Source organism: Ochotona princeps, chromosome 24 (genome assembly GCF_030435755.1).
Source record: "Ochotona princeps isolate mOchPri1 chromosome 24, mOchPri1.hap1, whole genome shotgun sequence".
Lineage (NCBI taxonomy): Eukaryota > Metazoa > Chordata > Mammalia > Lagomorpha > Ochotonidae > Ochotona > Ochotona princeps.
Window position 1 is genome coordinate 9,321,937 of NC_080855.1, and position 515,602 is coordinate 9,837,538.

General features: G+C 49.2%; 14 protein-coding genes, 1 long non-coding RNA gene and 1 other non-coding gene across 40 annotated transcripts; 9 read left to right on the forward strand and 7 right to left on the reverse strand.

Moving 5' to 3' along the window:
• Positions 1-3,229: 3,229 nt before the first annotated feature.
• On the reverse strand, positions 3,230-13,233 carry MEFV (MEFV innate immunity regulator, pyrin). Its single transcript, XM_058680623.1, has 10 exons — positions 12,621-13,233; positions 10,591-11,337; positions 9,478-9,824; positions 8,966-9,061; positions 7,570-7,800; positions 7,165-7,187; positions 4,848-4,963; positions 4,650-4,682; positions 4,341-4,373; positions 3,230-4,177 (listed from the first exon to the last, which is right to left on the reverse strand). Exons 1-10 carry the CDS (start codon positions 12,895-12,897, stop codon positions 3,627-3,629), a joined length of 2,454 nt encoding a protein of 817 aa, XP_058536606.1. The 5' UTR covers positions 12,898-13,233; the 3' UTR covers positions 3,230-3,626.
• A 13,250-nt stretch (positions 13,234-26,483) lies between these two features.
• LOC101536678 (zinc finger protein 263) lies at positions 26,484-33,052 on the forward strand. Of its 4 annotated transcripts, none has more exons than XM_004586697.4 (6): positions 26,492-27,388; positions 28,075-28,255; positions 28,645-28,718; positions 28,986-29,109; positions 30,432-30,548; positions 31,048-33,052. In XM_004586697.4, exons 1-6 carry the CDS (start codon positions 27,002-27,004, stop codon positions 32,214-32,216), a joined length of 2,052 nt encoding a protein of 683 aa, XP_004586754.2. In that variant the 5' UTR covers positions 26,492-27,001; the 3' UTR covers positions 32,217-33,052. The 4 variants fall into 4 exon arrangements, with proteins under 4 accessions (XP_058536610.1, XP_004586754.2, XP_058536607.1 ...); XM_058680624.1 differs by having other exon boundaries at positions 28,684-28,718; XM_058680625.1 differs by lacking the exons at positions 28,075-28,255; positions 28,645-28,718 and having other exon boundaries at positions 26,494-27,388.
• A 9,234-nt stretch (positions 33,053-42,286) lies between these two features.
• ZNF75A (zinc finger protein 75A) lies at positions 42,287-52,051 on the forward strand. Of its 5 annotated transcripts, XM_012927447.2 has the most exons (6): positions 42,287-42,713; positions 43,700-43,895; positions 48,108-48,199; positions 48,474-48,597; positions 50,969-51,103; positions 51,301-52,051. In XM_012927447.2, exons 1-6 carry the CDS (start codon positions 42,303-42,305, stop codon positions 51,978-51,980), a joined length of 1,638 nt encoding a protein of 545 aa, XP_012782901.2. In that variant the 5' UTR covers positions 42,287-42,302; the 3' UTR covers positions 51,981-52,051. The 5 variants fall into 5 exon arrangements, with proteins under 5 accessions (XP_012782901.2, XP_058536616.1, XP_058536617.1 ...); XM_058680632.1 differs by lacking the exons at positions 42,287-42,713; positions 43,700-43,895 and adding an exon at positions 46,683-47,027 and having other exon boundaries at positions 48,108-48,597; XM_058680633.1 differs by lacking the exons at positions 48,108-48,199; positions 48,474-48,597; positions 50,969-51,103; positions 51,301-52,051 and adding an exon at positions 46,053-46,178.
• LOC118757824 (small Cajal body-specific RNA 13) lies at positions 44,896-45,124 on the forward strand. The gene has a single exon (XR_004995385.2). It is a non-coding gene; the product is annotated as a small Cajal body-specific RNA 13 (non-coding RNA).
• Positions 52,052-71,205: 19,154 nt separating the features above from the next.
• On the forward strand, positions 71,206-72,232 carry LOC101534554 (olfactory receptor 2C1). The gene has a single exon (XM_004587054.2). The coding sequence runs from the start codon at positions 71,217-71,219 to the stop codon at positions 72,156-72,158; it is 942 nt and encodes a 313-aa protein (XP_004587111.2). The 5' UTR covers positions 71,206-71,216; the 3' UTR covers positions 72,159-72,232.
• Positions 72,233-88,103: 15,871 nt separating this feature from the next.
• On the forward strand, positions 88,104-95,479 carry ZNF174 (zinc finger protein 174). The gene is made up of 3 exons (XM_004586696.2): positions 88,104-88,507; positions 89,437-89,656; positions 94,726-95,479. The coding sequence occupies exons 1-3, from the start codon at positions 88,109-88,111 to the stop codon at positions 95,325-95,327; spliced, it is 1,221 nt and encodes a 406-aa protein (XP_004586753.2). The 5' UTR covers positions 88,104-88,108; the 3' UTR covers positions 95,328-95,479.
• Positions 95,480-109,483: 14,004 nt separating this feature from the next.
• ZNF597 (zinc finger protein 597) lies at positions 109,484-113,781 on the reverse strand. Its single transcript, XM_004587055.2, has 3 exons — positions 113,658-113,781; positions 112,904-113,030; positions 109,484-110,689 (listed from the first exon to the last, which is right to left on the reverse strand). Exons 1-3 carry the CDS (start codon positions 113,688-113,690, stop codon positions 109,575-109,577), a joined length of 1,275 nt encoding a protein of 424 aa, XP_004587112.2. The 5' UTR covers positions 113,691-113,781; the 3' UTR covers positions 109,484-109,574.
• Positions 113,782-114,225: 444 nt separating this feature from the next.
• On the forward strand, positions 114,226-145,967 carry NAA60 (N-alpha-acetyltransferase 60, NatF catalytic subunit). 5 transcript variants are annotated; one of them, XM_058680275.1, is made up of 7 exons: positions 114,226-114,386; positions 137,285-137,400; positions 140,690-140,819; positions 142,406-142,502; positions 143,021-143,255; positions 143,758-144,100; positions 145,093-145,967. In XM_058680275.1, the coding sequence occupies exons 2-6, from the start codon at positions 137,291-137,293 to the stop codon at positions 143,912-143,914; spliced, it is 729 nt and encodes a 242-aa protein (XP_058536258.1). In that variant the 5' UTR covers positions 114,226-114,386; positions 137,285-137,290; the 3' UTR covers positions 143,915-144,100; positions 145,093-145,967. The 5 variants fall into 5 exon arrangements, with proteins under 5 accessions (XP_058536258.1, XP_058536260.1, XP_004586755.1 ...); XM_058680277.1 differs by lacking the exon at positions 114,226-114,386 and adding an exon at positions 126,838-126,856; XM_004586698.2 differs by lacking the exon at positions 114,226-114,386 and adding an exon at positions 127,151-127,285.
• A 959-nt stretch (positions 145,968-146,926) lies between these two features.
• Positions 146,927-192,020, forward strand: CLUAP1 (clusterin associated protein 1). 9 transcript variants are annotated; one of them, XM_058680676.1, is made up of 14 exons: positions 155,026-155,200; positions 157,479-157,590; positions 159,154-159,238; positions 161,568-161,747; positions 165,019-165,114; positions 166,616-166,699; positions 169,261-169,394; positions 174,903-175,044; positions 176,662-176,734; positions 178,787-178,894; positions 181,069-181,124; positions 181,350-181,406; positions 183,640-183,827; positions 191,922-192,020. In XM_058680676.1, exons 1-13 carry the CDS (start codon positions 155,179-155,181, stop codon positions 183,787-183,789), a joined length of 1,299 nt encoding a protein of 432 aa, XP_058536659.1. In that variant the 5' UTR covers positions 155,026-155,178; the 3' UTR covers positions 183,790-183,827; positions 191,922-192,020. The 9 variants fall into 9 exon arrangements, with proteins under 9 accessions (XP_058536664.1, XP_058536661.1, XP_058536659.1 ...); XM_058680681.1 differs by lacking the exons at positions 155,026-155,200; positions 191,922-192,020 and adding an exon at positions 146,927-147,111 and having other exon boundaries at positions 183,640-183,979; XM_058680678.1 differs by lacking the exons at positions 155,026-155,200; positions 191,922-192,020 and adding an exon at positions 153,043-153,061 and having other exon boundaries at positions 183,640-183,979.
• On the reverse strand, positions 148,402-149,962 carry C24H16orf90 (chromosome 24 C16orf90 homolog). Its single transcript, XM_004587056.2, has 3 exons — positions 149,838-149,962; positions 149,112-149,462; positions 148,402-148,559 (listed from the first exon to the last, which is right to left on the reverse strand). Exons 1-3 carry the CDS (start codon positions 149,881-149,883, stop codon positions 148,402-148,404), a joined length of 555 nt encoding a protein of 184 aa, XP_004587113.2. The 5' UTR covers positions 149,884-149,962.
• A 2,444-nt stretch (positions 192,021-194,464) lies between the features above and the next one.
• NLRC3 (NLR family CARD domain containing 3) lies at positions 194,465-212,808 on the reverse strand. Of its 2 annotated transcripts, none has more exons than XM_058680673.1 (19): positions 212,601-212,808; positions 207,961-208,022; positions 207,549-207,744; positions 205,705-207,436; positions 205,195-205,281; positions 202,470-202,553; positions 201,865-201,948; positions 201,525-201,608; positions 200,305-200,388; positions 199,351-199,434; positions 198,816-198,899; positions 198,414-198,497; positions 197,967-198,050; positions 197,544-197,627; positions 196,122-196,205; positions 195,672-195,755; positions 195,198-195,281; positions 194,845-194,928; positions 194,465-194,690 (listed from the first exon to the last, which is right to left on the reverse strand). In XM_058680673.1, exons 2-19 carry the CDS (start codon positions 207,961-207,963, stop codon positions 194,600-194,602), a joined length of 3,201 nt encoding a protein of 1,066 aa, XP_058536656.1. In that variant the 5' UTR covers positions 207,964-208,022; positions 212,601-212,808; the 3' UTR covers positions 194,465-194,599. The 2 variants fall into 2 exon arrangements, with proteins under 2 accessions (XP_058536656.1, XP_058536657.1); XM_058680674.1 differs by having other exon boundaries at positions 207,867-208,022.
• A 4,064-nt stretch (positions 212,809-216,872) lies between these two features.
• On the reverse strand, positions 216,873-237,027 carry SLX4 (SLX4 structure-specific endonuclease subunit). The gene is made up of 16 exons (XM_058681082.1): positions 236,736-237,027; positions 234,667-235,417; positions 232,875-233,099; positions 230,119-230,308; positions 228,516-228,728; positions 227,037-227,245; positions 226,297-226,592; positions 226,032-226,148; positions 225,630-225,855; positions 225,247-225,335; positions 224,338-224,484; positions 223,238-223,404; positions 220,353-222,478; positions 218,661-218,763; positions 217,646-218,044; positions 216,873-217,361 (listed from the first exon to the last, which is right to left on the reverse strand). The coding sequence occupies exons 2-16, from the start codon at positions 235,022-235,024 to the stop codon at positions 217,016-217,018; spliced, it is 5,211 nt and encodes a 1,736-aa protein (XP_058537065.1). The 5' UTR covers positions 235,025-235,417; positions 236,736-237,027; the 3' UTR covers positions 216,873-217,015.
• Positions 237,028-237,655: 628 nt separating this feature from the next.
• On the forward strand, positions 237,656-256,149 carry LOC131483211 (uncharacterized). Its single transcript, XR_009247570.1, has 3 exons — positions 237,656-237,755; positions 254,515-254,908; positions 255,624-256,149. It is a non-coding gene; the product is annotated as an uncharacterized LOC131483211 (long non-coding RNA).
• A 301-nt stretch (positions 256,150-256,450) lies between these two features.
• Positions 256,451-265,874, forward strand: DNASE1 (deoxyribonuclease 1). Of its 3 annotated transcripts, XM_058680685.1 has the most exons (9): positions 256,451-256,599; positions 257,125-257,213; positions 264,054-264,198; positions 264,464-264,552; positions 264,641-264,724; positions 264,876-265,191; positions 265,265-265,419; positions 265,559-265,655; positions 265,738-265,874. In XM_058680685.1, exons 3-9 carry the CDS (start codon positions 264,055-264,057, stop codon positions 265,783-265,785), a joined length of 933 nt encoding a protein of 310 aa, XP_058536668.1. In that variant the 5' UTR covers positions 256,451-256,599; positions 257,125-257,213; position 264,054; the 3' UTR covers positions 265,786-265,874. The 3 variants fall into 3 exon arrangements, with proteins under 3 accessions (XP_058536668.1, XP_058536667.1, XP_004586758.2); XM_058680684.1 differs by lacking the exons at positions 256,451-256,599; positions 257,125-257,213 and adding an exon at positions 263,703-263,802; XM_004586701.2 differs by lacking the exons at positions 256,451-256,599; positions 257,125-257,213 and having other exon boundaries at positions 263,711-264,198; positions 264,876-264,991; positions 265,079-265,191.
• A 10-nt stretch (positions 265,875-265,884) lies between these two features.
• Positions 265,885-307,998, reverse strand: TRAP1 (TNF receptor associated protein 1). 2 transcript variants are annotated; one of them, XM_058680675.1, is made up of 18 exons: positions 307,870-307,998; positions 285,734-285,895; positions 285,116-285,198; positions 283,749-283,889; positions 279,600-279,671; positions 279,053-279,213; positions 278,196-278,305; positions 277,690-277,763; positions 277,057-277,212; positions 276,053-276,173; positions 273,396-273,465; positions 270,158-270,305; positions 268,973-269,158; positions 268,651-268,789; positions 268,282-268,367; positions 267,618-267,763; positions 266,098-266,170; positions 265,885-266,003 (listed from the first exon to the last, which is right to left on the reverse strand). In XM_058680675.1, exons 1-18 carry the CDS (start codon positions 307,943-307,945, stop codon positions 265,902-265,904), a joined length of 2,106 nt encoding a protein of 701 aa, XP_058536658.1. In that variant the 5' UTR covers positions 307,946-307,998; the 3' UTR covers positions 265,885-265,901. The 2 variants fall into 2 exon arrangements, with proteins under 2 accessions (XP_058536658.1, XP_004587115.2); XM_004587058.2 differs by having other exon boundaries at positions 285,734-285,892; positions 307,870-307,981.
• A 3,464-nt stretch (positions 307,999-311,462) lies between these two features.
• On the reverse strand, positions 311,463-460,081 carry CREBBP (CREB binding protein). 2 transcript variants are annotated; one of them, XM_004586702.4, is made up of 31 exons: positions 459,189-460,081; positions 434,622-435,334; positions 379,103-379,279; positions 367,836-368,076; positions 366,489-366,602; positions 360,027-360,269; positions 358,500-358,602; positions 357,892-358,038; positions 356,950-357,067; positions 356,373-356,544; positions 356,009-356,053; positions 353,694-353,818; positions 352,975-353,163; positions 351,284-351,700; positions 347,909-348,088; positions 345,301-345,490; positions 339,258-339,376; positions 338,246-338,485; positions 337,704-337,792; positions 331,847-331,927; positions 330,375-330,431; positions 325,007-325,084; positions 324,632-324,699; positions 322,637-322,787; positions 322,277-322,423; positions 321,741-321,854; positions 320,642-320,807; positions 320,218-320,385; positions 317,742-317,903; positions 317,330-317,611; positions 311,463-316,008 (listed from the first exon to the last, which is right to left on the reverse strand). In XM_004586702.4, the coding sequence occupies exons 1-31, from the start codon at positions 459,271-459,273 to the stop codon at positions 313,861-313,863; spliced, it is 7,329 nt and encodes a 2,442-aa protein (XP_004586759.2). In that variant the 5' UTR covers positions 459,274-460,081; the 3' UTR covers positions 311,463-313,860. The 2 variants fall into 2 exon arrangements, with proteins under 2 accessions (XP_004586759.2, XP_058536743.1); XM_058680760.1 differs by having other exon boundaries at positions 331,847-331,957; positions 459,189-459,649.
• Between the last annotated feature and the right edge of the window lie 55,521 nt (positions 460,082-515,602).

Sequence of the window (515,602 nt, forward strand, 5' to 3'; positions counted from 1 at the left end):
TCGGACACAGGCACTTCATGATCAGACCATGGAACCTGCAATTTTCTCCATGGTTGGAGTTCTGAGTCCAGTGGTTCATTTGGAGGATCCCCAAAGAAACCTCCTGAGGTGATCCCAGACCTGATTTTTTTTTTTTTAAAGATTTATTTATTTTACTAGAAAGTCAAATATACAGTGAGGCGGGGAGACAGTGAGAAAGATCTTCCACCCGATGATTCACTCCCCAAGTGACCGCAACGGCCGGTGCTATGCCATTCCGAAGCCAGGATCCATGAACTTCCTCCAGGTCTCCCATGCGGGTGCAGGGTCCCAAGGCTTTGGGCTGTCCTTGACTGCTTTTCCAGTCTACAAGCAGGGAGCTGGATGGGAAGTGGAGCTGCTGGGATTAGAACCAGCAGCCATATGGGATCCCGGGGTGTTCAAGGTAAGGACTTTAGCTGCTAGGCCATGCTGCGGGGTCCCCAGACCTGATTCTTGTGTGTGCATGCCAATAAAGAGTCTGGCACAGTCCGTCACCCCAGTCAGCTTATGTACATACTGGTAGTTGCAATTGCTGGGTCAGTTCTTTTTTTTTTTTTTTTAACCTATTTTATTGTATTGTTGTTGACAATCTTTACATAGCTAATTACAGTTAAAGAAAGAAAAAGAAAAAAAAAAAGGTTCAGGGGGATAGGGAAGTGGGTTATACTATTATGTCCATATTGTTTTCATCATGTATCTGAGGTAAAGGGGGATGTTGAGGGAGAAGCCCCACCTGGTTTCCCGCCCACCCCGAGTCCCGGATGTGGGGCATGCTCAGAGATATGTGCTTGAGTGGTGTTAATAGTTCTCCGGTTATGATTCGCTGCCAGTTTCGCTTGATGAGGTCATCTACTGATTGATATGGTCCATTATAAAGTCTCCGTTTGCCCCATATTTCGCTGTCAACATATAGCTGAGATGAATGATTGATCTGCTCTGTCTTCTGTCTTTTCTTGATTAGAGTTCTGAGTCCAGCAGTTCGATTGGGGAGATCTCCAGAGAGACTTTGAGGTGTTCCCAGACTAGTTGCTTGTATGTTCTAGCAAGCGCAGGGCCCGGCACAGCCCATCACCCCGATCAGCTGGTGGTTTCAATTGCTGGGTTGGTTCTGTTTTCAGTCCCGAGTTGCACTGGAACCGATGGGTGTTGCAGTCCAGTCTGGTTCGGCCCTTACATCAACCAGTGGGAGCTGCAGCCTAGTTGGGGTGGGTCAGTTCTTTTTAAAGATTTATTTATTTTATTACAAAGTCAGATATACACAGAGGAGAGACAGGAAGATCTTCCGTCCGATGATTCACTCCCCAAGTGAGCCGCAACGGGCCGGTGCGCGCCGATCCGAAGCCGGGAACCAGGAACCTCCTCCAGGTCTCCCACGCGGGTGCAGGGTCCCAAGGCTTTGAGCTGTCCTTGACTGCTTTCCCAGGCCACAAGCAGGGAGCTGGATGGGAGGTGGAGCTGCCGGGATTAGAACCGGCGCCCATATGGGATCCCGGGGCTTTCAAGGCGAGGACTTTAGCTGCTAGGCCACGCCGCCGGGCCTGCTGGGTCAGTTCTGTCTCCAGCCCTTTTTTCTACTCAAACCAATAGGTATTGCAGCCCAGTCCGATTCTGCCCACCGCACACTCGGCCACATAAGCCATTGGGAGCTGCAGCCTATTAGGAGCGACTCTCAATAATTTCCCAGGCCCGCGCCCAGCCCTGGCTCCTGTGCTTGCCAATCTGTACAGCAGACTGGTCCAGTCTGTCCCACATCCCACTCAGCTCTTGTACATGTCAATGTTCACTGAAGTCTAGTTCAACCCAGTCAGCCCCACTGTCCAGTCCACATGATGCCAGTGGGTGCCACTCTCTGTCTAGCCATGGCTACCTCTAGTCCCAGTTCTTGTGCTCACCGGTGGGAGTGGCAACCCAAGAGGGAGGTGCCCACTGTTTCCCTGATTGGCCTACTTCTGGATCTTGCACTCTCCAGGTGGTTCTGCAGTTTGGCTTAACAGAATTAGCCGTCAGTGCCAGCATCTGCCAACTGATGCTGCAGTAAAGCCCAACCAACCACACCTATTCTGGTTTATGCATGTAGTAGTAGGAACAGTCAACCCAGCCTGGCTTTCTCCTGATCTAGCTCACATGCAGGCCAATAAGTGTTGTAGCCCTGTCCAGTCTGGTCTGCCCCCAAACCCAGCTCTCAAGCTCACCAGTTGGAGTAGTGGTCCAGCAGGGAAACCCTGGGTTTCCTACCTCCCTCCCCTGGGTCTCGTGTGCTGGTTGGGCTCTGCGGTCCAGTCTGGCAGGCCCACCTCACCTCGGCATTTGCCAGTGGGTGCTGTAGCCTGGCCCAGCCCGGCTCCTGACCCCAGTTCCAGCTCACACTGGTGGGGGCTACAGCCTAGCCTAGCCCAGCCAGTGTTTGCCTGTTGTGGTCATAGCCATGGAAAAGCCATGAGTCCAGCTGAGATTCCAGTGGCCAGAGTAGAAAGAGGAGTCAGAGTAGGAGGAATGTGGAGTTTAATCTTCATTTGATTCTTTTCCCCTGATTTTCATCCTCTCCGTCTCTCAGTAGGGCATGATGGAGAGGATACGTGTGAACAAGGGCACCTAAGATCCCACAAGCCACAGATTTTTTCCAAGATAATCTATGCCATGATGCTGTGGTATTTGGCATATATATTAAGTGCTGCAGCAGCCCCATCTCTTTGATATTTATTCAATAGGAAAACAGGAATCTACCCCACAGTGGTGAATTGAATGACAAATGCAATTATGATCAAATTTTCTAATCATTATGTTTATGAGGCCCAGCCAGTTCTCTTTAAGATTTTATTAATCCAAAAAATTATTAATCCAAGTACACAGGTGCTTATATTACAATCCAGCCTGTTTTTGTTTCTCTAGGCTTTCCACATTTTCTTTTTTAAAAAATAATTTTTTAAGATTTATTTATTTTTATTACAAAGTCTGATATACATAGAGTAGAAGAGACAGCGAGGAAGATCTTCCGTCCGATGATTCACTCCCCAAGTGACCGCAATGGCCGGTGCTGTGCCGATCTGAAGCCAGGAGCAAGGAACCTCCTCCAGGCCTCCCACTCGGGTACAGGGTCCCAAGGCTTATGGGCCGTCCTCCACTGCTTTCCCAGGCCACAAGCAGGGAGCTGGATGGGAAGTGGAGCTGCCAGGGTATGAACTGGCGCTCATATGGGATTCCAGCGCGTTCAGGGCGAGGACTTTAGCCACTAAGCCACACCGCCGGGCCCTCCGCATTTTCAAAGTGGTTAGAGAAGAGTGTGAACACACCGTTAGCCTACAGTTCTGAGGGAAAGCAAGGGCAGAATGTTTGGCCTGAGGAGCATCTGGGAGTGCCGGTCATCCGGGGGGTTATTACACAATAGCCATGCACTTCTTCCTCTGGTCTACTTCACATTGCCAGCACCTGTGCTGCCTTCATCCTTGATTGGCAAGTAGTTGCTGACCTCTGCTACAATCTGGTAAACTTTTTGGTTTCATTGCCTTTCATCTGTCAGCTAGCACCCAGGTAGGGTCTGGTGTGGACTGGTGGGTGGATGAACCATGACCCAGGCCAAGAGCTGGAAGCCACACAGGGTGGGGCACTCAGTGAGGCTGTTGACCACTCACTGGACAGATGGTCAGAGGACCTGTGTTCTTCCCCCCATCATGTCCCCCGGGGCTGAAGATAGCTTGAAGGGGGCCAGAGGAAGAGAAACCGGTGAATGTGTATATGTGGGACCTGGCTGTCACGTTGTAGAAGGAGATGTTTCTGGTCATGTAGTCTAGGAAGACGCCCACACGCCTCGGAGGCTCCCTCATCTTCAGGCGGCTCGGAGGGGAGGAAGACACCTGGTACTCATTCTGCTTCATCATCATCACCCAGTAGCCATTCTCGGGTGACAAAGTCATGCTCCCCTTCCTGCTCACGGATGCCTTGCAGACCCCCAGCATCCAGGTTGTCTTGTCTGTGACCTCCACTTCCCAGTAATGGCGGCCGGAGAGGAAGCTGGGGTTGCCCAGAGCAATGATGCAGCTGTCAAATCTCTCTGAGCCTTCCGGAAGTCGGTCCCACTTGTTTCCAAGTCTCATGCTCTTCAAATTGTCAGAGAAGATGAGGTTGGGGTGTGAGGTTTTTGTATCCAGGGTCATATTAACTGCAGAGGAAATTAGGAAAACAAGCTGGGGTGCAGCAGCAACATGACCCCAAGGTTCTTCCTACCCGCAGGACACAGGGGCAGGACCACTGTTCCAGAATGTGGTGGGGGACACTCAGGGATGCAGCAGACCAAGCTCGTTTGCCTTTATTGGGGCACTTACCAGCATATGCCTGTGCACCAATCAGTTCTGGAACTAGAGGAGAAAAAGAACAGCGGGAAGGAAGGTCCTGAGCCCTGCTGTCCAGGGGGCTGAGTGACACTCCCCCACAGCACAGAGGCAAGAATACCCCTGTGAGGACCCTGCAGCTTGTAACTGGGACAGCCTTGTTCGTCCCGGGCACCCAGGCCTGTCCAGAGAGGTAGCAGCCAGCAAGGTGGCACAGAGGGCTGCACAGCATGTGTGGTCTTCTGTGACCAAATAGCGCCCTGAAACCAGTGCCATGTCACAGGAACCCTGGCCATCACTCACCATTGAATGTTTCCATTTCTGAACGCAGTGTTTCTAAAAGGGGAGAAGGGGAAGCTCAGGTTATACCAGCAAGCTGTGTACGGAGTGGGAAGCTGGAGACACGGGCGGGAGATGAGGCGGGGAAGCGAGGGGCTCTGGTCTGCGTGGAGCTCAGTGATGAAGTGAAAGGCAGCTCTCATTCTCCCTAAGCCCACCTACCTGAGAAGTACTTCATGCTCTTCTCTATAAACTCTGACTTCCGGTAGAGCAGGTGGATCTTTTCTCTCACCTCTGGAGGAGTAACCCATGGCTCAGGAACAGTCATGGCCTTGGCCCTAAGGACGAGACTGTTAGCCAGACAGAATTGGAGCAAGAAGGTGGCCCAGTTCCCATGACCCAGAGGGAAGGTGCAACCTGAGCTATGTAAAGCAAAAGCCTCTCTGAACTCAGGATTCTGAACAGTGCTTCCCAACTTTGGCCACACATGGGTGTCTTCAGAGAAGTTTCAAGAACCATTGATACCAAACCACTATGAGTTTAATAATGGTGTTAAAGTATATTGATATTATCTATTGGAATTATCTATATGGAGTTAATTGTATGTTCAGTTTGATTCTTTCTTTTTAAGATATATTTAGGGCCTGGCGCCATGGCCTAGTGGCTAAAGTCCTCGCCTTGCACGTCTGGGCTCCTATATGGGCGCCGGTTCTAATCCCGGCAGCTCCACTTCCCATCCAGCTCCCTGCTTGTGGCCTGGGAAAGCAGTTGAGGATCTCCCAATGTCTTGGGACCCTGCACCCGTGTGGGAGACCTAGAAGTTTCTGACTCCTGGCTTCAGATCGGCACAGCACCGGCCGTTGCGGTCACTTGGGGAGTGAGTCATTGGACGGAAGATTTTCCTCACTGTCTCTCCTCCTGTCTGTATATCTGACTTTGTAATAAAAATAAAATAAATCTTTAAAAAAAGATATTTATTTTTATTTGAAAGTCAGATTTGCAGAGTAAAGGAGAAACAGAGAGAAAGATCTTCCATCCACTGGTTCACTGCCCAAGTAGTTGGCAATGGTTGGTGCTGAGCCAATCCGAAGCCAGGAGCCAGGCGCCCCTTCTGGGTCTCTTGTGTGGGTGCAGGGTCCCAAGGCTTTGGGCCGTCCTCGACTTTCCTAGGCCACAGCAGGGAGCTGAAAGGGAAGTAGAGCAGCCAGGATATGAACTGGCACCCATATGGGATCCCAGACATGCAAGACGAGGACTTAGCTACTAGGCTACCGCACTGGGCCCAGTCTTTGATTCTTTTGAAAAAAAAAATAAGTGAGAAAACAAACCATAGTAAAATACTAATTACACCCTATAGATTGGCTAGTCTAGAAATAAAAATGCTGGCAAGGATGTGGAGAACTTGAATCCTGTGCTTTGCTGGTGGGCTTGTGAAATGATGCAACTACTGTGGGAGACTATATAGTGGTTCCTGAAAAAATGTAACAGAACTTCAGTCTGATCCAGCAGTTCCACATGCAGACATATATTCTAAATAACTAAAAGCAGGCTCTCTAGTCGGGTATTTAATGCCCATTTTTAAAGCAATGTTATTCCCAATAGCAGAAGGTACAGTTTAATGCCCATCAGCTGATGGATAGGTAAGCAAAATGTGGTATAGAAACATGATTTAAAAATGTGATAGGATGCTATTCAGCTGTAAAAGGAAGTACAATTCTGACATGTAACACAACAGGAATGAACACTGGGGACACTGTGCTGTGTGCAAGGAGTCACTGTTGGGACAGACATAGCCTGGGTCCACTCGGGTGAGGTCCCGAGCGGTCATGGTCACAGACAGAGAGCTGGACAGTGGTTGCTGGGGAGGGGAGCGAGGGTGAGGAGTTGGTGTTTGATGGGGATGCATTTGGGAAGATGAGGGAGTTCTGGATGTGGTTGGAGGCGGTAAATCCACAATAGCCTGAGTGTCCTTCATGCTGCTCAACTGCACACCTGAAGATGGTTAAAATAGCACTTTGCTGCCTCCTCCATCCTCAATCAGAATGCTTTAAAATCTCACTAGCTCCTGGATTCAGCCCCCAGAAATTAGGGTTTAACTTGAACTGTGCCACAGTTGCCTGAGGGCTGATGAGCACCGGCCACTGGGAACTCCCCACCCCACCCCCAATCACCATCCAGCCGGGGGCACAGGCAAGTCCTCCCTGCGTTGTAGCAGTGTGGCAGCCCAGCAGCACTGGCTTGATATAGTTGCATGGGCTTCGGTTTTGTGCAGTTCCCCAAGTAGCCCTGTGTGCAGCCTCATCCCTTTGCTCCCAGCCCCCCTCCTGGGAAGTGCTGCCTTCCCCGAGGCCACAGGCAGCTCTGCGGGGCACTGGCCTGGAGAACTCTGGGCTGTCACTGCCTTCTCAGCCCCTCTCTGCATAAATCCAGACAAGCTGTGGCAGGGGGAGGTGTCTGCAGTCACAGACCTGGGGTTTGAGGGCGGCTCCCTCCTAGGTGGGAGGGAGACGCCCAGAGGGTCCTCACAGGAGCTCTCTACCTGTGCAAGGTGACTCCGATGCCCTAGGAGAGAAAAGAGGGAAGCTCTCCAACACCAGGCTGCAGAGGCCGAGCCCTGCCCGCTCCCCTGGGCTCCTGCCCTTACCAGGAATCCCCGCCCCTCGCACTGCTCCTCAGTTCTGCCTCTCATCACCTGAGCATTAGCCCTGCTGGGGCCTGCCTTGAAGCTGCACCCAGCCCTCAGACCTCTTTTGGATAATGCCAGGGACCACCAGTCTCAAGAGACACCTCTCAAGAGACATCCAAAGGGTCTGGGCACAGAAGACATCAAGGGCCATCTAGGCCACCCCCACCCCCAGTCTTCCTCAGGGCTTGGGCAGTGCTAGAAACCTGAGTCAGACTAGCAGGTCTAGGGGACAGGGAGGCCCTGTCCAGACACACTCACCTGCACGAGCTCCCATTCTGGCTGGCACTGCTGGGCTTCCAGCTCCCCAATCAGCTTGTCCAGAAGGGCGATGTCACAGGACACTTGGGTGCCATATTTCTCCCGGACCTGGCTAATGGTCTGGCCCAGCTCATCCAGCCAGGCCACAAACAGCTGCTCTTGATGCTCCAGAAACTTGAAAAGCTGCTCCACCTGGCTCCGGATTCTCTGTTTCTGGGTTTCAGTTTGTTTCTGGGGAATATAGGAGAGAGAGAGTAGGAGTCAGTGATATGAGGTGGGCCCTGTGTATCCTGGGGGTCCCCAGAAGCCCACCTGGAGGCGGCGGATGGGAGCCTCAGGTTCCACAGCAGCAAGCAAGCTAGACTGGAACCTCCTAGAGCCAACTCAGGCCCTTGCCAAATGGGCACATTTGGACAGAGAGCCTTGTGGAACACCATGACATGGAAAAGGGGCCGGTGCAAGTCAGGAACTGGAACAGGTGCTTCTCTCACAGCCCTCAGAAGCAGCCAGCCCTGCCAACCAACCTTGACTTTCAGACTGTGAGATAGTAAATGAAGCCGTGATGCTCGTGACAGCGCCCACAGGAAACTGAGCCCTGGCGAGTCTGCCTCCCTGAAAAGCTGATGCTAGAATGCCCATGCCCTGGGGTTCTACATGGAAGGCCATGACCTGCAGGTATGCTTCTGGCTTGACGAGCTGTTTGTAGGCATTGTAAGAAGCGACTTGAACACTGGCCCCGAAGACTAATGAGAACCCACCACTTTAGACCCCGCGCCACCTTAAATACCTGCTTCCCCTAGGTCCTAACCCTGGTAAAACCCCACTTGCGAGTAAGCTTCGCACCTTTTAGATTTAAATTGTGTTCTCTGCCATCATATCAGATAGCCCTAGTCACTAATCCGTGAGGCACTAGCTCTCAGGCCCTCTGTGGTCCTTCCTCTGCACAGGCGTGTGCCGTGGCTTCCCAAAGCCCTTGTCACCCAAACCGATGCAGTCAGTGACCTTGGGTTCTAACCTCAGAATCTGTGAACTAACCAAATTCTTTCTCTGTAAAGTTGACCATCTCAGGTATTTTAGTTGTAAGGAAAAGCCACCTAGTACAAGTGGATACAAACAGGAACCAGAGAGGGAGACAGGCCCAGCCCGGTGGAAATGCATCAGCAAGGCCAGGCCCTAGGACGATGGCACTTCCGTCTCAAGGAAGAAAGAGGAGCAGCTTACCTGTCTGTCCTTCTGCACAGCAGAAGGTAAGGGTGTTTGCTGAAGTTGGTGGTGTTGAAGAACCACAGTTGTGAAAATATGTGGGGCTGCATAGTGGCATGACATTGACTTTCCTTGAATCAGAGCCCTGCCTGGCGCCGGCCCTCCCTGCCTGCTGCAGGTGTGAATGCCTTACCAGGAGGCTCTCCATCTGCTCAGCTCCCTGGGACCTCTGCTCCTCCCCAGACTGTCTCAGCTGCCGCAGACGTTCCAGTTGCTGCTGAATCTGCTCCTGGGAAAGGGTGTTTGTTGAACTCCTGTCATCATCAGCTGACAAGCAACATTCTCCCTGGCGGCAAGGCTGAGGGCGCTGCAGTAGGGGGCAGTGTTGTGTGCAGAGGAGAAAGGGCCACGGGTTCCATCACCATGGGACATAGAGACAAAGGGAGACCCTGCGACCTCCTGGGAGCCCCAGAGTTCAGGCACATCTGAAAGCACGGTGACCTCCCACCGCCACCAGCCCTGGGTCTCCAAGCTACAAAACCAGCCTGTTCTCCCTTGGCTGCTGCAGTCTGTGTTGTGATATGGCCATTTACAGCCTAGGAGTTCTGGCTAGTGTACCAGCATCCCAGAGATGGTGAGGGAAACCAGGCAATACGTGTCCAAGCTGATGTGTGCTGAGGTCGGCCTTCCGCTGGTGACACCTACCCTGTACTCCAGGGCGACCTCCTCCAGGGGGCGCACACGGTGGCCTTGGTGCTCCTGACTCAGCCTACAGATGAGGCAAATGGGCTCCCTGTGGTCCTCGCAGAAGAGCAGCTGGACCTGCTTCATGTGGCGCTGACACTGTGGTAGGGACTGAGGGCTCAGCTCTGGGGAGTTCTTCCATGCCAGGGAGGCCTGACATTGCAGGCAGATATGCAAGGGGTTGCCGGAGGCCCTGAGGTGCCCAGGAACAGGAGAGCAGCTGCAGACGCCGTGCCTGCAGGTACCACCAACTGGGTCTCCTTTCTGGGCGTGGCAGAGGGAACATGCAGCCTTGCCCTGTGGCTTCCCTGGGGACAATGACAGTGGAGTGAGTGGCAAAGCCAAGATGTTCTTAAAGCAGGGCTGTCAGTCACTAGACCACATAGATCCTTGGCTAGACTCTGCCCAGCGTGTCCTCAGACTTCTTCCCAGTGAGCAGCAAACATGTTCTGGGGGCCAAGATCACAGGGCCAGGCCTCACAACGCTTAAGAGTTGTTTTTCTTGGGTATTTAAGGAAGAACTTTGGCTGTTGCTGGGCAATCTCTGCCTTGCTCCTTCCCAGGTGAGCAAGGCATTCTACCAACACTGTTTCAGGCTGCCCAACTCACCAGTGGGTTGCAGTCGGTGACCGCATGCCTTGCATGCAGGGGCAACTCCAGCCCCGCAGAACCGAAAGCTCTGAATGAACGGATGGGCCACTGCACATGCCCCAAGTTCAGGCGGCATTAAAGGAAAGCCAAGGAGGGAGATTTCTGAGGCTAAGGACACACCGCCTTCACGACAGCTGTGAGCAAGTCCACCTCAAGAGGACCACAGCGCCTTCAGAAAGCAGTAACGACCAGGAATAGGAGGGTCCCAAAAGTAACTGAGAGTAGCTCAGTGCTTTGTGAGCAGGTGCGTGCAGGCTTCTTTTCAGGGTCCACAACCTGCATGCAATTCACAGAGGGCTGCCAGGAAGCACCCAGAAATCCCACTGATAGAAAAGGTGGGGAGAAAAGGGATTTGGGATAACAGCTTTTCAGGCCACAGTTGCTATGGATGTGAGGTTTTCTGGATTCTGAGTTCTTTCTCACCTGAGGAGAGTTGGACGTCTGGATCTGAGGCCTGGCAGAGCGCATCCTCTGCCGCTGCTCCCTGGATGTCGGGGGTCTGTGCACCCTCAATTCCCTTTTCCTCCCAGGGCACTGTAGATTTCTCTTCTGTAGTCACTGATGCACCGGGAGGTGTGTTCCTGAATGGTCCCCACTGTGGAACCGTGGACTGTTCAGGATTCCTAGCGTTCATCTCTAGGGACACAGCAGCCCTGGCAATCCGAGTGGTATTCCCAGCCCCGATCTCCTCCCCAGCTAGAAGAGATCCTGGGTTTGAGGGTTCCTTGTCTTCTGAAGAAATGGTAAATTCGAGGCTTTTTGGTCGCTTCTTTCCTGAAACTAAGTATAAGTCGGCTTTCCTCTGTTCCTTCCTGGCTAGCTGCACACCATAGTGCCCTTGCAGCCGGCCTGCTGAGCTGACATTTCTGCGGAGCTGGGCGCTCACCTCGGCTGGCCTACCCCCAGAGGGCTTGCACAGCCCGGGGCTCCTCCTGCCCAGCAGCTTGCCCTGAGCGTCCGGGCTGGGGCACTTGGGGTCCCTCCGTTTGCCCTGAGGCTTCTTCTGGGACCTCCTCCCGGTCTCCGGCTGGCTGGCCAGCAGGCTGGCTGTGCTGTCCCCAGCCTGCCGCTGCCCCTTGCTGTCCGGGCCAGCTGCCACCTTCAGGCCCCAAGCTGTCTTCACTGTTGAGGATGGCGCCTCAGGGCCCTCCCAACTGCTTTCCGCAGGCTCTGTAAGGACAGCAGGGCAAGACCATGAGCTGCACCAGCGGTGGAGAACGTGAAGAGAGACCCCCCTCAGGCACTGTGGATGGACATTTGTGCTCAGAATATTCCAGAACTTGGCAGTGGCTACCTTAGCAGTTAGTGCCAGGTAAAATCTTTTAAATATTCATTTTGAGGAAAATTTCAGCATTACTTTAAGGTTATTTAGAGCAGTTTGCCTGTGAAGCTGGCTCAGTGCTGAAGCTGTGATAGAAATGGGTATGCCTTTAGCTCAGTGTGAAGCTGCTGCCTGGGACACCTGCATCACCTAGCAGGGCAATGGCATCAGTGCCCGACTCTACTTCTGATTCCAGTTTCTACTGGTGCCCACCCTGGGAGGCAGCAGATGATGGCTCAAGTGTCCGGATCCCTGCCAAGCGGAAGGCTCAGACCGAGCTCCTGACACCTGGTTGCCTGCTGGCCGTGTCCTGACTGTCGCTGGCATTCGGTAAGTGAACCAGAGGATGAAAGGTGTCTGCCTGCTTGCCTGTGTCTCTCTGATTTTCAAATAAAATGTGTCAATATATAATGTTAAAAACTGAAATGTTCTACCCATTAGATTATGTTAAATTATATTCCAAGAGTAGAAAACTTGTGTGCAGCTTAAATAGTTCTGTGTCGTAGAAATACATGGAATGCATTTTTGAGAGAGCCTTAAAGTCTAGAAATAATAGAAAAGTTCAGACATCAAAGAAAGTATCTCAGGCCCACTCAGGAGCTCAAGATGTCTTAAAAACAGAGACTGTATAGCCAGATTGATTGATCACACTGTAATTAAATCAAAGTCTCAAAAGAAGAACAACAGCAGCAGCAGATGGAAGCAAGGGAGAGATGAAGAAGGAAAGCAGGGACTGTGTCCTTTGGAGAACTCCACGGACCACAGTCGGTTGTGCTGAAAAGGGCTGTGGAGCTGGAGTCCAGTGGCTGGCCCTGAGCCTCAGTCCTGTTGGTGTGTTTGATTGGCAGGTGCTCTGCGCCCCCACCCTCGTCGGCATTGTGGTGTTCATCACAAAGCAAGGAATCCTAAAGCAAGCATCCAGACACCTGCAAGTCCCCATCCTGAGCTGCAGTCGGTCCCAGCCTTGTTTTAAGACCTGGGGAGCTTGATTGACCCAGACGCTAGAGAGAGGCCAACGGGCTTGCTGGGAGAGGAAATCCTAGGACTCCTAACCCCTAAGGGAGCATGTGAGGTCTGAGCCTGCTGGTCTTCCCTCCCAGCAGTGGACAGCAGGCAGCCCCAGGTCCCTTACCCTGGCCAGTCACTCTGCGGAGCTCCTCGGCCAGGAGACGCTGGTTGATGGCCCGCAGGACCTGCAGGGTCAGCCGCACGGCGTACTCCTTCCCGTAGTAGGTGACCAGCAGGGTGGCCAGCTCCACTGGCCTGGCCATCTGCAGCTGGCCCCGGGGAATCCGGGAGTGCTGTTTTTCCAGGCTGATGTTTTGCAGCTTAAACTTGAACTTCTCAAGGTCATAGGGCACCAGGTCCTCCAGGGTGTTCAGCAGGTGATCACTCAGAGTCCTGGCCATAGCGGTGAGTAGGAGAGTATGAGCCAGCCAACTGCCTCCTGGCAGGAAAATAACCCGTCTGTCCCAGCAGCCCCAAGGGCAGGCAATAAGAGGCAGCTTGTGAAATAACGGAAAAGACACAGGAAATGCTTGATGCTATGGTTAGAGCTGAGACACCCTTCAGGGTGTGTCACTACCAGCTCCTGTTCTCTGACTCAGGGTTTTCCAGCTGGGGAGGCTTTGTGCCTTGCCAGGCATGTGCCCCCTCCCTATAACTCAGTTGTTAGCCCACACTGAGCCAGGGAGAGGTGGGCAGGTCTTGAGGGAGGCTCTGGGATTGGATTTCAGATCAAACACCCACTGCCACTGCCTCATGGATCCATATTGTCCCCATATTAGCACAAGGTCCTCCTGCAAACTTGAGGTGTTGTGGAGCCTCCAGGGCCAACGGTTGGGCGAGGTGGGGGGAGCAGAGACCAATACCCACAAGCTGTCCCCTTCCCTGGCCAGGGAGGCAGGGCACTGCCAGGGTACATGCTGTGATGTCACCCCTGGGGCTGCGCTGGAGCCTCTCGAGATGACAGAGCATGACCTGGCCGAGTGGTCCAGCCACTGCTTGTGAGGTCTGTGACCTGTCTCCGACTGCTTGGGTGCGTGTCAGGCCTGACACCGCTCCCGATCCCAGCTCTAGTTCCTGTGTGCCCTGGAAGGCAGTGGTGATAGCTTAAGTCCCTGGATTCCTACCACCCCAGTGTGAGACCTGCGCTGAGTTCCTGGCACCGGCTCCTTCCTGGCATATTCCTTTCACAGGTTTGCAGCTGTGACACGGCAGGCAGAGGCCAGGACTTGGACAAGCCATGTACCCCAAGGGGCACGCTTATCAGGCTGCTGAATCATTGCAGGCAGAGAATCTGTTCTTATTCCAGAAGTTTAGGTCAATGATTATCAGCCATTGGGGCAGATGGAGGGTGAGCTGGTGTCACAGTGCAGTCTGTTGTTCTCTACTTCAGAGCAACGTCGGAAATTTCCCAAGAACTTGCAACTGGCTCTTTGTATTCTCAACACTGTAAGTCTCTTTCACAAGGAAGCTATGGGGCAGACAATACTGATATCCCTCTTTTTTTAAAAAAAGATTTATTTTATTTTCATTACAAAGTCAGATATACAGAGAGGAGGAGAGACAGAGAGGAAGATCTTCCGTCTAATGATTCACTCCCCAAGTGAGCGCAACAGCCAGTGCTGCACCAATCCGAAGCTAGGAGCCAGGAACTTCTTCTAGGTCTCCCACACGGGTGCAGGGTCCCCGGGCTTTGGGCCGTCCTCAACTGCTTTCCCAGGCCACAAGCAGGGAGCTGGATGGGAAGTGGAGCTGCCAGGATTAGAACCGGCACCCAAATGGGATCCCGGCGCGTTCAAGGTGAGGACTTTAGCCGCTAGGCCACGCCGCCGGGCCCACTGATATCCCTTAAAGACCAAGCTAGCAATGAAGCATATTTAAAAGCTTTTTTCTGATTATGGAGGAGTCCATGCTTTTAAAATCTCAAATGATGCAGAAATAATGCTGTAGAAGGTTGTTCTCAGTCTCTCTCCTTCAAATAATAGAAATAAAAACAGAAAAACAAGAATGTGGAAAACAACAAGCAGGTCAAGGAGCAGCATCTCCTGACGCCTCTGAAGCCGCTGCAGGCCCGGGCCTGCCAGCCCACTTCCAGCTGGGACAAAACCACGTGCATCACTGTCCCTGGACGCCACCTCTTTAGTCTGCCTTGAGGCTCGGGTCAGGTACACCACCCTGACCCCTTGCTGGATAAGCAGCCCTGCATGTGAGACTCTGGACCTAGCCACCCTCAGGAGAAGGCTTTGGGAAGTTTTTGGTTGGTAGAATTTGCCTTCCTGTTGCACATGTTTTCTGTTTTACAGAATATTCGGGCACTCTGTGGACTTGGTTTGGCAGCTGACCACGTGCAGTTCCCCGGGTCCCATTGAGAAGGTGTCCAGACGGTCTCCTTTCAGAACATGGGTGTGGCCACATGCGCACTGGTGGTGCAGACAGCAGGTGCGTGAACTCCGCAGGTTAGCCTCGCAGGGTGTTGGCTGGGGCCTCGCTGGGACCATCGCAGGCATCAGGCTCAAGGGGCAGAAACCCAGTGCCACCCAGGCAGCTGCTCATCACCAGAGAGAGAAATGAGAGTGACGGGGATACAAGTGGCTGTGGCGAGTTCTTAGAACCCCACTGCACAGGAAACTCCTCCGAGCCATGACGAAAGCACCGTCAGCAGCATGGCCTTGGGAATGGAGCTTTCCTCCTGACTCAGGACATTCTGCAATGGCAACAGCACCTTCCACAACAGGGGCTTCTGGGAGGTCTGAGTCAAGAGGGGCTCGCCGAACTTACACAACTTTTTAATTTGTTGGTGCTGTAATGATTTTTTAAGAGTTATTTTGTTTGGAAGCCAAAGTTATGGTGAGAGGGATAGATAGAGAGCAGTCTTTCATCCACTGGTTCACTCTCTAAATGGCCACAATGGACTGAGCTGAGCTGTTCCAAAGCTGGAAGCCAGGAGCTTCTTCCTCGTCTCCCACGTGAGTGCAGGAACTCAAGCACTTGGGCCATCCTCCACTGCCTTCCCAGACCATAAGCATGGAGTTGGATCAGAAGTGGAGCATCTGGGACTCTAACTGGCACCCATATAGGATGCCCACACCATAGGGAAATTGGCATGCTATGCCACCACACTGGCCCTGCTATAGTGATTCTTTAAAATCAAAATGTGATAATAACAATAGAGCCTTTGTGATATTTTTGTTAAAATTTATTTTATTTTAAATATTTAGATTATTTATTTAAAAGGTGGCAGGGAGGAAGAAGGGGTCAGAAGAGAGAGAATGATCCTCCAGCCATTGTTCCACACCTCCTCCCCACCCCAACAAATGCCTGAGGCTGCCTCCTAGGGTGCACATCGGCAGGAAGCCTGAGTCAGAAGCAAAGCTAGGATTGGAACTGACACCCCGGTGAAGAGTGAAGGACATCGTCCCGAGTGCCTGTCTCCCTCCCGCTGCGTTTTCAGCAAGCATGCACTCAGCTGCTCCCCTCTCTTGTGCTCCGCCAGCAGCTGAGTGATCCTGTTTGTGGGCTCCATTGTAAACCCATGTCAGCACAGCTGCTGCGGGTGTCCACTCCCTTCTCATTCCCCAGTAAAGCACAGCTCTAGTACCACAATTTGTACTCCATTTCTGGCTCACCAATGGTTTCACTGCCTATGGCTTTTCTTTCTGCATCATTTGGCATTTTTAAAAAAATGAGTATTGGGGCTCCAGCTCCCTGCTAATGGCTTGAGAAAAGCATCAGTAGGTGACCCGAATGCTTGGTCCCCGGCTACCCACATAGGAGACCCCAATGAAGCTCCTGGCTTGTGCCCTGGCCCAGCTGATAGCCATTACAGCCTTCTGAAGAATGAAGCAAAGGATGGAAGATCTCTTTGTCTTTTCCTTTCTCTGTAACTCAGACTTTTAAATAAATATTTCAAAAAAATGAGCACTATGTTGCTTTTATAATAAAATACAGATTTTTTTAAAAGATTTATTTATTTTTGTTACAAAGTCAGATATACAGAGAGGAGAAGAGATAGAGAGGAAGATCTTCCGTCCGATGATTCACTCCCCAAGTGAGCGCAACAGCCGGTGCTGCACCGATCCGGAGCCAGGAGCCAGGAACTTCTAGGTCTCCCACATGGGTGCAGGATCCCAAAGCACTGGGCCATCCTTGACTGCTTTCCTAGGTCACAAGCAGGGAGCTGGATGGGAAGCAGGACTGCTGGGATTAGAACCAGCACCCATATGGGATCATGGCACATGCAAGGCAAGGATTTTGTCACTAGACTACCTCACCAGACCCACATGGTAAATAATTTAAGGCCACTGGATTGTTACACCATTTTGACACTGTTAGATTTGCCACTCGCCAAAATGTTAAATTCACCTACCACCAGGCTAAGAATTATTCAGCCACATATATGGAAAGAATTTAGGTGGTCTTTATTTCGGGGACCCACGGTCACAGCTTCCCTTCCCCATGCAGCAGAAAGGACGGACGTGGAGTGAGCTGCAGAGGAATAAGAGCCCAGCAGAGACGGGGAAGAGGCTTTTTAAACTCTCCTTGACACGGAAGCCGAGATGGGGTCGCTTCAGCCTTTATTGGTGTCGGGGTATGGGTCTGTGCCCCTCATTGCTTCAACGATGGTCTCACAACCTGAGGGGCCCACCAGAATTCTACCATCCGTTCTGGGTCTGAACCCCACCCCCCTCCGGCCGCTGTGGTAGCCATCAGACACAACTGTTTCGACACGTCAATATTTTCAGCTTTCTTTATGAGAAGTAGAAAGTGGAGTGAGAGTGAGAATGTGATGAGAGAGAGCAAAAGCGAGAGAGAAAACAAGCTAGCTCTTATTCTACTGACTCACTCCCCAAATGACTGCAATAATCCCAAGCCAGGGACTCAAGTTGGAGCCAGAAACTACCCAGCTCTCTGACATCAGCGGTGGGAATCCAAATACTGGAGCCTGGTTGCTTCATTCCTGGGTGTGGATCTGCAGGAAACTTGCAATGGGAGCACAGCCAGGACTTGAACTCAGGCAGCTAGTACAGGACCCAGGCATCCCAATCTGCTTCCTGACCACTAGGCCAAATACCCGCCCATTGTGACTTTTGCTAGAACTCCTTGGGCACAAAAAAATTAGACTTTGTCCGTCAAAGAAAATCATTAACCTTCTTGGATCTAAAGTTTTGACTTGCCCACTGCCGAGCAGGCCATAATTTAAATGCTGAAATGAAAACTGAAGTTGAGGTCATATCCTAGTTGATGCATAAATTATACATGACCAGGGTCACTGCTCACCCTGCAGACAGCTGTTGCATAATTCTGGCACAGCATTTTGTGGTAGAGCCTAGAAATTAATCTACGATAGTTCACCTCTCAAAATATTAAATTTCTTTCTTTTTAAAAAATTTTATTGAAAAGGCAGATAAGAGAGAAAGATCTTCTATCTGCTGGTTCACTCCCCAAATGGCAACAAAAACTGGAGCTGAGCTGATCCAAAGCCAGGAGCCAGGAGCTTCTTCTGGGTCTCCCACATAGATGCAGGGTCCCAAAGCTTTGGGCTGTCCTCAACTGCTTTCCCAGGGCACAAGCAGGGAGCTGGATGGGAAGTGGAGCAGCTGAGATTAGAACCAGTGTCCACATGGGATGGCAGCACATGCAAAGTGCGGATTTAGCTACTAGGCTACCATACTGGGCTCTCAAATGTCTTTCTTAAAATTAAACAGAATGGGGCCCAGCGTGGTAATCTAGTGACAAAATTCCTTACCTCGCCTTGAATGCGCTGGGATCCCACATGTGTGCCCGTGCTAATCCCGGCAGCTCCACTTCCCATCCAGCTCCCTGCTTGTGGCCTGGGAAAGTAGTCGAGGACGGCCCAAAGCCTTGGGTCCCTCTACCTGCATGGGAGACTGGGAAAAAGCTTCTGGCTCCTGGCTTTGGATCAGCGTAGTTCCAGCCCTTATGGTCACTTGGGAATGAATCAATGGATGGAAGATCTTCCTCTCTGTTTCTCCTCCTCTGTATATCTTTCCAATAAAAATAAATAAATCTTAAAAAAAAACCCTCCCACTTCTTTAAGAAGGGTGGTGGTATGTAGATACTTTAGAAGTTAACATGGAAATATTAATAGGAAACTGGATATGAAGGGGAGCAAACAAGATGCAAACTGGCACCCATATGATAGTGTTACCAGTGCTGGAAGTGGCAGCTTAACCCCCTCTTTGGTATTTTATTTTGTAGTTTGGTCTTTCACATGGGGCACTTGAGGAGGATCTTGTTTGGAGAAGGGGCCGCTGCCTTACTGAGCAGACTTCTACACAGCAGAGTGCAAAGCCGGGGGTGGTGTCTGTGCTTGGGGTCTGAGAAGCAACAGCCTGGCTCCCGAGGCAGCCGGCGAGGGGCCGCACGAGTGGTTGGCAGCGGTAAGCGGCATCTCCAGGTCGGAACTAGAGGACGCCCAGTCTTTCACTGAGGTGAGGGGACTTGGGAAAGTTGGACTCAAGCAGGGACAGAGAAACAATGGTTTCCGCAGGAGGAAGGAGTCTCTGCCCACGCATGGCACTGCCCACAAGAGACCCGCCTTCTCAACGCTGTGTCACAAGCAGCAGGTTCCATAAATGCGACCCAGGAGACTGACTGTCGAATATACACACGCAGGCAAAGTGCAGGTTCTTTTGACCCTCAACTTTATTCATTTTTTTCCTACTTTTTTTTTTCTTTTTTTTGGTGGGGGATCAATATTTCTAGGTTTTGGGAATGCATTCGCCGACTGCCCACGAGCTTACAAACCCCAGCAGCTCGGCGCCTGGGAGACACCCCGCTCTTGGAGGTCACCCTTAGGCCACCCGGTCCTCGCCCCGTGCTCCAGAATTGCCACGCTTCTCCGCATTTTGAAACTGCTTGTTTATGAGCTGGAAGCCGCCTGACGTGGCGGAAAACACGATATTGACAGGGGCAGCAGCTGTGTGAAAGGGGCGGGTTTCCCACCTTCCCTCTTCCGTTTCCGGCCTGTCGAAGGGTTCCTTGGGGGAAATCGGAGAAAGTCCCCAAAGCGGCGCAGCCCTCAGTGTCCCCTAGGCCCTCTGCAAGGATGGGCGCCGGAAAAGGGAAGCCCTGTGGCTGGGCCAACGCCCAAGCCCTACGCTGTCGTCAGGGGGATCCCACCGGCTTCTGGGAAACGGCCAGCCCATCGCGTCCCAAAGCCCAGAACCACATCTCCCAGAGGCCCCCGGGGCAGCACCGAGCCCACTGGGGGCCGCGAGTGCCCGGCAGGGTCTCCCGGAGGGCGCTGGCCGTGGCGGCTGATCCGATTGCCAGCCTCCCCGGTGCTCGCAACCGCACGTGGGAGCCCGCACGTGGACTGCTGGAGTCCTGTTAATTGGCCTGGTAGAGCACAGAGGAGCATTCAAGCGCTCACGGTACCCTGCGTCCGTGGGCCTGGAGGAAGCTCCTAGTTTCTGGTTTTAGGCAGGCTCAGCTCTGGACGTTGCGAGAGTGAAGCAGCAGACGTAAAATCTTTCCATCTGTCTCTTCTAACCCTGCCTTACATTAAGATGGATGACAGGCTTTTTAAAAAAGATTTATTTATTTTTATTGGAAAGTCAGATATATAGAGAGGAGGAAAGACAGAGAGGAAGATCTTCTGTCCATTGATTCACTCCGGTTGGAGGGGACAGGTGTCCAGATCCACCGGCAAGTTTGGGTTAGGACATGGGAGGCACTGGTCCGCATGTTTTTGGAGAAGTGGAGTAAAAGGTTGTCTTGTGGATGTCATACGACACTTCGCGTAGTTCTTTTTTAGCGAGGAGAGGATGCAGTCGTGGCCATCTCCTGTTTGAAGTGAAGGGCAAAGTAATACAGTCAGTCTCTCCTTGATGACCCACACATCTCCCGTTCGGCCATGGTGGTGAAGCTGTAACTGTGCTCCGCGAGGATCTTTATGAGGTAGTCAGGTCCCGGCTGGCCAGGTCCAGATGTCAGATGGTGTGGGGGATGGCGTAACCCTCATAGATAGGCACTGTGTTGGTCACGCCGTTGCCGGAGTCCATCACGATGTCCGTGGTACTTCCCCAGGCATACAGCAACAGCATGGCCTGGATGGCCACGTATAGACATGATTTAGGTCATTTTTCTCTGGTTGGCCTTGGGGTTCAGGGGGATCTCCATCAGCAGCACAGGGTGCTCCTTGGGAGTCAACACACAGATCATTGTGGAAGGTATGGTGTCAGATTTTTTTTTTTTTTATGTTGTTCCAGTTGGCCACAATTCCACATTTGATGGGGTTCTTGTGGGTCAGGATGCTGTGCTTGTTCTGCGCCTTGTCCTTATTGTAGTGATGCAGGCAACTGAGGTCTGGAAGGATCAGGAGACCCAGCTTGAGTGTTATCTAAACAGACTCACGGTGGGTAGCCATGACTGATGTGGAGGTATCCCAAATCTGGGGGTCAGCCTCGGAAGAGGGCAGGGGCCTTGACCCATCTGACTGAGAAGGAAGAGTGACATCAAGGGCTAGTCCTGAATGAGTGAGAGAGGCACCCAGTGTGAGCAAAATATCATATCCCAACAAGGGAGTGGGGCAAGACAGTATGACCAAGAAAGAATGAGTAAAGGGTGTTCCCTCGAGGGAACAATCCAAGTAACCTATCTGCAGAAGTTTGGAGGAGTGGCATCAATTCCCTTAGCCACGATCTGGGGAGGATATGTCCGGCCAGAGTGCACAGGCCACATAGGATAGATAGCCCCCGTGTCTGCCAGGAAATGATGGTCTTACCTGCTATCTCAGTGGAGATCCGGTGTTTAGCCAGGGTGATGGGAGTGTCCATTCCTGCCTGGGCCCTGCCAATCCTCAGCCAGTCGTAAAGTTCAGGCTTCCAGGAGCAGTGCTGGATTTTTATCTGAATCCTGTGTGACCTGCAGCTTATCAAAGTTGACCATCTTATTAGAGGCTGTCTAGACTATACCCATCAGGAGGTTAGATCATTTGAGTCCCATTGTGGCAGCCCCATTGATCATCTTGGTGCTTCCAGTCCCAGGGCATGTTGGGGACTACAGGAGTCCCCGGTAGGAGGGTCTGGTTAGTAAGGCATTGTTGATCTGCATGATTTCTGGCTGCCTGTAGGATGCGAGTCCATTTCTCAGAGGTGTGTAAAGAAATAAGGATGACATGGATGTCTGCTATAAATTTGAGATAAGAGTAGAGGCTTGTGGGCCTGGCGGTGTGGCCTAGCGGCTAAAGTGCTCGCCTTGAGCGTGCCAGGATCCCATATGGGCGCCATATGGGAAGCTCCACTTCCCATCCAGCTCCCTGCTTGTGGCCTGGGAAAGCAGTCGAGGACGGCCCAAAACTTTGGGAGTCTGCACCCATGTGGGAGACCTGGAAGAGGTTCCTGGTTCCCGGTCAGATCGGCACAGCACTGGCCCATTGCGGCTCACTTGGGAATGAATCATCGGACGGAAGATCTTCCTCTCTGTCTCTCCTCCTCTCTGTATATCTGGCTGTAATAAAAAAAATGAATAAATCTTTAAAAAAAAATAAATAAACAAATAAAGAATCTAAAAGTTACATCTTTTTGTACAATAGTGTATGTGGTTCCTAAGCTAAACAAATAAACGCCTCTTGCCAGTTATCAACATTATGGTTCCAGCTGTACCTGTTTAAAAACTGTTTAAAATCTGTTTACCTATATCAACCAAGTTATTCATGTTATTCTCATTGTTTTCTCTAATGTACAATGTAAATTAATTATAAGCCTCTACTTTTTTTTTTTTAAAGATTTATTTATTTCCATTACAAAGTCAGATATACAGAGAGGAAGATCTTCTGTCCGATGATTCACTCCCCAAGTGAGCCACAACGGCCGGTGCGCGCCGATCCGAAGCCGGGAACCAGGAACCTCTTCCGGGTCTCCCACACGGGTGCAGGGTCCCAAGGCATTGGGCCGTCCTCGACTGCTTTCCCAGGACACAAGCAGGGAGCTGGATGGGAAGTGGAGCTGCCGGGATTAGAACCGGCGCCCATATGGGATCCCGGGGCTTTCAAGGCGAGGACTTTAGCTGCTAGGCCACACCGCCGGGCCCTATTTATTTATTTTTATTGGAAAGGCAGATATACAGAGGAGGAGAGCCAGAGAGGAAGATCTTCAGTCTCTTGATTCACTCTCCAAGTGGTTGCAGCAGCTGGTGCTGGGCTGGTCAGAAGCTAGAAGTTTCTTCCAGGTCTCCCACACAGATGCAGGGTCCCAAGGCTTTGTGCCATCCTCGACTGCTTTCCCAGGCCACAAGCAGGGAGCTGGATGGGAAGCAGGGCCTGGGATTAGAACTGACACCCATATGGAATCCCAATATGTGCAAGGCGAGGATTCTAGGCACTAGGCTCCCATGCCAGGCCCTTATTAATATATTTTGAAATGTCTGTAAGCGTGGCATTTTTTTCAGGGCTTTTGTTTCAGAGGGAGGCTGAGAGAATGAGCTTGCATCCACCAATTTATCTCCTACATGCTTTCAGTGGTCAAGGACTCGACTTGGGCTGAAGTCAAGATCCAGGAATACAGTCCAAGTCCTCCCCCACCACGTACATCAGAGGAATCCCAATTACTCAAACCATCCCCACTGCCTCCCAATGTCTGCATTGGCAGGAGACTGGAGTCCAGAACTGGACCCAGGAACTGGACCCAGTACTCCGATAAGGCATGCTAGAGCCTAGCAGGCTAGGCTAAAAGCCTGTTCCCACACAGCTCTTATTAAAATGCAAATACAGTCTCCTTAGCAACAAAGCACCCTTGTGGCCCCCCAGCCCTACCCATGAATAGTTCATTCATAAGCTCAGCCTCTGCCACAGGAACCTGGGCAGTGCCCCTCTTTCTGAGGCACTGCTTCCTAGACCCTGTGGGCTTCTGCAAAGTCAGCAGGAGCCCAGACAGAGGCTACTGCCAACCTCTGCTCCTGACTGGGCCATCAAGCCCTCTCTGTGTTAGAGTGGACCTGGGGAGCAGCTGGGCTTTTGCCCTGTCACATTTGGAGGAAGGGCCATGAGAGACTCATCAGTAGAGTCACGTAGTACTGTAGGTACATGGTCTCCAGCAAGGAAGCAGCTCTGCTCAGCTCAGCCAGGGCTGCCAGTGCAGCCCAGTCAGTGACCATGGAGGTGGGCAGCAGGCCTAGGGAGGCATGGAGGCATGAGGCACTGCAGGGGACAGGGCTGAGAGGGGCCCTGGCTGCCATTGCACCTGCAGGCCTGGAGCCCATGGGGTGACCAGCAGCCAACCAGGTAGGTAGGCAAGAGAAGATGCGTGCTATGTGAGCAGAGCTATATGAGTCCCGGAGGGGGGGTCCCCTCTCCAGGCCACCAACTCCCCCAATCAACCTCCAAAGGGACCTGAGCAGATCCTGGGACTGGGTCATAACAGCTCTGGGGGTCTGGCTTTCTTATCCAGTGCTTTGCAAGACCCCCCGCACAATGCCCACTTTTCATATCCCATTCAGCTTAGGTTTCAGTGGGATGATATGGCTGCTGATGCTTGCTAGGTAAAGCAAACTCATACCTCTAGAGCGGGGATCCTTTCTTGGACAGTGTGGGTCTTTGGGCTGGAAATTTGCAGTTGCCCATGTGTGTGTGGGGGGCTGAGTGATTGTGTACTCTGTGTGTATATTTGTGTGACTATGGATACAGTTATATATATGATTGGTCATGTGTGTGGTTGTGTGTATGTGTGTGATTGTATTTGTGTATATGCGACTGTGATTATGTGTAACTGTGATTGTGTATGTAATATGTGTGTGACTATGTAGGTATGTTGGTGTAATTATGCATATGTGACTGTGTGGTTATACGTGTATGGTTGTGTGTTGAATGCCCCAGAATACATGTGTGTGATCCGCAAGGGGCAATGAAACTCCTCGGGAGGAAGCAAAGACAACCCAGGACAGACTCCAAGGCCAGATGAGCACTGTGCTGTCTGCTGCTCACAGCTCTTCCAACACTGTGTTGGAATTCTTGCCTCATGCAGAGCGCTGTGCCCAAGATACCAGGCTGAGGGTGCAGAGTACCAGAACAAAAGATTCTCCTTCTTTCCTCCTCCATCTCTTGCTGAAGCTGATCACGTGACATAGAGCAGCCAGGCCTGCATCGCTGGGAGGGGCAGGTGGGAGGCTGCTGCCTGTGTCCTGTGGTTTTTTTAAAGAATGCCACAGTGCTCCCTTCCCCGCACAGGACCCATACACTGTGAGTCCCAGCCTGTGTGCACCCCCGCCCCTCGGCCACTCGCATGCTGCCTCTCCAGTCCCTGTGGACTCTGGCATCACGCAGCATAAAGGACAGACACCTCCTTTACCAGGAACTGGGCTGTCTCTTCCTGTGCTTGGTTCCCCTCCCCACACTGAGAATGAGCACATACACTCAGTAACTACACCAGGATTGGTGAGAGCAGCTGGCGATTCCGTGACCCAGAGCAGGCCAAAAGACGAATGAAACGATCCAGTGACAAAATGTCCAATCACTGGGTCTGCATGGCAAACATTTACTGAAGCCATCTGTGCCAGAGGCACTGGCCTGAATGCTGCCAAGACACAAAGGTGCCCAAGACAGCACCCTGGAGACTGCAGCCTCCCTCTTGGCGGGCCTCCAGGGGAGGCTGTCACGGTGCACACACAATAAACTGTCACCATTCCCAGCACCCATGGGATACCCAGGTCAGCTTGCCCCCTGACCTGAAGGCATCTCACAAAGGTAGAAACAAGAGTGGAAACCTAGACTCCCAAGATTCTACATCCAACCCTCAGAGCTCAGCCATCCTGGGAGAAGACCAGAGGTTCGCCTTGGGAGGGATAAAGGGTAGCGGCAGGGAGGACACCAAGAAAGCTTCTAGAATGGTGGGTGTGCTCACTGTGACACTCCCCAGGCCAGAAACCTATGAACTGGCAAGATGTAAAGACTGAAAGCAGCCTCGGAGACACTTTTAGTAACCAGGAGACCTGGGGTTCCTTGTCGGAGAACCAGGGGACTGGCACGGTGGCTAAGCAAGCTAATCCAGCTACCTGCAAATGCCGGCATCTGATATGTCAATATGTGTCCTGGCTGCTCCATTTTGATCCAGCTCCCAGCTTGTGGCCCCAAGTCCTGGCTCCTTGCACCCATTTGGGAGATCCGTAAGAGGCTCCTGGCTCCTGGCTTTGGATAGGTCAGCTCTAGTTGTTGCAGCCATTTGGGAGTGAACCGTGGGGTGGAAGATTTTTCTGTCTCTCCTCTGTAGATCTGCCTTTCCAATCAAAATAAATCATAAATAAAAGGCAATACCAATAGCGGTCACAAGAAGGCACGGTTTTCACCAGCGCTCTAAGGGAACAGTTGTTTGGAGAAATTATGCAAGGTCCAAACCCGCTTTCTAGAAACACAGACCTTTCGCAATTTAGTGTACGATTTTCAAGAGCTTCTGCCATCTCCAAATCTAGCCACAGAAACTTTGGCCCTGAGCTGGCTACGATGGCCTCCAGCACTAACTCCAGCACTAACCAAATGCCAGCTATTGTGTCACCTGGATATGGGTAGGCCAGCCCCCCCAAAAGTAAAAATAAATGCAATGAAATGCAGTACTCTGGAATAACCCTGAAAGTTTATCTATCCAAGTAAGCACCCATCAATAGTCTAACATTAAAGGGACTTTGGAGAGCAAGTGATGCCAGCCAGGACCCTCTCCCGGCAGGAGTCGCTGGCCCCGCGGCACACCCGGTTCCTGCCTCCCCCTGTGCCCAGCGGGGTGCGGCCGGGCGCGGTCTCGGAGTGGACGGGAACTGTCGGGGACTTCCATGGGGACTGCCATAGAGAACTGGCCAGCGGCGCATAGCCACTCGGGGGTCCAGATTCCCTCCACCCCGATGCGCTGACGCAGTGGACTGAGGGCGGTCATTTTAATAACCTTTTGTGGGGGACTCCTGATCCTTGTCATCCTCCGGCCACAGCTTCCTTCCTTCCCTCTCTGTAGCGGCGCCTCATTAGGGGCTCGGCGGCCCGGTCCGTCTCCTCACAGTGTTCCATCCCAGGACTTCCAGTACGCGCCTCACGGCCCCGCTTCTCGCCTATAATTGGCCCCTTGCTCGTCCCGCCCCTTCGGCAGGTCTTCCCTTCTTATTGGTCTCGGTGAGTCCGTAGCGAGATCTGATCCAATGGGTGCTGGAGTTACCCGGAAGTTGGGCCGGAGGAGGGTCTGTTGGCTTTTGGAGACAGGCAGGAACTTCCGGCCTGAGGGCCGAGGCTGGAGAGTGTCCGGCACTCGTTGAGCTCATTCTTCGAGTTTTACCTCAGGAAGGTCTGGCTAAGGCAGGTCGAGGGGTTGGGCGGCGGCCGCCGGGACACGCCGGGGTCGAAGCGCCGGACCTAGCCGCGCCGCTGCCGCGCCTGGGGTCCTGTGCCGGGACTCGGAGCCCCTGGCCCAGCAGCTCCTGCCCAGGCTGTCCACCCTAGGTTGCGGCCGGACCCGGCACCTTTCGGAGCGGGCACAGCCAGTCCAGAGGGCCCAGCTGCCCGGGGTCCCGACGATGGCGTCGGACCCGATCTCTCAGGAACGGGAAGGGCTCCTGATCGTGAAGCTGGAGGAGGACTGCGTCTGGAGCCAGGAGCTGCCCCCAGCTGACCCGGCGCCCAGCCCAGAGGCCTCCCACCTGCGTTTCAGAGGCTTCCGTTTCCAGGAGGCTGCCGGCCCCCGGGAAGCCCTCAGCCGGCTCCAGGAGCTGTGCCACGGCTGGCTGCGGCCGGAGCTGCGCACCAAGGAGCAGATCCTGGAGCTGCTGGTGCTCGAGCAGTTCCTGACCATCCTGCCCCGGGAGATCCAGGCCCGCGTGCAGGAGTTACACCCGGAGAGCGGCGAAGAAGCCGTGACCCTGGTGGAGGACATGCAGAGAGAGCTCGGGAGGCTGAGGCACCCGGTGAGAGCCCCGAACAAATATACCTGGTTCCCCTGAGTCTTACCGTTGGAATGGGCCTTTGTGTGGTGAATTCTGGAATCCTCATCACCAGATTTTGTCCCAAATAAGCAGAGGGAGTAGGAATGGGGCCCTGTTTCCACACAGAGGCAGTGCCTCTCTGAATCACCAGGGTTAAGTCCTCTGGTGCTTTGTGATTTCGGCGAGGTACTTGATCTTTCTGGGTGCGTTCCCATTGGTAAGACAAGGACAACGGGATGCTTTCCAGAGTTGCTTTGAGGGTTAGAAAAAAAGCGAAATTGTGATCATTCATAATCTTTAGCTGTTATTTAGGATCAAAATGCTTTCTGTAGAACTAGATCCCTGAGCTTTGGGAAAAGCATGGTACTGAGGTCCCTCAGGATCACCCTAGTGTCGCCAAATAGCAATAAAAGTGTCTAGAAAAGATGGGGGAGAGCCAGAGAGAATGAGGTGTGTTGGAAGAACTGCCCCCGGGAGTGAGCCTTCCCTCTTTGATCTGAGCAGCCCACTGGGTTTTCCCAGACCCATGTGGGGTCAGCGTCTTCCGTCTCACTGGGTCCAAGGGGATGAGCTGTGGTTCTCAGCGGAAGGCTCGCGGTCAGCACCCTGTACTGGTTCCCTTCCCTCTGGCCCTGTTGTGATGATAAGTGATGTGGGTTGGTTCCCAGGTCACAAACCGTGGGCGGGGAACAGAAGTACTTTTGGAGGAGCCTTTGCCTCTGGAAACAGCCCGAGAGTCACCGAGCTTCAAGTTGGAGCCCCTGGAGACTGAGCGAAGCCCTGGCCCCAGGCTGCAGGAGCTGCTAGGTCCCAGCCCCACAGGGGACCCCCAGGCTGTAAAGGAGAGGGGTGAGGAACAGTTATTTGGGCAAAGTGGGAGGGAGGAGGGGCTTGGGGTTGCCCCGACACTGGAAGGGTGTAGCACAGGTGCCAAGGAGAAGGACTTTGTGAAGCTGAAGTCCTTAGAGCTGGAGTGCAAGACCCAGAAGTGGTGGTGTGGGGTTTTGGGGGGAATTGGGAAGGGGAAGATATTGATCAAGCCCCATTTGTATGCAGAACAGAAGACATTCAGAGCCAGACAAATGTCAGGGGTGTTGGCCAGCCAGCTGGGAAGAGTGCTGGCTTTGGGTATCACAGTATTAACCTCTGTTGCCATCGCTGAGACACTGTGCTGCAATAACCATTGGGTGGCCCAGAGTTAGGATTGCCATTCTCATTGTGATTTCTGTCACCTTCAGCATTATCTGCTCCCTGGCTTTCTCTCTTTCCTCCTGAAGGGAACCTGGAAGACAAGGCTGTGACTGGGCCCCAGGTGATGTGAAAGTTCTCATTGTCTTCTCCCAGCTCCCTTCTTCCTTCCCTTGGGTGGGTAGGGCCCTTCTGCCACTTGGAGGGCCCACTTTCCCCCGAAAGTGTCTCCTGCCTTCTGTGTCTTTTCCACTACTCACTTGTAAGCCTGGCACCCCTCTTCCCCAAAATATGTGTCCTTGGTACCCCTGGGGTTTGTCCCTTTAACCATGACTTGGCTTGAATTGCTCTTGCTGCATTCTGGGCTAAAAGAGATCTTGTGCTGTTTCAGTTGCCTGAGAGCTTAGAGAATGTGGCAGTGTTCATGTCCTCGGAGGAATGGGGACATCGGGATCCTAGTAAGAGCGCCTCTTCCAGGGACCTGCAGGAGAGTTGTAAGGTGGTGAACTTACCGGGTAAGGAGTTCTCCTTCTCTTCTCTCTCTTTTTCTTTCATTCTTTTCTTCTGTGTTTTTGCTTGAAATGCAGAGAGACAGAGAAAGATATGTCTTCCGTTGACTGGTTCTTTCCCTGGATGATGCAAGCGCAAGGCCTGGGCCATGCCAAAGGCAGGAGTCAGGAGCTCCATCTGGGCCTCCAGCGTTGGTGGCAGGCGCTCCGAGTCTTGGGATGCCTAGATCTCTCTTTTCTTCCTTCCTCGCAGTTGTATGACCCTCTCTGAACTCTCTTCTGTTTCCTGTGCTTTATTAGCATTTCCAGTATATTCCATAAGAAGAAAACTTTCAGGGGCGTAGCCACCAACCTTCAAATTCAGCAGTTGTCAGAGCCATAGACATTCAGAAAGGGTGATCATGTAGTCTTAGAAGAATAGTCAGTTTGATGTTGGATTCAGGAAAGCCTTGTAGAAATTTTGAAATGCTATTTTTTTGCCCAGAATAGGGCAAACATACATTGGAAAGCATCTATTTGTTGAAGTATTATGCAGAGATTAAAAATGATGCCTGTAAAATATGACAAACTGGGGCTGGGGCCTGGCGTGATAGCCTGATGGCTAAAGTCCTCGCCTTACAGGCACTGGGATCCTATATGGGTGCCAATTCATATCCCAGAGGCCCCGCTTCCCATCCAGCTTGTGCTTGTGGCCTGGGAAAGCAGTCGAGGATGGCACAAAACCTTGTGACCCTGCACCCGTGTGGGAGACCCAGAAGAAGCTCCTGGTTCCTGGCTTTGGATCAGCTCAGCTTTAGCTGTTGAGGCCACTTGGGGAGTGAATTATCGGACAGAAGATCTTCCTCTCAACAGATTTTCCTCTCCTTCTCTCTGTACATCTGACTTTCCAATAAAAAAAGTATTTAAAAAAATGACAAAATAGATAATTGAGTTTGAACAGTGGGTGTATAAAGACAAAATTTTTTTGAATAGCTCTCAGCCTTTAGTATGAACATTCTCATAATGAAAGTGGGAGAAAGTGAAAACATGACAGAGAGCCGGCTGTACATTGTGGTTAAATGCACGCAGTAGCGTAGGCTGAGGCACACACTTGTGGAAAGTCACACTGCACTCTGTTTTCCTCTGTCAGGTTTGTGTAACGAGAATGCCAACCACAGACTCATTTGACACAACTGCTAATAGTGTACATGGATTTCCAAGAAATATTGCTAGACTTCCTGAGCATTCCGTACCTTTGCACTGCCGACGTGGGACAAGACTCTCTTTGTTTTCCTTGCTTGGTATAGGAAAGTGGTGACACAGAAATCTATTTCTTTCCTTATGAACAGAGTCACACATTCCCAGTCAGGAAGCCCTAGGCACCCAGGTGGACCAGGGAAGAAAGCCACAGGACCCCGGCATCCAGGCTTGCAAGGAGGCCCTGGGCTGCCGAAGCCCAGCTCCAGGTAAGGCACTCAGCTGAGCAGGCCCTGCAGGGCCTCTGAGGCTGAGAGAGAGGCATTTGAGAGTGGGTGCAGGGCCAGCCCTCCACCTGTGCCAGTGAGGCCTGTGAATCCTGTGTGGCTACTGCCTGTGCTGTCCAGCGAGGCAGGCGAGGCACAGGCTGCAGGCCGCAAGGAGGCTTGCTCTTTGGGGACCACTTGCCTCATACTGTTCTCAGCCTGGCTCCACCCTACCCATTGTGCAGGGTAGAAGTTAGAGGCTTAGTAGCAAGGGCCATGGACACACCAAGGAGAGAATTCCAAGACTGTTTGAGCTCTAAGTCTTGAAAGATGCCCCTGTGCCTCACCTGGAGGCCTCTGGAGCATCTTACCTCAAGGGAGGATGGGAAACTGAGGCAGAACTAGCCCTTCTGGGATTCTGACCCGACATGCCTTGGCAGTTCATTCTTTATTTTCTGCAGTGTCAAAACAATGTACGACTTTGGTTTCTCTTTGGCTGCAGGGGAGGAGAAATTTGAGAAGCCAGAAGAAAGTACTCAGTTTAATTCCCCTGAGAACACACACACTCAGGTGCTGCTACCAGGCCAGGCCAGAAGTGAGGTGCCCTGGAGTCCTGAGCAAGGAAGACCTCATGGCAGGGCAGATTGGCGCTGGGAGCCTCCCTCAGAGGCCACAGCGGAACAAACGTTGGTGGGAGCCACAAGTTACAGAGACCTGGGGCGATCCAAGGAAGCACAGCCAAAGAAGCTCCATTTGTGTCCCTTGTGTGGGAAGAACTTCTCCAACAACTCGAACCTAATTAGGCACCAGCGAATTCATGCCGCAGAAAGACTATGTGTGGGTGTGGACTGTGGTGAAGTCTATGCTGGGAACCCTCACTTCCTGTCCCTGCAGTGGGCACACCTGGGGGAGGAGGCCCATAAGTGCCTCGAATGTGGCAAATGCTTTAGTCAGAATACTCACTTGACCCGCCATCAGCGTACCCACACAGGTGAGAAACCTTATCAGTGTAACATCTGTGGAAAAAGCTTCTCGTGCAACTCCAACCTCCACAGGCACCAGAGAACACACACCGGGGAAAAGCCATACAAGTGTCCTGAGTGTGGGGAAATCTTTGCGCATAGCTCTAACCTCCTTCGGCACCAGAGAATTCATACAGGAGAGAGACCCTATAAGTGTCCTGAGTGTGGGAAAAGTTTCTCCAGGAGTTCACACCTTGTGATTCATGAAAGAACTCATGAGAGAGACAGACTTTACCCCTTCACCGAGTGTGGGGAAGCCAGGAATGATAGCACCCCTTTTCTTACGGACCATGGGACCCCCAAGGCAGAGAAGAAACTGTTTGAATGTTTAACCTGTGGGAAAAGCTTCCGGCAGGGTATGCACCTCACAAGACATCAGAGGACACACACAGGAGAGAAACCATACAAATGTACCCTTTGTGGGGAAAACTTCTCTCACAGGTCTAACCTAATCAGGCACCAGAGAATTCACACAGGAGAGAAGCCCTACACCTGTCACGAATGTGGAGACAGCTTCTCTCACAGTTCCAACCGGATTCGTCATCTGAGAACCCACACAGGAGAAAGACCCTATAAATGTTCTGAATGTGGAGAGAGCTTCTCTCGGAGTTCACGCCTCATGAGTCATCAGAGGACTCACACCGGCTAGGATAGAGAGGTGTTTCTCTTTGCCCCAGATTCGGTGGCATGTTCAGAAGGGCCTGTTGTCTAAAGCTGGGATTCCTTGCTCAGCCACCCAAACATGCACTTCTGCATTTTTCAGGTGATTAACATAAATGGGGAGTGTAGTGTGAGAGGGGCACAGAGCATGCAAAGGATTGGCGTGGAACTGAAGCAGCTCTGTCTGCGCTGCTAAAGACAGAAGTCTGAGGGAACCTGCTCAAAGCAGAGGTCGCTGTGTGTGTCCTGTCCCAAGTGTGCTGCCTCTCCTGGTGTATTTCGCCAAGATGTGATTTGGGTACCTACCTTATTGTGTCTGATGTTTATCCCAAAAGCTGTGGAAACACATCTTTCTGTTACTATTTTCTGATTTGGGACATTGAGTAGGAGTATTTGGGCCCCTGGGGACTGGGAAGCCAGTGAGGGGCCAGGTCTCCTGGAGCTCAGCAGGAGACTGCTTGTGAGTTGCAATGTTCCCAGAGGCCCTGGGCTGCATAGGTCAGCCACCACACCCCGGAAGGGCCCACAAGCACACCACACATGTAGATGTTACCTCAGACAATCAGGGACCTATGGGACTTGCAGGTCTTTCGAGAAATTGGTAGTGGAGTTTGCGGTCTGATTCCTCTCCCCTTGGCAAAGATTCGCTCCCCCACCTTTGTCACAAGTGATCAACAGAGCTTTGGAGCCTTACTCCTGGGCAGTGTTCTCTGAAAGGTGAATTCCCTGGGAAACTGGAAATGGGGCTCCTAGGAAAATTAGTGATTGTGTCCTTCCTTGTAGAAAATGTTTGAGTGGTAAATAAACATCTCCAGGAAACAAGGATGTGTGTGAAGTTTCACTGATTTGCTCCCTGTGGCTAATCTGCCTCTCATCTACCTTGCTCACAGTACCTGCTTCTCTTTGTAGATCTGCTAGATTGGTGAGGAATGCTCTGACAAAGGTGGCAATAGCTGGGCTGAGGCAGGATGATGGCTGGCTGGGGCTGTGATAACAGAAAAAGCCAAAGGGAAACTCGGGGTGATGTTGAGTTAGGGTCTCTGAAAAGTATTTTTTCTGTCTGTGATTTATAGCAGTAAAAATATTTTTGCTGGGCCCAGCGCATAGCCTAGTGGTTAAAGTCCTCTTCTTGCATGCGCAAGGATCCCATATGGGTGCTGGTTTGTATCTTGGCAGCCCCACTTTCCCATTTAGCTCCCTGCTTGTGGCCTGGGAAAGCAGTTGAGGACAGCCCAAAGCCTTGGGACCCTGCACCTGCGTGGGAGACCCAGAAGAGGCTTCTGGCTTCAGATCAGCTCAACTCGAGGCTTTGCGGCCACTTGGGGAATGAATTAGTGGACAGAAGAACTTCCTCTCTGAATATCCAACTTTCCAATAAAAATGAGAAAATCTTTAAAAAAATTTTTTGGCTTTGGTTAAAATGTTCTTGTGTAGTTGTTGAGAGAGCTGTCTCTTCTGGTTTTCTTTCTGATTGACAAGCAGTCTAAGATGGTACTGACAACTGAGTTGTAGGCAACAGCAAAATTATTATGAGGAATCGGGAAAGGGAAGGAGACTACCAGAAATGTTCTAAGAGTAGTAGTCTGATGCCGGGAAAATTCATCTGGTTACAGACCTGGAGCAGTGTGCTGGGGAAGATCAAGCAGTGCGTTGCTAACAGGCAAACACTGGGCTCAGGTGGCGAAATGAACCCTGGGTATGGCCTGCTTCCCTTGCCTTCTCAAGCTTGCCTCAGGTTAGGGTGACTTTTTCCCCCTTTAGTTCATATAGCCATTTAAAAAAATGCTTTTCTTATTTACCTTATTCACAGGGACAGTGAATTCGCAGGAGAGATGAGTTTGGGATCATCAGTGATGGAGGCAGGGCCGAGAGCGAGTGGAGCAGGCAGAGCCGATATGGCGACTGATGCCATGTATTGGGTGGAGGGGTGAAGTGGATATTTCTGCTGGACGCTAAATAGTAAGTAACTTAAGTGAACTAAATTTCAACCTAGGTGAAGCCCCAGGTTAACTGCCATCCCAGGTTTCCCCCCCGCCCCCCGATTATCCCCCTTGGCGGATTCTCTAACATGGTCCATGTGGTGGTCTTACTTGGAGAACTGCAGTTTGAAGCTGGAACAGTGAGGATCTCCCCTGCACCTGCCCAACTTCTCCCTACCCTGACGTACCAGGAAATTATGTTGGGAACTGAAAAGGTCTTCTAGTGGGATCTTTCTCCCAATCCCCAGTGTGGCTTCCCCTTCAGCAAACTGGGCAGAGCTGGTCTCGACCATGATTCTATTTATTTATATTTTTATTTTACTTTGGAAATGTATTTGAATATATATATATATATATAGAGAGAGAACAAAAGATAAATATCTTCTGTTTGCTGGTTCATTCCCCAATGTCCACAACAGTCAGAACATCCAGGATGAAGCCAGGAGCCAGTCTCCTATGTGGGTGGGAGGGGCCCAAACACTTGGGCCATCTTCTGGTTTTCCTTGCAGGGAAGTTGGATCAGAAGTAAAGCAGCTAGGACAGAAAGCCACACTTATGTGGGACGCTGGCATTATAGGTGGTAGCATTGCCTGCCATACCACAATGCCAGCTGCCTATTCTCAGCCTTTTAATGAGCTATGTCACATAAAATACTGCGTGTAGTACTAAGCCTGGCATGTACGTATGTGGCATGGGGTCAGTATGATACTGTACTGGTGGAAAGTGTGGGGAGCAGGCTTTGGAACATCTTCCTGCGTAGTCATGTTCAGCAGTAGAGCTGCCAGACTCCCCTGAGATCACAGTGGGATGACTGCTAGCACTTCTTACATTCCTGTTTGGATAAGACGTAATTTCTTTTTACATTGATAGTTTTACCCTGAAGCTATGAAAGAAAGCACAACAGGTTTTAGCGGCCTTTTATGTCAAAGGGTGACTGATATAAAGAGTGACCCCATAAGTCCATGTTGGGTACAAAGGAGACTCGGGAGATGTAGACTGACAAAACCACAGGCACACACTAGCAGAGAGACACAAAATACTCTGAGGAAGGCTTTGGGGCAGAATCAGTACCACATTTGGCAATGTGAAAAGGGCCTGTACAGTTCAACTTAAAGTAATAGGCCAGAGGACATGCCACAGGTGGTTAGGGACTGATAAATATTCAGAAAGAGTTAGGGTGTCTGAACAGCACAGTCTGAAGTTCAGCACCTTGCTAAGAGGAGTTTACCACGGACACAGGTAACAGCTTGTGGAGTGAGCAGACTCTCCACTGTTTTAAGACATAAGCTTTGTACTTTTTAAAAAGATTAATTTATTTTTATTGGAAAGGCAGATATACAGAGAGGAGGAGAAACAGAGAGGAAGATCCTCCATCCAATGGTTCACTCCCCAAGCAGCTGCTACGGCTGGAGCTGTGCCATTCCGAAGCCAGGAACCAGGAGCCTCCTCTGGGTCTCCCACGCAGGTGCAGGGTCCCAGGACTTTGGGCTGTCCTCAATTGCTTTCCCAGGCCATAAGCAGGGAGCTGGATGGGAAGCAGGGTCGTTGGGGTTAGAACCCGGGCCCATATGGGATCCTGGCACATTCAAGGCAAGTACCCTAGCCACTAGGCTACAGAGCTGGGCCCATGACTTCCATTCTTGAAAAGAGGCTGGCACAGCGGCGTAACAAGCTGATCATCAGTGCTGACATCCCTAGGTGAGTCCCACATGGTCCACTACTAATGCAGCTCCCTGCGACGGACCTGGAAAAACAGTGGAAGATTTGTCAAGTCCTTGGCCCTGCGCCCACATGAGAGACCCCAAAGAAGCTCCTAACTCCAGATAGGCTCAGCTGTGACCATTGGGGCCATTTGGGGAGTGAACCAGCAGATGAAGATCTGTCTATATAAAATCTGCCTTTCAAATAAAAATAAAAGAGGCTGGTATTTCCTTGTGATCATTTTCACAAGAGTGGCTAAGCCTTTTTTTTTTTTTTTAAGATTTATTTATTTTTATTGCAAAGTCAGATATACAGAGAGGAGAGACAGAGAGGAAGATCTTCCATCCAATTCACTGCCCAAGTGACAGCAATGGCCAGTGCTGTGCCAATCCGAAGCCGGGTCTCCCACACAGGTGCAGGGTCCCAAGGCTTTGGGCCGTCCTCGACTGCTTTCCCAGGCCACAAGCAGGGAGCTGGATGGGAAGTGGAGCTGCCAGGATTAGAACTGGCGCCCATATGGGATCCTGGCGCGTTCAAGGAGAGGACTTTAGCTGCTAGGCCATGCTGCCGGGCCCAAAAGTGGCTAAGTCTTATTTGGTGCACAGTGAGCGGGCATTGTGAATAACCTGGTGAATTCAACAGTGACAAAGTAGTTGATGAAATGGTTCAGACCACAAAAAATTCTGAGAATTCTTCCAGTTAATGTTAATGCTAGTAATTGATCTCAGGGATACCTTGTATGTCCCCAAATGATTCATTCAGAAATTCAGAACTTGGCAAACAACTAGACCCTACTCCAGGAAGAAAGGGGAAGGAGAAGAATTTACCAATTGGTGCCTTACTTAAATCTGGAGGTTTGTGTTGAACAATAAATGAGGAACTGGGTCTGCCCTGCAGCCCTGCAGCAAGATTGCTTTTGAGGGTCTGGGTGAAGCAGCCAGGAGGAGCTGAGGGCTTCCCTGGGCATCATCTGCACTAACTCTGGCCTGTGTTCATCCATTGGTCTAGTACAAGGAACAGTATAGAATCCGAATATTTCTTGAGAATAAGTGTGACTGTCATTCCTTCTGGGAGTTTATTATTGAGAAAGACCAAAGGTGTTTCATGCAGAAACCCAAAACAGAATAGAGAGCTGTGCATTGTCTTTGTCTGATTGCTCCCTCAATTTTTTCCACAGTGCATTCCACCTCGAGCTTGAACCATTTCTCAAAGGAGGCAAGTCATTAAGCCAGGGATAGTTCTGTCCTCACCTCACCCAAAGCCCAGCTTGCTGTCATCCTGAACAAATGGTAAAAATGAAGTTGTTTGATCTTATAGGTCTCCAAGCAGACTGCAGACAAAATCAAGGAAGCATAAAACTGCTTAAATTCAAAGTAAAAAGAGTGCCTAGTGGCAATATTATTTTTCTGTGTGTTCTGGAAACAATATGTAAAAAAGAGCTACTGAATTAATGTACAAGGTAAAAATATCAGGAATAATTAGGTATATGTACACACACAAAAAAGGATGCCATTTACCACAATAATAATATTTTTTAAAGGACTTAAAGAGCAAATTACATTTACAATTCCTATGGAAAAAATGAAAGGAAAATTTGTTCCTAAATTAACTTTACTTAAATTATGAATAAATACCCAGATGCTGCATTTCTGGTAGAGGCTTTTTTACTGAAGTTTTTAAACACTTTTTCAATGTGTAGCACAACATAGCGAAAAATGACACTCTCATCTCTTGTCTTTCCAGCTCACGTTTGGTTTCACCCTTTGCTCTGCTTGGCTGCTATGACAAATCTCTCCAATTTCTTTTTATAATTGTTTCGTAACTTTTAAAAGATTCATTTATTTATTTTTACTGGAAAGTCAGTTTTATGGAGAGAGAAAGATGTTCCATCCTGTGGTTCACTCCACCAGTAGCCACAATGGCCGGAGCTGAGCCTATCTGAAGCCAGGAGCCAGGAGCCTCTTCTGGGTCTCCCAAGTGGATGCAGGGTCCTAATGCATTGGGTGTCCTCCACTGCTTCCCCAGCCCGCAAGCAGGGAGGTGAATGGGAAGTGGAGCAGCTGGGACACAAACTGGCGCCCATAAGGGATCCCAGGTGTGCAAGGTGAGGAGTTAGCCATTAGACCGTTGCGTGGGGCCTCATATTAATATTATTATTAAGCAAACTTGTGGTATTGATATTCATGAAATACCTCAATTCTTTGGCCAGACTACTTGAGGGCAACGATGTCTTACTCTCACAGTGGCTGCAAGTGGTTGACTCAATAATTCCTCAACTGCTGGAGGGTGATAATTAGATCACTGGCAACCGGATGCCTTGGCCAGGAGGCTGCCCTGGAGCCTGCGAGCCAGGAAGGCACGTTCCCAGCGGGCCGCGGAGCAGCCGCAGAGCCTCCCGTTCCAGACGGGCCCTCTATTTTCCCATCAGAAATACAAGCAGGCCCTGTTTCATAGGTTAAACCTCATCTCACGGCGAAAGAAAATCGTGAGGAAACGGTGCACACCCCTCAGGGGCCCTCGCTGCGGGCCTGCGAGCCTGGGCAGCCCAGGGGCGTCTGTCCGGGCCGGGCGCCAGCGGCCGCCACCCCGTCGGGCACCGCTGCCCGGCCAAGCGCAAGCACGGCGTGGGGCGCGGGGACACCACATGGTGACCCCCGTGCCAGGGGTTCTGGGCGCAGATCTCCTCAGGTGCGGGGCCGGGCACCGCATCCGGGCGGCGCGGAATCCTCGGGCCCACGCCACTTCCGCTTCCGGCCGCGAGCGCGCGGGCGCCCGGGCCTCGGACCGGGTGGCAGGAGGGGTCTCCGGGCAGGGCCCGGGACCGGGAGGCGTCGCCGGGCAGCCGCGGTGCGCCCGGCTTCACGCCCCTCGGCGCTGTGCGGCCGCGGTGCTGCGGCTGGAGGGCCGCGCTTCTCTGGGCGGCTGCGGTGGAGCCCGAGGAGGCGGGAAAAAGACCTCAGCGAGGTAACCGGGAGCTGGATCGAAGTGGGGCCGCCGTGATTCGAACCAGCTGCAGTTGTTATTCGTGGCCAGCAGCTTCGGGGTTTCTGGGAACTGGCAGGAATCTGTGGACCCAGTGGACTGGCTGGACTCCATCTTTTACCCCATTCGCAGGTACATTCAGAGCCACAGCAGAAGCTCAAGTGCTTAGAGACTGCTGGCGTGCTCTGCCATCAGCGTGCCTGTCGCAGGTGAACCTCAGTGCACAAGGGCAGCCTTGTCCAGGGACCCACGGCTTTGGGTCAGCCTCTACTGCTTTGCGAGGCCACAAGCAGTGAGCTGGACGAGATTTGGAGCAACTGGGACTTGAACCTATGCCTATATAGGATGCTGGCCCTTGAAGGTGGAGGAATGGCTAATTGAGCCATCATGCTGTGCCCAGTCTGTGAAAATTTAAGGCAATTTGGCATGTCCTCCTAATCCTTGCTTCCTAGATTTTCTTTGCAGTGGAGATGAGATAGTAAGCATACCGGTTATGTCTTTAGGTAATCCTGAAATTCCCGTGTGGTTGAAATTTTCTCTTCTAACCAGCTTGTTGTAGATTTTAAAAAAAGGATTTATTTATTGGAAAGGCAGATTTACAGGAAGTTGGAGAAACTCAGAGGAAGACTTCCCATCTGCTGGTTCGTTCCCCGATGGCTGCAACAGCTGGAGCTGAGCCAATCCGAAGCCAGCAGGTTCTTCCTGGTCTCCCACATGAGTGCAAGCCATCTGCTGCTGCTTTGCCAGGCCACAAGCAGGGAGCTGCATAGGAAGTGCAGTAGTGGGGACACGAACCATACAGGATACTGGCACTTGAAGGTAGAGGATTAGCCAGTTCAGCCATTGCGCTAACCCCCAAATTTTTAGTTGTATTTATTTTTACTTTAAAGATCAAGACACAAAGATAGAATGCTTCCATGGTTGTTTCTCCAAATGACTGCAGTGGCCAGGGCTGGGCCAGACAAAAGCCAGGGGCCTTGGAACTCCTTCCGGTTTTCCTGTATGTGTGGTAAAGGGTGTAAGTACTTACACTATCATCTGCTGCTTTCCCAGGCACATCAGTGGACAGTTGGATCTAAAGTGGACCAGCTGGAACACAAAGCAGTATGCCAGCTTCGCAGGTGTGGCTTAGCCTGTTGTAGCACAGTACTGGCTCCTGGGTCTTTGTTTTCAAGGTTAGGTCATTGACTAGCACTTGCCTGCTCTTACCTGTTATAGTTAAAATGAGTAATACAAGAGAGAGACAAAGTGCCTGGCAGTTGATTTTTTTCTTTTTTCATATATACTTGCTTTTTTATTGCAAAGTCAGATATACAGAGAGGAGGAGAGACAAAAAGGAAGATCTTCCATCCGATGATTCACTTCCCAAGCGACCACAATGGTCAGAGTTGAGCTGATCCAAAGCCAGGAGCCAGGAGTTTCGTCCAGGTCTCCCACACAGGTGCAGGGTCCCAAGGCTTTGGGCCGTCCTCGACTGCTTTCCCAGGCCACAAGCAGGGAGCTGGATGGGAAGTGGAGCTGCCGGGATTAGAACCGGCACCCATATGGGATCCTGGCGCGTTCAGCCACTAGGCCACCGCGCCAGGCCCATGGCAGTTGATTTGTTAAAATCTTTTTTATTTTCATTGTTTTTGAAAGGCAGAGGGCAGAGATTTTCCTTCTACTGCTATAAGCCCCTCCACTCCTTTTGCCAAAATCAAAGCCTGCATCCAGGCCAAAGTTGGGCACCAGGAACTCAGTCTGGGGCTCCCATGTGACTACAGAAACTCAGTTACTTGAGCCATCGCTTGCTGTCTCCTAGGGTGTATGTGAACAGGAAGTTGGGAGCTGAGCTTGAGACTCAGAACTTGGGACTCCAATTTGGAATGTGGGACTTCAAGTTGGTACCAGATTTCAAAGTGGTGACAAACTGCTGTGACAAATGTCTCCCCTAGTAATTAATTTTAAAAAATACTTATTTTTGGGCCCAGTGTGATGGCCTAGATGCTAAAGTCCTGGCCTTGAACGCGCCGGGATCCCATATGGGCGCCAGTTCTAATCTTGGCAGCTCCACTTCCCATCCAGCTCCCTGCTTGTGGCCTGGGAAAGCAGTCGAGGACGGCCCAAAGCCTTGGGACCCTGCACCTGTGTGGGAGACCTGGAGGAAGTTTCTGGCTCCTGGCTTTGGATTGGCACAGCACCGGCCGTTGCTGTCACTTGGGAAGTGAACCTTTGGACGGAAGATCTTCCTCTCTGTCTCTCCTCTCTGTATATCTGACTTTGCAATAAAAATAAATAAATCTTTTTTAAAAATATTTATTTTTTACTTGAAAGTTAGAATTACAGAGAGACAGAGGAACAGATACACGTCCATCTGCTGAGTCACTGCTCATTGGCTCCAACAGACAGAGGAGCTAGTCTTAAACTGGGAGCTAGGTCTTCCATGTGAATGCAGGGTCCCAAGAGCTTGAGCCGTCCTCCACTGCTTTCCCAGCCCACAAGCAGGGAGCTAGATTAGAAGTGGAGCAGCTGGGACTAGAACTGGTGCCTATATGGGGTTGCATCACTGCAGATGGGGAATTAACATCCTAAGCCACCATGCCAGCCCCCCAACTGATTTTTTTAAAAGACTGATTTATTTGAAAGGTAAAGTGACAGAAAGATCTGAGATCTGTTGATTCATTCTGCCAGTGCCTGGGCTAGGCTGAAGTAAAAAATCAGGGATTTCTTTTGGGTTCTCCACATGGAGGAACAGGAGCTCAGTGCTTCAGTCATTGCCCTCTGCTTCCCAGGTGTATTAGCACGGCACTAGATTTTAAGTGGAGTAGCTGGGTTTGACCTGACACTCTGAAACAGGGTTTTGTTGTCATAAGCAGTGGCTTACCCCCCTGTGGCACAACTGACAGTTGATTTTTAGAGGGAAGGAGTTTTTAAAAAAATTTTTCTCTCACAATAAATACAAGATTGGCTAATCCTCCACTTTCAAGTGCCAGCATCCCATATAAGCGCTGGTTCGTGTCCCAGCTGCTCCATTTCCCATCCAGCTTCCTGCTTGTGGCCTGGGAAAGCAGTAGAGGATGGCCCAAAGCTTTGGGACCCTGTACCCGTGTGGGAGACCTGGAAGAAGCTCCTGGCTCCTAGCTCTGAATCAGCTCAGCTCTAGCTGTTGTGGCCATTGGGGAGTGAGTCAGCAAATTTAAGATCTTTCTCTGACTCTCCTACTTTCTGTAAATCTGCCTTTCCAATAAAAATAAATCTACATAAATAAATACAAGAATACGGTTCATGTGAGTTTATTATTGATATACCTTTTCTCTGTCCTCAGTGCTCTTAGGAAAAAGATCCTTTCATTGAGTTTTGTAGCTGACCAGACCGGCTTCGATTATCAAAAGTGACATCAGTTTCTGGACACAGAGCCAGACTGTTAGAGCAGAATGATGGTGGTAGAAGTGAAGGTGGCTGAGCACCTTGATCCTGTCATCAGAGCTCTGTGGAAGACTAGGGGGCCTGGGACCGAGAGCTCCAGTCAGAGGGAAGACTCATCTCCACAGAAACACAGTCTCAGGCCTGAGAGTTCTTGCTGGCACTTCCGGAACTTCCACTATCAGGAAGCAGCTGGACCCCGTGAGGCCGTCAGCAGACTTCAGGAATTATGCCGTCTGTGGCTCAGGCCAGAGGTCCACTCCAAGGAGCAGATCTTGGAACTGCTGGTGTTAGAGCAGCTGTTGACCATCCTACCCAGAGAGATGCAGACCCAGATGCAGAAGCACCACCTGCAAGGCCTCGAGGAGGCTGTGGTCCTGCTGGAACACTTGCAGAGAGAGGCTGGAAAGGCGAGGAGCACGGTGAGAGGACACTCTCCTGCCCTGGGCAGCTGGCAGGATGAGGGTGGAGACGCGGAGGTGGGGTAGTTCATTGCTAAATGAGGTGACTCATGGCACTGTGTTCTTGTCCTGGAGGACAGCTGAGGGGAGACTGAACTCATGGGCCCACAGCTGAAGTCACTCTGTAGGTTTCTAGGATCCTGGCAGAGATTGGCCTTAAAGAGAGTTGTTTGTTTTTGTGTGTTTACTTTTTGGAGCCAGGATAAATGGGGGTGATGGGCCAAGTCTGCCTTGACCAACATTCAAAATCTTAGAAGCAAAAATAAGGGCAATAAAAATTGGGGATGGGGGTGGGAGGTGGCTCCCGGAAAGGGAGAGCACCTGGAGACCAAAGGAAGGAAAGACAAGCGACCAGGGAAGCCTGGGGAGAAAGTGGAGAGCGGGGAGGTCTGGAAAGAGGGAGCTGTGGGGGTGCTGGGAGAGGGGCCTTTTGTCCGGGAGCCTGGGGGATGATAGCTTGCCTTCTGGCTCCAGGCCTCCCGGGAAGCCATTTGTCCTCTTCTTTTTATTTTTTTCCCCCTACTCCTGCTGTGTCCCCATTTTCCCGAAAACCTTTGGCTATGGAGATCTGACTAACAGGAAACCTTTTTTATTCAGTTCCTTAATTTTTAGGGAAGGTTAGCAGATATAAAAGCGCTAAGGCAGGGATTTAAGAGAAAGGCTGACAGAGTGGCATGAGCCTAGGCGGCCTGCACCCCCGCCCCCTGCTCCCCTGGTGTCCTGAGCTGGATTGCATGCTGTGTTGGAGGGTCAGCAGCTACAGCCTTTTGCCTTTCAATTTCTCCAGATTGGTGGAGAGTTCTTTGTGGGACATTAGTGGGCCAATTTGTTCAAATTCTTTAGTCACTGTGTGCAGTGTGCCACACTTCCTAGTCTGGGCTGCATACCGTGTCTCCCTTTGTCTCCACCTGTCGGCTCAGAAGTAATGAGGACGGAATCATTTCTAGGCTGCAGTCGGTGAGCTGGGAGAGGCGGCAGCACCCTTGGGAGAAACAGCTGAAGTCTCAGCCTTGCAGTCAGAGGTATCCGAGACTCAACCTGTGAGCAAGTCCCTGGATGGAGAAACTTGGAATCCATACCAGCGTCAACAAGAACAGCTGTGCAGGATTGCTGAGAAAGAAACTGAACCTGTTTTTGAGAGAGGTAAGGAGCTATGTGAAAACTTCCTTCTCCTGAGATCTGCGATAGTAATTTTTTCAGCCAGGATATTATAGGTGTTCTCCAGGTACCCAGCTCTCGGGAGCTGCACAGCCTGATAGCAGGCAGGCTGTCCCCCAGTAGTGGGAGAAGGTAGCAGCCATGGGTGAAGATGCTGTTGTCTAGAGGATAGAAGCCGCTCATCACAGAACCTGGTGCTTGTTAGGAAACTCGAGAGAAAGGGAAGGAGGCAAGAAGGCTTGCAGCCACACTGTCCATATGAAATACAGAAGGAATTGCATTAGAAATAGGTGTTTAAAAAAAAATGATTGCGCCCAGTGTGGTGGCCCAGCGGCTAGAGGCTTCACCTTGAACGCGCCAGGATTCCATATGGGTGACGGTTCTAATCCCAGCAGCTCCACTTTTTTTTTTTTTTAATTCATTTTATTACAGTCAGATATACACAGAGGAGGAGAGACAGAGAGGAAGATCTTCTGTCCGATGATTCACTCCCCAAGTGAGCCGCAACAGGCCGGTGCGCGCCGATCCGAAGCCGGGAACCAGGAACCTCCTCCGGGTCGCCCACACGGGTGCAGGGTCCCAATGCATTGGGCCGTCCTCGACTGCCTTCCCAGGCCACAAGCAGGGAGCTGGATGGGAAGTGGAGCTGCCGGGATCAGAACCTGCGCCCATATGGGATCCCGGGGCTTCCAAGGTGAGGACTTTAGCCACTAGGCCACGCCGCCAGGCCCAGCTCCACTTCTTATCCAGCTCCCTCAGTGTGGCCTGGGAAAGCAGTCGAGGACGGCCAAAGCCTTGGGACCCTGCACCCGCATGGGAGACCCGGAAGAGCTCCTGGTTCCTGGCTTTGGATCGGCACAGCACCGACTGTTGCTGTCACTTGGGCAGTGAACCATCAGACGGAAGATATTTCTGTCTCTCCTCCTCTCTGTATATCTGACTTTGCAATAAAAATAAATAAATCTTAAAAAAGAAAAAAGAAAATGATGTGCTGTCCTGGCACTGTGCTGGGTGTGAGGCCCCAGTACATCCCAGACCTGCAGAAGCAGCACTGTCCAGAGGAGGCAGAGGCGTGCTGCCCGGAGCCGGTGGCTGCACGTGCAGTGTTCCTCCGCAGGCTCCTGCTCCTGATCCACCAGCGGTAAGACAAGTTTTGCAGCTGAATGGTGTTTAGCAGATGGAGTGTTTTGGACACTAAGTACCTCTGCACAAGAAAAAAGAGTAAAAAATGGGGGAGGGTTTTATTCAGAATATGAAGACAGTTGTGTACCAGGAGAATAAAAAGCAAGAGCTTCGGGCCTGGCGGCGTGGCCTAGCAGCTAAAGTCCTCGCCTTGAACATGCCGGGATCCCATATGGGTGCTGGTTCTAATCCCGGCAGCTCCACTTCTTATCCAGCTCCCTGCTTGTGGCCTGGGAAAGCAGTCGAGGACGGCCCAATGCATTGGGACCCTGCACCTGTGTGAGAGACCTGGAACAAGCTCCTGGCTTCTGGATTCAGATCAGCTCAACTCTGACCATTGTGACCACTTGGGGAGTGAATCATCGGATGGAAGATCTTCCCTGTCTTTCTGTCCTCCTCTCTGTATATCAGACTTTGTAATAGAAATAAATAAATCTTAAAAGAAAAAACCAGTAAGAGCTTCATCTGTTATGGTACTCACCAAATGTCCTAAGGGCATGGCCTGGCAAGACCTAGGCACCAGGTGCTTTGGCGTCTCCTACAATAGTGGCAGGAGCCCACATACCTGGGCCATTTTTCACTGCTTTTCAGGACGTTAGCAGGGAGCTAGATCAGAAGTGGAGCAGCCTAGGCACGAACTGGCACCCATATGGGTACTGGCGTTACAAATGGTGGCTTGAAGTGCGGTGTCACAATGCCAGCTGCTCCTAAGCTGTGATGAGAATAAAAGATTTTTTTTTTTTCTCAAGAGACAGGAACAGCCAACTGTGGCAATGGGGAAGTGGGTCTGGAGCTGGTAGATACTTGGTTATTCATTGTGGAAAGGCCACTTCTGGTACCACACACGAGACTTGTAGAGGTGACACAGCCGTACTGACTCGCTGGGGATTTCTGTATTAGAAAAGAGCTCAAAAGGTTCACAGAAATGAGACGTCTCCTCTGGCCCTTTTCCACCCACAGCTGTGCCTGCTCAGCAGATGCTAGCCTTTGCCGAGCAGACAAACACTAAAGACTGGCCAGTAGCGCCCGAGCTTGTCGTGCCGGAGTCCCAGGTGAGCTGCGCTTAGTCGCCTTCCTCTGCTGCCTGTGACTCCTAGTGCCCAGGGGGACTCAGGTAATGAGCTGCAGATCATCTTCTCTGGGAAGATGAGCACCGCCTAAGATGATTGCTAATCTATTGTTTTCTTTGTCTCCTCATTTTTAAAAATACATTCATGTGGGGCTTAGTGATAGAGATGTGTCCCGAGAAGCACATCGCTGAGTGGTTTTTCATTGTGCAAATGTTGTAGAGTGCACTAAGCCAAATTTAGTTGCTAGAGATCAAAAACTTGATGAAGTCTTTAGATAAAAATCAAGAAACACGGTAAGCAATAGATAGACAAGGTTGCTATTGATTAATATGACACTGTCTTAGAATAAATTTTTCTTAGCAAAAAGAATATATGCTCTAACAATATTTTAAATTAAAAATTCAGAAATATCAATGACATAATGAATGCAATGAATCAGTGAAGTCATTTTCATGATCAAATGTCATGAACTGTGTGTAGTTGTGCTTCTGTACATCTGACAGGGCAGCATCTCCACAGATACATAACACATTGTACTGTGACAACGACAGGCAGCAGGAAGTGTCCAGCTCAGTAGGACCTGAAGGGACCCTTGTTTTGCTTGTGGTCTCCCATTCATTGAAGCATTGATATGCAGCCTATGAGTGTGGTCATATACTGTTAATTCCTTCACTTTGTATCCAGGTGGTCAGGCTGCTGCTGTAGTGGTAAGTACTGAGCCAGAGTCATTCTCTTCTCTAGAGCTTATGTTTTGAAGAAGTGGTCGTGTATTTTTCCCAGGAAGAATGGGAGTTATTGGAACCCACTCAGAAGGCCCTTTACGTTGATGTAATGCAGGAGAACTATGAGGCTGTCATCTCTGTAGGTAAAGATTCTCCCTGTCCTTTATGTACAAGTTGAGTCATTTGTTCTGTTCTCACCTTCCTGGACATAACCCCTTAAGAGAGCGTCCCTTCTTCTGTGAGCTGATGGTTCTCTGGATGACATGAAGGAGGGGAAAGATGCTTCCAGATTACCTGGTAAGCTTTTGCCCACTGCACATCCTCTTTTCTGAGTCCGAAAATTCTTTATCCCTTCCTCCTACTTCCTGCAAATTTGTTCTCATGTCTTTCCCCTTTTGGTAAAGGGCAGCACCATTTACCCAATATTTCAGGCTGGATAACTTGGGGTTATCCTTCGCTGTGATAGCTCCATCACGCCTTACAACCAGTGTATCACTAGTCCTCTCAACTCTACTGTCAGAATATTGCTTGGGTGCAATTGAGCCTCAGCGTCTTGCACTGCTAACATCCTGGTCTGAGCCAGTCGGATGCGATTGTTGGTTCTCTAATGATGCCTCCTACTTCTGCTTTTGCCTACCAGTCTGTTTCCTACATGGCAGTCAAAATGATCTTCTAAAACCTTGATGAAATCATTATGTTTCCCCATTTTAAAAGCACTGCATGGATTCTTATTTATATTCAGGGCCTAGAGCCCTTCATGAATTGATTGGCACCCATCTCGGTTCACATTTCCTGCCATTAAGTCTTTGCGTGTCCTCTTAAGAAACACTGATCTTGCCATGATTGACCTTAACCAAAAACATTTCTGTTATTCTTTTGTTCGCTTTGTTTGGCCCATTAAGTTCCTTGCTCACTTGCTTTTCAAACATCTCTATGTCTTATGCAATTCAATCTATTTATGTCACCTCAGGGAAAAAGAACAGGTATATTTTTATGAATTTATGCATACCAAAGATTATCACCTAAGATACTGACTTCTGGGAGCTGATAGATGCTTCATTTTGATTTAGAATGGAAAAGAAGACCACTCTATTGCCACATAAACGCTTGTAAAGGTGTCTTGTCGCTGTTGAAAGAGTAGGGTCTTCTGTGTTTTAGAAATGAGCTCGGGGCTATTTGTAGATGGCAACGAGACATCTCCTCTGGCTCTTTTCCACCCACAGCTGTGCCTGCTCAACAGATTCTAGTCTTTCCTGAGCAGACAAACACCAAACACTGGACAGTGGCGCCCAAGCACATCTTGCCAGAGTCCCAGGTGAGCTGTGCTTTTAGCTCCTTAGGGCTGCTCAAGCTTGGCTTCATCTACCTATCCCCACTACCCAGCTTCCCCAGCAGATGTCCTGAGGTGTATCATCCAGATGTTCTCTCCTGGACAAATAAAACTAGCAAACAGGAACCCCTGGCTCCTCCCTTTTTGCATTGTCACATTAAAGAAAAATCATATACTGTTAATTCCTTCACTTTGTATCCAGGTGGTCAGGCTGCTGCTGTAGTGGTAAGTACTGAGCCAGAGTCATTCTCTTCTCTAGAGCTTCAGTTTTGAAGAAGTAGCCGTGTATTTTTCCCAGGAAGAATGGGAGTTATTGGAACCCACTCAGAAGGCCCTTTACGTTGATGTAATGCAGGAGAACTATGAGGCTGTCATCTCTGTAGGTAAAGATTCTCCCTGCCCTTTATGTACAAGTTGAGTCATCTGTTCTGTTCTCACCTTCCTGGACATAACCCCTTAAGAGAGCGTCCCTTCTTCTGTGAGCTGATGGTTCTCTGGATGACATGAAGGAGGGGAAAGATGCTTCCAGATTACCTGGTGAGCTCTTACCCAATGTATAAACTCACTTCTTACCTTGAACAAACTTTTTGATCCTTTTCTTGTTTCTCAAATCTGCTCTTCATTTCTTTAAATCTTGTTGTAGAACACCACTGTTACCCATTTCTCAGGGCAAAAACTTGACTTGTCATCTTTTACTCTGGTTTTGCTGCCATACCCCACAAATCCTCTTTTTTTTGAAATTATTATTATTTTAAAAATTATTTGAAAGGCAAAATTACAGAAAAAGAGAGATCATCCATCTGCTGGTTTACTCCCCCAGATGATCTCAATAGTCAGAGCTGAACCTATCCGAAACCAGGAACCAGGAGCTTCTTCCAGATCTTCCTCGTGGGTATAGGGTCCCAAGGCTTTGGTCTTGTCTTCCACTGGTTTCCTAGGCCACAAACGGAGCTGGATGGGAAGTAGAGCAGCCAGGACTTGAACCAGAGGTCATATGGCATACGAGCCCTATTGGCTTAGATTTAACCTGCTATATCAAGGCGTCACCCCTACCCCACCCCCACTGATGCAATTCTTAGCTTCATTTTCACTTTATATTCTGAGTCCAATCATGTGTCAGTGTGTCGCTCACTTCTCATTCTTGTCTAAACTGGTGTCATCCTGAGCCATGTCAACTTCTGTAGCTTGCTTGCTTCCTGGTGTGTGTGTGTGTGTGTGTGTGTTTGATTTTTTTGAAGTTTTTTTTTGGGGGGGGAAGGTGAAGAGTGGGTAGGGAGACAGAGAGAGAAATGTTCCATCCAGGTTAACTCCCCGTATGATTGCAACAGCCAGTGCTGGGTCAGATCAGAGCCAGGAGCCAGGAACTCTATCCTGCTCCCTTGTGTGGGAAGCAGGGATCAAAGCTCTCGGACCATCTTCTACTGGTTTCCCAGATGCATTAGCAGAAAGCTAAATTAGAAGAAGTAAAGTAGCCGGGACATAATTGGCACTCTGATATAGGATGACAGCATTGAAACCTGTCTTGCCACAATTCCAGCTCCTTCATATTTGGTCTGTTGAGATTTAATTACTGATTTGAAAGGTAAATAGAAAACTTCTGGGCCATCTGCTGCTCTCCCAGGCGTATTAGTGGGGACCCACAATGGAAGTGGAGTAGTCAGGACTTGAGTCAACAGCAGGTTGGTCTACTGTACCACAGTGCTCTCCCATGAAACCTAATTTTTTAAATGCTTTCTCTCATTCTTTAAGTTTTTTGAAAACATTTATCACTTCTTGGTGTTATTTATTAGAATGTAAGCATCATTAAATCAGGGAGCTTTGTATTCTTAATCAGTGTATCCTCACCTGATAGTGTAGTGACTGGCACACTATACTCACTCAATAAATAATTATTCAATGAATGCATTTCATTCTTAGTAATTTCTGTTTGGAAAAGGTACACCAAGTGGTTTTGATTTGTTTTGTCCGCCCGGTTGTATAGATCTGTCCTCCTGCCGGGCCTAGGCTAAATCAAGGAGAACTAAGCAGGCTGAGTGTAATGTGATAGCAGTGGCTTGAGTGTGTGGTGCTTGATGCACTGTCTTTTACCCTGGCACCTTTACACCTGGCCTGAACCATCTTGAATCCTCTTAAAGAGCAGCTGAAATTCCCTGCAACCTTCAGAACTTGGTTCCCTCTGGGTCAAACATGATGTTCTTTATGGCAGGAGAGGAGGAGTGTGCACTGTGTTCCCATTCCCTGGCTCCTTGCCATTGATCTACCTCAGGTTTGTTTCTTAGTCTCTGTTTTTCATAACAATCCATAAATGCACTATTGAGGCTGTCCTTGGGCCCGGCACAATGGATCAGTTGACTAAATCCTTACTTTGCAAATGCTGGGTTCCCATATTGGTGGTGTTTCATGTCATGGCTGTTCCATTCCCATCCAGCTCCCTGCTTATGGGCTGGTGAAGCAGTAGAGGATGAACCAAAGCCTTGGGACCCCGCACCCTCTTGGGAGACCCAGAAGCTCTTGGCTTTTAATCAGCTCAGCTCCGGATGTTGTGGCCACTTGGGGAGTGAACCAGCAGATGGAAGATTTTTCTCTCCTTCTCTCTGTAAATTTGCCTTTCCAATAAAAATGAATCAATCTTAAAAAAACAAACAAGCAAACAAAAAACAAACCTGTCCTTGACTCTTGCTGACACAGTCTGGAATTGATGAATGAATTTGATATTAGTTGTGAGTCTTTGACATCGTTGTTTCCATTTCACAGCCTTATTTGTGCTTCCTAAACCGAAAGTGATCTCTTGTTTAGAGCATGGGGAAGAGCCCTGGGTTCAAGGAGCCCTGGAGTTCCAGCGAAGTCTTGGGGAGTCTCCTACAGATAAAGACCTCATGAGGAGAGGAGGTATTTATGTCTTTTTGCAAATGTTTGCAAGGGCTTAACATTTTAAGATTTGAGGTGTGGGGTGGTGTGTGTGTTTTAGTTATTACTGAATTTTTCTGTTTCTGTAGTTTCTTGTTCTGGAATACAGATAGCTGATTTTTTAAAAAAATTGTTTTTATTTATTTATTTATTTACTTATTTCTTGCTTATTCCAAAAGGATTGAAACTCAGAAATGACACTGAGAATTGTCAGCCTCCAGGTCTTTCAGACTTAGAAATACCATCTCCAGGAAACATGGCATCCACAAAGGCCAGAGAGAAAGTTGTCCAGAAAATAACAGGCAAAGAAAATCATGGTGATGCACAGAGCGTGGGGAAGTGTCAGCGAGAATTTCCAGTGAAGAAGAGAAAGAAACGCTCCACCTGGAAACAAGAACTACTGAAGCTTATGGATCTTCACAAGAAAAACCGTGCTGGAGAGAAGCCTTTTAAATGCCAGGAATGTGGGAAAAGCTTCAAAGTTAGCTCTGATCTTATTAAGCACCAAAGGATCCACACTGAGGAAAAGCCTTACAAATGTCAGCAGTGTGAAAAGAGGTTTAGATGGAGTTCTGATCTTAATAAGCACTTAACAACACACCAAGGAATAAAACCATATAAGTGCTCATGGTGTGGGAAAAGCTTCAGTCAAAATACAAATCTACACACACACCAACGAACTCATACTGGAGAGAAGCCCTTTACTTGTCATGAATGTGGAAAAAAATTTAGTCAAAATTCCCACCTCATTAAGCACCGGAGAACCCACACAGGTGAGCAGCCTTATTCCTGTAGCGTGTGCAAGAGGAACTTCAGCAGGCGGTCAAGCCTTCTTAGACACCAGAAGCTCCACCAATAAAGGGAGGCTTGTCCTGTGTCCTCAATGTAAAGAAATTCACCAAATGGAGACCCTAATGCGTGTGTGTGTGTGTATGTGTGTGTGTAAAACGTGTAGATTCGTGAAGCATCAATGACTTGTCATTGTTCAGAAATGTGGTGTTGTAATGATTCCCAAATGGAATCAAGGTGGACTGTGCAGGGAATAAGTTGTGCTGCTTGCTGTCTTTTACTTGTAACTGTCAGAAATTCCTTACCCACAGATGTGTTCCCAGAGCATTCTGAGTAAGGGAAAAGGATGCTTGGGGGGTGTGTCTGTGGAAAAATGGCAAAATCAATTTTGAAAGTGGATGCAGTTATTGTCTTCTGTGGTCACTCTTAAAACACATATGATAGAAACATTTGTAGCTGGCCTTCTAAAACAAAAAGCACTAATATGTATGTTTCATTGAGTTCTATTTTACTATTCAGGGTAGCATGCTTACCAGTTTCAGTAATTTCATGGAACAGAAATGAATTGTAATGCAGAGTGTTCCAAGAACAAAATTATTCTTTTCTCTTGTAGACACTGTTCACAAAGGTGGACTCACTTGAGTTTCTTCTTGAACTTTTTAGCTCTTTTGGCTCTTAAATTCTCTTAGCACAATTTTTGCTATGGTGAAAATCTATCTCACTATTAGGCAATCTACCAGATGAACTAAAAATGCACTATTTTATGCTTCTCATTGGTGGTGTTTGAAAATTGGATAACACCTCTACTGAGGGCATATTGAAACGGGTAGGAACTTGTAGCCATGGGATAATATATTAGATGTAAAGAATTTAATACAATAAATGAAATTAGACTGTTTACTTACCTCATAAAGTCAGTAGGGTAAAATAGTTATAAAAATGAGCACTTCCTACAACCTGAAAGAAGGTATATTAATATCTCAGGCTTTTACTTACATTTTTAATTTGACTTCTGTTTGTTATTAAGAACAAGAGTGCTTTTTTTTGTTGTTTGTTTTAATGAGAAGTGTAATATGTGTATCCTCCAAGCAGGATTCTGTGGCTTCATGCTATGGAGATCTGGGCATCCAGGGAGACCAGGTTCCCAATAGGAGAAGTTGGTTGAGTGAGGGAGGGTGAACCCACGTCTGTGTTATTGAGTTTTACGGTACCAGGGTCTGCCCAGGTGTCCTTTCCAGCATCGCATTTAACAGAAGGCTTGTGAAATAACTTTAATGGGCTGCTGAAAGTCTGTTGCCTGTGCATTTTCTATGCTATCTATTTCATTACAACAGTGACTCAGGTATGTTCCTATTAGGGATTTTAGGTGTATCAGGAAAGAGATTAGAGAAATTGTCTCTTCCAAATCTTACTTTTTTGTTTTTAAAGAAGTACAGGGACTTAGTCAAGACCATATCACTAGAAAGCCTATGGGCTGTCACACAGCTGTATTGGTCAGGTGTGGAGACCACCTTAGCAGGACATAGATGTTTTCTTTGCACAGCTAGTCTGGGTGGTGCTGTTTTGAATCTAGCTTAAAAACGTGTTTCTGGATTTGTCACTGAAGCCCTCTTAGGTCTCCATTTTCTGTATAAATAAGAAGTAACACTCAGGGTTGTTCTAGAGATTAAATGGATTGATGAATGTACAATACCTGGGAAAGAGCCTGGCCCATAGTAGGTACATGATCAGGGTGTGCTTTCTCTCTCCCCTGCTCCCAGTGAGAAGCTGGGCTAATGGATTATATTCAAGAAGCAAATGCTTCTGTGGCCATTCCAGCTCCATTCAGATGCTGAGTCCTTGTGGTTCCCTAAGTTCATTTGCTTTTTGGCTTCATGCTGTACGTTGCTTGGCACAAGAGCTGTTGGCCTGGAGCTTTTAGACAGTTTTTATTCTCTGAGATGAATTCTACCAAGTATTGTTTCTTTCAAAAAAAAAAATTTTTTTTAAGATTTATTTATTTTTATTGGATAGTCAAATATACAGAGAGAAGGAGAGACAGAGAGCAAGATCTTGTGTCCAGTGATTCACTTCCCAAGTGGCTGCAACAGCCAAAGCTGCACCAATCCGAAGCCAGGAGCCAGGAGCTTCTGGGTCTCCCACACTGGTGCAGGGTCCCAAGGCTTTGGGCTGCCCTCGACTGCTTTCCCAGGCCACAAGCAGGGAGCTGGATAGGAAGCGGGGCCACTGGGATTAGAATCAGCACCCATATGGGATCTCGGCATGTGCAAGGTGAGGACCTTAGCTGCTAGGCCACGGCACCGGGCCCTGCCTGCTTCTTAGCTGACACTTCCTTGCCTTAAACTCTTGGGACTCTTCCTCTTTTTCAGGACGTATGTGGGGGTTTCTTTTTGGCTTTGCATTCATACAGTTTAATGAGGGCCTGGTATGCTAGGCACTGGCTAGCAGCTGGAGACATAACAGTGGGCAAGAGATAACGTATGCCTTCAGGGTTCTTGTATTTCAGCAAGCAGTATAAAGAATAAATCGTTTTTGCTTTCTACAGTAAGGATCAAGAGATAGTTTAGGCCAATGGTTGTGGGCTGAAGCATTTATTTGCTAATTCAAAATTCCAGTACTCTCCTTTGCTGCACAGAAGGATATGGGAGGAACCCAGAAATCTCTTCCCAAGTCCCCGGACCTGTCATGGATGTTTGTTTGCAGAAATGAGAAATAAAATATCTGTCGTGTTAAACCATTGAGATGTTGGTGCTGTGTGTTTCTGTGTATAATGCTGGCTGTCTTGAAAGAGCTTGCTGCGGCACTTGGGGGAAATGGCTGTTCTACCAAGGATCAGGATCTTTTCCTCTTTCCACCTGGCCTTTGGTCCTCGGGGAGATCTGCTTTCCTCCAGGTGCATAGTCGAGCTGATGAAACACTGATGGGAAGATTTAGGAGCTCACAGTACTCTTGAGTAGTAGATGGACATTGCTCTCTGGGACAAGTCAGCTGGACAGGCAACCACCCTTCTCTCCACCTATCCTGTCCCACTTGCCTTATTCGTTGTCTCCCTTTGCGCCACTGCCTGATGGCCCTGAAAGGGATGGAAGGACTGGGGAGATGGGAAGGGTGCCTTCCCTTCCCTTCAGGAGTGTGGGAGACTTTAGAGAAAGGTTCAGGAACCATTTCTGTCCTATCTTCTGTGAGTCGCACCTTGGAAGATAAGATCTAAGACAAAAGCAGGTTTGTCCAGGTCAGAAGAGGGGGAGGTGGATGCTCTCGCTGGACCAGGAAATACGGTCTAGGGGAGGCTTGGAGAGGAGTAGAGGCAGAAGAGAGCCGGCTGACTCCAGTAACAGCCAGTAACCATCAACATACTGACTCATCACATCTTGGGCTAGGGATTTGGGGTCTAAATTGGAAAAATGGATTTGTGCAGTTTTGTCACAAATGATGATTTTTTTTTTTGGTATGGTTTTTTTATTTTGATAATCTTTACATATGTGATTAGGGCACACTGGGTCAAGGGTTGTAGGAAAGTGGGTAAGACCATTGTTTCCACATTAATATTACTATTTTTTTTTGTGTATCTAGGCTCAGGGGAGAAACAAAGGGAGAAGCCCCAGCCAGCGTCCCACCCATCCCAGGTCCCTGATGTGGGGCATGCTCCACGGGTCCTGCTCAAGCAGTTTTGATAGTTCAACTGTTCTGAATTGCTGCCAATCTTGCTGTTCCAAGCACGATGAACTCTCTTCAGAATTCACTGCTGACATAGTTTCTTCATGGCTGGGGTTCTGAGATCAGCAGTTCAGTTGGAGGGATCCCCAAAGAAACTCATCTAAGGTGATCCCAGACCTGATTCTTGTGTGTGCTTGCCAGTACAGGGATTATTTTATATGTCACTAAAAAATTAATATAAAACATTTCTAAGATGATAAAATGACCAAAGTTTAACTAATAGTCTATTTGGGATGGTTTACAAATGAAGGACACAGCCCTAGATTTAGCCATTAGCATTAAAGTTCTCACAAATATGCCCTCCAGAAACAACCAAATGATTTCTAGAAAAGCAGATTGTGTTTTGTCTTAGTATATTCTGATAACAGCCTTGCAGTTGTTCCAGAATTGCTTCTGAGAACCCTCTCATTCACTCAGTGCGTAGCTCCTCCCACTTGGCTTGCATGGACCTAAGGGCCACAGTGCTGGGACCATTCCAGACCCGAGCTTCTTCCATTGAGCAGATGGACATTTAAGCTGGCATTGGAAAACCTATCATCCTCTGAAGGAAAGGCCAGGAGAATTTAGAATCAAACTAAAACTCTTAGAAATTCTATCAGTTCTGGGGCTGTTGCAGAATGTTGAATTGTTCTGGAAAGTCTGGTAGGAGGAATGTTATGCAGCAGCTTCTAAGTGGACAGTTTGGGTAGTGAAAGATTAAATTCCTTAAAAGTGTTCCCAAACATTTGACAAGTGTTCATGTGCCTCTCCTGCCTTTCTGGTCGGTTCTCTTGTGTTCTCCGTCAATCACCTCCTCTCTGGAGGAGCTACCTAGTGCAGAGGGGCTTACCTTTGAAGCTCCCGTGTTCTTTCCATAGGCTGGCTTCTCTCCTGGAGATTGTAATCTCTGAAGTGTAGCCAAGTGGAAAATACTGAAGCTTTACCCATACTGTTTCTAGTGTTCCTGGCAGGAAGCCCTCCAAACAAGTAGAACAGCATATTTTTTTTGATTGAATCCTTTCTGCATTTTATATTCGTGGCCGCAATGAGGAGCAATGGCCTGGTGTGCACCAGGGCATCTACCAAAACCTGCTATGCGTAGTTTTTTTGGTGGTGGTCGTAGTGGTGAATCCTCCAGGGGACAATGATACTGGAGCTGTATTCATGTGCTGTCTGGTCAACCACCTGTAAGTTTTCTTGCTCTTTTCTGGGCGGAGGATTAGAAGTGGAGCAGTGGGAATTTGAAAGAAGTAGAGGCAGACAGAAATCTTCCCTCTGATTGTACCCCAACTGCCTGCAATAGCCAGGAGTGTGAAACTCAGAGTCTTCCATGTGCATAGCAGATATCCAGGCTCCTGAGTCACCACTTGCTGCCTCCCAGAGTGTATATTAGTAGGAAGCTGGAATTAGAAGCAAAGATGAGGGGGCCAACATTGTGGCGTACTAAGTAAAGCCTTCACCTGAGGTGCCGGTATCCCATATGGGTGCCTGTTTAAGTTCCCACTGCTCCACTTCTGATCCTGCGCCCTACTGATGTTCCTGCAAAGCATTAGAAGATGGCCCAAAGCCTTGTGCCGCAGTGCACCCATGTGGTTGAGCCAGAAGAAGCTTCAGGCTCCAGGCTTCAGACCAACCCAGCTCCAGCTCTTGCTACTGTTTGGGGAGTGAACCAGCAGATGAAAGATCACTCCATCTCCTTCTCTCTCTAAAATAAATAAATCATAAACAACAATAGCAAAAAAAAAAAGACTCAAATCTAGGAATTCCAATATGGACAAATTTATTGTAAGAGGAGACTTAAGCCTTCCTCTCTCTCTGCCATCCCTGCCCCCACCTTCTGTACTGTTCTTTCATATGAAAATAAATAAATGCAAAACAATACTCTTGGGATAAATAACTTTCCTAATGTGGGTGTTAGTGAGCAAGATTACCTTCAAGACATGCTTCAGGAATAGCAACAATGCATGCTGATGTTTCCATCGTGGGACAACCCAAACAGACCCGTTCCTTACCTGTGCCAGTCAACATGAGGCTTCTCCCCATTCCCAGGAGAGAGCCTCTGCCTGATGGAGCACATGTGCACCCCACCTCCATTCCCACCGCAACAGGCTCTGGTGTCTGTCACTGCCTTAGACCATCCAGGTCTCTGAGCCCTGACCCCAGCTTCACTTCTACACTCCCGCTTTAGAAGCTACGGTTCAATGCCCACCATTGAGTTCTGGAAACTTCACATATAGCAAGTAAGGTAGGCATTTGTTGTCTGCCTCCCAGCATCCAGTTTCCCTTTCTTTCTTCTCAACAACCCTGATTTTTTTTTGGGGGGGGGGGATCTGGTAGGTTCCTGATCATGGGTTCCAGGAGTCAAGAATAAAACCCATACTGAGTTAATAAGAAGAGGATTCTAACCCCTGGTGAGGTGATGGTTAAGGTATAACCTAGGTGAGTCCCAATAGGACTTCTGTTGGAAATTCTAGTCCAGATTGATGATGGCTGTTGATGGTCATCTTGAAATTGAGAGAGATGTGACCTTGGTGTGAAATCAATATCCTGGAAGTCAGTGGAGTGATAGACATTCAGTCCCCAGTGGTATAACAGCTTTAAAGTCATGCCTCACCTGTTACCTGCAGCAATTCTGGGCTTCTCGGATGCATGAATCCATGCATTCTCTTTCTTTTCCTTCCTTCCTTCCTTCCTTCCTTCCTTCCTTCCTTCCTTCCTTTTCTCTCTTTCTTAAGATTAATTTGTTCTTATTGGAAAGGCAGATTTACAGATACAAGGAGATATCTATTGGCTATCTATTGGCTCACTCCCCAAGTGGCCACAACAGCCAGAGCTGAGCTGATCCAAAGCCAGGAGCCAGGAGCCAGGAACTTCTTCCAGGTCTCCCAAGTGGGCATAGGGTCCCAAGGCTTTGGGCCATTGTCTGCTGCTTTCCCAGGCCACAAGCAGGGAACTGGACAGGAAGCTGGTGCTTGCAAGGCAAGGATTTAGCCACTGAGCCATCGCTGTGGGGTGATTCTTTGTTTTCTAAGCCAGTGCAAATCAGTGTTTCTTTTAACTATAATAAGTAGTATAGTAACAGATTTAGCATAATATACATAGGGGATGAATAACCCTTTTATTTATATACACTTATTTAAATACTTATGGAAATAGTTAAACAAAAGAACGATGTAAGGAACTGCTTGTAAGCCTCATAAATTACTAACATTTGCCAATCTTGTTTTAAAGTTGTTTCCTTTGAAGTCTTTTCAAGCAGATCTCAGACTTTAACATTTCACCCTATATGGCTGGTTTGCCAGTGGCGAATGATTCTTGATGCTGTCTGCCTTAAACTGTCTTTGAGAAAGTGTTGACTTTCAGCCAAGACCTTCTTTCCCTCAGGAGTAAGGTTAATTGAGAGTCTGGGAGCTGCCTTTGCCGCCCCCCAGAGGGTGACCACAACTTGACCAACAACTTCTGGAGCTGGCTTTGTAAGAGGACCCATCTGGCCTGATCGCTGGGGAATTGCTTTATGAGAACAGCAGGCATCCCCAAGGCCTCATAATGAGGGGGCCCAGAAGGGATGCTCTGTGCCATAATCCACCAGGGCAGCTTCTTAATAACTCAGAACTGTATATTGTAGTGTTGTACTTTTAACAAGCCCCGGAGTGATTCATTCATTAAGAGTTATGTGGCATTGGTTAACTGTGGGTTTTCTGGAAGCCTAAAGAACAAAATAGTTATGATAATTACCCAGCAATTCATATAGGACATTTTCCCAGGAGCTCCAATTGCTCTTGTAATCATTTCTTACTTTCTTTAACTTTACATTTGTTTTTCTTGGAATAATGTATAAGTGAATATTCAAAACATTAGCATTTTGTTATGTTTCACCTCAGCGGTTAGCATTCCTGGTTCTTTTTGATTAGCGTTTGACTATGGTATTTGGGTAACTGATGAGAAGAAAGATGACTTGGAGCTTAGAAATCCCTGTTTTGCTCTCTCTCTCTCTCTCCTTTGGCTTGATTGTGTCCTTTTCTGCCTTGGGGCCTCTTCATGGAGTTTCTCTAAAGCAGTTGACTTCTATGTTTCAACATCAGAAATATCTTTGTCTTAGTAAATATGATACAAAGAGTATCGGAAAGATTCGTTATGAATCACTAATACTTGCTGTATTTATCATTGATAAAACTACCTAACCCACCAAGAGTTCTCTGCAACTAGAACTCCGGGCCTGTAACTCACTGTTCCTCACCTGCAGCTCCCCAGGTGATTCCTACAGCACATGGAGCCAGTCCTTGTATTAGCCCGCGAACACACTTGCTCTGTCCTTATCTCTGCTTAAAGGTGCTTGCTGCCCTAAATCAATTTGGAAAGATGTATGGTCTGTATGCCTATGTGGCATTGTTTTATGTGCTTGGAAAGCATGTTTACAAACTTTTTTTTTTTTTTAGTTTTGTTTTTTTGAGAATGCTGGATTTTAGATACGGGGGATATATAGTCTAGGCTTTCCTCATTGCTTAACTAAATAAGTTGTTATCACCTTCAATTTGACAAGCAATTGAATTTCCATTGTGAGTTTCTTGCTCTGCCTTAACCTGGACCACAGCTCTGGCTCTCCCAAAATAGAATAGGAAAAACATACTTTCCTTTATTACACACGTGGATATTATTTTTAAATATATATACAGCCAAGTTTTCTTAAGCTCACTACTTTCTTGAAACATTGTGTGAGAGGTATAAAGACACGGCTTGGACACAGAGCATTATAGGTAGAGACAAGAAATCCAAGTACGTTTTTCATCAAATCATTGAGACACAAACCAAACCCCTAGAAAATCCATAGGCAGTTTAGCATGTGAGCAGCTTTATCCTGTGCTGCGGTTTCGTGTGTCCTCTCCAAATTCAAGTCTTGCCACTGGGATAGCAGAAAGAGGGAGAGCCCTGAAGAGGGTTCATCCCTCGGGAATGGCGCTGAGTGAGCCACGGCTCACTTACCCTTCCTCCTGTGCCTTGGGAGGGCAGTGCTCATCCTCCCCAGAGGATGCAACACCAAGAAACCACCTGGGAAGCAGAAAATAGCCCTGACTAGGCAGGACTATACCTGTGGATTGTTGTCCTGGAGCCACCCAGTTTCCAGATAAGAAAATACAAGTCTACACCCTACAGACTACTGAGCTTCAGACACTGTCTTACAGCAGCACAGTATGGGCCAAGACTTCCAACAGCTGAAGGGTTTTTTTTATTTTGCCTGTGGCCCAAATTTTCACAATGATCAACCCCAAGATTTGGGGGTTTGGGGTATCTGGAGCATCATGACAAAAAGTGTTATTTAAAACCATAAAAAATATATATATAATAAAAAGATAATTGGGCCTGGTTCAGTAGCCTAGTGGCTAAAGTCTTTGCCTTCCATGCACCACAGTCCCATATGGGCACTGATTTATGTCCCAGTTGCTCCACTTCCCATCCAGCTCCCTGCTTGTTGCCTGGGAAAGTAGTCAAGGATGGCCCAGGGCCTTGAGACCTTGCACCCGTGTGAGAGACCTGGAGGAGGCTCTTGGCTTCGGATCGGCTTAGCTCTAGCTGATGCGGTCACTTGGGGAATGAGCCAACAAGCAGCTGGACGATGTTTCTGTATCTCCTTCTCTAGGTGTATCTGTTTCCAATAAGAAAAATAAAAAACTTTTTTAGTAAAAATATTTAAAGAAAAGACAACCCAATTTTTAAATAGAGGATCTAAATACAGATTTCTCAAAATAAGATATGTAAGTGAGCCATAGCACATGGAAAAAACTCAGTAGTCCCCAGGGAAATGCAAATCAATGATACATGAGGCTCCTCTTTATACACATCATCATGGTTATTTTTGTTTAAATGATAATTTACTTATTTATTTATCCATTAGTTATTTGATTGGCAGAGAGAATGAGAGGGATCTTCCATCTATTGGCTCACTGTCCGAATACCCATAGCAGCTGTACTCAACCAGTCTGAAGCCAGGACCATGGATTTCACTCACGGTCTCCTACATGCCAAGTGCCTGGGCCGTCACCTGCTGAGCCCAGTGTCTGCATTAGCAATCTGGAATCAAAAGTGGACCCTGGCACTCCCAGTTGAGATGTCTTCTTCTCAAGTGGTACCTTAACTACTGTGCAAGGTGCTACCTGAGGATGGCTGTACGAATGGTAACCAGTGCTGGACAAGCTGCTAGCGGGGTCATAGAGTGGTCCACTCCCTGCAGAAAACACTGGCAGCTTCTCAAAAGGTAACATGGATGACCTTGCACTTATAATCCTGAGAGAAATGCCCACGGATGTTTACAGTAGTAGTGTTCACAATAACCCCTAACTAGAAGCAGCCAACATTCCAATCACTGATGAATAGGTAAATAAATTGTAGTATATCTGTTCAGTGGAATACTATGCAGCAACTGCTACCATGAATTTGATATATATGAAGTCAACTTTTATGCTGAGTATATACATGTATATAAGCACACATAGGATATTTTAAAAAGTTCATGGACTGAGACAAAAAGATAAGTTTATTAAAGTACCAAAAAAGTAGAAATACATGCATATGAGGGGTCTTCATATACTTTATGAAAAATGCATATTATGAAAATACTTTGTGTTGATTTCAAAGTATTTTTGCACTGAAGAGAATTCATTTGGTTCTATTTACCTATGATCTTTTTGAAATATCCTTGTATAGGTTTATGTATATACATTTCTAAAGAATTCAGTATAATTTTATACATAGCAATTCCATATAAACTGTGTCATACCACATGCAATGTTCCATAGGCTGTTTCATGTTTTTCTGAGACTTAACTCCTATTGTTACCCACAGGCATTTGGATATGCCACGGTTCATCCATTCTATCCGCTTGGGTTCATCTGATTTGTTTGTGTAATTGTTCCCATGCAATTGTGAAGGAATTTCTCTACTGCTAAAGAGCAGAAAGACTTTAGAGACATTACTAGAACTGATTGTCAGTCTCATAGGCAGTGGGAATAATGACATTTTCTTGTGCTGTTAAGACAATATGTAGAAAGCACCTAGATGTGTGCCTTGTGCTACTAAGTACCCAATTTATGAAAACCATCTCCAATCACAACTGTGGTTCCCCCTCATCTTATACTCTGATGTTTCTCCTGGGTTCCATGTCCAAACCTCTACTTCCCACAGGATTTCTCTGCTGTTTGTCCCCCCCAGTGTGTCTGACAGTGAACTCACTGCTTCCTCTCCCCATTCTATCCCCGTTTTCCCTTCTACATTCCCTATGTGGTTAGTGGTACAGTGGGGCACAGGGACAATTTTTATTATATTTTCTCCTGCAGTATCCCCAGACTTCTTGCCTGAAATTCCTCTTCTAACACTACTCCTTACGATTATAGCAGCTGAAGTCCCTGTGGCCTCCTGAAATTCCTCCCAATAGGATCAGCAATGATCTGAATCCCTGGCTCACCTCAGCTTGCGTGCCATGTTCAGGGCGGTGCTGTGGAGGCCACGTTGCTCCTGTGGGATACATTGGGCTGTGGTTCTTACTTTCTGATCTCCTTGGCCCCCTGCATCTTTTATAATCCAGACTTCCTTCAGATAGCAAATTACTACATATCCTTCCAAATGTTTACTTTCTACTTAAGCCAGTGAGTCAGCTTCTCTGAATTGCGTCAGAGAACTCGTGTCTAAACTGTGCACTCCAGCACCTGAATGCACTTGCTCGTGACTTCTCAGCCTTGGCCAACTCAAAGTCAAATTCTTCTTTATACGTCCCCGGTTTTAAAGTACAACTCAACCCAAAATACTCTCACTTACAGCTATCAGAAAGGAATTGTATTATCATAAGCAAAAATCTGTGGGATTGATGAGCTCTGTCCTTTTTTTCGTTGGTGAAAATTTTATTGCACAAAGTCAACTGACCAGTCTCATGAAGCAAATGAGATGCCACATCCTACAAAAGTGGGAAAAGGCATGGCTGCTGTTTACTGACTTGCTACTACTGTCAGCTACAGGGCACAGCATCCATTTTCCTCATTTCCTCCATGTGAACAGACCCTGATTTTTCACATATTTCCCATTCTTCCAACTCTAGGCTTAGTTGTTGTGTCTCCCCATCTTTTTTGTTAGTCTTCTCTCAGGAATCAGTGTGTAAATCAGCATGGGTCAACATCCTCTGAGGAAAAATGAGCAAGATCGTCCGGGGAAAGTGCTCATTCCATGAGTCGTCCTCATTCCATCTTCCTGCCAAGATGGTCCCATCCCTGTGTGAGACCTGGAGCTGCGGCGTGGTGCTCTCACTGCCTGGAAATGCATCAGAACCCTCCAGGAGGAGCGCACTGCAAGAGGACGGTAGCCAACCACAGCTCCAGCGCTGGCTCAGCCTGAAGTCTTCCTTCTTCCTCTCTCCAGGCTTCCAGTTTCGTGAGTCATGGTGTTTCTTTACGGTTTAAGCCTGTCTGAATTACAATTTCTTTTGCTTGCAGATGAAGTGGTGGATTTGTATGCCAAGTCCTCTGTGACAACTCTAATTTTACAGATCAGCTCAGGCTTACTGAGGTTAGTAACTGACTTAGATCACTGAGCTAGGTAAAAGGTGCAGCCTCGCCAAGATACAGCAGTCATGTGTTTACCATGCTCTTCCCACTCTTCCCCTTCCAGCCAGAAGACAGATGGGTCCTAAATGGGTCTGATGGGTGTTTCTGTAGCATTTAGTAGCATTTGCAATAATGATATCATGTATCATACATTTGTTTCCAAACCAGGTTGTGAATCTCTTCAGAGTTGAAATCTTTCTAATGCAGTTTCTTACTAGAAATGATGTTTTATATAAACTAAGCAGAATGCATATTCAGCAAAGGTTTTTTTTAATAAAGAAATGCAACAAAAAGGAATGAAACATATTAATGATGTGGATAAGCCTTGAAAATATGCTCAGTGAAAGGAGCTGCACACAAAAGACCATGTGTTGTACGATTCTAATTGTAGGAAACTCCAAATATGGAAGGAACAGAATATGGTGGGTCTTGGTGTGTTGATTGAGGGTAGGGTTGGGTGACATGTAACTGCTCAGAGTAGAAGAGACCCAGCTCCTGTAAAAAGGACATGGGTCACAGTAGAGCTTGACAGTGGCCATCTTTTCTGTCACCATCCTTTGTCTCCTCAGCCATTTATTGTGCGTATCTTGCTTGCTAGCCTATCAGAACTGTGAAGCAGAAAAACCAATCCAACAAGAAAGCATAACCCATCTAGGAGGGTGGATAAGATGATGGGTGAGCACATGTGAACCAGGATGCAACAGAAACAATTTGTGTACGAAGATGAGGGATGCCCTGTGGTGTTCTCTCACCCTTCCCTCCTAGACCAGCAATTCCCTTAGAAGGCACGTGTCAAAATGTGAATCAGCTTCTTTGTTGGTGTGGTGACAGGGTGTCAGACAGGAGGTGTTCAGGTGACAGGGTATCAGACAGGAGGTGTTCAGGTGACAGGGGTGTCACATGGGAGGTGTTCAGGTGACAGGGTGTCAGATGGGAGGTGTTCAAGCCAGGGCTTTGTTCCCTAAGGACATTGCCTCCCACCTGCTTGAATTTATCTGGTAGGACACAGCTGGAGCCTGATCATTTTATAACTATATATTTAAAACAAAAAGGAGAGAAAAGAACAAAAGATAATATATACATACATACACACACACACACACACACACACACACACACACACATATATTTTATTTGAAAGACAGAGTTACAGAGAAAGAAGGAGAAACAGGGAGAAAGAGCTCTCCCATCCGCTGCTTCACTCCCCACATGGCTGTAGTGCTGGAGCTGGGCTGGTTCAAAGCCAGGAACTAAAAGTTTCATTGGTGCCTCCCATGAGGATTCAGGGGCCCAGGACTTGAGCCATCTTCTGCTGCTTTCAGAGACCATAAACATGGAGCTAGATCAGAAGTGGAGTAGCCAGCAGTAGAACTGGCGCCCATATGCGATAGTGGTGCTGCAGGCAGAGGCTTAGCCTGTCATGCCACATGCTAGCTCCTGGAGTCTGATCTTTAGTCTTTCTCTCATTCACTTTATCAGCAAAGGTAACTGACATATGCTAAGAGGATGGTAAGCACTGTACGTGAAACGCAAGACTGATAGCTTGTGCTGAAAGGGGCACGGCTCGTAACAGGCATCCCATACTGGAGTGCTGCTTTGAGTCCTGGCTGCTCTGCTTCGAATCCAGCTTCCTGGTGATGTGCCTGAAAAGGCAGTGAAATATGGCCCAAGTAACCAGGCCTCTGCCATCCCTGTGGGAGACAGGGAAAGAGTTCCATGCTCCTGGCTTCAGGCAGGCTTAGACCTGGCTATTCCAACCATCTGGGGAGCGAAGCGGAAGATGAAATTGCTCTCAATTCTCTCTGGCTCTTTTTTCCACATAATCTGTCTTCTACATGGATGATGAATATTGTATGAATAACTCATAAAACAAACAAGCAATTGACCTGAATCGGAAGAGGTACAATCAAATGAGAAATCAGTAGAACCGTGAGCCCAGGCAGGGAACCCCCGGAGAAAGAATCAGGAAGGGACGGCAACAGCAGACGTATGTGAAGCTGCTGCGAGGCAGGTCTGCTTGCCTAGTGGTTCTGACACCACAGCTGTGCGCCTCATCCCAGAAGTGAACTTCATTCATTAGTATGATTTGTCAGTGTAAAAAAAATCCCAACAACCAAAAAAAAAAAAAAGTCGCAACAACCTGCAAAGATTTCTATAGTTAATTTTAATAAGATCAAAAGATACAAGGTAAACAAGCAAAATTGTATTTTAAGATACTTGAAACAATATCATTTACAATAGCTTGAAAAATGAAACATTTAGGTGTAAGTTAATGAAACATGTACAGAAAATATAGAATAAGAACTATACACACTGATAAAAAAGCTTTGGGTCATCCTTGACTGCTTTCCCAGTCCGCAAGCAGGGAGCTGGATGGAAAGCGGACCACCGGGTTTAGAACCAGCACCCATAGGATCCTGGCTTATGCAAGGCAAGCGCTCTAGCTACTAGGCTACCATGCTGTACCTGACTTATGTTTTAATAACCATATGGTAAACGTATTTTCTTGAACTTACTGGGTATTTTGCTTTGGAGAAATGCCTAAGTCTTTGTCTTCCTCTGTGCAGGCAGAACGGGTCATTTGTCCTTGGATCTGAGTTACACTTCTCTAAATACTCTTGACATTGGGAAACATTATCCTAAATAACTACTTTCTCTGCCCCCCCCACTTTTTTATATACTTTTGTGATAACGTGCTTTGATGAGGTCTATATTTTTCTTTGGCTGTCCAAGAATCACCCAGGCCCAGGAGAGAGCTGGAGAGGATCCAGGGGACAGAGAGCCCTGGTAAGGAGGGCCAGACCAGTCTTGTTCCCCAGGACTTGCCAGCACTCGGCCCCTTAGCCACTGGCTTATGATGAACATGTTTTCACACTCAAGTGACCCCACCAGACTACAGTCACGTCTCACTATGCGCTTACTTAGTAGTGGCTATAAATTATTGTTATACACATGGCGCACCCAAGTTTCTAAGGTTCATGCCTCCGGTTTAGGATCCGAGGTGTTGGGACCTGCACTTTCTCTCCCTCATCCCCTACAAGAACAGAAACTCCAAGATAATGCCTTACAGACAAGCAGTCAAAAGCAGTCATGTTCTGTAACCTGGAAATGATGAGATCCCTGGGGTCACGCCTGTTTAACATGGCAGAAGACCTGTGATCACTGACACTGAGTCTCCCTCTCTGCCAAGCTGGGGAGAAGGCCCTTACCCCAGGAGCCCTCAAAGTGTTTCAAGTATGAAGTTAGATAACATGTAAGGGTCCTGGGTGGAAGACAGGTGCCTGGTTAGTGACTGTTTAAGGAATGCACCTGTTCGATCAGTGATCTGTGTCTGGGGGGAGTCCGAGGGAAAGACCAGGCGGTCTCTTCAGGGACAGCTCTTCTTCCTGTGTTCTGACCACAGTGGAGCTGGGTACTCATTACTGGAGTGGGGGATGGGGCAGGCAAAGTTTGCACCACACCCCTCTTGGGCTCAGCAGAATCAGCCAGAGACAGGTCCTGCAGGAGGTGAGCCCAGGCCGGGCAGGGTGCCAGGGCCAGCCCCAGGATACAAAGCTCAGGGCTGCTGCTTCTGGGCAGCAGGAGGAACGCAGAGATGCTTGCTCTTTGTCCGTGACCTACCAAGCAGCAGGCACAACTGGACAGAGGCAAGGGGGGAATCCTCAATCAAGGTATAGTTCTAGAAATACTCTCTCACCTTCCGTTATTGGAGAACTTAGAGCTTGGAGAGGAAGCAAAGAGGGAGAAGGAAGGGCAGATCCTGGGGGAGGGGAGGAGAGAGAAAGGGGGTGTTAAAGGCACTGCCTGAGATTCTTGTTGCAGGAAAGAGGCTGCGGAGGGCAAGGTGTAAAGCCACCAGGCCAATGCGCGCATGCACACGGTGTCATGACTTCTTCCAACAGCAAGAAGAGGCAGGGAGGAAAAGCACTGAACTGCAAAGGCAAGTTGTAAACCAACAGCACTAGAAACCTCTCAGAAAAGTTATGTTCTGAACGGCACAGGAAAAAAGCTGAGAAATTCTTTTTTTTTAAAAAAAGATTTATTTATTTTTATTGCAAAGTCAGATATACAAAGAGGAAAGACAAAAAGGAAGAGCTTCCGTCCGATGATCCACTCCCCAAGTGACCACTACAACTGGAGCTGAGCCAATCTAAAGCCAGGAGCCAGGAACTTCCTCCAGGTCTCCCACATGGGTGCAGGGTCCCAAGGCTTTGGGTCGTCCTCGACTGCTTTCCCAGGCCACAAGCAGGGAGCTGGATGGGAAGTGGAGCTGCTGGGATTAGAACCGGCGCCCATATGGGATCCTGGCACATTCAAGGCGAGGACTTCAGCCACTAGGCCATGGTGCCAGACCGAAAGCTAGGAAGTTCTTAATCTAACCAAAAAAGAACCCAGACCAGCAGACACCTCCACTCCTGTTTGAATGTACCACTCTGTCCTGAGGACAGAAATCTCAAGCACAAAGGAGTGTTCAAAGTATGAAGGGACTCCAAAAAGCTTGTGGAAAATGGATTTCAAAAATAATGTTTATTTTGGTGCAAAAAAAATGTTCACAATCCATGTATGCACCGGTTTTTCTAAAAATTAGTAGAAATTGCATAATATAAAAACCACAAATGGATTTAAAAGATTTTACTCTGAAATTTAAAAAATAAATATTATCTCCATTTTCCACAAGCTTTTTGTTTTTTTTTTTAAAGATTTATTTATTTTTATTACAAAGTTAGATATACAGAGAGGAGGGGAAACAGAGAGGAAGATCTTCTGTCCAATGTTTCACTCTCCAAGTGAGCGCAATGGCCGCTGCTGTGCCAGTCCAAAGTCAGGAACCAGGAACTCTTCCAGGTCTCCCACGCGGGTGCAGGGTCCCAAAGCTTTGGGCCGTCCTCGACTGCCTTCCCAGGCCACAAGCAGGGAGCTGGATGGGAAGTGGAGCTGCCGGGATTAGAACAGGTACCGATATGGGATCCTGGTGTGTTCAAGGTGAGGACTTTAGCCACTAGGCCATGCTGCCGGGGCCTCCACAAGCTTTTTGAAGTCAACTTGTGTTGCGCAGTTCTTGTGCAGAAAAAAATTCACCTTTTTTTCCTCTCTTGCCAAAGAATTTGCCAGCATTTTGTTGTGCTGAAATCTTACAATGCCCAATCACTCCTGCTTTTCATAAATTTTACTCTTTGTTTTTCTAGACAAAGACAATACCTCCTTGGTGAGCACAGAGCTTTAAAATCCCACCACAGTAGAGGTGTTAGCTGGCAGGAACTACATCCTTCCTTTAACCACCTACTTTGACACAAGTTTAACCTCTTCATTCATCTTAGAATTTATTTATCAAAAAAAAAATCTGTTCCTCCATATTCGTTTACAAATGTCTGGCAGATCAGGTAAAAATTGGGTGGATTGACCACCAGGACTCTGTCATTTTGGCCATTCTCTTATCACAAAGATTGCTACTGAGTTGTCACCCCCACCCCCCATATGGCTTCCAGACGTCAGCGTGTGTTCTGTAAGAATTCAGCGCTGCCCCTAGGTGCCTTGATATAGGGTGTAGGTGCCCCAACAGGCAGCTTAGTCCCCGAGGCCACAGTGCCTTGGCCATCTTTCATGATTCTGTTTGCTTTTTGTGGTCAAGCTAATGTTAAAGCAAGGCTTGGATTCTTACAAACTTTTGTCTTTCAATGAATTCTTACAGAACACACTTATCTCTGGTGCGGGGCAGTAGCTTAATGTGACAGGAGAAAGCCAGTCCAAAATGGTGGATTCCTGGTGGCTAATCCACAGTGGCCGACAGCTGTGAAGTTTAAAGCAGAAATTGGAGAAAAAGTAGGCAGAGGTGAGCAGTTACAGCACCAAGGGTTCAAGCAGGGGCTGCTTCTCTCAACACTCTGAACTTTCAGATTCACAGGTGGGCAGAGGTGAGAGCCACCCACACCTCCTGGGTGTGATTCCTGAAAGTCCTCCTGTCCCCAGACAGTCCTCCACCGTCAGCTGCCATTCCTCAGCCTCACTGTGCACTGCACATCCTCACTAGGTCTGATCCAGCACTGTCTTCTCCAGGCTCGTCTTGAAATACAAGTAGGGTTTATTCCCCTACTCTCAGATCTTGAGGGAACCGGGAACCAAAGGAAGAGACCCATCAAGGCAGAAAACAGCCCGCAGAGCGCATGAGCTGCTGAACACAAACGGCAGGTTACAGCTGTGTCAGCTTCTGAGCGTGTGCCAAGCTCAGGCCGAGAATCAAGCTGACCTGGCATTGACTTCTAAGCCTTTCTCAGCAGCCTTTCTCTTACCCATAAAGTTTTGGGCTGTCCTCAATTGCTTTCCCAGGCCACAAGCAGGGAGCTGGATAGGAAGTGGGGCTGCCGGGATTAGAACAGGTGCCCATATGGGATCCTGGTGCATTAAAGGCGAGGACTTTAACTGCTACACTATCGAGCCACGCCCTGTTTGTCTTCTTTACTTCCAACCATATTCATATCTTCTGTAGTTGGTGAATATGTTCACTTTTTTCCACTCTTTTCAATAATTCTCTGGACTCATGGTGTCTTTTTCACACTTATTCCTAGATCAAGAGTTTTGACTTGTGAGGGGAGTTATGTGAGAGGGAAGAAAGAAAATCGGAAATTTCTCAGAGACTTCTGGGGAAGATCTTCCCCACACAGCATGTCTGCTCCTGCCTGCTCTGAGTGTATCAAAGTGTCGGCTGGAGGAAGCTATTTTGAGGATTTCCACTTAAGATAATACTGGTCAACTCCTTCTATCCTGTTGTAATCGTTGTTCTGAACTGGAAAGCCCTAGTATTATTCTGTCCTCATGAAGCCTGTCCCTCAGTTTCTATGTTTGACCTCCCAAGGGAACCATTTCCAGTCACTGTGTGAGCTGCAGGAGTCCGGGCTGTCAAGGTCTGCGATCACACGATCACATGGGTCGATTTGGCGCTGACCCCTGAAACCTGAGAACTGCTGGTGCGGCCTCGGCCACCGTGTGTTTTCTCCCAGTAGTTTTCTCTCAGAGACTGAAGCCAACCAATGATGGAAGGAGCAGGCAACGAATCTCGTCGGGGTTTCATCCTGCTGGGCATTTCTGGCCATCCCCAGCTTGAGACGATCTTTTTTGTTGTCATTCTCTTCTCTTACCTGCTGACTATCGTTGGGAACTTAACCATCATTCTGCTTTCCCGCCTTGATGCCCGGCTCCACTCTCCCATGTACTTCTTCCTCAGCAATCTCTCTTCCCTAGACCTTGCTTTTACCACCAGCTCAGTCCCCCAAATGCTGGTCAATTTATGGGGACCAGACAAGACCATCAGCTACGGCGGCTGTGTGACCCAGCTGTATGTTTTCCTTTGGCTTGGGGCTACTGAGTGCATCCTGCTTGTGGTCATGGCTTTTGACCGCTACGTTGCCATTTGTCAGCCCCTGCACTACAGCATCACCATGAGTCCTCAGCGCTGCTGGCTTCTGGCTGCTGCTGCCTGGCTGGGGGGATTGGGCAACTCGGTGATCCAGTCAACATTCACTCTGCAGCTTCCATTCTGTGGGCACCGGAGTGTGGACAACTTCCTGTGTGAGGTGCCTGCCATGATCAAACTGGCCTGTGGAGACACGAAGCTCCATGAGGCCGTGCTCAATGGCGTCTGCACCTTCTTCACGGCCATCCCGCTGAGTGTCATTGTGGTCTCCTACTGCCGCATCGCCCAGGCCGTGCTGAGGATCCGCTCGGCCGAGGGACAGAGGAAGGCCTGGAATACGTGCCTGTCCCACCTGGCAGTGGTGTTTCTCTTCTACGGCTCAGCCATCTATGGGTATCTGCTTCCAGCCAAGAACAGCAGCCAGGACCAGGGCAAATTCATTTCCCTCTTCTACTCAGTGGTTACACCCATGGTGAATCCTCTCATCTACACGCTGAGGAACAAGGAAGTAAAGGGGGCTCTGAGAAGGCTTCTGAGGAAAGGAAGAGAAGGCACTTGATATGAGAAAATTCCTCCGTTGTTTTTTGCTTCTTTAAATGTATTCATTTGTTTCCCTCATGATTTTTCTGCCTATATGAGTGTAAGGAGTTCTAATGCCGATAAAAACCAAGGCTTACCCTTGACAACTCTAGCTGTCGAAATGCAGTTAGTGTTATTTCTGATGTTCTGTATTCAATTGCAAAACATTCTTCTCTGGCCTGTAGCAAATGGCACAGATGTGTGTCAGCAAAACCTTGCAGGTCATTGTCCTGCTGTGGATCCTGCCATAAATCTGCCACATGTTGATTTCTGCAAAATCCTGTTCTCTTCTAAGGAAAATACCTCTACTTTCACTTTCTTATATCATGTTGCTAAATACATCAAATCAAGCTACATATTATTAATTTCATTAAAAATATTTCGTCTCTGAATTCCATCCCTTTCTCTCCTCTAGTACTCTTCCTACCCATGCTTGTCATCTATATATTTTCTGTCATCTTGTTTATCTTAGCCCTGGGTCTCATCCCAATTTCTCTTCTGCCCAATTTCATATTTAGTGAAGAAAAAATAGGACAGGTCATTTTAAATTTAATTCTACCTGAAAGCATTCTTTGCTGTAGTCTATGTCAACCTACCTAAAAATCCTAACCATCAGTTTTGCACACAGCATTTGAGCATTTTAGTATGGGGATGCTCTTGTTTGTGGACCCAAGAAAGATCACCCATCCAGAGGCTCTGACCTCTGCCCTGGGATCGAGGCTTGACTCTAAGATCCCTGGAAGCCACAAGCCGTCCAGCTCACAGTGACACACTCCAGAACTCCTATGTTGAAAGCAGAATGTCATGTGTGATTCTGTGCCTTGAGAGAGTTGACAAAAGAGTTTCCTTCTGCCACCACAGTTCATAACTGTTTCCCCAGATGGAGAAGCTACACTGCCAGAGAAAAGGAAACCAGCAGATCTCAGCATCAGTTTCCAAAGGGTTTTTGGCTTTCTGTTCCTCAGCATCGAAACATATCCTTGCACCCGTGGAGTTGATCTAGTTTTAGTATGCTGCATTAACTGACTTCATAAGTCCTGTGTTTTCATGCTAAGAATTAAATTTATCAAATGGGCCATCTTTATTTTGCCACCCTGGATTATCCTTTGTCCTGTCTCTGTGGGTGGCCATGTTCAAACAGACACATTTCTTCCTTCTATATTTCCGTAATTCCTTCCAAAGAAATCTTGTCTTGCTGTCCTGTCCTCAACCTTATGCCCGAACACCCCTGCAATGTTTCAAGGTCATTCAAAATTATGCCTTTTTTTTTCCAGTTTCTTAGTCTGTGATACAGTCCATTTCTCCAGGAGCATTAGCTTGGTGAGTTCAAGTCAGAAATCTTGCAGATCACAAGGTTCAGTGATGAGTACGCTCACAGTTCGCATCTCAGGAGGTGCGCCACAGAGACGGCATCCCTGAAACTTATATACAAGTGTTACCAAAAACTCAAACTCTGATATCAAATCAAAATAATGAGGACAAGTTTTGAGGATAAAGGAAAGAGAGGAAGTTGGGTCTGTTGGTAGATGAGGAGGTAGTAGAGTTCTGAGTCCTGGGGACTACCACCCTGCTTAGCAGGGCCTTTAAGGAGGCTGGGGACTGGGCCAGCTGCTCCAGTGGATAGTGCATCTGAAGAGAGCACAGTTCCTGAAGAAGCTCGCTCGATGGCTTGACTTTGTTGTCGGGAGGAAGTAACAGGAGGCTCAGCTTCCAACCATGACTTGGCTGAAATCTGGAAGAGTCAAAGCACTGTACTGGAAGGAGTCTCACCGTCGCTGAACCAGGAGGCCCACTGGCCTGGAGCCCTGTTCGCTGTGCCCTGAGGTACTCACTCCCCCACCCCCTTTCCACTCTTGCTGGCCAGGGTGGACAGGTTTCTCTGCAGCTTCAGCTGGCTTTCTAAGGCCAGTTTCTGGAATTCACAAGCCACCATTATTTATCTGTTTAAACAGACACCTCAGGCAGAAACAGGCTTGGCAGTTGGCTCTAGGTGAGTCAATTTTCTTCATCTTTACAACAACCTTTGAGGCTAATGCCATTATTGCACCCATTTTAAAAAAATATTTATTTATTTATTTTAAATATTTATTTTTATTACAAAGTCAGATATACAGAGAGGAGGAGAGACAGAGAGGAAGATTTTCTGTCTGATGATTCACTCCCCAAGTGACTGTAACAGCCGGTGCTGTGCTGATCCAAAGTCAGGAACCAGGAACTTCCTCCAGGTCTCCCACACGGGTGCAGGGTCCCAAGGCTTTGGGCCATCCTCGACTGCTTTCCCAGGCCACAAGCAGGGAGCTGGATGGGAAGTGGAGCTGCTGGGATTAGAACCGGAGCCCATATGGGATCCCGGCATGTTCAAGGTGAGGACTTAAGTCGCTAGACCACACCGCCAGGCCTGATTTATTTATTTTTATTGGAAAGACGGATATACAGAGAGGAGGGGAGACAGAGAGGAAGATCTTCTGTCCAGTGGTTCACTCCCCAAGCGGCCGCAATGGTTGGAGCTGAGCCAGTCTGAAGCCAGGAACCAGGAGCTCTTCCAAGTCTCTCACGTGGGTGCAGGGTCCCAAGGCTTTGGGCTGTCCTCCACTGCTTTCCCAGGCCACAAGCAGGGAGCTGGACAGGAAGCAGGGCTGCTGGGATTAGAACCAGTGACCACATGGGATCCCGGTGCATGCAAGGCGAGGACTTTAACCACTACGCTATCACACTGGGCCCAAAAATAAAGAAATCTTAAAACAAAACAAAAAACTAGGAAGTGAGCACTAGTATATTACCTTCGCCGTCCACAGACCTGTGGACCAACCATTCAGCATCGTCTTCCATGGCCGAAGCATTCTACCCAGACTCTTTCCCTTGGCTTCTCAGGTCTCTGAGATGACCCCTCATTGTTTTCCTGATTTAATGACCCATTGTCAAGATTGTCAGCCACTCACTTTGCAGAAATCCCTTCACCTGGAATTCCTGCCTCCTCATACTTCGCCACAGCCCATTTACCCCGGTAGGACTATCTTGGAAGTGATGTTGTATTCTTGCTGTGATCTAACAGGTGTGCATTTCAGTGAACTCCATCATTAATGACGTTACTTTATCACCAAATGAAAGTGGGGTGGATCAGACTTTGCCTTTCTTCTCTGCCTTGTAATTAGTGTCTTATGAAGCAGTACTTTGAAACCATGTAAATATCTTGTCAACTTTTTTTTACATTTATTTCTACCTTTTAGAATTAAGGTTTCCTATATTAATTTTTTATGGATTTATTTTATTTTATTAAAGACTTATTTTATTTTTATTGCAAAGTCAGGTATAGAGAGAGGAGGAGAGACAGAGAGGAAGATCTTCCGTCCGATGATTCACTCCCCAAGTGAGCGCAATGACCAGTGCTGAGCTGATCCGAAGCCAGGAGCCAGGAGCCAGGAACTTCTTCCGGGTCTCCCACATGTGTGCAGGGTTCCAATACTTTGGGCCGTCCTTGACTGCTTTCCCAGGCCACAAGCAGGGAGCTGGATGGGAAATGGAACTGCATGGATCAGAACCGGCGCCCATATGGGATCCTGGCGCGTGCAAGGCAAGAACTTTAGCTGCTAGGCTACAGCACCAGAGCCAATTTATTCTATTTTTATTAGAAAGTCAGATATACAGAGGAGAGACAGAGAGGAAGATCTTCCATCCACTGAGTTCACTCCCCAAGTAGCTAAACAATGACCAGAGCTGCACCAATCCAAAGCCAGGAGCCAGGAGCTTCTTCTGGGTCTCCCACGCTGGTGCAGGGTCCCAAGGCTTTGGGCCGTCCTTGGCTGCTTTCCCAGGCCACAAGCAGGGAGCTGGATGGGAAGTGGAGCTACTGGGATTAGAACCGGTACCCATATGGGATCCTGGCATGTGCAAGGTGAGGACTTTAGCTGCTAGGCTACCATACCGGGCCCTAAGGTTTCCTATATTAACCAGTGGTTTAGAACCTGTTATTAGGGCCCAGCGGCGTGGCCTAGCAGCTAAAGTCCTCGCCTTGAAAGCCCTGGGATCCCATATGGGCGCCGGTTCTAATCCCGGCAGCTCCACTTCCCATCCAGCTCCCTGCTTGTGGCCTGGGAAAGCAGTTGAGGACGGCCCAAAGCTTTGGGACCCTGCACCCGCGTGGAAGACCCGGAGGAGGTTCCAGGTTCCCGGCATCGGATCGGCGCGCATCGGCCCGTTGCGGCTCACTTGGGGAGTGAATCATCGGACGGAAGATCTTCCTGTCTGTCTCTCCTCCTCTGTGTATATCTGACTGTAATAAAATGAATAAATCACCCTTTGCACACACACACACACACACACACACAAAAAAAAAAAAAGAACCTGTTATTAGCATAGTAATTTATCCTTGTTTGGTTAGTGGGAATCCCTTTAAGCTGACTTTTGTGCCTTTTAAATTTTGTTCCCATATCCTTGTAGCATTTCTCCATTTTCTGGCATCACCAGCTGTTCCAGGCTCTCTAGCTATGCTTGCACCAGGCCAGCCGGTGTCCTGGACACCGTGGTTCTCCTTGGACACAAGTGGCACTTGGAAGCCACATTCTGGGTATTGTGTGTTGCCATTGCTGTGGGCTGAGCGGGTCCCTCATCACATCTGTAAACAGGGCTAGGAGATGATATAGATTTAAGATAAATATTGATAAAGACACATACTCCCCTCTGTATTTCTCTCTCTGCCCAACCCCAGTACAGATCTATATTTCTCACTAATTCAGGCATGAACAAACAGCCAAAACACCCCAAACCAGAAAGAACACTCAACAAGGAGAAAATCCCCCAAGCAAAGTTCCCTAACCTTTTATTGCACCTGGAGGCACGGGGTGATGATGGAGGGTACCCAACTGAATCCTAGAGATGGGATGGAGTCTGGGGTGGGGCTGAAACACCCACCATTGCTGTGCTGTGTTTTGGAAATATCAGAATTGTCATCTCAGGATAGGAGTGGCATGCCTCCCATGGTAATTTTATTGTAATGCTATTATAATGAACTCAAGATCTTGGGCAGGGGGCTCGGTGCAGTGGTCTAGCAGCTGAAGTCCTCACCTTGAATGTGCCCGGATCACATTTGGGCGCCGGTTCTAATCCCAGTGGACCCACTTCCCATCCAGCTCCCTGCTTGTGGCCTGGGAAAGCAGCCGAGGACGGTCCAAAGCCTTGGGACCCTGCACCTGTTTTGAAGACCTGGACGAAGCTCCTGGCTCCTGGCTTTGGATCAGTGCAGCTCCGGCTATTGCGCTTACTTGGGGAGTGAGTCATCAGACAGAAGATCTTCCTCTCTGTATATCTGAATTTGGAATAAAAATAAATAAAATCTTTTTTTTTTTTTAAAAAAAGAGCTTGGGCAGGAAAAAGAATGCATTCCACCGCCAAATTGGATATTAGTGCTGGTTCTCATTTGGAACAATGTGAGGTTTCTTCTACATGGTAATGGGGCGAGCACTTGGAGGTGCACGGAAGGCAGTCTGGGCTGGGAACACAGAGGGAACTGCAATGCGGCAGGGCTAGGCTGCGTGTTGGCCATAGCTGTCAGGGTGCAGACCACCCGGGGCTGTCCGCCAGTCCGACCTCAGCCCTGCTGCTCTCCTACCTACCTTCCCACAGCACTAAGAGTAGAAAACAAGTTTCTGCGTAGGAAGACACATAGATGTAAAAACATTGCTTCTTGTTGAAATATACATATAATATATAATTATATATATATAATTCCAATTAATCTTTGTGCTGGGTTAAAGTAGGACATATCCTTAGTATAATACTAAGTAGTATACTATTGACTTCCTTTCGCTCTCTTTTTTAAACTTTTAAGTTATGTATTTGGAATGCAGATATGGACACAGAGAAATCTCACACCTGCTGGCTTACTTCACAAATTCCCACCTAAGTCAGTGTTGGGCCAGGTGAGAGCCAAGAGCCTGAAACCCCATGTAGATAGCCCATGTGGGTGGGGGGACCCGGGTGTTTGAGCTGTCACCTGACACCTCTGTGTGCGCATTCCCAGAAGGCTGGAGTGGGAAGTGGAGCTGTGACTTAAGCCTGGCACTCCAGGATGGGTGTGGGCATCTCAGCTGCTGCACCAGATGCCCGCTGCTGATGTCCCCTCTGCTGTAGTTGGCGGGGAGGCGAGCACAGCAAGGGAGCATGTTCTGTCAAGACGGGAGCTCACAAAGAAGACACCCAGACCCCATAAAAATGATTGTCAGGGAAGCGTCTGATAGATATGGCCAGGAAGTGGGGAGACCCTGAAAAGGCATGGCAAGGCAGGGGGACATGAGCTCTGATACTTAGTAGTAATTTCCCTTGTCTGTGTTTCAGCTCCACAAATCCTTTTTTTTTTTTTTTAACAGTTTATTTATTTCAAAGAGTTACAGGGCGAGAGGGACACACACACACCTTGGATCTGTTGCTTTGCTCTCCAGATGACTGCAATAGTCAGGGCTGAGTCAGGCCGAAGTCAGGAGCCAGGAGCTTCTTCCAAGTCTTCCGTACGGGTGACTGGGTCCTTGTACTTGGACCATCCTCCACTGCTTTTCCCAGGCCATTAAGGGGGAGTTGAACTAGGTGCCATTATTCTTAAACATTAACGAAGCATTTATTAGCCCTGTTTGGAAAGAAAATAAAGCAAGAGTAAGGTACCCAAGTTGTACATACAGGGAAAAGAGTAACGGTCCCCACAGGACAAAATAAAAGCGGAAGATCTTGGAGTGCAGTGCAGAAAACAGTGACAGACGGCAGGCAGGAACGAAGCCTTCCTCGGATATTATCAGAAATCCTGGGACTAAACTTCCAACAGCAGGAAACACAATTGCTCAACCATACAAGAAAACGTGCTACAGGTGGTAGTGTAGCATGCCAGTCCTCCAAATGATGCCAACCAACATTCCATATGACCCACAGTTTGTGTCCCAGCTGCTCCACTCCCCATCCGGCTCCGTCCTTCTGGCCTGGGAGCGTACAGAATGGTCCAATGCCCTGGGAACTGCGCATCCCTGTGGGAAACTTGGAAGAAGCTTCTGGTTCCTAGCTTTGGATAGGTTCAGACCCAGCCGTTGAAGCCACTTGGGAAGTAAACCTGTGTGTGGAAGATCTCTCTCTCTCTCTCTGAATCTGCCTTTCCAATACAAATAAATAAGTATTTTAAAATAAAAGTCAAACTCTGAGTTTTCTTGACTCGAAGATGAAAATAGTGATAGACTTGCCTTCACAGGATTATTGTGCAGTTGAATGGGCATGTGAAGTGTTTAGAATTCCACCTAACACACAACACAAACCAGTTTTTCTATTATGACGTCATGGCTTCACCCGTAAAACAGACACCGGTGCCCGGCAGCTGCTCAGGCACCCCAAACCCAATCAATAACTCGGAGCGCCCTGAATTAACCAGACAGAAGCCTGCGCTCCGGGGTTTTCAGGCATTGTGCATGGTGATTGGTCCCCGAGTCTGGCGCAGGAAGACCTTACGGGCAGTGCCTGCGGGAGCATCGCTCAGCACTCCGGCCTTGACCTTTGTGCTTGCTTGTGGTTCCCTGCAGCTTCCAGAGCGCGGTGATGGGGACTCCAGGGCGACTAGGTGACCTAGATAAACCCACTGGGAACAAACACTGGTGGATGCAGAGGACTCCCACAGGGTTGAGTGACCTGCCCGCGCGCGTCCCGTGGGCTTCTCGTGTTCGTTCACTCAGACCTTGGGGCCGCGCAGTGTCAGGAAGGGAACGTTTTCCTGAGCCCAGGGGTTTTCGGCGGCCAGGCGCCAGGTCTGGGACACATGGTCATCACAACCGGGAGTGCTACAGACTCCTAGTGGCTGGACGCCGGATGTGCAGCTAAATAAGATGCAGCAACCCCAGCCTCTTCGCGCGCCCCGGGGGGGCCCCAGCTCAGGGATGCTGAGGTCTGCGAAGCCCCGCCCTGGGATGCCCCCAGCCGCTGCCGAGACGGAAGAGCTGTCTCACCAGTTGGGCTGTACTTCCTGTGTTCTTTATGATAATGCTTAGGTATTTTAACCCATTTGATCCTTGACATCTGAGAACCTGGCTTTGTTTAATTTGTTTTCACCCATTCACTCATTTGTCAGATATTTATTTAGCAGCAGACACTCTTCAAGGTGCTAAGATTCAGTGTGGAGCAAAACAAAGTCCCTGCGCGCAAGAGCCTTCCATTCTGGGGTGGAATGTCATACTAAACGTAGAATTAATTCTTCCTTTCTTACTTTCTTCCTTTCTTCCTTCCTTCCTTCCTTCCTTCCTTCCTTCCTTCCTTCCTTCCTTCCTTCCTTCCTTCCTTCCTTCCTTTCTTTCTTTCTTTTGAAACACAGAGAGGAGGAGAGACAAAGAGAAAGATCTTCCATTTTCTGGTTCACTCTCCAAGCGGCCACAACAACCAGAGCTGAGCTGATCCATAGCCAGGAGCCAGGAATTCCTCCGGGTCTCCCATGAGGAAGGTCTTGGGCCATCCTCAGCTACTTTCCCAGGCTACAAGCAGGGAGTTGGATGGGAAGAGAGCAGCTGGAGGGTCTGGCTTGGAGAGCAGGCTGCTGGAGCAAGGGGGAGAAACTTACTTTTGCTGTTGTTGCTGCCGCTGCTCTAGCACTTTTTGCAACGATGGCCCATGCTGGCTTTCCTCATTGCTGTCTGTGCCAGCTGGCATGGGAGAAAGAAGGTGGATCTAGAGCAAAGTTAGACGCCCCACAATGACCAGTGTTGAGTATGTTTCTGCATCTGGGGAACAAGGGAAGGGAGATACTTAGCGCCGTTATAACTCAGCCGTTCTCACCTTCAGGTTCTGTTCACCTGAGCCTTCCCAGAGAATGAGCATCGTCTGCTTCTCAGGACGCAGACCTGCTCTGCCCTGAAAGGGTGACTGCCTGGCAAGGTGGGAGAATTTCAGCCGCATCTTTACAGTCGGAGTGGCACCTCTTCTCGGGTTTCCCAGCAGCCTCTACTCCTGTGCCTCTCGTTTCTGAACCTGTACGGTAGGCGTGTAGCTGGGTGTCAGGGTCAGGACTGTGCTCAGGTGAGTGTGTGGGGTGATGGGAGAGTAGCTAGGCTCCTGTTGGAGCCAGGTGAGACCAGGCCTCAGGCCTCTCCCAAGAGAGGAGTCAGAATATACACTCAGGACTGCCCAGACCCGGGCTTATCAAGGACAGCCACCACTTCAGCAAAAGGTATGCAGAACATTCAGGCCAGGCAGGACTGGGGAGGCAAGTCTGTCGGTGCCTGGGACAGAGGCTTGACCACACGCTACCTGCTGAGGCAGTCCTGGGCTTGTTGGAATATTGTGTTTCCCTCTGGGCCTTACTAGGCTGGGAGGTATGTGGTGGCGATTGAATGGTCTGGGGCCGTGGCCGTGCCTGCTTTGCCAACCTGCAGCCCCGGCCACAGCAGGAGCAGCTGCCCTTGGAGGTAATGTGCAGCAGAGGGCTGCGTTCTGGGGCTTCACCAAAGGAGTGATGAAAGCCTGGGCCCTGGCTGCGCCTGCACGGATTCCCTAAGGGCTGGCAGATGTTAGCACTGACTCTGCAGGAGAGAATGTCCGTGATTGGCCTGCGTGAACTCCTGTGATTTAACCACCACATGAGGTACATGTTCTTTTTTTGACCTTTTAAAATAAATTTATGTTATTTTTATTGGAAAGTCAGATATACAGAGAGGAGAGACAGAGAGGGAGATCTTCCATCCAATGGCTCACTCCTCAAGTGAACGCAACGACCGGTGCTGTGCCGATCCAAAGCCAGGAGCCAGGAACTCCCTCTAGGTCTCCCACGCAGATGCAGGGTCCCAAGGCTTTGGGCTGTCCTCAACTGCTTTCCCAGGCCACAAGCAGGGAGCTGGATGGGAAGTGGGGCTTCCGGGATTAGAACTGGTACCCATAGGGGATCCTGGCACATACTAGCTGAAGACTTCAGCTGCTAGGCCACCGCGCTGGGCCCTGACCTTTTTTTTTTTTAAACAGATTTATTATTTAACATGTTGGAGAGACTGACTCATTCTTTGATGCCTGATTCTACAGGTGAACTGGGCCCTGGTGTCTGCCATCTTGAAGGACAAGGATCATGGTTTTCGAATGGATTTTCTCATGGAAGCACTGGAAGAACTTGCCAGAAACAAGGACCCCAGGCCCAGGCACTTGACTTAGCTGTTAAGATGGTATTTGGGATACCTGGTTTGAGTTCCAGTTCTGTTTGTTCTGTCTATAATCTAACTTCCTGCCAGCGCATGTCCTGGAAGGTAGCAAAGGATGGCTCGGATGCTTGGGGTCACTGCCACCCTCATGGGACCCTCATTGAGACCTGGGCTCCTGTTTCAGCCTGGCCCAGCCATGGCTATTATGGGTTTTTGAGGAGTAAGCCAGTGGATGCAAAACCTCTGTCTGTTTCTCTCTCTGTGTCTTTGTCTTTTTGCATTTCAAACAAAAATAAGATGTTCCTGGTGCAGTGGGTCAGCAGGCTGACCCCACAGGCATCCATGTCAGTGCTGTTTCTGTTCCCAGCTGCTCCACTTCCGACTCAGCTCCTTGCCTATGGCCTGGAAAACAGCAGAGATTGGCTGACGGCTTGGGGCGCTCCATCATCATGGGAGACTGAGATCAGCTTAACTCTAGCTGTTGCAGCCATTTGGGGAGTGAACCAGCAGATGAAAGATCTTTCTGTGTCTCCTCTTTGTATTCCGCCTTTCAAATAAAAATAAATAATAAAAAAAAAGTTAAAAGAAAAATGAAAGGATTAGTCCTCTTGGCTGGATTCCAGGAACTTGAATTTCAAGCAGTCCCACCATCCCTCAATGGTGAGGGTGCTTTATTCTGGTGCATGACACATTCAGGGTACCTAAGAGACCAGGTCGCTAAGTCTCATTGCAGTGAGTGTGCTGGGCCGAAAAACCTGTACTTGCAGATGCAGAAAGGAGCAAAAGGAAACGTGGACAGACTCTGCCACCCGACCCACCCCACCCCAGATCCCAGTCTTCTCCTTCTGGTGGTGGTTCTGTGTCTGCTTTCTCCAGTGAATTTCAGTTGTAGGAACTACTGCAGGCTGACTCCCACGTGTCTGCTGGCGCATCACCAACTGTGTGGGTGGTCTTGGCGGACCCCTGAAACAGTCCTTGGAGTAATTACTCAGATGTGGTTCTCTCACATCTTTTTTTTTTTTTTTTTTAAAGATTTATTATTATTATTGGAAAGCCGGATATACAGAGAGGAGGAGAGACAGAGAGGAAGATCTTCCATCCGATGATTCACTCCCCAAGTGAGCCGCAACCGGCCGGTGCGTGCCAATCCGATGCCGGGAGCCAGGAACTTCCTCCAGGTCTCCCACGCGGGTGCAGGGTCCCAAGGCTTTGGGCCGTCCTCAACTGCTTTCCCAGGCCACAAGCAGGGAGCTGGATGGGAAGTGGAGCTGCCGGGATTAGAACCGGCGCCTATATGGGATCCCGGGGCATTCAAGGCGAGGACTTTAGCTGCTAGGCCACGCCACCGGGCCCTCTCTTACATCTTTAAACACCAGTCTTGGCTCACACTTTCTGGCAGCTGCAGCCCCTCTATGTATTTTGTTACCTTTACTTGACCCTAATTTGGCTGCAGCTACTTCTGTTCCACTAAAATTGCTCCTGCTGAAGGCTCCTCTTGCCTCCGTCTTGCTGCATCCAATACTTATTTTTTTTTAAGGTTTACTTATTTAAAAAGCAGGGTGACACACAGAAGGAAATAGAGTTTTTCCATCTGCTGGCTCATTCCCCACATGGCTGCAACAGCTGGCACTGGACCAGGCTAAATGCAGGAGCCTGGGGCTCTATCCAGGTCCCCCAAGTGGTGGCAAGGACTCAGTTATTCAAGTCATCACCTGATGCCTTCACAGGCCCATCAGCAGGGATCTGGTTTGGATGTGGAACAGTGGGGACTCAAACCAGAATCCCAGTGTGGATGTGGGCACCCCAAACCACAGTTTAGCCCATCATACCACGATGTGAATTCTTTTTGTTCCTCAGCTTATTGACTGCTCACTGGCACCCAGCCCTCATGGCCACTTCCTCCTCTGTGAAATTCTGTCTTCTCCTGACTTACACGTGCCTGACTTTCCTCCTGCCGCTTGGTCCCGACCTGCTTGGCTGGTGCTCTTCCCACTCCCCTCCCTGGTGCTTCTCCAGCTTTGGGCTTGGGTCCTTCTTCTCACTTCAGTTTCTTTGATTTAGTTAGAGATTCTAAAACAAACCTGAGCACAGAATTCATTGTGGGAATTTATTACAAAGAAAACTTACTGGGTTCTGTCCCCAGAAATGGATTGTATATATGAGGGTAACCCAGGATTTCCATAACCAGTGTCCACAGTTACCATCATGCATATGGACCAGGGACCACTTTCAGTCCCTGCAGTTTCCTCACTCTCATATAAACATTCTGGAATTTCTCATGTAAATATGCTTCAGATATTCTTGTAGCAAGGATTTCCTAATCTTCCTGTACAGTTCAGACTTCTTACCAGAGCCATAGAATTAGAATTCTACTCACTTTACCTCACCACTTGAATTTCTCATATATCCACACATCCAGAACCGAACTTTTACATTTCTTGCCATACCTGCTTCTTTACTCATCATGTCCATCATTGTAAATGGTATTTCCTCCCACCTCTTGGTACCCTGTTCAAACAAGAAACGTTTAGGCTTTCCTTGATAACCCCTTTGCCTCACCCCCCAGGACTAGTCTATCATGTTGATTTTAGTTTTTCTTGTTGTTGTTAAAAATGTATTTATTTTTATTAGGCAGATTTACAGAAAGATTTTCCATTTACTTGTTCACTTCTCACATGGCCGCAACTGCCAGAGCTAAGCTGATCTAAAGCTAGGAACCGCTGGCCTCTTCTGTGTTTCCCATGCAGGTTGCAGCATCCCAAGGCTTTGGGTCATCTTCCACTGCTTTCCCAGGCTACAGACAGGGACCTGGATGGGGGAAGTATAACAGCCGGTGCCATATGGATGCCAGCACTTGAAGGAAGAGGATTAGCCAACTGAGCCATTGCCCTGGCCCTACTTTTACTTCTACTTTTTTTTTTTTTTAATTTAAGATTTTTTTTTAAATAGGAAAGGCAGAATTACAGAGAGAAAGAGAGACAGAAAAAGAAAGAACTTCCATTCTATTGGTTCACTCCCCAAATGGCCTCAATGGCTGGAGCTGAGCCAATCTGAAGCCAAGTGCCATAAGCTTCTTCTAGGTTTCCCACAAGGATATAAGGGCTCAAGTACTCAGTTCAACTTTCTCTGCTTTTCCAGGAGCATCAGCAGGCTTGAAAGTAGAGCAGCCAGGCCTTGAATTGGCACCTGTATTGGATTTGGCTTCAGCAGATAGAGGTTTAGCCTGTTACGCCACAGTGCCAGTCCTGCAAATTAACAGAATTTTAAATTAGAGCAACAGAATTAAATTGTAACAAAAACCCAACTTAAAGAATTTCCATCCCTATTTAAACTTCTATTAAGTTCAGTTGAAATTGAAAGCTGCCCTCTTGGATGAAGTTTGAGGACACTGACTCGGTTAGCCAGTGGTGGATGGGGGTTCGGATCTCACTCCAGCAGATGCCTGCCCCTCACCTGACTTGGGTGAGGGCAGAGGTTTTTGCCCGCCCTCCAATTCTCCCCATGGGTTTGGCTGTGAGTCCTGAGACCCCATCTGAGTCAGCTCCTCTGGCTGAATCTCCTGTGGGATTGCAGGGCTCCTGCGGCAGCTCTCAAAGGGGCATTCAAGTCCTTTCCAGAACCTGGGACTCGGAGAAGGACCCCCTCATTTGCCAGTATAAATCCCTGAGAAGTTGGACTGAAAAGTCTTTAGAACGGCTTATTTCAAAAAACGGTTATTAAATATACAGAAGCACAAGGCACATGCTAGGAGCCACTGTACTGGTACTGTAATTTCCTGGAATAAAGAAAAGTAGTAGGATGTGGTCTTTGAAGCGGCAAAACAATTGTCTACAAGAGGGCAGAGGGCCTGGCGCAGCTGAACTGCTAAAACGCTGTACATTCATCTGAAGTGAGATGGTCTGCTCGCACGTGGCCGGCGGGGCGGCATTAGGCCCCCTCCCCTCCTCGGGAGTCCCGCGTCCCGCCCACCTTCAGCAGGCATCTTTCTGGTGCTCCTGCCCGCCTCTGTGGCTCCACAGCTGCCAGCCCAGCCAGAGTGCTGCCATGCCTGCTGCCCTGCGTCCTCTCTATTGCTGGACCCTCCAAACGGATTTTTTTTTTTTTAAGAAAGCTCTTCTTCTCTACTTGGAATCCATTGAGATCTCGTCAAGATGGAAGATCCTCTCCTCCCCGGTGCAGCACCTCGGTGGCTTCTCCCCGGCCACGGAATACAGTCTAGATCCTGTTCAGCATCCGAGGCCTGGCATGATGTGACAGACTTCTCTCCCACCACTGGTTCGCTGACCCCTCAGGTGTCAGGGTCACCGGGGAGAGGTCTTGCCTTACTGTCTGTGACCTCCCCTCCCCAGTCTTTACCAGGTCACCTATTCACTTGCTTGCAAACACACGTCTGAAACTGAATTTATTCTTTTACAGTTTGTTTCTGTCCACCACCGAACACAGGTTCCAGCAACCCAGGGGAACTGCCACCTGCTCTTAAGAAGAGAGCGGTTTTGTGTGTGCACACGTGTGTATATGCTTTTTAATTAACCCTCTAGGTCACCGCCACACCCTTCAAATACAGATGAAAGCAGATTCAACGGACAAAACAGCACCCTCTTTAAAGTGTCCGTAGGTGGCCATATACTCCCTCTAGGCAGCTTAAAGTTTTTTAAAACTTAAACTTTTATTGTCGTGTTGCATGTCCTGTACGTTGTCTGGCTGGAGACTAATGTAAAACACGCTGCCCTGGTTTCCTGCGGAAGACAGCTCTGCTATCCTCTGGCTTAGGAGACGCGCCCCGCCGGCCGTGGCCGTGGGCAGGCTGCCCATCCCACGGAGACGCCCACTCAGGCCTGACGTAACTGCCTTAGGAAAACGGTGGCTAGGGACCCCCTGACTGACGAGGGCCCCCATTGCGGACCCCTCTAGGTCCGAAGAAGCCAACGACTGTGCAACAGGTGAAAAAGCGAAACATTCTTCAACAGCGGGGCAGGAAATCCGCCGAGCGAGCCTGACGCCAGGCCGCCAGCCCCGCACGCGCCAAAGCCGCGGTGCCGGACTACAGCTACCGCGATGCACTGCGAAGCTGTGAGCAGATCCAAGAGCCAATGAGCAAAGGAAGCTGACGGGAGGAGCCAATCTCTCGGGGGAGAAGGCGGGCTCTTCGCGGTCAGTTCCTCTGCGGTCGTGGGCGTCTCCGCGACGAGCGGCTCCGCCCCGCCCCAGCCCGGACGCCCCGGTTCCGGGTCCTGGGTCCCCCGAGAGGTGAGTGGGCTGCAGGTGGGAGCTGCCGTGCCGCCCGGCATGGAGGTGTCGCAGGCGCCGGGCGCTTGTGGTTAAGGCGTGTACCCCATGACCTCAGCTTTGCTGAGGCGGCCTTGGGCGCCTGCCTGTTCCCGCTCCGGGGATTGCCCGCTGAGGCGCGATACCCGCCGCGGTGTGGCCTGCCCGGGCTCCACCGTTGAGGTCCCGGCGCGATGCTCGAGGCCAGTGTCAGTCAGAGGCGGGAGAGCTGGTGCAGGCTACCGGTCAGACAACATGCACTCGCGCCAGCCCGCTCCGTCTGAGGCCCTCTGGGCTCGGCCCTGAAGTAAAAGAACTGCTGCTGTCTCCTCAGGACGTTGTGGCTTTTCCCTCTTTGCGAGATGGTGCACGAGGCCGCTGACACGACCCCCCTGCCAGGGCCCGTGCTTCCGAGCGTGGAGTGAAAGCCGGCAGATGAGGACTGGCTCTGCATCCCATCTCCCCCGGCCGCGCCATATTTAGAGAGAGGGTTCTTCAGGGACAGACTCCGCAAAGTTTGAACCACACCATGGCAGCTAAGATGGAAATCACCCTGAGCTCCAACCCTGAGGCCTCCAAGCAGGAGAGACACATAATAACGAAGCCAGAAGAGAAACGGGAAGCCACTGTCCCTGAACCTTGCCCGGACCCCGAGCTCTCCCGCCAGAGCTTCCGGCGCTTCTGTTACCAAGAGGTGCCTGGGCCCCACGAGGCGCTGGCCCGCCTGCGCCTGCTGTGCCGCCAGTGGCTGCAGCCCGAGCTGCGCACCAAGGAGCAGATCCTGGAGCTGCTGGTCATGGAGCAGTTCCTGGTCATCCTGCCCCCGGAGATCCAGGCCCGGGTCAGGCATCGGCGCCCCGCGAGTGGCAAGGAGATTGTGAGCCTGGTGGAGGACTTCCAGAGGGCCGCCAAGAAGCCGAAGCAGTGGGTAAGGGGCCGGCTCTGTCCCATAGTCCTGGCATGTTCTGTCCATCGTGTTTGGTCTCTGGATCTCAGACAGGCGCTGCAAATAGACTACATTGCTTCCCAGGTGCTTCTCGCTCCTTTCTGGGAACGGCCTGCAAAGAGTTATCAGATTGTCAGGAAATTCGGCTTCTGGCATCCGTTGAGGAAGTAGAGCACCCGCAGCGGCCCCTTCTGCTCTGGGCCTTCTGTCCTCAGAAGTAGTCCTAAGGTGTTTTTAGTCTGCTGGCAGATTTTCCTCCACCCATTCCTCTGGGAATTCGCTCACAGTCAGAATTCGTGGGCAGCATCATCCTGTTAGGGAAAAAAAATTTAGTGTTGGGGAAACCTCCCTGAACTTTCTTCAATGACACACCTCTGGCCATATTCCCTTTTACTCAGAAGTTACAGCTCACTTAGCCTGTGTGGCTGTGCCTTCCCATCCCAGCCCCCAAGTCAGATCCCAGTTGGGGTTCGTGCAGGTAGCAAACAAGTGCAGGACTTTAGAAAATAGAAACCATTAAGGAACAGATGTGGGCTGTGCTTTTGGGCCACTACTCCTACTGAAGACCCCTGGCAGACCATTTAATAAATAAGAATGGTCCCTGACCGTACTGCTTCCCATTCTTTTGGGGCCTGTTTCCAACAGAAGTATGGAGGGGAGAAGGGATGGGGGATGGGAACCTGCTGGGGCAGCGTCATGAGTGACCCTAATTCTGACACCTTTGACCCCAGGACATGGGAAGAGGCCAGACTTGAAGGACACCCACTTGGAGAACATTGGCTGGTTTGAAGCACCCTCATGCTTGTTCCCCGTGCCCTTTCCTTGGCTTCCCCTGGGTGGTGTCAGAGGGGTCACAGTTGATGCCCCAGGCCACTAAGGACGGAGCGTTAATACATGGGGCTTGTTCCTAGGTGGCAGTCTGCATGCAGGGGCAGAAAGTTCTGCTGGAGAAAACTGGATCTCAACTTGAACAGGAGCTGCCCGACTTTCAACTGCACACTCTGAGGAGAGATCTCAGGGAACAGTCTCTGGAGGAGCTTTCCCCGGCAGGATCTCATGACCAGCTCAGTCCCCATCCCTGGGAGAAATCCCCACTCCTCCAGGAGCCAGCCCCCAAGCCGACTGGGACAGGTAACCATTCTGCGACTCTTCTGTCTGTATCTGCCAAAGCACAGCGTGCACATGTGTGTGTCTAACATCGTATGTGATGACAGTTGTTTCCTTAGAAACGGCAGTAAGGAGCCTGATGGTCTATAAGTAACAAGTATGCTTGGGTCACTTTCTAGCAGTGAGTGTTTAGTAATCCATTTCATTAAAGGAATGTTCTAGAACTTTTCTGTCTTTTTCAGAGCTTTGTATAGTAAAGAGAGATACCGTTGTGGAAGCTGATGAGCTTTCACACCAAGACTGGGTTGAGTTTCATTACCTAACATAGTCTATTGTTCGGAATGTTTTGCTGGTAGAAGGAAAAACCCCACTCCGTAGTCTTTCTCTTCTTCCTGCTCTGGGAAGTTTGGGCGTTCAGCCCCGAGTCTGGGTGTCTGGTTCTCTGCCTGCGGTGCAGTGCTCGTGCAGTTTGTCCCCCTGGGCTATACATTCTGTGAGCTCTGGTACTGAAGCACAGGGACACTTTGGCCGGGTTTGGTGATATAAATATAGGAGAGGAAGATTACAAGAACACCAGGGCCTTGTTTCTTTAACACTTGCTATATTCAACAAACTCCTTGTATTTTAGTCTCTTGAAGCGGCTATAATAAAATATTAGAGAGTAGCTTATAAGTAATAGAGATTCATTTCTCATAGTTGTGCAGGCTGCAGGGTCTGAGATGAAGGTGCTATTGTGGCTGGGTGGTGGTGAGGGCCCGATTCTGTACCCTCACATGGCAGAAGGGGCCAGCAAGCTCATACTTACCTGCACAGAGCCCTCAGGACCTCAGAACACCATCCCTGTGGGAGTTTCAGCAGTGCATTTGAGGGGAACATAAACACTCAGTACTTTATACTTTGATAGTAGTCTGAGGACACAAGAAACGAGGAAGACTGGAACATTGAGTAGAAAAGCTGGTTACTTTGGCTGTCACTGACCTGAAGGAAATAGCTCCCCTCCTCTTCACCAGCACGTTCACTTCTTTTGCCTTAGCTGCCTCTGCAGCTCCCTTGTTTGATTGGATTCCCGAGAGGTAGCTGTCTGTGACCTCCGCCCCAGGGGCCCCCAGTGAATTTCTCCAGAGCTGCTCTGTTCACTACAGTAGCCACTGGCCTCCTGTGACTTTTCAAAGTTTACCCGTTGAAGTATATGTCACACATTGTGAAATTCACCCTTTTGGGGTGTACAGTTCAGTGCTTTGTACCCTCCCAAGGTTGTGCAGCCATTACCACTACTTCTGAAACATTTTCATGCCCTCAGACAGACCCCATAACCATTAGCAGTCCCCGAATCTCCATCCCCCAGACCCATCAGCTGCTAACCTGCTTTCTGCGCTGGGTTTGCTTCTTGTGAGCATTTTATGTAACTAGAACGATGCTTCCATTAGCTCAGATCCAGTGAATTAGAAGATAGAAGATCTTTGTCTTTCCCTCTGTAAATCTGCCTTTCCAATCAAAACAAATAAGTATTAAAAAAAAGATGCATTTATTTTGATTGGAAAGGCAGATTTACAGAGAGGAAGGACAGAGAAAGTTCTCCCATTCTCTGGTTCACTCCCACCCAGGTGGCTTTAATGCTGGAACTGAGCCGATCTGAAGGGGAGGACGTGGAACTCACACCTACATTCTAATAAAGGATGCTGGCATCAAAAGCAGAAGCTCAGCTCACTGGGCCACAATACCAGTCCTACTTAGAAGGCTTAGATTAGCCTAGAGTTGGACAAAATCATCTTTTAAAAAAAAAAGATTTATTTATTTTTATTGCCGTGTCAGATATTCAGATAGGAGGAGAGATAGAGAGGAAGGTCTTCCATCCGATGATTCACTCCCCAAGTGGCTGCACTGGTCAGAGCTGAGCCGATCCGAAGCCAAAGCCAGGAGCTTCTTCTGGTTCTCCCATGTGGGTGCAGGGTCCCAAGGCTTTGGGCTGTCCTCGACTGCTTTCCCAGGCCACAAGCCGGGAGCTGTGTGGGAAGCGGGGCTGCCCAAATTAGAACCAGCGCCCATATAGGTCCTAGGGCATGCAAAGCGAGAACTTTAGCTCCTAGGCTACCATGCTGGGCCCTGGACAAAATCATCTAATACAGAGCCTATTTTATAATAAAGTGTTGAGGGCCCAGTGCAGTAGCCTAGTGGCTGAAGTCCTTGCTTTGTGTACACTGGGATCCCATATGGGCACCAGTTCGTGTCCCAGGTGCTTCACTTCCCATCCAGCTTCCCTGCTTGTGGCCTGGGAAAACAGTAGAGGATGGCCCAAGGCCTTGGGACTCTAAACTTGCATGGGAAACCCAGAGGAAGCTCTTGGCTTTGAATCAGTTCAGCTTCAGCCATTGCAGCCATTTGGGGAGTGAACCAGCAGATGGAAGATCTTTCCCTCTGTCTCTCTTTAGATCTGACTTTCTAATAAAAATAGAGAAATAATATAATAAAGTGTTGACTATCTCATCTAATTTATATAAGACATGATGGGATGAGAAAACACAAAATGTACCCAAAAACCACTCGCACGTTCATTTAGGAGACACAGATGGAGCTGTTGGCTCCTGGCCTTGGCCTGGCCCAGCTCCATCCATTGTGGCCATTTGTGTAGGAGTAAAGCAGCAAGTGGAAGATCTTTATGTCTGTCTGTCTTTCTCTTTCAAATAAATACATATTAAAAAATACATACTGGTACACAGTATATTTACCACAAAGGTGTACTTATACATAGTACATAAGTGTAAGTATACTTAACCTGATAATTAATGTAGCTGAGGGGCTGGCACAATGGCTCAATTGGCTAATCCTCTACCTGCAGGTGCCAGGACCCCATGTGGGCACTAGTTTGTGTCCCGGCTGCTCCACTTTCCATCCAACTCCTTGGGACCCTGAACCTGTGTGGGTGACCGGAGGAGGGTTCCTGGCTCCTGGTTTCAGATCAGCTCAGCTCCACTCTAGCCACTGTGGCTGTTTAGGAAATGAACCAGCAGAAGGGAGGTCTTTCTCTGTCTTTCCTATAAAAATAAATAAATATTTAAGAAAAATATACTGACTTTCCAATAACAATAAAATTAAAAAAGAAAAACAAATAATGATGTGACTGAATTGTACCTTTGGCTTACTCACTGCCCAGCATTGTGAGGTGGCATTGTAGCCCTCGCCCAGGAAAATATTGAAAACTCAAAATATGGGTCCTAGTGAATATATCATAAGGCTAAAATATTGTTAAGTAAAGAATCACCTGTAATACTGTTACGAACATTTTTGTACCTATTTTTGTGTGGATGTAGGTTTTTGCTTTTCATTAGGAGTGAAACTACATAATGATATGGTTTTGTGAGGAGCTACCAGGTAGTCCTCCAAAGTGACTGTACCATTTCAGATGCCCAACAAAGTATGAAGATTCCAGTTTTTCCACCAACCATAATTGTCAGCACTTGGTAGCAGTCTGTTTTATTCGTCATTTTATTAAGTATGAAGATGAAGAGGTATGTTTTTGTGCCTTTTTTTTTCACAAGATATATTTATTTTTGTTAGAAAGTCAGATCAGATTTGTGAAAAGGACAGAGAGACCTTCCATCTGCTGGTTCACTCCCTAAATGGCTACAACAGCCAGAGCTGAGTCAGTCTGAAGCCAGGAGTCAAGATCCTCCTCCAGGTTTCCCACATGGGTTAAAGGTCCCAACGCTTTAGGTCATCCTCTACTGCTTTCCCAAGCCGCAGGCAGGGAGCTGAATGGGATATGAACTGGTGCCCATATGGGATTACAACACTTGCAAGGTAAAGATTTAGAAACCGAGTTTTTGTGCCAGAGTCCCTTTTGTGCTTTTAATTTGCATTTTCTAGACTAATGGTGTTGAACAGCTTTTTCTGTGTTTATTGGCCAGTTGTGCACAATGTTTGGGTAAATGTCTAGAATTCAGATCCTTTACCCATTTAAAAATTGAGTTACTTGTCTCTGATTGAGTAATAAGAATTCATTGTATTTTCTGGGAGTGGGGATGTGGAAAAAAGAATTGATTGTATTTCTGAATATTAGGTTCGTGTGTGTGTGTGTGTGTGTGAGATCATATACAGATATGATTTGCAACTACCCTTTCCCATTCTATGGCTTCTCTTCACTTTCTTAACAGTGTCTTTTGAGGCACAATTGTTTTTTAAACAGTCTCATCTTTTTTTTTTTTTTTCCGTTCTCAGTGTTTGTGCTTTTGGTGTCATTTGTAAAATACCATTGGCCTAAAGTCACATCCAAGACCACAAATATTTAGCTTACATTTTCCACAACATTGTCTTGCAAATATTGGCCAGAATCAATTCACTGTAATTGTATGTCCTGCTTATTTGAGTTAAAATTAAGTAAAATTCAGCATTCAGTTCCTCCCTACCACATCTCAAGTTCTCATAATGCACATTATCACATGCAGCTGTTTACGGCCATACTGAAGCTCACAGAGGCTTCCCAGTCACAGGAAGTTCTATTGGACAGCACTGTTCCACGCCCTCCAGCTTGTCACAGGCTATTCTAGCTCTTTCCATTTGGATCTCCAGTCTGGGCAGTAAGACAGTGGGCAGCTTCTGATTTGGGTACATGTCTAGTCCGCTGTCCAGTTTCTAAACACATATGGTGTCCATTTGGTAATTTAAAAGGGAAAAACACCACAGTTACTGCATCTGCTATCCTTTGACTAGAAGAGGCTGTCAGCGTCTGCCTGTGTCTGTGAGGGCCACTTGTTGAAGTAGTTCAGGTGCTGGACTATAAAAGGGCTTGTGCCCTTCCAATCTGAGTCTTTCCCTAAAGGTAGGAAGGAGTAAGGTGGTTGGAGAACTTGGCTCCTAATTTTAATAGAAATCAGAATCACCCCTGTAGTCCAATCCTTGTGCAAATTTCCAGGCCTGACCTCAGGAGACTGACTCTGTAGGTGTGTGGGGTTGGGGAAGCCTCCACCTTGGGGATCTAGCCCAACTTGCCACTGCAAGACTGCCCTTCAAGAAATCTTGCAATATATCCCATAATGGTTTTGCTGCGATTCTTTCTTCTGAGTCCAGAAAATGAAGCATATTCTTTCTAATTATAGAGGCCCCCAGAATGAGAAGTGACAACAAGGAAAACCCACAGCAGGAAACGGTTAAAGGAGCAAAGCCATGTGCAGTGTCGGCTAGCAGATCCAAGGGGAATGGGCTGCCAAGTCCAGAACCACGAGGGGCGAACATGAGTGAGCCACGGCTGTCCCGGAGGCAGGTTGGCTCTCCACATGCTCAGAAACCATTTGCTCACTACCAGAGACACTGCAGGGAACTGGAATGCACGAGCAGCCCCCTCAAAAGCCACCCACTGAGGGAGCTGAAGAAAAGCAAAAGTGGGAAAAGAAGCCTGGGCAGCCGTTTGCAGCGTCTTGGGCACCAGCCAACCCGCTCAGCCAAGAAACCTTACAAATGCGATGACTGTGGGAAAAGCTTCACATGGAACTCGGAGCTGAAAAGACACAAGAGAGTGCACACGGGAGAGAGGCCCTATACCTGCGGAGAGTGTGGGAACTGCTTCGGGCGGCAGTCGACCTTGAAGCTACACCAGAGAATCCATACTGGGGAGAAGCCATACCAGTGCAACCAATGTGGGAAAAGCTTTCGCCAGAGCTCCAACCTTCACCAGCATCACAGGCTCCACCATGGGGACTGAGAGGAGCATCTTGTGCCCAACGGCTGCCAGGCAGGACTCTGTGTTCCTCCTCCCCTTACCTGCATGGGAACCATAGACCGCCTGCGTGACTCAGGACAGCAGGAGGCCCTGGGGGAGGCAGGGGAGGAGCCCTAGAAGGGGCTGACATGGATCCTGACGGTACATGGTAGTGAGATGAAGACATGGCAGGTGAATGGCAGTCTCCGTGGAAAGCAAGTATGGAGAAACTACTGAGAGGGAAGCTCGATGACCCCTGGGCAGCTCTCCTCTGTTGCTTTATTTATCTTCCAAAATCCACCAAAAGGTAAATTCTGCATATGTCATGATTTCCTGTCATTCCAGACAATCCGGTGAACCACCAAAGTTCCAGGCTGTGTTCCTGAGGCAGAAACACTTTCTGTGACATCCTGCTCTTCATGGCAAAGAATAAATTCAGTGACATTATGTACATGCTGGTGTGAGGAAAGGGTTCCAAGGGGGAAAAAAGGAAAAAAAAATCGTGGCTGAGGAAAAAGGAAATGGCATGTGGTTGCTGCGTCCCCGGCCCGAGAGGTAGAAAAAGCTACTGCAGTAAGCGAACCATGGCTCAGTACCTCCCTGCGCACATGAAGGGCAGTCCTCCCTGCTCTCCCTTCTCCCTGCGGCCGTTGGTTTCAGAAATAACAAAATAACTGGGCGGATGAAATGCCCTAAAATTGCATTATGGTTGCAGATGTCAGTAGATTTACTAAAAATCCTTGAAATGCATTAACTTTATTATACATGAATTTTACCTCAGTGATGTTTTAAAATATGACAAAAATATATTTATATGAAATGTCAGAATCCCAGAAGATCCTCTAATCCTACTCCCTCGTTTTCTAAAAATACAAATGAAGGCCTAATTGTTAGCACCCTGGGCAAACCAGCTCAGTTTTCAGTGTGGGGACAGCTTTGGGCCAGTCAGGTTCTACCTCCTGTGGAGACAAGCAGGTGGCATTCTTCCTGGGTCCCTGCCAGTCACCCCAGGGTGCTCTCACATCCCCTGCCTGCAAGTACACACTCATGGGCCTTCGCATGCACTTCTGCTTTTGTCTTGGCCCATGACACCCCACAGCTTCCCAAGTCATGGGACAGCTTTCCTGCAGAGGTATTCAGTCTGGCCACAACCTTGCCCATAGGAGACATTGGCAGCATTCAGAGACAGTCTGGGAAGAGCAGAGCCTCCAGGGAGGCAGTGTTGCTGGGGACCTCCAAGAAGGCAGAGGGTGGGCTTGTGTGTATTAAGCACCTCCTTGTATCCAATACAGCCCCCCAGCAACCATGTGGCTTAACCTCAGTTGTGCGGAGGTTGGGGGACAGCACCCTGTACTCCCCAGCTCTATCAGGACAAGAACCTTGCCTCCATCATTGTAGCCCTTGCCCTCAGCCCACGTCCAGCCCAAAGAGGCAGTTGTTCAGTAATTGAATAGTTGACACCTTCTGTTTTCCCCAAGGGTCCATTTTAGGCTGAATTCTGTGATCCCAGGGAGAGTCAATGGAAGCAAAGTGACGCGTCTGTGTTTGGGGCAGAGGCTTACTGAAGCCCAGTGGCTTTCCTCCTAGCTGTGATGGCCTTGGAGGCCTTCACCCCTGGTCTCCCACGTCGGCACACAGCCTGTCTGTACCTCCCTCTAGCCTGCAGCCACTGGTCAGGGCCTCTGTATTTCTCATTCTGTTCCCCAGACCCCTACCCCATCTTGTTTTTCTAGGCCAGACCTTTCACTGTTGCATATATGCCTCCGAGTCATGGTCATGTCTGTGTCAGTTCCTGTTGATACTTAACAGATGATTGTGAAAGTCAGTGGCTTAAAACAAAACAAACTTCTGTGTGAGTCTGGAGGGCAGAGGTTAAGAATGAGCCTTGCTCTGCCAGAGCCAGGCTGTTCGATCCCCTTGGGAGGCTCTGCGAGTGAGTCTGTGTGATGGTCACCCATGTCCTTTGGCTTATGGGCCTGTCTTCCCTCCCCGCTCATCACATCAGCTGCTCGCCTGCTTCTGGTCCTTTGGTTTCCCTCTTCTGAGGATCATTAGAATCCTCTTAGGCCTGGGATGATCCCGTCTCAAGACCCTGAACTAATTACCCACTGTGAAGGCCTTGTGCCACATAAGGGAGTGTATCAGGTTCCAGGGCTTAGGATGTGGATATGTGTTTGTTTTTGTTTTTGTTTCTTTCCTGGGGGAGAGGGGTGTCCGATAGTCACCAGACTCGCTCATCTTCAGTCAGCCTGGTCCGCCAAAGAAGGCCTCTCCCCAAAGAGAAGGAACATGGGTATCTACTTCCCCTATTTACAAAGCTTGCTCAGCTCAGTGTACTTCAAAGAACCTGTGTGTGCGTGTGTGCAGGTGTATGTGTATGTGTGTTTCTGCTCCTGCTGACTGCAAAATCAATAACTATATAATCTTGGTGTCTTTGGATGATGAACTGTTCAACTGTGGATCTTGAATAAATGTGATGAGATCGCCATGCTGCTTGTTTGTTCTTTTCTGAAAGATTTCAAGTCTGACGCTGCCTTGCCTCCCTGGATTCAAGTTCAGCTCAGGACCAGTAGTGGCACAGTGGACCGAAGGGAGGCCCCCAGGGTGCTGTATTCAGATAAAGGGTTCCCCTGTTCCTCTTTGCCAGTGTGTGATCCACCAGATGGCCTGGCTTCAAACTACCAGCCTACTGATTTGACCAGCTGCCTTTTGGAGTACCTCATTGGAAGAAAAGAACCTCCCCTCCTGTCATGTGCAGTCTTTGTCTGTGGAACAGCCTGGAAGTTTCTGCCATCTTCCCTAGGCCTTACGCTGCACTTAACCATGTCAGCTGCCATAACTTCTGCCCCAGGTGGCTTCAGGGAGATAGAGGAAGCCCCAGTGGATGAGAGGGGTCTGAATAACATAGATCTTCAAGAAAAGCCTTTTTTAATTGACAGCAGATGAGGACTTGGGAAAACCTGTCCCATGATATGGTTAACTCACCCAACGTCAGCAGTAACTATGCACAGTACCACAGTGTTAAACTCTCCCGTTTCTGGAATAATAGTGTTTTGTAGCTCTATTAAGGTATTTCACATGCCAGGAACATTCATCCACTTGAAGTCTAATTGAGTAAATACAGAATATGCAGGGTTGTGCAGCTCTCACTTAGACTAAGGTTAGGACATTTTCAACAGCCCTACCACCTGTCATTTCCCATTCCTGCATCCTCCCTCCTCAAGCTCCGTCCTCTCTTCCCTACATGGTGCCTGCAAGGCATTTCCATGCAGTACTATATATCATGGATTTCCTCCACTGTGTGGCCAGCTCACATTATCTGTTCATCTGCTGATAGACCTTTGAGTTGCTTCCATGTTTGGGCTATTGGGAATCACGATGTTGTGAACACTGGCTACAAGTTAGCTCTTGGGCTATACCTAAAGGCAGACTTACTGGATCTTACAGTAATTTTATGTTTTACTTTTTCAGGAAGAACCTAACTGCCACAGGAATTGTACTTTTTTTTTTTTTCTGCATTGCCACCAGCAGTGTAGGGGTAGTTCATTTTCTCCACATCCTACTTGTTAACTGTGTCTCTTGATGTTAGCCACCCTAAGTGACATAAAGTGGCATCTTGTGATTTTGATTATGTCTCACTTCCCTCATGACTGGTGATGTGGGAATCTTATCACGTATTTACTGGCCATTTGTGTATCAGCTTTGGAGAAATAGCTATTCAAAATCTGCTCATTTTGTTAATTTGATTCTTGTTAATTGGTGATTGAGCTGTAAGAATTCTTTATTCTAGAATCAAGTCCTTCTTAGATTATTTGCAACTGTTTTCCCATTCACTTGCAGTATAAATTTGTATGACTGTAGTGTGTCTCTTTAAGATAGCCGTCACCTGCCAAAACACTAAAGTGGCCTGTCACTTTAATTGCCAATGACATAACTTGATTCCTTTGCAACACCATTCACACCAGTTACACCACTGCCATAGGCTGCCCACTACCTAACCACACATGGCTCCTATTTTATTAATAGAAAAGCCTGAAAAACTCTGTTAGAACAGCTCTTTTGTTCAGACCCTTGAATAAACAACTTTTCCCTCTAGGAAAACTAATATTTATCACACTTATAATAAGTGAGAGCCATTACCAAGCTCTTTATGTTAAAGAATCTCATTTGATTGCTACAACAACCCTGGAAATTGTGTCCCCCCCTTACAGGGAAGGAAGCTGTGCCAGTTCAACGTTTAAGCAGTTTGCTGCACCACAGTGGCAGCAGACAGCCCCACGGCTAGAACCAGGTCCAGCTGGTGCAGGTTGCTCCCTCTCCAGATGCACAGATTCAGGGGCCTGGGAAATTAGCTGTGGGAGGTGTGGGATTGTTACCGAATCTCCTGGAACCCTAGCAATATGGATGTGGGATGAGAGAGATGAGGGGCTGATGATCAGCTGTTGATGGTGGGAAGAGTAGCCCAGGAACAGAATTCTAGGCCAGCTTTCCCAAGACATGGCTGCCTCTGAGATCGCTTCATGCAGCTTGGTCCTTTTATGCTGGGATGGATTTATAGGAGATTTACTCTGAGAACAAATAGGTAAAGTGGTCTATCCATATAGGGGATTATTATTCAGCACTGAAGAGGAAGGAGGCACTAATATATGTTACACTGTGAATGAACTTTGAAAACATGGTGCTTAGTATTGTGTGAAGTCACTAGTATGAGCGCCCAGAATGAGCAGATTGATAGACACAGAGGAGTGGTTGGCAGGGAGGGTGGGGGAGGGGGACTGGGTTCCCTTTGACATGATTAACATGTTCTGGAATTAGTGGTGATGGCTACATGACCTTGTAAATTTACTAAAACACTGAATCATGCATTTCTTCAAAAAGATTTATTTTTATTGGAAAGTTAGATATACAGAAAGGAGGAGACAGGAAGATATTCCGTCCAATGATTCACTCCCCAGGTGACCGCAATGGCTGGTGCTAAGCTGATCTGAAGCTAGGAGCCAGGAGCTCTTCCGGGTCTCCCACACAGGGCAGGGTCCCAAGGCTTTGGGCCGTCCTCAACTGCTTTCCCAGACCACAAGCAGGGAGCTGGATGGGAAGTGGAGCTGCCGGGATTAGAACCGGTGCCCATATGGGATCCCAGGGCATTCGAGGCGAGGACTTTAGCCGCTAGGCTACGCCGCCGGGCCCTGAATCATGCATTTTTTTTTTTTTAAGATTTATTTTATTTTTATTACAAAGTCAGATATACTGAGATGAGGAGAGACAGAGTGTGAACTTTAATGATGTATTTATTATATCTCTTTCAGAAAGAGAAAAAAAAAAAACATCGCAGACAGATCCATGGCCTGAAGCTCCGCTCCCCCGAGGCCCCACAGTCAGTGGAGGTTGACTCAGTACATGGGGCAGGGCTTGTGGCTACCTCCCGTCCAGCCAGGGCAGCAGAAGTAGAGTACCTAACTGGGGATCTGGGACCCCTGTCCTGCACCTGCTTCTAGACCCTGCTACTGAGGTTCCAGCCAAGTTCCTGTTCAGCTGGCTTCCTCACCCCTCAGAGCCATCTCACTTCTAAAGTATCCCCCGGAGGCCACCCAGGAATAAGGAGTCAAGTCGGTGGGAGCCCTCTTGTGAATCCATGCTGATGAGGGCACCTTCAAATGCAAGACACCAAAGGGGTGGGCCTTGGCTGTCACTTGGGGGCTCCTGAGGGTACGGCTATGAAACAAAGCTTTGGCATGGCTTTAATGCCCTTTTATGGGCAGAACTAGCCTACAGGAATCCCCCAAACCCATGCTGGTCCTGGGCCTCACCCAGGGCTCAAGCAGCTCCAGGAACATACCAGGGAAGGGGAGTTTGTAGCAGGCCTAGACCAAAGGCCGGGCTTCCACCCTGCTCTGTTTCCCAACCCTGTGACCCCGGAGGTGATGTTTGAGTTCTGCAAGCTCTGCTGTTTCCTGGGACATGGGAGACCCGCCCTGCTGCTTTACAGGTTTCTGTAGCTGGCTCCTAGTTCTGGAGCTTTGGGAGCAGGTGCCAGCATCTGCCTGGCTGTGGTGGGGCCACAGGGCACATGGCTTCAGCCTCATAATGGCAAGAATGGTGGGCGGCACATGAGGGTTTCAGGGAGGCACAGGCTTCTTTAACTCATCCATTAAAAAAAATTGATTATTTTTATTGGAAAGTCAGATTTACAGAGAGGAGAGACAAAGCTCTTCTGTCTGCTGGTTTACTACCCAGGTAGATGCAATGGCCATAGCTGGACTACCGAACCCAGGAGCCAAGAGCCAGGAGCTTCTTCCAGGTCTCCCACATGAGTGTAGGGTCTTAGGGCTTTGGGCCATCCTTGACTGCTTTCCTAGGCCACAAGCAGGGAGCTGGATGGGAGGTGGAGCAGCCAGGATACACCTGTATGGGATCCCAGCACATGCAAGGCAAGAACTTTAACCACTAGGCTACTGTGCTGGGCCCCTTAACTCTTTCTTAAGGGAGTTAATCCAGCAGAAACCTGGCTCATAATAACTGAAGAAGTCCTTGAGAGAGGAAAGGTCCTATGTTCTTGGGTTAGCACTTGCTTATATTGTAGTAAAAGTGAGTCATGTCTCCAAAGGGGTGTTTTTAAATAAAGTCAGTGTCCTGGGGAGGAGTGGCCAGAACAGAAATTCATCCCGTGTCCCCTTCCGTATCATCCTCTTCAGCCTTGCTTGGCTGTTCTACTGAAATATCCTCAGGCCCAGAGGTGTCCACTCCATCAATCACCCCGCCAAAGGTATCCTTCATGTCTGTGATCACGCTTTTGGTCTCCAGTATTTCTTCTTCTTTTTTTAAGATTTATTTATTTTTATTGGAAAGTCAGATATACAGAGAGAAGGAGAGACAGAGAGGAAGATCTTCTGTCTGATGGTTCACTCCCCAAGTGACCACAATGGCTGGTGCTGTGCTGATCTGAAGCTAGGAGCTCTTCCGGTTTTCCCACACGGGTGCAGGGTCCCAAGGCTTTGGGCCGTCCTCAACTGTTTTCCCAGGCCACAAGCCGGGAGCTGGATGGGAAGTGGAGCTGCCAGAATTAGAACTGGTACCCATAGGGGATCCTGGCATATTCAAGCTGCTAGGCCACTGCGCTGGGTCCTATCAAGAGGACTTTTGTTAATCATGATCTTTTCCAGTTCTGTAAACATTTTAGGTTTTTTTTCCTATTTATTTGAAGTTTGCCTTAAAAATTTTGATAATGATTATGAATATGGACAATTCTGGTTCTTCCAGTCTGTAAACACAGGATGTCCCTCCAGTTATTTGTCTTCTTCAAATTCTTTATCAATATTTACAGTTCTCATTGTATAGATTTTCCACCTCTTTCATAAAGTTTTGTGTTTTTTTTTTGTTTGTTTGTTTTTTTGCGGTTGGACTCTCTGTCCGACACAGCGGCCGGGAGGCTTTATTGTACATGCGCTAGGCTGGGCCAGGCAGGGACTGCGCAGGTCGGGGCGGGGCGCTCTCCGGGGTCTCGGTCGGGCGGACGCTCCGGGCGAGTGGGACGGCTGCCTCCTGCCGCGGCCATCTACTTGGCCCTCTGTCGCATCTTCCTCCGCTTGCGTTTCAGCCTGCGCATCCGCTTCCTCCTCCACTTGGCTCTCATGGCTCGGAGGTGTCAACAACAATGGCGCTAAAGCCGAGACCTTCATAAAGTTTATTCCAAGGTGTTCTACCTCCATTTTTAAGTATTTATTTTTATTGGAAAGGCAGATTTACAGAAGAGAGACAGAGAGAAAGACCTTCCATCCACTGACTCACTCCCTAAGTGGCTCCAACAGCCTATCTGAGCCTATTTGAAGCCAGGAGCCAGGAATTTCTTCCACACAGGTGCAGGGTCCCAAGGCTTTGTCATCCTTTACTGCCTTCCCAAGGCATAAGTAGGGAGCTGGATGGGAAAACAGAGCAGCCAGGACACGAACTGATACCCGTATGGGATCCTGGTGGTTGCAAGGCAAGGTGTTCCATTCTTTTTGAGGCTATCATTAATGGGATTGTCTTCTAGGTTTTCCTGTGAGATAATTATTGGTATAGAAATGGAACTAAGTTTTGTATGTTTGGCATGTGAAACTACTGGGTATTTTTAGTTGTAACAGCTTTTGTGGAACCTTTAGTTTGTACATACAGGAGCATGTCATTTGCAAACAATAGTAAGTTTACTTCTTTTTTGATTGGGATGCCTTTCATTTCTTGTTGTCTGTCCTTTGAAAGCAAATGTTGAGAGCAGGTATTTTTGCTTTGTACCAGATCTTTGTTGACAACTTTTGTTTCTTTCCAGTGATTATGATGTTAGCTGTTAGATATTCATTAGCAGTCTTTATTGTGTTGCATAAATTTTCTTCTACACCATCGTTATCATAAAACGATGTATAACTCTGTATCAAATGCTTTCCCTCAATCTATAGTGATGATCATGCGGTTTTAATATTCCACTGCTAATGTGTCACATTGATTTGCATATATTCACTCTACTTTTCATCCCTGAGATAAACCCCACTTGGATTTTAGAAAGCGGTATTCCTAACATGTTGTTGGGTTAAATTCTCAGTGTTTCACTGAGGGTTTCTGCATGCTTGCTGATCGATGGTATTTGCCTATAGGGGTTTTTTCCCCCCATACCGTATTCTTGTCATTCTTGGTAAGAGAGTGATGCTAGACTTATAAAATGAATTAAAAGTAATCCCTCTACTTTTGTTTTGGAAATTAGCTTAAGAAGGATAAATATTAACTTTTCTTTCAGTGTTTGGTAGAATTAAGCCATGAAGCCATCCTGGCTGCTCCACTTCCTATTCGCCTCCCTGCTTATGGACTGGGAAGGCAGCAGAGGACAGCCCAAAATCTTAGGACCCTGCACCCAGGTGGGAGACCTGGAAGAAGCTTCTGGTTTCAGATCAGCTCAGCTCCAGCCTCTGTGGCCACTGAGGGAATGAACCAGCAGATATAAGATCTTTCTGTCTCTCCTTTTTTCCATAAAGCAGATGTGTTTCCAATAAAAATAAATTAATCTTAAAAAGAATTTTTAGCTTTATTTGAACAGCAGAGAGACAGAAAGAGCCAGATACATAGAGAGCTTCCATCCACCGGTTCAGAGGCAGGATCTGGGGTCACTCACTTGAACCGGTTCTCCAGTGAGTAGCAGGAACCTTGTCACTGGAGCCATCACCGCCACATCAGCCAGAAGCTGGAAGAGGAAGGGTGTCAGCTCAGGGGCTGACATACAAACGTAAATCACCAAGGCCCTCTGGGTATCTATTCTGATGCGCGACGGCTCTTTACCTGTACATGGCAATATGGAACTCGAGGGAAAGGGGAAGTCCAGGCTCCCATTAAACGTAGTCGTGGTAGCCACAGCAGTGGCCAAGCTCGATTGGCGAGACTAATAGCCGAGCTCACAGGACACACTGTAACCAATCCAAAAAGCCCGAGAATAACCCGGCGCTGGCGCGAAGGTGTCCACCCAGGTCGAACCAGAGGCACAAAGCAACACAGTACACACGGCAGAGACGCGCTAGGCAGGCGCAGAGGTTCGCACTAGCCGCAGTCGGGCCAGACCGGGAGCGCTGCGACGGGTTCTCCAGTCCAGCACACTCAGGTTGGTCCTGCGGCTGGCACAGAGGCGGGGCACTGGCATGCCGATCGCACACGCTCTCACCCGCACTGTCTTCCGTGGAGATGGCTGAACAGGGCCAAGAAGCCGGCCGAGCGCGGCGGTCGGATACCCAGAGAAAGGATCGCCACGCTGCACCTGCCCAAGAGTGCGCAGGCGCCACCGGAAGTGGGGGGTGGACCGGAAGTGACGGTCCAGCATCCGGCCTGATTGGCGTTTCCGCTAGCCTGGGTGGCAGCCAGTGACCAAAAAGGGAGACCAGGATGGCTCGCAGTCCGCGCGAAGCCTGCTGGGGGTCCTGTTGCCACGCCCCTTGCCGGAAGCCGCTGCCGCCCCAGCGGCCCTGCCCAGCGGGCCGGAGCTGCGGGCATCCAGTGCTGGCCGCAGAAAGGCGAACAAGCGATCTTACTTCCTTTGTTGTATGACATCATGTCACTCGCTCCAAAGCACAATCCCACACTCTTCAAAGTCCCATCATTGTCAACTAAAACCGCTGGGGTTAAAAGAAAAAAAAAGTCTACTTTCTTGCGTTCAACACAAAATAGCATTTATTAGATGCCAAATTACACATCAGATAGACGATCACTGCCTGTTGGGAGCTTGCGCTCCAGCACACAGCCTGAGAATGTACCGCGCACAATAAAAACAGAAACAGTAAGAGCGCATACAGTGAACATACTTATGAGGTATCCAAAAGAACGAGGGATTACAGCACATTCTTAGGAATATTTTTGTAACACCCCGTCATGTCTACTAGACCGTTCATGTGAGGAGGGATGGACTTGTAAAATGACCAGCTAAAATGCCTGGAGTCAGATGGGCCTTGGCAAGGTGGGCAGCAGCTCTGTCAGAGGAATAGCGCTCCTAGTCTACAAGCCTGAAACGGACGAGTGTGCTCTTACACACTTTTAGTGAAGATGATCTTGTTCTTAAAAATACATTCTTAGAGAAATCCCATAGATAACCAGTTTTCTGGACATGTAAAATAAAACTCCTGAGATGAACTGTAATCTGCCAGATCTCTACCCTGCTTGCATACATCCACAATAAACAATAAACAGTTTGCTGTGGCAAATTTCTTATTGTATTACTTCTTATTTTTCTGTCTATAAGACCACTACCACTTAATTAAATGGGCTCTCAAAACTCAAAGACTCAAAAAGGCATTTATTATGAAATGTCATTTGTTTCTAGCTGTAATTTCCCCAAATATTTTGCTACTTTCTATGTGCAAACAGGAAATGTGAATAGATTATTATTGTTAGCAACAAAGTTCTAACCAAAACAATTTTGAGTCAAACTCTGTCATAAACAACTAAATTCTAAACTTAAGTTACAAAATGTAATTTAGATGCTGACATTGGACTTCTACTAGGAAAATGCTGCTTTCATCCTTGATGGCTGTTTAACAGAAATTTATAGTCGTGTTAAGGAATATATTTTGTTCACGGAACCAACAACAAACACTCAAGAAATTTGTTCAAGAGTCAGCTACTTCATGCAAAAAATTTCAGTGTCAACATCTGTACAAAGCAATAAACCCTTGTATTTATCTATCATTAAATAGATCTTCATCCAATATTTATTAGTAACTCATAATATGGTAGGATAATAATATCACTGAATTAATAACAATCTTATGGAATCTGTCTTCATCAGTAGTCATGGTAAAGAAAAGAGTGAAAAAAAAAACTTGCCATAAAAACAACCTGAACGTCATTAGTGGACAAACCTCCTTTTTAACTCTGTAGGCAGAGCAGCTTGATTATGTCCAGCCAATGTAAAAGTGTGTAACAAAGCAACTGCAAACATGCCTATTGCACAATAACCAACTCACATTAAAGAAAATTGCACACTAACCACCAAAAATATTATACTAAAAAGGCATTTTAATCAACCCATGTGCAAATTAATATTTTTGTTAAAGTGCTATTTTTTTTTTTTACCTTTGGCATATCTTGTAAAACCTGTAGAATAAGCAATGCTGCAAAAACTGAGGCTAATTGTGGAGAAAGCCTCATCTGGAAAGGTGAATTCCTATTCTGAGGTTTAGAGGGAGATTTTTGGCATAAATTTTTTATCTTTTCCCTACATTTTTAGGACCAAAGGAAAGGATGACAGCTTCCATTTTATAGACCAGCCTCATTCCATCCTTGTGCTTTCTGGAATATTACTCCCTGCTTCTGTGACTGGGTGGCGGGCGGAGGGGGGGAGGCAGTGATCTTCATGGCTCACCATACAACTCTTCCTTCTGTTTAAACTGAAATATTAGAGCCCTCAAATGTGTTGATGTGGGTCTAGCACAATGATTCAATTGGCTAGATCCTCCCCTTACAAGCACTAGCATCTCAGACAGGTACCAGTTCATATCCTGGATGTTCCACTTCCCATCCAGCTCCCCGCTTGTAACCTGGAAAAGCAGTGGAAGATGGTGCAAAGCTTTGGGACCCTGCACCTATGTGGGAGACCCAGAAGAAGCTCCTGGTTCCAGCTCTGGATCGGCTCACCTGTGGCTGTTGTCACCATTTGCGGAGTGAGCCAGTGAATGGAAGATCTGTCTCTCCTTCTCCCAGAAAATCTGTCTTTCCCATAAAAAATAAGTCTTTTAAAACAATGTGCTGATTAGGCACTGGGCCAATTTCTTCCACTGAGGGCTGCAGCAGCAGAGAGGAGAGGTGTTGCTCTGCTACTTAAAGATTATATGCCAGAGTTAGCTAAAAAAAAAAAAAAAAAAAAAATTTACTGGAGGCCATCTTTCTGTAGTATTTGAAGTTCTTCAGAGGGAGGGACACAGCTGAGCAGGTCAGAGGGCCTGGCAGACGGGTGTCTTGTATAGTGACAATGCACACATCAGAAAACACTAACTTTGACTTTAAGTATTTGATCTTAAAGTGGCTTTGCAAAACATAAAGTAAGAAAGACAAAAAGGGAAAAAGAGTAAGCGAGCTTGACTAAGGCTACTGATTTCAGTTTTTTTCACTCTCTAGCATCATCTCCCACCCACCCCTATTAAATTTTAAAGATTAGCTGTAGTAGTCAGCAGCATCTTGTACATTCAGTTGTCCATCTGTAGGATTAGCCTCCAGATACTATTATTATTTCAATTAGTCTTCAAAAGACTTTATTTATTTTTGCTTATGAGATTTCCCAGTAATAATGCCATTTTAATAAATACTATATTTTTGGATTGTCTAAATAGAATTAAATCACACTTTTATACCTAAGGCCTTATAAATACTAGTTTGCTGATAGGTATACAATAACTTTGGGTTTAAAGAGAGACTTATATGAATGTGTATTTATAATACTCTGGTTCTTTTACATTAATAGCCATACTAATTAGTCATATTTTGTTCAGTACTTATCTCTAATAACTATATCTATAGAACTTTATAATACCAAGCATTTTGATTAATAAGCTAACGATCTCATGTATGTATTTTTCTTTAGAGATGAAAAGAAAACATTACAATTTTTTAAAAAACCAAATCCAACTAAAACCTTCAGGATGTGTTTGGTGGAACTTGGAATCTTTGCTTGCATGACAGAAATGGGAGTTCCAGCTTGCAGTCTTGGGGATTCTTCTGCTGCCTTGAAACAACTAAATGAGGTTTGGATAAAGAGGAAAGGAAACAAGAGGGTTCCAGAATGCCAGTTCACAGAGTACCCCCTGGCTGCTTGCAATGCTAACGCATGACATGAGTGCCAACAGAATTGTGGCCTTTGGAATTGGAGACACCCAAGCCTAAATACCAGTTTTACCACAGTGTGAGCTCTTATGTGCAGGGCAAAGTACTCACTTTATCCTTAGACTCTTCAGTTTCCCCATTGCTATGTCCCAGATTTACTCTGAGGATTAAATTAGGTAATATAAGTATCTAAAGTAAGAAACGATTATAATCACTTTTAGCAAGATTGGTCATGAGCTTCTGTCCCTACTCCATCCCTAAATCAAGTCCAGCCTCCAGGAAAGAGTTATAGTTAAATGACTAAACCTGCTTGTAAACATTTGAGTCATACGTGCCAGTACTGCACCTGACATCAGATCTGAGAACAGGAACTCCACAGATACTAACAACCATCAAAATATCAACTAGTCCATTCATTTTGGAACTTTTTATGGAGCAGGGGAGAGGGAGAAAGAGATTCCTGGCTCCATTAGAAAGTCACATGTTAAACAAGAAATAATGTCATACAAATATTACATTCAAATAGTTATACCAAAAAGTCTAAAACATATACAAAATTCACTTTCTCACACACTGTATCTGCAGAACTGGCCAAAAAAAAAGTAAATTCTCCTTCAAAAATCTACTTAGAAACCACATATACAAAAATGAGAAGTGCTCTAGTAACAGCCTTCATTTCCAAGAAAACTTAATTTAGTGAAAAAGTTATTTTTGTTCTCTGGCTCATATAAATGGAATGTTATTTTCAATACTGGCTTCTTTCACTAGTTGTATGATATTTCCTCAGCTCTCAGGCCGAATACTGCCTAAGACTGGTAAGAATTATATATACATGATATGGAATATGTTTAAAGTGCTTAGCATAACACCTGGCACATAAACTGGAACTGTGTACTGAAAAGCCCAAATGTTAATGAAAACATGTTATATTTACTTGGTATTTCTCCTATGGCTTCGCCTGTGAGTAACAAGATGCATTTTCATTCTGAAACTTCTCCCACACATGGTACATTTAAAAGGTCCCTCCGTTGTGTGGCTCTTTTGGTGGCTTGCAAGCTCAGACTCTGATGTAAAGCTTTCTGCACATGTTTTACACTGATGGGGCTTTTCTACCGTGTGAATGTTCTGATGGGAAACAAGCTCAAAGAAACAAGGAAAGGTCATGTCACACTCAAGACACTGCAAGGGTTTCAATTTTGAGAAAGAAAAAAAGTTTTCATCATCATTGCTGCAGCTTTGAGAGTCTTCCTTGTGGCCCTTCTCTGGGAGGGAAGAGCATGAGGCCTGCCCCAAAGTGCTCACACACTCAGTGTTCTGGTATGGAGTGGCTGATGAGTATGTTTTCTCTTGCAAAGCAAGATTTGTGTTCTGAAGAACATGTTTATCACAGTTGGCACACTCATAGGCTTTCTCAGCACTGTGGCTTTTCTGATGCTGTGCCAATCCTGGAAGCCACATAAAAGCTCTTCCACATTTGTCACAAGTATAGGGTTTCTCCTGTACATGGCTATTCATATGCCGGGACAGGTGTGGCTGCTGGCAGAAGCTAGCACTGCACTTGGCACACTTATAAGGCTTCTCACCAGTATGGATTCTCCTGTGTGTCCTCAAGTTGGCTCTATGATTGAAGATCTTCCCACAGTCATCACATTTATGCTTTTTTTCTACTGTGTGAATTTTCTGATGCAAAACAAGGTAAGAATTATCGCTGAAGCTTTGGTCACATTCAGGACACTTGTACACATGTTTGGCTTCTTCCAAGGAAAATTCAAGGATTTCAGAAAGTTGTCTGATTCCTAAACATTGAGATAATTCTACTAATGGGGTATGGTTTTCAATGGTAACCAAAAGGCTTATGAATCTTTTCTTGCAAGCAGAGGTTCCATCTGATATTTTCCTTTCAGAGTTTCCAACTCCATCCTCAGAGGATTTTTCTGGGTAATAGACAAGGGGTGCAGCAATGGAGTAATTTTCTAGGGCAAGTTCATCAAGTTCCAGAGACTCTAGGCTTAACTGCTGATTAATCTCAGTCTTGCCTTCCTCTCCTGTTGATAAAAACAAAATGAAGCAAAACATAGACAATACCTTCAGGTGATAACAAGGGACAGTACAAGCTAAGGTAATCACACAGAGGCTCAAGAAAGTGTAAGTGGGTTATAACCCAGATACTGATAAACATACAAAATCAGGAGCCAGCAGGATTTCCTGGCTTCTCAAAAGATTTAATTCTAGGTGAATCTGCAAGAGGAAGAAACAGAGTATAGCTGTGCCTAAGTCAGGGCCCAGTAAGACAGGTACTAAAAACAATCTTGGTAGAGATCACCTAGATGCACAGTTTCCCAGTTAGTGTATTTAGATCTCAAGAGCCTTTAATCATTCAAGCTATCTCAAGTAGCAACTGGACAATCACACCTGGAATAGAGATTGGGATTCATATTTCTCAATAGAGAAAGCAGGCAAGTGTTTTCCTACCTTATCAGAGAAGTTCACAGGTTACTAAAAATTTGTTTTATTTTCACCTAGTGAGGTTTCCAAAATTTCTTTACTGTTCACTGAAGAATGATCAAGGCGTAGCTACTTGCAGTACTGCAGGTAGATAACGGTTTTACCACAAGGATGACTGACAAAATTTGAGCCTGCCCCAAAGCATTTTTAAAAAATATTTTCCCAAATAAGTTGGCTCTCCATATCCACAGTTCTCTGTTTTTACAGTCAATTGTAGATTAAAAATATATGAAGAAGGTTGCATCTGTCCTGAACATGAATAGGCTTTTTAGGGGTCATTATCCCTAAACAATTCAGTAAAAAAAAATTTATAGCACTTATATTAAGTAATCCAGATGTGATTAGAGTATACAGAAGGGTGTGTATGGGTTATATGCAAACACTGGTATTTTCTATGTGGGAATCTAAGGATTTTGGCATTCTGAGGGAGTAAGAGGGGGTAAGTGAGGATCCTAGGATCAATTTGCCAAGGATACAAAGAACAATTACATTTTTCATGTGTAAAGTCAATTTGTTATTATAAAAGGAGTCTTTTCCAAAAAAAAAAAAAGTCTTTTCACAGACTTTTATGATTGTATCAATTGAATGGCTGGCAAGGGTTTCTGGAGTGCAATACAGTACATGGGAATCCAAACAGGACCCAGTGATTTCACTGATCCGAGGGAATTCTAATATCAGAGATCAAAGATGCCAAGAAAACCAGAATGTGAGAGAAAGATACAAAGAGGTTGCTTCCCAGAAAGAAAACTCATGGCAACTCCATGGTGTCTTAAGACTTAGTTGCTGAGTGCTAACAAATAAGCACGTGACGTGATTACTACCCAGGGCCACAGAAAGAACCGCAGAAAAGTAATATACAGAACATTTTCCAGAGCTCAACCAGGAGTTTCTGCCCCATGACTTTGAGTGGGAATAGTTCCTCACAGGACATCAAGCAAACTTATCAGAAAAATATTGCCTTAGCAGTAGTCCAAATTAGCTTTAGATTAAAAGCTAATCAAAACCACCCAACAAAGCCAAAAAGCAAACCTTGATAGGGTCAGACTAATCCCAAGTAATTTAACTGCATGCTAGGTTAAAGCCCAGAGTCCCTTTTAAACATGCGACAATCCAGCTCCAAATAATATAAAATTCACAGTGACTAACATCCAGTCAAAAATTACCAAGCACATAAAGAAGCAAGAAAATATCACCAATATGTGGGAGGAAAATCAATCAATAGAAACAAAGCCAGAACTGGAACATACAGCAAGTATATTTTTTAGAAAGCTATTATAAATATACCCCTATGTTCAAGGAGGTAAAAGAAAACAAAAATATGACAAACCAGTGGAAGATACAAAATACAAGTTACGGAACAGTTTAGATACTTAAATAGTAGTTGGAGATAAAATCTACTCAGAGAACTACTGCACATGGGTCCCCTTAGGCAGGACAGCTATTGAACACCTTAAGAGTGAAATTCCCAATATCTAGCAAATGATTATATTAACCAGGTTTCCTAAGTAAAACAGTAAATTCACAGCAACAAATATTTTAAAAGATTACCAGGTACTGCCACATCTTGTATGAAGTCAAAGTCACTGTACCAAATTGATTTTTTTAAATCTTTTAAGAAATCATCTAAATGTTCAAAACTTGCTCTTTCATGTAAGTTCTCATCATATCCAAATTACCCAGGGACAGGTTCTACTCCAACCACTACCCTAGAACTGACAAAGCTGGAAAAGTACACGAAAAAATAAATGCCTCACCATTCAAAATGACATCCTCAGCACGCTCCGCTGCGGCCCCTCTGTTGAGGACCCTCTGGGCCGGAAGCAGACCCACGCACTCCTCTTGGGAAAAATACACAGCCAGATCTTCATAGACCATAGGCCCCTGAAACAATAGGAGAGCTCACTGCACTACCAGAGGCTTGCAGGCTGGCTCCTCCCGCAACAAGCCAGACTGGAGACAGCTACAAACGGCAGATGCAAGGGAGAAAGGGGTTTCAGGTAGAAGGTTCCCTAGTTCTGGGATGGGCAACAGTGTGCAGATGAACACAGTGCACCGTGAGAATTCACAGAGACTAGTCTGGTGGAAAAAGCCGAGGGGACACTCACAGTGGTGGGAACCCTTTAGGGAAGGATGAAGAAGACTGGGCAACTCAGGAAGAATCTTGAAAAAGATGGAAGTTAAAGGGATTCTCACATCCTTTCTTTGCTATTGCTATTCTTTCTCTACGACCCCACCCCATGACAGTCATCGCTGAATTCACTCAGCATTCCGCCAAGCCCACTGCTCCTTCCCTAGCCTAGTCCCATAAATCAACAGTAAAGGCGGATGTAACCCAGAATCATGCAGGGCATCATCCTCTTGTTCAACAGGTGTGAACCTAGGAATCTGTTCAGGACAGACACCGTGTTACAGGCTCATCCAAAGGGCTCCGTTTCTAGCGAGTGGGTTTGGAAAGGAACAAACTGGTAAGGGAGGAACATTTTTAAAAATAAAGGTACTTCATCTCACCTGAGCATCCACTGTCGCCAGCACAGACGCCATCTGGGAGAGTGGGAGTGTAAGTCCCTACAAAGACTGAAACAGCAAGGCTATGCAAGGAAAAACAGTCCCCAAGCAGGCCGGTTGGGCTGCAAGGCTTGTCCACGATATCCCGATGTCCTCCTGGTCCTCCAAGTCTCTTGAAGGACCTGAGGCAAACTGCTCTTCGCCTCAGCCTCGCCTCAAAAAGTGCCCCACTCACTGCTCTGGGACTAGTGGAAGCCTCCTGCTAGCCCTGCGGTAGCAGCAGCGGGTGAGGTGACGCCCAATGGCGCGACGAGACAACGAAAGCCACGGCCACTGCAAGCCTCGCACGTTCCCATGCTCCCCCACGCAGAAGTCGCGGGGAAGCAGCCGGAAGCAAACCAGTCTTAGCGCCGGCCACACCCTGCCATTTGATTGGCCAAGCCGTGCTCCCGAGGGCCCGTCTTTCTTTTCTCGGAACCAATAGGACGCCGAGTCGAGGTCCGCTCACGCCCCGCCTGCCCGAGGCGGTTCTGAGGTATAGTTTTTCCCTGAGGTTTTTCGGGGCAAAAATGTTTCCGGTTCCGTTGTAACGGGGTCTCCTGGGTGAGCTCCAGGACCTATTGACCAACCCGAGAGGAACGTTAGGGTGACCCCCTGGCTGAGGGACGACGGTATGTTTCCGAGAAGAACGAGAGCAAGAAGACAGGGAGAATCCCGAACTCGCAAGAGTAGGTAATGAAATGTGGGTCTGGCTAGTGTTGCTCCACCATGGGCCTCGACGTGTGGCTGGGCGGCCGGAGTATGCCGGCCTAGCCCTGGGCTGACAGGCCGCCAAAATCGAACGAGGGTCGCGGGGCGGCAGAGTGCGAAGAGATGGCTTCGTTGGCGGCAGTGCAATTGGCTGTGGCGGGCCACGTTGGCTCCGCCTCGACGGGCCTTGGGCGTCGCGGCCGCCGCCCACCCAGGCCGCTGCAGACCCCTCGGGCGGGCCCGGCCGGGGCTGTCTCCTCGCACGCCTTGGACCGGCTCCAGGACCAGAAATTGCCCCCCATGTTAACTGACACTGTGTGCTGGCATGTGGGGATTTAGGGTTGGAAAATTTGAGCTCTGCCATAGTTGTTCGCATGGCCTCTGCCAGTGTTTAACTTTGTGCTGTTGTGAAGGGCTCGGAATGCCTCTTTGCGGAGAACTGGAAAGATGAGAAAATAATGTAAAAGCAAATCTCATATTTTCTTGTTCTGGTGGTAGCAGGATGCCTGTCCTTAAAAGGTTACTCAAGGAAGGGTTGCGTGGCTATTAATATTACTGGGCGAGGTATTTGGCACAGCGGGTCATCTCCTATCAGAGTGTCTGTCTTTGAGTTCTGGCATGGATCCTGATCTTAACGCATAGCAGGTGGTGGTCACATAGTGGGTTCCTATTGCTTACGCGGGAGGCCTGGATTGGGTTCCTGCTCTGGGCTTCCATCCCGGGATGTTATGGGCATTTGTCAGTGAACGAGCCAATGGAGGATAACTGTGTTTTCCTTTTTCTCTTCTTTCCTTCCTTATTTCTTCTATGTCTTTGCCTTCCAAAATTATTTTCAAAACTATGTTGTAAAAGCTGGCAATTAGTGTGATTTGATGGAATATTAGCTAGGATAGTTACAGATGTAACAGAAATTTGGGGTCACCCTTACTATTTGGTAAACATGACCGAAAAATCCAAATAATACATGCAAACATGTATTGAGTCATATCCCTATCCCGAACCAGTCACTCTCAAGAGTAAAAGGCTATCAGAAATTGTTTTGAGCCACCATGCCGTATCACTTGACCCCTGAAAAAATGAGGACTCTGTTGGAAAAGAAAAAAATGGAGGTGGAAAAGATGTCAGATCAGTAGCTAACAGTTTTTAAAGATTTATTTATTTTTATTTCAAAATCAAATATATAGAGAGAGGAGGAGAGACCGAGAGGAAGATCTTCTGTCCAATGATTCACTCCCCAAGTGGCCACAATGGCCGGTGCTGTGCCGATCTGAAGCCAGGAGCCAGGAACTTTTCCAGGTCTCCCACGTGGGTGCAGGGTCCCAAGGCAGTGGACATCCTCGACTGCTTTCCTAGGCCACAAGCAGGGAGCTGGATATGAACCTGCACCCATAGGGGATCCCGGCGTGTCCAAGGCGAGGACTTTAGCCACTAGGGCACAGCGCTAGGCCCGGTGGCGAACAGTTTGTGAGTGCCATCTGTGGACAGCTAGCCAGGAGTTAGGTCTTCTGGGAATGGACCACAAAAGACTATCCAGATTAGAGAGAAACTTGCTTCAGGGAAGATGGAAGAGTGAGAACATGCTTCCACACGAGCTAGACCAGTCCAGAGCATACAGGTTGAAGTGGAGCTAGCAGCTTGGTCTTTGGAGGCCTACCCCAAAGGCATGCCGACTGTAGTCAGGGTGCTGCTCACCTACTCATTTCTCCCCTCTTACTCTGGGCTGATATCTTAGCTGGTCTTTATTCTGGGCTGTCTCATAATGATTTTTAGCTCTTTGACATAAAGGTTCTCATGGATCTTTAAAAACAAAGATTTATTTATTTGAAAGGCAGAACAAGAAAGAGGGAGAGACAGATTTTCCATCTTCCCCCAGTGGCCACAGTGGCTGGGACTAAATCAGGCCAAAGCCAGGAACCCCAGACTCCACCTGGCTCTCTGTGTCAGCAACAGGAGCCCAAGGACTTGGGCCCCATTCTCTGCCACTTTCCCAAGTGTAGCAGAGCTGGAACAAGAGTGGAACAGTTAGGGGATGCTGGGTGCTGCCCCTAGCACCTTCTTTTGAACCCTGTTCCCTTTACTAGAGATAAACACAATTTCCAGTGATTAGAAATGAAGTGTGTGGTATTCAGCAGTTAACCAAAGAGATGATCAGCCCAAAAGTACAAGAGAAAACAAAATCTTCCTTGGCCCTTCTACAAGTGGATTATCAAAATTAGACAAGGATACTCTGGAAGAAGGTGGCTTAAAAATTTGATCTTGAGGGCTCAATGCAATAGCCTAGTGGCTAAATCCTCACCTTGCATGTGCCGGGATCCCATATGGGCTCTGGTTTGTGTCCCGGCTGCTCTACTATCCATCCAGCTCCTGCCTGTGGCCTGGGAAAGCAGTCGAGGATGGCCCAAAGCCTTGGGACTCTGCTCTCGTGTAGGAGACCTGGAGGAAGTTCCTGGCTCTTGGCTTCAGATTTTTGCTCGGCCATTGTGACTACTTGGGAAGTGAATCATTGGACAGAAGATCTTTCTCTCTGTCTCTCCTTCTCTCTGTAAATCTGCCTTACAAATAAAAATAAATAAATCTTAAAAAAAATTTTTTTTGAGCTTGAGGGGCCAGTGTTGCGGTATGGCAAGTTAAGCCTCTGCTTGCAATGCTGGCATTCCATAACAGAGTGCCAGTTCCACGCCCAGATCCAGCTCCCTCAGAATATTCCTGGGAAAGCAGCAGATGGTGGCCCAAGTGCCTGGCTCCCTGCTAGCCATGTGGGAGGCCAGGATGGAGTTCCTGGCTTTTGGCTTCTGCCAACCCTATCCTATCTCTATCATCTAGAAATTAGCAGTTTATAATTTTTTTTCTTTTATTATTGGAAAGCCAAATATACAGAGAGGAGGAGAGACAGAGAGGAAGATCTTCCATCCGATGTTTCACTCCCCAAGTGAGCCGCAACGGGCCGGTGCTGCGCCGATCCAAAGCCGGGAACCTGGAACCTCTTCTGGGTCTCCCACGCGGGTGCAGGGTCCCAATGCATTGGGCCGTCCTCGACTGTTTTCCCAGGCCACAAGCAGGGAGCTGGATGGGAAGTGGAGCTGCCGGGATTAGAACCGGCGCCCATATGGGATCCCGGGGCTTTCAAGGTGAGGACTTTAGCCACTAGGCCACGCTTCCAGGCCCTATAATTTTTTTTTAAAACAAAGATTTATTTATTTATTGAAAGAGTCACAGAGGGAGAGACAGGGAGATTGTCCAACTACTGGTTTACTCCCTTACTAGTCACAATGGTCAGGGCTGGACCAGGCCATAGCCAGGAGTCAAGAATTCGATTTAGTTTCCCTTGTGGTTGCCAAAGCCCCAAGCACTTGAGCCATCACTGCTTGCTCCCAGGGTGCACATTAGCACAAAGCTGGAATCCGGAGTGCATCCGGGGCTAACGCTGCATCATCCCTTACGGGACGCAGGCCTTCCAAGCAGTGTCTTTACCTATGTGGCAAATGCTTGCCCTATATGCATGGATTCACAAAAATAGTTGTTGCATGGCAATAACTTACCTTTTCATTCCATTTTTTTAAGCTTTTTTGAAGTGCTTTGCATACTCTCCTTAGTGATTGTTAGCATTTTCAGGATGAAATGCCTATGAGGTTTGTTGTGCTTCCGTTCTCAGATGGTGTTGCTTTTCAGAATCAGTTACTTAAAAATATGTATGTCTCTGATTCATTAAAAAAGAAAAGAAAAACAGATTTGTAAGGCAGAGAGCAAGAATATTACAGAGAGGAAAGGTTCCCTTCCCCATCCGCAGGTTCATGTCCCGAGTGTCTGCAGCAGCCAGGTGTGGGCCAGGCCAAAGCTGCGAGCCAAGAACTCCATCCTGCTCTGGGGCTGTCCCTGCTGCCTTCCTAAGTGCATTATCAGGGAGCTGAGACTCAGAGTGACTCTGAAATGGGGTACAGGCATCTTGAGCAATGGCTTAACCCTCTGTGCCACTGTGCCCCCTTGGTTTCTGGTTCATACTGGCTTACTATATCCTTTATGGCATGTAATGCCAATTCAGATTAGCCCAGGATCTTCTCAAGGTGCAGAAGTTGCCTCCACCTTCAGTGAGGGGCTTTTCTCACAGGTGTCCAAAACCCTACCCAAGCAGCTAGGAAACTGGTTCTTGCTAATCTCTTATCTCTTAGCAAAGGAACAATGGCTGTAACTCTCCAAGCACGAGGTTGTCATGATTTTGAAGCGAAGGTCACCAAGTGTTCAAAGGAATCTCTTAATCAAAAAAAGGCTCAGGGCTCTAAAGTGAATTTCTGGTGACTCCTTTACTACAAATGGCCTTTGCTCTGCATCAACTCCAGTTCAGTTGTTCAGTCACTGCAGCCAGGGATGCTTCAAGAGAGATTCTGGATCTAACTGGTACTTAGGAACCTGCAAACAAGGACTCTTGGAGGTGGTGGGAGCTGCAGAGCACGCAGGTTAGCCTTGATGAGGGCAGAGAAGTGATGACAGGAGGCTAGCAGCGCCATGAACCTAGATGATTAATTCCACCCCCACAAAGATTCATCAGTTTGAGACTCCTGAGATCAGAGGTTCACTCACCTAGGAGTTAGAGGGGATGACTAGGAGTGGAGCAATAGCTCTGTCATTCCCTTCCCTGCAGCTCATGAAAAGACTAGGCTTCGGGGGTGTGGGGGGAAGACATGGAGTTGTTTGGGTGGGGAGAAGAGTTGAGCTTATGTCCCAGAGTGAATGATGCCCTTGTGGTCAGAGGAAACCGGGCTTCAGTGAAATCCATTTTTGACACGTGAATGTTTAAATATTTTTGAATTGTGTTTTGGTTTGAAATATTGAAGAGGTTTAGTGAAATGCTTGCTTTCATTATCTTGATAGGAGGCACATGCCTGTATTCTGCTAAGTAGGACAGGAATGTAAGTATTACAGTCATTTTGACTGAACATTCAGCATTTGGTTGAAACGTCATACTCCGGGGCTCGGCGGCATGGCCTAGTGGCTAAGGTCCTCGCCTTGATCCCATATGGCCGCTGGTTCTAATCCCGGCGGCTCCACTTCCTCTCTATCTCTCCTCCTCTCAGTATATCTGACTTTGTAATAAAAATAAAATTAAAAAAAAAAAAAAAAAAAAAAAAGAAACGTCATACTCCGGTAGTTTGATGGTAAGCCCCACTTCAGAGCACACTTGGCATGTTAGTGACAGGATGTGTAGTGGTACAGTCCACCTCTGCCTGCTCTGTCTTGGTTCTAATTCAAGTGCAGCATCATCCCTGGTAATCCAGCTTAGACTTTTTAAAAATTTAATTTTATTTTTTATGTTGTTTACATAGATCCTAGGCATTTTCTCTTAAAAAATATTTATGTATTTATTTTGCAAAGGCAGATTTACAGAAAGGAGAGACAGAGAAAGGTTTCCATCCACTGCTTCACTCTCCAAATGGCCACAGTGACCAGAACTGAGCTGATCCAAAGCCAGGAGACAGGAGCTTCCTCTAGGTCTCCCATGTGGGTGCAGGGTCCCAAGACAGAGCTGGAAGGGAAGTGGAGCAACCGAGACACAAATCAGTACCCATATAGGATCCCAGCAGTTGGAGGTGGAGGATTAGCCAACTGAGCCATCCTAGACATTCTTTGGAAGCAAAAATGTTTGGTTCCTGGTTGACCTGGTTTTGTTTTGTGCAGATGCCAATAAATCCTTCAGAACCACAAATTATAATAATCTATTCCATCAAATGTCAGTCTTGATCTTCTTCTGTCCTGAGCTTGTATGCAGGGTGGCCCTAGGTCCTCTCAGACAGAACAGATGCTGGCTGACATGCAGGGCTTTCCCGGAAGTGATTTGTCAGGGGTCTATCTGGAAGCCCATGACTTTCGTCCTCAGAAAACCAGGCAAGTTGAGATCTAAGTGGTGAAGCAGCTCACTTGTTTCTTGGCTTCCATCCTTCATGATGGGTGCTCAGCGCGACCACTAGTGAGTGGAGCTTCATTCTGCAGACTGTAGGGGTATGGGATGTGTTTCGCATCTGTGTTGTGGGAACAACGGTACCCATCTTTGAGAATTTCTGGAGGGGTGAATGAGAATATACCGCAGGGAGTAGAACAGTATTTAGCACACAGCAGACATCCAACAATATTTGTCTGCTCCTATTCCATTATGTAAGTTCCGTTGTTATTTGTAGAAAGCATGTTATATGTAGAAAGCATGTCTGATGAAATCTTTGTCAAGCACCTTGAGATCTCATGTTGATGAGGGTGTGGTCTCTGCCCTGTAGCAGCGGATGTAGTCTTCTTGCTGTTGATATGAGGAGGATAAATTGGTAAAACATTTCAGGCACGCAATCTGAAGTTTGTTTCCAAAGTTCAAATATTGATAACCAATAACAATTTCAATAACTAACATTCTAGGAATTTTGCCTAAGGAAATAAGAGGAAAGCAGGCTTATGCGGTAGGTTTTGACTTGCACTGTTGTTCAAGAGCCACATTTCCAGGTTTAGTGGAACACTGGTAGCCAGCTCCTCTCAGCTCTCCTGCCTGCCCAGCCCCTGTCCCTCTGTCAGCTGCCTTTCCTGAGCAGAGCTGGGGAGGGTTGTCACCTGGCAGAACTCAAAAAGGGGAGACTTGGGAACACCCTGGTTTGGAATAAGAGAGCCATACTGGACATTTGGGAGCCTGGAGTAAAGTTTAAAATAGGTGAATTCCTGAAGATATTTTTCCTTGGGTGCTCAGGAAAGGAAGAGTCTGCCACTGTGGACGGTGGCGTGGGGCTGTGAATGGGCCAGAGGAGCTGGCTGCCTCTCTGTTGCACAGCAGGAAGAGAGCCGGGCTGCTGAGACAGAAATGGAAGACTTCCCTTTCAGTGCCTTTGAGCAGGTGCCACTGCCTGGCAGCTGGGTGTGTGGCTTGACCGCTGGTTCTCCCCCCCTGGTAGGGCCTTTAGGGTCTCCCTGCTTAGCACATAGCCAGATGTTGAAAGGAGGGGGAACTTAGGTAACATTCCCAGCTTGGGGGACTTTCAGTGAAACAGCTTTACTCAAATTCCACAAGTAGAAGAGATTCATTTGTAGTAAATTTTCTGGAATTTGCAAACTGTTCTTTAAAATTGATAAGCATTGTGGCACAGTGGATTAAGCCTTTACCTCTGAAGCCAGTATCCCATATGAACACCAGTTCAAATCCTTGTTGTACCACTTTCCCAGCTCTCTGCTCCTGCATCAGGAAAGTTATTGGAGGATAGTGGGTGGCCTCCTCCACCCACATGGGTGATCCAAATGTAGTTCCAGGCTCCTGGCTCCTGTGTTGCCAGCCCAGACTGTTGTGGATAGAATGAATGGATGGAAAATTCTCTGTCCGCTCTTTCAATTAAATAAATAAATCTTTTTTAAAAATTATAAATTTAGGGGCATATGCAATGGCGCAACGGGCTGATCCTCTGCCTTCAACTGCCAGCATGCCATATAGGCATCGGCTTGTGTCCCAGTTGCTCCACTCTCCACTTCCCATCCAGCTCCCTGCTTGTGGCCTGGGAAAGCATTAGAGGACAGCCCAAAGCCTTGGGACCCTGTACCCATGTGGGAGACCCGGAAGAAGCTCCTGACTCCTGGCTTTGGATTGGCTCAGTTCTGGCCATTGCAGCTGTTTGGAGAATGAATCAGCAGATGGAAGATCTTTCTGTCTGTATTTACTCTCTGTAAATCTGCCTTTGCAATATAAATAAATAAATGTGTTTTAAAAATATGAATTTAATAGATAAAAAATGGAAAGCCTGTCTAAAAACTTACTCAGGAGCCAACATTTTGGCTCAGTGTTGAAGGTGTCACTTGGGAAGTCTGCTCCCACATCAGCATGCCTGGTGCCAGGCCAGGCTCCAGCTTCCTGAAGACATGCGCCCTGTGAGGCCAAGGGGAACCAATGTTTGTGAGGTTACAGGGAACCAGGATCAAGGACTTGGCTTCTTGCTGTGCAAATGGGAGCCCCAGTTGAGTTCCTGGCTCCTGGCTTCCCTCTGGTCCAACCCTGGGACATTTGGGGGACTGAATCAGTGGATGGAAAATATGTCTTTCAGATAAATATACATAAATAAAAATGGAAACAGTAGAGAGAGGAAAGAGAGAGCAAGCAGCAAGGCAAAGACTTGAAACACCAGTCATTACTAGACTCAGGGCCGATTAGATCACTCATGAACCAATCCTTGTGACAGAGTATGCCCTTCCCTGACTGACCCAGGCCAGGGTTACCAGAGTACATCGTTGAGCCATGGGAGACTGGTGTGAGCTTAATTTGTTCAACCAGTTAGAGACCACTTTGGAACAGGAGGGTGGCGTCAATGTCATGTACACAGTGGAGTGAGTCGAATAGATTATTAGTGGGAAAAAATCTTTACAATAACACAGAGGCCTAACTGGAAGAATTAGCATGAAGATAAGTGAGATCTTTTGTCAAATGTTTAACACAGAGCATGACACATTGGGGAAGTAGTAGTTACTATTCTTGCTTTTGCGTTTAGAGTGTTGAAATGGAGATACCCACCCTTCTTGATTCTGCTAGTGTACCTCAGGGTGCTGTCCACAGAACCCTGGAGACGGCAGAATGTTGTGACTGTGCTGTCACCTAGGGAGTGCTTCTTAAACTTGACCTGGGGTTTCTGCGCAATGTAGATTCTGATTCAGTCAGTATGGCTGGGGCCCGTGGCTATGTATTTCTAGCAGCTTCCCTAGTGTTGCTGACGCTGCAGGGAGTACAGACCACACTTTGGGTGAGAAGGACTGAAGTAGTTTTTTTTTTTAACATTTATTTTATTTTTATTGGAAAGGCAGGTCAGATTTACAGAGAGGAAAAACAGAGAAAGATCTTCCAGCTGCTGGTTCACTCCCCAAATGGCCAGCACATCTGGAGCTGAGCTGAATCGAAGCCAGTTCCTATAGGTCTCCCACACAGATGCAGGGTCCCAAGGCTTTGGGCCATCCTCTATGGCTTTCCTAGGCCACAAGCAGGGAGCTGGAAGGGAACTGGAGTGGCGGGACATGAACCAGGATACATATAAGATCCCAGTGCTTGCAAGGTGAAGAGTTGTTCGATAGAGCCATTGCGCAGGACCCTGAAGCAGGGTTTTGCTTGCCCTGGGATTGAAGGGGCTCACCCATCCACGGTCTGGCCAGTAAAAAAGTGGAGCAAGCGGAAATGGAGAGCAAGTATTTGCCTTTTTAAAAAACACCTTTTAAAATTTTCAAACTTGAATATGTGGGAGAATAACAGTCAATACCAGTGTATTCTTCACCATATGATAATGGTGTAGCGATTGCCTTTTATGGCTGCAGTACCAACGTGGCCTCTGTTCCTTTCACTCTTGTCCATTGATAAAAGCTTAAGTTCATAGCCTGACTTTGCTGCAAAGGAAGCTAAAAATACTTGCATAAGCCTAGCTTGACAGTGATTTACCCTGGAATTGCCTTACTACAAGAAGCTATGATAGTTATGTTATTTTTTTAGAAATTTAGAGGGGGGCCCGGCATGGTGGGCTGGCAGCTAAAGTCCTCACCTTGAATGTGCTGGGATCCCATATGAGTACCAGTTCTAATCCTGGCAGCTCCACTTCCCATCCAGCTCCCTGCTTGTGACCTGGGAAAGCAGTCGAGTACGGCCCAAAGCCTTGGGACCCTGCACCCGTGTGGGAGACCTGGAGGAAGTTCCTGACTCCTGGCTTCGGACCGGCACAGCACCGGCCGGAGTGAATCATTGGATGGAAGATCTTCCTCTCTGTCTCTCCTCCTCTCTGACTTTGCAATAAAAATAAATAAATCTTTTTTTTTTTAAAAAAAAAAGACTAAACATTAAAAAAAAAAGAAATTTAGAGGGGAGGAGATGGTGTGGGACGCTGTATAGATACTGGTGGATAATTACTGTGACCCACTGAATCTTTTCAAAAACTTTAGAAACATATTTACTAATTTGAAGGGCAAAGAGAGGGGAGAGACGCTGCCCTGGGGGAGAGAAAGGGAAAAGAGATACCTTCCGTCTAGTGGTTCACTCCCCAAATGGCCACATAGCCAGGGCTGGCCCAGGCCAAAGCAGCCAGAAACTTTATCTGGATTTCACATGTGAGTGGCAGGAACCCAAGTACTCCCTTCCTAGGCACATGAACAGAAAGTTGGATCAGGAAAGCAGCCAAGAGTTGAGTAGGCACTGCAGTATGAAATGTGAGTGCAGTACCACCACACCTGCCCATGGCTGAATGCCTTCTTAATCTGAGAGGCCAAGACAAAGCAGGGGAGTTGCCTTCTGCTGCTTCACTGCTGAGATGCACTCAGTTGCTGGACTGGGCAGGAGAACCCAGTCCAGGTCTCCTACCTAGGGAACAGGACTTCAAGAACTTGAGCCATCAGCGGTCCCTCCCAGAGGCTGCAACAGCAGGAGAACAAAGTCAGGTGACAGTCCAGAATCCCACCATGTTCTCACATCTGTTTTGCAAGTGTCTTTTTTTTATTATTAAAAAGGCAGATATACAGAGAGGAGGAGAGACAGAGAGGATGATCTTCCTCGACTGCTCTCCCAGGCCACGAGCAGGGAGCTGGATGGGAGGCAGGGCTGCCGGGATTAGAACCAGCGCCCGTATGGGATGTTGGCACTTTCAAGGTGAGGACATTTGCCACTAGGCTACTACACCAGGCCCAGTGTAGTTGTCTTTATTGTTAGGTAAATGTCCACACCACTTACGGATCTTATAACCAGTTCTCTTCAAAATAGTTTGCAGAAAGCCTGGAATGACAAGTGCACCAGTCCCTAGAAGGACACAGAAAGGCTTCATAGTCCTGTGCTTTACACACACAACACCCCCTCTCCCTTTACCTCATTTTGTGTGGCTTTTCCCATCTCATCAATCTTATTTTTTTTGCAACTATCTAATTATAAATAATTTTCATCACGACACAGGGCATTGTGGAGAGTGGTGGGAATGTTCTGAAGAGGTGCAAACACTCCTTTCCGTGTTGCTTGGCTTACAGTTCCATGTTTGTGCGGCTTCACAGTGGTAAGTCCACAGAAATGTAAACAAAATTATAGTGATCAGCACCCTGGCCAAGTGGTCTTCCAGATTCTCTACAAGGAACTTAAAAAACAATTACAAAAAGGAGCACCACACACAGGTTGCCTTACAGAGATCAGCAGTTCCACAGCCACTAGACATCAATACTTCACATAGAGCAATAGTTTGGTCTTTGTTGATCTAATTACCTTGTGTATTATTCTTGGACTAATTATACCAATCACTTTCTTTTTTAAAGATTTTTTTATTATTATTGGAAAGCCGGATATACAGAGAGGAGGAGAGACAGAGAGGAAGATCTTCCATCCGATGTTTCTCTCCCCAAATGAGCCGCAACGGGCCGGTGCTGCGCCGATCCAAAGCCGGGAACCTGGAACCTCTTCTGGGTCTCCTACGTGGGTGCAGGGTCCCAAGGCTTTGGGCCGTCCTCGACTGCTTTCCCAGGCCACAAGCAGGGAGCTGGATGGGAAGTGGAGCTGCCGGGATTAGAACCGGCGCCCATATGGGATCCCGGGGCTTTCAAGGTGAGGACTTTAGCCGCTAGACCACGCCGCTAGGCCCTATACCAATCACTTTTAAAACCCCCTAAGTCTCTAGGCACTTTTCTTATCAGATGTTGAAGAATATGCTCTGAACATTTCTGAAATAGTACCAGTTTATTTGGGATACAGAAATGTTTTAATCTGTGCTAAAATTTATTCCCTTAGATGTTAATCAAGTCCTCTTGAGGTTAAACATTTCAACCCTGGGTTTTTTTTTATTTTTTTATTTTTTTTAAGATTTATTCATTTGTTTATATTGTAAAAGCATAGCTACAGCAAGAAGGGGAGATAGGCCTTCCATTTGCTAATTTATTCCCAATGGCCGTAATGGCCAGAGCTGAGCCGAAAAGCCAAGAGCCAGGTCTCCCACTCGGGTGCAGGGTCCCAAGGCTTTGGGGCATCCTTGACTGCTTCCCCAGGCCACAAGCAGGGAGCTGGATGGGAAGTGGAGTAGCTGGGACACAAACGGTGCCCACATGGGATGTTGGTGCCTTTAAGGGGAGGATTAGCCATTGAACCATTGCACCTTGCCTTGGGTTCTTCTTAACCCACCCTTTGTTGTGTGGCTTGCTGTGGTCCTATGAAAGAAAAGAAAAACTGTCTACTTTAAAGTCTTTGAACATCACACAGGTTCCTAGAAACACAACTTGGCTTTGATGTTGCGCTGTAGGACCACGTGCCACTGAGAGGAAGGATGGCCCTCCACCCCACCTGCCAAAGCGGACTTGGGCTGTCAGCGCGCTCAGTGCGGTCCCAGGATGGTTCCGCTGGCCAGCCTGGGATTGTCGGGCCCGGAGCCAGCTTTGTACAAGTGAGGTTCAGTCGTGTCTGCTGAGCGTCGTCGCCAGGGCTGATGCCCGGGATGCGCTGGTACAGGACCAACGTGAGAGCTGCGGAAGCATTCGATCTGGAGGCCTGAGGGTGGTCTAGGTCTCTGTGCGCGTGAAGCACTAGGAAGAGCCCTGGGGATTCCGGCCTGGGAAGCGGCGCCTCCACCGACCACGCTTGGCATGCTGACACCACCACCAAGACCCCTCCCCCCCTTCCTTAGGACTGCCCACTCCAAAGATGGCGGTAGCGGCTTCAGGAGGGTGGATCATGTGGGGATGGTGGCCAATGGGCTTCCGGGCTGCGCTGCGACCTGGTTGGGGGGGGGCGGAAGTGCCACGGACCGCCGCCTCCATCCCGGTTGCAGCCCTTGCCTGTTACATAACTGGTTGCGGACCCGCGCGGTCCTACCTCTCGGGCCCCCGCGCTCCCAGGATGTGCTGAGGCCCGCGACCCCCTCGGCTGCCACCGGCTCCCTCCCGAGGTGAGGCGGCTCGGGCCGCGGGGGCGGGGCGGCTGGGAGGCGGTGGCCCTGAGTGGGCCTCTGGCCGAGGAGGCCGGGCTCCCCGGGACGGCGCCTCCCTCCGGGGAGGGTCCTGCGCGGCCCCTGCCCTCCCCGCACTCGGCTCCAGTGCGGAGGTGAGTGAGGCTGTGGCCACCGACACCACAGAGAGGTGAGTTTCTCTGCCGGGGGCGGCGGCTGCCTGTGTGCGGACCTCAGAACGAGTTGTGGAGGAAGTTTGTAACTAAAGGCCCTTGCCCGTCGGTGCCCGTGGGGGTTCCTTTGAAGCGAACAGTCCGGCCTCGCCATGGCGGGTTGCTTGTTGGACTGACTGTAACTGTCTCCCCGGGATCTCCTGGGTGATGGGCTCGGTCTGGCCTCCCCTGCTTGGCCCGACCAGTTGCTGTCAGGGTACACGCGTGCCCTGTGTGTCTAGTCTCGCACCGGCTGGCCAGGCAGACCCTCTGGCAAACCACAGTTTCTTCCTTCGAATGGGCCACTTCCCAGGGAGTAGAGGGACTCTGGCTCCTCTGCTGTGCCCCCCGGAGGAGCTGCGCAGGAGGGTGTGGGCCTGCTCTGAGCCACGGCCATCAGCACGGGCTCGTCGGCCGTGAACATGGGGGGCTGGCTCGTTGTTCTCCCGCTGCCAGGTCCCTGAGCCAGAGTTCTTTTGTCACTTGATTGTCTTGAAAAAAAAAAAAAAAACAGGTCAGAACCCACCTGAGTGGTCCGTGGTGAGGTCTGGAGTGGTGTTAATCTGAGCATGCGAAGCAGAGGGGACGCTGCAGTGCAAAGCACTGAAGAATAACACACCTGGCTAATGCTTAACCCACTGGGTGGGAAGTTTGGTGACTCCAAAGGTCGGCTGTGGAAATAGTCCATGGAACACTGGATGTCCAAGGAAGTGGCAGAAGTTCCCTGGCCACTGGCGGGTGGGAATGGGTGTGTGCGTGTGAATTAAAGGGCGTTGAACAACATTAGCCAGAATAAATCAGTGATGCAGAGGGTACTTGGGTGGCTGCAGTCACACTGAGCCGCCGTTCTGAGCACAGCCCAGCAGGGAAAGCAGGTGCGTGTGGCCTGCAGAAGCAGCATGCAGGTGTTGGGGTAAGAATGGGGCGTCCCTGAGCTCCATTGTTGCCCTGGTTTGCTGGAGTTTGGTCTTTCTTAGCCCTGGCTGCCAGTAGTTGAAACCTGTAGCAAAGTGGGGACATGCCAGGATAAAATGCATATGTATATACTCATACATGCCAGTTCCTTAAAAGGTCTTTGGGTGTCCTATCTTTAGCCTCTCCCAGTTGTAACTTGAAGAGACTTTGTCACCATGTTTGTTTTAGCCACACCCACGCAGTGTGGAGAGTATCTTTAGATGTGACTCCACGTTGCTTCGCAACAGCATGCTTCTGGCGGAATGGGAGAAGATTCCTGGATATTGGGAGATTTGAGGAATAAGAGGCAGTGGCTGTGTCTCAGTGCACCTGCTACCATTTGGCAGCCGAGAGACATTTAGGTCGGGTGACAGCAGTGTCCTTGTGTGGGGCAGAGGCAGCTGACTAGCTCGTCTGCTGACCCAGAGTAGGGGTGCTGCCTATGTGTAGGCAGTGGCTTCCTCACTGCTGCGTTCCATCCCTGTCATGGTCTCCTTCCTTCAGGAAAGAGCTGCAAAGCCCTTTTGGGGGGGGGTTTTGACACTTTAGTTCCTTGTTTATGGGGAGCATGAAAACATGGTTGTGTGGAGTGCTTTTCAAGTAATGCGGGGAGTTCTGGATGACTTCAGGCCGAGTTCAAATGCTGAGTTGGATTCAGTGAATAGTTGTAAGGGCTTTTGACAACTCCAGGGTCTGACCTCCTTCCCTGTGTGTCACTATTTTGTCTAAGTATTTTTTAATTGGATTTCATGTAGCTACTAAAATTGATGATTAACAGTTACATAGGAACCCTTTAAAATATGTTTGCAAGTCTGCTTGGCAGCTCCGTCTGTGAGCACCTACTGTTGGCTTCTTTGCAGTTTTGAGACTGTATATCAGTATTGCACCACACGCCATGCTGATCCCAGGGGGCAGGACCTTAGTCTGTTTTAGTGCAAAATGGGTAATAATGCTTGTAATTTGGAAAGACCCTATAAAATATACAAGTTGTAATCAATTAAAACCAGCCATGAAATGGTTTTGATGTACAAATGGGTTTATAGTTTTACATATCACCTGTAAGTCTTAGTTTTTTTCCCAAGAATGAAAACAACTCGAGCTCCTAGCAAAAAATCCCATAACACAGGAGTGAACCATGCAGGCCACCCGCAAGGACCCTGATTTCTCAGGCAAGCCTGGACAGAGGTTGAAACTTTCTTAAAAATCATCTTCTTATAAAAGTTAACCACATGATCCAATGGTAATTCCTATCAAACTTGACCTACTTTCATGTCGAGGATTTATCTGATTCTGAAGGATCTTAAACAAACCTGGAGAAGCAGAAATTGAAAACCATGAAAGCCTCAAAGCCCAGAGCGGGGCCGGGCGGGTGACCAGTGCCCTGGTGTACTGCAGGCGGGCCAAGGTAGATGAGCCTGAACTGGACCCACCAATGGCAGCACTCCATGCCTGAAGCTGAGTGAACAGCATTTCCACTGGCCCCACCCACACTCCCAGCTCTGCCTAGGATTTCTGTCTAAGAACAGATAGGTTCTCGGTTGGAGTAGAGCCTCCACAGGGTCGAGTGTCAGTGTTAGTCTAGAATGCTGGGTACGTAAATACATGCTAGCATCCCCTCAACCCGAAATCTAGCACTGTTGTTGTTTTTTTTTTTTTTGTCAGAGAGAGAGTGAATGAGCATGCACTTCCATCTGGGGGTTCTCTCCTCAGAGGCCCACTGTGCCTGAGACTGGGCTGAGGCTGAAGCTGGGCCTGGGATGCCGTCTAGGTCTCCTGAAGGTGTGGCAGGGACTGGGCTACATGACTTGCCTCCCAGGGCCTGCACAGATAGATGGGAAGTTGGAGTCATAACCCAGAGCAGGGACTCCCTCTGTGGAATGGAGATGCTAACTGCCAGGCTGATTGCTGTTCCTAGCTCAGATGTTAGATCTGACGTGGAATTGTAAGCTGAGTGGGTGCAGCTCAGCAGGTAGCTTCCTAGCACAATCCCCGCGTGAGAGCTGCTGCGGGGGGGGGGGGGGGCGCTGTGGCCATTTGGGGAATGAACCAGCAGGTGGAAGAGCTCTCTGACGTCCTCTCTCTCAGTAATCCTTTTAAATAATAAACAAATCTTTTGAAAATAAATTAATTCAGAACTGCCCTGTTGGCCTCCCTAGCCCCTGGATCAGTGGCCCTGGCTCCTTCACTGTGAATCAGAGCTCAATCCCTGACTGTACCCTCAGTCCCTCTCACGGGGAAAGGAGACTCAGGGTGCACATTTGCACTGAGGTGGGTGAGGCTGCACTTCTGATGCCTGCTTCCTGGTGTGTGCCCTGGGAGGGGCATAGGGTTCTGCCGGAACTGCCTAGTGGGCTTTTGAACAATGAATAGCTGGTGGAAATGCCTGCCTTCTCCGTCTCTGCCTTTCAAATAAAATGAAAGCGAATACTTTTTTTTTTAAAAGATTTATTTATTTTTTATTGGAAAGTCAGATATACAGAGAGGAGGAGAGACAGAGAGGAAGATCTTCTGTCCGATGATTCATTCTCCAAGTGATCATAATGGCCGGTGCTGAGCTGATCCGGAGCCAGGAGCCAGGAACCTCTTCCAGGTCTCCCACACAGGTGCAGAGTCCCAAGGCTTTGGGGCATCCTCAACTGCTTTCCAAGGCCACAAGCAGGGAGCTGGATGGGAAGTGGAGCTGCCGGGATTAGAACTGATGACCATATGGGATCCCGGGGCATGTTCAAGGCGAGGACTTTAGCCACTAGGCCACGGTGCCAGGCCCAAATGGATATATCAAAAAAAAAAAAAAAAAAAACCAACTTTTTTTTTAAGAACATGGTCCGGAGTCTGAGGCGAGACAGCCGCTGGGTCTGCCTTTGGGACACTGCCTTGTCACCTGTTTCGTTGTTCTTCATTGATCCTGGTCTCGTGGGGGTATTATTTTGCTTGAAAAACAGAGTTAGATTATTCATCCTCTGGTTCACTCCTCAAATGGCCCCAACTATGGGGGCTGAGCCAGGCTGAAGTCAGCTTTCTCTGAGTCTCCCGTGTGGATGCGGGTGCTTCTTCCACTGCTTTCCCAGGTATGTTAGCAGGAAGCTGGATCAGAAGTGAAGCAGTGGGGCCTGGCGCAGTGGCCTAGCGACTAAAGTCCTTGCCTTGAATGCGCCAGGATCCCACATGGGTGCTGGTTCTAATCCCGGCAGCTCCACTTCCCATCCAGCTCCCTGCTGTGGCCTGGGAAAGCAGTCGAGGACGGCCCAAAGCCTTGGGACCCTGCACCTGTTGGGAGACCTGTAATAAGTTCATGTCTCCTGGCTTCAGATCAGCACGGCACTGGCCGGTGCGATCACTTGGGGAGTGAATCATCAGACAAAAGATCTTTCTCTCTCTCTCTTTAAATCTTAAAAAAAAAAAAAAAAGTGAAGCAGCTAAGACTGGAACTGGCACCCCACTAAGCCACAGCACCAGCCCCATTGTGGTCATGTTCTTGTCTCCAATCTCCCCCTTTGTCTGTTACTTATCCTTCAGTTCTGACATGGACCATTGGACGAAACACGAGCTATCCTTCCCACTGCTGCTCACCGCCTTGTCTTGCGCTGTTCTGACGGAGACTGGCAGGGGCACAGGTGGTCAGCACGTCAGCTGACAGGAGAAGTCTTATGGGCTGGGCTGAGGGGCTGATGCTGCGGGATTCAGATGGCTTCCTCTCACTAGGAGCCCATGCACCCTGTGCACAAGAGGGGAGGGCGTCCTGCACAGCCTGGCTGGCCACACTTTCTGCTCACTAACGTGTGGACAGTGGTTTCCTGAGCCTGGAGGTCATGGTGCAGGGAAACATGCTGGCACCCCCATGTGCTTCTCGTTCTACTTGGTGCTGTGGCTCCGGGGCCCAGAGCAGGGTGTGAGCTTGGAGTCCAGTTACCGACTGACTTCTCAGTTTGAGACGCAGGGATCCTCTGACCCAAAGGAAAGACTGTGTGGAGGCCTAAGGCAGGCGGGACCAGAACTGTTTGTGTTTCTGGGTGGGGTGCAGTGAGTCTACAACCTTGAGAATTGGGGTGCGTGACCACTGTGCCCTTACAGTCCCCCTCCCCACTTTGCAGTTGCTGGCACCACCTGCTCATTTAGCCAGTTGTAGAATTTCACACACATGAAGTATTCTAGGGTCATTCACTTGTGTTTGAAAAGTGTCTTCAATCGTGTGTGGCTGGTTTGTGGGCTCCCCTCGGGGAACAGAGAGTAGGGTGTGAAGAGGGAGGCTGCTGCTTGTCACCTCATGAATGACCATTTTCCTGCACCAGTGGGATTCTGCACCCCAGATGGCTATTCACGCATGGTCACAGCTCACTCGGACGAACACACCATGAGTGGCACGGCTTGCTTGCTTTCTTTTCTTTTTTATTTTAAGATCCATTTATTTTTATTACAAAGTCAGATATACAGAGAGGAGGAGAGACAGAGAAGATCTTCCGTCTGATGATTCACTCCCCAAGTGACCACAATGGCCAGTACTGTGCCGATCCGGAGCCAGGAACTTCCTCCAGGTCTCCCACGTGGGTGCAGGATCCCAATGCATTGGGCCGTCCTCAACTGCTTTCCCAGGCCACAAGCAGGGAGCTGGATGGGAAGTGGAGCTGCCGGGATTAGAACCAGCGCTCATGTGGGATCCTGGGGCGTTCAAGATGAGGACTTTAGCCATTAGGCCATGCTGCCGGGCCCCAGGGTTAAGTTTTGTGCTAGCCTCGCCCTGTGGTGACTAGAGTATTACTTCAGTGCAGGAGAGAGAGGAGGGGAGAAGGAATAAGGAGCTGGAGGGGCCAGGGGCCAGGCCATGTGGCAGACCCTAGTTCTGCAGGCCTTTGATTTGGGTCTTGAGGGACCCTTGGTCCACCCTTCATGCCCTGGAAGACCCCCAGACACCCTTGGAAGAGGACTGCCCATAGAAGTGAACATTGGCAGTCACCTTCGCACCTAAATGTGGGGTAGGTGTTTGGCACTGCATATAAGACATCACTTGGGAGGCCCATGTCCTTGGTCCAAGTGCCTAGATGCCAGTCCTGGCTCCATTTCCCATTCCTGGCAGCAGGGCAGGACTTGGGTACTTGGGCCCCACCACCCACATGGGAGACCTGGATGGGGTTTTGGGTTCCTGGCTTCGACCTGTTTGACCTGGTCTAGCCTCAGCTGTTGTTAGGCATCTGTGACGTGAACCAGCACGTGGACGGCCCCCCGCCCCATCTCTGTGTGTATATGTATCTTTCTACTTGGAAATAAAAATGAAAAAAAAATTTAAAAATTGTCAGATAAGTTTTGTATGCTGCTGTACGAGTGCTCCCTGCATCCTCTAAGAAAAAGAATGGGTCCCCCATCCCCGGCATGCCAGGGTGCTCGCTCATTGGAGGGCTCCGGGCATGGTACACCACTCTGTCTTGAGGCCTCTGTGCACGCACTCCCTTTTCTCTAGCCAAGTCCTCCACATTCTTGTCCATCTGTCCTGCTGGGTAGCCTGAGGACGGTCAATGGGGTTGCTCTGTGTTGGATTCCAAATGAGCAAGGCAGGGCTCTCGTGGGTGCCGGCATGAGGCGTGGTGCACACAGTTGACTTGTGAAGCCATGCAATGCTCAGTTCTGGCTGCGTTCTGACCTGACTCAGCGCTTAGTCCCTGCAGCTTCGTGGCCATAGCTTTCTCATCTACAGGGCAGATCCCATCTCTAGCAAGTGCGAGGCCATGGCAGCACATTCTCTTGCACATGCCAAAGTGGCCAGGGCAAAGTTCTGTGACCCCAGAGGCCAGTGTGGGGAGTGTTCTTTGCCATCTGCTTGGGTCCTGGCTTTGCCATTTATGTGCCCCCGCCTAAGTGGTAACTCTCACAGTGCTGTGAACCAGCATTTGTCATCGCTGACCTGCTGCGAATGGATGTCACTACACCAGGCACCCAGGGCTACCACAGGAAGCCTCCTGTCCCCAGATGTCTTGTGGTTTTAGCAGCCTGTCCAGGTGAACATAGTCTGCTGATTGGCTCTGAAGGGGGATTGGTTGGCCCTGAGGCTGAACCCCCACCCCAGCAGGCCCACCACCCACTGCACCCACCTTGATTGCTCCCTTTTCTGGCTTGGGGATGCTCAACTGCCTTTCTCAACCCTCTCTACTCCTGCCTGTGGTCAATAGAGCTGGTCTCATTAGGCCCTGAAGTCTAACTTTTGGTTAAACATGACTTGTTTCTAGTTTCTATTTTTGAATCAAGGAGTCCAAATATCCTGCCTTGGGAAATGTGGAAGTCCTTCCAATAGGTTTATGAGAATCCACAAATAGTTGTATACTCAAGAGTTCAGTGTTTCTCTTGAAAGTCAGCCAGAAATGAGTGTTCCCCCTTGGATCAAGAACCTTGTGTCGAGAATACTAGGCAAGAAGTATATAAATCCAGGACATAAGCCAGCAATAGGGTACAGTGGGTTAAGGTGCTGTTTGTCTTGGAGCACTGGTTCGAGTCCCTGCTACTCTACTCCGGTTTCAGCTGCCTGCTGATGTTTCAGGGAAGGCAGTGATTTCCAAGTACCTTGTGGCACGATGGGTTAAGCTGCTGCCTGCAACACCAGACCCGGACTGTGCCAGGCTGCTCAGCCCACCCTTCCAGAGAGAGCTGAGCTAAGTCGTCCTGCTGGTAGCCGGCCCCTCCCAGGAGTGTAGACACCAGTGGACTTCACTAGTTGAATTTCTGGAGCTCCACCAGGTGCCGAGGCCACAGTTCTTGTGCTGGCAACTGCCAAATGACTGCAGCAGCTAGAAGGGGCCACATGCTGGGCTGCCAGCTGCTGGGCAAGGGGGCAGGTGACTGAACAGTCACTACATGTGTCTCATTTGGGCTTAGTGAGCTGTATGGGTTGAGCATCTGATTCCCTTAAATCTTGAAAATTGCCCCATGACATTTCTCTTCAAGAGCTGTCTGTTTGCATCTCCTACGACTTTGTCCTGCAATGGGCCCAACATGGTAGCCTAGCGGCTAAAGTCCTCGCCTTGAATGTGCAGGGATCCCATGTGGGCGCCGGTTCTAATCCCAGATGCCCCACTTCCCATCCAGCTCCCTGCTTGCACCATGGGAAAGCAATAGAGGATGGTCCAAAGCCTTGGGACCCTGCACCCATGTGGGAGACCTGGAAGAAAACTCCTAGCTCCTGGCTCCTGATCGGCACAGCACCGGCCATTGTGGTCACTTGGGGAGTGAATCGTCAGATGGAAGATCTTCCTCTCTGTCTCTCCTCCTTTCTGTATATGACTTTGCAATAAAAATAAATAAATCTTTGCAATAAAAAAAAAGACTTTGGGCTCGGCAGTGTGGCCTAGTGGCTAAGGTCCTCGCCTTGATCCCATATGGCCGCTGGTTCTAATCCCGGCAGCTCCACTTCCTCTCTATCTCTCCTCCTCTCAGTATATCTGACTTTGTAGTGAAAATAAAATAAATCTAAAAAAAAAAAAAAAAAGGCTTTGTCCTGCATTACCACTGAGCCATGCAGAGAGCCAAGAAAGTAAATGATAGCTTTGTAATGCATTCACTTCCACAACATATTTGAAGTTCCCCAAGTGTGGTTGTTAACATTTTATTTTTCCCAGTGGCAGTCTGCACATCATGTACGGTTGCCAGCCTTGCCTTCTGTCTCCTCGTCTCTTTTGTATTTCCTCTGGCATTGGCTGCTGAGAGAAACCATGCCGCCTGCTTGTGGCCGATTCATTCTGTGTCCATCAGCTGTCACCAGGCCCTTTGCCTGACTTCTGTGTGCAGGCTGGTACCTGTGATTGTGAAGTTAGCGGTCCAGCGTCTCAGGTGGGAACTTCCAAGGCCTTCTGGTGCTTCCTGCCCAGCTGTCAGCTGGCTAGGACAAGTGGTGACCACCAGGTCAGTGGATCCTAGGCCACTAAGAGGCATTGCACCTGTTCCCCAACAGATTTTTTTTTTTTTTTTTAAGATTTATTTATTTTATTACAAAGTCGGATATACAGAGAGGAGGAGAGACAGAGAGGAAGATCTTCCATCCGGTGATTCACTCCCCAAGTGAGCCACAAAGGGCCGGTGTGTGCCGATCCGATGCCGGGAGCCAGGAACCTTCTCCGGGTCTCCCATGTAGGTGCAGTGTCCCAGTGCATTGGGCCGTCCTCAACTGCTTTCCCAGGCCACAAGCAGGGAGCTGGATGGGAAGTGGAGCTGCCGGGATTAGAACCGGCGCCTATATGGGATCCCGGGGCATTCAAGGTGAGGACTTTAGCCGCTAGGCCACGCCGCCGGGCCTCCCAACACATGTTTTTGCTTGTCTGGTTCATTTCCACCTGTGGACCCCAAATGGTGACTTCGGGATTCTGTTGTCATTGCTAATTCAGATAAACAAACAAACAAACAAACAAAACCACCATTTCTCAGCTGCTGAGGATGAACAGCAGCCTGTGGAAAGGGGAGGAGGGTTGGGATGGCTGAGCCCAAGTCTACTTTTGGCAGCAATAAGACCCCAGGGTAGGGAGATGGCAGGCTGGTGGGCTTTCTACAGCCAAGGATCTGTTGTCATGAGACTTGAGACCTACCACAGAGGAGCCTGGACTTCTGTGGGAGGTCAGTGGGAGAGGGTAGAGAAGACAGTTGAGAGGCAGGCTTCCCTGGGCTGGGCTGAGCAGTGCGGGGAGCCTGGGTCCTCACCCTCCCTTCCTGAACCTCTGTAAGACCAGGGTGACTGTGATCCCTGGAACCCAGTAGTTTTGTGGGGGGGGGTGCTCCACACTGCGCCCCTCCTGCCAAGGTTAGAGTGAGGAGGGAGAACAAGTGAGTGGCTGTGAGGTTATGTTGCCTCTTTTCTCTGCAGGTGTGAATGACAGAAGTGGTGCCGTCCAGCGCCCTCAGCGAGGTCAGCCTGCGCCTCCTCTGCCACGATGACATAGACACCGTGAAGCACTTGTGTGGCGACTGGTTCCCTATTGAGTAAGTGGGCAGTGTGGGCTCCCCAGCTGCATGCAGCTTGCAAGGGTCGGGGCAGACTTAGATCTGTAGACGCTGGAGCTGGAAGAGGAGCTCACGGCCCTTAGGGCCACGTGACCACACTTTAGAGGGAGGACAGGCCTGGAAGGGCCAGGTAGGCCAGAGCTGCCCCACTGGGCTGTGGACACCAGGGGCCTGCATTTGTCTGCTCTCTCACAACACTGCTGCTCATTTGAGGACTCCCCAAGAAAGAACCTATTGAGAAGCTGCTTATAAAGGCGTTAAGTACAAGCTACTTAGCAGCAGCTGAAGTAGCTAACGGTGAGGAATTGGCTACATACTTGTACATCAGGGGGTCTGTATGAAAAGGGTGCATTTGTTGGCAGGGAAAGGGTTGGTTTATTGTTTTTACCAGCTATCCTTAAAAAACTAGGTGGACACACAATCCCATTTTGATTTTTTCCCCTCTGTTTTGACTTAAAAAATGTGTACAAGATAAAGGTTTCCAAGGATCTGTGCTTCAGATGAGGAGAGGGTGAACCCTCCTGCTGTCCTTCCTAAGGGACCCAGCCACACTCCTGTCATTCAAGTCAGGTGGGCAACGCTTCACATGAACCTGATCATAGTTTTATGTGACATGGGCAGCCTCAGATCACCCAGAGTGAACAGCGTTTGTTGGTTTTTTGAGCCTCATCTTTAGTATATTCGTGTGTGTGTGTGTGTGTGAGAGAGAGAGAGAGAGAGATTGATTGATTCATCTTCTGGTTCATGCCACAGATGGTCACAACAACCAGGGCTGGGCCAGGCTGAAGCCAGAAACCTGGAACACTCTTCATCCCCCACGTGGCTGGCAGGGATCCTCACACTTGGTCATCATACGCTGCTTTCCCAGCTATGTTAGCAGGAAGCTGGGTTGGAAGTAGAGCAGCCAGGACTTGAACTGAGCACTCTGACATAAGATAAAGGCATCCCAGCCAGCAGCTCAACCCACTGGCCCACTCCACTTATGTGTAGGCTTTGTGATGCAGCGCCGTGTACTCGGAAAGGGTGGTTGGCAGGTGGTCCTAGGTGAGGGTTACCCAGCAAGCCGTCGGCCTCCCAGCACAGTGCAGTGCCGAGTTCTGTTCTCCCAAGGATGGGGAGGACCCGTTCGAAAGTGGGGAGGGTGTCTTAGGATCTGCAGTCAAAGAAGGATGCATGTTTGGTGCAGCAGTTCAGACTTTATGTGGGAAAGGTTTAAAAAAAACAAAGCAAAACAAAAACAAGAAGCAGCAGAAGGCTTTATGTGGGTCCACACATCCCATAGTCGAGTGCCTAGGTTTTGAGTCCTGGCCCCGCTCCTAATTCCAGCACTCAGGGAGGCAGCAGGTGATAGCCCAAGTGCTTCTCCCTGGGAAACCTGGCTGGAATTCCTAGCTCCAGCCTGACACAGGCCTGGCTGTCATGAGCATTTGGGGAGTGAGCGAGCAGATGAGAGTTGTCTATCTCTTCCTCTCCGTTCCTCTGTGTGTGTGTCTTGGGCGGAGAGGCGGGCAACAACAGTGTGTTTGCATTGGCATCAGTTCTTTGTTTTCAAATAAATATAATTTTGGAAAATAATTTCTTGATGGTCAAGTTTACATAGAAATACCATGGCAAGGTAGTATGACTGTTTTTAGATATTTTGACTTTGCGTGGGGAGAAGGAATTCCAGGGTTTGTGTCCTGCCTTGGCAAGGATGGGGGTGAACAACACAAGCAGGCCAGGGTCAGGGAGGCTTGGCTGTGGTGTCTTTCTGAGCCTGGCAGTCTCCCGTGGCAGTGCTTGCAGTTGTTGGAGGGGGGCGTCTTTTGCTTCTGCTTGCCTGGTTCCTTCATTTTCTCAAATGTGCATATGCAGCTTTTGTCATGAGGAAAACAGATGCGTACTTTGTAAAAACTAAAACTAAACAAGGCCCTGCCAACCCTCAGCATACAGTGAGTCTCATATCGGGCAGGGTGCTTCCCTACCACTGGCAGAAAGCCGGGGGTGGGGGAGGCTCTTGCACACCCCTCTGGAAGGATGGGTTGTGGCAGCTGTTGGGCATGTGCTGTGGCAGTGGCTTCTTAAGGTAGAAAATAGGCTGATCTTCAGCCCAGCAGTTCCACTGCCAGAAAGTAACACAGAGAAGTAACAGTGCCAGGAAGGCCCAGGTGAGCTGCCCCTAGCCACAGGCTCTGGCATGCCTCCCTCCCCATGGGGCTCCCTGGACAGTAGAGTAAGCTGTGGTGGCCTGGGGCCATGAAGTGGGATGCTGGGTGCCGGCTATAAGGCCAGCTGGACACCCTGGGTCAGAGCAGGCCGGGGAGAGAACCTCGGGTGACATATAGACCCCATATGGGATGCTTCTGTGGGCGTAAGGGCCTTGGCAGAGCTGAGCAGGGGAGCTCTCTGCCACAGCCCCCACTCTAGCTCTTGATCATAAGAAAGGCATCCAGGCCAACCTGTTATGTCTCTTCCAAGTTTGAGAGTCAAAACCCATATCTGTAAACCTCTGCTTTCCTGCCCTTGTCTCAGTAGAGTGGGGTGGGGTGGGGGCAGAGGCCAGATCTACTCTCCATTCTTGCCTCCCAGGGGTCTGGCCTCTTTCTGGTGGGCAACACTCACAAGCCCTGGCTGCACTGTATCTTCGATCCAGGGAAGGGCCCTAAACTCAGGTGCCCCTTGGCTGTGACCTTTGCTCTTTTTCATGTCATTCCTGTGGCCTCAGTGCCAAGAAGTTGCACATGGATTGCTTACAGGTAGCCTCCAACATGTCTGGGTCCTCACATGCGTTGGAAGTCACTGACTAAGGAGTAGGCCTCCCGGGGCTGTCCCCTCACTGCCCTTGAGTCTCATGGGAGGTTTCACCCTTACAGCTCAAGTCTGATATAATCATTGTCCCATCAGAAATTCCCAGTCCTGTTTGACAGGTCACTCCTATAAGAACCGTGACTGTTGGGCTCCTCCAGCTAGTGACTCCTGTCTTGAGAGGCCTCAGAGCAGAGGGCACAGTAATTGGGGATCTGTGTGCATTCAGGTCCCCTGTCCCTCCAGGTCCCCTCTCCTGCCAGGTCCCCTGTCCCTCCAGGTCTCCTGCACCTCCAGGTCCCCTCTCCTGTCAGGTCCTCTTGTTCCTCCAGGTGTCCTGTCTCTCCAGGTGCACTGTCCCTTCTGGTCCCCTCTCTCATCTGGCCCCCTACACCTCTAAGTCCCCTGTAACTTCGGGTTCCCAAGCACCGTGGTAGTGGGTATTGACCTTTGTAGGTTTACCTATCCATGTCTTCTTCCTCAGGTACCCAGACTCATGGTATCGTGATATTACGTCCAACAAGAAGTTCTTTTCCCTTGCTGCCACCTACAGAGGCGCCATCGTGGGAATGATAGTAGCTGAAATTAAAAGCAGGACCAAAATACACAAAGAGGTACATCTGTGCAGCAGTGATGTGGCTAATGCTGCTCAGTGTGGGCCCAGGGTCCAGGGACAGGCATGGGAAACTGGCCTTGCCTGGTGTTGGGGCCCGGGGCTCATCTCCCGCTCACATCTGTGCTAAACGTGTGGTCTGGTGACACACACACCCTTACCACCTGTCAAGGGGCAAGGTCCGCAAGCCTCAGGACATCAGTCGTTCCATTGGGGTGAGCTTGTGGGATTCATGGGAATCCGTGCAGTCGATGATGTGAAGACGTCTGACTGTGTAGGTGGTGGTGTCCTAGTGACTGAAGGGACTGTCAGCTCAGTCAGAAGGCAGTGGAAATAGAGGTGTGATTTCTTTTTATGTAGCTTCCTGTCAGATCTGAGAGCCCTGCAGATCTGTGGGTAGGCCCACCCTGTCACCGCCTGCAGCAGCCCTGTTTAAGTGCAGGCTGTGACTTTGGGGTTCTAAGCACCCATCTGGGCCAGCTCGGTGACCAGGTGATGTTGGCCACAGGGTCGTCTGCTCCAAGGAGGCGGCCAGCCCCCCCCCCCCCCCCCAGTGGCAGCATGTGGTTCTGTTTGCTTTGCTGTGGGACCCAGTTCCTCCACCCTCCATCCCATTTTGCCATCTCTGTGTCCTGGCACAGCTGATTTTGTTTAAGAGGAGCTTTTTCTGCCACAGCCTCCTCCTTGGCTTTTCTGCCCATTCTTCCTTGGTAAGAGCAGAAAGCCAGTGGTTGTCCTCCTCATCCTGGGTGTCCACACACCCTCCCCCTAATCTACCTTCAGAGGCGACCCTGCAGTGTGGCACTTGTTGGCTTGGGCCTCAGGCAGGCCTGAGAGGCTGAGCTGAGCTCCCAGCATGGGGTGACTTAATGCCAGCCTGGGCTCTGAGTCACAGAGGCTATGAGGAAGGCTGGCCTCCTGAGAACCCCCACCCATCTGGGTTCATTGTGGCAGCGTAGCCTGGCACAGCCCCACAGCTGGGCCATAAGTGCCCCAGGCAGACACAGGGAGTGGAAAGGCTGTGTCCCAGCTTTGTTTTCTGGTCAGCTATGTACATGCATACCCCTCTGAAGGCGGACAGACAGCTGAACTCATAGGTGGATTCACAACTCTTCCCCCAGAATTCTGTCTCAGAAAGCAGGAGACCTGTGTGGAGTGACCTTTCATGGCATGTTGTAGCTGAGAGGGGTGGTTGGCTGCCCATACCCTCTCCTCTACAACCTCTGGGGCAGCCTCCAGGCTCTGCGTGTATGTATCCACTCACACATATGGAGTGCCATTAGATGCTCAGGTAGCACTGACGTCTCCTGGCACCTGCAGACACACAGTGTGCTTCCTGTGCCTGGATGACCTGCTGTCCTTTCCAGAGGAAGCTGTGTGTGCTAAGCAGCTCCTCACAGGGGCACCCAAGCCCTCCCATTGCCCTGGAGGGGTGGGGGACACTCCACAGCCTTTCGTTCTGCCCTCTCTGTTCCTGTGTCCCTGGGTACTGTGGCCAGGGAGGGAGCCCACACATACATGGTGTGGCTGTGTGCTGCCAGGAGCCTGTGAGCTGGTACACTGACTTCTATCTCTAACCTTTGTTAGGATGGAGATATTCTAGCCTCCAGCTTCTCCGTGGACACCCAGGTTGCGTACATCCTCAGTCTTGGTGTTGTCAAAGAGTTCAGAAAGCATGGCATTGGTAAGGGTGGCCCAACCTAGGCCAGTTCCTCACATCCCTCAGCTCCTCCCACTGAGCCCGGCCCCATCCAGGTTGGACTCAACCATCTCTCCTCTCCTCCCAGCCATCTCTCCAACTCTCTGGCCTTCACCACAGCCTCCTTCCCAGCTTCTCCTTGGGGGAAGCATCCCTTCTCACCATTCCCACAGCCACACTCAGCCCATGTGCCCCTGGCTGAGATTAAACATGAAAGTGAAGACCCGTAACTCACCCCCTTAGTCCATGCTCCTTGTCATCAGGGTTGCTGTCCACACAGAACAGCAGGCCTGCTTTTGATCCAGGATGGTCCGTGTTGTGCCTATCTAAGCTCAGGCCCACACTTGTGCTACTGAAGGCCAGAGAGCCTCCTGGGCCCCCTTGCTACTTAAGCCCCACTGGTTGGGAGACCTTAGAAGAGCCCCGCAAAGGCCTTGCCCTTGCTTGCATCATGTCTCCTTTCTAACTGCCTATGTGCCTAATCTCCACCTGCTCTCCCCAAGGGTCTCTCTTACTTGAAAGTTTAAAGGATCACATTTCAACCACCGCCCAGGACCACTGCAAAGCCATTTATCTGCACGTCCTCACCACCAACAACACAGCCATCAGCTTCTACGAAAACAGAGACTTCAAGCAGCACCACTACCTGCCCTACTACTACTCCATCCGCGGGGTCCTCAAGGACGGCTTCACCTACGTCCTCTACATCAACGGTGGCCACCCTCCCTGGACAATCTTATATCCTTGACCTCCATGAGCTCTGTTGGGAGCAGAGCCAGTGAAGCTTGTGGATGCATTTTGTAGGGACGGGTAGACCGAGTATTCTGTTTGTTTCAAAAGAACATGGTGAAGAAGAAGGGAGGTGAAGCCAGAACCCCACAGCCTCCTGGCTTGGGTGAAAATGGCCCCTACAGTCATGGGGCAGCACCATTGACTGGCTGTCTGTAATAGGGACCGGGCTGTGTCACTGCTGCGGCTCCATGGATCAAGCCAGACCCTTGCCCCACTCGCCTCTGCACGCCTGGGACCTCACACAGGGGCCCTTTTGGCCCTAGGCCCTGCCCTTTGCGATTCTGCACCATAGAGGCCTGTCAGTCTCAGTGCATGCAGGAGCTCAACAGGTTCTTGTTCCCTGACCTCTCATGTGGCATGCTGTGGGCCCGTTTCCAGGTTTTTGGCAAGCCCTAAGGACAGCAGGGGTGGGCAGGGGTAAGCTTACATCTTCCTTAACAGAGTCCACAGACTACATCCAGCACCTGGGCTCAGCGCTGGCCAACCTTAGCCCCTGCTCCATCCCACACAGGATCTACCGCCAGGCCCACAGCCTGCTCTGCAGCTTCCTGCCATGGTCAGGCATCTCCAGCAAAGGTGGCATCGAGTACAGCCGTACCATGTGATGCCAGCTGGACAGCCTCCACCAGTTCCTACCCCTCAGTACCCTACGGAGCCCTCCTTCCTATCCTTCTGACCTCTACTGTCTTCTGCAAGGAACTGGTGACCACCTGCCAGGCCCGTCGGCCTGCCCCAGCTGCAGGCCCGGTGCTACGCGGGCTCAGAGCAGAGAGTGCCCGGTCTCCTCACAGGTAGGCCACAGCAGGCAGCAGGACACAAAAGCCAGGGAACAGAATGCCCAGATGGGTCCTGCCCTGCATAAAGAAAAGGCGATTGGAGACCTCTTGACCCTGGGTGGAGCTTCTCACTTCTAGGAAGTCTCCCTGGTTTGTTGTTTGTTTTTTTTAAGGGCAGTGGATGGCAGGGTTATAAGTTGATTGATTTATTTGAGTTAGAGAGCCAGCTCCCATCCACTGGTTTACTCCCCAAGTGGTTACAGTAGCCAGGGATGGGCCATTCCAAAACCAGAAGCCAGGAGCTTCCTCTAGGTCTCACATGGGTGCAGGGACGCAGGCACCTAGACCATCCTGCAGTGCTTTTCCCAGCACATCGGCAGGCTGGATTGGAAGTGGAGGAGTTGGGACTCACAGTATCCACATAGGATGTCAGTGCTGCATGGCAGCTCATCCTTCTGGGCCCCAGTGCCAGCTCCAAGGCTTTATGTGTTTTAAATAATACAGTAACATGGTTCAACAACTTAAAAGGTAGGGAAAATAACAAGTCCCCTTGCTGCCTCACCCTCTGGTTGCTCATCTGGTTCCCGCTGCATCCCAGATATGTTCCCAAGAAATCTGCAGAGACTTCTCTATGCCAGTATCACCACTCCATGCTAAACCAGAGCCCTGGTGGGCACCTGCAGATGAGGGTTCCAAGGCCTTAGAGAATGCTGTGGCTGGGTGGGGCATGGGGTCAGGCCTCCCTCATGTACCATGTGGCCCAGTGAGGTCTGATGACTTGGCACAGTAGGCCATGTGGCTGCCTGAATTGTGTACCTGTGTATGGAATCATCTGGGATTTGATTTGTACCAGGGGCAAGAGGAGCTGGGTTGCCACTAGCAAAAACTGCCTTGGTGATAGGCTCCTGCCCCTAGGGGTGCCAAGACCCCACGGCAGGTGTGGGCCAGACAGTGGGGTAGGCAAAGGCCATGTGGTGCCTTCACACCTGCTTCTCTCTGCCCCACAGGCTCTCCAGCTCTCCTCTGGCTTCTGGAAACCTCTGCCTCTCAGTGCCCTGGTCATGCCTTCACACACAGGCACCCATCAGGCAGCGGGCCGGAGCAGCTGCACTCACTGGGCACACTTCTTGTCCCAGGCCGCTCCTCCTTGGTCACCTGTTCCCCAGCCCCTTCCTGCAAAGCTGAGGGGAACCTGGTGCTGTGAGGGAGCAGCCCGAGTGTTGAGCCCCAGAACAGAGCAGAGACCCTGCCCCAAGATGCCTGGCAGGAGTGGTCAGAGTGGGGAAGGCTCTTCCCACGAACATAGAGCTCTGGGCCCAGATGCACAGATGATATTGCGATTCCTGCTGTCGCCAAGACACCACTCTGCCTGCTGGATTGGGGGCTGCTCCATGCACCTGACAGCCCACTGGGAGTTGGGCTGAAGACACATCTGCTTCCCCCTTCTTCATCCCTCCATGAGCCACAGCCCCAAGACCTGCCTGGTGCAGACAGGAGACTGAGCTCGATGGTGGGGGTGGCTGAAGACAGGGACATCACGTGCCTGGGCCAGCTCTGAATTGTGCCTGCAGTGTGAGTCCATCACACAGTCTAGCATCCTTCCCACCCTGCACCGTACCCCCGCTCCCCCCAAGAGCCATTGCTGCCTGCCTTGCCCTGCAGCAGCTGGGACCCCAGGATCCCAGGGAGCCAGGGTATCACAAGGTTTGGGACAGAGGGAACCAGTCTTAGCAGATGGCGCCTGGGCAGCCCAAGTGCTTCCCTCAGAATGTGCCAGGCTCACATGGGGAAGGGGCCCTGGTGTGATGCAGCATCCGGCTAACTGATCCAGCCTCGGCTGCTGTGCTGTGCACTGAGGTCATGGTGTCCTCTCTACTCAGAATCAGTGATGATCATGTGATTTTTATTTCTGCCCCATCGGGTAAGGGAAGTGTCTTCCAGAAGGTTCTGCCTTGGACTTTTCAGAATCCAGCTCAGACGCCTTGCCCACCCTCCCCACCTGCCCCATTAATCACTGCACTGTCCAGCTCTGTGCTGAGCAGATTGTAGTGTTTCTGTCATTACCAACAAATAAATAGACTGCAGATGGGTGCAGCCTGTGTGCAAGATTTGCTGCTGGAGCTGGGGCCAGACCAAGGCCGAGTGTATTTTGTGTGGACCACTTGCCGTGGCCATGTGCTAGGAAGACTTCCAGCTGAGTTACCGGTTGTACACCACTGGCTGGGTTATTCTGACAGCAGCTGTGCCAGTGGCTCAGTTTCCCAGAGCTCAGCCTTGGACTGGGGCATGGTCCAGGGGCAGGACAACTATCCTGGATTCAGGAAGCCTCCCAAGGGGATCCAGCACAGGTGCCAGCCTGATGGGCCAGGTGCCTGCTACACACGCACATGCACACACATGCTCCTTCCCCCTCTCTCTGCAAGGGTTTCCTGCCCAACACACACGCGCACGCGCACACAGTAAGGGTCTCCTGGTGTCTAGGATGTAGACTCTCCAAGGGCTGCTGTTTCACAGTAGAGATCTGAAGGAGCAGCTGTCTGGGCATGGGGTTGGGGTCAGCATGTGACTGAAGTGGATATCCCTCCTACAGACTGTCCCCAGGCCTAGTGGCCTAAGCAGCTGTGTGGCTCCCAGTTGGGACATTTGTTCGTGAGGAAGCTCGTCGCCCTGTAAGGTGCTGGCTAGGTAGGCAGACCGCAGTGGAGTGGGAACTGGAGAATCTACTTAGGGCTGCTGCAACTGCAGCCAGCTGGGCCATAGTGCAACTGCATTGCCTGCCAGTGACCACCTGGGTTAATTCTTATTGGTTAGCCATTCCTAGATGACTCTGCAGCTCAGCCTGCAAGCACCCAAACCTCGTTGTCATTGTGTTGTATTGTCAGGCAAGATCCAATGGCACAACCCTCAAGTGGAAGGAACTGACAAGGGCTAGAATGTGGGTCTGTGTGGCTCACTGGGTCACCCAGCCAGGCACTGTGCACCAGGCCATCTGAGCTGCTCATCAAGACTCAGGTCTCCACCCAGAGGTGAGGGGTTCAGATCACTGAAGGTCACCAGGGCTTTTGTACTGCGGGCTCATAGGGGTCTCACTTGGGCCCACCCCACTTGGCAGCAGACCCAACCAGCCCTCAACAGGTGACTGGTGTCCTGACACCTCTAGCAGGCTACCCAGCGTGTCTCTTGAGTAGCGGCTGGTCAAGTCAGCCTGGCTGTCATGTCCGTGGGGTGTGGATGTGAGGGAGAGGGCAAAGGCAGGCATCTTCTATCACCCCAGCTGGAGTGTCCCCCATCCAGCCACATCTGTATGCTCTGAGCGGCCTATAACTTGCCCTAGGGCTGAAGCCTGTAGCATCTGTCATCCAGGGACCTAGGAAATGCCCAGCAGGGAAACCAGGGTTCAAGGGAAGGAGACTGCTGTCCTCGGCGCCATCACCCAAAGTAGGGACAGGGCTCAGCTCTCATGGCCCCGGGCTGCCCAGGCCAGGGTCACAAAGGCACCCTTGGGTGTTTCCATTCTCTCCCACAGAGCAGGAGTTCTCACAGGGGGTGAGCCACCAGGGGTCTTGGGGTCGTGTCTAGAGGCAGGTTATCACCCCTGGGAGGAATGCCTGGCTGACATCCAGAACATGACGGTGAATGATCGGCCCCAGATGTAGGCAGACCCTGGCACAGAAGGTGACCACACCTGGGTGCCCAGATGCCAGGTGCCTATGGGGCAGAGATGAGTCTGTCCTGCCAAGGAGGGACAGCTTGTGGGAGCCCACGGAGCAATGTACCTTGGTGTCCTTGGTTTGAATTGCTGCTTGTATTTTGTCTAGTGAGAGCTTCCCTGCCCTGTAGAGCCAGGTATGGTCTCCAGGTCCCTTACACTCCTCCAGGGTACTCCAGCTGCCATAGCCTCTGGCTTTTGACTGTGCCTAAAGGCAACCACAGACCTGTTCCTGCTGCAGCAGTGGTGTGTTCGGCTGAAGGGGCTCTGTGACTGGGAGGTGTAGGCCTTGCTTTTATTAATAGGAGATCTGAGGGCCCCCGCCTCTCAGGAGCTCAGTGCTCTACTCGGCCTGGCCTGCCAAGCAGGCTGCAAGGGCATGGCCATGCTTGCACTTCTCTTGTCCCTCCCTCCCTCCCTCCCCACCCTGTTCCCCGGCATTTCCCCAGGACTGACCCAGGTCTGATACCAGACACCTGGCAGGGTGGCTCAGTGGGGAGGGCTGCCACAGGGGGTACTAAGCCCCCCACCTTTGGACCTGTCTCTTTAGCAATACCACCACTGCCATCCTTCCCCCTGCTATTGACAGCCTGGCACTGGGGGGTCCCTATTGCCTCTCCAGAGCCCCAGAGCGAGTTCTCTTGCACAAGGGACAAATGGTCTCCTCCAGTGCCCCCCACGACCTCTTGGGCCTGAGCCCTAAGCCCTCAGGGGCCCCAGGTTGGGAAGGTGTGCCCTTGGCCTGGTCCATGCTGGAGCTGGAAGCTGAGGAAGGAGGAAAGAGAGGAATCACTAAGAAACTTGGGGAGAAACTAATAGCCACACTCTAGGATCCCTGGAACCCAACAGCCTTCAGAAGGCAAGCAGAGAGGAGACAGTTCCACCCTGGGGAAGATGGGGGAAGAGGAAGTGGACAGTTCAAGCTGGAAGGACCCTTTGCTCCCCTACTGCCAACTGGAACAGACATAGACCTAGCAAGAAGGCAGTTGCTCAGGGCCCCTCATCAAATGCAGCACTGGGACAGGACCCTGTAACTCAGTCCTGACACCTCCCCTTGGCTTCACCCTGGCCACTGACAAGATCACCCCCACCCAGGCTATTCACTCAGACCTCACAGACCATGAGATTTTCCGACCTGCCAGTAGCAGACACAGGATTGGCACCAGATATGTGATGTCCTCATAGGAGTATCCTAGCCACTGTGTTCCTGGTCACTGCTAGGTCTCTCCCCACTCCCCCAGATGACCTGGGAATGAAGTTGGTCCCAAAGTCCCCAACCCAGCCCTCTATCCCTAGGCCTGCCTCAAGAGAGCTCACCTGTGTTTCCCAGGCTGTCCCCATGCACTTGGGTTTCCAGAAGGGCTGAGCAGTAGCTGTTAGTTGGGCCCAGAGACCCCCGTGGCAGAAGCAGGGGCCAGGCAGAGCCCTTGGGCTGTGGCAGGCAGCTGCCCGTCATGAGCTGGCCCAGCCAATGGCTTTTACACTGGCCAGCAGGCTGCATGTGGCCAGGCAGGTAGAGAGCCAGGCCTCGGAGGTGGCGCAGCCGGAAGTTCTTGGGCTTGCTGCCCTGAACAGGGCACTGCTGCTCCTGGCTCCCCAGCCCTCCTTCATAGATGTTGAGAAGTGTGTCGGGGTAGCTGAGGTGTCCTTGAGCCCGGCCTGCTGCACCTGCGGAGTGGGGGAGGTATCACCAACTTGTAGCTGACCTGGCCCTGGTAGCCATGAGGGCAGAACTTAGCAGAGTGCCTATAAGATGAGCTCAGACGTCATCTCTAACCCCGGCCTATGGAGCCTCAACTTCGCTGTCTGACAAATGGGCCCAGAACCACCAGCACCCAGCATGTTACTCTTTCTGGGGCCTTTTGAGATTTTTTTGTGCCTACTACTATAGCAAGAATACTCTGGTCCCAAGAAGGGAACAGTGCAGTAAATCCAGAATTAAGTGGCTAGCTCAGAGTCACGGTGCTAGGCCTCCCTGTCCCCAGGCCACCCCAGGGGCAGCAGGATGGCTATGTCTTATTGCTCCTCCCCACAGCTCAGCACCTTCTCTGATGCGCAGCTCAGAGAACGCACAGACCAAGGCTTCCATGGAGGGCCAGTGCGGTGGGGGGAGGCACTGCCAGGCCGTGTGTGTCACACAGCCCTGCTGTCTCCTTGCCCAGCGGGTGGGTCTGTAGGTCTCCCGTGGTGACCCATGGCCCTTATGATGTCACAGGAAAGACAGACTTCCCGAGCCCCCTGGTTTGGGGGCCTGGAGAGCCACATTTAGAAAAGTGACATTTTGGGCCTCAGCTGTGGCAGGGAGTGATGGTTTGAGGTGTACAGACCTGCCAGGACTGCCCCATGGCTTTGGACCTGCTAAGGAGGTTCTGAGTGGATGAGCCCCTGGCCTCACTGTCCACAATCCTATTAGTGATCATCTGGTAATGTGCTGACCACATGAACTGTGAGGATGGGGAGGAACTCCCATATTCCCCTGCTGGGCTGTACACTGGCACATCCAGTTGGAGAACAGCCTGGTTGTTTTTACAAAAACAAAAACATTGAATTTTACATACACACACACATATATATATATAAATTACAAATGTTTACATATTTCTTGAAAAATGAAAAGAAAATACACGATTCCAGAACTAATACAAAACTCTTGTAATCAAAACACTGTAGCTGTGGTGTATGTCAGTCAGCTTTGATGAGGGTGCCAAGCACCTGCAGTGTGGTGAAGAGCACTCTAAGCAAATGGTGCTGGGACGACTGCAAAGCCACATCCAGCAGTGTAGCAAAACTCCCTACCTCACACTGAATATAAAATACCTTCTCAATAAGACATGTGAAGTGACACCGGGTACCTGCTGTCATTCCTAGACACTAACATTTTAAAAAATAACTTGTGGGCCCGGCGGCGTGGCCTAGCAGCTAAAGTCCTTACCTTGAACGCCCCGGGATCCCATATGGGCGCCGGTTCTAATCCCGGCAGCCCCACTTCCCATCCAGCTCCCTGCTTGTGGCCTGGGAAAGCAGTTGAGGACGGCCCAAAGCTTTGGGACCCTGCAGCCTCCCGGAAGAGGTTACTGGTTCCCGGCTTCGGATCGGCGTGCACCGGCCCATTGCGGCTCACTTGGGGAGTGAAACATCGGATGGAAGATCCTCCTCTCTGTATATCCGGCTTTCCAATAATAATAAAATCTTTAAAAAAAAAATAACTTGTGCTGTAAAGGACAACCTATAGAATGGGAGCAAAGATTCACAAATCTATATCTAATAAGGAACTCATGTATAATAGAATTCTTGAAATTCAATGATTAAAAAAATAACCCAATTTAAAAATAGGTAAATAGATTGAAAAGAGAATATGCAGCCGGTCAACAAGCATCTAAAAAGCTGTTCAACATTATTAGTCACTAGGAAAACAGATCAAAACGACAATGGGAGACCACTTCACACTACTGAGTCTAACTATAATAAAAGCAAATAAAATTAAAACAGAAGACAGAGTATTGATAAAGGATGCAGAAATTAGAACCCTATAAAATAAAGTAGAAAACAGTTAAACATCCAATTCCAAATGGCCACAGCATTGCATTCCTGGATATCCCTCTAAGAACTGGAAACAGACCTTCGCAAATACTTGCACAAAACACACCAGCCCTCTGCAACAGCCAACAGCTGGAAGCAGCCTGAGTGTTCATCAGTAGCTGAACAGATAGCCATGATGTTGGAGTGTTGCTTCACCAATGGATTAAAAAAAAAAGGGGCTGGAATGTTGTTTGACCATAAACAGAATATTGCTTAAGTCACAAAAATAAAATACTGGTATGTTGTGTCATGGAGGAACCTCAGGAATATTATATGAAGTGAAACATAAAAGGTTTGGATTGGGAACTGACTGATGAACTGGTATGAGATTTCTTTTTACAGATAATTAAAATGATTTTAAATTAGGTAGATTGTTAACATAAATTAATGTTACTAAGCTGCACTTAATAGTAAACTTTGTTACATATGTTTAACCAAGATTTTTTAAAAAGATTTAATTATTTATTGAAAAGTCAGCTATACAGAGAGAAGGAAAGACAGAGAGGAAGATCTTCTGTCTGATGATTCATTCCCTAAGTGACCACAATGGCTGGAACTGAGCCAATCTGAAGCCAGGAGCCAGGAACCTCTTCCTGGTCTCCCACACAGGTGCAGGGTCCCAAGGCTTTAGGCCATCCTCCACTGCTTTCCCAGGCCACAAGCAGGGAGCTGGATGGGAAACAGGGTCACTGGGATACAAACCAGTGCCCATATGTGATCCCGGCTACACAGGCTACTGCACGAGGCCCATAACCAAGATTTTATTTTTTAAACTAATTGATCATTACTCCTGAAAACTTGCAAGGTCATCTGGAACAAGGAACATCTGAGAAACAACCATGATCTAGAGGAACTCAAGGAGAAGGGACAACTAAATATATGTCTTGGATGGATTCCTGGTAAAGTGCCTTAGGTTTGAAAAAAAAGCAAGGAAAGCTTCGTAAAGGATGGCTGTGACATGATTTACCAGTTATGACCAAGTCACCACAATTAATGTAAGATGCTAAACTGGAGAGGCAGATACAGTATAGAGAACTACAATTCTTTACGAAGTGTTCTAAAGCTTAAGCTGAATTTAGGGTTCAGATCAATGGCTTAATTGGCCAATCCTCCCCTTGCCGTTGCTGGGGTCCCATATAGTTCATGTCCTGGCTGCTTCACGTCATGTCTAGCTCCCTGCTTGTAGCCTATGACAGCAGGGGAGGACGGCCTAAAGCCTTGGGACCCTTCACCTGTGTGGGAGACCTGGAAGAGGCTCCTGGCTTCAGATCAGCAGAGCTCCGGCTGCTGAGGCCATTTGGGGAGTGAACCAGTGAGTAGAAGATCTTTGTCTCCTCTCCTTTCTGTAAGACTATTTTGTCAATAAGAATAAGTAAAAATATACATTTTTAAAACTTATTTTAAAAGAAAAAAATGGAGCCCAGTACGATAACCTAGTGGGATGCACCTGCATGCGGCGGGGTAAGGCTGAGGGCCTGGGAAGTCACTGGGTAGTCTTGCTCGTTTGTGCTTTTTGACCATATCATTTTATCAGACATGTGTTTTGTGGCTAATATCTATCCTTTGGCTTACCTCTTGTTTTCTTAACAGTGCTGTTAAATAAAATTGATGGGAGCTATGTTAGCAGATCAAACAGAATACAGTCCTTCATGCTAGTTGCTGCCTGACTAAAATGAACTTAGAAATGGGTAAGCTTGCCAAAAAAGAAGAAATTAGATACATAAATTAGGGGATTCATAACAATCAATCAAAATAGGCCCACCCAGTCTGAGCCTGAACAAATACTTTGTGCTTTAACCTATAGAAAACTGGGAATAGTTCAATATTAACCCAATTTTTCACTATTTCCCAGTTTCTGCTCAAGCTAGCTTACAGAAACCAACTTTCTGCCAAGTCCCTTGCAGTACTTTTGTATTTCATAGGTGGAATGATACTTCAATCACAAACTCTGTTAAATGCCAATTCCATCGTTAACCTTGATGCGTTGAAAAAAAAAAAAACAACTTAGATATATGTATTTGGACCAAGTGTGGTAGCCTAATGGCTAAAGTGCTCGACTTGCATGCACTGAGATCTCATATGGGTGTCGGTTTGTATCCTGGCTGCTCCATTTCCCTTTCAACTCCCCGCTTGTGGCCTGAGAACCAAGGATGACCCAAAGCCTTGGGACCCTGCACCCCTGTGGGAGACCCAGAAGAAGCTCCTGGCTTCTGGCTTCAGATTGGCTCAGTTCTGGCCATTGCAGCTACTTGGGGAGTAACCAATAGATAGAAAATCTTTTTCTGTCTCTCCTTCTCTCTGCAAATCTGACTTTCCAATGAAAAATAAGATTTAAGTATTTATTTGAACAACAGACTGACAGAAGGAAAGGGGGCAGATCTTATGCTAGCTGGTTCACTTCTCAAATGGCTGTTACAGTCATGGTTGGGTTAGGCAAAAGCTAAGCGCCAGGAACTCCATCCTGGTCTCTCACTTCGCTGCAGGGGCCCCAGCAGTTGACCCATCATCACCTGTTGTCTTTCCCGGCACATTAAGAGGAAGCTGGATCAGAAGTGGAGCAGCCAGGATACCACTAAGCTCCTCAACATGAATGGCAGCCTCCCCATGTTGCCTGTTGAAATTTTGCTTTTAATAATTCTCTTTGAAGAACACACCATTTTTTTTTTGCATTTTAAATGTATTTTTTATTGGAAAGGCAGATATACAGAAAGAAGGTGATACAGAAAGATCTTCCATCCTCTGGTTCTCCTTGAATGACAGCCAGAGCCAGACCAGTTTGAATCCAGGAGCTTCTTCCGGGTGTGTGCAGTATCTCGAGGCTTTGGGCTGTCTTGACTGTTTTCCTAGGCCACAAGCAGGCAGCTGGGTGAGAACAGGCACCCATTCAGGATGCCAGCGCTTTAACATTAAACAAAGCGCTGGCCTCACAGAAGTCTTCCATAGAGAAGTCCAACTGAGTCCTGAAAGATTTTTTAAAAGGGGTAATGGTTTTGATATGTGATATTCCCCTCAAAGCTTTCCCCGAACATTTCCTTGTTGTAGAAAACGTACAGTTTGGGGCTCTGTGTGCAGGTATGTAACCCTTTATGAACAGAGGTTCGCGTGTTCACAGGAGGATTCACAACTCTTCATAGAAAAGGCGAGTCCTTCTCCCCTGAGACACTTCACTCACCTCAAAGCCGCCCAGAGATGTCGACCCCTTCCCCTTCCCCGATCCAGGAGAGCTCCCCCGCGCTCCCACCCGCCGTCGGCGAAGATCCCAGGTCTGGTGTCACCGCTCACCACCGAGTTGACCGTCCCACGTGCCAGACGGCGCGCTTCCGCCCGCAACAGATCACGGTTTGCGCGCGCAGTGCCCAACCCACTTCCGGATTGCCCGGAAGGCTGCGCCGGCTGCGCATGCGCGCTGCGGGCCGCGCCGCCCGCCTCACACCCGTAGCTTGTCTGTTCTCCTTAACACGGCAGCGGAAGTGGGCCGCAGGGCCAAGCGTGTCACAAGCCGGAGAGAAAGCACCCAAGCAGAAGCCCCGGCTTCGAGAGCCCTGTCCAGCCTGTATAGAAATGCGGAAGTGAGAGGGCGTGTGCGAAGGACGGACGGGGCTCGAGCCCGTCAGCCGCTGCCTTCGGCGCCCGCTGCAGGCCCTGCCTCGCGCCCTGGCCGCGTTTCGGTTCTGCTTGTGTTTGGCCCCGACCGCGCGCCGTCCGCGGCTCCTCCGTTGTCATAGAGACTGGGTTGAGGCCCCACTGGAGGACGCTGAGGAGACCGGCGGTGACCCGGCCCGGGGTGGGCTGCGACGGGAGCAGGATGTCTTTCCGCGAGCTCCGCAGTAAGACGTCTCCTTGCCCCATGGCCCGCGCGTCTTCCTGACGTTCGGGCTCCGGAGCCCGCTGCTGAGGGAGCGGCTCTTCCCCTTCCCGCCGTGCCCGGAGCCCCTGGGAGGCGTCTCCCCGGGGCCGCGGCCCAGGCCGTGTGTGACGCGGGGTGCGTCCAAAAGGCCGAAGAAAATGAAGTTAAAACATGTGTTTCTTGGGGTGTCAAAATGTTTGAAATTCCTGCATTTTTTTCATAATACACATTTTCCACGCAGTTTTTAAAGAGCTCCTCTCCCCCCAGCTCTCGGCGGTTTGTTCGGTGATCACAAGGTCTCTTCCTGCCCCTGGAGCACTTGACGCGAGCTAGTGGGCTTAGCTTGGTTTTTGTGTATCTGGCTACACTACCGTTCTGGAACATTCGTACAAAACGCCGAGCCACGGGGTGGGGGACGCGAGGGACACGCGGGTGGTGGAGGAGGCGCTGTTTGTTTGGGCTGTCCATGCTGCCCCAAGGGCACAGTCCCCCTGGGGTTCACCAGGCCCGCACTTGTGCCTCCGCTGTCTGAAGTCTGCAGGTGGGTCCCGCTGTGTCCTGGAGCTCACAGGCGCTACTGGTGTTTGCTCCAGGCACCACAGATTTGCCCTAGGTGACTGCGGCTGACAGGGGCCTGTGTCATGTTTTGTGGTAAATCCGAATACTGCTCTGATGCTGCCATACATCTTAATCTTTTTCCAAAGACAAGGGAACTAATGCTTTAGTGTTATGTGTTAAGGTCCTATATGCTTAAAAAAAAAAAAAAAAAAAAACCCAGAAGCATAAACTTGAATTCTCCCTCTCTAAATGCTTATAATCGCTCTCTTTATATATGTATATATTACTTTTTAAAGAGCTATTTATTTCCATTGGAAAGCCAGATTGGACTTACAGAGAGGAGAAACAGAAAGATCTTCCATCTGCTGGTTCGCTGCCCAAGTAGCCGCAATGGCTGGAGCTGAGCTGATTTGTAGCCAGGAGCTAGCAGTTGCTTCTGGGTCTGCCATGTGGGTGCAGGGTCCCAAGGCTTTGGGCCGTCCTCGGCTGTTTTCCCAGGCCACAGGCAGGGAGCTGGATGGGAACTAGTGCCCATATGGATTCCTACACGCGCAAAGTGAGCTTTTAGCCATTGAGCCATCATGCTGGGCCCGCAAAAGCCTACTATTAATATTTTAAAATAATTTATAAGGCCTGGCATTTTAGTTTGAGTAGTAGGAGAAAAATATTGCAGAGAAAGTCCCAGCTAATTCCTAAGCCTAATTTTCATGTCGTTACTTCTCTCACTGAACTTGAAAATGTTTCTTAGATCAAACCGTGATCTGTTGCGGGCGGAAGCGTGCCGTCTGGCACGCGGGACAGTCAACCCGGTGGTTAGCGGTGACACCAGACCTGGGATCTTCGCCGATGGCGGGTGGGAGCGCAGGGGAGCTCTCCTGGATCGGGGAAGGGGAAGGGGTCGACATCTCTGGGCGGGCTTTGAGGCGAGTGAAGTGTCTTAGGTGGTAATTTTATATGTTGTTTCCTGGGACCAGCACGATGGCTCAACAGGTTAATCTGCAGGTGCCGGCATCCCTTATGGGCACTGGTTTGTGTCCTAGCTGTTCTCCTTCCCATCCAGTGCTGTTTATGGCCTGGGAAAACAGTGGAGGACAGCTCTGCTTCAGACTAGCCTAGCTCTGGCCATTGCGGGTATTTGGGGAGTGAACCAGTGAGTGGAAGACATCTCTCTGTCTCTTCTTTCACTGTGCAAATCTGCCTTTCAGGGCCCTGCACAATAACCAGGTGGCTAGAGTCCTTGCCTTACACACAGAGCTTTCATATGGGCGCTAGTTTGTATCCTGGCTGCTCCACTTCCTTTTCGGCTCCCTGCTTGTGGCCCAAGAGGACAGTTGAGGACGGCCCAAGGTCTTGGGACTCTGTACCTGCACGGGAGACCCGGAAGAAGCTTCTGGCTTCTGGCTTTAGATGGCTGTTCCAGTCACCTGGGGAGGGGATCAGTGGACAGAAATCTCTTTCTGTCTCTCCTCTTTGTAGTCTGGCTTTCCAAGAAAAAATAGATAAATCTTTTTTTAAAAATTCTGCCTCTCAAATAAAAATAAAATCTTTTGAAAGAACTGCCTCCTTTTTAATTTTCTTCTTGCAGAGGTGATAAAAGTTGTCCTAAAGGTCTCGGTAGACTGTGAGGAAGAGGGGAAGCAGAGGGTACATGTACTTGCCATTTGTTAAGGAACTGGCTGAACCATCTTTTCTTTGGACAGATTTTACAGAGATGATGAGAGCGCTGGGTTATCCGCGACATATTTCCATGGAAAATTTCCGCACCCCCAATTTTGGACTTGTATCTGAGGTGCTGCTGTGGCTTGTGAAAAGGTTTGAACTACACTTTATTGCTTTTTAAGAGGGACTGTTGTATTTCCTTTATTGGTCACCTAGAAGCAGGATGCTGTGGTGCAAAAGAGGTGGTGTTGTAAGTGTGTGAGTTTGACAGACTTGATTGTAGCTTGAAAATTATCTGTTGGGGCAAGCACTTAGCCTAGCCGTCAGCATGCCTGTGTCACGCAGGCATGGTTCTGAAGTTTCACTGCTGACCCGGCTCCTGCCTGCGGCCTTGTGCCAGTGCCAGCTGGGAGGCCGCAGAGAAGGCCCAAGGAAACGGGTGCCTGCCACCCACATGAGAGTCCTGGATGGACTGGCCAGCTCTGTACCACTGTAGACTTTGGCAGAGCAAACCAGCACTGGGAGAACACCCCCTCTTTCTCTGTGTTGGTTTCTTGCTCTCTTTCTCTCTATGCCTCTATAAATAAGTGCACATTTTTTAAAAGATTTTTTTTAATTGGAAAGTCAGATTTACAGAGAGAGAATAGACAGAAAGATCTTCCATCCACTGATTCACTCCTTAAGTAGCTGTAGCAGCCAGAGCTGAGCCCATCTGAGGCTAGGAGCCAGGAGCTTCTTCCAGGTCTCCCACACCGGTGCGGGATCCCAAGGTTTTGGGCCACACTCAACTGCTTTCCCAGGCCACAGGCAGGGAGCTGGATGGGAAGTAAAACAGCCAGGATACGAACCGGCACCCATATGGGATCCCAGCGCATGCAAGGCAAGAACTTTAGCCACTAGGCTATCATGGCAGACCCAAATAAACACACATTTTAAAAAAACTCACTAAATTAGGAGTACTCTTTGGAGGGTTGGTGTCGTGGCATTGCACACTGAGTCTCTGACTGCAGTGCCAGCATCCCATATGTGTGGTGGTTCAAGTCCTGGCTGTTGTGCTTCTGAGCCAATTCTCTGTGGCCTGGGAAAGCAGTGGAGGATGGACCAAGTCCTTGGGCCCCTGCACCCATGTGGGAAACCAAAAAGGAGCCCCTGGCTTTGGATCTGCTCCACTCCAGATGTTGTGGCCATTTGGGGAATGCACCAACAGAAACTGTCTATTTTTTCTTCTGTCTCTGTAACTCTGCCTTTCAAATGAAGATAAAATACATCTAAAAAGGTTTTAAAACAGGTACACTGTGGTTTAGCTAAACTGCCACTTGAGACAGCCTTGTTCCATCTTGCAGTGTCTGGTTCAGGTTCCATTTCCACTTTGAATTCCAGCTCGCTGCCATTGCTGCCTGTGTGGCCACAGATGATGGTTCAGCTCCTTCGTCCTTGCTGCGCGCGTGGGAGATCCAGACTGGGTCCTGGTCTTCTGGCTGCAACTTAGTCCAGCCCTATCTGTTGGGGGTATTTTGTAAGCTGAGCCCCACATTTGATTTTTGAAATTCCTTAGACGTTAGATTCTGAAGGAGGGATTTGTTCCATGGGCTTGCTGTGTTGCTCTCGCTGTCTTTTGAATCTTGCCGCGGCTGGGATGTGGAGAGCCTCATGTGGCGGTTCTGCTGTCCTCCCGGTTGCCTGCTTTTTGTTGAATGCTGTGTTTTTCTCTGACAGGTATGAGCCTCAGACTGACATCCCTTCTGACGTAGAGACCGAACAAGATCGAGTTTTCTTCATTAAGGCAATTGCCCAGTTCATGGTTAGTTGACAGGTGTTGTTTGTTTGTTTTGTTTTGTTGCAAAGATTTATTTGAAAGGCAAAATAACAGAGAGATCTTCCATCCTCTGATCAGCTTCCCAGGTGGCTGTAGTGGCTGGGGCTGGGCCAGGCGGAAACCAGGAGCCCAGAGCTCTATCCAGGTCTCCCATGGGTTTGATAGAAACACAGGTACTTGGGCTGTTATCTGCTACTTTCTCAGCAGGAAGTTGGATTGGAAGCAGAGCAGTCAGGACTTGAACCAGCACTCCAGTATGGGATGCCTATGTTGCAACCAGTGATTTAACCTGCTATCCACACACTGGCCACAGTTGGCATTTATTTATTTTGCAGAGTTGTAAACTTGACTAGGTTAGGGGTGCATTCTACTTAGTGTTGCTTTCAAATTGAGTTCAGTTCTAAAACCATTTTTTTGCCAGGTTTGTATGGAACCTTCTCACCAGTCAGAGTTGAGGCGTTTTCTCCTTGCTTTTTTATTTATTTTCATTTTTATTTGAAAGGCATGGAGACAAGAGTAGTCCTCCTACTCCCTGTTTACTCTGCAAATGCCTGTGGCAGCCAGCGCCAGGCCAGATGAAGCCAGGGGCCCACAACTCACCCCAGGCCTCCTGACGTGGTAAACAAGAACGTGAGCCATCACTGATGCCCCCTGAGATGTGCATTAGCAGGAAGGGAGACTAGCAGGTGGAGCCGGTACTTGAACCCAGGCCCTCTGACAAGAGTACAGGCTTCCCAAGGGGCATAGTAACCACCACGCCAAATGCTGTTCTTTACTTCAGCCTTTGCTTATTTTGAATTAGGTAATGTGTTTCATGATCCAGTTTTTTTAAAAACCATGAAATAATGACTCAGCTGGCTTTCTGTACTGTCTTTCTTTAGCCCCAGTTGCCTTCCCAGTAATCACTGCAAAAGTTTTTTTATCTAGGTGTAGTTTTTCTTAATATGCATTGTCCATGAACTCTTTGAATGTTCCCTCAATTGCATGGACCTAAAAATTTTTTGCACCCAAGTGCACTTACCTTTTAGTGCTACTTTCTACATGGTACATGTAAACTGCATGGTACATGTAAGCAAATTAAACTTGTATTTTTCTGTATTTTACATATATGGTAGCATACTATATGCTACTGGCTAGCGTCTTAACTTTTTTTCAACTAGTAGTTTATATTTGGAGAATATGCCAAATACGTACAGAATTCCCTTATTTTCACTTAGCACCTGAGTAGTGTTGGCTTGCATGGATGTCATAATGTATGTAATTTATGTAGGTAGGTTTTTAAAAAATTTTTAAAGAATTATTTTATTTTTATTGGAAAGTCAGATATACAGAGAGGAAGAGAGATAGAGAGAAAGATCTTGGGCTTGGCACGGGAACCTGGTGATTATAGTCCTCACCTTGCACATGCCAAGATCCCTTATGTGCACAGGTTCTAATCCCAGCAGCCCTGCTACCCATCCAGCTCCCTGCTTATGGCCTGGGAAGGCAGTCAAGGATGGCCTTGGGACCCTGCACCTGCGTGGGAGACCTGCAGGAGACTCTTGGCTCCTGGCTTCAGATCGGCACAACTCTGGCTGTCACAGCTGCTTGGGGAGTGAATCATCAGATGGAAGATCTTTCTCTCTACCTCTCCTCCTCTCAGTATATCTGTCTTTCCAATAAAAATAAATGAATATTATAAAAATAAAAGAGAGGAAGATCTTTTGTTCATTGATTCACTCCCCAAGTGGCCGCAATGGCCAGAGCTGCACTGAACCGAAGCCAGGAGCCTGGAGCCTCTTCTGGGTCTCCCACGAAGCTGCAGGGTCCCAAGGCTTTGGGCCGTCCTCTACTGTTTTCCCAGGCCACAAACTGGATGGGAAGCAGGTTGACTGGGATTAGAACCAGCACCCATATGGGATCCCAGCATGTGCAAGGTGTGGACTTTAGCCACTAGGCTACCACACTGGGCCCGTAGGTAGGTATTTAAGTTGTATGCACCTTTTGCTCTTCAAAACAGAGCTGTAACTTGTAATCTGACATAATCTGTCATGTGTGTGAGTGTAGCCAGAGTCAATTCATGGGATTAGAATTGCTGGGTGAAAGTTACGTGCATTTATAATGTTGGTATCTTTTACCAAATTCCTGTCTATCCGGGTTACAACAGCTTGCACACCTTGTTCACAAGGTGCAAAATCTCTTGAATATTTCCTTTTTGTTCTATTCAGTTATGTTCCAATTATTGGCAGAGGCATTCTCAAATCGCCTATGTAGGATTTTATTTGTACATTATGTGGAAAGGACCTTCAACTTTTGCTTTTTTGTGTAAAAATAGGCCACAAAGGCACATATAAAGCTCAACACAAAGAAGCTGTACCAGGCAGATGGCTATGCGGTAAAGGAGCTGCTGAAGATCACCTCTGTCCTGTATAATGCCATGAAGACCAAAGGGATGGAGGGCTCTAAGATAGGAGAGGAAGACATCAGCAAGTTCAAGTTTGACCTGGGCTCCAAGGTAAGGGCCGTGCAGGTTTGCAGAGCGGGCCGGGGACATGCTCTTCCTGCTAGCCGTGGCGTCCCTGTCGGCCTCGGAGCACCACGTCTCCAGGTCTGAAGGACATCTTGCCAGCTGTGCTCTTCAGTGCTTGCAGAGTCACAAGCAGTGAGTGTGAATGTGGAAAGCCCAGTGCTTCTAGGTGACATCAAGGTGAACCAGGAGTGACCCTCAATCCGTGTTGCAGGGTTAGGGACTATCAACTGGAGAGCAGTGCTGAGGTATGGAAGGTCCCATGTCATTCCCGCCATGGTCAGAGTAAGGCAGGAGACAGCGACCAGGAGGGCTTGGGGACCTCAGAGATCTGAGGCGGAGGAGCGGCGGAGCGTGCAGCAGGTGGGCTCTAAGAGTGCGCTTTGTGCGTTGGAGGCAGAGCAGGGAAGCTGGGTGATGAGGGCTGGAGGCAAGGCTGTGACGGGCCCTCTGGCACCTGGAGCGCCTTTCACTGTTACTCTTGAGCGAAGGTGCTAGGATTTTGAGCAGAGCTTTTGATTTGCAGATTCCGGGCTGAAGGCGTCTCCGTAGCTGGAGGAAGCCATTTCGAAAGCACCAGATTCTGGGCACTCTGGGCAGAGGGCATGGGCAAAGCAGAGCTCAGGGCCGTCTGGCATGGAGAACTGACACCACAAGCAAAACTGAAGACTTGTCCCCAAGCCTCGCTGTGATGGTTGGCGTGCGTGGTTTAGGGCAAGTATAGGGGCCTCTGTTGAGGGACCTCCCAGCCTGAGCGGTAGCAGCTTATGGTCCCATGAGGTATGAAGAACTGGAAATGGAAAAGAGCTGCTTGCTGAGTCAGGATGGGTGAGCTGCCGCTGAGGTTGCCCTGGCCCCACGGAGACCTCAGCTCCCAGCTCTGGCCTAGGAATGAGGGAACTCTATTAGGAGTGCGAACAGGAGCACGGCCTACTCCAGGACCTGAGTTCTTGGAGTGGCTTCTGACAGACACCATGGGGCCTGAACTGGGCTGCTGCTGTGGTGTGGTGATCACAACGACCCAGGAGGTCTGGCTGGGTGAACCTTGTCATCACCTCAGGTTGGGCCTGAGCACTAGGCTGCTTGGTGGCGAGAAGCAGGTGCAGCCATGGTGGGTGACATGTGGCCTGTGGGCCTGATGAGGCCTGTGAGGTCATTTGGTCTGGCCCTGTCAAGACAAAGGCAGACAGGCCTCAAAATTCAGACTCCACAATAGGCTAATTTTTCCATTAATAATTTGGTGTGATTTATGAATGATACTGTAAATATTCAAATTCCCCATCCCTGGGCTTGAGGTTAGCACACTGTGTTGGTAGGTCTCAGGGATCGGAGGCGGCCCGAGTGTAAACGAGAAGGCGCAGGGGAGATGCTGAGGCAGTGCCAGGCTGTTGTGTTTGCGTCTGTGCTGTGCCGGATGGAGCCACTGCCATATGGCCAGCCCTGCCAAGGAACCGAGCGTTAACTTCTATAACGTTCTGTACCATTCATGGTGGACGTGGCTGCCGTGGTAAGTGGCTGCAGCACTCAAGTTTTCAGTCTGAGTGCCTGAAAGGATGAATTTGACCCTTGTTGAAATGCAGAGGAATCTGGGTGGTTGGGGAGGTGGAGCGGAGGCTGGGTTGCAGGGACAAGCCCATTTGGAGCCGTGGGTGTGGGAAACATGAGCACGTTGATGGGGGAGCCGTGAGGTGGAGGAGTGAGTGTGACGGAAGCCCTGCCTGCTGTACTGCTGAGAAGCGGGAGTGTGAGGGGAATCCTGCAGAGAGCGGGGACGGCAGCCGGAGCTGGAGGGCTGTGCTGGGTAGGGACGAGAAGCTGGAGCTTGAAGGCTGGGTGAGGTGAGGGTCATTGCTTGTCTTCCTGCAGTGGCTCCCACCTGGGAACCTGGGACGGCTGGCAATGCTGGTGGCTGTAGCCCCACAGCCTCAGAGTAAGAGTTTGCAAGGGGAAGTTTTGTAGAGGCCTCCAGGAGGGTATCAGGCATATACTCTCCATTTATCCTGCTGCTGTCGGGGACCCTTCTGTGACCTCCAAGAGGAAGCATGTCAGCCTTCTCGCAGCTTTGAAAAGCTCATGGAAAATTGACATTACCTTTTCAGTTTTTTATCCAGGAACTCTTTTGTATTTTGAAAGTATTTATTTATTTAAAAGGTTGAGTTATGGGGGACAGGGTATTGGAGGAGAGAGAGAGATCTTCGATTTGTTGGTTCACTCCCCAAATGGCTGCAGTGACCGGAGATAAGCTGGTCTGCATCTGGGAGCCAGAAGCTTCTTCTAGGTCTCCCATATGGTGCAGGAACCCAAGGCCCTGGGCCATCTTCCACTGCTTTCGCAAGCACATTAGCTGGGAGCTGGGTTGCAAGTGGAGCAGCCAGGACTCAAACCAGTACCCATATGAGATATCAGCACTGCAGGTGGTAGTTTTACCAGCTACACCACAGTGTTGGCCCCCAGTCTGTGAGCCCTTTGAAAAGACTCCCTTGTAACACCCCATATTGGAATGCTGGTGGATCCTGATCCCTCTGCTTCAGGCCTGGCTTCCTGCCAAGGCTCTGCAGGGCTGGGACTTACTTGGGTTCTTGCCATCCATGTGGCTCATTTGGATGTAGTTCCTGCCTCTTGGTCCTGCCTGAACCAACCCTGGTTTTTATGACATTTCAGAAATGAACCAGAGGATAGGATATTCTCCCTCTCTTGCTATAAAACAAGCAAAACTTTAAAAATAATAGTTTCTTGGTATAAAAAAAAAAAGAGTAGGATGAACAATGTTTGCTTTCTTTTCACCATTAACATCACATAGAAAGAGGATCTAACGTGTAATGTTTTCATCGTTATTACTTAAAAAAATTAAAATTTCAGTTTGTTTTCTGTTTCACCAGAGTGGTTTAACAGGTTTAAAAGCTTGCATGTTGCAGGACTTATTTTTGTTATTAATTTCTTTATTTTAATGCATTGTAGTAAAAGTGCCATTTATGCCTAAAAAAAAAGACTCCCTTGTACCTCCTGCTTGTGGACTCAGTTGGCCTTGATGTTGGTGTCTCAGAGCAAGGAGTTGTTGGACTGGCCTCATGTCTGCTTGGCCCAGGTGTCCTCAGCAGCTGTCCTGAGAGCTCTCAGCTGTGGCAGGTTGGTGTGTGGTGCTTTGAAGTGTGTCCTGTGGTGCAACCTCCGGCTGGAAGGAAGCAGCTGTACTGGTAAGCATTGAATGCCCAATCAGAGCCCCTCACTGAGGTTTCTGGGTTGGCTGTTTTTCTTCCAGGTGGCCGACCTGAAAGCAGCCAGGCAGCTTGCTTCTGAGATCACTTCCAAAGGAGCGTCCCTGTATGACTTGCTGGGCAAGGAGGTTGAGCTGAGGGTGAGCAGTGTCAGGATAACTTCCTTAACCAAGCACATTTCCTCTTCATTTCCGCTTCTGCCTTGTGTCTCTTGGTTTCTTTCGGTTGTGTAATTCATGCTTCGTGGGAGAGTGGTATCAAACATGAGCTGCTCTTCCTCTCTGGTGTGTGCCGGCTGAGAGAGGTGGATCTGTGCTGTGTGGCTGAGACTGCCCTCCCATGCCTGTACCAGCCCTCCTCATCCTGATGCTTGTTCCTCACAGCTTCCTTGGCCGCAGCATCCTTCGTGAGAAATACTTGGTTACACCCACATGTGCCAGCCCTGCTGCCCGGGGATCACCAGGGGATCACTCTGATGGCATTGGGAGTTGCAGAAATCTCCTGGGTGACACTCACCGCAGCAAAGTTTGGGATTGGTGATTGGCAGCCACTCCCCATCAGCTGCAGTTGATGTGGCCTTGGGAACTTTGGTGCATCCTTCTTCCAGGCACTGCCTTTAACCAGCATTTGGCAGTGGGTCCTTCCCTGCCCTCACCCGCTCCGCCACACGTTAACCTTGCCTGGTGCCCAGGCTGTCCCCCACCAGCGGTCGCCAACCAGGGCAAGGCAGCGAGCTCTTCCTCTGCAAGCAAGCAGCGAGTAAGCAAGCTGTCCCTGTTGGTGGTGTTTTCCCCCGTGTGGAGATGAAGTGCACCACTCAGTAGAGGAAGCATGGATTGTGTTTGGTACCACGGCCATGAGCCTCGTGTAGTCCACTTGGGCTACCACGACAGCACGCACTACCCTGAGAGGTGTATAAACACACGTGTCCTTCTCCCCGTGCTCGATCAGAGACCCCACAGGTGTGACAGCTGGTGAGAGCCTGTTCCCTCCTGCTAGGCCTCGCGTGACACGTGTCGAGGAGCTCTGCATGGTCTCTTGTCAGGGCCCTCATGCCCTTCCTGGGCGTACAGCCCTGTGACCTCACCTCCCAATATCATCACGATGGGAGGATTTCAACACAGGAGCCAGGGAAATGGGACACACGTTCAGTCGGTGGCAAACCTCAGAATGCATCCCACTTCTCAGAAGCATCCAGTACTGCCACCTTGATTGGCTCCTGGTTAACACCAGGATTGGGCCAAGACGAGCCTGAGTCAGAGGTAAGCACCATGCAGGGCTTAGTCGCAGGAAACTTGTGGAGCTGACAGGGGATGCAGGCAGCACATCTCACCGTGTTGTTCGGGTGTCCCGTGAGCGGAGTGGCGATGAGGACACAGATGTAAGGGAGAAGATGGCACTGCTGCATTCACATTTGCATGTGGAGCTACAGGTTGAGGATCCTGAGCTGTGGAGTGAGGCCAGGAGGGCATTCGGAGCCTGGGCCGGCCTTGAGGGAAGCAAGGAGGCAAGTGTGGTATCAGAGACCACATTGCAATGAAATATTGAGATTTGGTCTTTGAGCCATGTCTAGATCTAAGAATATTGGTTTTGAAACAACTTTTCTGAAAATATATGGAAATGGTTTTTTGTTTGCTCTAGGAACTGAGAACAGAAGCCATTGCAAGACCGCTGGAAATCAATGAGACTGAAAAAGTAATGAGAATTGCAATAAAAGAGATACTGGTAAGATTACTCTGCTTTTATTATTTTAAAAAGTTTGAAAGGCAGAATAACAGGGAAGGGGAGAGACAGAAAGACCCTCCTTCCGCTGGTGCGCTCCCCAGATGGCCGCAGTGGTCAGGGCTGGGCCAGGTGTGGAGCAGGCTGAAGCTGGAAGCCAGGAGCTTCATCTGAGGCTCCCACATAGATAAAGGGGCCCATGTACTCGGGCTGTCTTCTGCTGCTTCCCAGGCCGTTGGAAGTGAGCATCTAGGAACTGAGCCAGCACTGTAGGGGGCTTAACCTACTACACCACAACACCAGCCCCTATTTAATATTTTTCTTCTTGGGACCCAGAAATACCATTTTCTTGAGTGTTCAATACACAAACAAGGTGGATCTAATAAATGTTTATTAGGGTCTGGCACAATGGCTTGATTGGCTAATCCTCTTGCAAGCAGCAGGATTCCAATTGAGCATCAATTCTGGATCTGGCTGCTGCACTTCCAATACAGCTCCCTGCTTGTGGCCTGGGAAAACCAGTAGAAGGTCCAAAGCTTTGGGACCCTGCACCCACATGGGAGACCCAAACAGGCTTCTGGCTCCTGGCTTCAGATTGGCTCAGCTCTGGCCAATCTGGCCACTTGGGGAGTGAATGAGCAGATGAAAGATCTTTTTCTGTGTCTCTCTTTCTCTCTTTATATCTGCCTTTCTAGTTTAAAAAAAAAATTAGTGCGGAAATTGAGAATTTATGGAGAAGTTTTTTATAAAATCTTGCTTGCTTGCTTCTTACTGTTGTTTTTCCCTTCATTACAGATATTAGTTTCTGTTGTTGTTGAAGGTTAACTTATTATTTCAGTACATAATGCTTTGTCTTACTTTACGGATTCCTCCTGGCTGGCCAAGTCAGTGTTTTCCAAGCTTTCTTAATGTTAAAAAGCACTGCATTGCAAGAGTGGTCCCCAGCCTATCCGCTCAGCGCGTTTGCTTCTCCCATGCAGAGCTTTCCCTCGGAAGGCAGACAGTGATGGGGAGTCAGCTGTGTGATCTTAGCCAAGTTACCAAGCTGTAGGTCCCTCTGTCTCTTTAGGTGTGGAGTGGAGAGGGTGCTGGTGCCCATGGTGTGGGGCACCGGGGAGCACTGATCGTGACTGTGCAGGCCAGGCCTGATCTCATCTCTGAGAAGCCAGAGACAGCTTTCACTTTTCTGTGTTTGTGATTCTCTGTAGTTTGAAAATGACCCCCTCCTGTTTGCCAGTGTCCTGGCTGAGTCAGCTGCACGTGTGGCAGTCATCTATGGAAGGCCCCAGGTGGGCACAGCTGCTGTCCTGGTGGCCATCTCTGAGGCATCTCTGGTGTGGAAAGCATCAGTGAGCCCAGCGGTGCAGATACTTGGGAGGAGTTAGGAAGTACACATCATTGGTTTTAGAAAACCAGGGAAAATGTTTGCACTTACACATTGCTCGTCTCATGTAATGAACAGATTATATATAAAAAGTAGTTTTTGTTTTTAATGTCAAATCGATGTGGTGGGTTTCAATCTGACTTTTGAGTCAGAGAAATGATTGCTTTGGCTTGAGCTGCTCAGAAGGAGGCCACCTTTGACCCTGTGAGTGGGCATGTGCCCACTGGAGCGCCTGGAACTGCAGTCGGTGCTTTGTGGCACTGCTGTCCTGCAAGTGTCAGGGTGTCCAAACCAAAACAGTCAAACCACTTACACTCCTCTGTGGACCCCAAAGCTACAGAGAGAGCTGCGAGTGAACAGGAAGCCTTTTGGAGGTGCCAGCTCTTGTACCGAGCCCTGCAGAGGGACCATCTGGGATGGGAAGACACCTTGGGGATGCAGCCGGGCTCCTGCTGCAGCAGACAGGAGCTCTGAGCTGCCAGGCTCCTGCCTGAACCAGCCTCCCAGGCAGCACCCGTGTGAGGATGCCTTGTGTTGCTTTGGCCACAGCTGCTTCGCTGGACTCTCAGAGAGCAGAGATGTCTGTGGCTGCCAGCACCAGCCCCTACCCTGTCCCTTTCCTACCCAGCCTGCTGCCCGGGCTCCTGTTGCAGAGCCTTGCCACTGACTTCACCAGCGGAGTGGCTCCTCGGGAGTGGAAAGAAGAGGAACCTTCTCTCAGTCCCAGCAGGCTGTGGGTCAGGGCTGAGCCCACCACGGGTCGTTTCGCGTTCTTCCAGGTCAAATGTGCTTGTGGGAACAGGTTTTCTGAAAGTGGCTGTTTCTGACCAGGGGAGCTGCCTGATTGCTGCCAAGGGTAGCCACTGGCTCCTAGTGATATGTGCCCAGTCACATGCAGGCACATGCAGGTATCAGACCTCTCTCTCTGTCAGCCTGGACACCGATCCATCTTTGTATCCCTGGGTAGAAATGTTCACTTCTCATGATAAAAAAAAAATCCTTTTTTTTTTAATTGTTTGGATCTCTGTGACTTTCCTCTTGGAAATAGGTGGATCCTTTTTGCTGTATTTACTGTATTGGTTTCTGCATGATATTGACAGCTGAGAGTTGGAAAGTTCCTCTCAGGAGTCAGAGTGATGGTCCTCACTGACATATTGTCTCCGTTTCCTGTCAAATGCAGGTGCAGGTTCAGAAGACAAAGGACCTGCTCAATAATGTGGCCTCTGATGAAGCTAATTTAGAAGCCAAAATTGAAAAGAGGAAATTAGAACTGGAAAGAAATCGGAAACGTCTCCAGACCCTGCAGAGTGTCAGGTAAATGTGAAACGAGAAGATGCCAGACCAGGAACTAGGGCTGACGGCAGTTCACGGGCTGTTTCCAAGCACCTGGGAGGAGATTCCGAACATTCCCAACACCAAGAAAAGATAAATGTCGAGGGGACACATATGCCAGTTACCCTGACCTGATCATGAAACATCCTTTGCATGAATAGAATGTTGCTGTACCCCCAAAATATGCATAATTACCATGTGTTAGTGTTTTGTTTTCAATATTTATTTGAAAGAGTTACAGGGAGAGTAAGAGGGAGAAACAGATCTTGCCTCTGTTGGTTCACTTCCCAGTTGGCTACAGCAGCTGGAGCTGGGCAGTCCAAAGCCAGGAGTAAAAGGTTTCTTTTGGGTCTCCCACATGGGTGCAGAGGCACAGTCACTTGGGCCATCTTCCACTGCTTTTCCAGACACATTAGCAGGGAACTGGATCGAAAATGGAGCAAGCGGGACTTGCACTGGTACCCCCGTGGGATGCCAGCGTTGCAGTTGGCAGCCTTACATGCTACATCACAGCGTTGGCCCCTAATTGTCAGTTTTTTAAAAAGTAGTTTTGGGCCTGGTACAATAGTCTAGTGGCTAAATCCTCATCTTGCATCCACCAGGATCCCATATGGGTACTGGTTCATATCCCAGCTGTTCCACTTCCAATCAGCACCTTGCTTGTGGCCAGGGAAAAGCAGTATAGGATGGCCCAGAGCCTTGGGACCCTGCACGTGTGTGGGAGACCCAGAAAAAGCTCCTGGCTCCTGGCTTTGAATCAACTCAGCTCTGGCCATTATAGCCACCTGGGGAGTGAACCAGGAGACAGAATCTGATCTTTGTCTCTCCTTCTCTCTGTGTATTGCCTTTCCAATAAAAGTATGAAATGAATATTAAGAGAATAGCTTTATGGACCTGGCACAATAGCGTAGCATTTAAAATCCTCGCCTTGAACGTGCCAGGATCCCATATGGGCACTGGTTCTAATCCCGGCAGCCCCGCTTCCCATCCAGCTCCCTGCTTGTGGCCTGGGAAAGCAGTAGAAGACAGCCCAAAGCCTTGGGACCTTGCACGCACATGGGAGACCTGGAAGAGGCTCCTGCCTTTGGATTGGCTCAGCTCCAGCCATTGCAGCCACTTGGAGAGTGAACCAGAGAACGGAAGATCTTCCTCTCTGTCTCTCCTCTCTATATATCTGTCTTTCTAATAAAAATAAATAAATATTTAAAAACTTTAATCTTTAAAAATACATTTTAAGAAATAAAGGGGCAAGCATTCAGGCTTGCAGTTAAGACTGATTTAAGACAACTGCACCCCGTATCTGAGTGCCTGGGTTGTCTTGTCCTGTCTACCTCTGGCTCCTGGCACACTCTCCCTCCAGTGTGGCAGCATTAATGGTTGAACTAGTTGAGTTCCTATCATCCAGAACGGAGACTTGGGTTGAGATTCGACTTTACCCCAATCCTAGTCATTACAGACATCTGAGGCATGAGCCTGCAGATGGGAACTCACTGTCCATCTTTCTCTCTGATTCTCAAATGAACAAATTAAAAATAGGGGACCAAAAAGTGGAGGGTTCTGGACTTGTGATGTAAGTTAAGTTACCATTTGTGACACCTGCATCACTTCCTGTTCTGCTTTCATCCAGCTGCCTGCTTGTGTGCCTGGGAAAGCAGCAGATGGCCAGGTGCTTGGGGCCTGCTGCCATGTGGGAGACCTGGAAGGAGTTCTGGGCTCCTGGTTTTGGCCTGGCCCATTACTAGCCATAATGACCATCCAGGAAGTGAATGAGTGATGAAAGATCTCTTTGTCTCTCATTCTTTTAAATAAATGAATATTTTAAAGTAAAACAAAACAAAACAAAACAAAGAAAGGAAGGAAGGATAGAGACTGAGGGATTAGAAGGGACCAAGTGCCTGAGCAGTGAGGAGGCCTCTCAGAGACATCTCTGTCTCGAAACGTGCCTGTGTTGCTTGGTCCACTGAGCAGACTGCCTGACTCCTCTTTCCTGCGTTTAATTTGTCTGGAAAACCACTAAATTCTTTAAGCTTTTATAACTTCTTGGAATGCAAAGCAAAATAAGTAAATCCAGATGGGGGAAGTTACATGAGACTTGTTCTTGGAAGATCTTGCCAGAAACAAATGGAAACAGAAACATACTCCCATCTCTTGGTTTGAATAGATTCTAGATTTTGATGACTCCTCACTGGTCAGTTAAATGTTTCTGCTGACTTGACCTCACTGGGAACACATCTTCAGAGAATATTCATGGTCAGAGGGGCTCAAAGCACCTACATTCATTTAACTTCTGGAAAAAATATTAATTTGTCTACTTATTTGAAAGACAAAGGTGAGAGGAGAAAGATTGATGTATCTTGCATGCACTGGTTCACTCCTCAAATGACAGCAGCCAGTTGGGACCAGGCCAGGAGCCAGGATCTCCATTCTGGTTTCCCACATGGGGGTAGGGACCCAAACACTTGGGCCATTTTCTGCTGCGCTGCCAGGCACATGAGCTGAGAGCTCAATGAGAAACAGAGCAACCAGACTTGAACTGGCATTTAAAACTGGAATGTTGGAGGCATTCAGACAGTAGCTTGACTTAACCCCTGTGATACAGGCCCCAGATGAAACCTTTTAAGAGTTCTTCATGTTTTTTTTTAATTATTATTATTTTTATTGGAAAGTCAGATATATGGAGAGGAGGAGAGACAGAGAGGAAGATCTTCCATCTGATGATTCACTCTCCAAGTGGCCACAACAGCTGGAGCTGAGCCAGTCTAAGCCAGGAGCCTCTTCTGAGTCTCCTATGCAGGCGCAGGTCCCAAGGCTTTGGGCCATCCTCGACTGCTTTCCCAGGCCACAAGCAGGGAGCTGGATGGGAAGCGGGGCCGCCGGGTTTAGAACCAGCGCTCATATGGGATCCCGGCGCATTCAAGGCTAGTATTTTAGCTGCTATACTATTGTGCCGGGCCCACGTTCTTCTTTTCTTATTTCCAAACTTTTATCACTATTTTATACTGTAACAGTAATATAGTTGCTGAAGTACTTTGCTCTAATTCTTACATTGGTTTTACAGTAATGCTTTGGAACAAAGAGTTCCTCGTTTTTCTGGGAACTAGGTGCTGGAACCTAGCCTGGTCTGACACACCGTAGACCTAGTCCACAGTGCAAAGGAATGCTATAGCCATGTCCAGCCTAGTTCGCTGTCCACATGCCAGCTCTTGTGCTCACCAGTGAGAACCACAGCCCAGCCGGGTCATCTGCTTAGCTCCCTGACCAGGCCTGCTCCCAGCCACAGATTCTGAGTGTGCCAGTGCTTATTCCAATCCAGGCCAGAATAACCCATCCCCCATCTTGACCTTTGCCTTCAGATGCTGCAGCCTGACCTGGGCTAGCCTGGCCTGCACCCCGCTCCCTACCATTTGTCCCAACTCTCATTGGTGGGTGCTGCAGCCTAGCCCTGCCCAGCCTGCCTCCATCCCTCACTTTCATGCATACTGGTAGGTGTGATAGCCTAGTGTAATTCAGCATGGCTCACACTCCATCCTGGCTCCTGTGCATGCCAGTGTGCTGTGGTTTGGCCTAGCCCTGCCCGATAAACTCCTTAGAACCAGCCCACATATTTGCCAACAAGTAAAGCAGCCCTGCCCGGCTTCACCAAAACCCAGCCTTGACTCACGTACTCAGCAGCAGGAGTGATGACCTACCAGCGGGGTTCTCTCAACAGCCCACTCCCAGTTCCAGATTTCACGCATGCCAGTAATTACTAGATCCTTGCCTGGCACAGTCTGCCCCCCCAGTCTTAACCTTTGTGTGTGCTGGTGGATGTTGTGGTCGATTTGCCCCACACCCTATTGTTGGGTGTGCTTACAGGTGCTGTAGCCTGGACCAGCCCAGCGTGTTCCCAATCCCAGTGCCTGTGAGTGTTGGTGAGTTCCATGACCATGATCATATCTAGCTCAGCCCATCACTACCCCAACCCTCAAGCAAACTAGCTGGTATGGGAGTCCCCAGCAGTGAGCCCACGACCTCCCACAGTCTGCTTCCAGACCCAGTTCTCTCATGAGCTGGTTAGTGTCATGGCCCAGCCTAACATGGTCCATGCTCTGCCTCAGTACTCACTGGTGGGTACTGTGGTGCAGCCCTGCCAGGCAGGCCACCCAGCCATGGTTTTTGTATGCGCTGGTAGGCTGTGGTCGATATCAACAAACCCAACTCAGGTTTCTCAAATGGCTGGGTGTACTGGTTTGGCCTCAAAAGGTTCTCCAGTTTCCCTGCTCTAAACAACCCAGTCTCAGCCCCCTTGTTTACCTGCAAGTCTAGTAGCTTGGTTTGGTGGAAGTCCCCCAGAAGTCATGCCTTACCTGTCACGTTCTCCCTCAGCAGTGCTCCCTGCCACACATCTCCAGACCTGCTTCTCTGAGCAATGCACAGCCCCTCATGCCCATTAATGCACAGGTCCCCAGTCTTCCAGCAGTTTGTTGTGGCAGCCTGAGGCCCACCTGACTACTCAAGGCCCACACACACTCACACACGGGTCCCCAGACCCTGTCTGCTGGCTTACAGGCATCTGCCCCCTCCATATCTTTAAAAAAATAGAGTAGAATAGGCAAGTATGCTGGCACATTGGTATGGTTAACACAAATTTGGCATTCACCAGGCCCAGGATGCCAGCCAGCTGTTAGCTGCTTTTCTCGCAGCAGTGGAATGCTTACCTAAGTGCAAGGCAACCGAGGCAGCTGCCTGCAGCTGGGGTTGTTGGAAAGTTAATTACTATCTCCCATTCAAGTATTAACCAGGCTGGACCCTGCTTAGCTTCTGAGATCAGACAAGATCTAGTGCATTCAGGGTGGTATGGCTGTAGACAGTTAATTCCTATCTGCACAGAAAGGTTTGGAAAAATGTGTATCAGGAATTAAGGGCTTATACCTGGAGTTGGGATTGTAAGTGATTGTTAGACTTCATGCCTGCTGGATCATTTCAGTTTGTTCTCAAAGGCACATTTTTGTGATTTGGAAAGAAGCACCTGGGCTGGTGCAGTAACCTAGCAGCTAAAGTCCTCGTGTTACACGCACTGGGATCCCGTATGGGCAACAGTTTGTATCCTGGTGACCCTGCTTCCCATCCAGCTCCCTGCTTGTGGCCTGGGAGGGCAGTCGAGGACGGCCCAAAGCCTTGGGACCCTGCGCCTGCGTGGGAGACCCGGAAGAGGCTCTGGGATGTTGGCTTCAGATGGGCGCAGTTCCAGCCATTGTGGTCACTTGGGGAGTGAATCATCAGACGGAAGATCTTCCTCTCTGTCTCTCATCCTCCTCTGTATATGTGACTTTCCATTTAAAAAAAAAAAAGAAGCAGCAGTAGCAGCACTGTTTATGGGCGAAAAGGAAAGTGGAGTGAAGGCCTTCTCTAATCAGCCCTTCCAAGAAAGGCCAGAAGAGAGTCTGGAAGCCTGAAGAGCAGGTTCTAACTCCAGTGTGTGCTTAACCCTTTACTGCTTTGTCATGTTAGGCCTGCCTTTATGGATGAATATGAGAAGATTGAGGAAGAATTGCAAAAGCAGTATGATATTTACCTGGAGAAATTTCGAAATTTAGCATACCTAGAACAACAACTTGAAGATCATCATAGAATGGAGCAAGAGAGGTTTGAGGTAAGCACTCAGTCTGTCCAAACAGCCTGTTCCTTTTGGTCTATTGTTTTGGACTTGGTGACATCCACTTGCACATGTCACCCTGATAGTCTGGAGTTGTTCTTGGAAGCCTCGTGTTTTCCTCCCGGCTTAGTCGATTGTGTTAGGTTATCCGGGTTTGGTCAAGTGGGAGCCGTGTGGTCCCACAACACGTGAGCCTGTGCTGGGCCTGCTGCCCTCTGTGGGTTAGTGTGCACTGCACAGCTGAGCTGATCTTGAGGACAGTTCCAAAAACTTGCTTCATCGGTTCATTTAAGATTTATTTTCAAGCCCTAGTTACTGAGTCACCCAAGATAATTCATTAGAGACTGCTTTATAGAGAGGAGTAGAGGTTTACTGATTGTGGAAAACAAGTATGAGTGACCCAGAACCCACCTGACCAGCTGTCCAGTTCCTGTCAACCCATGCTTTTCAGGAGAGAACATTCCAGATGCTGGCATATGTGGAATTCTGAGCAGGGAACCTGGAGCGCACTGTCACCACATCTTTTAGGGATGGTTCATCTTTACCAAGAGTAGTCATTGAGACTGTGTGGTCAAGGTAGCATACCATGTCCCTTTTTGCCACACTCATGACAACTTTGAGTGTCTAGGCTAGGTAGACCGTTGTATAGACTTGGCATTGGGATGAGGTGGAGTCACTGTGTTGTCCAGGATGATCAGCAGTACTGATGTGTGGACATGTACTAGCTACCAGTGTGACTAGCATCCCATATCAGAGCATTCCAGTGGCTCTGTTTCCAGTTCAACTCCCTGCCAATTCACCAGGGAATGCAGCAGAAGATGACCCAAGTGCTTGGGTCTTGCTGTCTATGTTGGAGACCCAGAGGTAGTTCTAGGCTTCTGGCTTCTGCCTGACCCAGTCCTGGCTGTTGTGGCAATTTAGGCAGTGAACCAGTGAGTGGAACATGTCTTTCTTCCTGTCTCTTGCCCTGCCTGATGCCATGCCTTTCAAATGAAATACATCTTTTTACTTAAAAAATATGTATATATATTTATTTTTATTGGAAAGGCCAATCAGATTTACAAAGAGAAAGATCTTCCATCTGCTGTTTCACTCCCCAAGTGGCCCTAACAACTGGAGCTCAGCCAATCCAAAATCAGGAGCCAGGAGCATCTTTCTGGTCTCCCACATGAGGATCCCAAGGTTTTGGGCCATCCTTCGCAGCTTTCCTAGGCCATAAGCAGCAAGCTGGATGGGAAGTGGAGCAACTGAGTCATGAACCAGTGTCCATATGGGATCCTGGCGCTTGCAAGGCAAGGATTTAGCCACAGAGCCATTGCACTGGGCCCTGAAATCCATGCTTGCTTCTCAGGGAGTCAGAGGTCTGTACCTGTGCCACTGAGCCTTGTCTATTGTGCTGATGTCCCATGTACTCACGTGGTGATGCTTAGTCGTATAGGAACCCCTTCCACAGTGTGTGGGCTGACTGGACCTGCTGAGTGCTGGTTCTCTTCCCCTTCCTTCCTTTCGCTCTCACTGGTTCTGAGTGTTAAACTCAGCAGTTGTCACACTGTGTAGAGAGCCAAGTCCCCAGCAGGGCTGCCTCTTCTGAACCTCGCTCCTCATCTTCCACAGGAGGCTGAGAACACCCTGCGCCTGATGCAGAACAAGCTGAAGGAGGAGGAGAGGCGGCTGCTCAAGGCTGGAGGTCAGGCGGGTCTTCTCCAGGGACTGTTCTTTGGGCCCCCGCTGCTACCTGGGAGAATTATCATACCGGTTTTTTACCTTTGCTTTTAAAAGTATTTTATTTCAACATGTGTGTTTTGTTGTGGTAAGATCCGCTGTTTTGAATTTTTAAATGTGCAATACATAATTATAGGTACAGAAACACTCCAGAAGGCAGTTGCTGAGATACCTTTTAAGTTCACTCAAGAGATTGGTTTAAATTACATAGGGGTTAAAGTGCATTTGGTTCTTGCACTAATTGTAGTAATATGTGCCCTGTTTAAATGATGCATTTAGTTAGAACTATTTGTAACTGCAATAGAGAACTTGGCTTGGCATGCTGAAGGCAAATAGGCATTGGAACTGAGTGGGCACGCAGGGAAGGGCCCACATGTCTGATGATAGTCCTCCCTGCCCGCTCAGAATGTCCCTGGTTATGCAGACTCACTCAGCAAAGTGTCCGCGGGTAGAGAGGCCAGCAGTGCCAGCGCTTAGGCCTGGGTCCTGGAAGGAATACTCTGTGCAACTGACTCACGTTCTTCATCTACCAACTTCCCTGTGCTGTCGAGCCAGCAGCAGGGGCACGTGGTCTGGCTGTTGAGTTGACAGCTTTGCCACATTGGACTGGACTTCTTGCTGATGGCTCTTTCTGGATGAGATCTGTTATTCCCTCATGTATTAAGGACCTAGACCTGGAACATCAGGATCTGCCATTTCCCTCTGCATCTTACTCTTTCTCTGTTTTCTTGGCTGTCTCTAGTGAGTCTCAGAGCCTGCTGAGAGGCTCCTCTTACCAAAGCAGCTCCTCTCCTTTCTGTTTTCAGGTCAGCTGACACCCAGAGCAGTCCAACCTTCACTTCCCAGTAGTGAGCAAGGCTAGATACGGGTGCCTTGCTCACTAGGCTCGCTTTACTTACTGAACTCAGACTTCAGACAGAGAGTTCTTCCATCTGCTGGTTTACTCCCCAAGTGGCTGCAATGGCCAGAGCTGAGTTGAGCTGACCAAAGCCAGGAGCTTCCTCCAGGTCTCCCACGTGGGTGCAGGGTCCTGAGAACTTGGGCCATCCTCTGTTGCTTTCCCAGGCCACAATCCGAGAGCTACATCAGAAATGGAACAGCTGGGACATGATTAGCACTGGTATGGAATGAAGATGCCACAAGCTGCAGGATCAGCCTGTTGCCAAGCTGAATTTATTTCAAGATATATTTTGTATTTGAAAGGCAGTTTTACAAAGAGAAATCTTACAGAGAGATAGTTACAGAGAAGCATCTGTTGGTTCACTCCCCAAATGGCCACAGTGGCCGTGGCTGAGTCAGGCCAAGGCTAGCAGCCTGGATGGCAGGGGCCATCTTCCATTGCTCTCCCAGCCTCCATAACTGGGAGCTGTATTAGAAATGGAATAACCAGGCCCGACGCCGTGGCCTAGCAGCTAAAGTCCTCGCCTTGAACATGCCAGGATCCCATATGGGTGCCAGTTCTGATCCCAGCACCTCCACTTCCCATCCAGCTCCCTGCCTGTGGCCTGGGAAGGCAGTCAAGGACGGCCCAGTGCTTTGGAACCCTGGACCTGCGTGGGAGACCTGGAAGAGGTTCCTGGTTCCCAGGTTCAGATTGGCGCAGCACCAGCCGTTGTGCTCACTTAGGGAGTGAATCATCGGACGGAAGATCTTCCTCTCTGTCTCTCCTCCTCTCTGTATATCTGACTTTAATAAAAATAAATAAATCTTAAAAAAAAAAAAAAAAGAAATGGAATAACCAAGACTCGAACTGGTGGCCATAAAGCATCCCAGGCAGCAGCTTTACCAGCTGCACTACAGCACCAAGCCCTAACTGTTCCTTAAAGCTTCTTGGTGATTTCCAGGTTGGTTATATTAAAGTCCTTGAGGGATGCACTGACATTCTGTGGCTCACGGTACTCACATCTCAGGGGAATCTTCTGTTCTGTCCCTGTGTTGTCTTGGACCCAAGTGGGTTTTGATTTTCTTTGCAGTGACAGAGCTCCTCTTGTGTTTTGCCTCCTTGTGCTCCTGCCAGGTAATGATGACTCAGACATAGACATCCAGGAGGACGACGAGTCCGACAGTGAGGTGGAAGAGAGGCGGCTGAGCAAGCCACGGACAGCGATGGAGGTGCTCATGCAAGGTAGTGCAGCTTGCTTCATACGTTCTCCTCCCTGTGTCCTGCATCACAGGACACCATGCTCACGCTGGAGCCCACCCGCGTGTTGTGAGTGACATTGGGTCTACCCAGTGTGTAGTGAGTGACATTGGGTCTACCACTGCTGTTAGGCTTAGGCTCTCACAGTACTCTGGGTCATCTTGGCACTAATGTGGTCACACTACCTAAGGCCGGGCCTTAAGGTTCATCACACAGACCTGGGGCCCCTGCCTGTGCCGGGAAGCTCTGTGCTTCACTTCTGGAACTGGAGCTGCCCTCAGAGCCGTTCGTTATATGCCTGTGGCCAAAGAGTTAATGTGCAGCACAAGAGCTTTTCAAAAATGTTCTGGGCTTTACTTAAGCCAGAATCCTGGAGCATCACCCTGGTCTCCCACATGGGTGCAGAGACCCAACCAGCCACTCAGCCTGTCTTCTCTTGCTTTTCCCAAGCCATTAGCCAGAAGCTAGATCAGAAGTGGAATCGCTGGGATATGAGCCAACACCTGTAGGGGATGCCAGCATGGCAGGTGGTTGCAACCCCTGTAAGTGTTTAAGTTGCACCATTGACAGTGGAACTCTCAGGTCAAAGATTCTGTAAAATCTTATTTTAATAGGTGCTATCCAGTTGCCCTGTTTTTTTTTCTTAAAAAGATTTGTTATCTACCATCTGTCCATGTTTTGAGTTGTTTTCTTATATAGCTAATACATTTCAAGGCTAAAGCCATCTTTATTTCATCATTTTGTGTGAATTAAGCTACCTAATCTGAGAAGGTCTGAAATATGAAATTTCTTGAGTAGCTCAGTACTCAAAAAATGTTGAGTTTGGGGTTTTTGGTTTAGGCATGCTCAGCTGGTGAAGTCTGCAGAGGTCTCTAGATCTAAGAAACTCTGCAGGCGTAAACTTTTGTTGTTAACTGTTTTCTTTTAGTCCCAGCTCAGTGGTCTTCATTTATTATGCTTCTTTTTTGATATGCTAATTAGGTGTCCTAGTTTCCTTTTGCTTTTTTAAGGTTCTGTAGTAGCTTCACGACATAGCATTTAAGTTTGACTCTTGTGGAAGCCAAACATAAAACATGTTCAGTTGGCCTAAGACCACTTAATTTGAACGTGGGTTCTCCTAAATCCTGCAGGTCACTTGGCCTGTAGACTGGAGTCACATAGTCCTTTTCCAGGCCTGGAAGCAAGGGCTCCAAGCGACGTGTGTTCTGCGTTTTGTGGGACTGTAGAGGGTTTTTGTCATTGGTGCTCAGTCGTCCCTCAGGCCTGCCCTGAGCCAGCTGCTCTCTGTGCCGCCCACACGGGCTCCTCCTCAGGCCGATCTCCTTTCTGGGCCTGCCATGTAGGTTTAGTTCTGCCCTCCTAACAGTCTCCTCACTCTTTAAGACAGCCCCAGAGTTCTAGCAGTAGCCATGTTTGAGCATTTTTAACCTCCATGGGAGGAATAGAAGACACCTCCGATAATGAGGAGCTTTGAAAAGCAACCTATTTAAAAACCAAACCAAAATCCACATAGAAACCCATAAAGGTGGAATAGTTTTCGCAATAGTTGCTCTGCATGAAAACTAATATTAGAGTTCAGTGTCTTTTTTTTTTCCCAAAGCATTTATAGATTGCATGTGTGTTTTCTTTCAGATTTGTCTATTGGTTAATCTGAAAGGCAAAGCAACAGAAAGAGACAGATACAGGGAGAAAGAAAGAATTTTCATCCACTGGTTTTCTCCCCAAATACCCATAACAGAACTAAGCCAGGAGTCAGAGACTCCATCCCAGTCTCCTACATGATGTTGGGATCCCGAGTACGTGGTCCTCTTCCCCCTGCCTGCCAAGGTGCATTAGCAGAGAGCTGCGTGGGAAGTGGAGCAGTCAGGCCTAGAACCAGTTGGTGTTTCATGTGGCTGTCCATCCATTGGGCTGCAATACTGTCTCAACACATTCCTTTCTTTAATGATTTTGTGTTTATATCTGATTTCCTGTTTTCTTTGCAGGACTCAGAGAAATTCCATTTTGACTAGTTGTGGTTCTGAATAGTTGGTTGTACTTACATGCATTCTTTAGTGTTATTCTTCCTTTTTTGCCAACTTTTCTAAGGGAAAGCAAACATGTAATGCCATTTTCCAGAATTCCATGACTAATTCCTGATTCCCCTCCTGCCCCCTCAGGACGACCCAACAAGCACATCGTGGGCACCATGCAGGGTGGCGACTCTGATGAAGACGTGAGTCCTGGCCCACCCCGTTAGTGGGTCCCTGTCCTCATGTCTCGGGCTGAGGTGCTGCCAGCAGCTCCGGATCTATTTGCTGTCAGCCCCGCTCGGAGTTTGGCCTTTAAGGAGCCAACCTCCTCTCTTTGCTCACTTGGTGCTGCATTTCTGTCCACGTGCATGTGCTTGTTGTACATTTTTTCGCCTTCTCACTGTTCTTTCCATTCTTGCTTTCAAAAGATGGAAGCAGCACCCGCTCTCTTAGGTAAATCCAAGACTTCCAGCTCCAAGAAGCAGGTTGGTTTTCATTTTGACTTGACTGTTGGTATGTGTCTGCCCACTCGGGGCCCACAGAGAGCACTCCCAGGAGTGCTGCCCTCTCCTGGGCAGGAAGCCGCTCCTGAGAAGGGATCGCTGGGATGGGACAAGGACAGCATCAAGCCAGAAGACAGGGAAGGTTGTGACTGGGGAGTCGTCAGACAGTTGAAGCATGACATAGGCATGAAGGGATCATACAGGGCCAGGGTTCCAGGCCAGTCCTCTCCTATGCCCCGTTCTGGAGGAGGAACATAGAGCTGATGCTCCCGTGACCAGGGCTTCAGGGAAGCCAGGTGTGGAGACTGAGAGTCAGACTCCAGGCACCTCAAACTTTGCTGACTTGTGACTGAGTCAGAAACCTAATGCTCTCTCACTCTAGGCCTTTGTTTTCTGCAGTCGCTACCTGTGCACAGAGGTGACTGTGCTGGCCTGTCCCAAGCCAACTCTACTGCAGTGTGGGGCATGGCCCACCAGACCAGGTAGCTCAGAAAATGGGTCTCATGTTCATGGGAGACACGTTAGAGGAACCAGGAAAGCACCTGGGAAATGAATGAGTCCAACCAGGCGGGTGTGAGATTAAGTAGCTCCTGTCCATCTGACTCCTCTGTCTGGCAGCATAGGATCCTGGAGAGTGGAGCCAGATCTCCTGTGAGGGTGAGGGTGAGCTGGTAGCGAGCTGCAGAGCTCAGTACCTCCTCAATGCTCATTCTTTTTCAAGAGCCTGCATCTGCATGTCCTCCTGGGCTGGGGCTTCTCCCAGAATAGTACCCAGCCACAGAATGTGCGTCTCTCAGGAGCTGGTCACTGGTCAGATGTGTCCAGGGTGGTGGGGACACAGCAGGGGTGGAAACAGCCCAGCCCTCAGCATGGGCTCACACCAGCCATACCAGGACTGCCTGCAGTAGAATGAGAAGCAGAGTAGGTTCGAGGGATAAGGAGTGACAGGAAGGGGTTGGGGAGATTTCTCTGAGGTCAGGGCTCTCTGGTGCGGGGATGTTGGAGGCCTGAGAAAGGCAGGTGGCTATAGTGGATATAGAGCCTGACTGTGGTGTACTGGGGAGGGCTTCACAGGATGCAGTGAGGAATGAGTGTGGCAGGAAGAGGCTGGAGAGCCGTGAGCCCAAGAGTGCTGTGTGCCAGCTCACAAGCGAGAGAAGCCCAGGAGGCGTCGTGGCCCTGGTATAGGTCAGAAGTGAACACAGCTGAGCCTCCATCAGTGGTAATAAAGGTTGTGAGCCAGGGCTGGAAGCTGGATATGCTTCCAAGATCGCATGATTGTGTTGGTTGATTGACATGGTGTCAGGGAAAAGGAGAGACTTGGTCAGCAAAAAACACAGGGCTTTGTTTTCAAAGATAAAGCCCCTTGAGAAGGGGTCAGAGCATGTCAGGGTTTGGTCTTGGATGTGCCTTGGGTGAGTTGTCTGTGAGACGTCCCCATGCCTGAGTCAGTGACCTGTGAAAACTGAAGCCCGGGAAGGTTGGAGATGTGATCTGGGAGCCATGGTGTTGAGGCTGTGTCAGGTGCGGCCCACAGGCCAAGCGTCATCAGAACTTCCCTGAGAGTTTCAGTCTGAGCCAGAGCAGTCGTGGGGATTGGTGTGATAGGAGGCTGATGAGCAGGTGCATACAAGGGAACCAGGGAGGACAGTAAGTTCAACAACTGGAAGAGTTCTGCTAGAGGAGCACAGTGGCAAGAGAGGCGGTCAGGCTCATGTTTTTGGCCTTTGTAAGAAGGTTACAGCATCTAGATTCACTGTCAGGAAAGGGGCTGCAGGTGGCCAGCCTTGCTGGTTTACGTGTAGCACAGAGCTTGCAGTGAAACAGACTAGGTTGGTCACCCTGGACCTAGAGGAGAAGGCTCGCTCTTCATTTCACCCCTTATACCCACTGCCTGTGTTGCTTTCTATCTTCCACCCAGAAAGAGCCCATATGGGGTGCTCCTGAGGACCTGGGAAAGCCAGCCCTGCAGCTGCCAGCTCTGACGCACACTGGGGCTTGGGGTTGCAGGCTGGGTGCCATGCTTCTTGGGTGTATTCTGTCTGGTGCTACACAGCCCACAGTTCTCAGGCCCCACAGCCCGGCAGCTTCTCCGTTGCTGATCGTGCTTCTATTCCTTGAGTTTCTAGTGGAGAAACAGAGACCAGTCTCTCAAAGGGAAGGTGTCAGTGGTGAGATGGGACCCCTTTTGCATTTTGCTGTCTTTTCCCTGTAGGATGACTCGGAGGACAGTGAGATTGACATGGAAGATGATGAAGAAGATGATGATGATTTGGAGGATGAGAGCATTGTTATGTCACCGGCTAAGCCCAGCCGAAGGGTCCGAAAGCCTGAGCCCCTGGATGAAAGTGACAATGACTTCTGACCCTCTTGCCAAGCACATTACAAACTTCAGGCTTGTAGGTAAATGGAAGATGGGAAGGTTAGGAACTGGACGTGTTTTCTGTTCCCCATACCACCTGGACCTGTCACTTAATGCAGTTACTTGTTTTTGCATTTTTGCTTCCCACATGTGGGTTCCACAGAGCTTAAATAAGAACTGTCCCAAACCCCAAGCCTTGCTTTTGCCTCTTTATCTCCTGCCACCTGCTTAGTGCTGGTGTTCTCCGCGATCCGCACCCTTGGGACAGGAACTCCGCAGCTGAGTCTCGGCTGCTCCCACGGCCTTTCTCCACGGGAACCTGTGTCAGGTGTGCAGGCCTCTGGCCCCACCAGCAGGGACATGGGCGGTGTCTCACAGGTCACCACCAGTGTGTGTCTCCTTAAGGGAAGGAACCAATTCAGCAAAAAGGTTGGTCAGGTCCCAGTTTCTTTGAATAAACCAGAGTGAGTCAGGGAGCAGCATGGCAGGAATGCGCGTGTGGTAAAAAGATGGGAAGGAAGTGGAGTGGGCTTTTGTTTGCTTTGATGTGCGTAGCACAGACTGCTCATTTGCCTTACAGTTGTGAAGTCAGAAGGCTTGTGAAGTTACTTGTCTTCTAATGAATGTATTGAATCTAGGTTTTGATTTATTGAAGCTTTCCTTGGAAATAAAATTATTTGCATTTAACTTAGAAATACTTATTCAAGAAAACTTCGTAGGTTTGCACCATGTAAATTTATCCTCTCCTCAGTGTCGTGGGGGAGCGCTTCTCCTCTGGCTCTCACACTCAGTAGTCGGTGTAGCTGAACCACATGGTGACCATGCGCTGGAAGGGACTGCTGGGAACTGAAGTCCCACATTGCCAGGGCCTCACGAAGGTTGTTTACCTGAGTCTGACGCGTGCTTTAAAAACTGGATAAGTTTTTTCTCTGTCTTCCTTGTATGTTCCTTGACCCCAAGCTAAGTGTTGTATCAATGGGTACCCTTACAGGCAGAGGCCATGTTCTCCTGTCTGTTTATAGACAATTCTTCCTCCCTGGGTTAACTGGGTGCCATGACTCCCATTGGCATGGCCCTTCCTGGTTTGAGCAGTAATTTGTCAACAAGGAATTGTGTGTACTTAACGGTCAGTATTAATGCATGAGTACTTCTGTCGTGACCCATCCAGGACCAGCATGATTTGGTTTTGGCCAAGCAGTAGGGCAGACTTTATTTCCTAAAGATTATGTGATTAAGTCTGAAAAACTAGCATCTGGTCATTGATGGCAGTGTGGTATGTTAGTTACTTTTATTTATTTGAGAGGAATGAGGCAGAGAGCTGGCATCTGTTGGATTACTACTTCAAATGCCTGCCGCACCTGGGTCTGGACTGGCTGAAGCTAAGAACTGGGAGCGTGATTCAAGTCTCTCATGTGGGAGTCAGGGATCCAGTTACTTGAGCCATCACTGCTGCTTCCCAGGGTCTGCATTAGTGGGAAGCTAGAGTCAGGAGTCGGGCTTGAGCAGGGGCTCAAGTATATACTTAGGAGTGGGGCACAGGCAGCCTACTTGCTGAGTAAATACCCAATCCCCCAGGTTTGTTTCACTAATAGCTAAAGAACTTCTTGAACTGCTTTATTTTTTTAAAGATTTAATTTTATTGGAAAGGCAGATACACAGAGAGGAGGAGAGACAGAGAGGAAGATCTTCCGTCTGATGGTTCACTCCCCAAGTGGCTGGACCTGAGCCAATCTGAAACCAGGAGCCAAGAGTTTCTTCCGGGTCTCCCATGTGGGTGCAGGGTCCCAAAGCTTTGGGCTGTCCTCAACTGCTTTCCCAGGCCACAAGCAGGGAGCTGGATGGGAAGTGGAGCTGCCGGGATTAGAACCAGCGCCCATATGGGATCCCGGGCATGCAAGGCGAGGACTTTAACCACTACGCTATTGCGCCGGGCTCGCTTTTTTTTTTTTTTTTTTTAATTGCAAAGTCAGATATACAGGGAGGAGGAGAGACAGGAAGATCTTCCGACTGATGATTCACTTTCCAAGTGACCGCAACGGCTGGTGCTGCGCCAATCCAAAGCCAGAGGCCAGGAGCTCCTCTGGGTCTCCCATATGGGTTCAGGTCCCAAAGCCCTGGGCCGTCCTCGACTGCTTTCCCAGGCCACAAGCAGGGAGCTGGATGGGAAGTGGAGCTACCGGGATTAGAACCAGCGCCCATGTGGGATCCCGGCGCGTTCAAGGCGAGGACTTTAGCCACTAGGTCATCTTGCCGGGCCCGAAGTGTTTTAAAATGTGTACACTGGGGTCAGTGCAGTGGCACAGTGGTTAAGCGGCCTCCCCTGATGCTGGAATCCCAGAGTGTGGGTCAAATGCCAGCTGCTCCACGTGTGGCTCCAGCTCCCTATGTTGACGCCTTCGGGAAAGCCGTAAGACATGGCCCAGGTCCTTGAGTCCCTGACCGCCAGATGAAAATCCAGGTGGAGTTCCATGCTCTTAGCTTCGACCTGGCCCAGCGCCAGCCATGTATCCCTCTGTCTGTCATTCTGCCCTTCAAACAAATACATTAGGTTGACAGAAAATGCTAAGGTGTTGCTAGCTGTCAGTTGTGAAGTCCGAGAAATCTGAAGACTAAGACAAGAAATACAGGGTCTCCTCTGTTAACATATAGAATGGCATCAGTGAAAGGAAACCCCCAGCTGTAGGCAGCTGCTTGCTTGCTTGGGTTGCCTTGTACCCAGGAAAGTGTTAACACTGCTGGAAGAAAAGCAGCCAGTAGTTGGCAGGCATTCTGGGCCTGGCTGATGCTAAATTGGTGTTAACTGTGCCAGTGTGCCAGCACACTTGCTTGTTAAAAAAAACAAAGATATATGGGAGGGGGGCCTGCAGACCCCACTGGGAGAAAACCAGGGCCCACACCAATGGTGTGGGGAGGGCCCAGGGAAGGAGGTTTGGGCATGTGTGGAAGTTGGAGCCATACCAAGGGAATACTCTACAGGTATGCAATGACTTCTGGAAATTTCCAAAGACTGGGGAGCCACCGCACTCACAGGTAAATTAGGGAGTTAAGACCAAGTGGTTTAGAGAGGAGAAACCTGAGGGCATGTCTGGATCTGGGCTGGGTCAGATGGCATCGTCCGCCACCCATTGGCACACATGTAAGCTGGAGCTGGGTGGCTTGCCTGGCAGGGCTAGGCCTCAGTGCCTGCCAGTGAGTGTCGGGGCAGGGAATGGACCATACAAGGCTGGGCCATGACACTAATCGGCACGTGAGAGAACCAGCTCTGGGGACAGATTCTGAGGTGCATATGTGGGTTCAGCCCTGTGGGTCTGCAGGACTCACTGGCTTACATGAGAGCTAGGGGTGGTGATGGACCAAGCTAGGCATGACCGCAGAATTTACCGACACTCATGGGAACTGGAATTGGGAGCAGGCTGGGCTGGTCTAGGCTGCAGCACCCATTACCACACCTGAGAATCAGGTCTGGGGGTAGGTGGGGTTTGGTAGCAGGCCTGGTAGGGAAACTTGAAGAATTCTCCTAAGCTGGTAAGCACAAGCTATAGCTGGGTTAGGCTAAGCCTTAGCACCCACTGGCACACATGAGAGCTAGAATGGGGTGTGGGCCATGCTGGACCAGGCTAATTCACCCACCGGTTTACATGAGAGCCAAGGATGGGGGCCATGCAGGACTGTGCCACAGTACCACCCACAAGAGTTGGGACTGGAGGTGGACCAGGCAAGGCTAGGCTGCAGCATCTGTTGACAAGTGCTGAGGCTGGGTCAGAGCACCACCATCATGTGCAAGATCCAGGCCGACAGCGTGCCTGGTAGGGGAACTAAGAGTACTCTCTTCTAGGCTCTGGTTCCCATTGGTGAGTGCATGAATAGGGTTGAGGGTGGACTGATCTGAATATGGCTATAGCACTAGTCAGCATGTGGGTAGGCTGGGCCCAGGGGCAGGTCAGACTTGGCTAGGCCCTAGTACCCACTGGTACTTGCAAGAGCTTGGGTGGGTGTGGGACAGGCTGGGCTAAGTTGCACCACGTAAGAGCCAAGTCAAGGGGTGGGCTAGATAGGGCTGGGCTGTAGCACGTGCTGGTGAGAGCTTGAATGGATGCAAACCAGTCGAGCAAGGCCACGGTACCCACTGATGGATACCGAGACAGGAAGTGGGCTGTGTCAAGTTGGGCTGAGCACCCATCACTGCACAAGATCTGAAGCTGGGAGCTGGTCTGATAGGGGAACTTGGGGAACTCCCTTGTTATGCTATAGCTCCCACTGGTGAGCCCACGAGCTGAGGTTAGGGGCAACACAGGCCAGTTTGGACTATATGTGGACCAGGTCTAGGGGCAGGTTAGGCTGGGCTATATCATAGCACCCATTGGCAGGTATGAGATCTAGGATGGGGTACAGGCTGGGCCAGGTTGGGCTGCAATACCCACCAATTCACATTAGGGCTGGGACTGAGAGCTGGCTGAACTGGGAAAGCATGTAGCACCCAAGCATAAGCTTGGACTTGGGGCAGCCTGGGCCAAACCAGGCTGCAGTTCGTGCTGGCTGGCATGAGGCAGGTCATGCCAGACTGTGCCACAACATCAAGCAGCACATGTAAGATCCAGGACTTGGGGCAAGGCTGGTCGGGGAACTTCAGCAAATGCCCTGCTAGACCGCAGCTGCAGCTGCCACTGGTGAACCATTGGTGAGGATTGGGACTTGGGGAGGGTTACCACATCTGCTGGCCCACAAGAACTAGAATAAGTGCAGGTCAGCCGGGCTTCACTGCAGCATTCACTGGCAAGTGCTGGGACTGGGTGCAAGTCATGTTAAGCAAGACTGCAGTACCCCCTGGCAAGTGTAAGATAGAAGGCTGAGAGTGGGCCTAGTAAGGGAACTGTTGACACTCCTCTACTGGGCTGCAACTCCTGCAGATAAGTACGAGAACCGGGGCTGGGGGCAGTGTGGGCTGGACAAGGCAACAGCACCTGTCAGCTTAGGTGTGGGCTGGGTCTGGGGTTGGGTTGAGCTGAGCTAAGCTGCAGCATGCATAGGTGTGTATGAGAACTGGATGGGATGTGAGCCGAGCCAGACTAAATATTGCACATACAGGCATGTGCAGGAACTGGAGTTAGGGGCTGGGCCTGGTGGGGGTTATTGGGGCCACCCCCACAAGGCTCCAGTTCACACTGGTGTGTGTAGGGCTGGGTTTGGCTAGGCCACAGTACCAGTCAATTTGCGTGGGAGGTGAGGCTGGAGGTGGAACTGACCAGATAGCTGCATTCATCAGTATGTGCATAGAATGATGCGTGTGACGAACTAACCTGGATCCTGTACTGATTGGCACACAGAAGAGTCAGGTCTTAGGTCACCCCAGACAAGGTTTCTTGGGGGACTCTCCAACTAGACCACTGGACTCAGCCCCTGGTCACAGGGAAAAATCACAAGATATGAGATCTGATCTTACAGTGCGTGTATCAGGATTGGGCCTCCTCAGTTGCTGATGCCTGTGCAGTGGACAGCATGCCCAGAAGCAAACGAAGGACATGACAGCTCATCTAGGCCAGCAGAGTATGTCGAGTGTGTCATCCAAGAATGGAAAGCCCAACAGTTTGGACAACTCTCCTGGCCAAGCTTTGTAGCATCTTCTTGGGTCTGTGGATGTACTAAGGTGGACTTTATCAACAAATAAGCCTTGAAAAGATTTTCTCAACCCTGGAGCAATGAAACCAGTGTTTCAGAACTATGAAACCACTCAAGTGACAACTCTCAGAATGCTCTTCCCCATATCAGGGTGTCTAGATTACATCAAATGACAGTCCCCCAGGTGTTGATGTAGTTTGCCAGCAAGGAATAAGCCCCTTCTCTCTCCCACTCCAAGCAGATACAGAAGGAAATAGAGAAAAAAAAATTGGAAACATTTGTCCCACCTTCCTTCCGCCATACCTCACCTTCCCCATCCTAATCAGGGACCTACATTAACTGTGAAACAACATTAAAAATGAAAGAAAAAAGAGGAAACTGTGTCCGGTTTGGTTAACAAGACACATGTGATATTGACGCTGTGGGGAGGGAGCTGAAGGTGATGCTACCTCCCTGGAGCAAACATCCTTCCTGTGTGGGTGGGAATCCTCCTTCCTGCCATGCTCTAGTTGGGGCGAGTTGGGCCAGTGGCTCTGCCATGTCCATGGCCACAGAGAGAAGCCCTTCTCTGGTTCACTGCACTTGATGGTAGCAAGTTGGGGGAGGGAAGACTGCATGTCAAACAGATGCAGAAAAGGGGTCCTGGTGCCTCCTAGGTGGGGTACGCTGTTGAGAAGTGGTGCCTTAGTGGGTAGGTTGATTTCCTGTTTTCCAAGAGTGAGCATAGGATATTGAGAAATAGTGATTGTGAAGTAGCAACTGGGGACACCCGGTGCTCTGTCACCTGCAGTCTGGGCCTCAGTGAGGGGATCACTGTGCTGTAGATGAGCTTCCTGGCGCTCGTTTCTCCCATTCAGCAGACATTCAAAGCCCCGCCGTATTGCCATGACTGGGGAATTCAAAGATAAGCTTCAGTCAACTGACGACCTAGGAAGAGGGCTGAGCGTTGTGATACAGTAAGGTACCTGCCGTGCTGGGGGTGCTTTGCGGTTTCCGGAATCCTGGAGTAAGGGGCAGCTCTGCCTGTCTGGCATAGCAAGCCTCAGAGCTGGCCAAGAACCCAGCCTTGAATGGAGGGCACAGTGACACTAAGAGTTGAGTGCATGGGGGTGGGGAGAAAAGGAGCTGCCTTTTTCCTGCTAAGGAGCTGGTTGGGTTTTGTGCTATAGGCATGTTGCATCCTCCAGAGATCAAAGACTGTTCTAAAAAATTGCTGCAAGCTGTGTCGGCATAGCAGGAGGAGCTCACAGTGCTAACAGAGCTGGACTCAGACATTGGAAGGGCCACCCAGAGGAGAACTGACAGGACCTATGTGGGAGTTACACTGAAGAGAGACTGAAGGTAAAGGAGTTCCAGCCCAGTTGTCTGTTAACATAGTTAGGGGAACAAGAACCAGCAGGGGCTGGGGTGGAGTGGACCATGTCCAGCATAAGGCATGTACTTGCTGAACGAGGAAGGAAGGCTTCTTGTTTAACCTGTTGGATAGAATACAGAAATTCCAGAGGGGGCTGACCAACCTGCAAGACTAAGAAAAACTTAAGTGGAAGCTGGGATGTGGGAGAGTCAAGTTGTTTGGAACATGAGAAATAGTTGGAGGGATTGGTGCTGAAAAAGCTGAGGCCCACAGATCCCCAGAGGAGGTGTGATTTCATGCTACTCAACCTGGGAAAGACGCAGAACCAGAAGCAGGCTGCCATGGAAGGTGGAGCCATGGCAGAGAGCAGTAGAGAGATTGGCCTGAGGACAGTGACGTCCTCCAGGCCCTTCTATTCCCTAGGCAGCCAGACATTTTCCTGGCTAGAGATCCCAGGAAAATGAGGGTTGAGGTAGTTCTGCGGGACCTTATGGAAACCAGGGTTTAAGGGGAAGGCCACTGATGGGCAGGGAGACTTTTCAGCTGCTAAATGCTGCTGCATCTCAGGCGTGCAGGAAGGCCGGGACTGGGCCAGGCCAAAGCCAGGAGCTTCATCATGGTCTCTCAAATGGGTGCAGGGAGCCAAGCACTTAGGCCTTCTGCTTTCGCAGGTACATTAGCATGGAGCTGCTGGATCAGAAGTGGAGCAGCCAACCTTTCAGGAAGGTGGATTTACCCACTGCACCACAGCGCTTGCCCCTAGAAGTACTTCTTAAACGGAGAGGTGATTAAGAGATCTCAGGAGGCTGACAGTGAAAATCAAGAGGCATGTTATGCTGGGAGAGCTGGCTGCAGCTGTGGGAGGAGTGGGGACCTGTGGAAGGAAGACAGTTGCCACGGGGTTTGTGTTTATTGGATGGACTCCTTGGGTAACATCTGGTGGTGGCTTAGCCCAGCTCTGGAAGGCGAGGACTGCAGATTTCACGCCCTTTCCTCCCACTGACGTTTTGAAAGACTTCAAGCCTTTCAGAAAGCTGCACAGCCACGTGCTTCTGACTTCGAGTCACCAGTGTCTGCCACATTCCCACCACATTCCCTTACACACACACATACTCAGTTTGCACGTGTGTATACATATGTGTATGCTTTTTCTGAACCATTTCAGAGTGTGTTGTGGCTAAGGACCCACCAGACCCACAGAGTGATCATCACCCAGAGACTCAGCGTTGATGCCAAACGCATCTCCACTCCCAGCCGAGAGGGAGCGACGGCATCCAGATAAGGCATGTGAAACGGGAGACTTCGCAGCCCTTAGGCAGCAGGTGGTGTACAACAGTTAGCGCTGTGATTGCCCCAGTTCACTGCTTGCAAGTTTCAGGACCCAGTGTGGTAGCAGAGAACAAGCACTGCCTATCTGTCCAACCCAGGAGTGGAAACTGGACATTGGGAGGCCAAGGCGGCCAGTGCTGAAAGGGCAGAGCCCAGAGGTGAGAGGGCCTAACCCGAGGGCCAGACCTGGTAGGTGTGTGAGGAGACTGCCCAGAACTGGGGCAAGAACACCAGGAGCAGCAGGCAGACTGTCCCCACAGCTTATATAAGGCCAGGAATGGTCCATGTCCCCACTTTCCGTTAGGTGGAGCATGGAGACTGTGGCTCAGTGGGTGGGTCCTGGAGTATTCATGTCCCAGCACAGAGCCCAAGGGTATTTTAAGGATTACAAAAATTGTACCCAGCAAGTTAAGATCCCCAGTGTCTGGTCTCCAGATATAGCAGGTGGGATGCTGGTCAGGATGCCCACATTTCACTTTGGAATACTTGGATGTGATTCCCAGCTCTAGCTCCTGACTCCAGCTTTCCACCAGTGCACACCCTGGGAGGCGCTGGTGACAGCGCAAGTAACCAGGTCCCTGCCACCCCACCAGAGACCCAGATTGAGTCCCAGCTCCTAGCTTCAGGTCTGGCCCCATTCTGCCTATTGCTACAGGCATAGGGAGTGAACTAGAAGATGGGATATGTCTCTATGTATCTGTATGTGTGCCTCTCAAATTATAAGCAGCAACTACCAAAAAAACAGCATAACAAAAATTACTGAATTGGAGAAAAAGGGAGAAGCAGACCCTGGAACCTGACAGTGGCAGAATGAGGAGAAGAAAACATTCCGCACAGTCAAAGCTCTGTGGTCGGCCGGTGGAGGCATGAGCATGGGAAGGGGAGTGATAGAAGGAGAGAACATGTCTCGGACAAGGCCTGGAGAAGCCTGGGAGACTCTGCAGTGGAAGCCCTGCAGATGGTTCCCTGCAGGAACCCTGAAGATGCAGCACCTGAGACGGTCCACATTGGAAACCAACACCTCTGCCCCAACAACAGCTCCTTATCCCAGCTGCTCATTTATTGCTTCAAACCCCATGGCCTTGCTCCATGACAGTGGAGCTGGGCCCTCGGATTTTTTTCTGGGCCAGTGTGGTGGGCAGCCCTGGCAGCCCTCACGAGCCCTGGGCGTATCAGTTTCCTTGGCAGCTATAGCCCCTAAACCTCTGCTAGTGTGAGGGACAGCTTTGTCCACGTAGAGGATCCACCACAGCTTGCTCTGTTGTGGAGGACTCAGGGCCCCAAGAAGAAAGTCACAAGACAGATGGCAGCCAAGCTGTGTCTCCCAAGTACTGAGTGAAAGCCGACAGTCAGGAATCCTATACCAGCAGAACCATCTCAGAGATGGCCATCAATCCAGAAGGCCTTCAGGGGACTGTGGGTGCCATGAAGTGTTCGTGATAGCTGATTTTTTCCCCATCAATAGCGTGTTCTGGAGCATGCCATCAGGGCCCCTGCCGTCTGTCCCATGACTGGCAATGTGCAGTTTGATGGCTTGAAAAGGCAGCAATTACCAAGGTAAGACTCTTGGAACCTCCTTGCCCAACCCAGTAGCTTTCACTCATGCACTTAGTGTCCATGATGGTCTCTGTGTGAATATTCGTGGAGGACAATAGTGATTCCCTTTTGATTTTGAATGTGACAATCACACATTGATGAATACTTTTGTTGGTGGTTCAGATGATGCTTGCCATGGAACCCACTTGGACTCTCTGTCCATGTCAGCCTGAGCCAGCTAGGGTGTGCATGCCGGGCAGAGGTCCAGCTTGCTTGTCATCACGGGAAGCTGTGGCCGTGGTGGTGTTGCGTACTTGGTGATTGAACAGCATGGATAGTTCCCAGGCCATGCTCATCTGTGCTATAGACTCCAGGCAGCTCAAGGATGTCACCACATACCCGGGGGACACCCGATGAGTAGAAAGTATTGGGACCTGTGCAGACAGCCATCTCTGCCTCCAGCCTTGTGGACTTAAAGTTTAGCTATGCCTTCATAACTTCCTTCTAATCATCTCGGATGCCTCCTCAGATCACACCACTAACCCTTCTTTGCTTGTTGAACAAACAGAAGGACCCCCTGGCTCCCAACCCCCACCTGCTGATGAGCTCATCAGACTGAAGGACAGGCACATGTTCCAGGGTGAGAGCTGATTTTGACTGGGAGAGTGAAACAGCAGTGATAGCGTTGTTTTTAAGTTGGGAGCACATGAAGGTGTGGAGGGGTGTGTTAGCTACAACCAGCTTTCTACCGCGTGGAGCTTCTGGGCCCCCCACTGTGTCTCTTGCTGGCAGCCCCAGCCCTTTGCCAGTACAGCCAGCTCACCCTACCTGGACTGACCCTTCTTCCCACTGTGGGAGTGCCTTTCTTCTCTCTGCTCAGGAGGCCAGGCCTCCTGCTGGGTCAGCATCGTCTCATATGGCCGGAAACCTGGTCTTATGGTTCACGAGCTTTCCCCCTCTGCCAAGAACTGGATCTGGTCACATGTCCACTGTGCACATGGGAGCGTTCATCTTGATGGCCTCCGAGATCATCCTGGCGCCAGATTCGCCGATGTGATTGCCTTGGATGCTGGAAGAAAAGCAGCAGGGCATGGCCGGAGCCTGCAGGTTCTGATGTTCCCACTGACAAAAGACTGCTCCCAGGAGCCCACCCTTATCTGCAGAGGAGCTGGGGTCCCAGCCCAGCCTGGCCAGGGAGGGTAGATCTGGCTGAACCCACTCACTTGATATGCCGCAGCCCACAGTTTTCAGACAATGCTGTGGCCATGCATATGGCTCCGTCCACACCCAGGGCGTTCTCTTGGAGGCTAGACAGAGCAAGACAGGGACGCCACAGTGAACTCCTAAGGAGGGCTGCTGCCATGTCTTCTGGAGGTGCCAAGGGGCAGGTAAAGCCACCAACAGCATCTGACCCTACTCTGGTTTCTACAGGTGTCCAGGCAACACCCGCCCAGGATGGTGAATGCAGATATTAAGTGACTGGCTGGTGGCTGACACTAGTCAGGTGGCCCAGAGTGTTACAGGTGCTCTTGGTAGCAGAGGAGATGGGCACAGGGCAGTCCCTGGGGCCACTTACTTCAGTCTCCGGAGGCTCGCGTTTACCTTCAGAGCTTTAGCCAGGGCTTTGGCTCCGTCCACCCCAATAGCGTTCCCTCGTAAGCTGTGGGGAAAGACAGGTTGCCTGAAAGGGGCTTCCAGCACCTCTTTAGAAGGGTAAGGGGTTCCTTCAGCCCCAGCAATGGCAGGGGGTGAGCAGAGCTCCTTCCTCACTGCTAGGTAGTAGCAGAGTCGGGCATGAGGGAGTGAAATATTGAAGGATGGATGGGGCTGGCCATATTGTGGCCACTGGCAGGGATCCCTTGATCAGGGCAAGGCCACCTAGAGAACAGGAACTGAGTACAAGGATGGAAAGCCACAGGAAAAGTCAGAAGTGGAGTGGGAAGACCCTGGAGCACAGTTGACAGTTTCCAGTTGACTGTTCATTCCTCCTCCACATCTATTCAGCATGGTTTCTTTGGGCAAAAAATGTTACCTAAAGACGAATACTTACTCGAGGACCTCCAAGGTTGTGTTCACGGCCAGGGCCTCCCCTAGGGCCTGGGCCCCCTGAGCACCAATGGAGGCCACCTGGAGACTGAGAAGAGGGGCAGTCAAGTGCCAGTCCCAGCCCTGAGCCTGCCCACAGCCTCTGCCTTCATCCACTCCACTTCTACCCTAGCACAGGGCAGAACAAACAGCACCACCAGGTGTTGGCCTGCAGTGTCCGCAGAGAACACCACCCTGCATGTTGTGTCTAATGGGACATAAGGGAGACTCCAGGGAAGCTTGGGGTGACTGCACCCTTAATTCTGGCTGCAAGTTTGATTTCTCCATTGCTAATCCATCAGTGTCACGTTAATACTTCCTATAGTAATGTTGGAAGGATTGAATGCCAAGTCCTTGACTGGGAAATGACTAGGGGCTGATGAAGGGCTGGGATGCCACGTGTGTCAGGACTTACTAGAGTGCAGTGAGCACCGTGTTCACCTTCAGAGCACCAGCCATTGCAGAGGCACCTTCGTCGCCAAGATTGTTTTCCTGTAAACTGAACGTGGCATGTGAGCCCCTTGGTGCTTGGGCACAGGCCAGCTCTCCAATAGGAACTTATAAGCCAGAGACTCATGCACACAGGGCATCCCTGGGGACCCTCCTCGTAGCCTTCACAGCCTGTGCCAGAGCTGGATCGTTTGGGGAGCTGCGTGAGTCTGAAGCAAAGGAGGCAGACTGGAGGAGGAACTTGTGGAGGCCACAGCCAGCCAATGAAGGGTGGGACAAAAAAAGTGTGCTTGCCAAGCTGAGCTGCAGCTCTCAGTGCCCGGCCATTCTTGACATCAGGAGTCTGTGCTTGGTTTTGTCTTTTTCTTTCCCTGCTAAGTCAGAGGAGGAGCTTGAAACAGAAGATGACGGAGGTTCCAGCAGATGTGGGCTTCTTAGCAGACGTGTGTGCGTGCGTGTGCGTCTGTGTGTGTTTAGGGGATGTGCACAAGATGGGGAGGCGTAATGAAGGCAGCAGCTGCAAGAGGCCACATGCACGCTGCAGCCCCCTCCCCAGTGTGGTCACAGGAGACTTCCCAGGAGAAACAGGTCAAAACCAACCCCAGAAAAATGAGAGGTAGGAGTGGGTCCAGCCATTCAGGAGTCGGGAGAATAGAGTCCGGGGAAGCTGTGTGGGGATCACAAAGGGCCCTGCCAGTCACTGGAGCATCCAGGAGACAGCTGTCATTCAGGAGGAGAGGAAGTCCTGGGACACAAAGGTTAGACAGAAGAAAAGCAGGAGGCCCAGCCAGAAAAGAAATATTCTAGAAGCTGATGGAGAGGAAACAGATGAAGGCTCAGAGATCACACATGGTTTCAGAAGACCCTGACAGTTCTTCACTGCATAACAGGAGTGTTCACAGCTGCCCAACAGTGGACACAGTGTCTGTCACCAAGACGAGCAGGTGAAACCTGTGTCTGTCTGTACCATGGCATGTGTTTCAACTGCAAAAAGGAAGTGCTGACGTGCCATGACATGGTGACCCTGGAAGCCAGCATGCTGGGTGAAAGACGCTGGTCCCCTCGGTGATGTGTTCACAACAGGGGGATTCACAGGGACAAAGCTGAGTGAGGGGGAGAGGGGCTGGGGAGAATGGGGAGTGTTGCTGACCAGTACAGGGCTTCCTTCCCATGGTGGCGATGGCCAGCTGACTTGGAGTATGAATTGTGACCTTCCAGCAGGTGGGTTTTATGCTTTGTGGAGGCTCTGTGTGTGTGTGTGTGTGTGTGTGTGTGTGTGTATCTGCCTGTGTGTCAAAGTCCTTCAGGGTGAGCCCCACCCTCCAGCCCTGACTTCCCAAGTTCCCCTTTCCGCCCCCTCCCCACAGCTCCTGTAGGCAGCACTTACTCGAGGCTGGTCAAGCTCCTGTTGAGCTGCAGAGCTCGGCCCAGGGCCCTGGCAGCACCAGCCTGGATGAAGTTCCACTGCAGGCTGGACAGATACAGACTTATGTGACCACAGGGCCCAGAATGGTCTGCGCATGACTCCTGTGCCCTCCTTATATGGGGTCCTGAAGTGATCAGAGGTGGCTACAATGAAGCCAAGTGGCTCTTGTGTGAGGAAGGCCCTGGGATTCCCTGAGGCCTAGCTTTGGTGGCATTTGCTCACACTGGGCTGAGTGAGGTGGGTAAGGTCAGCTCAGATGGCAGCCGGGGGAGGATGCTTGGGGTCAGGGAGGGAGGCATTGCCAGGTCAATGCATTTGGTGTGGGTGGGCATAGGCCCTGCAGCTGTGTGGAACGTGCAGGGATGGGCTGAGGTGCAAACTCACTGTAGGGACCTGAGGGTGCGGTTTCCTCCCATGGCGGCCGCGATAGCCTGGGCGCCCTGGTCGTGGAGCAGGTTAGCTGTCAGGCTGTAGAGGAGAGGGTGAGTGAGCAGGAGCAGCCCTGAAGGTCCTTCCTTGGGGTCAGGACCAGGAGCTCACAGCTGCAGGGTACTCCCTTGTGCCAGGCGTAAGCCCTGGGCTGCTGTTTTAAGCCCTCACAACAACCCAGGGCCGGTGCCAGGCTCAGTTCAGCAAGTGCAAGGCAAGGGAACTGTGGAGCTGCGCAACCAACTGCAGGATCCCTGCCCGCAGGCCTGGCCATCCCCCCACCCTGTGTCAGTCACACTGGGGGCTACAAAACACCAGGCCTCCTGTTGACTCAATGTCTGGTGGTGTTGCCGCCCAAGGAAGCAGAGGCTGCCCTTTCTCCCTCCAATCCCCAGCACGTACTCCAGGTTCTCCAGGGTGCTGTTGGTGCAGAGTGCGTGGGCCAGAGCCTGGGCACCCTCGACACTGATGGAATTCTCGCGCAAGCTGTGGGGGACCCGGGAGAGAAGACCCTAAGCTCATGCCAGGCCAGGTGAGGCTTCCAGCAGAACCATATGTCCTTGTGTGAGGAGTGTGGGCAGTGCAGGAACACCTGATGGACTTGTGCATGGGCAGGAAGCAGCAGAGCAGGCCAGCTGAGGGCCACAGTGGTCCCCCACCCTCCGGAGGGAACGGGGACAGAGGCAGGCTGCAGACTGCAGACCCAAGCCTGCTTCTGCCACAGGTTTCCCATAATAGCTTCTAGGGCCCAGGCTTTCTTTCTAAGCCCTGAAGGGCACCTGATGGGGAGGGACTGGGACATACCTGAGGTGGAGGAGGGTGCAGTTGGCACAGAGGGCCCCTGTCAGCGCTGCCACACCCGCATCACTGATGGAGTTGCTCTGCAGGCTGCAGGCAGAGGGTGGCACCCTTGGCCTGGCTGCACAGCCCAGCACCACAGGCACTGGTTCAACAGAGAGTTGGGGGACCCTGGGGACAGGTACTCCCACACTGCTCATCTCCCTTCCCCCCACTTTCTGGCCCCTGTCAAGTCAGGCCAACTCTGCCTTAGCCTGGAGGTCTCCAAACAGGCTCAGCGTGGGGGTGTGGTGGCTCTACAGTCCCCTGAGAAAGTGCTCAGCAGAGTGTCCCCCCAGGGATTGCCCAGCTCCACACTCCAAGACCAAGTCACTGTGCAGTCTGCAGCGCCAGCCCCAGTCCTACCAGGCATATACCGGGCAGTGGAGCTGGTGGGACAAGGGGCAGCTGTGGACTGCAATCAGAGCACGCCCAGGGTTAGTATCAGCTCGCCATCCACTGGATGAGGAAGCTGGGGGGATTATCACCCTTGATGACTCACTCCAGGCTCTCCAGGCCCTGGTTCACCTTCAGGGCCTCTGCCAGGGCCTTGGCACCTCCATCGCCAATGCTGTTGCTGGAGAACCTGCAAGAGATATGGTGAGTTTGCCTCTTGGGGCAGTTAGACAGGGTTGGGCCTGGGGGGTCAGGGCCAGAGGAAGCTCTCACGGGACACTGTGTCTGTTGTCTCAGGGTGACCGTGTACAGCTCATCCTGCCTCAGGCTTGTTAACCCACTGTCTATGTAAGTATCCACTGGGTGCCTGTATGAGGTCAAGGTAACAAAGGCTTCCCTGACTCCCTGGGGGTGGAGCAGGGAAGGACAGCCCTTTGGTGAGAGGCATTTGCAGCAATTTACAGGAAAGAGTCTGGACATGTGGTTTTGGTTTACCAGAATAAAAAATATAAAGCAGTAAGTGTGAACCTGAGAAGGTTGAAGCTTGCCCGATCCTGGGCATCTGGCCTTCTTCCTCTGGTCCAAAGTCAGTGAATCCTGTGCCCACAATCCATCCATACATACATGCGTACATGCACCCACCCATCCGTCCATCCATCCATATACCCACCCATTCATCCATCCATATATTCATCCATCCTTCCATTTGTTTCTCTGTCCATACACCCATGTATCCATTTCTCCCTCCAGTCACCACTCGTTCACCCATCCATCTAGTCACCCACATATCCATCTATCCATCCGTGTATTCATTTATCCACCAATCTGTCCATTCATACACCCATGTACCTGTTCCTCCATCCAGTCACCAATCATCCACCCATCCATCCATCTACTCATCTATCCATCCGCATATCCATCCATCCATGTATTCCCCTATCTACTCATCCAGCCATCCACTCCTTCATCCATGTGTCCATCCCATGCTCACAAATGCTAATCATGGGTTGCATGGTGCTGGGCACTGAGGGTATCAATTGGGCCCTTGTGCATTTCTCACATGAGCTCCTTCAGGGTCCTGTTTTGCTTTAGGGCATCTGCCATCCGCTGGGCTCCTGTGGGTCCAATGGTGTTGTTCTGCAGGCTGCGGGAAAGGAGAGGCATCCTTCAGCAGAGGGAGCAAGATTCAAAGTCAAAGGTCAATCAGAGGCAGGTAGGGTGCCCTCTCCAATCATCATGGCAGTGGGTGAGGAAGGTTGTATGGATTGTTGCTCAGGTGATGCTAGCGATGGATGATTTCCAGGGAAAATAAAAGGCTGGGACAGTGGGAGCCTCACTTAGAAGGGGCTACAAAGCAGAGTCTTACAGATGCTGACAAAGCAGCCTCCCAAGTGGGGATTTCATGGTCACATCTGGCTGTCCCCAGCTGTCTTCCTCACAGACAGGCCAGCATCCCAAGTCCCTCTATCTCCATAGGGAGATGCTCAAAGAGCTGCTGCTCTTGTGTGGATCTGGCTCAGGAGGACCCCACCCTCACCCTGGAAGCAGAGAGGGCAGGGCCTCTTCCTGGCTCCTGGAAGGAACAGCACATGTGTGCACACACACACACAGGTACACTTTTCCTTACAGTGTCTCCTTGAGAATATTGAAGGTTGTAAATCCTTCCTCTGTTCCTTTGACATTCATGTAAATCTTTTTCAAAGCTTAAACAAACCTTCTACCAGTTCTTCAGCCCAGGAATGTCTTAAGGCCATTTCTTTGAAAGATAGACATCTGGGAAGACAGAGTCCCTGTCCGCCTGACTCTATGGGAGTTAGTGAGGCACCTGGCTCCGAGTTGTGAGGCACCGGCTTGTCGTAAAGATAGAAGTTTCATCCTTCCTTTGGATAAGAGCAAGCAGGGAAGGCAAATGGCCCCTCAGTGAGGCGAAGTTAGGATGAGCTGTGTCAGGTCTGCTTGCTGAAGACAAGCTGAATGCAGTGGGCCGGGCTGTGGGAAAGGTGTGATCTGTCTGTCATGAGGTCTTACTGCCAGGGAAGTGCTGCTTGTTCAGCACCTTTGTGGTCTTTCTGTATTTGCAGAGAGGGTCTCTGGATTGGCAGGCGGTTGTGTTTACAGTTATCTCCCCAACGCCTGTTCTCTGGAAAGGCAGTGGGCATCCAGACACCATCCGGATGAGTCAGAAAGGCCTGGAGACTTGGCCTATCCATTTTTCCTTGTAGGAAACAACAAGGTTCTTGGAGAAGGAGTTGGAGGGGAAGAAGAGGCATGTCCACTCACTGTAGCACAGAGAGTGTCCTGTTGGAGGCCAAGGCCTCAGCCATGGATCTGGCGCCGTCGTCCCCAATCATGTTGCTCTGGAGGCTGTAGAGGCAAGAAGGTGACTGATGGACAGAGCAGGAGAGGGTGCCTGGGCAGCCTGGGTGCCTGGCAGCAGCCTGGACACCAGCCATAAGGGACGGCCCTGCAGGTCGAGATGTCCCAAGGCACGCAGGCTCTCGGGACTGGGTTAGGGCACACAATCCCCACCACCCTGTGGATGGGAGCTGGTAGCCCACTCCCACCATCTCCCTCCGTGGTGTACCCAGGGAGAGGCCTCTCTCTGGCCAAGGTCAGGTACCTGAGGGAAATCAAAGTGCGATTGATCTTCAGAGCATCTGCCAATGCCTTGGCTCCTTGTGGCCCAATGGAGTTACTGTGGAGGCTGCACAATGTGAGGGAAGGAAGGCTCAGCCCGACCTGCAAGTCTGTGACCTCCAAAGGGACTACATGGAGATTAGGGTGGAGATCTTGGAGACGTCTACCAGAAGGAGTTTCCCTAGGGGGCTCCAGGTGGTAGGAAAGAGGAAGCAGTACTGATGGCCTAGTGGGCATGGGCCAGCTGTGGGGCCGAGGTGGGTGAGGACCCCGAGTATAGGGCATGGCTGGACTCAGAGCATGGCTCAGTGGCTGAGGGGGTGGCACATGACTATGCTTGCCCAGCTATCCTTCTGGTACCCTAGGAGGGCAGGTGGGCCAGCTGTGACCTCCATGATTCTGACTCCTGCCAGGGGACAGAGGATGGACATTGGGGCCTGCTGTAAACCAAGTGTATGCTCAGGGGCCGTGTCGGGGACAGGTGAAGCTGGAAGCCCAAGAGGCAGGACTGACACCCCCCTGGTAGACAGGAAGGCATGTGCTTCTCTTTGCCTGCAATAGTCAGATGGCCATCAGTGCCTAACTTACTCCAGAGCCGTTAGACTTCTGTTGACCAGCAGGGATCTGGCCAGGGCTTTGGCCCCTTTGTTGCTGATCTGGTTCTCAGCCAGGCTGCCCGAGGAAACAGAGAGGAGTGGTTATTTCCTACATAGACGTCTCCTGGCCCTGCCTCCACACCAAACTCTTGATTCAGCCACTACATCTTTCTAGCAGTGCGAGACTGCCATGGAGATGAGGGGACCCCTACGGCAGAATGCGATGTGCAGGGAACCCCCTGGACCTGGGCATGATCCGGTCAGAGTGAGCAGACAGACCCTCCTGACTGCTCACTCAGACTGAGGGTTCTGGGGAGAAGTGGGCGGGATTGAGCCCAGTGACTCTCAGCAACAGCACGGCTGTTGACAGTTTGGAGGCAAGTAGCTCCAAGGGGCTTGTCTGGCTGGACTCCCCAGCTGGCACTTTGCAAACCATGTCTCTAGGGCTCCTTGGGAAGGCCTTGAGGGCCCAGAGGCAGCCAGGACTACAGGATTTCCCATCTTCCTTCAGCCCTGACAGCCCCTTTATCCCTCTGAGTCATGGGCGCTCTGCTGGGGCAGATGCATTTTGAAAGGGTTCTGTCACAGAAGCAGCATTGGGAGTCCAGCACCCACTGCCGCCTGTGTGCATGGCCTCAGGCCACAGGGATCCCATCTCTGAGGACTTGTCTGTTATTCTGAGCTGTCTTCCAGGAGCAGCCCTGTGTGTCGGCTGCAGGAGGTCCCGGGCAGCCACACTTAGGGAGGCACACAAGGACCTGCTGTGACGAGGTGAAGGGCATGTGGCCAAGAGCTGGTACCTGGCTTTGTTCTGAGTTCTGAGTGGTACCAGTGCCCTGGACTGAAAGTCTAGAGGTTGCCATGAAAGAGAGGTTAAATTTACCACCAGGCAGTTCTTCTTTCACTGGGGTTACATATTCGTCTTTGTCATGTCACAGCCAGACCCTGGTGTGGGACTCTTGCGTGGGCTGCCCAAGGCGAGACTGGGAGCTGTGTCCCTCCAGCCCCAGGGAATCCTGGCTAACAGGCATGTCAACTTGCCTGGGGCCTTGGACCACCTGGATAATTTGCTAAAAATGGCATTTATGGAGGTGCTATCTCAGGCCATCTGGACTGTAGAGTAAGGACAGCCCTGCGGGTGGTCAGTCACATTTGTGGGCCCCAGGGCTTGGGATGTTTGTGTCATCAAACCTCAATCTGGCCCTTGCCCTGGTGGCAGCATTCTGTTTCAGAATTTGTTTTTTTTGTTTTTTTTTTTTTAAGATGTATTTATTTTATTACAGCCAGATATACACAGAGGAGGAGAGACAGAGAGGAAGATCTTCCGTCCGATGATCCACTCCCCAGGTGAGCCGCAATGGGCCGGTGCTGCGCCGATCCGAAGCCGGGAACCTGGAACCTCTTCCAGGTCTCCCACGCGGGTGCAGGGTCCCAATGCATTGGGCCGTCCTCAACTGCTTTCCCAGGTCACAAGCAGGGAGCTGGATGGGAAGTGGAGCTGCCGGGATCAGAACCGGCGCCCATATGGGATCCCGGGGCTTTCAAGGTGAGGACTTTAGCCGCTAGGCCACATCGGCGGGCCCAGAATTTGTTTTTTAAGTCTGTGTCCTGTAAGTGTAAGGAGCCCTTGCCAGAACTGACACAGTTTAGAGTTGCGAGTCCTTCCAGCGGATCTTGGAATCTGAGCCAAGCAGGAAGACCCCGAAACTCATGGGGATGCCCTCCCCTACCTGCTTCTCTCCTTTGGGCATAGAAGCAGCTGACTGTCAGGGACCCCCACCTAGCTCACGTCCCTGCCCAGCATCCTCAGTGACTCAGCCTCCGTGTCCATGGACTGGAGACTAGCAGGACTGGCAGTTTCGGTGCAGGTGACACTTGTCTCCCACCTGTAATTCCAAGGATTGAGCTGGGAGCAAAGTATCCCTCAGCCCTGGGCACGGTCTTCAGGAGGGGCCCAGCAAGCAGACTTCCATGCAGGGCAATTTTAAATGTAGAAGGGGTGCAGCTGATTTAGAAATTAGAATGTAACCAAGTTAAGATTTTTACATTTTAAGGGCTTGGCATAGTAGCCTAGTGGCTAAAGACCTTGCCTTGTAATTCCAGGGATGCTATATGGATGCCAGTTCTAATCCCGGCAACTCCACTTCCCATCCAGCTCCCTGCTTGTGGCCTGGGAAAGCAGTCAAGAACAACCCAAAGCCTCGGGACTCTGCACCTGCATGGGAGACCTGGAAGAGGCTCCTGGCTTCAGATTGGCTCAGCTTGGCCGTTGCAGCCACTTGGGGAGTGAACTAGCAGATGAAAGATCTTTCTATATTTTCTGTGTGTATGTCTGTCTCTCCAATCAAAATAAAAGTAAATCTCAAAAAAATTTTTTACATTTTAGTCCAGCAGCAGAGTACCATGAATCCTGCTGGAAGGCCTGGAGGGAACAGTGGTTGGCCCCGGGAGACACCCCTGTGGGCACCCCAGCATGTGCCCCACTAGCCCTTCTCTCCATGCAGTCGCGATGCCTGCACCTCAGACACCTCCTGGAGTGAGTGGAACAGCATGCTGCCCCACACGTGTCAGATACCACCACCCACTGCCCCACGGGCACCCCAGCCAGCTGAGCAAAGATGACAAGCAGCACCCCCAAGCCTGCAAGGTAGGTGAGCGGCCCAGAGGCTGGGGCTCCAGGTGAGCGGCCCAGAGGCTGGGGCTCCAGGACCAGTTACCTCATCTCCTTGACACAGCAGTCCTTCCCACTCAGCATGCTACCCAGCAGCTCCATCACGGGATCCTGGAACTGGTTGGTGTCCAGCCTGGCCGGGGGAGAATGGGCTGGGATGGTGCAGGATCCCTCAGGCACCCACTGCAGCACTGTGGCTATGGCTGCGAGTACTGTGCCCTGTACCCACACACTCAGGCCTGTGCCACATGGGTGAACTGTGAGACCCGGTACTCCCAAGCTTGAGGGTTCCTACCCAGAGCAGGGTCTTCTGTGGGCTGCACACACCTGGATATGATGCCCTTTGCCAACTCTGCCACTTCTGAGAATACCTGAGCTGCTCACAGGTCCCAGGGGATGCCTTGTCACCCCTACCCTGCACTGCTACTCATTAAGGCCCAAGGCACAATGTGTAGTGCAGTGTATCATTCAGGGGGAGCTGTGAGGAGTTGAACTGTTTCCCCAGGACCTTGTGGGCCAGTGTGTCAGGTCCTTGTGCCTCCCACCTGGTGCCCACCTCAGGCTCCGGCAGTAGAGCAGCTGTGGCAGCAGACTCTGCAGGACACCCTGGCTGAGGCCTGGGGACAGGTCAGCTTCCTTGGCACAAGCATCAGACACCTGCAACAGGTAGGCCAGTGCAGCACAGTGTGCAGGGCCGCTCAGCCCAGCCAGGTTGCCGCTCTCCAAGGCCTCCTGAACACCACGGGCCAGCTCTGGGCACTGCAGCTCGTGCAGACAGCGCAGGACGTTGACTGCCTGGGCTCCGGCAGTGGCACCAGGGATCAGCAGGCAGCTCTGCAGGAACTCAGCTGCCTGTGCCCGGGAGCCCTCGTGCTCGCCTGGGGTCAGTAGGGAGCCTGCCAGCAGAGCATTGACCCTGGGAGACAAGAAGCCTGACAGGAAGCGCAGGAATACGTCCAGCCTGCCATCCTCAGCCTGCATGGTCCGTTGGGTCGCTCCCCTGAAGTGTGTGAGAAAACCCAGGCGGGGCCAGGACACACCACTCTCAGTGAAGAGGTCGAAGATGGCCCTCCTGGCCGCGCCGTGGTAGTAGGCGGCTGCCAGGAACTCCTGCAGGGAGAGGTGGACAAAGCAGTAGGCCACCGATGTGGCCAGCGTCTCCTCGCGCCTCAAAAAGCAAGCACACAGGGCCCCCTGCAACAGAAGCAGGTCCACACCAAACGCCTTCATGTCCTGCTCGTAGAATACGTACTTCCTCCGTACCAGCCCATGGAAGGCCAGCCGGCCCAGACTGCCCACCAGCTTGCGGCTGCCTTGGGCTACCTGCTCGATGCGAGGGCTGGTTTTGCCCTTCTCCTGCCCCTCCTTGCCCAGGGCCATTCTGAAGTACCAAGCGTAGAGCTCACACAGGGTCCTAGGAGGCCATAGTGCCACCTCCTGTGATGCCAGCCCACGGCAGCGCACATGACCCAGCACGGTGCCCGTGAGCCGGCAGAAAGCTGGGACCGTACACATGAGGTACAGGGCCGGGTCATTCTGCACCTGGCTCAGGGCCCAGCCAGGCAGGCTCTGGTCCCCGGGAGACATCTGCTCCAGACACTCCCGCACCTCCTCCTGCGAGAAGCCCCGGATCTCTGTCATCCGGTCCACCAAGCCGCCAGGGACCTGGCCGGCAGCCCCGGGCCTGGAGGTGATCCAGATAGACACCTGGGGAAAGAGGTTGCCCCGGATGATGTTGGTGATGAGGTGGTCCACCGGCACCGCCACCCTGGGGTCCGTGCACGCCATAGTGTTGGAGAAGTCCAGGGGCGTCTTGCACTCGTCCAGGCCATCCAGGATGAGGAGGACACTGGCAGACATAGCCAAGGCACGTTCCCCAATGTGTGGGAAAGTGGAGCGGATGAGCCTGTCCACACTGAGCTTCTCGTGGGTGTTGAGGTCCCGGAAGGCCAAAGGCAGCACCAGCGAGAACTCTTTGCCGACCTGGCCCCCAGCCCAGAGGTGGACGAAGTGCCTCACCAGCGTGGTCTTGCCTGCCCCAGCCACCCCGACAGTGATGGAGACACGGGGTGGGATGGACACCCGGGACAGTGGCAGGAACAGCTTGTCTAGGGAAATGGTCCTGGCGGGGCGCTGGGCCCCGCGGGTGGCCTCCACCTGTGCAAAGTCGTGTTCCCTCAGCTGCAAGTCCGTCAGGCCCTCCACCAGCAAGAGACTGCCCGGCCTGGGTGGGGGGCCACCTGCTGCCCTGCTCAGCAGAGCTTCACGGTGCCTTCGTAGTCTTGACTCTGCAGGACACAGGCCAGGCAGGGGTTAGTGAGTGAGTGAGTGAGGAGGGCCGCCAAGGAGCAAGGCCTGGGCGCCCCCTCCCTCTGCCCCCAAGGCTGACCCTGCCCTTACCGTGGGGCCCCATCAGAGAGTCCGGCATCCTGCTGGGCCCCTGCAGGGCCTGCACGCCTTGGCTGCCCCTTCCAGCCAGCAGGTCCACCAGGGCTTTCACCTGCTCTGCTGGGGAGCTGCCACCCAGGCCCTGGCCAGGCTCCCGGCCTGTCTGGCTTTCCTGCTTCTTCATAGGGTCCAGGGCTGCCACCAGGAACTAGGAAGGCAGGGCCCAGGTCCAGAAGGCAGCACAGGGCAGTTCCATGCACACCCCCCAAGCCGGGGACAGGATGGGAAGCCCCTCCTTCTTCCCCAGCCTGGGGCAGGGGGCTCACTTACCGGGCATCTGAGGAGGAGCTAGAAGGGCTCTCTGTGCCCAGAAGGGGAAGCAGGGCCAAGTGAACACTGCAGGGGCCCTGGCCCTGTCACTCACCATCGGGGTGACCCTGGGAGGGCTGCTTCTCCTCTGTGCATCTCAGTGTCCTCATTGGTGACCTGAAGGTAGGGGCGAGGTTAGGAGAGGGACACAGCCACAACGTTGTGGCCCACGGCATCTGATGGAGGCAGCATATGCAGTGGGGAGGCAGTGGAGAAGGGGCCCTTGCCCAGGGCTACAGGAGGCCCAGAGGGTACATGCCCTGATTGTGTGAAGGACACGTTTCACTGTGGCCACAGGTCTCCCTGTGCCAGGAGTGAGCCCTGATGTCAGCCGTGGACCTTGGGGGGTCCAGACCTGCTGGAGTAGGTTGATGGTGACAGCCCCTCTTGGTGCAGGGGCTGGAGGTACCCAGGGGGTGATAGTGGGAACTCTGTGTTTCCCCACCCAGTTTTCTATAAACTTGACAAAATCTAAAGAGACATTTAGCCTGGCAGTGAAGATGTCTGTATCTCTAGTCAGGGATTCAACTTTGATTCTCCATTCTGGTTTCTTTTTTTTTTTTTTTTTTTTAAGATTTATTTGTTTTTTATTGGAAAGTCACATATACAGAGGGAATGAAAGACAGAGAGGAAGATCTGTCTATTGATTTCACTCCCCAGTGGCCATAATGGCTGGAGCTGAGCCGATCTGAAGCCAGGAGCTCTTCTGGGTCTCCCATGTGGGTGCAGGGTCCCAAGGCTTTGGGTTGTTCTTGACTGCTTTCCCAGGCCACAAGCAGGGAGCTGGATGGGAAGTGGAGCCACCAGGATATGCACCAGCGCCCAGATGATATCCCGGCGCATGTAAGGCGAGGACTTTAGCCACTAGGCTACCGTGCCAGGTCCCAGTTCTGGCTCTTGACTCCAGCTTCCTGCCAGCACAGACCCTGACAGCCAGTGGTGACCACTTAAGCAGTTGATTCCCTGCACCCACGTGGGAGACTCCGATTCAGTCTCTGGTTCCAGACTCCAGTGCAGCCCGGCCCCGTCCAAGCCATGTGAGGCATTTGGGGAGTGAAGCACCGGTTGGGAGAGAGCTCACTGCACTCACTCTCTCACTTGTTCTGTTGCTCCCTCTCTGTCTCTCTTTCAAGCAAACAAACAGGTGAAGTCAATTAAAAGACAAAATATCAGGAGTATAAGGCAAGGACAGAGCCCCTCCCCAGCCCCAGCTGCTCATACTCATCCTCCTCCCTGTTGTCAAAGCTGGCTTCCTCCTCTGCTGCCCTCTGACAGCCCAGATGGATGTGGAGGGGGCTGCAGAGCCCATCCTGCCCTGTCCCTCACTCCTTACTGGGCACACAGGCTGGGGCACTGCCTAGCAGGGTCCCAGGAACCCCGGGGCTGGGAGCCAGCCAGCCATCCTCAGGGAGAGAGCACTGTGGGGGACCGTGAGGAGTTGGCCTAGGGTAGCTGCTGCAGCCCTCCACCTTTTGCAGGAATTCCTGGCATTGTTCCTGGCCCCCAGGGCCTGGCCAGCCCTCTGGGTCTTTAATTCTTGGTGTCTGACTTGAGGGGGACCCCGTGTCCACCATCTAATGATTTGCATTTCAGATTCCTGGGGCAGCTGGATCCCTCTCAAGTCCTGTCCGGAGATGGGTACAAGCCCAGGCCAGTTTGCTTTCTGTCCCCTTGGGAAAGGTTCCCCATTTCCTCTTACCACTTAGGTGCTGCATAGTATTTGTGAAGGTGCGCAGGGTCCCAGACAGCCTGTTATATCATTCATTTCTCTTGAGAAGCCTCATGGATATCACTCTCACTTTACAGACACGGCTGCTGAAGTGCAGAGAAGGGAACTCACCAACGCAGCCGGGAGCTGCCTGAGCTGGATGGGCCCCAGGACCTTGGGAGCAATAGTGTCATGCCACACTGTCTGCCACCTCTCCCAGTGAGTTTGCACTGTCTGAACAGTTAGGAATGTGTGTTGTACCAAGTGGCTTTTGAGCATATGTTGATGCAATCTTATCTATTTCCGTCTACCCGGCCAGCCAGCATGTGTTTATCAGGGTCTGGGGACAGGAAGGTGAAGGAATTGGCAAATCCCTGGGCACACTGTGGGGGATAAGAACAGGCCATTTGGCTTCTGAGGGATCACGGCACCAGGCATGAAACAGTGTGAGTGACACGCCGTGAGGGGCAGGCCTTCTGTGGAAGACGGCCGGGGATGCTTCAGTCACGATGGCTGGGGAAGAGGTCCTGGGAGCAGGGTAGGGGTGGGATGAAGAACAGGATGAACCTGAGCAGGGGCGTGTCTGCCAGGGGAAAGGGGCAAGGCCAGAGCAGCTTGGTGGGCAAGCAGCGCAGGGGCAGGGAGACCTGGCCATTGTCATGTGGGAAACCACTGGGCAGGGTGACGCTGTGTCTGACCACATAGTGTTGTTACACTGGAAGTCTGGACTGTGATGTTTGTCATCCGCCCCCTTTGATAGAAACTCGAGTTTCTTGCTGTGTTCAGCAGTGTTCTGGGAGCGCGCTCGCCACCTGTCGGTGCACAGTGGCAGCTGTCAGCCAGCCCTGTTTTCACCTGTGAATCACACAAGTAGGTTTCCTAATACTGAACCAGTCGTGGGTTCTTCAGTATAATAACCTTCTGTTTGTATTATAAATTGTACACTAACAATCTGTAAGTCAATGCAATGGAATGTATAATCCAGGAATGTATGTGTGTATGTATAACCTGCCTAAGAAAACGTTTCTTGAATTTAAACCCAACATTTAATTTCAGCCAGACTAGATAGTTAAAATTGTAAGTACAAAATTGAAAGCACAGTAAAAAAGCATGAAAAAATATTTTAGATATTCCTTGGGTGAGATGATGTTAAAGCAAGACATAAAAACCCAGAAGCCAGAAAGGGGAAGGTTAATGGATTTGCCTGAATTTAATTAAGCTAGTAAATAATTAACCACACATTTAATATTAAATAGTTAAGATATTCCTACATAATAATAAGTGGCATAAGTTAGGGAAAAATCTGTAAGCTGGGAGTCAAGAACATTCATATCCTTCATATATAAAGAACTCTTACAAATCAACAAGAAATAAGTAAAAAAATAGAATTATGGATGCAGATAGAAAGGATACAGATAATTCACAGAACATACAAATGACCTATTTACTGAAAAGATACTTAATCATGCTAAGGATAAAGAAAACTAACCAAAAGAAAGCTTATTTCTCATCCAGTTGGCAGACTGGATTGGTGAGAATGTGGCACTAGTAGGAATATTAACACATAACTGATGGGATTGTAAATTGGTACAGGAATTTAAAAAGTATTTAATTTGCCATTAAATTCCACTTCTGGGAATATATCTTGAAGAAATAATTGGATAAGTGACAGAAATGGGGTTATGAGAGAAACCACAGAGGTGTGGTTTTATACAGCCAGAAATTCATGGATAAAAACTCAGTTTCTATCCAGGGCAATGCAAAGTCATGGCTGATGTGTAGTGCAGTGCCTTGTGAAAGCTGTCCACTATGTATTTTCTTTGCCTCCTAACACCATAGAGTTTTAATTGCTTTCTTTATCGATGTAAGATGCACCCGTAATGTTGCCTCCTGCATATTTGTAGTCTGTAGCCATACCCCAGCGCTCAGGGTCATTAGGCTAGTAATTTGTTTCATTATAAAATACTTTGCTTTCCCTGGATGAGGAGGACTGCAGACATGCGGGCCAGGGCCTGTTTGCAGAAGTCTGAGCTGTGGCCAGCAGGGCCAGAGGTGCAAGGAAGCACTCACGGGAGCTGCGCGCAGGTGTGCCTGGGTCATCCTCCAAGTGTCCCCTGGGGGGGGCTGCCACTGCGACTGGGCCTCTTCCCCAGTGGCCAGCCCTGCTCCGCCCACCTGCCACCTGCTGCCCTTCTCCCTGTCCTTTCTGTGCCCCCTCTACCCCTGAGGAGCTGGCAGCTCAGGTTGCAGCCCTCTTGAGGTGGTCCCAGTGCCGTGACCAGCTGTCTGCCTGCCCCCAGGGGAGCAAGAAATGGTCTGTGCCACCCGCTGCTGCATTGTCCCCTGGAGCCTGAACAGGCCAGGCCTGACACGGGGAGCCCAGCACCCCAGGATAAGAGGTGGATGCCAAGCTGCCGCCCGAGAAGGCAGCATGAGATGGGCTCAGGGATGCATGCGTTGCCCCTTCCCGCAGCTGGGCCTCCATGGGTGCACCTCAGGGCCCTGTGCATAGCCTCACCCCAGGGTACAGCTGGGAGAGGCCCTGAGGTTTCCCTTGCCATCCCTCCCTGACGCAGGGCGGGCTCCATGAGCGGGCCTGGGCCTCCTGAGCTTTGCGTCGGTATTGGTGTTGTCACCTCCATTTGCAGTTGGTGAGCTGAGGCAGGAGGAAGCAGTATAGTCTGTTGGGAGTCCCCTGCAGCCAGGCAGCAGTGCTGGGAGCAGTGCCTGCCTGCTGAGGGCCCGGGCTGCACAGCTGCAGCTCCTTTTCACGCTTGCTGCTCCAGAGCCATCCCTGGCACCGGAGGAGCCTGGCTTTGTGCCTTTTGACCTGTGCTGAGCTGGGCCTGGGCACACACCTGAACCTGGCACCCTCCTGTCCTCCCCCATCCCCTAGAGCAGATCAGGCTTCCAAGGCCACGTGCTTCCCACCAGCTGTGCTCTTAGCTGCCCCAGCCTCCCAGTGATACAGCCTGGACTTGGCTTACCTTCTGGGCCTCCTTCCTGCTCCAGGGATGCCTGGGCTGGGGGCCTGAGGAGGAGTCCATCCCGATGGTCCTGGACTAGGCCCTGCCCCAGCAGTGGGAAGACAGCCAGGGACTGGGGGAATGCCTGGGAGTGTGTGGGGCAGGCCAGCAGGGCCTGAGCCCGGGGCCCCAAGAGGTCGGACAGGCTTCCCAGGCTGAACGTGTGGGGGCCAGCACCGGCAGGGCGCGCCGGCTGCTCACCTCTTCCTGTGCCGCCTCCACCTCAGCCTTCCTTCCTGTCTCTTCAAAACCCAGCAGCCCATCAACAAATCAGTGAGCTCTGTGGCGGCCCCCGGCAGTTACCACTGCATCGTCACTGTCACAAGGGCCTGGGTTCTGCACCCCTGCACTGCTTGGACCCAAGGTTCTGAGGGAAGCACACATGTCGGAGCTCAGGCCCGATCACCCCAGAGCAGATAATAGCAACGGCTCAGCAACAAACACCCAGCAGCCTGGCGAGGAAGTGGGCAAAGACCCTGGGCCGACAGCTTGGCCAGCACAGGCAGGAAATGGTGCTGAGCGTGGCCAGCCATTGGGGGTGTGCACAGCTGAGCCAGGGTCACTGTCAGGTGGCCCTAGGACAAAGCCAGAGCAAAGGTTATAAGTACCTGCAGAAAGGGGAACCTGGACACACTGCTGGCAGGGATGTAAATGAGAATGGCAACTATGGAAGACAGCATGGGTGGAGGCCAACCTGCTGTGGGCTCCGGCACCCACACAGACCTGTTCCACCAGCACTGTTCACAGTAGCCAAAATGTGTGTTATATCTACAGTGGAATATTGTTCTGTTCTAAGAAAGAATTCTAACACTGGAGCTGAGTGGAATCAGGTCATGTTGAATAATAAGAGCCAGGTACAGAAAGATGCTACATGTTCTGCATATATGACAACTAAAATTAAAAAAAAAAAAACTTAAACCTGGTAAGCCCATGTATATCAGTTCTGTTGCGAGGGCAGAATTTTGTCAGATTTTGATTTAAACCTTGGTCTGCTGAATTGACAGGAATGGTATGTGACTGTAGCAGCCATGGTCCTCTGGCTGTCTTACAGTTCACCTGAGTGCAGCTGAGCATCTCTACTCATAGCCCCCTGTCCTCCTGTAGCCTCCCGTCCTGCTATAGCCCCCTATCCTCCCATAGCCCCCCGTCATCCCATAGCCTCCTATCTTCCCACAGCCCCCACATCCTCTTGTAGCTCTGTCCTCCCATAGCCCCCATCCTCCTATAGCCCCCATCCTGTAGCCCCCTATCCTCCCATAGCCCCCATCCTCTTGTAGCCTCCCGTAGGTTCCCGTTCTGCTATAGCCCCCTATCCTCCCATATCCCCCCGTCATCCCATAGCCTCCTGTCTTCCCGTAGCCCCCGCCTGTCCTCCTGTAGCCCTCGCCTGTCCTCCTGTAGCCCCCGCCTGTCCTCCCAGTGTACTGGGTCTATGTTGTAGCTGTGAAGCTATAATGTAAACTTAAAATACTTCATCTAAAAAAAAAACTACTTTGCATCAACATAAATCTTATTTTAAAAACACCGTAAAAAGCCAGCCACTGGCCTATCCCTCTTCCCACTTGGGAGAAAGACAGGGGAGGCCTGCACAGGGGCGGGGCAGGGGGTGGTGGGAAACCACTGAGAACGGGGAGGGAGATCAGGGTTCTGTGGCCATGCAGCGTCGTCGCAGAGATGTGATGCCCTCTCATTAGCAGCTTGTGAACCCTGGCCCCCCTGTCACCCCACAGGCAACTTCAGCATCTTCCTGTGAGTCACCACAGCCTGCGAGGAAGCAGCTGAACTTGGGCTAGTGGTAGGCCACGCCCCCTGCCCTGAAGGTGGCCAGCAGCCCACCAGCAGGTAGGTGCATTGTGGTCGTGGAAGTGCAGAGCCGGCAGGTGAATGACACAGGGAACAAACAGAATGCCTTCCGGTACCAAGCAGCAGACCAATTAACAATGGAGACCGCTGAGTTAAGGGGGAGGGGAGCTCCTGGGGTCTGGTTTTTCCTCATCAGGCAGGTGGGAAGCAGCAATAGTTGTAGAACCCTTGGGTGCATTCAGCAGTTTCTTGGACTGCTGTTGGTTTGTCCTACAGGGCCTGTGCTCAGGTGATGGAGGGCAGGGCACCTAGGGGCCCAGTGGGAATGCCTTGGTGCCTCCCTGTTCGGAAGGTGCTGGGAGGGTGTCCCACTGAGACTCCTGGCAGGCATAGCACCCGACCAGTGGACCAGTGGCTGCAGCCTTGGCTGTGGGGTGCAGCGCGGGCATCTGAAACCAGGCTGCCCACAGGATGCTGGAAACCACAGGCGCCTGGGGAGTCTGTCACCTGAGGCAGGATGCACGCACTTGCCATTTCTCCTTTCAGGGCTTGCAGTGGGTAGCTGCTGAGGAGAGGCAGCTATTCCACTCAGTCCTGCCGTCCTTGCCTTGACTCCGCTCAGCACAATGCTCCATGGGAAGCAGGCGGGCTTCTCCCGGGGGCAGCCATATAGAGGGGAGGGCTCTGCAGCCTTACTGTGGACGCAGCTGCTTGGGCAGGAGCTTTGCCCTCGCTGTCACTGTCACGATGGTAAAGGCATGGGATTTCTGCTTGCAAGGCTGGGGGCCTTTCCCTGTGCGCCTCCTTGCTAGGGGTAGTAGCTCCTTGCCTGGGCTAAGGCCTGGGCTGTGGGCCAGGCCAGACAGTGTGGTCCCTTCCCAACTCTGATTTGGTCACAAGTGAACTTCATAGCATTGGAATGCAGCCCTTGTCCCTGCACTGTCTCCCTCAGGCAGGGCAGTGCTTCTGGGAGGGAACTCCCAGCTGCCTTGTCCAGGGAGTGGGCCCCGAACCCATAATGGCAGCCGCATATGCCATGTCCTTTGTCAGGCGATGAGCTGGGCCCAGTCCTGCTGGCTGATTTCTGTGGGCTGGGCCGGGTTCCTCTTCCAGACCCCAGGTGTGGTGGTTTTATCACTGTCACCATCACTGCCAATGCAGGGCTTGTTCCCCCACAAAGCAGCATGGCCCCGAGACAAGGCAATGCTGCTCAGCATGGGATTTGGGGTCCTGTCCCACTCTCCTAGCTGAGCCTTGTCCACTGAGCCGCAGCACCCGAGAGCCAGCCCATCAGGCCTTCTGCTCTCTGCCCATTAGTCAGAAGGCCGTAACTTCCTTCCCGTCAGGGCTCGGGGCAGACATCCCACCACAGAGTCTGTGAAGTCCCACAGGCGACCTCAGGCCTGCTGCTTGCAGAACAGCTCAGCCAGGGCCAGGGAGCAGAGCTGGCACAATATCCACTGCCATGTTGGATCAGCAAGAGCATACACTAGGCTCTCAGCTTGCTTCTCGCTGTCCACCTTGCTGGATGTAGCCCTCAAGTCAGAGCCTGGCCCCGCAACAGGCAAAGGATGGGCCTGTGTCTCCCTGCAGCCCACAGTAGCCCTCTGCAGCTTGCCCTGTGAAAGTGGGCTCTAGTGTAGGAAAATGTGTCTGTGATGACCCTAAGGCAGGCCAGTCCTGAGGCCTCACTGCAGCTACCTAACGTGGGAGTGTGGACCCCACAACATATGTGTGAATGCAAGCCTGGGACTCCCTCCTTCCCCACCCCATGTATGTTTTATGATAGGCCAGGGACTTCCCACCCCCCAACAAACACATGACAACAGCAGGCCTGGGACACCCCTCTCTGCCCCTGGTATAGGAAGGTATACAACATCAGGTCCAGTTCATGTCCCATTTCCCCGGGGAGCTGTCTGGAGTAGCAGCCCAAGGATCTATAAAGCCTTTGATTTATTGCACGTCATATAAAAGCAGCTGCACCACATGTAAGACAAGCACCTGGAGCCTCAGACTCATTCTTGGGGCCTTTGCTTGTGCTTCCTGGCTGCTCCTGGAGCTCTCACAGCTCTGGGGACACGATGCAACCTGCTCAACCTGCCTGGGCTATGCTGGGCCTGGGGGCCGTTCAGCGTGGAGTCTGCTGGTAACAGTGAGAGGGCCAGGAGAACTGGCCCCTGGTCACATAGTGGCCAGGGCTGGTGTGAGTGCTGAGGCAGCGGGGGCCAGTCCTGGCCTGCAGCTCAGGAGGCACTTGTGAGCCACAGGGCATGCAGAGTGGCCAGTGGGGCAGGATCAGGCCTTGCCCAGGCCAGGAGGGGCAGCCCACTGGGACAACATGAGGCAAGGAGTAGGGGAGTACTAGCAAGGAGTGGGGCCTTCATCCTGCTGCTCCCAATTCCATCCAAGAAGCACAGTGGAGAGGGGCTGGCTGTGCCCTTTTTTCCACTGGTGCTGTGCTTAAGGCTGAGACACCTGTGGAGGCCTGGTGGCCCTGGGCATCCTGGCACCTCACACACAGGGGCTTCTGGTGCTAGGTGTGACCCCTGATGGTGGAGGTCAGGCTGCAGCCATCACTTCTGCCCACCTTTCTTCTTGCCCACACGCTGCAGCCTCTTCCTGTTGAGCTTCTCCTTCCGGGCTGCAGCAGTGGTGAAGGTGATGCAGTGAGTGTCCAGGATGTCCAATAGCTTGCCCATGGTCACGCGGATGCCATTCTGCTTCAGCTCAGCCTGCAGTTCAGCCAGCTCCAATGGCTGGTACAGCAGCACCTTCCGGTGCAGGGCCGGTGTGGAGCGGATGTAGCGCCTCACTGCCTCCTCCACGTCTGCTGCTGGCATGGCTGCCTGGGAGGCACTGACCCCCTCCTCCTCATCACCGGCTGACTCAAGGGCTGCCCCAAACTCAGCGGAGGAAGAGCTGGAGAGAACAGACGGTGATAACTGTGACACCCACTCCCTGGGGCCCCTGAGAAGGGCCCCGTGCAGCCTGGCACCTCGGTCCTGACAGCAGCCAGCCTGTGTAGGGTCCCCTGGGTAGGGAGGCACAGGGCATGGGGTCAGGAGCTGGGAGGGCTCCAGGCCCTCAGGGGTCTTGGCAGGAACAGCCCCTTACAGCTGTCTGACCTTCCCAGACTCAAACCCAGAAGGCAGTGGTGGCTTCTTGGCCCCAGAGCTGCTGACCCTGTCATTTCCATTAGTTACCTTTGTGAGCTGAAGGAGCTGTCACTGCTGTCCACAGAGGTGGCCACAGATTCCTGGGAGGCTGGGAGATGGGTGTCCCCCTCAGGGTCTGCTGGCTGGCCCGGGGCTAGGACACCACCCTTGGGCTGCTGCTTCCTGTGTCGGGGGCTCTTGATCTTTGAAGGTCCCTTGGAACTTTGAGGTCTGGGGCCCCAGGCAGCCTCCAGCTGGGTGCAGCCCTCAGTCCCGGCATGCTTGGAGGTCTCGGTGCTGTGGCTCTGGCTAAGCGGGGTAGCCAGGGGCACCTCCGAGGCCTGGATCTCATCCTCCGAGTCGGACTCCAGGGTCTGGTGTGTGTACTGGAAGATCTCCTTCAGTTTCAGAACCATCTGGCGCTTGGGCAGAGGCCGGACTCCAAACCTGCATCAGAAACCACGGGAGTGTGAGGCCTCCACCTCACAGCCTGTATTCCCACTTGGTGCGTTTTCCATGTTAGTAAAGGGCAGTTATAAGCACATCCAGTGATAGCTGTGTGTGACTCAACTCTTGGGGGCCTGATTTTGAGAAACACTTAGAGTACAGTGTCTGGGCTATGTGCCAGCTAAGCTTACTGCACAGAGTACTCCACCAGGGATGACCCGGTTTCCTATAGAGTACTCCAAGGAGGAGTGTCCCATGCTTAATGTGACTTTCCCCAGGTGCCAAAGGGCCCAGCAGCCTCACGTGGATGGGATCATTCAGAGTCTTTGGACCAAGACTCTCTTGCTGCACTGTTAGTGCTGTTATAAGGCTCCATCCTATGGAACATGGAGACCATGTGCAACATGCCTGGGTGGGGGGCAGTTAACCTGCAGGAGTCTCATCTATTGGCCTCTTCGGTCCCATGACTTGGGAGGCCCAGGGAGTTCACCTGTGCCCTGGCAGTGGCACATGCTCCTTGAAGGGTAGACTGCAGAACCTCGCAGCCGAGCCCACTGACCACACGGGTGTCCTTGGGCTGAGCCCGATCGCATGCAGGAGGAAGAGCAACACTGACCTGTCCAGTTCTTTCCTCAGTACCGGTGTCTCCATGATGGAATACCTTGGCATTGGAGTTATGGGTACTTTGGGGGGCAAATTCTTCTTCCGATTAGCACCTTCTGGGTGAAACAGAAACAGCACACATCTTAGCTCACGGGATGTGGACTTACCGCTCTGAGCCTGCACGTGGAGCCACCGCAGCCAGGGTGTCTCTCCTGCCCCAACGACCTGTGCAATCACACTTGGAATGGAGGTGCCATCTTGGAAGGCCATTCATGGGCCTTGTGGACTGTGCCCTGCACAGGGCTGATGCTGCGTGAGAGGCACTTCTGAACTGGTCAACCATTACATTACAGGAACCTCAAAGTGCCTTACTGTGCCGTGACAACTTGAGACAATCCCTGTGACCTGCCAGTGCTGGTGGCCACCAACAGGCAGACCTTAGTATTAATTTTATAATTCAACAATTAAAAACAGGTAAAGGATCTACATATGCACTTCTCCAAAGGACTTACACAGCGGCCAGTGTGGTGTGGTGTGTGGCAAAGCAGGGTAAACTGCTATCTGTGGTGCCAGAATCCCATATGGGCACCAATTTGGACTCCAGCTGTCACACTTCCAATCCAGCTCCTTCCTCCCATCCAGGGAGACCTGGATGAAACTCCTGGCTCTTAGCTTTGGCTTGGCTTAGCCCCACTGAGGACATTTGGGGAGTAAATCAGCAGAGGTAACATTCTTTCCCCCTCCCTCTCATTCTTGCCTTCCAAAAAAAAAAAAAAAATGCAGGGGTGACTGTTGACAGGGAGATTTATTTCTGAGGTGACAAAAATGCCTGCAGTTAGTGACGATGGTCACATAGCTGTGAGTGCACAACAAAAGCCACCAACCTGTGCCCCCAAAGAAGGTGGATTTGGGATCTGTTCCAACAACTAGGCCAAGTTAGGAACACAGACGTTGATTTTTCATGCACTTTAGGACCAGTGACCCACAGGAGAGCAGAGGCTGTCTCCTGGGAGACGCGCCCATTCTTCTGTCACTTGGGTCACTTTGTGGCCTGCCATGAGGCCTCACTGGAATCTGCTGCCCAGGATGCCCTGTGGCAGGGTTTGTCACCCCTGGAGCTGGTGAGAAATGCAAATTCTGGGCCGCTCCCGGCCTCCCCCTCCCAGAAGCTTCTGTCCTGGGAACAGCAGCTCTGAGGCTCAGTGGCAGCCCCCTCCTGAGGGACCAGGAGGGTGGGCTCACTGCGTATGCCCCTATGCCTCACTCAGAGCACTGGATCCTTCTGACCTGCCAGTTCTAGACCCTTCTGCCTGACTCCTTACGCCCTGCATGCTGTTCCCCAGGTGCACCACAAAGGAGCAGGAGTCAGCACCGCATTCCTTCTGACAGCAGAGGCATCCCACTGGTGGAGAGGCCGCGTTCTGTGGGCCCAGTAGGCTGGGTACTCAGTCGGTGCAGCTGGACACTGGGTGAGTGCTGCTTCCCGCTGCTGGAGGAGGGTGAAGGTGGCAGCGCTGGTCCCTGTCCCGTCTCAGGCACAGCTGAGGCTCTATAGGTACCGGTCTGTGGTTTGGGACAGGGGCTTGCAAATATGGGTTTCTAACCAGTGCCCCAAGGAGTGTCAGGATGCAGGCCATTTAGGGGACACTGACCTGCAGGCTCAGGGTGTGTGGGCCCCCCAGGCCCTCCCAGTCCCTGCACTCACTTTGCATCTCTGACGCAGCTGACCACTGAGCTCCATTGGCACCTGGGGTCCAGGCTGCAGGAAGAGCTTTTGGTGACCTCTGTTCCCCGCCGTCCCAGTCATCCCAGAGAGCCGAGTTCAGAAAGCTTGGTCTGCTGTTCCCCAGGGAGCTGGCCAACAAGGATGTCTCTGGGGACTTTCTGCCATGGGTGGGTGGGGTGACCAGGAGGCCAGGAGCGTGACCAGCACTGTAGTCTGGGGCCTCCTGTGCCCTGTTGCAGGGGCTGCTGGTACCCAGGGGGCCCGTCCGCTCAAGGTTCACCTGGTCAATCGGGATCGGGGAGAGGGGCTCGGCGTGCCAAGAGCAGTCGTCCACCAGCACTGGAGGGTCACGATCCAGCAGGGGGCTGCTGTGTGCCTGCAGGGAGGCAGCCTCCTGCTCACCCTCACTGTCCTCCACTTCTACCACTTCACTCGCCTCAGCCTGTTGGGGCCAGAGCGGCCTGGGCGGAGAGCATGTTGGGAACTGCCAGGTGAAGTCAGGGAGGCTTCCCCCAAGGCGACTAGGGCCCAGTGGAGAGGAGTGCTTGGGGTGCCTTGAGTGGGGCCTGGAGGGGCTTCTGCAGCCCCAGCCCCCACCATCGGATGCCCCCGAGGTGGCAGGAGCGTGGGCTGCAGCCTGGGTCTGGGACACGATCACCGAGAAGGTGTGCGCAGCTCCCCTCGCCCGGGGGGTGTGCGCAGCCCTCTCGTTGGCTGGAGTCCTGGGCCTGAAGCTCATGATTCTGGACTGGGATGAGCAGTCATGGCTCCTGCTGACCAGCGGTGTGGCAGGCACCAGCCACGAGGTGTCCGTGGTGCTGTCCTCAGGGTTGCTCCTCTCACAGAGCCCCTCCTCCTGCAACTCGGCTTCTCCTCCAGGCGGGCTCTGGGCATGCTCCAGGTCCACGTCCACGTCGATGACTGAGAACAGTTCTGCGGACTTGGAGCTCATTCCTGACACTGTCCTTTCTTTTGGGGAGCCAGCAGCATCCAGCACGCCCTTGGCTTGCTCCAGTCCCAGCTCCTCGTCAGAGTCTGACAGGAGGATAACCTCGCTTTCCTGGCTCCGGGTGCAGGGAGGGCTCAGAGCCCGAGAGCTGAGCTGCTCTGGCCTTGACTGGGTGAGGTCGATGGATGCCAAGGGGTCCCAGGCTGTCAAGGTCCCCCTGGCTTTGTGTTCTAGCTGGGTCAGCGAGGTGAGGACGCTGCTGACCCTCTTCTGCAGGGAGGGTGCGTGTGGAGATGGCAAATGTGTAGAGGCTGCTTCAGGCAGCCCTCCATGCGACTGGGAAGAAGCAACATCTGTGTGATGCAGGTTTAGACGTGGCTGGCCAGGACTCCTGGAGACCGGGTGCTGCGATGGCAGGGAGCTGAGGTAGGGTGGTGATGCCTGCTGGGAAAGCCCTGCCCCCATCCCTCTGATGGCGCCGCTTTGCTGCTCGCCACTGTGCTTTGTCTGGGATGGTTCTGAGAACTCTGCTTGTTCCTTGCGGTGGACAAGGGCAGACTGTGAGGGTACTTCTCCCCGTGCCCAGCCACTCCAAGAAGGGCTGGGGGAGCCACAGTGACTCCCTGACTCCACTGGCGCTTCTTGCTCCTGTGTCCCTGCCTCCTTGGCTCTGATGTGGCGCTGGCCCCGCAATGACCGGCCAGTGCGTTGCCTTGTGTCATCCTGGTGTGGTGAAGCCTTGGCCCCTCCCAGCACTGAGAACTCCGTTTGCTCAGTTGTTTCCAACTCCTCAGTACCCTGCATGCTTGCCAGGATCTGTGCAGATTCCGGGCTATCCTCCCGGGGCTGGGCAGAATCCTCGTCTATGGCTGTGGCCCTTTGCCCCTGGAGAAGCTTCCGCTGAGTTGCTGCAAACTCGTAGATCTCCTCCATTTCGGCCTCGTTCACCTGTTCCCTGTCTCCTTCACCGTCCTCGGGGTTCATCGGGGTCTCTGCCTCCTCCTCACCGTCCACCCACACTGACTTCAAGAGCTCTTGGAAGTTCTCCACTCTGCCGGCACAGCTCTCGTCCTCCTTCTCTGCCCAGTGTTCCTCCTCTGACTCCATTGTGGTGGGCACTTGCTGGCATAAGTGGACAAGGTCACTCACGCCAAACCTGTAATAGGAAAACACTGCCAGTCGTGCCCACACAGCACAGGCACCTGGGCAGGGAGAGATGCATTCTCAGCCACCCTCCTTTATGGCTGTGGTGACCTGGGCAGGCCTCAGCCGGCCAAGCAGGGTCTTCATGAGCTGGGAGCTGGCCCTGGCCTTTCCCTGCTCTGAAGACAGAGCCCATGCACCTGCCCAGAAACACTCCAGGCCATCTTAAGGCACATTCACAGACATGAGGGGTGCATCCACCTGGGTGTGCCAGGACAGCAAACCAAGAAACTGGAGAAGTGGAGAGCACGTGCCCCTCAAGGCAGTGTGCCCAGTGTCGGCCCTGGCAGAGTGCACCTGTGGGCAGGCAAGCCCAGGCACCTGCTTACAGGCTCAGCGGCCCAGTGAACCCCAGGGCCTGAGCTGTTACTTCTCCAAGTATGTGTGGAAGGGCTGAGGTGGCCCTGGTTGACAGGGCTTCCTCAAAGCTCTTAGGCCCTGGCACGAGGGGGACTGCCTCTTCTATGCTAAGCTGCTATGTGTACACAAAGCCGGTGAGGCTGCTGAGGCAGGGGCTGGAGCACGCATGACCTCCATATACACTTCCTCGGCCCTGGCTTGGCCATTGCAGCCATCTGGGAAGTCACTGAGCAGACAGAAGATCCCAGTCTCTCTTTCTAATAAATAAATCAACTCTTCTAAAAATTTGCATGAACAGGACTCAAAGTTCTGCCAGTCCCTGAGGCTAGCATACAGGGGAGGGGCCCCATACCTGAGGGCCAGGGAACTGAGGTCAGGGGCCAGGCGGGGAGACAGGCTGGTGTCCGCAGTGTAGAGGTAGCGCAGGAACGCGTGCAGCGCCTCGGTGCTCACGTCACTCAGCAGCACACGCTGGCCCTGGGCCCCGTCCTCCATGGCGGAGAAGCCTTCGCTGCTCACCTAAGCGGGGGTAGGACACAGTGAGGCTTCCTGACGGACGGTGGAACCTGGATGGTGTGCAGGGTCTAGCACAGCCTGTGCAGCTCTGGCCTAACACAGCACGGGCCATCGCTGGACCAGGAATTGTGTGGGTCAGGTCATGACCAGTCTCTTTCTTCAAAAGCCTGTTAGGATTATCTGTTCAAGAACCCAACTAGTTGGCTCTTGACAGACATGTCAAGGGCTCTAGAACTTTTTGACAGAGTTCATGCAGTTCCTGCTGTTGCTTAAGTCGAACACCAGGTTAGCCTGTGTCAGAGCACAACTCCCTGAAGACGTCAGAACCTCCTATGAGCAAGATCTCTCGTGGGGCAGGCATCTGGCACAGTGGTCAACTGGTGCTCATCCTTGGGTTCGAGTCCCATCTCTGCTTCTAATCCCAGTGTCCGACTACCATGCTCAAGAGTCTGAATCCCTGTCATCTCCTTGGGCTCCTGGCTTTGGCCAGGCCCAGCCCTGGCTACTGTAGCTATTTGGAGTAAGAAAGCAGATGAAAGATCTCTCCTCTCTCTGCCTTTCAAATAAGCATAAGAAATAGAAATAAAGTCAGGAAAAAGGACCAATTGTGAAACTTTATAATTACATAAATTGAAAGAGGGAAACAATTCTGGAGAAAAAGGCTTTCATTCAACACAAACAGAGAATGTGAGGTTTCCCAATCCTGAGTTCATCCCCTCACACCAGCAACTCAATGTGCCTTTGTCCTCTTTTCCACAGAAATGGGACCCTGACTGCAACAAAGGAATCGAGCTTGAGTAGGAGAAGCAGGGTAAGACCCCGGAGAGGGTGGTGTGAGATGGAGGGGGGCCCAGCAGAGGACAGGGAAGGGGTAGGGTGGGAGGGAGAGTCAGGTGACACAGAGGGAAGGGAGCCACCCAGTGGGCACATACTCACATACTGAATGAGAAGTGGGCATCGGGCATAAAGCACAAACTTGTGGGCGTAGAGCACCTCCCCACTGTCCGTCTGGAACTGGACGTCACTCAAGTGTGGGTTATTGACCATGGTGCTGAAGTCGGCGATCAGCAGCCCAAAGGAGAGCTGAAGTGGGACAAGGAAGAGGCATCAGCCCTCTGCCACCACGGGACCTGGCTAAGGAGGGCACCTCCCCCTCTTCAGGGCAAGCTGTGCTGGACTCCACTTTGTCACTGTGGGCACTTGGCAGTCCACATTGATGAAGATGCCAGCCTTGTTCTCAGGTCCTACTGCCCACCATTCCCTCACTGGCACAGGGAGGGAGCAGCAGTGGACAGAGGAAGGACAGTTGAGATGTCCTGGTAGCATCCAAAGTTCTGCAGTGCTGGATGAGTGGGGACTTGGTGCTCAGAGCAGCTTGGTGCGAAGGGCCCACAACCCAAGTCCCAGTAGCTGGAGAACCATTGTCCATGGCCATGCACAATGCCACTGCACTAGCCTGTGTGGGGTGTGTGGCTAGAGAAAATGTCCTCATGGGGCAGTGCCAATTCTGAGGGAAACCACATGCTGAGCCCACTCCTACACACACAACACAGGATGCTGCACTGTGAGTCGGAGCCCAGCCCCATCCCCACACCCAGCAGACAGCTGTGCAGGGCCGCTGCACGAGCAGTGATCCTGGGCTCCCAGGACTAAACAGGCTCCAGGACAGAAGGGACAGAAGCCTCCTCAGCAGTGTCCAGGGGCGGCCTCTGCTGTGTCCATCTGCTGGGAGGCAGAGCTGCTCCTCAGAGACCTGTGGACTGGAGCAGGGCCTGGGAACAGCAGGGGGCAAGAATAGCCACAGCCCCCATGTGAGGTGCTCATGTGGGAGACCCCGGTCCTTACCAAAGCATGGTCGCCTCCCTCAGGGTGCCTCTCCTTGGGTGGCAGGACAAAGCCAGTCAGTGGGAGGCTGCAGGGTACCACATCCAGCCCTGAGAGGAGGGGTCAAGGTAGAGATAATGTCATCTCTTGATGACATGAACAGTCAAGATGATAGCACCCACCCCCACAGGACAGGCTGCACCCCAGTGTGCCTGGGGAGGAGCAAATGGAGGGTGTCTCTACATACAGGCTTCCTCACGTGGACGGCTGGCTCTGTGTGCCCGATGCTGGGGAAAACCGGGACAGACTGCCTGTGCTAGTCACTCCTGAGCCAAAGCTCCCAGAGGGAATGTGCCTGCCCTGCAGCACAGGGCTGAGCCACTGCATTCTGTCTGGCGTCTCACCTGGGGCCCTGCCTGAGCTGGCCAGGTCTCCACTGCTGGGCTCAGGGCTGGTGCTCAGCTCCTCCTGTACCAGGTCCACGAGGTCCTGCAGGGCCTGGTGCTCCCTCTGGGTGGTGGTCAGCGACAGGTCTTCAGCCCTGTGGCCTGCACTGGGACTGCTGGGGAGATCAGGTGGTCCTGGCAGGTCTGGCTGTGGCTTCTCAGGTGTCAGTGGCCGGGGAGGCTCCTGTGGGTAAGTCAGGGTGACTGCGGCTGCTGTAGAGCATCAGCCTCCACACAGGTGCAGGGCCCCGCGGAGGACCGAATGTCACTGTGCTGCTCTGACTGGTGAGGCCATGCCTGTTACATCCTTCTCTGCAGGAAGCCAGGGGCCTCAGGAAGAAGAGACTCGCCCAGACCCACCTGCAGGATGGTCTGGAACATGCATTTTGAATGCAGGTTCCTGGGTCCCTCCTCTGACGCCTCATGCCAGCCACACTCTGAGGAAGCATGCTCAGTTCTGGACATCAAGGGTCTTTCCTGGGAGACACTCAGGTGCTACAGAAGGAAGGCACGGACGCGCCCCTTCACCCCCCCCCACCCCACCCGTGTGCTGCCCAGTGTTGGTAGAGGACCTCCCACCTGTGCCCCAAGCATCTGCATGTGTGAACGGAGGGGCAGGGCTCACCTTGGTGGGCTGCTGGGGCACGATCGGGGGGACCAGGTTGGCTGTGTAGAAGGACTCCACAGCCCAGGCTCCGGTCAGGGCACTGCCCTCCCACAGGAAATTCTGCTTCCCTGCTGCCTTTCTCGACTCTTCCTTCAGGATCCTGCTGGCTGGGAGTTGTGGCGTGCTGGACATTTTCATTTCCTCCGACAGGAGCAGGGCCACGCGGTCCTCTATCTGCCTGCCTGTGGTCTCCGAGTCTTGGATTAGTAGCTGCGGGGGAGACGCTGGGGGTTTCTTCTTGCGACTTTTCTTCTCTGGAGAGACCCAGAAGTGACACGGTCAGCAGTGGAACCTGGAACTCTTTCTCTCTCTTTTTTTTTTTTTTAAGATTTATTTCTTTTTATTTGAAAGGCATATATACAGAGAGGAGAAGAGACAGAGAGGAAGATCTTCTGTCCACTGATTCACTACCCAAGCGGCCACCACAGTCTGACTTGAGCCAATCTAAAGCCAGGAGCCAGGAGCCTCTTCCACATCTCCCATGAGGGTGCAGGGTCCAAGGCTATGGACCATCCTTGACTTCTTTTCCAGGCCACAAGCAGGGAGCTGGATGGGAAGCTGGGCTGCCGGGATTAGAACTGGTGCCCATATGGGATCCCGGGCACGTGCAAGGCAAGGATTTTAACCACTAGGCTACTGCGCCAGGCCCAGAACCTGAAACTCTCTTGGCCGAGGCCACTGCTCCTGGCCACACATACCTGCTCCAGGTCGAGTCCTCTCTGAGAAGGCGCTCTCCAGCCTGAGGGCTGGTGCGGTGGGGTTCTGCTCCATCTCAGACCGGGACAGGGCCATGGCTACCAGCAGGTCCTCGGATGGCGCCTCAGGCTGGCCAACCTTCCGCCTCTTCCGTGGCTCCTTCCTGTTGGAGGTTCCTTTCCGTTTCGAGCCTCCAGGGGGAATACCAATGCTAAAAGGTGGCCAAATGGAGAAATTGGTGAGGCTCAGAAGCACCCACGCTTCTGAGGCCAGGCCCACTGCACCTAAGAGGCCTCCTAGGATGGCTCCCCTTTGCGGTTGGGGTGGGTTGAGAAACTAGCAGAGGCATCTGCTTCTTCGGTTCTCTCTGTGTCAATTCTCCCATCTCTGAGGGCATTCCACAGAGGCCGAGAGTTCAGCCAGTCCAGGCAGGGCCAGACAGGACACTGCTCAGCGGGTCCTGATGTGGTGCTGCACACCCCAGCTATGGCGAAGTCTGGGACAGTCAACACTTCCTGGCTTCCCAGGCTGGCTCACTGGATCCTGTGGCCTTCTGCCTGTTCATATGCCCCAATAGCAGAGGTGTTCTCACTGGGCAGCTGCTCCGTGTGGGGCCTGAAGGACAGGCTGGGGATCTGTGTGCAGCAGCCTCTTGCACTGGAGGAGGCAAGTGCAAGGAGCTCCCGGCTGGGAAGGACACACAGCCCCACAGGGGCCTCGGCCTCTGGTTCTAGTGTGAGCTCACACTGGCCACCGGGCCTGGGACCACGGGACAACCTCAGATTTTCCTCCACAAGGCCTAGGTGAGCTCAGATCCAGCTCCAACTTTCTGTGAACCTGTGTGATAACCATGGCCTCTCACCAGGAGGCATGTAAGCACAAGAGCCAACACTTGTGCTTCTGGCCAGACACCCCCCAGGTTTTGCCTCAGGGGAGAGGAGGTGCAAGGTCCCTCTGACAATGGCCAGTTATAGTGGCTTTCTACTGTAACAAGCTGCAAGGACCCCTGCACAAGGAATTACACCTGTCGGGGATATTTCATCTGAGCCAGCAGTTTTGCTGCCAAGAGGCGTGCAGCAGCTTCGATGATGTCCATCTTAAAGCCTGGCTCCTGACAGCTGTCACAGCAAAGGAACCCAAGCCCGGGGCAGTTGGGGGCCCACGCCGCTGGTGCTTCCTAAAGCCAGGCTCAGTGCTGGCATGGTGGGGGCAGTGAGGCACCAGCACAGCCTCAGCCACCTGGGCCTGTGGTTTGCATGCCAAGGACCCACTTCCCTGCAGTCAGAGTGCCTCCTGTTTTAACAGCAGTAATCCATGCAAATTTTCTATCAAGGGGCCTGTGGTTCTGTCTCATCACCCTTGAACTGTGTTGAATAATCTGACATTAATAAAAATGAGACTACACTGAGGTGAGATCCACACTGTAAGACAGCAGTGGATGAGGAAAAGTGAACACACGGCCCTGTTCACAGGTGACCCACCTGGCTGAGGGAGGGGGTCCTCCTGCCCCGGGCTGGGCCGTCTGCAGCCGCACGGCCTGCAGCAGGAGCTGGGGGCCAACCTGCATCTTCACCGCGCACTTCTTCAGGTGGCTTGCTCTGCTCTTCAAGGTGAGAAAAGGCTTGCCGCAGATGGGGCACTCGGGGATCTGAGGTGCAGGAGGTCTTTGTGCTTGTTCTGCCTTGTCTAAGCACCTGGAGAAAGACAGGGAACCTGGGAGGTCAGCCCTCCCTGCAGCTGGGATGCATGCCAGCACGGACACACTGTAACCGTGCAGCTAAATCCTGTGCCATAAGCCAGTGTACTCTTCACAGCCCCGGGTTTTCTAGCACTCAGCTTAAGGCTTTGGTTAGATGTCTGCTAGCAAAGGTGGCTAAAGCTGCCAAAATGCCCTTAGGTCCCAAGGATCTCAATGTGGGTGAAAAACACCCAAAAGATCCGAAAACAGGTCTTGGCCAGGAGCTGGATTGCACACAGTGGGTTATAACTCAGCATGCAATGCAGCATTCCGTCAGTGCTCCACTTCACATACAGCTTCCTGCTTATGTACCTGGGAAACTGGCCTAAGTCCTTCAGTTTCTGCTACCCATGTGGGATACAGGGATGACGTTGCAGACTCCTGGCTTCGGCCTGGTCCAGTCACAGGCACTGTGGCCTTCTGGGGAGTTAACCGGCAGATGGAAGATACCTTTCTGTAGCTACATGTGTTTCTGTAAGTCTACCTTTTTTTCCTTTCTTTTTAAAAGATTTTATGCTTATTTAAAAGTCAGATTTTTATAGAGACAGAAGAGAGACAGAGATCTTCCATCCACTGGTTTTCACCCTTAATGACTACCAACAACTGCCAGGAGCTTTTATTGGGTCTCCCAGATCGGTACAGGGGCCCATGGACTTGGGCCATCCTCCACTGTTTCCCAGACCACAAGCAGGTAACTGGATGGCAAGTGGAGCAGTCAGGATAGGAACCAGCAGGCATGGGATTAATGTGCTAGGCCACTGTCCTGGTCCCACTCCACCTTCAAATAAATCAACCTTAAAACACATGTCTAGAGTAGCTCACTCTCAGGGCCCGAAACACAGAACGGGGTGAAAAGCTCAAGATCGAAGTGTGCACACCAGGGGATTTTTAGGCATGAAAACAAATGAAGTTATGTGCTACCTAATGCTTTGTGGCTAGCAGTAGGTCACATACACAGCCTGCTTCTGCAATGTTCCACGGTCCAGGGATGTCTGGCCGTCCTGGTTTGTTGAAGGACACTGGTGTTCACACAGTGAGGAAGCAGTTGCTAACCATACTGATACTTACTTTGTGGATGAAACACAGTATTAAGAGGGCAGAGCAAAGGACAAAGACTGTATTACTCCAGCTGCACAGTGCCTGGAGAAGGCAAATCGACAGACAGGAAGCTACCAGTGGCTACCAGGGGAGGGAGGGAGCAACAGGGAGTGACTATTAATGGGCTGGGATTTCTTTTTGGGTGAAGAGAATAATCCAAAATGGAATGGTGACAGATTCCCACTAGGGCCTGGGGAGACCCTGGTTCTGGCTACACGCATCAAGGGGACAGGGCACAGGGTTCCCACCTGTTCATGTGCTGCTCCCGTCGGACCACGTTCATGGTTGAGAGGTTCTTTTGACAGATCTGGCAGAAGAACAATCCCTTCTCCTCCAGGCTGTCATTACATGCAGATGCCGCTTGCTGCCCACACTCCTGCTGCAGGGCCAGGGCCATTGCAGCGTCACTGTCTGTGGCTGGGAGTGCAGGCTCACATCCTGTGAAGTACCAAAGGGCGTTGAGCACTGGCCCCAGAGACGGGCATCCTCGGGGATCTCTGCTGTGGGGCCACTAGCTCACTGGGCACGGACACCAGGCAGTGAGAAGAAACCCGACAGGGCCAGCACTGTCACATAGCAAGTAAGGCCCTGGCTTGACATGTCAGCATCCACAGGCATACCAGTCTGAGACCCAGCTGTTCCACTTCTGATCCAACCCCGTGATAATGTACCTGGAAAAGCAGCAGAGGATGGTCCGGGTGTTTGGGCCCTTATACCTCATTGAAGACCTGGATGAAGCTCCTGGCTCCTGGCTTCAGCACAGCCCCAACCATTGCAATCATTTGGTGAGTGAACCAGAGGATAAAAAAATGTTCTGTTCTCCACTCCCTGCTTGTAACTCTGTCTTTTAAATACATAATATTTAAAATGATATATATAGAGAAGCCTGGAGCCAGTACCACCTGCAGAGACCAGGCACAAAGGGGCCCCTGGAAGTACTCTTCTCAGACTTTACCATTCATACAAATACTTGGGAACCTTTTAAATTGTGGTTCCGATTCAGGAGTTGCAGGTGGAGCCTGGAACCCAGTTTCTAACGGCTCCAGGTGTGGCAGCAGTGCTGTGGCCCAAGACCACTGAGCAGCAAGGATGCAGGGAACCTGCCTTTCACCTCCCCCTCTTCTGCTATATCAGGTGCTATAGGTTCACAAGGCTATGCTAGTGAATTTAAGTGTTTTGTTCACACTTCAACCTTTCCTGCTGCTCACCTTTAGCTGCCTGGAGAGAAGCACAGTGGAGGGAAGTACCTTTGGTGGGTCAGAGTCCCTTTCTTAGCAACAGACCCAGCAGTGAGCTGACTCTGCTGTGTCAACACTCCCAGTGTAGCCCATCTGGCACTGCCAGGGTGGACCCTTGGCACATGAGCAATGCACTTAAGGGCCATTGCCAGGGCCTTCCACTCCTGCCTACCAAAGCCAGAAAAGCAGCCATGCACCTTCATCTTGCAGTCTCTTCCTGAGCATCTGTCTGGCACGACGTGAAGGTACGAGAACTGCTACATCAGAAGCAGGCAGGGGCTGCACTTGTACTCCTGTGCAGTCACCCATTGCTCTGGCACTCTGGGGTGACCTGAGGCTCCTCATGTTCTCAGGGTACACTCTGCCAACCCAAGACCAGGAAGGTTTTCTGTTTCTTCTCCTTTCGCTGTTTTCCATGAGAGATGAGGACCCATCTTGCTTAGGGGACAAGAACAGGACCAGCTGCCATCCTGTCTCCTGCAGTGGTCCAGTATGAAGTGCACCGGAGAATCACTGCTCCAAGCGCTGAGCCTGGAGCCAGTGAGACCTCTAATGTCCTCACTATGTCCCTGTGTCACAAGGGCTACTGGAAGGGGATATGTGACACCATCAGGAACTAATAAAGCAAATCCAGAAAGTGAGAAACCATGTAAGACAACTAGCCTGGGCTTTTGAGAAAGTGTCATAGTTGGGGGGTTAGGGGTATAGGAGGACATGAGCTGCTCTTGAATTTCAACCTTCAGAGATTGCTGGGTTGTGTAAGATGAAATGTGCAAGCTTATGTTCAGTCCTTGTTCAGGAAAAGAACAATTTCGAAGGGTATTCTTGGGGTCACTGGGGAAATTTGTATATAAGCTGAATACAAGGTGATATAGCTGAATTGGGCATAATGCTGCTATTGTGGTTAAGAAAGTAAATCTTAGGAAGTGATGTCACAATGTCTGTAACTTTCAAAAAGATACAGAGGCATAAATGTATGTTGGTGCCTGGCATAGTAGCCTAGTGGCTAAAGGCCTTGCCTTGCATGCATCCAGGATCCCATATAGGCACCAGTTCATGTTCTGGCTGCTCTACTTCCTATCCAACTTTCTGCTTATGGCCTGGGAAAGCAGTCAAGGGTGGATCAAAGCCTTGGGAATCTGCACCGCATGACAGACCTGGAAGAAGCTCCTGGCTTCAGATCAGCTCAGCTCCAGCTGTTATGGCCACTTGAGGAGTCAGCTCTGTCTCTCTTTCTATAAATCTGACTTCACGGGCTCGGCAGCGTGGCCTAGTGGCTAAGGTCCTCGCCTTGATCCCATGGCTGCTGGTTCTAATCCCGGCAGCTCCACTTCCTCTCTATCTCTCCTCCTCTCAGTATATCTGACTTTGTAATGAAAATAAAATAAATCTTTAAAAAAAAAAAATCGGACTTCACAATTAAAAAAAAAACAATATTTAAAAAAATGTATGCTGGAAGTATTCTGATATCAGAATCACAAAACCAATTAAGATCTGCAAAATTAAATTAAAAACAAAATGCCAGCGTAGGGGATTCATTTACACCGTAAAAACTATTTAAGGAAAATTTTTCATAATAAAAAAAAAGGGGGGGACGTTACTTCTGTCACAGAACCTAAGTCAGAAATGACCCAGGGAACCTTCCAGTGTCATGCTGGATCCGAGAGGTGGCAGGGTACACGTCAGCAGCACCTGCTGGTTCCTTGTGCCTCCCTCCTTCCAGAGTTGGAACCTGGCTGTTTAGAGGAGAACCACGCTTGCCCTACCGTGCCCCGTGGTCAGCTCCTCTCCAGGGCTCTTCAGGCTATGGTCTTCCAGTGCAGCCCTGGGGGAGCACTCTTCTGAGGCATGTTTCAGGCGCTCCGGGTCCACTCTCTTGAACTGCTGCATTCGCTGCAGAACCAGCTCTGCCGTTCGGGTTTTGCAGGAGCTCGGAGTTGCTGTGGTCAAACAGGGAGGAGATGGCCGGCAGTCGCTGTCGGGAGCACTCTCTGGCAAAAAAGAAAATATTCACATGTATCTCTTGTAGCTAGATGGTGCCATCGGATACAGGTGAGGCGCAAGGTTCAAGTGGACCTTTCCAAACTAGTTCTGATTCCGACTGCAGAGTGCAAACTGTTGTTGGCGACCTTGCTGCTTGTGGCAGTGCACACACAATTACTAGTGACACAGGGGCATGAGTGAGACTCAGCAGGGTCTGTGGCCACACAGCCATGAATACGCTGCAGACTCCTAAACTGCACACCTAGAGTGACTTCTATGGATGTGAATCTCTCTATAAAATTGTTAATCAAGTATACTAATGACAAATGTTTATCTCTTTGTAGCTTTTTCTCCTCTAACTTGGGACACAGATGGCAGTACCGTTCCACGAACCCTGTGAAGTTGTATGGCAATTCAGGTGTTTGCAGGTGGGTATAATTTCCTGGGAAATCACAGTTTTGATCAGATTCACAAAGGAAGCATGAAGGACCAAGAATATTACAGCAACACTACTAAGTCTCCTTGTGCTGAGACCTTGCCATCACTGTCCTGAAAGGTGACACCGTTAATTGAGATTAGGAAATAGAGGTGAGGAAATTTTAGGTGCAGAATTCAGGAACCCAGAGGCTCTGTGGTGTTTTACAGGCATGGCTGATTGCTAGTTCCGCATGAAGAATGTCTGCTAACCCTAGGGCTCACTGCACCAAAGGGAGGAGGACGGGACAGCTGATTCACACAAACAAAACCAGAGGAAGAAGAAACACGTCTATTTCAGCCATGAAAACAAGGACCTGAAGGTTTTCCTAGGACTTCAACACTTATAGTTCCCCTCCCGCCCATATCCTCAGAAGCTGAGCCACACTGCCTGGGCTATTCTAAGTTACCTATCTTGGACTAAATTCAAGAAAATTAGAGAAGTTGCATTATTTGCACATTTGTGTAATTCACGTGAACCACAAAACTGATAAACAATCCGAGGAAATTATCAAAAAGCAGAGGTCCCAAACATTATCAGGTGGACAATTCCCACATTTCTAACAGTCCCAGGGCTAGATGGTTATTTTAGTAAACAACACAAGGCCAAACTCGCTCATTACACAGTGTCCACAGCAGTTTTTCTCACTCAACAGCGGCGTGGAGTACAGTCAGCCCCCAGTATCGTTGGGAAACTTCCCAGGACACCTCCTACCCCTCAGGATCCCCCAAATCCACAGATCCTCAAATCTCCTTTATAAAATGGTATGGTATTTGCTCATGACTTACACATATCCTCCCAGATGCTTTATATTTTCTCTAAATTATTTATTAATCCTAATACAATGTGAATACTATGTAAATAACTTTTTAAAAACTATATTGTTTAGATGATGATGACAAGAAAAAAAGCCTGTGCCTGTTCAGTGCAGAGTGATTGTTTTCCTCTGATATTTTCCTCCTGCACTTGGGTGGCTACAGAGGGCCAGATGCTGATGATGCTGGATGGCCCACCCAGGGCCAGCATTCACTCCCTGCTTGTTTCCAGAGCTCCCCAGCCCCTGGTTTCCTCCCTGCAAAGGTTGGCTCTTGTTGGCTTACCCGTTGGGGTGTCCTGTGCTCTGTCACAGAGCCCAGGCTGACCAGCACCAGGGGCAAGCACGTCTCCCTCCCCATTGGCAACGACAGCCAGCTCATTTTGTTGCTCTGTGGTTTTCCTTCTCATTTCAGCCCCAGGGGCTTGGCTGCCAGAATGAGCAGAATGAGGTTTCTTTTCTCCAGGGCCTTGAAGGATCTTTGTCTTGGGGACCGTAGGTTTGGTCTTTTTCAGTTTGTTTATCCGAGTGCCACTGCGGCCCTTCAGTGTCTTGTCTCCAGACACTTCCTTGATTGCTGGTTTTTTCACCCTTTGGAAAAAGCTGGCACAGAGTTCTCTAAAATCGTCATCGGACTCATCCATTGCCTGACTAGCCTTAGGGCTTTCAAGCTGGTCTTCAGAGGAGTGGGGGGCTGATCTGGAGCAGGTGCACAGAGGAGAAAGTGGCCCCTGTGTGAGCCTCCCTGAGACTCACTCACACCCACAGCTTCATTGAGAGTTCTGCTTCTCACAGAGAGGCATGGAGAGCTCTCAGTTAAACAAAGTATTGCTTTGCTCTACAGAATGATGCAAATGTCTTTATGGCCTGTGGTTAAACAACACAGTTAAAGCTTCTTTCTATAAAAAGTCATAACTGATAGGCTTTTTGTGGTCAAATTGATGCCTCTGAAATAGAATATATATGATCTGGATACTCATACAGCTCTTCAGAATCTCCATGGTGATAAAACAGATTTGGTGTATTTAATTTCGCACCTGTGGAAAACCGAAAATGTTGAAGTGCAATTAAACAGTGTCATTGTATGCCATTTTTCCCTGAAGAAGGTACAAATATCCATGGGGGTATGGGAACAATCTTCAGGGTAACAATACACAGCACAGCCTCCAGTAACAATCTAATCACCCCACAGGGTGTCAGCAACACAAAAGAGGGATGTGAAAACCTACTGAAGCATGTTCTCCCATAGGCAGAAAAAATGTGCATCTTAGGAGGGGGTTTTTACTGAAATTCGAGAAACAAATTTCATGAAGGGCAACTGCCATAGAAAACAGGATGACTTCCTAAATCTAGGGAAGCCATCTTCCCAGCTCTCAGTCCCTCAGCTGCAGAGATTCTATCAGCAACTGCAACAGGGAAAAGGGAGAAGGGATGGGAAGTGCCCCCAACACTCAAGAGAGCCAAGGCCACTTGGCCTGTAACAGCTCTCCAAACTCAAACACCTAGGAAACCGCCAATCATGCAGCAATCCGCAGCAGGGCGGACAGACCCAGAACCTGCTATGTCTGCCTGGTGCGCCTCACCTTCCACGCCTCCTCGGAGGAGGGCTTTCCTACTCTCAGGTGCACCCTCACCCACGGCTGCCAACCAGCGCTCACTGGCTTCACAATGGCGCCTACCATAGGTTATAGACACATGGCATTGTCGCAATAACTGCATGCCTCCTGCCTGCCAGGCATTGTTCAGCTGCTTTTCAAGTCTTGAACCTATTTGAAAAACAGTTCAAATTCTCACAGCTTCTGAAGGGGCAGGCAGGACTGGGAGCCAGCCCTGGCAGGCTGGCTCTTACCTTTCCACTCACAGACCATCGCTTCTGCACTCAGAGCACTGCTTCAGGAGGACACTGACTAACCTCTGTGAGGCTTCTCTTTTGACTTCCACCAAGTGTGCAACGGCTATTTGTTGAATTCCTGAACTGCGAAGTTGGGTTTCCCCAGAGTGAACAATCAAGTGGAGGGCTAAGAAGCTGCAGGAGGAGGCAGGGGCAGTTTGCCAGGACCTGCAGTGCCAGGCTAAGCCAACGCAGCTTTATCCCCTTGGATGTGAGGGACAGCCAGGAAAAACTCCGCCTCAAGACTGTGCTGTAGCAACATCAGTTGATGTGAGAAGACAGGTCCCATCTCCTATGAGCATTTGTCGAGTGACACACGACTCCTAAAACGCTTAAGTTTCCAGATAGTAGGGGTCTTGGGCCTCCATAGCTTATTACCTAACTGAATGAATGAACTGGTGTGGGCCGGACCCTCCTGCTTCCCTCAGGCGGCTTCCTTCGGAAAGGGAGTTCAGAGAATCTACCTGGGAAAGGACTGCCAACGACGCTAAGGACTCCACGGCCAGGCGGAGGCTCCCGATCGCCGCCCTGATCTCCTCTGCGGGGGCACCCGGGCACTCTCCCCACAAAGCGCCTCCTGCCTGAGGTGACACGGCTGCAGGCCTGCTAAGGCCAGCGGATCAGGGAAGGAAGGAGGTGGGCGAGCAGGGCCCTTCTCCCTCACGACAGTACGGCCGGCCCGCCGTGACAGGACCTCCGGTACGCGGGTGCCAGCCCTCAATACCGACTCCTCCTACCTCCCGCGCGCGCCGCGGCACCTTCTCAACGGGAACGCTCGTACCTGCGCATGCACCGCCGGACGGCTCCGCCCATGGTGCGGGCGCGCAGGCGCAGATCCTGCCTCCCGTCTTCCGGGCGGCCTTGGCGTATCCGGGTGGCGCGAGGAGGGGCGAGGCGGAAGTGGTGTGTGGCGGGAAACCGCGGCGAGGTACGGGCGGGCGAGCGTCGAGGAAGAGAGCGCGGGAGTTGGGGGGCGTCGTGCGAGTGTAAGATAAAGTACGGTTCCACCCCACTTCATACACTCCGAAAACATTTGGGGGCATAACAGCGACCTGCTTCTAACCTGTGTGGCGCCGACGGGAGTAAACCGAGTGAGGGGGTTGTTGAGGGAGCCCGGGCCAGGCCGGGGACCCCGCTTCGCGAAGGCGTGGAGCGCGGGCAGCGGGGACCCGCGCCCCTCAGGCCGACGCGTGCCGAGTTGTTGGGGGTGTGAGGGATGTGGGCCGGAGAGCAGCCACCGCGCCTCAGGGACTTGAGCTCGTCGGGCTGCGGAAGACGTCGTTGTGGCGTCGGCGGCCAGCCTGACTGCCCGGGGACGCTGTTGAGGTGACCGAGGTAGTGCAGGTGTGAAGTGAGGCGGGACCCGAGGGCCGCGGCGGTTAGAGGAGCAGTGAGGTGTTGGACTCTTTCAGGAGGATTGTCGGAGGGGCCTTGGCGTCTTGGAGAAGTGGGGCGGAATAGAAACGCTTCATTGGCTTTTTAAGGTGTAATTCTCATGATGTGGAATTAACTCTTGTATACACTAAACTGGTTTCTGAGTAGTTTATAAGATTGCATAACTGTCATCACCATCTAACTCCAGACCTTCTAATAATAACCGTAAATAGAAACAGCTGATTCCTATTAGTCACTCTTCTACGCCGTCTCCTTGCGTTTTCTATGGGTTTGCCTGCTCTGTGTTTTATTACCGGTCCTGCTCCACATGCAGCTTTGTTTGGCTTTTACTAGGCATGTTTTATTTTTTTTAAAAGATTTATTTTTATTACAAAGTCAGATATACAGAGAGGAGGAGAAACAGAGAGGAAGACTTTCCTTCCGATGATTCACTCCCCAAGTGACTGCAATGGCCGACACTGCACCGATCCAGAGCCAGGAGCCAGGAACCTCCTGCAGGTCTCCCACACGGGTGCAGGATCCCAAAGCATTGGGCCATACTCAACTGCTTTCCCAGACCACAAGCAGGGAGGTGGATGGGAAGTGGAGCTGCCAGGATTAGAACCAGCGCCCGTATGGGATCCCGGTACGTTCACGGAGAGGACTTTAGCGACTAGGCCACAGCGCCAGGCCCACTAGGCATGTTTTAAAGGTTCATCCTTGTGGCATGGGATACCTCATTCCTCTTTGGGGCTGAATAATATTCCATTGCATGCACAGGGCATATTTCTGCATTTATCGGTTGCCAGTTTTTGACTTTTATAAATAATATTGCTTTGTATATAAAACTACTTTAGGTATGAATGCTGAGGTTCAGATGCTATTGGGGTTTCCAAGAGGCCTCTTGTGTGTAGGTGTTGGGACATGTAATCATATAACATCTCAGTGGGTTCTGCTTCACAGAAGCGTGGGGGTGGTCCGTGCCCTTGAGGTTTTCAATTTGCAGAGGTGACTGAGGACATGGAGAGGTCAGTCGTAGGAAGAATAATTTAGTTGCCTCTCCCAGAAAAAGGGGACATGACAGACCATGTGGGGTCACAGGTTTGAGTCAGGAGAGGACCCTCAAGAGAGAGCCTGTGGGCTTCCACAGGAAAGTCAGCAGGGCCAAGTCAATGTGTCTCTGCTGGCTTGTTTGGATAATTGCAGCAGGTGTTGCGGCTCTCAGGGTGGCTTCTGGATGCTTGTTACTTGCCCAGGGGCTGATTTAGGGCAGTGGGATAACTTGTTAGTTTTGTCGGAGTTACATCCGGGGCAGTTGGTTACCCTGGAGGGGCACGTTCCCTAATCAGCTGTTTACTTTCTCAGGAATTAGCTAACCTTGGGGTTGGCCGTCATTCTCCACCAGCAAGATTTTTAAGATGTGAAACTACCATAAGATAGTTTTTTTTAAAGATTTAATCATTTTTATTGGAAAGGCAGATTTACACAGAAAAGGAGAGACAGATCTTCCACCCACTGGTTCATTCCCCAGGTGGCTGCAATGGCTGGAGCTGAGCCGATCCGAAACCAGGAACCAGGAGCCTCCTCCAGGTTGCCCATGTGAATGCAGGGTCCTGTGGATTTGGCTGTCCTCTACTGCTTTCCTAGGCCAGAAGCAGGGAACCAATGGAAAGTGGAGCAGCCAGGAATGAACAGCTGCCCCTTTGAGATCCTAACATCTGTAGGGGGAAGACTAGCCAACTGAGCCATTGTGCAGGACCCTGAGGGGGAAAAAATGTTAATGATTAGTACAAATAGATACGGCTGGGATGATGTAGAGGTGTGTAAAGTGCAGAGTGTTTTTTTCCACTCAGATTGAAAGTGGAGTCCCTGAATCCTGTTTACGATTTAAATCTTTTAGAAGTTGAGTGAGGAAAGCCCTTTCTTCTTCCCAACCCAAATTCTGGCGATGTTATTTTAAAAAGGAGTTAGTTGAGGAGTGTGATTTAAAGAGTGGAGTTTCATTCAAACTCAGGTGATCAATTCAGTCACCTGTGGAATCTTTAAAATTTGCAAAACCTGGGCAGTACCCATCAGGCTACTGAATAAATCCTGAGAGAGTAATTCCAACCTCTTCTGAGGTTTTCAGATGAATCTGGGAGCTATAGGTTTTTTTTTTCTTAAGGTTTAACAAAATATTTTTTATTGGAATGGCAGATTTACAGAGAGAAAACTCTTCCATCCACTGATTCACTCCCCAAATGGCCACAACAACCAGAGCTGAGCCGATCTGAAACAAAGAGCTTCTTCCAGGTCTCCCATGCAGGTGCCTTGCTCTGCTGCTTTCCCAGACCACAAGCAGGGAGCTGGATGGGAAGTGTAGCAGCTGGGACATGAACCGGCGCCCATATGGGATGTCAGTGCTTGCAGGCGAAACACTAGTCAATTGAACCTTCATGCTGGGCCCAGAGCTCTAGATTAAGGACTACTGTATTTAACCTGCAGTTAAGGGGCAAATCCTGAGGCTAAGTGTAATGGAGAGCCAGGAGTTGGGTGAAAGGGGATGAGAATAGAAGCTCAGCATAGTTCTTTCATTTGAAGAATAAGCATCCATTCCTGGGCTTCCTTTTCTTTGGCCTAGGGTAAAGAGTCAGGGTCTCCTTGTCCTGCACCACATTGTGAGGCTCAGAGGTTCCCATTCATCCACCAGATGTAAGCAGAAGTCATCTGTTGGCTGAGTTGAAGGACCATCCAGGAACAGTGTTGCTAGGTACATGTCCTTTCAATGTTTCCTACCAGAGTTGAGGCAGAAAGCCACCACAGTGCCAGAAAAGCTCAAACCAGGAAATAAAGGAACGTTTCACATACCGAATAGTGAGGGTCCCTGTGTTTGGTAAACTGTATAGGGTTTATCAGAGAAAGGAAATGGATGCAGAGGTGCATGGACAAATTGGACCAGTCTTTGAAGTTGAGATTCTGGTTTGCTAGCCCATTGCAGGATGTACTTTTAAGGTGCTATGGAAAAGGCACAGGTTGACTGTGCTATGATTATCATTGCTTTGCCCTCCTGGAGGTTTTTTTTTTTTCAATTTTTTAAAGATTTATCTTTTATTTATTAGATTTATTTGTTTTTATTGCAAAGTCAGATATATGTATATAGAGAGGAAGATCTTCCGTCCGATGATTCATTCCCCAAGTGGCTGCAACAGCCGCAGCTGAGCTGATCCAGGAACTTCCTCCAGGTCTCAGGCGGATGCAGGGTCCCAAAGCTTTGGGCCGTCCTTGACTGCTTTCCCAGGCCACAGGCAGGGAGCTGGATGGGAAGTGGAGCTGCCGGGATTAGAACCGGCGTTCGTATGGGATCCCGGGGCGTTCAAGGTGAGGACTTTAGCCACTGGACCACGGCGCCAGGCCCCCTCCTAGAATATTTTTGAAGCTGTTTGGCATTTTCTGCTGAGTTAATGTTTTAGAGTTTTGAGGAAGAATTGAAAGGCACTTTCCTGGCTCCGTTTTGTTAAAAATTACAAAGCCAAAACCTGTGCAGCACTTTCTCATTTTTCTTGGCAGTTGTTCTGGAAAGGACAGACTGAGTAGGAAAGAATGTTCAGCTATTTTTTGGTTACATTAACTTTTGTTTGCTGTTATGTAATTCCATATCCTTCACTGCCAGAGTTACTGTACTGAGTGGAAATTCCTGCTTGTCTTGAGTATTCAGAAGTGGCTTTAGGTTATGCAGCATTTCTGTGCGGTTTCCTGCCTATCATTCACGTGTTTGCCAGACATTGTGCAGATGTGCTGGGCTCAACCACAAGATGGTGTTTTCCCTAATGAAGACTGATAATGGTGTTTATGATTTTGAGGTAAAAATTAAATCATCTTCACTGAATTGAAGTTGCAAGAGCTCTCATTCACTACTTCACTCCTCAAGTAAAGTGACTAGAGCTGAGGCAGGGCCAGAGTCAGGTGTGGGGAACTCAGTGTTGTCTCCCTTAGGGGTGGCAAGAACTTAGTTTCTTGAACAATTACTTCTGTCCTTTTTAAACGTTATCTATTCAGCTTTTTTTTTTTAAACAGATATTTTTATTGGAAAGTCAGAATTACAGAGATAAAAAGAGACAAAGATCTTCTATCTGCTGGTTCACTCCCAGGGTGACTACAGTGGCCAGAACTGAGCTGATCCAAAGTCAGGAGCCAGGAGCTTGATCTGGGTTTCCCGTGTGGGTGCCGGATCCCAAAACCCTGGGCCATCCTCTACTGCCCACCCCCCAGGCCACAAGCAGGGAGCTGAAGGGGAAGTGGAGTTGTTGCGATGTGAACCAGTGCCCATATGGGATCCTGGCGTTTGCAAGGATCCTGGTGAGGACTTTAGCTACTAGGCTACTGTGCTGGGTCCATCTCTGTCTCTTAGGAGTTGTAATACTGATTTAGTTTGAGGCAGGAAGCAAATCCTCCTGTGTGGTAACTCGGCGTCTTAACTACTAGGTTAAACACTGATTTCTGAATGTTTTTCAGATGATATGTACGGCTCTAAGCTGTCTGTAAAGATTCAGCATAATCCCTGTCAAAAATCTCAACAGCACTTTTTTTTTTCTTGCAAAGAAATGGAACACTGATTTTACAATTCCTATGGAGTTGAATTACCTAAGTTCAAATAAGACAGTTTTCTATTTCAGAATTTACTATAAAGCTGTTACATTTAAGTCTGTTAGAACTGGCATGAGGATAGACATGCAGATTAGTGAAATAGAATGGAGAGCCCTAAAATAAATTCAAGCAATTGATTAAAAAAAAAAGATTTATGCTTTTCGAAAGGTAGAGTGATAGAGAAGGAGAGGCTGAGGACTGTCATCTGGTTCACTCCCCAAATTCTCCAAACTGCCAGGACTCCTGCAGCCAGGAGCCGGGGCTCCACCAGTGTCTCCTGCAGCTGTGGCACGGACCTACGTGCTCGGGCCATCGTCATCTCAGGTGCATTAAAGTAGCCACGGCTCCCATGAAGCGCCTTAATGGAGACTTGAGCGTCTCAGTGACCACTTCTCCCCCAGTGCTGTAGTCATAGGCTTATCTTGGCAACGTTGCATACATTTTTAAAGATGTATCTTTTACTTTGCAAGTTGTAGTTATACAGGGAGAGGGACAGACAGATCTTCATCCACGGGTTCGCTGCCCTGATGGCCACAACAGCTGGTGCTGGGCCAGAATGGAGCTGGGAGTTTCCTCCCAGTCTCCCACCTGGGTAGCATGGCTATTTGGGGAGTAATCAGTGGATGGAAGACCCTTTTTACCTTGCTGCAACTCTGCTTTTCAAATGAAAATGAAATCTTGAAAAATTTTCATTAGAAAATCAAGTTGAACACTTACCCACCATATTCAGAAATTAAGAATGGATCAAAGATGCTTAAATGTAAAAAAACTCTAATCAAAAAAACAAATCAAAATTTTTAGATGAAATAGGAGTATTTATAACTGAGTTTGGAACAGGTTTTAGATTGTGCACCAAATACAAGATAATAAATGCATAAATTGAGCTTTATGGGGGAAAAACACAAATTTTGTGTGCTGAACTATTGACTGAAAAGGCAGCATATAGAGATGGAAGAAAATATTTGCAAATCCTGTCTCTGATGAGTGTCTGCATGATCTGAGTGTTTATTCCTCCAAGATTTGTATGTTCAGAGTCTCTGCTCCAGCGCCGCACGCAGGAGACAGTGGGGCCTTGGCCAGGGCATTCACAGTGGAGTCGGAGCCCTTGTCAGAGGCGTGAGAGTGACAGCTGTGCTGCTTCTGCCACTTGCCAGAGAATGAGGAGATGGCTGTCCCCGGCGACATGGACACCCCCGCACACAGAGCAGCCTGCGCCTTCATCAGTCTTCCCAGCTTCCCGCACTGGGAGAAGTAATATTTGTAAACAGCCCAGTGTGTGGAATGGCCCAGCATTGTCAGGTAGCCATGGTATAGATAAACCTTCAGTCAGAAAGTGGGCACAGGACTTGAATACACTTTATTATTCATTAATTTTTATTTGGAAGAGTTACAGAAAGAGGAGAGAGAGAGTGATCTGTCATCTGCTGGCTTACTCCCAAATGGCTGTAGTGGCCAGAGCTTGAGCCGATCTGATGCCAAGAATTAAGAGCCCCCTATGGTTCTCCAATGCAAATGCAAGGTCCCAAGGTTTGGGGCCGCCATCTGCTGTTTTCCCAGGCTGTAAGCAGGAAGCTGGATGAGAAGTGAAGCACCCAGGACATGAACAAATGCCCATATGGGATGCTGGCACTTTCAGGCAGAGATTTAGCTAATTAAGCCATCCTGCCAGCCTCTTGAATACAGTTTCACGGAAGATGTACAAATGTCTAACAAGCACATGGAAAGATGCTCAACATCATTAGTCACTTGGGGAATGCAGATAAAAACCATAAGGAAATATTATTTCACACCCAGTAGGGCCATCTTTTAGAGTAAGAACAAGAAAAACCAGGAAATAAGTATTGGTGAGGATGTGGAAAATTAGAACTCTCCTAAGTTGTCAGAAAGCTGCTGTGGAAAATGGTTTGTGGCTCCTGAGCAAGTTAAAGAACATACGGGGGCCCGGCGGCGTGGCCTAGTGGCTGAAGTCCTCTCCTTGAACGCCCCGGGATCCCATATGGGCGCCGGTTCTGATCCCGGCAGCTCCACTTCCCATCCAGCTCCCTGCTTGTGGCCTGGGAAAGCAGTCGAGGATGGCCCAAAGCTTTAGGACCCTGCACCCGTGTGGGAGACCTGGAGGAGGTTCCTGGTTCCCGGCTTCGGATCGGTGCGTTGCGGCTCACTTGGGGAGTGAATCATCGAGCGGAAGATCTTCCTCTCTGTCTCTCCTCCTCTCTGTATATCTGACTTTGTAATAAAAATAATAAATCTTGGGCCCGGCGGCGTGGCCTAGCGGCTAAAGTCCTCGCCTTGAAAGCCCTGGGATCCCATATGGGCGCCGGTTCTAATCCCGGCAGCTCCACTTCCCATCCAGCTCCCTGCCTGTGGCCTGGGAAAGCAGTGGAGGACGGCCCAAAGCTTTGGGACCCTGCACCCGCGTGGGAGACCTGGAAGAAGTTCCTGGTCCCGGCATCGGATTGGCGCGTACCGGCCCGTTGCAGCTCACTTGGGGAGTGAAACATCGGATGGAAGATCTTCCTCTCTGTCTCTCCTCCTCTCTGTATATCCGGCTTTCCAATAATAATAAAATCTTTAAAAAAAAAAAATTAAAAAAAATAAAAAAAATAATAAATCTTTTAAAAAAAGAAAAAAAGAACATACGGGGCCAGTGCCTGGTGTGATTGGCTAGTGGCTAAGGTCCTCACCTTGAACACTCCGGGATCCCTTATAGGTGCCAATTCTAATCCTGGTGGCTCTGCTTCCCATCCAGCTCCCTGCTTGTGGTCTGGGAAGGCAGTTGAGGACAGCCCAAAGCCGTGGGACCCTGCAGCCATGTGGGAAACCTGGAGGAGTTTCCTGGCTCCTGGCTTTTAATTGGCTCAGTTCCAGCCATTGCGGCCACTTTGGGGAATGAATCAGCCGACGCAAGATCTTTCCGTCTCTCCTTCTCTGTATACTACCTTTCCAGGAAATTTTTTTAAAAATGGTTGGTGTGTCATATTTAGCATACCATGTCACTTTCATTGATTCATAATTTATCATGTTTAGTCATGTGCCTGAGTAGCATTTTATAAATGAAAATAGTATATATTTAGTAAAGGAAACTTAATTTGAGCCTGAAGTAGCCTTCTATGAATTTAAAAAAGAGCACTTTTTTGTCCTCGGTCCCTTTGGCTTTTTCCATCATTGTCACCAGTCATGCTCTGAGCAACCCTCTGAGGTAAGTAGGGTGTCCAGTTGCACATGTGTCTCTGCCGGAGTCTCAGAGTGAATAAAGCAGAACTAGGATTCAGCCCAGGCCTGACTACAAATCGATCACCTTACCAGATTCTCCCCCCTATCCCAGAGTGTCTGGGGTGCAAGCTCTGGAGGATCCCCAACTCCTCGAGCTTTTGTCCTTCTGTTCTGCTTTGCTTTACAGCAAAACATCCTAAAGGTTTGTCTGTTCTAGCTCTGCTCCCTTCCTTTTGACATTCCACTTGCTTTAATTGTAAGAATATTAGCTACAAAGATATTTGAAGTAGAGGCATGTCACCTACAAGCGTCAGCCTTGTCCACTTACTGTATCCAGTGTAGAAGTCTCATCTCTTGCTGGTAGCTTCTCCGTTGATGGGTCATACCACACCTGTTACATCTTGCTTTTGCGGTTCTACCATGAGCATCTCTGTAAGGCTGGTGATAGAAAGCAGAATTATATCCATATGTAATCAAATACTCTGCTTTTGGTAAAAGGTATTTCTTAATTACAAGTAATGAGGCAGTTTAGATCCTGTGTCTGTGTCTTTACCTCTGTTGGAAAGCGTCCTGAGTAGAGGATGCTAAGGGCTCTGTTGTGTTCCGTTTGAGAAAAGGCACTTCCTGCACATTATAAACCTGTCTTACCAGGATTCCTTCCACAGTCCCCCAGAGAGTCTCCTCTAGGCTTCATGAAGTATTTCAGATGTATTTCATAGATGCAAAAATACGTATCCAGTTGGGAGATTATTTTTATACATTTACTTAAATATATGTAAAATACATTTTTCTCAATATAAATAAATGGTAACATTTTATTTACCCTTTGACCTGTACCCTGTTTTTTTCACTTAGTGAGCTTTCGTGAAGTGTGTTCCTATTGAGCTGTGAGGATCTGTGGCACTGTTTAACAGTTGTATTCATCATTTGGATGTGTTGGTGCTCTGTCATGTCCATTCCTTCCTGACAGGCTGTGCACGTCTTCTGCAGTGAATGGCGTTCTGATAGACTTAGGATGGATGTTTGCATATCTCTGTATGACATTCGTGTAAGACGAGAGTGAGATTGCTGAGTCCAATCTTCAAGTGACGTTTACTTTAGTCTAAAACACTAAATCAAAGTGTTTCTGTTGCTGGGGAACTGAATCCATCTCAGGTTCATCAGCAGTGCAGGCCTTTACTTAACGTCCACACTCACAAGAAAGCTTATGTGGGGAACCTGGCGCGGTAACCTAGCGGCTACATCCTCGCATGTGCTGGGATCCCATGTCGGTGTCAGTTCATATCCCAGCTGCTCCACTTCCCATCCAGCCCCCTGCCTGTGGCCTGGGAAAGCAGTCAAGGATGGCCCAAAGCCTTGGGACCCTGCAGTTTGGTTCCTGACTTCAGATTGACTCAGCTCTGGCTGTTGTGGCCACTTGGGGAGTGAGCCAGCAGATAAGAGATGTTTTTGTCTCTTCTTCTCTCTGAAATCTGCCTTTACAATACAAACAAATCAAGCTTTAAAAAAAAGCAAAAAAGATATGAAGGCTCTATGGGATATTTTGGTCTTTGACAATTTGAGCAATTTAAAAAATCAGTATCTTGGGGCTCGGCAGTGTGGCCTGGTGGCTAGGGTCCTCGCCTTGTTCCCATATGGCCGGTGGTTCTAATCCCGGCAGCTCCACTTCCTCTCTATCTCTCCTCCTCTCAGTATATCTGAATTTGTAATAATAATAAAAAAAATATATAAATCTTTAAAAAAAAAAAAGCTGTAGTGACTGAACATATTCCCTCTCCAATCCCTGCATTTGATATTAAAGTGATTGAAACCTTAGTTTCAAAGTTCAGATATTTAAAAAAAAAAAAATCAGTATCTTGAATTTGCTTCACATTTGGGGGAAATTTGATCATTTAAAAAAAGATTTATTTATATTGGAAAGGGAGATTTATAGAAAGAGAGAAAAAGAAACATCTTCCATCCACTGGTTTATGCCCCAAATGGCCACAACAAGCAGAGCTAGGTCAGTGTGAAGCCAAGAACCAGGAATGTCTTCCAAGTCTACCGTATAGGTGCAGGGTCCAAGGCTTTGTGCCATTTTTCATTGCTTTCCCAGGCCATAAGCATGTTGCTGGATGGGAAGTGGAGCAGCTGGGGCATGAACTGGCTCCCATCTGGAATGCTGGCACTTGCAGGTGGAGGATTAGCCTGTCGAGCCACTGTGCTAGGCCCTAATTATTTTTTGCTATATGATTAAAAGTTGCTTCTCTTTAAAAAAGTATTGAGGGCTGGTGCTGTGGCATATCAAGTAAAGCTGCTGATTGAGACACTGGCATCCCATATGAGCCAGGGCTCTTGTCCTGGCTGTTCCACTTTTGAGCCAGCTTTCTGCTAATAGCCTGGGAAAGCAGTAGGTGATGCCCCAAGTGCTTGGGCACTGCGCTCGCAAGGGAGTCTAGGAAGAAGTTCCTAGCTTTAGATCAGCCCATCTCCCACTGATGGCGACCATTTGGGGAGCGAACCAGCAGCTGGAAGACTTCTCCCTCTCCATCTCTCCGTAAACTCTGTTTTTCAAATGAATAAAAAAAATTTTAAATTTCTATTGGGAAGTCACATACACAGAGAGAAGGAAAGACAGAGAGGAAGATCTTCTGTTCGCTGGTTTACTCTCCAAGCAGCCGCAACGGCTGGTGCTGAGCTGATCCAAAGTCAGGAGCCAGGAGCCTCTTCCGGGTCTCCCACATGGGTGCAGGGTCCCAGGGCTTTGGGCCGTCCTCGACTGCTTTCCCACGGTGCCAGCAGGGAGCTGGATGGGAAGCAGGGCTGCCGGGATTAGAACTGGCGCCCATATGGCATCCCAGCGCGTGCAAGGCAAGGATTTCAGCCTCTAGGTTACCGTGCCTGGCTCCAAATGAATAAAAACTTTAAAAGATTTACTCGTTTGAAAGTGAAAGTTACAGTTAGCGGGGAGACAGAGAATCTTCCATCTGCTCCTCAAGTTGCTGCAGTGGCCTAAGCTGGGCCAGACTGAATCCAGAAGCCAGGAGCTTCATGCAGTCTTGGGCTGTTGTGCGCTGTTTTTCCAGGGTCATCAGCAGAGAGCCTGATGGGGAGCTGGTGCTTGTGTGGGGTGCACCACAGGGCAGAGGGTCAGCCTCCTGCTGTGCTGTCTGCTTTGCTTGCTCTGAACTCATCTTTACCTGAAATTAGGGTAGCTGTTCCACTTCATTAGTAGTAGTAGTGATGGTGGCTGTTATATCCTTTCCTTTTCATTGTAATCTGTTTGTATCTTTATATTTCAAATGAATTCCTTGTAGACAATAAATTGTTGGGGTTTTTTGGGATATACTTTGACAGTGTCTGTTTTCATTGCTACTCTTTAGACCATTGGCATTTAAAAAACTATTTGTTTAGAAGGCAGAGTTTTTAATTACAGAGTTGAGAGAGTTGCAGACATGTGGGCTTTGCACTAGGATGGAGAGGGTTGGTGTGCGTGAGGATAACTGTGACGTGCTGATTTCAGGAGTGGAATGACGGGATCATGTGGTGGATTTATTTTAGACATCTGAGGAATCTTGGTATTGTCTTGCATGGTGGTTGTAGTAGTTCACATTCCCACCCCATCCTTGCCAGTACTTGCTGTTTCTGAAGTTTGGATGATAACCGTAACTGACTTTACTGTGCTTTTAATTTGCATTTCCCTGTTGGTTAGTGAACCTGAGCATTTCTTTTTCTTATTTCTGTTGGCCATTTGAATTTTATCTTTTGAGAAATGCCAATTATGTCCCTTGCCCATTTTATTGATTGATTGATTGATTGATTGATGATTTTTACATAGGTTATTAAGGTGCAAATGGTCAATGGCTGCAGGAAGGTGGGTGAGACTGTTATTTCCACAATCTTTTTTTTCCTTACTGGGAAAAGGGAGAGATAAAGGGAGAAGCCACACCTAACCTCCCATATCCTCTGTGTCCTGGGATGGAGGACAGCCACCTGATGCCATCCCAGGATTCCCGATGTGGGGCATGCTTCAAGGGTCCTGCTCAAGAAGTTTTGATAGTTCATCAGTTTTGAATTACTGCTGGTCTCGCCATTCCAATCAATGAAATCTCTCCGGAATCCACTGGTTGACAGTGTTCACCTTAGAGTCTGTTTGCCCAGGTTCACTGCCAGCACTTGGCTGGGACAGTTGGTTGATTTTTTTTTTCGGTCTTCCATCCTCCGTTGTGGTCCCAGGTGTCCTCTGCAGGCTCCAGTGTACTGCCATATCCTCCATGTGCCCCTGGATATGCTCTCCACTGCTCTGTCTGAGCCACTGAGGAGGCCCAGCTCTGACATTTGCGTGCCACGGTCAGACCATGGAACCTGCAATTCTCTCCAGGGTTGGGGTTCTGAGTCCAGCGATTCAGTTGGGATCCCAAAGGGAACTTCATCTGTGGCGATCCCAGACCTTATTCTTGTGTATATTTGCCCCGTAGTATATGTTGAAATCTTCTATTATGATGCCTCCAACTTGGCTTTTGTTGTTTAAGATTGCTTAAGCTATTTGGAGTCTCTTGTTAATGTTATGTAATGTTTCAGCTTAGAGATCCCTCACATCCTTGGTCAATTTTTTTTTAAAGTTATTTATTTGTTTTTTGCAGCTATTATGAGTGAGACTGATCTGACAAGGTCTTTCTCAGTCATGGGTTGTTTATGTATAGAAAGGACATGGATGTTTTTGTTGTTTTAAGATTTATTTATTTTTATTGGAAAGGCAAATTTACAGAGAGGAAAGAGAAAGATCTTCTGTCTGCTGGTTCACTCCTCAATTGGCTGTAGTGGATGGAGCTGAGCCAATTTGATGCCAGGAGCCAGGAGCTACTTCCAGGTCTCCCACGCGGGTGCAGGGTCCCAAGGCTTAGGCCATCCTCTACTGCTTTCTCAGGCCACAGGCAGGGAGCTGGATGGGAAGCGGAGCAGCCAGGACATGAACCGGCACCCATATTTCTTTGTCTTTCAAATAAAAATAAACATAAATATAAATTAAAAGAATTAAACTTCCTGAGATTTGGTTTTGTTTTTGGTTTATTTATTTGAAAAGCAGAGTTACAGATAAAGGTGAGGAAAGTGAAAAATCGCTACTCTACGATTTCACCCATCCAGTGAACACAAGGGTTGGGACTGGGCTGGTCTCCCACAGGGGTGCAGGGGCCAAGGCAGGGTTGGATCTGAAGCAGGAAAGCTGGGACATGAACCAGTGCCCATATGGGATGCCACTGTCTTGCCTGGTGGCTTGACTTGCTGTGCCACAACACTGGCTTTAGTTTTGTTTTTTAAACAAAGTTGTCCACGTTTGACTTCCCGTTGGTTTTCTGGTTCTGGTTTCTGCTCCAGTGAGCAGTGATTCTCTGTGCCGGCTTGCGCTCTCTTGTGTAGGAGCAGTCATTTTTGTTATTTTCCTATTGGTTCAATTTTTTTCTAGTCACAGAGGTGATATTGGCAGCTTCCCAATTCCTTACATGCCTGATTTGAGAGCTAATACAATTTTTTTTAAAATGACAAAATGTCCTTTTTCTTTTCTTTCAGAGATACATTTCTCTGAAACACAGAGCAGTAGAGAGGGAGGGAGAGAGAGACGGAGAAATCTTTGACCTATTGGTTTACTCCTCAAATGACTGCAACAGCCAGGATTGGGCTAGTTCGAAACTAGGAGCCCGAAGCTTCTTCCAGGTCTCCCATGTGGGTGCAGGGGTGCAAGTGCCTGGGCCATCTTCCCCTGCCCTCCCGGGCACATCAGCAGGGAGCTGGGTGGGAAATGCCCACACAGGATGCTGGTATTGTCAGTGGTGGTTAAACTCATTGTGCTGCAACACCAGCCCCAGATGTCTTAATTTTATTTTTAAGGTGTATTTACCTTAAAAAAAAAAAAAAAAAAAAGGCAGATTTGGGCCAGGCGTGATAGTGCAGTGGTTTAGGTCCTCGCCTTGAATGCTCCAGGATCCCATATGGGCGCCGGTTCTAATCCCGGCAGCTCCACTTCCCATCCAGCTCCCTGCTTGTGGCCTGGGAAAGCAGTCGAGGACGGCCCAACGCCTTGAGACCCTGCACCTGTGTGGGAGACCCGGAAGAGCTCCTGAATCCTAGCTTCGGATTGGCTCAGTTCCAGCCATTGCTGTCACTTGGGGAGTGAATCATTGGACGGAAGATCTTCCTCTCTGTCTCTCCTCCTCTCTGTATATCTGCCTTTCCAATAAAAATAAATCTTTTTTTTTTTTTTTTTAAAGAAAAGGCAGATTTACAGAGAGGAGAGACAGTGAAATCTTCCATCACTGAGTCACTCTCCAAATGGCAGCAACAGCCGGAGCTGAGCCAATCCAAAGCCAAGAGCCAGGAGGAGCCTCTTCTGCGTCTCCCACACAGGTTCAGGGTCCCAAGGCTTTGGGCCGTCCTCCACTGCCTTCCCAGGCCACAAGCAGGGAGCTGGATGGGAAGTGGAGCAGCCGGGAAATGAACATATATAGGATCCCGGTGCTTGAGCCATCCTGCCTGGTCCTCTGCTGAGATTTTTATTGACCTCAGCCTGCATGGTTAGAGCTTTTATCAATAAGATAAAGTTGGCTTGTTTTCTCTTTGAGCATACAGTTTTTCTTCTCTTCACCTTTGTCTCCCAGAACTTCCAGGTAAACACATACTTGACTGCTGCCTGTAACTAGTGCTTTTCTGTCTTTCTGCTCGTTTGGGCCCGGTTTCAATTCAGTGTCTGAACACATTGGTGTATTCTTGCTCAGTGTGTGGGGGAGGCTACTCCTGTCTGGGGTGTTCTCTGATTTTACCTGTTGTTGTTCTGTTGGGTTCTGTTCTGGTTTCACATCCTGGTCTCCTCTGCTTCTAGAACACACAGGGCTTAGTTGTGCTAGCTGTGTCCTGCTGCTGTCTGCTAGTTCCTTTGTGTGTACCACATCTAGGTCCTCTTGTATTGATTAGTCTCCTCTATTGGCCATGTCTGTTGCAGCAGTTGTCAGGTTTTTCCTCTGAACAGTGTGTGCTGCTCATGTGCTCGATTCCCTTGTCCAGTGGAGGGCGCTGGAAGAGAAAGGGCCTCCTCTGTGGCTCCTGTGTGCTCTGCTGTGTTCATGCTGTGACACTGGCATGTGGGACATGGGGTGTTCAGGCACATTCATGGCCCCCCAGCTGGCCTCCTGGCAATAGGAGGATCCCCTATCCCCAGCATTCCAGCTGCCAAAATCTTCTTGCTGATTTTTTCTGCCTCTGGCCTTGGCCTGGGCTGGAACTTGACACTGGAGCTGGGATTGTGCTGTGCCCATTGTGATGGGTTAAGCTCAGATGCAGTGCTGGCATCCCACATGGGTGTCAGTTTGAGTTCCAGATGCTCCACTTCTAATCTAATGCACATGGAAAGCAGCAGAAGTTGGCCCAAGTGCGTGGGTCCTGCACCATGAAGGAGACTCAGAAGAAGCTCCGGACTTAAGCCAAGCCCAGATCTGGCTGCTGCAGCCATCCCAGGAGTAAATTAGCAGATGAAAGATCTCCCTTCTTTCCCTCCCTCCATGGGAAGTAAAGCAGCCAGGACATGAACTGATGCCCACATGGGACCCTGGTGTTTACAAGGCAGTGAATTAGCCAATTGAGCCATCAAGCCAGACCACCCCCTCACTCCTCCCACCCCCTGCCCCCATTTTTTTTTTTAAACAACAAAATAATCCTGAGCATCACCATCCACTTGGTGGTTCATCTGCTCCCAGGTCTAATGCTTTCGTTAGGTTCCTCTGTCCCTCCAAAGTATGCTGCAGAGTTAGGTCTCGTTTACCCCTGCCCCCTGGCTGCGTGGTTCATCCCCTCTTGCTAGCTGGCCAGCGCTTGATGCTGCCCAGCCTCGTGCCCGTGGGCCCAGCCTCGTGCCCGTGGGCCCAGCCTCGTGCCCGTGAGCCCAGGGTTGCAGAGTCTGCAGTTGCTCCAGCCCATTGCTTGGAGCAATGCCGCCTCTGCATTCTGACGTGTTCTGAATTAGGGCCATGGCTTGTGGGACAAGTCCCCATCCTGGAGTGATTTGTGTGGCCACAGGCAGTCCCTGGCTGAAGACTGGAGGGAACTGTGGTCCCAGCCTCTGACCTACCCTGCAGGATGCCGGAGTCCAGCTCCAGCCGAGTTCAGAACTTGAGAAGGGTGCGTGGAGTAGGCGTAGAGAGAAAAGAAACGGATCACTACAATTTCATGATCATAATGGACCATGCAAGAAAGGTGTCCTCTTTATTTATACAGAAGCAGTCACAAACTCTGGCACAGACTGTTGACATCATGGTCAAGTGGGTGTTTCCAAGGATAATTCTGTCGTTTGTTTCACTTTAAAGCTCTCAGTAGACGGCACATATCAATCAGTAACACATTCCTACTACAGGCCTCATTCTACAGCTTACTCTTGAATCAGTTAAGGGAGGAAATGCGTCACAGAAGGAGGGACCTGAAGATCAAGGATGGTCAGTGGGGGCAGCAGAGACAGAGACAGGATGAATTGTAAAAGGCCCTTCGGCAACATCAACTTCCAAGCTCACACTGATAGTACAGACCAACTCCGCAGTGGCAGACAATGCCTAAATAGATTACAGAATTCTCAGCGGGGTGGTCCGGTGTCCATGCAAGGGAGGTGGAACTGCCTTCAGGAGGATGCAGAGACGTCCACCAGGCCCTGCCATGCAGCGGGAAATTCCTTGCGGCCCTGCCTGCAGGGGAACAGTTCTCCATACACTTTCGTGTCCTCCACACCCACTGCAAGGACCCCAGCAGCAGGGTGCAGACACTTGGGCCTCAGGGAGGTGCTGGCTGTCTACCTCAGATGCCTCATTCTGTAGCTGGTGCAGTCACAGGCTAGCTGTTTCGTGTCCCCTTGGGAATCGCTGGCCTGTGCTGATGTCCAGTCCCACAGTTGTTCAGGGGTCGCTGTTACTCCATCCTGAGACTGTAGAGGGGGCAAAGGAGGCACCCTGTCAGAGCGGGTGGTGCCCCTGCTGGGCTGACGGCCGTTGGTAACTCTCTCTTTTCCTCCTCCTTCACCAGCCATGGCGTGGAGACAGCAAGATTGCGGCAGCTGTGAGCACAGGATTGTGACTCCGACTCCCAGGAGAGCTTGTTCAGCCCCCTCATGGTGGCTGAGTCACCGACTGCTGTGGCACCCGAGGTCTGTGCCTCCTGCTCGAACCCGAGTAAGGAAAGCACCTGCTCACCCATAAGCTGGCAAGGACGCTGGGCCCCCAGGGACTTCAGCAAATTCTGGACAATAGAGAGCAGGCTTGACAAGACCTCCCGTGCCAGGTCACCCTGGCTTCAGGGTTGCCAGAAGACTAAGCTGGACTCAGCCCAGCTTCTTGGTGCCGTCGCTTCTTCTTGCCGGGGCCTGGCAGTTCTGTTTCCGCAGCCTGCATGGAGAAGATGTTTGGGAGACCCCCGGATGGTGAGTGAGGCCCGATGCCCTGGCCCAAAGCCTGGGCCTACAGATACTGAGGGGGCACAGCTCATGCTGTGGCCATCGTGGGTGGGACGCACACCTCTGCTTGGAGGGTAGAGGTGAGGCCCTGTGTGTGCCCACACATGGGAGGCCCGTGCAGACAGGACAAAGGGTGGCATATCTCAGGCAGTGTGCCCTCCAGAGGTCCATGGCCTCGGGCCCAGCCGCTCTTAGTGGCAATGTCTCCTCAGAGGAGCCTTTCCTGAGAAGTGGCCTCACTGCCCACACAGCCAAGCCCTCCTGTTCCAAGGAGAGGTCAGCTCTACGAATCTCAGAGTGGGAGCTTGGGGGTGTGATCTCCCCGTGCCAGGGCAGGGGCCATGAAATCCAGAGGTTCCTAGTGGCAGTATGTGGGGACATGTGGCCCACAGCGTCTGGAGAGGTGGGAAAGATGGGGACCTGCCTTGTTGCCACCGTCCCTGAACATGAAGGGAAGGGCTGAGGCAGCAGACTGCCGGCTTGGCTTTGTTCTTGGGGCTCTGTGCAATGCAGGCACTGCACTGCCATGTTGGTCTTGGCCCTTGGCTGTCGCCCATTGTAGGCTCCTGCTGTGTTTGGGCATGGGATGCCACTCCTGTCATGGGGAAGACCCAGACCAACTCCTCCCAGGGCTCTGTTGCCTGGCATTTCTCATCCTTTCCTCTCGACCTCCACTTTCCAGGGGTGCGTGTGCTGCTTCTGGGTTCTCTTCTCTGCCTCCTGCCCGAGTGCACTCCTCTGGCCCAGTGCTGCTGCCCCTGCCAGGCTGCAATACTCCTTATGCCTTCAGCTCCTTCTGACCTGTGGCTGAAGCCATCCTTCCTGCACTCTCATGGGCCCCGCTCCTGTGTGGGACTCAGACCCTGCAGCAGCCAACCAGAGCCAGCGGCTGCCACCCACTGCTCCCAGCACATCCCAGCAAGCACCTGCTGGGCCTCGGACTTGGCTCTGGGCAATGCCTCCCAAGTCCAGCTCTCCCAGGGTGTGGTCCCAGGGCTTGTGTCAGACGGAAGCACTGGGAGACGGGCGAGGACAGTACGCAGGGAAAGGCAGTTTAAATTGGACATCTGGCCTGAGGCTCACGTGATGTGGGTGGCCAAGGGCTGTGGTGGGGAACAATGTGCAAAGACCCCAAGGCAGGAGCCCATTTGGCAGGCGTGGCTGAAGCAGTGGCGGTGCAGCTGTGAGCCCGTGGCTGGTCACAGGCAGGATGCTCTTTGGTGACTGCAGGTCTGTCTCCCCAAGTCCTGGCTGGCCACTTAGGGGTGAGCCAGTGGATGGAAGATGGATAACTAACTCACTCTCCTCCTGCCTTTCAAATAAGATGAAAATATGGAAACATCTGAAATGAAGTCTGGGGGGAAGGGGTTAGCATTGTGTAGATTGTGTAGTAGATATGGGCCACATGGGTGCCGGTTCTAATCCCGGCTGCTCCACTTCCCATCCAGCTCCCTGCCTGTGGCCTAGGAAAGCAGCAGAGGACGGCCCAAAGCCTTGGGACCCTGCATCTGCGGGGTAAACTGGCAGAAGAATTCCAAGTGCAGCCTGGCCCGGTGCCACCTGTTACAGCCATGTGGGCAGTGAGCCAGTGGATGGGAAACCTGTCTGTCTCTCCCTGCCCGTCTACAATTCAAAACACACTGGAAAATGGAAAAAAGGTAAGTTCATTGTGCAGAATAATTTTGAAATTCATGCAGGATTGTTTTACTAATACATGTTTCATTAACTGGCATGAAAGTTTCATGGCTTTCATAATCTTTTTGCACCAAAATAAACGTATTTCTAGTTGTATTTTCCTTGCTTTTTGAGGTCCCTCCTGGCTAGGAGATGTTCATACTGCCCATGGGTGCCCAGGTGCCCAGGAGCCTGAGGGCTGCAGCCAAAACTGTGGGGCTAGGGTTTGGGGCCCAGGGAGATTCCCAAGGGCAGGAAGCCGGTTCACTCCGGATTGCTCATGAAGCTGCCACTGCCTGGAGCAGGGAGCCCGGCTGGGCTGTGTGGGTGGAGGCAGGGACCTCAGAAAAGCTCTGAGTCAGAACCCTGGCAGGCCCCTAGGTAGGGGACGCCCCACGTGGACTGGTCTTTGCTGAGGTGACAGGGCCTTCGCTGCTGCACAGTCCCCTCTGAGCCTGGCTTAGTGGGCACCCCGACCCTTGTTGTCCTGTCACCCACATCGCTTGCAGGGGATGGCTGTGCTTGCGGGGGATGGAAGCTGTTTTTCTCTCAGATGTGGACTGTGAGGTCACTGTGATTAGCATAGGGAAGAAAGGAGGTAAGATGAGAAGCCACAGTAAGTTGGAGTTCATAATAAATGCAATGAATTCAGCAGGTGCATTCACCGGGTCAGCCAGCTGCAGAGGGTCAGGGCATGGGAGGTGGAGCCCTGCTCACCCTCCACCGACCTCCCGCCTCAGGTGGGGAGGTGGCTCTGTGCCTGAACCCTGCGGGCCTGGCACACTGCGCACTCTCAGGCAGCTGCCCGTCTCCCTGGTGTGGACGTTAGAAGTGGCTTTTCAAACAGACTTCACCTGTGGCTGTCCAAGGAGAAATGTGTGACCTGGGGCAGGGGAAAGCCAGGCTACAGACAGGGTCTCCGGCTGAAGTGAGCCTGTGACCTTTGTGTCTACACATGACGTGTATGGGACTGCGGAATTTTCCAGCTTGAGTTAATACCTACTTGATAATGAATAGAAAAAATGCACAAGGGCTGGTGAGCCGAGGCCGGGTCTCGGGCCAAGGATAGCACGTCAGGGCGGGTGGTGACTGTCAGCTGTTCGGTCACTGGGTACGAGGGTGGATGAGAGTCAAGTTGCCACAGATGCTGTCCCTCCCTTTCCCCGCACCCTCAAAAGATGCTGCTGGGTACCCTGAAACTCCCTGTGAAGTCAAGTGTGGATGCCCAGCGTCCACCTAGCTGGGCTCTCTGAGGACAAGGTTTGCCTTGGCAGGCTAAGAGGAAGAGGACCGTTCTGACATGCCCAGATGGAGGACAGCTCTGGCAGGTGGCCTGGCGTGTGCCCTCTGCACTCCAGGGCTTTGGGACAAAGAAACACAGTCCTTGCTTCAGGGAACTTGTGTTCTGGTCCAAAAGCTGACCGTCACCAGCATAAGCAGGAAATGAGCAAAGCAAAACAAACACGGACATGGGCCACAAACTCCCTGGGTTCTGTCAGAGGTTTGGATTAGCACGGCCCCTCCAGAGAGATATCATCTGCCTGGGGGCCCTGAGGCTGCCTGGGCAGAGCGAATGGTGTGAGTTGAGATCCTGGAGCAGAGGGCAGCATGCCCTTAGCACGTCTTAGGGACAATGAGGAGGTAGTGACAGGTTGTAATCTATGGTTGTCAGATCCAGCTGCACATTTGAAAGGTCCTGGGTGTGTGGATCACAGGCAGTTTGTGGAAGCAGGGGTCATGCAAGGGGAGTTGTGACAACTGCTGTGGCTGAGGACAGGGGCGGCCGCAGGATGCTCAAGCCCATCCCAGGTATCTGACATCTGGCTAGTGTGGGGCCACGGCAATGGGCAGGAAGGCCAGGGGTTCAGTCTGGCTCACTGTGGTCACAGCAAGGTGCGGTGCCCGGCAGATGCCTGAGGGAAGATCCCTGGCACTGTGTAAGTCTGGACAAAGCCCCTACCCTGGAATCCGTCCCTGCGAAGGCCTCTGCTGCAGCTGCAACTCCTTCCTCCCCCACATCCACTTGGCTGCTGCCCTCCTGCCTGCTCCCTTCCCTCCTCACCGCCGAGGTGCCTTCTGAGTTGCTAACATGGGTACTGATGGTTTTGTTTCTTGTCTTTCCATTTTTTGAGTTTATTTATTTCAAAGAGCAGTAGTTTCAGGGAGAGACAATCTGCCATTTGCTATTTTTCCCCCAAAGTAGCCACATGGCTGGGGCTGGGCTCGGCCAAAGGCAGGAACCAGGAACTCTGTCTGGGTCTCCCATGTGAGTGGCAGGGACCCCGGTCCTTGGCTGGGCTTCCCCTGCCTTCCCAGGCGTATGAGCAAGGGGCTGGAATGACGGAAGAGCAACCAGGACTCAACCCAGTCTGGTGTCTCAGGTGGTGATTTTTTTAAGATTTTATTTTTATTGGAAAGGCAGATAAACAGAGAGGAGAGAAGGAGAGGAAGAGCTTTCGTCCGACAGTCACTCTCCTTGGCCACAACGGCTGGAGCTGAGCCAATCCGGAGCCAGGAGCCAGGAGCCTCTTCTGGGTTTCCCATGGAGGTCCAGGGTCCCAAGGCATTGGGCCGTCCTCAACTGCTTTCCCAGGACACAAGTAGGGAGCTGGATGGGAAGTGGAGCTGCCGGGATTAGAACCGGCGCCCATTTGGGATCCCGGCGCGTTCAAGGCGAGGACTTTAGCCGCTAGGCCACACCGCCAGGCCCTCAGGTAGTGATTTAACTCACTAAATCACAACACCTGCCCCAGTATCTTCATTTTCATCATTAACTTCTTTGTTTTGTTTTTAAAGATTATTTACTTGAAAGGCAGAGGGCAGGAGAGAGGAGATAGATAAGACAGATTAGATAGAAATAATATCTTAGTTTCTATGTCACTCCCCAAATGGCTGCAGCTGACTTAGTTGGGCTGGTCTGAGGCCAGGAACCAGGAGCTTCCTCCAGGTCTCCATGTGGTGCAGGAACCAAGCACTTGAGCCATCTTCTACTGCTTTCCCATGTGCATTAGCAGGGAGTTGGATCCAAGGTGGAACACCTGGAACTTGAACCAGGCAGGGCCCATATAGGATGCCTGTGCTATAGGCGGGGGATTGGCTTGCTGTGCCTCTGCACTGGTCCCCAACATTAACTTCTTGTTATATTTTTGTGGGATATTGCATTCCATCTATTGGTGTAGCTTAGGAAATTTTCAACATATTCAAAAGCTGAGGTTAACATACTGAACCTTCATGTAACTGTCACTAGCGTCTTGAAGCAAACCCCAGGTGGTGCATTTTACCTTTAAATATTTCCTAATGTTTAAAAAAATTTTTTTAAAAGATTTATTTATTTTTATTGGAAAGTCAGATATACAGAGGAGGAGAGACAGAGAGGAAGATCTTCTGTCCGATGTTTCACTCCCCAAGTGAGCTGCAACGGCCGGTACAGTGCCAATCCGGAGCCAGGAGCCAGGAACTTCCTCCAGGTCTCCCATGTTGGTGCAGGGTCCCAAGGCTTTGAGCCGTCCTCGACTGCTTTCCCAGGCCACAAGCAGGGAGCTGGATGGGAAGTGGAGCTGCCGGGACTAGAACTGGCGCCCATATGGGATCCTGGCGCATTCAAGGCGAGGACTTCAGCTGCTAAGCCACGGCCCAAAAAATTTTTTTTATATCAAAGAGATGATAGATATTTTCCATTCATGGATTAAATGCCCACAGCAGCCAGGGCTGGGCCACACTGACCAGGAGCACAGAGCTCCATCTGTTTCCCATGTGACAGGGAACCAAGGGTTTGAGCCAACACCAGCTGCCTCCCAGGGTGTGCATTAGGGTGCTTGGCTTGGATGGCAAGCAGCTGGGACTTGAACCCAGGCACTTGGTGTCTGGGATGTGGGCACCAACCCGTCCTGACACATTTCACCACAGGACTAGATGCGTGACCACAGGCGGTGCCATCAGCACCCCAGGAGCACAGCAGTGCCGTGGCTGTCAGTGTCTTGACTTCCCTGACTGACCATTAAACAGGGATCTGCCCACTTGATTAAAGGGTCATTGTTCCTCATGAGCCCAGTCACTGATTGACCTGCTTCAGGTCACACTTAAATCTGTAGCCCTGCATGCTCTGTGCCCTCCACCTCTCTTGGCACGGAGTGAAGAGGCTGTCCTTTGTGCTGTGTGCCCTGTGCCTCGGCCTCCGGGCAGGTCTGGTCAGATTTGGGATTGCTGTGTCCGGGACCAGGAGGCATGCCCGGGTGTCAGCTGGGACACCATCTGAGAACCCATCTGCACTTGGAGGCACCTGGCAGTCTGTGGTACGTGCATGTGCGGAACTGAGACTTCCTCTGTGGGTGTCATTCAAGCGGTTGTATGTGTGGTGAAGGCCAGAAGGAAGGGCTCTTCAGCAAGCAGGCTGGGCGAGCCGGCCCCAGAGGCCCATGGGCCTGGAGTTTGTCAGCTCAGCACGCTTAGCTCAAGGTCAGGACACAGGAACTGACACCTGTCCAGGTGACCTAGGGCAGCCACTGACATCAGGGGTCCGTGTGTGTGCTGTGGAGGACTCTGGTTGTTCCATGGGGGTCATTGTGGCTGGTGAACACAGTTCCCTTGGCTTTGCAGACTGGGCCTCGTGGCAAGAAGCACGCCCTGCTGTTGGGACGAGAGCTGCCTGAGCCTGGTACCCAGACGGGTCCCTGTGTCCCTCAGCACGCAACAGGACCCACCGGTCCTGTGCCCTGTGACGTGTAGGCTTCTCGTCGCAGCACCCCCGCGTCCCCCTAACACCACCCTGCGTACTGGCGTTGAGAGGGGCCTGCATGGCACCCAGTGTGTGTTGGATGTTTTTCTTCACCCTTTGCCACGGCTCAGGTGTCAGTAAGCCGTCGGGGTGAGCCTTTCCTTCCCCTTCCTGGGTATTTGACAGGTTTACTTGGAAAGGAAGCTGCGGCTCCTTGGGCCCAATGGTCACCAGCTCACCAGCTCACCCTAGCCAAGATGGGGCCAGCTTTCCCCCTGTGTGTGCCCTCTGCCCTGTGGGTGTCATTCTGGGGCGTGCTGGGCTTCCTCCGGCCCCCCTGGAGTCCTGTCTCGGGGCCCAGCACGGGAGGAACGGCACTGGGCTTGGCTGTGGTTTGCCAAGGTCAATGGCATGGGCCGAGGGGCGAGGTGCAGCACCGGCGTTGTGCTGGTGCTTTTGAGGCAGGGTTTGTGGCCTGGTGAGCTTTGACTGTTGCTGCTGGCAGGTGTCTGAGGGCATAGGGAGGGAGATGGAAGACGTGTGACACAGTTCTGTTCCTGTCACAGGTGGAATCCTGTTGCTTCACTTGGTCCTTAGGAAGGCAGGGAAGGCCTTGTCCCATTTGAAAGGTGAGGACACCTGGACAGGCCCCATGCTCCTGACTCCAGGCCGCTGCTGTAGAGGCCTAACTCCCAACATCACAGCTGCTGGCTGGAGGAGGACAAGGATGGCCCAGGGGCACGCCAGAGGCCTGGAGGGACTGGCCCCTCCATGGTGAGCCGAGTGCTGCCGGCTGCTAGTGTGGTCCCCACTCCACCCTGCCCTCTAGGATTTCTGTTCCTCTGCTAGGACAGGAAGGTGCCCAAGTCAGAGGCAGACACCTGTGCCAAACGTGCCTGGAGTCTGGGTTCATGTTGAAGCTGCCAAGTGGGAGGGACAGACCATCAGGCCTTTCTGATGGGGCTCCTGGAAGTCGGCCACACGGGAACATGTGAGCACCCACTGCCAGCTCTGGACGCAGCAGGCTCCCACAGATTGTCTTGTGGTTGGCTGACCCCCACTTTAGTCACCACCACCTACATCCTGTTTCAGTACTGGCTGGCCAGGCAAGCCATGCTACTCACTGAGCCCTGCCACCCTGCTCCTGCTACAGACCCACTCAGTATTGAGACGTTTCTCTAAAGATTTATTTTTATTTCAAAGGCAGAGTTAGGAGGAAACAGAGGATGATGTTCCATCTGCTGGTTCACTTCCCAAAAGGCCGGAGTGGCTGGAACTGAGCTGGTCTAAAGTTGGGAGCCAGGAGCTTCTTCTGGGTTTCCCATGTGAGTGTGGGGGCTCAAGCACTTGGACCACCCCCAGTGCTTTCCTAGGTGCATTAGCAGGGAGCTGGACCAGTGCCCTGTGGGCCGCCACTGCAGGAGGCAGAAGCTTAGTTGACCATGCCGCAGTGCTAACCTCCCAGATCTGTGCAGGCTTCTGCTAGGCTCTTCCTTCCCAAGGACAAGCCAGCCCTCCACCCCACCCTCCGTGGGCAGTGCTTTCCCAGGAGGGGCAGCACCCCAGAAAATACCAAGTTCCCATCCCTGGAACCTCGGATTAATCTGCAGGCAGGTGTGGTTAATTTAGGGCTGGCACGAGGGAGCATTATCTGGGCAGATCCTACACAGTCTCATCTTGTAAGACGAGAGTTGATCCTGAAAGGATTAGACGCTGATGAGAGGGAGGGCCGTGAGCTGCTCTGGCCTGCAGCCCCCAGGACTGAGCAGGTGAGCTGCTGTGGAATCAAGCCTCGGATCTGTACAGGAAAGACACAGGTGGGAAGGCCAGTTTCCAAAAACCTGGCCCGCAGGCTGGTGGGCATGGATACCCAATCACAGGGACCCCTGGACTTAAACGTAGTCCCATGCAAGGAAGCTCCCCTAGCGAGGACCCTTCTGTGAGCAGCACTGGGCAGCTCATAGCCAACAGCTGGCAGATGATGAAGGCGGGATTGTGCCAGGGAAAGGGTCCATGTGGCCCAGCGTGCAGCTGAAAGGTGACCTCAAGGCCCAAGTGCAACTCTGTGCTGCACACAGGGTTCCTACGCAGCAACTTGACGGAGAGCTGCCCGTGTGAGGGGAGTAAAGTCTCTGGCCTGCTGCAGCTTCCATAACCAAGTGCAAACATGGTTATCGGGTGTATTTAGCAGCAAGGAGCTGGTGCTGTTGAAATCGGTGGAGTGGGAAGGCCACACAGATAGCACCATTGTTCCCTGCTGTCAGGTGAAGGGCACCCACCTGGAGGGGGTGTGGCCACAGTCACCAGAACCTTTTTAAGCCCCGGGTGGACAGTACTGCCTGTGCAGGGATCCTGAGCCCAGCAGATCTACTGGGGGCCTTGGGGTCAGCTTTGTGCAGAGGCCTCCCTTGGTAAACTGATAACAAGGAATATTTCGGATCCCTGACGGAATTCCTTGTCTGCATTGTCTCAGGTGAGCACTGGGCTGGCAAGCCCTGTTGGAAGCCATGTGGGGGGCTGGGAGCAAGGGTCTCTGACGTGCGCCTCCCTAGCCTCGGGACTCGGGCGACCACAGCCCCTCTGGCAGGTGCTGGCTTCCTAGTGGGCGAGTGAGAAACCAGAGGCCCTGCTCTGCATGTGGGCACAAAGCCTCAGGGGCCTCATGTTCTAGCACAGGACTTCCCCGTGGACGGGCAGTGTCTCATCACCTGTTTCCCTCCACAGCATGAGGGGCGTGATGCTGATGTGGGCGTTGCTCGCCCTGGCTGGCCTGCAGATGGCCAGCTGTCTGAAGATTGCGGCCTTCAACATCCGGACCTTTGGGGAGACCAAGATGTCCAACGCCACGCTCGTCAGCTACATTGTGCAGGTCAGTCTTGAGCCTGTCCCCAAGGACAGAGGCACCACAGGGGAGGGGCTGAGGCTCCCTGCTTTGGCTGGTAGGTAGGTGGCTTGGTGTTCGTGGGCACCCAGTAGGGCCAGCCCATCAGGTGCAGCACCCATAGGACCAGGTCCATAGTTTCGTGGCCTGTATCCCAACAAGGAAGGCCTAAGGCTTCTGCCAAATGGATGCAAAAGTGCCCCAGAAACCCAGTGGGCCGTGTCCGCTCAGCCCTGCTGTGACCCACTTCCAGATCGTGAGCCGCTACGACATCGCCCTCATCCAGGAGGTCCGAGACAGCCACCTGACAGCTGTGGGGAAACTGCTGGACAATCTCAACAAGTGGGTGACAGGGGTGGGTCCCAGGGCGGGGGAACTGGTCTCTGCAGCTGCTGTTCCCCTCAGCTGAGCCTTCCATTTCTCAAACCAGGAATGCAGCAGACACCTATCGCTACGTGGTCAGTGATCCCCTGGGGCGCAGCACCTATAAGGAACGCTACCTCTTCGTATACAGGCAAAGTCTGGGTGCCAGCACGGGTGGGGAGTTGAGATGCTGAGGCCCAGGCTCAGACCCAAGCTTTCCTGTTGCCCTCCCAGGCCCGAGGAGGGGAAGGGGCAGCTCCTAACCCAAGGTCATCTGACTTCTGCCCCTTGACTCCCTGCAGGCCTGACCAGGTGTCTGTCCTAGACAGCTACTACTACGACGACGGCTGTGAGTCTTGCGGGACCGATACCTTCAGCCGGGAGCCAGCCATTGTCAAGTTCTCCTCCCCAAACACAAGTAAGTGCCGCTGTGGCCCAAGCCCCTTTCAATGTGGGCTGGAGCAGGGATTCCACACTGACCTCGTGTGTCTGCCGTCCCCGGCAGAGGTCAAGCAGTTCGCCGTTGTGCCCCTGCACGCAGCCCCCGAGGATGCGGTGGCTGAGATTGACGCGCTCTATGACGTCTACCTCGATGTGCAGAAGAAGTGGGGGCTCCAGGTGAGGCCTGGCCGGGGAGGGGACTCAGCAGCCCCACCTCTGTCCGGAGCAATAAGTAGGTGTTTCCTGACAGGACGTCATGCTCATGGGTGACTTCAACGCAGACTGCAGCTACGTCACCTCCTCCCAGTGGTCCTCCATCCGCCTGCGCACCAACTCTGCCTTCCAGTGGCTGATTCCTGACTCTGCAGACACCACCGCCACCTCCACCAACTGTGCCTATGACAGGTGAGCGAGCAGGAGCCCGGCTCCTCCCTAAGGCCTGGTTTTTCTCCAGAGCAGCCACTGGGTAAAGACAACGTCCAGACCACTAGGAAACAGTGCCTGGACTGGAAGGGTGCAAGGCCTCTTATTCTGCCACCCATAGAATCGTGGTCACAGGAACTCAGCTCCAAGGTGCTGTTGTTCCCAACTCGGCTGCTCCCTTCAACTTCCAGACTGCTTACGGACTGAGCAGCCAACTGGTAGGTGTCCTGCCTGGCCTTCCCCTGATCTCCCTCCTGGGCAGGTGGGAGCAAGAGGGAAAGCCTGTATGTGTTCTCACAGGCCCAGGCCATCAGTGACCACTACCCTGTGGAGGTGACTCTTGCCTGAGGCCCTCAAGACTGGACCTGCACAGAAGGGGGACCGGGAGAGGGACAAACACTTTTAATTAAGGGTAATAAAGAGGGTGGTGAGTGCCATGGTGTTGCCTCCTTCCTCCTGGGCTCTCAGTGCCGCTCCAGGACTTTGACGAGGAGCTCGTTGAGGCGGCCCACCATGGGCCTGGGGTCATCCACCAGCCCTGCCGTGATCATGGCGTTCTCATAGATCTGGAAGGCAGGGCCCCATCGCAGCCTTTAAAACCCGCCAGCAGAGCATCGCTCCCCGCCAAGGCCCACGCAGAACCCAACCAACGTCTCTTACCTGATCCACAAGCAGCTGGGCCAGCTCGGGCTCACTTGCTGTCAGCTGCTTCAGCTTCCTGATGAGCGCGTGCCTGCAATGCAAAAGCCACCAAGGGTAGCTCCTGTGGTCAGCCCGACACATCTGTCCACACAGAGGTGCAAGGGTCCCACCCTGAATCCATCCCAGCAGAACAAGCCCCACTTTGCACATTTATGGCCTGGGTACCTAAATTTTCCTGAACCCATACAGAAAATTACCTGGTAATATGTAATGTGGTTAAAAAGAAAAAATTCTAACAGGTTTCTTTTAGGGGTGAACATTGGGGCATAGCAGGCTTTCATCTAAGAAATGAACTCTTTAAATTATCCTTAAAAAATAAGCTAGCTCTACACACCTGAACAAACACAGTGTAAAACCTGTATAGGAAAACAGCTGTGGAAGAGCAGCCACGAAGGGGGAGGCCCTGCATGGTGCAACAGCACCAGTTCCACCCAGAGTGCCAGGAAAAACGAGCTTCTATTTTATACTCCTTCCTTACAGCCAAATATGAAATACCAAAGATGAAACTTCAGCTTCAGAAAGGAAAGCCTTTCCAAGCAGGCAGCCAAGAACGAACGGGATCTGTCTGACCACATGAGTTCTTAGGCTCAGGAGCAGACGGAAGGTTGTGGGGCAGGTGCACTGTTCGCCCATGTGGGAACAGTGCGGCCTTCTTGGGCCACCCAGGGATGTTCCGCGGGCGACAGCGGGAAGCCCATACCTCTGCCACAGGTCTGAACTCACTGCTCCTGGAATTGTGAATGACCTAAAGTTAACCGAACGTAAAAGTCCTCTGGTGGGGCTCTCCAACAAAAACTAGTTTGCCAGAATTGGGGTGAGCACGTGGGCCCCCCTTGACCACAGGGTCACCCAGATTGTGGGGCAGTTCCTGGCTCCTAGCTGTGGCTTCAGCCCCACCCTGGGAGACATGGCTGGCAGGGGAATGAAGCACTGGATGGACAATACTCAACTCTCCCTCTTTCTCTAACTAAACTTCCAAATGAATAAAAATGTCCTTGCAAACACTTGCTGAGCATGGAGACCTGTGTGTGGGCAGCAGGCTGACGCGGGCAGAGCGGCCACAGCCAGAAGTCTGCACTGGTAATCTAGAGAAACGCTCTTTCAGACCAAAGAACAGTAGCAGATTTGTTACATATCATCTTATAGTTCAGAACTGCTCTGCAAGGTCAGAAGGGACAGGGTGGGGACGGGAGACTGTGGCTCTGATGGTGCTGAAAACCTTGCATGGCCTGCAGAGGCAGCGAAGATGGGCTCAGTGCTAACTCCTGGCAACACTGTGGCCATGTTGGGAGTGCAGCAGTGGATGAGAGAGCTGTCCGGTAAATTGTCACTTTACCTTTCAAAAAGATGAATCTTAAAAATCTTGGGCAACACAATGCTTGAAGTATAGCCTAATATACTGTGACCACCAGGGGCTCCTCTGCGCATGTCCATCCAACCACACAGCCTTAGCTGTGGTCACACTGCCCTGGGCTCACCTGGGGTTGATCTCGAGTGTGGGCTGCAGGAGCTGGGCGCGCTCCTCCTGGGTCCGGGCCAGCTGCTGCATGCGCAGGAAGTGCCTCGCGGCTCCCATCTCCAGCACTGTCACCATGGCAGGGTGCGTGTCCAAGCGCAGAGTCACCTGCAGGCAAGTGGTCGGGGGGCTCAGCCAGATGAACTTGTCGACTTCAAGGTAGGGACAGGCCCTCCTGCTCCCCCAACGCCACCAGTCCCCGCACCCAAGGCTGAATCCACAGCAGCCAACGTGTCCCGCCCTCAGCTTCGAGGGCCCAGCATGGCCACGGCCTAACTTGCAGGTCCTGTGAGGCCTCTCCCCTGCCTGGCCTGCTTGGCCGTGCATTAGGCTCTCCCCAAGAGACTTACTGACAGGGCCCATGGCCCATAGCCCTGCAGGCCCGCAGTGTGACCTAGAGCAGACAATCTGTAGGGTGACCTGCCGGCCAGGTCACCCAAGGCCTAACGAGGAGCCATCTGTACAGCCAGGACCCAGCTGCATCTTGGAACCCGGACACAGAGCTTGGCTCCGTGCCCTGGCAGCAACCTCATTCCACCTTGCATGCCTGTACACCCTTCCCTCCCCTGAGCTAGCAGCCAAGCCCGGCGCTGGGCCACGTGAGCCCATCCTGTGGAAGGCCTCACCTTCACGTTGGCAACACGAGGCCCCAGAGCATTCCGCATCCAGGCCATCAGTTCCTCGGCCTCCTTCTCTGAGAGCCGTGCATCAGCTGTGGGAAAGAGGAAGGGCACGATGAGCTCCCAGGACGCCCCCAGCCCTGACAAGGCCATGAGGTGCCATAGAAGTAGTAGCCCTGGAGGGGACTCTAGGATCCAGCTGTTCCCTCGCTAGCCGGAAGTGCTCAGCTCAGACAGCAATTGTGAGGGTGGCCCCGGCTCCAGCATGAGAACTTGTGGGGACCCAGCAGCGCAGAAGGGGCCTGGGTGGAAGGGGAGTCAGCCCTGCCCCACTCCCGCCCTCAGGGCACCTCCCATGCTGGTGGGGGCGCAGACCTGGGGATGCATCCTCGAACTTCTCCTCCTTGTAGTGGTCAACAACAATGTCTGTTTCCACGGAGATGAGCTTCTTCCTGTCAAACTCGCGCAGATGTAGCAGGGTCAGCTCATCAAACTGCTCGTAGCAGAAGAGGACCTGTGGATGCCGGACATGTCCTGAGGACGTGGGAACCACTTAGGGCGCTGGGCTCCTGGGCGGCAGGGGTGGGATGGGGTGGCACGCCAGAAGGCTGGCAGGGAGTCCTGCTGGCCCATCAGCACCCACCCTCAACTCGCACACCACTCAGCGCCCTCTAATGGAGCTGCCGGCCTCACCCACCTCTGTGTGTTTCTGCTTCATGGCCTCATAGTAGGGTGAGTGCTCGGCCAGGTGCCGGTTGGGGGCGCACAGGTAGTAGATGTTGCGGGTGCCAGCCTGCATGCGGCTGGCATAGTCCATGAGGCTGGTCAGCTGGCCAGCGGGCAGCGCTGATGACTCATAACGCAGCAGCTTCGCGATGTCCTCCTGCACAGACCAGGGCTGGCTCACACGCTGCAGTGCGCTGGCCCGGCCCCCTAGGCTAGGGAGGACTCGGGGCCATCTTTGGGACAGGCCCCTCCCAAGGAAGCCCACATTTCTCCAGCTCCCTCCCAGCCAGGGAGGGACAAAACCCAGTGGGATTTGGAGCTGACAGGGCCACCAGGCTGGAGCCTTTGGCTCTGCCTGCTGTGACGCCGAAGGACAAGGATCAGGTAACAAAGTGACATGCCCAGGATTCCTGGTGGTCAAAGCAGGGGCCCAGAAGGACAATGGGCCTGGGGCAGAGCAGACGGCGCCCAGGCTGCATTTTCTGCTCTGGGTTGTACACAAGCATGGCCCCATGGGGCAAACATTGTTAGCAGGCTCTGGGGGGAGCTCCGGGCCAGGGACTCAGCAGGGTCCATCTAGACAGGCCTGTACAGGAGGCCCAGGGGAGGACCAGTCCAGGCTTCCCCAGTACCCTACAGCCACAGTGCCCTCTCCTGGGGACCCACAGACTGGCTGCCCTCCTTCCCCCACACTGTGTGGGAGCAGAGCTGACAGGCCCACCTCCTCCAGGGGGTGGGCATTACCCAGAACCTGAGGTGCTGGCTGCCCAACACAGCCCACAGAATACACCAGGTGATCTTTCAAGGTAGAAGGGTGGCTGGAGGATTAGATGGCAACAATAGACAGCGTGTATGGGGCAGAAAGGAGCCACTGGATGAAGAAGGCCCTGGGCCCCTATGCCCAGTGTCTAGAATTTCCACTGCTGATAACATGACCTCCCCTGCCCTGCCCTGCCTCCTGTGTCCTGTCCACACCCCAGTGTCCTAAGAGGAGTAGTGTGCTCACCCCTTTCCCACCTGTGCTTGGGGCAGTGTGCATGGGGACAAACACAGAGTGCTCTGAACCTCACTGGGCCTGTGGCAGCACCTGTCCCATGTGCCCAGCCCCAGCAGGAGCCTGGACATGTGGCTGCCCGCAGCCTCAGGCTGGCCCTACCTTGACTGCCTGCTCCGCCGTGGTCACGATGCCTTCCCTCATGAACAAGCCATAATCATCAAAGAACCGGGCGTACTTCTCAGTGTCCTTCTTGCTCTGGTCAATGAAGAACTTGATGAGTCTCTGCTGCAGAACGTCCCGGAGTTTCCTAGAGGAGAGCGTGCGGTGTCCATGATACCCATATCACCCTGACCCAATTGACAGGCCAAGCAGAGTGAGCCAGGCCGCTTCCAGCGGAAGGCAGCCAGGAGCAACGCCACCTAGAGGCGGGAAGGAACACTCCCCATGGATACAACTTCCACGTGGTACATAAATCAAGACAATTATGAGCCATTTTAGCACCCAACCGGAGAGAACAGGATAAAAATGGTGAGGGGCCAGCACTGTGGTGCGTAGAGTCCAGTTCAGGCTGCTTTGCTTCCAGCCCAGCTTGCTGTTGAGCCACCTAGGAAACAAGTGCAAAACCTGACGTAATTTCTGGCGCCACCCTGGCTGCTGCAGCTATGTTGGGAATGAACCAGCTGACTGAACATCTCTCCTGGTCTGCCACTCTGCCTTTCATATAAACATATCTCTAAAAACAACCAAAAAACCCTCCTGAAAGTCATCAGTGGCAGGAGAAAGTGGGACAGAGAGAAGCCAGATACCCGCAGAGGCACACCCGGCCCACACAGAGGCAGGCTGTGGGCAGCTTTCCATCTAGGCTTCAGCACTGGACAAGATACCTTCACCACAGCATACCAAGACCATGCTGCTCACAGCTGCTGAGACCCCACACACAGGCTCAACGTTCACAGTAACTGTGTGAGTGAGGCTAAGCTCTTCTTTTACTTAACATCTTTCAAGAAGTTAAAATTAGGGACAGTAGGCTAAGTTGCCATCTGCCAAAACCAGCATCCCAAATGGGTGCCAGTTTGAGTCCCAGCTGTTCCCTCCTATTAGTGCCTGGGAAAACAGCAGAGGAAGGCCCAAGCACTTGCACCCACACGGCAGACACCGAGGAGGCTCCTGGCTTCAATCTGGCACAGTGCTGGCCATTGCAGCCGTTTGGGAAGTGAAACAGCAGATGGCAAATCTCTCTGACTCTCCTTCATGCTGTGCAACCCTGTTTTTCCAATGAATTAAGAGAAAAAAAAAAAAACACAGAAGCCTCCTCACTCTGAAAGGCCCTCCAGGGTTGGGACAGGTGGGACACCTGCATGGAGCCTTGGCCTGCGCAGGGCATCCTGCTGGGGTCTGGGTACCCACAGATGGAGGCAATTTGCAGGGGGAGAGCAGCCAGCCTTGGGGTCAGGCCAAGCAGGGACAGGGACACCTGTTAGGGGCTGGAACAGACCAGGTACCAGGAAGGAACATGTGAGGTGGGTCAGTCTCAGAAGATGACGTCTTCTCCATATCAGAGGACACTGCAGGCGACAAGACCAGAACATGCGGAGGACTGGGTGGGCCCAGAGGCGCTGACACCACACCCAGGCCACACAGCTGTGTGCACAGAGTGTGACTGGCAGCAGCCACAGCTGTTCTGAAGCCTTGTGCACCAATGCCAAGACCAGGGCACAGCTTGACTCATCCCATTCGGGAAGCACTTGGCATCAAATGACAGTGACACCTGAAAGCCTTTGGAGTAAGTCCATGAACACCACTATGGCACACGCCCCACCTGACAACGCCATGACAGTCACATGTTCTACCTGACCCACACACAAGTGACAACGGTGATGGTACAGTCTCAGAAATCGCCACAGGACCTCACTGGCTCCAGAGAGAACTGCAGCCCCCAGACCATTCTGGTGCCACCTGCTGGTGGCATCCTGTGCACCACACTCCCAACCTAGAACATTCTAAAGATGGAAGATCTTTCCCAGCACAGGGAGTTCTCGGGCTAACAATCCAACCTTTGACAAGCACAAACGCAATGCAAGTTTCTGAAACACTTCAGCCAACAAGGTGAGCAGGGCAGCAGATGAGGGGCCCAAGAGAGTGGACACACAGTGAACACTACAGGATGAGGACACACACACACACACACACACACACACACACTGTACATCACACACATGCCCACCGCACAATGAGACGAGGGGACACACAGCTTTCTCGACCCATGTCCACGAGACACCTTCCCCCCCCAGTGAAGTCTCCCAATAAGGGCAGACACCGCGTGGCCCCTGCAGCTGTGTTAGGCAGGTTGAGAGCACCACCAAGATCCCCATCCCCCAGCGGTCCTTGCCAGTGTGACGTGCTCGGGAAGGCCCAAGGAGTTGGGTCTCTGTCATCCACAGGACAGAGTGGGACAGACTTCCCGACTCCGGCTTTGGCCCAGCACAGCCCTTGCTAGGGGCATTGAGGAATCAATCGGGGAGGGATAGAAGGTCTGTGTGCCTCATCAGCAGAAAGAGGCCACCACAAGGATGCTCACTGCATGCAGCCATGGTGACCAGTGTGGTCAGCAAGCACCGCCCCGTGGCATGCTAGCACAGAGGTGAGGAGTCACAGCTGCCAGGTGCCAGCATAGTCTGCACGGGTGCTGTGTTGAACTGTGTGATACCAGGAAGTGACCTACGCATACTAAAGCAACCGTTTCTTCTGACCATGCAGCCCTGCACCCGCCACACAGCACTGGACACGGAGCTCCAAGGAGCTGGCCCCTGCTCGACCCTGTGGACCTGGAAACACCAGCCCCACACATCCACCTGACAGGCCACTGCACTGTGACTCCTAGTTATCAGACATGGAGAGTGTCTCAGATCATGAGGCAGAAAAAGAGGAACACAACAGCACAAACCCAACAGACCCAAAGTTCTACAAGACCAGGGAGACTGTGACAGTGGGGTGGGGCTGTGGGACCTGGGGTGGTGGCTCTGGCCCTCCCCTGCTGACACCTCTGTGGGGGCCACAGGGTGAGAGGTGCACCTGCGATTCAGGAAGCAGCATCTGCTTCTGGCTGCACCATGCTGCACTCATACACACTTGATTCACAAAGGAGTCATTTCTCACTTGCCCCTCACCCCACACAGCAACCCTGCAAGCTGCCCAATAAGCCCAAGCCATGGATGTGGTGAGCTGCATGTTGGGGTTCTGAGGAGCGGGTGCCTGTCACTGAGCAAACATGATTCCTGCAAGGAGAAAAAGCCCAAAGAGGCATTCGTCCGGACAGACTCAGATGTTCGCGGACCGCCAGAGGCCAGCCCCCGACACAGGCTGACTCCAGAGGGGCCCAGCTCCGCCCCGTGCTCACCTGATGAGCGCGCTCTCCTGCAGCAACTCCCGGCTGAGGTTCAGGGGGATGTCCTCGCTGTCCACCACACCTGAGGGGACATGGCTGCTCAGCCCCTCCCTGACACCTGGCCCCAACCACTGCCCAGGACTCCACCCTTCTCACACTCTGAACACGCCCTTTAGCTCCATGGCCAGGATGCTCACCACCACAGGAAGTAAGAGGAAAATGGGGGTTACACTGAGCCCCCCAGCTCTTCTCAGAGTTCATGTGTATGTGCGGGGATCCTCACCAGGGATCCATGTGCACCATGTCCCTCATGTTAAGAACCAGCCATATGGGATGGGTGTTGTGACACAGTGCATTAAGCTGCTGTCTGCAACGTTGGCATCCTATATGAAGACTGGCTCATGACCCAATTGTTCCATTTCTGATGTAGCTCACTGTAAATGGCTTGAGAAAGCAGCAGAGGATGGCTCATGTCCATGGGCCCCTGCACCCAGATGGGAGACCTACATAAACAGCTCCTAACCCAGAAAATAAAAGATCTGCTTCTCTTCCCCCATCATGCTGTAACTGCTTTCAAATAAATACATTTGACACTGGCTCCTGCTTTCAGCTTTTGATATTAAAAACAGTGTTGGGCCCACTGCGATAGTTTAGCGGTTAAGGTCCTCGCTTTAAATGTCCTGGAATCCGATCTGGGCACCAGTTTTAATCCTGGAAGCCCCACTTCCCATATGGCTCCCTGCCTGTGGTCTGGGAAAGCAGTCGAGGACGGCCCAAGACTTTGGGATCCTGCACCCATGTGGCAGACCCGGAGGAGGCTCCTGGCTTCAGATTGGCACAGCACCGACTGTTGCAGTCACTTGGGGAGTGAAACATCAGATGGAAGATCTTCCTCTCTGTCTCTCCTCTCTGTATATCTGACTTTCCAATAAAAAATAAATAAATCTTAAAAAAAAAAAAACAACAGTGTTGTGGGGCCTGGGGTGATGGCTCAGTGACTAAACCCTTGCCTTGCATATGCTGGGACCCCACATGGGTGCTGGTTTGTATCCCAGCCCACTTCCAACCCAGCTCCTGCTTGTGGCCTGGGAAAGCAGTCGAGGACGGCCCAGAGCACTGGGAGACTGTGCAGGATACCCAGAACAAACTCCTGGCTCCTGGATTTGGATTGGTGTAACTCTGGCCATATTGGCCACTTGGGGAGTGACCCATAGGATGAAGATCTTTGTTTTTGTATTTCCTTATCTCTGCATATCTGACTTTCCAATAAAAATAACGAAATCTTAAAAATTTTAAAAAGGCTTGTGGTGTAATGGGTTAAAGTACCGGTGACCCCTGCATCCTCTATCAGTGCCAGGTTCGCGTCCCAGCTGCTCCACTGCAGATGCTTCCAGCTAATACAGCTTGGAAGACACTAAAAAATGGCCTAACTGCTTAGGCCGTTGCCAGCCTCATGGGAGACCAGGATGGAATTCCTGGCTCCTCGCTTCACCTTGGTCCAACCACACTTTTATATTCACTTGGGAAATAAACCAGCAGATGGAGATCTCTCTGTCCTGTCACTTAGTCTTTCTTTAAATCAAAATAAATCTTAAACAAAAAACTGGGGCCACCACCGTAGTATAGCATGCTAATCCTTTGCTTTGTGGCATTGGCATCCCTTATGAACACCAGTTCATATCCTGGCTGTTCCACTTCTGATCCAGCTCCCTGCTAATGTGCCTGGGAAAGCAAGTCACTGGGACCCTGCACCCACATGGGAGATCCAGAAGCAGCTCCTATCAGCTTCAAATCAGTTCAGTTCTGGCAGTGGCAACCATTTGGGAAGTGAACCAGCAGATGGAACATCTCTGCTTCTCCTGTGGAATTCTTTCAACTTAAAAAAAAAGGGCGGAGGTTGGTGCTGGCTTGAGTCATAGCGGCTCTGCTTCTGCCAATGCAACTGGGAAAGCCACAGAGGACGGCCCAAATGCCTAGTCCCCTGTGCCCCTGTGCTGGCCATTGTGGCCAACTGGGCAGTCAACCAGCAGGTGGCATATCTTTCTCTGTTTACTCAGTCTCCTCACTTAAATAAAAATGGGTAAGTCTGCACAAGATAAAATAAACATGGGGCTGGTGCAGTGGGGCACAGGAAGCTAATCTCCATGCCGTGGTGCCCAAATCCCACATGGGCACCGGTTTATATCTCAGATGCTCCACTCCAATCCAGCTCTCTGCTTGCGGCAGCCAGGTTGGCCAGAGTACGTGGGACCCTGGACAGGTAAGACCCAGAGGAGGTGCCCGGCCTTTGGATCGGCTCAGTTCTAGCCACTCAGCCAGGTTGGCCAGAGTACGTGGGACCCTGGACATGTAAGACCCAGAGGAAGCGCCCGGCCTTTGGATCGGCTCAGTTCTAGCCACTCAGCCATTTGGGAAGTGATTCAGTGCATGGATAACCTCTTCTCTCCTTGTAAAATCTGTCTTTCAATTAAAAAAAAAATCTTTAAAATTTATACATGCATAAAGTGACTGGACAATGTGCACCTGTGTGCTCAGACCTGGAATCCCATTAGATTCAGCTCCTGAACAGCTGGCCCATAGTGCCCAGCCTGACCCTGTCCACGTGCAGGTTTGGCAGCTATGGCCCTGGGCGCTGCCTGCAGACACTGAGCATGCATTGGGTGTTGTACCTCGCACGAAGCGCAGCCACTTGGGCAAGATGTCGGTGGCCTTAGTCTGGATGAGGACCTTGCGGCTGTACAGCGCGACACTCGAGCCCAGCTCCCGGCTCACATCAAACATGGACGGCTTCTGGGGTGAGGAAAGGTCAGTCAGGCCTGTGGAGGGAGCTCAGTGACACAAGAAGAGCCAAGGAGCCCCAGGTTAGAGGTGCAGCATGCACAGGATACCAAGATGGGAAGCAGGTCTGCTATCGCCCAGCCAGCACACACAGCCTTCCTGCCGCTGCGTCGGGGCAGACACCTGCCCTGTACCAAGCTCTGCAGGGACCGAGCGGCCTTCCTGGGCACTGCTACCTCCCTTCCCCACCTCAGACCCTCCCCAAGGAAGAATGCATGTCCTCAGAACAAGGGGGAGCAGGCCCAGCCCACAGGCTAGGTCTGGGTCACTATGAACCCGTGCAGCCTAGGAATGGTTTTCACACTTTTACACAGTGGAGTGGGGCGGATTTTAAAAGTGCTTCATGATCTGCAAAAAAGACAGGGCCACTTCTGAGTTGGTGACCACAGTCTACAGGACCGGCCTGGTCTGGGCACGAAGGTGTTGCTTTCCCACCACAGGGGCTGACATGCGTCAGCCACAGGCGCAGATCTGGGAAGGCCTGGGACTATCTGCAGACTTCACTCAAGAGCCAGCACTGGCCCAGCTCTTTCCAGGATGCACACTAAGAAATGTAAGAGGTCAGGAGAGTGGATCGTGGGTGCAGGGGACAGGCAGAGCACTGAGGATGCGCTAGCGTGGGAGCCCTACTCCACACAACCCTGCAAGTGCTGCCTGATGGCCTAGAATGGCCACTGCCTAGATCACCCCCATCACCAGGCCCTGGTACTGAGGCCTGACTGGAACATGGCACAAAAAACACACTCTCCAGGGGCCAGCACAGTGGCACAGTACACTAATCTTCCATTGTGGTGTTGGCATCACATAGGGCACCAGTGCCGACAGGGCCACTCACTGTGTCTGGTACATAGAAGAGGCTCCGGATGTTGAGTGGGGCGTCTGCCTTGTAGTGCAGCGTGTAGCGGGGCTTATCGTGAGCCTGGGCAATGTAACGGTAGAACTCCTCATGCTGCTCCTCGTCGACATCCTTGGGGTCCATCATCCAGATGGCCTGGAGGTAGGATTCACAGGGAGAGCATGTTGGACACAGCCCTCAGTGGCCACCTGGGCCGGGTAAGGGCTCCCATACAGAGCTCCTTCCCCAGGACAGTGTTAGGAAGGGATGTGAGGGTGCTTGGACATGCTGGACACAGTAGTGTCCACCCCGACAGAACAGGCACTGCTCAGCCGTGACTGGTGTTGCCACGTAGCTGAACCCTCCAACCATGCCGCTCCGTGTGGGACGGCAGCCACGGTAAGCTCATGTTAAAAATCTGTATTGGTATGAAAGGTCCACAAATTCCTAGCAATCAAAGTGCTGCTGCCTGGGGCAGGGATACTGCACGATGACAGGGTAATGGGGACATTCTGGGAATGACCGTGACCTATGCCCCTCTGTGGGCCTGAACCCCTCCCTAGACACCCTCTCTGTGCAAGCAAGTCCTATGTTGCCAGGGGACAGTTTCCCCCGAGTGGCATGGGGGCTCACCTGCAAGGTGTTGATGCGTTTTCCATTGAGGTACAAGGGGAAGCTGACGAAGTTACTGTACTTGGTCACCACGTCTGCAAGACATCAGTGAAACCTCCGGAAGCAGCTCCAGAGGGAGCCCACACTGCCAGGCAGTGCCTCTCCCCGGCGCAGAGCCCAGGCACAGCAGATGCACTGGCAGAATGGGAAAGACCCTGGCAAGTGGCCTCTGGGGAGACCAGGCTCGGCTTTACAGGGAGTGGCAGCGCATCTGAGACAACACTTGATGAGATATGAGAGCAACTGCTACCCTCTGGGTCCTGGGGATGCCTGGACTCAGAAGCGCCCCCAAGCAGGCTGGGTCAGAAGGGCTGCTGACATCTCGCTATGGAACCCTCCATGTCACTGAATTCCGAGCAGGGGAGGAAAAGAGCCTTTGGGGCAGGAGGCCTGTCCTCTGCAGGCCCAGAGGTCACCCACCCTGTTCCTCCCCTCCCTGCTAGGAACCTGGCATGGCCGCTGCTCACCCTGAACCCGGGCCTCGCTGGAGAAGTCCCTGCAGTCCGACTTGAGGTGCAAGATTATTTTGGTGCCGGGTCTGACTCCTGATGCTTCGGCAATCTCAAACACCCCGGAGCTGAGACCCAGGGAGAAAAGTCACTGCTCACACAACCTCGTGGGGGGCAGCCCAGCCGCTTTCCCTCGGGATCCCACAAGCAGAGTGCCCAGCCCCCAAGTGGCCATCAGCACAATGACTTGGGGGTGAGGGGTGCAGAGCCTCCTGGCTCCCCCAGGGGGTCCTGCCTCAGCTTATGGAACCACAGAGAAGGTCCAAGGCTACAGGTGGGATCTGACCCATCTCCAAAACAAACCCAAGCACCCTAGGTATGGTCTCTGAGGTCCTGGACAAGGTGCTGTTGAGGCTAATGCTGAGGAGACACTCAGACAACTTCACTGGCAACTTGGTGCACAACGCTCACAAAGCTAGAGGAGATCTGTGCCTCCTGAGGGAGCCTTGGCGCCCGCCCAGAGCAGGCTGCCACCCTGCCGGGACAGTACACACGCAGGTGCTACTGGGGAGTCAGGGAGCTCACACGGGCTCCAGCAACCACGGGTGTAGTGTGGACAACACAGCACCCGGGAGAGAGGGGTGCTCAGACCCCAGGAGACCCCACCTACAGCAGTCTCCAGCCCTTTGCTCCAGCAGGAGGTGCACATGCAGGCTGGGACCTCAGCTCTCCCTTGGGTTGGGAGGGATCAGAGTGAAGCCCCACAGTACCACGCACCCATCTACACCTTCGGGGGTGCAGCAGTGACTTCCAATCCACACACCAGTGGTGCTGGGGATCCTGCCTGTCGGGGTGGGATTGTCCCTCTGACTCACCCGTCTGAACGCCATTGGTAACCCAGGCTCCCCGGGGCTGCTGAGCGGGAGTAGACCTCCACTCTGTCGGCCACCATGAAGGCTGAGTAGAAGCCCACTCCAAACTGGCCGATGATCCTGCTGGTGGCCTCCGCCTGGTTCTGCAGTGCTTCCAGAAAGGCCTGCAGGTGGGAGGGACTGGTCAGAAGGTTTTCCCCGCCATGTGGTCTCCCCTAGCACCTGCTATCTTCTCATCTGAGGTCAAACACACAAGGATCTTTCTCATGTTCCTGTCCATGTTAAGACAAGATCAGCCAGGGGAAGCAGGCCACCCCGGGGAAGGGGCTGTGTTCCACTTCCACAGCCAGCGTCTTGTCTGGCCCCGACCAAGCTGGACAGCAATTGTCCTGATACTGCCTTTCGTACAATGACAACACTAGGGCCACTGCCTCGAGGCCCCTGTGTCCACCTGTGGTATGCTCCTGGTGGGCTCTTATCTAGCCAGCAGCTGGCCTCCATGATAGGGAGACCTGGGCGCCCCAGGGAACAGCAGAGCAGGGCCGCTTACCTTTGACCCTGACCTGGCGATGGTCCCCAGGTTGGACACCAGCTCCTCCCGGGTCATCCCGATGCCAGTGTCCTGAGGAAAAAGACCAGGTGGCGTGCTCAGACACAGGTCATCGGAGAAAATCCTTGCCAAGGGTCTATCTGATGAAAACTCTTGGATGCACATTTAGTGTGCACAAAGAGTTCTCAGAGCCCAATAGTAAGAATGGAAGCAACTGGTGCAAACAAGTGAAACACACATTCACAAAAAGGTACGCAGATGACATGGCATCAAAACCAAGGAAATCTTAGCAATCTTCACGGCCATGGACTAGAGCAACAAGTCTGCACAGAGCCAAGATTAGAAGACACTGTGGCCCTAGGGTGGGTCAGCTGTGACTGCTGCTGCCCACCCCCCAGGGAAGCCGGCACTGAGATACAAGACATGGGAAGACTGCGGCCAGAGAGCAAAGCCGCTCCCGGTCCTGTGGTCAGGGCCGCAGTGCCGGCTCAGTCCCAGCACCTTAACTTCTGATCTTATTTCCTGCCAAGGCATCCCAAGAGGCAGCAAATGATGGCTCAAGAGCTTGGGCCCTTGCACTCACCTGGGACACACACAGTGTTCCAGGCTCCTGGCTGTGGTGAGCAGAGTGTGAACTGATGGACAAGACGATCTCCCCTACCACCTCTTACCCCATCTCCTTCCCTACCTCTCAGTCCCTCTGCCTTTCAAGTGAATAAAAACTAGGTGAGCACTGGGCTTAGCAATTAAGATTCCAGTTAAGACGGGGCTGGTGCCATGGCTCAACTGGCTAATCCTCTTCTTCCTGCATGCCCAAGCATCTCACGCAGGTGCCAGTCTGTTTCCTGCTGCTCCACTTCCAATCCATCTTATGGCCTAAGAAAGCAGTGGTAACTCTGCATCCATGCGGGAGACCCAGAAGAGGCTCTTGGTTTCAGATTGGCTCAGGAAAAACAAAACAAAACAAACAAAAAACAGATTAACTCAGGAGCCAATCCATTACAGGCATGTGGGGAGTGAACCAGTGATGGAAGATCTTTCTGTCTTTCCTCTCTGTAAATCAATCTTTGAAATAAAAATAATTACATCTTACAAAAAATATTCCAGTTGAGATGCCTGTGTTGTGGCACAATGGCTAAAGCTACCACTTGTGACAGTGACAGCACATGTGGGTACCAAAGGGAGCCCAAGCTGCTCCACTCGTGATCCAGCTCTCTGCTAATGAGCCCGCAAAACTGCAGAAGATGGTCCAAGCAGTTGGGCTCTAATACTAACGAGGGAGACATGGATGAAGCTCCTGGCTCTGCCTGGCCCAGCCCTGGCTGTTACGGTCATTTGGGAAGTAGACTTGCAGATGAAAAAGTCTCTCTGCAACTAGGACTTTCAATAAATCTTGAAAAAAAGAGAAAAGAGAGAGAAAGATGAAAGAAGAGGAGGGAGGAAGAAAGAAAAGAGAGACGAGAGGTAAGACACCTGCATGCCCTAAGAGGCTCCCAGGTTCCCTTCCTGCACACCCCAGGAAAGAACATTTGCCGGCTCACGCAGCTGGGTCTCTACCCGCAAGAAGGGACCTGGACTTCCTGGACCTGGCCCCTGTCCGGGCCTGGACACTGTAGGCATTTGGAGAGTGAATGAGAAAATGGGGGGCAATCTCTGCTTCTCAAATGAAAAAGAATAGAGCAAACTGGGTGTCAGAGGGCACACTCCCTCAAAGTTAACATAAATCTTCGAAGCGTTCTTTCTGCAGGCATCCCATTGGCACTGGTTGGAGATCCAGCTGTTCCACTTCTAATCCAGCTCCCTAAGGTGCCTGGCAAAACAGCAGAGGACGGCTTGCAAGCATGGGTCCCTGCACCCAAGCAGGTGACCCAGAAGTTCCTGGCTCTTGAATAGCCCAGTTTAAGCCTCTGTGGAGTGAATCTGCAAACTGGCAATGCTCTCTCCCTCTCTGCGGCTCTTTCAGGTAAGTAAATACGTCCTTAAGAAAACAAAATTTAAGGGCCTGGAATGGTGGCCTAGCAGATAAAGTTCTCGCCTTGAGAGTGCCAGGATTCCATGTGGGTGCCGGTTCTGATCCCGGCAGCCCTGCTTCCCATCCATCTCCCTGCTTGTGGCCTGGGAAAGCAGTCGAGGACGGCCCAAAGCCTTGGGACCCTGCACCCGCATGGGAGACCTGGAAGATGCTCCTGGCTTTAGATTGGCTCAGCACTGGCTGTTGTGGTCACTTGGGGAGTGAATCATTGGACGGAAGATCTTCCTCTGTCTCTTCTACTTTCTGTATATCTGACTTTGCGATAAAAATAAAATAAATCTTTAAAAAAGAAACAAAACAAAACAAAATTTAAGACAAAATCAGGTCCAGCGTGGGTAGCCTAGTGGCTAAAGCTCTCGTCTTGCAAGTGCTGGGATCCCTTATGGGCATCAGATTGTGTCCTGGCGGCCCTGCTTCCCATCCGTCTCCCTGGTGTGGTATGGGAAAGCAGTCGAGGACAGCCAAAAGCCTTGGGACCCTGCACCTGCATGGGAGACCCGGAAGAGGCTCCTGGCTTCAGATTGGCTCAGCTCTGGCCGTTGAGGCCACTTGGGGAGTGGACCATCAGACGGAAGATCTTCTTCCCTGTCTCTCCTCCTCTCTGTATATCTACCTTTCCAATAAAAATAAATAAATCCAAAAAAAGTTTTTACATATTAAGAAAAGACAAAACCAACTAACAAGGGTAGTTCAGTGGTCAAGCATCGAGAAGCACATGGGGAAGACAAACTTCCCGGCCAGTGACTTGGACAGGCCCCGCCTCCCACATCTGCTCTGAGGAACCTCAATGAGCATGGAAGAACGGGACACTCCTTCAGCTGCCCTGCCCTGTGCACATGGCCAGCACAGCTCCCAGAAAACCTGAGGCAGGAACCCAATCCCAACCCAGGCCTCAACAAGCAGCCTGTGTGTTCGACAAAGGGGGCTGGGCCTGACTCACTCCCCCAGAGAGGAGCCAAAACCCCCTGATGCACCCCCAACTACAAGGGTCCCTCTTCACCTCTTCACGAGTGCACCTAGCATGGAATCACTCACTCGGCACAGCCTTACAAACGAGTCAGCAAAAGGGGCAGGTGTTTGCCTAGTGGTTAAAATGCTCGTGCCCCAGGGGCCAACACTGTGACACAACAGACAAAGCCACTACTTAGAGTGCTAGAATCCACTTTTTTTAAAAAAGATTTAATCTTTTATTTTTTTATTACAAAGTCAGATATACAGAGAGGAGGGGATACAGGGAAGAAGATCTTCCGTCTGATGATTCACTCCCCAAGTGAGCCGTAACAGTCAGTGTTTCGCCGATCCAAAGCCAGGAACCAGGAACCTCCTCCAGGTCTCCCATGCAGGTGCAGGGTCTCAAAGCTTTGGGCCGTCCTCGACTGCTTTCCCAGGCCACACTCAGGGAGCTGGATGGGAAGTGAAGCTGCCGGGCTCAGAACCGGCGCCCATATGGGATCCCAGCGCGTTTAAGGCGAGGACTTTAATTGTTAGGTCATGCCGCCGGGCCCTGGAATCCACTTGATTGACTCCCCACTAATGCATCTGGGGAAGCAGTGGAAGATGCCCCAAGTCCGTGAGCCCCTGTATACACACAGAGGAAGACGCCCCAAGTCCGTGAGCCTCCGTACACACACAGAGGAAGACTCTCCAAGTCCGTGAGCCTCCGTACACACACTGAGGAAGACGCCCCAAGTCTGTGAGCCCCTGTACACACACAGGAGATCTGGACAAGGCTCCTGGCTTTAGCCTTGCCCAGTCCTGGCTGCTGTGGTCGTTTGGGGAGTGAGCCTTTCAAATTAACAAACAAAATACAGCTAACACCAAGGTCTGAACACATTAATAAACACACCCACACAAAATTCTACATGGATGAATGCTGCAGTGCTCTCAGCCCCTATCTCTGGGAGCTGGGATTTCATTTTTCTGCCTACCTGTGCCTTCCACATTCTCTAGAATGAAGGAGTACTCTTCAGAGTAAATGGAAGTGTTACCAGAGCAGCTGGACAGCCACTGTGTCCTTGACAGCCTGAGCATGTCAGACGGCAGGGGCCAGCATTGCGAAGTCAGGAGCAGCCACCCTGTGTGAGCAGGCTGGTGTCCCAAGAGGCTGCAGTGGGTACCTGAATGGTGATGGTCCCTTTCTCGGCGTCTGTCTGCAGGTGAATCTCCATGTCTGGCAGTGCCTGGCCATCAGACACCAGCTTGTGCCGCAGTTTTTCCAAGGCATCACTGGCATTGGAGATCAGCTCCCGTATGAACACCTATGGGACCAGAGCAGGGGTGAAGTGGGAATAATGTGGCCAACACACAGGCCATCTGGTCATGCACACCACAGTGCGGCTGAGGGCAGACGAGCACGCCCAGGCGTGGGGCATGAAGATGTCACGCAGTTTCAGAAGGTGCACACTGCTCAGCCTGGCTCAGCCTCCAAGTCCCTGCCATGCATCCTTTCAGGATCTTCCAGGACCACTGCCTTTCCAACTCCTGCACAGAGGACACAGGAGTCCCCACAGCTACCCCCGTGTTCTGCACGGAGGGCATCAGAGAGCAGACCTGTCACCCTGCACAGAGAAAGACTCGGGGGTCTGGAAAAGCCTGGCTGGAACAGCCTCGCTGAGTGGGTTAGGGAGGCAAAGGCGACTCAGCAGGGGCCGCAGTCACTGGGCTCCATGCACACAGGCCCTAATGGCACAAGACGGGGAAGCAGCCCCTGCCAAGCCCTTCCAGGTTTTGCTCTGAGTTGCTGCAGCAGCTGGGTCCAATCTAGCCATCCACATCCTGGTGCCCTTGGTGGGTGCTCATCTCAAAGACCTCCCTGGAAACACCCTTGCTAACATCTGCAGGCAGCAGCTGCACCAGGCCAACAGTGGATGGACTCACAGGGCCCCAGTCTGCTACTTAGGAGACTGTAAAATGGCTGGGAGCATGTGTCCTGGTGAGATGCTAGGATGTCCCACACGGACTGCGTGGCTGTGAGTCCTGGTTCTGCTGCCCAATTGCAGTTTCTCGCTACACAGCTCAAGCAACTTGGGCACCTGCCACCCATGTGGGAGACCTGGATTGAGTTCCCAACCCCCAGCTCTGGCCTGGCTCAGATTCAGGCTATTCACAGGCATTTGGATAGTGAACCAGCACATCGCACATAGGTCTGTCTCTAAGATTAATCAATTAATCGGAGAGTGAATCATCGGACAGAAGATCTTCCTCTCTGTCTCTCCTCCTCTGTGTATATCTGGCTGTAATAAAAATGAATAAATCTTTAAAAAAAAAAGATTAATCAATTAATTGCAAGAGTGGATCTGGCCCCAAAATACATCTGGCTATGTTTACCAATGAAACTGGCAGACTTTGGTAAAAAGAAGAAAAAAAAAACCAAAACAAAGTTCTGGTGGCAGCTCAGGATGACAATCCTCTGTGGCTGGCAGCTCTGGCACGTCCTCAAATGATGCAAGTGGTTTTGCCATAGGACTGACACCAGAGCCCGTACCTCTTTCTCTGAGTACAGGGAACGGGCAACGATGTCCAGAAGCTTCTTGGTCTCTGCCTGGAATTCGTGTTTGGAAACAGAACCTGGTAATGAATCACAGACACCATCAGCAGAATCTAATTTCTATTTTTGTGGAAGATCATGCTATGTTGCGTTCACAACATTTCTGAAAGGAATGCACACAAGACACGGACGGGCAAGCTCCATTTCCCACCAAAGCGCGTGGCATGAGACTCCAGCTGGCACTAGCAACCAGACCCTAAACTTGGCCTTCAGAAAGTCATTTGCCAATTTTAAAAGTGAAATACCAGAAAACCTCACTTCTCAATGTCAGATTCTGCCGCCGTCGTCTCACTTAAAAGCCAGGGCTGGCTCTGAGCGCTGCTTTTGTACACTTGGGGGAGGGGGCTGGCAACCGCTCACAGCTCACTCCTGCAGGCCCCCGGCCAGCTTCCTGATGGCTTGCAGATGTGCGGGAGCCCCCGCGCCGCAGGCCCACACGCCACCAGCAGAGGGCGCGAGACGCCCGGGGACAAAGCCAGGGCTCCCGGCGCAGACGGAAATGGAGGCCGCGCCCCGTCTTAGTCACCCTCCGCCCAGCGCAGCAGCCCGAAATACCGTGCACGCTCTCCGGGCCGATGCCGGCCCGTGGGCGCTCCTCCTCCTCGCCCTCTGCAGCGTGAGTGCTCAGCCACCTGCTCGAGGGAACGCTCCACGCCAGGGGTCGCCGTGGGCTCGTGAGTTGGACCGGGGCCCTCCAAGGACACAGAACCGTTCCTCCTGAAGAGACAGGCAGAAAGAATGAGATGACATCAGCATGAGAAGGCACCTCCACTGCCCCAGTCTGCGGGTCATGTCGGCTGGACTTGGCCAAGGGCTTGCTGATGCCCAGCACAGGCGCTGGAGCCCCCAGGGAGAGGTGTGGACGCAAGGTGCACACCAGTGCTGGGATCAGGAGCTGAGCTTTGGCAGCAGCCCTGAGCTGCAGGATAGCCACTGCACCTGGGGTCCCTTCCCATCAATGCACTGAAGCTCCACCAACTCCCACATGTTGCCAGCGGAAAGGACAGAGCCATTGGTCTACACGGCCTTCATCCCAGCAGCATCCATCACAGCTCCTCCCCGTCACCCCACACCTCGCTGTCCACAGCACTCCAGGCCTGGGTCCATCCCTACCACGGCGGCGTGTATTCCACTCCCTCCATTAGACATTCCTGGAAACTCCAAAACCCTGCCTTCCACTCCCCACCAGCAGTTAGCTGTGAGAAGCCCCCAGTGCCCACAGCTAGGTCCACACTGACAGCCCCACACACAGGCCTGCAAAGGTCAGGTAAACCCACCCCAGGCAAGCTGGGATGCTGGCTTCCCTAGCAAAGCCATTCTAGGTCCATGCCATCAGTGTAAGAGCCCAGTGGGAGGGATTCATGGAATGATCCGATGCCCTCACCACAGTCTACTAACACCACTCAACCTCACCACCCTCCTTATTCCCCCCACAACCACCCACTCTCAACCCCAAAGTGAAGAAGAGGGCATAAGAAACTGAGCAGCAGAGGCCAAAAGTGCCCAAGCCTCCCAGGAACCATTTGTCCCAAAGCTGCCCCCACCTGTGACACAGCACACACAGACACCAAACCCTCTCAGCAGAAACAGGACTTCTGTGGAAGTGCACGCAGAACCTCCATCAAATGACAGATGTCTGAATGCTTTCAGGTGGTTTTCAGGTAGGCTGCAACTCCCACTGGTGAGCATGAGAATCAAGATTGGCTGGACAGGTGGTGGCATCTGCTGGCCTGAGTGTGGACTGGAAGCTGGAGTCGGTTGGGTTGAACTAGGCTTCAATGCCCAGCACAGGCGCTGGAGCCCCTAGGGTGGGGTGTGGACCCAAGGTGTGTATGAGAGCTGAATGGGATGTGGGACAGACCAGACCAATCCACTGCACATGCTGGTAAGCCGAGGAACCAGAGGTGGGGGCCAGTCAGTGGGGAGACTGGGGGACACTCTGACTGGGCCGCAGCTCCCCCTGGTGTGTACGTGAGGGCCGAGCGTGTGGTGGCCAGGGCTGGGTTGGGCAGCAGCATCCACTGGTTTGCAGAGAGCAGAACAAATTGATCAACTACCCCAGTGAAAGCTGACAGCAAACTTCTGGGCAAACGGACTCTGAGGTGGACTATGTTAGCCAACTGACCTTGGGAGGATTTCCTCATCCTTGGAATGGTGATATTAACAGCATCTCAGAACTATAGAAACCACTTGAACAGAACCCTCAGAAGATGCTCCACGATGGGGACACCTTGGGATGACATCGGGGACTGGGCAAGCTGGGCATGGTCTCCCTCACTGCATCCCACCACCTCCAGATACAGGAAGAAAAAGAAAATGTGTAAACAATGGTCTTGCCCACTTTCCTCTGATCCTTGACCCTTCCTACCCTGATCAACTATATAAACATCATCAAAAATAAACAAGTATATAGAATAAACTGTTTGAAAAAAATATTTTTAAGAGATTTATTTTTATTGGAAAGTCAAATATACAGAGAAGGAGAGACAGAAAGATCCTTCATCTGCCGGTTCACTCAAGTGGCCACAACAGCCGGAGCTATGCCAATCTGAAGCCAGGAGCCAGGGGCTCTTCCAGGTCTCCCATGTGGGTGCAGGGTCCCAAGGTTTTGGGCCGTCCTCTACTGCTTTCCCAGGCCACAAGCAGGGAGCTGAAGGGGAAGTAGAGCAGCCGGGATATGAACCAGCACTCATATGGGATCCTGGTGCATGCAAGGCAGGAATCCAGCCACAAGGCTACCACACTGGGCCCTAAGGTTTGCTTTATTTTTATTAGAAAGGCAGAGTCACAGGGAGGTCTTCCACTTGCTGGCTCATTCTCCAAATGACACAACAGTCGTAACTGAAGCAATTCAAAGTCAGCAGCCAAGAGCTTCTTCCAGCTCTCCCATGAGGGCCCACAGACTTAAGCCATCCTCCACTGCTTTCCCAGGCCATTAGCAGGGACGTGAATTCAGAAATGAGACAGTCAGGACACATACTGCAGCCATATGGGATATCAGCACCTCATGCAGAGGATTACTCTACTAGTCCACAGTACCTGCTCCAGCTTTCTGTTATTGATATGAAAAAGTGTAGTGGTACAGTGGGTTACGCCACTGGTGTGACACCTGGATCCCCTATCAGTGCCAGGTTGGAGCCTCGCCTGCTCCACTTCCAATACAGCTTCCTGCTAATTCACTTGGGAAGACAGGAAAAGATGGCTCAACTGCTCGGGTCCCTGCCAGCCACGTGGAAGACCAGGAGCAGTTCCTGGCTCCTGGCCTCAGCCTGGCCCAACCATGGCTGTTGTATCCATTTAGCGAGTGAACCAGCACATGTCTCTGTCCCTGTCACTTTGTCTTTCCAGTTGTAGCTCTCTGATAATGTGCCTGGGAAAGCAGAAGACAGAGTCCTTGGGCCGTTCCCTCCCCCACGACCCACGAAGGAGACCTAGAAGCAGCTCCAGGCTCCTGGCTTTGAACCGGCCCACCTCTGGCTATTGCATCCAGTTGAGGAGCGCACCAGCAGAAGGGAGATCTCTGTCGGTCTCTCCTCTAACTCTGCCTTGCAAATAAAGAAACAAGTGAGATCTTGGGAAGGGGGAGAAGCCATCAGTATCCTTATGTGCTCAAGAACTATCAATGGTGCATTATTAGTGTGACATTCTGTTCCTTTATGAAAGCATGGCTGCTGGGGCCCAGAGGCCCATCATCAGGACGTGGGCAATGGTCCAGGCCGCCCTCCATGGGAGCGCCCTGGCAGTAGCCACATTGCTTAGACATGGAGCAGCCTGGACTTAGGGACCACTCGAATCCCACACAACCTCCTCACTGCTCATACCTGCAATGATCCTCTTTCTGAAGGCCGTCCTCAGGCCCAGAGGGTCAGGATCTGAGCATGCTTTGGGAGCACAAGCTGCCTGCCTTCAAGACATGGGGACAGGACTTGGTCTAGCTTGCCCTGGCTCCTGTACCCCCTCGGCTGTTCCTGGGCTACAGAAGGCTGCCTCTCTCAATTTTACAAGGCTCAGCATCCATCCTAACACAATCATCTGTGGCTTTGTTGACACATACAGGTAGAGGGAGACAGGACTTCAGCATCTCTCAGGGGGATAGAATCCAACACAGAACAGGCAAACAGAAAGGAAAGAACAGGGAAAGCGGAGGGGGCAACTGAGGGGACAGACATTCCAGGAAACCTTTTTGTACTTCTGATTCAGAAACAGGGCAGGGGCTGCTGCTGTAGCTTAGCAAGTAAACCCATCACCTGTGCCAATCCATGTCCCACCTGCTCTAATACTAATCCAGTTCCCCGCTAATGGTGTGGGAAAAGCAATGGAAGATGGCCCAAATTTTGGAGTCACTGGGAGAGGAGGTTGAAGCTCCTGGCTTTGGCTTAGCCTAACTGGCCACTGTAACCTACAGGACATGAAACATTTCTGTCTCTCCCTCTCTCTGTAATTTTCAAATAAATATATAAATCTTTAAAAAAATCACTTTTATTGGAAAGGTAGATTTACAGAGAAGGGAGAGACAAAGAACATCTTCCATCTGCTGGTTCACTCCCCAAGTGATCACAACAGACAGAGCCAAGCTGATCAGAAGCCAGGAGCCTCTTCTGGGTTGCCCATGCAGGTGCAGAGTCCCAAGGCTTTGGGCCGTCCTCTTCTGCTTTCCCAGGCCACAAGAAGGGAGCTGGATGGGAAGTGGAGCAGCTGGGACACGAACAGATGCCCATATGGGATCCCAGCATGCAAGCTGAGGATTTAGCCACTGAGCCATCCCACCAGGCCCATAAATAAATTTTTTTTTAAAGGGGGGACCATGGCAGTACTTTTAATTCCCTAAAAGTGCTTCACTAACACCAAGCAGGGTGTATGAAGATGAAGTAACACCTGAGTGTTACACAAACCTGGAAGAAGACAGGATTGACCCAAGTGACCACAAGATGGCATCTGACAGGATATGGTAAAGCCAACTGCAGAGAGGAATGCACATGAGCACCGCATCCTGGTGGGGAAAGCTGACGGGCAGTGCATGTGGAGCAGCTCTGGGAGCCTGAGATGCATCACCCTGGATGCACAGCTGGTGACTCGGCTCCTCATTGTGAAGAAGGAAGTTAGACTGTGAGCACTTCACACATGTAGACTGGACATGCAACCCAGTACACGTGTGCATGGACACACCCCAGGCTGTCCTAGTGTCAGCAAGACAATTCCCACATCCCAGACAGCCCCTTAGGCCTGGGCAGACTGGGATGCCTGGCCTGTCAGCAAAACGGAGATCAAGTTGAACAACACATGGCAAGCTGGAGGAAGTGTGGAGAGTGGCCACAAGTAATCACAGGCTGTGACACCTGCGTCTCATGCTGCACTGCCTCACTGGAGACACGGCTCTGCGTCTGATTCAGCTTCCTGCCTGTGTCACCCTGGCCCCAGCTCTGGCCTGGCCAGGCCTGGCTAATGCAGGCATTTGTAGTGCAAAGGAAGCAGATTTCTGTCTCTTTGCTTTCAAAATAAATTATTTTTTTAAAGTTTCCAACCAAAAAACCCAGCAGCCTAAAGGATATTTGGTGCACATGTCAGTTCCTTTCTACCAACTATCTGCCTAGAGGCTGAACTATGGGGTCCAAGACTACAAATTTCACACCATGGTCCAGGGTGTCAACTCTGTCTACAGACATGGTGCCAGCTGAGCCACCCAGCAGCAATGCCCCGTCAAGGCACCCGCCCACTGGGCAGGCAGAAAAGGCACTGCAGTTTTCATGTATGTATGTTCTCTTTACTATGAGCAAGGCGGAACATTTTTCCACACTGTAAAACATTTTCTATTTCTTTTTCAGTTAGTAGATTGCTGCTAGCTCTGATGAAGTCTCACTACATTTTAAACATCTGTATTACTGCTTTGCAAGGAGCTTTTCATATATATTCCGGGCATTAGTCTTATTTCTAAAGGTCTTCACATCAAATTTAAACACATTTCCCCCATATTTTATATTTCCTAGTCTTTTAATTTTTACTTTTATTTATCTGAAAGGTTCACTTACATAGAGACAGAGGTCTTACAATTCCTGATTTACTCCCCAAATGGCCACAATGGCTAGATCTGGGCCAGGCTGAACCAGAAGCCAATAGTTTCTTCTGGACTCAGGTGGGTGCATGGCTCAAGCACTTGGGCCATATTCTACTGCTTCCCCAGGGTACATCAACAGAGAGCTGGATTAGAAGTGGAGCAGCTGGGACACAAACAGGCACGCATGTGGGACAACAGCATTGCAGCTGGCAAACCACAGTGCCAGCCCCTTCAGGACACTTGTTTAAAGAGATAAAGTGCTGGTGCTGGTGGTCGTGGTGACAGCAGCAAGGGGGTAGAGAGGTGCCATCCACTGGTTCACTCCCCACTGGACAGACGTGCAGCTAGGAGCTGGGGACTCAATTCAGGACTCACACGTGGCTGGCACAAGTCCCAGCTTCATCCACTGCCTCCCAGGGTGTGCATTATCAGGAAGCTGGAATTGGACAAACGATGGGGCTGTGTTAACCACCAGGTCAAATGCCTGTCCTTCACAGTCGTGAAAGGATTTAACAGCTTCTATGAAGGGAGTGTGTGTAAGCAATTCAAATCGCAACCAGGGCCACATAATTATCAGATTATGTTAGTGGGCAGAACTAATAAAGATGTGATTTGGGTTGGCTCAATTTCCAACAATGGCTTTAAGAATAAAGCAGTAGTGTACTACACCTGCCTGCTGAGGTATCAGACACACTCAACCACAGGATCTGTCTCTACGTTTGTCCATTACCTAAAGGAAAAACCACAAACCTCAAGCCCAGGCTACAAAGTCTCAGACCATCTGGTGGCCTGAGGTCACATCAAACCGGAACACGAGTAAGAATGTGGCACCACACACGCCCATCTACTCCCCTGTTCCCGCTGCTTCCCTGCCCTGCAGCCACGTCCCTCCTTTCCCACTCAATGAATGGGCGTCAGGCCTTTCTGGGGTGTCCCCTCCGCAAACGCCCAGCTCCTGCAGTCTACAGCAATCTCTTCATGCCATGAATTCCCAGCACTGTTGCTCACTCAAGCTGCTGCTAAGTGCCAACTGGCGGAGCTTCTCCCACTGCTGCACTCTTAGTAAACCTGCAACACATCAGAGCACCACAAGCTCACCGTCTTTGCTGACAGGCGGGTGAAAGCAAGGATGCCGCAGGTCCTACGCGTACACACCAGCACATACAGAGCTGAGCTCTTAGTGGAAAACAGTAAAAATGCAGCAACAAGCAGGACGCAGGGCTAGGCGTCCAACATGGGAACCAAGTCAGCGTACAGTTATCTTTCTCCTAACTTTGAGATATGAGTTTATGATAGTTGCTGTCTACAGGTGCATGTGGTATGCATGACAAATAAAACGATGGAGCTGGGGAGAAAATGCTCCTTACACAAGGTTCTTACTTTTTACAGGAACAATTGTAATGTAATTTGAAGCATAGGGAAAAGCTAAGGATCCATTTTGCAATCATCACAGTAACGAGTAAAATAACGTGCCAAGTAGAACAGCTGACCGTGAGAACTAGATGACCATAGACACATAAAGTATATGTACTGGATCCAAAGGAAGGTGGAAAAGTCAGATCTAGAACACCACACACAAGAGTAGGGAGGTCACGACAAATCCTGGGGACAGGCAAATGATAACAGCAGAACTCCGAGACCAAGTCCATGCCAAGGCATTTAACAACACGGATGAAACCGACAAATTCCTTCCTGGTTCATGTACTTGGAAAAGCAGCAGAAAATGGCCCAAGTACCTGTGCCCTGACAGCCATGAGACCCAGCTGTAGCTCCAGGCTTCTGGCTTTGGCCACACCCAGCTCCAGCTATAACAGCTGTCTTGGAGCAAATCACCAGAGGTTCTTTTCCCTAACTATACCTTTTAAGTAAATAAATAAAATTTTTTTTAAAAAAAAAATCACAATTCTAGGGCCCGGCGGCATGGCCTAGCTGCTAAAGTCTTCGCCTTGAAAGCCCCGGGATGCCATATGGGCGCTGGTTCTAATCCCAGCAGCTCCACTTCCCATCCAGCTCCCTGCTTGTGGCCTGGGAAAGCAGTCGAGGACGGCCCAATGCATTGGGACACTGCAACCGTGTGGGAGACCCGGAAGAGGTTCCAGGTTCCCGGCTTCAGATCGGCGCGGCATCGGTCCGTTGCGGCTCACTTGGGGAGTGAATCATCGGACGGAAGATCTTCCTCTCTGTCTCTCCTCCTCTGTGTATATCTGGCTGTAATAAAATGAATAAATCTTTAAAAAAAAATCACAATTCTAGGTCTAGAATTTATACTGATAAATTCTATCAAACTATTAAGAATAAGTCATTTTTAAATTTATTTTTTTTGAAAGGTAGATTTACACAGAGAAGAAGAGACACACAGAGAGATCTTCCATCTGCTGGTTCACTCCCCAGTGGCCACAACAGCTGCATTTGAGCCAAAGCCAGGAGCCCGGAGTTTCCTCTGGGTCTCCCACGCAGGTGCAGGGTCCCAAGGCATTAGGCCATCCTCGACTGCTTTCCCAGGCCACAAGCAGGGAGCTGGATGGGAAGCAAATCCGCCAGGACATGAACTGGTGGTCCAGTGAGATGCTGGAGGAAGAGGCTTAGCCAGGAAGAGCCAGGAAGAGGCTTAGCCAGTTGAGCCATCACACCAGCCACGGGAGGGGGGGGAGTTATTATACTAATTTTCTCAGAAAATAAAAAGGAAGTATGTGCCCACAAACTTTGGGGACAATAACAGCCTAACATCAATACCTGAAAGGCACAAAACAGACATAAAAATCCTTAATGAAATACTAGCAAAAAATTCAGGAAGACACAAAATTGCATCAAACCAAGCTAGGAATGCAGTCTAGCTTGACAATGACCCATCACCCATCAGAAAGTGAAGTTAACAACACACCAATATATAGAACCAGGGTTGCAAACCAGGAAGCTGTTGAGCAGTGGGTATCAGTGGGGGTGGGGGGGACAGTAGACACTAGGGGATGCAATCCAACACCCTCTCAACTTCAGATTTTTTTTTTTTTTAATTGGAAAGTCAGATATACAGAGAGGAGGAGGAAACAGAGAGGAAGATCTTCTGTCTGTTGATTCACTCCCCAAGCAGCCCCAATGGCCGGAGCTGAGCTGATCTGAAACCCGGAGCCCAGAGCTTCTTCTGGGTCTCCCACACAGGTGCAGGATCCCAAGGCTTTGGGCCATATCTGACTGCTTTCCCAGGTCACAGGCAGGGAGTTGGATGGGAATCAGGGCTGCCGGGATACAAACTGGTAACTATATGGGATTTTGTCATGTGCTAGGAGAGGACTTTAGCCACTAGGCTACTGTGCCAGGCCCTCAACTTTAGATATTTTAAAGGAAACAAGAAGCACAAATATTTATAGGAAATTCCCCAACTGCGAATATTCGCAGTTAATTTTTAACATTTAGACCAAACAAAATGTGTATATAGTCCAGAATAAGTCCTCAGATGTTTACGTGCAATTCTGTTCGAATCTAGAAAGTGATATTTATGAGCAAGTTTACCAGCAAAGAGATAAAAAGCTCAATGCTTCAAAGTTCATACTCCTGTTTGGTAGAAATAAGGCAACAGGACAGGGGCCAGAGTGACAGCTCAACTGGCTAACCCTCTGCAAATGACAGCATCCCATGCAGGCACTGGTTCAAGTACCGGCTGGCCCACTTCCCATCCAGCTCCTTGCTTACACCTGGGAAGGCAGTGGGGGACGACCCACAGTCTGCATGGGAGACCCAGAAAGAAGCTCCTGGCTCCAAACTGGCTCAGGTCTAGCCACTGGGTTACATGGAGAATAAACCAGTGGGTGGAAAAAAATCTTTTTTTTGGTCTCTCCTTCTGTCAGTTTGCCTTTCCAATGAAGACAAATCTTTTTTTTTTCTTTAAGTTTGCAAAGCAAGATTTATTTAACAAGAAGAGAGAAAGTGGCTCTTGCCCTAGTGGCAGAAGAGGGCTCTGAGGGAGGGAAGACCCTAGATCTGTTGCCATAGTAGCAGGAGAGGAATCCAAGGAAAGAAAGAGAAAAAAACCACGAAAAAAATAAATCTTTAAAAAAATTTTTCCATTTATTTGAAAGGTGGAGATACAGACACAGACAGACACAGAGGTCTTCCATCAGCCGGGTCACTTCCCAGATGCTTGCAATGGCCAAGGCTAGAGTAGGTTAAAACCTACTGGGATGCCCAGAATCGAGTGTGACCCTGTTACAGGAGCCATCAGCACTGTCTCCCAGGGCTGCATCAGCAGAGAGCCAGGGAGAAGCCAAAGATGCACATCCTACTTGAGCAAAGTGAAAACCTTCTACTCATATCTCTCTCTCTCTCTCTCTCTCTCTCTCTCTCTCTCTCTCTCTCACACACACACACACACACACACACACACACCCCATGGATCATGATGCACCAAACAGTGCACCTCAGACTGAGAGATGACATTAGCAACAGGAGTAACTGAAAAAACAACAAAAGAGTAACATTCATAAATAAATACCTACAAAAGGCACAGAACAAGACAACCAATCCAGAAGAACATAGGCAAAAACAAAAACAAATCCAGCATTTCACAGCAAACAAATGGTCAGTAAACCACCAAAACCAAAAACAAAGATGTGAACTTGATTAGTACTCAATTACATGCAATTAAAACCATAACTAAAATCTCTGTAAAGCCATCACACTGACAAATCGGAAGGTGATGGTGCAGGGGTCCCTCCCGGGATGGGAACAATGGTCACGACCTGCTCTGAAAAGTTACAGACCCTAACCCTGTGGCAATCACTTCCAAGCCTGGGACCCTAGAGAAGCAGGTGCACCTAGAAAGTAGGGTGCAATGCACACTCCAACAGAAGCCCTCATGGCAAACAGCACAATTTCTATCAACTGTCACAGAGTGGGAGACCACACAACAGTGACATAACACTGTCTCCCCAAGCTACACATACACTTTGTGCATTTTCTGGTATTTAGTTCATCTCTAACCACAGACACAAGATATGACCTAACACTCACACACAAAGATGGAGGTCTGACAACACTGCACACAGCACGGGAGAAACTTGTAGATCCTGGTGGTAGGGTGCAGTATGACGCAGCTCTCATACTCAGTAAGTTGTAGCACAGCACATCACCCAGCAACTCCTTTAGATGCATGCCAGGATTGGACATGGAAAACCCCTGGTCCAGCCTCTCAGAAGACAAAGCTGTGAACACTACTCAGCATTAACATGAGCATAAATAAAGGCAAAAACCCACCATGACCAAAGCAAGCAAGTCAGAAGCCAGTTTTGTGGTATTATGAATTAACTGCCACTCGCCAACATCCCATATGGGAAATTCATTTCCAATCCACCTTCCCACTAGCACCTACAAGGCAGGAGATGATATTTTGAGCACTCAGGTCCCTGTTACCCTTGAGAGACCTAGATGGAGCCCAGGCTCTTAGCTTTGGCCTGCTCAGCAACCACTGTTACACGCATTTGGGAAGTGAACCAGTAGATGAGAGGTCTTTCTCTGTAACTTATGTGTTTTGAGTAGATTAAAAATGTTTTTTAAAAAGTCACAGGGCGGGCTTGGTGCGGTAGCCTAATGGCTTAAGTCTTTGCCTCACACGCGCTGGGATCCCATATGGGCGCCTGTTCATATCGCAGCATCCCACCTACCCATCCTGCTTCCTGCTTCTGACCTAGAAAAGCAGTTGAGGATGGCCCAAAGCTTTGGGACCCTGAAATCACGTGGGAAACCTGGAAGAAGCTCCTAGCTCCTGGCTTCGGATCAGCTCAGCTCCGGCCATCGTGGTCACTTGGGGAGTGAATCAGCAGACAGAAGATCTTCCTCTCTGTCTCTCCTCCTCTCTGTATATCTGACTTTTCAATACAAATAAAATAAATCTTTAAAAGAACAAAAAAGTCATTGGGCAAGGCTCCTTTCAGGACAAAAGTTGGACTAAGTCAGTCTGGGCCAAGGACCCACTGGTGTGCGAGATCTGCCACTGGGAGGAAGTCTGATAGAGGAGCTTGGGGAGCTCCTTTGTCAGGATGCAGTCCCTGCAAGTGAGTGCAACGACCAAAGCTGGGAACACCCCAGACCAAGCCAGGTTACTATACCTGCCAGCATTTGCGTAGGTCAGGACTGGTGGCAGCGCAGGCTAGGCCAGTTCATAACACCAACTGTCAGATCTGAGAATCAGGACAGGATGCAGGATAGGCTGAGTCAGACCATAACACCAGTCAGTCCACATAGGGCAGAGACTGGAAGCTCAGGGCTGGGCTGGGCGATGGCACCCACCAGTATGAGGTAGAACTGGGGGCAGGGAAGGCCAGACCAGACTTGGCTGCAGCACCCACCAGCATATGTGAGACCAGCAGGGAGGGGTGGCAAGCCCAGTAAGCAGGCTGTGAGGGTCTCTCCTGCTGGGTCGTTGCTCCCACCGGTGAGTGTGAGTACTGGAACTCGGGTAAATCAGGTTGGGCTGTGTTATACCAGTTGGCCTGAATGTGAACTGGGTTAGGGAGAGAGCCAGGTTGGGCTAATACACTGTATCCACTGGTGCATGCATAGGTCAGAGTAGGTGCAGGCTGGCTGGGCTCTGCTGCAGCATCAACTGGCAAATGCTGGGACAGGGTGGGGGGAAGGGATGGGAGCAAGTTCTGTCAGGTAAGACTGCAGAACCACCTGAGGAGTGCAAGATCTGGGCCTGGGCCCGTTAGGGAAACTGTGGGCACCTCTCTGATGGGCTGCAACTCCCACAGGTGAGCATGAGAATCAGGGCTGGAAGCAGGTCTGGCTAGATAGGCGGTGGCACCCTCTGGCATGAATGTGGGATGGATAGTGGGGTCAGTTGGGTTGGAGCTAAGTTTCAACACCCACTGCTGTATACAAGAGCTGAATAGGATATGGCACAGACTGGGCCAGCCTGCTGCATACACTGGCAAGCATAGCAACCAGGGCTGGGATCAGGCCCATGGGGATCATTTGGGGTTGCTCCGACCTGGCTGCAGGTCCAGCTGGTGAATGTGAGAGCTGAGTTGGGTTAGGCTGCAGCATTCACTGGTTTACTTTAGACACAGGGTTATGTAAGAGAACTGACCTAGCAATTACAACTACCAATGTGTGTTTAGGCTGACATTAGTGATGGACTGAGCCAGACCCCATACTGGCAATCACACACAAGAGCTGGGTTTGGGATTGTTTTTCTGTGGGGGATCACAGAACTGAACAGCTGGACTCAGAACTCCAACCATGGGGAGGATTGCAGAATCTATGGTCTGACCGTGGAGTGCATGTGTCAGAACTGGATCTCCTCAGTGGCTAAGATGGAGCAGTGGACAGCAGGCCCAGATGCACAGGGAGGGTGTGGCAGTCCTTTAGGGCCTGCAGAGGACACCTGGCAACATTTCAGAGGAAGAAGAGCAGAACAAACTGCTCAACTACCCCAGCCAAGCGCTGACAGCAAATATCTGGGCAAATGGAGACTATGGAGTGGACTCTGTCAGCAGATGGACCTTGACAGGATTTCCTCATCCTTGGATCAACGATATGGACAGCATCTCAACATTCTTGAAACCACTTAAGCAGACCCCTCAGAGCAGGCCCCAGACTGAGGACTCTGGGATGGCATCAGGTGACTGTTCCCCATGCCTAGGCATTGGGGTAGTAGGGAGGCTAAGTGTGGCTTCTCCCCTGGTTCCCCCCCTTGCCCAGATATAGGAGGAAGAGGTGGGAAGATGTGAAAACAATGGGGCCTGGCACGATAGCATAATGGTTAAGGCCCTTGCCTTGAACGCCCCGGGATCCCATATGGACGCCGGTTCTAATCCCGGCAGCCCCGCTTCCCATCCAGCTCCCTGCCTGTGGCCTGGGACAGCAGTGGAGGATGGTCCAAGACTTTGGGACCCTGCACACACGTGGGAGACCCGGAGGAGGCTCCTGGCTTCGGACTGGCGTAGCACCAGTCGTTGCGGTCACTTGGGGAGTGAATCATCAGGCGGAAGATCTTCCTCTCTGTCTCTCCGCTCTGTATATCTGCCTTTCCAATAATAAATAAATCTTAAAAAAAAAAGATTTGAAAACAATGGTCTCATGCTGGTCAACTGTAAACATTATCAAAAATAATAAATAAAGTCCCAGGGCTGTTGTTGTGGTGTAATAGGTTAAGCAATAGCCTAAAATGCTGGCATCCCATATGGGTGTCAATGAAAATTCTTGCTGCTCCACTTCTGATTCAGTTCCCTGCTAATGTGCCTGGGAAAGTAGCAGAAAATGGTCCAATGCCTTGGGACCCTGTACCCCTTAGGAGACCCAATGAAGCCCCTGATTCCTGGTTTTGGCCTGGTCTAGCTCAGCCACTGTTACTAATCAGAGAGTAAATCAGCAAATGAGGGATCTCTCTCTTTTGCTCCCTCATTATCTCAGGGGAAAACCAAAATGCTGAAGAATGGCTTGTAGCAGCCACTAGGACAGTTAACTACACACACACACATTCCGTGCGTGTGTGCACATGTGTGTCATCATGGGCCAGGCTGAGCCCTGTAAGCACACCCAACACAACAGGTGCGATGGGCGTCAAGGTCTGGCAGCCACAGAAAAGCTCACTGCACAGTATCTGCATCTAATTTCATATTATGTGCGGCAATAATCAGCTATAAAACAGTCCAATTGCAATCCTATTCAGAAAAACTAGCTACCAAAAAAACAAACAAAACAACAAACCTTAAAAATGTAATACAAGGGCCAGCTCTGTGACACAGGGGGTTAAGCCACTGCTTGCAGTGCCAGCTGAATCCCAACTGCTCTGCATCCTGGGACCCTGCCACCCATGTAGGAGACGGGGATGGTACCCAGGTTCCCGGCTTCAGCCATTGCACAGAAAAGCAGAAGAAAATGGCCCAAAGCCAGGAAAGGGCACTGCAATATGGGAAGCCACTGTATGAAGTGGTAGCTCAATGCACAGAACCACACAAGTCCCCAACAAACAAATCCTCAGAAATCTAGACACTGCTAGATACGCCAGATGGCATATCAGAGTGCTTAGGTTCAAGCCCTGCTCCACTTCCCATCCCAGCTTCCCCCTAAAATGCAGTCTCAAAGCTTCCTGTCACTCATAGGAGACCTAGAATGAATTCTGACTCCTGGTTCCAGCCTGGCTACGGATTGCAGGCATGAACCAGCAGATGGGAGCATGAGTTCGATTTGCCTAACGTAAAGCTATAAATTATACAATAGCAAGGAAACTGCAGTTTAAAAGAAACTTACCCAAGATGCCATAAATGTAAGAACTAGATCAAAATTAAAGGCAAGGGACTGCAAGTTGAGCTGTTGCCTGTGATGCCAGCATCCCATACAAATGCAGGTCAAGATCAGGCAGCTCCATTGCTTATCCAGTTAACACACTTGGCAAAGCAGCAGAAGTGACCCAAAACACTGGGGCCTCTGCCACTCACATGGAACATCCAGAGAAGTTCCTGGCTCCTGGCTTTGACCTGGCGCAGCCTCACTGTTGTTGCCATTTAGGGAGTAAACCATAGGATGGAAGATTTCTCTCTCTTCCTGTTAATTCTGCCTTTCAAATAAATAAATCATAAAAAATAAAAGTCAATAAACAAGTACTGGAGGAAAAAATCTCACACACACTGTATAGTTGCAGTTGATACCCCAAGGGCTCACACTCTTCCACTGCAAGTCTTCAAAGCACAGGGGGCTGGCGTAGGTCAATCCCCTGCTTCTGACACCAGGATCCTGTATGGGTGCCAGTTCTAATCCCGGCCGCTCCACTTGCATCCGGCTCCCTGCTTGTGGCCTGGGAAAGCAACAGAGGACGGCCCAGAGCCTTGGGACCCTGCAATCACGTGGGAGACACAGAGGAGGCTCCTAGCTCCTGGCTTCAGACTAGTGCAGCACTGGCCATGCCAGTTATTTGGGGAGTGAACAGGCAGATGAAGCTCTCTCTCTCTCTGTTTCTCTAATTCTGACATTGAAGTAAAAATAAATAAGTCTTAAAAAAAAGAAAGAAAAGACTCAATAGAAAAATGGCAAGTTCACAATAAATAAACTGACAAAAGGCTTTGGATGGTAGAAAAAAAAGTTTCACCACAGTCACAACTGAAGGCATTGTCACAGCCAAACCTACCCAGCTGTTTATAATGCTGTCATCCTAGCACTGGTAAGGCTGTGAAAACCAGTCGGAAGTACTGTGGTTTATCAACAGTCTGTTCCACCCAAGGACCCATCAGGAGAGGGAGCTTACAGAAGCTTACCTAGAACCCTACACTAGAACCCTAGGACTCCAGGGGTTAACAGGAACAACCCCAGAATTGACAATGAAAAACACGCCGTGTGGACATACAGAGCAGCCCCTCCCCACCCCACGACGCCCTCTGCTTCTCTCCTGGCGAAGGCAGGTGTGGGCACACATGGCTGAGGGAAGCAAAGGTCCTCACGACCACCTTCCATGCCCTCGGAAGCAGCCCTGCATCGTCACTGATGAAAACTCACCTGCAGTCAGCATCCCCATCACAGCCCAGCTCTCTCAGGGACCTCTCTCACCCCAAAGGCACACAGCGCCCATTGGAAGGGCTCCCCCAGAGGTCCTGTTGGCCTTCTGCCCCCTCAGGATGCAACAGATTGTCCCCTGGCTCAGCTCCTTCTCTGCTCCCTGAGGACCCACAGCAACTCTCCACCTGCTTTACTCTTCAGGGCCACCCACTGCAGGGGCGTCACCAAAGTAGGGCTCCCTAAGCACTGTCAACAACCAGAGGGGCCACGGGGAGCTCATTTTTGTGTCTATTTTCCCACCACTAACTGTTAAACAAGCCCTTCACATACAATACACTTACTTTCTCAGAAGGTACAGCCAATTAACAGTGTTTTTCAAACCACAGGCCAAGGTCAGTAGCTAGTGAGCTATGAAACCAATTCAGTTTCAGTGAGTCCACCAGTTCAGTGGGTGGACTCAGAACTGAAGGGATCCAACTGCCAAGAAGCACCAAAACGCACAGCGTAACATGGGCAGACGCCTCCAAGACACTTGCAGCTAAACCTGCAGGAGGAGCCACAAGTGTGCTTCCTCCAGCACAGGCCAGGAAAGCCGTTTCTCACAAGGCCAGAAGCGTCTGGAACTTTCTTACCTGATGTGTCCAAACTTAAAATACCAATTTGTTTGTAAGTTTAATGTTGTTTAACAGTGCTTCCAAAAAGTGGGATGCAACATTACAGCTCCTCCATACAGTGAAGACATCGCACAGGCAAACACGGAGGTCACCTCAGGCTCCTCAGGCCAGCAGGCTCCTCCCTACTTCACCGGAACTCCCACCCACTGGGAAGCAGCCTCTGCTTGCCAGTCACCTCGGCCAGCCACTCACACCTGAAATCCATCCTGTTTCTGGGAGTTCTAGGGAAGAGGTTTACATCATGACACTGTGGAGACTCGCGCATCCCACAGAGTCACTGGTTTGTGTCCCAGTGGCTCCTTCTTGATCACCTGGAAGGGCAAGAGAGGATGGGCCAGCTGCCTGAGCCCTGCCCCATGTGGGAGACACAGGCGGGGTTCCTGATTCCTGGTTTCAATCTGGTCAGGTCATTTGAGGAGAATAAACTAACAGAAGTCAGCTCTCTGACTTCCTTTCTCTGATTTTCTTTCTTTTAAAAGATTTATTTTACCACCCCATTATGGATCTTGCTCATGAAAATTTTTATTTTACCTAATTTTATTGGAAAGTCAGATTTACAAAACGAAGGACAGAGAGGACCTTCCATCCACTGACTCACCCCCACAAGTGGCCAAAATGGCCAAAGCTGAGCCAACCCGAAGCCAGGAGCTTCTTCTGGGTCTCCCAGGTGAGTGCAGGGTCCCAAGGCTTTGGGCCGTCCTCCACTGCTTTCCCAGGCCACAAGCAGGGAGCTGGATGGGAAATGCAACAGTCAGGACTCAACCTGGGACTGGTACCCATATGGGATTCTGGAGCATGCAAGGCAAGGACTTTAGCTAGTAGGCTACGGGGCAGTGGTTCATCTGATTTTCAAATGTATAAATTTTTAAATAAGCAAACAAAAAGTAGGTACATATGATGTCCTTCAATTAGACATCAGTTCTCCAAGTTCATTAGCAGAAACAACCAGCCAGACGTGAGCCTCCTGACATCTCCTACTAAATGCTACACACCTGAAAGTTAGGCTCTGTGGACTCAGAAAAAGCAGCTTTGGGAACAGGTGTCTGACCAGGCTGTTCAAATGCCTGCATTTCATTAATTTGAGGGCTGGTCCAGTGGTATAGCAAGTAAAGCTGCTGCCTGCTCTGCATCCATATGGGTGCTGGTTCCAGTCCCAGTTGCTCCACTTCCTATTCAGCTCCCTGCTAATGTGCCTGGGAAAGCAGCAGAGGCTGGCCCAAGTGCTTGGGCCCTTGCACCCTGTGGGAGAACTGAAAGAAGCTCCTTTGGCCTGGCCCAGCCCCAGTCACTGTAACCATTTGAAATATGCAAGATCTGTCTGCATTTTTTTTAAGCAGTTGTTTCAAAAAAAAGATTTATCTATTTTTACTGAAAAGTCAGATTTACAGAGAGGAGATACAAAGAGAAAGATCTTTCACGCGCTGATTCACTCCCCAAGTGGCCAAAATGGCCAGTTACACTGATCCGAAACCAGGAGCCAGGAGCTTCTTCTGGGTCTCCCAGGTGGGCGCAGGGTCCCAAGACCTTGGGCTGTCCTCCACTGCTTTCCCAAGCCACAAGCAGGGAGCTGGATGGGAAATGGAGCAGTCAGGACTCAAATTGGCACCCATATGGGATCCTGGTGCATGATGCAAGACAAGGATTTTAACCAGTAGGCTACTGCACTGGGCCCCCTGTCTGCCTTTAAAATAAATAAACAAATCTTTCAGAGTGCCTGGTTTCATTTCCAGCTCTGACTCCTGACCCCAGCATTCCTGCTAAGACAAATCCCGGGAGGCAACGACGATTTTACCGAATAACCTAAGTGGTTTCTGTTTTTGTGATTTCTGCCTTACTTGCTTGGCTGGGGGCTGTGAACTCCAGGCCTGACAGTCTACGTGACACAGGAAGGACACCTGGCAGGTCACATAGGCAGAGCACTCCCCAGGAAGGAGGTTCCTGGTGTTAGACAAGGCCCACTGCCCTAGAGCCCATGAGTCTGTAAGTTACTTGCTTCAAACCCACCAACAGAAGCCTGCCAACTTGTTTTTTTTTTTTTTAAGTAACAGTTAAACTGACCAATCATGATTGTATAATTATATGGAATTGGCCTGAAACATATAAGAACCCTGTGCTGTTCAGCCTCGCTTTCTTTTTTTTCTGCCCTGCTGTTCCTGCTGCAGCCGCAGCCCACCCACAGCCCTGCTGGGCTTGGGGGTGGGGGTGACCAGTAGACCTATGTTAGCCTGAATAAACTGCCCTTTATGCATTACCACCAACTTCAGACTCCTGATGATTTTCTGGGGATTGCAAAATCAGCCCAACACTGCAATCACTGCGTTCCTGCCACCAAGATGACCTGAAGAATTACTGGCTCCCAGCTTTGTCCCGACACTTGGGAAGCTTGCATGTCTTTTATCTTTAAATTCATCCATACATACACACACACACACACACACACACACACATTTTTAAAAGTGGCTTCCTTGTGAAAGCCAAGTGCTCAATATCATCAAGACGTTGCAGGATGCTGAAAGAAACTTTTAGTTGACGTCACCATAGAACACTGCATGGCTTTGAACCCATCAAATCTCACTTCACTGGACACGTGGTTACCGACGCTGAAGATTCAGTTGGTGTTCTCAACACTTGATAGGAACAGTCTGATTATAAGTGTTTACTTATTCCCATCTCCATCTATACTGCTCCATCAATACATACTTGAATGGGTATAGATAAAAATGAATTCATGGGAAATATGGGTAGTAATATTATCAATAATCTTATTTGTATTCTTAATATTGCTACACTTTTATCTGAGATTAATAATCTAGAAATAGCTACAATAATAGACCTTTTATGTAAATTATGCTATGACTTAATAATGGATATAGTGTGTATATTGGAACTTTTGAACAGAAGTGACTCCATCTTCCTAGACTACTGGTAAAGTGGAGTCACCTCTCATATCATCCTGTCAAGAAGCTCTAACGCAAGTAAATATATTAAAAAAAGTTCTGGTAAAAACGATAAAAGAAAAATATGTTTTGACAAATATGTAAAAAAAAGTTTTGCAGAATTAAGAAAAAGCAAAGAGTGTTACCGACAGATAAGTTATAAACAATTAAAAATAAGTAAACATGTTTGTGAAGTGAAAGTAACCAATGGAAATACTTTGTAAACAAGTAATAACCAACCAAAAACATTGTAAACAACTAATGACTTGACCCCCTGAATTGTATATAAACCCATGCGTTGGTCCCAGTCACCTGAAGCCAACAGGCTCCCACCAGACCGGAACCAACGCCCAACAAGCTTCCACGACAGATAAGCTAAGAGGTGCTCTCGGTGGCTTCCCTCATCCTGTTTGGTGTGTGCTCGCCTGAATAAAAGTCTAATTGCAAGCATACATTCTCTCGACTTGTGGCGTTTGTTTGAGTGACCAGGCTTGGTATTGGCGACAACACTCCTCTTGAGCTCACCTGCCACGTGGTACTACTGCACATTCCCAGGACAAGCGTTTTGTTCTCTGCAATTTTCCACCACCCTGCCAAGCTGCAGCTGCTCCCTTCTGGCCAAGGGACTTTCCTTCCATCGTAGGTCATCCATTCAGCTGTTAGTAAGTTCTGTCCTAACCGGCTACTTCCCTGACAGCTCAGCTAACGCAGGCGCCGGCGTCCTAACCTAGCCCTAACTCCAGCCCAGGGCCTCCTGGAAGCCAAGCTGTGTCCCTCCTGCTGGCTTTAGTCCCAGCAGTGTGACTCGGGCAGACATGAGGGAGTCAGAGATGAACTGAGGTTCACCCGACACCTGAGCAGCAAGCATCCTCCAAGAATGACCTGGGACCACCAGACTCCCCTAGCCTCCCAGAGACCCTCTCAGCCTCACACTTCCTGGCCTGGTCTTGAAGGATGCTGCTGTCAGCTCAATGAAGTGAGGGAAACGTGCTGGCTACAGGTGGCCCCACTCGGGCGTCCCGGTGCACACACCTGTGGGCCGCCCTCTACTTCCCTTATCTCCTCCATGGGGCAGCTGGGTTGCAAGCCTCAGCCGCTATGGTGGCCCTAGGGAAAACCCAGCCACCACTCCTGCCAGGCCACACTCACTTGCCCCAGACATTGAGTGGACTAGCTGTTTTTTCTATCCTGGCCTCTATTTGGAGAAAACCTCATTAGCCTACCAGCAAACAGTTCATTTCTGGCGGACTAAATTCTGGTGAGGCTTGATGGCCATTTGTACTTTTGCTCTGCCCATCATGTTTTCCAGGTCCCCCCATGCTCGCTCTGCTTCCTCTGTAACGATGACTCCTACACTAACAGGGGGAAGTTCTGGTGGGCTGCCACTCACGCGCAGAACACTCCTGGCTTCCAACCACCATCCACAGAATTCCTAATAGAGACACGGTCTGAAACTGTTCCCCAAGCCCTGAGGCAGTGTCCAACCCCTAGCACACTGCGCTCGCAGACAAAGTCCCTACACACCAGCACTGAGGAGATGGGGCACAGCTGCCAGCCTCGGGGGGCACGTGTCTGCCTGGGCTGCAGTCCTGCTCCCGGCCCCTGACTCCATCACCCTGGAAGGTTCCTGCTGGCTCTTACCTCCCCATTTGTTGCATCTATCTGGAGTATTAATGAGCAGATGAGAGCTGTGCTGTGTGTGTACATATTCAAGACCCATTTACTACAAACATGGAATGACAGAGAAAGAGTGAGAGATCTTCTATGTGTTGATTCAAATGGCTGGGCTAAAGCCAGGAGTCAGGAGTTCCACCCCTGTGAGTGGCAGGAGCTCAAGTACTTGAGCAATTACCCCTGGCTTTGCAATGCATTTGCAGTGACTGAGCTCAGAAACAGCAGCCAAGACTGGGAATCAACACTCTCACATGAGATAGTAATGTTGCCAGGGTCGTTTAACCTGCTGTACCACAACAGCTGGCCCTATATAAATCATAGCTTTAAATAAAAAGACTAAAAATCATACAAGCTGGTCATGGAAATACATGAAAGAGGATATTCATAAAGCTACACAAAGAGCCCCCAGCCCAGCGCCCCCAGGCTGCCCGCGTGCCCACAGCCTCAGCCACGCCGGACGCTCAGCTGGCCCGCTGCCGGGAGAACGAACGATGTGATGAACCCACTTGGGGACGAGGAGGAGGGTACCGGCCGCGCTCAGGGGAACACATTCAGGGGCACACTCACGACCACCCCCGCCGCGGCTGCACTCTGCGAGGCTGCCTCACCGACTCGGTCCCGGCCAGACTAAAGCCCGGGGGTCCGTCCCTCAGCGCCAACGGCGACCCGAAGCCGACCTCGGTCAGCTCCACGGGGCCCCACAGCTGAGGGCAGCCCAGCGGGGCCGGGGGCAGCGCGCGAGCCGCCCGCCCCTCAGCTCTCGGGAGGAAGGTGCGGCGCCTCGGGCCTCTCACCCTGCGGCTCGGCAGGCCGCAGGGCATGTCCCCGGACACAGCCCACTGTCCACCCGCACAGCCTGACAGCCCTCACCTCCCCGGACCGCCGCCGGCACGGACGCCCGCAGGCAGCGGCTCCACCTGAGGAGAACGCGAAGCTCACGCGCCATGGCGTCCTTCGCGAACGCCGCGCGCAGCGTCGAGGGGCGGGCCGGGGGCGGGCCAGGGGGCGGGCCTTCCAGGGGCGCGGTGGCGTCACTGCGTGCACGGGCTGCCCGCCGCGCTGCCTGGGAGGACGCTCGGGTGGGGCAGGTCCCGCGCCGCGGGGACGGTCGGGCCTTGGGGCGGGATCTGCGTGACCTTGGGTCACGTTGACAAGGACGACGGGTCCTGCTCGGGCAGCCCTGGGTGGGTGGGTGAGCCGAAGTGCTGTCTGGGGTGTCTGGGATGAGGCAGATGTCAGGACCCACGCGAGCTGCGCCAAGAAGGCGCTTGGAAGCTGCGGGGATGGCCTCTGCGCGCTCGCGTGGCTTGCCGGTGGCGTCCTGTGCCCTAGGCCCTGCTAACCTCCCCGCTCCGACCCCAGGCCTGTCGCTTGGCTGTTGTGCCTTCCAGAACGTGTGGTTTCCGCACGGCGCCTGCCCGCCACGACCTCCTCAGGGACGTCAGGGTTCCGGAGCCAAGGGGACACCGCGGGGTGGAGGTGAGGGAAGGGAAGTGCGGGCTGTGAGGCGCCAGCGGCCACTGCCCAGAAAGCAAGGAAGAGGACGCAGGACTTGACCCCGTTCCTAACCTCTTTATATTTAAAAAGATTTATTTCGGGCCTGGCGCGGTAGCTTAGTGACCTAAGTCCTTGCCTTGCACAGGCGCCAGGATCCATCATAGGCTCCTGTTCGTATCCCGATGACCCCACTTCCATCCAGCTCCCTGCTTGTGGCCTGGGAAAGCAGTAGAGGACGGCCCAAGGCCTTGGGGTGCACCCGCGTGGGAGACCCAGAGGAAGTTCCTGGCTCCGGATTGGCGCAGCTTCGGCCATTGGGGTCACTTAGGGAGTGAATCATCGGACGGAGGATATTCCTCTCTGTCTCTCCTCCTCTCTATATATCTGACTTTGCAATAAAAATAAATAAATTTAAAAAGCTTTTTTTCTGAAAGGCAGAGTTAGAGGACCTTCCATCAGCTGGTTCACTCCCCAGATGGCTGTGGCTGGTTCAGGCCAGAAGCAGGCACTTCACCCCCATCTCCTGCAGGGGTGGCAGGGACCTGAGCACCTGGGTCACCACGTGCTGCCTTCCCAGGCCCAGAGTGGGGACCCGGAGGGGCCTGGCTTCACCCACCACGCTGGCTCCTGACTCCCTGCTGCACCTTTCACAGTCAGTGTTTGTCCACTTTAAGGTGCGGGGGCAAATGAAATGGTCAGAGGACTTTGCCTAACAGGAACAACTGGTGGCCACTGATCCGTCTTTGCCTTGGTTCTCAAGTGACTCTTGCGGACCCAAGGGTGTCCCTGGGTGCCTTGGTTCTTCAGGGAATTAAGAACAGGTCCTGTGGCTCACCAGTGGACAGACAGGGACAGAAAATTCCCAGCTTGGAGTGCAGCCATAACCACCTGATCAAAGCCCCTCCTGAGATTCCATGTTTTCCAGTCACAAAGCCAGCCAGGCAGAGCTGTTGCAGCTGTAGTTCACTGCCCCCAGTGCCTGCCGCAGTCAGGCCTGGGTCAGGCTGAAGCTGGAAGCTTCAAGTCCCTGACCACCACCTGCTGCCTCTCTGTGTGCCTGAGCAGCTCTCCTCTTCCTAGCTGGCTCGTAGCAGGACACAGGCTTCCCAGGCATGGTCTGAGCCAGTGGGCATGAATGCTCAGAACAGTTTCCAAGTCATGATGGGGACAGGTATTAGGGCAGTTAAGGCGTGGCTTGGGGACAGACATCCCAGAATGCAGGGCCTGGCTTCAGGCTGTTCTCCCCTGCTTCTGCAGTCCTCTGCTGCAGCTTTGACGGTTGGTGTTTGGTCCTGAGGCCACACTACCCAGTGTGACAGGGCTGGCAGCCCTGTGCCTGCCCACCCCAACCCTACCTACACAACTTGTGTGTGTGTGCAGCTCATGGGAGACACTGGGACGCACAGCAGCAGGGTCCGGGCCCCTCCCCTTGTTACTCAGGCATTAGGTAGGACTAGGGTCACCCACACTAGCAGGTGGCACCACTGGCACCAGTGTATTTACATTTCTCTTTTCTCCAATGGCAAGCTTAACCAGGAGGCTCTGAGCACAGGGCAAGCTGATCCCTAGGTAATCCTTTTCAGGATCTGGCTTACTGCTTGTTGTCTATGAAACACATCTGGGTATGTTTCCCACTTTCCAGAAGTTACCCCAGAGTGGGCTCTGAGTGGCTGTGTAAGGAGGGGTCAGGGTGCAGTGTAGAAGGGCATGGCTGCGGCCAGGACCACTGTCCCTGGGTGCTCTTGCAGCCCTGTGCCTGTTCTGCCTCAGCATTCGTTGCCAGGTTAGTGCTTCCTGTCTCCTTATTTTGTCACCATACAGGAGAGCATATGAAAGCTGGGTTCCTTGCTCCAGCAGTCCACTGTCCACTCTTCAATCCCCTTAACCTCAGAGGCCTCAGAACCCTCAAGGGCCTCTCACCATCTGATCTCCCCCTCCAGTCTCTTCTGAGTCCCTTAAAGAGACCTGCAACACTGTCTTACGGCCATCAGCGCTTGCATTTTTTTGGTTCAGTGAATTTACAGTGAAATCATTGACAAAAGCAGCGCAGCAAATGCGCCATAAAATGACTATGTTGAAAGCAAAAATTTGGTAAACTGCAAGCGCTCTCATCTACTCAAGCTCACTAGTCTTTCTAGTGGAGTCCGAGTGTTGCATTGCCTCAACTACCTTTAAAATCTCGTAAGCTGGCACAGGTCTGTTTAACCACAGCCTAAAAGCTGGCACCTCAAGGGCACCAGTAAAGCTTGGCTGCTGCAGTTCAATCCAGTTCCCTGATAATGCACCTGGGAAGGTAGTCAAAGCTGGTGCAAGTACTGTGGGAGATCCAGATGGAGTCCCGGCTCCTGGCTTTCAGGCCTGTCCCAGCTCAGCCCTGGGTCGTGGCCACTTGAGGAGCCAGCCAGTGGACAGGAGACCCATCTCTGTGGAACTCTGCCTTCCAAATAAAACAATAAATCATTGAAATCTTACAAAAATCTTCTATCTGCTACACAGCAGAACTAGTAAGTGGGTGTTTGAAGTGTAACAGCCCGTGATGGTGCTGCGTCTTTCTGGTCTAAGATGGCAGAGACTTCGCCTTTCGTCATCTCTGTCTGCCATCAGAGGCCACAGCAGTCCCGTCCCAGCCCAACACACGGTCATCAAAAAGTACTTTCGGTTTTCTGTGCTTCGCTTTGTTTTTTAAATGGTAACTTACATTGCCATGCAGCACTAAAAGCACATTTTGGTTCAAATGCATTGTTTCGTTCTACCTCACAACAGTCCCCATCAGAGAGTTCTGTGCCCCGAGACTGCACGGTAGGAGTCGCCCATGCAAGTAGAGCTACTTCACTTGTTTTGCCACAGAATTTCAGGCAGCTTCACATACGTGCTCCCTCAAGACAACCACGAGGGAGCACCTACCTCCCATCTCAATGAGTGGACTCTGAGGGTCGGCAGCCAATGGGAACCACCTTTGAATCGAAGCAGTTTTTTCAGCTTTTATTACAAACACCAGCACATTTCAAGTTTCCTCTTTTTCATCACAAATATAGGACCCTCTCCTTCTCGTAAGTATACAGCACGAGACACAGCGCCTGGGCTCTCCGGCTCGCTTACAGAAATTTCCTTACAACCACACACCACATCCCTGGTCGTGTCCTTTGACTTGTGGATGGCCCAAGATGATTGGTCACGAGGCAGACTCCAGAGGATGAGGTGGGTGCATGAAGTTGTGAACTCCACGGTGAGCTGAAGAAGCTGCCCCCGCCCCGGCTGCCTGCAGCATCTGGGACAGGCCACCTCAGGAGTGTGGGCATGGAGCGGCTCCTGGGCTCAGGGACTTCCCGTGGGTGAAAAGGGTGATGTGAGAACTGAGTTGCAAGAACCCACAAGGTGAACAAGGACAGTGTGTCTGCACTGGAGGGCCTCGGCCCTGCCTTCCCTTTATGGGGTGGGGTGCACGTAGGGGTTGCTCAGGAATGCTAGTTGGGGATTTTATTCTTATCTGGCTTAATCTACATAATTAAAACTCAAGGTTCAAAACTCTGTACTAAGACTAAATTGTACGTTTCTGATGTCCTGGAAATTTTCCTCAAATTTAAGTTTTTTTAAAAAAATTCTCAAATTAGGTATTTAAGTTTGTTTGAAAATCTGTAAACAGATTGGCCAAGGGGAAGTTATCTGGGTCATGGCTTCTAAACATGACACCACAAAACACCCACTAGAGCCAGCCATACTGCTGCCCCCGCCTCCAAAACCTGGAGACAATTTCCTGGTGGGGCAGGTGGAAGGTAACTGGCTCCAGTTTGCCTGCCTCAGATGCTGTAGGGTTTGTTCCAAAAGAGGGAATCCTCAGCCCTGCAAATCATGTGGGACAGTGCTTGGCAGCGTCCTCACTCCTGAGGGTATGATTTCAGGGGGAGCCAGGAACCACCCCGAGGCCCCAGAGCACCCAATGATAGATCTGTGGCTAGGAAGGTAGGGAGCTCTCCCCACAGGGGTGGCTGGCTGAGAAGGAAGACTGGGATGTGAGCTGGAAGCACAGTGCTGTTCCCAGCCGCGGTGGTGAGCATGCCACGGGCCAGGGCTGCTGCAGGCCCACTGCCTCTCTCAGTCTCTTGGGGGAGAAGTCCCAGGTGGTCACTCAGAACCCATGCCCACTGCCACCCACTACACTACTGTGACTGTAGCCCCGCATCTCCACTCCGAGTGAACAATCAGAACCATGTCTTACAAAGAACAGACTCAAAAAATATATATAAATAAATAAAAACCTTAAACATTCTTACAGGGATCTTAAAAGAACAGAATACATGTTAAAAACTTCAGTAATTTATATCAATTTTAAGCAATACTTTATATACAATGGGGAAAAAACACATGCATAGTCCAAATACAACGTTGAAAACAGCATTTTCATAACAAAAAACCCCGAACACTAAGTGTTAATACCATGTACATGAATTCAAGAAGGACCACCCTTTTTGTCTGTTGCACACAGTTTATTTAACAATATGATATAAGAAATGAGTTGGTACTTTACCATTCTATACAGTGATTGAATCTTCTTGAGTTTTCTTATTTATAGTAATTATAGCGCTTGCATGATTTACACTAGAATTGCTTTTCCTCATTTCAAGTTTCACATAGAAGAAAGAAAAGAATGCTTCTTCTCTATTAACATTAGCATGGTCTAAGAGAGTGATCATCCCTATTTTTTGTCTAAAACCAGTTTTATCAGAGAAACAAAGCAACAATTTCTACATCTGCAAGACAAGAGTTTGGCGTAAGCCAGCACATACAGATAGATGTGTGTGTGGGTGTGTGTACGTGTGTGTGCACGGAGTCAATTCCTGTTGTCCAGGGTAATACTTGGGAGACGCCCACAGAGTTCACTATAGAAAAAAATCTTCCCGCAACATCAGAAAGTTACCGGGATACATTATAAGCTTGCATTATTTCAGGAATCAGTTTCTGAATATTATTTTTCTTCTCACTTTTAAACATAAGTGTTTAAAGTCTTGAAAATACAAATAAAAAATATGAATATAATGAGCTTGTTTTTCCCGTTAAAAAAAGGCATGAACCACCAGCAATGACGACAAAAAGAATCCAAACCAACCCCCCTCCCCCAAAAGGAAAAGAAAAAAACTGGAGGAAAAAAAAAGCCAAATAGAGAGAAAGAGAGAGACCAGATATTTAAATCAACTGGTTTTTAACAAAAAAATATATTCTTTGTATTGTTTCTTGAAATATCTATCCACCCTTCCATGGTGTGGAAGCAGCAGTCCATCTGGGAGTAAAAAGGCCCTAGATGCCTGGGTTTTCAGTACAAAAGGTCCAGGGACACGAAAGGGAAAAAAACCCCATGCTCTCATAATGCTACAAACCCTCCACAAATTTTTCTAGTGTATCTCCCGTGGTGTCACCGACCAGGGACAGTTCACTGGACAGTGCACTCCTATTGGGGGTGTTCAGTTGGGGGAGCATTGCACTCTGTTCGGGGGTCCCCAAGTGTCCCTGCTCTATGGAGCTGGCCATAGTGACAGCAAGTCCAGGATGAGGGGAACCAGTCTGGGGTGAGACGTGGTGTGGCGAAGGTTGGGGCTGTATCCGCGGTGATGGGCTGGAATGTGGAGGCTGGGACTGGGGCCGCGGAGACTGGACAGGGGCTGGAGACCGCACCTGGTTGCTGAGGGATGTGGTGATCTGTTGGCCAGGGAGATGTGAGGCCTGCGGCTGTCCTGAGAGCATGTGTTGCTGGGGGCTCATGGGGTTCGGCTGGCCTGGGGAGCCCATCTGCTGCTTCATCTGCTGCTGCTGCAGAATCCGCTGCTGCAGAGCCTGCTGGATGTTGGGGGCGCCATCTGCCCCCAGTCCTGGCTGCCCCATCTGACCAAGCTGTCCCATCTGAGCTGCCATCTGGCCCATGGAGCTGCCCTGGATGGGGAGGTGCTGCTGCATGCGTTGCTGCTGCATTGCTGGGGCATAGGCACCAGGTCCCTGGGGCTGTTGGAACTGGCCATGCCCAGGCATGCCCCCGGCCACGCCAGCAGCCCCTTGCTGCTGCTGCTGCTGTTGCTGCTGCTGCTGCTGTTGCTGCTGCTGCAGTAGCTGCCGCCTCAGCATTTCTCGGTATTGAGGATTCATACTTGCCACGTTGGGATTGTGTCCTGGGTTCATTATGTTCAATGCCTGGCCTGGGGGGTTCAGGCCTCCCATTGCCTGCTGCTGCGGGGGCACACCCGGCCGCGGCACCCCAGCTTGCATGGGGTTCAGGTTTTGCAGGCCAGGCTGCTGATGCATGCCGGGCTGGGCCTGCAGTCCGGGCTGGGGCTGGAGGCCGGGCTGGGGCTGCATGCCAGGCTGGTTGGCCACGTACTTGGCTGTGCGCTGTTTGATGAAAGCTGCCATTAGCTGTGGGTTGGATTTGAGGATGTTCAGCACCTGCTGTTGCTGCTGCGGGGAACTGGGTGATTTCAGGGTTCGCAGCAGATCTTGCAGGGCGCTAGGCGAGATGCTCCTCGGTGGCGGGACATTGGACATCCTTGGCCCAGCCACAGCTGCCTGGGCCTGCATGGATATCACAGGCCTGGGCATGCCTGGCATTGGCTGCTGCTGGGGGAGGGCTGCCTGCTGCCACTGCCCAGGCGGCATGCTGGGCATTACTGGCCCACTCACCTGGTTGGGCCGAGGCACATTCAGGCCCACAGGGGCCATTTGGCTCCCAGGGGTCCCAAGGCCCGTGCGTCCTGGGGGCATGCTGCTGTTGATGTTCACACGGTAGAGGTGCTGCTGCTGCTGGGCCTCGCGCTCGATCTGCCTGGCTGCCTCCACTGCTGCGGGTGGGGGCTGGGCAGGGGGCGGGGGAGCCGGCACCTGGCTGGTGGGCTTCCCTGTGGACACGGTTGTGGGGGGCTGAGTCCGGGCCACACTGGGAAAGCCAGCTGGTGACATGCTCACGGGTGAGGGCTGGGGCTGCGCAGGGGGCTGTGGTGTCTGGGGTGTGCCAGGCTGCTGTGTGGGGGTCCCGGGTGGAGCTGAGGTAGGAGAAGGCAAACTCTGCTGAGGCACGTTGCGGGTGTTCATAGTGGCCATCCGCCTGCGCATGAGCTGGGCTTGCTGCAGCCGGTGCTGGATCTGCTGCTGGCGGAGCTTGTGTTTGATGTTGAGGCAGAAGGGCACAGGGCACTTGTTCTCCTGGCAGTGCTTGGCGTGGTAACAGCACAGGGCGATGAGCTGCTTGCACACCGGGCAGCCGCCGTTGGTCTTACGCTTGCAGCCCTTGGTGTGCTGCACCACCCGCTTCATTTTCTGGCAGGATGGCAGCGAGCAATTGGCGTTGCGGCACTGGCAGGCGTGTACCAGGGACTGGATGCAGCGCTGGATGCTCAGGCGCCGTGACTCCTGGGGGCTCTTGGATTGTGGTTCACCTTGGCTGCTGCCTTCGTCGTCCAGGCCCAGTCCCCACTTCACCATCTTGTGGGTGTGGCTCTTGGTGTTGTAGCAATTGATACAGAGGTCATAGTCCTGCAAGCAGGGAAAGGTGTCAGGAAGAGCCAAACGGCCAGACACCCTGGGCTGCCGCACCATAAGGCTGGAGACGGGCATGTTCACATATAGGATTGCGGGGGACACTGGCTCACTTCCTGCCTTCCTCAGCCCTGTAAGTCACATTAGGACTGCCACATCCTATTCCTTCCTAAACCCAGACCATGAAAGACAACAGAGTAAGGGTAAGAGATGCTGCCCAAGAGTCACAAGTCACCACAGTACAAGTCCCAGGGGAAGGCCACAAGGTGCCAAATGACACTTTCGTAACATGTATGTCCAAGGGGCAGACAGCTGTCTGCTTCTACACACCAAGAGGATGCTACACTTCACCTGAATGCTGGAGCATTGGACAGTGATCACAGAAAAGATAAGGAAAGTTAGAAAGAGGATCCAGTGTGGCTGTACAGGAGGTGAAGGGACCACTTGTTACATCAGGATTCTCTATTAAAGCACCAGTTTGAGTCTCAGGTACTCCACTTCCAATCCAGCTCCCTGCTAATGCATCTGAGAAAACAGTGGAAGATGGCTCCAATGTCCCTGCCACCTATGTGGGAGACTCAGATGGGGTTCCTGGATCCTGGCTCGACCTGGTTCAGCCCCAGTCCTTGCAGACAACTGGAGAATAAACAGCAGACAGAAGACCTGTCCTTCTAACTCTTCAAATAATCAACAAGCGACAAAGAGGACAAATGAGGCTGGAGACAGTGGGATAAGGAAGACAGGTCGGCAAAGTTGAGCAGAGAGGGGAGCCTGGCAGGTGCAGGTGCATCAGTCCCCACCAGAGAGCAAAGCAAGCAGCCAGGGTGTGTCGGAATGGACTGATCTAGGAGAAAGGAAGAGGGCCAAAGACAGTGGTGATGAATTGCCCAGTAGAAGAAGAGGCCGAGGGGTGGGCTGTACACCCCACTACCCACTCACAGGTGACTGACAGCAGGACCCAAACCTCTAGCTGGGAGCCAATGAGTGTGAACACAGGGGGTTCACCAGGAACAGGGAGGGGACTGAAATGAAAAAGGGCAGAACGCATTCCAAATCCCTTGGCTGGACCAGATCCAGAGCCATGTGAGAGCAGAGGAGCATTTCGACATTCCTAGAGCCCAGTGGCCTGGCTCACGCCTCTGCCCACATCTATCCTCAAGCCTCCCCCAAGTCTGCCAGGCTGCCTCAGGACCCCATGGCTGCACCTTACACTGATACAGACGGAGCAGGGACAGCAAAGCCTTTAGCCTCATGCACATCTCCTCGTCCAGGGACACTGAGCCATGCCCATGGAAGCCCCGCCAGCATGCTGACCCACCTCACACACGGTGCAGTGCCAGCGCGTCTCCACGTGGTGCTTGCACTCGTTGCAGGTATAGACAAAGCGGTCCTGGCCCTGGGTATGCAGTTCCACCAGCATGCACAGCGTGGACCACTTGGAGCGGCGCAGGGAGGAGAACTCCCAGTGCTTGTCCCTGGCCAAGGTGAGGAAGGCGTCCCGCCCATCCATGAGGTCGCAGCTGAGCAAGGGGTCGGGGTCGACGATGGGGGGCAGGGTGTTGATAACAGGCCCCGCGTGCAGGTGGATCACAAAGAAGACCTGTGCAGAGAAGCAGCATTAGCCTCCGACGGGCATGTGGCCCACCCTGTGAACTCTGCTTGCTGCAGGCCACCCTCCCTCCTGCTGCATAAGGCGGGAAGTGCCTGTGGGCTGGAGCCAGGAGCTCTACCTCCTTGTGCTTCTCCATGGTGGCGTACAGCTTCTGGGACAGGTCATTGGACACGCTGGGCACGCTGGGTTTCTTCTTGTTGGCGCGGCTGATGCTGCTCTTATTCTTGTTTGTTTTTTTGTTGTTCTTCTTCTTGGCATTCTTGCTATCACCTTGACTGCCCTGAAACACAAGTTGAGCTGTCACAACAGACTGCCCATCCTCAGGCAGGGGTCCATGGCAGACCCCACACGCACACGCCCTGAATATACAGCTTCCTCGAAAAGAAACGTGGAGGAGAAAGAGGCAAGGACAGAAGCAGAGCCTGACCACTATAGCTGGAGGCCACACTACCTCTCCAGGGAAAGTAGATCCAGGCGCTAGTTTAGAAACCCAAGGAGTCACGGCAAAGTAGAAGCCATTTTCCATGATCTCCATTACTCTACTGGACCCGTGGCGTTCCATGTCATGTCTCATAAGCACCATAATTTATTCTTTGCCAAGAGAAAGGCAAACACATCCACAGGAAAGAAACCAGTGTGAGCGAAGTGGCCACCCTGGTGGAAAGCAGACTTGGGCCTGAACAAAGCTGGGACGCTGCCCTCCTCCAGCTGCCATGCGCAAGGCCTGGTTGGGCCACAGTGACTGACTGCAGCTGTGGGAGTCTTACTTCTCAAGCCAAGCACTCCTGCTCTGCACAGAACCCGGGGCTACCACCCATCCTGGTCTCATGATGGGAAACTGAGGCAGACCTGGTCTTGGCAACTTTACTGTTAGCAGGAGCAGACAGACAGCTGCAGGAGCATGGCAGCAGTGTCTGTTGTAGGGAAGGGAGCACTCACACAAGACACAGTGCATGCCAAGAGGTGCTGACAGGGGTGACTATGGCTCTGGGAGACACAAGGGGATCAGGGAAAAACCGAGAAGAATCAATAAAATGTGGCTTTAGTTAATTTCAATAAGTGTACCCCACTCATGGAAGGTGTACTGGGCATGATGGAATCCTATGTTCAAGTTTTCTGTAAACCCTAATGCCCTAAAACTGTGAAAAAAGTTTATTTTCCTAAGAAATTATGAATACACTACATTTAGAAAATATGACTAGGGACCAGCATTGTGGCATGGTGGGAAAAGCCAACACTTGCAATTCAGCATCCCATATGGGTAATGATTTTGTGCCCCCACTGCTCTACTTCCAATCTAGCTCCCTGCTCATGTGTCTGGGAAGGCAGTGGAAGATGGTCCAAACTCCTTGGGCCCCTGCCACCTACAGGGGAGCCCCTTATCCACTTGGATGTTGTGGACAGCATGACTTTACCTGGTCAGAGGCAGGTGTGCCCACACATGGCAGTGGCTGCATTCCTGGGCTCTGTGCAGGGCTGTGATCCGTCTCAGTCCTGACAACAGAGGCCCACAGCTGGCCCAGCAGCCTGTGCAGCAGTGTCCTTCATGTGCCTGGACATGGCTCTGACTAGGGACACTTCTAAGCAGAGGAATCTGATACAAAGATCCTCAGGGATCCCACAATCAAGCAGCTTCCTCTGTGCTGGCCTCCTGGTCAGCCGCTGATACCTGCCCTCACTTCACAGGCTGGCCTCTCCACACATCTTCCTCCATTACACACATCTCAAGTGTTAAATCACCAAGGGCCAGAGAGGGCCTCCAGAATGTGGTTGGACAACAGACTTGGCCTCTAGGGAGGCCTGAGCAAGAAGTCAGAAAACAAAGACAGCTTCTGAGGTCTTCTCAGGAACCACTGGGGATGCAGACTTGGGCCACATCCTGGTCTATGCCTTCTCTTATACTAGAGGCTGAAGAGCTGCCTTACCAGTGAAGTGAATGGAAGGGGCCAACTGAGGGCCTTGACGTCATCCTACACTGACTCCTTCAGGCTGCCCAGGACATAGGCCCTACAGCCCCTCAGCAGTTGGTAGCACCACACTGGTCCACCCCATCTCTTTCATTGAAGGTTTCTTCTCTCTCAGGCCCACCCATCCAACCTTTAAATCTCATCACACATTTCCACCACACCACGGCCACAAGTGAACTTAGACCACCACTGTCTTACTCAGATAGGCTCTTGAGCACAGCATGCTTCCCAGCACTCCCTGGGTTGCTCCCCAACAGGCCAAGGTCCAAAGCCTCCCCACTCCTACCTGAGGGCAGAGACAAGCCCTCAGTGATCTCAGCACCACCTGAGGCCAGGGCAGAGGGGGTAGCACAAGCCCCAAACCAAGAGATGCAAGCAGCGAAGACTCTCTTGTCAGGGACCGTTCTAAGCCATAAGCTTGATCCTGACCACAATGTTCCCAGCGTCCATTTTCTTGGCTCCCACAGGTTGCCTTCCTCTTTCTCTTTCCAGGTTAAACTCCTCCCTGCACAGAGACCTCCTAGTCTGTCCACCACCATCTGCCACAGAGGGTGCTACAAACGGGAACGAAAGCCCACCAGAGAGCAGTCTGCACGCCTCAGCTTGAGGCACCAAGGGGGTCCCTACCTCGGTGGTCTCGCTAGCTGCAGTGCTTTCTTCTTTCTTCCTTTCTTCCTCTTCTTGTTCTAGTTCCTTAATGCTCTCTTCCAACACATTGGGCCAGAAATCACCTTCAAAATAGGGCAGTTCCTTGGCACTTGTGAGCCTGTCTTCAGTTGCTTGTTTGAAGATGTCCTTAGAAGAGAGAACACAGTGGTGAGGAGGGGCTGCTGGAAGCTCCAGGTCTGGATTCACAGGCTGAAGACACTGGTGGGATGGTTAAACAGTGACAATCCCAGTGGATGCTCTCACAGGCTTCACCACTTTGACCTCCTACTTTACTTTCTTTTTTTTACTGTTTGGTTTTGTGATTCTCAGAAGTGCACACTACCATAAAGTGATTGGGGGCAATAGGAGGATACACCCACAGGCATCACTTAGCACAGGGTACCTTGTAGTCATGAATGATGCGTTCAGCGAATGCCTTATCCAGCATTTTCTTGTACCACTCCTGCAGTCGTTTTGGCTTCGGGATTTTTTGATCAGGAGGGTGGCAATGGAAGATGTAGTCATCTCCTTCACTTGGGGGACAGGCCCAGATGTGCCCTGTCACGTACCTGCAGAACACACACGTTAAATCAACAACAGTGAATGGCCCTGGTTTCTAGAAGTCACAGCTGAGCAGCAAGGATCTACACTCCCATAGGAAGAATTATAAGCCTGGAAGAAAACCAGTTACCAAAATGCTTGTGGCAGAACCTGAAACTTGGGTTCCAATCCAAGGCTAAATCTTTACTATCTGTAATCTCAAAAGCTGCAACCAGCTACAGTCGAGGTCACAGCAGAAGCCTGTAACCTTGCCACAGAGCCTGGGAACACAGCTTCTCCAGGATAGCACCTAGGATGCCACAGGGAGGTGATGCATGTCAGGTCGGCTTCCTGCTGCCAAGCCAGCTCAGCTGAGCAGTTCTAAGGGGCTAATGTCAAAATCAACCTCATTCTTCTCAGGACCCTTTGATGCAATTCCTCTAACCTTTTCAAATCTGGGAAAGGAACGTGACAGATCTAGAGTATAAAAATGAAGTGAAAGAATTCAGATGCAAGAGACCACACACCGAAGGATTCAGTTTACATACAGTATCCAGAAAATATGATGGTATAGACAGACAGTAGATGAGGAGTCAGAAGGCAGACATGAATGGCACATGAAGAGTGCAAAATCACATGTAGCAAAGGAAACCCTCCAACTCCAATGTGTAGCGATGGCCACCTGCTTGGTAAAGCCAGCAACAGCCCCATGGATCACAGAGCTGAGGCAGGGGACACTGCACTAAGATGGGGAAGAATGAAATGCAGGCAGAGAGCATATATCACACACAGGCCCTTGTGGCACCTGGACCCATGCAGGCTCTTAAGCTGACCTCAGGACATGAGAAATAGAAACACAAAAAATGTAAAAACTGGTATGATTATGACTTCACCAAATAAATACACAGTGAAAAAAACACAAAGAGTTTTGATGTGTTCTGAATAGGTTAATCCAAACTTACCCCAATTTCTTCACATATTCTAGATACCCGATGAGGATTTCATGATAAACGGCTGTCCGGAGGCACCGTGGCCGGAAGAAGTGAATACTGTCCAGGTAGGATATATACACACGTCTGCGGGAGCAAGTGGGATGGGGTGCATTTTTAACTCAAAGTATCCCTCAAACGGGAAATCAAATACCAGCCTCCCAAACATAAACAGGCTTTTAAAAGGCAAGCACCTGCACCATGCTGCCATTCCTGACTGAACTTGAAGTTTTGAAAGAATCCTTTCACTTGAGTGGAGACTCCTAGGGACACCCACCACAGGTGAGACACAGACCACGGTAAGACCATGGCCCATGGGGATGACCAAAATGAACATCCCACCATAGGTATCCCCTTCATTTCCCATGAGTTTACAAGCAAAATAAAGCTAACACGTTTGGTCAATGATGACTTAATCTATTTTAATTCAACATCCAAGCACACAAGTTCTGCTAAGACCCTGTTACACTGGAACAAAACAAACAAACAAAAACAAAAGCTGAGATTACCTTGTGTTTGGAGGGGGGCAGTCAGAGCCGTATTCTTGGACATGCATTCCAAAAAAGCACACATCCACCCCATCAATTTCCTCAAAAGCAAACAGTGCTTTGGTTCGATATGGGAAAGATTCGGACATTTCCCCAGAATCCACAAACCTGAAAGAAAAGGCAGGGCTTGATGTTCCTGAAACCCACAGCTGAGCACCTCTGCTCTGTACCTGGTCAGGGCTGGTGAGCTGAAGGCTGGCCCGCCCACATCTTGGGGCAACCTCACAGCTGTGATCACCCCTTCCCAACCCCACATCCCAGGGGCTGGGCCTGAGGGAAGAGCTGCCATGACACCCCGGTTAGAGAACACAGCACACAAACCGTGACTTCATCCCAGGCTTGACCTCCACGGTCTTGTCAGAGCTGGCCACCACTCTGACAAAAACCTCCCCGGCCTCAGGGTGATTTTGGCGCCGCAGAAATTTGTTCACTCGGTCTTCCAGGTGGTTTCCGAGTCGTGTGGTCTGCAGTCCTAGGAAGTCCAGAAGCAGGAGAGGAGCAAAAGAGGGGCCAATGAGATCACAGCACTATCGTCTGGCACATTCTGACATTTTTAAAATTAGAGATATTTATTATTTATTTGCTTATTTGAAAGGCAAACTGGCAGAGCCAGAGGGGAAGAGAAAAAGAGAGTGAATGAGTGAGAGTGGGAGAGCGATCGACAGACAGACAGACACACACACACACATTCCTGAACTCAAATGCCTAAAACAGCCACAGTGAGGAAAGACCAGTGAGGAGCCAGAACGGCGGGACCGAAGGACTTGGGCAAGGATCTGCTGCCTTCCCTGGAGCAACAGCAGAAAGCTGGGTTGAAGTAGAGCAATCAGGACCCACACTGCCATCCAATGTGGTATGCGGCTGCCTGAGGTCAAGGCTTGAACAACTCCTGCCCTACAGTCTGACAGCTTAAAGGAGTGAGCCTACTTATGACACAAGCACTTCTTGGGGTACAGTGAACTCAGGGAGCACAGCATCTGACACCCAGAAAAACCACCTACATTCCCAGAGCATTCTATCCTTTTCGAACAGTGAGGAGCAGAAGAGCTAGAGGTGGTGCAAGTCTGACTGCGGATATGGAGGAAGAAGCCAGGCTGTGCCCACTCAGCCTCCTGCCCTTCTAGTCCAGGCCCAGGAGTCCTAGCACCACACTTTTGGAACACTAACAGAAACCACAGATTGGCTGGTACTTCCTGAGGGTACACTCTCAAGGAAGATAAGATGTGAGTATGACCGGTAACTGGCCAGCTCCCATTTCCCACTGGGGAGCCCTGGGTGAAGGCCTGGCCCAGTCATGTCTGCTGGGGCCATGTGGGGAGTAAATCAGCGAATGGAAGATATCTTTCCAAAATTCTGTAACTGTTCAAGATAAATAATAAATCTTTAAAAAGATAAAAATCAAGTCCCAAATGTCAGCAGCTGTATTTGAAAAATCCCGGTTTAAAGAGAAGCATTAAAACAGTGGGGGAGTTGTTAATTAATAGTGTTTCAAAAGCTTTTTAACAGAGGCAGTTAAAACTACAGAATAACTTTGGATTTGGTTAACAGCAATTCAAACTTGAATTTAAAAAAGACTTCATCCGGGGAACAGGCATCAGCTTAAAGGGTAAGATGAACGGGCCCAGCGGCGTGGCCTAGTGGCTAAAGTCCTTGCCTTGAATGCCCCGGGATCCCATATGGGCGCCGGTTCTAATCCCGGCAGCTCCACTTCCCATCCAGCTCCTTGCTTGTGGCCTGGGAAAGCAGTCGAGGACGGCCCAATGCTTTGGGACCCTGCACCCGCGTGGGAGACCTGGAAGAGGTTCCAGGTTCTCGGCTCCGGATCGGCGTAGCACCGGCCGTTGCGGCTCACTTGGGGAGTGAAAAAAACATCGGATGGAAGATCTTCCTCTCTGTCTCTCCTCCTCTCTGTATATCTGACTTTGTAATAAAATAAATAAATCTTTAAAAAAAAAAAAGGGTAAGATGAACACACTCCACACTGGTGCCTGGGTTTCATCCCTGCCTCTAGTTCCCGATGGAAGCTTTTGCCCAATGTGGATCCAGGAAGGCAACGATCATGGGCCTTTAACCCAAACCAAAGGATCTGGGTTAAGATCTCAGCTCCCAACTCCAGACACCTGTCGGCTGTTGCAGGCATTTGGGGAGTAAACTACCAGATAGGACCTTGCATAAGTAAAAATTAATTTTAAACACTCATTAAAAATCTTTCTAATACTAACACTTACTACTAATTAAGTCATATGACTACCAAAGACCAGGAAAAGTAGTCAAGTTTCTAAAAAGGACAGTCCAGAGTATAACACACAAACTTACTCTTAGCGCTGAATTTGTTTTCTTTTCGAGGTCTGCCAGTTTTCTTCAAGCAGTTGTCGCACACAAAACTGAAAAACAAACAAACAAAAAACATAAAAAGGGGTGTGATCTGACTGCACACATTAGCACATGCTGCTAAACCAGTAATATGCAGCATTAAAACACTTTGCTGGCACAGGAATCACATTTTTATAAAAAGAGTAAAGAGGCAGATGGCTTTGGTTCTCCGATTCTATAAAGTAGTCAAACACTCAATCAACTGCCAACTCAATTGTTGAACTCTGAGAGCAATGCATGAGACTACCACTGCTGCTGCCACCCTTAGGTGGGCTGTGCACTGCTCTTCCTTTCCCAAGACCAGAGGAAATTACTTACCCTGAGGGCCAAATGATGTCATAATGCAGCACACAAATTTGATGCATCTTCCGGCCACACTCCTTGCAATCGACAAAACTAGGAGATAGAAAGTCTACAATTACGCTTTCAGAGACAGACATCCAGGAGGTGCCTGAACGTGTGTGGACCCTGTTCTCAGGGACCCGGAACGCCTCTGATTCTGACACAGGAGGAGGCTGATCTCTGCCTTTTTAGAGGGTAAGCGCCTCACTCCTCTTGCCCCAATCTCTCTTTGTAACCAGAAATGCAATTTCAACTTTAAAAATTACAAAGAAGCAGATGGAAGATCTTCCTCTCTTATATATGACTTTCCAAAACAAAACAAAACAAAAAAACAAAATACAACTACAAAGAGGATTCAAAAACTTCATGGGCATTGGAACTCAGTGATAATGTGAATTTTCTATGAACTTTCAAAAATTTTTCACTTTACGTGAAAGGCCTTCAGGCAAAATCTGACAGAGGTTTTTCTATCTACTGGTTTTCTATCACTCCCTCAACAGTCTGCGGTAGGCCAGGCCCGAGGCAGGAACCTAGAACTCAATCCAGGACTGGCACACAGATGGCAGGGACCCAACTCCTTGAGTCTTCACCTACCGCCTCCCAGGACTGCAGGAAGTTAGATGGGAAGTGGAAGAGCCAGGACTCAAAACAGATGTGGGCCTCCCAATGGCATTCTATCTGCTGTATTGCCCACTGTTCTGTCAACTTTCTGAAGCCTCCTTCCACTGTGAATTAAGGTAAAACTCACAGGTTACTGTTTCTTGACAATGACCACACATACTTTCTCTAGGCAATTTCACATGTCTTAGCTGACTTAGGAAGTAGAGGACAATGTCTCTCGGTGTTATAAATGCTTGCTCTGAAGTCTAAGACTTCTTAGGACACGGACAAGGAATGTGGTCGGTCCCAGCTGCCACACCAGGCCTGATGCTGTTGTCATCACGGAGGGTGGCAAATGTCAAGCCTGCCAAAAAGTAGACAGACCTGCACTGCCTGTGACAGTCCACAACTAACATCCCTGGCTCTACCATCTCCAACAACTGCTTCACCTCGGAGACTTAAATGTCAAGATGCTGAAAGGTGAAAACCTCGGCTGTTTTCAGCTCTTTCCCTTGGTGCTGTCACAAGCCACACAGTTTGGAAGGTTTAGGGAACTAGAAATGCCAAGGCTCCCCGAGCTGCCTGAGCTCAGGCTCTTCAATAGCATGAACTAAGCTCCTGCTGGGCCTCTCATCCTCTACCCACCCCCAGCCCACTGCTGGGGAAGCCCTTTAGTCACAGCTGTGCCCTAAGCCAGCTCGCATTCCTGTTCTGCCAGGGCTGTGCGGACCAACACAGCAGTGGCATGATATCCAGGCACTCTGGCCAACCTGCGGCTGGCTCCATCCTCTTGTACTTGAGGGCTACACTTCTTTCCCCATGAGTACTGCATTCCTCCGCGCTCTGCCTCTGAAGTCTCAGTAACTACCCTCAGCCTTTCTGCTCAGACCTTGCAGGCAGGAATGTTCTCAGCTCCTTTGCCATCATCTCCCAAGCACCCAAATAACTCTTCCCTTGCACACTGAGGAAAAGGCATGTCACAAAGATGCCATTCTAAACCTCATGACGTCACCTCAAACCTGAAACCTCTTCTCCACAAAATTATTAACTAAATCAGCTGTCTCCATGTCCTTCTTCCTTCAGTCTGGGCTTGGGCCTCTTGCCTCGCCTGCTAGTCTTCTGACTAGTTCCCTACAACAGGTCTACATCTCCTCTTGTCGTCAGTTCACCTTATAGATCTCAGGGCTCCTCCTACACCAGAAACCAAGGCTCCTCCTCAGTACCTCCCTGCACACGTGGGACAAAGCCCACCCATCAGAGTCAACTCCTCAAGAAGTGTCCCTGCAACTGGTGAACTTCACTCAGACTCCTGCTTTCTGACCACGCCAGGCAACCTGGGACTGGCTTGAACATCTCGTGTTCTTTTATTCCTTTGTGTCTAGAATGCTCCGCCCCTCCCCCAAAACCTGCTTCCACAGGTATCACGTTATCCTAGAAGCTGAATCTAACTGTTGTAGCCACTCTGCCTGGGAGTGGCTGTCTCTAGCAGACTTCTTTCTTTCAATCAGATTCCTACTGCCTGGCACCCACTATGTGAATGTCATATATTTGAAATAGACCAATGAATATAAACTAACGAAATTCAAAACTCATCCAAGGGAGCACATAAGTGAAAAATCAAGTGGAAAATTGGGAGAAACAATCTACTGGTTGTCATAGGCACAGATGGGCTTGTGGGAAGTGTTCATGTGTGTGGCCACTGCCTCAGTATTCTAACCCAATAACACCCAGGTATAGGTAGTATACCAAGTAATCCGCCAGGAGTCAAGAGGTAGTTTCTGGGCCTGGCGGGATAGCCTGGTGGCTAAGGTCCTTGCCTTGCAAGTGCCGGGATCTGATGTGTGTGCCAGTTTGTGTCCTAGTCGCTTCACTTCCCATCCAGTTCCCTGTTTGTGGCCTGGGAAAGCAGTGGAGGATGGTCTTGAGACCCTGCACCCATATGGGAGACCTGGGGAGGTAGGTCCTGGCTTCATGTTGGCTCGGCTCTGGCAGCTGGGGCCACTTGGAGAGTGAGCCACTGCATGGAAGATCTCTCTCTCTGTAAATCTGCCTTTCTAATAAAAATTCATAAATCTTAGAAAAAAAACCAAACAGAGAAGTAGTTTGCCCCAAAGGTAGAAGTCACTGTCGTCCACCAGTATAGAAGTTTGTGGCTCCCTGAAGCCAGGAGGCTCAGGGCCAAGTCAGGGTAAGATACGCTTCGCAGCTTTGGCTGCGCTCAGCAGGCTAGCCCACATGGGTGATTACCAGGTACACAACAGCGAAGCACTCTATCACTGTAGCTAGTAAAGTTCAAAGATACTTCCCAAGTTCTAGGATAGGGGATGGCAATGTGGTGAAGTTAAGCCATCTTTTGCAATGCAAGCACCCCATGTCAGAGCGCCAGTTAGAGACCTAGCTCCCTTCTAACCTGCCTAGGAAGACAGCAGCAGATGACCCAAGTACATGGGCTCCTGCCACATACGTGGGTGACTCAGATAAAGTTCCTGGCTTCTGTCATTCATCCTGCCCAGTTCTGGCTTTGTGGCCATTTGGAGAGTGAACCACAGAATGGAAGGTCTCTCTCTGCCTTTCAATTTTAAAAATCTATGTGTCAATTGAGTTAAAACATTATGTTGGGACTGCTGCTGTGGGAAAGCTGGTCTAAGCTGCCACCTGTGACACCAGTATCCCCAAACTTGAGAAGCGGTTCAAGATCCAACAGCTCCATTTTTGTTCAGCTCCCTGCTAACACAGAGGTGGAAGGGCCCCAGGAGATGGTCCCACTACTCGGCTCCTGCATCCATGGGGGTGAGGCAAATGTAGCTCCTTTTTTTTTAGGACTGGCTCAGCTCTGGCTTTGAGTACATTTAGGGAGTGAATCAAACAGGAGAAGGAAGATCTTGCTCTCTTTCTCTGCCACTCCATCTTTCAAATTATTAAGTCTCTCTCCACAAAACAAGTGTTTCTTTTCATTCAAAATTATTTCTGAAATCCATGCATAGTTCTTTCCTCATATGCATTTCTGTGACTATTTCAGAGACTCATGATATCTGATAATGTTTTTATTTTTTAAAGATTTTATTATTATTATTGGAAAGCTGGATATACAGAGAGGAGAGAGAGAGAGGAAGATCTTCCATCCGATGTTTTTTTCACTCCCCAAGTGAGCCACAATGGCAGGTGCGCCGATCCGAAGCCGGGAACCAGGAACCTCTTCCAGGTCTCCCACACGGGTTCAGGGTCCCAAGGCTTTGGGCCATCCTCGACTGCTTTCCCAGGCCACAAGCAGGGAGCTGGATGGGAAGTGGAGCTGCCGGGATTAGAACCGGCGCCCATATGGGATCTCAGGGCTTTCAAGGCGAGGACTTTAGCCGCTAGGCCATGCCGCCGGGCCCAAAGTTTTTTTTTTTTTTTAAAGAAAAATAAGAAATTTAGTTTACTTGCATGTTCTTGCCAGAGTCTTTGATATAATATACTTTCAAAAACCATTATCAGGGGCCCGGCGGCATGGCTTCATATCGGCGCGCACCAGCTGTAGCGGCTCACTTGGAGAGTGAACCATCGGATGGAAGATCTTCCTCTCTGTATATCTGACTTTGTAATAAAATACATAAATCTTAAAAAAAAAAAAAAAAACTTTTTATTTTATTCTTAAAATTTTGCTTTTCTTCCTGTGATATTATCCCAGTTGTTAAAATCCTGTATTCTTTTTTTTTTTTTAAAAAGATTTTGTTTATTTTTATTGCAAAGTCATATACAGAGAGGACGAGGGGAGACAGAGAGGAAGATTCTCCGTCTGTTGATTCACTCCCCAAGTGACTGCTACAACTGGAGCTGAGCCAATCTGAAGACAGGAGCCAGGAGCTCCTCCAGGTCTCCCACGCGGGTGCAGGGTCCCCAGGGCTTGGGCTGTCCCTGACTGCTGTCCCAGGCCACAAGCAGGAAGCCGGATGGGAAGCAGGGCCACCGGGATTAGAACCGGCACCCACATGGGATCCTGAAGCGTTCAAGGTAAGGACTTTAGCTGTTAGGCCACAGCACCAGGCCCCTTATTTTTCTTTTAAGATTTTCTTTTAAGATTTATTTTTTATTGGAAAGTTGGATTTAAAGAGAGAGAAACATCTTTCATCCACTAGTTCACTCCTCAAGTGGCCTCAACAGCTGGAGCTGATCCAAAGCCAGGAACTTCTTCCAGGTGTTCCATGTGAGTGTAGGGTCCCAAGGCTTTGGGCCGTCCTCGACTGCCTTCCCAGGCCACAAGCAGGGAGCTGGGTGGAAGTGGAGCAGCTGCGACATGAACTGGCACCTATATGGGATCCTAGCAAATGCAAGGCAAAGATTTAGCCACTAGGCTACCATGCTGGACCCATCTTCGTGTAATTTCTTTTCCAAAAGCAATTTAAAAGACTACTTCCTGAAACTAACCTTGCAACAGCACTTTATCACTAAATGTTCCTACCTTTGGTTTTAAAAAATGTCATACCATGCAGCTTATCAATGAACTAATAACCAAAGTTACTAGAACCAAAACATGCATCTAATCCTATGACTGTTAAAATTTGGTAATTGGAGGAGTACATGTTAAGAGACATAGGAAAACTATGTATCTAAGATGTAACTGAACACAAGAAAGTGTTCATAGCAGTAACTCTGAACTGTTCTTTCTCACAATCCAATACTGAGAATAACACCTGGATCTGAAATCAAAATTAAAAGTAAAAACAAAACAAAACAAAACAAAACAAAATAGCTATATACTCACGGTTCAGGGTCTAAGGTATCATTTTTCTTCTTTTCAAACTGATCCTTTGAAATTGTCCTTTAAAAAAAGATAATATATTCATTAATTAAAATTTAATTGTTCAATATAAGCCATAATATATAAAATATAATTCCAGGGTTACTGGAATATTTTGTGACCAATTGCTTCAGTTAAGAATGATAGTCAGCTGAAGTCTCAAGTGGATGAATACATGAAATAAATATAACATTTACATTAACAAAAGTACTGCCTACTATATGCCCATATGTTCCAAGATCTTGTCCGTCTCTTTTCTCAGAATACTTCTTCCTATCTATTACTGGCCACACTACAACATTTTTTAAGACTAGCCAATACACAACGGCAAAGTTGTGTTGAGACTGAAGTCTGTGAATTGATAGTTTGCTCTATGTGGTGAATGGCTAGTGAACTGAACGAGCATTGATATAACCACTTCTTACAATCCTAGGAAAGCAGCATTTATGTGGGAAGACTTTTGCTACTGTGAGAGGCCTGGGCATCGGGTTCTGTGATGATCTGTGTATATGTGATCTTCATTTAATTCAAAGAACTGGACAATCCAGTGACTATTCACAGAATCAGACCAAGGATATGAGAAGGGAAATAAAATCTGCTAGAAGCACAGAATCTCTGACATGCGGGCTTCAGTGAGGGACACCTAGGCTGCAGAGGAGCAGCCATTCAGCTGGAAGCTGCTCTCCTGGTTGAGTCAGCCTGCCAGCAGAGGTCAGTCCCCGGGGTCAGACTGCCAGCGGGGTGGGATCATAGCACAAAGGGCGGAACCAGCAGGTCCAAGAAACATGAGCGTTCCCAGGTGGTTTAGGTGCTTCAAGCTTGTAAGGAAGGTGCTCAATCCAATTCAAGGTGCAGCTTTTCTTTCTCTTGCCACATCCTGGCCATCCTTTCCTGTGGAGTTACCCTCACAGGAAACAAGCACTGTGCTAGGTGTGGGTGAACAAGTTGGAGTTGCTAGCATCAGTCAAAACATCACCTAGGAAGGAGATCCTCTTGTCCTTCAGACAAAAAATGAATTTGGAGAACAGTGGAATCTCAGTAACTTGCTTTAGCTCAGCAACTTAAAGGAAGTCTACCCGGAAGACAGACAAACCAGAAATGAGGACCTCTCTGTAAAACTCACTGCTTGCTCTTTTCAGTTTTGGGAACACAGCTACCTAGCTTTCATAGGTAACCAACACTTTTCGATCTCCCCAGAGAAAACCAAAAATCTGACAAGGAGCAACAGACCAAGGTCAGGAGAGACCACTGGACTATGGGAAGCCACAGCATCCTGGTCTTCAATGGAAGAAGAGAAGGACTACATACACATCCAAACTAAATGTGGGCATGACACTGCATAGAGATCAATGCAGCAGTAGTGTTTCCTTTTCGATTATGGACAAGAACAAATAATAATTAAGTCACCCCAAGAAAAACAACAAGATGGTACTTACGTCTGGGGTTGTGAAGGGTCGTCCCCCAGGGTCACATTCTCGCCCTGTATCTCTGTGAAACACTTCTCACAGAAATGATACCTGTCAGCAAGAAGGCCATACTTGGGTGAACTGGTCCATCATAACACACAGCCACCCAAGCAACGAAGCCACCAATCAGAGCAGGGCAGAGCACCACGACGAAGGGGGGGCGTTGTTGGTTGATTGATGGGTCAGTGAGGACAATGAAAGGAACAGGGGGCAGGTGGGGAAGGGCAGGATTAGAGAACAGGGAAGGGAACAAATAGCACAGACATAAAGGTAAGACGCAAACACCAAGACAACACAGAGCAGAAAGCCAAGGCAAAGCATTGATTAGCATTCGGTCTCATCGCACACGTCACAGGCCATCATCACTAACAACGACAGGCTTGAGCCAGCTCCAAGATGCAAATGCTTTCAAGGAGGTGTTAACATTCGAATTGCATGGAGCTTAATTTTAGGAATCTGAATTTTATCATCATTACTCATAGAAATTAAATATAACTCCAGGGTTTGAAATGGAAAATTTTACTTTGAACACAACATTCTGACAAAAGGCCTTAAAAAAAGCAATTTAAACTGAAATATCTTAATTTTTTAAAATGAAAAATTTATGCTTGACAGCAGTTCAGATTTCCAGTATTAAGTCAGATCTTTAAATGTATGAGAATGTTGAGCACCCAGAACTGATTTTTAATTTTTCCCTGTTATTTTTTGTCAGGTAAATCACTCAGTTAATTTTGATACAATACAAATGAAACCAAATCCATATTCTAGACAAACATTTAACAGATATGCAGTTGGGGTCAAAAACTTTCCAGCCATTTATTTATAATTTAATATTGAGGAAATTGTGATATATATTGTATAGGCAGGCAATACAATATATGTAGATCCATGGACTTAAAATTCAACTCTTACTGTGATTTGAAATTCTTGATAGTGGGACCAATCATTCATCAATCGGAGATACTAAGTGAATGACTGTTCTGACTTGGTGACAATCCAAGTTAAGCAAATTTAGAGTTAATCTTTATAGCACAATCTGCATTTGAGAAATTATTCATCACCCCCCAATTTATTGTATGAAACAGAGCCTAGGCTCAAGCAATCAAATAACAAAGTAAAACCTAGTAAATGTTTGGAAAGGACATGAAAGAGAAATCAACAAAAATGTAGGTGAGTGCTGCATACAACAGATGAGCATACAACACTGCAAAATAAACAGGCTGAATGGAGGTGCACCACACACGCAAGAAGACTGGATGAAAGGCAGCGACGGCAGCAGGAGAAATGCGGTTTTAGTGCTCAAAACTATGTCTACAAGATGCCAGGAAGGATTAGTATTAAAGACACTGTGAGGAGACTTGGAGCGCCACGCGGAGCCACGTGCAGAGTGAGATGCAACAGCTGCAGGTTCCCTCCTTGCTCCGCCGCCACTCGCCAGCCTGCCTTCATTACCACCAGGAGAGGCCCCGCCACCCCAGGAGTCCCAGTCCTGTTCTTAATTCAACACGCTGAGCATTCTGACTGCTCCATTTCACTAATGAAACACATACAGTAAATTTAAAGTGTAACACTTCAGAACCCGCATGGCATCTCAAGATCATCCAGTTTTTAGTTTTTCACATTAGGTTGATGAACATGACAGATTCATTGTGGATAACGACTGGATTAATGAAGTTTCCTGCTGAGACTAGTTTACTAAGAACCAAGTCAATTCACAAATTCTGTCAAGATAAAAACTGACATGCATGTATGCCATTCACTATCTTGTTAATGTTTTATGGAGTCTTAAAATCATGTACTTAAAAAAAGAAATTCCCCATGTATAAAAGGCTATGGTTACCACTGGCAAGAAAAAAAGGTTTAAAAACTGTAAACCAACTCAGTGGCAACCAATATAATGGTTAAAAAAAAAAAAAAGAAAGAAAGAAGGAAAAAAGAAAGACACAGACTTGACATCAACTGATCCCTCAAAAATAAAACTCAGAATTGAGTGCTCCCTTCATCATACAATCAAGCACGTGTACATGCGGACCAGCTGAAGAGGACTGCTGAACATATTTTGAAATGAAATTACCATAATTGTGAAATGGTTTTAAAATCTCAGGCAAATTCTTTGCTCTCATTCAAGCAGGACACCAAGTCCAGCAATATCCAGGATACAAGACCCTTCAACTTCTAACTTTTCAAGGGAGGAAGCTGACACAGAGAGAACTGCTGGCTGAACAGCAGCCTGTGAGGGTGGGAGGAGGGACGGGGGAAGCAGGGGTGAGCACGGAACAGAAGTCAAAGCTCTAGGCTACAGCTTTCATCCCTGAAAATGTCGGGATCAGAAACTGGGAGGGACAGAGGGTAGACTTGCAGCCTCCCAAAGCACTGCCAAAAAGCCAGAGAATCTGGCCTGTGTTGGTGGTGGGGGAGTGGGAATGGGGAAAATGACACAGGGACATGCATCTCACTTTGTCACTCTTCCAAGGCAGGAAGACAGCACAGAGTGGGAAGGGTCACCACCTAGCCTGACAGCACTGGCCATCAATAGGTGACAAGTTAACGCCAGTCTGCCCCTACCTTATTACCTAGTCCAAACTTCATTCTCCTCAGAAATACATAAATGTTCAGAAATTCACTCTTCCAATGTAAAAGCCTAGATGGCATCCTGCTTTTCGTGAAGGAAGCTGTTTGATGAATATGGAATTACAAAGGAAAAATACTTCACATAATCTGATGATGACAATTCTCAAATTCTAGCATATGTTACTGTAGAGTTCATCTGTAAGAGTAACTTCATCTACGGAATAAGTTTTCAAATGCAGATTGTTTCAGGAGTCTATCAGCACATGCAAATAGCTGGTTATCATCTATAGACACGACTTACATTATCTATAGACACCAACTGGAAAAGTTGCCAAACTGTTTCCCAACAAGTTACTTTCAAATTTTCAAATTATAAAAACAAGTGAAAAAGCAACCATATACACTAATTTATATATTAGTTTCACTTGTCCGAAAGGTCTAAGATTTTCTAGTGTTCTAAGTACCCAAACAGTTCAGAACTACAAGGGTCCCAACAATGCTTCCCTAAGAATGACACGTGTTCATACACAGTAAAAGTCAAGAACAAAAACCAAGTTAAAATGTAAATTGTAGAATTAGGCTACTGCTTTCTTAGAATTCCCACATTTTAATCAACTCAGATGCAGTGCACTATAGAGCACTCACATAAGAACAGTTGGGAAGAGGTTATGCCCAAACTGTGAAGTGTTATCACTGTACTCTTCAGAAAGACTCATTACTTCAGTTTTAAAAGTGAAGTTTTACGCAGAAATCAAACTGAACATTTCAGTATTTCACAGTCTGCACCACTCTAGGAGAGCAGTACCTTGAACTTTTCAGTCCTACTTAACTTCAAATTGCCCTGCACTTACATGACAAAATTTTGCGTAAATCAGCAAAGGTAGGGTCTTACGGGGCCCAAAACCAGTGACAGCAACAATGAAAAAGTCCTGAACAGTTAGAGACAATGGCAAACCATGTGCTCTTCCTTCTAGACACAACCACACTGGGCAACACGGTAGGGTGGAAGGGGGTGTTCAGTGTGCAGTCAGACTGTTTTTTGTTTTTGTTTTTTTAACTGGAAAGTCAGATATACAGAGAGGAGGAGAGACAGAGAAGATCTTCCATCCATTGATTCACTCCTCAAGTGACTGCATTGGCCAGAGCTGACCCGATCTGAAGCCAAGAGCCAAGAACCTCTTCCAGGTCTCCCATGTGGGTGCAGGGTCCCAAGGCTTTGAGCCGTCCTTGACTGCTTTCCCAGGCCACAAGTAGGGAGCTGGGTGGAAAGTGGAGCAGCTGCGACATGAACTGGCACCTATATGGGATCCCGGTGCATGCAAGGTGAGGACTTTATCTGCTAGGATACTGTGACGAGCCAGTCTTAACTTTATTTTGTTGGGCAATAGTAGCTTTCAAAAAGTACTGCCACCAATTACTTCATGGTGATCTAACATTAGGCTGCCATGGAAGACATTCCCACACCTATTCTGGACAAGGTTAAACCTGACACTTCAGTGTGTGTTGAAGGTTATGAGGCTAAAATTGCTTATGGAAGAGCATAAGCTCAACACAACGAGAAAGACCCCATTACAAAAGGGCTATCGAATCATTTTGCACTCCATCTTAAAATGTTGCTTTTGCTAAGGGGAAATTCAGACAGAAATCAAAGTCCAAATGTTACCCTGATCTTACAGGACTTGCACAGGCTATAACTGAGATCCCAGGGTCCTCTGGGTTCCCTTGCCCTCACACTGGCACACCAAACAGCTGAGCAATGCTTGACATCAATAGGTCAGGCAAAGCCAAGAAATCCATTTTTTTTGGAGACATTTTTCTGTCAATATTTATTTTTCAAAATACAGGATTTTAGGCCTAGCACTGTGGAATAGTGGGTCAAACCACCACCTGCAACATGGGCATCCCATACTGGCACCAACTGCTCTGTTTCTGATCCAGCTGCCTACTTACAGCCTGGGAAAGCAGATGAACCAAGCACTTGGGCCTTTACCCCAGACCCTGAGGAGTCAGCCTGGCACAATCCCAATTGCGGTGACCATTTGTCTTCCTGTAACTCTGCCTTTCAAAGTTAAAAAACTGATCTGTAAAAAATACTAAGGATTCTGATGGATTTAGTGATTTGAATGCTTTTTTAAAAAAATCAAATTAGAAACCAATTGGGCAAAAACCTATATAAACATTCCAAATTCTGAGGCCTGCGCATGCATCTCTGAAAAACCAACTGCTGTATCACCTTTGAAGCATTCAAACAGTGGGAAGCCTTCAGATGGAAACACTGACTGTGGAGCCTGAGAGGTGGCATAAAGCTCCACCGTGGACCCAAGTAGGATCCAGCTGCCAAATCACCAAGCCGAGGCCTGCCATTGACTCTGATCAAGATTCACAACTCATACCTGGGGGCCTGAAGCCCTGTCGCTATGGGCCAATGCGGCCACTTAACACAAGGATCCCATTAATCCACTTGTCAGTCATGTGGATGTGGGGAACCAACATGTATTTTCACTCTCCCCCTAGTCATGACACATATATTCTTCAGCCATCTTCACTTTCAAGAGATGGCAAATAATTCTTAAGCAGACTCATAAAACCCCCAAATAGACAACTTATAACAGACCAGCTTATTTTTTAACACACTGCCCAAAGAAAATCAGATGACAGAAGCTGCTGAGGTGGCATAGTGCATACAACCACTGTTTGAGATGCTGAACTTCTGATATGGGAACGTTCGTATCCCTGGCTGCTCTTTTTCAATCCAGCTCTCTCCTACTGGCATGGGAAAAGCAGCAAAAGGTGACTCAAGTGTTTGAGCTCAAAATCCACATGAGAGAAGGGTGAAGCTCCTGGCTTTGGCCTCATCAGCCCTGACGGGAACATCAATTTTCTTTGTTACCTCTTTCAAAAAGTCTTAGGCAAAGTAGAAGCAGCACTAATACAAGTATTCCCATCTGGCTGTCCAGGTTGCAGCATCTAAGCAAGTATTTGCAAGCAAAAAAATAAAAAATACGATTTTCAAACTCCACGAATATCTCAAGAAGAAGGTAAGTCACCTTCCATCCCAACAGATGATAACTTAGAATGACTGTATCTACCACAAAGTAGTGCGGCACTGGCTAAATTCCTATAGGTGCCCGTCTAAGCAACCAAGCAGCACTGCAACTGAGGTACGTTGCACTTGACCTCCAGGCTGCAAACAAATGATCACAGCTTATCCTGAGAGCTGCCTGCTCTGCCAGACAGGCAGTGGGGGAATGCTTACCTATTCTGATAACTGTAGTAGGCAGCATCACGGGGAATTGTACACAGCTGCTTCCCGTAGCAGCACAAAGTCTGAGGGGAAAATTCATACTGCAAAAATAAAGAAGAAAACACTAAAAACATATCCCAGTTATCCTGTTATGTTCTAGTCCATTGCAGAGAACTAGATTTAGCTAAAAATTATGTTAGTACGTTGAATAGTTTTTTTTTTTTTTTCCTTTTTGGGGGGTTGGGGGCAACTATAGTAGCTACTTAAAGATATTTTTGGATTAAGTAACAGAGAATTACTATGGCACTGGCTCTACAATGAAGTAGGTGAAGGGTAGCCAAAAATAACTACCACAAGGCTTTCCGGTAAGCAAACACCTACAGCTCTGATCATGATGCCACTTTAAGCAAAAAGCTGTGTTACGGAAGACCAAATGGCATCTGTGTACATCCCAACACACAAGTGAGATCAGAAAGTTACTTCTCTCACCTTAGCAGGATACCCTTTTGCCTGGATTTACAAAGTTCATTTTTCAGAAAAACTTAGAACTGTACCTTGCGTCCACAGCAATATCCAAGGGACTGCATGACAGGGTCAATTTCTTGCTCAAAGACTTCTGCGAGTTTACTGCAAAACTTGTAGACACGTGACGTCTTACGATTATAGAGCCAGGCATTGTTGAACATCAGCCAGACATCATCCACGTACTGCCAAGGTTCTTGGTACTGTCCTGTATCCAGCTTCCGCTTGATGGTAGAAAGGTCCATGGGATTCTTCACAATGTCAAAATAATCCTTAAAAACAAAACTGTCTCAGGTAAATGGGTCCCCAAAATTTCACAGGCCAGTTTTACCTGGCAGTTTTATCTTAAATTACAGCTAGGGATAAATAAAATACTGAAACAGCTTCCATTCCCAACAAGAAGAAACAAAAAGTGGAAAAAACAGAAACTTGGTTTTGTTTTTGTTTTAACACCTCTGGGTTCCCCTGATTTTACTCACTGAACTAGAAAGTGATATTTTCAAAGTGTGACCAAATCACTTCAAAGGCAAAGTTAAATAAAAAATATGAAAAGGAACATTTAAAATATTTTGAGTGAAGCTTGTAATAATAATTCTTATCAATGAATGGGGAACAGATTTATCATACAACTAATCCTCTGCAGACTCACACCTGGAGCTTGTGAGCAGAGTGAAACTCTAAGCCCAACACCAACAGCCAACCGGGGTAAGTCATGCTCCACACAGCTCACTGGGTCACCGTGGCTTTCACAAGACTTTCCCGCAAAAATCAACTTCAGAGTTGATGCTTACCAGTTTTTTAGTGTGATTTGTTCAATAGTTCCCCTGGGACCATTTGTTTTTATTAGGGCCAAACAAATGCTTCCTCCACCTCTGAGCATCGCTTTCTAGTCCATGACTTCCAGGAGCCATGAACCAAACATTTTAATTGATAACTGCAGACAAACAATGGTGTTTTACAATAGGAGAGAAATCTTCACAGCAAGGGCACAATTATACCTGATTTGAAGAGACAGGACAGCAAGCTTTTGCCACAAGAACTTACTGGAATTCCTAGAAGCTGAGGATCTACAGGCTGTCGAAATGGTAAAGACTCTGGGTCCTGTCGATAGAGTGCTTCCAGAGTTGGCATGAGTGCCTGGCGTAGCTCCTCAGGTTTAAAAACTGCAAGCAGAAAACACCAGAGAAAGATGCCATGGTGGAAGGAGCACAGACCCTCTGTGGTCATCCCAATGGAAGCCTGTGGAGCTCTCAAGTCTCAGACAAGATTCAGGGTTTGTAAGAACACAGCAAGTCAGCATTCTAAAACCTGCATGCACATCATGAGGTAACATACAACACCAAGAAGTCAGCTTCTTCAGTGAAAAGATTTCTATTAAAAAATCTGGTGTCACTGATCAAAAATAGACACTTCACTAGAAGGGATCTTCAAAATTTTTCTGATAAACCTTTTCTGGCTATAGCTGATTTAAAATTCAGGCCACCTTAGACAAATGGCTTTCAACTGAAAACTTCTAAACAAATAACCACAGAAAAAGAGCAATGGAAATTAAATATTGGGCCTGATGCGATAGTGTAGCAGTCAAAGTCCTTGCCTTGAACGGGCCGGGATCCCATATGGGCACCAGTTCTAATCCTGGCGGCCCTGCTTCCCATCCAGCTCCCTGCCTGTGGTCTGGGAAAGCAGTCGAGGACGGCCCAAGGCTTTGGGGCCCTGTACCCAAATGGGAGACCCAGAAGAGGCTCCTGGCTTCGGATTGGCTCAGCACCGGCTGTTGTGGTCACTTGGGGAGTGAATCACCGGACGGAAGATCTTCCTCTCTGTCTCTCCTCCTCTCTGTATATCTGCTTTTCCAATAAAAAAAAATCTTAGAAAAAAAATTTAAATACTAAGAGTACTGCACTGCTCATTCCTACATTTAGTAGTATCCATCTGACCAACTCCAGAGCCATCTAGTTTCCTGCTGAACTTTCTGTAGGCAAAGGAACAATGGTTGCCAAGCACGCAAGATGCGCATTCACGTTCACACAAAATCACATGAGTGTGGGTCACGTGCCTGCTGAACTGTTCATACCAGGAGAAGAGGCAGCAGTGGCTGTCACAAAACACTTGACTCTACACTATTTCATACAGGAAAACCAACTCCAAGCAATGTCAAAGGAGGTCTGATGAGTTAGGTTTTAAGGGATGCAAACTTTCTTATGTTTTCATGCTTTGAAAAGACAACAGACAGCTGGTAAATTGATTTAAAAATCGGATTATGAGGGTTGGTGCTGTGGTGTTGTGAATAAAGCTGTCGCTTGCAGTGAAGGCATCCCATATGAATGCTGAATCAAGTCCTAGCTACTCCCCTTGCCATACAGCCCCTTCCTAATGGTCTGGGAAAGCAGTGGAGCATGGTCTGAGTGCTTGGGCCCCGGTACCATGTGAGAACTGGAAGAAGCTCCAGGCTCCTGGTTTCAGTCTGACCTTATGTCAATCATTATATGCATTTGGATAATAAACCAATGGATGGAGACCTGTCTCTCCTTCTCTCTTTCAAGTAAATAAATAAATTTTTAATAAAAAATAAAATACTATATACGTTTAAAGTTCCACTAAGGAAGTAGCCTACACAGGACACTGAGACTGGTCCATCACTGTAGGGGGTGTAGGAGAGGGTAGTGCAATGTAACCTGATTTCTACTAGGTCAAAGTTATAGTTAACAGGAGAGCTGAGCCAACATTATGGTATAGCCAGCTGCAGCACCAGTTTCCCATACTGGCACTGGTTTGAGACCCGGCTACTCAACTTCCAGCTATTTGCCTGGGAAAGCAACAAAAGATAGCCCAAGTGCTTGGATCCCTGTACCCATATGGGAGACCCAGGAGAAGCTTAAGGCTCCCAATTTTGGCCCAAAACAGCCCTCATTGTCACAGCCATTTGGGGAGTGAACCAGCACATGGAAAATCTCTCTTTCTCTCTCTGTTAACTCTCCTTGTCCAATAAACAAATCTTTATTTTTTTTTTTTATAAAGGAAAGGGGGAGGGGAAAAATGCAATTCAACATTTTGACTTTAGACTTTTATCAGCCAGGGCTGACAGAGTTCCTGAGCACCCATAGCAGATGTCATCCCCTCTCTGGAACACATGGCTGTACAGTACCCTCAGATACTGCTCAGGGTTCAAGTGTGCAGGTAAAAACCCATGCTCGGCCTCTATAAGCCCTGAGAAAGCGCGCGCACACACACACACACACACACACACTCACGCATGCGTATCTGCCACCACTGACTCCTTTCCAATCTACTTTACAGAGTTGAAGCAGCACTGAGTTTTTGTTTGAATAATCTTTATAAGAAAACAATTATTCGGGCCTGGCTGCGTGGCCTAGCGGCTAAAGTCCTTGCCTTGAAAGCCCCGGGATCCCATATGGGCGCCGGTTCTAATCCCGGCAGCTCCACTACCCATCTGGCTCCCTGCTTGTGTCCTGGGAAAGCAGTCGAGGACGGCCCAATGCATTGGGACCCTGCACCCGCGTGGGAGACCCGGAAGAGGTTCCTGGTTCCCGGCTTCGGATCGGCGCGCACCGGCCGTTGCAGCTCACTTGGGGAGTGAATCATCGGACAGAAGATTTTCCTCTCTGTCTCTCCTCCTCTCTGTATATCTGGCTGTAATAAAATGAATACATCTTTAAAAAAATAAAAAAGAAAACAATTACTTGAAATCAATTGCTTTTTCATTCTTTCAGATAAAGAATTGGCAAGTTATGGCCACCAAGCCAAAATGGGCCTGCTGCTTGCTTTTGTGTGGTCCAAGAACTAAGAATGGATTTTATGACAGGGAATTTTATGGATTTTAATGACAGTGAAAAAAATTTGTCTTGACACACAAAAATCACACAAAAATCCAATTTTTGTTTTCAAAAAGAAGAGCTTCAGTGGCAGACGGCCACATTCATTCACTTTCTCTGTGGCTGCAGGAGTACACACAGAATTGCATGGCAGTGACACACACATCATGAAACACACAAAGTCTCAAACTCAGACTTTTTGGCCTGCCATATATGATGTCTACTGACCCTCCATGACACGGCCTCAAATGGTGGTCTCACTTGGGGAGATTTATTCATTCAGTAATCATTTAAACTCTAGGTTGAGAAAAGCATTTTCAGGGACCTAGCGTGATGGCTCAATTGGCTAATCCTTCCCATCTACAAGCACCAGGATCCCATACAGGCACTGGGTCATGTTCTGGCCACTCCACTTTTGCTCCAACTCCCTCCTTGTGCCCTGGGAAAGCAGTGGAGGATGGCCCGAAGCCTCAGAACCTGCACCCATGTGGGAAACCGGGAAGAAACAACTGGTTCCAGCCCTTGTGGCCATATGGGGAGCAAACCAGTGGATAGAAGATCTCTAGGTCCCTCCTTCTTCCCATAAATCTGCCTTTCCGATAGGAATAAATAAATCCTAAAAACAAACAAAGAAAGAAACAAAATGGTATTTTCAAATCCCATCTCTGAGTACTTATTACATAATAGAACTAGTGGGCTGCTGTGAAGTCACAGCTGTATTTGATGATGTCCTCTGCTGCTCCTGTGACCATAATAGTGTGCTGTTCGCTGAAGAACACAGCTGCATTCTCAAAGGGTCCTGGACTCCTCAGTGGTTCCTGTACTAACATGGTCACTGGTTCTATAACTACTGAAACCTAGTCAACAATACAAAAAATAAATAAACTTAGTCCCATAGTCACCTTAATCCCATTTCAAGTTATCAAGAGTCATGGGTGGTTGTCCCAAAACAGAAAGCACATCCCCCTCCTTTAAGTCAGCTCCCTTGAACTTGTTACGACTCCTAACACAAAACCCTGTCACTACAAAGAGCTCCAACACTGCCATTTGTCTTACCCAGGTCCAAGACAGTTACTTCCCTAATGTGAATTATATTACAACTAGCATTTTCATGATGACACTGTGGGATGCCATTTGTCTTTTGTACTGGATTGAGCAAAAACAACAATGACTGAAACTAGTAACATCAGCAAAACAGAAGTGTGAAACCAAAGGGATAAAAGGTAACAGACCCAAACTCTACTCTAAAGTCATATTCGCTATGCAGCTCTGCATCCCCAAAATAAAAATGCTAGTCACTGAGAATATACTTTATGAGGCAGTACAAACTTCTGGTTGTCTTTTATTCTATGAGACAAAATCAAAAGTTTGCATACAGCACTTGTGCCAAGTGCTAGAACTGAAAGGTAAAGAAGCTGATGTTTTTCAGAGAACACAATAAATGACAAGGGAGACAAGTCATGTGTCCTGGGTTCTGGTGGCAGACACTTTCTTAACAATGAACGCAATGGGCCAGTTTCATCAAGGACAACTGACAGTATCTGTTGTCAATGACAACAATGAAGCGTCTGGGAAAAGTTGAATTTACCACAAGGGCCTGAGAACACCTCAAAATTTCCAACATTTGTCTGAAGAGACTGATGGTGATATTAATGAACATGGTCTTTTTGTTTTAAATATTGCATAATGAAATGTGCCAATATTCAGAAAACCTACATAGATTATCAAGCCAGTATTTTCTAGATGACATAAGAAGGATGTTTAAAAAAAAAAAAAGGTCACCAAGGGACAAAAGACGCATTTCAAGTCGAAGACAGAGCAATGTATTTGTCACAAACAGCACAAACAATCCAGTGCTATTGGCTGTTCCATGCTGCAACTAGCCTGTAAGAAACTCATTCCTAGCTAGCGCCTTGACGCAGGGGGTTAACCTGCCACCTGTGATAATGGCATCCCACATGACAGCACTGGTGTGAGGATACCTGCTCCACCGCAAACCCAGCTCTCAGCAAATGCACCTGAGAAAACAGCAGAAGATGGACCAAGCACTCGGGCCCCTGCCATCTGGAGATACAGTTAAGAGTTTCATGCTCTTAGCTTTGGCCTGGCTCAACTCTGGCCAAAGGACCCATGAAGGGAAAGGGGAAGGGGAGGAAAGGCGGAAAAAAGAGAAAGAAAATGCAAAAGGAAAAGGAACAGAATGGAACTCCTACTTGTTGAAGTGGCAAAGCAGAATAGGCACAATTACCTGAAAGTGCTATTGCAAACCAACCAACCAACCAATCAACCAACCAAACAAAAAAACCCACCCCTTTCCTCTACTAACTATTTACCATAAAGGAAGACAACAACACAACATAAGCCCCCCTCGCCCCCGAGGTAGATGTCAGAACCCAGTTGTGTTCCCTTAACTCTTGGTCAAAGAGATACAAAACTGTCAAGCAACATCACTCTTTTAGAAGTTATTTTTCATGAATGTGTTATTTACATGGAACACTAACAGTTTTTCCAATCTTACATGCATGAAGTACTTCTAAATAATCCCAGCTTTCACTTCTAGTAGAAATAACAGTGACAGATAACCTACACAAACTGAAACCCTCTGGGGGACCCAACTGATTGAGTAAGAACAGGCCTGAAATAGCTGTATTCCAGCAGCTCCAAGCATGCTTCTCTAACTTTTCCTTAGAGTGCCACCAGCAGCCTTGAACCTTCCTTCTGGGACCACTGCACATTCCACAGGTCCAAGAGTCAGTTTCCCAGAGGGCAGCGCAAGTGGAGTAAGACTTCCTACAGCTGATTCATCCTACATACAGTCAAACTCAAAGCTCCCTAACTGCTTCAACCACAACTTTCCATCACACACACACACCCAGCCTCAATCCCACCTTGCATTCCAGAGGCTGGGACTCCTCCTGGCACTAGTAGACACATGACTGCCATGGTCAATGCTGTCAAGGGTGCTCCCACCTCTCCAGTTGGTCCCACTCCTCTCCCCATTGTCTCAACAGGTGGGATGCCAGCTGTGCATTCTGCGCAGCCACTCAGAGCTGGAGCTCTTGGCTCACTCACACCGTAGGCTGTGGGTTTTCTTGGGGCACAGTTCATACCACTTCACCACTTCTAACGAATGAAGCTGGAAGAATGGCAGGCAAAGGGAGACAGGATGGTTTGTCTACTCTAGTTGTCAAGTACAACATGACAGGCAAATAGCACAGTAGTACAGTCCACAGCTTACAGAACCAATAACCTACTTTTCTTGCGTGGCTGTGAAGGTGATGTTGACTGGGAGGCTGTTCCATTGGCGCTGTTCTCTTCCTCCTCCTTAGCTTCTACTTTGACTTCAGGCTTCTTTTCATCTACATCCATTGGTTCTGATTTTTGTTCTGCTGTGTCTGGTTCTTCTTTAACCTGGGAGGATCCTTGTAAATCCTCCTCCATCACCTTGAGAAAAGCAGAATTACAGATGACATGAACAGCAAACATTTTTCTTCATCCTCATTCAGTCTTACAGGAAGGCTTTTTTTTTTTTTTAAAGATTTATTTATTTTTATTGGAAAGTCAGATATACAGCGAGGAGGAGAGACAGAGAAAGATCTTCCGTCCGATGATTCACTCCCCAAGTGACTGCAATGGCCGGAGTTGAGCCAATCCAAAGCCAGGAGCTTCTTCTGGGTCTCCCATCTGGGTGTAGGGTCCCAAGGCTTTAGACTGTCCTTGACTGCTTTCTGAGACCACAAGAAAGGAGCTGGGTGGGAAGTGGGTCTTCTGGGATTAGAACCAGTGCCCATATGGGATCCCAGCAAGAGCAAGACGATGACTTTAGCTGCTAGGCTACCGCTCTGGGCCTATGGGAAGGCTCTTAATGCTAGATGCACTTTCTGAGCCCTCTCCCTGGTCACAGCTATGTTGTCATTCCTTTTCCTTCCCAGGAGGAATGAAGTATTAGACTTCATTCACTTTAATACAGTCCTGATATGCAACAAAATTTTTAATACAAAATTGCTTTTAAAAACACTAGACTTAAACACTGGGGCTGGAACAGGAGCCCCTGCTCAGAGAACATGGAACAAGGCGCAGTGGAGACTATGGCTATCTGCAGACTATCTCTTCAAAGTCAGAGTGGGTTTTGTGTCTGAACACCATTGTGCAGGGAGGAAAGAGCAACGGTAACAGAAAAACCAGAAATGTAAGGTTTTCTGTATAATCTCTTGATTTTGAAAATATTGTGTAGGTCAAATAAAACATATATGCAGACTGAAAACAGGTCAGCTAGCCAATGAACACACACAGTCCTTTTTCAGTTTACCAATGCAGCAGAACTGCAGGAGACAGAACAATGTCAGGAACAAGGCTGCTGGCTCAGTCAGTGCTCTTCATTTCTGCTTTAACAAAATAAACCTACATTTCGCCTGTAAAAACCAGGGGCTAGCACTGTGATACAGAGGGTAAAGCTGTCGTCTGCAAGGCTAGCATCCCACGAGCACTGATCCTTGCTGCTCCATTTCTACCACTGCTCCCTGTAAATATGCCCAGTGAAGCAGTGGAGGATGGCCAAAATGAGCAATCTCTTGAACCTACATGAGATACCTGCAAGAAGCTCCTGTTTCAGTCTGGCTCTAGTCATGGCAGCCATTTGGGGAGTAAAACAGTGGATTAAAGATCTCTCTCCGTAACTTTTGACTTTCAATAAACAAGTAAGACTTTAAAAAATACATTACCGGGCCTAATGTAGTACCCTAGTGGCTAAAGTCCACACCTTGCATGCACTGGAATCCCATATTGGTGTCAGTTCATATGCTGGCTGCTCCACTTACCTTCTGCTTCCCTACTTGTGCCCTGGAAAAGCAATTGAGGACGGCCCAAAGCCTCGGGACCCTGCACCCATGTGGGAGACCTGGAATAAGCTCTTGGCTCCTGGCTTCTGACTGGCTCAGCTCCAGCCATTAGGGCCACTTGGGGAGTGAACCAGCCAATGGAAGATCTTTTTTGCATCTCCTCTCTGTAAATCTGACTTTCAAATTAAAATAATTCTTTAAAAAAATCACATTACCAATTTATTTTCTTTCTTTCTTTTTCACAGATTTATTTTTGAGTCTAGTGTGATGACTTAGTAGCTAAATCCTAACCTTGCCCATGCTAGGACCCCACATGGGCACCAGTTTGTCTCCTGGCTGCTCTGTTTCCCATCCAGCTCCCTGCTTGTGTTCTGGGAAAGCAGTCGAGGACGGCCCAAAGCCTTGGAACCCTGCACCCACATGGGAGACCCAGAAGAAGTTCTTGATTCCTGGCTTTGGATCGGCTAAGCTCCGGCCATTGCGGCCGCTTGGGGAGTGAATCAGCAGAGGGAAGATCTTCCTTTCTGTATCTCCTCTCTGTAGGTCTACCTTTACAATAAAAATAAATAAATCTTTAAAAAAAAAAAGTTAAAAAAAAAAGCTATTCATTTTCATTGGAAAGGCAGATCTACAGAAAGAAGAAAAGACAAAAAGATCTTCCATCCACTGATTCACTCCCCATGTGGTCACACGGCCAAGAGCTGAGCTGATCCAAAGCCAGGAGCCAGGAGCTCCCTTTGGGTCTCCTACGTGGGTATAGAGTCCCAGGTTTTTTGGACATCCTTCACTGCTCTCTCAGTCCATAAGCAGGGATGTGGATGGGAATGGAGCAGCTGGGATACAAAGCAGTGAGCATAAAAGATCTCCTACTTTAAGGAGCAGGATTAGCCAACTGTTGTGTGGATCCTCATAACCAATTCCTTTAACATAGTTCTCACACTCTGAAATGTAAAACACAATGTTACAAAGTCCAGGGACACCTGTGGCAGACCTGCTACCATGTTCCAGAGGGAACAGCACCCACCTCGGATCGAGGTTCCCCTTTGGGTTCCCCAGGATCGGGCTCAGCGTCCTCAGTCAGGATCTCTGTCTTCATCTCCAGCACAGGGACGTCAGGTCCCTGCTGCTGGGAACTGGCTTCAGCACTGGCCACTGAAGAAGGTGTGGGGACTCTGTTTTCAATGCTGGCTGCTGCCTGGGAAAGCTGTGAGAAAAGAAAACAGAATCATTCACTCCCATAAATCAGACGTAACAGATGACAGACAGTTCTGCTATTCACAGAATCTATTAATTCCTCTCGACACTAATGGAATAGGCACCTCTATTTGAGAGAAATTAAACTAGGAATGAGTTCTGGAGGAAGTCACCAACAGTCAGAAACACAATTCACTTCTTAAGAATGCGGAAGTGGCAGGGCCATCATTGTGGTGTAATGTGATAAGCTGTTGCCTGCAATGCCATCATCCCACATGGGTGCCAGTTCAAGTCCTAGATGCTCAACTTCTCATCCAGCTCCTTACTACTACATCTGGGAAAGCAGTGGAAGACGGCTGAAGTGCTTAGGCCCCTCTGCACTCACGTGAAAGACTCAAGATAGAGCTCTTCAACTCCCAATCCAGACTGTTGCAGGTATTTGGGGAGTGAACTAGCAGATGGAACATCTCTATATTTTACCTTCTTTCAATCTGTAACTTTGCCTTTCAAATAAATAAAACAGATCCTAACTCCAACACACACACATACAAACCAAATAGGACAGAGCTTTTCTAAACTTGAAGGTAAAATTATTAACTCAGTGTTTTCCATCTGTGTCATGTAACTTTCTTTTTTAAAAATCAATTACCAGGAACAGTACTATTGCATATTGGGTTAAGCCACTACCTGTGATACCTGAATCCCATATAGATGTCGAATTATGTCCCAGCTGCTCTACTCTCTTTTTTTTTCTTTTTAAAAGATTTTATTATTATTGGAAAGCTGGATATACAGAGAGGAGGAGAGACAGAGAGGAAGATCTTCCGTCTGATGATTCACTCCCCAAATGAGCCACAAAGGCCGGTGCTGTGCCGATCCGAAGCCGGGAACCAGGAACCTCTTCCAGGTCTCCCATGCAGGTGCAGGGTCTCAAAGCTTTGGGCTGTCCTCGACTGCTTTCCCAGACCACAAACAGGGAGCTGGATGGGAAGTGGAGCTGCCGGGATTAGAACCGGCGCCCATATGAGATCCCGGGGCCTTCAAGGCGAGGACTTTAGCCGCTAGGCCACGCCGCCGGGCCCGCTGCTCTACTTTCAATCCATCTCCCTGCTAACTCACCTGGGAAAGCAACAGCAGATGGGCCAAGTAATTGGGTGACCTAGATGAAGCTCCTGGCTCCTGGTTTTGGCTGCTGCAGTCATTTGGGGAGTGAACCGGCAGCAAAAGATTCTCTCTCTTTCCTAACCCTACCTTCAAATAATCTTTAAAGATTTTTTTATTTTTATTGGAAGGCAGATTAGATTTACATAGAGAAGGAAAGACAGAGAGGAAGATCTTCTGTCCATTGTTTTACTCCCCAAATGGCTGCAACAGCTGGAGCTGAGCTGATCCAAAGTCAGGAGCCAGGAGTGTCTTCAGGTCTCCTACTCAGGTGCAGGGTCCCAGGGCTTTGGGCCATGCTCTACTGCCTTCCCAGCCATAAGCACGGAGCTGGACGGGAAGTGGAATAGCTAGGACATGAACCAGTGCCCATGTGGGATCCCAGAGCTTGCAAGGTAAAGACTTAGTCATTGAGCCATTGTGCTGGATCCCAAATAAGTAATTCGTTTAAAAAACAAAACAAAACCCAAAAAACAAATGCCCACATGACTGCCAGTGGGCAGTCAAAACCAGGAGTCCCCTCCACAACAGTGGAAGGATTGTTTTCTAGATTGTGCATCTACAGGAAGCTGGAGTTAGGAGCCAGACCTGGGATTAAACCCAGGTGTTCTGGGGCTGGCAGTGTGGTACCAGCGAGTTAGGCCCTGACCCGGAAAGCCAGCATCCTCACAGTATGGGCCCAGGTACTGACTGCCATACTTCCCATCTTGCAGGTGCACGTAGGAAGGTAGTGGAAGAGGGCTCAAGTGCTTAGGACTGTGCCATTCATGTGGGAGATGAAGAGGAAGTTGCAGGCAATTGATTTCTGCCTGGCCCAGCCTCAACTGTTGCAGTCATTGGAATGAACCAATGGAAAGATCTCTTGATCTGTCATTCTACCCTTCCCATAAATAAAATAAATCTTAAAAGAACTAACAGAGAAATGCACTCAGATGTCCCTATTCAAGGCTTGGGTCTCTTGGCCAGTTTTTAACTTCTAGGCAAAAACGCCAGCTCCTCAATGATTCTTTTTAAGGAAAAAAAAATTATTAATTTTTGAGACTTTCAGCACGAAGCAACGGGGGTACATATAAGACAGCAAAATGGTTACTATCCTAAAGTACATAAACTTATTTTTCATCTCCCGTAGTTGCTTTTCTCTTAGTGGCAAAAGCAGCCAAAATGCATTTGTTCAATAAAGTTTGCCTCAAACAACAGCAACAAAAAGGACCACGACTTCCTGTACTGTAAGTGTCCAAGTGCACAGGGAAGATAACCAAGGCCCACAACAGGTACCTTGAGGTACACTGGAGAGGGCTACATACTTCAAGAGTAAAGAAAAAGAACCACAAAAAGAACTCCCAACAGTTTTGAGTTAATAAAAGATAATAAAGAATAAGAATAAATAAGCACATTTCCCCATGGAGAAAAACGAATTGGCATGCTATTCAGACTGGTGTGTTTCGGGAGGCAGGTTACAGAGGGTCCCAACGGTGGGAAAATGGGTTGTAAGATTTCAGTGTGAATGTGGGAGAAGGCAGCAGCAGGGATGAACTCAGCTTGCAGTCATGGCCAGTGAAGGCTCTCTAGCCTGGAAGGCACCACCAACAGGCCTGCCAAGTTACCATGATGACTGAAGAAGCAGTTCTGAATCCCAGGAGGTGCAAAACTGGATGGCCATTCTGAGGTGAAAAGGAAAGGCTCCTCCCTTGGAAGTAGTCTGAGGCACAGATCACGCTACACAACCCTGAGAGCTCTGAGGACACCAATGGAGGACAGAGGTGGGCATCCCACTGGCCCCACCTGCAGAAGGTATAGATGTTGTACATGTGACTTATGTACAATCTCTTAATAAATGCTGACTTTTGTAAACTCTTTTTAGTTATAGGGGAAGAATAGCATCCTAACTCACAGACTGCCAACACAACTTTTGCAGCTAATGTCGAGGGAAAAGAAGACAGCTTACTGCTTTTCCATTTGGAACATATGCTTTTAGTGTGACCCCGAACTCATGGCAGAACATCTAAGACCCTAGTCTGAGGGTGACAGATACATGGAGGCTCACCGGTGTACCAGGAGGCTGTGTGTGCACAGGTGTAGGCTGCTGCTGCGAGGACTGAGGAGTAGCCACAGACGGGGGCTGAACTGGGGTTTGAGGCTGTGGGGTCACCTGGGCCTGGGCTGCTGCCTGCACTGTGGGAGTGCTCTGTGTTTGGGCAGCACTGGGTACTGAGCCTGGAGTTGGAGTAGGAGTCTGTCCAGAAGATGACACTGGAGTTGATGGCTGAGCAGGAGCTGCTGGTTGGGGAGGTGTCATCCCAGGTGGTGGTGGGTGCTGCAGGGATGGCAGGCCAGCAGCCACAGAAGCAGCAGGTGGCGTTGGATGCAGTGGTGACTGTGTCACTGGAGGGCACGACAGCTGGTTGGTCTGTGGCCCAAGCATGTTCAGAGGATTAGGAAGAGCAGCACCAGGCACCTGCCCCTGAGAGATGCAAATACATACATACACATATAGCATGTTCAAATTCTTTCCTTGATTGAAAATACAATAGACTTCAAAAACTGAACGTATGAAAATCTTAATCATGATTTCATAATGTGGTCTTGCTGGTTTCACAAAATGTCCTATTCATATAAGTTCATCAAGCTGCATCTTAAAATAATGTGCACTTGCAATGAAGTTAAAACTAACAATTCTTTTACATCTCATAACTGTCAAATCTCCTGCCTCTAAAACATGTATATCATTCTCTGTATCAGTTGGAGAGGCTGTAATTCCTACACACAGACTGCACCACAAAGAAGGGCATTACTCTTATGTAAAAAAGTTATTGGTACACTGAAGTGTTTCAGTATAGTGCTTCCCAACAAGAGGAGACAGTACAGCAATATCTGAAAATTTGAAAAAGAAATTCTGTATGAGACTGTTGCAAGCAGAAGTTGGTGAAACTATGGCTCACTGGCCAAAAGTACTAGCTCTTGTTCCTATAAATAAAAGCTTCCTTGAAACACAGCCATATCCATTCACTTTCACGTGGTCTATGGCTGTTTCCAATATAACAACAGGGCTGAGTAATTAAGGGTAAAGCTCTGTGCTCACAAAGCTGGAAGTATTCAATATTTTACAGTAAAGGTATGCCTATCCTTGTTTGAGAGCAATGAGACATTCTGTAAAATTAAGATTATTTAAAAAGTATAATGTATGTAATTACTTGTTATCACATTATGTTATAAAATAAAAACATAAATTTTATCTCCTTATGAAGATTTAGTCAGTTTTAACAAAATAAAAGCAAATGCAGTAAATAAAAGCAAAAGCAGTAAAATGAACAGGAAATAGTTTTCAGCTTTGGATTGATTAAAAAACTTGTAGGAAAAAGAATGTAATTCCAATGATTCTGCTGGCTGGTCACCTGGGCAACTGAAGGACACTAAATCTTTTAGAGTGAATTCCTGGGACCCTTCTCATTACCTCTTTAAAATTCCTAGTCTCTTAGGATCATGCTAACCCAAAATACACAAACAAAAACAACTAATGAAAAACTCAAAGCTCGAAATAAAGGAAACAAAAAAAAAATTAAAATCCATATTACTTCTCCATGAAGTACACCCAGAAAGGATAAGAGGAGGCATGCACAAGAATGACACATCAGAGATGCTGATATAGGAAAATGAAACAAATATTCAACAGTTCCAAATTCCACGCAGTGCAACAGGCCCAGGGCCCAGGAAGTTGGCCAGTCAGCAGCAGCATACCTGTGTCACACCTGTCTGGCCTGTCGGCTGCCCCATGCCCACACTGTTCACACTCATCGCCCCACTGGATGATGGGAACTGATTCTGTGGCAGGAACTGGTTCTGCGTGGGCGTCTGAGCCATCATGTTGTTGGCATGTGTACCCATCATGTTCGGAGGCTGAGGCATTCGAGAAGGAGAAATAGCCATCTACGAGACAACGAGCACCATGAGAGCCACAATGAGGCTGAGGGTCAGAGTCCAGAGAAACGGGACACATCTCACAGCTCAAATCCGAGGCCGCTGACTCTCCTCCCCGCACTGCCTCTGGCCTGAAAACCACCAAGCTCCTGGGCCCATTACAGGTCATCCCAGGAATCTCCCAAGAGCAGCCTACAGGAAGCCATCATGGACTGTTCAGACAAGGCTTCCATTCGTTCTCCAAGTGTTTAGGAAGTAGCCTTAGAGGAGGAACTGACAACTCCCTTTGGGCCACACATCTAAGCCTGCTGCTCCATTCTCAGAATTGGCTAACAAAGCCATGAATTCTTGTGAATTTGCTATTCCAACAAAGGTAACAGCCAAGACATTCTCACTGTAGTAATAAAGATGAAAAACTGAGAGATGGAGGAAATGCAGCCAAGTCCAACTGGAAGCAGCAGGTGCTGGAAGGACCCAGAACAAGAGCTACATGCCCTGTCCCAGCCTGCTTTAGCCAGGGCTGCAGAAAGAGCACTTACCCCTGGGACAGAGCCCATGCTGTTCATCTGCACCGAGTGATTCATGGGAGAGGCTGCCCGTGGTCCCATGGGTGCTTGTGGAAGCTGGACGTTCCCCAAGGACATTGGGTTAAATGAATTCATCCCTGGAAATGTATCCACAATCATTCATCAGGAAAAGTACACATAGGAAGACAAAATTACAACTTGCAAGTTAATGCTAAGTAAAACATGACGGAACGCATAAGCAACCTTTACAATAGACAGGTAGTCACACACTTAATCAGCAAAGATGGTTAAACAGGGACGATGGTATACACACGGTGCTGGTGAGAATGGTTGGGGGTGCACCAACTGCTAGTGTACAACCAAGATATGAGGACGCCAGGTCAGGTAAAATGAAGGAGAGAGGCTGAAGCAAAATCTGGAGGGTAGCACCTTGCTCCAGTGAGGTGGAGCTGGCAAGGATGGGCCAAGCGCCCCACCAATTTGCTAGGTCACATTTTCCTCACTTTCGTTGTTTTTTTCCTTTTCTTCTTCTTTGTTTTTAAGATGTTTTTATGGGCCTGGCGTGATGGCCTAGGGTTAAACTTGCCTTGAATGCCCCGGGATCCCATATGGATGCCAGTTCTAATCCCAGCAGCTCCACATCCATCCAGCTCCCTGATTGTGGCCTGGGAAAGCAGTGGAGGACAGCCTACGGCCTTGGGACTCTGCATCCATGTGGGAGACCTGGAGCAATCTCCTGGCTCCTGGTTTTGGATTGGCTCAAATCAGCTCTGGCTGTTGCAGCCACTTGGTGAATGAATCAGTGGAAGAAAGATGTTTCTGTTTTTCTTTCTCTCTGTAAGTCTGATTTTCCAATAAAAATAAGTAAATCTTCAAAAAAAAAAGAGTTAATATTTTTATTGGAAAGTCAGATACACAGAGAGAAGGAGAGGCAGAGAGGAAGATCTTCCGTCCGATGATTCATTCCTCAAGTGACCACAACGGCCAGTGCTGCGCCAATCTGAAGCCAAGAGCCAAAAATTTCCTCCAGGTCTCCCACACGGGTGCAGGGTCCCAAGGCTTTGGGCCGTCCTCGACTGCTTTCCCAGGCCACAAGCAGGGAACTGGATGGGCAGTGGGGTCGCCGGGGGACACAAACGTGTGCCCACATGAGACCCTGGGGCATGCAAAGTGAGGACTTCAGCCACTAGTTTACCACGTGGGGCCTGCATTCCTTGTTTGTTTCTTTCCTTCCTTGTCTTGTTTCTTAAGAGCAAGGCAAGCATCTGAGCACTCATTTCCTACTGCTAAGCGACAGGTTCCCATTACCCCAGGCCTCCAAGCTCCTAACAGGTTTGCATTCATTCCTAGGTAGCTGTGCAAAGACTCAAAACCTCACATAAACTTTGTAAGCATTTTGGGGCTTGTGTGGTGGCACAGCACACTAATCCTCTACTTCCAGTACTGGCATTCCAATATGAGTGCAGCTTCTTGCTTATGACCTGGGAGAGCAGTGGAGAATGACCCAAGCACTTCCTCTGGAGACGTGAAAGAAGCTCCTGGCTTTGGATTGGCTCAGCTTCAGCTGCTGCAGCCATTTGGGGAATGAGCAAGCAAATAAAAAAGCACTCTCTCTCTCTGTAACTCTCTTTCAATAAAAAAATAAATAAATAAATCCTGAGGGCTTGGTGAGATGGCTCACTGGCTAAATCCTTCACATGTCCAAATGCGTGTATCTCATATGGGTACCAGTTTGTGCCCCAGCTGCTCCACTTTCCATCCAGCTCCCTGCTTGTGGCCTGGGAAAGCAGTCGAGGACGGCCCAAAGCCTTGGGACCCTGCACCCATGTGGGAGACCTGGAAGAGGCTCCTGGGTCCTGACTTTGGACTGTATCAGCTTCGAACTTTGGGGCCATTTGGGGAGTGAACCAGCTGATGAAGACCTCTCTCTCTCCTTCTCTTCCTGTAAAATCTGTCTTTTGAATAAAAAAGGGCCTGCTAAGTGACCTGCTAAGGTGTGGTGTCCTAGTGCCTAAAGTCCTCGCATTGCACGTGCTGAGATCCCATATGGGCACCAGTTCATATCCCGGTTCCTCTACTTTCCATCAGTCAAGGACGACCCAAATTCTTGGGACCCTGAACCACGTGGGAGGCCTGGATGAGGCTCCTGGCTTCAGATCGGCCCAGCTGTGGCTCTTGCAGCCACTCGGGGAATGAATCAGCGGACAGATGATCATTCTCTTTATACAAGAGTATAAAGAAGCCAATAGGGGAAGGGAAAAGCAATGTGAACAGTGTAACAGTGTTGAACGTTACACTGAAACATACTTTGCAACATAGATAAATACCTTGGGAAACCTGCATGCGATTCACTGGCAGGGGCAGAGGCCCATCTGTAACAGCAAGGAGAAACAAAAAACAAAAATAACCCTTGATTTGTGATTGAATTTCCTATATAGAACCACAAACATAAAGGAGAGCACAGATTCAAAGGAATTCATATTCTAATGTCAGTGACTCCCTTAAAGGGCTCCCCCATGCAAAAAAAGCCTCATCCCTCATTCTACACAGTCCAAGGCAGATGGTCATGGCCGCTGTCTCCGGCTCACGATTTCAACAGTGCAAGCTCTGGGAGAATACATATGTCCTTCTCACACACAGAGACAAACCCATCACACAGGCTAGGATGGTAGAAGAGAGGACAGCCCTTACTTGGAGGTCTCACAGATTGTGTCGGTGGAATCCCGGGGGGCTGAGCGCCTGTGGCTGCTAAGGCTGGCTGGTTACCCAAGATGCCCTGTTTATGTAAACGGGATCTCCGCTTTTCCTCTAGTTCCTTTTGTATTTTGTAGATTTTCTCTGCTAGTAAGTGATAGTATTCATCCTAAAAAGCAATAAGATTCAGTGTGAAGCAGTTAAAACTGAGAAAAAATAATAAATGAAAAGCTTTGTATGTTTAACAAACTAGTAAATTTTTCTAATATGTCCAACACATCTGATAAACCAAGTCCCAAATCCACACTGGTTCTGAGCCTCCACTTGGATACTCACTGCCACCAGCAACAATGCAAGTATCATCAACAACACCTACTGCCAAAAAGATATCCCATAGATGCAGGGCAGCTTCATCCACGCATTTCCTACTGCAGTGGGAGCTGTGCAAGTTCATGTTTTATGTGGGAAGCCTCCCTGGCAGTGTCTTAAAGGTGAAGCATCTCTCTTGACCACACACAGACACATCTCTGTTGTAGAGGCTAGCATTAAGATGGATATAGAGCATGCAACCTACCCTGCTGTTAGCAGACTCATACATGTCCCCTTCTACTTTCTTAGCATAGGCGACCAGGTTCTCCATACGGCGATCCTTGAGAGCTGCAGGGTCAGGTGTCGGGAAGATGGCTTGGACACTGAAAGGACAGCACACAGGATCAACCTACTTTCCATGCAGTCAAGTGAGAAGCACAAAAGTATCATTATCCATGCACAAGAACAACAGTGCAGAGAGAAACCCCATGTAGCCCTTGCCTAGAATATGCATACAAAGCCACCGACTCTCTGGGAGCAACCCTGCCCAATATACTCATCTGCATGACAGACTTTGCTACCATACAAGCAAATTCGTGCTGGATTACTTTAATAATAACAACATTTTAAAGTCAGATTTACAGAGAAAAGTCCCTGATTTTTAAAAACTTTATATTACCAAAACAATGACCTCAACAGAAACCTAGCTGATTAACTTCACCTTCAAAGTATGGTCGCTAGCTTGAGAAAGTCAACTTTTAACTTTGAATGTGCTAGCTACGTGACAGGGCTGTTGCATCCCTGGCACTCATCTGGCCCAACATGGCCCTGTTCTCAGGGGTCTCCACTAAAACAACATCAAGCCACGAACTACAGCAAAGTCCTGAAGCTGATCTCAGAGTTGAGAAGCACAGCTCAGATAGCACTGGGGTACTCTTGCTCGGGTGACATGGGCTTCAGGTCATGCCCTTCTGCGCAGCAGACCCAAGGCTCCTCTTTCTGATGCCCTGGCCCACGGAAGGGCCAGCATCTAGGGTCCCTGCCCTGTCCAGGGCTCTGTCACAGCTATGATTCTCTTAACGAACATCTAGGATTCTGTTACCTGGGGGACCATGGGCCACTGAAGAATAAAAATCACACACTGACACAAGTATAAAACCATTCCACTGCCACCAGCCCCAAGAAGCGAGCAATGTGTATGACATACAGCTTGTGCACTAGATGGCTCCGGAGGTCCTGAGTGACGTGCTCGTGCCAGCCTTTTCGAACCCCAGTACTGGAAGGAGGTGCCGCCGCAGGCATCGTGCTCAGAGTCCCGATGTTAGCAGAGTTGGAGCCATCATTCATCAGGGGGCTAAGGGTGGGGGAACAAGAACACATCAATCACCTGCTGATGTGGCTCTCAACCTTAGTCCATCTGGGTAAGGCTCTTCAGCCATAAGTGACCTCTGTGTTTCAAAGGAGTAACTAATCTATATACAACAAAACCTGAGCTGTGTTTAAAAACAGAAACATACAAAGTGCAATTCATGTATACAAATGAAACAGACATCTTGGGATCTGATTATTCTTTCTAGGCCTTGCCTACATTCCTGCTCAACAGCGGTCTCTGCTCTTGCTGAACTCTTTACTTGGCGGAACTCTAAGAAAATTAAAAATATGTTATTGTAAAAAGAGAAAGGAAATAGCACATGTACACATACACACCACCCACTCCACTGAAACTATTTTCTCTGTCACACATTTAGGAAAAAAATCAGTTTCACTTGATTAGCAGCCCACTTCTGTGTCTCTCAGACAGGAACTGGGTCTTACTTGGTGGCGCCAAGGGAAGTAGGAAGAGCTGATTCTGAAATCAGGTTTGGTGGCTGCTGATCTGCTGTCATTCCGCCTGCTGGAATGTTCATGGGGTTATTTCCTTTAAAGATAAAAAAGCTCAATTAATTCCTAAATTTCAAGAAGTTTTGATAACATAAACAACCATTCTGTAAGTACTCATAGGAGTTACACTGGCTACATGCAAGGTAGGAACTCTGAGTGGGCCGTGTCAGTAACGTGACCATCAGCAGCACACTCCTTCCCGCTGGCCTCTGTATGAGGCCTGAGCCATGGAGGCTCACCAAGTGCCTAGTACGGCCCTGAGCAAAGCTTCAACTTTAGCTCCAACTTTAATTTGGCTTCATCAGCAGCACATCCTAAACAACTAAGCTAATCTGCCTGGTGCCTCTGCTCTTCTTTCAGTCTATCAGAAAATAAATTTCAGGAGCAAACTACAATCAGTCAATTTGCCCATAACCTTCACACTAAAGTAAAGAAGAAGCTGAAATTCAGACAGCAGTGTTGCAGGCGATGACACCGCTGGGAGCTGAGTGACAGCAGAATTCAGGTTTCAGGATTCCAATCAATCTCCTGACCAGCTTTAATTTCAATATTTGTTATTTTGGTTGTTTTCCAAAAAGTAACAAATAAGATGATTATAATTAGCTATTTTTAAGAGCCATTTTAAAGTGTAAAATACTCTTCTAGGAAAAAATACCACATTAACACAAGCCTTAACTTCATGGATACTACTATAGACAGTTCCTACAAGCAGGAGGACATCAGGTGGACGTCTAGCACCGCAGTGAAGAGGCTGTGTGGGAAACATATATCCCAAATGCAGAATGTTCCTACTTCAGATCCAGCTTTACTTCTGGTTCGCAAGCATCCTGGGAGGCTCAGAGGGCTGGCTCTCTGACAGCCTTTTTGTGGGAGACCTGGATGCAGTTCCAGGCTCCTGGGTTCTACTTCGCTCAGTCCTGGCTGCTGAGAGCATCTGGTTAGTAAACCAGCAGTCGCAGCTCTGTCTCCAAACACAAATTAGTGAGAAGACGAATAAACTCTTTCAATTTAAAGAAAAATATTAAGGAAATATTACACAGGAAAAGAAAAAGAGCTATGCAGGCAAATGACCACAGGCTGGCAAGCAACATGCTAGGCGACAACTGAGACATCACTTCTTTGGGCTCCTACTGAGAACTTGCCCAAGTTGGCCTGGTCAGTTCCACGGATCCATTTACATTAATGGTCTGCTGAGGGCCCATACAGAAGTGCAGCCTCAGTCTCAACTTGTGGACTTGGAAACTTGAGCCACATGACAGTGTTTTGTTTGTTTTTTGTTTTTTAACATATGTCCAAACATACTGCCTCTTCCTTGTATCAGCCTACCCAGCTTTCTCCTAGAAAATTTTTATTCCAAATACTGATTTTGAAATACAACAGTAACTGTCACCAGTGCTGGGCCCCAGCAAGAGCTGCCATTACGGCATGTGCATCCCAGGGGTTCTGGAGGGCTGCACCTACCCAGGGGGGTGAGCGTCCGCATCTGCTGATGGGTCTGAGGCTGTGCTGGTTGCTGGCCGGGAACCTGCGGCTGCAGTTGCGTCTGAGGCTGGTTCATGTAGGGGAGTCCGAGAGCAGCATAGGCTCGCTGCATGGAGCTGGGGTCTATGGGATTCGGGTTACTTAAAGAAGTGGCATTCTGCTGCCCTGTGCCAACAGAGCCAATTGTGTTTTGAATTCCACTAGCAGGAGACCCCAAGATGGCTAGAACAGACAGAAAAAAAGGGGGGGGGATAAATGAAAGGAAGAAGCCTACAAAAGATCTAAACGCAACTGAGAAGAAAACAAAATTCTATCAACATCACACATTTGTATTATAGCAATACTAAGCTAAAAAAAAATTCATGCTTCCATCTTAGAAAATAACAGACCATAAAACTGTAGAGATCATTTAATAAGAACTAATATGGGGTAAAGTGTAGAGAGTTCAAACAAATCAGTTTCAGGAGGCAGTGATTCTTTGTGGGGGTTGGGCAGCCCATCTGCGCAGCCAGCCTCTCCTGCAGGAAAGCACCATGCTGGGCCTTCTGGCTTTGTGAATCTGCTCAAGAACCACCGGTGCTCCTGACCAACTACTTCAGTTAACATTTCAGGATGCAACAAGGCTTGCATCACTTATCCAGGCACCACTCTGGCATCACTGACACACAGAAGCTGGTTCTGCCCCAGCAACCTTCAGCAGCTGCCATGTTCTATGCCTGTCAGAGGCCTGAAGGCCAGCCAGCAGCTCCATCTCAATGGCTGACCCACTGCAAAGGAAACACTAGGGTCAACAGGTTGAACACGATTCCAACAGGCCTCCAAATTAACTGAGAGGTGAGCCCAAACTTGCATCTCACCACTCATGTCAAGGTTAATCCACTCCCTGACATTATCTGTCCACTTGTCTACCCAAACATCAACAATCAATCAATCCATATCCTCAACTGGTGAGCATCTACTATATGGCAATAGCTTGAAGCTATATGATATACTTTTTCTTAATAGTTTCTTTCCTTTTTAAATTTCTGTGAACTTTAGAGAAATGATTAAGGTGATACAATATTATGTAATTGATATACATGTAAAACGCTATCATAATGCCTTTCAAATTCAGAGAGCACTGCGTCTAACAGTAACACTTGCTGTCAGTCATCCACCAGAGGAATTATAATAAACAACTCAAATACTTAGCAGAGCAACTTAATTAAACCAAAATATGTTAAAAGAAAAAAAATACTTCCTGGTAATTACACATTTCATACTATTAACTTTTCTAATAAGGATATTCAGATCTCAAACTTATTAGCACTCATTAGACACAATTACACACACCAAGCACCTCATTATTATAAATCAAAAGCAGTTCCAAGGCACACATTGTGACAACTGAGCAGCTTAAGTCACATACGACACCTCCACTAGGAATGTGTCTCACTGCCATACTGCTCACAACTTCACTGTGTGTCCATCACAGTTCTGCAACCAACATGTTGTAGGTGTCGGAAAGAACTCAGACTGCACTTGATAGCATGGTGAAAAGTGCCAGAGAAGAATTCAAAGGAACAAGTGGCCTAGGCAGTCAGCGCCTTCTTCAAGCACATCCTCCTACCAGCCTGCACTCTCCTCCCAGCCACTCCTCTCCAATGCCACTCATTTAGCCAAAACACTCTCCTCACTGCCAAGGCCATGCCCCAACCAAAGGCTATCTGAGGGAAGCTAGTGCTCCCCAAGCTGCTGTATGGTCAGGAATTACTTCCTAAATGTAAAATTGACTGCATTTTTATTCAAAAGAAAACTATCAAAGACAAGTTACCATTTGTAACTCAGAAGCAAGTTAAATAAATCACAAATAAGAAAGGTCCCCGACACTTAGGCACAGCTCCATTACACAGAGTTGTTAGATGGAATGACAAGATGTACTTAAGGGTGAGGGACCTGGGGCACCAACTTGAGGGGCAGGGCAAACACAGAGGAGAGGGACACAATGCACAAGCCATCAGAAACTCCACTTGGCAACCTCAGAATGCTATCAGGGAGTGCTCCGACAGTCTCCCCGATCCTGCTCGGAAGCCCCACAGAGCCTGCTCTCACACCCTGGGTCCTCTCCGGGGCTCACTCACCCCACTGCCGACTGCACAGCACCAGCTCCATTCCTGTGGGGCATCTCTGTACTCCCCCAGATGTGGAAGGTGCGGGGGTTTAAATCATAACCACCAGCACATGTACAGCTGCAGCTTGCAAACATGATCAGAAAAAAACAATCACTCCTTTATCTTGTTCTGTCTAACACTGTAGGCAGGGAGGGGGACTCAGTTTTGCTAACCGAAATGCCATGTAGAGGGCAGGGCCCGTGGTGTCTGATGCAGTAAATAGCACTAAGGACAGCAAGACCTCAGCTTCCTGGCAACCCTGAGAACAAGGTTTTCCATATCCACCAATTTGCCACTTGATTCTCATTCATCTATGTCCTTCTTGCTTTCCAGAGCTTAAACCAGCGTTCTGTGCACCATCGGTTCTCATGACGGCACACTCTGCCGTGCAAGGTGCTAAAAAGCTCCCTTGGGTTCTGGCAATCAGATGACCCCTGGTTCCTGCATGCTGTGCTGGCCTTCAAAGAGCTTCACCAATCTCCCCTGCCTCCCTGCTCCCTCTATCAAACACAAGGCCCAGTTCTTCAGGAAACAGCCACAGGTCTCCTTTCGCAGTGACCACAGGACTGCTCTGAGACTGGCTCCATGCAGTCAGTGCTGCCAACTCAAAGCGTTATGACTCCCCAGAAAAATCCCCGTTTCCTACTCCTTCTCAATAAAACAAAACTCAATTTGGAAAACAAATGGAAATGGACACAAATTAAATTTCAGAGTGTTGACAGAGTGGGAGATAATCAAGAAGCAGATTCAACAGCCGTGCCAGTATTCAGCCCTGCAGACCTCTTGGTCTTACCACAGGGTCTCACAGGCACAGCCAAACACACAACTCCGATAACACACATGCAAACCCACACACGCTGAAGCTTTCCTCAGAAGGGGCACAACTGTGCTGTCCAAAGGGAAGGAGAAATCCAGCATTAGGCACTACCAGGTAGACAGGCACAAACAAGCACCACGTTTGCTCCAGGCCTTCAGCCTGGTGGAAAGCTCTGGAGTTCACACAGGGGGACACAGGCTATTACCTAAACAATGAGCATTCAATCAGGCTACTCTGTAAGTTTTTAAAAGGAGGATTTCTGACTCAATTTAACAAAGGAAGGTGTTTAAATGGTCAGAAGTGCCTAAAAACAGAACAAATAGCCAGGCTGAGCATGAAAGCCAGGGTTATGATGGCACTGGAACAGCGGCTGGTGAACCACTGCCCATGTGGTCTCAGCACGGGAGCTTCAGTGCTTAGATGGTCCTCGGGCGATTCTGAAATGGAAAACCCACGGTTGCTAGAATCTTCTCCACAACCCTGGCACAGACAGTTGCCCTTCAAGGCACCCTGTACAGCACGCATCAGATCTTAACGTGTATAAGAGTCACCCAAGGTATTCATCCCAACTGTGAGGATTAGAATGGGGCCGAAATGTCCACATTTCTAACCAGCAACCTGGCAGTGCCTGCATGGCACCTGTTAGGTTTATCAAAGTTCAGCAGACAACAGTAGCTCCTACAGGACAATGAGCTTGGTCCAGTGTCCTCCATGCAGCTGTGCACTGGAACTTAAGCCCGATATGGAGACTGGCTTTGGTTTGTATTTTTAAAAGTCCTAAAGATTCAACTCCACCCAATTATCTCCGTAATAGAAGGACAGTACAAGAACTACAAGAAAATTTCTAGAAAACAATTCAGGAAAAATCAAACACAAGCTCCACACAGGCCAAAAAGATGGTCTGGATTTTATTTCACAGAACAGTATCAGGTTGGCAGCACAGGTAATTCTGAGTTCTCTCAGTATGGTCGTGAATGGTAGACAAGAGCGCGGAAGAGTGCCGACCCAGCAGGGGTGCGAGGCTGAGATCAGCGTCTACAGGACGTGCCGCTCCAAGGCACAGTCCCGATCCAGCCTGTTCAACCCCACAGGCTGCTGCAGTCCGCCTCCAGTTACCTGAGAACCCTGGATCCAGCCAACTGGTCCTCTGCATTGTGCTAATACTGTTCTGCTCTCCAGAATGTTCTTTCTTCATTAGGCTGCACAAGCCCCACCTTTCTAAGGCGGTGCAACAACTGCTCCACCAGCACTGCGGGCTGATCTCAGGCCTAACGGAAGTGCCTGCTCTCGCACACTCAGTGCTGAGCTGTGGAAAGCTGCCTACACATTTCCCTTGTGGAATTCCTAAGTCAGAGTTCATATACCACAGCACAACTTGCTTTAGGACGAGAGTAACAAAAAAATTTACGGAAAGAATGTCACAACTTTCTCACTTACACAACTTTGTAATAAAAAGCCTATGACAATAGAGTAAAGTATACATCATTCAAAGCTGAAACTGAATTTAAGAAGCATTGAAAATTTGGGGCCTGGCACGACAGCCTAGTGGCTAAAGTCCTCGCCTTCATGTGCCGGGATCCCAACCAGTTCATGTCCCAAATGCTCCCTGCTTGTGGCCTGGGAAAGCAGTAGAGGATGACCTGAAGCCTTTGGACCCTACACCTGCGTGGGAGACCTAGAATAAGATCCTGCCTCCTGGCTTTGAGCTGGTTTGGCTCCAGGCACTGTAGCCGCTTGGGGAGTGAATCAGTCGATAGAAGATCTTTCTCTATGTATTCTTTCTTGATATGAATCTGCCACCTTTCCAATAAAAATAAAATAAATTTTAAAACTTAAAAAGGTTTCTTCTTTTACAGAAAACTATCTCACGCAAAATTAATACAAATCCTCCTTGCAATTTTATATTACAAAAGCCACCTGGTAACACCTTGTGTTATGACTAGTAAAGAAACTGTGGTTTACCACTTGAAAGAACATGCACCAAGTTAATTTTCACAACATGTAGTCATAAGGATGCTAAGAAGAAGGAAAAAAAAAAAAACCCCAAAAACAAAAAACAAAAAAACCCACATTTTACTTTTTCTTTTAAGGAAAAAAAAAAAATCTGAATTCTGCAATAGTCATGGTGGTACATACTAAACATGAAAGATCCCAGAAAAGCTGTAATTCCAATTCAAAAGTTCAGAATGAAATAGTAGCGACCTCATATTCAGACAGCTAACATTATCAACCACAAACTTGTCAATGACTATTTTAGCATCTGTGCAATTGCTGAAATGTGTCCTAAAACATAAAAAATTTAGCCACTACCACATGAGTCTTGAAATTCACAATAACTTACAGAAAAAATAGTACTCCATTACAACTACTGCTGCCAATCTCTGCTTCCAAAAGGATTCTAGAGCTTCACTTTAGGTAAGAGATGTTTAAGAAAACCATCCTTATTTCTAATTTCGGCTAATCATAGAGTAGTCAACTGAAGTAAGAAACTGAGTTTTCAAGGAAGCCTATTTGGCAGCAGGCAGGAGGGCACTTCTCCTGTGTACGGCAGCCTGGGGTGGGCAGGCCTTAGGAAGAGGACAGTGCCAGCCGCGACCAGTGTTGTGCTGCCCCAGAGAACTCTTAGAAACCAAGGCCTCTCTCTCATGGCTTCTCCCTGTGTCACCAGAAGAAAAAGCAGCACAGGCTCTCCCGCAGAAGCAGGGTGGAGGATGATGACCCAGAGGCATGAGGAACAGACACTTCAGACACACAGGTGAAAGGCTGCCAAGACACCATGGAGGAAGATCATCGAGCGAGTGGCTCTGGCTGGGTGGCGACTGCTCTCAGCAATCCAAGACCACAGTGTCACCTTGCAAATGACAGGAAATGGACTTCAAAATGGGAAGAGATGTTCGCCCCTCTCACTGCTGCAATGCCTACAGTGGCAGGCGGCCTGTGGAGCTTCCAAATGACAACCGCCACACTAAAAGACAACTGAAGATGAGAATGAGCAGAGGCAGCCTGCCCTGGGATGGAGATGCCCAAATTGAAGCTGACCAAATCATTAAAGAAGGAGATCTAAGAACTACCACTCCAAATAGGATGGGAACACTTCACCAACTCAGCTTGTAAGGTTTTACACTGACCAGCCTGACTCAATAAGCCTTCCTAACTTACTTAATATGAGAGGCTTCCAATTCCAGAAGTGAGCTCTCTATGCCCTCCTCCCGCAACACGTTCCCCACTAAGCAGCACAACCCTCAAAGCTTCACACTTGCTCCCTGTCAGGAACATCATGTCCTTCTGTTGACTTCCGACCAAAGGGATTCTGCTTCAAGTGCGTGTCTGCAGGAGTGGGGGCCCCTTTCCCGCTCAGCTTGGCTGCACCTCAGCATCCTGTCCACATGACCTCACCCTGCAAACTCCATGGCTGGCAACCCCTGCCCACTCCCTAACCTGTCTCCAGCCTTCTCTGTCCCCGTGCTCACTTACTTTGTTGGTTTCGCTTGTCACTGGCATTTTTCAAAGGGAGGCAAACAGGACAGTCATGTCGTGTGCAGTTCTTCCAATGAGAGATGATTTGTCGTGAAGATGCACAATGGGCAACTATGACCAGAAAAACAACGAGATGTTATTTTTCTATCCAAACCTTCACACTTTCAATTAAACCTAAATTATAATGCCAGATTCCGTAAGAAAATGGTATCAAGTGTAACTCTAACACAGTACAGGCGGTCCTCAACTTACAAACAGACTGTTTTTCAAGAATTTTGTAAGTTGATTATTGAAAATTCAAAAATAACAAAAAACACAACAACAACAACAAATCTTCCCACAGCAGCAATGTTATGAATGATGGGTGACTAAGGCTTGGCCCACAAGTCAAAACAAAAACTAATCAACCTGAAATACTGAATAACTGCAATCAAAGGTAGAAGAAACATTGTTCTGTGACAATTTTAATTACCTTTAAAGATGAATCTATTTAAATATTATAGCTGAAGAAATAGAGAAGCAAATGAGAAGTTTGTGGAGATTTGGAAAGGGGCCCCAGGCGCAGGGTGAGGCCCCCCCCAGGATTAGCCAGCCTCGCTCTGTGCACTCTTGACCTGCTCAAGGCTCTGCGCTCTACACTTTCAGGTCACCCTGGGAACTCAGACATCACAACGGGGGAGAGGAAGCCCAGAGACAGACTTTCCCCAAGGTTATGAGCACAAGAAATAAGAGAAGGAAAGGAAGATAAAGATGAAATGAAAACACAGGTGCTCAGCGGAAACACTGGCTTTGGTGGAACGGAGGTGTTTGCCATGAGAGAGGGGACAAGGCAATCGATGTCCCTGACTCACCACCTCCCCAGGGATGCCCGGTGCATAGTTCTCCAGGTCCCCTAGGACTACATCACTGTCAACAGAGCAGCCTCAAGAAACAAGGCAGAGGAGCAAGGAAGTGCCGCAGCAATGTGAATCCATAAGCAGATGCAAGACAGACAGATGGAAGGCCCTGTGCCCACATCTGCGTGCCCTCTATCTACTGCCCCCAAGAAAATCGTGACCTAGACATTTACAACAAAGGCAGTGCTCAACAAGTGACCGATGTCTTCCATGGCAAGGAACGGAGGGAAGGACAAGTTCAGGGCCCGGCCTTGTGCAGCAGAGATGCAGAGCATCAGCACAACGGGGCTTCCCAGGGCACGTGGCCATCAGGGTGGACAACAGGTCAGCAGCACCTTCTAGAACACACCAGAGAAGGGGTGGCACTCAGGCCACAGGAGCCTAGTGGCCACAAACACAGGCAGATTCCATCCCGACTTCTGCCACCTGTTGGCAAAGGAGCACTTACCTTGGCAGGCCTTCCCAGCCTGACAGTGTGTCATGTGATTCAGGACGTTCTTCATGGTTCGACAATGAGGGAGAGAGCAGGCCCGCACCTCCCCGTTTGCTTGTTCTCGTCTTTGACATTTGTGAGCGTGAAGCAGTAGAACCAGCTGCTGCTGTATCAGCTTGCGTTTTTCAGGATCCGCAGTAGGGCCCGTTGCAATTGCCTGTGTGGGTACAATTCCCACTGATGTTTGCATCGGAGACTAAAATAAAACAATAAAAACATTTTATTAAGCTTTTGGAGTTCATGCTGTTAATTATTTCTCCAACAAATGTGAAAGCTGGTGGATCCTGTCAGCCACTGAGAGAAAAAGTTCTGTTCTCTTCTATCTGCTACCAGGGGCAAGTGTGATGGTTCAACAGGTTATTCCCCCATCTACCCCCTGCAAGTGCTGGCACCCCTTATGAGTGTTGATTTGTGTCCCAGCTGCTTCACTTCCCATCCAGCTCTCTGCTATGGCCTGGGAAAGCAGCAGAGGATGGCTCAAGTCCTTGGGACCATACATTTATATGGCAGACCTGGAAGGAGTTCCTGGCTCCTGGCTCTGGATCTGTTCAGCTACGACTGTTGCAGTCATTTGGAGAGCGAACTAGTCAGTGGAAGAGCTTTCTCTTTTTCTTCTCTATAAATCTGCCTTTCCAATAAAAATAAATTTTTAGTCTGACAGCAATGTTAAGATACAGAAATTCATAATTCAATCTGTCCAACAGAAGGCTGGTTCCAGTTCAACTGCATACAATTGCCATCCAGGCAAGAATATGGCACTTAACCCTTGATCGCAGCTGGGAAAACCAACTTACTCTACACCACAGAGAACTGCAGGAAGAGCTGTGTGCTGCACCAGGGCTGAATCACATGAAACCGCTATTTTCCTACAGCCCAACTGGCCTAATAGTGGCCATTTCACATAGTTCAACCTAATCAAAAAGACTGCCAAGCTTGACCAAATGCAACTCACTACAAATATCTGATGGAATAAACAGAATGAGAGCCACCTTTCAGATTTCACTGCTATGTGACCAGAAAGACAATTACGTGCATCTGATGTCACTGTGGTCATTGTTCCAAAAGATGGCAACACTTATCCTTAATATTGCCACCCACATAAGAGGCTGCTTTCTTCTGGAATGTTCTTTCATTGAAAACTTCCACTCAAACATCTGACAACAATTTCACCCTCCCCATCTGTCTGATGTATCAAGCCACAAAAAAGTCAGGAGCTTGGAACTCCACCCTGATCTCCCGCATAAGTAGCAGTGGCCCAAGGACTTGGGGCCATCTTCCACTGCTTTTCCAGGCACATTAGCAAGGATCAGGATTGAAAGTGGAACCAGGGCAGAAACTGGCACCCATGTATCATTGCAGAAGATGGCTTAACCCACTACACCAAAGCAATGGCCCCTAGAAACACCCTCTTTTGTATGAACTTGTTGTTTTCCTGATTAGATTCAGGAATCTATTATTAAACATTAATAGGGGGCCTGGTGCGATAGCATAGTGGTTAAAGTCCTCGCCTCGCCCACACCGCAATCCCATATGGGCACCGGTTCTAATCCCTGCGGCCCCGCTTCCCATCCAGCTCCATGCTTGTGGCCTGGGAAAGCCGTTGAGGACGGCCCAAAGCCTTGGGATCCTGCACCCACATGGGAGACCTGGAGGAAGTTCCTGTCTCCTGGCTTCGGATTGGCTCAGCTCCAGCCTTGCGGTCACTTGGGGAATGAACCATCGGACGGAAGATCTTCCTCCTCTGTATATCTGCCTTTCCAATAAAAATAAATAAATAAATAAATAAATAAATAACATTAATACAGTTCTCTTTCCTTTTACCAATCTGAAACCAGGAGCCAAGAACTTCCTCCAGGTCCGCTACGTGGGTGGTAAGGGTCCAAGGACTTGAGCCATCCTCTGATACTTCCCACACATAAGCAAGGAGCCGAGTGGGAACTGAAGCAGCAGGGACTCAAATCAGTGCCCATATGGAATGCTACCGCTACAGGCTGAGCATCAGCTTACAATGTCACTGCACCAGTTCTGTCTCGCTCCCTCCAGGGTGGTACCTGGTTTGTTCAAGTGTCTACAGGGTATGCTTTGTTATTTCTACATTTCAGCATTCCCAACTTTCCCAAAATTAACATGTCCATATTTTTACAGTGAAACTTTTAAAAATAAACAAATAAACAATAAATATATTTTTAAAGCCCTGAAGCTCCATAGATGGTTTGGAGCCAACAGAGAGAATCACACAGTAAAGGAAAAGTGCGAGAGGTCAGACTGCATAACCTAGAGCGTTATCCATAACTAATCCCATTGGGAACAAAGACGTAATCCATAAACCAGGAAAAAGATACCAAACACACAACATCTGCAAAGTAAATGAAAGGCAGGTATTACTTCTTCTCCAAGCACTCTGCCAGCACTCAGGGCCCAACTTATCAGACTTTCCTGTTCCCCAAGGCAGAGCCACTTAGGTCCAGCCCCAGGTCATAGAACAAATAGCTGAAGTCTAGAACAAGTTCCTTGCCTGGCAGCAAACAGGTGGCAAACAGGCCTGGCAGGTGGAGCCCCCACCCTGAACCTCTCAATCTCACCAAGATGAAGGGTCTGGCTCTATCTGATTTCTAAAACAATCTAGCAGGAAAACTGGCAAAGGACAGAAACTAAGCAACTCAAAACAGGAAATGCTTATGTCACCAAACACACAGAGTATCTCTCACTACTAATCAATGCAATGCAAACCAAAAATAAGAGGACATTGTTTTCGATCAGAGAAAAAAAAAAAGTTAAAAGCTCCCAGCCTTGGGAGAATCACATAATGCCTATGGCCTGGTACATGGCTTTTGCTGGGAGGTCATCTGGGGATATCAATCAAAAGCCTTAAAATACATAATGTATGTAGAAGTAGAAGCCTCCACCTGTAACTCTTCTGAGGCGAACACAAAGCCTGCCGACCAGAGGCTGCTGCGAGCACTTCCTTCCCACAACCTCCTGTGCTGGGTTTGGCCAACTGTTCTGCTTGTGTCACTTGTTACTTAACTACAGTCTCAACCATCATTTACAACTTATCCAGCAAATGACCTATAAAAGTAAGCTCAATTTTTTAAAGACACCTAATGTGTGTTAAAAAGGTTTGCTTTTGTTGTTTGAATCAATTCTTGCAACTTTATAGACTGGACAGTTTGTTAAGTTTATTACTGTCACATACATTTTGGGTCATTAGCCCCAACTCCCCTTTCCCCAATATTCCCTGCATTTCATCCTGGTGACGTAGTCAGAGACGTGCACAAGAAGTATGTACAGTAACCTATTCGGGCATTCCTCACATTATGTACCTCAGAGCAGGTTACAATGTCTCCAAACAAAACACTTAGGAAGAAAGAACAGGGAAGGGACTGGTTTCTTCCCTTCACATACCCTGGCCCAAATCAATATGGAGCTGAGATCGTGGAGTTTGCCCCAGCCTCCCAGACTGCAAAAAAGTCCAAATCAAGGCTCCTTGAACACCCCTCTGATAATCTGCCAACCTGATTCTGTCCCAACCTCCATTTAAAATCAGAAAATGAGACTGGGGCCCGGCATGGTGGCTCAGTGGCTAAATGCTCAACTTGCAAGCGCCAGGGTCTTATACGGGTGTGGATTCATGTGCCAGCTGCTCTGTTTCCCATCCAGCTCCCTGCCTGTGGACCAGAAAAGCAGTGGAGGATGGCCCAAGACCATGGGACCCTGCACCCGTGTGGGAAACCTGAAAAAAGCTGCAAGCTCCTGGCTTCGGATCAGCTTAGCTCTGGTCATTGCAGCCATTTGGGGAGTGAACTAGCACATGGAAGATCTTTCTTCCCAATAAAAACAGACAGATCTTGAAAAAGGAAAATGAAAAGAAGAAATGAAAACTAGACAGGCCTATTCACATGGGACAGCTTAGTGTCTTTAGCCTGTTCTGATTCCCTCACGAGGAGCCTACAATAGCTCTGTAGACAAAGTTTTGGAGTCATAAAATAAAGATCTTACAAAGATCAACTCTGCAAAGACAGCTACAAAGGTAAAATAGTATTTCTTATAGCTTGTTATTGATTCATGTTCATTTTAAAAAGATTTGTTTTTATTTGAAAGGCAGGTTTTTTTTAAAAGATTTATTTATTTTTATTACAAAGTCAGATATACAGAGAGAAGGAGAGACAGAGAGGAAGATCTTCCACCCATTGATTCACTCCCCAAGTGAGCGCAACGGCAAGAGCTGACCCGATCCGAAGCCGGGAACCAGGAACCTCTTCCAGGTCTCCCACACAGGTGCAGGGTCCCAAAGCTTTGGGCCATCCTTGACTGCTTTCCCAGGCCACAAGCAGGGAGCTGGATGGGAAGCAGGGCTGCCAGGATTAGAACCAGCGCCCATATGGGATCCCGAGGCGTTCAAGGAGAGGACTTTAGCCGCTAGGCCATGCCGTCGGGGCCGAAAGGCAGGTTTTACAGAGACAGAAGGAGAGACAGAGAGAGATCACTGATGCACTGATTTACTCCCTGGATTGCACGACAGCCTGCAGCGTCCTCAAGTCTCCATGTGAGTGCGCAGGGTTTCGCTGCTTTCCCAGGCTAACAGTGGGGAGTTGGGTCAGAGGCAGAGTAGCTGGGACTCGAACCAGTGCCTACATGGATGCTTGCATCACAGGTGCAGGCCCAACTTATTACACCATGGCGCTGGCCCACTGGCAAACATTTTTTTAATTAAAGATATAAATTAATTAAAAATGACTGAAACAGTTTAGATCAGAATGATTTATAACTCATCTTTCCCACACCCTCAAAAAAAAAAAAAAAAAAAAAAAAAAAAAGACCAAACCATGACTCTAAGTGTAAAATTAATGGCCATGGCAAGCAGGAAAAGGCAGTGGTTGAGGGGGAACTGAGGCCAAGGTGTGGGCAGAGACCTGTAAGACACTCTCCCCCCTCACTACCTTCAGATTGGGAAGGATGGTGCAGCATACCTGCTGCCTCACAAAGACCCTACAAGGAGACACAAGGCGAAAAGCTGAGTACACCAGCCAGTCTGCCTGAGTTACAGGGTTTTCAGTGGCTTTGGACCCACCTGAATCAATGACATTCATGAGAATTATTAATTTGTTCAAAGATTTAGAGAAATATTCTTCTTGAACACTGTCAGCACACTCAAGTACAAATATATTCCTCAAGACGACTTACTACAGTAAGTTTCTGATAAATGATGAAACAGTCATGGGCAGGAATATTTTCTGCCTGGTTTGAACCTTCAGAAAAGCTAAGAAGTCAGGGTAATTCACACTATGGAAAAGCAGACACAGTTAAAGATGCTTCAGACACAGGAGAACCAAGCTATCTGCATTACTGCTGCCCATGCATGTTCTCAGCCACACATAATGAATGTGCTAGCTACTGAGTTCTTCCAAGTTACTGGGAGGGCCCAGCATGATAGCCTAGTGGTTAAAGTCCTCTCCGTGCACGTGCCGGGATCTCATGTGGGCACTGGTTCGTGTCCCTGATGCTTCACTTCCCATCCTGCTCCCTGTTTGTGGTCTGGGAAAGCAGTCAAGGACAGCCCAAAGCCTTGGGACCCTGCACCCATGTGGGAGACCTGGAAGGGGTTCCGGGCTCCTGGCTTCGGATCAGTTCAGTTTCGGCCACTTGGGGAGTAAACTTTCTATCTGTCTCTCCTTCTCTCTGTAAAAATGACCTTCCAATAAAAATAAATAAATCTTAAAAACAAAAATTACTCAACTGTGAGATGCTAGGCAGGCAAAAGCCATGATGGTGATTTTAAGGGTGCAGTATATTTTGTTCAAAATCATCTGACCCACCATCCACTTTCCCTGAAAGGAGAGTGCTATCTGTGGAAAGAATTTATGCTCCCAATTGGAGGGTTTTGCTGATGAAAAGGTTATGCTAATCAGACACTAGAAAAAGCGTATTGGTTTAAAAAATAGAAGCATATTGGTTAACAAAAAACACGCACAAGGAAGAAAGTTACATAAACGATTTTGATGGAGTTACTGCAACACAGACGAAAATGTCTGTTACCAAAGGATTGGCTGATTTTCCACAATTTGAAGTTTCCTATTGCTTTCATACATCACATTAGCATATTTTGTGCTCAGACCATATTTTGCGGCTGATAATTGTTGCCAAACAACTGAAGCTGTTTATTTTTCGTTTTTTTTTATTTTTTGGTTTTTATTATTATTTTCCTTTTTTATTTTCTTCTTTATTTTTCTCTTTTTTTAATGTTTGGGTTTTTTTGGAGCTAAGTTTAAAGAGAAGAAAGATTCACTGTTGGTGATCATCAAGAATTTCAGATTAAAGGTTATTCTTCCAGGCCTGCATTTTCTTAGAGATCTACATACACGTGGAGGCAATAGATGGGAGTAACTGATGCAAACTCTTAGAAATACACAAGCCATCATACTCCTAACAACTATGGGAAAAGGCTTATTTCCAGACCTTTTGCTATGCTTTCCAGTTGCTACTGTGGTGGTGAGACGACATGACTGCTAACACCACATGACCATGTCACTAAGATTGTGACAGACAACGTTCAGAGGAGAAAGGAAGACTCCTGAAGTACTTATCCAGAGCGGACACAAAGACCACGGGTCACTAGGTCACTGACCTTTCACTGGACAGTGGCTCTTACAAGCTCTTTTTGTTGTCTACAACAGAAGCAAGGGAGGAGCTTATCTGCAGAGTCCAGTGTTGAAGAGCCACAAGGTCATTATGAGAAGACTTCCAGCAACAAGCTAATGACCAAGTCTGTACCGGAGCGCCTGAATCTGAGTGCTGGCTATGCTTCCCATTCCAGCTTCCTACTGAAATGCTCCTGGGAACCAGCAGCATTTGTCCTGCTGTCCCTTGTGCGAGACCTGCCTGGAGCGCCTTGCTCCCACCTTCACCCTGGCTCAGCTCCAGCTGCTGTTGGCATTAGTGAAGTGCACCAGCGCAATAGAGCCCTCTCTTTTTCTCTATTTCTTTAAAAATAAATTTTTAAAAAAAGATTTATTTATTTTTATTACAAAGTCAGATATACAGAGAGAAGGAAAGACTAACAGGAAGATCTTCCATCTGCTGACTCACTCCCTAAGTAGCCGCAACGGCTGGAGCTGAGTTGATCTGAAGCCAGGAGCCAGGAGCCATGAACTTCTTCCGGGTCTCCCACTGCAGGTGCAGGGTCCCAAGGCTTTTGACCATCCTGACTGCTTTCCCAGGCCACAAGCAGGGAGCTGGATGGGAAGCAAAGCAGCTGGGATGTGAACCGACACCCCTATGGGATTCCGGCACGTGCAAAGTGAGGACTTAACCACTAGGCTATCATGCTGGCGCCAAAAGGTAATTTTAATTTGCAGCAAAAATTACTTAAAAACCTTTACCGGGGTATTTTTGAAGGTATCCTGTATGTTTGAATTTCAAAAATTTTCTGCACCACAATAAACTTACATTTTAATTGCATTTTCTACAAACTTTCTGACATATCCAAGCATTAAAATTATATGAATTAAATTAAAGGGAATTAGGTGGCATAGACCAGGAAACTGAGAACCAAAATATTAAGCTTTATAACTAACAGTAAATACAAAAACATAATTCAGAACTGTCACCATGGCATAATAAGCCAAGCCTCCACCTGTGGCTCCCACGTGCCTAATGGGTGCTGGTGCATGTCCTGGCTGCTCCACTTCTGATCCAGCTCCTTGCTACAGTCTGGTAAAGCTGTGGATGGCTCAAGTCCTTGGAATCCTGCACTCATGTGGGAGATCCAGAAGTTGTTCCTGGCTCCTGACTACAAATCAGTCTGGCTCCAGCTACTGTGGCCATTTGGGAAGTAAACTAGCAGATGAAAGACCCGCCCCTCCTCCATAACTCAAAGAATAAAGCCCTTCAAAATACGAACACAAACACACAAATTCCTCATCTTTCTCCTAAGAGGTACTGAACTAGGAGGCCTAACGATGCTCAGCAACCACCACTCACTGTGACACAGGGTCTAGCAGTGCAGATATTTCTGTCCACACCGGGGCGGTCTGTCAGGTTCACAGCCCCTACCCCACCACAGAAAAGCTGCCATGCTGCTTTCCCGGCAGGGCTCTGTGGCAGGCAAAAAAGACACCCTTGCAGCATCCCTGTGCCACCTCAGCTGTCCTGCCAGGCACACTTCTACCATGCTCAGAGATGGGAACAGTAGCTGCCAGGGGTCTTGCCCAAAACCTCCACTTGGAAATGCTCTAACAATCAACAGGCCCCAACATCACTCTCATGGGAGGCATTCTGACCAATCTCCTGTGTGATAGCTTTGAAAATGGTGAAATCTAAAGGATGGGGCTTTTAATTTTTCTTTAGAAACAAACAAGCCATAAAAGAAACTGGCACATATGAACTTCGTGCTAGGACTAACCTTTGTAGGAGACCAGCTGGGAGAACCTGAATATGTCCCAATCTAATCACCAACCATTCTCAAAGACATAACCGACTCCCAAATAGCACTATACAAAGATGGTGTAAACTCAACCCAAAGTTAAGCAAGACAAGTTCACCAGGAACCAGGTGGTCCTAAGTCCAAACATTGCACTCAAACCCCCAACTGCAATGAAAAACCACAAGGATATGTGATCCAAACCTGGAGCACATGTTGAAGGACCAGGCCATCCCAGTGGCTGACATTTGTGGGAAAATGGAAACCAGAGGCTGGTGTGGTGGCTCAACAATCTACTCCTCCTCCTGAAAGTGCCAGCACACCATATGGGCATCAGCTCTAGTCCTGGAAGCTCTACGTCCAATCCAGCTCTCTGCTTATGGTATGGGAAAGTAACGGAAGATGGCCCAAGTCCTTGGGACCCTGTACCTCCATCTACGTGAGAGACACCGAAGAAGCTCCAGGCTCTTAGCTTCAAATGAGCCCAGTTCCACCTGTTGCAGGCATTAGGCGAGTAAACAAGATAGATCTCTCTGTCTCTCCTCTCTGTAAAATTATTTTCCCACTAAAATGTTAAAAAAAAAAAAAGTACACATTATAAAGACAAACAAAACCAACCTCCCCAGAGATGAGCAAAGACAACACAGCCAACTCATTGAAGCCAACCTCAAGCACCTCATCAAAAGACAGAAAGGATGGGTTGACCAACATCCCAGGCCAGGCTCTAAATGAGCACTTATGTCTGTGGCACACTGAGGCCGACAAGCACAGCCATCAGACTTAGAAAGGATCTCTCACCTCTGCTGTAAGGAAGCCAACAACGTTTCAAAACTATCAAGACCCCTGGAATGCTCATCCCTACATCTGGGGCTCAAAAAGAACATCAAATGACCGTCCCCGTCCCCAGGGACTGGTAGTGTGAGAGCAAGCAAAGGCCCATCGCATGTCCCCTCCAAAGGAGGGTAAATGGCAACATTTGTCTCATCCACCTGAGCCTGCCACCTTCAGCTTCTCCATCCTAACTGGAGGCCCACATGGGCCTGCAATCCTCTCACTTCTGGAACAAATATTAAAATAAAAAATTTTTTTAAGATTTATTTATTTTTCTTGCAAAGTTAGATATACAGAGAGAAGGAGAGACGGAGAGCAAGATCTTCCATCCGATGATTCACTCCCCAAGTGAATGCAACGACCAGTGCTGCGCCGATTTGAAGCCAGGAGCCAGGAACTTTTTCCAGGCCTCCCACACGGGTGCAGGGTCCCAAAGCTTTGGGCCGTCCTCCACTGCTTTCCCAGGCCACAAGCAGGGAGTTGGATGGGAAGTGGGATTTCTGGGATTAGCACTGGCGCCCATATGGGATCCGGGCACGTTCAAGGGGAAGACTTTTATCCGCTAGGCCACAGCACGCCCAATGTTAAAATAAAATTTAAAACATTTTTTAAAAACCAGTTTTGTTTATTGTACCTTACAACATCACCCATCACAAAAGAACCCAAGAAAGAAGAAAGCAGCACCAAAACAGAAAGAATGCACCATAACCAGGATCCCTAATTATATTTTCTGATCTCACCAACACAAAAAGACCTGACACTCTCTGCTTGTCAAAAGCCCTGAGATTCCTAAGTACTGTAAGCAATGTTAATGTCTCACTTTGAATAAAGTGCCAGGGTTGTACGAGGTCGGGCAGGGGAAGCTGAGTGTTAGTTAACATAGGAAGTCCCTCCTTGATCTTTTCAACAAACACTTCAAACATAGTAAGAAGGCTTTAAAAACACAATCCCTTCAATTTCTTCTGATTCTTCCCAGACTGCTGCTGCAGAAATTAATTTGTGGACAGCCAGTGTGGGAGGTCAGGGCCCTAGCGTGGGGACACAGAGCCCCACTGTGCGTGGTCTTTACTGCCTCTTGATGCACACCAGGCACTCAGCAGCTGGAGTGCACATCAGGAGGGCTACAAAGAAGGTGTGTTCTCACTAATACCTGGCTTCATTAGGTTAAGAGGCTGAAGATAGTTCCATATATATGGATACCCCAGGGAGGAAGAAGACACGGGAAACCATTTACCAAGTCAACCCTGACACCATCTCTTCAACATGACCATTCCTTGGCTTCTACAGACACCTTTAACCTCCTAACAAACAGGAAATGTTACAAAAGCTGCTCTCTTATTGTCATGATTGTGGAGAAAAAGGTAAAGTGATTCACATCTACGAGAATTCTCCTGGGCCCAGTGGCGTGGCCTAGCGGCTAAAGTCCTTGCCTTGAACGTCCCGGGATCCCATATGGGCGCCGGTTCTAATCCCGGCAGCTCCACTTCCCATCCAGCTCCCTGCTTGTGGCCTGGGAAAGCAGTCGAGGACGGCCAAAAGCTTTGGGACCCTGCACCCATATGGGAGACCCGGAAGAGGTTCCTGGTTCCCAGCTTCGGATCGGCGCAGCACCGGCCATTGTGGCTCACTTGGGGAGTGAATCATCAGATGGAAGATCTTCCCCTCTGTCTCTCCTTCTCTCTGTATATCAGGCTTTCCAATAATAATAAATAAATCTTAAAAAAAAAAAAAAAAAAGAATTCTCCTGGTAACAAAGAAAAAGTCTGGGAAGCCCAGCTGAACCACCCTCGCCTGCCCCTTCTCTAGACAGCCCATCACAGAAAATGCAACATGCATCTGGAGGGCCACTAATAAGAAATATGGACCATCTTCCCATCACTCATTAACACAGTTTCAGTTACAAATTTTTATGGAAGGACACCAAAATCCACAAACCACCCAGTGGAGACCCACAGCAGCAAGAGCAACTTACCATATTTGGCACACTGGTGACTGAAGTGTTCTTGATGTCTGTGGGGAACGTGGGCAAACTATTGACCAGGGTCTGCTTACTGGGTAACTGGGGGTTCACTCCACTGGCTCCCATCTGCTGCCCTCCAGTTTGACTAAAGGGTTGTCCAAACGGACTTGTATTACCAGTCATTCCCATCTGAAACAAAAAGAGGCAACAAGATCACGTATAAAGGAAAGGAAAAGCCTCAGGAATAGATCATGAATAAAAGAAAAGGCCTCAGAAGTGTTTGATTTGGTCCAATGACAGAAAAACTTACTTCCTGCGAAAGTTTCATTTCAATTATGAATTAAAGGTTCACTGTCAAGATTCAAAGTCAGTATCACGAACAAGTTGTTCAGCGGGCTACATTCTATAGGCAAAGGCTACACAGGCCACCTTAGCTGCCTAAGCCCCTGACCAACGTCAGCTTAGAGCAGCAAGTACTTTTCTGACCTGGCTCTTGGCTATACTCCTCACCCAGCTTCCACTACCTGTAGTGGCACCCAAATGCTAAGGAACTTATCTGGAAAACAAATTTCCAGGGCACTGATCAATGAGAGATGATTCAGCTTAATCTTCAATTACTCCAAAACTAATTAGTTTCTTACAGGTTCCTCTATAAAATTTGACCTCATTTCCCATTAGTTCAAAAAATGGAACAGAAATGTTGGCAATAACAAGGATTTACTTTAAAATAACCCAGGGAGGCAGGAGATGGCAGGAGAGAGGGGCAAAAGTGACAGGACTAGCAACATGTTAGTAACTGTTAAGCAAACCATCAAGAAAAGGGGGTGACAGCATCCTCTTTATCATTATACATGTTTGAAATTTCCAATAATAAATTTTGTCAGGATGAAATAAAATCAAACGAAGATAGCAGACAAGGACAAGATAAGAAAAGAGGGGAACTCTTGGCTGTGCCTCTGCAACGGCCTGCAGTCAATCACAGCTCTTGCAATACAGACCCAAGACAAATGTACCTCCTGAGCCCTCAGCTCCAATCTCCACAGGTAAACTTGTGACTCAGGGGTTAACATTCTGATACTTACCTGTGCCCTGGGGAAGAACACAGACTAATCACTAAGTACGGTGCACATCAAATCGCCTGCCTTGGCCTCCTCACAATGCTGGAACATACACCTGTGCTGTCCAATGCTCATCCACCCTTCTGGCATTTTGGGTTGGCTGATGTTTGAACTGCCCAGGGAAGCCCTCTCAGGCGTGGGAATTCCCATTTAAGAAAACAAAGCTCGGTTATCTTCATCAGTCTCGTTGAGTAATTCTCAGTCCTTCCATGCATATCCCCCATCTGCTTGTCTGTAAGTCAAGTGTAAGTCAACTGCAAATCTGCCTTTCCAATAAAAAGTAAATAAATCTTTAGAAAAAAAGTCTTGCCCTGTACAGCCCTTTGCTTCCTCCCTCACAATCGTGTCAACTAATATCAAATTATGAATGCAGATAATTCTAGATACAATCAAATAAAACATAAACTTCAAGTGTGCAGTTAGGCTCAACTTCTGAGTTCAGATGATGAAACCAATGCAGCACAGTAACTCAGTAAATTTAAAAAGGCATTTCTGTTTCTAAACTAAGTTTCTTCCATCATTACTGAAGCCTATATCAAAGAATCGTATTTTCAGAAAAGCATTACTCAAAATCAGTTCCATATTACAGTTACAACCATCTGAACTTGCTTTTTCCGCAATCATCAAACCACTGCTATCACTGTCCTTAGAAAGTTAAAAAAAAAAAAAAAAAAAAAAACAGCAAAACACAAGGTTACCATCTCCAATCCTCAATCTCGCACTCTGTATCAAATATTAAGACACACGCATTCTCTCCAACTTCATTTTTTTTTATTTTGATAATCTTTACACGGTTGATTAGGGCACAAAGGGTCAACGGCTAAAGGAAAGTGGGTAAGACCATTGTTTCCATTATTATTTTTCAAGCTTTACTTATTTTTACTGGAAAAGCAGATCTTTCCAAATAGACAGTGGACAGGGAAGGAGAGAGACGGATCTTCCATCTGCTGGTACACTCCTCAAGTGGCCAGCTGTATTGGCCAGAACTGAGATCATCTGACATCAGGAGCCAGGAGCTTCTTCCAGGTCTCCCACACGAGTACAGGATCCCAAGGTTTTGGATTATGCTCCACTGCTTTCCCAGGATCATGAGCAGGGAGCTGGATGGGAAGTGAAGCAGCCAGGACACACACTAGCACCCATATGGGATCCTGGTGCTTGCAAGGTGAAGAACTGGCCAAATGAGCCATCATGCCAGGCCCTCGCCTTCACCATCAACCAGTGTTCACTGAGTGTCTGCCACGCACATGAACCTAGCCCAGTGCTACACCTGTGTAGACACAATTCTCCTGCTCTTCATAGAGCTTTGCTCTTCACAGCCATAAACCTGACCAACAAGAAGAGCAACATCATCTGAACATTTCTGATTAATCAAGATCGGGTTAGAGTTATGAATCAAAGTGGATGGCAGCTGGGGACCAAGGGCAGGTGGCAGGTGACTTAGATCAAATGTGCCAGGAAGCATCATTTCTTCAGAAAAATAAATACCAGGAGGTGAGGGTCTCAGTTCATATGATGAGGTCAGCACTGTGGTGCAGTGAGCTAGGCCATGTCTTGCAATACTTGGCAACACATTTCAGAGTGCTACCTCAAGTCTTAGCTGTTCTGTTTCTGATCTAGCTCCCAATAAGGTGCCTAGGAAGAAAATGTCCTAACTACTGGGAATCCTGCCACCCACATGGAAAACTCAGATGGAATCCCAAGTTCCTGACCTCGGATTGAATCCCATGTGGGGGAGTGAACCAACAAATGAAAAAATTCTTTGAAAAAAAGTTTCTTTGGCCCAACGGCGTGGCCTAGAGGCTTAAGTCCTTGCTTTGAACATGCCAGGATCCCATATGGGCGCCGGTTCTAATCCCGGCAGCCCTGCTTCCCATCCAGCTCCCTGCTTGTGGCCTGGGAAAGCAGTCGAGGACGGCCCAAGGACTTGGGACACTGCACCCGTGTGGGAGACCTGGAGGAGGTTCCAGGTTCCCAGCATCAGATTGGCGCAGCACCGGCCATTGTGGCTCACTTGGGGAGTGAATCATCGAATGGAAGATCTTCCTCTCTGTCTCTCCTCCTCTCTGTATATCTGACTGTAATAAAGTGAATAAATCTTAAAAAAAAAAAATTCTTAAAAAAAATTTTATTTCTTTTTATTGAAAAGTCAGATATACATAGAGAGGAGGAAAGATGCAAAGGAAGATCTTCCATCCAATGATTAACTCCCCAAGTGACTGCAATGGCTGGATCTGTGCTGATTCAAAGCCAGGAGCTCTTACAGGTCTCCCACGCGGGTGCAGGGTCCCAAGGCCTTGGGCCGTCCTCGAATGCTTTCCCAGGCCACAAGCAGGAAGTTGGATGTGAAGCGGGGCTACAGGGCTTAGAAGCGGCACCCATATGGGATCCCGGCGCACTCAAGGTGAGGACTTTATCGGCTAGGCAACTGCACTGGGCCCGAAAAAATTCTGTCTCTCCCTCCCCATCACCCTGCTTTTCAAATAAACAACAAACCTTTTTAAAAAATAGTAAACAAACAAAAAACCCCAAACTCTCTATATAATGTGTTTCCAAAGAATCTATTTTTAAAATGTGGCATATGTTGTAACTTTCTTGGGACCATAGTTGCTGGGTAAGACTCCAGGACATTACATACGAGATCTATTTCTAAGTGTTTGGGAGCATTGATATATTTCATCAGGAAGTCTGTAGCTTTCCTTCTTGGCCACCCCATACGAGAGGAACAGAAACTATTTCAACCCAACTTCCATACACACAAGGTAAGAGCCACTGTCAAGTCAAACCCCACAACCCACAGGTAAGCAAGGACTGGATCAAGCAAACATTTTCAAATGGAGGGGAACTGCATCTTGAGCCTATGAGTTGTCCTAGGGCCAATGCAGGAGATGAAGCTTTGGCTTCTCCCTGGCCAGGCCTTCCTCCAAGGGTCACCACCCCTCAGCTCCTGGGCAAGGCCCCCCACAAGCTCACCCCAATTCTGCAAAGCCTGCTGGAACATAAAGGACATACTCTGGTTCTTATCTGCAGTTTGGGGCAGAGCTATTTCTAGAGAGTCAATCCCCTTTCTGAATCTATTCTGTATTAGTCAAATATTTTGGCTCTCAAGTCCAGCTAACAATGATGGTTTAGCATCAATATGTGATATGAAATAGGGAAATCAAGATACCTAATTCTAATGAGAAAAAAAAAAACTCTACTCATGCCAATTTTCAAAAGTTGCTTGATTCTAATTCAGTAAAAATGATCTTATTTTCAACTGAGGTTTATCAGAATTTGGTTAAGGACATTAGGGGACCTCCACATCATCTTTTTTTTTTTTTTAAGATTTATTTATTTTTTTGGAAAGGCAGAAGTACAGAGAGCAAGAGAGACAGAGAGGAAGATCTTCCATCTGATGATTCACTCCCCAAGCGGCCGCAATAGCTGGTACTGCGCTGATCCGAAGCCAGGAGCTAGGAACTTCTTTCTGGGTCTCCCACGCAGGTGCAGGGTCCCAAGGCTTTGGGCCGTCCTCGACTGCTTTCCCAGGCCACAACCAGGGAGCTGGATGGAAGTGGAGCTGCCGGGATTAGAACCGGTGCCCATATGGGATCCTGGCGCATTCAAGGCGAGGAGCTTAACCATTATGCTATCATGCCGGGCCCCACATCATCTTTTGAAATAAAAATTTTACAGAGTAAAAGATAGCAGAAACAGCCAACTGACCAACTAATGTTGAAACTTACATAAAAGCAAATTAAAACCTAAGGAATATTCTGCCTCATTCAATAATAGCCCTGTGTCCCCAGCACATGGGGAACCAAAAGCAGCAACATTCCAAGAGAACCTCCCTGACTCAGTCCCTAGAAGTGAAGCCCATTAGTCCTGAAGAGTTAGATGACTGAAAGGCACAATGTCACAAGGGTCAGCATCAGCAGGCAGGTACTAGGTGCAATACCAATCACAACTTCCGTCCTGTCTTCCAACTTTTCTGCTGGAATAAACAGGAAGTTCAGCTGCCTGTCCTAATGCCCTCGGAAGTGGTGTTCCAGGGTGATGGAAGCTTGTGTCTCCACTCACTGCAGCACAGAGGCCTGAAATGGTATAAAAAGAATCTTCTGTGCCACACTTCCCAGGACAACTCTGTCTCTGGTCCACGGCCCTATCTAACAAGATCCCTCATGGCACTCTGAATCAGTGGCCCATTAGTACAGGCAGTCATCATCTCTCTTGGTTAACCTCAGTTTTTCCTACTTATAATGTTATAACAGTTATTAAAAAGAGCAATAAAGGGTCTGCTGTGATGGCTTAGAAGCTAAATCTTCGCCTTCCAACCACCAGGATCCCATATGGGCGTCAGCTCATGTCCTGGCTGTTCCACTGCTCTCCCAGCTCCCTGCTTGCGGCCTGGAAAAGCAGTGGAGAATGGCCCAAAGCCTTGGGACTCTGCACCTGTGTGGGAGTCCCTGAAGAAGCACGTGGCTCCTGGCTTCAGACTGGCTTAGCTCCATCTGTTGCAGCCATTTGGGCAGTGAACCTGCGAATGGAAGGTATCTCTCTCTCTCATTCTCTGTGGACCTGCCTTCTCAATGAAAATCATCTAAAACAAAAAAAGGCAATAAAACAAGCTCAATGCTGGTGTTGTAGCATGTAAGGTTAAACCACTGCTTGTAAGGTCAGTATCCTGTTTGCAAGTATCACCAAGACTCAGCTGCTCTGCTTCCAATCCAACTTCCTGCTAATGCACCTGGGAATGCAGCAGCTGAGGGCTCAAATACCTGGGTCCAAGGAGACCTGGACATTTTCAGGCTCCTGGCTTTGCCCTAATTCAGACTTGGTTTTCTTAGCCATCTAGGGAACAAACCAACACATGGGAGATAATCTGTCCTGCCTCTCTATTACTTTACCTTTCAAATAATGAATAAATTAAGTAAATAGTAATAAACAAATGTATAAGTCTTTTTAAATAAAAAGGATGTGAAATTAAAACCCAGGAACTAACAGGTCTGAGCAGTAACAGCCGCCCTAAACAGGACTGAGATGGAAAGGAGCAACATGCCCACAGCAGCAGTGAGCCAGGTCTCCAGCTGCTGCTCCTTCCTGGGACAGGCAGTGCGAGATCAACCCCAGCAGAACTGCCCTCCTGCTCCACCCGGGGCTGCCTAGGCAGTGCTGTGAATATGAATGAGTGTACACAACTATCTGTGAGTGCGACACAACTATCTGTAAGTCTGTGTAATGCAATGTTTAAAATATACACAGTTAGAGGGAGAAATCTTCCATCTGCTGGCTGACTTCTCAAACAATGAAGCAGCTGGAGCTGGGACAGCCTGAAGCTAGGAGCCTCTACTGGGTCTCCCTTGTGGGGGCGGGGGGCAAAGGACCTGGGCCATCTTCCACTGCCTTCCCAGGCACATTAGCAGGGAGCTGGATTGCAAGTGAAGCAGTCAAGGCTTTATTCGCTATGCCACAGTGGCAGATCTGTATTGTCTGAGAGAAAATATCCATTACCAGACTCTCACAGGGGGTCCTCAAATTTCCTGAAGGTTAAGAACACCTATCCCCGGGGGGCGTCACCTTGCTCTCACACAAACCCATGCTACATGTAGGACTTTTGCCTAGAAACTGGTCTCCCCCATAGACACTAGTCATTCATGTAAACACATGCGCCATCCCAACTGAACCCCTAGACCTCCACAAGGAAATGTGCTCTGGGGATGCACACTCAGAAGCATCTGGCCCCGACAGGACACACCGTGGGGCCATCAGGAGGCCAGGGTAGCCAGAAAACACGCTGCCATGCAGCTCCTGTCTGAGTCAGCCAGGCCTCTAGAAACACACTCAGTGACAGCAAACATTGTACTTGATGTGGTTTCGATGAGACCGCCGAACATACTATCTTTCCAAGAGCTGACTTCTTCAGCACTTTCCTCACAGCTTGACATACACGAAAACCACACCACACAGCGGAGCAACAGAGGAAGTGGCACTTGGGGAGTGGGGGTGTCACTAATGCGCATCAGAAACCAGACAAGGAAGAAATCAAAGGTCATCTTCAGCAATGAGCTTTACAGAGACGACACAAATCGGAGTGTCCAGTCAGCATCTCTCAGAGATGAGAAAAGGATCAACCCAGAAACCTCAGCAAAAGCCAGAGCTGGTACAGTGGTATAGCATGTTAATCCTCCACCCTATAGCACCTCCATCCCATATGAGTCCTGGCTGATGTCCTGGCTGCCCCAGCTCTCTGCTTAGATACTGAGAAAGCAGCAGAGAATGACCCAAGTCATTGGGCATCTGCACCCACAAGGGAGACCTGGAAGAAATTCCTATCTCCCAGCTTCAGATCAGCTAAGTTCTTCTGGCTTTTGTAGCTATTTGGGGAATGAACCAGAGGATGGAAGATCTCTCTCTGCTTCAGCTCTCAGTAAAAACTATGCCTTTCCAAATAAAAATATATAAATCCTTAAAAACAAAAAGCAAACCAAATTGGTTCCAGAGGTGCTTCGCACTTTGCATGATGCCAATCTTGAGGGTTCCCTAGGCCACACGGCTCGGCACTTCTTGCTATTTATAGAGCCCTGTGTCTCACATGGACATCACTGGATCACTGCACAGTTACACTGCCCAGAAAGACCAGGAAAACTGGTCCACAGGCCAAAACCACCCAGTGTTTGCATGTGGGAGAACAAACTTACAAAAAAAAAATTTATTTTTATTGCAAAGTCAGATATACGGAGAGGAGGAAAGACAGAGAGGAAAATCTTTCATCCGATGATTCACTCCCCAAGTGAGCCACAATGGCTAGAGCTGCGCCAATCTGAAGCCGGGAGCCAGGAACTTCTTCCGGGTCTCCCACGCGGGTGCAGGGTCCCAAGTCTTTAGGCCATCCCTTACTGCTTTCCCAGGTCACAAGCAGGGAGCTGGATGGGAAGTGGAGCTGCCAGGATTACAACCGGCACCCATATGGCATGCCAACGCATTCAAGGAGAGGACTTTAGCAGTAAGGCCACTGCGCTGGGCCCTAAAATAAATAATCTTAAAAAAAAAGTTTTGTTGGGCCCAGCGCAGTGGCCTTACTGCTAAAGTCCTCTCCTTGAATGCGTTGGCATGCCATATGGTTGCCGGTTGTAATCCTGGCAGCTCCACTTCCCATCCAGCTCCCTGCTTGTGACCTGGGAAAGCAGTCGAGGACGGCCAAAAGCTTTGGGACCCTGTACCTGTGTGGGAGACCCGGAAGAGGTTCCTGGTTCCTGGCTTCGGATCGGCACACATGGCCCGTTGCAGCTCACTTGGGGAGTGAATCATTGGATGGAAGATCTTCCTCTCTGTCTCTCCTCCTCTGTGCAATCTGGCTGTAATAAAATGAATAAATCTTTGAAAAAAAAAAGATTATTTATTTTACTGGAAAGCCAGATTTGCAGAGAGAAGGACAGAAAGGAAAGTTTCCCCATCTGCTGATTCACTTCCCAAATAGTTACAACGACCAGAGCTGAGCTGATCCGAGGTCTGGAGACAGGATCCTCCTCCGGGTCTTCCACGCAGGTTCAGAGTCCCAAGGCTTTGGGCCGTCCTCGACTGCTTTCCCAGGCCACAGGCAGGGAGCTGGATGGGAAGTGGGGACGCATCTCCTCTTACATTTGTGTTCAGGTTAAACAAATTTACAAACGTGAAAAGAAGTTGACATGCTGTTTGTGGATTCAGCAAACGCTGGCTGCTGTTGCTGCTACATCATCATCCTCATCACCACTATCATGTTTTCAGGAGGCATCACCTAATATATCTTCTTTCCTACGTATACATAGGGCAGCAATGAAAAATAGTTTTCAGAAAATATGTGATGGTGGGGAGCGGTTCAAGCAAACAGGGTACAGAGAGTGCAGCTGCAACTATCAGCAATTGATTCCAAAACATTTTCATAGAACCATGAAAGCACTTGAGACAAAAAGAATCATGTGCACTTTCTGTGGAAATACTGTGAACACAGATATTACTTTCAAGATGCTTTAGCAAGTCACAGATTTCCAGGTTTCTCCTGTATGCTTTCCAACTTATTTAAAAGCAATAATGCTTGATCCAAACTTAAAAACCTATGAGAGAGGGCCAGGTGGCTGCCAGTGAGAGGGCCCTGTGAGCTCCCTCCCCGCAGGAGACCTCTGGAGGACACCCACTCCTCAGAAGCTGGGAAGTGGGCTGGAAACAGAACCGACCCAGCAATTGCAATGACCAGCATGTGCGTAAGCTGACTGGGGTGACGGACTGTGCCGGACCCTGTACTGGCAAGCACACAAAACAATCAGGTCTGGATCACCTCAGATGAAGTTTCTTTGGAGATCCCTCCCACTGAACTGCTGATCTCAGAACCCCAGCCATGAAGAGACTATGTCAGCCAGTGGATTCTGAAGAGAGGTCATCGTGCTTGGAGTGGCGAGACTGGCAGCAATTCAGAACAGTTGAACTATCAAAACTGCTTGAGCAGGACCCTCAGAGCGTGCCCTACGTCGGGGACCTAGGATGGGTGCGAGGCTGGGGGGCTTCTCCCTTTGTTTCTCCTCTGACCCCAGATACAGGGGAAAAAATGATTATATTAATGTGGAAACAATGGTATTACCCACTTCACTGTAGCCCTTGACCCTCTGTACCCTAATCAACTAAGTAAGATTATTAAAATAATAATAATAATAAAAGTAAAAAGATTTAAAGAAAAAAAAACTATGATAAGTAAGAACAAATAATCTCAGGAAAACAAGAAGGCAAAGAGCCTCCTCCCTGCAAACTGTCCACTCCATGGCAGCAAATCATTCATTTAATGTGACACCAGCCCAATGTGATAATTTAGAAAAGAGAATTGTTTATTATTATTATTTTTTTTAAACTGGAAAGTCAAGATTTCATAGAGAAGATACAGAAAGATTTTCCATCCACTGGCCAGGAGCCAGGAACTTCTTCTAGGTCTCCAACACACGTGCACGGTCCCAAGGCTTTGGGCCATCCTCCACTGCTCTCCTAGGTAACAAGCAGGGAGCTGGAAGAGAAGTGGAGCAGCTGGGATGCAAACCATCACCCATATGAGATCCTGGATTTGCAAGGTGAGGACTTTTGCCACTAGGCTACTGTGCTGGGCCCTTTGACAAAATTTTTAAGCTACAGTTTCCAGCATTTTTCTTCAAATGCTGATATAGACTTAAAGTACAAATTCACATAAGGTGTACAGAACAACACAATTCAGTATGACAGAGAAAAACTTGGCCCAATAATTTGAGTCAGAAATACTCATTCTTTTTAATGACACAGAGAACAAGAACTGGGCCCAGCATGAAGGCTCAATAGGCTAATTCCCCCCACACAAGTACTGAGATCTGATATGGGCACAGTTTTGAATCTCAGCTGCTCTACTTCTCATGCAGCTCCCTGCTTGTGGCCTGGAAAAGCAGAAGAGGACGGGCCAAAGCCTTGGGACCTGCACCTGTGTGGGAGACCCAAAGAAAGCTTCTGGCTTTGGATCAGCTCAGCTCCAGCCATTAGTGGCCATTTGAGAAATGAACCAGCAGACAGATCTTTCTGTCTCTCCTCTCTGTCAATCTGGCTTTCCAATAAAAAGAAATAAATCTTTATAAAAAAAAAAAAGTAAGAATTAACCCAAACTATGGCCAGATCATTTGCAAAGCCAAAAACATGTTCTCTCTCGGCAACCTACCACTGCTGGAAGAAAGCCAAGAAAAACAGTGTTGATGGAAAGACGGCTGTACTCAGATCTCTGCTAGCATCCGCCTGCTCTTGGAATTCCTTCAGTACCTCCTGGCAAATGGTGAAAAGGAAGAAGATACCACTGAGGACAATGCTAGAGGCAGCTGTCCAGAGTGCACCCGAGGCAGAGCCAGGGGAGAGCACCTGGGCAGGCCAACAGCCCAACACCACCTGCACAGCTCCCAAGTCTGAACATTTGCTCTGGAGCAACAAAGCTTAACCGGGAGTCAGGTAAGGAGTAGTTAGCAGTCTTCACCACTTCACTTGGATGAAGTCTTTCAGGATGCTATATCCAGACCGTAGCTTAGAAAGAACAATGGAGGACCCGGCGGCGTGGCCTAGCGGCTAAAGTCCTCGCCTTGAACGCCCCGGGATCCCATATGGGCAGCTCCACTTCCCATCCAGCTCCCTGCTTGTGGCCTGGGAAAGCAGTGGAGGACGGCCCAAAGCCTTGGGACACTGCACCTGCGTGGGAGACCTGGAGGAAGAGGTTCCTGGTCCCGGCATCGGATTGGCGCGCACCGGCCCGTTGCGGCTCACTTGGGGAGTGAAACATCGGACGGAAGATCTTCCTCTCTGTCTCTCCTCCTCTCTGTATATCCGGCTTTCCAATAATAATAAAATCTTTAAAAAAAAAAAAAAAAAGAAAGAAAGAACAACGGAAACTCAGGCCTGGCGCCTCAGTTGCCAAAGCTCAAAGAAGCGTCTGCTAACCAAGCTGGTACCCTACTGCTACAAGTCACAGTCACAGAGAGCACCATCTCTCATAAGCAAAACCAATGGGTCAAGGACAGTGGAAAAACTGCTTCTAGCACTGTTTTTATGCTAACTAGCCAAGTGCCCAGGACATACTCCCTGTCTCTTCCAGGCCTACATGTCTCTCATTTGTAAAACAGGAAGCCTTTAGATGATTGTTAGCAATTTAAAAAATTCCTCCTGAGGATCTGACATCATGGTTCACCTGGCCAATCCTCCACTTGCAAAAACCAGTATCCCGGGCCCGGCGGCATGGCTTAGCGGCTAAAGTCCTCGCCTTGAACGCCCCGGGATCCCATATGGGTGCCGGTTCTAATCCTGGCAGCTCCACTTCCCATCCAGCTCCCTGCTTGTGGCCTGGGAGAGCAGCCGAGGACGGCCCAAAGCTTTGGGACCCTGCACCTGTGTGGGAGACCCGGAAGAGGCTCCTGGTTCCCGGCTTCGGATCGGGACAGCACCGGCCGTTGTGGCTCACTTGGGGAGTGAATCATTGGATGGAAGATATTCCTCTCTATATATCTGACTTTGTAATAAAAATAAGTCAATCTTAAAAAAAAAAACAAAACAGTATCCCATATGAGTCCCAGTTCACCTCTTGGCTGCTCCACTTCCCTTCCAGCTCCCTGTTTATGGCTTGGGAAAGCAGTGAACGATGGCTCAAGTCTTTGGAGCCATGAATCTATATGCGAGACCCGGAAGAAACTCCTGTCTCCTGGCTTTGGATTGGCTCAGCTCTCCCTATTGCAGCCATTTAGACAGTGAACCCGTGGAGAGAAGATCTTTTTGTCTCTCCTTCTCTGTAAATCTGCCCTTCCAATAAAAACAAGAAATTAAAAAAAAAAAATTCCTCCTGACCTAAAAGCTGGTGCTTTTATTAGTTATGGACAGTTGGTGCCTAATGCTCTATGCAATGAGGGACAACGGGAGGAAGAACAGGAGGATGGCAAAGCCCTCAATCCTGCGACATTCCTACCGGCAACCTCATGGATTCCCACAGAGGAACTAGGACTCCGAAGTTCCTCACCCTCCACACTCTAACCCCAGTGTATTATAGGAAGTACAACTAATCCTGCACCTCCACCTCCCGCCTTCCACAGGTATGTTATAGGGACTCTAGTTAATCTGAGACAAACTCATCCAAGAGAAGTGCAACCCAGCTAATACCTTCCAGTTCTGTCATCTTTGGGCTAAACCATCCTTTTAAAGCCCAGGACACAGTGGGAAGAAACAGAAGATGATAAAAAGAAAGAAAATGGAACAAGTGCTTGGACCCCTGCCATCCAGATGAGGGTCATGGATGGACTTCCTGGCTCCTGGCTTTGAGCTGGTCCAGCACTGGCCACTGAAGCCATCTCGTGATTCCATCTCTCAAATAAATAAATAAATAAATAAATAAATCTTTTAAAATGAAAAATAAGCCATTCAATAAGCAAGGCATGTCCCTGAGACCTGCAGGCAGAGCTCTCCCATCAAGCAGAGAAGCTCCCTTTCCCCTGGGTTTTTACCCCCATGGTGACAAGTGCGCAACAGAAACATCAAGAGTAAGGCAATAAGCGAGGTGTGTAGAAGACGCAGGATTCTGAGTTGAGGAGAAATGACTGTGGGCAGAACGCACAAGAAAGGCTTGCTAACACAAGCTCATTACTAGATGAGTCAATCTTAAGGAGGAAGAAGGTGGACTTTCACAATCTCCTTCCTATTGAGGCAAGAACAAGAAAAGGTTCTTTTTTTTTTTTTTTAAAGATTTATTTTATTTTTATTACAAAGTCAGATATACTGAGAGGAGGAGAGACAGAGAGGAAGTGGAGCTGCTGGGATCAGAACCAGCGGCCATATGGAATCAAGGCGAGGACCTTAGCCACTAGGCCACGCTGCCGAGCCCAAGAATAAGTTCTTGACACTTTGGCTTTGCTGTAGGGACAGGAAGGACAGAAGGATAATCCAGGTGAGCCACCCCCACGTTTGATGCCTGCTCACCTGCAGTGAATGAAGAATGGCCCTGCTTATCAAAACACTACAAATCTCCAAATACAAAGCATGCTTAAAAGGTGTGTTGTTGGAGAACCAAGATGGAGGAATAGGCTGAGGATATGTTTAAACAAACATTAGTCAGGATGAAGCAGAGAGGGCACATTCCACGAAATAGAAGAGGACAGACCGACAGCAGAGGGGCACCTGGAGGTTGATGGACACAGGAAAGCAGCAGAGACAACAGTGTGGTGCTGCAGTGACCCAATATGTCAGTGGCATTCAGCAAGCGGCGATCTGAACTCCACCAGGGGATGGAACTCCACCAGCAACCTGGTGGGAACAGTTTACCACGAACTCAGCAGGTAAACGCAGACAAAGAACTGCCCATCCTGTTGGTTTGATTTGACCAGGATCAGAGAGAGTGCAGCAGATCCCAAACAGCTGGTGCGGGAACAAGGTGGATTTCACAGCCCAAACCCCCACTAGAGCCAAATCGGATGCTATCTTGTGTAACGAGGCAATGGTTATGGGACAGGACTGCACATGCACTAAGATGGGAGCAAACTCGTATCAGCCTCAGTGAATTGCAACGACATGGCATCCTTCAGGTTTCACTCAAAACAGGTCCAAGTAGCCCTCAGACCTAACGGCCAGCAGATCAAGAACGTCGCAATTTTCACATAAGGAGCCATTTTGTACAGTGTGGCAAAGGCTTTGACACCTCAGGGACAACAGTGAGCTGTTTGTGCACTATTATCCTGGGAACTGTGGGAACCAGAACTAGGAGAAACAGTGTAACGACAATGGTGCAACAACAGCACAGGATCCAATAGCACAGGATCACAGAAGGTGAAGTGCTAAGCCAGGAACTGGGATACGCAGACCATGGTGGAAATCTAACATAAGAACCCAGACTTGGAACTCACTGGAGGAAGTGGCACAAATGATTGCAAAGAAAGAGCCATGTACCAACTGCAATAAGTAAAATCGACCTGCAGACCTGTGGGTGACAGAGCTTGGAAATCTGCCCCAAAGAGAAGAATCTGACAACGAGAAGCACAATGACCAAGAGCAAAAGAAGAGGCAGAGGCACAATGAATATTATTGAGGACTCCCTGCAAAAGAGCAATAGCCTTTGCCAACCTCAGAGTTAACCAAGGAATGTATTGAGAGAAAGAGGGATACAGAATTCAAAATATTTGTTATAAAGCTTCTTGTCAACAACAAAAAGCATGTAATACAGGAGTTCAAGAAATTTAAGGAGTATGTCACACAAGAAATGAATCAAATGAAAGCTGATATGTCAAAAATGAAGAATACAGTACAGCAAATTAAAAGTACAGTGGAGAGTCTCCAAAATAGAATGGAGGCAGAAGAAAGAATCTCAAAATTAGAAGATATTTCCTGTCACCAGAGGAAACAAATAAAAGCTGGAAACAGAGCTGGGTCAAGCTAAAAACAGTATTCAAGAATTAAGAAACAATATTAAAAAGCCAAATATAAGAGTTATGGCAGTTCCAGAAGCTGCAGAAAGAGAAGCTAGGTTTAAAACTGTATTTGATGAAACAATAAAAGAAAACTTCTCTAATATGGAGAAAGAACTGAGAAGCAACGTCCAGGAGGGGCACAGAATTCCCAACAGGGTTGACCAAAAGTGATCTTCACCATGGCACATGATAATTAAGCTTGTATCAGTCGAACATAAGGAAAAGATCCTGAAGTGTGCTAGTGAAAAAAATCAATTGGCACATAGAAGAACAGCAATTAAATTCCCAGCTGATCTCTCACAGGAAACTACAAGCCAGAAGAGAATGAAGCAACATATTCCAAACCCTAAAAGCAAAAAAATTGTCAACCCACAGTAATGTACCCAGCAAAGCTTTCCTTTGTCTTTGAAAATTAAACAAAATTCTTCCACAACAAAGAAAAGTTAAATTATGCCTCTTCCAAACCTACCCTACAAATGATAAAGATGTCTCTCAAAAGAGAAAAGGAATAGCACCCACCAATACCAAAGGCAAATTTGAAGAAAATTCCAGTAAAATAACAACAGAAGGCTGAATCAACGAACAACCCATCGCTAAATGACAGAACCAAATTACCACCTATTTATATTAACCCTGAATAAAAATGGCTTAAACTCATCAATCAAAAATCATGGATTAGCTGACTGGATTAAAAACACAAAAACCCATCTACTTGTTGCCTAAAGGAGATACATTTCACCAACAAAGATCAGTGAAAATTATATCTCATGGATTTTGATGTTTTTAGCTTCATTTCTTCAAAACACGTTTTTTTTTCTGATTAAATTCTTTATTGACTCAGATCATACAGTAGCATCATTTTCTTCAAGAAGCTTCTTGATTTTCATTTTCATTTCTTCAGCAGCACATTAGTCACTCAGTAGCATGTTATTTAACTTTGTGGCGTTGTAAGTTTCTATTTTTTCTTCCTGTTGTTGGTTTTGTTTTGTGGCTTTTCATTTAAGGGGATGTATAGTAGCTGTGTAATGGAGACTGACATGTCCAGATGTGAGGATTCAGTGCAGTATGCATCTCTATTTTTGGACTGAGGATGGGCTCCCAGTGAAACTGTTGGATGTGTCTTGACAATGGGATGCTGGACTCGGCCACTGTCCATGCCTGCAATGATGAACTTATGACTGTCTAAGAGGAACTATGCTATTATAATGATATGAAAGAACTCAGCATGGGGGGAGGGATTTGCGGAAGGGGTAGGGGAAATTCCATGGCCTATGCAACTGTATCATAAAGTTATAATATAATAATCATAAAAATTTTTAAAAATATATGCAAAAAATGAGCAAAGAATTTGAAGAGACATTTCTAAAAATAAAATATACAAATGACCAAAAAAAAAAAAGTGTGTTGCTGGCTTCAAATATATGTGGAGAGTTGGGGAGTCAGCAAATACACCATGCATAGTATTGAAAGAAAAAAAAAGCTCTTACGTGGAGTCCTCCTGGCTGTAGGAGGTAGTGAGGACACAGAGCAAGGCAAGAGCAGGGCAGAGACACTGAAGGAGCTCCGTGGCCTTGTCCACAGCGAAGGTGAGGCCAGTAAGAGTAGGAGGGGTCATGTCAACAAGAGCGACAGCTGGGACCACTGTAACTCCAAAAAGCCACTCACTCACTGACAGGAAATGTTTTTAAAAGGACAAAGAGGCCTGATGTGGTAAGTCTAGTGGCTAAAGTCTTTACCTTGCATGCACTGGGATCTCATATGAGAGCCAGTTAGTGTCCCAGTTGCTCCACTTCCCATCCAGGTCCCTGTTTGTGGTCTGGGAAAGCAGTGGAGGACAGCCCAAAGTCTCGGGACCCTCCACCCACATGGGAGACCCGGAAGAGGCTCCTGGCTTTGCTGTTATGATCAGTTGGAGAGTGAACCAACAGATGGAAGATCTTTATCTCTGTCTCTCCTCTGTATATCTGCTTTTCCAATAAAAGCAAATAAATCTTTTTTTTTTTAAAAAAAAGGCAAAAACCAAGCAAAACTGAAAGATATACAAGGGCCTGGCGGCGTGGCCTAGCGGCTAAAGTTCTCGCCTTGAACGTAACAGGATCCCATATGGGCGCCGGTTCTAATCCCAGCAGCTCCACTTCCCATCCAGCTCCCTGCTTGTGGCCTGGGAAAGCAGTCGAGGACGGCCCAGTGCATTGGGACCCTGCACCTGCATGGGAGACCCGGAAGAGATTCCTGGTTCCCGGCTTCGGATTGGCGCAGCACCGGCTGCTGCAGCTCACTTGGGGAGTGAATCATCAGATGGAAGATCTTCCTCTCTGTCTCTCCTCCTCTCTGTATATCCGTCTTTCCAATAAAAATGAATAAATCTTTAAAAAAAAAAAAAAGAGTACCATGACACTGTAGGTATAGACAATGGTACAAAGCCCAGCATTCCATTGTTAAGATTTCAATGGTGGGCCCGGCGGCGTGGCCTAGCAGCTAAAGTCCTCGTCTTGAACGCCCCGGGATCCCATATGGGCGCCGGTTCTAATCCCGGCAGCTCCACTTCCCTTCCAGCTCCCTGCTTGTGGCCTGGGAAGGCAGTCGAGGATGGCCCAAAGCTTTGGGATCCTGCACCCGTGTGAGAGACCCGGAAGAGGTTCCAGGTTCCCGGCTTCGGATTGGCGCGCACCGGCCGTTGCAGCTCACTTGGGGAGTGAATCATCAGATGGAAGATCTTCCTCTCTGTCTCTCCTCCTCTCTGTGCAATCTGGCTGTAATAAAATGAATAAATCTTAAAAAAAAAAAAAAAAAGATTCAATGGTAATCCATCGTTTATTTGGGAGCAGAGATGCATACTGCAATGTATTTTCAGTTCTTGGTGTGCTAATCTCCATTATACAGTTCATCTAGGTGAATATATGTATATACATGTTTACCTTTATATCCATTATTTCATATTTCACAAAAAGGTTGCCTTATATCAGAGAGAACATATGATATTTGATGTTTTGGGATTGATTTATTTCACTGAGCATAATGGTCTCTAGCTGAAACCATTTTGCTGCAAAAGATAGAATTTTGTTCTAATGACTCAGCTCCTCTTGTCAGAGCTACTACCACTGTCTGCAAAGAGGGCTGGAGGAGGGAAAACTGAGACAAATACAATCAGGATTTTAAAACAACAAAAACAAAACCTCACCACATACTGCCCCAACAGCTCATGTCTACCTCCTCAGAAGTCACATGACCAGCTCTTGGTAAAACAAAGGTACAGTTATCCCTGCTGCCTAAACACCTGAGCTCAAAGTTAGACACAAGAGGTGCTGCTTCATTCAAATCTGCCTGGTGGGTATGCTTCAGAGGCAACAGCCAGAGACTGGGTCATAAGGGGCCTACGGTATTAGCATTCAAACTTATTCAAACACAAACATACCCAGGTTCACTTTACAAAGTGTTTTTTTTTTTAGGGAGTTTTTTTTTTTTTTCCTAGCAAATAGACCTACAGCCATCACATCGTCAATCAGCCTCAAACTCTCTTTTGACTGTCAGGAATGATGTTCTTATCTTCTAGTCAGCTGACCTTACAAAGGCTATGGCAATATAAGCACTAATCAATCAGGAAAGCACCAGCTACTGAGCATCATCCAAGAGCGAGGTACTGTTCAGGGGTGGGAGTAGGGGGTGAAGGTCCATGGGAAATCAGATGTGTGCTTTCAAAAGGTGCACCCCCACTGACTGCTAAATGCACCACCTGAAGAGGGAGAGCAGGTGGCCATCAAGGCCACAAACAAGGCCTTTAAAAGTCTGGCCACATCGTTACAGTAATGTTTGGCTGTAGCTGTGGCTGAAGCTACACACATCACCATGAATGAAAACCTGGTAAGAAACCTCAGAAAGAAGCCTGGGTATCCACTACTACAGTTTCAAAGCCTATTTACACTCAAATCGTCTAAATGTCCACCACAGTATAGCAAGTTAAGCAGTCATTTGGCTAGGGGTTAACAGATAGGCCTAAGACATAATTCAATGGAAGTGGTAGGAGTAAGCTGGTTGTTAACGCTGATGATTGGTTATAAAGGTAAGCACAGAACAGCATCATTCCCAACATCAAAGACATGAACTAAAGCTCTTCTGATCTCTGTAAATTCTGAGCTTCAATCCTAGAGTCAGAGACTCCTATGTGGCTACTGCCACCTCCACTCAATGAGACTACACAGCAGTGGCACATTAGGGCTTAACTACACCCTGAGAACTTGGCAAACACACCTGCCAAGCAGGCAGCACCTCCTGTTCCATGGTAAACCTCCAAACAAGATGTATCAGGCTGTGCATTCTGAAAGTGATGTCAGGATCGCTTTCCAGGACAGCCTAACAACATGCTTACATCACACAGCTTAGCAGCTGGGTTCTAAGCCCAGGTGCATATACTGAGTCCAGCTTCCTGAGAAAGCAGCTTTGCAGCTTTGGGGAAGGTAGCAGCAATGCATCAAGTGACTGGGTCCCTGCAACTCCTGTGGGCAATGTGGCCAGGCTTCTGGGGCTGCTGCATGCACTTAGGAGTGAAACAGAAGGTGAGAGTGTGCATACTTACACACTCATGCACTCTTACCAAATAAAATCAAACCTTTAAAACAACAAAAACCAACACTGAGACCAGCACTATGGCACAGTAGGCAACACTGCCTCTTGTACCACTGACAACCCATATGGATGCCAGCTGCTCTATTTCTCATCCAGCTCCCTGTTATATGCCTTTAAAGCAGAATAAGTAAATGAATAAGAATTTACTTGAAACTTTAAAGCAGCAGAATGCCCAAATAAGTGCCTGGACACTCATTCACATGGGAGGCCCAGATGGGAGCTCCTGGGTTTGGCTTGGCCCAGGGTCCCTGCTGTTGTGAACATCTGGGAACTCAACCAACAAATGGAAGATCCTTCTACCTCTCTGCAACTCTGCTTTTCAAGTAAATAAATATTTGAAACAGAAAAAAAAAAAGCACCAACAAGTACTTGTCTTGTACCTAGGCAAGTGTTACAATGCCATCAGAAAAGCAGCCAGCAGCCAACAGCTGGTGGGTATTCTGGGCCTGGTTAATGTCAAACTTGTGTTAACTATACCAGTGTGCCAGCTTAGTTGCCTATTCTATCTCTCTCTCTCTCTCTAGAAGATGTGTGGGGAAGGTGGGGATGCCAAGCTGGAGACATTCGACCCTCCAAGCTCCCAGGTGATAGGCTGCAGGTTGACCAAGGAAGGGAGTTTGTGGACATATTGGAGTAGGAATGGCTGAAAGTATGTTTGACAAGAGAGGAATGACTTCTGGGGCCTTCCATGGACCAGGCCACTGCACCTGCAGGTAGGTGAAGAAGCTCAGACGGAGTGGTTTAGAGGGGAGAAACCGAAAGGGGGATGCCCGGTCTGGGTAAGGCCAAGCCACTTTCACATGTGGGAGACCTGGGCTTGGTTAAATAGCACTGCCCACAGCCCGCTGGCACTGGCGGTCATGGTGGGCTGGGGGAGCGTACTTGGCTGGATTAGGCTGCAATACCCATCTGCAAGTGGGCCACATCATCAGGCCACAGCACTCACCAAAAAGTGAAAGAACTGGATACGGGGGGCACATTCTATAGCAGACTTGTGGGCTCACTTCTGTGAGACTGCAGTACCCCCCAGTTTGTATGAGAGTTTGTATGGGGGCAGTAACAGGCTGAGCCAGGGCTGACTAGGTTATAGCGCTTGCAAAGACTGGGAGGGCAGACCATGCCAAGTATGGCCACAACACCCATCAGCATGCATGAGACCCAGGCCTGGGAGTTAGCCCGGAAGGGGAACTTCCCTGCTAGGCTGTAGATTCCACAAGTTAGCATGAGAGTCCAATGTGGGCCAGGCTGCAGCACCCACTGGCAGGAGCCAGAATGGGTATGAAACAGTTGGGCCACGCCAAAGTATCTGCCAGTGAGCGCCAGAACTGGAGACAGGACATGAGAGACTAGGCCACAGCACCCATTGGCACAAGTAATATCCAGGGCTGGAAGCAGGCCTGGCAGAAGAACTTGGGGAACTCCACTGCTAGGCTGTAGCTCCTATTGGTGAGCACAAGACCTGGGGGTGGGGTGGGGCCAGGCCAGTCCAGCCCATAGCGCACACACTGGCATGAGCAATGGGGGTCAGGCCAGGCTAGATTAGACCACTGAACATACCGGAGACAGATTAATCATTTGGCTAGGGGTTAACAGTCCTGCTTCATGCCAAACCTTTGTTAACTATACCAGTGTGTCACCTTAGTTACCCAGTCTATATATTTTTTTTCTCTCTCTGGAATATATGTGGGGAAGGTGGGGAATGCCAAGCTGGGGACAGGGCAAGCAGAGCCAGGCTAGCAAATGCTGAGACTGTGTGGGCCATTTCAGACTGGGCCACAGCACCCTCTGGCACACACAAGACTGGGAGTGGGAGCAGGCCTGGTAGAACTTCGGGGACTCCACTGCAGGGTGCTGCTTCTACTGCTGAGTGTGAAAACTGGTGTGTGTACAAGAGCCAGAATAGGTGTGGGTCAACCAGGTCAGGCCACAGCACAAGTGCCAGGACTGGGTCTGAATAATGTCAGCTGAGACATAGTACTCCAGGCAGGCGCAAGATGAAGTGAGCCAGGAACAGGCCTGGTGGTGGAACTGCGGGAACTCCCCTGCTGGGTAGCAGCCCCTGCTGGTAAACATGACAGCCAGGGAGGTCAGGGCAGCAGCACCAATCAGCACACTTGTGGATTGGGTCTGGGGGCAGGGTGGGGTGCACTGAGCTAAGTTGCAGCACCTATGGGTAGGCATGAGAGCCACATAGGGATGCACGACAGACAGGACTAAACCAAAGCATATGTTGGCACACACAAAAACTGGTGTGGGGACAGGCCCAGTGGGGGGTAGTGATGGTTACTCTGACTAGACTGCAGCATTCGCAGGTATGCATGAAAACCTGGCCTATGGCAGCTGGGCTGGGCTAGGCCATAGCACCTATCAGTTCTCTTGAGAGATGGGGCTGGGAGCAAAACTGCCAGTCTGCTGAATCCACTGGTCTGTGAGATGGCTGACACAGTGATGGACCAACCTGACCCTGCACTAGCTGATGTCCACAGGAGTCAAGCCTGAGGTTGCCTCAGGTGAGGTTTCCCCAGCTAGATGGCTGGACTCAAATCCCAGCCACATGGAAAATTATAAGACAGGTGGTCCAAACTTGGAATGCATGTGTCTCTTCAGTTGCTGATGCCTGTGCAGTGGATAGAATGCCCAGATGCACACAGGAGAAATGATAGCCAGTTCATGAATTCCAGCAGAAGATGTTGAGTGCCTCAGCAGAGGATGGGGAAAGCTTGGACTACTCTCCTGGCCAAGTTCTGTAACATCCTTGGGCCTGTGGATGCACTGAAGTGGAAATAGTTAGCCAATGGACCTTGAAGGGATTTTCTCAACCCTGGTGCAGCAAAGCCAACATCTCAACTGTCAGAACCACTCAAGTAACACCTCTGGAATGTTCTTCCCCACATCAGGGTCTCTAGGGGTCATCAAATGAACATCCTCCCATCTCCAGGAACTGAGGTACTGAGAGCAAGGAGCAGCCCCACCTCCCCTTCTTCCCTGTGGATGCAGGAGAAAGAAGGGCGGGCTGAAATGTCTGCCGCACTCACCTGCCTCAGTACCTGAACCTCCCCACCGTAATCAGAGTCCCATATGGGGGTGGGGGGCGGGATCCTCTCAACTATGTAAACAATATTAAAACTAAAAAATAATTTTTTTAAAGATTTATTTTATCTTTATTACAAAGTCAGACATACTGAGAGGAGGAGAGGAAGTGGAGCTGCCGGGATCAGAACCAGCAGCCATATGGGATCAAGGCGAGGACCTTAGCCACCAGGCCACGCTGCCGAGCCCAAAAATAAATTTTAAACAGAGAAAAAACCTTTAAAAAATCTCTCCTGTTGCTAAGATCCAACTATATCCATTATTTGAATCTCTTACAAAAGCCTTATGTCAATACAAACCTTCAAAAGCATGAACAAAGCACAAAACTTAGGAAAACACACTTTTATGAAGAAAAGTTAGAACAAATAAGTTACAGCTATATGTATTAATTGTAATGATGCCCATGTTTTTGAAAAGAGAAACAACATCTTCCATAACTTCATACAGAAAACACTTCCATTTTTATGTTAAGTCTGATTCACTTCTACAAAGACAAGTATTCGGGGCAAGTGCCATCTGCAGTAGGCTAATCCTCTGCCTGCAGCACTAGCATCCCATATGGGCGACGAGTTGAGTCTCAACTGCTCTACTTTTGATCCAGTTTCCTGCTTATGCCTTGGAAAGCAGCAGAAGATGGCTCAAGTCAGACCTGGAAGAGGCTCATGGCTCCTGATTTGAGGCTGGCCCAACTCTGGCCATCTGGAAGTGAACAAGCAGATGGCAGACCTCTCTTTCCCTTTCTCTCCTCTCCATAACTCTGTCTTTCAAGGGGAAAAAAAAAAAGATAGCAAGTATCTCAGGCAGAAAATATCAAATTATGTCTACATTCCAGCTTAAAGAAGCAGGAGTGCTGGTTAAGCTCCGGCCTGCAGTGTTGGTGTCACACAGGAGCACTGGCTTAAATTCCAGCTACTCCACTTCCAGTTCAGCTCCCTACCAATAAACCTAAGAAAGCAGCAGGAAACAGCCCAAATGCTTGGGCCCTGCTACCACATGGGAGAACTAGAGAAAGTTCCTGAGTTTGGCCTGGCCCCATCCTAGCCATTATGCACATTTGAACAGTAAACTAGTACACAGAACATTTTTTTAATCATATGAATTCACTTTTTTTGTTTGTTTGTTTTAAGATTTATTTATTTTTATTGGAAAGGCAGATATACAGAGAGGAGGAGAGACAGAGAGGAAGATCTTCCGTCCGCAACGGCCAGAGCTGAGCCAATCCGAAGCCAGGAGCTCTTCCTGGTCTCCCAAGCAGGGGCAGGGTCCCAAAGCCTTGGGCTGTCCACAACTGCTTTCCCAGGCCACAAGCAGGGAGCTGGATGGGAAGCAGAGCAACTGGGACTAGAACCGGCGTCCATATGGGATGCTGGCACATTCAAGGCAAGGACCTTAACCACTACACTACCACACAGCGCCTCCTCCCCTTATTTTTTAAGATTTATTTATTTTTATCGCACAGAACATTTCTTTCTGTCTCACTATCTTCCCCTCTGGAACACTGTCTTTCAAATGAACAAAGAAACATTTAAAAAATATTTATTTTAGGGCCCGGCACAGTAGCCTAGTGGCTAAAGTCCTTGCCTTGCAAGCGCCAGGATTCCATATGGGCCGAGTTCGTATCCCGGCTCCTCTACTTCTCTTCAAGCTTCTTGTTTGTGGCCTGGGAAGGCAGTGGAGGATGGCCTTGGGACCCTGCACCTGCGTGTAGGAGATCCAAAAGAAGCTCCTGGCTCCTGGTTTTGAGATGGCTAATGGAAGATCTTTTTTTGTTTGCTTGTTTTTAAAGATTTATTTGTTTGTATTGGAAAATTAGATTTACAGAGAGAAGGAGAAAGATCTTCCATCTGCTGGCTCACTCCCCAAGTGGCTGCAACAGCCAGAGCTGATCTTATCTGAAGGCAGAAGCCAGGAGCTTCTTCTGTGTCTTCCACACAGGTGCAGAGTCCCAAGGGCCATCCTCTGCTGCTTTCCCAGGCCACAAGCAGCGAGCTAGAAGAGAAATGGAACAGCCAAGATACAAACTGGTGCCCATATGGAATCCTGGTGCGTGCAAGGCAAAGACTTTAGCCACTAGGCTACTGTGCCGGACTGGGAGACCTTTCTTTCTGTAAATCTTTCCAATAAAAATAAATAAAACTTTATAGTTTTCACTTCATTACAAGTAATGTAGCAATACTGGTTCAATAACTGAGCAACTACAACATCATAACGGAAGAGGTTAACAACAGTGGCAGAAGGATGGAAACACAGGACCCTCTATTATCTTCCAGTATTTCTTTTTAAAAATAGATTTATATATTTATTTTTACTTCAAAGAATTAGAGAGAGGTGGAGATTGAGAGAGAATCAAAGAGAGAGAGAGAGAATGAGAATATGAGCTATCTTCCATCCACTGATTCACTCCCCAAATGGCTACAACAGCTGGAGCTGGACTGGTCCAGAGCTTTTTCTGAGTCTCCCTTGTGGGTGCAGGTCCCAACACTTTGGTCCATCCTCCACCACTTTACCACGCCCAAGCAAGGAGCTGGATGGGAAGTAGAGCAGCCAGAACTCCTGTAGGATTCTGGTGCCACAGGTAGAGGATTAGAGTGTTTTACCACTGTGTCAGCCCCTAGATTTTCTAGAAATACAAATGTTTTCTAAAAAAGTAATCTACATAAGGGGCCAGTATCGTTGCATACTGGGTAAAGCTACTGCCTATGACTCTAGCATCCCACATGGGTACTGGTTCAAGTCCTGGCTGTTTTAACTCAGCTCTCTACTCATGTGCTTGAGCCCTGTAACCATGCCTGGAAGAAGGTACTGGCTTCTGGCTTCAATTTGGCCCAGCCCTAGCAATTAGGTCCATTTAGGGAATAAATCAGCAGATGAGAGGTCCTCTCCTACCCCTCTAACTCAGTCTTTAAAATAAAGTAAAATAAAATATTTTAAAAATTGTTTATTTGAAAAGAGGAAGGGGAAGCCCACATAAAATGCCTGGCAGCAGGTGTTAAGTCTGACTAATGGTAACAGAGGTGTTGGTTATATTTATTCCTTTTTGTGTTCTGAAATTACATTAAAATTTTTTTAAAGATTTATTTTTATTGCAAAGTCAGATGTACAGAGGGGAGGAGAAACAGAGAGGAAGATCTTGCATCTGATTATTCACTCCCAAAGTGACCACAACAGCCAGAGCTACACCGATCCAAAGCTAGGAGCCAGGAGCTTCTTCTGGGTCTCCCTTGCGGGTGCAGGGTCCCAAGGCTTTGGACCATCCTCGACTGCTTTCCCAGGCCACAAGCAGGGAGCTAGATAAGAAGTGGGGTGGCCAGGTTTAGAACCAGCGCCCATAAAGGATCCCAGCGCACACTCAAGGAGAAGACTTCAGCGGCTAGGCCACCACCTCACCCCTCAAAATTTATTTTACTTAAAAGTCAGAATTAGCAAGAGATTGAGAATGAGCTGGTCCAACCTTGGAGTTTCCTCAGGTTTCCCATGTGGTTTCAGGTTTTTAAGACTTTTGGCCATACTCTGCTCCTTTCCCAGGCCATTAACAGGGAACTAGATGGGAAGTAGAGCAGTCAGAACTTGAACCTATTCCCATATGGTATGCCAGAGCCACTGGCAGAAGATTTGTCTATGCCACCATGCTGGCCCCATGTTCTGAAATTTTAAAAAGCCTAGAAATTAAAAATCAAACCTGCTTTGTTATCATAATGTAAAAAAAATAATAATAAGGAAAAGCAGTTTACAATCACATTTAAGGGGGTGTGTGTTGTGGCACACCAATTTAAGCAGTTACCTGTAACGCCAATAACTTGTAAGTGCCAGTTTAAATCCTGCTGTGTCACCTTGGATCCAGCTCACTGTCCAGGGCAGCTAGAGGGGCAGTGGAAGACAGCCAAGTAGATGGGCCTCTGCTACCCAGGGCAAAGCCCACAGCACATACACAGACTATGTGTCTAGGGAGGTGTAAGCAGTAAACTCTTGCAAAAGATGAAGACTCACCTGAGAAATCAGACCCACACTCAAACCTCCTTTTCTGTAACTCCTGGACATAGAGATACAGGAAACACAACATCATGCATTCCAAACCACATTCTCAATGATGTTCTACTACAGGTTTTTTTTTTTTTTAAGGAGGAAACAAACTACAGTCTCCGGAGTCACAGGTGAATTTAAGTAGAAGTCTGCTACTTTCTAACATGTGTCATCATGGATAATCTACGTAAGTAGAAAAGTGATCCAGATGATCTCATTCTCTATGTAAAACAGATACCATAACCACTTCACAGGGTGATCAGAAACTAGGTGAAATGATTCTGTGCTTGCAGAACACTGGTACAGGGCCCAGCACACCTTTCCTTGTTTCCATATCTGATTTTGAAAAATGTCAAAAATGCTACACAGTAATCAACAGCATAAAAACCTTACATGCTTTAATTTGGTGACAAACAGACCAAGCTATAATGTACTCTATTTTCAAAAAGAAGTAGAAGTATTTTGAGAAGCTGGTCCTGAAAGTTAGGTGCAGAGCTTCCCTCTGCACTGAACCTTCTCAGATCACTCAGCCAGTCAGAGGTAACTTACACTATGAAGCGCTGATTCACGCTCCCACCCTCACAGAGAGCGCCTCACAGCGCAGGCATACCACAATCACACTCCAGTAACCTAGGGCTTGGCACAGCTTGCCTAGACATGCACAGCTGAGGAGCGGTGAACTCCAGACACTGTGGAGGCAATGAAGCACAGGCATATGTGATCACTAAACATCAAGATCTTGCTGAACACTCCAGGAATGGAAATGAGATCCCTCACAAAAAAGAACATGGCTAAGGGAGCTAGAATTCCTCAAGACTGGCCCTAGAAAGTATAAAACACAAGATTTGGTTTAGGATCAAACTGATCTGTAAAGCAGTTAACTGCCTGCTAGATCAAAACTCAATTACAACAAAATTCACATTGTGTTATTTAAGAATTTTGAGATATTATTTTGTTATTGATTTCTGATCCTGTATTCAGAACACATCACCCATATGTTCACTCCACAAAAAATTACTGGACACGCAGAGAAGCAGAAAATGTGACCCATAACCAGATTGCAAATAAAATAGACATGATAGTGATGCTGGGATCAGCCCTAAAAAAGATGGGCAGGAAACAAGAAGAAACAAACATACAAGGGACAAATACAAAACAAACAGCAAGATGAAAGACCTAAATCCAACTGTTACTAGCATGGAATGTAAATAAACTAGATGCTCCAATAGCAACGTATTGCTTATAGGTAATCTATAAATAACATAAAGGCTAAGCCTTCACCTGCAGTACTGGCAGCTGAAATGTGTGCCACAGCCCTGGCTGCCCCACTTCTGACCCAGCAAGGAGGACGGCTCCTGTCCCTGGGCCCCTGAACCTCAGTGGGAGACCTGGTGGAAGCTCCTGGATCCAGACTGGCTCAGCTCCAGCTTTAATGGCCATTTGGAGAGTGAACCAGAGGATGAAGAGCTCTCTCTCGTCACCTCTCCTTCTATCTGTAACTCTTTAAAATAAATAAATAAACAAACAAAGAAGCAAACAAACCAAATCTTTAAACTTTGTAAGCATTAATTGTAAAAATTACAAATGGATCCAGGAACATAAATGATAATTTAGACAAACTTCAACATTTCATAATAAGAAAAGGTTCAGTTTATCTCAAGACATTATCCAAAATACAAACAAAAAGGCTTCAAAACACAGGAAGCGGGCCCAGCACAATGCCTCAGCAGCTGGGGGCCTTGTCTCGCACATACCGGGATCTCATATGGGCACTGGTTCATGTCCTGGCAGCTCCACTTCCCATCCAGCTCCCTTCTTGTGGCCTGGGAAAGGATTGGAGGACTGCCCGAAGCCTTGGGACCCTGCACCCGTGTGGGAGACCCCGAAAAAGCCCCTGTTCTGGCTGTTGCAGCCACCTGGGCAGTGAACCAGCAGATGGAGGATATTTCTCTCTGTAAATCTGCCTTCCCAATAAAAATAAAAAAGCATGACACAAGTAGCTATATTTTATTCTTATTATAGAAAAATAAATCTAATTATAACTCTGTATTCTAATTTTCTCTCCTTGGTCGCTGATAAAATCGAGTAAGGATCTGAACATAATCAACCTGCTTACTCAGACATTTACAAATTGCTACAATGTATAACCACAGGACACATATTCTTGTCAAGAAAACTGGCATTCTGGACCATAAAGCAAGTCCTAATAAACATCAAAATCAAATCTATACAACTCTCAGGCCCGGCGGCATGGCCTAGCGGCTAAAGTCCTCGCCTTGAACGCCCCGGGATCCCATATGGGCGCCGGTTCTGATCCCGGCAGCTCCACTTCCCATCCAGCTCCCTGCTTGTGGCCTGGGAAAGCAGTTGAGGACGGCCCAATGCATTGGGACCCTGCACCCGCGTGGGAGATCCGGAAGAGGTTCCTGGTTCCCGGCATCGGATTGGCGCGCACCGGCCCCTTGCAGCTCACTTGGGGAGTGAAACATCGGATGGAAGATCTTCCTCTCTGTCTCTCCTCCTCTCTGTATATCCGGCTTTCCAATAATAATAAAAAATCTTTAAAAAAAAAATCCATACAACTCTCTGGTCAAATTTAGTCACAAATCAGTAAAATATTATCTTCAAAAATTTCAAGTATTTGAAACAGCACACTTCAACACAGGTATAAAAGAACAACAAAGGAAATAGAGACATATTTGAACTAACTGATAATACAAAACGAAAATCTAAGATCAATACCATGGGCTAAACTGCTACTTACTAGATGGGCAGCCCAAATTCTACACAGTTTGGCTCCTGATCTGTTTCCCCACTATGAAGTAGCGCAGGAGGCCCAGTGGAGGACAGGATGCGATTCCCGGTCCTCTGCTTCTTTGGCCTGGCTCAGGACTGCTGTGGTGGCCACTTAGGGAATGAATTAGTGGATGGAGGGCCAATCGTTCTCTTCCTCTGCTTTTGAAATAAATAAACTTTAAAATGCATAAGATGCTTTTAAGAGGACTTTTCCCGTTGGTGTCTACCACTTTATTATTTTTTTTCCTACCAGTTTATTACAACAATTTCAACTCGGGGAGGTACCTTACCACTCAAATATTGATACGGTAAAGTTTAAAATCAATTATTTCAGTTCTACACTAGAGAGAACAAGGGAAACACAAAATAAGCAAAAGAAAGGAAAAGAAAAAAAAAAAGAAAGAAACAACCAATCCAATGATAGGAATGCAAACATAAAACTAACAAAAAATGTTTTAAAATATCAATTGCTGAAACCCACCATAGACTGGACAGGGAAAGGACGACAGAGAAAACACACGGGACACTGAACATGACTACAGACCCTGCACACACTGAAAGCAAAGCAGGGAAGTATGTAATCCACTGAGAAAGCCTTTATCCCAAGGAAAAGTAGAAAATTTAAGTAGCTTAATATTCGTGGTTTTTTTTTGTAATAAAGAAAAAAAGCATATTTACTTAGAAGCATTCAGAATGTTGAAAAAAAACCAGCAACCTTTTCTGTGGAATTAAACTGTGGTATTCAGCGAGTAGAAGATAATTCATTTAATATAACCTATATCAGAGAAAACTGATGAAAAACTCAAGTTCCCATATATAGCTTATTTGTTCTGGGTATCAACAGCAATCTGCTTTAAAATTCCAAAACAGAAGCCAGTGTGATAGGCTCAATTGGCTAATCCTCCACTTGTAAGCCAGCATCTCTTATGGGTACCAGTTCAAGTTTCGGCTGCTCCATTTCCCATCCAGCTCCCTGCTTGTGACCTGGGAAAACAGCAGAGGATGACTCAGGTCCTTGGGACCCTACACCTATATAGGAGACCCGGAAGTAGCTTCTGGCTCCCGGCTTTGGATCAGCTCAGCTCCAGCTGCTGTGGCCACTTAACGAAGTGAACAAATAAAAAATTATCCATTCTGTCTCTCCTCTTTGTAAATCTGCATTCCCAATAAAAATAAATTAAAAAAAAAAAAGGCATGGCAATTTATAATACCCACATTACACAAGCAAGGTTAGCAGTTATGGACTGATAGCTATTTACAGTGATTGAAACCTAATTAGAAACCTTTCCACAACGAAAGCTCCAGACTTATCTAGACAATATTTAATGAGCCAGTTGCAGTAATACAGAAAACAGGTAATACTCCTCAATCAAGTGAACTTATCCTAGGAATTCAAAGTTTGCTCACGTTATTGGAATAATTGAGTCAAGAAATGAAGAAAAAACTTGAGACAAAATTCAGTATCACTTAGTATTATGAGAATCAGCGCATTAAGCACAGAGGGGCATCTCCTCACCCTGAAGAAGGCAACCTAAATTTACAGCCAGCATCCCATTGAACAAATAATGCATGCTTGCTTCCCCAGGGTGAGAGTGAGTGAAGGGATGCGTACTCTCACTGTTGGTATCACACATTATACTGCTGATCCAAGACAGAGCATAAAACTGGATAGGCAGTAAAATGCACATAAATGATGAAGAAAAATAAACTAACCTTATTCTCAGCAGCATAGAAAAAAGACAGGTATCCTAACAGAACTAATACATGAATTTTAGTGAGATCACAGTATACAAGAACACTTCATAACGGTTCTGGGTGGGGTGGATGTGTAGGCTACAAGCTCTGTATCCCACTTTGGTGTATTTGGGCTCAATTCCCAGCTCTGGCTCCTGACAAGCTTCCTGCTTACACAGATCCTGGGAGGAAGCACTGAGGTCTCAAGGAACTGGGTTCCTGTCACCCACATGAGACCTATATTACATTCTTGCTTCCAGCTTCATCTGAGGACACATAGGCACATGGGGAGTGCCAGTGGCTGGGGAACTCTTCCTCTCTGATAGTCTTTCTTCCTTTCAATAACATATATTCCTTAAAGATTTATTTTATTTTTATTGGGAAGGCAGATTTACAAAGAGAAGAAGAGGCAAAAGAGAAAGATTTTCTGCCCACTGCTGCTTCAATACCTAAGTGGACACAATGACCAGAGCTGAGCCAATCTGAAGCCAGGAGCCAAGATTCTCCTCTGGGTTGCCCATGTGGGTGGAGAGTCCCAAGGCTTTGGGTCATCCTTGACTGCTTTCCTTGGACACAAGCAGGGAGCAGGAAGGAAAGTGAAACAGCTGAAACATAAAAAAGTGCCCACGTAAGATCTCAGTGCTGACTAGGGAAGGATTTAGCCACTGAGCCATGATGCCGGGCCCAACATAAATTTTTTTTAAGTGAAAAACATGGAAATGCTTTCCATGAACTTCCTGAAATATCTTCACAGGACATTACTGCACAAAAATCAATCAGATTTCTCTACAATGCAATAAATCAAATGCTTTAAAACATATAAACACACTAGAAAATAAGGAGAAACTAACCAAATGATTTTAATACTTATTGTAAATGCTAAAGTACATCTATAAAATGATACTTGATAAGCTGGACATATGCCTTCTGAGAGACTGTACCATGAGAAAAAGATGACAAATCCAGATTGAGAATAAGTATTTGCAAGAGACACAAAGAATCTGGCACCTAAAATAAAAAAAGAACTTGTACAACACAGTAAGAAAACAAACAGCCCAATTTTAACACGGGACAAAGGAGTGACAGTTAAGTACAGCACGTAGGCTATGACTTAGGATGTCTGTATATGACATCAGAGGGCGTGGTTGCAAGTTCTGACATCACTTCCAATCCAGCTTCCTATTACCATGCATCCCGGGAAGCATCAAAAAACAAACAACAACAAAACACACACACACACACACACACACACGCGCGCGCTCAAATGTTTGGTGTGAAACCCTTCCACCCAAATGGGAGAACCAGACAAGAATCTGCAGTTCCTAGCTTCCACTCCACCTAGCCCGGACTTGCCTAGTTCAAACATTTAAGAAGTTAACCAGAAGTGTCAAGATGGCGGCAAAGGATGCAGACATGTTCGAGATAAAGGAGAATCATTAGACAGGGTAAAGCACAAAAAGCAGATTACAGAAAAAGATGGGGGTCAGGCAGTCAACAGGGGGTACCAGCAGACCCTCTGGTCACAGGGAAGAGGTGACAACGAAGGAGCAGTGTTACAGGGAATAGAAAACCCACCAGCCACTGGTGAGCTGTTATCCAGACTCTAGTAACAACCAGGGATCCAGTGGCGGCCACAGATCAGTTCCTGCAGCAGCCAGGTGGGAGCTTGGGTTCACACAGGGAGCTCGGGAGGTGAAGGCAGGCAGGGACTGGCCAATCCTGCCGAATATTTAGGCCCAGCAACAAATGGAAACGGAGCTGCAGACTCTGCAGGGCAGACTGGTGGTGGGTTGGAGCTCACGGCAAGGGGATCAAACACCAGAGTGGGCACGTTACTGGCCAGTACACCAGGCTGATCCCACGGGGAGGACAGCGCCAGCTTCGCGTCCTGCAGGATCTGTGTGGTCCCCGAATCCGAAGGCCAACAGCCCTGGCTCTCCAGCAGTGCCCCGCCAGGTGCCATCCTGCATGTCTAGACAAGATCAGCACTGCTGACAAACCAGTTATCTGGGACAGTTGGTGTCTACCTAACCCAGGACACTGATTGCACATAAAAGTTGACTTGTAGACCTATAGGTAATACATCTTACAAGTCTGCACTATGGAGAAAATTCTGCCAAACAGGATTGCAATGTCAAAAGTTAAAATAAGAGACAGAGGCACAATGAATGTTACTGAAGCCTCCCCGGTAAAGGAACAAAAGCCTCTACCACCCTCAAAGTTAACTGAGGAAGACACTGAAAACTGGGGGACACAGAATTCAGAAAACTCATTATAAAGCTTCTGAACAACAGTGAGAAGCACATAATATAGGAGTTCAAAGAATTTAAAGAATTTGTCACACAGGAAACGAATCAAATGAAAGCTGACATTTCAGAAGCTAAGAATACAGTGGAGCAAATTAAAAGTACAGTGGAGAGTCTAAAACATAGAATGAATGAAGCAGAAGAAAGAGTATCAGAATTGGAAGGTATTTCCTATCACCAGGAACAAACAAAAAGTTGGAAGCAGAGCTAGGCCAAGCCAAAAAATAAATAAATAAATAAATAAAAAATCCAGGAATTAAAAGATGATTAAAAGGTCCAAAATAACAATTATGGGGGTTCCAGAAGGTACAGAAAGAGAAACCGGGATTAAAAGTTTGTTCAATGAAATAATAAATGAAAACTTCCCTATTCCGGAGAAAGAATTGGAAAACAATATACAGGAGGGGCACAGAATGCCCAACAGAGTTAATCAAAAGCAAACCTCGGGCCCGGCGGCGTGGCCTAGTGGCTAAAGTCCTCGCCTGGAACGCCCCAGGATCCCATATGGGTGCCGGTTCTAATCCCAGCAGCTCCACTTCCCATCCAGCTCCCTGCTTCTGGCCTGGGAAAGCAGTCGAGGACAGCCCAATGCATTGGGACACTGCACCTGCGTGGGAGACCTGGAAGAGGTTCCTGGTTCCCGGCTTTGGATCGGCGCAGCACCGGCCCGTTGCGGCTCACTTGGGGAGTGAATCATCAGACGGAAGATCTTCCTCTCTGTCTCTCCTCCTCTGTGTATATCTGGCTGTAATAAAAAATGAATAAATCTTTAAAAAAAAAAAAAAAGCAAACCTCACCAAGACACATGAAATCAAGCTCTCTTCAGTTGAATATAAGGAAAAAATCCTTAAATGTGCATGTGAGAAAAATCAGGTGACCTATAGAGGAACCCAAATCAAACTCACAGCTGACCTCACAGAGGAAACACTACAGGCCAGGAGAGAATGGAACAACATATTCCAGGCTCTAAAAGGGAAAAACTTTCAGCCAAGAATAATGTATCCTGCAAAGTTCCTCTCTGTCTTTGAAAATGAAATAAAATTCTTCCACAATAAAGAAAAACTACAAGCATTCATCTCCTCCAAACCTGTCATACAAATAATACTCAAAGATGTTCTCCTGAAACAAAAAAGGAATAGTAGCTACCAAAACCAAAGGCACATGTGGAGAACATCCCACTAAAAGGCTAACAAGACTCAAGGACCAAATTGCCACCTATCCATATTAACATTGAATGCAAGTGGCTTAAACTCATCAATCAAACACCATAGATTAGAGGACTTGATCAAAAAACAAAACCCATCTATCCGCTGCTTACAGGAGACACCAACAAAGCTCAGAGGAAACTGAAAGTCAAATGATGGAAAATGATATTCCAAGCAAATGGTAAGGAAAAACGTACAGGGATAGCCATTCTTATTGATATAGACATCGATATGAAAAAAAACAAACAAACATTAAAAGACATGAAGAAGGACACCATAACATGATCAAAGGATCCATTCAGCAAGGGATCACCATAATAGATATATACACATCAAATGCCAAGGTATCTAGCTATGTGAAACAAACATTAACAGACTTAAAGGGATAAAAAGACTCCAATACAATCTTAGTGAATGATTTTAATACCCCATTAACATTGATGGACAGTCAAAAAAAAAAAAAAAAAAACTCAGCAAAGAAACAACAGAACTCACCCACACCCAAACTCTAGAGCAAATAGACTTGGTTGATATCTACCAAATCTCTCATCCTAAAGATAGAGAATACACTTTTTTTTAAATCAGTGCATGGAAGCTTCTCCAGAATTGACCATTATATAGACCACAAAACAAGCCTCCGCAAATTTTTAAAAAATTGAAATTATACCAAGCATCTTCTCAAACCATTTTGGAGTGAAGCTAGAGACCAAGAAGTCAAAACACCCAAGAAGACTTGCAAACTCATAGAGACTGGGAAAATATGTTACTAAATTAGCAATGGATTAGAGAGGAGATCAAAGGGGAAATTTAAAAATTGTTTGAAACAAATGAAGGCATCAACACAACATATCAAAACATATGGGACACAATCAAGGCAGTGTTAAGAGGAAAGTTCATCTCAATCAATGCTTATGTTAAGAAACTAGAAAAGTATCAAGTAAATCAGCTAACCTTACAGTTGAAGGAACTAGAAAAACAACAGCAAAGCAATCCTAAGAGTCACCAGAAAAAAGAAATAATCAAAATAAGGGAGGAAATAAACCAAAGAGAGACCAACAGAGCTGCACATAAGATCAATGAACCAAAGAGCTGGTTCTTTAAAAAAATCAACAAAATGGATTCCCCACTAGCCCAATTAATCAAAAGAAGGAGAGAAAAGATATGCATTAATAGCATCAAAGATGAGAAAGGAAACATAACAACAGATACCTCAGACATACAGAGAATTACTAGAAACTATTACAAGCAACTATATGCAAACAAATCAGAAGACCTAGAGGAGATAAACAGATTTTTGGACACATACAATCCACCAAAACTGAACCAAGAAGCAATTAACAAATCTAAATAGATCTATAACATGCTCTAAGATTGAATCAGTAATTTAAGCCCTCCCATCCAAGAAAACTCCTGGACCAGATGGCTTCACTGCTGAATTCTACCAAACGTTTCAAGAGGAACTTACCCCAATGCTCCATAAGCTTTTCCAAACAATAGAGAGAGGCAATTCTTCCAAACTCTTTCTATGAAGCCAATATCACCTTAATACCAAAACCAGACAGAGAAACAACAGAAAAAGAGAACTACAGACTGATATCCTTGATGAACACAGATGCAAAGATCCTCAATGAAATATTAGCCAACAGGACCCAACAGTACATCAGGCAGATCATTCACTCGAACCAGGTGGGATTCATCCCAGGCATGCAGGGATAGTTCAACATTTGCAAATCAATAAATATGATACACCACATCGGTAAAATGAGAAATAAAAACTATATGATCATCTCAATAGATCCAGAGAAGGCATTTAATAAAATCCAACACCACTTCATGCTGAAAACCCTAAGCAAGATAGGCATAGAAGGAACATTCTACAACACAATCTAAGCAATTTATGAAAAACCCAATGCCAGCATCATTCTAAATGGGGAAAGATTGGAAGCCTTTCCACTAAAATCCAGAACTAGACAGGGATGTCCACTGTCACCACTACTCTTCAATATAGTTTTGGAAGTCCTTGCCAGAACTATTAGGCAAGAAAAAGGAATTAAAGGAATCCAAATTGGAAATAAGGAACTGAAATTAGCTCTATTTACAGATGATAGGATTCTCTAGATAGGAGAACCAAAAAACTCAGTCAAGACACTACTGGAGGGCCCGGCGGCATGGCTTAGCGGCTAAAGTCCTCGCCCTGAACGCGCTCGGATCCCATATGGGCGCCAGTTCTAATCCCGGAAGCTCCACTTCCCATCCAGCTCCCTGCTTGTGGCCTGGGAAGGCAGTCGAGAATGGCCCAAAGCCTTGGGACCCTGTACCCGTGTGGGAGACCTGGAGGAGGTTCCTGTCTCCTGGCTTCGGATCGGCGCAGCATCAGCCATTGTGCTCACTTGGGGAGTGAATCATCAGACGAAGATCTTCCTCTCTGTCTCTCCTCCTCTCTGTATATCTGACTTAGTGATAAAAATAAATAAATCTTAAAAAAAAAAAAAAAGACACTACTGGAACTCACAAGAGACTTTGGCAGAGTAGCAGGATACAAAATTAATGAACACAAATTGATGGCACTTGTGTACACAAATAATTCCACGGCTGAGAAAGAAATTGTAAGTATAGTCCTCTTTAAAATAGCAGAGAGGAATTTAAATACCTAGGAATTAAGCTAACCAAATATGTAGGAGACCTCTATGATGAAAACTATAAAACAATAAAAAAGGAAATAGAAAAAGATACTGAAAAATGGAGAAACTTACCATGTTCCTGGATTGGCAGGATCAGCATCATCAAAATGTCCATATTACCAAAAGTAATATGCAGATTCAATGCAATCCCTATCAAAATCCCAACAACATTCTTCTCAGCAATAGAAAAGAAGATACAAAAGTTCTTCTGTTAACACAAGAGACCATGAATAGCCCAAGCTATCCTGAAGAATAAAAACCAAGCTGGAGGAATCACAATTCCAGATTTCAAGACATACTACAGAGCAGTGGTCATCAAAACAGTCTGGTACTGGTACAGAAACAGAGAAGATGATCAATGGATCAGAATAGAAACACCAGAAGGGAGCCCACACATGTTTAAACAACTAATCTTTGACAAGAAAACTGAAAACAATCCAGGCAAAAAGCCTGGTCTTTTCAATAAACACTGTTGGGACAACTGGATAGCAGCTTGCAGAATTAAGAAGCAAGACCCACACCTGTCATATTATACGAAAATCAACTCTAAATGGATAAAGGACCTAAATCTACACCCAGAAACTGTCAAGGTATTAAAGGAAAACATAGGAAGCACACTCCAAGATACAGGAACAGGGAAAGACTTCTTAGAAAAGATGCCAAAAGCAAAGGCAACCAAAGCCAAAATGAACAAATGGGACTACATCAAATTAAAAAGCTTCTGTACAGCAAAGGAAACAATTAACAAAGCGGAAAAGCAATCAACAGAATGGGAGGACATTTTTGCACACTACACAAGTGATAGGGGACTAATATCCAGGATTTACAAACAGTTTCAGAAACCCAGGGACAGTAAAAAAAAAAAAAAAAAAAAAAAAAAACCACAAAACCTGTAAAAAAAATGGGCAATGGAAATGAACAGACATTTTTCAAAAAAACAGATTCAAATGACTAACAGACATATGAAAAGATGCTCAGGCTCCCTAACCATCAGAGATACAAATGAAAACCACACTGAAGTACCACCTAATTCCAGTGAGACTGGCCTACATTCACAACTCAACTAACAATCACTGCTGGCAAGGATATAGGGAGAAATGAATCCTCCTTCATTGCTGGTGGGAGTACAACCACTATGGAAATCAGTATGGACAGTGCTTAGAGAATTGCAAATAAACATGCCATATGACCCAGCTATCCTGCTCTTAGGAATATACCCAGAAGAAATTAAAACTATATATGAGCAGGGGATCTGTAACCCTATATTTACAGCAGCACAATCTATAATAGCAAAGACATGGAAATAATCCAGATGCCCAACAAAAGAGGAATGGCTAAAGAAAACTGTGGTACATCTACTCCAAAGAATATTATTTATTCAGCCATTCAAAAAAAATGAAATCATACCATTTGCAACTGGATGGTCTCAACTAGAGACCATAAGGCTCAGTGAAATAAGTCAATCCCAAAAAGACAAAACCATATGTTCCCTCTAATGTAAGGAATCCATCATGCAAATTGGAATGTACAGTGCTGGAGTAATGGAGACTACCATATCCAAATGTGAAGACACAATGCAACATGCATCTCTGCTTCCAAACAAAAGATGGACTCCCAACAAAAGTGTTCGATATATCTAGACAATGGGATGATGGACTGTGATATTGTCTGTACCAGCACTGTCTAGACACAATTCAATAGTAGGCTGATGAAGCTGTATGTCCTTATGAAGAAATATACTGTTGTGACAGTATGGGAAAAATCAATCAGGGGGTGGAGATTTTGCGGGAGGGAAATCACAAACTATACAGAATTGTACTATAAAATTAAAAAATCAAAATAAAGATTTTAAAAAGTTAACCAAAATCTTTAAGAGTTCTCTTTTTTATCTCTTTGAGAAAAGATACAATTAAATGAAAATAAAATGTTAATGCTAGGACCACCCCCCACAAAGGGTCAAAGATTTCATCAGATACCTCAACAAAAATAAGGTACAAACAGCATGTAAGCACATGAAGAGACACTCATCATACATCAGCAGGGAAATGCAAATTCAAACAACGCTCCCCTCCCCCACAATGCCAACACATCTGTCCTCCACCGGCAAGCACTGACACACCATATGGGAGCTGGTTTGTGTCCTGGCTGCTCTATTTCCTATTCAGCACCCTGCTTGTGGTCTGGGAAGCAGTCGTGGGTGGCCCAAGTCCTTGGGACCCTGCACCCATGTGAGAGACCTGGAAGAAGCTCTTGGCTTCAGATCAGCTTAGCTCTGATTGTTGCACACACGTGGGAGATTAGAGGACGGATGATTTTTCTCTCTCCCCTCTCTATGTAACTCTTTCAAAAAACAAAACAAACAAAGAAAAAAACCCACCCATACCCAATGAAGCATCACTACACATACACTGGAACATCCAAATCTCTAACACTGACATCACCAAAGGTTAGCAAGGAACTGGAGCAGCACAAACTTACACTGCTGGTGGGAATTCTAAGGACAATTTTACAGTTTTTTACAGAACCAAATATATTCTTACAATATGATCCAACACTCAAGCTCCTTGGTATTCATCCAAGAGTTGAAAACACATCCATGCAAAAACTTGCATGTGGATGTTTATAGCAGCTTTATTCAAAACTGCCACAGCTTGCAAGCAACCAAGATGTCCTTCAGTAGGTAAATGGGTAAATGCCATGAGAAGATGTGAAGGAATCTTAAGCGAATATTACTAAGCAAAAGAAGCCAATCTAAAATTACTACATACAATATGATTCTAAATTCAACTTCCTGGAAAGCTCAACAACTATATAGCGAGTAAAAAGCCCAGTGGTTGCTGCGGTTTGGAAAAAGAACAGACAGGAAAGGATTTTAAGGTAGGGAGACCACTCTGCATTATACTGTCCATATCCTTATAATAATGTACGAAAGCAAGAGTGAGCCCTGGAGTCAGTTACAGACTTACAGAGTGCAATGACATGTCTAACCAACTGTACCTCTGTGTGAGGGAATCTTGAAAATGGGGGCAGTGCTGCGTGTTTCTGGGTGTGAAGACAGAACCAGGATTATGATAAATCTATATACTGTCTATTTAATTGTTAAGTTAAAATGGCTCTTAAAAAACACATGAAAGATAATCAGAGAGCTCAGTGGCTAAATCCTGCCCTGCATCTGCCAGGATTCCATATTGGTGCCAGTGTGTATCCTGGCAGCCCCGCTTCCCATCCAGCTCCCTGCTTGTGGCCTGGGAAAGCAGTTGAGGACGCCCCAAAGCCTTGGGACCCTGCACCCGCGTGGGAGACTCAGAAGAAGCTCCTGACTCCAGGCTTTGGACTGAAAACTCCAGCTTTTGCAGTCATTTAGGAGTGAGCCAGCAGGGGACAGAAGATCTTTCTGTCTCTCCTCTCTGTAAATCTGACTTTCCAATAAATATAAATAAATATTTTTAAAATATTATCAACAGAGCAGACTAGAATAGAGACCGACAGATTTTTCTTCCCTGTGAAGGGTCATGAAGTGTTATTCTTTGCAAGTGACCTCTAAGGTTTCTTGCCCAGATTATTTTTTCAAGTGCCCTTTCAAAAATCAAGCCAATAGTTCACTGACAGGCCATAGGTCAAATGTGGCCCATGGGCTAAAGTAAAGTAGGCCAAACACCAGACTAGATCCTTGCTTACCAAGTCAATTCCAGTCCCAGTTACTGACCCAAAAGAAACAAAATTGTGTATGTCCACACAAAAACTTGTACAAAATGTTCAAAAAACCCTTTAGTATATTGCTTCAAACTGGAAGCCACTACAATGGGAAAAAGGATAGCAAATTACATTATATTCATAAACAAAATACCACTTGTAGCAAAAAATTACTAATTAATGTCAACTACATAGCTCAATCTCAAAAGAAGTCATCAGATTAGTACAAGAAATCCTGTCCCCACCAACACCAAAAAAAGCCCCAGAGAAACCACACTGAGTGATTCCACTGATATGAAGTTTGAGAACAGGCAAAACCAATTCATGGTGAAGGAAATCAGCCATGCCAGCAGGGGGTGGGGGAAGGACTTAGTGGGGTAGTAGAAATCTCCAGTATCTTGACATGGGTCAACGTTTTAACAAATACAAAATGTATACATTTCAGGCCCAGCGGCGTGGCCTAGCGGCTAAAGTCCTCGCCTTGAAAGCCCCGGGATCCCATATGGGCGCCGGTTCTAATCCCGGCAGCTCCACTTCCCATCCAGCTCCCTGCTTGTGGCCTGGGAAAGCAGTCGAGGATGGCCCAATGCATTGGGACCCTGTACCTCCTCTCTGTATATCTGGCTGTAATAAAATGAATAAATCTTTAAAAAAAATAGCTACTTGTAATATTTAAAATGTTTTGTTGTTTTATTTTTTTAATATTTTATAAGATTAATTTGCACAGTGTGAAATGTATATTTTTTTAAAGATTAATTTTTTTTTATTACAAAGTCAGATATACAGAGAGGAGAGGCAGAGAGGAAGATCTTCCGTCCGATGACTCACTCCCCAAGTGAGCCGCAACGGGCTGGTGCGCGCCGATCCAAAGCCGGGAACCAGGAACCTCTTCCGGATCTCCCATGCAGGTGCAGGGTCCCAATGCATTGGGCCATCCTCGACTGCTTTCCCAGGCCACAAGCAGGGAGCTCGATGGGAAGTGGAGCTGCCGGGATTAGAACCGGCACCCACATGGGATCCCGGGGCTTTCAAGGCGAGGACTTTAGCCGCTAGGCCACGCCGCCGGGCCCTACAAGTAGCTATTTAACTCCAAATTCTGATAGCTGGCTTCAGTGGATAAAATAACAAAGATAATTGCTTTTTCTTTTTTAAGTGTAACTCTTTCGGGCAGTTACCTGGGAGACCTATAAAGTCTTCATTGTTGATACTAGAGAAAATATTCACTTAGTTTGTGTTAGCAGAAAAAAGTCAGCTACAAAGTAAACAGCAAAAAAGACATGACTCCAACAGGATTTAAAAAAAAAAAAGCAAAAGCATCAAAGCTAACAGCAGCATTTAGCCAAGCAGCTAACAAGTTGTTTCAGAGTCCCGCTTCACACACTGGAGCACACAAATTCAAGAGCTAGCTTCCTCCCCAATTCCAGGTCTTACTAACACAGACCCCAAGAGGTAGCAGACAACCAGAAGTTGGGTTCCTGCCACTCAAGTGGGAGACCTGGACTGAGTTCAGGGCTCCTGGCTTTTGCCCTAGAACAGCCTCAGTTGCTTAACGACATTTAGGAAAAATAAGAACCAACATTTGTTAGTTGTTTCTGAGACTGGTGCAATAACCATCAACCATTTTAGAAAATGCTCTCTTTAAAAACCATGAGGCTTATAACCACTTTCATCACAAATCTGACCATCACAAATCCTTTATATAGCAAACCAGCCAGCAGCTCACTCATCAATAGAAAGAATTTTCAGAATCCTATGCTCTGTACCAAGAATATCAGCTATATCACCTCATTTACTTGTCAAATAATCCTGTAAGATTTTCTATTCTCCTTTTAATCAGCACAATTGTCACATATTTTATTATTATCGTCCTCTAAAAGATAGACATATAGAAAAACCAAATGACCCAAAACCTAGAAGTTAGTTAATTATTCCACAGTTGGTCATTAGTGCAGCATGAACTTGAGCTGAGGTAGCCTATTCCTGAGCAGCTGGCCACACTCACCCGCCAAGGACTAATCTCACAAATTACTCTCTCTGTCCATCCACTGAATATACACATACAACCCAATCTTCATATACTCACAGCAACCAGGCACATCATAAAATATAATTCTATTTTATTTTATATTTTTGCAAGATTTATCTATGAGGATGGCACTGTGGCAGGGTAGTTAAGCTACCACTTCCTGCAATGAACTTTCGTTTGAGTCCTGGCTGCTTCACTCCAGACCCAGCTCCTTGTTAATACACTCAGGAAAGCAGTGGAGGACAGCCCAGGTGCTGGGGCCCCTGCACCTTAGAGAAAGTGCCTGCCTCTTGGCTTTGCCATGGCCCAGAACAGCTGCTACAGCCATGTGGGAGAGAAGTGATGGATGCAATCAAAAAGCAATCAACCTCATCTCAACCTCCCTTTTCTCTTTCTTCTTCTATGTAACTCTGGCTTTCAAATAAATGAAAAATAAATCATTAAAATAAAAGAATCCCATACTTGCTTCAAAAAATAGCTCTACTTAAAAGGCAAGAGGCAGAGTATATAGAAGGAGAGAAGGGGAGATAGTGATGGAGAGACAGACAGATTTTCAATCTGCTGATTCATCCCCAAATAGCTAAAACAACCTGGGCTACATCAGGCAGAAGCCAAGAGCTTCTTCTGGATCTCTACACCTGGGTGAAAGGGGTCCAAGAATTGTGGATGCCTTGTGTTTTGCCAGGTGCACAAGCAGGAAGCTGAATCAGAAGCAGAGCAGCCAGGACATGAACCAGTGCCCACATGGGATGATGCTGCTGAAGGCAGCAGCTTAACTTGCCGTGCCACAACCCTGGGTCCATGAAGCACACACTCGAAGGCTATCATCTCTTTAGACTGTACACATACCAAGAGCAGTGAGCTGCTAGCAAGACTCTAATTTTTTATAAAGATTTATTTTATTTTTTATTGGAAAGGCAAATACACACAGAGAAGGAGATACAGACAGATTCCATCTGCGGGTTCACTCCCTCAGTGGCCGCAATGGCCAGAGCTGAACTCAATCCAAAGCCAGGAGCCAGGAGCCTCCTCCAAGACTCCCACATGGGTGCAGGGTCCCAAGGCCTTGAGCCATCCTCGACTGCTTTCCCAGGCCACAGGCAGGGAGCTGGATGGGAAGTGGAGCAGCTGGAACACATATAACCACGATCCATAAGAAACCGAGGTGGATACAAAGCGAGGACTTTAAGCACTAGGATATCATACCAGGCACAACTTAATAGTTTTTGAGATCACATTTCATTTATTTTCACTTTATTTGAAAGGTAGAAAGTGAGAGATCTCTGTCCACTGGTTCTCTTCAAATATCCACCAACACTCACAGCTGCAGGAGCCAGGCCAAACTCAGGAGCCCAGAACTCCAGTACCCCATGTGGATGACATTGACCCATGTGCTTGAGCCGCTGTTTGCCGCTTCCATGATACATTAGCGAAAAGCTGGCTGGCAAGCAGAGCAGACAGCACCGTAACCAGACTCTGGTAACTACTGCACCAAATATTCTTCCCATCTGCTTCAGCTCTAAGAAAAATCTGTGCCTAGAGGAGTTCATCTATCTTCTTACACATACATATTTCACATTACATGGCATTATGTCATTAAATGTACTACAGTTTTGGTCTCTACACTATTTCTGGTGTGATTTAATTTATGATTTTATTTTTATTTACCCATTTGACAGCAGAATAGAATTAGAAAGAGTGCAACCAGAGCACGCTGATTCACTGCTCCTGTGCCAAGGCCTGTGACAGCAAGGAGACCAACACTGACAGCTGGGGACTGTTAGAGGAAGGACTAAAAAGATGATTATTTATTTGAAAGCCAGACAGAGAGACACCTCCCATTCACTGATTCATCCCCAAAAGTCAGGAGCTAAGAACTCAGTTCAGGTCTCCCACTGGGTAGGAGGGATCCAACAACATGGACCCTCACTCGCTACCATACTGCCATCAGCTCAGCAGGAAGCTGGGACCAGGACAGCCAGCACTCAGTCCCGAGGATGGCAATGCAGGATATAGGGAGCCCTCATAGAAGCCTAGCCACTACATTAAAGCCCACGCTGAAAGAATTTCTACGGCCTTCTCTTTTTTTCGTTTTTTGTTTTTAATTGGAAAGTCAGATACACAGAGAGGAGGAGACAGAGAGGAAGATCTTCCATCTGCTGATTCACTCCCCAAGCGGGTGCAACGGCCAGAGCTGAACTGATCCGAATCCAGGAGCCATGGCTTTGGGCCGTCCTCAACTGCTTTCCCAGGCCACAAGCAGGGAGCTGGATGGGAATCAGGGCTGCGGGATTAGAACCGGCATTCATATGGGATCCCAGTATGTGCAAGGCAAGGACTTGAACCACTGGGCTACAACACCAGGCCCTCTTTTTTCATTTTTAAAAGACTTACTTAATCAAAAGGCAGAGCAAGGCGGCGGGGGTGTGGGGGGCAGAAGCAGAAAGAAAGAAAGATTCTCTTCTATCTGTTGGACAGACCAAAGCCAGGTCTGAGAAACTCTCTTGGTGTCCCACCATGGGTAGCAGGGACCCAAACATACAGGCCATCATCTACTGACTTTCCAGGAGCAACAGCAGGAAGAGTCAGGAAATGGAGTGATCGGGACTTTAATCAGCACTCTGATATAGGACACAGGCATCAAATTAACCCACCATTCCACAATGCTGGTCCCTATCAGTGCCCCCTAGGTCAGACACCATTACAACACGTTTCCTCTCCTCCAGCTTCCTTCTGTCCCCTGCTCTGTGCACAGCAGCATCTCTAACACCTGCAGGCAAGAGGATTCATTTGAGTGTGTTTGGTTTCTAAATTTCACCTAAATTAATTTTCGCCTTCCTCTTTTTCTGGTGGATGGGGGAGAGAGGGCTTAACTTACTTTAATATTGATTACATGGGTGGGGGGCTTGCAGACCCATGTGGGCCCAGAAGGTCAGGATGTGGAGGTTGGGCAACAAATGTTTCAGGCTTTTTTCCTGTGGGGAGGTCTTGGGGGGTGGGGCATGCATCGCTACTTGCTATCAAACCGTATCAGTGCTCAGGGATGGAGATGATTGTTTGATGTTTCCTTGGAGACCCCAACGTGGGGAAGAATGTTCCAACCACATTAACCTCAATGGTCTAGATTGTTGTGATAAGTTGTTGGCTTGTTACACTAGAGGTGAGAAATTCTTTCTAAGTCTCTTGGCTGATTTTCTCTACCTCAGTATGTACACAAATGCAAGTGCTTGCTGCAAAACGTCACCAGGAGTGTTAACCAACCTATCTTCTGCTCCTCTCCTTCTGATGAGGAGCTGGGTATCTTGTTTTTTATGTGCATCTGGGAATGCTCTCTTCTCTTGCTTGGGAATCATCAATGTAGGTGACCCAGTCCTGCAACATGTACTCTGGGTTCAGGCCACAGGTCCTTGCATTTTTCCCTGTGGTCAAGGTTCTAGTGCAGCAGTCCAACTGGGGAGCACTCTTAGAAAACTTTTGGCAAAAGGGGGATCATGTGATGGCTTAACTGGCTAACCCTCCACCTACAAGCACCAGCATCTCACATGGGTGCTGGTTTATGTACCAGCTGCTCCATTTCCAATGCAGCTCCCTGCTTGTGGCCTGGGAAAGCAGTGGAGAATAGCCCAGTTCCTTGGGACTATGCACCCACACGGGAGACCAAAGAGGCTCATGGTTTCGGATTGGCTCAGCTCCAGGCACTGCAGACATCTCGGGAATGAACCAGTGGATGGAAGAATTTTCTCTCTGGAAATCCACCTTCCCAATGAAAATCAATAAAGAACAAAACAAAAGGGGTGAGAGTCTGAGGGAAGGAAAGGAAAAAGAAGAAAAAAGAAAATACTTTTTTAAAATGTTATTGGAGGGCCCAGCTTGGTGGTCTAGTGGCTAAAGTCCTCGCCCTGAACGCGCCAGGATCCCACATATGCGCTGGTTATAATCCCGGCTGTTCCACTTCCCTTCCAGCTCCCAGCCTGTGACCTGGGAAAGCAGTCAAGGATGGCCCAAAGCCTTGAGACCCTATACTAGTACAGGAGACCTGGAAAAGGCTCCTGGCTCCTGGCTTTGGGATTGGCTCAGCTCCAGCCGTTACAGCCACTTGCGGAATGAATCAACGGATGGAAGATCTTCCTCTCTCTCTCCTCCTCTCCATATATATCTGACTTTCCAATAAAAATTACAAAATCTTTTCAAAAACATAATATTGGAAAGGCAGATTTGCAGACACAATGAGAGACAGGAACCTCTTCCATCTGCTGGTTCACTTCCCACATGGCTCCAATGGCCAGAGCTGAGCCCATCCAAAACGAGAGTCAGAAGCTTCCTCTGAGTCTCTCACATGTGTGCAGGGTGTCAAGGCATTAGGCTACCCTGTGCTGCTTTCCCAGGCCACAAGCAGCAAGTTGGGTTGGAAGTGGAACATCCAGGACATGAACCCAGTGTCCATATGTAATTCTTTCGCTTGCAAGGGGAGGATTAGCCAACTGAGTCATTGTGCTGGGCCCATCTCTGTCCTTTTCAAATAAATAAATCTTTAAAAGATAAAACATCAAGTTTTGCTACTCTTGCACTGAAAAAAAATTGTTTTATTTCGTTGTTATTATTCATACTCTGCCTTGCTGGCACTGTGACATTGGTTAAATGGCTTTGTTCTTTCTATTTTAAATACATTCCTTTTTTAAAAGATTTATTTATTTTTGTTGGGAAGGCGGATATACAGAGAGGAGAGACAGAGAGGAAGATCTTCCATCCAATGGCTCACTCCCAAGTGGCCGCTTTGGTTGGACCTGAGCCAATCCAAAGCCAGGAACCTCCTCTGGGTCTCCCACGCTGGTGCAGGGTTCCAAAGCTTTGGGCCGTCCTCGACTGGTTTCCCAGGCCACAGGCAGGGAGCTGGACAGGGAGCAGGGCCGACGGGATTAGACCACCGGCGCCCAAAAGGGATCCCAGTGCGTTTGAGGAGAGGACCTTAACCCTAGGCTATCACGCCGGGCCATTTTTAAATATATTCTTTCAAGAGTGGTAAAATTAGGAACAAAACGATGAAATAGTCACAAGCAACTTAGCTTTTTCTTTGAAACAAACAAACACTTAAAATGGAATCTACAGGGCCTGGCACAATAGCTCAATGGCTAAATCCTTATTTTGCAAGTGCCAGTTTCCCATATGGGCACCATTTTGTGTGCTGGTTACTCCACTTGCCACCCAGCTCCCTGCTTGTGGCCTGGGAGAGCAGTCGAGGATGGCCCAAAGCCTTGGGACCCTGTACTCGCATGGGAGACCTGGAGAAAGCCCCTGGCTCCTGGCCTCTGATCATTGCAACCATTTGGGGATGAAGATTTTCTCTTTCCTTCTCTCGTAAATCTGACCTACCTTTCCAATAAAAACATAAATTTTCAAAAGAAAAAAAGGAAGGGGTGTCTACAGTAAACAGCATGAGAGCTGTCTTCAAGGAACCAATCACTCCAATGTTTCTAGAACTACTCTTTAAGAGATATTTCTTTTGGGCCCGGCAGCATGGCCTAGTGGCTAAAGTCCTCGCCTTGAACACCCCGGGATCCCATATGGGCGCCGGTTCTGGTCCCGGCAGCTCCACTTCCCATCCAGCTCCCTGCTTGTGGCCTGGGAAGGCAGTCGAGGACGGCACAATGCATTGGGACACTGCACCTGCGTGGGAGGACCCGGAAGAGGTTCCAGGTTCCCGGCTTCAGATCGGCACAGCACCGGCCCATTGCGGCTCACTTGGGGAGTGAATCATCGGACGGAAGATCTTCCTCTCTGTCTCTCCTCCTCTGTGTATATCTGGCTGTAATAAAAAAATGAATAAATCTTTAAAAAAAATAGATATTTCTTTTGCAGCTAGTGCCATGACTCATCTAGCTAATCCTCCAACTGAAAGCGCCAGAATCCCATACGGGTGCCATTAGCTGCTCTAATTCCAACCCAGCTTCCTGCTTGTGGTCCATGATAACAGTAGAGGATGGCCTAAAGCCTTGGGACCCTGCATCCACGTGGGAGATTCAGAGCGGGCTCCTGATTGGCAGCTTAGCTCTAACCACTGCAGCCATTTGTGGAGTGAACCAGCAGATGCAAGAGCTTTCTCTCTCTCCTCCTCTGTAACTCTGCCTTTCTAATAAAAACATCTTTTAAATTTTTTTTTTATTTGAAAGGTCAGAGTTACACAGACAGAAGGAGATAGAGAAAGAGATCTTCCATCCACTGGTACTCTCCACAAATGGCCTCCAACAGCAGAGCTGGGCTGATCCAAAGCCAGGAGGTACCTCTGGGTCTCTCACATGGGTTCAGGGGCCCAAGGGCTTGGGCCATCTTTTCCTGCTTTCCCAAGTGCATTATTAGGGAGCTAGATTGGATGTGGTGCAGCCAGCACCTGAAGCAGAGCCCATATGGAAGCTTAGCCTGCTATGCTCCACAGTGTTAGCCCCTAAACTACTCCTTGAAAGACCTCCAAACTCTCCTGATGAAGTTAACACAACAATGATATAGAGCTGGCAAAGCACAAACTGAACTCTAGACTAATCTCATTATTCATCAGCAGAAACAAATTCTAAATGAAACACTACCAATAAAATTTAGCAGTAAAACGTGATGTGTCATTACATGGATGGTTCACATTGATATTAGAAACCCTGCTGATGGGCCCGGCGGTGTGGCCTAGCAGCTAAAGTCCTCGCCTTGAACACCCCGGGATCCCATATGGGTGCCAGTTCTAATCCCGGCAGCTCCACTTCCCATCCAGCTCCCTGCTTGTGGCCTGGGAAAGCGGTCGAGGACGGCCCAAAGCTTTGGGACTCTGCACCCGTGTGGGAGACCCGGAAGAGGTTCCAGGTTCCCGGCTTCGGATCTTCGGATCGGTGCAGCACCGGCCGTTGTGCTCACAGTGAATCATCAGATGGAAGATCTTCCTCTCGTCTCTCCTCCTCTCTGTATATCTGACTTTGTAATGAAAATAAAATAAAAAAATCTTTAGAAACCCTGCTGAGACAATATCACGTGAATAAAAGGAAGGAAAAAAAGCAAAGGGTAATCACCATAGGCTTCAAAAAGCAATCAGATAAGTCTGGCAGCTAACAAATGAGGAGTGGATTAAGGTCCAATTTAAAAAACACACTACTGACTTCAAACCAAAGTTTATGTCATGCTAACACTAAAACACTGGACTCATTTGCACCTAAGTCAAATACAGTACAAGCAGCCTGACAGCAAAAACATTAGCAGAAATATTGGCAAGGAGAAAACAAAAGTAGCAATAATGCAAAAAAATACCAATCTGGAAAATTCAAGACAATCACCAGAAAACGTATTAAATAAGAATTTCATAAAGTGGCTAAGTTATCAGAATTACATAAACACACAAATTTATATTAGAATAACAGCCATATGCGAGACAATGAAAAACTTAATGGTTTAAAAAAAAAAAAACTATCTCCTTTAACAAAAACACCGACAAAACGCCACAGTTAATAAGAAAGATGTGTTATCCTGAAAAAGAGAACTATTTTTTCTGAGCAACTTGATTCTCCACAAGAAGCTCTAAGCTGCGTGGCAGGCATTTAGCCTCATGGCTGAGATGCCCAGGTCCACAATGGAGCACCCAGGTTCGCTAACCAGCTCCAGCTCCTCCACCTGCTGCTTAGGCAGGCACGGGCAGCTAGGGCTACCACACTCTTGGAAGACCTCATCCCAGTTCCAGCTGTCAGAGGCATTGGGGGTTCTTTCTGTGTACATCTGTTTCTTAAATAAATATATTTTGGGGGGGAGAGACTACTTTGTATGTGCAGGATTAGAAGATGTAAGAAGCCACAAAACTGCTAAATGATTTCCTAAGATGCAATACAATCCTAACCAAACTCCCAACACTGTTGTTTCCCAACGTTTATCTAAAATGGTGGTTCCTAGACCTGATGGCCATGATAGTATTTGAGGAACTACCCAGGATGTTAGTGTCCATGCTACACCCAGAGGTTCTAACTTGACTGGTTTACAGTGGGGTTCAGGCACCACATTTTCATCAACTGTTCCAGCTAGTATATAATTAGGGTTGAGAACTACACACCTCAAAGAGCAACCAGCACCACTGTATACTCAAATGCATTATGCAGGGACAAGCATTCACATCTCACCTTGAAGTACCTGGGTTCAATACCCAGTTCCAGTGCCTGGGCTCCAGTTCCCTGCTAATGAAGACCTTGGCAGCCACTGATCCCTGCCTTCTACACAAGGAATGTAAAGTTGTTTCAGCTTTACCCATTCCAGGTAATTAACAGGCATCTGTAGAGCAAACCATGGATGGAAGTTCTATCTGCTTCTCAAATGAGTATATTAATCAATTTTTAAATGTTTATAACTGGGGCAGTAAGTTCTGGCACAGGAATAAAAAAAGACTAATGAAACCAAAGACTCCAGAACTAAAACTCAATCATCCAAATTTAAAAATATATAACATACATATCTAACACATCATATCACAGAGATTAAAAAAAAGACAACCAATATCTTAAAAATAGTCCAAACAAAATAATCTGTTATTGGCGGGAGGTGTCAATGTTTGGCGTGGTACATGCATGGTGGCACCGCCAGTAAAGCTGTCACTCGGGGTGACGGCAAGCTTCCCAATTCAGCTCCCCTCTAACACATACAGGAGGCAGAAATGTCTGGGTTCTTTTCATCCACTTAATTCCAAGATGCAGTTTCTGGTTCCTGGCTTCAGCCTGGACCAGCCCTGGAAAGATAACCAGTGGATGAAAGATATCTCCCGCACACACCCTGTCCATCTCTCTCTTGAGCAAAAATTACTCAAGCTAAAGATGCAATAAAAAGAGGTGGGCATTTCAAGGAGAAGTTAAAATGCCTAGTGGCAACTTTCATGAACTTCTGAAATAAATTATAAAGAAGACAATTTGCATAACATAATGCCACATTTTAACAGCATCCAGTGGTGATAAAATTTGGCTAAGGACTCACTGAGTTGTGGTAATGGTGTTAATCTATACAATATTTTCACAAATGCAGACATGCTTTAAACCAGAACTACTTCTTCCAAGAATCCATCCAACTCTGTAAAGATCAATGTAGAAGTACATTCAAAGCAAAACACTGCAAAAAACATACATGATTTGCCTACAGGACAAAAGTCTACATAAAGTAAAACAGACCCAAACCAGGGAGTACTATCTGGAAGAGTGAAGTGACAGCTGTATGGACCACAGAAAGACTTTTAAGCTGTAACATTAAGTGAAGGTAAAGAAGTCACACTCTTTATACTCAATGGCAGGGTCCCAAGGCACTGGATACTGCCTTCCCAGGCCAGAGTTGAGTTGGAAGTGGAAGCACCCAGCACACAAATTGAACTGGTGCCCACATGGGGTCCCAATGCCTGTAGGTGGAGGATTAGCCAATTAAGTAATCATGTCAGCCTCTACACCACACTACTAAACCTATGCTGGCTCTGTTGCTGTAATGTGACAGAGGAAAAGGGTTTAAAAGATTTCTGGGCCTGGTGATATGGCCTGGTGGCTAAATCCTCACCTTGCAAGCATTGGAATTCCACATGGGCAATTGGTTCCTGTCCTAGCTGCTCCACTTCCCATTCAGCTCTCTGTTTGTGGCCTGGAAAGGCAATAGGAGATGGCCCAAAACCTTAGAACACTGCACCCATGTGGCAGACCCAGCCAGAGGAAGCTCCTGGTTCCTGGCTTTGGATCAGCTCAACCCCAATTGTTATGGCCATTTGGGGAGTGAACCAGTGGATGGAAGATCTTTCTGTATCTCTTCTCTGTAAATCTGCCTCTACAAAAAAAATAATAAATCTTAGCAGGGGAAAAAAAAAAAGACTTCCATCTTGCTCTAACTATTCTCACACTGTTTATTTTTTTGTCCAATCTGATGGAACAAGACTAATATTTTCAAGTGCTAGCCCTCTATCAACTGCTTTGGGATTCCTGTAAGGAACAAGAGACAACTGCTCTCCTACCACTGCTAGAGTAATATTCACAAAGTCAGACGTTCCTTTCAAGAAAGATCACCTTGTACAAAGCAAAGACGCTCAGAACAAAAGAAACAAACCTAAGCATACAGAACACAAACTGTTGTAACTTCAGATGGCAGAGAGCTACCCAGCACAAAAAACTAACAATAATCCAAACATTATCCTAAACAAATTACCAGAACCATATAAATTAACAGGTTCATAAGAACTGAAACATGCATTTTCCTTATTTTTTATAAAAATCTTTAAACATGGGCCCCAGTTTGTATCCCTATCCTGTTCCCTGTTTGTGGACTGGGAAAGCAGCTGAAGCTGGTCCAAAGCCTTGGGACCGTGTAATTACACGGCAGACCCAGAAGAAGCTCCAGGTTCCTGGCTTCAGATTGGTTCAGCTCCGGCCATTGGAGAGTGAATCAGTGGATGGAAGATCTTTCTATCTCTCCTTCTCTCCGTAAATCTGACTTTCCAACAAAAATAAATAAATCTTTTTAAAAATTCTGTAAAGACAAATCATGACATGCAGACCATGGGAAGCAAACATGAAGTGAATCCTGATGCAAAGGACTGTTGACAATGGTTCTCCCAGGGCGAGGCAGGGATGCAGACCCACATGGAGCGGTCAGGAAGAAGCAGGGGAATGGACAGTGTCAGAACCACAAAGATACGATGCATCTAACTCCCAGCCACACAGCAGGCTTTTCCAGCTGCTCCAGGACATGTGATACCACTGTGCTAAGTGGTAACAGACTGTGTGCCTGTGTCCCACAATTCTGTTTTAGTAACTAACACAGTATATAGTAATACAACACATGCTTGAAAGAAATCTTTCTATACCGCCCCAATAATTTTTAAGATGACTCAGAAATCCTGAGGCCAAAATGTTTGAGAACCATTGCTTTAATGCCAGTATGTTTCCTGTACGTGTGATTTAAATCCTTTAAATTAAAAAGAGTTATCTAAACCAGATTTTATGGAGCAAAGAGTGAAATAGGAAGGAAGAACTATGAATCTATCCAGGAACCACATGCCCAACAGAAATCCGTTCTCAACCTGACTCAAAAAGGCTTTCCTTCAATGCCAGATCTAACTAAAATCTAAGCCTACATTCCCTTCTACAAATGTTTCAGAAAAGATGGTGATCACAATGTTGAAAATTACTCCACACTAAATTAGGGGGAAAAAGCCTTTCCTTTTCTAGGAGACTCACAGAATCACAGGAACTCACATCTATCACTTAACTCTCTCTCCTTGACCTTGAGGGCCAACTGTATTCTAATTTTGCCCATCAAATCCAAAAAGCCACATAGTCTCCTGTTTTGAATTCTGGAAACTCCCTTGCTGGAACCTTCTGTCGTTCAGAAGCCCCTGGTCACAAGGCCTCTCAGGATGCCATCTCATCTGTGGCACTGGAGCTACCTGGCTCTGCACTCTGGTTCCCCCGGCAGCCTCCATCTATCTAACCTGTCTCACTCCCATCCTGGCATTTGCTTTCCCTCCTCTTTCAGTTCATACTTAGAATTATAACTGGTGATTCTCATTTATAATAGGCCTGTAGCTAGGGTACAACACTTCACAACCCCTAGAAGCCTCTTAAAGCCCAGCATGCATGCAGGGTTGCACCCCAATTTATGCTCACTCTGCATTCCTAGCAAGCTCCCAGGCAACACTGATGGCTGCTGGTCCAGGGAGCCCACTTGGAAGACTATTGCCATGAGGTGTCCACTAGGACCCAAGAAGTCTTGCTTTCTGCAGTGCAGCCACTGCTCCCTTGTAAACCACAGCAGGGAGCCAACCACCCAGAAGAGAGAGTGACAACAGAGATGTCCCTGGGAGGTGTACAGAAAGGACACAGATGAGGCTTCATCGGCTAGAGAAGGGGAGATCAAACATCATCCCTGATCAGATTCCTTGCTGATGTAACAAAAAGCTGATTCCAACACATGTCCCCCCCTTTCAATCAGGTACTCCTATTTTTATACATCTTCCTCACAGGCTGACAACCATGCCGAGACCAAAGGCACTCTCTGCCAAAGGCACAATCTTCCAATTGCCTGACATGCAGGATATTCTCCTGGTGGCTTCTTTAAGAATTCCCATTTTTTATAACGGGCAAAAAAACTTTACACCAAAAACAAGGGCTCCAAGTAGACAAAGTGTTTCCTCCAAATGCAGGTGGCTTGTGGAAAGCCCAACAGAGAACAGGAACAGATCATGCAGTCCTATTTTAACAGATTATTTGAAGGGAAAAGCTTGAAGTCAGGTAACAGAAATCAAAGCACTTCAGTGTACTTACCTTGGGCATGCCTCCAGCCTGGGCAGTGTTCAGTCCTGCGTGGCCAGCCATCTGTGGGGAAACCTGCGTTAAGGTCTCAGCCAGCACACTGCTCGTGGTCCCTTGCATGGCCTGCGGAGGATACGGCATTGCAGCTCCTCTTCCTCTGCCAGCAGCTCCAAGAGATCCGTTCATGACTTGCGCCTGCCCTTGCTGGGCCTGATTCATCAAGCTGTGGCCAGAGTTACTGTTGAGGAGGCCTGGGTGGGTCTGGTTGAAGTTAGCACTCATGCAGATTCCAGGTCCAGTCTGTGACGTAGCAGGGCTGCTGGTGACCAGCCCCACTTGCTTTTGTGCTTGTGGATTCAGTGCTTGGGAAGCAGGGGGGGTGGGCCCAGAGGTACTGGCTGCCTGCTTGGACAGGCTGGGGGCAGAAGAATCTCCCTGGTTCAGAGGACTCTTACCCATGGCACCCAGGCTGGCCAAGTTCGTACTGTTGGGCTGCCCTTGAGCCTGGCCCCCAAGACCCTGCTGCACCGGGCTGCTGGCGCTCACATTTCCTAGTCCTGGGTTGACAGCAGAGCTGCTGCCTCCTCGCAGAAGCTCTGACAGCTGTTTATGTTTGGAAGCAGCATCTGGAACAAGGCTCCCACTGTTTAAAAGACCTAATTCTCCTCCATTGGGGATCAGTTCATCGGGAAGATCATTTTCCAAGTCAAACAATGATCCAAAATCTAGAAATTAAACAGAAATGAAAATGAGAAGCTAAGCAAGCATAACAGCTCTCCTATTGTGGCATCCTATGATCTTATCCTATTGGGGCATCTAGCACACAGCATTCACATGTCCTGGGTGTAAGTGTGAGAAAATAAAACAAGGAAAAACACTTCAAAATTCTGAAGAAATAAACGGTTCAAAGCAATGTGAGAAGGGGCAGCTTCACTAAATCTCACATAATTAAACCACAGTATGAGAACACACTCAGATATACAGAGTGAGACAGAGCAATGGGACCCAGATATCCATTCAGTTACGATGTGGAAATGTAAAAGCATAAAAACGTAAATGGGTATGAGGTCAGATCAATAATAATTTGGGAAAAATACATCCCACCTTTAAGTTACTACATTTTTAGAAGTAAAATTATCGGGGGGGGGGGGGGAGGAGGGAAAGAAACAAGCCCTTTTCCCAGCATGATAGTCTAGTGGCTAAAGTCCTCGCCTTGTACGCACCAGGGTCCCATATGGGTGCCAGTTTGTGTCCAGGCAGCCCTGCTTCCCATCCAGCTCCCTGCCTGTGGCCTGGGAAAGCAGCTGAGGACGGCCCAAAGTCTTGGGACCCTGTACCCATGTGTGAGACCGGGAAGAAGCTCTGGGCTCCTGGCTTCAGACTGACTCAGCTCCAACCGCTGTGGCCACTTGGGGAATGAATCAGCGGACGGAAAATCTTCCTCTCTGTTTCTCCTACTCCTCGTATATCTGACTTTCCAATATAAATAAATACACAAATCTTAAAAAAAAAAAAACCCTAACAGGAAATGAAATCAGTGACTCCACAAAGGCTGTATAAAATAATACTTATACAGAAACCAGAAATAATTAAAAACAAGAGCTTACAAATACATGAATGATATGAAAAGGTAAATGTCAATCACACAAAAAGAAAAGCACAATGACTCCCAAGCATAAAACAGACAAAGGACACAGAGCAGTGAATCACCCCAAAGGAAGGTAAAACAATCCACAAAACAAATCATCCTTCTTGGTAAAGTAACAAATGAAAATTAAAGCAATAGCTCTGTAAAAAATCCGTCTGTCTCCACCACCTCCAGGCCCTAATCCCAGCACTGCTGAACACACAGCAACCAGGCTGCATGTGCACAGTACAAAAGATACAGCTTGTTGCTCATCTTTGCAGTCTGTATAACATTAAAGTGCAGACAACATGTAGGACCATCCAGCCTGAATCCCAGCTCTTCTCACTTACCTGTGTGACCTTCAGTAGCTTACTAAGCCTCTCTGCCCCTCAGTCTTCCCACCTAGAAACTAACAGTGATAATGGCCTCTACACCTCCACGGTGACAGACCATTAGTCTCTCACTCAACACATTGGCTGGCAAAACTGATTCTTAAGAGACTGCCTCAGATTTTCCCTGACCACAGGAGAAACAGTGTCCAGGTAAGCCAAACCTGCCTCCTCAGTGAACACGACACAATCCCAGCTAGAGCAAGCCCAAAGCACAAGGGCATTCTGTCAAAGTTCTTCCTAACAGTAAGATATGCTCGGAGGAAAAGCAAACAGAAAACCTCTTCTTTATTGACAAAATATCAACCAGCTTCCAGCCAGGGCAGAAAACGCTACTCTCGATTATGAATGGCTACAGTAATAACACAAATAACTACACTGAAGAACCCAGGACTCTCCCTCAGTCCTGATTCTGATTTCTTGTTATGAGAGAAAACAACACTTCTTGGGCTACTGCTCCAGTGTGACACATTAAACTACAGCCTGGCACACTGCCATCTCTTGTTAGAGCACTGGTGTGTGCCCCATGATCCAGCTTCCGATCCAACTCCCTACTAGTGCACATGGAAGGGTGCAAATCATTCAAACTGGGCCTCTGCCATTTGCAACAGAGCTCCTGGCTTCTGGCTTCAGCTTGGGCCAGCCTGGATGCTGTAGATACTTCGGGAGTGGCTCAACAGTTAGAAAATAACTAGTGCTTTCTCTCCTCACTCCTTCTCTCTCCCACCACCCTCACTTCTTCATTACCATGCCTTTCAAGTAAACAAATTAATTGGTAAATCTTTAAAAACAAAACAAACAAAACCCACTTCCTATGATTTAGCTAAACTTAAATGTAACAGATGAAAGCATCCTGCTATGCTGATCCTATTTAGGATGAAGTCCAACACCGGAGCATGGCCTGTAAAGTCATCAGAAAGGCCAAAACCTCTCATCACTTTTCTCCAGTAAAACAGCAAACTGTTACACATCCAGAGACCCACGTTCATATACACTCTCGTCCAGAAAAGTGCATGTTCATGCCATTCAAATTAAACAGTGCTTGAGAAGGCTCTCTAGGCCACCCCTGCAGTGCAGGGATCAACCCGGCCCTTCCAACCCCCAAGCTCCTTGTATACCACACACAAGTCTAGCAAGCCACCTCAGCACCACCCACGGGATCACAAGCCGAACACCTGTCTCGTTCCACAGAACCTCTGAGAGCAGCGTGCATGGTAGAAGCATTCCCTCTAAGCAGTCAGCACACAGCCTTGAGAATCATAGCACACTGCATGCATTACACTGCCCTCAAGCAATGTTGCTGGGTGTCCAGCAATGCCTTTCACTACATTTGTTTTCCTGACCTAAAATTCAATCCAAAAGTCCCAACACATTTAGCTGTCATATGTTTCTCCTCACTTAATCCAGAAAAACTCCTCTGCCTTGTCTTTTGCTAAGTTTTTTATAAGTTTACTTGCTTGTATGAGATGCAGAGAGAGGGAGACAGATACAGACAGCTGCCATCCACTGGTCACGCCCATTATGTGTGCAACAGTCAAGGCAGGACCTGGGACTACAGCCAGCAGCTAGCAGCTCAGGTCTCCCAGGCAATCACTGCTATCTCCACAGGTCTACAATAACAGGATGCTGGAACCAGAAGCTACAGCCAGAAACAGAACCCAGACATTCTGATGTAAGTACAAGCATCTTAACTACTATGCAAAATGCCCACTCCCAGAACTGACATGAAGAGTACAGAAAGACCAATTGTTTGTGGAAGGTCACTTACTTTGGGGTATCTCCTCACACTTACAGGAGACACAGTCACCTGGCAGCAGCTCCACTGCACAGTTCTGATGCTATTAAGCTGCACATAATCTGGAAATTCAATCATGTTTCCAGATATAAAGGTCACATGAAACCAAGCTTTTGAAAAGAAACCTCCATAATAACCCATGTTCTGTGTGTTGCCTTCCAATCTGTCCACATGCATACACACACACTGTACTGAGTTCTCTTTTTAAAAAATACATTCTCAAAAATGCTCAATTTGAAGAAAAATTTAGTACTCTTTAATCTATGAGCAAGAAAACACAACTTTACATATTTGAGGATGCAGAACATTCCGAGACCATCTTTCCTTCCTACACACAGGGTGAAAGGTGAAGAGACCCCACGGAGGTGACGTAATGGCATCGTGGGAAAAGCTGCAAAACGTAGTGCTGCCATCCCATATGGGTGTTGATTTCAGAACCAGTTGCTTCATCTACAATTCAGACCCCTTCTAATGGCATGGCAAAGCAGTAGAAGATGGCACAAGTGTTTGGGCCTCTTCACACACATGAAAGTCCCAGAAGCTTCCAGTTAATGGCTTCCAAATGGGCCAGCTCTAGCTGTTGTGGTTATCTGGGGAGTGAACCAGCAGGTACACATCTGTTAACTCTGCCTTTCAAATAAATAAGTCTTGAGACACACACATACACAAAGAGAGAGAGAGAGAGAGGGAAAGAGAGGGAGAGAGGGAAAGAGAGAGATCCCACCATGCACTGTAAACTACCAAAAGCAGCAAACAAGCTCCCAGTATTTTGTCCTTAAATCTGGAACAATCTTCAGAAGTTCCCAACTGGCTCTTTCAAGCATCCCCAAGAGCTATCCTTAGGAGGAGGAGGCCAAACAGCAGCAAACAAGTCGAGAGACCAGTTAGATGTGCCCAGGCCAACAGCTCTTTTGCTAGTGTGGTACAACAGAAGAGGAGCCCTGCCCAGGCACACAGGGCAGGTCAGACTTTGACAGTATGTCCAGGTGCAGAGGGGTTGAACTCTGATTCTTCACAATATCTCTGTAACACAAGGGTAACAAGATCACACCCAAGTTCCGTGAGGAAAACAAAATTATGGCATATTGTCCTACAGAGTAGCTATTTTATTAGGCCTTCAGTTTTATTTTAAAAATCTTTTAGCCGTAAAACTTCACCATCATCCTGCCATCCTCAGGCCTATCAGTTTTCAATTATGGCTTGTTCTAGATGTTACCAAATCACAGGTAAGTGCCACAGTTGTAAGCAGGGTATTTGATCATGGGCTAGCATTTTTGGCTTTCACTTCATTGTTCTGTCAACAATGGGTCCCTCACGACCCCAGACCCCTTCTTCCAGTCTAAATATATCTCACAATGGCCTGGCTGTAAGAAAGTTGACTCCTTCTCACAGCCAAACATAAGTTACAACCCAATTCAGTAGAGATGTGTGACCTTTCTGAAGGACAGAGCAGACCACCCATCAACACCTGTTCTATTCTCTAGTGTAGAGCAACTGACGGGAGAACAAGGGAGGCAGATCACAATGTGCAACATCACCCAGCTCTGCTTTCCACACACAATGGTGTCCCAACACAGGTCAGGCTACAGCAGTCTGAACCACTGGAAGCTTCAAAGATTCAAGATTGCGGGCTACCATCTCCAAATGCAGGTAACTCCCCCAGGGTCACCGTGAGGATGCACCAGATGGTGGCTTCCCACTCTCCAGGTCTTTGCCTTCAGGAGACATGCAGGTCACCACCCATCAACCTTTATTGCTAAGGACACTAAGATTCTCCTTTGGAGAATCCAGGCTTCTTACTCTCTCATTAGACTGACCAGAAAGAAAACAAAAGCTACAGCTTTCCATATTTCACTTCCCACACAGAGACTGGGGAGGTACAGTGAGGAATGAAGAATACAGCAGAGAGGCCCGGCACAATAGCGTAGCGATTAAAGTCCTCACCTTTAATGCGCCAGGATCTCATATGGGCGCTGGTGCTAATCCCGACAACCCCACTTCCCATCCAGCTCCCTGCCTGTGGCCTGGGAAAGCAGCTGAGGAGAGCCAAAAGCCTTGGGACCCTGCACCGGTGTGGGAGACCTGAAGGGGGCTCCTGGCTCCTGGTTTCAGACTGGCACAGTTCCAGCAGTTGGCAGCCACTTGGGGAGTGAATCAATGGATGGAAGATCTTCCTTTCTCTCTCTCCTCTCTGTAAATCTGCCTTTTCAATAAAAATAAATGTAATATTTTTTTAAAAAGTTTCAGATGCATTAAATAATCTACAAACCATCTACTTTTCAGGTTCTCTAATGTCACCTTATAAGATCTTTCTTTATTTCTTGAAATCGCATTTGAAGCCCAAAATTCTCTGTACTGATGTAATTGGTAATCCTGTCAAAATGCATATAAATCACACCATCGTCGTATGTAAGTGCCAGAGATGTGCATCTGTCCCACGCTCCAGACCCAGGTGGGTGCAAGCCCTGGGCTGTGAGCTGGCAGAGCAGAAGTGCCCTGGACCCCTTCCCCAGAGGCTCAGCCACTGCCCCCACACAGCAGCACTCGCCAGCCACAGAGACCACCAAAGTTAACAAGCTGTGCCTCCACTCAAGGATGGAAACAAAGAGAACAAAATAAGCAGGGACGGCTCTTCAAGTGTTACATTGATTTACTGCTTTCAGTTTATGCTCCTTTTCCACAGCTTCTTTATTATCTTCCAGGGGGCCCATTCACTCTAGAGCTCACCTCAGCATCAATGAGCACATGGTCTGTGCAAACACTGAGTGCAGCTGAGGAGACACTGAATGAAGATGCGGCTGCTTTGGGTGCACAAGCATTCCCCACTCTTAGGACACCTGAACGCCCCCCATGTATACTTCTCTTCCCACCCTACTCCTGATTATCTCTATTCCTTATAAAAGGATTAGTTGCTTTCAGATTTTCTTCACTCCGTTCTTTGGATTTTCTTTCGCATTACCTGGTCTGTGACTAACTACTTAAATGTGTCTCTTAAATCTTTATTCACTTGCCTTGGGAAATTTTAGAAAGGCCATTTTGCATACAAAACACATGATCTGGGTAAGGCATTGTGACCCAGAGGTTCACCAAATGCTTGGGATGTCTGCATCTTATATTGGAATGTTGGTTCAAATCCTAGCTGCCTCACTTTTGATCCAACTCCCTGGCTAACATGCTCAGAGAAGGTAGTAGGTGACGGCCCAAGTACTTGGGTTCCTGACAACCACATAGAAGTTTGGGCTCCTCCTGGTCTACACATTGTGCTGTGGATACCTTGTAAAGTGAATCAGCCAACAGAAGGTGTATGTGACTGTCTCCAACTTTCAAAAACAGAAGTATACAAATCCACAGGACAAAACGAACACCAAACCCCAGTCCAACAAGAGCAAAGCATGTTTATAAAGTTCCTTTCTAGGGGCAACCATTGAGGAATAACTAATTAAGCAGCCACCCGCAAGGCCAGCATCCCATATGAGCACCAAGTCGTTTAAGTTTGAAAGGATCTACTTCCAATCCAGCGTCCTGGTAATTTTAACACCTGGGAAAGTGGCAAAGGATGGCCAAAGCACTTGAGTCCCTGCCAACCACATGTGGTTGTCAGCGCTGGGAGACTTGGATGGAGATGGGCCAACCCCAGTGAGTGTGGACATTTGAGGAGTCTGCATTTCAAATAAATAAACAAGCCTTTCAAAAACAGAAAAGACTTCTATCTGGAGATGAGCAATTTATAAAATAATAGATGGCCTGAAGACTCCACTGGACTTTCTTAGAGAGTTTATTACTGCATCATCAATCACATACTAACAGCACAGCAATTACATCCTGGTACAGTGAGAAGGGTGACCAATCAGGTCTTGATAGACCACAGCTCTGCTGCCCCCCTGTGTGTACTTCCACTAAAAAAAAAAAAAAAAAAAAAAAAAAAAAAGCCACCAGAAAGCACTGTCCTGTAAGCCTATGGAGCAAAGAATGGAACCCTACGACACAGATAAGGTACTCAGCACTGAGCCTGGGCAGACCGACCACTATCATAAGCACACCTGGCAAAGTAGCTGAGGACTAAACAACATGATGTCCACACAGGACCTGGCACCACAGCTGGTGACAACACAGGTGCTCAACAATCATGTCTCATGGCAAAGGCTTGGGACCTATCACAACATAGAAAGGCTATCTTACTATGAAAATTCTTGGGGACTGTAAACATAATAGAGAAAATGGCAATGGAGAGGGAAAGCCTGGAGTTTCTTTAGGATCTCCCATGTAGGTGCAGGGTCCCAAGGCTTTGGGCCGTCCTCGACTGCTTCCCCAGGTCACAAGCAGGGAGCTGGATGGGAAGCAGGCCACCGGGATTAGAACTGGCGCCCACATGGGATCCTGGCATGTGCGAGGCAAGGACTTTAGCTACTAGGCTACCACGTCAGGCCCAATACTAGTTTAAAGAATAGTATATCTATTCTATGAAATACAACTCAGCCATTAAAAAGAATGAAATTCTACCTCTGCCACAAAATGTTCCCAACTAGACACCATAATTATGCTCAATGAAATAGACCAATCCCAAAACAAATATGTTCTCTCTGACGTAAGGCAACCTTCATGCAAAAATATAAGATCAACAGATACATGTGTAAACATGTATATACATATATTCACCTAGAGGAACTGTATAATGGAGAGCAGAACATCAAGAACTGAAGATACATTGCAGTATGCATCTCTGCTCCCAAATAAACGATGAATTACCACTGAAACTGTTAAATATATCTTGACAGCAAGATGCTTCCTGTCATTGTCTATACCTACAGCGCCATGGCACTCTTCCCCCCAGCCCATGGTACTCTTAATCAGCAGAATCACAGACTTCTGATTGTGGTCACCACCATTTAACCTAATGGATTCTCCTAGCCACAAACACAGAAATACAGAGATATAACATACACACCAAAAAACGTTGTTTTGCTTTGGATTGGTTTTTAACTCACTTCCATAAAAAAATACAATATTTTAAAGCACTAAAAATGTAAGAGTTCCAAAAACATTCCTATTGCCTCTCTCTCTTAAAAACAGTCTCCCTTGGGCCCAGCAGCAGTGGTCTAGCGACTAAAGTCCTTGCCCTGAACGCCCCAGGATCCCATACGGGTGCCGGTTCTAATCCTGGCAGCTCCACTTCCCATCCAGCTCCCTGCTTGTGGCCTGGGACCCTGCACCCGCGTGGGAGACCTGGAAGACCTGGAAGAGGTTCCCGGCTTCGGATTGGCATAGCATCGGCCGTTGCGGCTCACTTGGGGAGTGAATCATCAGATGGAAGATCTTCCTCTCTGTCTCTCCTCCTCTCTGTATAACTGATTTTGTAAAAAAAAAAGTGAAATAAATCTTAAAAAAAAAGTCTCCAGAAATCACCTATACACACATTAGCACGCATCTTTTCACCCCTAAAAAGGACTCAATGACCATCCTGTTCTCCACTGTGACACCTGCTCCTGGATTCTCAGACAGCCCGCTCCTTCCCAGACTTACAATGACAGGAATCTACCACTCCTCTGATGAAGACTCACTGACTTAACACTTTCTCTTTAAAGGATTTGTAATTCTCTGGATTAATTCACTTAATTAACTAATTAATATCTAGGGTTAATGTCAGTATGCTTTTCTTAATATATTTTTATTTTGAGTTATGTGGTATAATTTTGTGTAGGCTTGGATTCCCCTCAAACTCCCACGTCGACAGATTTTCCCCATTTTACTACAATGGTGTAGTCCTTCGTAAGGAATCATAATTCTATCATAAGTGTACCCCCACATTGTTGGTACAGACAATGTCAGACAGTCCAGCATCCCATTGTCTACACATGTCCAACAGTTTCATTGGGAGCCCATCTTTGTCTGGAAGCAGGGATGCATGTTCCATTATACCCCCACATCTATCATATACAGATAGACCCCAGTACTCCATCACTATTCATTTCCATAATTGAGAAGCCATGAAACAAGGTCAACAACTGGTATGAGTTAGAATAGCAGCAGCAGGGCTCAGTGCCGTGGCCTAGCGGCTAAAGTCCTCGTCCTGAACGCCCCGGGATCCCATATGGGCACCGGTTCTAATCCCAGCAGCTCCACTTCCCATCCAGCTCCCTGCTTGTGGCCTGGGAAAGCAGTTGAGGACGGCCCAACGCCTTGGGACTCTGCACCCGCGTGGGAGACCCGGAAGAGGTTCCAGGTTCCCGGCTTCGGATCGGCACACACCGGCCGTTGCAGCTCACTTGGGGAGTGAATCATCAGATGGAAGATCTTCCTCTCTGTCTCTCCTCCTCTCTGTATATCTGACTTTGTAATAAAATAAATAAATCTTAAAAAAAAAAAAATAAGAATAGCAGCAGCAACATCAACAACAAATTACAGTACCATGAAAAAACACGCCATGGAGTAACCAACACATGAGTGAATGCCAGTATTCTTAAACACTCTACCAAGCAAGACACTGACGTTTACTTGATCTGCTTGATGTAGTTAAGTCACAGCCATCTGTGGTCACAGAGATCTGAGTATTAATAAGTTAGATAGTCAAACCTAGAAGTTTTAAGATTCTTTTCCAGGAACTCAAGTATAAATGGAAACTTGGGTGCATAATCATTAAAAAAAATTTTTTTAAAAAAACTAGCATGGGGGACCCGGCGACATGGCCTAGCGGCTAACGTCCTCGCCTTGAAAGCCCCGGGATCCCATATGGGCGCCGGTTCTGGTCCCGGCAGCTCCACTTCCCATCCAGCTCCCTGCTTGTGGCCTGGGCAAGCAGTTGAGGACGGCCCAATGCATTGGGACCCTGCACCCGCGTGGGAGACCCGGAAGAGGTTCCAGGTTCCCGGCTTCGGATCGGCGCGCACCGGCCCGCATCAGTCCGTTGCAGCTCACTTGGGGAGTGAGTCGTCGGACGGAGGATCTTCCTCTCTGCCTCTCCTCCTCTGTGTATATCTGGCTGTAATAAAATGAATAAATCTTTAAAAAAAAAAAAAAACTAGCATGACAGGTGTGTTGAGACAAGGGAAGGGAGCAAACAAAAATTTTCCATCTACTTCTTCACTTCCAAATGCACAACAGCCAGGACTGAACCAAACTGAATCCAGGAGCCCAGAACTCAACCCAGTCTCTCACCTGGTGCTAACTGCTGCACTTGAGCCATCATCTGCTGCCGCCCAGAGTGCACGCTTGAGGAAGGGACATGAGTCAGAACCTGCACCATGCTGACGTAACACAGGTATTGCACATGGCAGCTTCATCTTCCACACCACAATGCCAGTCCCACAATACGTATTTGACAAGACCCTTACTATTCAAGATGACATGCAACCAATTCTCTAGAACTTAATTTTTTCCTATTCCTCTAGTACAATGAAAACTACTAAAACCATTTGTTATTTATGTGGCTATAGCACCAAAAGATTTTGCCATTAAAAGTAGACTTTTAAAATGAAGTGCTCTTTGAACTGAATATTTTCAGCAGCCAAAACATATGTCAATCTGAAATGCACTCACAGAACAACATATCTAAATAAGTTTAAAAAAAGTGAGAGACACGCATCTACTACAGCGGTTCAATCACCACTTGGGACTTTACATCCCACTACTGAGTGCCTGGGTGGGAGTCTCAGCTCAGTAATTCATTCAGTTCCCTAGTAAAACAAACTTCAAAAAAAATTTTATTTTTTTTAAATTTGAAATGCAGAGCCAGAGAGAAGGAAAGATAGGTATCTTTCATTCACCATTTACACCCCAAAATGCCCACACCAGCCAGGGCTGGACCAGCCAAACCCACGAGTTTCATCCAGGTCTCTCAAATGGGTCAAACGGGCTCAAGCACCTGGGCCATCTTCTGATGCCTTACCAGGCACATCAGCATGGAGCAGGACACTAACTGGTATGCACAGGGATATCAGTGCCACCGGCAGTGCCAACCTGCTGCACCATGGTATAAAACCCCTCACCCACACACTCCAGAAGGCAGAGTGATGGCTGAAGCACATGGGTCCCTACCAACCTGGAAGGGCCCGGACTGGACTCCGGTCACCTCGCACTGGCTTCTGCGCTCATTTGGAGAGTGAATCAGCAGAGAGACTTCTATCTTCCAAATAAATCAATAAAAATTTAGAAAAAATCTTTAAAATCATTTTACAAAAGAGACTGTATTTGCCTGGCTGATGCACAGTGTACCTTTCGCTGACACACAAGGAATGGTTAACACTAGTGGCCTATTAGGAGGGGAATGGGTGAATCTAAAGATGAAGAAGGAAATTTCTCACCAAGTATCCATTTTTTTTATTTTCTGAAACTCTGAACTGTATGATCACATCATCTATTCAAAAGAAAGTTAAAAAAAAAAAACCTTTTGAAGAAAATTCTTCCACTTGAACAAAAATTTCCCAACACTTTAAATAAGTACACTAGTTATAATCTTCAAATTCTTTTTTTGCAAGGCAGAGAGACAAAGGGATCCCATCTACTGCTTTATTCCCCAAATGCCCACCGCAGTCAGGGCTGCCGCAACTGCTGCAGGCAGGAATCCAACCCAGTCCTCCCACACGGTGGCACGGACCCAATCACTGGGCCATTGAAGTCAAGGGAAGGAGATGGTGCTGGCTATGGGGTGGGGCATCTTCAAGTGCAGGTCAAGAACCCTGTCACAGCTGAAATTTGTATGCTGTTTTTCACAGGGCCCTTCCCCCAATAAGGGGATGCAGGAGGGGAAGACAGGTGTCAACACGCACTGGATTTGGGCCTGAATGGAAAAATGCACTCTGGAAAAAGCTGATTTCAAATTCTGGGGGAAAAAAATCCAAAAATAGCTTTCCCCAATTACTCCAGACAGGATGGGATTTTTGTAAAGTGTTACACTGTTTAAAAGGGTGACCTCACACAGCCTTCACCCAGGCGAGCTCCTCTCTCACCCAGAATAAGACACCACAGTCCTCTCTCACAAGTCTCCTGACCACCTGGCCTGAAGCAGGGTTACAACTGCTGGGAGGAGCCTCTTCTCACAGCCCACACCACTCAACTCTCATTCCTAGAAGAGCAGCCAGAGTACCCTACATGTAATATGCATTTAAGCATTTGCTGAATCAAACAGCAAAAGGGTAGAATTGAGACTTAAGCCACTGAAATTGAAAAAGGGGCAGCCTCTGTGGCATAACAAGTAAAGCCATCAGCAGCATACCATGTGAGTGCTGGTATGCTCCATGTGAGTCCTGGCTGCTCCACTTCCCACAGAGCTCCCTGTTAATGTGTCTTGGAAAGCGGCAGAGGACAGCCCAGATGCTTGGACCCTCCTGCACTCCCAAGAAGCTCCTGGCTTCAGAATGCCCAGTTCTGGCCGTCGCAGCCACACGTGGGGTAAGGGAACCAGTGAACAGCAGATCTCTGTCACTCTGCCTTTCAAAATAAGAAAACAAATCTTACAGAGGAAAGAAAAAGGCATCACTTTTAAAAGCACTCACCACTCACTAGCCATATGTGGCTTTTTAAAAATTTAAGAATGCATTCCCAAGATACAGTAGCCACTTCTCAATCATCTAATACCACACACAACCAGGTGTCTTAACGCTGGGCAATGCAGACACAAAACCTGCCATCATCATAAAAACTTCGGTGAACAGCACCGACCTACAGATAATCACAAGAACACTCCCAACTCAAATACAGAAAATGTCTGAATCCACTCTTAAAGAGAAAATTCAGTTTTCTTTAAACTTTCAAAGCCTGAGAAAGTTTGAGAGCTAAAACACTAAATTCTCTTGAAGTAACGAACGGCCCTCACAGATTTTTAAACAGAAGTCCAACTCACAGGACAGGCTGTGTTCTCCAAACCAACCTGATCCCAACAGCAGAGCAACAACCAAAGCCATACAGAAAACCTGCTGGTACTACAGGTCTTATTTCAATAAAGGTTATTATAACTAAATATGCAAATAAGATTTAACAGATGCACAAACCAGCAGTTTTATTTTTGTCTACCATGGGTCAATTTTTACTGGCTAAAAACTTTAGTCATCATACCTAAAATATCTAGGAGAACAGAAAATTAGTAGCCTTCACCAAAAGAATTTCCTACTACAGAATATGTAAGAAGAGATAATTCTCAGAGTACAGCATAAAGCTGAATTGGTCCCTTTCAAGCTCAACACAGCTGAAACAGAGAAGAAATTACCGTTGCACTTCCGTTTCTTTCAACCAATCAACTCCGATTGCTGCACTACACAACAATCCCACAATCATTTCCCTAATTCCTGCCTTCCAATGACACAGAAACGCTACTTTTATAGTATCTCTGTACTCACGTTCTCTTTTTCTCTAAGTCCTAGCCTACCAAAGCCATACAGAAACCCCATAACTATTTAATCAAGCCATTACTCTAGAGCAATAACTAGAAAACCAGCTCCATTTAACTAGTGTTCAATTTCCCTACAAAGATCAGTACGTGAAGCATGAGTCAAGTGAAGTCAACCTAGCACCTCATCTGCAGGACTCCAGAATCTTCCTCACCTCCACATCCATTCTATCACAAACCACAGCTGAAACTTCACCAGCCCTAGCACCAGCAGGGGCAGCAGCTCCCCTTTCATGAGGGTCTGGTTCTGGGTTAGATCTCTCATTAAATCAGCCAAGTCCTCACCGCTACAGAGGTGGGTGATGTCTAATATTTTTTTCTATACAATTAAATGCAGCTGCTTTAACCTGCGAAAAGCCAAGCAGCACAGCACAGCAATATTCAAGGTTAATCTAAGTGAGCAGAAATAGTGAGGATCCCTTGCAGTGAGCTCTTTGCATGCTCTCGCTCTCACACACACACTTGTCACCCAGTGACTGCACCGAGTCACAGTGCTGAAGAGCTGGGAGCTGGGATCTGTGTCCACCCTGAGCTGAAGCCAGGGCCACCTCCACAGCACACACAGCGGGTCACAGAAGAAAAAGCCCTGACATTGCCTTCAATTCTGAGTCATGCTTAGAAAGTTCCACTTTTAAACAGGTGACAAATACTCAAAAATATTTTAATTCAGGCCTGGCTCGGTAGCCTAGTGGCTAAGGTTCTCGCCTTGTACGTGCCAGGATCCCATATGGGCACTGGTTCATGTCCCGGCTGTTCCACTTCCCATCCAGCTCCCTGCCTGTGACCTGGGAAAACAGTTGAGGATGGCCCAAAGCCTTGGGACCCTGCGCCCACGTGGGAGACCCAGAGGAGGCTCCTGGCTCCTGATTAGTGCAGTTCCAGCCATTGCGGCCACTTCGGGAGTGAATCAATGGGTGGAAGGGTTTCTTCTCTGTCTCTCCTCGTCTCCGTATATCTGATTTTCCAATAAAAATAAAATAAGCCTTTAAAAAAATTTTTAATCCAAAGGAATTGGGATAAGCTTTTCTACTTCATAACTGTACCTAATTAATTGGTAGATTTTTTTTAAAGATTTGTCTATTTTTATTACAAAGTCAGATACACAGAGAGGAGGAGAAATAGAGAGGAAGATCTTCCATCTGATGATTCACTCCCCAAGTGAGCACGACGGCCGGTGGTGCGCTTTGGGCCGTCCTCGACTGCCTTTCCAGGCCACAAGCAGGGAGCTGGATGGGAAGTGGAGCTGCCGGGATTAGAACTGGTGCCCATATGGAATCCCGGGGCTTTCAAGTCGAGGACTTTAGCCACTAGGCCACGCCGCTGGGCCCTAATTGGTAGATTTTGATAGTTCCTGAGTGTCATCAGTTTGTAACCAAATGCCAGAGTCCGCGCTATTTAAATGTTGCACAAGACTTCCCTACAGACTCCCCAGTACAGTAGCCTATTTTGCTTGTCATTTCACTGGTTATTCTCTCAAGTTCAAATGTGAATAGGTGGTACAGTTTTAGATTAAAATTTTCAAGACACATGGGGGAGAAAGGAGTATTTCTGAACTATGAAAAGCACTGGCTTTATGACAGACTTGTGAAGCCCTATTAGGCAGCCCTTCTTCTCTGCTTTTGGAGACGACGCAAGCTAGAAAAAACACCTTAGGTACACAGTAAGGCTCAAGCGAATTAAGACATTTCCAAAAGCAGTAAACGAAACACCCAGAATTGGGAAAGTCAGATTTAATCAAGCAGAATTATTTGCACCATTAGATCTTACTATTCTTAGCAATGGTTCAACTAAACATTTTTTTGATTAAGAGAAACGAAACACCGGGGAAAACTTCACACGGGATGATATCCAAGTCTTCCTGAAGGGTAAGTTTAAAAAGAAATTCAACTTTTTAGACATAGAGCTAAAATTTATTCTTATTTTCTAAGTTTAGAAACAGAAAATACCCCAAAGGTGGTTTTCCAAAGACAATCATGAACTTTTTTTTTTATTGGAAAATCAGATATACAGAGTGGAGGAGAGACAGAAAGACCTTCTGTCAGATGATTCACTCCCCAAGTGGCCGCAACAGTTGGTGCTGTGCCAATCTGAAGCCAGGAGCCAGGAGCCTCCGCTGGGTCTCCCACATGGGTGCAGGGTCCCAAGGCCTTGGTCCATCCTTGACCGCCTTCCCAGTCCACAAGCAGGGAGCTGGATGGGAAGCAGAGCCACCAGGATTGGAACTGGCACCATATGGAGCCCGGTGTGTGCAAGGAGAGGACTTTAGCTGCTAGGCCACCATGCTGGGCCCATTGCCTGAGAACTTTAAAACAAAACAAAACACTCCTTCTCCAGGTGTGAAATGCCCCCATGGCAAGCAGCTTACCACTGCAGAAAGGGTGCTCCCGGGTCCTGACACAGGGCTCCTCACAGAGGGTGGAGTATGGAAAACTCCGCCCAAGCAGCAAGTAGTGGCGCAACAGCTCGCTGCCGTGTGACAGCTCTGAGTTGGGAAGGGCAACCCCCTTTCCCCAAGTGAAGAATGAGCTGAGGACCTCATGCCAGCCCAGAGTCCACACTCTGAGGAGGAATCACCAAGGAAAAGGCTTCAGGAAGGGCAGAAGGAAATGCAAGGCACATATCCCCAAACTAGAGGGCATGGCCAGGAGTGCCAGAGCACCCAAGAGACAGTGGATAACCAGAAGTTGTCACAGGCCGTAACAGTCAGGGACCCAGCCAGGGTTCTTCATCAACAGCCCAAGGGGTACAGAAGCTGAGAGGTTCCACCGCCTTCTAGCTCGATTCTAGCTCTTCAAGAGGTGAGGAGGTGCAGAGCAGCGAGACCCAACTATGCGTGACGGAGCATTTCTCTCAGCCCGGGGTCCCTTTGCATCCTTCCAGGGCTGCTTCGGGTGGGGGGTACCTGACCCACAAACCCAGCCCTGAGCTGCTACACACAGTAATCCTCAGGAAACAGGAGCGTAAATTCAGTCCTCCTCAGACTGCCCTCTCAAGTTTTGCCTCTAAGTTTTGTCAACACAGTTCTCAAAGGTGTCTACCAGAATCCTTTGTGCACTGCTGCTGCCTCATGGGAACCTCAAGCTCAAGTGCATTAGACACAGGACAGAAACAATCAAACATTCAGTCACCTGCTGCTTAAACAGCCATGAACTATCAAATTATCAAAAATTTTTCACAATTCATGCCACTTACATTTTTGTATTTTAGAATTTGCTAATCACCTTGTTCACATTGAAAAAAACAAACCTGAGAATGGAGGTATATAATCAATGATACTGATTAGAGTTCCTGGCTCTGTGCCCAGTGCTGGGCCTCTGTGGTCAAGCACAGTTACTGAGCAATCAAGTCTAGCACCGTGGGCAAAACACACCCATTTTCCCCAAAGCCTAAAACCTACAGACAGCTCATCCCCATGAGCATCTGCCCACTCCCAGCACCCTGTGATGGGAACTGCTCTCTCCATCATGTAAGCGAGGAAGCTGAGGCTCAGACACAACTTGCCTCAAAAATGCTCTGGCCCGGGCACTATCAGGCCAGCTACATCTGTGACCAAGTCAGAGTCAGAGTGCACAGGTATAGAAAGTGGAACTGAAGAACAAAGAATGTATCTGACTGGTGGCAACAAGCTCAAAAGCAAAATCTTACAACTGTGGCAGCTTTGCAACACAAATACTAAAGGTTCTCTCACCCATTCCCTTAAACACTGCCTGAGGAACTACTATTCACAAGCACTGCCCCAGCAAAGGAAAAGTGCTCCCAGCTCTCAGGCAGCTGCTTTTATTTTATTGGAAAGGCAGATTAATACAGAAAAGGAGAGACAGAGAGATCTCCATCCACTGAATCTTTCCTCATATCCCAAATAGTTGCAATGGCTAGAGCTGAGCTGATTCGAAGCCAGGAGCCACTTCCAAGTCTCTCACATGAGTGCAGGGTCCTAAGTCTTAGGCCGTCCTCTACTGCTTTGCCAGACCACAAGCAGAGAGCTTGGTGGGAAGAGAGTCAGCCAGAATATGAACCAATGCCCATATGGGATGCCAGCACTTGCAGGGGGAGAATTAGGCAACTGAGCCATCAAGCCAGCCCAAATAAATCCTTACCCCCCCCCCCAAAAATTCTCCAAAGAGTCTAGCCTAGGGCAGCAGGGAGCCCATCACTTCCCATGAACACTAAGAAGTCAATTCTGTTTCACATCATGGTAACATAACTGCAGCCCCAGGCCACATTCCCTGGATGCCACTCCTTCCAACTCAAGCTGCACTAGGCCACAGATACGCCCATCACTCACATGTTATCTACGGTTTCTAATATGGCCAGCCAAGTAGAAACGGAGACCACTCGGCACACAGGCACTTACTCTCTGCCCCTTCACATGAAGTTTGACAACCCTTGTGTTACATGGAAAGGGTTCCAGGGGCCAGCACCCACAGAGTATCAAGCTGCCGCTTAGGTTTGCAGCATCGCACATGGGTGGCACTTGGTATCCCAGCTGCTCCACTTCAGATCCAGCTACTAACTAACAGTTTGGGGAAAGCAAGTTGGCCCCAGGGTCTGGGTTCCTCCCACTCACAGGGGAGAGTTGGGGGAAGCTCCCGGCTCCTGGATCAGGCCATTGCAGCCATGCAGGGAGTGAATCAACAGATGGAAGCTCTCTTGCTCCATCTCTCCCTCTTTGTAATTGAGTTTTAAACAAAATAAATCTTAATAAATAAATAACTTCCAGTTGTTTCAGGTAACTTCCATGAGGTTTCAGCATGGTGGCAGCACCATAAGCAGATGAAGGTGTCGGGAAGCTAGCGGGAAAAGCCTCAGCTACAATCAGCTTCCTGGGAGCACAGAACCTTCCGTAAGAAGCACCACTCAGCATGCCCTCTGACTCAAGGAACGCACTCCAAGAACTGGGTGAAAGTGGGCTGCACCTCACTAATATAGCAACTCCTTCCAATCTTTAAAAACTCACAAGGCAGTTGAGATTTTTTTTTAAAGACTTATCTATTTGAAAGGCAGTTTTCCAGAGAGATGGAAGAGAGGAAGCAATCCCCCATCTGCTGGTTTACTCCCCAAATGGCTACCATGGGCTAGAGTTAGGCTGCTTTGAAGCCAGGAGCTTCCTCTGGTCTCCCATCTGGTACAGGGACTCAAGTGTTTGGGCCATCTTCTGCAGCTTCCCCAGGCACATTAGCAGAGGATCAGAAGTGCAAAGGCTAGAACTTGAACTGGTGTCCATAGAGGATGCCAGCACTGCAGGAAAAAGCTTAACCCACTACACTACAGCACCAACGCCAGCACATATACTCTAGAGAATTCATTTTTAGCATTTTATCTTCAAACACACTAAGCAGAAATATAAAGCACAGAGATACCCCAAGTAATGGTGCACTTCATCACACAATCATACCGGCACTACACAGCGGCTGTAAGGTACACGCACTAAGCCTCCAGGCTGGGAGGAATTCCTCTCAGCTATGCTGAAGAACTATAGGACCAAACCTGAAGGCCACACAGCAAGTGACTCTCAATGCTTAGGTCAACAGGAAGGTGCCCTCAGGGTGCCTGACCTTCACCTACCATTGCAGCTGATGGCACCGGTCCCTCTCCTGGATACTCATGAGTCTTCGCTTTTTTTTCACAGGTCACAGCAAAGCAAAGCCATGGGAAAGACCCAGCTCTAAGTCTCCAGAAGACTCCTAGTTCCTATTTAGACACAACTTAACAATGAGGTAAAATAACCTGACCATTTCCTAACTTTCCCCTTCAGTAAATGAGAATGTGAAGCCACACAACTGACAGCAAGCAGCAGCCCAGAGCCTGAGAGAAGTGGGAAGTCTTGCTCCTTCCCAGGGTAAACTCCCTGCTGGACTGACGAGATCGGAGCTTGTCAAGTCAGCCACACAAGCAAACGAAATGTGTATGGATGTAGATTTACAAAATAGATGTATAAAAGTATTTCCTTTCATGATGCAGGTGGTTCTGGCTTGGGGAAGATCACCTCTCTCTCCATCTCACCTCACAAACTGCTGTAAGGGTTAGACTAAGTGGGTTCAGGGACAAGTGCTCTGATAAATAAAGCACTACACAGAGACAAGATCATCAGTTGGTTAACAGGATATTTGGCTGGGAATCGTATTTACCACAAACTTTCTAAAACGGCTTCTCTGCTACATTGATAAAATGCCACCACCGCTTAGAGGCTCCCACACTGCACAGAATGATACACGCCAACACTCAATTCTCAGGATGCAGTTGTTAATAACTTTCTAGTATTTGTTATGCGCAAATTTTGTCATAATAAAGCTGACACCACACCCCCACCTCTGCAATAGTTTATTGCTTGCCTGAGTATTTCTCTCACACCAGGAAATCATGAATCCTCAAAGTTAAGACACCAACAGATTACCCTGATTTGGTGATACTAAGTAAAGAAGTTTCCTGTGCCACAGCAAATTAAGCCGCTGCCTGCAGCACAAGCATCCCATATGGACACCAGTTTGAGTCCCCATTGTTCCACTTCCAATCCAGTTCCCTGCTCATGAGCCTAGGAAACCAGCGAAGGATGGCACAAGTGCGTGAGCCCCAGAACCCATGTACAGGACTCAGAAGGAGCTACTGGCTCCTGTCTGGCCAACCCCAACTCTTACGGCCAACTGCAGAATGAACCAGTGGACAGAAGACAGCTTTCTGTTTTTCAAACTAATAAATCATTCAAGAATTTTAATAAATAGGGACAAGCACTGTGAAATAACAGGGTAAGCTGCCATCTGCAATGCCAGCATCCCACATGGATATCAGTTCAAGCCCCAGTAGCTCCTCTTCTGATCCATCTCCCTACTAAGGCACCTGAGAAAGCACAAGAAAGTGGCCCAAGTCCTGGGCCTCTGCATCCATGTGGGGCCTCTGCACCCATGTGGGGCCTCTGCACCCATGTGGGAGGCTTGAATGAAGCTTCTGGCCCCTGGCTTAGGACTGGCCCAACCCTTGTCATTGGCCATTTAGATAATGAACCAGCATATGGAAGATGTTTAACTCTTCCTTAACTCTTCCTCTCTGTAGCAAGGGGTTTCGGAAAAAAAATAAATAAATAAAACAAAACTTTTAAATAAATAAAAATAATACATACTGGTAACACAAGGGCCAAACATATAAAAGATACCAAAGGAAGCCACGTCACTGACCAACAACCATACCCACTGTGCAATACTCCAGAGCTGCTCCTGTAGCTCCTTCTTGTGTTCCCTGCGCTTGTGGGGTGCATGCCTGTCTGTGACCCCTCAAGGATAGCCATCTGTCATCGGTGGCAATAGCGCTAACTCTCAGAGGTACTGCCGGCTCTTCCTGGGGAGTCGCAAGCACACATCCACATTCCCATGATGCTGCCAGGACCAGGGCTGCTAAGATCTGCAACCGCAGACCTTTTCCTCTGCCACTGTGGCTCCCAGAGACACATCTGCATGACAGGGAGGGCTTCACAGGCCATACCCTCATATGCACACCACATCACAAGCTGCTCTGACTTCTCAGGCTGTCAAGACCTCCTCCTGCTACTTTCTCTGAGTTCTTAACGGGACAGAGCCACCCTCCTTCATAAAAAGATTTTTCTTTTAATTACTGGAAAGACAGATTTACAAACAGAAGAAGAGAAAGATCTTCCACCTGCTGCTCACTCCCTAAATGGCTGCAATGGCTGGAGCTTAGCCTACCCTAAGCCAGGAGCCTCCTCCGGGTCCACCATACGGATGCAGGGTCCCAAGGCTTTGGGCCGTTCTTTACTTCTTTCCCAGGTCATAAGCAGGGAGTTGGAAGGGAAGTGTAGCAGCCAGGACGTAAACCAGCACCCACATGGGATGCCAGCACTTGCAGGAAGAGGATTAGCCATTCCAGCCATCACTCCAGGTCCCTCAGATTTTTTTTTTAAAGGATTTAGTTACTTAATTGAAAGGCAGAGTTAGAGACAGGGCGAGACCTTTCACCTACTGATTCACTCCCCAAATGGCTACAACAGCCAAGGCTGGGACAGACTGCAGGAACAAGCCAGTAGCTCCATCCAGGTCTCCCATGTAGGTGGCAGGCACTCAAGCACTTTGGCCATCTTCCTCTGCTTCCCCAGGTACATTACCAGGGATCCGGATAGGAAGCAAAGCAGCTGGAACTTGAACTTGAAATGATGCTCTTGTGGGATGCCTGTCACCTGGCCTGCTGTACCACAGCACCAGCCCTTCTATCGCGGCAAATGATTGCACCACCTGGCCCAGTTTTCTTTTGGAAACTTCAGAGACACACCCTCTCATCAAAATAAGGTTGAAAATCTCAAAAGTGCTAGTCTTAGGTCTCTCCCATCTAATCAAATATCCTCAATTCAATGTATTTTTTGCCAATAATCTGTAGTTAACCATTTACTTAAAAAACATCAAGATCTCATCCATCTCATTACTCAATGTCCCAGACTAGTAACTATTCAAAAGTTGTGCCTTGTTTAATGTGCTGGGTGAGGACTCCTTCCCTTGGCGGTCCCCCCTCCCTCATAAACCCTCCAGAATAATACGATAGTAACAAATGTGTAACTGAGGATCCAGCTGCAACAGGACAGTTACTTCATTCTTCCTATTCCTTAAAACAGACTTGAAAAAGTTAAAGTGCTCCTGTCCCATACGAAGGCCAACACTGAAAAGGAAAGGAAAAAAATAAAGTGGGCTACTTTGAGAAGCCCTTTCTGATAGGACTTGGTTGTGCCAAAGTGAACAGCACAAACTGGGGCTCTCCAACCAAACAGAAACCCTTCCGGCTGCATCTTGAAAGCCGCTGAAAGTCAAGAGCGGGACCGTCTCACGTTACTCATTTGTCCCCTTTTGTAAAAGTCCACAGGAACTTCATTCAACAATAGCAGCACCACAAAGCCACCCAAGTTATCAATTTCAGAAAGGCTTTCCAGCTGAACTTGTACTTCACACAGTTAACATGAACAAAAATGGTCTGTGCTACAAAAACAAAGGACACTCCAATAAGTGTCCTCACTCCAATAAGGCAAATTTTTACATTACTGTCAAGTTCAACCTTTCACAAGATAAAGAGAAAAGTATCATTAATGGACTTAAGGAGCTTCACTGACTACAAACCGTAATTTAACTAGGCAAGAATCTCTTTGAGACTGATTTTTAAAAATCCTTTCTCTCACTTCTACAATATTAAAAGCCACTTCTATAACTGGATTCCAGGGATTACATTCAGCACAAATTCCCAATGTACTTCAAGAGTACACTGCGCCAGCGGCCAGTCACAAAAACATTCCCACCGGCTGAAGACCTGATTGTATCCAGCACAGCTCTGACAGCAGCAGCGTAATTCAGTTTGGCCCCATTCATTAGAAACTCATCTTCGGATGCTGCCACCACCAGATTCTGTGGGACGCTCGCGGCCCAGCAGCGACAGTTCCCGGTGCACAAGTTCTCCAGGCTGAGGAGCCGCAACTAGTCCTTCCGTCCACACGCGCCAGCACCCGCCAAGGCAGACTCGCTGAACCAGCAGCACACCACGCTGCCTCTCGATTCCCCAAGAAGCTCCCCCAAATAGCTGTTTAACCGGTGACTTAGCACCCTGACAGCTTTTTTTCCTTTTTGAGAAACTGGAATCCCCACGTGAACATAACTTCTTGTACATCCACACTGTAAAAGTAACACAAACTCTAAAGGCGACTGAACTGCCCATATGATTTCAGAAATCAGCAAACTTTCTTTGAAAGTTAAGCACGTTTAACGCAGCACAGCAACCCAGATGACATCTCGCTATGCCGGGAGTTGTCGAAAAATAGAATGACAAGGTGACTCCTCCTTCCCAATCCTCCCCACAACCCCCGGCCCCAGGAAAAGGGAAAGAACACGAGTCTTCAAAACAACTGCTTAGCATTTTTCTCAGGTGCACATTCCAAGAAAACTTCACTGTGCTAACTCCCAAGAGGGCGGGTGGCTGCTGCGAGGGTCTTCCCACATCGGAGTGGTGAGGAGTGCGCCCCCGGGAGAAACGTGCCCGGGGCCTCTGGGCCGCGATCCTCCTCAAGCACCAGGCCTGCCGTGGTGAACCCCAGACGGTCCCGCGAGCCGCGGCGGCCCGCACCATCCCGCACCACCCCGCGCTGCGCTCCACTCTCATCCGGAGCCAGCGTCGCGGGCAGAACAGCCAAACCCGGGGAGCCCAGGGCGGCCGGGCAGGCGCGGCCCCCTCGCGCCCGCTGACAGGCGGACTCCCCACAAACTTCCAGCCTCCGCCGGGGGCCGCTCCCGGGCCCGGCCGGCTCCGCCACGACCACCTCCATGCCCCCTGACTCAGCCCTCACAGCCGGCAGCCCCTCGGGGTGGACACTGACAGCGAGCTTCGGCCCCCGCCGCCCCGATCCGCTCCTCACCTGTGCTGTCATTCGCCGAGAAGCCCGGCGAGCTGAGTTTGGCTCGTTTGGGGTTGGGCGGTCCGTCCAGCAAGTTCTCGGCCATTTTCACAAGCTCGCGAAAACAGCCCCAAGCGCGGGCGGCGAGGCCGGGACGGTCCGTACGAGGGGTCGGGGGCCCGGCCGGCCGCGAGCCAGGAGCGAGCGAGGAGCGAGCGCGGGCCGCGGCGGGCCGGCGGGCGCCGAGGGGAGGAGGGCGCAGGCCGGGTGGGGGAGGCGGCGGCCAAATCTCAGCCACAGCAACAGCGCCCCGCAGCGCTCACCGCCCGCCCCCGGCCGCCGCCGCCGCCGGCCGCGGCCCCCTCATCCCCTGCCCGCCTCCCGTGCGCGACACTCCGCGGCGGGGGCGCCCAGGCGGCCCGGCCGTCCCCCCGGGCCCGGCTGGCAGCGACGGCGCCCGGCCGGGCGGCTCAGGCAGTCCCCGGGAACATGGTGCCGCGCCGCCGCCTCGCTCTCCCCCCCCCCGCGCCCCACTTAATGAATTCGCTCGCGGCCCGACGACGAGGGGGCTCCGGGCTCGGCTCGCCGCCCGCGGCCCGCCGCCGCCGCCGCCGCCGCCGGGAGAAAAAACAATGCGCCGAGCGGGGTCGCCGCCGCCGCCGCGGCCCCCCCACCCCCGTGCCGCCGCCGCCGCCGCTGCCGCCGCTGCCGCCGCCGCCGGGCTCCGGGAGGCCGAGCCGAGAGGCGAGCGGGGCCGCTGGGGCGGGCGCCGAGGGCCGGGCGGAGCGGGCCGGCCGGGCGGAGCGGGGTGCGCGGGCGGTTGTGGGGCCCGGGACCGGCGGGGCCGAGTAGATCGCGCTCGAAGCCCCGGTCGGGTCCGCGACAAGATGGCGGCTGTTGATTCCTCAATTAAAAAAAAAAAGAAAGTTTTTTTTCTTCTCTTTCCAGAGCCTGAACGGGGAGGGGGAGGGGGCGGGGCACGCCGCTGCGTCACCCCCCCGCAGCGTCACCACGCACGGCCCCCGCCCCTCCCCCTCCACCTGCGCCGGCCGCGGCGGAAAGAGCCGAGCGCGCTCGGGGCGGAAGGGCCGAAGGCGCGGCGACTGTGCGTGGCTGGGGGCGGCAGGCGACCGGGCGGGGGCCGGGCCTGCGGGCGCGAGTGCGTCGGGCCCGGCCGCCACTTTTGTTCTCACGGGCGACCGGCCGCAGGGGCCTGGGTTCCGGCGCGGTGCGCTGTGAGGTAGCACACCGGGTCCCAGGTGGGAGTCGGCGCCCGACCCGGGCCCTCCCGTCCCCGCCGGAACGGCTGCGCCTCGGCGGCTCCTCAGGTCCCCGCCTGCCACCTTCCTCCTCGGGGACGGGAGGCGAAGGGAGGCCGGGGGCCAGCGTCGGCCCCGCTACTTTCCCTCACTGCCTGCCAGTGATGTGGCTTGGCCTCTGCAGGAATGCAGGCCACCTTCAGGACAGCCAGCCAGTGTGTGCAGATGGGGAAACTGAGGCAGAGAGGGGCCCTGAGCAACTTCTCAGCCGACATTGAGGCAGGAAGTGATAGGCGGGATTCCAAGCCCTCGCGCCTCCTGGGGTGCAGCCCAGTGGACACCAGGGCCTTGGACCTCATTCACAAACCCGAGGCGGTGACAACGGAGCCCACGCCGGGCCATCCACCCCTCACCTCAGGCCTTAGGGCTTCAACGTCCCGGGCACGCCCTCTGCAGGAGCCCAGATGGGTGTGGACTCTGGGCGACACCTGGATGCAGGCCTCAGGTGTGGCGTGCCCATTGCCCTTGGGGCCCTTTATCCCCACGGGCTCTCCCCAGGGAGTGTCACCCACCGCCTGCCTGGTTGCCTCAGCACCAGCACGTTTCTGTTTATTCATCAAATATCACCTGGGGACATTGGCACTGGGATATTGCCCCCCCAAAAAAGCCCAAGGAAGTCCCTGTGTATTTGAGGAGTTGAGTTGCAGACAGAAGTATCCAAGAGGTCAGCTTGCACAGGACAAACAGGAAATGTTGGGAATCCTGAAGCCCTGTCAGCTAGCCATCTCTTCGTGGGTCCAAGCTGCCCATGCGCGATGCCTTTTCTGAGGGTAGTGCCCAACAAGAGAAAGTTGTGCACTTCCGTTTGGTGGCTGAATGAGTGATGGATAGTGACAGCCTCCTGGGTCCCCAAGGCCTCCAGGCCACCACCCCCCTAAACAGGGTGCTCAGTCCCCAACAGACCTTGAAGGCCTGCGTGGGCAGTGAGGTGTCACACGCCCTTCTGGGCAGCCGCGGTGCAGGTTGGCTGTCCAGTTGACAGAGAAAGGAACCAAGGGAGCCTATCCCCTAACAACTCAGGCGCGGCCTGGGACCCCAAGCTTCACACGCCAGATCGTACTGTCCACAGGGTCTTCTCTGGAAGGCGGGGCAGTGCCTTCTGTCCCCTTGCTTTCTTCCTTTACCTCCATCACTTCTAATGCCTCCTGATGGCTGGGTTTTTGGTTTGTTTTCATTTGTTTTTCCTCCCTTCCACATGAATCCTGCGCTGAGATGTTGATGGAAGGAGGAACCAATTAAGGAGAAGGTGGAGCTGCCCCCCTCCCGACTGCAGACCACCTCCTCAAAACCTCACTGCCCTTCCAGTCTCAGAAACCACATTAAATAACAGGAATTCCTATTTGCAAATCACTTGCCAGCCAAGAGACAGGCGAGGAGGGGGCTGACATTGTGGTCCACTGGGTCAAGCTGCTGCCTTACAGGCTGGCATCCCATAAGACCACCAGTTCAAGGCCTGGCTGCTCTGGTCCAGGTCAAGCAGAGGCAGATGGCTGGAGTGCTTCAGCCTCTGTCACCCACATGAGAACCTGCATGGAATTCCTGCCTGCTGGCTTCAGCCTGGCCCAGCCTCAGGCCTTGTGATCACTTGGGGACTAAACCAGTGAATACAAGATCCTCTCTCTGTGTGTCTTGCTCTTTCTCTGTGCTAACCCTGCTTTTGAAATAACTTCTTCTTAAAATTAAAAAAAAAAAAAAGAGACTTCAAAAGGGATAAGAAGAACAGTAGGCCATGAGAATACAGAAGACTTCCCAAGAAAAGTTCATTTAAACCCATCAGCTCTGACCCATCGCGATGGCTCAGTGGCTAAATCCTCACCTTGCATGTGCTCAGAGCCCATATGTGTGCCAGTTCATGTCCCAGCTGCTCCACTTCCCATCCAGCTCCCTGCTTGTGGCCTGAGAGGGCAGTCGAACATGACCCAAAGCCTTGGGATCCTGCACCCAAGTAGACCCAAGTTGGAGACCTGGAAGAGGCTCTTGGCTCCTAGCTTCAGATCAGCTCAGCTCTGGCTTTTTCAGTCACTTGGGAGCAGTGGTGAGCCAGTAGATGGAAGATCTTTCTCTGTATCTCCTCTCTGTAACTCTGCCTTTCAAATAGAAATCAATAAATCTTAAACCCATTGTCTCATAAACAGTAAGCACAGAGTCTGTTCATATGAGGGAATATTACTCTGCCATGAAAAGTAATGATTCATGCTACACATGAAACAGCCTCAAAATCATTATGCTAAGAAGGCTGACCCCGGGGGTCACAGATCCCATGATTCCATTCAGATGTGGTGCCTGGGGTAGACAATTCCACAAGGCAGGAAGTTGATTTAGCAGCTGACAGGGCAGGGGGAGGTGGGAGGGCTACCTAGGAGGTAGGGGTTTCTCTGTGAGGGCAGCAGTCAATAATGGGAATGTTCTCAAGCACATTATAACAATGGCAGCACAACTCCAAATATCCTGAAAACAGCGGGACAGATGAAGCTCAAGGCATGGAAAACCACCATGTGGCAACATTATGCCACGTTGCTATAACGTATCTCCGGGAGGGTCTTCTCCAAAAGGCGTGTTTGGAAAGCAGAAGAGACAAGGTGCAGTGGAGAGAGGCTGGGGCCGGCCCTGACGGGCTGGAAGAGGGGCAGGAGAAGGATGGGGGCACAGACTCACAGGCCTGGCCTGCGATGACAGGCGCTCCACCCAGCTCCAGCTCCATGCTCAGCTTTCTTCCACTCCAACCCTGGTAGATGCTGCCTGCTCAGCAGGCCCTGAAAGATGCTGTGAGCTGGTTACCTGGACACAGAACCAGCTAGCCAACCTTGAGTACCCAGTGAAAATGTAGACCCCTTGTTCATAAGTATGCAGGCTTTTCAAGATAGTTGGCAGCAGAGAATTCAGCCAGGCACGGGACCATCTGAGCTGGGGACACTGCGGCCATGCCATGTCACATGTAAGAAGCCATTCATGCCTAGACAGGACTGTCCCGAGAAGCCACTTTCTCCCCCTGTGGATGTCCCAACAATCTGCCCTCCCGCCATCCAGAAGAAATGGCCATCAGCAGAAGGGTGGAGACCCACAAGGGAATTCCAAAAGAGAAGAACTTAGGAACTCTATTACAGAAGTAGACTCCTGTGCAATGTGATCCTCCTTGTCCCTGTCAAGGCTTACATGGACTGAAAGATGGCATCACATCCATGCTTCACCTTCAGAGCCATGTGGAGCAGCAGTGGGACCTGCTGTCCAGGCCACCTTTGCTGCAACTCTCACCTCTGCGCAGCATGTTCCTAAAGTTGTAGGTGTAGATAGCATTATGTAGATAGCAAGATGTGAATTTCTGTGAAGCTGAGCCACATGAAATTACCAACTTTTAACTGCTTTAGATCCCTTCAACATGTCAGATCTGAACATTGATTTGTTTTGAATATTGAAGCATTTGACACAAATGACATTTTGTGTAACTGTTTGGAGAATCGCTTCTTCATATTCAACATTGTTTTTTCTCAATTGTAGCAAAAATGCAGGTGCTGTGGTGTGGTGGAGTATGCTGCCATGGGAGAAACCTGCTCCCCTGTGAAGGGGATGTCAATTGAGTCCCAGCTACTTCACTTCCCATCCAGCCTGGAGCATGAACAGGGAGCTGGATCAGCAACAGTCCTGTGGTCAGGACACGAACAATCACTCTCATGTGTGGCACAAGAGGTGGTTTAACCTGCTGCTCCATGACCCTGGCACTCTTAGTGCCATCTCCTTGCTCTATCAGCAGCACTGCACACGGCTAACAACTCCTTTGGTTGCTGATGTTTATCTGGCCCTCCACACCCACGGCATCTGCATCCGTGGATTCCACCATGCGTGAACTGAAATTGTTTGAGAAAAAATGCATTAGTATTGGGCCCGGCGGCGTGGCCTAGCGACTAAAGTCCTCGCCTTGAACGCGCCAGGATCCCATATGGGCGCCGGTCCTAATCCCAGCAGCTCCACTTCCCATCCAGCTCCCTGCTTGTGGCCTGGGAAGGCAGTTGAGGACGGCCCAAAGCTTTGGGACCCTGCACCCGCGTGGGAGACCCGGAAGAGGTTCCTGGTTCCCTGATTCGGATCGGCGCGCATCGGCCATTGCGGCTCACTTGGGGAGTGAGTCATCGGACGGAAGATCTTCCTCTCTGTCTCTCCTCCTCTCTGTATATCTGGCTGTAATAAAAATGAATAAATCTTTTTAAAAAATGCATTAGTATTGGAACACCTATGAACCTTTTATATTATCATTATTTCCTAAGCGATATAATACCTATATGTGTAGCATCTGCATTATGTTAGTTGTCATAAATCATTTAAAGAAAGTTTAAGGAGGATGTGCATGGGTAATATGCAAATATTATTCCATTTCATATAGGGATTTTAAGCAATATTTGAGTGGCCAGTTGAGTGGCCTAATTAGCTAAACCTGTGGTACTGGCATCTGATATTGGCACTGGTTCATGTCCTGGCTTCTCCACATTCAATTTAGCTCCCTGCTTATGGCCTGGGAAAGCACAGAGAATGGTTCAAGTCCTTAGGCTCCTGCACGCATATGGGAGGGCAGGAAAAAAAATAGTACTGGCTGCTGGCTTTGGATAACCCTACTCTACCCTTTGGGGGGTGAACCAGCAGATGGAAGATCTCTCTGTGTCTCTCCTTCTTTCTGTAATTCTACCTTTCAAATGAAAATAAAATAAATCTTAAAATGTTTTTATTTGGAAGATTAACAGAAAGGGAGAGACACAGAGAGGGCCAGGCAGGCTAAAGCCAGGAATCTGCAGCTACATCCTCATCTCTCACGTGGGTGGCAGGCGCTCACATACTTGGGCCATCTCGTGGTGCCTTCCCATATGCATTAGCAGGAAGCTGCATTGTAAGCAGAACACGCAGTATTCAAACTGGTAACTCCAGAGTGGAATGCTAGCATTCCAAGCAGCAGGCTAATTCATCCCACAGCACTGGCTCTGTGATGAAGATGTTCATTAACATCCCTAGTATACCAGTGCACCCTGTGTCACTGCAGAAAGATGCCCCAGGCTGAGCACTCCACCTAGAAAAGAGGTTTATCTAGTTCACAGTTGCAGAGGTTCTGCAGCATGCCACCAGCTTCTGCTTGGCTCTGGAGGGGCCCATGGCCTGGAGAATGAAGTCACAGGTGTGACAGCATGTACTGCAGAGATCTCACAGACAGGGATCCAGAGCAAGTTGGGGGCCAGGGTTTGCTCTGCACACAGCAATCCTCTCTTCCAGGAACTACTGGGGTTACTGCAAAGAAGAGTGAGCCCTTTGAATCATGTTTCCCCAGGACCTCAGTTCCTTCCACCTGGCTCCATCTCTCACAGATCCCACCATTTGCAGCACAGGAACCTCAAGGTTCCCTTAGGCCACATCCAACCTGGAGTGCTCAGAAATCCATGTCCACAGGCAGGAGTAGGCTGCACTTCCCTGGGTGGGCAGGGCCACAGGCACCTTTCACTTCTTGCTGGCTTTGCTGGTGTCTCCTCCACCTCTGTCAGCTTTGCTAGCCCCACCTTCTCACCCTCCTGGAGTGACATGGGGCTCAGTCCTTCCTGCGTCCATGCCTTGGGATATTCTCATCTGGTCTGGTCTCAGAGCTTTCAACACCATCCAAATGTCTAGGACTTCCAAATAGCGCCCCCACTGTCGGGAGCACTGCACGTGTGCCCTAAGATGGCGCTGAGACCTATCCTCCCCACCCCCCCAGCTTAGCAGTACACAGGTTTCAGGAAGTGCCTTCTGATTGGCCCGTAGCTGCATGCTTAGCGCGTGTGCTATGCGTGATCAGAGCTATGATTGGCGTGCCTTCCGCGTGCATCGGTGACCTTTAAGCTGATTGGACTAGGATTGGATATAGCGGTGGGGGTTTCAGAAAGAAGCGAGACAGGATAGGAAGACGGAGACGGAGACGGAGACGGACGGATGGACTGAGACGGAGGACAGAGTACGACTGGGACGGACGGATGGACGGACGGACAGAAGAAGACTAGGGGCAACAAGGAAACTGGGAAAGGAAGCAGAGAGAAGCAGAAGAAAAACGGGAGGTAGTAGAAGTCCAGTCTACCGGCTGGGAAACGGACTGGTTGGAAAAATAAAGTTCCTCAAGAAACAGAGTCTGGAGTGTCGGGTGAATTCTTCTGCGGGACGGGAGACCCCGATACCCCACCTCTTCCAAATTCCAGATGAAGGTCAAGCAGATACCTCAAAATTCAGTCTCCCACTGACATGCTGCTCTACCCTTCCTGCTACCCCGCTTGTCACATGTTTCCTCCTTGCTAAGGGCAACTCAGTTCTTCAGTTGGAGTCATTCTCGATTCCTTCATTTCTCTCACTCCATATCCAACTAACTAAACATATACATACATACTCCAATAAACCCTGTAAGCTCTACTTCATCATCTTCTTCACAATTCGCTGGCTCACTCCCCCATCTCTCATCTCATCTCTCTCCCAGCTTGACCCACGACACAGTGGGCAGTGCACCATTCACAGTTGTTCTGTGCAAGTGTGCGTCAGACCATGATGGTCCTCTGCTCACAACGTCCGGGCTGCTCATCATCACCATCACTCACTCACTCACTTACCTTAAGAAGCGTTTCCTCTGAGACGTCCATGAGCCAAGCTCTCTTCTAGGAAATGGGAACACAGCAACGAATGAAGCCGTTTAACAAGTTTCCGCCTCAGCAGAAGACTAATGAGCAGCATGCATGCCCCTTGTTCCTACGGCAATTAGACGGAGAACACTGACTACTCAGAAAAGACACACTACATGATTAACAAAACTCTGGGAATGCAAAGGTAGGAGTAACTGACAAACCAGGTAGGCAGCGCTGAGAAAGTGATATTTGAGCAGACTAGAAGGAAGTAGAGGAAGTGGCTGGTGAGAGCTCCAGGCAGCAGGAGCAAGCAGCATGGACAAGGTGTCAAGGCAGTCGCAGACACAACCTGCTCTAGGGATCACAGGAGCTGAGTCAGGAGGATGGGGGGGAGGTGAGGAAGACCATGAAGTCAGAGGCCCCTCTGAGGATATTAGCTGCTGTTCAGAGCCATGTGGGAACCCAGTGACATCATCTGGATTCTGCTCCCGCTGGGATTGGGAAATAGAGCAACCGCCTGTGTGCGGTCAAACCTGGAATTGCCGCACAACCTGAGGGTGCTCCCCAGATACACAAAGATGCACGTATCTAACATACACCACAGCAAAATGCACAACAGCCAAAAGAAGTGGGAGCAAGACACGCAGTCCCCCAAACAAGATGTGCTTTCTCCACACAAGGGAATGGCATCCAGGAAAGAGTGAGACACAGCCTCCAGCCGCCACACAGAGTGGTCCTGTCAGTAGCAGACAAGCTCACAGACACAGGCAGTGGAGCTGTCTGGTGTTGAGGGAGTGCATGTGTTGAGGGTCGCTGGTTTAGGAGGACAGGATATCTATGTGAATAACAAAAAAAAAGTTCTAGAATGAATCACAATAGGTGCACAGCTCTGTGCATACAGTAACAGCCACCCACAGATGCACTTAATTTTTTTTTTTTTAATACAGAGATCCAACTTTGGGGCAGGACTATTTTTTTTTTTAAGATTTATTTATTTTTATTACAAAGTCAGATATACAGAGAGGAGGAGAGACAGAGAGGAAAATCTTCCATCTGATGATTCACTCCCCAAGTGAGCCGCAATGGGCCGGTACTGCGCTGATCCGGAGCCAGGAGACAGGAACCTCCTCCAAGTCTCCCACATGGGTGCAGGATCCCAAAGCATTTGGGCCATTCTCGACTGCTTTCCCAGGCCACAAGCAGGGAGCTGGATTGGAAGTGGAGCTGCTGGGATTAGAACCGGTGCCCATATGGGATCCTGGCGCGTTCAAGGCGAGGACTTTAGCCGCTAGGCCACGCCGCCGGACCCCACAGATGCACTTCAAATGGGAGAGCTCTACCCCAGGTAAGTTCTGTCTCAGTATGTCTTGGGTTTTGTTTTTTTATTATTTTTTTAAAGGTTCCTTTAGGTGCTATGTTGAGAATAACTATGGGGTCGGGGGCCTGAAAGTATGGACGGAGACTGAGCTAGAGGGCAGTGTTTGGGACCAGGGGAAGACAATGGAGGTGGATCCCTGAGTACTTTAGAGGAAGTCTGACTAGACTTGTTGATGAGCTGGAAGTACAGCACACAGAGAGGGATCAAGGTTGGTGCCCACATTCAGCTTGGGCATCTGGCAGAGCCAGAGTTCACGGAGACAAAGAAAAGCAAAGCCAAGGAGGGGAAGAGGAGGCCTCAGATGGCAGCTGGTTATGGCAGGTTTGGGCAGACACTTTCTGGGGCTTCTATCACTTTACTGAGAATTATCTGGAATAGCACAAAAGTTCTTAAAAAATTTTTTTTCTAATGAATTTAAGACGACTCTGCATTTTCTTCAACCTGCCAGTATTGAGAAACACACCAGTACATTTTCTAAGGTTAAATCTCATTTTATTCCAGGAGTAAACCTGACATTATTTTAATTTGATTGTGAGTTTGTTTTCCTGTTGCTATCATTTTTAATATGCTGTTGGATTTCGTGGGTTAATATTTATTTAAGATTTTTGCTTCTGGTTTCATAAATGAAATTGACTTGTAATTTCCTCTGTTTAAATTGTCTTTGTCTCATAAAATTAGGTGAGCTGCTTTCCTTCTTTTTTTTTTTTTCTTTTCTAGAATACTCTGCGTAAGATAGAATATAATTGTTCCTTGGATATTCAGCAGAAATCACCTGCAGGAAAATTTTTGGTGTGTTTTTGTGTCATTGTATTTGATGTTTTTTTTTTCTCTTAGAGGACAGAATTTTAACTACTGTATGAAATGTTCTTCTGTTTGTTTCACATTTATTCAGGAAAGAAGGAATAAGATGGGAAGAGGGGAGAGAGGGGTGTAAGCGAGAGAGAGAGGTTGTTCCCATCAGCTCATCTCCCCAGAAATGCTCACATTGGTTGGGGGTGACCTGGGGCCAGGCTCTCTCACATGGGAGGCAGGGATCCACCAGCCTGAGCTGCCTGGTTTCTCATTCTCAGGGTCTTTATCTGCAAAGAACTGGACTAGGGAGATAGAGCAGGGAATCAAACCCAGGCATCCTGATAGCATTGGGTTAATCCTGCCCTGTGGCACCAGCATCCCATATGGGAGTCAGTTCCAGCTCACTGCTGACAGCCTGGGAAGGCAGTGGGAGGTGGCCTAAGGGCTTGGGGGGGGGGCGGTGGAGGGAGCTGCCCCCATGTGGGAGAGCTGGATGGAGTTCTTGGCATCTGGCTTTGGCCTGGCCCAGACCTGGCTGTTGAAACCACTTAGGAAATAAACAGACAACTGACTCTTTCTCTCTCTCTTGCTATGTTATTCAAGTAGGTAAATAAATAACATTTACAACAACAACAACAAAATGGAAGTACTGGGATGAAGTGATCCACAGAATTCTTACTGTCACACAGCTGCCGTGTGCTCACTCTGTTTCCACAAGTCCACCCATCTCACAGTTTGTCTACTTCATTTCTCTTTTTTTGTAAAACCAACTTTTCTTTCTGGGGATCCACCTTATTGATTCTTTGCTTTCTATTTCATTAATTCCTGCTCCATATTATAATTCTTTGTAAACAGTTTGAATGCCTTAATTAAAAGGAAGAAATTGGGCCCAGCGGCTAAAGTCCTCTCCTTGAATGCGCCGGGATCCCATATGGGTACCGGTTGTAATCCCAGCAGCTCCACTTCCCATCCAGCTCCCTGCTTGTGGCCTGGGAAAGCAGTTGAGGACGGCCCAAAGCCTTGGGACCCTGCACCCATGTGGGAGACCTAGAAGAAGTTCCAGGATCCTGGTTTCAGATCAGCATAGCACTGGCCTTTGCAGCTCACTTGGGGAGTGAATCATCGGACGGAAGATCTTCCTCTCTGTCTCTCCTCCTCTCTGTATATCTGACTTTCCAATAAAAATAAATAAATCTTTAAAAAAATTTTAAAAGGAAGAAATTGTCATAGTGGATGAATACACAAATACAACCATATACTATCTATAATAAAAAATCCCAATCTTTCCAATTTCTCATTAAACTTAAATTATAATGACAGAGATAGTTAAAACAGTGTATCTACTAATCAAAGGGCCATAAGATAAGCAGGCATTTGGCGTGCTGCTTAAAATATAGGTTAAGATGTTCACATCCCGTATTGGAATTCCTGGGTTTAACTCCTGCCTCTGACTCTAGTTCTCAGTTCTAGCTTCCCACTGATGGAGATCCTGGGGGGTAGCAGGTGATGGTCCAAGTCACTGCATTTCTGACATCCATATAGGATACTGGGATTAAGTTCCTACCTCCTGTATCTAGTGCTGGCACAACCCTGGCCATTGTGGGCACACTGGGAGAGAACCAGGTGATAGCAGCTATCCTGTTCTCTCTATTTCTCTCTCTCTCTATCCCCTCTCTCTGTCTCTCAAATAAATTCAATTTTTTTTCAAAAAGGAAGCAAGAGTGACTATGCTTGTATTTTATTTTTAAGATTTATATCTTTTTATTGGAAAGGTGGGAAATTTGCAGAGAGAAGGAGATAAAGAGAAAAAGATCTTCCATCTGCTGGTTCACTCCCCAAGTGGCCACAACAGACAGAGTTGAGCTGATTCAAAGCTAGGTGGCATGAGCCTCTTTTGAGTCTCCCACGTGGATGCAGGGTCCCAACGATTTGGGCCATCCTAGACTGCCTTCCCAGGCCACAGGCAGGGAGTTGCAAAGGAAGTGGAGCGGCCAGGACATGAACTAACACCCATATGGGACCCCGGGGCATGCAAGGGAAGGGCTTTAGCCACTAGGCTATCGTGCCGGGCCCAAGTGACTATATTTGTATCATACAAAGTAGGTTTCAGAACCAGATATATTACTAGGAACAAAGAGAAACATTTTATATTCACAAAGAGGTTAACTTATTGAAAACACACAATAGTACTGTAAGAACATGTACTTGACAGAACAGCTCAAACCATGTGAGGGAAAACAGTAATAGCCAGAAGGAACAAATCGGGAAAAGTCATATTTAGCAGTTTCAACATCCTTCCAAATAACTGGCAGAACAAACAGCAGAGACTTAGCATAGGTACAGAAGGCTCACACAATGTGTCAACCAATTTGACTTCCTTCCCATTTATAAAAACTGGACCAGACCACTCTGGGATAGACACTGCTTTCAAATATCCATGAAGAAGCCTGCACCAAGATAGCCCATATCCTGGGTCACACAACAAATTTCAGCAAATGTAAGAGGACTGAAATCATATAAAATTTTTCTTGACCATGATGGAAACTAGAAACACAAATAGAAAAATCTACAAAATATTTAAGCTTTTGAAAATTGACATGATTCTAAACAACCTATTGTTTAAAGAGGAAACAAGAAGGGATATTGAAAAATATTTATATTTCGCACTGAGTAAAAATAAAATCACTGCCTATCACAACACTAAAGTAGTGCTCAGGAGTAAAAGGTCAACAATAAAAGTTTATGTTTAAAAAAGAGGAAAATTTCTCAAATGATCATAGATCATTTATCAATGATCTATGTATAATGCTTAGAAACTAGAAATAAAAGAATAAACTAGCACCAAAATAAATAGAAGAAATTAGATAAAGTAGAAATCAATGGAAAGCAGAAAAATGACGGACAAGATTGGTGATACCAAATACTGGTTCTTTTAAAATATCAACAAAATTGACAACCACCTAAAAAAGAAATCAAAGTTTATAATATCAGAAATTAAAATGGAGAAATAATAAATACAGCTTGGAAAGAAAATGAAAGAATTTTATGAGAGGCCAGCATGACGACTCAACCAGTTAATCATCCACCTGCAAGCGTTGGCATCCCACATGGGCACCAGTTCATGTCCAAGCTGCTCCACTTTTTTTTTTTTTAAAGATTTATTTATTTTTATTACAAAGTCAGATATACAGAGAGAAGGAGAGACAGAGAGGAAGATCTTCCGTCTGATGATTCACTCCCCAAGTGAGCTGCAACGGGCCGGTGCGCGCCGATCCGAAGCCGGGAACCAGGAACCTCCTCCAGGTCTCCTATGCGGGTGCAGGGTCCCAAATCCTTGAGCCATCCTCGACTGCTTTCCCAGGCCACAAGCAGGGAGCTGGATGGGAAGTGGAGCTGCTGGGATTAGAACCGGCGCCCATATGGGATCCCGGGGCTTTTTAGGCGAGGACTTTAGCCGCTAGGCCACGCCACCGGACCCAAGCTGCTCCACTTTTGATCCAGTTCCCTGTTTGTGGACTGGAAAAGCAATAGAGGATGACTTAAAGCCCTGGGACCCTGCACCCACATGGGAAACCTGGAGGAAACTCCTGACTCTTGGCTTTGGATCAGCTCAGCTCCAACTGCTGTGGCCATTCGGGGAGTGAACCAGCAATTGGAACATCTTGCACTCTGTCTCCCCTTCTCTCAGTAAATTTGCCTTGCAAATAAAAATAAAAATTTTAAAAATAATTCTATGAATGGGCTCGGCAGCATGGCCTAGTGGCTAAGGTCCTCTCCTTGATCCCATATGGCTGCTGGTTCTAATCCCGGCAGCTCCACTTCCTCTCTGTCTCTCCTCCTCTCAGTATATCTGACTTTGTAATAAAAATACAATAAATCTTTAAATAAATAAATAAATAAATAAATAAATAAAAATAATTCTATGAACAACTTTATACCAACAAATCTGAAAACTTAAATAAATGAACTTCTTAGATATAAACTCCCAAAAGCTCACATAACAAGACATAAATTAAATTTCTATGTCTATTAAAGATTTTATCTTTTCAGTTAAAAATCCTCCAGTCAAGAACAGTTCACAGGCCTGGCGCGGTGGTCCAGCAGCTGAAGTCCTTACCTTGAACGCACCTGCAACCCGTATGGGTACCGGTTCTAATCCTGGCAGCTCCACTTCCCATCCAGCTCCCTGCTTGTGGCCTGGGAAAGCAGTTGAGGACAGTCCAAAGCCTTGGGACCCTGCACCCGTGTGGGAGACCTGGAGGAGGATCCTGTCTCCTGGTTTCAGATCAGCATAGCACCGGCCATTGCGCTCACTTGGGGAGTGAGTTATTGGATGGAAGATTTTCCTCTCTGTCTCTCCTCCTCTCTATATATCTGCCTTTCCAATAAAAATAAATAAATATTAAAAAAAAAAAAAAAAAGAACAGCTCAGGCCCAGGCAGTCTTACTCACAAATTTAATCAACCACTTAAGAAAAACACAAAACAAATCAACACACAGGGAACTGAAGCTGAGCCTAGAGGTTGAGGTGACAGAGTGCCTTGGCTGGATTCCTGACTTGGTTCTTCACTCCAGCCTCCTGTTTATACAGCAATCTATCCACGAATGTCCCTAATGAACAAGGACACAGAGAAACAAACATGAAAACACAGCCAGGTGAGTTCAACGTTTGAAAATCAACTACGACAGTGAATCATAATGGCTGACTATCATGAACCTAAAAATGGTTCCCAAAATACCCCTAAATGAAACCCTGGGACCTGCAGGTATGTGATTAATACGCCAGTATCACCCTGGCAGGCCCTAAGGACAATAGCCAGTCCACACCAGAGAAAGGTGGAGGGATATCTAAAGCAGAAGACAAGACACACACAGAGGGGAAACTTGGGTGAAGTCCAGGTGCAAATGTGAGTCAAGGAACACCAACAGCCACCAGAACCCACTGCTTCCCACTCCAGGCAAGAATTTGCACAATGAATTTAGCAACACTGAGCACCTGCTAAAGAAATATGCAACACTGTCTGGAGTCAGGACCAGGAACTTCTGCACCATGAATGGGTCCTGGACAGAGCTGGGGATGCAGTTGTACACCGTCATGTGTACAGTGGTGCAGCACAACATGAGCCACTCCAGAGGGGAACGACTGCCCATGCGTACAGACCCCGAGAGCAGTTACCGTTGCTGCTCTGGCACTGCCACGACAAAGGCCACAGAATGCACTGCAGATGGTTCTCTCCTCCACAAGTCCAAGGTCCAGGTGCCAACAGGACTGGTCTCTCTGCTTGACTGACAGATGGCTGACTTGTCTCAAGTCCTCTGTGTGTGCTTCCTCCTCTTCTTACAAGGCCAGTAGTCGGGCGGGTTAGGGCTGACCCCAGGACCTCACTGAACCCTCAACACCTCTTGAACGACCCTGTCTCGCAGTATGGTCCCACTGGCTTCCCCATGTGGATTCTGGAGGGATTACAGTTTAGTCTTCAGCACAAATATTCTCAAAGTCACCACACATAGGAAGAGAGATGTGAAATGCGGCCAAGAAGAAATACAAGTCACTGACAGACACGTGAGAAGATGCTTGGGATCACTGGCCATCAGGGAACTGCAAACACAAAGCATAGCAAAGTATCATCTCACCTCTGACAGAATGGCTATTATTCAAAAATCAAAAAATCAAACTCCCTCAGCAATGCATACAGCTGTTAAGTATGAAATTAATTCAAATGGAGGCAGGAAAGGAGGAATAATACAACAACAAAAAGAGAATGAACAGAAATCACAGAGAACCAGACAATGACATTATATAGCAACAGAACAAAACACTCCAACTCAGAGACACTGTTGTCGGAATGCTTGTTCAAGCAAAGTCAATTGTTTATCTTCTATGAGAAATGAGCTGTAGGAAGACAAGACACAGGTGGGACACAAGCAGTACACATAAGACCCCAGGAGTTGTATTAACATCAGACAAAGCAGACTGTAAGACAAGCAGTATTATGGGAAAGGGGAACATCAGCTTGTTGGGAAGACACAGCAATGATCAGCGCGTGCATCCACAAAGGACTTCCACTTACTGGTCACTCTCATGCACATTTGGCTTCTACCACCTCAGGGCCTCTACTAAGAGGATACCAACATGATCAAACTGTTGTAAACAAAACAAAACAAACAGGGGCTCAGCACGATAGCATACTGGTTTAAGTCCTCACCTTGAACACGCCGGGATCCCATATGGGCACCGGTTCTAATCCCAGCAGCTCCACTTCCAATCCAGCTCCCTGCTTGTGGCCTGGGGAAGCAGTCGAGGATGGCCCAAAGCCTTGGGACCCTGCACTCATGTGGGAGACCCAGAAGAAGCTCCTGGTTCCTGGCTTTGGATGGGCTCAGCTCCAGCCGTTGCTGTCACTTGGGGAGTGAACCATCGGATAAAAGATCTTCCTCTCTGTCTCTTCTCCTCTCTGTATATCTGTCTTTCCAATAAAAATAAATAAATATAAAAAACAAACAAAAAACTCCACATCTATAAAAAGTACAATGAATTCCCACTCACACATCATGCACATGGAACACTTATTCACCCAATGCTGCATTTGTTTTTTGGTTTTTTTTTTTTGTTTTTTTTTACCCCATGCTACATTTGTAAGTATCTTGAGGCATCTTAAAATAAATTTTGCTATATGACATTTTAAGCACTAGTCCTTTTTGTTCAATAAATGATTTTTTTAGAAATGGAGGTATAAAAATTCTGATTTTTCACAGACAAATAGGAGATCTTTGAGATCCTGAACATAGGGAGTTCTCATTTACAGCAACAGAAGCACAATGCAACGCAAGAGAAAAGTGGTCAATGGGGCCTCACCAAACACAAATCGTTTATTCTTCCAAAAATGCCACTAAGAAAAGAACAATGTGGGTGTTGCAATGGATTATGTGATCCCTCAGGACGCCCACATCCTGTGTCAGAGCGCTGGTGTGAGTCCTGGCTTCTTGCCGACTCACCTGGGAGGCAGTGGCCCGAGTGGCCCAAGGGCTTTGGCTCCTGCCACCTCTGTGGGAGACCCAGGTGGAGTTCCTGACTCTCAACACAGTCACAGCCATTGTGGCCTTTTAGGGAGCCAACTAACAGAAGAAAGATATCTTTCCATCTCAAATAAAAATAAATAAATAAAGTTAAAATGAGAAACAGGGCCCAGCATGGTAGCTTAGTGGCTTAAGTTTTTGCTTTAAACATGCCAGGATCCCATATGTGTGTCAGTTAGTGTCCTGGCTGCTCCACTTCCCATCCAGCTCCCTGCCTGTGGCCTAGGAAAGCAGTCGAGGACGGCCCAGTGCTTTGGGACCCTGCACCCGCGTGGGAGACCCGGAAGAAGCTCCTGGTTCCTGGCTTCATTTTGGCCACTTGGGGAATGAATCAATGGATGGAAGATCTTCCTCTCTGTCTCTCCTCCTCTCTCTGTATCTGACTTTTCAAAAAAGAAAAGTAGATCTTAAAAAAATAAAAGAAAAGAAAAAGGAGAAAAGAAATGGAAAGGGAAGCAATATACAAAAGGAAAGTATTTTCAAATGCAGATCATGGACTTGAATTCAGGATATACAAAGGATTCGGACAAGAGAACAAGCAACCCAAGCGGCCTGTGCTGTGTGTGACACTGGCACACTGTATTGATGCCACCTTGTGTCCAGCTGATTCACTTTCGGCTTTCCAATAATAATAAATCTTAAAAAAAAAGATTTCTTTATTTTTATTGGAAACACAGATATACAGAGAGGAGGAGAGACAGAGAGGAAGATCCTCTGTCCGATGGTTCACTCCACAAGCGGCCGCAATGGCCGGAGCTGAGCCCATCCAAAGCCGGGCCAGGAGCTCCTCCAGGTCTCCCACACGGGTGCAGGGTCCCAAGGCTTTGGGCCGTCCTCAACTGCTTTCCCAGGCCACAAGCAGGGAGCTGGATGGGAAGTGGAGCTGCCGGGATTAGAACCAGCGTCCATACGGGATCCCAGCGCATTCAAGGCGAGGACTTTTTTTTTTTAATTGATTACATTGCATTATGTGACACAGTTTTATAGGCACTGGGATTCCCCCCCACCCCATGGTGGATTCCTCCATCTTGTTGCATTACCACAGTTCAAGTTTAGTTGAGGTTCTTTCATTGCAAGCATCTACCAAGCATAAAGTCCAGCATCTTATTGTCCAGATAAGTTCAACAGTTTCTTGGGGAGACCATCTCTGGTCTGAAGCTAGAGTCAAGCCGAGGACTTAAACCACTATACCATCGCCCTGGGCCCGGGTTTATTTATTTTTATTGGGAAGTCATATTTACAAAGAGAAGGAGATACTGAGAGAAAGATCTTCCATCCACTAGTTCATTCCTCAAATGGCCACAAAGGCTAGAGCTAAGCCAATTCAAAGCCAGGAGGCAGAAGCTCCCTCTGCACCTACCACATAAGTGCAGGGTCCCAAGGTTTTGGGCCATTCTCTGCTGCCAATCCAGGCCATATGCAGGGAACTGGATGGGAAGCAGCTGGGATACAAGCCAGCGGCCACATGGGATCCCGGTGCATGGAATGGTAAGATTTAGCCATTGAGTCATCGTGCTGGGCCCTGTTATTATTATTATTTTTTAATAGCCCATACTGAGCTTATCCAAAGCCAGGAGTCAGGAGCTTCTTTCAGGTCTCCCACACAGATGCAGGGTCCCAAGGCTTTAGGCCATCGTTTGCTGCTTTCCTAAGCCATAAGCAGAAAGCTGGATGGGATGTGGAATAGCCAGAACATGAACCCACAACAACATAGGATGCCACCACTTACAAGTGATAATTAGCCAACTGAGGCATCGTAAAGGGCCCACTCAAAATTATTTTGCTAAGTGCTTTATTTTTCCCCTCTGTTCTTTATTTTTATTTGTGCACTGGAATGATACAGACAAACACACACACATACACACATACATGTATGTAAATGATTTTCCATCTACTGGTTCACTCCTCAAATGCCTGCAATAACCCGGGTTGAGCCGGAGGTGGAGCCAGGGGGCTAGCAGACAATCTAAGTGTTATGTTGGTAACAGGGACCCAAGCACTAGAGCCATCATTGCTGCTTTCTGAGCTGATAGGAAGGCAGAGTCAAGAAACAGAGTTGGGATTCAAACCACAAGGCTAAACAATCACTCCTCTTAAATGAGTCATCTGGGACATGCAAATTAAAACCCCAATCAGATAATATCTCACACCCACTAGGATGGCTACAGCACAAACAAACAAACAAACAAATGACAATCAATAATGTTGGTAAGGATGTAGGCAAACAAGGCCACTCCTACCTTGCTGGAGAGGCTGTGCGATGTGTAGTGCTTTGGAAAGCGGCCACGCAGTTCCTTGACAAGTCTTGGGTACAGCACCAAATAGGCAAACAACAAAGGGAAAAAAATAAATTGGACTTCATTAAAACTGACATCTTTTATGCATTCAAAGGATACTATTAACAGAGTGAATGACAGCCCACAGAGTGGGAGAAAGGAAATTTGCAAATAGTATATCTGTTAAGTGATAATGTCTAGACTGAATAAAGAATGTATGAAACTCAAACATAATTGAGCAAACAACCCTATTAAGACATTGGCAAAGAACTTGAATAGATATTTACCTAAAGGAGACATGTAATTAGCCAATAAGCATTTGAAAAGAGGCTCAGCTTCACTGAACATTACGGAAATACAAGTTAAAATCATCTTGAGACACCACCGCAGATCCCACAATTGCAGGAGGACAACCACTGGTGAAGCTGGGGATAAAATGGGACTCTTGCTGGTGGGAACCTAGGAGAGTACAGCTGCTGGGCAACACAATATGGGAAGGCCTCTGCATGACAGCACAGAATCCCCAAGGGATCCAGCAGTCCCACTGGCACATGCACATGTCAAAGAACTTCAAACAAGGATCTAAAACGGGTACTGGGAAAGATGTATCACACAACATCACCCACAGTGACCAAAATGTGGGAGGCAGCCTGAAGCTTGCCCCTGGAGACACACCTAAGCAGAACGCAGGATGTGTCTGCAAGTGGACGTTGTTCAGTTTTCCACTGCCAGCTGTGACATGGGCTAGGAGGGAAGGAGTCTCCGAGATGCAGGGGACAAATACCATTGATTGCTGTGACAAGAGATATCTGGTGTAATTGTCAAGTGCACAGAGACAACAGGCAGAATAGTGGCCCCCAGGGTGGGAGGGGAGCGGGAGTCACTTTTTATTGGGGAGTGAGTTGCAGTCCAGAGGTTTGAAGAGTTCTAGAGATGAGTCAGGGTGGTCAAGGTGGCAAAACAACATGAATGAGCTTAAGGACACTGAACCACATGCTTAGAGTCAGTTAACAGGATATTTTACCACCGAAAAAATGTTAAACATGTTCTGAGGTATGACACAAAATGCACAAGGAAAGAAAGATGTGTACGAGGAACTCCCAACTTTCAGATTTTTGTGCTTCAAAGGCATAATAAAAGAAGTGAAAAGAATGGGAAAAGTTGGTTCCATTTATAAGGGGCTTGCATCTAAAGTACGTAAAGAACTCTTACAACTCAAAAATAAAAAGGCAAAAACCCCAGTTAAAAAGAGCAAAGGACCCAAGCAGATGTCCCACTTCCTGCGCGGGCAGTGTGCAGAAAGCAAACACACACAGGGGATGGCGTCCATCTGGGAAAACGCGGAGCAAAACCACCACAAGACCACACTTTATACCCACGAGGGTGTTGTAACCAAGAAGAGACAACAGCAGGTGTCAGGAGACATCAAAAGCCCTGTGTGCCAGTGACAGGAACGAAAAAGGGTGCTGCCATGTTGAGAAAGTCTTTGAGTTATTCAACACATTAGGTAAAAAAGTTACCACTGGACTTACAAATTCTATTCACAGACATGTGCCCCAAAGAAACATAAGCCTATATCCACACAAAATTTGTACGTAAGGGGCTGGTGTTATGGCCTACTGAGTAAGGCTGCCGCCTGTGACCCCAGCTCCATATTGGAGCCATTTCAAGTTTTGGGAGCTGGAAAAACAACAGAAGATGGCCCAAGTGCTTGCGGCCCTGCATCCAGATGAGAGAATCAGATATGTTCCACAGAGACCCCAGCCAAAGGAGGGAGAGCGCAAAAGTTTCTCTGCCTTCACCCTCCTCACTGGCAAGCCAAAGGCTGAGTGCATCACTGAGGGACTGTGGCCTTACGAGACACGGGAGGGAGAGCGTTGACCCACTCTAGTTCTGGTGAGAACAGAGCCTGCCACACACGCTGGGCCATGCTCTGAGCACTGTGAGGCATCACAGCTCCCGAGGTCAGCCTGCCCCTATTTGTACTGAAAGACAGGCACTGCGCAGTACAAACCTGCACAGCAGAACGGATGCTAATAACACACAGCAATCAAGCAATCAACCAGCAAATCCAAATGTAAGACACAGAAGATGAGAGGGAGAGAAGGCCTTAATGTTTCAATATGTTGAGCAGCACTTTGCTCCTTCTGATGTTTGGGTGAGAGGCATCCGCTCCATTCTCACTGTGACCAGGTGGGACTTCCAAGAGGTGATTAGGCCTGCAGCCCCAGGATGGGATAATGGATCACTAGATGGATGCATTCTTTGAAAGTAGCTCTAATAAAAAAAAAAAGTCAGTTTAGCCAGCATGCATTTTCTCTCTCTTATTGCAGAGTGAGAAACAGAAATCTTTCACCTTCTGGTTCATTCCCCAAACACTCACAACGGTCAGGACTGAACCGGTCCGTAGCTGGGAGCTGGGAACTCAACCCCATTCTCCCATGTGAGTGGCAAGAACTCAAGGACTTGAGCCATTTGTCCTGCCTCTCAGAGTCTGTAGCTATGGGAAGCTGAGCATCCTGGCCAGCTTCAGCCCTCAGGGAGTGGGATGCTGGTGTCCTAACCAGGGACTTAACCACTAGGCTAAATGTCCATTCCAGGCTGGGTCCTTGAGCGCTCCCCAATCTTCTAGGAGAAGCATGAGAGTCCAAATCAACCTCTGTTGTTGATAACTTGCTGGTTCTGAGGCCTCTTCCTTTTGCACAGGCACCCTGTGAATGATGGAGCCAGGCCTGAGCCCAAGAGGGGGGCACGGCTTTGGGAGCTCAATGACAAAGGGGTAACAGATCACTAGATGAATGCATTCTCTGAGACGATGATCCTGGCTCTTCTGGGCCCCTTGGTGTTGAAGCGGGTGCTCCAGGACTACAGGGTGAGGCTGAGATCCCCTTTCTGGGAAGCTCCAGCCAAGCCACCTCAAGCTCTGCGGGCCTCAGGCCCTTTCTGCTCTCCCACTACTGCTGGCGCTGTGATGCCCAGATGGTCTTCCTCCTGCTCTGTGGGTCAGGACTGCAAGGAGGCTGGAGTGTGCACAGGCAGCAGACAGTGGACAGGGACCAGCAAATAGCTCTGAGGGCGAGGACAACAGCAGCCACCCATGCCCTATATCTTACAGAAGACCAGAAGAGGCACCTGCGTGCACCACCAATACCTCCAGCTCCTCCTCCTGGGAGTCTCCCACCCGAAGGTGGGGGACTCTCTCCTCTCCTGAGGGTGGGGTGTAAGTCATCTGGGGTTGGCTTCCTATGGCCATCTGATGGATCTTACCGCCTGCTGAGCAGGCTTTCTGGGAAGAGCTCACAGAATCAGCAGTAACCACCAGTAGGACAGAGTGGAGGCACAGGCAGTCAAGTCTGGAGCAGCAGCCAAGTGCTGGGTTCAGCCTTGCTTCCCCACTAGTTCAGCTCTCTACAGAGAGCCAGAGACCCACTGTGAGCACTGCACTGGGAGTGTCCAGGTCAGGTACCAAGCGGGGACAGCCCTTCTGGAGGGTCTTACACTTCTCACTGGCCCAAAAAGGAACCCAAAAGACACTACCTGATGTCACACATCAGAGGCCAGCGCCGGCGTTCTGTCTGCTTGCTCCCTGCCAATGCCTAGTCAAGTCACACTTGCTTGATCCAAGTCCATCAGCCTCTTTGGGTTTAAGTGGTGGCCTGGGAGCAGCCCTGTTCTGTACCAACAGGTCCTTGGGTTTTGTTGCTTCTGGACCTGTCCCACCATCTTGGCTACTGCCCACCTCTGGGCTCTGCCTTGCTGTTCAACCTCCAGGCCCTACCCCAGTTGCATCTGCCTTTGCACAGATCAACGTTGGGATCACTCACAAACCGAAAAGCCCAAGTCGGTCATTCCTCTTACCTGGGGACATAGAAATTAGGGAGTTGGAGAGACTAATAAAAACAGACAAATTAGCTCATGCATCCTTGCATAATTTTTAAATCAGATTAAAAAAGTCATGAGACAAATTCAATGGTCAAAGGGGAAAAGCATTAGATTTCATGAAGATTTTTAAAAATCATGCAACAAAAGACACTGTCAAGTGAAAAGGCAAACCCTTCAAGATGGCAGAAACATTAGCAAACTGTCTATCTGATGAAGGGCTCGGGCACAGACTACGCGGATATCTCCTGAATGCCAACAACAAAAAAAGCAATCTGACCACAAAACAAGCAAATGATGTGAAAAGGTACTCAGCATCGCTAATTGTAGGGAAATAAGCCCAAACCATAACAAGCTGTGCACCCATCAGAACTGTGCCCATTCCCCAATAACACAAAGTGAGAAGATTTGGCGAGGAGTGGGGACACTAGCATCCTGGTAACTGTGGGCAGGAAAGTGAAATGGCACAGCTGCCGTGGGAAACAGCCTGACCACTACCTCCAGAAATCAGAATTGCTACATGATCCAGCAAGCCCACCTTCAGGCGCGCATTTAAAGAATCAAACTCAGGGTCTCAAGGAAATGTTCTCACACTCCCATTCAGTGCAGCATTATTTATATTTGCCAAAATGTGGAACTAACCAAGTGTCCACTGACAGGTAAGTGGACCAAGTGTGGAATATGTGGAATATGTATGTGCCGTGGAATATCACTGAGCTTCGAAAAGAATGAATGCTCTGCTCTACCTTCAGATCAGAGATGGTCTCCCCAAGAAACAGTTGAATTTATCTGGACAATAAGATGCTGGACTCTATGCTTGATATATGTTTGCAAAGAAAGAATCTTGACTGAACTTGAACTGTAATACTACAACAAGGTGGAGGAATCCACCATGGGGGGAGGGTATGGGGAGGGATTGGGGGAATCCCAGAGCCTATGAAACTGTGTCACATAATGCAACGTAATAAACACAAAGACACAACAAACAAACAAAAAGAATGAATGCTCTGACACATGCAACACACACAAACCTCAAGGACACCACATGCTGTGAAAGAAGCCACACCGGGAGATGAACATGCCGTGATTTTACTCACAGGGACCAGGGGTCATCAGAGACGAGGGACAGGAAGTGAGGCCACGGTGCACAGGGAGTTGGTATGTAATGGGCACACAGCTTCAGTTTTACAAGATGGAAAGTGTCATGGAAAGGGATTGTGGTGGCTGTACAATGTTATAAATGCACTACTGAGCTCTATGCTTGAAAGGGGTTAAGATGGAAAACTTTAGGTGTCATTTTTAAAAAAGGTTGCTACAAGAAGGAATGCATGAGAAAAAGCCACTGACCAGAGGGTTGTAGTCAATCAATGCTGAATCAAACAAAGGGTCGGGCAGGGTCGCTTGGACATGCATGGGATCTGAGAGGTGCAAGGAGCAGGGGATGGGGCTGAGTTGAAGGCACACAGGCCAGGGTGAGGTGCACCTGACCAGGATGGGGTGACACACAGGCTCCTGGTTGAGTAACCAGGCAAGCAGGCATCCTGGGACAGCGTGTGTAATTAGCTGTATTGTTGCCTTGTTTACTAAGCATGTGTGGCTGACCATGGGGTGGGATGCAGGTTGGGGGAGGAGGGCTGTGTGCCGAGAGCCTCAGGAGTCCCTGTAAACTGCACCCCGGTGTGGCTCAGGCCGCGTGGGAGAGGCTCAGGAACTAGGTGATAGCAGGGCCAGGATACAAAGTGGACACTGAGCTCTAGGCTTCTGGCTCACGGCCAGACAACCCTCTCCCCACTGGAGCGAGGGTGGTGCCGGCAGAGTGCAGGCCTAGAAGTCATGGGAACTGCCACGCACTCTCCCCAACCCTCACCCTACCTTCACAATGGAAGGACGTGGTTCTCCCAGCCATCAGAAATGTCCCCTTTCTTGGGTGGACTTCTGAGACGAAGGACACAGGTTGTATTCTCAGCTTCTGGGTGAACCTGTTTTTTAGGACCATCACGGAGAAGGTTCAGCCTTCTGTTTCTATGGCAACAGTGAGAGCCACCTGGGAGATCCCCCAAGGGTCCCTCAAAAGGAATAACCCTGCCACTACCCTGAACTGCCCTTCAGCGCTGGTGCTAGCGGTAACAACCATGGAGTGAACAGGGGTGGGGGGCATTGCACAGACCCCACCCCATGTTGGCATCTCCAAATGCTGAAAGCACAGAGTTTTTCCTAGCTGCCCCTCCCATACGAGGACTGGGGGACAATGACATAACCAACACACAGAAGGAGGCCTCATGGCGTGGACATCGTCAGAAGCTGCCTCTTAAGGGTACAAAAGGACTGCCTGCCACCAGGGACATTGTTAGGACTGAAGGTCGAGATGTTTGGAGTTGGATGTACCAAGCCAGGTAGAATGGGAACCAGGGGCATCAGCTGGAGGATGCTACATAGCAGTCGGGGCTGTCAGAGACACAGCATGGATAGAAATGACCAGGAAGGTGGGGAACAAACAGCAGGAGATAGGTGCTCACATACATGCTCAGAGTACTTGATATGCCACAGGACCTATTATCTATAAGATACAGGCCCAGGAAAGCTGACAGGGGCCCTGGTGGAAAAAAAAAGTGCAGAGAACTGGCAGCCAACAGTGTTCACAGACCCTGCGGACAGGAGAGGAAGGCTGCCCTGTAGCATCAGTGGCGAGAGCCTGCACTCACACCCCATCCCCCAACTCTACCACCATTTCAGGCTACTCTGGATTGGATCGTGCCCACATGCACCTGAGATGGTCCAAACTCAGATACCAGCCTCTCCCAGGACCCCTCACAAACACTCCCAGACATACTGGTTCATCAGCCGTCTGGACGTCCTGGCCTCATTGGGACAACAGAGCAGCAACTGCATGACAGTCAGCTCTCTCACTGTTCGTGAGGGCTCCTTGCAATGCAGCAGGTAGCATGTATCTAAAGGTGCCAGTGAGTTGTACCCTCTCCGTGGTCTTTGTATCCTTCTCTTTACTTCCGGAGCCTGAGAATCCCGGGTGGCTGAGCTGAGCAGAAATAGGGGAGCCACCAGGGAAGTTGCCAGATAGCTCTGAAGAGACTCTAGGGGACAACAGCTCCTGGAGGTGGAAACGCAGCAGCATCTGAGAGGGACGTACCCCTCCAGGGGGGCACGGGTGACCATCAGCAGTGAGGATGTCTGGCATGCGGGACCCTGGGGCCCATCTTACCAGGTCTCATTTCCATGATAGGGACATGGGGGCCAGCACAGGGAGCTGAACTGTGGGGTCAGACAGGACTGGGCAACCCACCTGCAGGCCTTGCCTCCCACAAGCAGGTGACATGGGCAAGCTGGATCCTGGGAGCCCCAGTATTGGATGCCGTGTGTGTCAGAGGAACACAGCAGTACTCCCCAAACAGCTTAGAGAAGCAACCAGCTGAGCCCTGGCACCTGGCCTGAGCTCCATGCGGGAGTACGTGCCCTACCATGGGGTCACTGACTGCTCAGCGGCACAGGAAGCTCCCAGGGTAATAGAGACATGGCTGTCTTTGGGTGTCCTGGGCTAGACCATAGGGTGGCCCAGTGGGGACAGGCACCTGTGAGATGTGTCATAGCTTTTGCTCCCGTGGAGGACACTGTGCTGTAACGACTTGTTCAAAGTTGGCCCTAGCTAACAGCCTGGGGCCCCATCTGCTGTGAGGTTCTGAGTAAGAGACAGCTCTGTTTGCAGCCTGTGACTCAGCCTGCTCTGAAGCCCTTTAATTGCAATGCCCCCACGTGCACACACACATCTGAGTGGATAGTCGGACGGCTCTGCCTCTGTGGTAAAGCCGACATGCTGAATGCTGAGTGGCAGACAGGCAGGAAGTGCTGAGGTCTGTAGGTTGACTCCTGTGGCTTGTGCAATGAGCTTCAGCATCCCAAAGCTGAGCTGGCTGGCATCAGTGAGGGGGTGGAGCTGTGAGGCTCTTCTTACTGGGGCGACTGTCATACAAACACAGGAAGCTGGAAGCACCAATGGGGTCCACCATGGGATGAGACTGGGATCCAGAACTGGCACTTCCTTGGTCATCACAGCTTCCCAGGGTCTCTCCTGTCCCTCTGCCTTCTCCAGCTATTCCACACACACGTGGCCAGGACTTTTTTTTTTCCCTTTTAAAGCCCTTTTCATTTCAGAGCCCTTTGTTGTCCACTGGTTCACTCTCCAAACACCTGTACCCAGTCATGAATTTCATTGGTGCCTTTGCTTCTCTGATCTGCCCTTAACCCTCTGAAACAGGCACGCATGACCTGGGACACCCAAGTCATCTCCCACGGTTTACAGCACCATTCAGCTTCACCTACTTATGTCACAACCTTCTCCTAAGAGGGCATAAATTATTCCAGGTTTGAAATGCATGTGGCCTCCATGTGGCCTGAGGCAGTTGGCCCCACTCTGTGTTGACCTTCATAGGTCCTGACTTTCACTCTAGGTCTGGACCACCTTGCAAGTGTGACATGTAGAGTGTAACCAAAGGCGCAAGTGGACAGGACAGCGTCTCTGCACTCACACCCAGAGACCAGTACCATGGTTCCAAATGTAGGACACTGGACCACCTCCTGAACAGTGACAAAGGACAGGCACCTTTACTGTGCCCCAAGGACTGTGGCAGGTATGTTCCATTTGTTACCTTGCCTAATCCTCACACACTGTTCTTATAATTTCTGTTTCACAAATGTATCACCCCAAGCTCAGAAGTCCACCCGAAGACAGGCAGGTGGGAGCAGCACAGGGAGGGGAGGTGGATTCCCTGCCCTCCCCACCCCCTCCCCACCACTCCACCACAAGACCCACCTTGATTGCAAGGCTGGGAGTGGCTAAACAAGTTCTATCACATACCAACCTCGGTGCCAGTCCTGCTTTGAAGAGGCCACCAGCAGCTCCTGGTGATGGGTGATGGACTGAGGGCATGGGAACAAGGAGGGAGGGCATGGGAACATGGAATGCCTGACCCTGTGGGCCGACCTCCCTCCATCCTCCCCAGGCCTCACACCAGCCCTATTGAGGCAACATACTGTTGGGTGTCATCTGGAGCTATGTTTGTGTCTTGGGTACAAACATCCCCCTTCATACTGTCCTACCTCCCAATAGGACAAATTCTAGTTTGAAGCCTGGACTGGGGAAAAGGTTGGGTCCATGGCTGGACTCAGACATTTCAGGAATATGCACTGAGCTGGTGGATCTGGTCCTCTGGGAGGTAACTCAGGCGAGGAGGGCAGAGGCCAGTTGAACCTGGGACTGCTGGCAGTGCTGAGCCAGCACAGCACCTGGGAGATGCGCATGGCGTACCCCAGGGAGCTGTAGGAAAGTAGGGGCCAGGAGATGTGTGCCACAGAGAAAAGCTGATGGGGACATGGGGGCCAGCAACCTACCTCATCACCAGGGCAGGGTCACTGAGCTCCAGAAGAGCAGACGAGGCCAGAGTACAGGCATGGATGCACGCAGGGTCCGCTGAGGCCTCCTGGGGGTGGGGGATATGCTGTCTTGGCCATGGCCACTCCCTTCCCTCCAAGGCAGCATGGGCCCCAGAGGAGGGACTCAGGCCAGAACAGGGCCTGGCTCTTTGCCCATTCCTTCCTTGTAGTGTGATGTGGGGTGCCTTAATTAAAGACTCAATCCTGGTAATAATGCTGCCTGTGTGTTTGCAAGTATGTCCCCAAGGCCTTTGATGGTCTTCCCTCTGGGAGGCATTGCCTCAGTCTCCTCCAGCGAGTGGCTGGAAGCAGCGACTCACTTCTACCAGAACAGAGCTGGGGTGATGTGTGCAGTCGCTGTCCTCTCACGCTCTCAGCTCCTTTGCTGTGTCATGAAGAGAGGTAGCCAGGAGGCAGAACCTGAGTCGTTGGCCCACAGACACGGTGGTGGCAGGGAAAGGAGGGTGTCATCTTGGAATGGGGGTTCCCTCTGGCCCCAGTACAGCCTTCAGGTGACAGCAGCCCCAACCACCACCTCAAATGTGATCTCCTGAGCAAAAGACACCCGGTTGAGCTGACCCCAGAAACAGACCACAATGCACCTGCATTGGGACTGGCAGCACGGTACAGCAGGTTCAAGAGGCAGCCTGCAAGGTTGGGGTCCCATGTCAGCATTCCCAGCTGCTCTGCTTCTGACCCAGCTCCCTGATAACGGGCCTGGGAAGGCAATGGGTGATGGTCCAAATGCCTGGGCCCCTGCACTCATATGGGAGACCATGATGGAGTTCCTGGCTCCTGGTTTCAGCTGGGTCTGCTGGGAGGTTGTTGAGGCCATGTAGGGAGTGAGCCAGTGGATGGCAGATCTCTCTCCACCTCTTCCTCATTCTCTGTTGCTCTGTCTTTCAAGGAAATCAATAAAGAATTCTCAGCCCAAGAAGAAAAGCAAGCGTACAATGTTTCAAGTGATGATGTTCTGCCAGGGTAGGTCTTGCTCCCTACTGGCAGGACCTGCTGGGCTCACATGCTCAGGTGCTCAGGGGGCCATGAGCCCAGCGCATACTTTGAGCAGCCCCTGTCTACTCTGAGGCTCCCACAGCACCTTCCTCAGGGGGTTAGGCTTGGGGGCAGCTCTCCCAGCCAGGCCTACAGCCACCAAGTCTCCAGGTCCTGCGCACCACCACAGCCTGTGTCCCATGGAAGAGGTTCCCTTGCTCTCTCAGTCTAGCCTCAGAGACTGCTTGGTGCGGGGGTCTCAGTGGGTGCTACAATACCTCAGTGTGGATATTGTTTGCTCACACATGTTTACCCTCCACACAAGCCCCATATGCTTCTTGCTTAAAGCCTTCTCATGGCTTTGCTTCACCCTTAGGGTGAACCCCCCACCACGTTGCCATGGAAACAAGCCTCCACCCTTATGAACCCCCTCCCTCACCACGTGGCCATGCATTGTGCACTCCTCTTTCTGCCTCTGCAACTCACAAGATCTCCATACTGCTTCTGTGACATGGCACATTCTCATCCCCTCAATCTGTCGACCCTTGACCCTGGAGGTCTCCTCCTCAAGGCCCCTCACTCCTACCCTTTGATCCCTCTTGTCACCAGCTCAAATGCCTGACTCATGAGCTGGAACCCTCTCTGGCCTGGCAAGGCCTCCAGAGCCACGCTCGGCACGCTTACCCTTGGGCTGTGGGTTCTCAACGTGCTTAGGGGATATCGGCAGGCTCAAGAGATCACATACCCCCACCACCCAAAAGACTAGAGATGATCTTTACCTCGGGGTACCCTCCAGAAAACTCTCCTCCAAGGAAGCCAGTCACCCTCAGCTTTGGGTGCCACAAGCCCCACCTGCACCTTCATCCTTTCACTCTAGGAGAGTTTCTGGCGGCTGCCCTGAGTGGGAGTGAGGCTCTCGCATGGATGTAGCTCCCAGCCCACCTGTGGACAGAGTACCCTGATTTCTTCCTGCAGGATCAGCCAGCTCAGCTGTGCCTCTGTTGAGAACACAAGTGAGCACAGAGACCACCAGGCCATGACCCAGACCCCTCTTCCCCAGGGCTCTGCCTGCAGGACACTCCAGTCCACCCTAGACGCCAGGGAGCTCCTTGGAGGAAGCTGGGCTGAGGGCACTGTGGGACTTGAACTCCAAGTGGGGCTCTGAGTTGCCCTTTTTCTCACTAGGGGTGTCTTGAAGGTGTTTGGGGTCTGGTGGGGTGGGGGTATTCAGAGATCATGAGTGGCCCAGCTGTAGTGTGAGCCTGAGTCCTCCCCGGCAGCAAGGTGTCTCCTGCAGGGGACAAGAGTGTCTGCTGGAGGCTGGGGGATGCGGAAGGCCAGAACCTACCCAGGACACGCATGGTGGGTGACAAGGCCTGAGCTTGGCTGTGTCCTGCCCTGCTAACCATACCATAGGCACAGGCCAAGGCACAGGGACACAGGCGGTCAGGGGAGGACTCGCCGTGAGCAGCTTTTCAATGGCCCACACCAGGAATCTACTTCCCCACAACTGAAAGCAACAGGTGGTGCGTGGCACAGGCTCTAGCCACAGCCACCTGGGTAAGCCTCACAAAGTCCCTGAGCTGCCAATCATCACACAGGAAATGGGCTCCTGGCCAGCCTCTCCCACAGAGATGCCCTGGGGAGGGGAGCAGGCGGCAGAGGCCAGTGCTTGGAAAGGGTAGGAGAGGAAGCCAGTGGCTGGCAGAACCAGGTCAACCTGTTTCTGTTGGGAGAGGCCGTGCTGGCCAGGGCTGATCCCCGCTCATCTCTCACATCTCTGGCAGGCAGACTTTGAGGAACTGTTAAGAGACTCACTTGCTTAATGGGGAAAGGTGAGGGGGTGGTTAAGACATGGAGAGAAGCATGCGGCATTTGTGCCTGCATGGAGTACACCTGAGATGTGCAGGTAGCAGCAGAAGCAGAATGAGGTGCTAGAGATTGGCAAGGTCCACTTCAACCCTAGTGGGAATTGGAAAACTGCCGCCAGGTGGGGAGGGCGGGGGGATGCAGGCAAGGTGTGTGCCAATGTGGACACACAAGTCAGAATCTCCTTGCACAGGAGCCCAGACGGAGCTAGGGGCACGTGTGTGGCCTGGCAGAAAGGACACCAGTATCCTGTCTTAGAGCTTGGGCCCAGGATTCTAGGGCCACCGGGGCTGGGTTGTTGCTACCCACGTGGGAGACCAACACTGAATTCCCAGTCCCAGCTTGAGTCTGGTTATTGCTGGGGAGGGAACCAATGGATGGTGGCTCTCCTTGTGTGTCTCTGCCTCTCAAGCAAGTCAAATACATAAACAAGCAAACAAATAAATAAATAAAATGCTTAAAAGGATGAAACACAGTTGACAGTGCTGATGGGCCATGAAACTACTGTGAGTGGTGGAAAAAGCCAGAGCCCATGCGGTATATGATTCTGTTTGTAAGAAATGTCCCAAGTAGACTTACCTACAACAGCCAAGGAGATGAGCTGTTGGGATCAGGGCAGTGACCAGAGACATGGCGTTCCTTTTCAGGAGCTGGAGAACAAAGAAAATTCATAAAGTTGGTTGCGGGGATGGTCGTGCTGCTCTGAATACATGATAAGTCACTGAGCTATTCAATTCTGGGAAGCAGGAATTCTACCTCAATGAAGCTTTAAAAAAAAAAAAAGGGTTCTGTTGGCTGGGTGGGTTGGCGGGGAAGGGGGTGGGAGGTTGGTCCTCTTCCTTTCTCCCATGCCCTCCACCATCCAAGGCCTGTGCGGTCTAGTTAACAGTAATCCTGTCAGTGCTGGGCCAGGTGGGGTTGCTACCAAGGGATATTCTATCATGTGCATGCTTAAGACATGGAGTCTGCAGGCCTTTGCAGCACCCACAGAACAAACACAATCAGGTAAGAAGAACCAACACATGACAGCCACGAATACCAAGGTGCAATGATCGTAGAAACAGCTTCTAAAGGAACTGTGATAAATAAGAAACGAAATCAGCAATTTATAACCTTACAAAACAGAGAATACCAGGCCACAATGGCTTCACTGGTAAGTTCTACCAATCCTCTGAGGGAGGAATTAGAACCACTTCTTCATTGTTTCTCTCTCTCTCAAGGTTTTATTTATTTTTATTTGAAATAAAATTCCAGAGAGAAAGAAAAACAGAAAGAGAAATCTTCCATCCAGTGGTTTACCCCCCACATGGTTGTAACGTCCAGACCTGAGTTGATCTGAAGCCAGGAGCTTCTTCTGGGTTGCCCACATGTGCATAGTAGCACAAGGCTTTTTGGGTCATCCTCCACTGCTCTCCCAGGCCATAAGCAGGGAGCTGGATCAGAGGTAGAGTAGCTGGGACAAGAACCAGTGTCCATATGGAATGCCAGCACCACAGGCAGTGGAATTAGCTGGCTACACCAATGCACTAGCCCCTCTACCATCACTTTTACAAGAGAGAAACACAAGGAACACTTGCTAACAGGTTCTATGTGGCCAGCATGATCTTGACACCAGAACCAGCAAACACCAACATCTCTTGTGAACAGAGGTTCAAAAATCCTCAGCCAAGATAGCAGCAAACCAAATCCAAACGTGATAGCATTTATATTAGTAATCCCCAAAATGAAACGCTTGGGTGTAGGTCTGGTCAAAGGCATGCAAGGTCATTAGGAGGAAACAAAACCTGACGAGAGATAGAGAACCGGGCAGATAGAGGCAGGCAGGCAGCTCCTGTTTGCACATGGGCAGACTGAAGGCGCCAGTGCTCCCCAGTTTGACAAGAAGTCAAGGAATCCCAACAGTGGTGCACATCAACAAACTAGCATGTACATGGAGGGGCACACCATCCAGGATGCTCAAGGCCACACCGGAAGGGAACAAAAGCTGGAAAACAGACACTACCCTGCTCAAGGCTTCCTACAGGTCTCTAGCTATAGGCAAGTGTTACACTGCTGGAAGAAAAGCAGACAATAGCTGGAGGGCACTCTGGGCCTGGTTAATGGCAACTTTGTGCTAACTATATCAGTACTAGCAAAACTGCCTATTCAATTTTTTTTTTAACATGTGGGGAAGGTGGGGAATGGTGGGCTGGGACATGCCACCATAGCCTCCAAGCAGGGGGCTGCAGATTTCCTGGGGGAGAGGGTCTGGGGATGGTTGGAGTGAGTGTTGAGGGCATATTTCACTGGAGCTTCCATGAACTGGGCCATTGCACTCACAGGTAGGCAAGGGAACTAAGGGAGGGTGGTTTAGTTGGGGGAAGCCAGAGTGGGGTATGACACCCACCCACGTGGGAGACCTGGGCTGGGCTAAATAGCATTGCCTGTGGCCCACTGGCACAGACAAAAGCTGGGGCTGGAGGTCATGTCTGGCTGAACTAGGCCACAGTGCCTGCCCAGGAGTGTCATGGCATGTCAGGTTGGGCCACAGCATCCACCAGAAAGCGAGAGAACTGGATCTGGGGGCAGATTCTGTAGGGGACTGTGGGCTTGCCTCATTTGGACTGCAGCACGTTCTGGTTTGCACAAGAGCTGAGGGTTGTGATGGGTTGTGACAGGCTGAGCCAGGCTGGACTATGGAACTCACCTGACACTTGTGTCCGCTGGGAGGGGGCTAGGGTGAGACAGGCTGCAGCACCCACTGGCATATGCAAAGGATGGGACTGAGGGCAGACCATCCCAAACGGGTTCAGGGTATCTGTCAGCACGTGTGAGATTTGGGCCTAGGAGCGAGCCTGGAGATTCCCTTACTGGGCTCCTGTTTCCACTGGTTAAGTGTGAGGGTTTGGTCTGGGGGTGTGCCATCTGGGCAGGGCTGCAGCACCCTTCAGGCAGTATGTAGACTGGGCCTGGGGCCAGGCCAGGCTGGGCTAGGCTGCTGCACCTGCTAGCAGGCACAAGATTCAGGGTTGGGAGTCAGCCTTGTAAGGGAACTGTGAGCACTCCCCTATTGGATTGCAGCTCCCACTGAAGAGCATAAGAGCTAGGGCTTGGAGCAGGTCAGGCTGGTCAAGGTGGCAGCACCCATCAGTATACGCCTAGGCTGGGTCTAGTATACATCTAGATTTGGCTGAGCTAAGTTGCAACACCCATGGCTATGCACAAGACCCAGAGGGGATGTTGAATGGACTAGGCTAGGCCGCAGCACATGCCGACACTTGCAAAAACTGGGACTGGAGCTGAGTACAGGCCTGGTTGGGGTTATTGGGGGTTTCCCTGGCAAGATCTTGGCACCCACTGGTGAGCATGAAAACCAGGCCTGTGGCAGGTTGGGCTAGGCTGCAGCACCCATTAGTTCATGTGAGAGATGGGACTGAAGGCAGAAAGGACCAGGCAGCTGCATCCACCAGTATATATATTGGCTGGTACAGAGGACAAACCAAACCTGACCCTGCAATGGCTGGTGCACACAAGAGTCAAGTCTGAAGTCATCCCAGGTGAGGTTTCTTGGGGACTTCCCAACCAGACTGCTGGACTCAAACCCTGGCCACAGGGAAAATCACACTATATGTGGTCTGACATTGGAGTACATGTGTTAGGACTGGACATCTGGTTTCTGATGCCAGAGTAGTGGACAACAAATGAGGGACATGACAGTTAGCTCATTTAGGCCAGTAGAGGATGTCCAAGTACCTCATGAGAGGATGGAAAGCAGAACAGATTGGCCAAGCTTTAGCACGTTCCTGGGTCTGTGGATGCACTAGGGTGGACTTGATCAGCCGACAGACTTTGGAAAGGTTCTCAACCCTGGTGCAATGAAGCCAACAATGTCTCAGGCTTATCAAAATCACTAAAGTAACACTCATAGAACACTTTTCTTCACACTGGTATCTCTAAGGTGTCATCCAATGACTGTCCCCTATCTCTGGGTGCTGATGTAGTTTGACAACAAGGAGCAGCCCTCATCTCTTCTCTCTTTGCAGACACAGGAGAAAAGGGAAAAGTAAAACATTTGTCCCACCTATCTTCCTCCATGCCTCAGCCCTCCCTACCCTAATCAGAGGCCTACATGGAGGAAGATCTTCCGCCAAATAATTCACTCCCCAATTGACTGCAATGGCCGGTGCTATGATGATCCAAAGCCAGGAGCCAGGGAGACCTCCAGGTCTTCCATGCCGGTGCAGCGTCCCAAGGCTCTGGGGCATCCTCGACCACTTTCTCAGGCCACAAGCAGAGAGCTGGATGGGAAGTGGAGCTGCCGGGATTAGAGCCAGCACCCATATGGGATCCTGGTGCATTCAAGGCAAGGACTTCAGCTGCTAGTCCACCGTGCTAGGCCCGGGGGAACATTTTCAAAGGACATATATGACAAAGCACTGTTATCCAAGAAATACAAGGAACTATTATAATCCACCACCAAGAAAATGAACAGTTAGGAGACAGTGTTGAGTATAGTGCGTAAAGTAGCTGCCTGCAGTGCCGGCATTCCCTATGGGCACTGGTTTGAGTTCCAGGTACTCCACTTCTGATACAGCTTCCTGCTAATGTGCCTGAGAAAGCAGTGGAAGACAGTCTCAAGTGCCTGGATCCCTGCCATTTGGATGAGGCTCTGGGTTTGAGCTTTGTCCAGGTCCTGCTCTGGTTGTTGCAGCCATTTGAGGAATGAATCAGTGGATGGAAGATTTCTCTCTCTCTCTTTCTCTTTTTTTTTTTTAAAGATTTATTTATTTTATTACAATCAGATATACAGAGAGGAGGAGAGACAGAGAGGAAGATCTTCCACCCGATGGTTCACTCCCCAAGTGACTGCAACAGCTGGAGCTGAGCCAATCCGAAGCCAGGAGCCTTTTCCAGGTCTCCCACATGGGTGCAAGGTCCCAAGGCATTGGGCCATCCTCGACTGCTTTCCCATGCCACAAGCAAGGAGCTGGATGGGAAGTGGGCTGCCGGGATTAGAACCGGTGCCCATACGGGATCCCGGGGCGTTCAAGGCGAGGACTTTAGCCTCTAGGCCACGCCGCCGGGCCCTCTCTCTTTCTTTTTCCCCCCTCTCTCTCTCACTCCCACGCCCGTAACTCTGTCTTCCAAATAAGCAAATAAATAAATCTTTTAAAAAAACTACCAATGCTTAGGAATCAACCTAGAAAAAGAGATACAAAGGCACCAAACAGGAAGCTAAAAATATATATTTTAAAGATTATATTTATTTTTATATGAAAGGCAGATTTACAGAGAGACAGAAAGATCTTCCATCTGATGGTACACTCCCCAGTTGGCTGCAACAATCAAAACTGAGCCAAATTGAAACCAGGAGCTTCTTCCAGGAGCTTCCCACACAGATACAGGGTCCCAAGGTTTTTGGGCCATCCTCGATTGCTTTTCCAGGCCATAAGCAGGGAGCTAGATGGGAAGTACAGCAAGCTGGACAGAAACAATTGCCCATATGGGATCCCGGTAGCACCACGGGGTCGGGGGATGGTGGAGCCAATTGAGCCATTGCACTAGCCCATAAAAATATTTTTATAAGAAATTCTAAAAGACCTAAACAAAACAGCACACAATACTACACAAATTAGAGAATACAATGTAAAAAGACCTACACATAAAAATACAATAACACCTTCCTGGATAACAAAACTCAGTAACAGAGGCCTACAAACCTTCATACCGCTCTGTAGATCCTATGAGATCCTAAGGAAAATTCCAACAATTCTTTTTTTTTTTTTAAAGATTTATTCATTTTATTACAGCCAGATATACACAGAGGAGGAGAGACAGAGAGGAAGATCTTCCGTCCGATGATTCACTCCCCAAGTGAGCCGCAACGGGCCGATGCGCGCCGATCCGATGCCGGGAACCTGGAACCTCTTCCGGGTCTCCCACGCGGGTGCAGGGTCCCAAAGCATTGGGCCGTCCTCAACTGCTTTCCCAGGCCACAAGCAGGGAGCTGGATGGGAAGTGGAGCTGCCGGGATTAGAACCGGTGCCCATATGGGATCCCGGGGCTTTCAAGGCGAGGACTTTTTAGCCGCTAGACCACGCCGCCGGGCCCAACAACAATTCTTTTTTTAAGGAAAAAAAAAAGTAGAACTTGATAGATCCTACAGGAACAGAATAATTCAAAAGTCCATCAGCAGATGAATCAATACGTGGGAGCTTCTCCAGATGATGGAACAAAAATGAATGAACAGCAGGCCACAACATGAATGACGCTCAAGAAACCATACAGGCACACACAGACGAGGGCTATGGCATTTCAGAATGCATGAGTCGGTGGGAAGACTGCACAACAGGCAAAGGGGGTTCAGCAGCACCACAACAGAGGAGAGAAGAGCTGTGATGGGTGGGCAGGGGGAGGCAGTGGGCTCTGGGGACCTGGCCAGGCAGTCTCTCATCTTGCACGGCTGTTCTAGCAGTGTCTGCACCCTGTGCACTGTCCCCTGTGAGTGTCACAGCACAGTTTTACGATGACACAGAATATTGTTCTCTGGAGGCCCTGGCACGGTATCCTAACACCTTGCATGTGCCGGGATCCCATATGGGTGCTGGTTCATATCCTGGCTGCTCCGCTTCCCTTCCAGCTCCCTGCTTGTGGCCTGGGAAAGCAATGCAGGATGGCACAAAGCCTTGGGACCCTGCACCCATGTGGGAGACCTGGAAGAAGCTCCTGGCTCCTGACTACAGATTGTCTCAACTCTGGCCGTTACAGCCACTTGGGAAGTGAACTATTGGATAGAAGATCTTTGTCTCTCCTCCTCTCTGTACATACGAGTTTCCAATAAAGATAAATACATTCTTTTTAAAAACGAATATCATTCTCCCTACACTGCAGGAGAAGGGTGTGGGAAGCCTGCATAAGTCAGACCACACCAAAGCTGTCAATGCTTCTGTCAGCTGCAATGTGACACAAATTGTGGGGAAGACAGTGACCTGCATGGAGAATGAGAGAAGACAGCAGGAGGCTGCTCATTCTGTGCCAACAGTGGAGCAACTGCGATGGCCATGGGGTCCCTGGCCAGGGTAGGAAGGCCTCAGATGAGGTCACAGTAAGGCAGCCTCCCCTGGAATCATGTGCCTGCTAAGACCACTCCCCCACAAGTGTTCTGAGAACAAGGCAGGGCCTAGGTCTTGGAGTAAGAGGCATGGATTTTCAGATTCTGGAGAAGGTTACTTCCATTTTAAGTCAGCAACGTGGCACTCTGCTCTAATGTATTAGTTGACACAACCCTGTCATGTGTTCTTGCTTTTTGAGAGGGGACCACAGCTGCTGACCCTGGTCCAGCTTTGTCCATCAGAATTGGGGATGTCCCAAGAGACCCAGGGGGAGATGCTTGGTCTGGTTATCATAGGGGCAGGATGCAGAGGACAGGGCCACAACTAGGAAGTCTCTGTGGGGAGGACCTTCCCAACCCTTGTCCTGTATCTAACGGTGAGAAAAGGGCTCTACCATAAAGACATTAGGAACAAGAAAGTTACAGACCAATACCCCACCCCCAAACAAACATGTACATCAATAGAATGACAGAAAATAAAATATCAAAGCATAAAAGGAATCATGGCTAGAGTTTTATCCAAAAACCTAAGGTTAGTTCAACATGTAAAAAATCAGGATGAGGGCTGACATTGCAGCACCGTGGGTACAGACACCATCTGTGATGCTGGCATCCAAAATTGGTGCCAGTTAGGTTCCCAGAGGCTCCACTTCGGATCCAGCTCTCTGCTAATGTGCCTGATAGAGCAACAAAGGATGAACAAAGTACTTAGGCCCCTGCCGCCCACAACGGAGATGAGAAAGAAACTCCCGGTTCTTGGCTTTTGTCTGGCCCACTACTGGCCAACTGGAGGAAACAATGTCTGGAAAATCTTTCTCTTGTTTTCCTTTCTCTCTCTGTAGCTCTTTTGAAATAAATGGGTAAATCTTTATTAAAAAGAAAATTAGTGTAATGTACACCAATAGAAGAGAAAAATCCACCTACAATTATCTTAACAGATGCAGAGAAAGCATCTGATGAGATCCAACACTCATTCACAGGAAAAAGTCTCTGCAAACTAAAACCAGTAGGGCCACCATCAAAGCATGAAGAGCAGCTGCGAGAAACCCCAGGGCCACAGCACGGAGTGATGAGAGACAGAGAGGAATCCTCTCCTTCCACCGCTCGGAGCTCAGCAGCATGCCCGCTTGCTCCTTGTACTCAACACTGTGCCCGAGACCCCAGGACGACAACCAGGCCTGGCAAAGACACAAAACGAATCCAGATGAAAGAGAAGGAAAATTGCAAAGATAACAGAGACAGAGTTCTCCTAGCTCCTTCATCAACTTCCTCCCCTCAGTCACATCTTAAACAATTTATCAAAATCGGGAAATGGCATTTGGCCAAAAATTTTTTTTTTCGCCAAAAAAGTGCCAAGGCAATCTGGTGAGAGCCTGATCTCCCTGCAAATGCTGCTCCATCAACTGGAATCTGTGCAGTAGCGAATGAACTGCACATACACAGAAAAACCAAAGCAATGGGACTCCTAGAAGAAAACAGAAGGGGAAATGCGAAAGACATTTAGTTTAGAAGATTTACAAATAAATAAATAAATAGGGCCCGGCGCCATAGCCTAATCAGTAAAGTCTTTGCCTTGCACGTGCCATTATCCTATATGGATGCTGGTTTTAATCCTGGCAGCCCCACTTCCCATCCAGCTCCCTGCTTGTGGCCTGGGAAAGCAGTCAAGGACGGCCCAAAGCCTTGGGACCCTGCACCGGCGTAGGAGACCTGGAGGAGCTCCTGGCCCCTGACTTTGGATCAGCACAGCTTCGGCCATTGCGGCCGCTTGGGGAGCAAATCAACGGATGGAAGATCTTCCTCTCTGTCTCTCCCCCTCTGTGTATATCTGACTTTCTAATAAAATAAATACATCTTTAAAATATTTATTTATTTGGAAGTAAGAGTCACATAGAGAGGAAGAGACAGATCCTCCATCCACTCCCCAGAGGGCCACCATGACCAGGGCTGGACAAAGCCAAAACCAGAAACCAGGAGCTTTCTTCAGGTCCCCATGACCTTGAGTTATCCTTCACGGTTTTTCTAGGTCACTAACATGAGCTGGATGACAAGCGTTACAGCTAGGACTTGAACTGGTACTCACATGGGTGCCGGCATTGCAGATGATGTCTTTCCAAAAGCATACCACATCATGGCCCAAAGATGTTTCAAGACATAAAAAGCACTTAGCTTAAAGGAAAAAAACCTGACAAAGTAAACTCAATCAGAATTTTAATATTATGTTATTCAAATAATATCATTAAGAAAGAGAAGAAAAGACACAGATTGGTAGAAAATATTCTCAGTGCACACATTTGATGCTAAAATAGTATCCAGAACACGTGAAAACCCTGGGCAATCCAATCATCAAAAATAGGCACCCAACTCAAACATGAGAAAAAGCTGTGAGCTTGGAGTCTGGCACAGTAGCCTAACAAGGAGGTTAAAGTCCTCACCTTGCATGTGCTAGGATCCCATATGGGCACCAGTTCTAATCCTAGCGTCCCTGCTGCCCATCCAGCTCCCTGCTTGTGGCCTGGGAAAGCTGTCGAGGATGGTCCAAAGTTGGGGAGTGAACCACTGGATGGAAAATCTTCCTCTCTGTCCCTCTTCTCTGTAAATCTGACTTTCCGATAATAAATAAGTAAATCTTTAAAAAAAAAAAGCTGTGAGGTGTGGAGTGTCTAACTGGAGTGATGGAAATGTTCAGAAATTAGTAGCAATAGTTGAATAAAAAGGTGTGCATTTTTAAATTGAACTTTTTAAAAAAGATTTTTTTTTTTTTTAAATTGGAAAGTCAGAGAAGCAGAGAGGAGAAAGACAGAGAGGAAACTCTTACGTCCATTGATTCACTCCCCAAGTGGCCACAATGGCTGGAGCTGAGCCAATCCAAAGTCAGGAGCCAGAAGCTTCTTACAGGTCTCCCACATGAGTGCAGGGTCCCAAGGCTTTTTTCTTTTAAAAAGAAAATTTTAAAGGGGGTGGATACAGTCTTGGTTTTGGAGACACATGTGCTGATATTTATCTTTAAAGATTTATTTATTTATTTATTTGAAAGACAGAGGGAGAGAGAACGGAGAGAGATCATCCATTCCGTAGGTCACTCCCCAGTGGGAGCAACAGCCAGGTCTGGGCCAAACTGAAGCCAAGAGCCTGGAGTTCCATCCAGATCTCCTATGTGCGTGCAGGGCTCCAAAGAACTGAGCTGTCCTCTACTGCTTTGCCAGGTCCATTATCACAGAGAGCGGCTGGAAGTTGAGCAGTTGGGAAGCAAACTTGCTGCTCATATGGGACACCGCATTGCTGGTTGCATTGTAGCCTGGGCTGTGCCATAACACTAGCCCATAGATGCTAATGTTTAAAGACACAGTATAAACACACAAAACCAACAATGGCTACTCTCACGTGCAGCTGACCACTCTACTGTAGTGACAATAACAGGAAAAGAGCATTCTGCATTTGCTGCACTTTCAGAGTAGCCCAGGCTGCCCTATGATTCCACATCTGGTAACTGGCTGGGTTTTCCCAGCGATCCCACAAGAAGGATTCTGCTCTCCTCCTCTGATCACAGATAAGAAAACAGGGTGCCACTTGCCCACAAACACACAGCTGGAGAGTGCCAGAGCAGTATTTGCTGAATCCAGGCTGAGCGGCTAAGAAAATGCACATGGCTGGGGCAGGGAACAGAACTTAAGGCTTTGGGTTTGCAGGGGAGAGCCCTGGAAGAGCAAGGTTTGGACCCCTCTCCCCGAAACTGACTCCAACACACCCTCCCCAGAAGCCTTCTCTTTAATGCTAATTTCTCTGTCTGTCCACAGTTGGTGAGGATTCCTCAGCAGAGACCTAGGCAGTCACAGTGGGCCACTGCGTGGTCAGAATGGCTCCAGGTTTTCTTCTGACAGCTCTGACCTTGTGCCCCCATGGGGTTATGCACTGTGTGCTGGGTCCTGCAATCCCAGGTCCCCCAGCCACATCACAGCCACCACCCAGGACAGGGTCCATGCTGCAGGGTGGGGTGTGGGGACCACAGATGCCTAGTGGATGTGGAAAGCAGCATGGCCCCTGCAGCACTGTGGGGTGTGGTACATCTAGCCACTGGTGAGCATCTCCACAATGCTGTTGGACCGTTGCTGCAGACCAGTCCAAGGGAAGTCCCAGGAGTGGGCTAGGATCCAGCAGCTTGAGGGGAGGGGTTCCCCAACCCGCCTGCCCAGTGCCCGTGTAAGGATCTTCTGGATGAGGCTAAGGACCAACAACAAAACATCAGCTGTGGGATTAAGCTTGGCACAGCATCACAAGGATGGCTGGAGGCCCTGGCACAGGGGCTCTCCAGGCAGCGAAAGCACGGGGACTGTAGAGGGAGCTGGTCTGGTGGGTGAGACCTGCCCTGGGACCTTGGAGCTGCTAGTGCTCGGCTTCTGCGCAGTACAGGCAGACCCAGCTGCACGCACCCCGGTCTTTCCTGGCTCCCCAGCTTCCAGGAAGCATCGAGGAAGTCGCCACTTGCACAAGGGACCTCCTTCCGCCTTTCTAGTAGGTCCGGGATGCTATGGAGCTGGGAGATAGTGTCCGGGGAGATTAAGGGGCTGGGGCGCAAAGGACAAAGGGGCTCACCCGAGGGGTTGGGGACATGCTCCAGCCGCAGCCGTCCCGCACGACCCGCCGGGGAGCGCAGTTAGTACTGATGCTCCTGCCTCCGCAAGGAACACAAGCTTACTTAAAGTCATTCTCCAGGTTCTTTCGTGGTCCCGGCACCTGCCAAAGCTAACTGCAGCAGTCCACGCGCTTTCAAGGGAGGGCGGGGTGGGAGGGCGCCCGGGCCAGCGGCCGCCTGCGTGAAGGGGCGGGACCACGCGCCTACCCCTACCCCGGGCCCTGTGCTCTCCCCAGGGCGGTGGTGCCCGCGGTGGCGCTGGCGGCGGCTTGGTGCTGGCTTCCGGAGGCACTTACTCCCTGCTGCGTTCACCCGGGCTGCGGATCGGCCAGGGGCTTTGGGGCATCCAGGAGCGCTGTCCGCGGACCTGCTGCCGGGGCCGCTCAGGTCGGACCGGGCAGAGGGGTGGCTGAGCGCCATCGCGAGGTGAACCGCAAAAGATCTCTCAAGCTGTCCTGTTCCCGCGCGTTCCTCGGTGGACTGTTAGCCAGAGGCCACAGATGTATTAAGGACTTACTATGGGCTGGGTCACTAGAGATGCATTTGTTTTGTTTCGTTTTGTTTATTTGTTTTTATCAGAAAAAAACTTGATCTGGGTATTTTATGAGACTGGGGGGGAATTAAGTGTTTTTTTTAATCAAAGTTATCTTTTATATTCCGTTTTCCAGGAACTTTAAAAAATGCTGACATCTCCTCCGTGCTCATCTGATGGGAAGGGGAGACTGCCAAGGAGGACCCTGCGCCCCAAAATCCTGACTCAGGATGTAGGAAGGGCGGGCGTTGGGAGGCACAGCCCTGAAGCTGTAACTGGGATCTCATGTGTCCTGCCGCTTGCGTCTGGCACACCCTGGCAGGCCGCACACCAAGCATTTGCGGAGTGAACCAGCAGATGGAACATTCATCCCCTCTTTCTGCCTTTCAAATAAACAAGTAAAACTTCTCTTTTTTAAAAAAAGGTTTCTATTTGTTAAGCATGATTTTTTTTTCTGGCTAGCGCTCCGTGTATTTTATAAATACTGATGCGGCCAGCAGCCCCCCCCCCGCCCGCCACCAATGAAAAAACAAAACAAAACTAAACAAGTTTCCCGACAAACTGCGGGAAACATGGTCCCCACGGCTGTGAATAGCCGGAGAGGTATGCTTGCCATCTGGGCACCTGAAATTCTTCTTTCTGAGAAAAATTGTGCCAGCTTTCAGGAAACGGTCTATCTCCTATCACCAGATACTTCTTTTTCTCTCTCCTTATTTTATTAAAATAATTCCACTAATGTCATTTGCCAGCTTGAGTCGGAACAAAAACCACACAGCAGATCTAGGCAAACCACCCCCTGCCTCTGGGAAATGCACCGTTCCCTCAGAAGGGAGGTGTGGAAGGCCCCGTGCCAGGTGCTGGGTGTCCAGGCTCTGTGTTCAGAATCATGGACATGCGTGTGTGTTCTAAGTGGGGGACACATGTGTGTTCTGAGTGGAGAACAGGCGTGTTCTGAGTGGGGGACACGTGTGTGTTCTGAGTGGGGGGCACATGTGTGTTCTGAGTGGAGAACAGGCATATTCTGAGTGGAGGACATGTCTGCGTGTGTGTTCTGAGTGGAGGATAAGTGTGTTCTGAGCGGGGGACACATGTGTTCTGAGTGGAGAACAGGCGTGTTCTGAGTGGAGGACATGTGTGTTCTGTGTGGGGGACATGTGTGTTCTGAGTAGGGAACACATGTGCATGTGTGTTCTGAGTGGAGGACACGTGTGTTCTGAGTGGGGGACATGTGTGAGCAAGAGGAGTGAGGCATTTGTTGCTTTCATCCTGGGTGTTATGAACATTATCCAACATAATGAATGGACAGTATACAAATCCTTCCTGCCTATCACCCAGTTTTCCAAATTATTCATGTGTTCCCAATTTTATTTCTTCAGTGCCTCATCACCTTGCTGGCTCATTCTTTAAGAAAATTTATGGCCCGGCGCTGTGGCCTAGTGGTTAAAGTCCTTGCCTTGTACACACTGGGATCCCATATGGGTGCCAGTTCTAATCCCGGCAGCTCCACTTCCCATCCAGCTCCCTGCTTGTGGCCTGGGAAAGCAGTCAAGAACAGCCCAAAGCCTTGGGACCCTGCACCAGTGTGGGAGACCCACATGGGGCTCTCTCCCCACAGATTAGATCTCTTCATAATGCTGCCTTTTAAAAGAAAGTAAGAAAAGTTACATACCATAAAGTTTACCCACTCTAAATGTGTACCTCAGTGATTTTTAGCAGGTTTATAGAGTGGTGCAGCCAACACCACAATCCAACTTTGGAACATCTCCACTGCACCAGAAACCTTGCTCAGAAGAGTCTGCAGCTGTCACCCCAACAATCCCTGGGCCACCACCAGTCTTTCTGTCTTCATAGATTAGCCTTTTCTGGATGTTTCCTGTGAATGGCAATGAAAAGTACTTCAGTAAGTTTGTGGAAGATGGAATTTAAAAATAAGTTTTGTTGCAAAAAATTTTTGATAATGCATGCCTAAAAGGGGATCTTCAAAAAACTCACACAAAAAAGCATATGTTGGAAAAAAAAAAAAAACTATGCATGGATTTCAAACCCTTCTGCACCAAAAAAAATAAGCTTGTCTTTTGAGTCTGTGTTCTATGAACTTTTCCAAAGGAACCCTCCCCTCGCCATGTACGACACACGGCCTTGCACCTGGCTGTGGTCACTCCGCATGCTTTGAGCCTCACCTATGTACGACACACGGCCTTGTGCCTTGCGCCTGGCTATGGTCACTCTGCGTGCTTTGAGCCTCACCCATGCTGCAGCATGTGTTGGCACTGCATACCCTCTTGCTGGTGATCAATACCCCATCTGGTGAATACAGAATACACCAGCACATTGATCTGTTCCTGGCCCATACCACATTGGGTATTACCTCTCAGCAATGAGGGGCAGCTGTTGGTGAAACTTCACCCTAGGGCCGCAATGTGGGCCTGCATTTTTGTTTCTCACTGGTGGGTGTCTGAGTGTGTAGCTGCCAGGTGTCATGGCAGGTTCATGCTTCAGGGTGCTGGGGGTTAGGACTTGACTTTGAGTTTGGGGGGAGGACATGTGTTTCATGACAGTGTTGTTTTTGTCACGCCGAAGGTGCATGACATCAACCCATCTGAGCACTGTCACAGCATTGACGTTGACCCCGACTGCTTGGCTGAGGTGTGTTTCTCAGGTCTCCACTAAGAGGCTACTTAGTCCTCTCACCTGATAATTTTCATGCTGTATTCTTTGTATTTAATTTTTGAAAATTACTGTGATTCTATTTGAAAGGCAGATACTGACAGACTGAGATTTGCCATTTGCTGGTTCACTCTCCCAAATGCCTGCAACGTCCAAGGCTGGATCAGGCCAACACCAGGAGCCTGGAATTCCATCCAGGTCTGCCATGTGGGTGGCAGGGACCCAAGTATTTGAGCCTTCACCTGCAGCCTCCCAGGGTGTGCATGAGCGGAGTCCTAGATCTTGGAGCAGAGCTGGGACACAAACCGAGACTCCTGATACAGAATTTGAACTTCCCAAGTGGCATCCTAATCGCTGTGCCAAATGCGCACTCTGTAATCTTTAGAGACGAGTCACTGCATGTAGCCCATATCCATGGAGATGCGATTTATGTTCTACCAAAATTTAGAAGCGATATGGAGTCGAGACTTGGATTTGGCAGTGAATTCTTGGATCGCAAGCAACGAAAGACAGATAAATTGGACCTAATCAAAATAGGAAACTTCTATGTGTAATGAGTATGCGCAAGAAAATGAAAAGACAATTGAGAGAATATTGGCAACTGTATGTTTGATAAGGGCGTATGACCTTACAGTACAAAAAGAATGCTTTTAACTCAACAGAAATAAGACAAACATCCAATCTTAACACCAGCCAAGGACTCAATGGATGAGAAAGCAACATGGATTGCCAAGAAGCATGTGGGAAGCTGGCAGCAGCACCAGTCCCTGGGAAGAGGGATTCAAGAGCACCATGAGGCAGATGTGGTACCCCCATGATGGGTGGGGGTGCACATGTGGCTGTGAGAGATTAGAATCCTCACACAGGTGGTGGGGATGCAAAATGGTGCAGTCACTGTGGTTCCTCAGGTGGACAGAGAGGTATTGTGAGACCCCGTGGTTGGTCTCCCAAGGATGTGCCCCCAAGAATGGAAAACACACTGACACTTGCAACTCCAGCATCCCATAGCAGAGTCCAGGCTTTAGTCCCAGCTGCTCTGCATCCCCTCCAGGTCCCTACTAGTGTCTCTGGGAAAGCAGCAGAGGATGGCCCCTGCACCCATGTGAGAGACCAGGATGGAGAGACTGGCTTCTGGTCCATCGCCAGCTATTGAAGCCATATGAAGAGTGAACCAGCAGGTGGAAGGTCTCTGTGGCTCTGCATCACAGATACATACATACATGTGTACATAGATTTTATAGAAAAGTGGATAAACACTCATAGCAGCCCTATTCATAATAGTCAAAAGGCGGAATAGCAGAAATGTCAATCAATGGATTAATGGACACAGATAGCATACACAGGCATGGGAACATTATCTGGTCACAGCAAGGAGTGGAGTCCTGACATGCATGCTAGCCTGGGTGAGCCTTAGAAATATGCAAATCCAATGTAGCCAGACACAAAGGTCATGTGTGAGTTCATATGTGTATATACAACCTGTCTAGTATAGACCAATCCATAGAGATAGTTGGTGTGCTGCTGGTTACCAGGCCTGGGGAGCAGAGGGGGCTGAGTTTCAGAAATTGGTGGAAATCAGGACTGTCCAACACTGTAACAAGAGCACTCCTGAATGGCCAATTCTATGTTATGCAGATTTCACCTTAATGAAAAACTATTTATTCATTTACTTGAAAGGTGGAGTGACAGAGTGGGAGAGATAGGAAAGAGAGACAGAAAGCTTCCATTCTCTGGCCTACTTCCCAAATGCCCACAACAAGTGGGACTGGGCCAGGCCAACATCAGGATCCAAGAACTCCATGCAGGTGTCCCACGTGGCTGGTGGGCACAGAGCACCTGATCCATCCTCTGCTGCCTCCCAGGGTGCACATCAGCATGAGAAGTTGGATCCGAAGCAGAGTAGCTGGGACTCTGACCTACTGCGGGATGCTGGTGTTCCAAGTGGTGGCTTAAGCCTGGTATGCTGTGGTGCCTGCCCTCACGGACGCCACTTCAGCTTCTAGGAACTGCTTGGCAGGGAGGAAGGGACGACAACATGCACCGTGCCTGCCAGATTCGTCTGAGGGAGCCGCGGGACATTTGACTCAGCTCTTGAGCTTCGGTACGTGAGCCGACCGTGATACTCAACACGAAGAAATGTGCTGGAACGTTAAGGAATTTAAGCCACAGGCTGATTCCTGGCTTCCTGCCAAGGAGCCTGCAGTGCTGGCTTCCCTGGGCAGATTTGGCTAAGCCCTTCCCAGGAAGTGGGTTGTGGGGCCCCTGTAGGGCGGAGCTGTGGAACCCCACCCCCAATCCTGCTCTGAGCGCCGGCACAGGTAGGTAGAAAACCTTGGTCCAAGGCCTGGCTAGCCTTGACTCTCATGTGCCTCTTGTATCTCTGGGTCTTTACTGACTTCCTTTTAAAAATAGGATTCCCTTGTATTTCAGTGCTTTTTCAAACATTACTCAAAATTCATATACTTGCTGCTGCAGTGGGGAAAAGGACCAGGACTCCATCCCAGGAAGAGACTTATTCCTTGTAATCATACCACATTTCTGTTTGTTTGCTTCTTTGTTTACATGTATTTGAAAGTCAGAGTTCCAGAGGGAGAGAGAGGGAGCTAGATGTGTTATCTGCTGGTTCTCTCCCCAGCGGGCCACACGACTGGGTCTGGGCTAGTCCAAATCCGGGAGCTTCTCCTGGGTTTCCCACATGGGTGCAAAGTCCCAGTGATTTGGGACATCCTCTGCTGTTTTCTCAAGCCATTGGCAGAGAGCTGGATCAGAAGCAGAGCAGCTTAGGAGTTGAACTGTTGGATCATGCATGTATGTGTACAATCGACAGTGTCGTTGTCGACCACTGCTGTGTGCAGGCCAGACGGACTGAGCATCCACAAGAGAACAGAAACTTGTGCTGGGTCTTAGTGGCTTCCAGCTCCCTCGTTGCTGCAGGTTTCTGAAAACAAATCAGAACGAGTGCTCAGCTTAGACAAAGGTGACTGATGGAAGAAGAAAAAAGCCTTGTGGATAAATTGGTGAATTAAATCTAAAAACAAATGCTCTTTAACAACGGAGAACACGGTCCTGTGTTTCGACCTCTGCTCACCAATTCCCTTTTGGGTTCCATGGGTTAGTCATACAGGATGTGTTCTTGTTTTTCAAAGAAACGCTGTGGTGGTGGCGGCACTGGCAGGTTGGCTGCCTCAGTCCAGGCATCCCTCCTGATGACAATGGGCAAGGTGGGTGACTCTGTCTCGAGCTGCTAGGCGGTCTCGTGGGGTGATGGTTTCAATCTCTTGAGGGCCAACCTGGTTCAAGTGTGCTTTTCAGGATCCAAACTGGAGACGCTGGATGCAACAAGTTTTTCTGCCAGGATCCGCGCTCCTCCTCCCCAAAGGCAACCAAAAAGATGCTTGCTAATATGCAACCTGCAGACCTCTGTTCCCAGGCTCCCTGTGCCCAATGCAGCAGCCAGTTTCCTCTTTCTAAACAGCAGTGCTGTTTAAGTTTAAAAAGGGAAGTTCAGCCTCCCTTCTGAATTGTGCTTCCCAATCAGCCCCACATACAGCTGAGAAAGTCAGACCTCAGACTACGGAGCTATACACTGTGGGAGTCGCATCCAACCACACAGGGAAGATGCTTCTGTGACTTCCTGGCTCCTAAACTTGGCAGCTCATTTCCAGCATGTTCTTTAAAAGCCTTGGGAAGTGGGCCGCCATCCTCAAGTTAAAAGATTAGGAAATTGGGCCAGTGAATACTTTTTCTTTCTCTGGATCTGTACTATTGATGAAGTGTTTTTTTTTTTTTAAGTCAATGGAAAAAATGAGTCCTTTTGTTCTATTTTTACTCGCAGCAGGCCAAAGGAAATAAATTTTGGTTCAGTCCTGTCCGTGAGCTCAGCGTTGAACAGACGCCAGGGAAATCGTGGAGACAGCTAGAGGCGGCCGCAGGGCCGTCCTCACCACATCTTCACAGGCAGAGGTTGTGTCTTGCTTTCCGCCATGAGGAGGGAGACTGCCCTGGTGGGCGGCAGGCTTCCTGCGCAGGTTCCTGACCAAAGCAAGGGACTCAGGAATTGCCCGGCCCTGGAGGCACTCAAGGACTTGGAAACTCCAAGCCACATCATGTGTTCTAGACAATTCTATTCTACCCAGAGGGAGCCAAGGGTGGTCCAGAGGAAGGAGGCGGCAGGCACTCTTCCTGGAAGTGCTTGCTTCAGGGCCAAGGGCTGGTCCCCTGGCGTAGCAGCCTCTTGCGCGAGGCGGGCGTGCTGGCACTGTGATTCAGTGGACTGAGAGGACCCAAGGCTCTGCTGTGACTCCTGAGGTGGCACTGGGTCCTGCACAGCTGGGCAGGTGACCCCAGAAGGAGCACATATTTGAAACTGTGCCAAGCCCAGCGAGAAACAAAACAGAACAACCCCATAATTGGAATTACTTGGACTAGATTTTAAAGCATTCCCCCAGCTTTCCTCGATCTGTAGTGTGAAACTGCCTGATACAGTAAGATACTTGAACACATGGCAGGCTATGAGGCCAGGTGTTGATGAGTTAGGACACTGTCCTTTGCGTATACAGAGAGGTAACAGCCCCACCTCTCACAGACGGGTTCTTCCTGCCTCGGGTTGCTGACAGGATGAGCAGCTCCTTCCTACTGCTTTTATTTACAATTAGGCTCCTGACCTGCACCTCTCTTTCCTCTAACTGAAGTGAAAATTCCCTTTCAGCAATGTTTTTGTCTTCTGGAAAAAGGGAAGGCAGAAAGTGTAGATAAGAAGGAAGTCTAGAGGGGAAGAAGGGAAAGAACCTAGTGATTCCTAGACAACATCGTGATTAAAAAACAGAAGATGGGGTGGGCTCACATCGTATACTGGTGCCTGGGTTCAAGTCCCAGTCCTGCTCCCAATTCTAGCTCCCTGTTAATGTGCACTTTGGGAGGCAGCTGGTGATGGCTCAAGCAGTGAGGTCCCTGTCACCCACATGGAAGACCGGGATCATATTCCTGGCTCTCAATCCTCATACCTGGTGCTTGTGGCGCGGGAGTGTGAATCAGTGGATGGGAGCTCTTTTCTTCAGGATAAAGAGGCCTCTTCATGTTTTCAGAATGCAAAGGCTACTTATAATTTCCTGCAATTTCTTTATTCACTAACAAAGTACTATGCCCATAGGTAAAAGCCTCAATGAGTGTGGGTTGAGCCCTTAACTCAGGGGGCTGCTTGAACCACAGCCACGTGCTGCACAGTAGTAACAGCACCTTGAGCAGCCTAGCAACCCTGTGGGGCAGAGCATAAGGGATCGGATGGAGGCTGCTGTGTGTGCCATGTGAAGCTGCTGCACCCCAGACTCGGTTGGTGGTGTGAGGACTGGGGAAGTGGAATTCATTTTTTAGTAAGGGGTGGCTAAATGCCACCACTTTTACAAATCAAGGCACAGAGTTTCACACAGTATGTTAGGGCTTTCACTTGGTGCTCACAAACAGGTTGCCAGAGGTGACTTAGCTTCATGCTGTGGTCTGAAGGTGACGCACCTGAGGCCTGCCTGGCATACCTGTCTGCTGGTTCGTGATGCACCTGGAGCTGCAACTCCCTCTGGCGAGGGGTTGGGGTGGAGCTGGTGGGGTGGCGTGTGCTGAGGTGGCAAAGGGCAGGCTGGAAGCTGTGCTCTGCCGACTGGGTCACTGGATCCCAGCCACTCACACCTTGTGAACATTCTCTTCAGGGCATTCCCAGCCCCATCCGCTGCGGTGAGTCTGGACTGCGGCTGCCGGGCCAGCAAGGGGAGGTGTTTCTTTCTCAGAGCGAACCCAATTGCCCTGCAGGTGTCACGACAGATGGAGGTCTTCAGAAGGCTGAGGCCCTGCTCCTGATGACAGTGTCCGGAGTCCATGCCTGGCCATCCTGTTCTGGGAGTGCTTGCCACGAAAGCCTCCGTGAAGAAGGGTAAGATCCACCGGGGGCAGCAGGACTGCGGCCCAGTTTCACTCAGGCCAGACCCAGCTTCAAGAGATGCTCCCGTTCAGGACTGCTTGTTTTCTGTCCCCTTTTGTGGTTCGGTCCTCATAACACTGGAGATGCAGATACTCAATGAGAGCTTTGGGGGACCCGTGCAGCATCATACACAACTACGACAGGAGAAGCAAGCACCCTGATGCTGTGCTGAAGGTGCCTGTCCCATTTCTGTCAAAGCAGCACCAGGTACAAGACACCAATGCAAACATCAACCTTTCTAAAGTTGCCTGTCTTTTGGGGTGGCCCGGATCAAATGGATCTCAAGGGTGGGGTTTTCAGAAGTCAGAATGAATGAGTGGAATCACTTAGAAACTTCTCTGTCCTGAGCATAAGCCTAGAAAATGGAAATATTCAACTACTATTTCTTTTTTTAAAGATTTACTTATTTTTATTGAAAAGGTGGATATAAAGAGAAGAGGAGAGACAGAGAGGAAGATCTTCTGTCCTAAGATCCACTCCCCAAGTGACTGCAACGGGCTGGAGCTGAGCCAATCCGAAGCCAGGAGCCAGGAGCTCTTCCAGGTCTCCCATGCGGGTACAGGGTCCCAAGGCTTTGGGGCGTCCTCAACTGCTTTCCCAGGTCACAAGCAGGGAGCTGGATGGGAAGCGGGGCTGCTGGGATAAGAACCGGTGACCATATGGGATCCCAGTGTGTGCAAGGCAAGGACTTTAACCACTATGCTATCGCGCTGGGCCCTCCACTACCATTTCATTGTAAATTATTTGTAAGTGAAAAAGGTGGAAATCTCATTTTTCTTGCTTGTCTCTTCTTGCTGAACTATCTAATCTGGTCTTTTATTAGAAAGACAGATACCCAACTCTGTCACCTGGATCCTCGTTCTTTCCTTTGCAAGGGCAAGGGGGAGGAAGCATGTGTGTGTGTGTATTTTAAGATTTATTTATTTTTATTGGAAAATCAGATGTACAGAGAGGAAAGACAAAGATCTTCCACCTGCTGGTTAACTCCCCAAGTGGCCACAATGGCTGGAGATGGGCCGATCTGGAGCCAGAAGCCTGGAGCTTCTTCTAGGTCTCCCACACGGGTGCAGGGTCCCAAGGCTTTGGGGTGTGCTCGACAGCTTTCCCAGGTCATAAGCAGGGAGCTGAAAGTGAAGTGGAGCAGCCGGGATATGAACTGATGCCCATAAGGGATCCTGGCACAGGCAAGGCAAGAACGTTAGCCACTAGGCTATCACGCCATGCCTGGAAGCACATGTTTTTGGCAGTATGCTGGACTTGTTGGCTGTCAGTATGAGCAGAATTATGTGGGTGGGAATTTCGGCCAATGAGGGGCTGAACTGTGGTGAACCACTCGGGCGCTCTGACCCTGTACTTTTTGATCTGCTCCACAGAAAGGACACCTCCGCCAACCTATATCCAGGAAGCATCATGAGGCCAGGCGAGGGTCCACGTGTTCTGATTTCCTTGGTAGAAAAATATCATGTGATGGGAGACTGTCTCTTTAGGCAGGAGCATGGACTTTACTGGACCCCAAAGTCATTCTCATTTGACCAGTCAGGGGTCTGGTCACCAGGCTGCTGTATACCCACCCCCTTCAGTCAGGTTGGGAAGCTAGCACAGGACAGAGTTCAGGATGAGGTTAGAACAGGGGCAGGGGGCACCTGCTCAGTGCAGAATGGGACATATTCTGGGCAGACCTGCAGCAAACTGGTGCTAGTTTTGGAGGAGGCTGTGGGGGGCTGACTGTGTCTGTCTCTGGCCCTAGCAAGCCTACCTGCTTGGGAGCCCTCAGCAGAGGCTGGGGGTATGCTTCACTCTCCTTGCCTTAGCCCTCAACTGGCACCTCAGCTCTGCTGTCCTTTCCCCAGATCACGTGGACCAATCAAAGCAAGCCCTCCTGCTGACAGCCCTCTTCCCTCCTAGCATCTCATCTGAGAAGATATTCAGCGACCTTGAGTTAGCTGACCAGGTGACCCCTGCCTCCTCACTGCCCCCAGACAGAGAGGCCATTTGGTGGAGACTGTGGTCCTTGGACAGTCAGCTCTGGGGAGGAGGGGCAATCCTCTCCTGGACAGGACGTGACTACTACTGCAAGGCTCTCTGTCAGCTGAGTTAACATTCTGCTCAGCTTGGAAACCTTGTGTTGAGGCCGCTGGCACTGCTGGGAGAGGACTGCTGCAGTGCCACTGATGACCTCAAGGGCAGCACTTGCAGAATGGGCTGCACAGTATGGGGCTGCCACCATGTCCTTTCCACGTTCCCTGTAGGGGGCTTGCTCTTCACCTTTGTGTGGATGCTGGTGGTGGAGAGGCTGGAAGTCACCATTTTAACATGTCCATCAGCATAAGGATGCCACCATGTGATTCAGGTATCCTGGAAGTCCTCTCATTTGTCTGGGGGAATTCATGCCGGTAAAGCCAGCATGCTGAGCAGAGTTTCCGAGGGCATCCTTAAGTATCACACCAAGTTTCATGGCCTGAATAGAAGGGAGCGGATGCTCAGTGAACACTGGCTGGATCTTTTTTTTCTGTTGGAAATCGTTTGACTTTGTATTTTATATGTTGAAAAGTTTGTTGGCTCCCATACATACATACTTCACACATGCAGTTCTGAAACATAAACATGAAAAGCATGAACCTGTTGGATGCTTTTCCCAGGGAGAGTTGGGCATTGCTCGGGGCGCTGACCTTGAGAATTGTAAGCTGAAGCCATTTTTCTTCTGCTTCCTGGGATTGGGGTGCCCTGCTCGGCTCCATCAAGTCCTAAGGTCACATGCAATGTCAAGAGAGTTAATTTTTAGGTGCAGTTTTAAAGGAGCCACATTCTCCATCAGATTCCAAGAGGCGTGTGAGGTCCACAATCAGTGCTAGTGGTAAAAGTGATTCAAGGTGGGTGTCACGTCCTTCACCCCTCCTGCACACTTGGGGGGGCCAGCGGGAACACAGACATTCTGCCCCCAGTCTCCAGACAGAGATGACACTCCCTGTTGGGAGCAGCTCAAGGAACCATATAAGCACTTGTGAAGGTTCAAAGCAGACACATGCGTAGTGTGAAAACATGTAGTTTTCCTTTCCTATGGCCCTCCTCCTAGGACTTGTTCTACTAGGACAGACTCCCCCCGTAACAGCAGGGCAAGGCCAACTTTGGGCCACAAAATGGCAAGTTCTATCGCTTACTGTGAAACTCAGAGGCTGCCTCCTGTGCTGGTTTCAGGCCCCCAGCGTGCCCTCAGCATGCTCCTCATTCCTGGGAATGTCTGCAATGCAGTGTTGGGTTTGGGGATCCCCTCAGCACTGGCATGGGCCCCTGCAGAGTCACCTGGAGTCTGGAATGAGTCAGTCTTTACACAAAACCTGGTTTGCCCTCTTAGTCAATTCCTGCAGTTAGGAGTTTGCAGGAAAAATTATTTGGAAGGTTGTAATAATGGGGAAATCTTCACAAGCAAAACTTTACTAAAGCCTAATTTTTTAAAAATTCCCAGGTAAAATACTTTTCAACCAAGGTTAACTATAGGAAATAGGTTCATTAAAACACACACATGTATAGACACACAGGGTAATTTTTAACAAATCTGATGAAAAAAATGAATCTTCCTATTTCCACCAGAAAGCATGAAGACGGCCCTGATACTTTCAACAAGGAAATGCAGACATCAGGTGTTCAGGTTTTAGAAGAGTTTAATGTCCATTTCTTCAGTGGATGCATTTTCAAATGATCAGAATTAACAATTTAAAAAGAGCAGAGCAGAGAAAATACAGGAAATGCAAACAGTTGGTTCTTGTTCATTTAATTTCAGATCTAAGTAGGCATGATGTGATTTCCGAAACAACCAATCAAAACAAAATGCTCACCTTGAAAATCTAGAAATTCCAATGCAGACATTATCTTTGGGAACTACAAATGGTTACAGCCCAGGTAGCAGGG

Coding starts and splice junctions, on each gene's coding strand:
- MEFV (XM_058680623.1), bottom strand. CDS start 12,897: ATGGCCAGGACTCTGAGTGATCACCTGCTGAACACCCTGGAGGACCTG. Junction 9,062..9,477: donor AGGTCGCCCTGGAGTACAGG/GTAGGTGTCACC, acceptor ACCCTTTCCCAG/GAGCAGATTCAGCAGCAACT. Junction 4,964..7,164: donor ATCGGAGTCACCTTGCACAG/GTAGAGAGCTCC, acceptor TCTCGTCCTTAG/GGCCAAGGCCATGACTGTTC.
- LOC101536678 (XM_004586697.4), top strand. CDS start 27,002: ATGGCGTCGGACCCGATCTCTCAGGAACGGGAAGGGCTCCTGATCGTG. Junction 27,389..28,074: donor TCGGGAGGCTGAGGCACCCG/GTGAGAGCCCCG, acceptor GTTGGTTCCCAG/GTCACAAACCGTGGGCGGGG. Junction 29,110..30,431: donor TAAGGTGGTGAACTTACCGG/GTAAGGAGTTCT, acceptor CCTTATGAACAG/AGTCACACATTCCCAGTCAG.
- ZNF75A (XM_012927447.2), top strand. CDS start 42,303: ATGATGGTGGTAGAAGTGAAGGTGGCTGAGCACCTTGATCCTGTCATC. Junction 42,714..43,699: donor CTGGAAAGGCGAGGAGCACG/GTGAGAGGACAC, acceptor AATCATTTCTAG/GCTGCAGTCGGTGAGCTGGG. Junction 51,104..51,300: donor AGACCTCATGAGGAGAGGAG/GTATTTATGTCT, acceptor TTATTCCAAAAG/GATTGAAACTCAGAAATGAC.
- LOC101534554 (XM_004587054.2), top strand. CDS start 71,217: ATGATGGAAGGAGCAGGCAACGAATCTCGTCGGGGTTTCATCCTGCTG.
- ZNF174 (XM_004586696.2), top strand. CDS start 88,109: ATGGCAGCTAAGATGGAAATCACCCTGAGCTCCAACCCTGAGGCCTCC. Junction 88,508..89,436: donor CCAAGAAGCCGAAGCAGTGG/GTAAGGGGCCGG, acceptor GCTTGTTCCTAG/GTGGCAGTCTGCATGCAGGG. Junction 89,657..94,725: donor CCCCAAGCCGACTGGGACAG/GTAACCATTCTG, acceptor TTCTAATTATAG/AGGCCCCCAGAATGAGAAGT.
- ZNF597 (XM_004587055.2), bottom strand. CDS start 113,690: ATGGCGTCTGTGCTGGCGACAGTGGATGCTCAG. Junction 113,031..113,657: donor TGGCGACAGTGGATGCTCAG/GTGAGATGAAGT, acceptor CTATTGTTTCAG/GGGCCTATGGTCTATGAAGA. Junction 110,690..112,903: donor TGAGGATGTCATTTTGAATG/GTGAGGCATTTA, acceptor TTTTATCAACAG/GAGAGGAAGGCAAGACTGAG.
- NAA60 (XM_058680275.1), top strand. CDS start 137,291: ATGACAGAAGTGGTGCCGTCCAGCGCCCTCAGCGAGGTCAGCCTGCGC. Junction 137,401..140,689: donor GGCGACTGGTTCCCTATTGA/GTAAGTGGGCAG, acceptor CTTCTTCCTCAG/GTACCCAGACTCATGGTATC. Junction 142,503..143,020: donor GTTCAGAAAGCATGGCATTG/GTAAGGGTGGCC, acceptor GCTCTCCCCAAG/GGTCTCTCTTACTTGAAAGT.
- C24H16orf90 (XM_004587056.2), bottom strand. CDS start 149,883: ATGGAAGCCTTGGTCTGTGCGTTCTCTGAGCTGCGCATCAGAGAAG. Junction 149,463..149,837: donor TGAGCTGCGCATCAGAGAAG/GTGCTGAGCTGT, acceptor CCCACTCCGCAG/GTGCAGCAGGCCGGGCTCAA. Junction 148,560..149,111: donor GGACAGCCTGGGAAACACAG/GTGAGCTCTCTT, acceptor CTCCTTCCTCAG/CTTCCAGCTCCAGCATGGAC.
- CLUAP1 (XM_058680683.1), top strand. CDS start 155,179: ATGTCTTTCCGCGAGCTCCGCA. Junction 155,201..157,478: donor GTCTTTCCGCGAGCTCCGCA/GTAAGACGTCTC, acceptor TTCTTTGGACAG/ATTTTACAGAGATGATGAGA. Junction 175,045..176,661: donor TGGAGCAAGAGAGGTTTGAG/GTAAGCACTCAG, acceptor CATCTTCCACAG/GAGGCTGAGAACACCCTGCG.
- NLRC3 (XM_058680673.1), bottom strand. Junction 207,437..207,548: donor CTCTCTGATGGGGCCCCACG/GTAAGGGCAGGG, acceptor TGTGTCCTGCAG/AGTCAAGACTACGAAGGCAC. Junction 198,900..199,350: donor CAGGGCCTGGAGAGCCTGGA/GTGAGTCATCAA, acceptor CTCTGCCTGCAG/CCTGCAGAGCAACTCCATCA.
- SLX4 (XM_058681082.1), bottom strand. CDS start 235,024: ATGGATGAGTCCGATGACGATTTTAGAGAACTCTGTGCCAGCTTTTTC. Junction 228,729..230,118: donor CGGGAGCAGCACATGAACAG/GTGGGAACCCTG, acceptor GTCTTTCTCCAG/GTGCTTAGACAAGGCAGAAC. Junction 217,362..217,645: donor AGCTCCTTCAGCTCACAAAG/GTAACTAATGGA, acceptor TGTTCTCTCCAG/CTCTTCCTCCGCTGAGTTTG.
- DNASE1 (XM_058680685.1), top strand. CDS start 264,055: ATGAGGGGCGTGATGCTGATGTGGGCGTTGCTCGCCCTGGCTGGCCTG. Junction 265,192..265,264: donor AGAAGAAGTGGGGGCTCCAG/GTGAGGCCTGGC, acceptor GTTTCCTGACAG/GACGTCATGCTCATGGGTGA. Junction 265,420..265,558: donor ACCAACTGTGCCTATGACAG/GTGAGCGAGCAG, acceptor TGCCACCCATAG/AATCGTGGTCACAGGAACTC.
- TRAP1 (XM_058680675.1), bottom strand. CDS start 307,945: ATGGCGCGTGAGCTTCGCGTTCTCCTCAGGTGGAGCCGCTGCCTGCGG. Junction 285,896..307,869: donor GCCGGCGGCGGTCCGGGGAG/GTGAGGGCTGTC, acceptor CTGTCTCTTCAG/GAGGAACGGTTCTGTGTCCT. Junction 279,672..283,748: donor AAGGGACCATCACCATTCAG/GTACCCACTGCA, acceptor CTTTTTCCTCAG/GACACTGGCATCGGGATGAC.
- CREBBP (XM_058680760.1), bottom strand. CDS start 459,273: ATGGCCGAGAACTTGCTGGACGGACCGCCCAACCCCAAACGAGCCAAA. Junction 345,491..347,908: donor AAGGGGAACCTCGATCCGAG/GTGGGTGCTGTT, acceptor GCTTTTCTCAAG/GTGATGGAGGAGGATTTACA. Junction 320,808..321,740: donor GAATATGTGAAGAAATTGGG/GTAAGTTTGGAT, acceptor TGTGTTCTGCAG/GTACGTGACAGGGCACATCT.